At 36.9% G+C, this 576,716-nt stretch overlaps 2 protein-coding genes, 2 long non-coding RNA genes and 1 other non-coding gene across 7 annotated transcripts; 4 read left to right on the top strand and 1 right to left on the bottom strand.

The window, feature by feature from the left end:
* The first annotated feature begins 49,716 nt into the window (after window positions 1-49,716).
* On the top strand, window positions 49,717-110,993 carry CCDC39 (coiled-coil domain 39 molecular ruler complex subunit). 2 transcript variants are annotated; one of them, XM_070466347.1, is made up of 20 exons: window positions 49,744-50,175; window positions 67,272-67,391; window positions 70,761-70,907; window positions 72,216-72,374; window positions 73,171-73,263; window positions 73,363-73,491; window positions 76,065-76,256; window positions 78,643-78,746; window positions 79,063-79,195; window positions 81,602-81,796; window positions 82,634-82,798; window positions 85,411-85,548; window positions 89,853-90,061; window positions 94,128-94,251; window positions 103,914-104,073; window positions 104,520-104,626; window positions 105,949-106,089; window positions 106,230-106,409; window positions 106,551-106,636; window positions 110,520-110,993. In XM_070466347.1, exons 1-20 carry the CDS (start codon window positions 50,086-50,088, stop codon window positions 110,671-110,673), a joined length of 2,826 nt encoding a protein of 941 aa, XP_070322448.1. In that variant the 5' UTR covers window positions 49,744-50,085; the 3' UTR covers window positions 110,674-110,993. The 2 variants fall into 2 exon arrangements, with proteins under 2 accessions (XP_070322449.1, XP_070322448.1); XM_070466348.1 differs by lacking the exons at window positions 105,949-106,089; window positions 106,230-106,409; window positions 106,551-106,636 and having other exon boundaries at window positions 49,717-50,175; window positions 110,520-110,697.
* A 1,934-nt stretch (window positions 110,994-112,927) lies between these two features.
* TTC14 (tetratricopeptide repeat domain 14) lies at window positions 112,928-122,994 on the bottom strand. 2 transcript variants are annotated; one of them, XM_020911802.2, is made up of 12 exons: window positions 122,668-122,993; window positions 122,080-122,204; window positions 121,781-121,980; window positions 120,769-120,853; window positions 120,539-120,668; window positions 120,057-120,212; window positions 119,565-119,636; window positions 119,030-119,149; window positions 118,803-118,925; window positions 116,506-116,623; window positions 115,487-115,596; window positions 112,928-114,464 (listed from the first exon to the last, which is right to left on the bottom strand). In XM_020911802.2, the coding sequence occupies exons 1-12, from the start codon at window positions 122,826-122,828 to the stop codon at window positions 113,549-113,551; spliced, it is 2,316 nt and encodes a 771-aa protein (XP_020767461.1). In that variant the 5' UTR covers window positions 122,829-122,993; the 3' UTR covers window positions 112,928-113,548. The 2 variants fall into 2 exon arrangements, 1 of the variants encoding a protein (XP_020767461.1); XR_002317454.2 differs by lacking the exon at window positions 112,928-114,464 and having other exon boundaries at window positions 115,486-115,596; window positions 116,034-116,623; window positions 122,668-122,994.
* An 18,944-nt stretch (window positions 122,995-141,938) lies between these two features.
* Window positions 141,939-155,860, top strand: LOC110149395 (uncharacterized). The gene is made up of 3 exons (XR_002317452.2): window positions 141,939-142,256; window positions 143,850-143,970; window positions 154,014-155,860. It is a non-coding gene; the product is annotated as an uncharacterized lncRNA (long non-coding RNA).
* An 81,619-nt stretch (window positions 155,861-237,479) lies between these two features.
* LOC139034749 (uncharacterized) lies at window positions 237,480-479,808 on the top strand. The gene is made up of 4 exons (XR_011487284.1): window positions 237,480-237,637; window positions 279,282-279,358; window positions 397,402-397,509; window positions 476,524-479,808. It is a non-coding gene; the product is annotated as an uncharacterized lncRNA (long non-coding RNA).
* On the top strand, window positions 312,524-312,616 carry LOC139034919 (small nucleolar RNA SNORD116). Its single transcript, XR_011487491.1, has one exon. It is a non-coding gene; the product is annotated as a small nucleolar RNA SNORD116 (small nucleolar RNA).
* Window positions 479,809-576,716: the final 96,908 nt, after the last annotated feature.

Raw genomic sequence — 576,716 nt, forward strand, 5'->3', positions numbered from 1 at the left:
CCTTATTTTCATTTTTGGAAAATGTGACAGCAAAAATTAGTACTGGCACTTCTGTTTCAATAATGGTGGTGATGTTTAAATGACAACAAATACATAATTGGACTTATATGCACATTTATGGACACAAAAATGTCATTACCTATTTTGGTGGAACATTTTACACTTACTCTATAAACAACAAAAATCAGCTTAAGCTGTTTTTATCTATAAGCAATGAATCAATGTGAGAAACGCTTGTGGCATTCATACTTTGAGAAAAATATCCTTTTTTCTCCTTACCCTGATTTTGAAAGGATGAAATTGTTTGTTTTAAATAAGACCCTTGATGAATCCTCCTTAAATAAATATTAATTCATTTTCATAACATTTCTGAAGGTCCTGTGAAGATCAATAATTAGACTCCTCCTCAAATTAGAAGGTAGTTTAGAGACAAGTGTAGCAGAATAATTCTATGTTTCTCTCAGTTTGATTGAGCTGAAATTGTATATTATAAGGTATGAGATTTAGCATTTTATGGTGAGGACAGACAAAAGAGATTAGGAAATAGAATGCTGTGAGAGGAATGGGGAACTCATTGATACCACCTTGGGTACCAATCATTTTACCCATGGAAGACACAGGATAAATAATGATATAAAACAACAAAGAAAAAGAACTATTCTTCTCTCAACTACTGCATGGATATTCATATTAATATTAAAAATAAAATAAATTTATGTATTAATAAGAAATATGAGTTTGACCTCAAAGATTTGTTATGAATTCCTGGCTTACTAAATCCCAAAAGTGAGGTTTGCATATTTCCATGCCTCGTTGAAGCTTCTGAGATACATGTCACAAATATCTTTTTAAAAACCAATTTTTAATGAAAGTATAGTTTCTGTACAATATGATACCACTGTACAATATAATAATTCACAATTTTTAAGGGTTACACTCCATTTACAGTTATGATAGCAAATACTCTTATTATTACTTTTTGTTTGCCAATCTTTTGGCATTATACTGTATGATCCATTTGTTAACTTGAATTAAATTTTTCAAAAATATCTGGTGCCTTGGTAGGTGTTTTCCTAGATGTCACTAACCTTAAAAACTACACACGCATTCAACTTTGGAGTAGACATAAATATTGATAAGTTTCTCCTGGAGACCACTATTAGTTGGGACATATGAGCAAATAAGCCTTCCCAGTTGGCTCAGATGGTAATGAATCCACGTGCAACACAGATGTGGATTTGATCCATGGATCCGGAAGATTCCATGAAGGAGGAAATGGCAACCTGCTCCAGTGTTCTTGCCTGGGAAAACCCATGGACAGAGGAGCCTGGCAGGCTACAGTCCATGGGGTTGCAAAGAAGTTGTACATGACTTAGTGACTAAACAACAACAACAAATGGATAAATAAACTCTGAGAAATAAATATGCAAAACAAATAGCTATAGCTATGTTAAGATTGACTGTCCTGTCTTCAGCATTTTTATAGGATTAATGTGTGTCTTTTGCACTGGCTCAATAAAAATGTGGCTTGCTGCTGTTTGCTATTTTCATTCCCTGCTTCTTCTTTGGCTCAGGTAATTCTCCAATCCAGTCACAATTCAAGAGCCCTCAGCTGTTCTTGCATTAAATACAGCTCACGCTTCACCAACAGATGGTTCAGGACAATTTGTGTTTGTCTCAGGTCCTGTCCGTTTCCCAGATGACTCAGCAGAAAAGAATCTGCCTGCCAGTGCAGGAGACTTGGGTTCCATCTTTGGGTCAAGAAAAGTTCCTCAAGGAGGAAATGGCAACTCACTCCAGTATTCTTGCCTGGAAAATTTCATGGGCAGAGGAGACTGGCAGACTACAGTCCATGGGATTCTCAAAAAGTCTGTCACAACTGAGCGACTGGGCAGGGACGGCACACAGGCTCTGTCTCGGAATGCAAGCTGTCTCGAATGCAGCCCAGAGTAGAACCCTGGTAGCTGGTTACAACCCCTTTCCCGTCATAGCCTTTCTTGGTCACTTAGTATCCCCATGCCTTTTTCTTTCCTAACAAATTCAACCCCAACAAAGACTTAAAGACCACAATACAGTCTAGATCAATGATATTGCTTAGAGGGTTAGATCTCTCAGGCACATCCACACTTACTAGCTGACATGAGTTTTAGATAATAAAAGTATTCTCTATTGGTAGAATTTCAGACCTCTAACGACACATTCGAAAAGATTCAGGGGGTGGTTCAGATGAGTCAAAGAGTCTTGTCCAGCACCGCAGAAAACACTCCCAGTCTCTTACTTTGCTTACTTATGAGATTAGTTCTGGTGAGGCATAACGTCCCTTCTCCAAACCATCTCTCTCCCCCCATCTTTATGCTGGATATCAGGGAAACCTCCGCTAAGAAGCTTTTCTTGATTAGTCTCACCATGCTTCAGCCAGCCTGTTTAAATTCTGGCCTACTCTTCCACTGTTATCAGGCTGTTAAAGACCTCCAAGGTCCTGGGCCTCACACTTTTATAGACCTACCCCACATCATATCACATCGAAATGCACTGACATCCCACTTCAACTATATTTTTTATCTGTAAAAATAATTTAAAAGGATTATAATACCTCTATGTCCAAACTTCTTAGCCTTGTATAACTTGTTTAAGATTGACTCTAACTTTTTTGATAATCATCGTACATTCTCAGAAATTTTGGTGATGAAAAAATATATCTTGCTCTTCTTTTAATGTAATGAAATTTCATGAATATGAAATTTCACAGGAAATAAAGAAGACATTAAGGGTGACAGTTTCTGGAAATTTCAATTAAGCACTTATTAATTTACTTTTAAAGTTTCTGTATTGAAAATTTTTTACGACATGTTTTTTTACAAATGTTTTTTAAACATTTTTACAAATGCACTCATTGTTAAAAAATTATTCTATTGAAGTATATAGTTGAGTTAAAATGTGTTAATTTCTGTTATACCACAAAGTGATTCAGTTATACATGCATATATTCTTTTCCATTATGTTTTATGACACGTTATTGAATATAGTTCCCTTTGCTATATACATCAAGACCTTGTTTATCCATCCTGTATATAATAGTTTGAGTCTGCCAATCCCAAACTCCCAATCCTTTCCTCCCCCAGCCCCTCACCCTTGGCAATTGCAAGTCTGTTCTCTATGTCTGTGAGTCTGTTTCTTCAGAGATACTCCTTTTAATGATGTCTATATATCAAGCAATGTGCTGGCAGATGAAGTAGAGAGGGAGGTGGGAGGGGGGATCGGGATGGGGAATACATGTAAATCCATGGCTGATTCATGTCAATATATGACAAAACCCACTACAATATTGTAAAGTAATTAGCCTCCAACTAATAAAAATAAATGAAAAAAAATAAAAAATAAAAACAACTGGACTATAAAAAAAAAAGTTGAAAAGACTAAGTATCTGTTCTGAAAGAGTTGAAGATGTGAGCAAGGTGCTTAAGGAAATAATACTCATGCAGGGTGAACGGTGCACTAACAACAGCATTAGGGACATACAGACGGCTGTGACTAACTGGGCCCAGCCCACTTCTCAGAAGAGGTGACTTTTGAGCATAATGGTGACTGACTTCAGACATTCCTAGATTGAAGAGTCTGTGGCTTAGGATCATTTGTGAAAGATGTCTCATTGATTATTTTCACATTCTATTTTTTAACTAATACAGTCTTGAGTTCTTGTAGAAATCTGGAACATTATCCACAATTGGTCTGATACAATTTTTAACCTGTTGGGCCACCTTCTTTCCAGAGCTTCCTTTCCACCGTGTGGGCTTCCCAGGTGGCTCAGTGGTAAAGAATTTGCCTGCCAACGCCGAAGACTCTGGTTTGATCCCAGGTCAGGAAGATGCCCGGGGGAGGAAATGGCCACCCACTCCAGTATTCTTGCCTGGGAAATCCCATAGACAGAGGAGCCTGGCAGGCCACAGTCCATGGTGTCAGAAAGAGTCAGACACAATTTTGCAGCTAAATAACAGTAACAACAACATCCTTTCCACTGTAGAAATAGAATATAAACAGCAAGATGATTCAGTTGCATGTGATCCTCAGAGAGAAACTTCGAGGTCAGTCTATCATGATCCCATCAAATAGGTGAGGAAATAAAAATTCAGGAAGGGAAGTCATTTACTTAAAGTCAGACTGGTAGTAAAATGGCAGAGCTGGAAATCAGCCTACCATCTGTGTGACTCCACAACACTTAACTTCACCAGTCTATAGACTGGGACACTACATGCACATTCCCAGACTCATTTTTATGGTTGCTCTTCTCTTAACTTGGTGTCTAGTACATCTTTCTCATTAATTTCCTTCTCTGATGATGAAAGACTTTTAGAAAGAAGAGGGAAAATACCCCTCTCCATACCCAGGAAGAGGTAAAAACTTATATCAGGAAAAGATAATTCATAAAGGAAAAAATGTTGAGCATAAAATAATTCCCCCGATATTCCAAGCTTTTCCCAAAGCTTCTTTTATAAAATGACAAGCAATTCCATCTTCACCCTACATTTTTGCCTACTTTAGCAAGAAGTATTTTGCTTGATACATAATTTTTAATAAGGGAAGATGCATCCAAACAAAAATGCTATAATATGTCAAATACTTAAATGAATTTTAGGATGGAAGTTAAATAGAACAATAAGAGTATTCACATTATAATAACCATTTTTGATTATCCCATTTTAAGATCTTGTTAGAGGCTGAGAATAGAACCCACACAAACATTGAGTTAGTGAAAGATACTATTAGCAAAAATTCCTCCAAGCCATGAAGATTAGTCTTTGCTGTAAGTTAGGATAAAATTCTGTTAGAGGAGTTCTGATTTTAGTATTGTGTAAGCTGTTTTCTTAATACATATCTACCCTCTGCCTAGGTGATAGTCATGAAATAAGGCATAGATAATGCATTTAGTAACACTGAGCTGAATTGTGCAAAACATAATTTGTGTGCAATTTTGGGGAGTGTAAAATAAAAGTTGTTTTAAATGTCAGAAAAAAAATCCATAAAAATAAAGCATTCTAATCAGAGAAAAAATTCAAAAGCTTGTGTCATAAAGGAAAACAATTTACGTGTGCCAGTACCCTTAATAAGTGCCCCAAAGCGTTCCAGGGCTGTTACATTCTCTAATGATATTACAGTATGTGGCACATCTCATCTAATCTGTTAGTAAAATCCTAAAGTCACTTATGTCAGTCTCTAATGCAAGCCAAATGAGTCTTTCCAGTAATAAGAAGCTTCGCAGAATTAGTTTTCGTTTTGCAGAAAATTGCCATTGGGGCTGGCACTTTTATCTAAAAATTTCACTCGTGCATAAGCAAAAAACTCATATATTATTTGGTTACATTCCATCAGTATGAGAAATAACATTGTGAGAATTCTATGCATGCTAATGATATATAGAAATCCACCTGCTTTCAGATAAAATGAGTTTAATTTTCTGTTGCCCACTGCCTGGTTGGCCTTTCATAAATTACTTATGCACAGCTATTATTAAAATAGAGGGAAAGCAAATTAGAAAGTCCTCCTATCTCTCCACTGGATTTAGCCAAGGCAGGGCTGTGACAGCTAGAGTCAGCGTTTTTGAAAAAATTCTGCTCTCTTGAAAAATTTTGCATCTCTATACAATTCTATACCACTGTTGTAAACGTTCTGACCTGCCTTCTTACCAAATTAACCTAAATCCTTTCTATTTTTCAACATTAATGGAATCCTCTAGAGTCCTGCTGATATATATTAAAATATATTTATTGGTTAATTTGAATTCCAGCATTTTGTACCTCATTTCCAGCACTCCTGTTATATCTGAAAAGCTTTGAGCTTTAGCATTAAAAACTTACAAATTAAGATACATACAGTACATCTTACAATTATCAGATCAAAACAACTTTTATTGGAGTATAGAATGGCAAATTTAACTTTCTGATAAAATAGAAAATGAAGGTTGTCTGTGTGAAAGAGTTAATTGGATTTCAAAGAGTGCTGTCTAGCTGATGGGAGGAGGTCTTCTTTATTGGTCAATGAATACTTGACCTCTTGGTTTTAAGGATAGGTGAAAAGTTTTTATTTTCAGAGGGTTTTGAAGCCCAAAGTTCTTAATAATGTGAGTCTAATTTCTGTCAATATTACTTTGCTCAATTAAGATCACAAATTTCTTAGAATATTGGTGACCATGTCTTTGAAGCCTGAATAAGTATTGATGAAGCTCTAGCCTTGCAACACCATGGTGTTAAAAAGTTATCAAAGCACTATTTTGAAAAGCAACTTCAACTCCAGATCATATTATAAAAGATGAAATAAAGAACATTCCCAAGCTGTTTCATGAAATGTCAATATAAATGTCTGATTTTTAAAAAACAGAATTGCATTCTGTGTTGGGGAGGATGGTTACCATATTCAAATGCCATTTAATCTAATTCTGAAAAATTAAACATGCTCATTAGTTTCTGTTGTTAAGATCTTCATAGTATTTTGATACAAATTTTGCATATAACCAAATGGAGTTTTTAAAATAGTGTCTTGACAGTATAAGTTATTAATGCAAATAAAATTCAAATGAGTATTTGTGGTGTATGCCTGGGGTGAAAGTAGAACAGTCTCAGGAAAGAATGGTGGAATGGGGAAAGGAGACACACACCTCTCTTTTTCCTCATCCTTGCTCTGAATCCAAACTAGCCATTTTCTTTCTCATTGGGAGAAATACTTCACACAAAGGTAACAAACGTACTTACGCTGATATCCAAAATGGATGCTGAAAAGGACTACCAAGCAAATAAAACCTAGCAATACAACTAAAAAGAATACAAATGATTTTGGAAATCTGCTGGTAAGACACTAGAGGCAAATATCATTTTCAGGTCCGTCCACAGAGTTTTTCAAATGGGGTCATCTCTCCTGTCAAAGTCTACTGACAGAATACTTGCTCCTTGAGAAAAGTGGATGAAAAAATACTATCTGTGTATTCAACATTATTAATTCTAAAATCCAGTGTGTAGTTATATGGTATTATGTTGCCTTTGGAATACATTTATTCTTAAATTTGAGACGTGGAATTTGTCAAATGTATCAAGAAGAATACAGAGTTTGAGATCAGTGAGCTACTTGAATCATGACATGTTAATCCTCTGTTTATAAAATATTTAACTAGTTGAATTTTCTTAGATGACTTGTGTTTTACCTTGGCAGTGGTGGTTTGAGCCAAAAAATCCCCTGGAAGACAAATAATTAGTGTGTGATTACTCCCCAGGCAACTGCATAGAACCTAACACCTGCATGAAAAGAGAAGCATCTATTCTTTTAAATAGTTTAAGGTAACAGAATGGTTGGCGCTTTGTAGACACAGCTTCCTGTCAGTTGTAAGGGTTGTGGGCTGGGAAGAAACTTAAATCTAAATTGAAAATAGGAGATGAATTAATCTATTAGGATAATTCAGGCAAAAAAGCTAAAATAAACTTTTGCAAGTAAATCGATCACATGCTATTCCTTAAAAACTAAAGACTGCTTTTCCTATAAACTTTTGCTTTGAATTAATTCATCATTTAATTGTTCAGTTTTTTTCACTGTAAATGACTTGAAAGGCGGCATAACAAAGTTGTGAAAAGCTAGGAACTTTTGTATCTAACAGACTTTATTTGAAACTTGGCTGCAGCGTTATAGCTGGGTAGGTCCATAACCTCATTTAAGTGTCAGTTTCTTCTTTTGTAAAAGTGGGATAATTCAGTTCAGTTCAGTTCAGTCACTTAGTCATGTCCGACTCTTTGCAACCCTATGGACTGCAGCACGCAAGGCTTCCCTGTTCATCACCAACTCACGGAGCTTGCTCAAACTCATGTCCATTGAGTCAGTGATGCCATCCAACCATCTTATCCTCTGTCGTCCCCTTCTCCTTCTGCCTTCAATCCTTCCCAGCATCAAGGTCTTTTCCAATGAGTCAGTTCTTCACGTCAGTTGGCCAAAATATTGGAGTTTCAGCTTCAACATCAGTCCTTCCAATGAATATTCAGGACTGATTTCCTCCTTGCAGTCCAAGGGACTCTCATGAGTCTTTCCCAACACCACAGTTCAAAAGCATCAATTCTTCTTTTGTAAAAGTGGGATAATACTTTACGTTTTTAGGGAGGATTGAATAGGTCATGTATGAAAATGATTGACTAATGGGTATGTAGGTGCTCAATAAAAATTAGACTTTCTTTAGTGCATTTAATCAACTTCAGGTATGTAAGACTTTAAAATGGGCTTAAGATTTTATATATATTTTAGTAGTTAATTATAGACGTGATTTCCACACATAACTTCTCTTTAGTCAATTGTAAGTATGTGAAAATTTTTTTGCTGTTGTACTTAAATGTAATATGTATTTTTATAGTGTATTTTTATGATTTCCTTAAAATTCCTCAGTACATACATCTGAGATGGAGAAGAGTTTTTTTCTTTAGAAAGGACAAGGATTTTGAAAATACAAAGGATTTCAATACATTCTTAAATAAGAAAATACTTGAGCTCCTTGTAGAATATTTAAGAATTATACAATGATATAAATTGAAAAATGAAAATATTCTTTCTTTCCATATTCTAAAGACATTTGAAGATGTTGTCAGTTTATTTCTATGCATATCCATATTTTTTAATAAAACTGAGATCATGTTACATTTACTAAGATTTGATAAACATTTCATTTAATAACATATTAGTCCTTTCTCATGATAAATATTTTTATAAGCATAATTTTTAGTGACTGAAAAATGTGATAGTCGCTCAGACATGTCTGACTCTTGACGACCCTCTGGACTGTAGCCCACCAGCCTCCTCTGTCTATGGGATTCTCCAGGCAAGAATACTAGAGAGGGATGCTATGCCCGTCTCCAGGGGATCTTCCTGACCCAGGGATTGAACCTGGGTCTCCTGCATTGTAGGCGGATTCTTTACCATCTTAGCCACCTGGAAAGACTGCAAAATAGTCGATTGAATAATCTTATAATTAACCAAACCATTTACTATTTTTGGATGCTTAGATTGTTTCTAACTTAAGGTTATTACATAAATTTATTTAACTAACAAATTTTTATCTGCATTTTTTTTGTCTCCTTCGTTGGTAACATAGTTGTCAATTAATATAGACATTTTTGAGGTATTTGGAATATAATGCCAGACTCCACAAGAGTTATAATACCTTATATTCCCACAAGTAAAATGCAAGAAAATCCTTCTCAAATGCCCATTGCATAAATTGAGCATGTTATTTTTTGAAACTTTTGTGGATTTAATAAATGAAAAATTCTATTTCTATCAAAGGTGTATTAGTAAACCAAATCAGCACTGGACATTATCAACAGAACAAGGTCATTTTTTATCAAAGGTTTTGGTGAAATTTATTTTTTGAATGAAATGTATATTTGTTTTTACTAGAACTTTTAAAAACTGTTAGTGGGCTTGAATAATTTTTTTCTATGTTTATTGGAATTTGAATTGTCTTCTTTGGTGAATCATCTCCTGTCATCCTTTTAACTATTGGTGTGTTTATTTTTTACTTCTTGACTTATAAGAACTACTTATATAATAAAATATAAATCATTTGATATTTTGCATTGATTTTTGGCATTTTAATATTAGATGTTTTTAAATTAATATAGATTTATATTTTTATAGTTAAAAAATAGATCCTTTTCTTTATTAATAACAATGAAATTTCCATGCTTTAATAAATATTATTTCCAAAACATTACTCGGAGTAGAAAAATTATTGCTTAAAATTAATTCTCCTTTTATAGTTTTATTTTTCACACTTTATACAAACTATCTGAAATTTATTTTTGTATTTATGAAGAGGTAGGGTGTTAGATGGTTTTTTTTTTCATACAGTAGGCCACATTTTCCCTACCTCTTGTATGGGATTTCTCGTGGATTTTTGGCACTTTTTGACTTACTTCTCAGTTATCAATTAGACTACCTATTTATCTTTTGGTAGTTTTCCCCTAATATTGTGCACTTTTGTGCAATAGAAATTTTTGTCCTTTTATCACTGTTTTGGCAATAATAAAGTAATAATTACAATAAATGATAATTATGATTAGGATAAGAATGATCACCAAGTCAATGACTCATTTGTGTCCTTGGGTAAGCTACTTACCTCTTGGGGTAAGTAAAGTGGGAAGGATCTGTAAAATGAGAACAGTATGTGAATGTGATGATTGACTCTTCAGTAAGCATTTCACTCAAACTCTTTAGCAGCCAATTATGATAGCCTTTTCATGCTTAACAGTGATTAGTTTAGATAAGGTTCTGAACCAGTTGGGCCAATAAAACTTGAGAAAAGTCTTACTCAGTCTTCTGGACAAGAAGCTTCCTGTGCTTTAACAGATGGGTAGAAGTGGTTTCAGTCTGTCTGTCTGCTTGTCTGTCTGCTTGTCTGTCTGTCTCTCTGACACACACGCGTTTCCCTTTCACATGGATGAGGAATTCCATTCCCCTGTATTCTACTGGCAGTCATCTTGAGATTATGAGACAAACCAGCCTGAGGACACCATAACCTACTGAAAGAGAGGGAACAGCTAGGAAAATAACAGAAGATGGAGCCTGGAGCCCTTATCTGTCTTTGAAGCCCACACTGCTTCTGGCAGGTTACTGTTACTTGCAACTGAAACCATCCTGACTGATACATATTGTCTCTTCCCCATTCAGCATGATAAGCAAATAAAAGCATGATTCCATAGTGCTTTAGAATATCACCAGGATGTGCCAAAATGTGGTTGTCATCATTAAGATGTCATTAGATATGAAATATTGCTCTCATTATGCATGAGTTAGTTGATCACACATCTCTTTTAACAAAATGTTTTGAGAATGCAGCTTCAATATATTTACTTAGTAGATGCATTACTGTCATTATTGTAAATATCTATGTGATATATAAAAATATACATTTATAATAAATTAACATTGCATATTATATTCATTATAAAAATGCACAAAATAGGAAGGAACTAGGAAGAGATAAAGATGAAATGACTAATTTAAAAATAATTTTATTTTATTCACTTAATAATGTTACAGAAAACTCTTCCCCACTAATAGCATCATTATTAAATTTGTTTATTTATTTTATAAAATTATCTACTGGATCACACACCATTACCTAATCCTTTTGTCTCAGGAAGGGTCAATCAATCATGAACAGTTGTCTTTAAAAAAAAGTCACAACTCCAAATTCTTTTAAGTACTTCAAGTACTTTTAAGTACTTTTTGAAGAAGTTACCAACAAAATCTGTAATATACTAGGCTTCCCTCCCAATCTAAATTCAGGTATATTGTAAAGACTTCATTCTTTAAAGCAATATCTGTATGGATATTTGACCTCATGCATAAATTTCAATAGGCCATAATAAATTTGTAAATGAATTAAGGCTTTCCTGTTTATCCTTGGAATTGCTAAAACCACATACTTCCCTTAGCCAGACTGACAAACCTTTTATGATAGGGTGACCAATTTAGAGTATCAGTGTCAACTGTATATTAAACACTGTAGGGTTTCTTTTATTCCTTTTTAAAGATAAAGATAAACTCATTATTTCTCCCATATGTCAATAGATTTTCTATGTCCTCCTGGCATATCAGTTCCCTGCAAAGGAATCCACTGGTTAGATATCAATTGTGAACTGATTAAAAAATCTAACTTTTTTTTCCAGAAAGAACCATCATGAGCAAAACAATTGAAAGTCAGTCCTAGGCAATAGACTATTCTAGTTAATAAACTACTATGAATGTAGGGTCTTTTGTTTTTATTCTGGCCACAATATTATAATCACAATCAGAAGCACAAAACTAGAGTAGTTGGTGCTAATGTAGAAATTAAGAAATAGCCATGTTAAATTGATGAGATTACTTCTGCCAGATAAGGTGGGTAGAACTAGGAATTTATCATAGTGTAACAAAACCATATGAAGTATTTTCTTAAATGCTTTCCACATCAATAAAAAGCCACTAATATTTTAATATATTACTTATCATATGTATAATATATAATACTATAATAGAAAATCAAGTAATATATATTTGTAGAAAAATTCAGATGATTTTTAAAAAGTTAAATGTAGTTATATCTGTGTATTCTGAACTCTTGGAAAGTGAATTGCACTCTATAGCCAGACTGTACTCTTCTTTTTTTTTTTTTGTACTCTTCTTAATGATTTGTTCTGTTGTTCAGTTGCTCAGTCATGTCTGATTCTTTACGACCCCATGGACTGCAGCACACCAGGCTTCCTGCCCTTCACTTCTCCTGGAGTTTGCTCAAAGTCATGTCCATTGAGTTGGTGATGCTGTCTAACCATCTCATCCTCTTGAGGATTAAACCCTCAATAATCAACCTTTTTATTATATTTTACTTTTTCCAGTATGAATTTCAATCATTTATGTACCAAGGAAACACTTCCAAGAGGCTTTGGTAGACTCCTATAGACTGCTCCTGTGTTGTGTGTGAGACTGCTCCATCCGTAAAGAACTCTGTACAGTTTCCCTTTTTGAATCCTTGCTTTGCATTTTATGGTGTTTCTACCTTTTCTTTTTTTTCTTTATTGTCACGTCTTGTTAATATACTAAGCTCTGCTTGTATGAAATACCCTTCTACAGTCTTTCTCTCCCTTCCTAATTTGCTGCTTCAGATCAGTTTTTATCTAGAAACAGGTTATAAATGTTCGTAAACAATGAGATTGGTTTGGATTATTGACATGAGGTCTCTCCTCTGAGCAGTGTGTGTCAATTTTACTGCCTGTGTGTTGTAATAAATCATTTAATAACTTAATATTCCTTTTTGGCTTCAAGATAGGTGAGGAGGCCACAGACCCATGCTTCAGGATGGGTAAATGGTTACTCTGATACTTGGTGTTTTCTGCTTTTGACTTGATGGCAGTGGATTCCTTGAAACCAGTTGTGTCTCTGTGTTGATTGTTAAGCCTTCACTCACAAAGGATGATTACAATGCATTTCCTCTTATACCAACTTCTCAAATCAGCTTTTCTCTGAATATAGGCTATGACAAAACATATAAACATACTAAGAAACACCAGAAAGGAATCCTGCACTGAACACTAGTGACACCCTACTGAATTCTTAAAAATTCTTTTAATCTAAGACCAAATTACAATGTATTAATACACTTGGGATTGTTTCTTTTTGACTTCCGGAAACTCAGAGTCATTGTCTAAGTTTTTGGCTGAAATAAAGTAAGAAATAAATAAATGGAAAATTAATTTTTTTTATTATTTGTCCTATAATAACTTTTAATTTATTGGACTATTTATTGAAATTAGAGTTGACAGTGATATTTGAAGTGCCTCTTATAATAGAGATTTTTTTTTTTTTGCAATTTAAAAATTTTTTAAGGTCCATTTTCCCAAGAAGTTACAGAAATTTGTAAATCATAGAAAGAAGTCCAATGGAATTAGGGTGACGGTGGCCTCATAGAATGAGTTTGGAAGTTTACCTTCTTCTGCAATTTTCTGGAAGAGTTTGAGTAAGATAGGTGTTAGCTCTTCTCTAAATTTTTGGTAGAATTCAGCTGTGAAGCCATCTGGTCCTGGGCTTTTGTTTGTTGGAAGATTTCTGATTACAGTTTCGATTTCCTTGCTTGTGATCGTTTTGTTAAGATCTTCTATTTCTTCCTGGTTCAGTTTTGGAAAGTTATACTTCTCTAAGAACTTGTCCATTTCTTCCAAGTTGTCCATTTTATTGGCATAGAGCTGCTGGTAGTAGTCTCTTATGATCCTTTGTATTTCAGTGTTGTCTGTTGTGATCTCTCCATTTTCGTTTCTAATTTTGTTAATTTGGTTCTTCTCCCTTTGTTTCTTAATGAGTCTTGCTAATGGTTTGTCAATTTTGTTTATTTTTTCAAAAAACCAGCTTTTAGCTTTGTTAATTTTTGCTATGATCTCTTTAGTTTCTTTTGCATTTATTTCTGCCCTAATTTTTAAGATTTCTTTCCTTCTACTAACCCTGGGGTTCTTCATTTCTTCCTCCTCTAGTTGCTCTAGGTGTAGAGTTAGGTTATTTATTTGACTTTTGTCTTATTTCTTGAGGTAGGCCTGTAATGCTATGAATCTTCCCCTTAGCACTGCTTTTACAGTGTCCCATAGGTTTTGGGTTGTTGTGTTTTCATTTTCATTCATTTCTATGCATATTTTGATTTCTTTTTTGATTTCTTCTATGATTTGTTGGTTATTCAGAAGCGTGTTGTTTAGCCTCCATATGTTTGAATTTTTAATAATTTTTTTCCTGTAATTGAGATCTAATCTTACTGCACTGTGGTCAGAAAAGATGACTGGAATGATTTCAATCTTTTTGAATTTACCAAGACTAGATTTATGGCCCAGGATGTGACCTATTCTGGAGAAGGTTCCGTGAAACAGATCACCAGCCCAGGTTGGGTGCATGAGACAAGTGCTCGGGCCTGGTGCACTGGGAAGACCCAGAGGGATCGGGTGGAGAGGGAGGTGGGAGGGGGGACCGGGATGGGGAATACATGTAAATCCATGGCTAATTCATTTCAATGTATGACAAAAACTACTGTAATGATGTAAAGTAATTAGCCTCCAACTAATAAAAATAAATGGAAGAAAAAAAAAGAACTGAAAAAAAAAAAAGAAAGAAGTCCAATGGTATTAGTTTCTGTATGCTTTGTATTTTACAACTTCCAAAGCATTCTCTCCATATGTAATTTTTTAGATCTCAGAACAATGTCAAGAGGTAAACGGGGCAGGTATTATCACTATTTTACAGATGAGAAAACTGAGCCACGTTAAGACTGCATTGACATTGACAGACAGACAGACAGACAGACCAAGGAGGTCACATACCCAGCTTGTAACTGATAGAATTTAGATGTGAATGTGAGTCTAGTCAGTGCTTCTTTTCCCCTTCAGTTGCTGCCTGAGGAGTGGTTCATAGAAGTCCTGATATGAAAACGAATGCTTAATAAAAACCTGTTGATTGATTGGTATGGAAGCAAGTCATGTCTAATTGAAGTGAGAGGAGGCTGGCAAGGAGCTCAGAATAAGTCTGGAGAGAATCTGAGGTGGGCCTGTGCATTTTATACTCGGCCATTGCTATGTCCTATTTCTATGAAATGGCCCAGGAATACTTCTTCCCTGGCAGTGTCCATAGCTGCTGCATGTGGACCAGCTCTCCACAGAACTAGGATTAAGAGAGGGCCATGGCTTCCCAGGTGTGTGTGTGCTTCAGTCACTCAGTTGTGTCTGACTCTGGCTTTCCAGGTGGTTCAGTGGTAAATAATCTGCCTGCCAATGCAGGAGATGCAGGAGACGAGGGTTTGATCCCTGGATTAGAAAGATCCCACAGATAAAGAAACGGCAAACCCATTCCAGTATTATCGCCTGGAAAAATCCCACGGACAGAGGAGCCTGGTGGATTACAGCCCATGGGGTCACAAAGAGTCGGACATGACTAACTGAACATGCACACACATACATGAAGAGTGATCTCCCCATTAAATAGGTTAAAAAAATGTTTTAGAGTCAGCTGTTAGAAACAGCTGGTCTTTGGTTTCCCATGCATAGAGAAAAAGATCACTGGAATAAAGTTCCAGTACTTCAAAATTCAAAGTTCTAGGATTTCAAAGTTCTGTTTTTTTTGTTTTTTTTTTGTTTTTTTTAGTCTTAAGAGAAGACTTTAGAATGATGTACCACATATCAATACATACATTATTTTACAATAATCAGTCCTTTGTCCCCAGAAGCTCATTTCCTTTATTATTTAGCACAGGACATATCCTAGGAACTTAGTAAAGGGCATGCTACAATATTAAGAATTCTATAATTAATGTTGGCCGGGATTTGAATTTAAATCCATTACTTTTCAGGGTCTAATTAAACTGAGACATTATTGTGAGTGGAATGAGACATTTTACTGACCAACCGTATATTAATGGTTTAATGTGTAAGGATTTTATGTTGAAAGTTTAAAACATATTTGGAATAATGTGTTTTCCTTTGAAGTCAGGAAGAGTGAAAAGTTATCTAGCCTTAACATAAAAGAAAATCACCTTTGATAGAAGTGGCCTTAATAGGGCTAATATTATTTTATCTCTTTACAATTCTCAGTAGCTCTTAAACACACCACAAAATTGTAAATATAATCACAGACACTATACCAACATAACTGCTTGGTATAGTAGGTTTGAATTCTAAATTGCTTATTCATTTAGATCATGTTTTTAGCTCTGAAATTGAACTCTTTGGGGAATAGTGTTAATATTTGCAGGTAGCTTATTGCAAAATAGTTGATATAACATAATTCTGTGTTCAAAGTGCTTAATGTCAGTTTTTACTTGGCTGTAAAAGGTAGTTCAATGCATGTCCTAGAAAGTAAGCTGTAAGAAAATAATCATCTGATATTTACAATGTGCTCTAGAAAGGAAATACTATTCTTTTTTGGCAATCATTTTCCCCCAGAATTATAAATTATGTGCATTAATGGCATTACCATCTTAGATGTTCATAGCAAACTTTTCTCTAAAAATTCAGCTGTTTTTACATTTATTATTTCATTGTATATTAACATCATTATATGTGTTTTATTATATTTCAAACTCACAAATCAATGTTAATTGAAAATAGCATTATAAAATTTAAACTTAAAAGAAAAATGCATAGTCTGATATCTATAAACGCTAAAAATTATAAAAGAGGAAAAACCTCCAAAAATGCTCTGTTTAAAAAAAATCCTTCAAATTTCACAAAGATGAAAATATTAGTTGGATTATTTAAAATCCAACTAATATTGAATAAAATTATCAGGCATAAATAAAACAGCCAGAAATGCTATAAAATAAGCCTTCAGTTTTTGTGTAAAAATGAAAGTGTGTTTTCATGCTTATACAAGCTTATAATCTTCTTCTGCCCCACTTCTCTGATCTCAGGAAGAAAGGATCAAGTTCTTTTGCTTTTTTCTCTGTTTTGTCAAAATAGAAATCACAGATCTTAGGAAAAGGGGACAAGAAAGCGAAACAAAGGGCAAAGCTAAGGAAGAAGTGGACTGAAAAGAAGGCTGCATACATTTACCAGAATCTGACTGCTCTCCGGAGTTGGCTTATCAACTCTTGTGTAGTAGCAGTAATAATAGCAGAAGTGGTGTAATTGTCACTCATAGAGATACTCTTCCTGAAAACAGAGAAATAGTCTATTAATTTCAGGAAGAGTCTAACTTTCACAAAGCCCTCAGATTAAGGCTCAGGGCATTGAAAAGAATGTCTGAACAGTCAGAAATATTTAAGATTGAACTTCAGCTGTTACCTTTGACTGTCACCATCAGCAAATCCTGAAGTCATCATTAGCAAATCCTCTTGAAACTTACTATGGTTTCAGCAGTACAGGGGTTAAATTTTCTTCCAATCTGCCCTAGGTTTTCTCAGGAGCTGGGACGGCAGTTCTCCCAATTCCCAAGTAAGTTATTCAAGACAGCATAAGGCAGAGCTCAAATTCTTCTGTTGAGAACTCATCACTACTCAAACCAAAAGGAAATCTAAAGAAGGCTGCCAAAACACTTCTTTGCTGCCCTCCCCCACCAAGAGAGATATAAAAATGGATGAGTTACAAAGCAAACTACAGTGTATGGAATATATATATATATATATATATATTTTAAACCCCACCACTTTGTCTTATTTGCATGAGCACAAATCGCTTTCAACTTAATGCCAGAGAAAAAGGCAACATTTCCTGTGATGACTTGCTGAAAAGCTCACTGTATTTGTTTGATAATGGATTTTCGTTCATTGTCATGTACTTCACTCTTCATCAGCAGGAGCACTTCAGGGTAAAGAAACAGCCTTTTACCACACTGGAACAAAAGCTATATAAGAAAAAAAAAAAAATCCTGAGCAGATGGAATATTATTTGCATTTGCACAAATAGTGGTTTTTAGCACAATTCATATTACTCCATTGTGAGCTAAAGTAAGCCAGATGTGTCTACAGCATGCGGCAGACATGGAATCGGCTTTTTGTTTGTCAGACTCTGAGGTCCCAACCTTATGATATCTTTGTACTTGTATATCCATTAGTTTTATTTCAGTTACTTATCAGGAGGGAAAAGAAGAAAATGGTACTATATATTTAAGAGGACCATTGCTGAGAGGGCCAAATTAACTATTTTTTATTTTCACAAGTGAGGATCAAATAGGTTTCACTTATGTGAATGTCCATCTAGAGGTCTAGATGATGATGCAAAATTAGAAAGCAGAATATAAGTGTAGTAAAATTCAATTCTCTATGATTACATTAAATAATTTGTGACATATATTTTTTTCTTAAGTATCTCCCATGCTAAGTAGATCAACAAATTATTTGGCATGACTGAAATGGAACTTTATATCTGAAAGTGATCTTTGCTACTATCTAGACCAATTTCCTTATTTTACAAATCAGGCAACTTAGTGATTGAAGTGAGTTGGAACTGAAGTGAGTTGTAGGAACTGGTGTGGAACCGAAGCCTGGTCTCCTGACCTTGAATCCGATCATCTATCCACATTTCACCAATTTTTAAAATGTTTTAGTTGGGCTACAAACTTAGACAGGTTTGATAATTCAAGCATTAAAAAAGTGAAGCTAACAAATTTTTCTCAGCCTTTAGTATGTCATCTGTGCTGTATCTTTCTAAGAGCAGGAAATAACAAGCAGCGTTTCCCAAAGTTTCCTGGCCCAGACTCCCATTTTCCACAATACATACAAAAGGTCACTTGTGTACAATGTTCTTTTGAGAATTGCAGCAATGGAGTATTATATCTCCTTTTTTCTTTTTTAGAGTGAAAAGACATTGAGCAAATTTAAAGAAATCACAAGGGAAAAAATCATGAATGACATCAAAGTTCTGATAAAGATAAAATAAAGGTATTCAGTTTAATTAAAAACAATGAGTGATATATTTAAATATAGCTAGACATTTTTGATCATTTAACATTTATTTATTTCATTTCTTAAACAAGCCTCTGCTTTCCATATTATTCTCTATGTCTTTTTTTTTCCAGTTATTTTTTCTATGTCTTATATTAAAAAAATATCTGTCCATGCTGATAGTGGAATAGTGGTTGCTCTCCATCTATATTAATTCAGGATCTGGTGGTAGCCCAAGAGACATTTTTATCTGGCTTTGAGATGCTCTCATTCATTTGTCCATTTAATCATGGAATGATATAACTGAGCTCCTACTCCTATCAGTGCTCCTATCAGGAACTGTGCTAGGCTTTGAGACTACAGAAGTAAATAAATAGAGCACGGCTCCTCCAAATAACAAACAAACTAACATATATAATCAAGTAAACAAACATACAAAGAAAAAACAATTACAATAAAACACGTTACACTATATTCCATACCACATCTTATCGTAGCATACTTTCTGATAGTATAATACACAGAAGTGCTTATAACAGGATGACATGGATGCAAGTGGAAAGGCATATCATACAAACAAAGAAGTCAAGGAAAGCCTCCTGCAGAAAAAGCTATCTCAACAAAGACCTGGAGGATAACCAGGTACCAGCTGTTGTTAGGCACAATGAGAAGGGGAGAAAGAAGAAAATATTCAAGGCATAGAGACCAGACTGTATAAAGATCAAGAGGACATGAATAAGGACATGGCATGTTCTAAGGGTTCTGGTGCTAGCGTTTGCAAGTGCCGGGGCATAGAGTGTGACAAAGAGGCTAGAAGACGTAAGGCTGGAGAATTAAGTAGACTCCAAAAGATGAGGCTATCATGAACTGTGTTAAAGAGTTGAGACTTTGTTCCTGAACACCCGGTATGGGAAGCCTCTGAAGGATCTTATTGATACTTTGTCAGATTTGAAATTCAGGATACTCACTATGCTTACTAGCTGGGCTGAAGGGGAGGGGGCAAGGCTGAAAGTACACAGACAGTTTAAAAGGCTGTGAAAAAAGTCTAGGAAAAAGATGGTGGTGAACTGAACACAGTGGTGGTGATAGAAAGAAGTACTGTTTGAAGACTGTTAAGGGGAAAACATATACCATTCTTAAGGCTAGATGATGTGTGTAGACTGGAAAGAGAGATAACTCTAGGTGATTCACAAGTTGGGGGCATTAATAGGTTGCTTTACTTAGTTACATCTGATTTTGATTATTTTTCTAAATTTTCATTTTGTATTGAAGTATAGTTAACAATATAGTGATAGTTTCAGGTGTGTGTGCAACAACATGATTCAGTTATACATATACATGTACCTTCTTTTTCAAGTTTTTTTTCCAGTTTAGGTTATTCTAGAATATTGGACAGAGTTACCTGTGCTATACAGTAGGTTCTTGCTGGTTATCTATTTAAAATATATCAGTTTATATATGTTTTAACCACTTGGCAGCAAAGAAAAAAAAGTACCTTAACTTAAATGTGAAATGATATAGAATCACAGGGTTGCAGTGACCCCCTAAAAGCTGAGGTTAAAAGAAAAATGCTTTTAATCTCTTACTGTAACAATAGAAATGTTTGTATCTTAATAACTTTTTAACTATGAAGGAAGTATTTTAATTTAGCCAATGTGCATAATCTGCAAAAGTAGGTGAAGAAAATAATGTCATTTCCAACTCAGAGGTAGTTACTACTTTAACATACAAATATTTCTGTCTGAAAGCTTATTATCTAATTTCAGGAAATAAAATTTGATATTTGCATTTCTTTTCACTCTTTTTATGTGTACATTTCACAAAATTGGCTTCAAATGCATATTTAATTGTCTCAATTTTTTTCTTTAGCATTTTTTTGCTTACATTTATCCTGTGTCATTATATAATCTTTAAAAATGTGATTGTATGTCCTGATAGGAAGGTAATCTACTGTACTAAAATTTTTTGATCCATTTCCCTACTGAAGAACAGTAATTATTTTTTTCTCCATAATAAACACTGTGACAATGAACATTTTTAAATGTAATATTAGCCTTTGACTGTTTATTTAGGATACACTCCTTGAAGTGGAATTGCTAAATCAGAATTTACATCTTGAAGTCTCTTAATAGATAATGCCAAATTGACCTTATACTTGATAACAATGTTTTGAGTGTTCCCTGTGTTCCTAGAACATCGTGTTTGAGTGTTCCCAGAAAGCAGAAACATTTCAGGTAATGTCTTTAAATCAGGAGAACGTAACAGATACTGGAGTTGCGGAAAAATGTGTTTTGTTATTTTCTTGAAAGCGGCAGTACAGATACCTACCATAAAAAAAAAGGAGGGGGGCTTAGTGTCTCTTCATATCAACTGAATGCACTGCATTTACCATGGCCTCACAAAAGAGGGGACAATGAAAGCGATCTAGTATGAAGTGAGCTCATCATTTTGTTACATAGTCAGTGGAGAGTAAATTAGACACTGCGTGATCAAGATTTTGACTTATATACTTCCATCAAGATATGTCAGACAGAGAAAGACAAACACTGCGTGATAACACTTATATGTGGAACCTAAAAAAATAAAACAAAGTCATGAATATAACAAAAAATAAGCAGACTCACAGATATAGAGAACAAACTAATGGTTACCAGTGGGGAGAAGGGAGAAGGGAGAGTACAGTGCTGGTGGAGCTGGAGGTACCAACCACTGGGTGTAAGAGAGACTCAAAGATGTATTATACAACATGGGGAATATAACAACATTTTGTAATAACTGTAAATGGAAAGTAACCTTTAAAAATTGTACATTTTTAAATTAAAAAATTAATTAAAAATAAAATACTTCTTAAACACACAAAAAGAAGAAAAAGAAAATTCTTTGTCTTTTCCCTTCTTCCTAAAGAGGAGATGCTTCATCCAAAACCAGTCTCTAACTGAATTTGTTTTCCAGGATCTTGTGCAGTCATCTCTCTATTCTCTGTCCTTCAACAGTGCCCTTCCACTGCTGAATCATAATTTTCAGTGTTAATATATGAATTTCACCCACTCATACAAATGACTCTCATTGTATAAAACAAACATTTGGCAAAAAGTTTATTCAGGTCATTAATCAATGAAAGAATGTTACTGAAATAATTATGCCTGGTGAAGGAGAATTTGAAAAACAGAGTAGTTGGGAATGCTGAAATAAACTTACTAATAGATAGAAAACTGGTTATATCTTTTAGGATATTATCCAAATGGTGTGTTTGGGTTTATTTTCTATAGGGCAAAAATCAATTATATCTCTTTCGGACAAAATCCATTTGCAGCTATTGCCAAGAATAATTTGCAGTACTACCCAGGTTTCTTTTCTTTTTTTTTTTTTTTAACAAGTTAACTTCCACCTCCACATAGTTGTAAAACACTTGGAGGGGCCCAGTAGGACATTCAATAATTGTTGTTGCCCATTCTAAGTATCAGATATGGCATCTCTGGTGGTTCAGACAATAAAGAATCTGCCTGCAATGCGGGAGACCTGGGTTTAATCCCTGGGTTGGGAAGATTCCCTGGAGGAGGGCATGGCAACTTACTTCTGTATTTTTGCCTGGAGAATCCCATGGACAGAGGAGCCTGGCGAGCTACAGTCCATGTGGTCACAAAGAGTTAGACATGACTAAGCTATTAAGCACACACACACACACATGTATCAGATACTTTTTCTGACCCAATCATGTCCTCCCTTTTGGTTAAATACATTTAACATTTTTTCCTACTGTACAAGAATTGTCCTTGTTTCACTTTCAAACTACCTCCAGGTTTCTTTCTTTCCCTTTATTAGTCAACTTATAGCAAAGTTTATCTAGACTTTCTGCCTTCTGATCTCCTCATCCCATTTATGCCTCAGGCACTGTAATCTCCTTTGAGACTCAACATTTCACTAGAATCACTAAGTGATGGAAGTCCTGTCTGTGGAATCTCATGCATGTTTGCAGACCTTGTTCTCTCAGATCCCTCTAGAGCATTTGGTACTGTTCATCACTCCTATTTCTTGCAATGCTCTTTCTGCTTCTTTCCATGTGACTGCTCTCTCCTGATTGTCCTCTTGTTTCTCTGACTCTGCATCTACTCCTGTGTGAATTAAGCACATATTTCCTGAGTGGCCATCAGGTACCACATGCTTTGTCAGAGAACAGAGAAATAAAGATGAATAAGACATGGGAGAAATTTGAAAAGTAGAAATAGATTCATAGACAAAGCATGTCTACGCCTAGTCCTGTGTTTTCTGTGGGCTAGCTTCTGTACCAGAGTTTTACAGCTATCTCCTTTATTCTCAAAAAGAGATATTTTCATCCTCTTTTCATGTAGGAGAAAATCATGACTCAAAAAAAGATAGATAATTTGTTAAAGGCCACATAACTTGTGGATCATAGAGTGGAAGTTCAACGCAGGTTTGTCTAAATCTGATCTCTGTGCTCTTGTTCTTGATGCTATAGAATAAAAGTATTATAAGAACTGTGATAAGAATATTACTGTGCAAAGTTCCAGGGAACTAGCCCAAAGGTTGAAGCATTCAGTTCTTTTGGAGGATGAAGAATGGAAGAGGTATCATGCTTGTGCAATGTCATTACAAATGTCTATCCATACACAAGGTAGACAAGGAGAAGAGCATTTTAGCGGGGCAGGAACAAAGGCCTACTGTTTAAATGCTGATGTTTTCAAATCTAGAAGATTCATTTTCTGCCATCTTTTTTCCCTCATTTTATGGGCTGTCTATGGGGCTTCCCTGGTGGTTCAGTGGTAAATAATCCAGCTGCAATGCAAGAGACTCAGGAAACTCAAGTTCGATCCCAGGGTCAGAAAGATCCCCTGGAGGAGGGCCTGGCAATCCACTCCAGTGTTCTTGTCTGGAGAATCCCATGATACAGGAGCCTGGCGGGCTATAGTTCATAGGGTTGCAAAGAGTTGGACATGATTAAAGTGACTGAGCTCACTTGCACAGGTTGTCTGTGAACAGTCCCATCCACTCTAGAGGCAAACACTAGTATAGATATATTAGTCTCAAACCTATGGTTTTTCCTTCTATGAAACAGGGAATCATAATATTTATTTTTGAGTTATTGTAAAAACTTAATATTATAATGTACATAAAGTACCCAGTACCATGCCTAGTACCTAATAGGTGTTCAGTAAATGACAGGCACTTTTTGAGGTAGATGCAATTAAGAGACAAACGAAAGATGAATGATATTGACACAAGCAACTGGGAATTTCAAGACACTCTCACCCAGGGTTGACACAATGTCTGTAGAGCTTTTTTCCTTCTTTCACATATTTTTTTCTTTTATGTTAGATTCTATTTTACACAGACTCTGTGTAATGACAGGATGTGTATGTGTACTTAGTCACTCAGCTGTGTCAGACTCTTTGTGACCCCATGGACTATAAGCCCACCAGGCTCCTCTGTCCATGGGATGGGAGCTCTTAGCCTGTACCTTTAGACTATTATTCTGAAAGGATCTATGAGTTAACCTCAGGAAAGAACTCTGATTGGCTTTGCTTGAGTCACATGTTCATCTATGAACCATTGTGTGTTCCAGGAAATACAGCATTAAAATTGACCCAACCTTTTACTTCTGTGAGACACGATTGACAGACAGTCTCACTAAGATTGCACAGAGTGGAGAGGAAGTTCTCACTAGGAAATGAAGGCTTTCAGACAAAACAACATGCCCATCATACCTTTCTACCCAATCTTCTTATCTCTAGTATTTTTACCTAGCATATCCTCCATGATATAAGAAAAGTATTTTTCTGAAATACAGAGTGTAATATGTAACTCTCAAAACCTTAAAAACCTGTACCCTTAGGAACACCAACTTCTTTACAGGGCTTCAAGTATACACTCTATTGACCTCAACCAACCTTCCATTCTTTCCCATTAAGGTAAGGTAAGGTAAGTAAACTTACCTTCGGTCAGTTCAGTTGCTCAGTCATGTCCGACTCTTTGTGACCCCGTGGACTGCTGCACTCCAGGCCTCCCTGTCCATCACCAACTCCTGGAGTTTACTCAAACTCGTGTCCATTGAGTTGGTGATGTCATCCAAACATCTCATCCTCTGTGGTCCCCTTCTCCTCCTGCCTTCAATCTTTCCCAGCATCAGGGTCTTTTCAAATGAGTCAGTTCTTCCCATCAGGTGGCCAAAGTATTGGAGTTTCAGCTTCAGCATCAGTCCTTCCAATGAATATTCAGGACTGATTTCATTTAGGATGGACTGGTTGGATCTCCTTGCAGTCCAAGGGACTCTCAAGAGTCTTCAACACCACAGTTCAAAAGCATCAATTTTTCAGCACTCAGCTTTCTTTATAGTCCAACTCTCACAGCCATACATGACTACTGGAAAAACCATAGCCTTGACTAGACAGACCTTAGCTGGCAAAGTAGTGTGTCTGCTTTTTAATATGCTGTCTAGGTTGCTCATAACTTTCCTTCCAAGGAGTAAGAGTCTTTTAATTTCATGGCTGCAGTCACCATCTGCAGTGATTTTAGAGCCCCCCCAAACAAAGTCTGCCACTGTTTCCACTGCTTCCCCATCTACTTGCCATGAAGTGATGGGACCAGATGCCATGATCTTAGTTTCTGAATGTTGAGATTTAAGCCAACTTTTTCACTCTCCTCTTTCACTTTCATCATGAGGCTCTTTAGCCTTACCTTGCTTCAGCCTAACTTTACCTTACTACCACCAATACCATCCAGTGTTATCCATCTTCTAGCCTTTGCTCAAACTCTCTTCTCGGAATGACTCTTCTTTCCATCTTAGCATGCGAGTAGCCAGTTTGTTTTTCTGGACTGCAGTGGATTTCTTTTGGCCCACCCAGAACTCCTATTTCTGAGAAAACTTGCTTCTCTCACTTTGCAATGATGTGTTTCCGAAAGCCTTGTCTGCCAGCTGAGGCCGTATACATCATCATGCTTGTGGTCACAAGGATTGACCCAAGTGTGAGCAAGTAATCCAAACTGGGCTAGTTGGAGTCCTTCCAAGATTGCTGGTACTCAAGAGATACCTTTGCCTTCTGAATCATTACTTTGGAGTGATGTTTAGCCCAAAGCTGCTGGTGACCATGTTTCCTAAGACAAGGAGAAAGCTCACATGTAGTAGGAGGTGCTGAGGCCAACATGCAAAGAGAATCAGATAAGAGAGTTGGGGAGACTGAGAGAGTCGGGTGTTCCAGACCTTGATCTAACAGTGACAAATCATAATCTCCTTCTTCTTCTTTTCTTTTAGAATTGAGAGTCTATCACTTAAAATAAATAGTCCTCCAGGTCCATCCACATTAAGTATTTCTTCCTCTATAAAGCCTTTTTAGACTGTAACTTTATAGATCTGCTTTATTATGCAATTGCCATCTGCTTTTTCTGAAGGTATAGCTAATTATTTTCCTATTCCATTAGGTTCAATCGTTTAGTAATATTTGCCAAGTGTAACCATGTTTCCCACTGGACTAGACTGGGAGCTTGACTTATACCCCACTCAGCATAGAGCCTGGTACACAATAGAATTTTAAAAAATATTTATTACATTGAATTGCTAAGGTTGTTCAAAGAAGGGTTTTCTTCCTATTGTGCCTGATAACATGTATTTCTCTCTCTGTTCCAAGTTCTGTGCTGGTAATAGAATCACTAATGATCTACAATATTTCACTGAAAACATAATTTTTGAAAAATATGTGAACAAGTGAAGAACATAAGCTACATTTTAAGCAGAAAAAGGGTAGTTTTCAAATAATGAACTCAAGCCACTTCTGTGTCTTACCTCTAAATAGCAGGTACAAATTGGTTTATTTGCATTTTCTTGGTTAATTACACATTTTGGAATGATCTTTCCATGTGGAAGTCATTGATAACAGGATCTAATTCCAGAGACCAAAGTGCCATTAGTTTCATTGAATTGAAGCATTTTCAGAGGTTGGAGTCAAAGCCTGGGAATTAGAAATCGTGGGTCTTAATTACATCTTGGTCACAGATTGGTTGTTTTCTTGGAAGCATACAACCTCAAAAAATTCAAGTGCCTGTAAAATGAAAATGAGAATCTTTGCTTCCTTCAACATCAGACTTTTATGTGGTTTAATGAAATATTACCTATACATGCCTTTGAATTCCTACGATAGTGTGCATTACTTTCATAAGTCCTTGAATAGAGTAGCTATTTAGCATCATGGACAAATGGGTAAATTAAGGTCTTTGGTTCAGTGGAAAACAAAGTCTAGCTGTTTGTAAGGGAGGTACATAAATATAAAAGAGAAAGAACCCAACTTTCCCTTTGGAACTGGATGGTCCTATCTACCAATCGCATGTTGAGCAAAGGTATTTACTTATCTTTAATCCTTAGAAAATTGTATGACATAGAGAATACATTTTGCCCATAATGAGACCAAACTTCAGATACCTTAAATAATTTTCTTCAAGGTCACCAAACAACAATTGGATGATGGTCGTGTGCTGATCTTTGCAGAATTAATAATGCTACAAAAAGGCTATGCTTTTGGTTCTGGCATACTAAGCCATTTACTCATAACACTAAATAAAACTAGGTATGTGTTTTGGATATTTTTTCAAAAGTAGTGCTGTACGTTTTATTATTGATTATCAGCAATAAGAGGAACTTTGAGCTGCAGGGCATTTTGCTCTATCAGAATGGCTCATAAATTTTAAAAGTTAGTCCTTGAGTTTGACTCTAGTTGGGACTATAGGAATGTTGTGGGCAGTCATTCTCACTCAAAGTTCAGATTAGGCATCATTCGCTTGTGAAGCTCGAAAAAACCAACTCTGGAGCCATTAGAAGCAGATTCTGACTCTGAAGGGTGTATATATGTGTGTGTATGTTTACATGCTCTTCTCTGAGATAGGGAGACAGTGATCCCAGAGCAAAGGTTTTCCTGGGAGTAGACTAAAGCCAGTTCTGGGGAAGGGGTGAGAAGCTCTAAAAAATCTATGTTATCTCTAAGGTATCCTGGAGTCCCTAAACTCTCCCTCCAGTTGTAGACATTTCTAATTTGACTTCAGAATTGACCTGTTCTTCATAAAACCTGTGTAGTAGTGACATCAATTGGTCCTGACAGGTCATGATCTCTCATCCTGGAGCAAGTTCAAGTCCAAACAGCTCAGAGAGGGGAGGAGACAGTGCTCTGGGTGAACACGGGAAGCAGTTGAAAGGGAGAGAATCCTTTGGCAACAAGACCAAAACCTTACCAATAAGGAGGCTGTAACCCCTTTCAACTGCAAGATAAGACAGAATAATACCTTCCTGTTTCACTTGGCCAGTTTATAATGTGACACTTGAAGGGAAGCAAGTCTGTCAAGCTGGTGTGTGCTTTATCTGATTTCCCCCACACTGCCCCTGCCGTCCCCCTTTGTGTCTGGAGTGCATTACTTGTTGGAGCAGTGAGCCTCAACCAACCTGGAGAGTGGGGCTAGGAGGATTACAGGGAAGAGCAGTGAGGCTCAACTAATGTGGGGAGTGGAGAGGGGTAGGGAGACATATAACAACACAAGCTCTGCTTTGACTCACAGACCGAATCCAGTTGAAAAGACAATTCAGATTTTGGTGTAATGACTCTATTCACAAAAGACAGCAAGGATTTTCCCCAAGCTGTTTCTTCGGAATTCAGAGGAAACAGTGCTAGAAGGATGCAAATACTACTCTCTTAACTTATTTTATTAAAAGAGGTTTAGGGGTGTGTGTGTGTGTGTGTGTGTACATGTGTGCACTCATTCATTCTTCCCTGCACTGGCATAGAAACATGGAAGAAGTCTCTCTTGGACAAGGCCATAGAGTGCTACAGGATGAAGCTATTTCATTCCTATTTTCTATAATACACAGAATTTAATCTGATGCTCCTTTCCCATGGAAACTGGCAATATTCAAACAATATAGCATGGGTGTCTGATTAGGATTAGCGTGCATAAGGGTCCACAGCTTAATCTGAGACTATACACAAAAGCAAGTAGTTTGTGGCATAGCCAAAACAAGTATAAATTGACAATAGTTTCTGAAAGTGTGGAAGTGTTAGTCGCTCAGTCGTGTCCAACTCTTTGCGCCCCCATAGACTGTAGCCCGCCAGACTCCTCAGTCTAGGGGATTCTCCAGGCAAGCATACTGGAGTGGGTTGCCATTCTGTTCTCAAGCCTGACTAGTTCATACAATTATTACTAATCATTATATATGTAGTAATCAAATTCATTTTAAGAACCGATCTTAGAAAACGATAGGGATCATTTAAAATATTGAAGTTTTAACAAGTGTTTAAGTAGATCAGCTCATAAATGATGCCTTGGTTTTTCTCATCTCCTTACTAAAGAAAAATTTAAATCCTTCAGATGAATATACCTGAAGAAAGTGCATGGTAACTTTTACTAGAGAATCTCAAAAGTACTTTAAAAATGAACATTAAGCAATAATAAGCAGTTATAATAAAACAGCTATCCTATACTGAGTTACTACTCTGTACCTGACATAGTGGTATTTTACACAGATTATCTCATTTAATACTCACAAAAGCCTTAGGGTTTAATGCTCAATGTTATTGGTATCCTTATTTTATTGATAAGGGAAATGAATCCTATAGAGTTCAAGTTCACACAGCTAAAATATGTGGTGGAATTAGGAATGGAACTAGAGCCCTCCGAACTGGCTCTTAACCATCATTCTATCCCAGAACCGCAAATAACTTCAACATAACCTAGAGATGTAGCAAGAAGAGTTAAATGGTTTGTCATATTGATGGATCTAGGATGAGGTTTTCCAAATTCATAAATTAGGGTTGTTCACTAGATCACATAACTTAATTAAAGCAAATAAAATAATCCTCCTTGCTTGCAGGCTGATATTAATAAAGGATGGACTACCAAGATAGATTTCCAGTCAAAGTTTGTTCCAAGCATTGCTGTTCACATAAATTTGTGCAATATAACCATCATACACTGCCAAAAAGACTCCGGAGAAACCTTATTACAATCTCTTTAGCTTCCTTTTAAACTAAGAATTGCTATGTATATGGGCTTCCCTGATGGCTCAGAGAGTAAAGAATCTGCCTGCATTGCAGGAGATCCAGGTTCAGTCCCTGGATCTTCCCTGGGTTGGGAAGATCCCCTGGAGAAGGGAATGGCAACCCACTCCAGTATTCTTGCCTGGAGCATTTCATGGACAGAGGAGCCTGATGGGCTACAGTGCCTGGGATTGAAAAGAAACAGACATGACTGAGTGACTAACAGTTTCACTTTCATATATCTATATGAAATATAGATGCATAAAGAAGAAAAACATAGGTATATTCAAGAAAAAAATCCCCATATATAGCCTCATCACTGTTTAATTTTGTTGTTCTTGTATTCTAGTTTTTCATGTGTCCATATATGAATATAAATGTCTATTTTCTAAATAAAAATTAGATATACTACAATAGTGTTTCATTTACTGTCTTTTCTTATCAATATATGATTCAGGGGCTAGCCACAACCCAGCTTCACATCTTATAAACTGTGAAAGTTTAGAAAAATTGTTTAGTTTACAAGTGCCTCAATTTGCTTTTTTGTAAAATAGAGATATTATAAAGTGGGCATAAAGTTTATTTTTAATATGTGAAAAAGTGCTTAGGACAGTTAATGGCAGATAGTAAGTATTATATAGATTTTTGTTAAATAAAAAATAAATCCCAGAGAAAAGGATGCACATCTTTTAAAGGATTCTGATATTGCCAAGTTACCTTTCAGAAAGATCCTACCAATTAAAGCAGCATGGGAGTGGAGTACCCATTTTCCTGCTCCCATGGCAGACTAGTTAAAAGTATAGGAAGTGAAGTGAAAGTCACTTAGTTGTGTCCAACTCTTTGCGAGTCCATGCTTTATACAGTCCATGGAATTCTCCAGGCCAGAATGCTGGAGTTGGCAGCCTTTCACTTCTCCAGGGGATCTTCCCAACCCAGAGATCGAACCCAGGTCTCCTGCATTGCAGGCAGATTCTTTACCAGCTGAGCCACAATGGAAGCTCAAGAATACTGGAGTTGGTAGCCTTTTCCTTCTTCAGGGGATCTTCCTGACCCAGGAATCAAACCGGGGTCTTCTGCATTGCAGGCGGATTCTTTACCAACTGAGCTGTGAGACGTCAGGCCAAATTCTGGCTCCATTGTCCAATAGTCATGTTATTTTCGAAAAGCGACTTGACCATGCTAAGCTTCATTTAAAATAGGAATGACAATGAAGATATCTACATTTAGGATTGCTGTGAAACTGAAATGAGATGATTCACAATAGAGCCTCTCATAGAGAAAGGATCAATAAAGGCTAACTATTAGTCTGTATTTGCAGCGCCTCCATTTTAAAGATAAGAAAAATTAGGGCCAGAAAATATGTCATCTATGGCTGAAGAATTAATCCCATAAGCAAAAATAATACAGGGAATACAGTGAGGAGGATATTTATGGTTCTAGGTGATAAATTTTTGTGCGACTGAACAATGTGGGTATCTTTTAGAATATACTTATATGATGCTTTCCTGTGGCTAGTGCTCAGCATATATTAATTAGTAACCTGGACAGTGGCACAGAAAGTATGCTCATTAAGTCTGCCAGTGTGAGGGAGGGAGAGCATGAGCTACTCCTTGAAAGAAAGAAGCAAGAAAATACACTTCTACCAGGAAAAGTGATAGTAGACTATTTAAAGAAGGAAAATCAGTTGCCCAAGTACCTGGTGAGGAATGAATGATTATGATCAAACCAAGAAGCAAAAGTTCTATCAACCAGTCTGTGCAAAATGATGTATGATAAATATAATTCTACAGATTACCATAACCTAAAAGAGTTGAATAGATAAACTGAGAATTGGGTGGTGGCCTACTCTTTTGGACACCACTGATCAGGTTTTTAGATAAGTAACAAGATAGGAGTGGATTCTCTGAATAGGTATGGTCACAGAGTGTAGGATGTCATCAGAGGAGACCTATGATACAAATGGCTGAAAAGATGAAAGAACTTAGAGTTATTCACTTTCAGGAATTTGTCAGATATTTTTTTTCCCCAGTACAGGCAAGATTCTCTTAGAGAGGAAAGTGTGTACAGTTGTTTATTTCCACTGATATATTAGAATAATAGGAAGTGGCTTTCAAACTGCAGCACGGAAGATTTAAGTTAGGATGATTGAAAGAAAAACTTCTAAGTAATGTGAACTGTAAAACATTGCAAATGATTACTAATTAATACTATGCAACATTTGTAGAATTACTTAGACTCTTTTTGTGTTAGTTTCGAATTATTTTAGTAGGTCTTAACTAAAGGCAGGAGAATAGGCTGGGTACACTCTCAAGGTTCCTTTCTATGATTTGATGATAAAAAAGACTTGATCCTATAAAGATTGCTCTGGTTTCTTTTCTATTGCAGCTACCCAAGGAACAGCTGTTGCCTTGACAACAAGGGACATTCTTAGGTTCCTCATATGCTAATAGGAAAACGGCCAATTTTCTTGTTCATAAAAGAAAACTGTTGGTTAATGTGTGCATCTTTTTCCCTCTCTCCCCCACCTGTCTCTCTCCCATTCTCTCTCTCCTCCCGTCACTAGCCACACTTACATGAACCTCAGTGAGAGAGTTAAAAGAAGATGAGAAAAGAGGGTAGAATAGTTTGTATTTTCAGCATCCTCACTGAAACTTAAGAGACTCATTCACAAAAGACTTTGGAGTAAGGTAATGCTAGAGGACTTACATGAAATCATCATTCAATGTGTCGAGAAGAAAAACAATGATGGCATAAATTCCTTATAGTGTGGGTAGACACAGTGAACAGATTTCAAGAGGAAGGACTCAATATACCTTCACCGATGTCTCAACATGAGATGACAAAACTCGCACTTCCAACTATCCAGGCACATGTACACAGGCATCCACTTTTGACTAAACTGAGTAGATGGCATGTAGACCTAGCTTTCCATAAGGTTTATGTGAATAATACTACAAAACACAGTGGGAGAACAGCAATTATTTCAGACACAATTCACTAAAGTAATGGGTAACAGTTATTTCCCCTAGGGCAAACACCAAAGAACAATTTCTTCTTTCTCCTCTGCTACTTGAGCTGTAGCCAAACGCAGGCTGGAAAACAGATTGATAGCTCATAAAAAGTGCTTTGAGTAAACTTACCCATATATTATGTGGAGAGCTATAGCTCACTGAATTAAAGCAGGCCACCACTCTGTGGGATTTATTAAAGCCTCAGCTATAAAAAAGCCAAGTTTCTTAGCCTAGTCGAGTGGTGCTTTGTCCATGGAGAAGCATGGAAGCCACAGCCCTGTTCCACCAGACATGTTTTTATATTTTGTTCACATGGATGGCGTGTACGTATCATCACACACATTTCCTTGTTTATTTACCCTACCTTTTTATATACAGTAGCTATATGGTGGGTGTGCATTTTTGTTTGCAGTTTCACCACTCCCTGTTAACTCCCAAGGATTTTTTGGGGGTGATATTGTTGTTAAACATATTTTTCTTTTGGTCATAAAAATAATTCAGGCTTGTTGTACAGAATATGAAAAAGTTCACAAAAGAATGAAGAAGGATATGAAAAAATCTCTGTATTGTTTTGAAGAACAATACTGGAAGCAAATAAAGCTGATACCAATATTTTTTTTTTATTAACTGCTAGGATAGCATAAAATGCAGGACATTGTTTCCTGCTTGTTTTCTTTCTCTATTTTTCTGTGTCTATCAATCATGGACCAAGATAATAAGAACACTCTGATGATGTACACAAACATACAGGTACCAGTAGGTGATGCTATATAGATATAGATGATATATATATATATATATATATATATGTATATATGTATACACATATATGTATATATGTGTATATATATATATGTATATATGTATACACATATATGTATATATGTATATACATATATATATATCAGAATGATGATGTAGAGTGGCATTGTCAAGCAAGTGGGAGAATATAGAGAGTTTGAAAGGCTAAACAAAACCACATTTAGACTTCCATAAGATAATCTTAAGGATATTTTGAAAACACTTCTATTTGTGGCACATTATTGTTGGCAGGTTTTGGAACTAACTTTTCTTATCCCAAGCCCACTCGGCCCCAATATTTCCCACAGAATGAGAGGACCATCCTCTTGGTTGGTCCCACTTTTAAACAGTTACGAAGTCTTATCTTCTGCCTTTTTTCTCTTTCCTTATTTTGCATCCTCATTACTGATCTCTTTTCCATTCATCTACCCCATTTAAAATTACTGTGTGTCCCTATTGCCTATATGAAAATTTTTTTGTGATGTTGTACCTTTCAGTTCTCCCTGCATCATCTCATATTTGGAGAAGGAAATGGCAACCCATTCCAGTATTCTTGTCTGGAGAATTCCATGGACAGAGGAGCCTGGTGGGCTACAATCCATGGGGTCGCAAAGAGTTGGAGACCACTGAGCAACTAACTCTCTAACTCATCTAATATTACTCTCCCAGGCAAATGCTACCCTCAAAAGTCACTCCCTTCCCCATTTAGCAGTATTGAACTGCTTGTAATTTCTTACTGCTCTCTAGCTCCCAGACTCAAAATTTTCCACATTATTACATTATTATTATTCTCTCTACCTGGAATACACTTTCATCTCAGCTTTTCATGAGGAACCTTTGTATCTCCATCTTTGAGGTTTCAGATAAGAAACCTTATTCTTTTTTCATAGAGTGTGTATATTTTATTATTTTCTCATTGGCTACATTATTTATTTTAATTTTTATTTTATATTGGAGTATAGTTGATTAGTAACGATTTGTTAGTTACAGCTGTGCTGCAAAGTGATTCAGTTATACCCATACAAGTTTCTTTTCTTTTTCAAATTCTTTTCCTATTTCGGTTAATACAGAATATTGAGCCAAGTTCCCTGTACCATATAGTAGGTCCTTGTTGTGTTTCTGCTTTAAGTATGATAGTGTGTACATGCTAATTCCAAACTCCCAGACTATTCCTCCCCCCTCACTTCCCCCAGTAACCATAAATTCATGATCTAAGTCTGTGAACATTTCTGTTCGCAAATAAATTCATTTGCATCATTTTTTTTAGATTTCTCATATAAGCAAAATTATATGATATCTATCTTTCTCTGTCTGACTTAGTTCATTTAGTATGATAATCTTTAGGTCCATCCATGCTGCTGCAAATGGACTTATTTCATTCTTTTTACAGACCAAGTAATAATCCATTGTATATATGTATACCACATCGTCCTTATTCATTCATTAGGCTGCTTCCATATTTTGGCTATGAACATTGGGCTGCATCTTTTTGAACCATGGTTTTCTCTGGGTATACACCCAGGAGTGGGATTGTTGGGTCATATGGTAGCTCTAGTGTTAGTTTTTTAAGGAACCTCTGTAACATATTCCATTGTGACTGTACCAATCCACAGTCCCACCAATGGTAAAGGAGGATTCCCTTTCTTCCACACACTTTCCAGCTTTTATTGCTTTATAGACTTTTTAATGATGGTCATTCTGACTAGTGTGAAGTGATACCTCATTGTGGTTTTGATCTGCATTTCTCTAATAATTAGTGATGTTGAGCATTTTTGCATGTTTCTTTGATGCATCTCTCTGTCTTCTTTGGAGAAATGCCTATTTAGATCTTCCACACATTTTTTGATTGGGTTTTTTGTTTTTCTGATATTGAGCCACATGAGCTGTTTGTAAATTTTGGAGATTAATCCCTTGTTGCATTGTTTGCAAATATTTTCTCCCATTCTGTGGGTTGTTTTTTCATTTTGTTTATGGTTTCTTTTCTGTGCAAAAGCTTTGAATTTAATTAGGTCCCATTTATTTGTTTTTGTTTTTATTTTCATTACTCTGGGAGACAAATTGAAAAATATTTTAGTTGCAATTTATGTCAAAAAGTGTTCTGCCTATGTTTTCCTCTAAGAGTTTTATAGTATCTGCCCTTAAACTTAGAAGATAAGACCTCATTTAAAAAAATTATTTATTTTTAATTGAAGGATAATCGCTTTACAATATTACATTGGTTTCTGTCATATATCAACATGAATCATCCTACCCTCTCTTTTAAGACCTTATTTTAATAGTGTGACAGCTGTGCCCCTGACATGCCCACAGACATGCTTCCCTGATGAGTTCTGATAGTTTTGTCAAACTGTGTGTATTTGGTATGCTTTAGCTTAGATAACAAAAGTTCTGGAAGGCAGCATCCTAGTCTAGTTTTGCTCAATGATACATGTCCCTATCATTTACTACAGAGAGCATGTCACATAATAGGTGCTCGGTGACTATACAATGAATTAATGAATAAATGTCCACTTCTGGTGGTCCAGTGGTTAGGATTCCATGCTTGCACTGCACGGGCCATGGGTTCAATCTCTAGTCAGGGAAGTAAGATCACACATGCCACATGATACGGCTAAAAAATTAAAAAGAAGAAAAGCCATTTCCCTTTTGGCTCATCTGATCTTTGGATGAACGTAACTCTCTCCAAGTAATCTGGTTACACAAAGGAAATTTAGTGGGGAATAGATGGGGAAACAGTGGAAACAGTGACAGACTACATTTTTGGGCTGCAAAATCACTGCAGATGGTGACTGCAGCCATGAAATTAAAAGATGCTTACTCCTTGGAAGAAAAGTTATGAGTAACCTAGAAAGCATATTAAAAAGCAGAGACATTACTTTGCCAACAAAGGTCTGTCTAGTCAAGGCTATGGTTTTTCCAGTAGTCATGTATGGATGTGAGAGTTGGACTATAAAGAAAGCTGAGAGCTGAAAATGGATGTTTTTGAACTGTGGTGTTGAAGACTCTTGAAAGTCCCTTGGACAGCAAGGAAGGAGATCCAACCAGTCCACCCTAAAGAAAATCAGTCCTGAATATTCATTGGAAGTACTGATGTTGAAGCTGAAACTCCAATACTTTGGCCACCTGATGGGAAGAACTGACTCCTTGGAGAAGACCCTGATGCTGGGAAAGATTGAAGGCAGGAGGAGAAGGGGACAACAGAAGATGAGATGGTTGGATGGCATCACCAACTCAGTGGACATGAATTTGAGTAAACTCAGGAAACTGGTAATGGACAAGGAGGCCTGGTGTGTTGCATCCACGGGATCTCAAAGAATCAGACACGACTAAGCAACTGAACTGAACTGAACTGCACTCCCTCCAGGTAATCTAGTTACACAAAGGAGATATAGTGGCAACTCTGTCCTGATCTGGTGGCTCCTCTCATATCCCTAAGTTGATTTATCTCACCTTACCTTGCCTGTATTACAATTGACCAGTTAAATTGTATTTTTTTGCTTTTTCATCAAGATTTCATTGTTGGATTAAGATCATGGCTTTTCCATGTTGCACAACCTACCCAAGAATAATCTATGCAATTCTGCCTCTTTGTGTTTATTCAAAGACTGGTGAGTTAATGAAGATACAAATGAAGGAAAGTATAAATGATGAAATAGACATCTGAAAGGTTTCTACTGACTTCCCTGTATTTGTATTAGAATCTAGTCATTAAAGTGATATAATTTACTGAATAAAATCATTTTATTAAGCCTTTGGTCAGCAGATTATTAATACCTATATTATGTATAGAACTCATCTAAAATTAGTGATTACAGCTCTCATTTTTCTTTCAATACAATGAAAAAGTGTAAAAGAATTTTCAAAGTATGTGAAAGGACTTTGTGAAATCACATCACAGTTAACTCAATCAAAATTCTATACAATAAACCAATGCAATAATAAAACTGTTCTAATTTTTATATTAGTAGTTACATCTTCTTCTCCCTATCTTATGATACAATGACACTTTCAAATCATTATAAGTCTGTGAACTAATAACATATTTCAAATATACAAAGATAAAAAAGACAACTTGATGATTTCTGATTCAGATTATATAGTGTTTCATTATTGTGTTTCCAGTAAATGAGTAACATAAATTACCTGTTTGTAGATTGCTGGGTGACATGGATTAGTTTTGCTAACTAGAGTCCCTACTTTTCTATAGCTTTCAGCTGTAATGACTCACAAAAACATTAATTTGTATGACTCACTTAATCAGAGTTGACAAACTTTGTTTATAAAATTTCACATACCTAAATTTTTTAGTATACATTATCTACTAAGTGATTAATTTATGTGTCCATTTATCCATGATGATCTTACATTTAAACTTTCATTGTTAATTATTATCATTGTTATGGTTGCTTCACAATAATAGTAACTAACAGTGTTTAGAAGAATAAGATGGACTATGATTTTGCATCTGGATGTTTTTAAATGGAATGACACAGAGTTCTGTGTGACACCAAAGATTTTGTCATTTTAGAGTGAGAATGAGATGAGGGGAAAAATTGTTAAGAGATTGTTAGGTTGGTATTTGGGCCAAAATTATTTCTGGGGGTTTTCTCTTTAAGTACATCCTTAAAGCTGCACCCAGAGATTTGGCTCAGATGTCAGGAATAATGAGCTTCATTATAATAGTAGACCTTGATGAGAGTTCTAGCTAAAAAAGAAAGAAAAGATTGAAAAAAAGAGACATTTGTGGTACTTTACATAGACAGACATGTAGCACCATCTACTGGATTAGAATAAATGAATAACATCTATAAAACAAGTGTTTCCACTAGCAAAAGTATGAAACTATGAATATTAAAGATTCCTATAGTATTGGTTTAGCCAGTTCTTTTGATTTTGAGATTGTTTTACTGTTAGATGAGACTACTGTGCTATAAAGGGCCTTCTCTTCCCCTTTGTCCTTGCATCTAGGAAATAGTCACAAAAAAATTGGTAGATATTATTTTAGGTTACCCATCTACAGCAACGGATTTTTTATGTACACACACACGTACACAGAGGCACATCAAAAAATAAAATTGCGTAATTTTTTTTACAAAGCATTGGTTGCTATTGGCAAAATAAATTTGTAAACGTAATTTACCAGAAAAGGGTATTAGAAAGTCTATAATCAGGGAGGTCTTTCCTCTACTGTTTCTCTGCAGTAGAAAATGTTTCCTTTAAAAATAGCTATGGCTCCCTGTTATGAGGAGAAATAAATCCTTAAAAATGATCCATTTGTAGATTCAGCAAGTATTAATCAAGGGATTACTATATTCAGTAATAATAATAAAAACATTGAAAAACTGGAACAATAATTTTAGTAATATTGTATAATATTTGGCTGAGGTAAGTGTTCCTTTATGAAAACTTAGATCCATTTGTTTCATTAACTGAGCAGCCAGTCATCCAATAGAGCCTTGTAAAATGTACAAGTTTACAAAATGTTATAGATACTGGTTAAGATATTCAATACTGGAAACACATATTATATAGGGAGGGAAATTGTGGAAAAGGACAATTCAAAGACCCTTCTGATCTTCTTCCAATGAGATTGTTATCTCAATATTAAAGTCATTTTCTATTTCATAAAAAATTGCATTTCCTCAGGAGGGAGTACCTAAACAATACAGTAACAGTGTAAAAGCACTGCATATTGCTGAGGTGCATGTTGTAGCCGGAGGCAATCTTAGAATTTTCTTCTGATTCTGAGGTTATATAAATGTTCTGAATCTAGTCATGTGTAGCTGTATTAAGAACAAATTGCAAAAATGAAAATCTGAGAAAATGGAGATGTTTACCATGTTTCTGGATATGAAGACAATAAAAGTTTAATTTCTTCTTAAATTGTCATGTATGTTAAAGGAATTTCAGTGATAATCCCTGCGGTTCATCAACTTTTTTTGAACTTGATAACTTGATTGCAAGGAAGTGTTTGAAAATAAGAGTAGTTGTGATGGTGGTGATAGACGATGTGTTTGGCCCTACCATAGTAAGAAGTTATGCTACTCAAAACAGTTTGGTACTTTTGTACATATAGATAAATAAATCAACAAAATACCAGACATCCAGAAATATGTAAATTGTGTATGTGAGAATTTAGTATACAAAAAAGGACACATTTCAAACCACAGAACATAGACTATTTAACAAATGGTATTGGGAAAATTCCTATTTGTTTTGGAAAAGAACTATGAATCTATTTTGTCTCATACACAAATGTAAATTTTATGTGCATTAAAATTTTAATGTCGAATATATGATTTTAAAAGTAATTACATAATTATAGAACTACTTGGGAACTTGGGGTTAGCAGATACAAACTATTTTATATAGAATGGATAAACAACAAGGTCTTATTGTATAGCACACGGAACTATATTCAATATTATATGGTAAACCCTAATGGAAAAGAAGAATATATATATAAAAAGAATGCAAATTTACGTATAACAGAATCACTTTGCTGTACAACAGAAATTAACACAACATTGCAAATTAACTATATTTCAATTAAAAAAAATTTTTTTAGGAAGCTGAAAAAAGTACTAGAAAAATATATAAATAATTTATATATAAATACTTTAATGTATAATCAATGATACATTTTAATGGCTAAATACTAAATTTTAATATTAATGTAAATTTAATATTAAATATATTAAATTTTAATATGAGTTGTACTATAAAGAAAGCTGAGTGCCGAAGAATTGATGCTTTTGAACTGTGGTGTTGGAGAAGTCTCTTGAGAGTCCCTTGGACTGCAAGGAGATCCAACCAGTCAATCTTAAAGAAAATCAGTCCTGAGTATTCATTGGAAGGACTGATGCTGAAGCTGAAACTCCGATACTTTGGCCACCTGATGCAAAGAACTGACTCCTTGGAAAAAACCCTGATGCTGGGAAAGACTGAAGGCAGGAGGAGAAGGGGATGACAGAGGATAAGATGGTTGGATGGTATCATTGACTCAATGGACATGAGTTTGAGTAAACTCCGGGAGCTGGTGATGGACAGGCCTGGCGTGCTGCAGTCCATGGGGTCACAAAGAGTTGGACGCAAATGAGCGACTGAACTGAACTGACTGAAACATTTAATAAGTAAAATTACATATGATGTATAATATTTATATTTAAATAATATATAAGAATAGATCATCTCTATAGTCCTCTGGGAAAGGATCTCCTTAGTAAGATGCAAAATAAATGTTATCAGGCAAAGGACTGACAGATTTAACTATGTAAAAACTTAAAATTCCTCTTTTTATTCATATATTTATTCTCTCAGCATATTTTTATTGAGCACGTGCAGGTATTGTTCTAGTTTCTGAATATAGGGTTAACAAAATGCATATGGTTCCTACTGTTTTATATATTTTAGTCTAGTGGCAATAATAGAAAACAAGCTAACAAGGAAATAAAAACATAAGTACTCATTGTGGTGAATGTCAGATTGTAATTACTAAATGTGAAGATTCTACTATAAGAGAGAGTAACTGGTAGGAGCTATATTCAGTTGAATGGACAAGGAAGACTTCTCTAAGAAGGTTATATATAAAGACTGCAGAGCCCTGAAGAATACTCTAAAACTAGACATTATGGAAGGAAAATATTCCAGGTGGTAGGATCAGCATATATGAAGACTCAAAGGCTATGAGACTCCTTGGTGTTTCTGAAGCTCTGAGGAAATAACTTAAAAAAAATTCAAGGTGGCTAAAACATGGTGAATAAGGGGAAAGAGGCCAAGAGATGAAGTTGGAAAAAAAAAAAAGATCAGCTGAGATAAGATCACATAGGATTCTGTAGACCAGGTTAAGAAGTTTGGGTTTAATTGCAACTAAGCCAGAAATCCACCAAAGAATTTTAACTTGGGAGAAATCTGATTTAATTTTTTAAAATGTCTTTAAAATGGTACAACTATTTTGGAAAAGGCACGGCATGTTTTATAAAACTAAACATGCACCTATCCTAAGGTCAGCAATTGTACTCCTTGGTTTTTATACAAAGGAAATAAAAACACATGTCCTTGAAAAGGCTTGTACTAAGAGGAGTTCAAAGTGTTAGTTGCTCAGCCGTGTCTGACTTTGCAATCTCATGGACTATAGCCTGCCAGGCTCTTCTGTCCATGGAATTCTCCAGGCAAGAATACTGGAGTGGGTTGCCATTCCCTTCTCCAGGAGATCTTTCCAACCCAGGAATCAAACCTGTATCTCCTGCATTGCAGGGAGTTTCTTTACTTTCTGAGCCACCAGGGAACACATTAATAATTCTGAAAAAAATTTAAATGTACTTTGGAGTTGAACAAATAAGTAAATGTATGATACATAGTGGGAGCAAGGTTTCTCGCTATTAGAAGGGAAGTTTCAAATAAATAAGAAGGGAAGGCAAGAATGAACTTGTGGTACTGGTTTGGAGTCAGAGACATCAGTATGTATCAGTGTTTAGCTTTTACAGATACTCAGACACAAAGACAATTACAGATATGCATGAATTCCTGGGTTAGTAAACATCAATATAAAATCTAATTTGGTATGCTGAGAGGGCCCAGAAGCAATGACAACCCAGCAACAGCAAACAGGCCCAGAGCCTAGATCTCAATTTCTAAATACCATTGTCCAATAAAAAGAATCAGAGCTCCTTGGAGAAATGCTAGTTCTTGGGTTGTGGAAGGGAAAATACAAGATAAACCAAGAACATTTTGCGGGCCAGAAAGGAGATACTCAAAAAACAAAACAATGAAAGAATATCAAAGAGATAGGGGACAATGGCCCCTGGAACAAATTGAGTAACAAAATAGCGTAGTTTGAATTATAATCCAAAGTATAAAATGAGTCCATGGTAATATAAATAAATAATTGACTAAGTAAATGAAGAGATGATCTCACTTACAGAAGGATATCAAACAAAATATGTAGATGCTCTCTCTTTGGGAGACAGAGTGTAATTTCTCTTCTTGAAGGCAGACTGAGCTCAGTGAATTATTCAGAGTATGGGAGGGGAAATAGTAGCTTTAGAGTGGAGAAACCTGGAAAATGCTATTTTAACAAAAGGATGACAGTTAAAATAATCAGCAAGTCCATGATAAATAACATCATGTGCTCTCTGATATGATGTAATGAGAAGTGTATTTCATCTTTGTGGTTTTCTCCCCCAAGCTCATAACTCCAGGCTAATCAGGAGAAAGCCAAGAGATAAACCATTAGGAGATATTCTGAGACATTCTATATAATATGTGACCAGTACTTCTCAATACTGTCTAGGTTATAGAAAGCAGACAAAAACGAAAAACTTGTTGCAGACCAGGGGAAACTAAGGAGATATGACAATAAAATTCAGTGTGGCATGCTATATTGTATCCTTGAATCAGAAAAAGAACATTAATGGAAAGACTAGATAATCTGGAGTTTATTTTATAGTAATAGACTTCTCACTTCTTTTTGGCTTCTTACTTTTGTCAGACATACCATGGTAATGTGTGATGATAATGTTCGAGGAAATCGAAACTGTACGAGGGATATATGGGTATATTATCTTTGCCAAGTTTTCTGTTAATCAAAGTTACTGTGAAGTAAAAAAACATATTAAATGGAAAATCAACAAGGGCCTACTGTATAACACAGGGAACTCTGCTCAATATTATGGAAAAACCTAAATGGGAAAAGAATTTGGACTGGGATGGGGAATACATGTAAACCCATGGCTAATTCATTTCAATATATAACAAAAACTACTGTAATGATGTAAAGTAATTAGCCTCCAACTAATAAAAAAAAAAAGAATTAAAAAAAATAAAAGAAAAAAAAAAATAATAGATATATGTATATGCATAACTGTATCACTTTGTACACCTGAAACCATCACAACATTGTTAATCAACTATACTCCAATATAAAATAAAATAGTTAAAAAATTAAAAAATAAAAATAAAATAAAAATTGTATTAAAAAAGAAGAATGTTTATAATAGAGCTCTTCATAGTTTCCACAAACTGAAAATAGTCCAGGTGTTCATCATTAGAACAGATAAACAGAATGTGTTATATTTATTATAAGGGAATACTATTCAGCAATAAAAAGAAATGAACTATTGATACTGCAATATGGATGAATATAAAAAACATGAAGCTAAGTGAAAAAAAGGCTAACATCAAAAAGTACATATTTTTATCCATCTGGGTGCAATCAGGAGAGCGAAAAAATCACACAGTGATTTTATAGAGAAGGTTCAATATAAAAAATTGTTAACTGTAACAGAGGATGGAATAACAAGAGGCTGGCTGTTAAGAAGTAGGGAAAACCGTAAAGAATGTAGAAACAGCAGATATAAGAGCAGTTACTATCCTTAAACCTGAGATAGTGAGCCCCAGGAGGAACCTTCTCACCCAGCCCTCCCAGCTAAACAAATGGCGAAGTCATTGTGCTGGTTGAACTTCTTGGAAATCTGTTCTCTTTGGGGCCAGGGAAATCTATTAAAGGGGTGATGTCTCACTGGGGGCACTCTGTTGCCAGTTTCTCCAGTTGGGGAGGGGGTGGATGCTAAGGAAAGCTGCTACTGTGCACAGCAGGGGCTGGGACTTGGAGAAGCCATAAGCACTGCAGGAACCTGATGCTGGAAAAACTGCTTGAGATGCAGGAGCTGGATGCTGAAGAAACTGTGTATGCTTGCAGGAACCTGCCAGGTGAGCACACTGACGCCAGGGGGAAAGAAAAGGCTTTTCTCCTCCTGCAGTGTCTCTCCTGTGCCCTTAATTGATAAAGCTTGATGGTGTGCCAACTGTTAAAAGAGAAAAATTTAAGGGCCAACATCTGTTTTCACAGAGCAGCAAAATGGATGGATTTGAAGCTGAGAGGCAATAAACTGTCAATATAATAAATATGGCATGATATAGTCTCAATGTTCTATTTTTTGAAGTTTTAAAAGAGAGGAAACTAATTTATGACAGAGAAAATACTAGAACAGTAAGTTACCTCTGGGTGGTTAGAGGAGGGTAAGAGCAGGGACTGAGTGGAAAAGCAAGAAGACACTTTTTGGAGTAGTGGTAACCTTCCACTTCTTGAGCATAGTCTAGGTTAATCTGGTATATGCATCTGTCAAACTCAAGATTTGTGTATTTGTATGTAAGTTTACCTATAGAGGGAAGAATGTCAACAAAAGTCAACATATACATAGTGAAGTATTTAGTAGAGAAGTGTATTGATTACTGCAATTTACTTTGAAATGCACTAATAAATAACATGGATTGATAAATGGATAGATAGATATGTGATAACAAGAATAGTCATTCATGGTAGGATCCAGGAAACATCTAGATCCGGGGGATAATGGTGCTTACTGTAATATTATTTCAGATTTTCTGTATGTGGGAAGTACTTCAGAATAAGATGCTGGAAGTAAAAGATTACCTTAGCTGTTGAGGGAGAATGGATTTCAGAGGAACAAGAGTAGAAGTGGGCAGATTGTTGAGGATGCAATTACAGTGGTGCAGTAAGAGATTATGATAGTCTAAATTGGAATGGTGGCAGTGGAGATGGGGAGAAATCATAAAAGCCAAAGAAGATGTTTTAATAGGGAAGGAATAGCTGACTTGAATGCAGCCCAGAGAGCAAAAAAAAATTAATGATGAATATAGCCATTGGAATATGAAGGATATTGATGGCAACATGAGCAGTGTCTGAGGTGGGTACAGCAAAATACACTAAAAACAAATTTTTAAAAAACAAACAGAAAAGATTAGGTGAAAAAATATTCTTAGACACAGACACAAACATGCACAAAGAAACTACCTATATCATGAAAAACACTTCCATAATTCAATAAGAGAAGACAACCTAACAGGAAAAAATGGGCAAAAGATATGCTAAAGAAATTCTTTGCAGAAGAAATGTGATGTTAAGTCACACTCATAATTATTGAATTGTCAATAAACAACAAGATAATATATTTTCTCCTTACATGGTAAAATATTTGATACTTCATAACATCCAGAGTATGCAAGAATACTGGCATACTCTATGGGTATCCAAGACATTGTGAAAGAAATCTGGTGTTATCTATAAAAATAAAATTGCTTATACCTGTTTTCCATTAATTTTACTTCTAAGAAAATGTCATGCAGACACACACAAGTGTGTAAGGTTATATCTTATTCACCAAATAAAACACTAATTGAAATTGCATTCCAATTTTGGAGATACTAAAATATGAAAATAATTATACTCTATAATTGATGAGCTAGAGTATTTTAAAGACATTCATTATAGCATTGTTTATAAAGTTAAAATTGATTGATAATACTAAATTTTAAGCTGCCATTAAAAGACCAAAGATGTAATGTACTGATGTGAAAGCATAGCCACTGTTGTTAAGTGAAAAAATGAATTTGTAAAAGAGTGTTTTTTGTTTAATTTCTATAAGAAAAAATTTATATATATAGCTTCATTATATATATATATATATATATAGCTTCATTTTAAAAAATGCCAGTAGGATAAATGCCAAAATGTGGCAACCTTTTAAGAGTGAGATTGGCATACTTCATACTTATATGTATTTTTCTTTTTAAAACAAAGATCACGTTATTTTTGCAAAACCAAATACCTCTTAATATTTTAGCCTGAACAACCTAATTTGAATGAAGTTATCTACTTGGGAATGAAATAGTAAAAGGGTAACATCTACCTTAGCATTTGGGAATTAAATTGATTATTTCATGGTCAGTGATAAGGCTTGTAAAACTTTGGGTTTTGTTTCTAAATCTAGATCCAAATGAATACAGTTAGAATCTGGAAACTGTAGAATTTATAAAAGTGGGAATTGGATGATAGAAATACTGTGGTGATGAAGGGGAGAAGCAGGCATATAGTTTATAGGTGAAAAGGTAGAATTTGGAGGATGCATGGCTATTTTGTCCAAAATTCAACATGGATACAATCATCATCCTGAAATTCAGGAAATAGAAGCCTTGAGTTATGGGAAATGGGACTATTTGCAGGGATTTGGCTGCCAAAGTCCTTATGTCCTTGAGCCTAGAGGAGAACCCAGCAAAGACAGCTGCAATCATGCATTTGGCAGCTACAGCTGACACTGAGGGGGTGGATCAACAGATTGACACAGGCCAAGGCAGCTGCCTCAGTATTCACATAAAATAATTGTTAAAAAAAGACACTGCTATAACAATTTTCAAGTATAAATAACTATGCCATCTTAATATATGCTAGATACTAACATTTTCGTTAGCATGGATGATTAAGCTACTGTGAAATGAAAGATGATCTCTATAAGGTTATTTAAGCTGTAAAAGTCCATTATTTCATATAGGTCAACATTCCCTCTACAAGCTGTTTTCTTGAAACCACCTTGGAAATTTAGCATTGTAGAAATAGAGGTTAAAATACCTAACTAACTCTGGTCTTTGAAGTCACTATTTCTAAGTCTGAATGATTAAATACATGGAAAACCATGTGAGCACAAAGAGCCAAAGCTACAAAAGAGGATTTCAAAAGCAAGGTGACAAACCAAGGAAAAAAAAAACATTTTTAAGACATTTGAGGAAATATGAATATGAAAAGATATTGATCATGAAGCTATTTTGATACTGTTAATTTTGTTAGATGTGATAATGATACTGTGTTTATGTTATAAAACATTAATAAGTTAAATGTAGGTGATGTATACTTAAGCAGTTATGGATAAACTGTTAGATTTGTGTCTTACTTTAAAATGCTTCAGCAAAAGATATAGATGAAGCTAACATGGCAAAAAAAAGTGTTAAGGTGACGAGTCAGTTCAGTTCAGTTCAGTCGCTCAGTCATGTCTGACTCTTTGCGAGCCCATGAACCGCAGCACGCCAGGCCTCCCTGTCCATCACCAACTCCTGGAGTCCACCCAAACTCATGTCCATTGAGTCACTGATGCCATCCAACCATCTTATCTTCTATCATCCCCTTCTCCTCCTGCCCTCAATCTTTCCCAGCATCAGCTGGGACTTCAAATGAATCAGCTCTTCACATCAGGTGGCCAAAGTATTGGAGTTGCAGCTTCAGCATCAATCCTTCCAATGAACACCCAGGACTGATCTCCTTTAGGATGGACTGGTTGGATCTCCTTGCAGTCCAAGGGACTCTCAAGAGTCTTCAACACCACAGTTCAAAAGCATCAATTCTTCGGCACTCAGCTTTCTTTATAGTCCAACTCTCACATCCATACATGACCACTGGAAAAAATACAGCCTTGACTAGACGGACCTTTGTTGACAAAGTAATGTCTCTGCTTTTTAATATGCTATCTAGGTTGATCATAACTTTCCTTCCAAGGAGTAAGCGTCTTTTAATTAATAGCTGCAATCACCATCTGCAGTGATCTTGGAGCCCCTCAGCCACTGTTTCCCCATCTATTTGCCATGAAGTGATGGGACCAGATGGCATGATCTTAGTTTTCTGAATGTTGAGCTTTAAGCCAACTTTTTCACTCTCCTCTTTCACTTTCGTCAAAAGGCTCTTTAGTTCTTCTTCACTCTCTGCCATAAGGATGGTGTCACCTGCATATCTGAGGTTATTGATATTTCTCCCAGCAATCTTGATTCCAGCTTGTGCTTCCTCCAGCCCAGTGTTTCTCATGATGTACTCTGCATATAAGTTAAATAAGCAGGGTGACAATATACAGCCTTGACCTACTCCTTTTCCTATTTGGAACAAGTCTGTTGTTCCATATCCAGTTTTAACTGTTGCTTCTTGACCTGCATACAGGTTTCTCAAGATGCAGGTCAAGTAGTCTGGTATTCCCACCTCTTTCAGAATTTTCCACAGTTTATTGTGATCCACACAGTCAAAGGCTTTGGCATAGTCAATAAAGCAAAAATAGATGTTTTTCTGGATCTCTCTTGCTTTTTCAATGATCCAGTGGATGTTGGCCATTTGATCTCTGGTTCCTGAGTATATGAGGACATATATTTAAACTTTGATAGAAGTTTAACTACGAACAGCTAACATAAAACTCAGAAAAGGGGAAAAAAAGCAACAGATAGTGAACTATTGGATAAGCAAAATTAATTCATCCTCAGGATGCTGTTAGGAGTTTCCCTGGTGGCTCTTGGTAAAGAATCTGCCTGCAAGGCAGGAGACCTGGGTCCGATCCCTGGGTTGGGAAGGTCCAGTGGAGAAGGGACCGGCTACCTATTCCAGTATTCTGGCCTAGAGAATTCCATGGACAGAAGAGCCTAACAGGTTATAGTCCATCGGTTCCTAAAGAGTTGGACACAACTGAGCGACTTTCACTTTCACATGCAGTGGTAGAGTATTTCAGCCCAAAACACCTCTCATTGCAGAAAGCATAGTTTGAGACCTGTATCCTAGTTTAGGTTCTGTCTGGTTCTGTCCACTTTACCCCTTCACTTAAGGGAGCTTCAGTTTATTATCTAGGAACTGAAGGGATTAAATTAGTTCACTGTTTTGTCCTTTCCAGTTCTGAGAAGCTCTACAACACAGGATATAAACTCAAACACCTACCGGTGCCAAGTAGGTAATCCAAATGGGTTAATTGACGTGTCTGCCATTGTAAATCTCCTTTTTTTGAGATGAAGAAGAAATACAACTTTTTTTTGCGGAATTAAATATTTTACACATGTTAACAAATGAAAATGTAAAGAAAATAAAGGTGTAGGAAGTCTGCGCTGCAAGTCAGCCACCTCTGCTCAGTTCACGTCTGCGGTTAGCTAAGATTGTAAACTGGAAGACCAGAAGTTAAAAGAGACGAGGATCAAAACATCCAGCAACGTTTCCAGGGAGTTAACTCTGCTTCAAAAATCTCTGTCTACTTCAGTCTACCGAGATTTCGCCTACTAATGAAACTCAAACGCCACTTGAACATTCTTTTTGTTAGCTTTCATCTGCCGCCTGGCGCAGTGCGGATCCGTGCCTTGCGGCCCCCGGGAGACCGCAGGCGCCGGATTTTACACACCCCCGGGACCGCAGATGAGGTTATCCCGAGCCGCACGTTGAAGGACTGTTATGCCGGCACCTGGCAACCCCAAGGAACCTCTGGAAGAGTACACTGATTCTCTTCCCTGGGGGTTCAAGAAGAAAAAGTTGTCCTGGATTCAGGGACAGTGTCCTCGACCGGAAGTTTTGCTTCAGGACCCGAGCGCTTCCGGTTTGGTAACTAAGGGCGCGAAACGGTTGCTAGAGCTCGGGTAGCAACTACTCCGGAGCTTTGCGAGTTCCTGGGGTTGCCTCAGGTGCCGCTCACGGGTGAAATGAGAAGGTGGCTCTTTCTTCTGCACCTTTTCTGAGGTCCCCTATCTATTTGTCATCATGAGTAGTGAATTCCTGGCGGAGCTGCGTTGGGAGGATGGGTTCGCTATCCCGGTGGCGAACGAGGAGAACAAGACACTGGAAGAGCAGGTAAGGATCAGGTGAAGAAGGCGAGGTGGGGCGGGCGAGGGGAGAGGGGGCCTTTGAGGGGACGTTTTTTGGTTGGCAGAAATACCCAAACCCTTTTATTTCTCTTGTTCCTTCCCGTGTGCCATCTTTTCTCGGTTTACCTCTTCAGTACCATCTCTTTCTTTGCTCACCTGCTAGCCCTTTTCGATACTTGCTAATCGTTGATATCAATCAATCCAATTGAAACGCTAATTGGTATATAAAGTTTGAATCTTTACTCCCTCCTCTTCCAATTCTTGCATTCATCTGCAACCTCCTAAGTAGTAGAGGGAAAAAGCGCCGGCTTTTTCCTGCCTCAGAATTAAGCGCGGTTTGCAAAGTGACTTCTGAGGTTTGCGTAGCAACAGTTATTTGCGGATGTTTGTAAACAAAACACGTGTGGTTGACTTTTCTTTTTGAGTTTCTTCCTATGATATTTAAAGTGACTCGAGGAAATGTTTTCAAGGGGGATGTTCTAGTAAGTATGTACAGTGTGCAGTTTACAGCTTTTCAAAGTGAGGATTAAGTTGTCACAGAACGGTATAAAAATATTTTACGCTGCAAGGAGTATTTGGGGGATTCCCTGGTGGCTCAGCGGTAAAGAATTCGCCTCCCAGTAGAGGAGAGTCGGTTCCATCTCTGGGTCCAGAAGATCCCCTGGAGAAGCAATAGCAACCCACTCCAGTATTCTTGCCTGAGAAATCCTTCCGTGGACAAAGAAGCCTGGTGGGTGTCGTCCATTTGTCGTCCGCAAAGAGTCGGACAGGACTTAGTGACTAAACAACAAAGGAGTATTTTAACCAGCTTGCAACCAAAGCATGGTAGTTGTTAAAAATAAAAACTGTAACCAGCTCAGGAAACTTTTAAAGACATTGAGCAGTCAGTCTAAAGTTCCATCACATGGCAATGTGTTGTGTGAAAGAGTCCAAGAAGAACCTATGATGCTTACACTGCTTTAGAGAATGGAAGACAAAGTCTTCTCTCTTCTGAGAAATGAAAATGAAAATCCTTCACTCTGCTTCTTGAAAATATTTTTTAAAAATATTCTTATTTACTTATATCTAATTAGATGGTTTCAGATTTTGCTTTTTAAGTGAAGAACTACATTAGGAAATATAAGAGATCTAGCATTGAATACTAAGGAATAATAATGTTAATAAGTGTCCAGTCCTGAGTTCAGATCCTGTATATCAGCGTTGAGTCAGTTTCTTCTTCTTATGCATACTGGAGATGAGGAAAATAATTCTTTCACAAGGTTGTTATACTGCTCTAAGGACATTAATATAGGTTAAGTTCCATTAAAATGTTCATTTTGGGTATTATTGCCATAATATGTCTTATAGGATTTTATATACTTATTACCTGGATTAGCTATTTTTAAAAAAATATTAAAGAACAAAGAATAATGAGGACCATAATCATGTCACCTAATAAACTCTGATATTAAAAAAGCAACTCTTGAAAGTTTAAAATATTCAAACAGAAGAGAAGGGTATAAAATAAAAAATACAAGATATTCTTTCCCCAGAATACTCACTGTTGACCATAGATGTGACTATCATGACTTTAAACAAATATCCTAGACATCATGATCTACCGGTATATAGACAAAAAAGACAGGAGTATTATAAAAATAAGATCCTATTACATGTGCTGTTTTTAGCATAGAAATATAATTTTACTTGTGTTTAAAGGAGAAAATGAAAGAAATTGTTGACTGTCAGTGAGTGTTACTTGGTTATAAGAGATAGTGGTTGTGAAAAAATTTCTGTAACATTAAGAAAAACTAAATAAGAAAAATGAAATTGTTAAATTAAGTGTTTCTAAAAAAATTCTTTGCTTCATTTGTAGATGGTATGAGTTGACTCCCTGATCTTTCATTTCTCATCTTTGAAATGAAGAGATTAGCCCTCCTACCCTTTCTGATACCTTCTTTTCTCCATTCAAAACAGTGGTTTTTACTATTTCTGTATTATCAAGGTTTATTTTATTTGCATTCTATTCAATGCTCTTAATTTACTACAAGTATTTAGTCTTAATTTTATATTTAATAGGATTTAATGGTCCTTAATACAGCACTTTACTAAGTTTATCTTATTTTGAAGTTTTCACTTTTGATTCATCTTTTGACTGGTTGGATACTGTTCATGTGTGGTTGTTTCAAGAAGGGCCCGCAGTGCTTTTAGTTCCTCACATCTTTGGTTGCCACTTGCACTGCCTGCTTTAACTTTATATTCCTTAAATCATACTATCGGATCATCAAGATACTTTCTCTCTGCCTTACTACTTCCTCCTGGAATCCTGTGTTTCCCAAGTGGACTGTTTTTCCAAAAGCCTATTTCCCAGCTGTTAACTTGTGAATTCACTTTATTCCTTTACTTGGTTGATGGTCTATTTCCTACGTCACATATCTTCTTTTTTTCTTGAGTCATTCCCTTATTTTGATGAACTAGTTTCTTGTGTCTCCCTAAGAAGTGTCTATGTGAGGTAAACACTCTGAATCTAAAAATATTTTTATTTATCTTCACATTTGATGGTAATTTGGCTGGATAAAAAATCCTAGATTAAAAATAAAACTTTCACAGAATTTATCAAGAATTTTGCCCTGTTGTCTTTCAAACAGTGTTGATGGTGAATCAGTTCAGTTCAGTGTCTCAGTCGTGTCCGACTCTTTGTGACCCCATGAATCTCAGCACGCCAGGCCTCCCTGTCCATCACCAACTCCCTGAGTTTACTCAAATTCATGTCCATCGAGTTGGTGATGCCATCCAGCCATCTCATCCTCTGTTGTACCCTTCTCCTCCCACCCCCAATCCTTCCCAGCATCAGGGTCTTTTCCAATGAGTCAACTTTTTGCATGAGGTGGCCAGAGTATTGGAGTTTCAGCTTCAGCATCAATCCTTCCAATGAACACCCCCAGGACTGATCTCCTTTAGGATGGACTAGTTGGATCTCCTTGCAGTCCAAGGGACTCTCAAGAGTCTTCTCCAACACCACAGCTCAAAAGCATCAATTTTTCGGTGCTCAGTGCTCTTCACAGTCCAACTCTCACATCCATACATGACTACTGGAAAAACCATAGCCTTGACTAGACGGACCTTTGTTGACAAAGTAATGTCTCTGCTTTTTAATATGCTATCTATGTTAGTCATAACTTTCCTTCCAAGGAGTAAGCTTCTTTTAATTTCATGGCTGCAATCACCATCTGCAGTGATTTTGAAGCCCCCCAAAATAAAGTCTGGTACTGTTTCCACTGTATCCCCATCTATTTCCCATGAAGTGATGGGACCAGATGCCATGATCTTAGTTTTCTGATTAAAATGATTTTCAGTTCTTATTTTTTAAAATTGATTTCCATTTCTTTGTAGGTTACTTTTTCATTCTCTGGAAGCTTTTAGAGTTTTGTTTCATCTTTACACAGCAATTTTAATTTTGGCAACTATATCAATCATATGTTAAATTTTCAGGTTGTGTGCTTATTGCTTTTTTGTGTCACATGGTCTTTTAGGAGTATATTATCAATTACAATCTAAGTGTATATGTGTGTGTGTGTCTTTAGTTCTTGTCTTTTTTGTCCTGAATTCTCTTGTTTTCTTTGGGATCTTTTTATCTTGATGTCCCATACATTATGTAAGTTTTCAATAAGTAACTGGTGATCCTTGCATATCATTTTATATTTAAGAAAGAGGCAGTGAAATGTTGTTTGGGAGCTCTATGGGGAAGGAATTATCAAGTTGTGGAGAATGAATAATTATGCTTTAATTTGAAAAGCAGATTCTTTTGCTTTGGGTTTATTAGGCAATGATAAAAGTCATAATTGACAAAGAAAATAAAAGTGATAAAGTACCAAACAACACAATAGCCAAATACATAAAAGTAAAAGCTATTATAAATTCTAGTAGACCTTGACAAAAATATTCACTGAGGTACTTCAGTATCTGGAGTTCCCAGGTAGCACTGAGGTAATGAATCTGCCTGCCAATGCAGGAGACACAAGAAACCTGGATTTGATCCCTGGGTTGGGAAGATCCCCAGAGTAGAAAATGAAAACATGTTCCAGTATTCTTGCCAGAAAAATTCCGTGGACAAAGGAGCTTGGTGTGCTACAGTCCATGTTGTCACAAAGAGTGGGACATGACTGAGTGACTGAGCACACACACACACACACAAAAGACAAAAATAAGGATATACAGTATATGAATAATACAACAAAAATAAAAACAAAGAGAACATACATCCCTTAAGTATAATATGTTCACAAAACATTTACAAAGGTAGATTGTGTACCAGACCAGCATAAAACCTAAAAATGAATGATTAACCTTCAATACAGTATGCTAAGTGAAATAAGCTGAACACATAAGGATGAACACTTGATATGGTTTGGTAAGGCATGATTATCAAAGGTATGATTCCACCAATATGAGGTAACCTAGAGTAGTCAGATTTATAGACATAAAGTAGAATGGTGATTTCCAGGGGCTGGAGATAAGGAGGATGTGGGATTAGTATTTAATGGATACAGAGTTTCAGTTTGGGAGGATGAAAAACTTTTGGAAATGGATGGTAGTGATGGTTGTACAATGTGTGGATATATATAATGCCATTGTACTTAATATACACTGGCAAATGTTTAAAATGGTAAATTTTATACTATATATATTTACAACAATTAAAAATGAATGATAGAAATTTTATAGGTCACATTTTCTGATCATAAGCCAACAGAATTAATAATAAACAGTTTAAAAGATTACTCTCCATTATTATGGACTGAATGTTTGTGTTCCTCTTCCAGTAATTCATATGCTGAAGCCCTAACTCCCAGTGTGATAGTCTTTAGAGATGGGGTCTTTGGGAGGCAATTAGGTTTAGATGCGGTCTAGATGGGCTGGGGACTGGGATTAGTGTTCTTATAAGAGGAAGGTGACCTGGAAAAGGTTGATCCTTATGCTAACCACCAGAAGGGTAGTATCAAAGAATCTGCTAACCATTGGACAATTGCACTCATCTCTCATGCTAGAAAGGTCATGCATAAAATCTTACATGCTGGGCTTCAGCATTGTGCAAACTAAGAACTTCCAGATGTCCAAGTTGGGTTTAGAAAAGGAAGAGGAACTAGAAATCAAATTGCCAGCATTTGCTGGATTATAGAGAGAGCAAGGGAATTTCAGAAAAACATCCATCTCTATTTCATCTACTGTGCTAAAGCCTTGACTGTATGGATCATGACAAACTGTGGAATGCTCTTAGAGAGATGGGAATACCAGACCATCTTACCTACCTCTTGAGGAACTTGTATGTGGGTCAAGAAGCAACAGTTAAAACCCTGTATGGAACAACTGATTGGCTCAAGATTGAGAAAGGAGTACGACAGGGCTGTCTGCTGTCACCTGTTTGTTTAACCTATACGCTGAGCACATCATGAGAAAGGCTGGCCTGGGTGAGTTACAAACTGAAATCAAGATAAGCAGGACCTCAGCAACCTCAGATATGTGCTAACGGCAGAGAGCAAAGAGGAACTAAAGAGCCTCTTGGTGAGGGTGGAGGAGGAGAGTGAAGAAGCCGGCTTAAGACTAAATAGTAAAAAAAACTAAGTCATGGCATCCGGCCCCATTACTGCATGGCAAATGGAGGGGGAAAATGTGCAAGTAGTGACAGATTTCCTCTTGTTGGGCTCCAAAATCACTGCAGATGGTGACTGCAGCCATGAAATCAGAAAACGTTTGCTTCTTGGCAGGAAAGCAATGACAAACCTAGACAGTGTGTTGAAAAACAGACATTACTCTGCCGACAAAGGTCTGTATAGTCAAGGCTATGGTCTTTCCAGTGGTCACATATGGTTGTGAGAGCTGGACCATAAATAAGGCAGAATGCCAAAGAATTGATACCTTCAAACTGTGGTACTGGAGAAAACTCTTATACGTCCCTTGGACTGCAAGGAGATCAAACCAGTCAATCTTAAGAGAGATCAACCCTGAATATTCACTGGAAGGACTGATGCTGAAGCTCCAGTATTTTGGTTATCTCATGTAAATGGACAACTCATAGGAAAAGTCCCTTTGCTGGGAAAGATTGAGGGCAGAAGGAGAAGAGGGTATCAGAACATGAAATGGCAGGATGGCATCACCGATACAATGAATGTGAGCTTGGGCAAATTCTGGGAGATGGTGAGGGACAGGGAAGCGTGGCATGCTGCAGTTCATGGGGTTGCAAACAGCTGGACATGACTGAATGACTGAACAACCAGAAGAGTAAGAGAGACCGTGATCTTTAGAGGTGGGGCCTTTGAAGTTCTAGTTGTGGGGGGGCAGGGTAGCTCCAATACTTTGGTCACCTGAAGCAAAGAGCTGATTCATTGGAAAAGACCCTGATGCTGGGAAAGATTGACGGCAGGAGGAGAAGGGGATGACAGAGGATGAGATGGTTGGATGGCATCATCAACTCAGTGGACTTGAGTTTGAGCAAACTCTGGGAGACAGTGAAGGACAGGGAAGCCTGACATGCTGCAGTCCATGGGGCTGCAAAGAGTTGGACACGACTGAGCCACTGAACGACGACAAGAAGATGTGGGGGCGAGGGGGCTGCACTGGGACTAGTGGTCTTGTAAGAGAGGAAGAGAGACCAGGGCTCCTTCTGTCATGTGAGGGCACACTGAGAAGGCAGTCATTTGCAAGTCAGGAAGAGAAATTTCACTGAAACCAGATTGACTGGCACCTTGATCTTGGACCTCCTAGCTTCCATAATTGGGAGAAATAAACTTCCATTGTTTTAGCCACCCAGTCTATGATTTCTTGTTATGGCAGTCTGAGCTGACTAAAATAGACATCTTAAATGCTTAGGCAAGTTTCTCAGAAATATATTCTGAATTGTTGTTGTTCAGTCACCCAGTCATGTCCAACTCTTTGTCACCTCATGGATTGTAGCACGCCAGGCTTCCCTGCCCTTCAGCATCTGGATAACTTTATAGTAAAGAGAAGTTGAAAGGGAAAAAAAAGTCACCTTTTAGAAAACAGCAAAAGGAGACTATTTCGTACCCACATCCATGTGTTCTCATTCATGCCCAGCTCTTTGGACCTCATGGACTATAGCCCACCAGGCTTCTCTGTCCATGAAATGAAAAACAGCAAAAATCTTAGAGAAAACTTGTAGCTTAAATTCCTTTATATTTAAATCAGTGTCTTAGCTTGGGTTGCTATACTGAAATAACATAGACTCAGTAACTTAAAAAGCAGACATTTATTTCTCAAAATTTTGGAGGCTAGAAGTCAAGATCAGGGTGCCATATTGGATGAATATATTGGGTGAGAGCCCTCTTCCTGGCCTGTACATGGTTGCCTTCTGGCTCCATTTCATGCAGCTGAGAGAGAGAGAAAGCTCTGGTCTCTCTTCATCTTCTTCAGTTCAGTGCTGTTGCTCAGTCGTGTCCGACTCTTTGCAACCCCATGGACTGCAGCACACCAGGCCTCCCTTTCTATCACCAACTCCTGGAGTTTACTCAAACTCATGTCCATTGAGTCGGTGATGCCATTCAACCATCTCATCCTCTGTCGTCCCCTTCTCCCACCTTCAGTCTTTCTCAGCATCAGAATCTTTTCAAATGAGTCAGTTCATATCAGGTGGCCAAAGTATTAGAGTTTCAGCTTCAGCATCAGTCCTTCCAGTGAATATTCAGGACTGATTTCCTTTAGGATTGACTGGTTGGATCTCCTTGCTGTCCAAGGGACTCTCAAGAGTCTTCTCCAACCTTAATCCTATCATGGGGGTCCTACCCTTGTGTCCTAATTTAAACCTACTTACCTCCAACAACTCCACCTCCAGGTAACATCATATTGAGTATTAAAGTTTCAGTATATGAATTTGGGGGTGACATAAACATTTAGGTCATAAAAATCAGTAAGACAAAAAATAAAGAAACTAAGAATTCCTCTTAATAGGTTTTTAAAAAGAATAGTACAGTTAAAAAAGAGGGAATTAAAATAAAAACTGAAGTTAATGAAATAAAAAGCAAAAATATATGTTTATCATTAAAGTTGACCTTGAACAGTGTGCGGATTAGGGGTGCTACCTGCCCTGCTGACTGTGGGAAATTTGAGTACTGCTATCTCTCCCTCAAAAACAAGGAACTGATAAATGATTTACTGAACGGCGGGAAGCTGAAACAGTTTGGATAGAATCAGGACTCAAACTTTAGTTCTTTTGATTCCCCATATTTTGGTCTCTAATCAAACACAAACTTTTCCCCACACTTAAAGATCTGTAAAATGAAAATATAGTTACTTTTTTTAATTGAAAAAAAAAATCTGTGTATAAGTAAACCCACCATTCAGACCCAGATTGTTCAAGGGTCAACACTACCCTAAGTTTAATAAAATATAGGACATGAAAAATGAGTAAATTAGTATTGTCTTTCTCATTTAGTTGAAAATTTAAATATTTCTTCTATACTTCAGTGGATGGTGTTGTGTACTTCCTGGATCGTTGCCCCAACATGGGGAGCCATAGCTCAAGATACTAAGGAATATGTTAAGCTTTTGTTAAGCCTTGTTAAGCTTTTATATTGCTTTGAGGGGTGACACATTCTAGTGGTCCTGAGAAACTGCCTTGTAATTTCCTAAAGATTTGTTTGTCTGTTTGCATTTGCAATGGTTTTTTCTTTTTCTACTCAAGGTTCTCATTCAAAGCCATATAAAATTCATTAAGAAACAGATTTTAAGCCTGTGAGAGTTAATACTGTTCTGTGCTGTTGAAAAGTGAAAGTGAAAGTCACTCAGTTGTGTCAGACTCTTTGTGACCCCATGGACTATACAGTTCATGGAATTCTCCAGGCGAGAATACTGGAGTGGGCATCCTTTTCCTTCCCCAGGTGATCTTAGACTAAATTTACTGGTTTTGAATAGAAGTTCAGGGAGAAGGTATTATGCTGGGTGTTCAGCTACTTTTCAAATTTATGTTTTGTGCTGTATGTTTTTGTTACATCTTGTTGCTATGGTCTGTTTGCCTTAGCTATCTTGTAGTTTAATTATAGAATAGAATATCATTTCTCCTTTTAAATCTTGTGATATGAAAAATACATTTTGTCAGTGGACCTGCTAACACTGTAAATCTGATAATCTCTTTTAATATGGTGCTAATTTTCCCACAGTTCTCTTTAAATCACAACACTATTTTATATATTTTTTTATTAGTTGGAGGCTGATTACTTCACAACATTGCAGTGGGTTTTGTCATAGATTGACATGAATCAGCCATGGAGTTACATGTATTCCCCATCTCGATCCCCCCTCCCACTTCCCTCTCCACCCGATTCCTCTGGGTCTTCCCAGTGCACCAGGCCCGAGCACTTGTCTCATGCATCCCACCTGGGCTGGTGATCTGTTTCACTATAGATAATATACATGCTGTTCTCTTGAAACATCCCACCCTCACCTTCTCCCACAGGGTCCAAAATTCTGTTCTGTACATCTGCGTCTCTTTTTCTGTTTTGCATATAGGGTTATCATTACCATCTTTCTAAATTCCATATATATGTGTTAGTATGCTGTAATGTTCTATATCTTTCTGGCTTACTTCACTCTGTATAATGGGCTCCAGTTTCATCCATCTCATTAGGACTGATTCAAATGAATTCTTTTTAACAGCTGAGTAATATTCCATGGTGTATATGTACCACAGCTTCCTTATCCATTCGTCTGCTGATGGGCATCTAGGTTGCTTCCATGTCCTGGCTATGATAAACAGTGCTGCGATGAACACTGGGGTGCACGTGTCTCTTTCAGATCTAGTTTCTTCGGTGTGTATGCCCAGAAGTGGGATTGCTGGGTCATATGGCAGCTCTATTTCCAGTTTTTTAAGAAATCTCCACACTGTTCTCCATAGTGGCTGTACCAGTTTGCATTCCCACCAACAGTGTAAGAGGGTTCCCTTTTCTCCACACCCTCTCCAGTATTTATTGCTTGTAGACTTTTGGATAGCAGCCATCCTGACTGGCATGTTATGGTACCTCATTGTGGTTTTCATTTGCATTTCTCTGATAATGAGTGATGTTGAGCATCTTTTCATGTGTTTGTTAGCCATCTGTATGTCTTCTTTGGAGAAATGTCTGTTTAGTTCTTTGGCCCATTTTTTGATTGGGTCATTTATTTTTCTGGAGTTGAGTTGGAGAAGTTGCTTGTATATTTTTGAGATTAATCCTTTGTCTGTTGCTTCATTTGCTATTATTTTCTCCCAATCTGAGGGCTGTCTTTTCACCTTACTTATAGTTTCCTTTGTTGTGCAAAAGCTTTTAAGTTTCATTAGGTCCCATTTGTTTATTTTTGCTTTTATTTCCAATATTCTGGGATGTGGGTCATAGAGGATCCTGCTGTGATTTATGTCGGAGAGTGTTTTGCCTATGTTCTCCTCTAGGAGTTTTATAATTTCTTGTCTTACATTTAGATCTTTAATCCATTTTGAGTTTATTTTTGTGTATGGTGTTAGAAAGTGTTCTAGTTTCATTCTTTTACAAGTGGTTGGCCAGTTTTCCCAGCACCACTTGTTAAAGAGGTTGTCTTTTTTCCACTGTATATCCTTGCCTCCTTTGTCAAAGATAAGGTGTCCATAGGTTCGTGGATTTATCTCTGGGCTTTCTATTCTGTTCCATTGATATATATTTCTGTCTTTGTGCCAATACTATACTGTCTTGATGACTGTGGCTTTGTAGTAGAGTCTGAAGTCAGGCAGGTTGATTCCTCCAGTTCCATTCTTCTTTCTCAAGATTACTTTGGCTATTCAAGGTTTTTTGTATTTCCATACAAATTGTGAAATTATTTGTTCTAGTTCTGTGAAAAATACCGTTGGTAGCTTGATAGGGATTGCATTGAATCTATAGATTGCTTTGGGTAGAATAGCCATTTTGACAATATTGATTCTTCCAATCCATGAACACGGTATGTTTCTCCATCTGTTTGTGTCCTCTTTGATTTCTTTCATCAGTGTTTTATAGTTTTCTATGTATAGTTCTTTTGTTTCTTTAGGTAGATGTACTCCTAAGTATTTTATTCTTTTTGTTGCAATGGTGAATGGTATTGTTTCCTTAATTTCTCTATCTGTTTTTTCATTGTTAGTGTATAGGAATGCAAGGGATTTCTGTCTGTTAATTTTATATCCTGCAACCTTACTATATTCATTGATTAGCTCTAGTAATTTTCTGGTAGTCTTTAGGGTTTTCTATGTAGAGGATCATGTCATCTGCAAACAGCAAGAGTTTCACTTCTTCTTTTCCTATCTGGATTCCTTTTACTTCTTTTTCTGCTCTGATTGCTGTGGCCAAAACTTCCAACACTATGTTGAATAGTAGTGGTGAGAATGGGCACCCTTGTCTTGTTCCTGATTTCAGGGGAAATGCTTTCAATTTTTCACCATTGAGGGTGATGATTGCTGTGGGTTTGTCATATATAGCTTTTATTATGTTGAGGTATATTCCTTCTATTCCTGCTTTCTGGAGAGTTTTAATCATAAATGAGTGTTGAATTTTGTCAAAGGCTTTTTCTGCATCTATTGAGATAATCATATGGTTTTTATCTTTCAATTTGTTAATGTGGTGTATTACATTGATTGATTTGTGAATATTAAAGAATCCTTGCATTCCTGGGATAAAGCCCATTTGGTCATGGTGTATGATTTTTTTAATATGTTGTTGGATTCTGTTTGCTAGAATTTTTTTAAGGATTTTTGCATCTATGTTCATCAGTGATATTGGCCTGTCGTTTTCTTTTTTTGTGGCATCTTAGTCTGGTTTTGGAATTAGGGTGACGGTGGCCTCATAGAATGAGTTTGGAAGTTTACCTTTTTCTGCAATTTTCTGGAAGAGTTTGAGTAAGATAAGTGTTAGCTCTTCTCTAAATTTTTGGTAGAATTCAGCTGTGAAGCCATCTTGTCCTGGGCTTTTGTTTGTTGGAAGATTTCTGATTACAGTTTCGATTTCCTTGCTTGTGATGGCTCTGTTAAGATCTTCTATTTCTTCCTGGTTCAGTTTTGGAAAGTTATACTTTTCTAAGAATTTGTCTATTTCATCCAAGTTGTCCATTTTATTGGCATAGAGCTGCTGGTAGTAGTCTCTTATGATCCTTTGTATTTCAGTGTTGTCTGTTGTGATCTCTCCATTTTCATTTCTAATTTTGTTAATTTGGTTCTTCTCTCTTTGTTTCTTAATGAGTCTTGCTAATGGTTTGTCAATTTTGTTTATTTTTTCAAAAAACCTGCTTTAACTTTGTTGATTTTTGCTATGGTCTCTTTAGTTTCTTTTGCATTTATTTCTGCCCTAATTTTTAAGATTTCTTTCCTTCTACTAACCCTGGGGTTCTTCATTTCTTCCTTCTCTAATTGCTTTAGGTGTAGAGTTAGGTTATTTATTTGGCTTTTTTCTTGTTTCTTGAGGTAAGCCTGTAATGCTATGAACCTTACCCTTAGCACTGCTTTTACAGTGTCCCATAGGTTTTGGGTTGTTGTGTTTTCATTTTCATTCATTTCTATGCATATTTTGATTTCTTTTTTGATTTCTTCTATGATTTGTTGGTTATTCAGAAGCATGTTATTTAGCCTCCATATGTTTGAATTTTTAACAATTTTTTTCCTGTAATTGAGATCTAATCTTACTGCACTGTGGTCAGAAAAGATGACTGGAATGATTTCAATTTTTTTGAATTTTCCAAGACCAGATTTATGGCCCAGGATGTGATCTATTCTGGAGAAGGTTCCGTGTGCACTTGAGAAAAAGGTGAAGTTGATTGTTTTGGGGTGAAATATCCTACAGATGTCAATTAGGTCTAGCTGGTCCATTGTGTCATTTAAGGTTTATGTTTCCTTGTTAATTTTCTGTTTAGTTGATCTATCCATAGTTGTGAGTGGGGTATTAAAGTCTCCCACTATTATTGTGTTACTATTAATTTCCTCTTTCATACTCGTTAGCATTTGCTGTACATATTGCTGTGCTCCTATGTTGGGTGCATATATATTTATAATTGTTATATCCTCTTCTTGGATTCATCCTTTGATCATTATGTAGTGTCCATCTTTGTCTCTTTTCACAGCCTTTATTTGAAAGTCTATTTTATCTGATATGAGTATTGCGACTCCTGCTTTCTTTTGGTCTCCGTTTGCGTGAAATATTTTTTTCCAGCCCTTCACTTTTAGTATGTATGTGTTTCTTGTTTTGAGGTGGGTCTCTTGTAGACAGCATATATAGAGGTCTTGTTTTTGTATCCATTCAGCCAATCTTTGTCTTTTGGTTGGGCATTCAACCCATTTACATTTAAGGTAATTATTGATAGGTGTGGTCCCGTTGCCATTTACTTTGTTGTTTTGGGTTCACGGTTATACAACCTTTCTGCATTTCCTGTCTAGAGAAGATCCTTTAGCATTTGTTGAAGAGCTGGTTTGGTGGTGCTGAATTCTCTCAGCTTTTGCTTGTCTGTAAAGCTTTTGAATTCTCCTTCATATCTGAGTGAGATCCTTGCTGGGTACAGTAATCTAGGTTGTAGGTTATTCTCTTTCATCACCATAAGTATGTCCTGCCATTCCCTTCTGGCCTGGAGGGTTTCTATTGATAGATCAGCTGTTATCCTTATGGGAATCCCTTTGTGTGTTATTTGTTGTTTCTCCCTTGCTGCTTTTAATATTTGTTCTTTGTGTTTGATCTTTGTTAATTTGATTAATATGTGTCTTGGGGTGTTTTGCCTTGGGTTTATCCTGTTTGGGACTCTCTGGGTTTCTTGGACTTGGGTGGCTATTTCCTTCCCCATTTTAGGGAAGTTTTCAGCTATTATCTCCTCGACTATTTTCTCATGGCCTTTCTTTTTGTCTTCTTCTTCTGGGACTCCTATGATTCAAATGTTGGGGCGTTTCACATTGTCCCAGAGGTCCCTGAGGTTGTCCTCATTTCTTTTGATTCGTTTTTCTTTTTTCCTCTCTACTTCATTTATTTCCACCATTTTATCTTCTACCTCACTTATCCTATCTTCTGTCTCCGTTATTCTATTCTTGGTTCCCTCCAGAGTGTTTTTGATCTCATTTATTGCATTATTAATTTTTAATTGACTCTTTTTTATTTCTTCTAGGTCTTTATTAAACATTTCTTGCATCTTTTCAATCTTTATCTCCAGGCTATTTATTTGTAACTCCATTTTGTTTTCAAGATTTTGGATCATTTTTATTATCAGTATTCTAAATTCTTTTTCAGGTAGATTCCCTATTTCCTCCTCTTTTGTTTGACTTGGTGGGCATTTTTCATGTTCCTTTACCTGTTGGGTATTTCTCTGCCTTTTCATCTTGTTTAGATTGCTGTGTCTGGAGTGGGCTTTCTGTATTCTGGAGGTCTGTGATTCCTTTTTATTGTAGAGGTTTTACCCAGTGGGTGGGGTTGGACGATTGGCTTGTCAAGGTTTCCTGGTTAGGGAAGCTTGCGTCGGTGTTCTGGTGCATGGAACTTGATTTCTTCTCTCTGGAGTGCAATGGAGTGTCCAGTAATGAGTTTTGAGATGGGTCTATGTGTTAGATGTGACCTTGGGCAGCCTGTATGTTGATGTTCAGGACTATGTTCCTGCGTTGCTGGAGAATTTGCATGGTATGTCTTGCTCTAAAACTTATTGGCTCTTGGGTGGTGGTTGGTTTCAGCGTAGGTATGGAGGCTTTTGGACAGTCTCTTATTACTTAAAGTTTCATGTACTCAGGAGTTTTCTGGTGTTCTCAGGTTTTGGGCTTAAGTCTCCTGCCTCTAGATTTCAGTTTTATTCTTCCAGTAGTCTCAAGACTTCTACAACTATACAGCACTGATAATAAAACTTCTAGGTTAATGGTGAAAAGATTCTTCCCTGTGAGGGACACCCAGAGAGGTTCACAGAGTTACATGAAGAAGAGGAGAGGGAGGAGGGAGATAGAGATGAGTGGGAGGAGAAAAAGGGGGACTCAAGAGGAGAGAGACAGATCTACACAGTTGTCTGTTCCCAGAGTGTTCTCCGTAGCCCAGACACCCACAAAGATTCACAGAATTGGATTGGGAAGAGAAGGGGAAAGGAGGAAATAGAGTTGTTCTTAGGTAGAAAACGGAGAGTCAAGATTGGGAGAGAATAATCAACACACTCCTGAATAAAAATGGGAACTGAATCTTGGATTCTTAAATGTCCACAATTTATATCATATACTGAAAAACAAAGATTAAAAATCTAAAGTAGAGATTAGACTCTTAAAAATGCTATATTAAAAACAAAAACCAAAACACACACACACAAAATTTTAGAAATATATATGAAGTTCGGTTTAAAAATAGGGCTTCTCTTTTTTTTTTTTTTGTAAGGTTATAGTGTAATGAAAATGAAAATTAAGGAGTAGTAGAGGAGTAATAGAGGACTTTAAAAAGGAAATAAGAGAAAAAGGAAAATAGAAAATAGAAGAGAAAAAGGAAAAAAAAAAAAAACACAAGAAAAAAAATTTTTTTCCTAATTGAAAAAATCGTAAAAATCTATGAAAATGAAAATTAAGGAGTAATGGGGGAGTAATAGGGAATTTTAAAAGAAAATAAAAGAGAAAAAAGAAAAAAGAAAAAAAAGTAAAAATATATCTAGGAATTTCTCTGGAGCTGTTGCAGTCAGCGTGGGTTCTCTTCAGTTTCAGATAGCTCCTCGTTCCAGCTTACACTTCTCGATATCTACAGGCCCCTTCCGGTGTAGTCGGTGTTATCTACAGGGATTTTAATCTGTTGCACCAGTCCCTTCTGAAGCGGTTCCCTTTGTTTATTTGGCTTCTGTTTGCCGGTCTCTTCAGTGCCTAATTTCCGCCCTGACACAGGCGGACGGAGGTGGACTCTTATTCAGGTTGCTAGTTCCATCGCGCTGCGAGGAGTGGCTGGTGCTGCTTTCCCCGTCTACGCTGCTCAGGCTCCTGGCTGTTCTATATGGAGCGTGCCCGGTGCTGCGCGTGGTTCCAGCCCTCGGGTGTTTCACAAAAGTGCAGAACAAAAAGCTGCGCCTGCTTTTTGTGCCTTCCCCGTCAGAGTGGCTCAGGCAGCCAGGAGCTTGAAGGGTGCACTCTCCCCGGGTGCGGCACGCCTTCTGCCCTCCGCGTCCCCAGCCCCAGTCCCCACCCCCGCTGGTCGGGTGCCTGCGCCCTGTGTCTCTCGCGACTCTCCCGGCGGATGTTGACCATCCGGAATCGCAGGAGGTCTTTGATTAGAAACTGGAGGCCTGTTTGCAGTGTGGTAGGGGCTGCGGTCCTTGGGGCTCAGCCTGCCCCTTTTCCCTACCCCCTGCCTACAGTCTCCCGTGGGGCTGGGGTAGTCCGCAGTCTGTGAGCTCTTCTCTGGACTTGCTCGGTCCCTTTGTTCTTCGAACGGCCAGCAGTGTGTTCGGGCCAGTAAATTTTCTCTCTCTCTTTTGCTGTTCCACAGTTTAAGTTGGTAACTCACAAAAGCTCCCTCTGATTGCCCTCAGGGCACTCAGGCCCGGTCCTTACCCTAAGCAATGCCGCCTGCTCCTCTCCGTTCTGCCCCCACTTGCTGGTGGCGGATGCGAGCGTCTGGGGTACTTTTCTGCTGGGAGTTGCTTTTGGGCACGTAATCTGTGGGTTTTATTTATTGTTCCCCTCCCAGTCAGGTTGCCCTCTGAGATTCAAAAACTTCCCCCAGACCCACCAGTGCGAGGGTTTCCTGGTGTTTGGAAACTTCCTCTATTAAGACTCCCTTCCGGGGACGGATCTCCATCCTTAGCTCTTTTGTCTCTCTTTTTATCTTTTATATTTTGTCCTACCTCCTTTCGAAGACAATGGGTTGCTTTTCTGGGCGCCTGATGACCTCAGCTAGCGATCAGAAGTAGTTCTGTGAAGTTTGCTCTGCGTTCAGTTATTTTGATGAATTTGTAGGAGAGAAAGTGGTTTCCCCGTCCTATTCCTCCGCCATCTTGGCTCCTCCCCACAACACTATTTTATACCATTTAAAAGATCAGTAGATTTTAGAAATTCAAATGGATATTGAAAGAAGCAAAGTAAATGAAAATTTAATTTTCTTTTGATTTTATATTTTTTAATATGGTAAAAACTTCTGTTTACAGTTATCAAAGCTGCAAGATGAAAGGTCAAGCATGCAAGATCAGCTACGTGACTATGAAGATCGAATTAATGCTATGACTTCTCACTTCAAAAATGTTAAGCAAGAGTTCTTGTTTACCCAGGTACAATACTGTTTGAAGTTCACACTGATTGTATCATGTGTAGTCATGGAACATTTCACATTGCATTTACATCTGTGATTTGATTTTAGAGATATAATAAGAAAGTTTCATGTAACTAAATGATTATGAACATAAGCTTAAACCTGAAAGTAGGTAGAAAAAAAGATTTTTAGGAACTCTACTGTCACCAAATTCAAGGAGCAATTAATTCATCAGGAGATATCATTCAGACACTTTGATATAATATTAGGTAGCTGGTTATATGAGAAGGGTGCGGTGACTACAGTGCAGAGAAATGATGGCCTTAAGTGGAAATAGATCTAATAAAACATATAATAGAGTTTCTGTCTACTTTGAAATTTTTCAGCACAACCTCCTGGAGTGATTTTGAGAGGAGGCAAACTGTCAACACACTTCAGTAGCCCTAAGGACACCACAATATTTTAGCATAGTTTAAGGACTGAATTTTATAATAACAATCCTGAGATAATAAAAGAGTTAATTTATGTTCAGGAAGCTAAGGTGACTAGGGACAGTACAGTGCATTTTAGAAATATTAGTACAAACAATAAAAATTAAAACTTAGGGTAATTAAGTAAGCATCTGTTTTATGGACAGTCTATTCATGTGAAGAATCTCTTTCTCTGATGATGCCCAGAAAATCCAAAGGCTCTGTAAATCAGCATTGGAGAATTTACTAGCTTCTCTCTCAAACTTTTTTTTTTTGTAAAAGTACATCTACTTTTCTATGAAGAAATATGTAATTCTTAAAACTGAACAAGTCATGTTTTTAATACCAATTTATAATTAAAATAGATAAGTAACTATTTCATGGGTTTTTGCAAGTCTCATTAGAAAGCTATAAATTTAATGAACTGTTAAAAACAATCCCAAGATTTTGGAATCCTGATGTGATTTAGTACTTAATGAGCAGTTTAGGATAACATCTTTTCCTCAAGTTATTAAACCACTGAGTTGGGGATTTGAGAAGCAGAGATCTTCTTTAGGTGTATTTCATTATAGTCAAACTTCAAGTAGGCTAATAGAGATGAAAGACAATAAACTTCCTTCAACACTAACAGCCTTAATAATGTAAAAACAATACCACTGGTGATAACTTTGAAGTCCTACAAGATCAGTAGGCTACAAATATGATTTTATTAAGTAAAACTTAGCACAAAGGCATCATTGTATGTTAACATAGTCTGAGGCATATTTACAACCATCACTGTTTACATAATTATTTTAAAAATTATTTCTTAATTGGATATGTGGTCAATTCTTATAAGCATACCATTTCCTAAGTATTTTATTATTAATTTAATTTCTTATTTTTAAATAAATTAATTATGTCTTTTAAAGTCTCAGTATATCAACTTTGATTTTCAACAGTTTCTGTAGACCAAAACTGAAAACTGCTGACATTTTTTCCTAGCACATTCCATGAACTGTCTTTCTCACAACTAGTAAGCAGTACTGCCTACACTGAATCACAAAATCTAATGTGAAAGTTTCAGAGAAGTGGAATTAATAGTAGGTCATCTAAGCATTTTGTGGGAACTTTGTTATTTTCTGTCTAATTTTTTCCCCTCCTCCCATCCCCGTGTCCATAGGTCTGTTCTCTCTGTCTGTTTCTCCATTGCTGCCCTGAATATAAATTCATCAGTACCATCTTTTTAGATTCCATATATATGCATCAGTGTATGATATTTGTATTTTTCTTTCTGACCTACTTCACTCTGTTTAATAGGCTCTAGGTTCATTCACTTCATTATAACTGACTCAAATGCATTCCTTTTTATGGCTGAATAGTATTCCATTGTATATATGTACTACAGCTTCCTTATCCATTCATCTGTTGATGGACATCTAGGTTGCTTCAATGTTCTAGCTGTTGTAAATAGTGCTGAGATGAACATTAGGGTACATGTGTCTTTTTCAATTTTGGTTTCCTCAGGGTATGTGCCTAGGAGTGGGATTGCTGGGTCATATGGTGGTTTTATTCCTAGCTTTTTAAGGAATCTCCATACTGTCTTCCATAGTGGCTGTATCAGTTTACATTCCTACCAGCAATGCAAGTGGGTTTCCTTTTCTCCACACCCTCTCCAGCATTTATTGTTTGTAGACTTTTTGATGATGGCCATTCTGACTTGTGTGAGGTAGTATCTCATTATAGTTTTGATTTGCATTTCTCTAATAATGAATGATGTTGAGCATATCTTTTATTGTTTTTATTAGCCATCTGTATGTCTTCTTTAGAGAAATGTCTTTTTTATATCTTTTCCCCACTTTTCAATTGGGCTGTTTGTTTTTCTGGTGTTAAGTTGTATGAGCTGCTTGTGTATTTTGGAAATTAATTATTCATCACTTGTTTAATTTGCTATTATTTTCTCCCATTCTGAGGGTTGTCTTTTTACCTTGTTTGTAGTTTCCTTTGCTGTGCAAAAGCTTTTAAATTTAATTAGGTCCCACTTGTTTATTTTTGTTTTTATTTCATTAATCTAGGAGGTGGGTCATAGAAGATCTTGCTTTGATTTATGTCATCGAGTGTTCTACCTATGCTTTCCTCTAAGAGTTTTATAGTTTCTGATCTTACATTTAGGTCTTTAATCCATTTTGAGTTTATCTTTGTATGGCATTAGGAAGTGCTCTAATTTCATTCCTTTGCACGTAACTGTCCAATTTTCCCAGCACCACTTATTGAAAAGGCTATCTTTGCTCCATTGTATATTCTTGCCTCCTTTGTCAAAAATAAGGTACCCATAGGTACATGGATTTATCTCTGGGTTCTTTATCTTGTTTCATTGGTCTATATTTCTGTTTTTGTGCCAGTACCATACTGTCCTGATGACTGTAGCTTTGTAGTATAATCTGAAGTCAGGAAGGTTGATTCCTCCAGCTCCATTCTTCTTTCCAAGACTGCTTTGGCTGTTTGGGGTCTTTTGTGTTTCCATATGAATTGTGAAAAATGCCATTGGTAGTTTGATAGGAATTGCATTGAATCTGTAAATTGCATTTGGAAGTATCCTCATTTTCACAATATTGATTATTCCTACCCAGGGATATGGAATGTCTCTTTTAAAGTCTCAGTATATAAACTTGGTTTTCAACAGTTTACCTAGACCAAAACTGAAATCTGCTGAAAACATTTTTTTTCCTAGCACATTCAGTGAGCTGTCTTTCTTTCTCACAACTAGTAAGCAGCACTGCCTACACTGAATCACAAAATCTAATGTGCGAGTTTCAGAGAAGTGGAATTAATAATAGGTCATCTAAGCATTTTGTGGGAACTTTGTTATTTTTTGTCTAGCTTTAGTGTTATAATTTTAAAATGTAAAAAGTCTTTCTCTTTTGTATGTTTTTCTGTAGTCTCTTTGCAAAGTCAGGGATCATGAGATTGAAAGTGAAGAACATTTTAAGATGATTGCTGAAAGAGAACTGGGACGAGTGAAGGATGAAATTCAACGACTAGAAAATGAGATAACTTCAATACGGGAAAAAAAAAATGATAAGGAAGTATGTGTTGAACTGTTACCTCAAATTTTGTGCAATTGCTCCTTCTTCCTTCACCAAACGTTGTTTTTCTTTCTTTTTTTTTTTTTTCTGTATAGGAAAGACATTTAGTTTCCTGACATTTACTTATGTTGTTTTTTGGACAATGAAAGTCACATGGAGCTGTGATTTAAATCAACAATGATAGAATATTACTTTTATTTTCTCAGTGTTCACTTACCAAATAGTCATTGAGCCTTACAATATGTGAGGTACCCTGCTGTCTGCCTATTACACCATACTAGGCATAATTTATTTATAAGTGCTACATTTTTAAAATCTGCATTTAAAAAGTCACATAATTTTGAATTTCATTTTTCAGTCAAAATTTTTACCTTTCATATTATCAACCTGTGACTCTAATATTAAAGTACTATAACCTGTTTTTCTCTTTTCTTTAGCTTTTAGTTACCTGGTTGGAAGCGCTTTCCAAATTCAATTCTTCTCTTTACTTATGCATATACTTATGGAAATGTATTTGTATATATGTATTTGTGTATTTGTATATATGGAAATATATATATTCTTATACATATATAATAAATATAATATACATAAATATACACACAGTAAGTATATACACATATATAAAAATATATATGGAAATATATATATATATTGGTATATATACATCTGGGTCTCCTGCATTGCAGGCATATTCTTTACCATCTGAGCCACCAGGGAATCCTATATATACACATACATACCTATTTTATCATGTTAATTTGTTTTTGTTTGTGTATTGATCTGTTTTCTTTTATGAATCTAAATTTGTTAAATACATTGAAAAATATTTTATATCCTTAATTACTATATTTGTTTTAGTTAAATGTGCTTCCAAATTTTCTATAGAAGATAACTTTTAGGGACAGCAATTTGATTGGAAATGGGGCTGAAAAGAACTTGTCTTGGGCTTGAGTTAACATATGAGGCACATTATTTTTTATTATAATTGCATATCTGCTTCGGTAGTTTTGGTAGAGTGACTATTGAGATTGCTCTAAGGGGGATACCCTGATGTCTTTTAAGTAAACTTTGACTCAACTGTTGTTCTCAATTTGATAATCACTTCCCTCTATTTCACAACTAAAGAATTGAAATACCAGTATGATAGTTACATAATCAAATATGATATGTTGTATACATCTGGAGACTGGGGACAGAGACAAGGTTTCTTTCATCCTTTTAAATATGTAATGTTATGTTTTATTTTAGTTTATATAGTAAATAATGTTTTGTAATTTCTCCCTGTTCCCTCTCTTTGAAAATTAGAATTCCATATTTAAAATTACTCAAAAATTGGATGGTTTGAAATGTCAAATGAACTGGGACCAGCAAGCATTGGAGGCCTGGCTGGAAGAATCAGCTCATAAAGATAGTGATGCTCTCACTCTTCAGAAGTACGCTCAGCAAGATGATAATAAAATTAGGGTGAGATGTACATTGTAGTGTTAGATTTTCTCTGAATCTATAGTAAAGCAACCTGTTATTTAAATTGGACTTACAATTTTAAAGTATTGCTTAAACATTTTTGGGTCTAATAAAGCCAGTTATCCTCTCTCTAGAAAAATGAATGTACTCCAATACTCACACAATCTTGATGCAAGTTTTACAGCTCCTCTAAAGCCCTTTGACCATTTAAGGATCTTTGGACTCCAGGTTAAGAATCCTGATTGAGAAGGTTTCTCAAAAGCATTTCAGAAAATAAAGTTTTGTACTAGAACTATGTATTAGTATTTTAACTTACTTTGTGTAACAGTTTGAATGTTACAGATAATTTTTGCTGATTTGAGACTATAGCGCTATTGATTATTTAATATATCATATTAAATAATATAATTATTATTATAACCACTACTTAAAAATCTACTTGTAATTAAATCTGGTAATATGTTAGTATCATGAAACATTCTGTTTTCTAACAGGTTAATACTGCATGCATTAGTTAAAATAACCTTAAATGAAAATTTATTGTTTAATCTTTTTTTCTAACTCATTTTAAAAAGTATTAAAAGTCTTTTTAGAAACTATTGGGTTTCCATTGAAGTTAGAAGATAAAGAATATATATATATTATTTGGAGTTATTTTAGATGTCAAATGAATATATGTAATATAATATGTCTATAATATGTGTATATGTATAATATATTAATATGAGATATGCTGACAGCTTTTATGTTAGTAAAATGATAATTATGAATATTTTTGTATGTAACTACATTCTAGGCCCTGACCCTGCAATTAGAAAGATTGACTGTGGAATGTAATCAGAAAAGAAAGGTACTTGACAATGAATTTGCAGAGACTCTAAGTGTACAGGTTGGTTTAGTAAGGAATTTTTTTTTTTCTTAATTGTCAAAATGATGTTCAGAAAAGCACTTAAATTCACAGAAATATTATTTGGTCTTCATTTTACAGTTAGAATTGGATAAAGCAGCCCAAGATTTTCGACAGATTCATAATGAAAGGCAAAAACTCATTCTACAGTGGGAGAGCACAATAGAACAGATGCAGAAGAGAGATAAAGACATCGATAACTGTGCCGTGGTAAAGTGGTTGTTTGGTTCTTGCAACTTGCAGCTGTATATATCTCTTTTTGTATTTAACTCATTCATGTCAAATTAAATCACACTATTATTTGAAAGTCACTTTTGTAGCATAATCCAGTAGTTTTGGTAAATGTTTTCTAAAGCTGGTTCTATATCTATTTGGAAATGTGATTTTATAAAGTTTATTTACTTATGATATAATACCGAAGACTGGCTTCTAATATCTCTGAAATGTGAAACAAGAGAAAATCAACAGACAACTTTATTGCAGCAAAGCCAATGCCTTGACTCATATATACAGTGTTGTCCACGATGCCTTGGATTTAACATGAGTGCTGTTTCTGTGTGAATCAAAAGGTGTAGGGAAATGAGCCTCATGGGTAGCCAAGAAAGAAGGATGGAGAGTCAGGAAAGAAACCCTGACTGCAATAAATTGTCCCTTTTGAAACTGAGTTACCATCCAGAATAGGGTAAAACCTCTGAAGGGGAGGAACACCATGCTGATTAAACATGGGTCTAGTGTTATCTTTTGCTCTTTTCAGAGGTAATTTAGGAGAACTTTTTGGGGAAGTCATTAAAGAGTGAAATAGTGGTGAGTGAAAATGGGAAGATTAGGGAAGTTGGGGAGGGAGAAGAAATTGAGGAGGAAAGAAGGCATATGAGAAATGTGTGAACTTCCATTCTGAATATACTCCATGGAAAGGCAATTGGCAAGCTATTCAGGTCACTGAAAGTTTGGAATTCTGATAGCTGGATGTGGTTTACTTGTTACATGTAACTTATCTGAAAATGTTATTTCTGTATTTCTGTGAGTAATCATTTTATCAACAAAATGGCTTATTCCTCCTTAGAGGGGAGTTGGAAGAACCAATCTTAACTATGAGTTCCTCTTATTTCTTGCTACTAATGTTGGTTTCTCTTTCTTGCTTTATACTGGTTTCAAACATCAAGTCCTGACTGCTTTCTCTGTGTAGATCACATCTAAGACTAAGATCTAAGACTGCAAATCCATAATCTGAATGCTCATACAACCCTGTAGCTAAAGTTACTCAGCCTGCTGATTTGGTGGAATCCACAGCCTACAGTTCTCTGGTTACATCCTCAGTGATTCCTTATTCATTGGGTGACATCTCCTGGCTACATGTATTGAAAAAAGACTAGGGAGGACTCTTAGAAATGGTTCCATAGGTAGTGGGATGCCTCTAAGTGTTTAACAACTAGCTCTTGATTTGCGGTATTTCTGATCTGTGGCATCACCTACATGAAAACTTAACTGTGAATAGATTGCCCTGTTAATGCCTGTAATGTAGGAATTAAAGCTTCTGATTAAGTGGTAGAAAAATTAATATAAAGCAGGGAATTCTAGAATAATTATTTGACACATACAAATTTAGGAAGTTTTATCCTATCCTTTGGTTGAATGGGCACAGTAGAGCTATAGAATGTTACAAATATAGAATGTTAATTGTTATATAGATGGGAATACTAGAGTAAACAAATCTATAATGTGTTTTAAAATGCAGTGAATTTCAGATGTATATTGATTTAATATGCTAATATGTACAATATTACATGGAGCATTTCTAAAACTTATCAACTTCAGAAACATAGTCTCCCCTGACCCAGTCTCCTGAGGTTAGTTGTTTGGTGAGACTCTATTTCAGAAAACTTGAAAGAAATTTATCTTAGGGTAAATTTTCCTTCTCTCTCCAACTCATCTAACATACTGTCATCAGAATCACCTGAAAAACCACATATGATCTTTTTATTCCCCAACTCTAAGATCTTTATTCCATATTGCTTAAAAGTTTACTCTCCTTAACATGGCAATTGAATTCTTCACCATTTGGCCCTAACCTCTGCCTTCCACCCTTCATCTCTGTCGTCTGTATCCATTCTTTCTTAACATCCCCCCATTCCATCCTTGCCCTCCCACCCTACACCTTAACCATGTTAGAGTATTTATGCATCCCCACTTATCTTTTTAGGCCCGACTCAAATGAAGCCTCTTAGGTAATGCTTTTAATGATTTCTCTTGGGTAGATTTCATCATCTCTTTGCTCCCATGGTACTTTGTCCACACCACAGTTACTACTTTGCGTATTCTAGTTATTTTGTATCTCCACGACCAGCACAAAACCTGAGTGATGAAGATATTCCTATTGAAACAAATAACAAAAGTAATATTCTCAAAAAATGGAAAAAAAGCTGGTCTTGTTAAACTGGTCTTGGAAAATTTCATTGAAATGTGAAAACTATTCAGTACTGTTTTATTTTTTAGATGTCACCTTTTGTTGATAAAAGACTGACATTTTTCTTATCCCTTTAGCAAAGTACCAGATGGATGAAATAAAATATAAAGTTCTTTAAAAACATGAGCTTATAGATACTAGTGGCATACTAATATTTTATTTTATTCATTTAAAATAGTCTCTCCTAAAAAAAATAAATAAAAATAAAATAGTCTCTCCTTAAATTTTGGTAAATAAGTACTATAAAAACTGAATTCCTTTTAGTTTTAGTTTTATTTGTCATATTACACATGTATTTAACCTGTATTTCAAATTCTAGGCATTAGCAAGGATAAAGCAGGAAATAAGAGAGAAAGAAAATCTGGTTAAGGAAAAAATCAAGTTTTTGGAAAGTGAGATTGGGAATAACACAGAGTATGAAAAAAAAATTGCTGCTGCTGATCGTAAAGTTTTAAAATGTAGAATGGAATATCAACGTCATGAAGCTAGTAGAATTCAGCTGAAGGATGAGGTATGCCAACTTAAAGGACTGGTTTGTGTGTTTATAACAAATAACTATACAGATAAGCATAAAGGCTTTCCTTTGTTAAGGACCTGCCTTCTAGTTCTTTTTGTTACATCCCTTCATGTTGTGAAACTCGAACTTTTAGGGTACACGATTGAAACCTTGATTGGATAAAGGCAACAGGGGGCTGTCATTCACGTCATGGGTGGTATAAAGGGTTCCCCTGGGGTTGTGCAGTGCTCAACTTGCCTGTCACACATGGTGTTTTGTTATTAACTCAAGACAAAAGACTTCTGAAAGGTCTAGCTGGAAATCATAAGATAAAGGCAAATGGATAAATGTGAAGATGAATTATTGACATTGGTGATATTTTGAAGTGCAGAGAATAAAATCTTCTGCTTTGGTCTTTTCTTCTTTTGAGCATACATGTCAACTAGATTATTCCATGGGTAGAGTTAGCAATTCCCATAGTTAGCAATAAAGGGATCTTTATGAAATTTGTGCCTTGAGGCCATATTATCTGGAGTTACTGCTATTTGGGTGGGAAATTGGAACATTGCAGAGCATTTCATTTTATAAGTTGTTATACTTTATATTTCTGATAAAGAAGGAAAGTTTTTTCTATCTGAAGAGAATAAGTAAGATCTTGCAAAAGCAAAAAAGTGAATTTCTTACATAAATTAAATGTCACTGCTAATAGCTCATTCTCAAAAAGTTTAAAGCTTAAACCAGTTGCAGAAAAGAATGCAGGTATTCTTTCATTTATGATTTATTTATTGAAATAGAATTAAAGTGTACAATTCAATAACTTTTAGTATTTTACAGAATTGTGAAATCATTATCATTATTTAATTTTAGAGTATTTTGGTCTTTCAAAAAGAAACCTCATACCTGTTAGCAATGGCTTTCCTTCTGTCCCTCTCCTCCTCCCACCCAGGCCCTGGCAACTCCTGATCTACTTTGTCTCTGTGGATTTGCCTATTTTGGACATCATACAATATGATGCATTTTGTGTCAGGGGTTTTTTACTTACATAATGTTTTGAAGGTTCTTATAAGCTGTGACATGTAAAAGTACTTCATTTTTTCTCATCATTTTTTATTGTGGTGACATACATACACAATTTACCATCTTAACTGTCTTCAGATGTACAGTTTAGTGTTAAATACATCACTAATGTTGTACAGCCATCACTGTCAACCATCTTCATAACTCTTTCTTTGTAAAGCAGAAACTCTGTACCCATTGAACAATAATTTCCCATTTCCCTGTCCTCCCAGCCCCTGGAAACCACCATTCTACATTCTGTCTCTATAATTTTAGCTACTCTAAGTACCTCATATAAATGGAGTCATAAAGTACTTGTCTTTTTCTGGCCTGTTTCACTTATTTTTCTTAGCATAATGTCCTCAAGGGTCATCCATGTTACAGCATATGTCAAAATTTTGTTTCTTTTTAAGGCTGAATACTATTCCATTGTGTGTATATACTATATTTTGCTTTTCAGTTCCCCTGTCAATGACCTTGGATTGCATTCCCGTTTTGGCTATAATGAATAGTGCTGCTATGAGCATGGGTGTAGAATTATCTCAGAATTGCTGGATCAAACAATAACTACATTTTTAATTTTTGGAAGAATTACCATACAGGGGTAGTACTATTTGATATTTGCACTAACAGTGCACAAGGGTTCCAATTTCTCCACATCCTCATCCACACTTGTTATTCTGAGGTTTTTTGATGGTAGCTATATTAATTGTTGTGAAGTGGTATTCAATGTAGCTTTGATTTTTGTTTACCTAATGATTAATGATGTTCAGCATTTTTTCATGTGCTTATTTACCTTTTATATCTCTTCTTTGAAGAAGTATCTATTCAAGATCTTTGCCCCTTTTTGAGTCAGGCTTGTTTGTTGATGTTGAGTTTTAGAAGTTCCCTAGATGTCCTGGATGTTAGTCCCTTATCAGATATATAATTTATAGATACTTCCCCCTCATTTTTTGTGTTGCTTTTTTGCTCTGTTGGTATTACTTTTGCTGTACAAAAATTTTTAGTTTAGTGAAGTCAAACTTATCTATTTTTCTTTGATTGTCTGTGCCTTTGGTGTTATGTCCAAGAAATCAGTTCCAGATACAATGTTGTGAAGCTTTTGTTCTATGTGCTTTTAACTCATATATGTAGATCTCCGTAATTTGTCAGTATCTTACAAGTCATTTGAAATTTAATATCGGATCAAAAAGGAAAATTGTTAAATATGTTACAGAAATATAGTTATTATGTTTGTCGGTGTTATGTAGGTTAGAAATGAATGTGTTCAGAATAGAAATTCTCAGAAATGGAATTACAAGATATAGAGTAAATATATAATTTCTGTCTGTTAACGAATAAATAGCTGGATTCTTTAAAAGCCACTGTGAATAGAAGTTCCAGTGATTTAGAGGCTCTGAGGAAAAATATTTCCAAAATAAAGATGGACATTAATGAAGAAACAGCAAGGTAAGAAAAAAGATATTTAAGAATGTTTGTAGTTTTTTAATATTTCTAGAAAAATTATTGAATATTGGTTTTTTGGTTCAATAACTATAAAATGATAGCTACTAAGTTGTTAAACAATTTTTCCTGAGTTTTTCAAAACAAAGCCTTAGGAGCAATATTTTTATGACCTACTAAATATATGCCAGTATTAAAAGTTTTATGGCAAAAGAAGCTTCACGTTATATGAAGAAATCTTAGGATAAACTGTTCTTTGTTTGTTTGCATTAAATATCTTTTATAGACATGTTTTCTGCTTTTTCCTCATAATTCTCTGTAGGTTATGCAAAATTAAAAATCATAATCAGATTGTAAGAAAAAAATTAAAGCAGATAACTGACAAAACTATGTCTGTAGAGGAGAAAGCTACCAACTTGGAAGACATGCTGAGGGAGGAAGAAAGAGGTGTGAAGGTAAAGTTTAGTTTCCGTTTTTAAAAAATTACAGCAAACTTAGTGAATAAATTAGACTCTTGAGATCAGACGAGCAGGAGGTCTTTTAATGAAGCTGTGATTTCTGGGGTCATCCCCTTTGTAATTAGATTGTTGAGTTGTTGAACCTCTTTTTATTTTAAGCTCTTAATTCTCCATTTGTTTCACTGTCAGCATTTAATTTTGATGTTGTCTCTGAAAGGTGGATCCTCTGAGATTCCATGTCCTCCCAATGCCTACTGTGTCCTTGTCCCTGTTTGCTATCCATATGTATTTTCTTAAATTGCAAATGCATCTTGAAAAATGCCCTTGTTTTACCACTGATTTCTACCTGCCTATCATTTTTTGTTTGTGATCAATTTCCCTCCCAGTGGTCTGCATTCATTACATATATTTCTTCAGCATCTGCTGTGTCTTTAACCTCTTCCAGTTTGGCACCATTATTGGTAAATGGGCTTATAAATGCTAACACCTTACTTACTTCACTGGCACCCCCTTTCTACCGTAATCTGTTTGGCATTCTGGTAGCATCAAAGCCAATTTTTGAGGAATTTGAAAAGGCTAGTTTGCCATTTCCTCTTTGAAAACTCCAAATGATTTGTGTGACCTGTTACCATAGGCACTGTATAGGCACTGCTTCTTGCTTTTACTCTTTTTTGTCTGATGGGAGAAGAGGAAGGGCAGCTCAAGGTGCTTATAGAATCTCCCATTTGCAGAGGCTTGTTTCAAATATGGTTTCATTTATATTTGGATAGAATCCAGCTTCCTCAGTGTGCCATTGTATGTTTAAAATCCTGAGTAACGACATCATGCAACAGTCTTGATTTGAGTGGTATATGAGTCCAAATCATACAACATTATTTAAAAAAAATGAAATGGGACAGTTTTGGAGCTTATTAGAAATCTTAAAGACTGTGAATTTTATATGAAATAAACCTTCTGAAGAAAGAATTAAAAAGTGATATTTGAAAAGAAATTAGCTGAATTAATAAACAGTAAGGTTGGCCGCATGTGTGAGCAGGGCATGTTCATGGGCTTTTGTTTGCTTGTTTGGGAAAAATCTCAGCCCTATATATTTTGCTGACTTATTTACCACCAAGCACTGACTTTAAAATTCAGCCAGGCAGTCGTTGAGAAGGTCCTGAACCCAGTGAAAGTTTTCTATTATGTGAAAAGCAATGTATTTTATAAGCTTGTATATCAGATTAGGTTTCTTCATTTGTGAAAATTCAGATGTACCAATCACAGATTGTTTTGTTTCATATTGAGGTTCTTTGGAAGCCAAAGAGAAATATGCTTACCTGGGTATAAGAGCACAGAGGGAAATTATTTCAACATTCTAAAATGAGAGCTTTCAATAGATCTTGGCATGTGAGATCTATCTGAAGCCTAGAATACATTAATGTGACACTTTGAGGTCAAGATAGACCTGCCTTCTGAGAAAGGAGAAGTGAAAATGGGGTACTGGTTTCTGTTTCCTAGTGGGCTGCATGGGTAGGGAAGTCAGCTGCAGGTAAGATGTGAGTAAGAAATAGTGCCAGTAGTGTTGGTGCCAGTGCTTACCAGCTCACAAAAGCTGATTGTTGAATCTTCTGGAATTTTATAAGTCAGCTGCTAAATGTAGCTACTATTAAAAATCAAATTACATATACTCACAATTAAATAAATTATATTAAAAACAAAGTAAAAAACTACTCAGCGCATATCACTTCTAAATTAGTTTTCTACACTTTACTGTTGTCTGTGCTTTTAAGGTTACTTAAAATTACTAACATCTATCATATCTGTATAGTGTTGTTGTTCAATCACCAAGTTGTGTCTGACTATTATATCTGTATAGTAGATATACTGCATAATGATCTGCAACTGCATATCTCTTCCCAGCTTTGCATTTAGAGGAATCATGTGAGTAGCTTAAAGTTGGCCTTAGTGGGAATATAAATAATTATGGAAATCAGCCTCTTCCTCCTAACCTCCCATCTACTAGAAACCTGGTGGTTAAGGATTTATCTGCTCACCACTGGATAGTGCTGCAAAGAAGGTGGGAGAGTTCTTCCCTTAACATTTTCAAGACTTTAGTAAACTTTGGGAACTTATAAGCTGTGTGTCTTCAGTGTATTTTTTGTTCTAAAGATACCAGTGAAAAATGGTCAAGTTCTAAGGCTAAGGTGACATAGGGTAGATGACATATCAAGGTATATGATACAGGAATAGTGGACAAGAGTAGACTACAAGCAGCGTTGGGAATGTGTTGAAATTGTAAGAAGGGCTTTATACTCTCTAGGGCTAAAATGAGGGTTCATTGATGAGCCCCTAAATTATAATATTCATTCAGTAAAACATTTAAAGATATTATATTACATTAATCATTGTTATTCTTATTATCAGGAAGTAGAAGTTCAGTTGAACATAGTTAAAGATGTGTTATTTAAGAAAGTTCAGGAATTACAGACTGAAACAATGAAAGAAAAAGCTCTTGTATCTGAAATTGAAGGAACCCGTTCTTCTCTAAAGCATCTCAACCATCAGTTACATAAACTGGACTTTGAAACTTTGCAGCAGCAAGAAATTATGTACACTCAGGTAGACGTTACTCTTATGAATGTCTTCATATTGATTTGTCATAATTGTGATAGTCAAGATACTGCAGTGTCCTAAGAAAAAGATTTCTATGAACTCTTGAGGTTGGGGGGCGTAGACAGATGCTACAGACTGCAGGGGGTGTGGGTTTCATCTCTGGTCAAGGAACTAAGACCCCACATGCTGCACGGTGCAGCCAAAAAAACAACAACAAAAAGGACTCCTAAAACCCCCACAAAACTGTATGTTGTACATACATCAGCCTCCCCACCCCTGTCCCTGGACCAATAGGTTAAAAGTATTTTTTAAGTTTTCCTCTTTGGTTCTCTTTATGTATTCTGTCCCATGTTAATTTCTTAATGTCCTCCCTCTCTACATCTTAATTTCTGCATCTAATATATTCTTAGTTTCTCAGAATTACAGATGCTGAAGTATAATTTTCAAAATATTGTTTAAAAGTTCATCATATTTGAGCCTTTCATGGCTAACAGTCTGTGACTGTTTTTTGTACTCTGTAGAAAAATACCCTCAAAAATCCATGTCCATGTAAATCTAGTAGATTTACTGATGTTCTATCATGATAGTACAATAAATACCCACCTAACTGCTCTATTATATTTTCAGATTAGTTGTGTGTTATTATCATATACTCTGGTTGTTGAAGAATAGTTTACTGTTTTTCCCCTTGGAATAAGAAGGACTTCATCACTAAAGAATTAGAGTGACTTTAGTAAATGATGACATCAGACCAAACTCATGAAAATATTTACAGCGTGTTTGCATCTACAAAAATGGTTTTAACTGTTTCTCCCTACTAACTTTCTTTAAAACCTGTAACAGGATTTTTACATTCAACAAGTAGAACGCCGAATGTCACGCTTAAAGGGAGAAATTAATTCAGAAGAAAAACAAGCCCTTGAAGCAAAAACTGTTGAACTTCAGAAGACATTGGAAGAGAAGAAATCTGCACTTTGCCTTTTGGAAACACAGATCAAGAAGCTTCATGTAACTTAGCTAAAATACTTTTTATGCTTTAAATATCCTAGTTATTAGTCATTTTATGTCAACATGTCCCTAAGACTTGACTTTGGATAGGATGATTGCCAAGCTACCCACATATATAATAAATGTATGAACTAATGCCCATATTTCTGTGCTTACATTCTCATATGGAAATATGAAAATAACGTTACCATTGACTATGCATTTGCTGTATGCTATGTTTATGGCTTTAGTGTTTTATTTCATTTAATCCTTATAAATGTGAGGAAGATATTACCTGTTTTCCAGATTAAGTAACTTGTTCATGATTCACAGTGAGGATTTGATCCTTGGTCCATGTGACTTAAAAATAGTCTTAAATGGCTTTTTATCACTGAAGTAGCATCTAAAAGAAGCTGCTCTTTTATGGGTCTTCTTTTGTTATTCAAATATTTACTTAGTTACATATTTCATATGACTCTATATTTTGTTAATAAGGTTAAAAATGTTCTTCATCCTTAGGTACTTTAATATGTTTATGGTAATATTAAACCTGTGTTCCGGGAACCTATGTAATATAGAACCTATGCTAAAGTTTAACTGGCAAGAGTGAAGGCCTGAAAGCATGGATCTGAATTGGGGGGAGAGCTCCAATTTTAAATGTTGAGCAGCTGGAAAGGCTGGTGATGAATGTCTTCTAGTGGTTAAATGAGAAATTGCCCTCAATTCCTTAAGGGCTGCAAAGGTGAAAGGGAGCTATTACTTTTTTAAATTAGGAAAGAAAAAAAAAATTCAACATGACAAAATATTGGTTTTGAGTGGTTTATAGCCTGATTAAATTTTTAAAAGACTATTTCCTTGGTTTAGTAATAGGAGCACATGTGTTGGAATCAGAACTGGTTTTGAATGTCAAGGTTATACCTAACTACCTGGATTGGGAAGCTCCCCTGGAGGAAGGCATGGCAACCCACTCCAGTATTCTTGCCTGGAGAATCCCATGGACAGAGGAGCCTGGAAGGCTGCAGTCCTTAGGGTCACACAGAGTCGGACCCAACTGAAGTGACTTAGCACAGCACAGTACTGCTTTTTAAAGTTTTTTGAGTCTCAGTTTATTCATTTTTAAATGGAAAACAATATTTGGTATTATTTTAGGACATTTGGGAGAATTAGAAGCAATGTGTATCTTAACACAGTGCCTTTAGTAGGTTCTCAATAAATGGTATTATTTTAATTATATAGAATATGAGAATATTAGTGCTATAGAATGATAGGAGGATGACATTCATATCTGGATGTGTTTTTTGATGCTAATTCAGTTGTGTCTGTTTTGCTGTGTGAGAGTGGTTCTAGTGTTCCCCATTTTAACTACTATGGGGCTCTGTCCTTGACGCAGTAGGCTAGTACTTTATGCCTATCTCAACTCTGGTTTTGACAGAGAGGTAAATAAATTAATAGACATACAAGTGAATTTTTAAAGATATTAAAGCTGGTTAACTGTCTAATGAAGGTTTTCTCTTCTCAATAGTAGCGTTAGATTGTAAAGTCATTCTACATTCTCTTTCCCATGCCACTCCATCTCTTATTTTGAGTAACAAACAAATTTCCTCTAGTTGAAAATTACCTTAAATTAATATTTTAATTCTGAAAGTTAATTTTTTGAAGTCATATCTTTATGTGAAAAAAAGTCTTACTGTCTTGCTTCAATCTTAGGTTCTGACTGTTCAGAGAAATACAGGCAGTGAGAAAGGTAGGGGAGGGAGGAAGCAAGGGAGACAGGAAGAGAGAGGGAAAAGGGAGAGAAATCTTGGCACTAGAAACTTTTTGTTTTGGGTCCCCTAAGAGGGACTAAGGAGGACAAAGAGAGCAAACCTCATTCTAGTTCTGGGTGGGAAGGAGGATGCAAACTTGTATAAAGCTGGAAAACTGTATGAATGTATGACCCATTCATTTATTCAACAGAATTAGATTTTATCTAGCATTTTTCTCTTCAGCAATATGTGATTATATACATAATAATAATCATAACAACATTTCCCTGTGTCAAACATTGTTGCATATATTACAATAACTTTTTTAACCCTCCACAACAGCCCAGGTAGGTAGGTGTTGTTATCATCTCCATTTTAGAAATGAGGAAACTAAGGAAGGATAGGTTGCCAACTGGTATTGGATGGCTGATAAGTAATGAAGGCCGTCTAATTCCAGAGCTTGTAGTTAACCAAAACCCTATGCTTTCTCAGACTGTTAACATTTTTACCTTCTGACCTTGGGTTGAATCAAATGATGAAATCCAGAAGGTGAACCCTGTATTTAAACAAAACTCAAACTCTGCCCTCCCTTGTCTTCCCCTAAATGGCAATCACTTAATAATTCAGTTTGAACGGTAATCATACATGATATTTCCTACCTAGAATTACTGAAATCGAACTGAACCCAAACATCAACAAATAATAAAAATGAAAGTGTTTGTATGTGACTATCCATGTATATCCTATTAGAGATGTCAGAGTATGAAGGGATGAGATTTAAAAATCTGATTATTATAAATGATTTAATGGAGCATATAATTCAATGTGTCATGCATTTAATATTGTTATTTAAAACATGTATTTATGTACCTTTTTTCCTTTTTACAGAGTGATCTTTACTTTACCAAGAAGTCGAATAGTAAATACCGTGATGAAAAACAGTCCCTCATGACCAAAATAAATGAACTAGCCCTTTTCAATGACAGATCAGAGAAAGAACTTACTAAAGCCAAAGCTTTCAAACAGGTGCAATAAAGTCATGTTTATATATAATATTGAAACCCACATATTTTCATGTTAATTGTAGAAAAAATTTTAAATATACCAAATTATAAAGGAAAAAATGTCAATATAATCACTGTACAGATAATAAGCAGTGTTATAGTATATTATCATCTTTCAGTCTTTTAAAGAAAATAGATTTGTATATTGTATTCAAAAATTTAAAAAATATATGATACATGTTTTCTAAACATTAAGTATCTTTAAAGACTTCCTACACTCCATTGCATGAAGTTACTATAATTTATTTGACCATCTATTTTTGGATATGTATTTTTTCCAGTGCTTGGCTATTATAGATAGTACTCTCATATACTGTGCACATATTTCTTTGTATAGTTGTTCATATAATTCCTTAGGATAAATTTCTAGCTGTATAATTATGGTTCAAAAGAATGTATATTTCTAGTATCTTGAAACTATTTTCAAGCCATTTGCCTTCTAGAAGGTTCAATTAATACTCCCACCAGCAATGTATAAGCATTCTATTTTATTTACCACCACGAGGGCTGGATAATAATGTATAAAATTTCTGTTAGTTTGATGGGCAAACATGGTATTTCATTGTTTTTTAGTCTGCATTTTAAAGTTGTGAGTGAAGTGAAATCGCTCAGTCGTGTCCGACTCTCTGCAACCCCATGGACTGTAGTCTATCAGGCTCCTCCATGCATGAAATTTTCCAGGCAGGAGTACTGGGGTGGGTTGCCATTTCCTTCTCCAGGGGATCTTCCCAACCCAGGGATCGAACCCGGGTCTCCCACATTGCAGGCAGATGCTTTACCATCTGAGCCACCAGGGAAGCCTGCATTTTAAAGTTAGTGACATTTTAAAAACATTTTAAGCATAAGATTTAAAATATTTATGTTTCATTGAAAATGTTTAAGCATTTTTTTCTATGTTATTTTCCATAATTTTTCTTTTAGATTTCTAGTTCATTTTCTTGCATATATTTCCATTAGGTGGTTTATATTTTTAAAATACTTGGCAAAAGATCTTCATATATTAACTCATAAGTATTTTGTCTCATTGTCTTTAAACTTCTATTCAGTTTTTTTCCATAAAACTTTCTTTAAACATCATATGTTTAAGTGTTTTTCCCTGTATAATTTTTATGCTTAGAAACTTTTTAGTCACACTAAAAATATTTACTATTTCTAATGGCTGCATTTGGTTTCATCTCTTACATTAAGTTCTTTCATTCATCTGGAATTTATTTCTGGTACATGTGAGATACAGGGGTTTAATCTTTGCTCTAAATAACAAGCTTTGTCTTGAAATAGTAAAATCTTATATTCTGGAGTATTTTTTCTGGGCTTTCTCTTCTGAAAATTGATCTGCTAAGTGTGATCTTGTGTCAGTACGCTGTTGTTGTTCAGTCACTAAGCCATGTCTGACTCTTTGCAACCCCATGGACTATAGCAAGCCAGGCTTCCTGGTACATCACCAACTGCTGGAGCTCGCTCAAACTCAGGTCCATTGGTTGGTGATGCTATCTGACTGTCTCATCCTCTATGATCCTCTTCTCCTCCTGCCTTCAATCTTTCCCAGCATCAAAGTCTTTTCTAACAAGTTGGCTTTTTGCATCAGGTGGTGAAAGTATTAGAGCTTCAGCTTCAGCATGAGTCCTACCAATGAATATTCAGGGTTGATTTCCTTTAGAATTGCCTGGTTTGATCTCCTTGCAGTCCAAGGGACTCTCAAGAGTCTTCTCCAACACCACAGTTCAAAAGCATCAATTCTTCTTCGGCTCTCAACCTTCTTTAATGGTCCACTCTCATATCCATAATGACTGCTGGAAAAACCACAGCTTTAACTATACAGACCTTTGTTGGCAAAGTGGTGTTTCTGCTTTTATAACACACTGTCTAGGTTTGTCATTGTTGTTGTTTAGTTACTAAGTCATGTCCAACTCTTTGTGACTCCATGGACTATAGCCCACTAGGCTCCTCTGTCCATGGGATTTCCCAGGCATGAACTGGAGCAGGTTGCCATTTTCTTCTCCAGGGGATCTTCTCAATCCAGAGATTGAACTTACATGTCTTGTACTAGCAGGCAGATTCTTTACCACTGAGTCACCAGGTAAGGTTTGTCATAGCTTCCCTTTTAATTTCATGGCTGAAGTGACTGTCTGCAGTGATTTTGGAGTCTAAGAAAATCTGATCCGTTCCTGCTTCCATTTTTCCCACCTCTATTTGCTATTAAGTGATGGGACTGGATGCCATGATCTTACTTTTTTGAATGTTGAGTTTCAAGCCAGCTTTTTCACTCTCCTCTTTCACATCATCAAGAGGCTCTTCAGTTCCTCTTCACTTTTTGCCATTAGAGTGGTATCATCTGTATATCTCAGGTTGTCGATATTTCTCCCGCAATCTTGATTGCAGCTTGTGCTTCCTCCAGCCCAGCGTTTCACATGATGTACTCTGCATATAAGTTAAATAAGCAGGGTGACAATATACAGTCTTGTCATACTCCTTTTCCAAGTTTGAACCAGTCAGTTGTTCCATGTCTGGTTCTAATTGTTGCTTCTTGACCTGCATACCAGGTTTCTCAGAGGCAGGTAAGGTGGTCTGGTACTCCCATCTCTTTAAGAATTTTCCACAGTTTGTTTTGAACCACACAGTAAGCTTTAGTGTAGTTAAGCAGATTTTTTTTTTTTTTTTTTTTGGAACTCCTTTGCTTTCTCTATGATTCAAGACATATTGGCAATTTGATCACTGGTTCCTCTGCCTCTTTGAAACCCAGCTTGCATATCTAGACATTCTTGGTTCACATACTATTAATGCCTAGCTTGAGGGATTTTGAGCATAATTTTGATAGCATGTGAAATGAGTACAACTGCATGGTAGATTAAACGTTCTTTGGCACTGCCCTTCTTTGGGATTCGAATGAAAACTGACTTTTCCAGTCCTATGGTCACCTGTAAGTTTTCCAAATTTGCTGGCATATTGAGTGCAATACTTTAAGTCTTAATCTTTTAGGATTTGAAATAGCTCAGCTGCAATTCAGTCACCTCCACTAGCTTTGTTTGTAGTAATGCTTCCTAAGACCCACTTCACACTTCAGGATGTCCAAGTCTAGGTGAGTGACCACAACATTGTGGTTATTTGGGTCATTAAGATCTTTTTTGTACAGTTCTTTGTATTCCTGCCACCTCTTCTTAATCTCTTCTGCTTCTGTGCTCTATTCTACTCATGACTCTCCTTCAGTATTCTACTTATGATTGAACTATTTTAAAATAAAAATGTATTTACACATTATCTTTTTTTTTTTTTTCATTTTCAAGTCCACTTCTTTTTCCTTTTTTTTTTTTTTTTTGTGGTTTTTGCCATAAATTGACATGAATCAGCCATGGATTTACATGTGTTCCCCATCCTGAGCCCCCCTCCCAGCTCCCTCCCCACCCCATCCCTCTGGGTCTTCCCAGTGCACCAGCCCTGAGCAACTGTCTCATGCATCCAACCTGGGCTGGTGATCTGTTTCACCCTTGATAGTATACTTGTTTCAATGCTATTCTCTCAGAACATCCCACCCTCGCCTTCTCCCACAGAGTCCAAAAGTCTGTTCTGTACATCTGGGTCTCTTTTTTTGTTTTGCATATAGGGTTATCATTACCATCTTTTAAAATTCCATATATATGCATTAGTATGCTGTATTGGTCTTTATGGCTTACTTCACTCTGTATAATGGGTTCCAGTTTCATCCATCTCATTAGAACTGATTCAAATGAATTCTTTTTAATGGCTGAGTAATATTCCATGGTGTATATGTACCACAGCTTCCTTATCCATTCGTCTGCTGATGGGCATCTAGGTTGCTTCCATGTCCTGGCTATTACAAACAGTGCTGCGATGAACATTGGGGTGCACGTGTCTCTTTCAGATCTGGTTTCCTCGGTGTATTTACACATTATCTTGTAATAATTAGTTTAAAATATAAAAATTCTTATCCATAGGGCATCATATATTTTCTGGATATTGTAACTTTCAATTTTAGGAATAACTTCTTTTTGTTTTTTTATTAATAATAAAACTTGAATTTACAATTACATTATAATAAAAGTTGGAATAGTCATAAACCCTTCTCTTAAAAGGAAAAAGCAGAGTTATGACTCAGAGCAATCTAAACTTAACCCTAATTAATATCTTGGAAAATGGTCAAATTGGAAAAAATTCTATTTTCAAGTTTGACTTTTGTAGCAATAAAAAAGAAACATATTTTGGATTGGTTATACAAATAATTGTTTCAATATTTGATGATTTTGTTAATAGGATTTGATGATAGAAGACAATCTTTTAAAACTTGAGGTTAAACGTACTCGAGAACTGCTTCACAGTAAGGCAGAAGAAGTTCTTTCTCTAGAAAAAAGAAAACAACAATTACACACAGCTATGGAAGAACGGACCGAAGAAATTAAGGTTCACAAAACAATGCTTGCATCACAAATAAGATATGTTGATCAAGAACGGCAAAATATAAGGTAATAATTAGCATTTTAAAATATTGCTAATGAAGTTTGAAAACATTAAGTGTAATGTTAGAAGAACTGACTGCTCCCTCCACCACTTTGGATGTCCATCTTTTTCTTATTTGTTCAAAAAGGCTATTAATATAATGTGTGTGTGTGTACTCAGTCGTGTCTGACTCTTTTGCCACTCCATAGACTGTAGCCAGGCTCCTCTGTCCATGGAATTCTCCAGGCAGGAATACGGGAGTGGGTAGTCATTTCCTTCTCCAAGGGATCTTCGCAACCCAGGGATTGAACCTGGGTCTGCAGCATTGCAGGCAGAATCTTTACTGTTTGAACCACCAGGGAAGATTAATATAATACATAGACCATATTTTAGCAGCAAATCTATGCTTTTCTCTCTCTCTCTCTCCTTAGGCTAACTCCTTGTTCTGCAGATGTATCACTTTATGTTAAGATCACCAGTCCCCTTGGAATTTATTTTTGTATATAGTTTGTGGTAAGGGTTCAATAACATGCTTTCCCTTATGGGTCTGCCTGCAATGCAGGAGATGCAGGAGATGCGGGTTCAGGATCCTGCAGGGGGACCCAAGTTCCCCCCTGGGTTGAGAGGATCCCCTGGAAAAGAGCATGGCAACCCACTCCAGTATTCTTTCCAGGAAAATCCCATGGACAGAGAAGCCTATTGGTCTATGACTGTGGGGTTGCACAGAGTCGATCATGACTGAAGCAACTGAGTGTGCACGCATGCCCAAGGGTCCAATAACATACTTTCTGTTATGGATACCCAATAGCTGCATTTATTGAAGCAATTTTCCCCTAGAGATTTCACCTATCTTGTATAAGATTTATTTTTGGATACATGCTACTTTTTAAATGTTACTGTCAATGTTATCTCTTTATAAAGCATTTCATATTTGATTTGTTGCTAGTATATAGAAATGCAGTTGGTTTCTATATATTAAGTATTCAGCAACGTGCTTTAACTTTTATTAATTCTAACAGTTGATCTGTAGATTCTACCTTCCAGGTATTCAATTGACATTATTTGCAAACAACAGTTTTGTGTCTTCCTTTTCAACCTCTATAACTTTTCTTGTTCTTGCTTTCTTGTCCTTGCTATTTAACCTCTGGTTCAATGCCTAATAGTAATGGTGATTGCAGGCACCCTTGTCTTGCAGGTGCTTGATCTCAAAGGGAAAGTGTTCATTGTTTTATCATTAAGTATCAAGTTTACTATAGTGTTTTTTGAGATTCTTTTTACAATATGAAGAGAGATCCCATCTATTTTCATTCTTTGCTAAGAGGTTGTTTTAATTTGTTTAATCAGAAATGAATGTTGACTTTTATTATGTGATTTTTTTTTCAGTCGTTGATATGATACAGCTTCTTCAATCTGTTAGTATAATTGAAAACTGTATATTGATTGCTTTTTCAAAGTTAAACTAACGTACCTTCCTGTAGTAAATGTAACTGTCACATATTATATTTTGTATATATCTAGATTTTGTTTGCTAATATTTTTATATAACTTTTACATTCTATGCTTATAGTTCTTCTTTCTCTCCTGTCCTTGTCAAATTATCAGGTTATTAAGGTTACATCTACTTTTATAAAATGATTTTTGTGTTTCTTTTTTTTCTATACTCTAGGTAAGTTTGTAAAAGAGCAGAATTACATCTTTCTTGAACTTTTGAACACCTCACCGGTAAAGCCTTTGGACATCTGGAGCTTTTTGAGGAAGATTTAGTTCAGTTGAACTGTTGGTTCAGTTTATTTATTGGTTATGGGGCAGTGTGGATCTTTTATTTTTTCTTGCATCTGTTTTAGTAAATTTCTTATTTTTCTCTAGAAAAAATTTTCTACAGACTTCTTTCAAGAAAAGTGTCTCTTATTTCTGCATAATCTTCTGTATCTCCTTTTTTTCCTCCTCTTGATCATATGACATGTGTTTTCCATTTTTTCATTCATAAAGAAAATTATCTTTCTTGTTTTCAGAGCTGTGGTAAGTTTTTTTTTTTCCTTTTAATATTTTCTGTTTTAGGAAGGGGGAGACATATGTTTGTGCTTGGTTCACCATCTCAACCTGAAAGGCCAACAAGGCTTGTCTTTTGCAATCACGTAAAGGATGAGTAAATATTTTCTGATGAAACAATATTAATACTTAAAAATAAGCAAAGCTATAACTTCTGATACTATATTTTACCATCAACTTTCTTTAGGAGTAGGAACCTGGTATGTTGAAGATTTCTTTTCATTGTTGTTGGAAGGCTTATTTTCATGAAGCTGTAGCAGGCAAATGAGTCTCCATGTTGCTGTACATATATTAGCATTATTAGTATTATTACAAAATAAGTTAAAAATGATTTAAGAATATAAATTTACTGGAATAAAAGGAAGAAAGTAACCAGCAATTTTAAGGCTGAAATCTCAGGAGATAATTCTCCAAAGGTTTCTCATAATTCTACATACCTTACAAGGAGAGGAAATAGCTATCCTGTTCTCTGGACCATGTTTTTGAAAATTTTTTGGTGAAAAACACCTAAAATTTATCTTAACTATTTAAAACTGTACAGTTAGTAGTATTAGTATTTTCACATTTTTGAGCAGCAGATCTCTAGAACTTTTTCATCTTGTAAAACTGAAACTTTATACCCATTAAATATTAGCTTTGCATTTTCCCCTTCCCCTAGCCCTTGATAGCCACTATTTTTTTCTGCCTGTATGAATTTGACTACACTAGATGCCTCACATAAGTGGATCATGTAGTATTGATATTTGTTTTTTTGTGACTGGCTTATTTTATTTAGCATAATGTCCGCAAGACTCACCCATGTAGCATGTGACAGATTTTCTCTCTAAGGCTGAATAATACTTCATTGTATGTATGTATCACAGTTTCATCTGCCTATGGACATTTGGCTTGCTTCCACTTATTGGCTATTGTGAACTATTGTGAATAATATATGAACATCAATGTGCAGACATGTCTTTGAAAACTGTTTTCAGTTCTTTATGATATATACCCAAAAGTAGGATGACTGGATCATACGGCTATTTAATTTTTAATTTTTTGAGGAACTGCCATATTTTTCATAGTGGTTGTACCATTTTACTGTCCCATCAAGAGTTCTTAAAGTTTCAGTTTCTCTACACCCTCACCAACACTTTGTTATTTTTTTTGTCTTTTTGATAGTAGCCATTCTCACGGGTGTGAGGTGATATTTTATTGTGGTTTTGGTTTGCATTGGACTATCTTTTAAAGGCTATTTGGATAGTGAATAGCCTTGAGAGCTAGAGATAGTATCTCCCTCCAGAGCAAAGGTTAGGTATGTTTGCTTATTTCCCATTATGAAATATTTGGATTAGCTAAGCTTAAGTTCTTCAGTTGTGACATAAACCTACTGTATGTGCAGCATCCATTTGAGTCCCTCCTCACTTGCATGTGACTTCAGGAGCAAGGGGAACCAATGCAAATAGGCAGCTCATGCTACTTGGTATGCCAATGAGTGCTAAAGTCCTTTTTCTGTGACCCAGATATCTTGTGTTTTCTGCCAGCATCCATGAAAGTGGCAGACTAACTTGGTAGCTTTCAGCTTTCAAATAGGGTGAAATCTGAGACCTTTCACAGTTCAGTTCAGTTCAGTTGCTCAGTTGTCCGATTCTTTGTGACCCCATGAATTGCAGCACGCCAGGCTTCCCTGTCCATTACCAACTCCCAGAGCCTACTCAAATTCATATACAAGGAGTCGGTGATGCCATCCAGCCATCTCATCCTCTGTTATCCCCTTCTCCTCTCACCTTCAATCTTTTGCAGCATCAGGGTCTTCTCCAATGAATTGGTTCTTCGCATCAGGTGGCCAGAGTATTTGTAGTTTCAGCTTTAGCATCAATGCTTCCAATGAATATTCAGGACTGATTTCCTATTTTCAAACAGAAGTGTAAAACTGCAAAGTGAGAACCTATTTAAACTGTTCCAGTAGTAACACAAATACAGATGTCTTCTCTAAGAACAGTATAGTCCTTTAAAAAAGTATATTGTTTGTTTTTCAGTGTTTAATTTTTCTTTTCATGTTAGTGCTGAGTTTCATGAGCGGCTAAGTAAAATCGATAAGCTGAAGAATAGATATGAAATTCTTACTGTTGTTATGCTGCCTCCTGAAGGGGAAGAGGAGAAAACTCAGGCCTACTATGTAATAAAGGTAAGCTTAATGGATTTACGGACTTCCCTGGTGGCTCAGATGGTAAATTATCCATCTGCAATGCAGGAGACCAGGCTTCGATCCCTGGGTTGGGAAGATCCTCTGGAGAAGAGAATGGCTATCCACTCTAGTATACTTGCCTGGAGAATTCCACAGGCAGAGGAGCCTGGTGGGCTACAGTCCATGGGGTCTCAAAGAGTTGGATATGACTGAGTGACTTCCACTTCCACTTCTAATGGATTTACAGTTGTGGTAAAATGAGTATCCGTTCAGTTCAGTCACTCAGTTGTGTCGGACTCTGTGACCCCATGAACCACAGCATGCCAGGCCTTCCTGTTCATCACCAACTCCTGGAGTTCACCCAAACCCATATCCACTGACCCGGTGAGCCATCCAACCATCTCATCCTCTGTCGTCACCTTCTCCTCCTGCCCTCAATCTTTCCCAGCATCAGGGTCTTTTCAAATGAGTCAGCTCTTCGCATCAGGTGGACAAACTATTGGAGTTTCAGCTTCAACATGAGCCCTTCCAGTGAACACCCAGGACTGATCTCCTTTAGGATGGACTGGTTGGATCTCCTTGCAGTCCAAGGGACTCTCAAGAGTCTTCTCCAACACCACAGTTCAAAAGCATCAAATCTTCAGTGCTCAACTATCTTTATAGTCCAACTCTCACATCCATACATGACTACTGGAAAAACCATAGCCTTGACTAGACAGACCTTTGTTGACAAAGTAATGTCTCTGCTTTTTAATATGCTGTCTAGGTTGGTCATAACTTTCCTTCCAAGGAATAAGCATCTTAATTTCATGGCTGCAATCACTATCTGCAGTGATTTTGGAGCCCAGAAAGATAAAGTCAGCCACTGTCTCTACTGTTTACCAATTTATTTGCCATGAAGTGATGGGACCAGAGCCATGATCTTAGTTTTCTGAATGTTGAGCTTTAAGCCAACTTTTTCACTCTCTTCTTTCACTTTCATCAAGAGGCTTTTTAGTTCTTCTTCACTTTCTGCCATAAGGGTGGTGTTATCTGCATATCTGAGGTTATTGATATTTCTCCCAGCAATCTTGATTCTAGCTTGTGGTTCATCCAGCCCAGCATTTCTTATGATGTACTCTGCACATAAGTTGAATAAGCAGGGTGATAATATACAGCCCTGACATACTCCTTTTCCTATTTGAAACCAGTGTGTTGTTCCATGTCCAGTTCTAGCTGTTGCTTCCTGACCTGCATACAGGTTTCTCAAGAGCCAGGTCAGGTGGTCTGGTATTCCCAACTCTTTGAGAATTTTCCACAGTTTCTTGTGATCCACACAGTCAAAGGCTTTGGCATAGTCAATAAAGCAGAAATAGATGTTTTTCTGGAACTCTCTTGCTTTTTCGATGGTCCAGCGGATGTTGGCAATTTGATCTCTGGTTCCTCTGCCTTTTCTAAAACCATCTTGAACTTCTGGAAGTTCACAGTTCATGTATTGCTAAAGTCTGGCTTGGAGAATTTTGAGCATTACTTTACTGGCGTGTGAGATGAGTGCAATTTTGCGGTAGTTTGAGCATTCTTTGGTATTGCCTTTCTTTGGGATTGGAATGAATCCCAAACCCTTTGTTAACAACCAAAATGGCATTTTTTTTTTTGCCATGGAAAAAAAAAATTTCAAATTTCATAGCATTCCAGTAGCTATTGTACATAATTAGGGTCATAGAACTTGAGTTGCTAGATGGAGGTACTGAAGGACTATTACTTTTATACACATGAGATCAAAGAAAGGCCTAGACTATTCTGACACAGGTTTTTTTTTTTTTTTTTGGCTATCATTTTTGTTATGTTCAGTTCAGTTCACTTCAGTTCAGTCGCTCTTTGCCACCCCATGGACTGCAGCCCGCCAGGCTTCCCTGTCCATCAACTCCCGGAGTTTACTCAAACTCATGTCCATTGAGTCAGTGATCCATCCAACCGTCTCATCCTCTGTCGTCCTCTTCTCCTCCTGCCTTCAGTCTTTCCCAGCATCAGGGTCTTTTCTAGTGAGTCAGTTCTTCGCACCTGTGTCATGTTATGTTCCCTCATTTATTCAAAATTCATAAACTCTTTTACTCTAAAACCTACTATCACTCTGGGTATCACATGGTTGTGACAATCCATGCAGCACGTTAGGCTCAAAGCTTTACTTCACTGTACCCACTCATGTGACCACAGCCTGGACTTTGTCTCCTGGAGCTCCACCACCTCTGAATCTTACACTCCAGTTTACCATTGCTGTCCTGGTATGGCAGATAGCCAGAGAGGAAGGGGGCTGTTCCTTTGCCTTCATGTTAAGAGACAAACAGATCAGATGAATTTAGTCTGATTGTTTCTGAGGTTTCGAGAGTTGACTGCCATCTTGTGGTTATCTTAGGGTTATTGTGTAACCCTAAGGGAAATTTAGAAGTGATCAGGAATTAGATGCAGTTTCCTTCCTTACTGCTTCTGTGTTCATCTTTCCCTTGTAGAAAATACCCTGAACAGGTGTAATTTCCTTTGCAGAGAGGTATGAAAGTTACTCAAAAGAGTTCAAAGAAGGAATGGAAATTGTAACATTAGCACATTTTTTTCTGTATTATACATGAATAGGAGTGGGGAGGAGATCTCCAGTTCATACTTTTAGAGGATGGCCCCTGTGGATGCACCCTCTATTTGACTTCTACTTACTCTTCTAAGTTTCCTTCTGTAGCCCTTCTTTCAGGCTGCCCTGAACTTGAGAAACCTGTATGCAGGTCAGGAAGCAATGGTTAAAACTGGACATGGAAAAACAGATTGGTTCCAAATAGGAAAAGGAGTATGTCAAGGCTGTATATTGTCACCCTACTTATTTAACTTATATGCAGAGTACATCATGAGAAACTCTGGTCTGGAAGAAGCACAAGCTGGAATCAAGATTGCCGGGAGAAATATCAGTAACCTCAGATATGCAGATGACACCACCCTTACGGCAGAAAGTGAAGAGGAAGTAAAAAGCCTCTTGATGAAAGTGCAGGAGAGTGAAAAAGTTGGCTTAAAGCTCAACATTCAGAAAACTAAGATCATGGCATCTGGTCCCATCACTTCATGGGAAATAGATGGGGAAACAGCAGAAACAGTGTCAGACTTTATTTTTTTGGGCTCCAAAATCACTGCAGATGGTGATTGCAGCCATGAAATTGAAAGATGTTTGCTCCTTGGAAGGAAAGTTATGACCAACCTAGATGGTATATTTAAAAGCAGAGACATTAATTACTTTGCCAACAAAGGTCTGTCTAGTCAAGGCTATGGTTTTTCCAGTAGTCATGTATGGATGTGAGAGTTCGACTGTAAAGAAAGCTGAATGCTGAAGAATTGATGCTTTGGAACTGTGGTGTTGGAGAAGACTCTTGAGTCCCTTGGACTACAAGGAGATCCAACCAGTCCATCCTGAAGGAGATCAGTCCTGGGTGTTCATTGGAAGGACTGATGTTGAAGCTGAAACTCCAATACTTTGTCCACCTCATGTGAAGAGTTGACTCATTGGTAAAGATCCTGATGCTGGGAAGGATTGGGGGCAGGAGGAGAAGGGTACGACAGAGGATGAGATGGCCGGGTGGCATCACTGACTCCATGGACATGGGTTTGGGTAAACTCCGGGAGTTGGTGATGGACAGGGAGGCCTGGTGTGCTGTGATTCATGGAGTCGCAAAGAGTCGGACACGACTGAGACACTGAACTGAACTGAACACATACTACACTGTGTGATATGTCTGCCACTTTGCCTCAGGAAATTCCATTCAACCTATGTGAGATATGAGTCCCAGCTCTCAAATGCTTCTTATATCTCATCAGTCTTTAGTACCTCAGGCTTCTGCCCACTATTAACAGTATTTTCCTTCTCTCAGGTTTTGAAGGTTCCCAAGGGTTGAATTGGAGGCTCTATTCTGTTAGTTGTTGGGAAGTAGATAGATGCTGCAATTGCAGTGAAGTTTCTCTCCCAACAAGGGCTCTGATGAGAGCTACATAAAAAACACTGGTGTTAAGAGTGCTTTCGTCCCAGTCTTAATTCTATCACTGATTAGGTAGGTGACCTTGCATAAGTTACTTAACCACTGAGTCCTCAGTGTCCTCACTTGCAAGATTAGGATACTGTTACTTTTGTTGTAAGAAGTAAATGAGAAAATACATGTAAAGCCCTTAAAGTGCCTGGAACAAAATGACCTCTCAATGAATGTTAGCTGAAATTATTGTTTTCCTGTTATGATGATGATGTTGATGGGAAGTATCCACTTTTTAGGAAAAAACAGGCAGGTCATATGAGGAAGAGTATTCCTTTGCGCCAATAATTCTAATATGTGACATTAATCAAGGCTATCAGTTGTTCTCAATTTCCTGATGCCACATTCCACTTTCTATCTTCTCCAGGGTTCATAGCTTGTCACACAGTTATTTACATGTTTTGTTTATAGCACATTTAAATGTTTTACTCATTATACCTCATGTGTGCCAGATGTATAAAACTGAAACTTTCTTTAGTAACTAAAGTCAGTCTGGCTTATGTTGAGAAAAATCATCCATGGTCTGAAAATGGGGAAAAGCAATCAGTGGGTGTGCAATGATGCCACTGCATGGTGACAGAGGCTTGCCATTTTCTAGCAGGCGCTCCAGGGATTATCTGATTCTACAGGAATGCACATCTCTGACTGATTTTCTGTTGACTAATCTATTTTACCATTCTCTAGAGGGATAGACGTTATCTTATGGAAAAAAGATGGTAATGCATATGATTGTCATTCATAACAATGCAAATGAATTTTTCCCAGTGTAATACAACTCACTTATGCTTGTAGAAAAGACTACCCAAACATTATATTTTATTCCCTTAAAAAATATTAGCCAGTTTTATAAGAAAATTAATTTCAGCATTTCTGACTCTGTATGTATATAAAATCTGTTCTAATTCTCTTTTTGAACTTGTCTAAATGTCTCACTGGTTCCTTCACTAATGAATTGGATAAAATCTTTGACATGTTCATATAAACATTATATTTAACTTTTTGAAAATACTATTTCAGCAGTTTTACTGCTGGAAAAAACTTACAAGCTAAATATCATTTCTAGTTTTGAATGTGGTAGATTGAGGATGTAAATTCACTCCATTCAGGCTCCTTTCCCTTCCTTATATCCTTTACATTTCTCCTGAACGTGGTCTTTCCTGATAGGCACATATATGTATGTTTATAGCACTGGGGGAGAGGAGTTTGGTTACAGAGCAAACCACTCTTTTATTTTCTGCATACTTTATTTCAGGAGTAAGCAAACCATGGACTCTAGGCTACATGCTGCCCACTACCATTTTATAAATAAGCGTTGAACCACACAATACATAGACTCATTCATTTATGTATTGTCTCTGGCTGCTTTCATGCTACAATAGCAGTGGTATTAAATACTAGTGGTTTAGAGACTGACTGGCCCATAAAGCCTAAAATATTTGCTCTTTCCCATACTGTTTTCTGACCCCTTGTATTAATTTGTTAGAGCTGCTATAACAAAGTTTCATAATTAGGTAGCTTATACTATGGACATCTCACAGTTGTAGTGGCTGGAAGTCCAAGATGAAGGTGTCAGCAGGATTGGTTCTTTCTAAGGGTTGGGAGAGACAATATGTTATGTGTCTCACTCTTAGTTTTTGGTGGTTTGCTGGCATTTTTTGGAATTTCTTAGCTTATGGAAGCATCATCATTAGCTCTGCCTTCATCTTCACATGGCATCCTTCTTGTGTCTCTTCAGTCTTTCTTCTTTGTCTGTGTTTGTGTTCAAATTTCCCATTTTTGTAAGGACACTAGGGATAGTGGACTAGGGCCTACCCTATTGAGTTCATCATAACTTGACTACATCTGCGAAGACCCTATTTCCATATACGGTCTCATTCTGAAGTACTGAGGGGTTGGGACTTCTTGTATTTTTTTTAGGTTAACAGTTCAACCCACAGTCCTCATTTTTGGTTCTGCAAGTATCCTCTTGTCTATGTTACACACATCGTTGTGTTCCCTTTTACCCACCTTGTACTGTTCAGTCACTCAGTCATGTCTGACTCTTTGCGAGCCCATGGACTACAGCACACTAGACTTTCCTGGAGCTTGCTCAAACTCATGTCCATTGAGTTGGTGATGCTATCCAACCATCTTGTCCCGCCGTCCCCTTCTCCTCCTGCTTTCAATCTTTCCCACCTTAGCAGCTTCTATATCTGACTCTTAAAAGTCAGAAAAAATATAATCAGCAATCAGTGAAGGTCTGGCATCTTTCAAATCACATTTCCAAGTTCCCTTTTATCTTTATAAGGAAACAGTTCAATTCTGATCAGAATTTAATGAAACAGCCTTTTAAATTTTAAAATTTAAATTTTAAAGTAATTTAAATTACTTTAAAATGTTGACAGAAAGGTATAAACATTTCTTCCAAATAACTTCTCTTTTTATTATATAATTATATAATCATCAATAATTATATAATCATTATATAATTGATGATTTAGAGGCAAATGGGACCATAAAGGTTTAGAAGTTTAAGGTATATATAGAATTAGATCAAGAATTTGTATAAATGAACAAATCCAACACCTTTATTTGACAAACTGAACTTGGAGTAGTGAAATAAATTATTTAATGCTATTCAGCTTGCTAGTGGGAAATCTACAACTAACATCTAGCTGTTTTGACTCATTCTAGCTTTTCCCCATTACACTATATTTTAAATGAAATGTTTGCTAATTCTAGACTCAACTTGAAAGAATTAGATGTAATTTATCTCAGAATGTTTGTTTTTTTTTTTGCTAAGCTTTTTATTTGATATAAAATGTATACCTTGAGGCATAATAAAACAATAAACAGTAAAAATGTTAAGAATCCAAACGTTACCAAAACTTTCCCAGTGATCACATTCTGAGTTAAAGATAGATACTTGGGATTGAATAACTTTACCAAAGAAATTATTAGTTGATTTTGACTAAAAATAGGTTTCGCTACTTTTTTAAAAGAAACTTTATTAAAATATAGTTGATTTGTTTAGTGTTAAATTTCTGCTGTGCAGCAAGGTGATTCAGTTATACATATATTCTTGTTCCAATATTCTTCCCCATTATGGTTTATTCAATAGGATCTTGTTGTTTCTCCAGCCTGTATATATTAGTTTGCATCTGCTAATGTCAAACTCCTATCCCTTCCCCACCCCTTCTCCCTTGGTGACCACACGTCTGTTCTCTATGTCAATGTTTATTTTTAGAAATACATTTTATCACAGATTTGCTTCAGTAATTGAGCCAATTGTAATATCTTAACACTTTAGGAAAGATAACTAAAATATAATTAATTTCACAATAGTGAACCTGAGAAGGACTTTAAAAACTATAGATCTTAAGTTATGTAAAATTTGATCAGGTCTGAAGGAGGCAGTAATGTTGACTGTGAGAACTTTTTGCTTGCTTAGAATAAATGAGAACTAGAGGTTTGATTCCTGAACCCTGCTTTTACCATATTAGTCATTAAAAACCAACAGTCTTCTGGACTCCCCTGGTGGGCCAGTGGCTAAATTTGCATCTGCTAATCCCAAACTCCCACTCTTTTCCTCCTCTACCCCACCCTTTGCAACTTCAAGTCTGTTTAATATGTCTGTGGGACTGTTTGTTTCATAGATAGGCTTGTTTTAGAGTCTGCGTGTAAGTGATATCATATGATATTTGGCTGTTACTTCACTTAGTATGATAACCTCTAGGTCCACCATGTTGCTGCAAACTACATTATTTAATTCTTTTCTGCTAAGTCACTTCAGTCGTGTCTGACTCTGCGCGACCCCTTAGACAGCAGCCCACCAGGCTCTGCTGTCCCTGGGATTCTCCAGGCAAGAATGCTGGAGTGGGTTGCCATTTCCTTCTCCAATGCATGAAAGTGAAAAGTGAAAGTGAAGTCGCTCAGTCGAGTCCGACTCTTCGCGACCCCATGGACTGCAGCCCACCAGGCCCCTCTGCCCATGGGATTTTCCAGGCAAGAGTACTGGAGTGGGTTGCCATTGCCTTCTCCTCATTCTTTTCTACAGCTGAGTTAATATTCCATTGTATATATGTACCACATCTATCCATTCATCTGTCCATGGACATATAAGTTGTTTCCATGTCTTGTGACTAATGTTGTGAACAGAGGGGTCCATGTATCTTTTCTGAGTTATCATTTTATATGAGATATGCCCAGGAGTAGGATTGTTGGATCATATGGCAACTGTATTTTTAGTTTTTTCAGGAACCGTCATACAGGTCTTCCACAGTGGCAGTACCAATTTACATTCCCACCAACAGTGTAGGAAGAGTCCCTTTTCTTCACACTTCCTCTAGCATGTGTTATTTTTAGACTTTATAATGATGGCATTTCTGACTGGTTTAAGGTGGCATCTCACTGTAGTTTTGATTTGAATTTCTGTAATGATTAGTGATAAGGAGCATCTTTTCATGGGGCCATTTAAAAATATATATGCATACTGTCTCTCTCAGTCTTTAATTGGAGAAGTGCTTTGGAACTGGGTACAACTCTAGAAGGCCAAGCCCAGAAGTTCACTGACTACTCAGAGGAATTTTTGGTTTTCAGCAGTTTATAGACTTCATTGTTCCTGGCCACATTTATCATAATTATCTTTAATTAAAACTGTTTTAAAATATTATAATATATACATGAAGTGAAGTGTTAGTTGCTCACTTCTGACTCTTTGCAACCCCATGGACTGTAGCCAACCAGGCTCCTTTGTCCATGGGATTTCCCAGGCAAGGATACTGGAGTGGGTTACCATTTCCTTCTCCAGGAATATATACATGAAATTGGGCTTAAAATTTGCTGTTTTAATAGTTTTTAAGTGTACAGTTCAGTAGTATTAAGCATATTCATATTGTTGTGCAGTCAACACAACAGCCGTCTCCAGAACTTTATCTTTCAGAACTGAAACTGTACCTGTTAAACAGTAACTCCCCCTTTCTCCCTCCCTGAAATCCCTGGCAACCACCAATCTACTTTGCTTTTGTGAATCTGATTACTCTAAGTACCTCACGTAAGTAGAATCATGCAGTAGTTTTTCCCCTTAAAAATATTCAATCCCTGGGGTGGGAAGATCCCCTAGAGAGTGAATGGCAAGCCACTCCAATATTCTTCCTGGAGAATTCCATGGACAGAGGAGCCTGGTGGGTTACAGTCCATGGGGTTGCAGAGTTGGACACAACTGAGCAACTAACACTTTCACTTTCATGGGTATAGCTTGCTAACCTCTTTTACTCCTAAGATTTAAAATGACAAAAGTGTGCCAAGCCTCTTCCAGGAAAGAAACATACATTCCTTTTATTTAATATCTAGTTTGAAACCTCTTCAACTTAACCTTTTCTTTTCTTAGTAAAGTTTATACCTGCTTAATTTTTTGGTCATTTTTGTTCAAGAGTCTTCATGTAAGTTTTAGTTAACTCCCATCATGGTTTTGTATCCAGGATTTGGTAAATCAAGTACAAGAAATAAATGCTTGGTGCTGCATGTAGGTCCCAAGGCAAATTGGTATTGGTGTGACTTAAGTACTTCTTGCCCTGATCACAGACATTCTTCTGCACCCCCACCATGATAAATACTTTTAACCAATCTAGTCTATTCTGTTTTAAATAGGCTGCTCAAGAAAAAGAAGAACTCCAAAGGGAAGGTGACAGTTTGGATGCTAAGATCAACAAGGCTGAGAAAGAAATCTATGCTCTCGGAAACACCCTGCAAGTGCTCAACAGCTGCAACAACAATTACAAACAATCTTTTCAGAAAGTGACTCCATCTAGTATGTAGAAATTATTGAAACTTTTAAATGAATGTACATGCAATGAAAGCTGCATAGTTATTTTTAAAAGAGGATCACTATGCAATAAGGAAAACATATGCATCATGTTTGATTCAGCTGGAAAACCTAATCACCACAACGCCCCTTCCCTCCCCCACTTAAAATAAGTGCTAAGGTGTTAATTCCATCTGTCACTAGTTGTAGTGATGTGGCATATTACTCCTCTATGGAGTTCATTTCAAATCTGAAAAAAACAGCAGCATACTGGGTGCTCTATGTTGACAATATAAGAATAGTTATTTCACATCCTATTTTTCAAAAATTAGACATATGGAAGTTGACCTTTCATAATGAAAAATGTTAGAAGTTTAAATTATGTAATATTTTAAAGTTGCTTTCTACACAGCATGTTAAAAATTTAAAGCAAAAATTCTTTTAAATTCTAGGTGCTGAGTATGAGGTAAAAATTCAACTAGAAGAACAAAAAAGAGCTGTTGATGAAAAATACAGATACAAACAAAGACAAATCAGAGAACTACAGGAAGATATCCAGGTAAATTCTATAGGGCTTTAATAATAAGCCCTTAGTAAAAGTTAACTATCACTATTATAATTATTCTACTCTTGTTAATATATAATTTTTTAGAAAGGCATTTAGAGATATCTCACTTAAATGAGAAAAAAGTGATCAAAGTATTAACTAATTAAAATCCCAGTGCTAAGCCCTGACAATTACTTGGTAACCAGTCAATAAATTATAGCTAGCTAACTATGATCTGAGAGTTGGACTGTGAAGAAAGCTGAGTGCCAAAGAATTGATGCTTTTGAACTGTAGTATTGGAGAAGACTCTTGAGAGTCCCTTGGACTGCAAGGAGATCCAACCAGTCCAGCCTAAAGGAGATTAGTCCTGGGTGTTTATTGGAAGGACTGATGCTGAAGCTGAAACTCCAAAAATTGGCCACCTCATGCGAAGAGTTGACTCATTGGAAAAGACCCTGATGCTGGGAGAGATTGGGGGCAGGAGGAGAAGGGGACAACAGAGGATGAGATGGTTGGATGGCATCACCGACTCGATGGACAAGAGTTTGAGTAAACTCCAAGAGTTGGTGATGGACAGGGAGGCCTGGTGTGCTGCGATTCATGGGGTTGCAAAGAGTTGGACACGACTGAGCGACTGAACTGAACTGAGCTGAACTATGATCTATCCACTAATCTTTATTTCAATTAAATCCTTTAAAATCACCTTAAAAGACTGTTCCTTAAAACAAAAATTTGAAAGATGAGAAAACAATGTGCTTGGTAATAAGCAGGCGCTATATAAACATTTAAGGGCTTCCCTGATTGCTCAGTGGTAAAGAATTCACCTGCCAATGCAGCAGACACAAGACAGGGGTTCAATTCTTGGGTTGGGAAGATCCACTGGAGGAGGAAATGGCAACCCACTCCAGTATTCTTCCCTGAAAAATCCCATGAACAGAAGAGCCAGGCAGGCTATAGTTGAAAGGGTCACAGAGCTGGACATGACTGAGCTCACTTACAGAGATTTTTTTTTTTTTTTTTGATTCAAGGAATAGATATATGAGTTGGGAATCTTTGAAAATTGTGTGCTTTCAATAGTCATTGTTTGTTTTTCTCCAAGATACCATAAAATAACCTTTCAGTGGAATTATCTATAAAACTTAATCCATAAAACCATTATACTTATTATCTACTAATAGAATGTACATTATATATGCAAAGAATTGGCCACGACTGAGCAACCGAGCATATATATACAAAAACAAAGGAATCAGAACTAAATACTTGACAAGTGGCAATTATAAAAGTCATTTCTGATCCTAACCAATAAATTTGTTAATATTTATTTTCTGCAGAGCATGAAAAATACTTTAACAGTTATAGAACACTTAACAAATAATGTCAAAGAAAAAGTAACAGAGAAGCAAGCTTATGTACTTCAATTAAATAGAGAAACTGAGGAACAGAAGCCAAAATTAGAAAGAGTAACTAAACAGGTATTGGAAACTTTAAAAAACTGACCTATCATATTTATGTCTTGGAGTTCCAAATGGTAGCCTCACATCTTTCTTCATCCATTAAAAAATACTTAGTTCTAGAAAATAGGTTTAAATAACTGACTTCTGTTGACCAACAGTGTGCAAAACTCATCAAGGAAGTCCGTCTTTTGAAAGATACAAAAGATGAAACACTAGAAGAACAAGATATCAAACTTCGTGAAGTGAAACAGCTTCACAAGATCATTGATGAAATGTTAATTGATATCATACAAGAAAATGCTGAGATTGGTGTTATCCTTCAAACATACTTTCAACAGGTAATAAGAGTTATCTTCTAGTCAAATATTTCTTAAACATTTCATGAAGAAAAAATTATGGCATTCAACATAAAATGAAATCTACTGAAAAATATTCTGAAATGCAGTGGTACTAATGATTGCTCTTGAATATTTTTCCAGAGTGGTTTAGAACTACCTACAGCTAGTACTAAAGGTAGTCGTCACAGTTCTAGATCTCCTTCCCAGACTTCACTGTTATCAGTAAGGTAAGTGGAAGGAGAAAACACCATCTCCTGATTCACTCAGTTACATCTTCCATCCCAAGCAAATTCGGCCACTTCCATATGCCATAGCTGTTGGACCTGCCAGTGCACTGCTATACTCTCCTGCACTTTCCCTGCCTTCTGATGTTTGTGTCAGAGACAGAAACCAGCCACCAGCAGAAGACTCTTCCCTTCTGTCTGGTGTCACCATTTCCAGTTTGACATGTAGTGCTTTGTGACTATCAGCAATTTCAGCAGGATAAGCAGGGTGAAATTTTGGATGATACACATAGCATGGTCATCCCTGAGTGTAGGGAGAATTGATTAAACCATAAAAGGACCACTTAGTTGTACATACATATTGAGTAAGATTTATAAGATTAAAATCCACTGTAAAATCTAAAGAGTCAGAATTTTATTTATGCTGCTTTGTTTTGCTAAAAAGGAAATTATTTTTTACTTCCACAGTTTAGTTTTACCCGGAATTCTATCAGGTAGACATTTAGTCAACATTCCTGTGCCTTGCTGACAAAATAATAATTATTAATATTAAAGATGATCCTCATCTTAAAATTCCCAATCTGCCACATTCAGCACCATATTACTTTTCATTACTCCACAGCAAGATATCATGAAAGGATTTCCTAAAATATTTTTTAAGTAAAACAAAACAAAAACACTTTCTATGTAAACATGGTGACCACCCACTTAAACACCCTCAGTTCAATTCAGTTCAGTCGCTCAGTCGTGTAGGACTCTTTGCGACCCAATGAACCACAGAACGCCAGGCCTCCCTGTCCATCACCAACTCCTGGAGTCTACCCAAACTCATGTCCATTGAGTCGGTGATGCCATCCAACCATCTTATCCTCTGTCGTCCCCTTCTCCTCCTGTCCCCAATCCCTCCCAGCATCAGGGTCTTTTCAAATCAGTCAGCTCTTCGCATCAGGTGGCCAGAGTATTAAGAGTTTCAGCTTCCACATCAGTCCTTCCAATAAACACCCAGGACTGATCTCCTTTGGGATGGACTGGTTGGATCTCCTTGCAGTCCAAGAGACTCTCAAGAGTCTTCTCCAACACCACAGTTCAAAAGCATCAATTCTTCAGTGCTCAGCTCTTTATAGTCCAACTCTCACATCCATACATGACTACTGGAAAAACCATAGCCTTGATCAGATGGACCTTTGTTGGCAAAGTAATGTCTCTGCTTTTTAATATGCCATCTAGGTTAGTCATAACTTTCCTTCCAAGAAGTAAGCATCTTTTAATTTCATGGCTGCAGTCACCATCTGTAGTTATTTTGGAACCCCCCAAAATAAAGTCAGCCACTGTTTCTAGTTTCCCATCTATTTGCCATGAAGTGATGGGACCAGATGCCATGATCTTAGTTTTCTGAATGTTGAATTTTAAACCAACTTTTTCACTTTCCTCTCATTTTCATCAAAAGGCTCTTTAGTTCTTCTTCACTTTCTTCCATAAGGGTAGTGTCATCTTGGTATCTGAGGTTATTCATATTGCTCCCAGCAAACGACTCCAGCTTGTGCTCCTTCCAGCTCAGCATTTCTCATGATGTACTCTGCATATTAAGTTAAATGAGCAGGGGGACAATATACAGCCTTGCCGTACTCCCTTTTCCTATTTGGAACCAGTCTGTTGTTCTATGTCCAATTCTAATTGTTGCTTCCTAACCTGCATATAGGTTTCTCAAGAGGCAGTCAGGTAGTCTGGTATTCCAATCTCTTTTAGAAAGTTCCACAGTATTTTGTGATCCACACAGTCAAAGGTTTTGGCATAGTCAATAAAGCAGATGTTTTTCTGGAACTCTCTTGCTTTTTCAATGATCCAGCAGATGCCGGCAATTTAGTCTCTGTTTCCTCTGCCTTTTCTAAAACCATCTTGAACATCTGGAAGTTCATGGTTCACGTATTGCTGAAGCCTGGCTTGGAGAATTTTGAGCATTACTTTACTGGCGTGTGAAATAAGTGCAATTGTACGGTAGTTTGAGCATTCTTTGGCATTGCCTTTCTTAGGGATTGGAACGAACAATGACCTTTTCCAGTCTGTGGCCACTGCTGAGTTTTTCAAATTTGTTGACATATTGAGTGCAGCACTTTCACAGCATCATCTTTTAGGATTTGAAATAGCTCAACTGGAATTCCATCACCTCCACTACCTTTGTTCCTAGTGATGCTTCCTAAGGCCCACTTGACTTCACATTTCAGGATGTCTGGCTCTAGGTGATAACCATCGTGATTATCTGGGTCATAGAAGTTTTTTTTGTTCAGTTCTTGTGTATTCTTGCCACCTCTCAATATCTTCTGCTTCTGTCAGGTCCATATCATTTCTGTCCTTTATTTAACCCATCTTTGCATGAAATGTTCCCTTGGTATCTGTAAGTTTCTTGAAGAGATCTCTAGACTTTCCCATTCTATTGTTTTCCTATTTCTTTGCATTGATCACTGAGGAAGGCTTTCTTGTTTCTCCTTGCTATTCTTTGGAACTCTGCATTCAAACGGGTCTATCTTTCCTTTTTTCTTTTGCTTTTAGCTTCTTTTCACAGCTATTTGTAAGGCCTTCTCAGAGAGTCATCTTGCTTTTTTGCATTTCTTTTTCTTGGGGATGGCCTTGATCCCTGTCTCCTGTACAGTGTCATGAACCTCCATCCATAGTTCATCAGACACTCTATCAGATCTAGTCCCTTAAATATATTTCTCATTTCCACTGTAATCATATGGGATTTGATTTAGGTCATACCTGAATGGTTTAGTGATTTTCCCCACTTTCTTCAATTTCAGTCTGAATTTGGCAGGAAGTTCATGATCTGAGCTGCTCCTGGTTTTGTTTTTGCTGACTGTATAGAGCTTCTCAATTTTTGGCTGCATAGAATATAATCAGTCTGATTTTGGTGTTAAACATCTGGTGATGTCCATGTGTAGGGTCTTCTCTTGTGTTGTTGGAAGAGGGTGTTTGCTATGACCAGAGTGTTCTCTTGGCAGAACTCTATTAGCCTTTACCCTGCTTCATTCTGTACTCTAAGGCCAAATTTGCCTGTTACTCCAGGTGTTTCTTCTTCCTACTTTTTGCATTCTAGTCCCCTATAATGAAAAGGACATCTTTTTTGGCTGTTAGTTCTAAAAGGTCTTGTAGGTCTTCAGAGAACTGTTCAACTTCAGCTTCTTCAGTGTTACTGGTCAGGGCATAGATTTGGGTTACCGTGATATTGAATGGTTTGCCTTGGAAACAAACAGAGATCATTCTGTTGTTTTTGAGATTGCATCCATGCACTGCATTTCGGACTCTTGTTGACTATGATGGGTACTCCGTTTCTTCTAAGGGATTCCTGCCCACAGTAGTAGATATAATGGTCATCTGAGTTAAAAACACCCATTCCACCCTAGTACTTTCTTAAAGGCATGCTTTCAAAACTTAGCAGAATTGTATGGATAGTTATGCTTTTCAAATGACACCACCACTTTATCTTGTCAATAGTTCCCTCACTTTCTTTTTTTTGGCTCAAATTATATAACCTATCATTTTAATCACTCTTGCCAGCACTCAAGTTTTCTTGCCTCTTACCTTTTTTTGAATGATTTTGGCAAACTTTTAATACCTAATGATTCTAAATTAGGTATAGTTGAAACATGTTTTAAATAGAAATATATTTGCAGAACTATTTTTCTACTGATTTCAAACCTTATGTTTATCATCTTTTTCTTTTTAAACTAATTTCCTGATACCATTAATGGTCATCTTTTAAAACTCATTATTAGCACTCTTAACAGTATATCTTTTTTGATCTCTTTAAGTAGTTGTGGGATTATGGCAGGGGGTCTCTACTAAAATAAAAATTCTGAATTACATTACAGTAATTCTGGTTTTATTCTAGGTCATCTAAGAGTACAAGCACTTCTGCTTCTCAGACTTCGATCAAAGTATTAGAGCTGAACTTCCCAGCCTCTCCGCTAACTGGCAGCACTTCCAGACCAACTAGTGCTAGCAGTTCCTCCAGTACTGGTAAAAGCAGAAAGACCAATAAATAAACATTTTAAATCTCTCTTGAACAAGCTGTAAACACAAAACCAAAAGTCTCCTAAGTTTAAAATAGCATATCACACCCTATGCTTTTGGGTGCCTTATACTGATACAGAGGCCTACTGAGATAAGTGTTAGAAATACAAAATGACCAGAGAAAAGTTTTATCCAGTGAAAAATGTAAAAACTTCATGCTAGCCATGAAACTACTCACTTCTAGAGTAACAGAATCTTTTAGGAAGAAATCTCTAAAGATTTACTGTACTATATAGTTTATAACACTATTAAAATTCTTTTAGCCTAGATGATCCTGAAATTAGGTTTTATTTATTAAAAGAAACATATTTTTCAGACTTTGGGAGAAGAAACCTGTTAGTTACTTCTTTTAGCATTACCTCTCCCCCTCCCTCCACCAAGAAAACAGCTGACAGGAAAGAGAACCACTATATATCAACAACAGTGGAGCTTAAATTTCTAGGAAGCAGGCCACTCTGATATTGAAATAAGTCAAACATAGTGAAGATTCTGCTCTCTAGATACAACCAAGAATATGTTTTCAAGATTTCCTTGATTTAATAAACAATTTAAAGAAAGTCAGGTGTAATTAGATTTGCAATAGGAATTCTGTATATTTCCAATAAAGGCAGACTACCAGATTAAGAATTAGTTATTTCTGTCAATTCTTTATCATAATATGTGCCCAACACTTTGAACTCTGGAACAGAAGGTGAAGTATGACTATGTTATAAAACTGGTTTTCACTTTTTTTTTGAACAGTTTAACATTTTACTAAATCAATTATTTGGTTTTCAAATAAATGTATCAGAATATATATAATTAAATGAGTAATGTCTTCTTCAAATCTTGGGAAAAAGTATTTCTTACAGAAACTGTCATTGTTTAGAACTGTCACTTGCAATTCCTTCTGAAAGGCAGTAATGGTAGTAAACCTGTTTCTCTGGATCAATGGAGTATTTACTGTCATTTCTTGCAACAGGCAGCAAAAGGCACAGCCAAGTCCAATGAATAAGATGGGTAAAAAGCTGAATTTTTTTTTTTGTAAAACATTATTCCATTGAGATTTGTGAAATATAAAAACTGATTAATCTTACCATCACTTCGAATGTTCACCAAAATTCTCATTCTTCGCCCTATTTTACTTAGAAAATTACCTGGAAGTTGAAGTATTAAACACTGTATTCCAAGCAGGCAGGGAGTAGTACTGTGACCTTGGGAAAGTTACTTCTCTATGCTTTCTCATTTATAATATAGAGACAGTAAAAGTTATCTATGTTAAGTTTATTGAAATCAGGTAATTTATATAAAGGCACAGGGCCCAACACACTGGAATTGCATAGTGAAAATGAAAAGTCACTCAGTCATGTCTGACTCTTTGTGACCCCATGAACTATACAGTCCATGGAATTCTCCAGGCCAAAAATAGTGTAGTGGGTAGCTTATCCCTTCTCCAGCGATCTTTCCTACCCAGGAATTGAACTGGAGTCTCCTGCATTGCAGGCCGATTCTTTACTAACTGGGCTATCAGGGAAGCCCTGGAATTGCACAGTAGCTTTTACCTATTATTGAGCCACCAACCAAAGCCTAGCAAAGTATTTGTGGAATGGTTAAGTTATATTAAGTTTTGGTATTTTATTGCTGGCAAGAACTGAGACAGAACAAGGACTAAGTGTCTTCTTCTGCTAGCATTCTGTCACTTAGACATTTGTAGATGGGGATACTCGCTACCCTTCAACCCACCCATCCAGTGTCATCATGAATTGGAAAGATTCTAAAGCCTATGAGATTCCAAACACCTGTGACTCCTATGTATCCCTATCTCTACTCTCATCTATACTGTTTTTAATAATTTGGGAAGAATCATTATGATCCAAGTTCCTTCCTTCTTCAGCTCTAGTTGCTGAAATTAATTCTGAGTTAAGTCCAGGTTCTGTCAGCTGAATCATCTGTTCAGACTCTAGGAAGAAAAGCAGAAATGCAAGCCAGCTCTAGGCTATCAAAAACACACTCAGGGCCTTCTCAGCTGGACATCTGCAACACTAGGAGTTTCCTCACTTCCTTTCCCTTAGTGGAAGACCAGATTTATAGTGTGCTTCACTTGCCACTGCTGCTTTTGCTAAAAGGTCTCTTTCCTACTCTGATCTATTCTTGTTGGGAATGTATGGTCTTGTCAATATTTAAAGACATTCCTTAGGGCTACACTGTTAGCAAGGAAGGAAAAAAAGAGAGATGAGCAGGATGGGCCCCTATTCAACTTTCATGGCTTTATTCCTAAAGTACTTTTAAACAGCTGGTACATAAGTCATTTTAATTAAATCAGGCTTTAGAGGTCAATTAGACAAGACACGTATCTGTCTACTGTTTAAAAATGTTATGCAAGAAAATTCACCTTTAAACAATAATGATTATAAAATGGTATTTAACATTCAAATAATCTCTTTAGAAAGTCAAGAGCTTTTAACAGAATGAAATAATTTTTGATAAAAATGATCCAAGTGTTCAATGCACAAATTTAATATTTTCTCAAACAGCAAGATAAGGTGAACCCGAGGAATTCTAATATACCGTAGTACAATGAAGAAACAATACTTTGAGAGTTATCTTTAGGTGAAGAAGTTTAAACCATGAGAATAAGAAATAACTGTACATAACATACACACATTAAAAAAAAAATCAAGCTATGAAAAGGGGACCTATAACTGAAACAAATATACCTTGAGAACCGCTATGAAAAGCAATTGACTTCCATAATGTCTACAAATAAAAATCATGGGAGCAGAGATTTCTGCACTGGACTGTATTACTAAAAGATCCAAATATTTTATTAAAAGTCTTTAGTGTAATGTTGAGGATACCCTTGGCATATTAGTTTTTTGGCTTATTTCCTTTTTCTTTCTCAAATGCAGCTATCTGATTAAATATATTGAGTAAATTTTGAGGTAAATTTTTTTTAACTCCACCTTCTGAATGGTCTTTGCTATTGAGTCCCTCTCCCTGAACCTCTGTTTTAATATCCTCCACGTAATTACCCTCTCTTTCATATTCTCCTTGGTTTTTATTTAATTGATATCTTTGCTCATGTCTACTTAGATCACGTGATCCCGAGTAAGTGGATTTCTTATATTTTTCTCCTGACTTCCAAGAGTAGTCTGAGCTTGCTGGTGAGGTAGCATGTCTCGTGGAACCTGGCTCCCACTTTCTATAGTGCTCTTTTCTTCCTTCTGTATCTTTTTCAAATCTTCTATAACCATACATTTTTACCTTATCCTCTGAATTCCTATGAAAAGAATCTGAGGAATCTCTTCTACTGGAAAAATGTCTTTCTGATTTATATGGCTTTTCTGTTCTGCTACTACCTGCCTGAGTTTTATAGCTATCATAAAAATCTCTTGGATCTTCAGACCTACCTCCAAAATCATCCGGAATTTCAACAGAAGATGATGAGAAAGAACATTTATCTTTTTCTTTTACCTGTTTCTTTTGATATGGTAACCTATCCTGCTTTTCCAATAGTTTTTCCACTTCTTGTTTTTGGTTAAGAAAAGATGCTGACGTATTAGCTGGAACTGGGAAGCACTCATCTTTCTTACTCTGATCTATCTGACTTGAGGATGCCTTAGCTGAATGCCTTTTAGAACTCCGAGAAGACTCTGAGCGGTTCCTCTTGTGTTTCTTATGCCTTTTGTGACCAGAAGATGAAGAGGATGATGAAGAAGAAACTGATTCATCAGCAGAAGAGACACTCGAAGAAGAAGTTGATTTTCTTCTTTTTTTCTTTAGCCTAAAAAAATGTAGTTAACTCATCAGATATGTTGAGTATAAAAATGTTTAATTACCCATAAGATTTTAGTTCTATTTTATTCTCTTTAAAGATTTCATATAAGTTTGTGGCTTATATAAGAATTATAGTAGTAAGTTTAGTTTTTACTACAATATCCAATTTTACCATTAGTCGTGACTTTTGGAAAAATACTTGTGTAGACAATTGTCACTGAAAGCAAATCCATCATTTTTGAAATACATGGTGACATTTCTAAAATTACCTTAAAAATTTAAGACCATCTGAATACATAAATTAGAGAACCAACATTTTACATCTGGCTACTTTGGCCACCTCATGCGAAGAGTTGACTCATTGGAAGAGACCCTGATGCTGGGAGGGATTGGGGGCAGGAGGAGAAGGGAACGACAGAGGATGAGATGGCAGGATGGCATCACCAACTCGACAGATACGAGTTTGAGTAAAGCTGGAGTTGGTGATGGACAGGGAGGCCTGGTGTGCTGCAATTCATGGGGTCGCAAGAGTCGGACAGGACTGAGTGAGTGAACTGAACTGAGTTCATGGTTTTACCACCTCAGGACTATTAACATTTTTGGCCAAATAACTCTTTGCTGGGAGGGCAGGGAGTGGTGAAATTCTACATCACTGTTTAAGTTTAGCAGCATCTCTGACATCTATCCACTAGATGCCAGTAGCACCTATCAGTTAAGAAAACCAAAAATGTCCCATGGGAAACCACACCCAGTTGAGAACTACTGCTCTAATTCTGAAACATTTCTCCCTAAAATGCAGCTAATTAAAATAATATTTTAATTCTAATTTTTTTTTTTGCAGAATTCTAGCCATCCATTCTATTTTGCTTTATCTCTTTTATAGAAAAATTTATGGTACACATAATTGCTAAGAATCATTGATTATGACTTGAAACACTTTAATTTTTTACTTACTTTATCTCCCAAATGGCACTTTGGTTCAACTGAGTACTTGCTTTAAGTTTTAAAATACTGAATATTATAGTTTACCTTTTCTCCTCTTTTAAGAGCTTACGCAACTTTTCTGCACTTGTTTCTATTTTCTTTGTTTTCTGCTTTTCTTCCTTTTCAGCTTGTTTTTCTCTTAATTCCAAAGATTTCTTTTAGAACCCAGATATCGGAAAAAACCACACGTTAAAAATAGCAGAATATATAAAATCCAGTTTTCAAAAGACCAACCCACCCCCCAACCAGAAACCAAATGTGGTATACCCAAATCACCATATATCCAGCATTAAAAAAGTATTTTTAACATATAAAAATTAATCACAGGTGTTTGGCATTAATCATTGAATAGCCAGAACAGTATTGAGGACCATATTGCAGTCGGTATTCCATGAAAAAAAAGGGAAGCCATTGCGCATTGATACCCATGACCCAGAGTGCAAGAAAGAGAAAAAATAAAATCCATGAAAAAAATATATATAAAAAAAACATTAAAAATTGAAACAGGACACAAATTTTATAAATAAAATTCAAAGGAAGAATCACCCGATATGGTGAGTTGAGAAGGGAATCACCATGTTCAAATACAAACCATTTAAAAAATAGCACAGCCCAGTTGGATGCATGGTTACATAAGAAATCATTTTCCAGTTTGAGGATGGGGATGAGCAGCACCAGATGTCAGACACAGCAGCAATGGTCCAATTCAGAAGAAAATGCATGAGAAAACATCATCATCAGTATTACAGGAAAAGACAGTTTAAAATATTTTTCAGAACGGTTTTTATAATTAGTTCAATTACAGTAATAATACTGAATTTTGTAACCATCAGGAAAGTTCACTACAAGGATAATTCTACAAGGACAACTGCATACCAAGTAGGCAATGGGAATTTCTCAACAAAACTATGAAGTAATGTCAAACCCAATTAAGAAAAGCTGTATCTAAGAAACTTTTCATAATGCCATAATTAAGTGATCTAGAATAGTTTCCCTAGAAGAAAGTTAAGTTTTGGCATTAATTTTAAAAATGACTACATTTCTAAGAGGAAATAAAGAATCACCTGCATATATATATGAAGCTTCTGCAAAGCATCCTCTGCATCTTTGAAAGTTTCATCCAAAGCCAAAGCCTTCTTATAATAACTTTCAGCATTTAAAAACTTTTCTTCTTCTTCTAACCTAAATTCAAAAGAAAAATTTAGCTTTTTTGGTAAAAATTAGAAGTTCTCAAATATGCATATAGGGCAGAAGCTTATGTGAGTTCATTAGGGAAAAACTATGTTTAGCAAATAATTTTCCAAATTTAACAATACTTAAATACTGTGCTTCTGCTATTTTTTTGTTAGTGTTGTTGTAAAAGACAATATAAAACCACATAAAACAAATCAGAGAAACTGAACTCACAGAGAATAGACTCGTGGTTGCTGGAGGTGGGGTTGGAGGTTGGTAAAATGGGTGAAAATGGTTCATTTTATAAACTTCCAGGTATAAAATAAAGTCCTGAGGATGTAATATACAGCATGGTGATTATAGGTAGTACCATACTGTATATCTGAAAGTTGCAAAAAGAGTACATCTTCAAAGTTCTCATTACAAGAAAAAAAATGTAACTGTGTGATGATGAATGTTAACCAGACACAATGGTTAATCCTATGTTGAACATAACCTGAAACTAACATAAAAGTTATGCGTCAACTATATCTCAAACAAATAAAAAAACAAACAGGAATTCATTACTGATAACTAAAGCCATACTGTAGGTCAAGCAGTGGCATTTTAATATAATTTGTGAAAACACACGATCAACTGACACCCTCTAAAATTTAGTATGATCTTGAGCTTTAGCACAGAATTATGTAGGCTGGCTTCGCCTAGTAGTTTATGGAGAGTTTTCCTTTCTACAGAAAAATTTTCCCTGAAAATTCACTGCTAAAATCACAAATACCAAGGCACACATATCACAACCAGCCTGCAGAAAGAATAATCATCATCATCATTAGATGATGCTCACAAGTCTATGTTGTGAAATATCAGAATTAGAAAGTTTAGACACAGATCAGTGAAAGGATTTTGCACAATATTTTCAGTTTTTAGAAAGCAGGAAAAGGTATTCACTGTAAAACAAATGAATAAACCCAGTGGTTTCAATGCAATCACTTCTGTGTCAGATAGGATGAGGGGAAGAAGGAACAAGCCAAAGATGATCAAGATTTCTGGACTGGATGACCGAATAGACGGTGTTGCCATTCACAGAGCTAAAAATCACAAGTATGTGAATAGTAAGACAACCACATCTAAGTAGGCACTAGCTATGTACCTAGGGGCTTCCCTGGTGGCTCAGATGGTAAGGAATCTGCCAGCAGTGCGGGAGACCTGGGTCTGATCCCTGGGTTGGGAAGATCCCCTGGAGCAGGGCATGGCAACTACACCAGTATTCTTGCCTGGAGGATCCCCATGGACAGAGAAACCTGGCAGGCTACAATCCATGGGGTCGCAAAGAGTTGGACAGAAAACTGAACGACTAAGCACAGTTATGTAAGCTATGGAAGAAAAAAAAAAGCTGCTCCAATCACTTGGGTCCAAGTAGAAGTTCTTATCAGTTAAAAACAAACACTGCAAAATTTCATTTGTATGGAGTTCTGAAATGATCGTACAAACTGTAATGATCTGGCAAATTCATGAAGTAGAAAAGGGATGATTCTATTTAAGAAAAAATGATAGCAAAAAAGATGGTGGCCCTTAATTATTAAAGCAGGCTGTTACCAAATTATTTCTATTAAAAGTATTATATTTCTTCAAAATATAAATTAGACTAGTCTGTTAGTCATTATGCCAAGTACTTTGCCAGTATCTCAGCACAGTATAATACAGGTTACAGGGTTTGTTCTTAATGTTTTGCTCTTCATTTAATCTAAGTTCATGGATTTTATTAAACAAAGTAGAGCAGTAAGTTGACTACAACAGTGAAATCTTATATACAATGAACTACAGAGTTCTCAATTTATATTTCTGGCATTATAATTACTAGAATGATGAAATGAGTTAGAAATTTCTATTAAACAAAAACTTTTGGTGTGTGCCCAGGATAAGATTTACCTATTATCTTTCTATGTATTAAAATACATACTCAGAACAGTGAACTCAAGACACTAAAATATCTCCAATCATGAAGAAAGTAATAAGGAAGGATAAAAGGACCAGAAAATGTAAAAAGGACTATATTTAAAAAACATTTTCAATCAAAACAAACTAAGAGTATCTGAGCTAAGTCAAAGATGCTATTTCTTTAAGTCCAAGATTTTATAGTAGTTGGCTATTAAATATTAGATCTCTACTATTAAACAAATCTGACACTTACTGCCCTCCTCTTTCTACAAGTGTCTGGCAGAGGTATTTTCTTGCATTTCTGTGAGTTGGACAGTTTTCCAGTGCAAGTTCAAAATCTTCTATTGCTTTGTTCAGACTTCCTTTTGTTGCATATCTATAGATATGAGACAAAATTAGAGGAATTTATCTTGTGAGCTATTCATAAATCTTATACACATTTATCTTCTAAATATTCCTCAAAACCCATGATCCACTTACAATGCTCCACGAGCTACCAAAGCTTCCACATTTTGTTTGTCTATTTCCAGAGCCTTATTGTATTCATTCATAGCATCCACATGGCGTCCAACCTTAAAATAATCAACTCCAATCTTCACACTAAAAATATATTTTAAAGCATACATAACAAATATTTCACAGAATATCCAAACAAAATGTTAGCATAAATAAAATTTTAAAGCAAACCAAATTTATTAGTTATTAGTCTTCAATATTCTCAGTATTTGCATAATTTCATAACAGTCTTTGGATAATTTTGTAACAAATATTTATGAAATCCAGATATCAATATATTAATTCCTTTTTAACAAAATTAAAAAATATTGGCTAAAATGTAAATCTTTAAGGTTTACAACATAGTAGCATTTATATCTATAAAAAAGCTAATCTCAAAAAGGTATCATTTAAATTCATTAATAAACAAATTTTGTCTTAAAGATGACATAAGCATGCTTGCCTTAACTTAACCTATTAGGTTAAATAATGCAATTGTTGAATGACAAAATCTTCATACCATTTTAAAGCCCATGATGCAGACTGCTTCTTCCTTAATGCAGAAGCAAAATCATCCTCAGAGAAATTTTTGCTATTAAAGAAAATAAAAGTCAAACTGTAAATATTTTTTTGGTTAACTACATCTCACTTTACCTGACAGATAAAAACTGAATCTCAAGCAAGAAATCTGTATTCCCATTTATAATGCAAAATTTTTGAACTCTCAGGAATGATTATTTTAAAAAGTATTTTCCTTTAGCATATACATAAAATTCTTATAAATTTTCTGCATCTTATAGATTTTTTTCTGCATCTACCTGGTAACATGGCACACATCAATCACTGCTAAGACTCCACTCCAAAAGGAGAAGGAATCACTGAGTTCATTCAAACGTTGGCATACTGCTGGCCACCAAGCTTAGGATAATCAACTATGTTCTTCAGTTATGCAGCTTCTCACATCAGCACCACAGACCTCACCACTTAACAGAACAATACTGATTTACTATACCTTTGAAGGCCTCTCATTAAAGATGGTGGATTAGATTCATCTATTCCTAGTTTTCCTAAAAGGAATTCAACTACTCCTGGATTAACAAATCCCAAAGAACTCTGCATGATATTCTCATAGGATTCCAAAGAATTGCTATTTAGTTCAACGCTTTTCCTTAAAAAAAAAAAAAAAAAAAATCACAAAATATAAAGATGATTAACACAATTAAACAGTGTGTCCTATTTTCATTATGGAAATAACATTATTATATGGGATTTAAATACTCAGACCATTTTTGTACATGAAGGTGTGGCAATTATGATTTGGTTCCTTTTACCAAGTTTGAACTGATTTCTGGGTTATAAAAATAAAATTAGCATTTTTTGAAATAATAGAAATTAGAATTCTACTTTCTTGTTAGAAGTTGGGCAAAATCTGCAATTTTTTAGCCAAGAAACTGTTTTGCAATTAACTTGTTGAGATAATGTGGATAAAATTACCTGTAGTACAAAGGAAGTTCTTCAGAACTAATTACACCTAATTTAGTACCAGACAGGTGTGGTGGAAGAGATGAGCTATATAGAGACACTGCAAGCTTTTCATGGTATCTGTCAATATCCTTGATTCCAGCTTAAAAAATAAGAAAATTAAGTTGATTAGCAAAGCAATGCAAACTAACATAAACATGACCACAGTTACTTTTTTTTACTAATATGAGGAAACTGATCACCTCGAATGATGTCACCAGTTTGGTAATATGACAAGGGATCCCCATGGTTACTGATTGAAGGCATGTCTCTTAGAGGACATAGAGCCTGCAATGAGAAGCACTGTAAAACACTAGACATTCTATTCTTCAATGAGAAGTGTCTTCTTTTATTCTAGCAGTTCAGTATAAACAGCTAACACTTGACGGGAATATTAAGAAAACAACTAGCACTCTAGAGTCTAAATTTAAACTTCTGTGCCCAAACATAAACAAAAAGTTTTCTGGTTTAGGTCAAAGCTAAACTCTCATGAAACTTGCAACTAGTTTTAGAAACTGAATATAAGTATGCATGATAAAACAAAAAGATATTTTTTGCTTATTAAATATAAAACTAAAATCTGTCCAGAAAGTAGGAGACTTTCAAAGAAAATGAAATGTGACTTCTTCTAGGTTCAGATGTGTTATCAAGTTTGTGGCATTTTCTGGTTTTCTTCCCTCTCTATCTGCCTTAATAGATAATATCAAACCTTTCAAATTAAAGTGACATACTGTATTTCAAATTTAGATCTATTCACCTTGGGCAAAGTATCATGATGTACAAATCACTTAATTATTGGAAATACATATGCTTAAGACAGGAAGACAGGAATTTGTTTCTAAATTATCCACATGCAAGTATCTAATGCTGAATACTAAATAATAAAGACTTTTCAGCTAGAAGAAATAACCCTGACTACTAACTAATCTCACCAGATCCACTAATATCTGAGCATTTAAAAAAGGACCCCACTTCTGCCAGACAAAGGACTAAACCCCCCAAACTAGAAACGGTGGCAGAAACTGTAATTCTATTACTGCTAATAATTTTTTTAAAAATTAAAAAGTAATTAATTTTTCTATTAACACTTATTTAATTCTAAAAACTAGGTCTGCAGAGTACACTTAATTACAGCTGGATGAAAAGTTATAATTTTTGCACTAAGATGACATTTTTATAAAAAACAATTAAATAACTAAAAGGTGAATAACTTACTGTGATTTCTAAGTGGGATATATCTCTCATAATGCCACTGCCTAGACAAATCAACACCATGAAAAACCCAAATTCCCGAATGGAACTAATTCTTCCAATCACTATATCACCACGCTCAATATCTCGAAAAAACAGCTCTCTCCGGTCCATACTAGGTATCTCCATGAATTGCTCTAACGGTGGCATGACTGCATAATAATCTGAAAAAATAAGTAACAGAATTACTAACAACTGCTCTGTGTTCTGCTTCATCAAAGTGCTGTTAAACCAAAACGCAACAATTTTAAGACTAAACACACCATCATTGTCTTCACTAACTTCAGCAGTTGTAGGTGCATCTGATTTCCAGGAAAGTGCGAAAAGCAGATCCGCTTTTTTGGAAATGAATTTTTGTATTTCAATGTTGTCAACTCTCCTCTCTTTTCTTAAAAAGAAAACAAAATTTATGAAAATTGGTTTTTCTGCAAAAGTTTTTAGTACGTACAAGCTTCTGCTCTCTGCTTTAATCGCCCAATCGTGACCATCCTAAGCTCTTGGCCACACATCCTCCGAAAAAAAGTTTTAACCAGGGATCCCCTCATACGCCAGTCTGTAGATGGAGGGCGCGGAAACTTAAAAAAACAACCGCGCTGTTTCAGATAGACACAAGCCCGAAGGATTTTAGCTAAAGAATCCGCGCCTCTGGTGGCAGTACTAGATTTAAAAGTTCAACCCACATCCCGCATTGCCCACATCAGGGAGAAGGTATATCCGCCTCCATCCTGCCCTCGAAGCCGGCGCCGCAGTGCTCACGTGCTCACAGCCTCGGCTCAGCAGCCGGACTGCGGTAATGAAGCCCGGAGCTGCGTCCCCTCTCCCGTCTCGCAGCGGCGCCGCCGTCCCATTACCTGCCCGGTAACTGCTGCTGGCCCGGCGGGCCCCGGGCAGGGTCGGCTACCGACCCCAGGAGGCTCCGGAAGTGTGGGTTGTCCTGCTGTTCGCTCCGGAGCAGGGAGAGCAAAGACGGGCCGTGGAAATTTAGTGACTGCCGCAAGAGGTCTCGGTCCATGGCTAGAAACTGTCGTGACCAAAGGCCAGTGGGCTCCCAGCCCCCGGCTCGGTGCCCACTACTTCAGGCCGTGGTCGTGGAGGCTGAGGAAGCGGCCTGGAAGCCGCCGGAAGCACACATCGCAGACACCTCCAGAGTGGCCTCCCGGAAGTGTTCTGGAACCGCCCCCCAGCGGCGGTGCTGCGGAGCGCAGTTTTGGTATCGCGAAATTGAGCGAGATTACGGAAGCCGGGAGGATTGGGGCAAGTTTTTCCGGGGCCGGTTTCGCTCTGAGGTAGTGAAATGTGTAACAAGTTTTCGTTTTAAAATTTCTGAGGTGTTATTACACTGAAATGGCCCAAGCTCTAATCTGTGGTAAATAATAATTCATCCTTGTGTTTAGCGAGGCGCCTCTAAGTGCCAGTGTCAGGAAGAGAACCCTGAGCGGGTCACAAATTTTCTTACCTTTGAATTTCGCTGGATAAATATCTACGCCTCAGGCATAAACGCATTAAAACGACCGCTCTGGGAGACTTGCTGTTAGGCTGTAGGGCAGAAGAAAGGAAGAACATTAATATTTATTAAGCACTGGCGTTGTGTTTTCTAGCCGTACTCTGTTCACTGTTAGTGATTTTAGAGTTAAAACCAGAATGACTTTAATGCCTGGACATATGCATATTTTGTTCTTTAGTCGCTTAGTCGTGTCGGACTTTTTTTTTGCTACTGAAGGGACTGTAGCCCTCCGCGGTCCCCTGGCCATGGAATTTTCCAGGCAAGAATACCAGAGTGCGTTTCTATTTCCTTCTTCAGGGATCTTCCCCACCCAGGGATCGAACCCCCCGCTCCTGTGTTGGCAGGAGGATTTTTTACCCACTAGCTACCTGGGAAGCCCGAAATGTATATATACATTCCTTTTTATTTGTTAAGTGTTTTAGCAAAATTTAGTGCCCATAAGGTTTACTGTGTAATTCAAGTGATTTTTCGAAGATAATTATGAGAGGCTCTCACCCCCTCCCCCACACTTACTGACTTCGGATCCTAACCTCTGTACTGAGGAAAGCCCAGAGACTCTCAGTATATTGCTCAATATCACCAGCTGGCAAAAGGCTAGAGTTAGAATTTCAACCTTCCACTGAATAGATCTTCACTGACAGAGTTGCTGGAGAAAGTATTTTTTATCATATAGAAGGCCTGTCTTTAAATTGAAATAATGTGACTTTGTTGTATTAAAATATATCAACGTCTGTACTACTTAAATCGTGTAGTTTAGTATCGTCCTCTTGAACAGAAATAAATAGTAGTGGTTATTCTGCCACATCTTCAGCTTTGTATATTTGGGAATTTAGTTTGTCCTCTCACTAGCTGGATAGAAGATCCAGTCAGTGAATGCCTCCACACTATTTTGGGAAAAACCCAGGCAAATAGGTTAACAGTCTATTGAGACTCCAGAAATAAAGAATGTAAAGATAAACTAAAGATAAAAGATAATAAGTTTCAAGCCACGAGGAACACATCAGGAAGGTTTAATCAGTGGTACAGACTGACTTGTGTTAAGCTACAACTTCAGACAATGGCTATTTTTAGGAAAGAGGGTGCTGTCACTGAAAAGGATAACTGATTTCTAAAAAAGAAACTATAGACATTCTGATAAGTAAGATATGTGATTTTAGTTATAGCTGATCTGTTATCAAGGATCTAATTATCTCTGGAGGGACTGAGAAGCTAGTGGCTGAGAAGCAGATGCTGGACAGTGGCGCCTACTCTGAGAATGTCCCCTTATAAAGCCATTCTTGAGTAACATCACTATTGGATCTGGCTACTCTTCTTGGGCTTCCCTGGTGGCTCAGTGGTAAAAAATCTGCCTGCCAGTGCAGGACACGTGGGTTCGATCCCTGGTTGAGGAAGATCTCCTGGAGAAGGATGAAACAACCCATTCCAGTATTCTTGCCTGGGAAATTCCATGGACAGAGGCACCTGGGGTGTTACAGTTCTGGGGGTTGCAGAAGAGTTGGATACGACTTAGCAACTAAACAGCAACACTCCTTTTCCTAATTCCAACATCAGAGTTACTACCCCATAATTTGAACATCTAAAACTACTGTGATATGGCCATGAAAATAGGAAAATGTAGCTACTTTTAGAGGATAAGCAGTGTTGTCAAGAGTGACATTTGTCAAATGCTAATAAATTTCAAGTAGGGTTAATCAAAGCTCAGGCTGGGGTTTTCCATCTTTGGTTAGTGCCTTGAATGGAGTAGTGATGATAATAGTTAAGTGCAGAGGCAACATTGTTCTTCACTTTGCAAATAACACTCCCACGGCAGGGGTTTGAGCCTTTTATAGTTACAAGTGTGTTTCAATTCATTTTCTCCTGGGATAGATACTTTTGGCTTTGAAGGGGACCAAGTACTGGATCTTTGAAGTAAGACTGGAGGAAGTGAGAGAAAATGGGGAAACTAGTTTTGCTTCTAGGAGAAACTAGTCCTACATATGGGACGTTTCAAGTTGGGCATAGAAAGTTGACCAAAGCGATTACATGAATATATGAGAGGTAAGAGAGGGCAGAGCATTACAGACAACTAGATCTTCGGTGTCTTCATCCTGGGCATATTTTTATGTCAAATTCCATTTCTAAATAAATACATATTTACAGATTTTAATAAATGCTCTCTAGGCTCTGGATGTTTAAATATGAAAAAAACCCATCTGGCTCTTTTCTGGCATACCATTCAACAGAGGAATAAACACAAAAAGAAACAAATATGGCATAATGGTAAGTACTATTGTTGTGAACACCTGCTACACATCTGCTTAGTTTCCCCTTTTGTTTCTGGGGGATGAGGTAGTGGGAATTGATGAAGGTAAGAGAGGAGAGGAGAGGAGGAGGCAAGTATGTGTGTTTTAGGATGAGGAACAATATAATTAAAGGAGTAGAGATGTATAAAAGCAAAATGCTTTCTGGTGATTGCAAGACTGAAGTTAGGAATATTTTACTTTTATTTTAATAATGGACATTTTGGTTATTTAAGTGTCTTTTCAGGCAAGTTATAGATTGGTGGTAAGAGATCCTCTGTCTCTGTGTGAATGCATGCACACAAACTCACAGATTAAATGCTTGATTTATTTAGCAAAGAACACAAAAATTTAGCTGAAAAAAGGTAGCCACATGAGGTAGGGGAAGAAACAGCACATTACAAAGTAGCTTTTCTTAGATCCCCCAATTTTCCCAAAATAACATGTGTGGCTGCTGGTAACACTGTATGCCACAGATAAAGTCTGTCTAGACCTCAGAAAGTTGTATATTACCATTTGGAAAAAATTTACACAGATTAATCTATGACTTTATAATAAATATTTGTAGACAGGTTCTTTCTGGTTCTTGAACTGATGTAAACAATTTAAGCAAAGCCCATTCCTCATCTGTGGTCAAGGTTGAGATGTATGTATCAGAAAAGCATGAATAGAACTGAATAAGATCCTAGTGATGTGTTACTACTCCTCCCTTTAATTTTTCAGCATCTCTCTCTCTCTTTTTTTGTTTGTTAAAAAAGTTCTTTTTTATTGCCTAAGCCAGCTTGAGTAAATTTAGGGTTTGGAACCAGAAGAACTTTGACTAATATACAAAGAAGCCACCAACTACTCCCTGCTCTGGTTTCTACTCTAATTTTCTTTTCTTTCTTTCTTTCTTTTTTTTTTTTTTTTTGGTGAAGAAACAGATATGGAGAGGTTAATACTTTGTTCAAAAAATAATTTTAGTATACACATTATTTTACTGTATATCTGGTACTTTTTCTACCGTGCCATACAATTTATAGGGTTGACTGAAATTATGCTCCTTAAGGATGTAATTTATAAGTATATATGTATTGAACTTATTTTATTTAAAGCAGGTCTAGTATCTTAACATCTAAAGATAATCTTGAACATTTTTTTCCTGTAACGAGGACACTTGGTTTCGCTCAAAAGCATGTGGTACAAGAGGTTTAGATTATGACTTGTTACCATATGGGCTTCCCTGGTGGCTCAGACAGTGAAGAATCCGTCTGCAATACAGGAGACCTGGCTTCAATCCCTGGGTCAGGAAGATCCCCAGGAGAAGGAATGGCCACCCACTCCAGTATTTTTGCTTGGAAGATTTGGTGAACAGAGGAGACTGGTGGGCTACAGTCCATGAGGGTCACAAAGAGTTGGACATGACTGAGTGACTAACACTTTACCATATAGGATAGCTTTGTTCTATTCAAAGTCCTCCTAAATTGACTCAAGAAAAAGTGAAGAATATTAAATGGAAAGTATAGTTAGCCAAAATCCATCCTCATTATTAAAGAAATAATTCAAACTACAAGCTGTTTTTTTTTTTTTAAATTTATTTATTTTTAGTTGGAGGATAATTGCTTCACAATATTGTGTTGGTTTCTGCCATATGTCAACATGAATAAGCTATAGGTACACATATGTCCACTCCCTCTTGAACCTCCCTTCCACCTTCCACCCCATCTCCTCCTCTAGGTTGTCACAGAGCCTGATTTGAGTTCTCTGAATTATACAGCAAATTCCCATTGGCTATGTTTTACGTATGGTAGTGTATGTATTTCCATGCTACTCCCTTCATTTGTGCCACCCTCTCCTTCCTACCCACTCCCATGTCCATTAGTCTTTTCTCATGTCTGCATCTCTGTTGCATGCTAAGTCACTGCAGCTGTGTCTGACTGCCCTAGCAATAGGTTCATCAGTATCATCTTTCTAGATTTCATATATATATATATATATATATATGCATTAATATACAATATTTTTTTTTCTCTTTCTGACTTACTTCACTCTGTATAATAATTGGCTCTAGGATCATCCACCTCATAGAACTGACTCAAATTCATTCCTTTTTATGGCCGAGTAATATTCCATTGTATATGTGTACCATAACCATTCATCTGTCGATGGATATCTTGGTTGCTTCCATGTCTTAGCTACTGTAAATAGTGCTACAGTGAACGTTGGGGTATGTGTGTCTTTTTCAATTTTGGTTTGCTCAGGGTATATACCTAGTAGTTGGATTCCTGGGTTGTTTGGTAGTTTTATTCCTAGTTTTTAAAGGAATCTCCATACTGTCTTACATAGTGGCTGTATCAATTTAAATTCCTAATGTTAGGTAGTTAGAATAGGAAAAAGGAGTCTAGAATGGTGGTGGCTAAAAGACAAGGAAGGGAAAAGCCCATGAAAATAGAACAAAGGAAGGTCTCAGGACTGGAGTGAGGACCTCAGGTAAAACAAACAGCACTCCTGGCTGGCCCAGTTTACATAGGGCAGGTCCAGGGGGAGGAGAAAAAAACATACAAAAAGAAGAGCCAGAATTGGGCCGGGGGTGGGGTGCCTCTCTTCTCTTCACGTTTTTTGGGTTGGCATGCCCTCATGCCTTGAGGATGTATTTTCCTTTACTTTCTAAATAAAACTAAGAAGGCTGTGGTACATATACACAACGGAATGTTACTCAGCTATTAAAAAGAATGCATTTGAATCAGTTCTAATGAGGTGGATGAAACTGGAGCCTGTTATACAGAATGAAGTAAGTCAGAAGGAAAAACAGCAATACAGTATACTAACACATATATGGAATTTAGAAAGATAGTAATGATGGCCCTATATGTGAGAGAGCAAAGGAGACACAGATGTAAAGAACAGACTTTTGGACTCTGTGGGAGAAGGTGAGGGTGGGATGATTTGAGAGAATAGCATTGAAACCTGTATATTACCATATGTGAAATAGATCGCCAGTCCAGGTTCAATGCATGAGACAGGGTACTCAGGGCTGATGCACTGGGATGACCCTGAGGGATGGGATGGGGAAGGAGGTGGGAGGTGGGGTTCAGGATGGGGAACACATGTACACCTATGGCTGATTCATGTCAATGTAAGGCAAAAACCACTACAAATTGTAAAGTAATTAGCCTCCAATTAAAATAAATAAATTAATTAAAAAACAAAAACTGAGCTATAACATGGAGCTATAACACTGGTCCATTCGAAGGTTGTAACACTGGTCCATCTGAGGGCTGTAACGTTGCTTTGTCTGAGGGCTGTAATGTGGTCCATCCATTGCTTCAAATTTTTGTTGTGATGAGACAGAACCAAGGAAATTGCAAACTCCCCGACACTACCAACGGTGCAGGAGGACTCCCTTTTCTCCACACGCTCTCCAGTATTTGTTTTTTTGTGGATTTTTTGATGATGGCCATTCTAACCAGTGTGAGGTAACACCTCATCATGTTTTCATTTGCATTTCTCTAATAATGAGTGATGTTGAGCATCTTTTCATGTATTTATTAGCCATCTGTGTGTCTTCTTTGGAGAAGTGCCTATTTCAGTCTTCTGGCCACTTTTTGATTGGGTTGTTTGTTTTTCTGGTATTGAGTTGCATAAGCTGCTGAGACTACAAGCCCTTGTGATAAGGGTTCATACGTCTTCATTCATTCAGAATTCTTTGTTTCTACCACTTTCTTTTTTAATTTTTTTTTTCTGTCAAAGCTAATACATCTAAGAAAAACATTGCCACTTGAGGGTGCTATAAGATCATCATAAGTATCAAATTCTCTATCTTTACCAGAAAACCAACTGCCAATTAAATTAAAATTCAGGAATGGGAAACTGTGACCTGTTATATAAAGTCATTTTAAGATAGTTGTGTCTCTAACACCTTCTCTTTTTTTTTAATTACTGGTAAATGTTTTGAGGATATTATTTTAATGTAAATCAGTTCATATCTCATTGTCTAGGACTGATTAACTCAGTAATTTTGAATTACTTTTTCTGTCTCAATGGACATGAGTTTGAGCAAGCTCTGGGAGATGGTGAAGGACAGGGAAGCCTGGCATGCTGCTGTCCATGGGGTGGCAAAGAGTTGGACATGACTGAGTGACTGAACAGCAGTGAGAGAAAAGGTCATTGAGTTTAGTTCCACTCTGGGCTGGTTAGGCTGAACAGACACATGGGTAAATACTGTGCGACTTCAGAAGGGAAGTGGTAATGCATTAGCATCATAGTCCATGTATGATACACGTGGCACTCCCAGAGATGTATAATGCTTGACCACACACAGTGGCCACCTGCAGGGCTGTTCTCAGCTAGCCATTTATCCATGTTTGTTTACAAAAAGTACTTGGAAATAGAATGAGGGTATTTAAGAACAAATCCATTATGACTGTGAAAAAACAAACCACTTGAAAGATGTATACAATACTTACATGCAATAAACATATCAGTATGCTTAGCTCTGTGTAATTTGTCATGACTGCTTATAAAGATACCAAAAGACACACACATACATACACTTCTTGGAATCTCATTTTGTGGCAGTTTCTCAGAATACTATGCAAGAGAACATGTCAAGGTTATAACCAAGAAAAATTGGCAGTTTAATTGAAGCTAAATAAATAGTATTTCTTGTCAATACATTCTGGGTTGGTTTGATACTAATTTTTAATGCAATTTGGGCGTCCCTTTGAATAAGAAGTAATCATCTTTCTGTAAAACATTATTAATTGTATTTCATTTACAATATTGTGTTAGTTTCAGGTGTATAGCGCCATATTCGTTTCTATTACATTGAATAGATTTTTACAAAATGTTGAATATAATTCCTTGTGCTATACAGTAAATCCTTGTGATAATCATCTTTTAATTTTTATATAGTAGTTCTTTTTTATTTTATTATTGGCAACACTACAGATTAATTTCAGAGACTAGAAATGTATTATTGCTTTAGGATATCCCCTACTTAATGGAATCTGTTGAAAGAGCCAGCATATCTTTGTAAAGCTTCAACTTTGATCCTACTCACTTTAAATGTTACATATGATTATTGGTAGACATAAAGTGGTCAAATTTCTAAATACAGTTAATTGAATGAGTGAATTAATTCATCCAGCAGATATTTGTTGAGAATTAGGCAGTGTTTCAGATATTAGGGATATAATAGTGGAAAGATTGGAGAAGGCAATGGCAACCCACTCCAGTATTCTTGCCTGGAGAATCCCAGGGACCGCGGAGCCTGGTGGGCTGCCATTTAAAGGGTCACACAGAGTTGGACACGACTGAAGCGACTTAGCAGCAGCAGCAGCAGCAGCAGTGGAAAGATACACCAAGATTCCTGCTTTCATGGAGCTCATATTCTGATGAAGCAAGACAGAGCTATAAACATAATAAGTAAATAATGTAATATGGTAGAAGGTGGTAGTTCAGTTCAGTTCAGTCACTCAGTCTTGTCCAACTCTTTGCCACCCCATGAACTGCAGCACACCAGGCCTCCCTGTCCATCACCAACTCCTGGAGTTTACCCATTCATGTCCATTGAGTTGGTGATGCCATTTAACCATCTCATCCTCTGTCGTCCCCTTACCTCCTGCCTTCAATCTTTCCCAATGTCAGGGTCTTTTCAAATGAGTTAGCTCTTCGCATCAGGTGGCCAAAATATTGGAGTCTCAGCTTCAACATCTGTCCTTCCAGTGAACACCCAAGACTGATTTCCTTTAGGATGGACTGGTTGGATCTCCTTGCAGTCCAAGGGACTCTCAAAAGTCTTCTCCAACACCACAGTTCAAAAGCACAAATAGCTGTGAAAAGAAGGGAAGGGAAAAGGACAGGAGAAAAGGAAAGATATACCCATTTGAATGCAGAGTTCCAAAGAATAGCAAGAAGAGATAAAGCCTTCCTCAGTGATCAGTGCAAAGAAACAGAGGAAAACAATAGAATGGGAAAGTCTAGAGATCACTTCAAGAAAATTAGAGATACCAAGAGAACATTTCATGCAAAGATGGGCTCAATAAAGGACAGAAATGGTAGGGACCTAACAGAAGCAGAAGATACTAAGAAGAGGTGGCAAGAATACACAGAAGAACTGTACAAAAAAGATCTTCATGACCCAGATAATCATGATGGTGTGATCACTCACCTAGAGCCAGACATCCTGGAATGTGAAGTCAAGTGGGCCTTAGGAAGCATCACTGCAAACAAAGCTAGTGGAGGTGATGGAATTTCAGTTGAGTTATTTCAAATTCTGAAAGATGATGCTGTGAAAGTGCTGCACTCAATATGCCAGCAAATTTGAAAAACTCAGCAGTGGCCACAGGACTGAAAAAGGTCCGTTTTCATTCCAATCCCAAAGAAAGGCAAAGCCAAAGAATGCTCAAACTACCGCACAATTGTATTCATCTCACACACTAGTAAAGTAATGCTTAAAATTCTCCAAGCCAGACTTCAGCAATACGTGAACTGTGAACTTCCAGATGTTCAAGCTGGTTTTAGAAAAAGCAGAGGAAGCAGAGATCAAATTGCCAATATCTGCTGGATCATTGAAAAAGCAAGGGAGTTCCAGAAAAATATCTATTTCTGCTTTATTGACTATGCTAAAGCCTTTGACTGTGTGGATCACAATAAACTGTGGAAAATTCTGAAGGAGATAGGAATACGAGACCACCTGACCTGCCTCTTGAGAAACCTGTATGCAGGTCAGGAAGCAAAAGCTAGAACTGTACATGGAACAACAGACTGGTTCCAAATAGGAAAAAGAGTACGTGAAGGCTGTATATTCTCACCCTGTTTATTTAACTTATATGCAGAGTACATCATGAGAAACGCTGGGCTGGATGAAGCACAGGCTGGAATCAAGATTGCCAGGAGAAATACCAATAATCTCAGATATGCAGATGACACCACCCATATCGCAGAAAATGAAGAAGAACTAAAGAGCCTCTTGGTGAAAGTGAAAGAGGAGAGTGAAAAAGTTGGCTTAGAGCTCAATATTCAAAAAATGAAGATCATAGCATCTGGTCCCATCACTTCATGCAAATAGATTGGGAAACAGTGGAGACAGTGGCTGACTTTATTTTTCTGGGCTCCAAAATCACTGCAGATGGTGATTGCAGCCATGCAATTAAAAGACGCTTACTCCTTGGAAGGAAAGTTATGACCAATCTAGACAGCATATTGAAAAGCAGAGACATTACTTTGTCAACAAAGGTCCATCTAGTCAAGGCTGTGGTTTTTCCAGTGGTCATGTATGGATGTGAGAGTTGGACTATAAAGAGGGCTGAGTGCCAAAGAATTGATGCTTTTGAACTGTGGTGTTGGAGAAGACTCTTGAGAGTCCCTTGGACTGCAAGGAGATCCAACCAGTCCATCCTAAAGGAGATCAGTCCTGGGTGTTCATTGGAAAGACTGTTGCTGAAGCTGAACCTCTAATACTTTGGCTTACTGAAGCGAAGAGCTGACTCATTTGAAAAGACCCTGATGCTGGGAAAGATTGAGGGCAGGAGGAGAAGGTGATGACAGAGGATGAGATGGTTCAATGGCATCACTGACTCAATGGACATGGGTTTGGGTGAACTCCGGGAGTTGGTGTTGGACAGAGAGGCCTGGCGTGCTGCGATTCATGGGGTTGCTGAGTTGGACATGACTTAGTGACTGAACTGAACTGAACTGGAAAAACAATATCCTTGACTAGATGTACCTTTGTTGACAAAGTAATGTCTCTGCTTTTCAATATGCTGTCTAGTTTGGCCATAACTTTCCTTCCCAGAAGGTGGTAAGTCATATCATAAAAGGAAGTAAGTCAGGGTTAAGAGCATTGGAAATACAGAGGAGTAAGTGTAGTACTTTTAAATAGAATGATCAGGGCAGGTCTCATTGAGAAGACATTTGAACAAAGACTTGAAGGAGATGAAGGAATTAGTCTTTCAGCTTATTTGGGAGAAAAGAATTCCAGGCAGAAGGAACACCCAGTACAAATATCCTAGGACAGGTAGGTACTTGATGTATTGGAAATAGCAAAGAAGACAGTGTGGCAGGAACAGGATGAGCACAGAGGTGCAGGATTTGTAGGCTATTGGAGCAACTGACATTTACTCTTCATGGAATAGGAGTTGCTTCAGGGTTTTAAGCAGAAAGGCACATTATGACCTTCATTATGAAAGGATCACTTTGGCTGCCATATAGGCTGGAGTTAACTAAAAACCTGTTGCTCATAATGGAAAGGAAAAAGTTTTGTAGAAGACTATCTTTTGTTTCTTAGCGAATATAATTTTATTTTAAAATTTACCCATCATTGCATAGAATGAGAATATGAAGTTTTAATGGTTACAGGAAGGTTAAATATATGAGCAACTATTACCATGAGGTAGGGAGTTATAGTGGAAAACAGTTTAGCCCAGGAGCCCTGGTTGTGTTTTGGGAGCAGACCATCTAATCTCTCAAGCTTCTCGTCACCTTTAAAACTAAGAGGTTGGATACAAGAGCTTTCATAGCTAACCTTTAACATTATCTGTTCTATGATTAAAAAAAAAAAAAAACCAGTCCAAATGCTAAAACTGCATGTCTCCGTTTAACCCGTTGTGCTTCTTTTTCTGTGAAGTAGGTAGGAATTTTTTTTCTATCATATTGCATTGCTGGCAAGTGTAGGTTCCTACTGTGGATAGTCTTTTTAAATGGATTCTCTAGTTCCAATTGGTTATGGATAGAAAAGAGACCAGCCACAGAAATCACAGAGAGACCTCGACTGGTCATTCTTAGGAAGTCTGAGTGTGACAGTTCCATGAGGTAGTTGTTGCACTGTGGAATCCTGTTTTTCAGTGCAGAAATTCAGGTCAGACTTGGTAGAATGATACGCACTAACCAAACTATTTAGACATTGATTTAGAAACAACACTGAGGATGCTTAATGTTGAAATATAAATGTCATGTGCACCAGAAACTCATGGAGTATCAATATATTCTTCCATGAGAGGCCAACTCTAGTCCTAAGAGGTTTGTTTGTGAGCCTGAAATCAGAGCAAAAGCAGTCTGTTGTGTGATGTTAATGACTAATTCCATCAAACTACATAATCTTATGCATTTTCTCTATATGAATGTTTCTGCTAAGGCTATCAGATACTTTGGTCACCTAGGTACCTCCTCCGTCTCTCCCTCTTTTCTCTCTTTCTCTCCTCCACTCTCTTTCTCTCACCTCTCACTTTTTCTCTCTCCTCTCTTTCTTCTTGCCACACACACACATATATATATGTATGTATATATAGTTATAGTCTCCATATATAAAAAATATATTAGTTATAGTCTGCATACATATATTATTATATACATATATACATGTAAAATTATATAAATATATATACATATAAAATTATAGTTTATGTTTGTGAAGAAGTTTTCAAAGATTTTTTTTTTTACCTTTTTTGAAATGGAAGCCCAGCGTAGAAAGCAGATAACAACAGAACTTTGTTGGAACATTGACAGGAAGATATTGAGCAACATATTAACACCTCTGGCATCTCTCCCTGCCCTGCCATGGCTGGAGAGGCACCTTTAAGTAATATCTCAGATTTATTAATAGATTACTCCTTCAGCAGTGTTCAATATCATTGATTATGTTTCAGCTTAAGTTATAATCATATTCTAATCTTTATTCTTTGTATCTATACTGTAGTCACTCTGGGATTATATGTTTCTCAAACTCTCCAGTCACACATACACACGTCTCTTCTGCTTGTAGGCACTTCCACAGATGGTGATTCTTGTGCATTGTGCTTTAATATTTCCTGATTTCATTTTCTGAGAGAATAACCTGGTTTCCAAGTTCAGAAGGGCTCCATTCTTTGCCCTAATAAATTCACCATGAAGCTGTTTATAATTTGGTCTCTATGTATCCTATCTCATTTTCAGTCTTGTCCACTATCATCAAGATTCAGCCACATGGATTTTTGGATATTTTCCAAGTATTCTAAGTTTTTCCCAATTCAGAGCTTTTGTACTTGCTATTTTCTGAAATATTCTTCCCTTATTTTTAAAATATTATTTCTTTAAATATTCGGGTCTTAGTTTAAAGGTGACCTCTTCTGTCTCCATTTATTTCCATCTTAACAGTTATCCTAATTTATTTTCTTATTGAGTATCTCTCTTCCCCACTAAAATATAAGGTCCATGAAGACAGTTCAGTTCAGTTCAGCCGCTCAGTCATGTCTAACTCTTTGTGACCCCATAAACCACAGCACGCCAGGCCTCCCTGTCCATCACCAACTGCTGGAGTCTACCCAAACCCATGTGCATTGAGTTGGTGATGCTGTTCAACCATCTCATCCTATGTCATCACCTTCTCCTCCTGCCCTCAATCTTTCCCAGCATCAGGGTCTTTTCAAATGAGTCAGCTCTTCTCATTAGGTAGCTAAAGTATTGCTACAGCTTCAACATCAGTCCTTCCAATGAACACCCAGGACTGATCTCCTTTAGGATGGACAGGTTGGATCTCCTTGCAGTCCAAGGGACTCTCAAGAGTCTTCTCCAACACCACAGTTCAAAAGCATCAATTCTTTGGCACTCAGCCCTCTTTATAGTCCAACTCTCACATCCATGCATGACCATTAGAAAAATCATAGCCTTGACTAGATGGACCTTTGCTGACAAAGTAATGTCTCTGCTTTTTAATATGCTGTCAAGGTTGGTCGTAACTTTCCTTCCAAGGAGTAAGCGTCTTAATTGCATGGCTGCAATCACCATCTGCAGTGATTTTGGAGCCCAGAAAAATAAAGTCAGCCACTGTTTCCACTGTTTCCCCATCTATTTGCCATGAAGTGATGGGACCGGATGCCATGATCTTAGTTTTCTGAATGTTGAGCTTTAAGCCAACTTTTTCACTCTCCTCTTTCACTTTCACCAAGAGGCTCTTTAGTTCTTCTTCACTTCTGCCATAATGGTGGTGTCATCTGCATATCTGAGGTTATCGATGTTTCTCTCAGCAATCTTGATTCCAGCTTGTGCTTCCTCCAGCCCAGCGTTTCTCATTATGTACTCTGCAAATAAGTTAAATAAGCAGGGTGACAACATATAGCCTGATGTGCTCCTTTTCCTATTTGGAACCAGTCTATTGTTCCTGTGTCCAGTTCTAACTGTTGCTTCCTGACCTGCATACAGGTTTCTCAAGAGGCAGGTCAGGAGATCTGGTATGCCCATCTCTTTCAGAATTTTCCACAGTTTACTGTGATCCATGCAGTCAAAGGCTTTGGCGTAGTCAATAAAGTAGAAATAGATGTTTTTCTGGAACTCTCTTGCTTTTTTGATGATCCAGAGGATGTTGGAAATTTGATCTCTGGCTCCTCTGCCTTTTCTTAAAACCAGGTTGAACATCTGGAAGTTCACCGTTCACGTATTTCTGAAGCCTGGCTTGGAAAAGTTTGAGCATTACTTTCCTAACGTGTGATACAAGTGCAATTGTGCGAATGTTTGAACATTCTCTTGTTCAGGACTTTGTACTCAATAGCTAGCTCAGTGCCTGATACATATAAGGTACTAAAGAAATATGTTTGAGTGAATGAATAACAATGAACAACTATTTACATGTAGATATCACCCCCACTCAGAGTAAGGGATAGGACATAGCATGTCATATATGTCACATATATGGTTGAGCTAGGCTTGATTAACCATGAAGAGTACCTGGAAATAGTTTCAAATTCTGGGCTGTGATACCACCTCTTGCCTTGCAAGGTAGTCATGGCAAACAAAACATGTCATCTGAAAGTTATAGCAACAAAGAAAAGGTGGTATTTCAAAAAAGTGATTCACATTATTGATTCAATGTGGAATAAAAGTCCTTTCTGGACAGGTGAGAGGAGCATGGTAACTGGATACTCCAGAAGCAGATGGGCTGATTTATTTTAAGAAAACTTTAAAGGAGTTGTTTTTCCCCTTTAGCTCAATTATCAGTTAATGGTGTGATAACTAAAAAAGCAAATGTAATTTTATCTCTTCCTCCTGGTTTACATTTGGTTGTTGTTTAAATTGTATTAATCTTTGTTGATTTCATTTTATATGTGATTAAGGGTTGTCCTCACTGAGGTGTGACTAGGAATAATCTCTTTGCAGTATTCTGTGTGTAATCTCTCTCTCTATATATATATGTAGACATATATATATATATGTAAATTTATAAATAAATATAATTTATATATATATATATAGAGATTTTTTTTTAAGGAATTGCTTCATGTGATTATAGAGTCTGACAAGTCCAAAATCTGCAGGGTGGGCAGGCAGAAAGAGCTGATGGTATAGTTCAAGTCTGAAGGCCATCAAGTCTGAAGGCTGGAGACGGAAGTGCTGATGTTGCAGTTCAAGTATAAATGCAGAATTCTCTGCTGGCAGAATTCTCTCTTGTTTGAGGGAAGTCAGTCTATTGTGCTATTCTGCCTTTCAATTGATTGGATGAGACCTATCCACATAGTGGAGTGCATTTTGCTTTATTTAGAATCCACCAACTTAAATGTTAATTTTATCTCAAAGCATCCTCACAGAAACATCCGGACTGTTTGACTACGTATCCAGGCACCATGGCCCAGCCAAAGTGACACATAAAATTAACTATCACATTTGTGTTGTACTTCAATGCCACATTTGAAGACAATGATGCTTATTTGGAGCTGTGCAACCCCATGACGGCAAAGCAGCTAGAGACAATGCTATGTGAAGTACAACTGAAGGGACAGGGGTTGTTGAGAAAATCTGCATCGTTTGGCCTACTGGGTTCCACACTTGTTTATACCCAGTATCTTTCTGAGTTGAATCATCACATCTTATGTCAGAGTTATAGTATGAGTTGTAGACATTTCACTGTTCTTTGGCTTGAAATTGCTTTAATTTCAGTTAAGTGCCTTTATCAACAAAATTTCCATGCTTGTAGTTTTTTGTTTTGTTATTTCCAAGATCTAGAACTTAAGAAGATTTCTTATTCAGTCTTCTGATTTATGCAAAATAACTTCCATGTTGAGCCTTGAGTAAAACATATTCTGTCTCTTGCATAAAAACATTTCTGCCTTTTGATTCCCTGCCTGGGAATCATTGACTCCTGGTGATTCCCTTTGCAACTATAAAACATCTCTCCTCATTGTAACAGCCTTAACTGTTAACTGTCTCATGCTCATTTCTGTGGGCACATTTCAATCCCATCCCCAGAAATTACAAACAAAACCAAGAACCATCATGTTAGGAAAGGTCTTTGATTATGATGTTTTTTTTGTTTGTTTTTCTGTGACTCTTAGACCTTTCATTAGCTGTTGGTCCAGAATTTATTGTATTCATTTTTTGTATTGAATAAATTTATTATATTCATTATTGGCATCATGGTGAGTAGTATGGGTGTAAAAGTTGTAATTTATTCATTCCTTCACCTGGTGTTTACTGAATATCTACTTGTGCCAAGCACCTCGAGGTGCTGGGAATTCAATGATGAACAAGTCATATAAACATCATATTTGAAAAAGATAGCATGAATGGTTATTGCCAATATTTTGTTTTCATCCTGATGAATCTTTCTTAATTCCAAACCTATGGATCTGGATACAAAAGTGAATTATTTCCATAGGTTTTGTCAGTTATACAGAATAAAAGGACTAGCACTCTTGTTAAAATTGAAAGATTTACAGATGAATAAAACTCACAATAGTATAGTATCATTTCACAGTAACATGTCATTACATTGATTATCTCTGTATAATTAAAATATTTCCAAGTCTTTTGCTCTTATTAAATTAAGGATATTTCATTTCCTGAACTATATAGCAAAAGAGTATCTCTAGGATCCTTGGAATTAGTGGAATAAGAACTGAATTATTGGAATTGAAATTTTTATACTGTTTACTAGGAAATTTGTTTTATGTAATATTCTGAATTTTCATAATCCCCTTTCCCAGCATTCATGGAGAGAGAGAATGGTAAATTGTGAGCAAGTGTTCTTATGACAGATTCTATTTAAAATGATTAAACACAAATGCATTTTGTATAAGAAATACGAAGTGAATTAATAGCATATAAATGCTGAAATTTTCTGGACAATCTCATTATTTACAAGTCAACTTTTTTTTTTTCAAATGTTGATGCCTTACATTTTCTTAGAGCTCTTACGTGAGACTTTTTGGCATGCTTGTCCTATTTAATAGGTCATACACTCTCCCAGTTTTCCAAAAATGTCTTCTCTAAGGCTAGTCTGAACTTATCACATTTTCAGTTTTTGAGGGAATCATGAAAATCCTCTTAGGTATTCCTTGCTTAAGTCCCTATTTGCCCTCTTCTAATGGGTTATGTTTTATTATCCCAAGGCCATGCAGTGAACAAACACCAGTTCTCTATCCTGTCTTTTACTGCAAACTCATATTATTAAATTCTGAAACTTTTCAATTTTATTAGAAAAGAGGAGAACTTAATCCCTCCTTTGTTCTCAAGGAAATTGCTTTTCTTTTGTTCTCCAGGAAGTCATTTTTAATTCCCATATTCTTCTCTTCCAATAACTTCTCTTTTGTTCTGTTTTATGAATAAATCTACTAGCTGATCTCGCTACATGGTGTATCTGAATTATAGTTATTACAGTAGTAATAAAATTTGACTATACAATCTATTTTATATACCTATAGAAATTTAGGGTGGGTTTCGATACTATGATTTATGAATTATTAATTTATTTTTTTCCTAGCATAAATGATTAAATGGTGATCCTCTTCTCAGTTGGCACCTACATAGAAGGATATCCATTATTTTAGGGGTTGTCAATAATGTTTGTATAAATGAGATGATCAAAAGCCTTGACTCACCCTTCCACAATAAATAAATAAAAGAAAACTGGGCAATGTATATGAAACAACTGTTTTCAGAGATCGTTCAACAGGCAGTGCAAAACTATAGTGTCTGAGAGAAGGAAATCAAGCTAGATTAGTCCTACAATTCCAAGTTTTCTGGCTGGAGTCACTTCATAGACAGACAGTGGTGAAGAGAGGTGGGACCCAGATAAAACATGGCAGCCTTTCTAAACTGAGGAGACATATAAGAGTCAGAGAGGCTTAGGAAACTGTAATTTATGGGGCAGAGGGCCAAAAACAAGGGAGGGAGGTAGGGAAAGATCTCCAGAAATTTGTATGGATGTCCCTTTGAGCATTTTGATTGAATACTAAGCTGTACATATATGAGGTGAGACTCTGCAAGACAAATGACTACCAGCAAAGGAGCAACTGCAAGAAAGCTATAACTTGAAAAACCATCAGAGTTTCACAGGGTTGGTAGATGTTTGAGTTCTGACCAATTGGGTGGAAAGGCCTGTTCATGCTCAGGGAATTCAACAGAGATCCCCAAATGGATATGCCATTCATTTTACTTCTAAGAAGAAGGGCTAAAACTATCTCCAGAGTAAGATCTGTTCTAGGCTAACTTTAATAAAGTTAAAATAGAACCTTCAAAATGATCATATTATACTTCAGGTGTAGGCATACCTCAGAGATATTGTGGGTTCCATTCTAGACCCCTGCACTAAAATGAATATCACAATAAATTGAGTCACATGCATTTTGGGGTTTTCCAATGCATGTGAAAGTTATGTTTATACTATACTGAAGTCTGTTATAAAGTTTGCAGTCTAAAAAACCCTTAAAAATTACATACTTTAATTAAAAATATTCCTGAAAAAAATGTTTACCATCATCTGACAATGCAAATGGTAACAAACCACAGTATTTATGAAGCACAATAAAGTGAGATGCAGTAAAACAAGGTATACCTGTAAATTACATACCAGAATAAAACTTAATTCCCTTTAATGAAACACAAAAGTCATTCAACAATAAAATTCTTCATATTAAACATTAATTACAAAATTGCTAGACACGTGGAGAATCATGAAACTTATGACCCATAGCCAGGTGAAAAAAAAAATCCATCAATAGAAATAGACCAAGAAAGGAAGAGATGATGGAATTAATAGACAAGGACTTTTAAAGCAGTTATTATAAATATATATAAAGATTTAGAATGGTAATGGAGATAGAGAAAAGATAACTTTGTTATTTTCTATGTAAATGAAATGAATTCCTTTGGAATAAATTCTGGGGCATATCCAGGGAAAGGAGAGAATGGTTGTGAATCCTCCCCCTCTAACTCTGATGGGTTTGCTCTCTATGAACCACTCTTTCTCTCTGGGACTTTGGTAGACCTGCTGAGGTTTACCACACTATGACAACAAGAGAAAATTACGGAACAGAGCATTGTCTAGAGATGGTATGTCACAGCAAGTGCCTGCTGCAACCATGGAACCTTTGTGTTCCAAGAGATGTATGAACAAACAGTGAACATTTCTCTGTGTTCACAAGAAAGGGCCCAGAACATAAGTGAGAAAGAAAGACTCAGTAGACTTGGCAGGAGGTTCACCATTCTCTCAACCTGGGTAAGAAGAACCCTAGGGAGATGGGAGAAGAGAAGAGGATGCTGCCACATCTCAATGGATTATCAACAACACAGTGGTGAAACATAATCTCCAAGGATACCATTTTCCAAAAATGAGACCAATTAAAATGCAAAATGGATAGCCCTTGTACCCAGATATCATTGTGGCATATTTAAGTCCCCCAGCTCAACAGGGAGGAGGAAGAGGAGAAAGGTAAAGCAATCTTAAATAGGAATGAGTCTTCATTTTGATGCATCTTAGTTTGTTTATTGTTAAACAGGCTAAAAGAAAATGATTTCCTGCTCTCCAGTTGCTTTTCCAATCATCTAGCTTTAGATTTGTTACTGGATAATTTTAGAGATGTGATCTTTCTGTAGAGGAATAAACATGAAGCCAGCCTATAAACAGCAGCAGCCTATAAACCTGTGAGAAGCTATGTGCTTTGTGTAGGTAAGCAATTTCAAAACAATATGTAGGTACATTATTAAGAGGAAAGGTTAAAAAAGCACAGTATACAGCTAAAAATAGATGATTTTTTGTATCATTTTCGAGATGTGATGATTAAGTACTTGCTTTGTCTTATCAGCAAATACACAGCTGCAGTAAAAAATCTCCATTTACCCTATAAATGTGATCTGAGAGAACTAAATTCTGTGTTTACCTGGTTTTAGCTTTTCTTCATTAAACAGGTTGATTTAAGGGGAGTATACATCCAGGCTCAGCCTTAATAGTCACTTGCCACTCACATGGTTTAATTTACTGTGGACTGCAGGTTCATACAGTGTCCCTGGCTAATTCATATGGGACACAGAATTTCCTTTCTTCAAGATTTGATTTTAAAATGTTACCTAGTTTTTAGGTCACTTGAATTTGTTTGATTCTCAGTTTCTAAAATAATCCAGGCCTTTCTGGCTTTAAATTTCTGTGACAGTGTGCTTTATGTTTGAAAGTAAAGATGTTTCCTTTTCAGAGAAAAATATCCCAAAGTGTAATTTTATCATTATTAGCCCCAAGTTGACTCATTAATTCATCTTTCTATGCCAGTAGTTTGGAAAGAAGTGACACTAACTAAAAAAGAAATGGCTCCTTTTTTCCCCAAGAATTGGTGTCCTAAAGAGAATGCTTATATGTGCACACTGCTTTTAGATCTAGGAAGCTAATATAAATGTTTAATACCACAACAAATCAAATTATTGCCAAGATGAAAAGTTTTATATACAAATTTATATATAGCAATATCTACATATATGTATATATAAATATATACATATTAATAAGTGTGCCATGGCTTTATTGGCATAAATTGTAAAAATAAAAGAAAAGTGAAAGTTTTTACCATATTTTCCTATTGCTCCATGGTCAGTCTAAACTGGTGGATTCATATATTCCAGAATGTCATGATAATTAGAGCTGAGACGCTAATTAGATTACCAAAAAGGCGTCTGTGGTCATTCGTTGTCTTTCAGGTGCCTATCTTTTTATTAATTTTGGTAACACTACCCACCTTTTCCCCACCCTCTGTCCTTGGGCTTTGTGTGGCTTATGCTATTGAGTCTAAGAATAGGCATGTGATTCAGTATAGGCCATCATGTTTTGTTCCTGTTTAAATTGATTGGTTTAGGAATGGGCAGGTGACTTGATTTAGGTCACTGAGAGTTAAGCCCAGGAACTCTCTTTAAACTTGTTGAAAGGAGCTTGTGGTTTTTTTTTTAACTTTATTATTTTTATTTTATTATTCTTTTACTTTTTTTTTCTCTGAATTTCAACCTAAAACTGCTATCAAATATCTTGCCACTTTGAATAAAGTCTACACAGAAGGGATCACAGCTAAAAGATGGAAAGATACTGAATCCCATGACATCCTTTGAAATGCTGAGTGAAGATGGGCCTGAAGACAGAGCTACCTCTATAGTTTTCAGATACTTAGGTAAATATATACCCTTGTTTGCTTAGATAAGCTTGAGTTAGATTTTATGTTATCTGCAAAAGAGTACTAGAGTAGATATTTTCCATTTGCACTCCAACTTCACTCCCTCCTCTTCTCCCTTCTGTCTATGCCCCAGAGGGCTAACCTATCTGGACTGCCTCACAGAGTTCTATTACCCTCTGGCTTCTGGTTATGTTCAGCCAATGGAAATCTCTCTGGAGGCTTAAGTCAGGGCAGTTATTCCCTATTTATTCCTAGAGGTTCTCACTCAGAATAATATGTGGACTGGTCTTTCTTGCAGAGGATGTAGATCCTATCGTGTCCTTCTCTCTCCAGGTTTGAATAGCCATTTTCTCCCTTCATACCCTCAGATGTAGGGGAATAGTACCACCCTACAACTGCAAGCCCTGGATTAAAGCATTGTGCTTAATTGATTTCCTGTAACCCTTCCCATACTTTTGTAGTCTATTAAATTATCCTCAGTTATCCTATTTCAGGCTAATCTAGAGTTATCTTTTTGTGTCAGAACCTGAGTGGTTCCTACTCTGTTTATTTGGGCTTCCCAGGTGGTTCAGATGGTAAAGAATCTGCCTGCAATGAGGGAGACCTGGCTTCAATCCCTGGGTCAGGAACGTCCCCTGGAGAAGGAAATTGCAACCCACTTCATTATTCTTGCCTAGAGAATTCCATGGACAGAGGATCACAAAGAGTCAGACATGACTGAGTAACACTTTCACTTTAAACATAAAGGAAAATGTGGTAGTTTAAAGACAATTAGTCTTTCCATTTGAATAATTTATTGCTTGGTATTGAATGTTCAATTGAGTATCAAGACAAGGCTTCAGACTTTTTGCAAAGCATAGAATTTTAGGAAGTCTTTGGTGAGGGGAACTGAGGCCTGTTGGCATCTATGAGCTGGGACTTATTTAAGATTTTTTGGATTCTTTTCTAGTCTGTCACTTCTAGAAACTAACTACCTTTTATTGCAGCCATGATGGGAGCCTTCTTTGTTATCCATAGTAGCTCTAAGTAAGCATCACAATGCTCTCACAAACTTACATTTTCATTTCTTCAGGTTGTAAAAAGTAGCCTACTTGAATTTTTTTGAATAAAAATGAATAAAGAAATAATCTAGAAATGCACACCAAATTAAATGGCAGCAATCTATATGCACATAAATATTCATTTACATCTAGTGAATTTACACTCTGATAGTTTGCTTAAAATTTTCTTGTACTATCTATGTAAAAAGGGTTTCCTAAGAAAATTAACAATGTTAATAAAATTTGCATGTTTATGTTAAAAACTACTTAAGAGAGCAAACTTTCCATGGGTCTTTATATACTTCAGAAAGATACAGTCATAAATATGCTAATTTCCAATTATTCACTGAAGCAGTTTGTTAACTAGGTATCATGTATTTATTGTGTATATTTTAAGTAGTAAGTTTACTTTAATACATCTTTCAAACTTTTATCACATTAGCCTTTTCTTCAGTTAGTCTGAATGATGAGCACTGATGAGCATTTTTCCTGATATAATATTAAAAAATTAACCTTACTGAATGTATATAATGGATTAACAGCTGGTGGCTCAGTCTGCAATGTGGGAGATTTGAATTCAATCCCTTGGTTGGGAAGATCCCTTGGAAAAGGAAATAGCAACCCCCTCCAGTATTCTTGCCAAGAAAATGTCATTCAAAGAGGAGCCTTGTGGGCTATAGTCCATGGGGTTGCAAAGAGTTGGACATTACTGAGTGACTAATACTTTCACACTTCTTTCAGATATTCAGTATTAGCCTAAGGGTGTGAAGTATATATTCAGTAGTCAAGATTAAGCAAAATATTACTTTATTAAATCAATCAAGATATTTTTCCACATCATCTAGATTTTCCTGACTTCATTTACAGCACAATTTTTACACTCAACAGCAGTTCAAGCTAATAATTAATATATGGCTGCTATATTTTTTGGAACTATTTATTGTGATAATGGACCAAAATATTTGAAATTGTCCCTAGTTTAAGGAAAAAAAAAATCTAAGCCTTAAGATTGCTATGTGTACAGTGTTTTATGAATGACACTTTTCCTCTTAATCTCTTTTGTGAAAGGAAAATCAAAACAGAGTCAGTATTGCTAAAAGAGCTTTCTAAAATGGAGACCGAGAAGCCACTGAGGAAATGTGACTTATGTACCTCTCAGTCCAGATGGAATCTGACCTTTTAAACACTTATTGTCCTACTTAAGATACTTATCCATCATGTACCCTAATATAAACCTGTGACAGCCTATCTACTTACTGAATCCTTACCCTAAAACAACTTGTGATTCCTTAAGGACAAATATCCCCTGACTTGCATCAGTTCAGTTCAGTTCAGTTCAATTGCTTAGTTGTGTCCACTCTTTGTGACCCCCCTGGACTGCTGCACGCCAGGCTTCCCTGTCCATCACCATCTTCCGGAGTTTACTCAGACTCATGTGTAAGGAGTTGGTGATGCCATCCATCCATCTCATCCTCTGTTGTCCCCTTCTCCTCCCACCTTCAATCTTTCCCAGCATCAGGGTCTTTTTCAATGAGTCAGTTCTTCACATCAGGTGGCTGAAGTATTGGAGTTTCAGCTTCAGCATCAGACCTTCCAATGAATAATCAGGACTGATTTCCTTTAGGATTGACTGGTTGGATCTCCTTGCAGTTGGATCTCCTTGCAGAAGATGTCTTCTCCGACACCACAGTTCAAAAGCATCAATTCTTTGGTGCCCAGCTTTCTTTATAGTCTTACTCTCACATCCATACATGACTACTGGAAAAACGAAAGCTTTGACTAGATGGACCTTAGTTGGCAAAGTATTGTTTCTGCTTTTTAATATGCTGTCTAGTTTGGTCATAGCTTTTCTTTCAGGAGCAAGTGTCTTTTAATTTCATGGCTGCAGTCACCATCTGCAGTGATTTTGGAGCCTGAGAAAATAAAGTCTCTCACTGTTTCCATTGTTTCCCCGTTTATTTGCATCAGAGTCAATCACAATTTTCTCACAATTTAACATCCTTGTGGTTTTTGTCTTTTTAAACTCCTAACTCTTTCTCTTCTTCGGAACAGTCTTTTGGTTCGAAACAGTCTGTGTCTCCCAAATTACAATTCTTTAAAATGTTTTTTTTTTTTAATTAATTTATTTCTAGCTGTGCTGGGTCTTTGTTGCTGTTGCTTTGCATGGGCTTTCTCTACTTGTGACGAGCAGAGGCTGTTTTTCATAGTGGTGCACAGGCTTATTGTGGTGGCTTCTCATTGCAGGGCACAGGCTCTATGGTGCTTGGGCTTTAGTAGTTGTGGCACACAGGTTCAGTAGTTGCAGCTCATGGGCTCTAGAGCTCAGACTCAGTTATGGCACATGGGCTTTAGTTGCTCCATAGCATATGGAATCTTCCTGGACCAGGGATTGAGCCATGTCCTCTGCATTGGCAGGAGAATTCTTTTCCACTGCACAACAAGGAAAGTCCCCAAATTGCAATTCTTAAGACCCCCAAATAAAGCTCTTTGTTTTTTGCAGCATCAATACTGATTATTGTTTGACATTTTCAAAACTGTATTAAAAGTATGTACCAATTTTCACAGAAGTCTAATAGACTTAAGAAAATATGTTTTATAATAATAGTTAATAATACACAAGAGTTAAGCAACATGAATTAGTGCTTCACTATGCTAGGCACCCTTGTTGATTAAAGGGCACCATAAAATATGTTTCTTGCTTTTAAGCAGAATAAAATTTAAGAGAAGTGAGTTATCAAAAGTATAAAAAGTATACTTTTTATATAGGTAGTATAAAAAGTCTTGACAGTTCAAAGAATAGATATGTGGAGGACTATTAGATGAAGAAAGACAGTATTTACAGAATGCTGGCTACGGCTGTAATCTGGGCTTTAGTCCTGGCTATAGCATATGCTAGTTACGTGACCCTGACTAAGTATCCTGAGACAAGGTTCTTAAGATTGAAATGGTTACTTACCTGACTATGCCATAAAATCACATGATGTGTGAAAGATGTGTCTTTCATGACATCATGAAATCATGAAAGATGTGTCTTATGCCCTCATCTTTTCCCTACTAAATTCTCTCTTTTTTTTCCCTTTAGTTTCTTTTGATATATTATCTAGAACTCCATCTTTACCTGTGTTTTCAATTCTGTGTGTGTGCTCAGTCCCTCAGTTGTGTACGACTCTTTGCGACCTCGTGGACTGTAGCCACCAGGCTCCTCTGTCCATGGGATTCTCCAGGCAAGAATACTGGAGTGGGTTGCCTTTTTCTCCTCCAGGGGATCGTCTCAGGCCAGGGGTTGAACCCATGTTTCCTGCATCTCCTGCATTGCAGGTGGATTCTTTACTATTAATGTCTTCCAAAGAAATAGTCTGAATGTACCAAAGATACCTTAAGCCCACATACTCAGAAAGTATATTGATAATAAGATTTATTAGAGTGTATTTAAGATGATGGCAGAATTTGCCCCACTGTAATTTTCACACCTATGACTTCAATTACCAGTACATTAAAGTTGAAAAAATAAATAAAATTGTGATCATATTTTTATTTTCAAAATAGCACTCCATCGTTAGATTATAGGAAAAAAACAGAGGAAAAAGAATGGACCATCCTGGCAAAAGATTATGAAGCTCTGAGCTCAGGTAATGAATGGTATTCGGCATGGATCATAATTAAAGAGGTATTTAGGAGGAGGATAGGCAGATTTTTGGACGTTTGCTAGAATTCCCTCGTGAAACCATTTTGGCCTTGCACTTTCTGTGGGCTACTGTTGTGAAAAGTATATTTATTTCTTTTATGAAAATTATGAAAATTAGTTTGTTGGACATTTTATATACACTAGGGTTAATATTCTGAATGTATATATTTCATCTAGGTTTTACAATTTATTAGCAGAGTTGTACCATGCGGTGTCTTATGATTTTTTTTAAAAAGTTCCTGTTTAATGGTTACTTACTTATCAATTCTTATTTTCTATATTTGTGTTCCTTTTTTGCTTGTTTAATTAGCTAGCTGATTCTTATTTTGCTAATATTTCCCAAAACTGGATATGGCTTTTTAGCCAGAAGATTTGGGGATACTTGGAGGGTCTGCTAAAATGAGCCTCAGAAGGAAAATCAGTTCTCTAACCTGTGACCTTTTGACATGAATATTCCTTTTGTTTATTTTTCAAAGAAACGATTTTGAAGTTCCTAAATCTCAGTTTTGATAATTTAAGAATATTTTCTTTCTTTTGTAAATGAACATATTGCGAATGTGGTTTCTTAGAGGCCAGAAGGATAGAAGTTTACTTTTGTATTTTCCTGTAAGTAAGAGGGCTTATTTATTTTGAATAAAGAGTGATTATTTAATGTAAAAAAAAAATGAACATTTTAATTTATTAATTATTTTTATATTTATAACTCATTATTTTGCCATTGTTTTTAATATTGCCTTTTTTCATTTTCTGTTTATTTTTAATTACTCCCAAGTGAAATGTTACATACTGGTGAAGAATTGACATCTCTGTATTAAATAAGTCCTAGTTAAGAACAAGAAATGTCTGTCAGTTCAAGTGGATATTTATTTATTGCCATCCTTTCATTTTTTTCTGTATACCATTTAAGGCTATGATTTTTTTCTCTGATCTTCACTTTGATTGTATCTCATTGATACTGATAAATAATACTTCATTTCCATTATTTTTATTTATAAATAATTCTGAAATTTCAGTTCTCCTTTGCCTTGAGTTGTTTAATAGTTACTTAACTTTATATGGAAAGGTCTATTTATGTTTTAATTTTGTTATTGATTTGTGTTTTTAATATGAAAGAATTATTTTTGTATCTTTTCTACTTTGTTATGCTCATTGAGATTTTCTTTGAACCATAATATATTGACTGTCTTCATGAATGCTTATGGGATCTTGAAGATATATTTGGCATGTAAAGTTTGATGTATATTCATATAATTTACTTTATTGCTTATGTTGTTTAGGGTTTCTATATCTCTATTTTTTGTCAAGTGCTTTGGACTGAGAGTAGAATATTAAAATTGTGCATTACTGAGTGTTTCTGGCTATTTTTCCTTACATTTCTTGTGTCATTCAGTTGTGTCTGACTCTTTGCGACCCCATGGAGTGTAGCCTGCCAGGCTCCTCTGTCTGTGGACTTCTCCAGGCAAGAAAACTAGAGTGGGTAGCCATTCCCGTCTCCAGGGGATCTTCTTGACCCAGGGATTGAACCCTGGTCTCCTGCATTGCAGGCAGATTCTTTGCTGTCTGAGCCACCAGGGAAGCCCCTATATTTCTTGTAGTTTCTGCTTTATGAGGTGATAGCACATAAGTATTCAAAACTATTATATATTCATATTCTTTTGCATAATGACATGTCCTTTATTGTCATTTATTTTAATGCTTAAGGTACTGAATTCTAGTTTGTCAGGTATTAAGATTACTACTCCTTCCTTCTATTTGTTTGCTTTTATTTTGGAATACCTTTGTCCATCTCTTTATATTTAAACTTTCTGAATAATTTTGTTTTAGGGACTCTTATACATGGTATAGAGAGGGGTTGTACTCTGTAAGCCAAAATGACTTTTTCTTGTAATATATGAGTTTGAACTAGTTAATATTATTGGTAATTTTTGGTCTTTGTCATTCACATTTATTTTGTTTCCTTTGTCCTTTTTTATATTGCCTTAGAAAGGTTTATATTTTTATTCCAGTGGTTACTTTTATACTAATTCTAATAATTTTCTTTATATAATACCTTTTAGTACCACTTTTTCTTACTTAGGCCTTTGTTTAGTTTATGACTTTCAGATGACATTGTTTGATTCTCACCTATTGCCTGCGTTGGTACATAGACATTTTGTAATTTAGTCTTAATTGTTGACATACATTTTTTCTAATTTCTCCCATTGTTTGATTAACTATGACTTTGCATTTCTCTGTTCCTTGTTCACTTCTAGATTGAGTTTTAATATTTTTATATCTCTAATTTATTGTCTAATTACATTTTATTTATATGGAAACATTGTTAGTTTTCTCTGTTCAGTGGTTGCCATCTTCCTTCATTTTTTCTTTCTTTCTTCTCTTTGTATTTTTTGCAGCTGAAAACTTTTGATTTCTCTCCAATTGTGGATGAGAAAATTTGAGGTACAGAAAAGTTTAATGATGAGTTTAGGGTCACATTACTAATTGTGAAAGAATGGAGATAATGACTCACGTCTTTTGACATCTAACATGTGACATCCCTGAGCTACACTAAATTCAAAAGTACAGTTTTACAATGAATAACAGAAGCAAGGCTAGTGAGAGACAAAATATACAAATGGATAATGACTAGACCATATATATGAATAGAACTCTGGCCCACAGTTTGCAGCAACTTGCCCAGGAAACTGACTCATTGCCTATAGTAAGCAGCTGAGGAATCCAGCTTGCTATAAATCTGAATGGTAGGAAGTCAGGGGTCTACCTCTAGTAACAATAAAAAAAACCCCAACCAAATAATAACCCTGTTACAATTTTCTCCAAATGCCTAGAACTTAATTAATAATTAACAGCTTCCCTAATTTTTGTCCCTGATTCCTATTTAGAACCAACCAGAAAAAGCCAAATATGTACCTCTAGCTAATTGCATAGGATGTCCCACTTCTAGTTCGCCAGTCTGCAACTTCTCCACACTAACAGCCTCCATTCAAGGAATACCTGTAACTTTCCTTCCCTTTTTTCCACTGCAAAGCTTTCCCCACTCCTTTGCCTGCTTTGAGTTTCTGCCAAAATGCAAGTGATAGTGGCTAACTCCTCTTTTATAGCAAGTTCTGCATAAATAGCCTTTGCTTGTTTTAATTTGGTTGATCTTTATTTCCACACTATTGTTCCTCATTGGAGAAGGAAATGGCAACCCACGCCAGTATTCTTGCTTGTAGAATCCTGTGGACAGAGGAGGCTGGTTGGCTGCTGTCCATAGGGTCACATAGAGTCAGACACGACTGAAGTGACTTGGCATGCATGCATGCATTGGAGAAGGAAATGGCAGCCCACTCCAGTATTCTTGCCTGGAGAATCCCAGGGACAGAGGAACCTGCTGGGCTGCCATCTATGGGGTCGCACAGAGTCGGACACAGCTGAAGCGACTTAGCAGCAGAAGCAGCATCACTGTTCCTCATAATCAAATATTTCCTTCAACATGACTCAAATATAACTCTCCCAATAGGACTATCTTCCCCTTAACCCTCTCTCAGTGGCCTCATCCTCATTTCTCATTTTCCTCCTAGTGTATTAGACATGACAGAGGTGTGCTCCTTACTCCCCAATGTCATTTCTAGGACCTTTAACTGCCACTCTCATCCCACTTTTTATCTGAGGTTCAGATAATCCTTCAGATAAGGTTATCTTATCTCCACTTGCACTTTTGGTTACTGGCTTCCATAACCCATTCCCGTCTTCACTGTGTTGCCTGGGGCATATTTACATTCTCTGACACTGAGTTGTCCAGTATGGAAGCCTGTATTTATGTATGGCTATTAAACACTTGAAATATAGCAACCAAATTGAGATGTGTTGCAAGTGTAAAATACACAGTAAATTCAAAAGATGGCAAAAGATAAGAAGAGTGTTAAATTCTCAATAATTTTTATATCATGTATTGACATTTTCCAGTTTACTTTTGAAATTGGGCTAAGCAATATATTCTTAAAATTAATTTCATTTATTTCTTTTTACTTTTTAAAAATGTGGCTACTGGACAATTTTAAATTACATATGTGTATATTATCTTTCTATGGTCATTGGTCTTTTTCTTGTGTATCACAAAACTGAGATCCCCACTTTCTTGCTTTTCTTCTTTCCTTGACCTCTATAACTCTGAGTCACTAAAATTCTTATCCAGTTTCCTTGTTTACTATTCTTTTGTCCCTTTCACTGGCTTTTCTTCTTCATACTTTAAAGTTCCATTCATGTGCTTTGCTTGTCTTTCTTTATTTATTCCTTCTCTTGAGATGTTTCATCCATTTTAATGCCATAACCACTGCATAAATGAAAATGATAAATCACCCTCTCTGGGCCTGCCCCCTCTTTAGCTGTAATATTGTATCAGCAGTTTTCTGTTAGACATTTCTCTTTGAATATCCAGTCATCAGTTTTAAGATTCTGTCTCAAGTGAAATGCAATATTTTTCTCTCAAAACCAATTCTTATTTTTTCTATTTCTGCTGGTGGTGTCATGATTTTCTTTATCACCCAGCTTGAAACCTCTGATTCAAGTTGTACTCTTCCACCTCTCCCTAACCTCTCCTATCCATTCAGCCAGGAAGACCAGAAAACTCTTTTTCCCTCATGAATTTTCTTGTATCCATTCCTTCCATCTGGTGCTACAGATGAATGTACTCCCATACTTCTCAGGCAGCTGCTTCTTTCTGAACCCAGAGTACCTGGGAATATGGCATGGGTATGAAACACCCAGGGCTGGGGTGGGGAGTGATAATGACCATTTCCTAGATAATTGCTCCAAAGAGATTTATTCACAATACTTAAAAAAGTGCTAATAGATATCATTTTATCTCATTAATGAAACTAGAATTTTTTTTTGAAAAAGGAACTCTTCTTATTAGTTCCAGTTAGAGTCAGCGTTCTTTATTTGGATGTAAAGAGTTAAATGTAGACATACAGGCAGAAAAGACAGGATGAAAGCATAGTATAGACATTAGAGAAGTGGAAGAGGAGAGAAACAAACCTTATCACTCAAGCCACATTGACTATGAAACATATTGGAATCATAGTGTTATGAAATCCTTTTTATAGGATACATATTGGGACTGTGGAAAGACTTTGTAAATACTAAGCCTTTTGCATTACTGACAATATTTTAAACTATTTAATATTTTGTTGCTTTCAGTTTTAAGCCTTCTTTCCTCCTCTCCTTTTTATTTTTTGACAGAAGTATAGTTCCTAGGGAGACAGAAATCATTTCATGCATTCTTTTAATTCTTTTGACACTTTCTACATATATAGCATTTTTTTTGTCCATAGGAAGACACTCTACATTCTCAAAGACATAAGATGAAAATCTTCAGAGAAGAAAAGCATAAATATCTTGGGTGGCCCTGGTTAGAAGGTACATAGAAATTCAATTTAAATATAAGCACTGTATAATAACGCAAAGTTATATCTGAGTTTGGGCTGACTGATCAAAGATGGAAATGCCAAGGGACTGTGCCCAAATAGACTGCCAGATATTTTTTCAGCATGGGTTTATTTGGGATCAACAAAGAATTGTAATTTTGGATCTGCAACCAGGGGGGCCCACAGTGCAAATCCCTGCACAACAAAGAGATAACCCTCTCAAAGAGGGGATAAAGGAAGTTGTGAGGGCTGTCGTAAACAGTGAGTCCATCAGGGGAACTGAAACTTCAAAGTATAGTGGCTTTTAATTGAGCTGTGACAGTAACTCATTTGCTGACCTTTTGCCAGGCAAGATGAGAGTCATCTTTCTCTTAGCTCTATTGTCATAGCATGTGAGAGCTCCGCCTTCTGGCTTCCTGACTTTTAGTTGCGGTTTCTGTTTTATTTATTTTTACACACATGACACACTAGGCTTTTCTTTTAAGTTCTATAAAACACTTCACAAAAACAAACTGTTCCCTTTCTTGTAACTCCCTGTGAGTCTTTGCTTCTTTGTTGTTTTGTTATTCAAATCTGTGACATCATTCTAATGTTGTCTATCATAGTTGAAGAATCAGTGAGTACAGATAAAGATATTGTAATTTTGATTTCAGTATACAGAGTCTCATGTTTCTACCTCCTGGGCAGATTCATACCTGGTTGTCTAAGGAGATATACTCCTGATATTGATATTATTTACTTTTGTTTTAGTTTACTGGTTCTCAGACTTCAGTGTACATTAATTTAACTTAGAGGAGCTAATTTAAAGTGCAGGTTAGAAGTCACCAGTCTCAAAGATGCTGATTCAGTACATCTAGTTTTAATAGGTTCTCTAGTTGTAATGAAAGGAGCTGTAAGATCATACTGTCAGCAATACTGGCTTAATTAATTTAAGAAAATGTGTTTCCTTTCCTAAGTTACCTGTGCATATTAATTCCTGTTTTCTATCGTGGAATACAATTTTTATGTCCCTATACATTGAATTGTCATGGAGGTTCGTGACATTGTACAGGAGACAGGGGTCAAGATCATCCCCATGGAAAAGGAATGCAAAAAGGCAAAATGGTTGTCTGAGGAGGCCTTACAAATAGCTGTGAGAAGTGAAGTGAAAAGCAAAGGACAAAAGGAAAGATATTTCCATTTGAATGCAGAGTTCCAAAGAATAGCAAGTAGAAATAAGAAAGCCTTCCTCAGTGATCAGTGCAAAGAAATAGAGGAAAACAACAGAATGGAAAAGACTAGAGATCTCTTCAAGAAAATTAGAGATAATAAGGGAACATTTCATGCAAAGATGGACTCAATAAAAGACAGAAATGGTATAGACCTAACAGAAGCAGAAGATATTAAGAAGAGGTGGCAAGAATACACAGAAGAACTGTACAAAAAAAAATCTTCATGACCCACATAATCACAATGGTGTGATCACTCACCTAGAGCCAGACATCCTGGAATGTGAAGTCAAGTGGGCCTTAGAAAACATCACTACGAACAAAGCTAGTAGAGGTGATGGAATTTCAGTTGAGCTATTTCAAATCCTGAAAGATGATGCTGTGAAAGTGCTGCACTCAATATGCCAGCAAATTTGGAAAACTCAGCAGTGGCCACAGGACTGGAAAGGTCAGTTTTCATCCCAATCGCAAAGAAAGGCAATGCCAAAGAATGCTCAAACTACCACACAATTGCACTCATCTCACACACTAGTAAAATAATGCTCAAAATTCTCCAAGCCAGGCTTCAGCGATACATGAACCATGAACTTCCAGATGTTCAAGCTGGTTTTAGAAAAAGCAGAGGAAGCAGAGATCAAATTGCCAACATCCACTGGATCATTGAAAAAGCAAGAGTTCCAGAAAAACATCTATTTCTGCTTTATTGACTACACCAAAGCCTTTGACTGTGTGGATCACAATAAACTGTGGAAAATTCTGAAAGATATGGGAATGCCAGACCACCTAACCTGCCACCTGAGAAATCTGTATGCAGGTCAGGAAGCAACAGTTAGAACTGGACATGGAACAACAGACTGGTTCCAAATAGGAAAGGGAGTACATCACGGCTGTATATTGTCACCTTGCTTATTTAACTTATATGCAGAGTACATCATGAGAAACGCTGGGCTGGAAGAAGCACAAGCTGGAATCAAGATTGCCAGGAGAAGTCTCAATAACCTCAGATATGCAGATGACACCACCCTTATGGCAGAGAGTGAAGAGGAACTAAAGAGCCTCTTGATGAAAGTGAAAGAAGAGAGTGAAAAAGTTGGCTTAAAGTTCAACATTCAGAAAACTAAAATCGTGGCATCTGGTCCCATCACTTCATGGGAAATAGATGGGGGAACAGTGGAAACAGTGTCAGACTTTATTTTTCTGGGCTCCAAAATCACTGCAGATGGTGATTGCAGCCATGAAATTAAAAGACGCTTACTCCTTGGAAGGAAAGTTATGATCAACCTAGACAGCATATTAAAAAGCAGAGACATTACTTTGTCAACAAAGGTCCGTCTGGTCAAGGCCATGGTTTTTATGTTGGAGAAGACTCTTGAGAGTCCCTTGGACTGCAAGGAGATCCAGTCAGTCCATCCTAAAGGAGATCAGTCCTGGGTGTTCATTGGAAGGACTGATGCTGAAGCTGAAACTCCAGTACTTTGGCCAACTCATGTGAAGAGTTGATCATTGGAAAAGATCCTGATGCTGGGAGGGATTGGGGGCAGGAGGAGAAGGGGACGACAGAGAATAAGATGGATGGATGGCATCGTCGACTTGATGGACATGAGTTTGAGTGGACTCTGAGAGTTGGTGATGGACAGGGAGGCCTGGCGTGCTGCGATTCATGGGGTCGCAAGGAGTTGGACATGACTGAGCGACTGAACTGAACTGATACATTGAATTTCAGGTATGGGAAATATCTAGGGGCTTAATAAATAAAATCGACCTGGTATGTGAAGGATAAGTGATTTAAAGAAAAGTTTTTAAATGGTTTTAAAATACATATTTCCCCTAGATATCTTTTTTTTTTTTAAACACCCTAAAATAAAACAGTCAGATTAGTCTAATTTGTGTAACTAATTGATGAAATCACTAGACTGGGGTTAACCTAGTGAAGAAATGGGTAGAATCCCATTTTTAGTTTCTTTCATTGTTTTGTTACTTTCAAGGAAGAGAGAAATAATATTCCAACAGGCTTCTCTGGTGGCTCAGATGGCAAAGAATCCTCCTGCAATGGGGGAGACTTGGGCTGGGAAGATCATCTGGAGGAGGGCTGGGTAACCCACTCCAGCATTCTTGTCTGGAGAATCCCCATGGACAGAGGAGCCTGGTGGGCTACAGTCCATGGAGTCGCAAAGGGTCAGACACAACTGAGCAATTAAGCACAAGCACAAAATATACATGATATAAAATGTACCATTTTAACCATTTTTAAGTGTACAGTTCTGTGGCATTAGGTACATTCACACTGTTGTGCAGTTATCATCACCTTCCATATTGGAAACTTTTTCATGTTTCCCAACCAAAATTATGTACCCATTAATATTAATACTAACACCCCATTCGTGCTCCCCCTACCCCTTGGCAACCACCATTCTACTTTCTTTCTCTATGAATTTGACTACTCTAGGTACCTCATATAAGTGGAATCATACAATATTTGTCCTTTAGTGAATGGCTTATTTTGCTTGGTGTAATATCTTGAAGATTCATCTATATTGTAACTTGTGCCAGAATGTCTTTTCTTTTTAAGGCTGAATAATATTTCACTGGGCTTTCCTTATGGCTCAGCTGGTAAAAAATCTACCTGCAATGCAGGAGACCTGAGTTTGATTTCTGGGTTGGGAAGATACCTTGGAGAAGGGAAAGGTTACCTACTCCAGTGTCCTGGCCTGGAGAATTCCATGGACTGTATAATCCAGGGGGTTGCAAATAGTCGGAAACGACTGAATGACTTTCATTTCTTCCAATATTTCGCTATGTGTATATGCCACATTTTGTTTATCCATTCATTTGTTGATGGATATTTGGATTGCATCTTTTAAATAATGCTGCTATGAACATTTTGTATCCAAATATGTTTTTGAAGGAAAAGCCCCCTTTATAACTTAGAAAAAGAACTTCTACGTTTATTCCTATGCTTTTTAAATGCAAAAACTTTCTCTGTCCTCAGATACCTACTCATAGGGTGGATACAATACTACCACTTGCTTGCAGAACACAAAAATTCAGAGGTGAAGAATCTGCTGCAATGTTATTTATCTTCTGTTCTGACACAAATAACATACTTGCTCCACAGACAGTGAAGTCTGCAAGTGTATTACCACTCTGGAACTGGAGTACAGGTTTGCCAACCAGTGACCTGGAACCTGTCCACATGCAGTAGCACCACAGCATGCATGATACAGAGGTATAAGAGAAAAATAAAAATAAATCAGAGGACCCAATTAAACCTGAAGCAAGCTTGTTTCTAGCTCAGCCTTTTCAGCCTCTATGAAAAAGAAACGAAGAAAGACTTAAAGTTGAAGCAGAACCAAAAAGATTGAGTATAAAGGGGATGTGCTTTCTAAAAGAGAGGTAAATATAGTCAGAAGGAAGATAACACCAGAGTCTGGCTGGATCATTGGGTTAAGCAGAAGCCTAGGAATGAGGGAATATTGCATTGGGGTATCTCCTCTGGACAGTCTTTCCAAAGCCCCCAGTCTGTTAGTGCTGTCACAGCACCCTACCAGTAGCTCCTCATAACATCCTCTCCTAGTTTGAAAGGAGATGAAGCACTCTTCGAGCTCTCCTGGAGTTTATACTCTGATAATGGAGAAGAGGAACAGTTCAATAGCAGTAAAGCAACCAAGAAACAAGAAATATAATGAGCAGCAGAGACAATGATGCTTTAGTGAAAAAGGAAATCAATACAGGCTGAAGCTTTTGTAAGCTGACTCAGGCAGAATTTGGAAGGGGAAGGACTTCCGCTGCAATTGGAAGAACAGGAGGATCTGAAGAGATGGAGAGGGGGCCCTCTGAGAGATGTTAACTTGTGTAAGTTATGCTAAAGGGCAAAGCATTTTTTTTTTTTTTTTTTTGGCCAGTACCAGAGTGTTTTTTCCTCAAAAAAAAAGAAAGGAAGAATGAAAGAAAAAAAGGACAGTTTAAAACTAAGCATCTGTTCTCTCCTTTAGGAGCACTTCCACATTTATTTTAAAAAGTTTTCTTTCCTTAAGTTTTATTTTTTTCTGACATAACTAACATCACAGCTTGACAAGATTCTCTCTTTTCAAGGACTTGTTATAGTGTCAGAAACAATTTAGCCACCATTTTCAACTTTGCAAGCTGGGTCAATCTGTGTAAAACTTGCAAGTTAAGTTCCGAGTACATTTCAGAGTTTCAGGTTGGGATTGGCAGAACTGGGTCTTTAGATTCCTTGATAACTTTGTGCTGCCAAAAGAGTTAAGGACTTAAAGGATTTCAGGATCCAGTGAACTTATTGGTAGTTTTGCAGTTTTCCTCTTATCTCTGAATCAGCAGTTCTAATGAGCAGCTTGCCAGTGTGCACAATAAATACTCACTAAAGAGCAATTAGAACAAATAACCATTGAGCATTCAATGAATAGGAAATTTACACATTTCCCTAAAGTAATTAGCATTCTTTTTCCTTGCTTTGTTTAAATTTTGTTTTTACCTAAATTACCTTTAATGCTGCCCTTAGTAAAACAGTTTAAAATAAAAGAGTCATAAGAATTGGATCTTTCTTAAATAGACCAAAACTGTATCTGAAGCTATTGAATACAGATCAGTGGTCCTATTTATTTTCCAAGGAAGTCTTTCTTATATCTCACATTAGGCCTGGATTTTAAGACCTTGATGTTGGCACTATCATGGAAATCCCCGGAGTTCCATTTTTACCTGTGTATTTATAAAAACAAAGTACACAGAGGGTTAATGACTTGGAAGCATTATTGTGAGTTGGGAGAACGCCTTCCTTCTCACATCTTGTCTTGGAAACAAGCTAGTAAAAGTCGTATTACCCCAAGTGGAACTGAGGTGAGGCTTAGCAGAACTGTTCTGAAAGTCTAGCCTTGAGCTAAAGAAGAAGCAAGAATATCAAGAAATTAAATATCCCTGAACCAAAGGGTGTCAAGTAAAAGAGATATGGCCTTATTATCCACAAAGTACATTTCTTGCAAATACAAAGGTTTTCGAAACTTTTGACCCTTTTCCTTTGGTGTTAAGACTTGTAGCTTATTATAATATTGTTCTTGTTAACCTTCCCTCCTCTATCCTTCACTCTGTGCCCTCAGGAGTGAATTTCATATAACTATTTTAACAACAGAAGTGTGAATGACTCATGTTAGAGCTGTCAACTACATATTGGCACTTACCAAGACCATTGCCAAGGACTGAACAACAAAGGCATTTGCCATCTGCCTCTATGAGATTGAACCCCATGCTGCTATAGCTATTGGCCTTCAACAATCCCTGAGGGGGTTCAGGATGGAGTGAGGCACTCTGTGCTCCAGGGAATCTGGTGGGACAGGTCTTTAGATAGTCTGGATGTTTTTAGGAACAGATTTTATGATCTCAATCCTTGCATCTCCTCATATCTAAAGAAGCACTAAATCCCTTCATGGTGACATCAGATCCTCATGACTAACAAAAACCTTCTGTAAAATGAGTGCTTCATGGCATTGAACTCCCCCTTCACCAAAACCTTATATATTGACTTTCTTCCCCTGCAGATATGGAACAGTCTCTCAGAGCTATCTGAGGTGCTGTCCCCCTGGGCTGTAGTTCTTATTTTGCTGTAATCTTTGCAAAAGAGGTGGGAAAAAATTCCAGTATTGGATCAGTTTTAGTATTTTTTTTATAACTAAATATAAGTAATATTTAGTAAGCTATTTAGGTTACTAGTAAGTAGCCTCACATGTACATAACAATTAAGTCCGTGATATTTCATGTGATTTATTCAACCCATATCAGCTAAAGAAGGAACTGACAATTTTGAATCACATACCATCTGATGGAAAGTTGTAGCACCCAAAGTACCAAAGACCATTGTTTAAGAATGATCTATCTCGATGAAGTATTAGCAAAGTGTAACCTGGTTTTGTATGGCTCATGAGCTAAGGATGGATTTTACATTTTTACATGGTTGAAAAATAAAGAAAAAAGTGAAATAATCTTTTGTGATATATGAAAATTATTTAATATTTAAATTTCAGTATCTGTTAATAAAGGTTAATTAGGACTCAGCCATGCTCTTTCATTATGTATTATCTGAGTAGCTGTGTCAAAGACCTCATGATCTGCAAAGCCTAAAATATTTATGTCTGATCCTTTATGTAAGAAGTTTGGTGGCCTAGACTATGACAATTTAAATGACCCCCTATTAGCAGCATCACCAATACTCAAATTTACAGCTTTTCTTAAAAAGTCTTAGTAATCTGTAGGGGTGGCAAGCTGGAGACCCAGAAGATCTGGTGGTACAGATGAAGACTGAAGGCAGTCAGCTAGATAATTCCCCTCTCTTTTGCCTGGGGAGGCAAGTCTTTTTTTTCTATCTTGGCCTTCAACTACTTGGGTGAGACTCACCCACAGTAGGTAATCTGATTACTCAAAATTGACTGATTTAAAAATTAATCTTGGGAGTTCCCTAGTGGTTCAGTGGTTAGACTTCATTCCCACTGCAGGGGGGCTGGTTTGATCCCTAGTTATGACCGACCTAGATAGCATATTAAAAAGCAGAGACGTTACTTTGTTAACAAAGGTCCGTCTAGTCAAAACATGGTTTTTCCAGTAGTCATGTACGGATGTGAGAGTTGGACTATAAAGAAAGCTGAGTGTTGAAGAATTGAAGTTTTTTTTCTTTTTTAAAAAAGTTAATTTATTTTAATTGGAGCTTAATTACTTTACAATATTGTAGTGGGTTTTGCCATACATTGACATGAATCAGCCATGCGTGTACATGTGTTCCACATCCTGAACCCCCTCCCACCTCCCTCCCCACCCCATCCCTCAGGGTCATCCCAGTGCTCCAGTCCTGAGCATCCTGTCTCTTGCATCAAACCTGGACTGGTGGTCTGTTTCACATATGATAATATACATGTTTCAATACTATTCTCTCAAATCATCCCACCCTCGCCTTCTCCCAGAGTTCAAAAGACTGTTCTATACATCTGTGTCTCTTTTGCTGTCTCGCATATAGGGTCATTGTTACCAGGTTTCTAAATTCCATATATATGTGTTAGTATACTGTATTGGTGTTTTTCTTTCTGACTTACTTTACTCTGTATAATAGTCTCCAGTTGCATCCACCTCATTAGAACTGATTCAAATGCGTTCTTTTTAATAGCTGAGTAATATTCCATTGTGTATATGTACCACAACTTCCTTATCTATTCTTCTGCCAATGGACATCTAGGTTGCTTCCATGTCTTGGCTATTGTAAACAGTGCTGCAATGAACATTGGGGTACACGTGTCTCTGTCAATTCTGGTTTCCTCAGCAGTGGGATTGCTGGGCGTATGGCAGTTGTATTTCCAGTTTTTAAAGCAATCTCCACACTGTTCTCCATAGTGGTTGTACTAGTTTGCATTCCCACCAACAGTGTAAGAGGGTTCCCTTTTGTCCACACCCTCTCCAGCATTTATTGTTTGTAGACCTTTTGATAGCAGCCATTCTGACTGGCATGAGATGGTACCTCATTGTGGTTTTGATTTGCATTTCTCTGAAAATGAGTGATGTTGAGCATCTTTTTATGTGTTTGTTAGCCATCTGTATGTCTTTGGAGAAATGTGTTTAGTTCTTTGGCCCATTTTTTGATTGGATCATTTCATTTTTCTAGAATTGAGCTGCAGGAGCTGCTTGTGTATTTTTGAGGTTAATTCTTTGTCAGTTGCTTCATTTGCTATTATTTTCTCCCATTCTGAAGGCTGTCTTTTCACCTTGCTTATATTTTCCTTTGTTGTGCAAAAGCTTTTAAGTTTAATTAGGTCTCATTTGTTTATTTTTGCTTTTATTTCCATTACTCTAGGAGGTGGGTCCTAGAGGATCCTGCTGTGATTTATGTCAGAGTGTATTGCCTATGTTTTCCTCTAGGAGTTTTATAGTTTATGGTCTTATGTTTAGATTTTTAATCCATTTTGAGTTTATTTTTGTGTATGATGTTAGAAAATGTTCTAGTTTCATTACTTTTACAAGTGGTTAACCAGTTTTCCCAGCACCACTTGTTAAAGAGATAGTGTTTTCTCCATTGTATATTCTTGCCTCCTTTGTCAAAGATAAGGTGTCCATAGGTGTGTGGATTTATCTCTGGGGTTTCTATTTTGTTCCATTGATCCATATTTCTGTCTTTGTGCCAGTACCATACTGTCTTGATGACTGTAGCTTTGTAGTATAGTCTGAAGTCAGGCAGGTTGATTCCTCCATTTCCATTGTTCTTTCTCAAGATTGCTTTGGCTATTCAAGGTGTTTTGTATTTCCATACACATTGTGAAATTATTGTTCTAGTCCTCTGAAAAATACCATTGGTAGCTTGATAGGGATTGCATTGAATCTATAAATTGCTTTGGGTAGTACATTCATTTTCACTATGTTGATTCTTCTGATCCACTAACATGGTATATTTCTCCATCTATTTGTGTACTTTTTGATTTATTTCATCTGTGTTTTATAGTTTTCTATATATAGGTCTTTTATTTCTTTAAGTTAAGTTGCTCAATCGTGTCTGACTCTTAGCAACCCCGTGGACTGTAGCCCACCAGGCTCCTCCGTCTGTGGGGTTCTTCAGGCAAGAATACTGGAGTGGGTTGCCATTTCCTTCTCCAGGGCATCTTCCCGACCTAGGGATAGAACCCAAGTCTCCCGCATCGCAGGCAGATGCTTTAACCTCTGAGCCACCAAGGAAGCTCCATTTTTTTCTTTAGGTAGATTTATTCCTAAGTATTTTATTCTTTTCGTTGCAATGGTGAATGGAATTGTTTCCTTAGTTTTTCTTTCTATTTTCTCATTGTTAGTGTATAGGAATGCAAAGGATTTCTGTGTGTTAATTTTATATCCTGCAACTTTACTGTAGTCATTGATTAGCTCTAGTAATTTTCTGGTGGAGTCTTTAGTGTTTTCTATGTAGAGGATCATGTCATATGGAAACAGTGAGAGTTTTACTTCTTTTCCAATCTGGATTCCTTTTATTTCTTTTTCTGCTCTGATTGCTGTGGTCAAAACTTCCAAAACTATGTTGAGTCCTATTGGTGAGAGTGGGAACCCTTGCCTTGTTCCTGACTTTAGGGGAAATGCTTTCAATTTTCACCATTGAGAATAATGTTTGCTGTGGGTTTATCATATATAGCTTTTATTATGTTGAAGTATGTTCCTTCTATACCTGCTTTCTAGAGGGTTTTTTAAAATCATAAATGGATATTGAATTTTGTCAAAGGCTTTCTCTGTATCTATTGTGATAATCATATGGTTTTTATCTTTCAATTGGTTACTGTGGTGTATCACATTGATTGCTTTGGGGATATTAAAGAATCCTTGCACCCCTGGGATAAAGCCCACTTGGTCATGATGTATGATTTTTTAATATATTGTTGGATTCTGTTTGCTAGAATTTTGTTAAGGATTTTTGCATCTATGTTCAGCAGTGATGAGTTTTCAGGGTAGTTTTCTTTTCTTGTGGCATCTTTGTCTGGTTTTGGTATTAGGGTGATGGTGGCCTTATAGAATGAGTTTGGAAGTTTACCTTCCTCCGCAATATTCTGGATGAGTTTGAGTATATGTGTTAGCTCTTCTCTAAATTTTTGGTAGAATTCAGCTGTGAAGCCGTCTGGTTCTGGGCTTTTGTTTGCTGGAAGATTTCTGATTACAGTTTAGATTTTAGTTCTTCTGATGGGTCTGTTAAGATTTTTCTATTTCTTCTTGGTTCAGTTTCTTTTCTAAGAATTTGTGTTTCTTCCAAGTTGTCCATTTTATTGGCATATAGTTGCTAATAGTAATCTGTTATGATCCTTTGTATTTCTGTGTTGTCTGTTGTGATTTCTCCATTCTCGTTTCTAATTTTGTTGATTTGATTCTTCTTCCTTTGTTTCTTGATCAGTCTGGCTAACGGTTTGTCTATTTTATTTATCTTCTCAAAGAACCAGCTTTTAGCTTTGTTGATTTTTGCTATGGTCTCCTTTGTTTCTTTTTCATTTATTTCTGCCCTAATTTTTATGATATCTTTCCTTCTACTAACCCTGGGGTTCTTCATTTCTTCCTTTTCTAGTTGCTTTAGGTGTAGAGCTAGCTTGTTTATTTGATTTTTCTCTTGTTTCTTGAGGTAAGCTTGTAGTGCTATGAACCTTCCCATTAGCACTGCTTATACTGAGTCCCATAGATTTTAGGTTGTTGTGTTTTCATTTTCATTCATTTCTATGCATATTTTGATTTCTTTTTTTATTTCTCCTGTGATTTGTTGGTTATTCAGAAGTGTGTTGTTTAGCCTCCATATGTCTGTATTTTTAATAGTTTTTCCCTGTAATTGACATTTAATCTTACCAGCTTGTGATCAGAAAAGATACTTGGAATGATTTCAATTTTTTTGAATTTACTAAGGCTAGATTTATGTTCCAGGTTGTGATTTATCCTGGAGAAAGTTCCATATGCACTTGAGAAAAAGGTGAAATTCATTGTTTTGGGATGAAATATCCTATAGATATCAACTGGTCTAACTGGTCCATTGTATCATTTAAAGTTTGTGTTTCCTTGCTAATTTTCTGTTTAGTTGATCCATCCATAGGTGTGAGTGGGGTATTGAAGTCTCCCGCTATTACTGTGTTACTGTTAATTTCCCCTTTCATACTTGTTAGCATTTGCCTTACATATTGAGGTGCTTCTATGTTGGGTGCATATATATTTATAATTGTTATATCTTCTTCTTTGATTGATCCTTTGATCATTATGTAGTGTCCTTCTTTGTCTCTTTTCACAGCCTTTATTTCAAAGTCTATTTTATCTGATATGAGTATTGCTACTCCTGCTTTCTTTTGGTCTCCATTTGTGTGAATATCTTTTTCCAGCCCTTCACTTTCAGTCTGTATGTGTCCCTTGTTTTTAGGTGGGTCTCTTTTGGATAGCATATATAGGGGTCTTGTTTTTGTATCCATTCAGCTAGTCTTTGTCTTTTGGTTGGGGCATTCAACCCATTTACATTTAAGGTAGCTGTTGATAAGTATGATCCCATTGTCATGTACTTTGTTGTTTTGGGTTTGAGCTTATATACCTTTTATGTGTTTCCTGTCTAGAGAAGATCCTTTAGCATTTGTTGAAGAGCTGGTTTGGTGCTGCTGAATTCTCTCAGCTTTTGCTTGTCTGTAAAGCTTTTGATTTGTCCTTCATATTTGAATGAGATCCTTGCTGGGTACAGTAATCTGGGTTGTAGGTTTTTCTCTTTCATCACTTTAAGTATGTCCTGCCATTCCCTTCTGGCCTGAAGAGTTTCTGTTGAAAGATCAGCTGTTATCCTTATGGGAATCCCCTTGTGTGTTGTTTGTTGTTTTTCCCTTGCTGCTTTTAATATTTGTTCTTTGTGTTTGATCTTTGTTAATTTGATTGATATGTGTCTTGGGGTGTTTCACCTTGGGTTTATCCTGTTTGGGACTCTCTGGTTTCTTGGACTTGGGTGGCTATTTTCTTCTCCATTTTAGGGAAATTCTCAACTATTATCTCCTCAAGTATTTTCTCATGGCCTTTCTTTTTGTTTTCTTCTTCTGGGACTCCCATGATTCGAATGTTGGGGTATTTGACATTGTTCCAGAGGTCTCTGAGGTTGCCCTTGTTTCTTTTAATTCTTTTTTCTTTTTTTCTCTCTGCTTCATTTATTTCCACAATTCTATCTTCCACCTCACTTATCCTATCTTCTGCCTCAGTTATTCTACTGTTGGTTCCCTCCAGAGTGTTTTTGACCTCAGTTATTGCATTATTCATTATTGATTGACTCTTTTTTATTTCTTCCTGGTCCTTAGTAGACATTTCTTGAATCTTCTCAGTCCTTGTCTCCAGACTATCTGTAACTCCATTTTGTTTTCAAGATTTTGGATCATTTTTACTATCATTATTCTGAATTCTTTTCAGGTGGACTCCCTATCTCCTCTTCTTTTGTTTGGTTTGGTGGACATTTATCATGTTCCTTTACCTGCTGAATATTTCTCTGCCTTTTCATCTTGTTTAGGTTGCTGTGTTTGACCTTTCTGTATGTTGGAAGTTTGTGGTACCTCTTTATTGTGGAAGTTCCTCCCTGTGGATAGGGTTGGATGAGTGGCTTGTCAACGTTTCCTGGTTAGGGAAGCTTGTGTCTGTGTTCTGGTGGATCTCTTCTCTCTGGAGTGCAATGAAGTGTCCAGTAGTGAGTTTTGAGGTGTCGATGGGTTTGGTGTGACTTTGGGCAGCCCGTATATTAAAGCTCAGGGCTACATTCCTGCATTGCTGGAGAATTAGTGTGGTATGTCTTGCTCTGAAACTTGTTGGCTCTTGGGTGGAGCTTGGTTTCAGTGTAGGTATGGAGGCTTTTAGATGAGCTCTTGTCAATTGATGTTCCCTGGAGTCAGTAGTTTTCTGGTGTTCTCAGGTTTTGGATTTAAGCCTCCTGCCTCTGGTTTTTAGTCTGATTCTTTCAGTAGTCTCAAGACTTCTTCCATACTGCACAATGATAAAACATCTAGGTTAATGGTGAAAAGATTCTCCACAGTGAGGGACACCCAGAGAGGTTTGCAGAGTTACATGGAGAAGAGAAGAGGGAGGAGGGAGATAGAGGTGACCAGGAGGAGAATAGGGGGAATCAAAAGGAAAGAGAGAAATCTAGCCAGTAATCAAATCCCTATGTGCTCTCCAGAGCCTGGAACACCCAGAGAGGTTCACAGAGTTACATATAGAAGAGAAGAGAGAGGAAGGAGATAGAGGTGACCAGGAGGAGAAGAGGGGGAGTCAAAAGGAGAGAGACAGATCTAGCCAGTAATCAGTTCCCTAAGTGTTCTCCATAGCCTGGAATACCCAAAGAGAGTCACAAAGTTGGGTTAGAGAAGAGAAGGAGGAGGGAAGAGATAGAAGTGACCTGGGGGAGAAAAAGGAGAATAAAAAGGGGGAGAGGGCAATCAAGTCAGTAATCCACTGCTAAGTAAAAATGGGTAGTGAAGGTTGGATTCTTAAAGGTACAAAATTGATAACAAATACCAAAAAGCAAAGATTAAAAACCTAGAGTAGAGGATAGACTCTCAAAAATACAATATTAACAAAACAAAACAAAATCACAAAAATTATAAAATATATATATGAAATTAGCTTTAAAATAGGGTCTTTTTTTTTGCAAGGTAATAGTAGGTTATAAAAATGAAAATTAAAGGAATAATAAAAGACAAAGTTTTTTTAAATTAAAAAAATTTTTTAAAAGATACTAGTAAAATATATCTAGAAATTTCTCTGGAGCTGTTGTGGGCGGTGTGGGGTCAGTTCAGTTTCAGATAGTTCCTTGTTCCAGCTTATACTTCTGGAGGTCTATAGGCCCCTTCCAATGTAGTCGGTGCTAGCTACAGGGTTTTAATCTGTTGCACCTGTCACTTCCAAAGTGGTTCCCTCTGTTTATTTTGGCTTCTTCTGTTTGCAAATCTCTTCAGTGCCTAACTTCCACCCTGACACAAAGGGGTGAAGGTGGTCACTTATTTAGGCTCACTTGTTCAGTCTTTCTGTGGGGTGGGAGGGACAGTGCAAACAAATATCACTGGCGTGTGTGGGGAGTGCGTGCAGTGTCTGGGCCACACTGGGTTTGCTCCCACTCATGGCATGTGTGCTTTCCCGGTCTACACTGCGCAGGCTCCAGGTTGCTCTGCAGGGGAACTGTCTAAAGCAGGCCCTGGGTTGCGTGCACTTCCCAGGTCTAAGCTGCTCAGGTTCAGGTTCTTGGGTTCTCCACAAAGGCACGGACTTGGTTGGGCCTGTGTTTTGTCCCTTTCCCAGGTCCGAGCAGCTCAGGTGACCAGGTGCTTGGCAAGCACACTGTCCCCAGGTGTGCAGTGTGTCTTATCATCTCCCCCATCCCAGCCGCTCAGTTTTCCTGGGTGTGCAGTGGGAGCACTGTCTCGGGCGTGCCGTGTTTCTCCTCTGGGGAGCTGATCTCTGGCTGTGACCCTCCTGGTGGATGTCAACTGTCCAGGATCCCAGGAAGACTTTGGTTAGCAACTGGAAGCCTGCTCGCAGTTTGGTAGAGGATGCCGTCTCTGGGGCTGAGATCGCCCCTTTCTGGCTCTGGCTGTCACCTGCCTGCCTCTCTGCCTCTGGCAGGGGATGGGCTGGTCTGCAGCCGGCTAGCTCTCCTCTGGTATTCCCTCAGTCCTTTGTTCTATGAGCGGGTGCGGCAGTGCCTTAGGTTAGAGCTTTCATGGGAAATTTCTTTCTCTCTTTTTTCTCTCTCTCTCTGGCTATCCCACAGTTTGGGTTGTTATCTCACATTAGCTCTCTCAGATTGTCCTCAGGACATTCAGGCCTGGTCCTTACCCTAAGCAATGCAGCCCATGCCTCCCCGTTCAGCTCCCACTTGCTAGTGGCCGATGCAAGCATCTGGGCTACTTCTCTGCTGGGAGTTATGGTTAGGCAACCCACGTAATCTGTGGGTTTTTATTTATTTATTTTCCTCCCAGTTATGTTGCCCTCTGAGATTCCAAAACTCCCCACAGACCTGCCAGTGAGAGGGTTTCCTGGTCTTTGGAAACTTCTCCTCTTTCACAACTCCCTCCCCAGGATGAGTCTCCATCCCTAACTCTTTTATGTCTCTTTTTATCTTTTATATTTTGTCCTACCTCCTTTCGAAGACAATGGGCTACCATTCTGAGTGCCTAGTGTCCTCCACCAGTGTTCAGAAGTTGTTTTGTGGAATTTGCTCAGTGTTCAAATGACCTTTTGATTAATTTGTGGGGGAGAAACTGGCCTCCCCGTCCTATTCCTCTACCATCTTAGGACCGCCCTCTCCAGAATTGATGCTTTTGAACTGTGGTGTTAGAGAAGACTCTTGAGAGTCTCTTGGACTACAAGGAGATCCAACCAGTCAATCCTAAAGGAAATTAGTCCTGAATATTAACTGGAAGGACTGATGCTGAAGCTGAAACTCCAATACTTTGATCACCTGATATGAAGAACTGACTCACTGGGAAAGACCCTGGTGCTGGGAAAGACCCTGGTGCTGGGAAAGATTGAGGATGTGAGGAGAAGGGAACGGCAGATGATGAGATGGTTGGATGGCATCACTGACATGGTGGACATGAGTTTGAGGAAGATCTGGGAGTTGGTGATGGACAGGGAAGCCTGGCGTGCTGCAGTCCATGGAGTCACAAAGAGCTGGACATGACTGAGTGACTGAACTGAACTGAAAGAGGAACTATGATCCTGCATGGCACATGGCCAAAAGAAAAAGTTAATCTCACTATAAAACACCCTCCAAGTTCCTACATTAAATGGATTAAAGACCAAAATGTCTTTAAAACTATATAGACTATAAAACTCCCAGAGGAAAATAAAGGCAGACACTCTCTGACATAAATCACAGCAACATCTTTTTCAATCCATCTCCCACAATAATGGAAATAAAAAAATAAACAAATGAGACCTACTTAAACTCAAAAGCTTTTGCACAGCAAAGGAAACAGTGAACAACATAAAAAGGCAACCCACAGATTGTGAGAAAATATCTGCAAATGCTATGACAGATAAGGTATTAGTCTCCAAAATTCACGAACAACTTATGATGCTTAACAGCATCAAAACAGCCCACTCAAAAAATGGGTGGGAGACCCGAATAGATATTTCTCCAAAGAGGACATACAGATGGCCAATAGGCACATGAAAAGATGTTCAACTTGCAAATCAAAATTACAATGAGGTATCACCTCACACTGGTCAGAATGACTATCATCAAAAAATCCACAAACAACAAGTGCTTGAGAGGGTATGGAGAGAAGGAAACTTTCTTGCACTGTTGGTGGGAATGTAGATTGGTTATAGCCACTATGAAGAACAGTATGGAGGTTCCTTAAAAACCTAAAAATAGAGCTACCATATGACCCTGCAATCCCATTCCTGCACATATATCCAGAGAAAAACATGATCTAAAAGGGTTTATTTCAACACTGTTTACAATAGCCAAGACATGGGAACAACCTGAATGTCCATCGATAGAGGAATGGATTAAGAAGATATGGTACCTATATACACAATGGAATGTTACTCAGTCATTAAAAAGAACAAAATAATGCTATTTGCAGCAACATGGATGGACCTACAGAGTGTCAATAGTGAGTGAAGTAAGTCAGACAGAGAAGGAGAAATATCAAAATGACATCCCTTATATGTGGAATCTAAAAAGAACTTATTTTCAAAATAGAAAGAGACTCATAGACTTAGAAAACAAACTTATGTGGGAAGGGATAGTTAGGGAGTTTGGGAAGGTCATGTATACCTGCTGTATTCAAAATTCAAAATTAATAAGCAACAAAGACATATTGTGTAGCACATGGAACTCCACTCAATGTTATGTGCCACCCTGGATGAAGGGAGGTTTGGGAAAGAATGGATACATGTATATGTATGGATGAGTCCCTTCATTATTCACCTGAAACTGCCACAACATTGTTAATGGACTGTATCCTAATACAAAATAAAAAGTTTAAAGTTTGAAAAAAGAATTAACCTTCATACTAGATATGCCAAACTTTGATTTGATTTGGATAATTAGCTAGCATTTGTTAACTGCCTACTGTTTGTCAGACACTTTATTCCTATTTGAATCATATAGAACCAACAGATTATGAATGCTGTATTATTTTAGTGATGAAAAACCTAAGCTCTGTACAATTAAAAACAGTGTTCAAGACTGTACAGCCCAGGATTATGAGCTCAGGCTTGTTTGATTCCAAAGTCTATGTTCTTTCTATAGTGCCATAGTATCTGAGAGATCAATTTCAGCTTCTGAGTTCTTGGTTAAATGATGCCTTACAGGACCAGTAAGTATAATTTACTGATATACAAAGCCACAATCTATTCAACTTTGTCAGCTATATGTATTTTTCTGTACTTCGGGTGGAATATGGCATATTTCAGGAAGCAATAGGCATCTGCTATAGCCAGAAAATTGCACCCACATAAACATCAGTTGCCTAAATGTTTTCTTTCATATATCCTGATATTTCTCAGAAGTACACCATCTGCTCATCAACTAGATATCAGAACATGTCTGCAGCAGTTTTTCCTGTTATCGCTCTTACAGTGCATCACTTTGGTTCTTATGCATACTTAATCTAATCCAGTAGAGAACCATGCAATATTTGTTGACTCATTCACCCCAAAGGAAGGGGGTATATGTAAAAGGAATTAAACACGGGGAAACTGAATGTATGGAGATTAGAGTTCAGTCTTTGGTATTTGACAAACCTGACTTAAAACTCTGGTCTACTACTTACTAGCTCTTGATTTTTGGAATTTATTACTCTAAGCCTTTGTTCCCTCATCTACAAAATGAAGACAGTGAAAATCATGCTTATCTCATGGGGTTTTGGGAAAATTAAATAAGGACATATGTATTTGTAATATAGTGATTATCACATAGTAGGAACTCAATAAATGTTACATATTTTTATCATTACAGTAAGTCCCCTACATATGAAAGACTCCATTCCAAGAGGGCACTCATAAGTCCAATTTGTTCATAAGTCCAACAAGTTAGCCTAGGTACCCAACTAACACAATCAGGTATATAGTACTGTACTGTAACAGGTTTATAATATGAATACTTTTCACCCAGATAATACATAAAAACAAACAAAAAAATAAAAAGAAAAACATTTTTAATCTTACACTACAGTCGGTACCTTGGAAAGTACAGTAGTACCAACTATATCACTGCTGATTTTATGCTTGCTTCTAGACATCTTGGGCTTGAAATAAAGATACTGTCCAACTGTACTCTGGACAGCACTGTACTGTAAAGTATACAAAAGCATAACCACTTGCAGAAGCTGCACATGTGACAATGTATGCCAGACACATGAACTAACTTACATGATTGGTCATGAGAATGCATGTTTAAGTCTTTGAAATGTTGCAATTAAGTTTTGTATTTTTTTCTTTTTTGTATCTTTTTCTTTTTTATATCTTTTTTGTATCTTTTTTGTATCTTTTTCTTTTTTTACTTGCACAACTTTATACTTTATAGTGAGTAGACAATAATTGGCCTTGTATGGTATGTAACATTTTAAAATCAAACTAACCTCTCCATTTGTTCACTAAAAATATTTAATATGCATCAAGTATTTTTCTAATTCCTAGGAAGAAAATGGTGAGCCAAAAGGCAAGATCTGAGTCAATGTCTAGACTCCTCAGGGCTTTGGGTCTGATGTGAGAAAGATTTTGATACCTATACTGTTGTGTTGTTGTTGTTCAGTCGCTAAGTTTTGTCTGACTCTTTGTGACCCCATGGACTGCAGCACACCAGGCTTCCCTAACCTTCACCATCTCCCAGAGTTTGCTCAAACTCATGTCCTTTGAGTTGGTGATGCCATCTAATCATCTCATTCTCTGTTGCCCTCTTCTCCTCCTGCCTTCTATCTTTCCCAGCATCAGGGTTTTTTCCGATGAGTTGGCACTTCACATCAGGTGGCCAAAGTATTGGAGCTTCCACATCAGTCCTTCCAATGAATATTCAGGATTGATTTCCTTTAGGACTGACTGCTTTGATCTTGCTGTCCAAGGGACTTTCAAGAGTGTTCTCCAGCACCATAGTTCAAAAGCATCAATTCTTCAGTGCTCTGCCTTCTTTATGGTCCAACTCTCACATCTGTACATGACTACTGGAAAGACCATAGCCTTGACTAGTGACTTTGTCAGCAAAGTGATGTCTTTGCTGTTTAATATGCTATCTAGGTTTGTCATAGCTTTTCTTCCCAGAAACAATTGTCTTCTAATTTCTTGGCTGCAGTCACCATCCACAGTGATTTAGAACCCAAGAAGAGGAAAACTGTCACTGCTTCTTCCTTTTCCCCATCTATTTCCCATGAAGTGATGGGACTGAATGCCATGATCTTAGTTTTTTTAATATTGAGTTTTAAGCTGGCTTTTTCACTCTCCTCTTTCACCTTCATCAAGAGGCTCTTTAGTTCCTCTTCATTTTCTGCCATTAGAATAATATCATCTTGCATATCTGAGGCTGTTGATATTTCTCCCAGCAGTCTTTATTCCAGCTTGTAACTCATCCAGTCCAGCATTTCGCATGATGCGCTCTGCATAGAAGTTAATTAAACAAGTTGAGAATATGCAGCCTGATCACACTGTACTTCTTTCTCAGTTTTGAACAAGTCAGTTGTTCCGTATAAGGTTCTAACTCTTACTTTTTGACTGCATAAAATTTCTCAGGAGATAGGTAAGATGGTTTGGTATTCGCATCTCTTTAAGAGTTTTCCACAGTTTGTTATGATCCATACAGTCAAAGGCTTTGGCATAGTCAATGAAATAGAAGTAGATGTTTTTCTGAAATACCCTTACCTTCTCTATGATCCAGTGAATTTGTTGGCAATTTGATCTCTGGTTCTTCTGCCTTTTCTATACCCAGCTTGTACATATGGAAGTCCTTGATTCAAGTACTGCTGAAGCCTAGCTTGACGGATTTTGAGCATAACCATACTAGCATGGGAAGTGGGTGTAAATGTCTGGTAGTTTGAATATTCTTTAGCACTGCTGTTCTTGGGAACTGGGATTAAGATCGATATTTTCCAGTCCTGTAGCCACTGCTACTTTTTCCAAATTTGCTGACATATTGAGTGTAGCACTTTAATAGCATCATCTTTTAGGATTTTAAATCGCTCTGCTGCAATCGCATCACCTCCACTAGCTTTATTGGCAGAAGTGCTTCCTAAGGCCCCTTTGACTTCACACACCAGGATGTCTGGCTCTAGGTGAGTGACCACATCATTGTGGTTATACAGGTCATTAAGATCTTTCTTGTATAGTTCTTCTATGTATTCTTGCCATCTCTTCTTGATCTCTTCTGCTTCTATTAGGTCTTTACCATTTCTGTCCTTTATTATGCCCATCTTTGCATGATATGTTCCTTTGATTTCCCCAGTTTTCTTGAAAAGATTCCTAGTCTTTCCCCTTCTGTTGTTTTCCTGTATTTCTTTGGATTGTTCATTGAAGAAGCCTTTCTTGTCATTTCTATCTCAAAGTATGGACAGAAGGGTATTTATAAATGAGTAGCTTGAAACCCATCTATCTCCTGCCTCAAAATGTTCATTCTTCCCCACTTCCTTTCTTCAATTATCCAAAGCTTTTGGCAGTCTTAAGGATGATGTTCAATTGGTATGCATTATATGGCTCTTTTCTTACTGATGAGTAAAGAGTCTATAGTCAAGCTCTTGAGTGGGCCTACTCTCACCCTGCTGGCTTGGCTCTAGAGTCTTCCCCACCAGAATCCACCAGACTTCCCCCAAATCAGCAACTAAATGGTTGATGCCTGCCACAAAAAGGCCCTCAAAGACACTACTTCCTCACTCCGGCAAGCTGGGTCTATGCTACTAAGTCAGTGCTAGTACTGTATTGGTCATAAAATATTCTTAATATGCCTGGTTAACATATCAACAGTTCGGCCTCTGTTTTATCTTCTGGGAAAGATATGAAGAAGGAGTACAATGACCTAAATCAGTCTCAAGAGTTATGTTGACTCACTTTATTTCAATTCGCTTATGTTTTTTAGTTTATTATCTGCAATCTTTGAAGCTAACACTTGGGAAGCTAACTTATCCTTTGAATGAATTACTGAGTTAGTATTTCATGCTAAATCCTTGGTTCATTGTGATTATATTTTACTTTGGGGCTGCTTATTTTAATGAGAGAGTCACAGAATTGTAATCTATGCTCCAAATAGAGTTCAAAATGTGTAGATCTAATCTTAGTAAAAGGTTAGCAGAGGACACAACTTCAAATCTGTTTCTAGATAACTTAATGCACAGTCCTAGTTATCACATAAAAAAGGCTGTTTCTCTTAATACTATTTTGAAAATTGAGAGCTAACTTGTTTCAACTCCTGTGACTAAGCTGAGAAATGAGTCAGTTGAGAAGTTTTTAGTTTTATTGTTGTCTGTACATGTGAAGGTCAAATCATAGATACTGCAGTGGGATATTTAATAGAAAGAAAATGGATTATATCCATTTTATGGTCTTTTAAGTCACTAGATAGTCATGACTCCCATAGATATGTAAGGGAGAAATTAATTCTTTTAGAACATGTGAGTAGAATTGGCTGAAGCACTTCCCTAAACTATCACTAGAAACAAGGGCTTCTTTTTTAATTTTTATGGATGAGCTGTGTTTGACCTATCTGATTTCCCATGATGAGGAAATCAGGTTCTGGGAAGCAGCAGGTTTTCCTTTTCATACACTATGTGTGTTTGCCGTTGGCTTACCACAGATTTTAAAATTAAATGATATCACTAATTATTCCAAAGTTTCTGTAAAAATTGACAATCAGTCTCAGTCAGCAACTTTTCACTTGTAATGATGAATAGACAATACCTAGAGAATAAAAACCTGCTTTGCAGATATTCTTTGTCACTTGAAAGAAAAAGGAATCCTCAGGGTAGTCTAGAAAGTTTCCATAGATTGTAAAAAAGAAAGGAAGCAGGGGGGAGCTTCATTTCTGCATCTTCACATGGCATGGGATTTTAGTGTAGTTATTATGTTAGTGTTTAATGTTAATGAGTTAACTCTCTTCCAGTAAGTACATAGCAGTTATACTTTGGTTGGAAAATAGTACATAACATCACAAGAGAAGTTCAAAGACTTCAGGAAGTTTATTCAGATTGCAAAATATATTCCATCAAAAAGAAGTGGATAACAAGTCCATGAAGGCCAGATCATACAGAGTCAGACCTTAGTAAAGAGATTGTATTTTATTCTAAATACAATGGGAAGCCACAGGAGGGTTTTGAGTAGAGGAATGATGTGGTCTATGTTTTAAAAATAGCTATTCTGCATGCTATGTGGAGATTAGACTGTAGAAGCATAAGTGTAAAAGTGTAAAACCAAGCAAGTGATTTAGGAGGTAATTGCAACATTACAGATGAAGGTGAAGATGCACCAAGTTGTAGCAGTGTGGCAGTGAGAAGTGCTTGGATTCTAGATTTGTTTTGATGGCAGATCTTGGAGGACTTGCTGATGGATTTTGGAATGAGAGAAAGGCAAAAATCAAGAGTTATCAATGTTAAAATAACATTTTATCTTAAAAGACCATCCAAAATCTCGTCATCTCTATCATCATCAGCCACCCAAACCTGCAAGTTCATCCATTATCAGGGGGCAGTATAATGGTCTTTTAAATGCATGACAACTGGAACTAGATGGTTCAAACCCTGATTTTATGATCCACTGTATGTATGACACTGGCATATTACTTCTGTGCCTCAGTTTCCTCATTTGGAAAGTGGGGATAAAGATAATGGTGCTCATCTCATTGAGTTTCTGTGACAATTATTCTGTGAATTCATAGATTTCATAGCCCTTAGAAAAATGCTTGGCATATGGTTGTTATTCTCTAACTTAGCTATTGTTACCACACAGACTTTTATGTATATAAGCCATGCTTGTATCCTAGACTCTGTTTTTACCAAAATTGGAGTACATCTACACAGAGCTCTGGAGGCTTTATTTAAATCCAGGAATCTTTTAGATTATTTAGTTCCAACTCCCTCCTCTCCTGTCACTCACTTCTCTGTCTGTCTCCCCTCTTTTCCTCCTCTTCCTTCTTCTTATGAGGAATCTGGACCACAGAGGTTAAGTGAGTTTAATGAGGTTAATAATTAATTAGTGACTGTTTTTTGAGTCATATACTGTCAGAGATGTATAACCTATTGGGCATTGCATTTTGTTTTGTTTTGTTTTGTTCTTAGCAATGAAAGGCAAGATGCAGAAGTCCAACAAATAAGATAGTCACTTCAGTAAGAGAGATTTAGTAAACAAGCTATTTGGGAAATATTCTGATAACAATATTATTTCATGAGATCTTGTGCAAGATAGAACAATAAGTAAAGAAAGCTGAATGTGTTCACATTATAATAGAACCAGCACTGTTTAGGGAAAAAACAAACAAACCCTGAACTAGGCATGTTCATGACATACTAGTCTAGTCCTAATGTGACCTTTAAGTAGTTGTACGAGGTCAAGAAAGTAACTCAATTTCCCTTACAAAACTTACTGCTTTGTATATGCAGTGAAAAGAGACCAGATTGTCTTTGAATCTATGCTGATCACTAGACCACTAATGTAAGATTTAAGTGATCTTGTAACCATTTTTGAGTCTGATTATTGAGTCTTAGTCAAAGGAGTCATCCATAGAACCATTTGAAAAGTATTGGTCATAGATAGTTTAGAAGTTGAGGAAAAAAGTAAAAATAGAATCAAATAAATGGATTTTCTCTGAGCAAAAAGCAGTCATCAGTTTCACAGAATTCAAGGACTGGTATAAGAAGTGAACACAGGGTGATTTTAAGAGCTCTTCTTGGGAAATTTTGTGATTATCAAACTCAATATTAGTCCAATCTTGCTGTGTCCTGCCTTGACCTTGTGTGTCATTTGTAATTACTGACTTTAGAATCTGATTTTCTTCTCCCATACCCAGCTGACAGACTTGACTTAACTGCACACTTCATGAAGTATAATACTGTCACAGACTGCCTCTAAGCAGCTTTACCTGCTCCTATAAGGAGAGCCCAAAGTGTTTACTTCTGGAAGCTTCCGTCTAATTTACCTATCTCACTTCCCAGGATACTTGGTGCATCTTGATGATTATATTTTCTTTCTTTGCTCAGTCAGTTTTATCTCCTAGTGTAGACCTACTTTGTTGTTATTTAGTTGCTAAGTTGTGTCCAATTCTTTGCGACCGGAGGGACTGTAGCCTGCCAGGCTCCTCTGTCCATGGGATTTTTCCAGGCAAGAATACTAAAATGAGTAGCCATTTCCTTCTCCAGGGGATCTTCCCTACTGAGGGCTCAAACCCGCATTTCCTGTGTCTCCTGTGTTGCAGGTGGATTCTTTACCACTGAGCTGGCAGGGAAGCCTGTAGACACAGTAGATGGAACCAATTAGTCTATTCTTGCTGGAACTCCTGAGCCCATTCTGATGGTAGGGTCTCAGAGTTTTTCATCTTGCCCACAGTTCTGCAGGGTTTGACTACTCACATGTTCTTCCCAGAATCACCTGCAAAAGTCTGCTTGTTGATCATGAGCTCTTGGTGGAAGCCTCATTCTAAAGCAACTACTTTCAGAAATGAGCTGAAAGCCACTTGTCAGGGGGGACGTTCAGCTTTAAGGGATCCAATATGTTTTCTTTTCTTTTGTGTGCCGTTTCTCAAAGATTCTCTATTCCTTATCAGTTCCTGGAAAACAGGAACGAGCAGAGCTGCATGCAATTCTCAGGACTGAGATCATAAGAAGGGGCACCTGTTTGGATTCCTTTCAGTGACTCCCTTCAATGACCTTACTTAAATGTAATCTTTTCAGTTATGCCCCTCTTACTCAGGATATGGAATGCTTTCTGGCCCTTTGAAGATTGCTATTTGCTTGGCTTTGTTTTTGCTCAGATTTTTTTACTGCCTAAAGCTGCCTTGTATGAAGGTATATAAACATGTGTTTCTGCAAATAAAGCACCCTTGTTTCACTCGAGACTTGTGTCCCCTACGTCCCTCTTCTTGTTGACTCCAGTCCCCAGGTCCCGATCTACAAAGACTGTGACAGCCACTAGAGTTATACTAAGGAACGTCTGGTACCATCCCTTGAAATCCTAGCCATCCGTTCAGTTCCATTCACTCTCATGGAGGGAGTTAGTTGCTACGGCTTGTTTAAAAAGTCAGATGGTAGGTTCAGCATATTGTCTGGATATGAGCCTGAGCCTCTGACCCACAGGCTACTGTTATTTTTTAATGGATCCTGCTAAAGGATTTGAAAAGATACAGAGTTCATTTATTTGAATAACAAACATTATTATTTTAGCACCAGCAATGTGTAAGGAGTATATGCATGGAGTTAGGGATAAAAATGGCAGAAAAGGCACATGTCCCTCCTGATCAAGTTCTGAGGTATTTAGAGGACTAAGAAGTAGGAATAGATTCTTTTAATATGTCTTCCTTAGAGCATGTATGCAAATTGAATCATAGAAGGATCCTAAATATGCCATATTTTCTCACAATAGATACATAAACTATTATTGGCTACATTTTCTTTGAACAAGTGTCCCTTTAGCATAGATTGCATAAGTAGGTACTCAGTAAGAGATTATTATATAAATAAATAATCAAATATTTTTATGAAAGGATCATGCTCTAGTCCACTACCATGGAAGTCAAAATAGAGGGAGAACTGTAGCTGCAACTCCTGTCTATTGTTTAGCAAACATACAGGAAAGAACCCAGTCTTGGATATTCCACAGACTAGGCATTTTTCATTTGAGGGGTAGCTCCACTAACAGAAGAACCAGCAGGAAATTTTTACACTGGCTAACAGTTACCCCTGTAAAATTCACTGTGATGTTGGCTGTTGGAAAGTGCTACAGATGAGAATGGGAAATACTGCTGTCAACAGAAAAAGTGCTTTGATATTTATGCTTTGACTCCAACTGAAATCTTGAAACCCCAAATGAACTATTAATGATTCACATTTAATGGAATATTGATTTGTACATTGTTAGGTACTCTAAATATTTATATCCATTCAGTTTTTAACTGTTTTTAAGTGGTTTGTATGGTGGAGTAGAAAGAAAACAGTTATAAGTTCAAATCCCAGCATAGCCACTTATGAACTTGTTATGTAACCTCTTTAGCTTCCTATTTTTCTTCTGTAAAATTGGGATAATAATAGTACCTATTCATAATAATTTTGAAATAATGTATATAAAGTAGCTAGTATAATTCCTGGCACATAATAAATACTCATTGAATGTTGACTATTTATATTAAAACAATACCTTATGTAAAATAGATTCTTGTAAACAGTTGAGTGAATGGGCAAATGAATGACTTTGCTATCACAGAACTTCAGGAACATTTTACCATTTAATATAATTTTATTTAGCCCTTTTTTCATAGATCTGAATCACTTTTTCTGTGAGTATTTATCCTCTTTCTTAGCCTTAGTCCTTTGGTGCCATGCAGAGAAGTCATGGAATATAGTTTCTGAGGCCAGGCTTCACTGCCCACTTATCAAGAGATAATCCTTCCTTTATCTGGGAACAAAGTGGACATAAAGCTTATGCATACAAGATTTGGGATGTTTCCTAATCTAAAAGAGAATATAAAAATGTTAAACATGGGAGTAACAAGAACATGCTATGTTCCTCATATTTCTTCATATCGTGCCCTGTATCATGAAATATCTGTGTTGGAAGAAAGTGGGACACACATTTCATTGTCTCAAATGAAACCAGAGACATTTCACTTGGATATTGTCACTAATAATCATGTTTAGTACGAAATTGGGGGGTAGGTCACCTCATCTCTAAGGAAGCAATAACTATGGACAAAACTTTCTTTGCCCTCCTCTTCTACAATTAGATGGAGGTGGAGGTTCTTCATTCTTGGGGAATTTAAAACAATTAAAGGAAAAGACAAAAATGGGTTGAGAAAACAGTGTGTGTAATATTTGATTACTTCTTAGTATTGTAGTGAATAGGAAATAAAGAAGACTGTACTGAAAAGCTGTTCTGACTGGTATCTATTTCTGGGAGTTCTGGATCTTTTCTGTATTGTTTTATACAAAAACCTGATTAATTGACTTCTGTTCTATTAGAAAGCAGGTCTCTGTGATCAGTGGCCAACTGGTTCCCCAAGATAGTGTCTCACTTACAATGATTTAATTTTATATTCCTTATAACTTTCTTTCTTATATATATTCTCTTGTTATTGTTTTTATTGTTTACTTAATAAGTCATGTCTGACTCTTTGCCACCCTATGGACTATAGCCTACCAGGCTCCTCTGTCCATGGGATTTCCCAGGCATGAATACTGGAGTGGGTTGCCATTTTCTTCTCCAGGGAATCTTCCCATGGACATGGGATGCAGCCCATGTCTCCTGCATTGGCAATTGATTCTTTATGCTGAAGTCACTAGGTAAGCTCATATATATGTTCAATAGTTGCTTTTTTCAATATATTATTTCTATATTAAAAAAAAGTCTTTACATTTAATTTCTAATTAAACTGAATAGCATCAGCAAAAATCAGTATAGCATCAAAGAGAGTTAGTTGCCTGTTAAGAAATTTCTCTTATGATTCATTCATACTGGTTTAGGTTAGGCTCTCCTTGAAAGAGAAGAAACTTGATGATGTGTTAGGTTTTATGATAAGAAAATGCTTATAGATAGTTGTTTTTGACTGATAAGAATGGCATTTTCACTTAATTCAACCTAATTCATCTGAGGTAGATTTCTGCTTCAGGACAGAACCATTTCAAAAGTTTCATAGATATTGAAATAAAAGACAGCTTTCACAAGTTGTAATGGCCACCATAATTGCCATGGCACTCTCTGACTAGAGTGAGTGGTCCACACTGTAGGTGGATCTACACAAGAAGTCACATGGTAAGCCAGTCCTTATCAAACCTACACTCTATATTTACTCTATATCCAAAGAATGTATATACCTCTTTTGAAGGCAAAAATTTTTATAAGTCTATTATAATATGTACAACCATGAAACTAAGTATAAACCCTTTAGATATCCAAGACTTATGTAACAATAAAACAAAAACTGCAAATCAAATACAAAAAAAAAATGCAAAACCAATACAATTTAAATGACCATGTTGATTTCATATGACAGTTTTTTTTCTTCCATCTGAGTTACGGATGGCATTATTAATACTGATTTCAATAATGGAGAGTCTTTCAAATCTTCATGGGTATCTATCTGTAGGCATGTTATGATTCGGTTTTCTCCATAATCATCTCTACTATGAAACCTCTATTCCTACAGTGTACACTGATGCCATTTGGCCATCCCATGGCCTTGATGTGTCTTTAAAGCGTTACAACCACCTTTGCTTTTTTGGACAGAGATCAAGCATTTCACAATTAAAAATATCTTTCAGTATTAAAAAGTATTCTGGTGACAGAACTACTCCAAATACTAATAGAAATGCTCCTTTATTTCTATTCACCCTTATAGGGGCTCAAAGGATAGCTCTTTGGGGATCCAGATTTAGGTAGGGATCTTATGTTAGATTCCATACCTTGTCAAGATCCCTATACCTTATCTGCAATATTTTGCTTGTCTCAGTATCAGTTCAGTTCAGTTCAGTCGCTCAGTTGTGTCCGACTCTTTGCGACCCAATGAACCGCAGCCTGCCAGGCCTCCCTGTCCATCACCTACTCCTGGAGTCCACCCAAACCCATGTGCATTGAGTCAGTAATGCCATCCAGCCATCTCATCCTCTGTTGGCCCCTTCTCCTCCTGCCCTCAATCTTTCCCAGCATCAGGATCTTTTCAAATGAGTCAGCTCTTCGAATCAGGTGGCCAAAGTATTGGAATTTCAACTTCAACATCAGTCCTTCCAATGAACATCCAGAATTGATCTCCTTTAGGATGAACTGTTTGGATCTCCTTGCAGTCCAAGGGACTCTCAAAGGTCTTCTCCAACACCACAGTTCAAAAGCATCAATTCTTTGGCACTCAGCCCTCTTTATAGTCCAACTCTCACATCCATACATGACCACTGGAAAAACCATAGCCTTGACTAGATGGATCTTTGTTGACAAAATGATGTCTCTGCTTTTTAATATGCTGTCTAGATTGGTCATAACTTTCCTTCCAAGGAGTAAGCTTCTTTTAATTTCATGGCTACAATTACCATCTGCAGTGATTTTGGAGCCAAGAAAAATAGAGTCAGCCACTGTTTCCACTGTTTCCCAATCTATTTGCCATGAAGTGATGGGATTGGTTGCCATGATCTTAGTTTTCTGAATGTTGAGCTTTAAGCCAACTTTTTCACTCTCCTCTTTCACTTTCATCAAGAGGCTCTTTAGTTCTTCTTCACTTTCTGCCATAAGGGTGGTGTCATCTGCATATCTGAGGTTATTGATATTTATCCCAGCAATCTTGATTCCAGCTTGTGCTTCCTCCAGCCCAGTGTTTCTCATGATGTACTCTGCATATAAGTTAAATAAACAGGGTGACAATATACAGCCTTGATGTACTCCTTTTTCTATTTGTAACCAGTCTGTTGTTCCATGTCCAGTTCTAGCTGTTGTTCCTGACCAGCATACAGGTTTCTGAATAGGCAGGTCAGGTGGTCTGGTATTCCCATCTCTTTCAGAATTTTCCACAGTTTATTGTGACCCTCACAGTCAAAGGCTTTGGCATAGCCAATAAAGCAGAAATAGATGTTTTTCTGGAACTCTTGCTCTTTCGATGATCCAATGGATGTTGGCAATTTGATCTCTGGTTATTCTGCCTTTTCTAAAATCAGCTTGAACATCTGGAAGTTCACAGTTCATGTATTGTTGAAGCCTGGCTTGGAGAATCAAGCATTACTTTACTAGAGTGTGAGATGAGTGCAATTGCGCGATAGTTGGAGCATTCTTTGGGATTGTCTTTCTTTGGGATTGGGATGAAAACTGACCTTTTCCAGTCCTGTGGCCACTGCTGAGTTTTCCAAATTTGCTGGCATATTGAGTGTAGCACTTTAACACCATCATCTTTCAGGATTTGAAATAGCTCAACTGGAATTCCATCTCCTCCACTAGCTTTGTTCATAGGGCTGCATCCTAAGGCCCACTTGACTTCACATTCCAGGATATCTGGCTCTAGGTGAGTGATCACACCATCATGATTATCTGGGTCGTGATGATCTTTTTTGTATAGTTCTTCTGTGTATTCTTGCCACCTCTTCTTAATATCTTCTGTTTCTGTTAGGTCTCTACCATTTCTGTCCTTTATTGAGTTCATCTTTGCATGAAATGTTCCCTTGGTATCTCTAATTTTCTTGAAGAGATCTCTAGTCTTTACCATTCTATTGTTTTCCTCTGTTTCTTTGCATTGATTGCTGAGGAAGGCTTTCTTATCTCTCCTTGCTATTCTTTGGAACTCTGCATTCAAATAGGTATATCTTTCATTTTCTCCTTTGCTTTTCACTTCCCTTCTTTTCACAGCTATTTATAAGGCCTCCTCAGACAGCCATTTTGCTTTTTTGCATTTCTTTTTTGGGGGATGGTCTTGATTCCTGTCTCCTGTACAATGTCACAAACCTCCGTACATAGTTCATCAGGCACTCTATAAGATCTAGTCCCTTAAATCTATTTCTCACTTCCACTTTCTATTTCCACTTCCTGTATAGTCATAAGGGATTTTATTTACGTCATACCTGAGTGGTCCAGTGGTTTTCCCCACTTCAATTTCAGTCTGAATTTGGCAGTAAGGAGTTTATGATCTGAGCCACAGTCAGCTCCTGGTCTTGGTTTTGCTAACTGTATAGAGATTCTCCATCTTTGGCTGCAGGTACTATAATCAATCCGATTTCAGTGTTGACTGTCTGGTGATGTCAATGTGTAGAGTCTTCTCTTGTGTTGTTGGAAGAGGGTGTTTGCTATGACCAGTGCGTTCTCTTTGCAGAACTCTATTAGCCTTTGCCCTGCTTCATTCTGTACTCCAAGGTCAAATCTGCCTGTTACTCCAGGTGTTTCTTGACTTCCTACTTTTGCATTCCAGTCCCCTATAATGAAAAGGACATCTTTTTGAATGTTAGTTCTAGAAGGTTTGTAGGTCTTCATAGAACATTCAGCTTCAGCTTCTTCAGTGTTACTGGTCAGGGCATAGACTTGGATTACTGTGATATTGGATGGTTTGCCTTGGAAATGAACAGAGATCATTCTGTCATTTTTGAGGTTGCATCCAGTATAGAGGACAGTTTAGAGTGTCTAGTAAGTAAAATGGCTAGCAAAAGAAGTTTTTAGTTGCTTTATTTTAATAATAAATAAATATCTCTCTTAAGTTCCCATCAGTAATTTAAATCTTGCCTTAGTTGAGGATATATCCCTCTGCTTTTCCTTTGTGTAGTCATTTTTCCTGTCAAATATTAGATTAGAAAAAAAAATACTTAATTTCCATCTAATCATTCTATCTCATAATTTCTGACAAAGGATGATGAACTTCAGTATTTATGAATGTTAAAAAGGTAAATAATGACTCAGGAACTAAGCAACTGTGCAGATCTTTTAATATCAATTTAGAAATCAACATTGCCAGCCTATCACTTTATTATTTAAGAAGCACAAATAGCACCAAGCAAATCTTTTTTTAAAAAGACACCTAAATTGTATCAAAGATCCCCCTGTAAATAGGCTTTTCATTAAAGAAAAAATATCAATTAATTAATTTTTTGATCCAACATCAATTAAAGTCATTCTTTTGATTTATAGTTAGTGAATAGATAAAGGACTTTGGTCTAAATATCATCTGTTTCTTATGATATAAAGGAGAAAAAGATTAATACTTTTAAGAGGTGATGTTTGGCTCTCTGAGAAGTCTCCAGAATTAGCTTACTTTACATTAACTATTTAATAAATTACTGATTAATTACTGATGAAATTAAGGCATTCCAAGGTGATTTTAAGAAGCAGCATCCTAGGATGTAACTGATATAAAATTAGTCACTTTTGAAATTTGTATTATATTACTATGTTCTAGTAGTAGACTTTTAGTGACTGAAGTATAGGAGACAGAGAACAATAAGAGAGAATGAAGTGTGTGTGTTTTTTTAACTCATTTGTTAGTGCATTCAATAGACATTAGTTGAATTTTTAGCTCTTGAACTGTCTTCCAGGGAAGTAAACAACTCAGTGGCCTTACATACATTATTTCTTCCTCCAAGAATGTATTTCTACCAGTTCTCCATCTGGAAAATACTTATTCTTTCAGATTCAGTTCAAAAGAAATTCCCTGTACACAGATAATTAGTTGGTCATGCCTCTGTGCTTCAATTTGGTATGCAATAAATAGTTCCTTATTTTATTCCTTGAATGACTCTGTTTTTTTATTACCCACGCTCATCCTTTGGGCACTGTGTTTTCAACCCCTTGATTATTTTCTGTACTCCATTTAGAAAAAAAGAAGTTAAGAGTAAAGAAAAAAAAATTTTAAATAGCCTTTTAAAAAAGCTAAAAATGATTAAGTAGTAAAGGGCTTCCAATGTGGCTCAGTGGTAAAGAATTTGCCTGCAATGCAGGAACACAGGTTTTGATCCCAGGGCTTGAAAGGTCCCATGGAGAAGGCAAATCATTCCAGTGTTGTTGCCTGGAAAATCACATGGGAGAGGAGCCTGGCAGGCTACAGTCCATGGAGTTGCAGAGTCAGACATGACTTAGCAACTAAACAGCAACAACAATCGTTGTCAATTTTTAATTGTCGATCAGTACAGATATTAATGTAATTGCCATTGTGGTGAAAATAACTTATGTAAAAAAATATCCTTATCCTTGTCCTTCAGTTACATATCACATTATTATATGTGTCATTCTTTCCGCTAGATTTGCAGGATAGCTCAAATTGTGTCAAGAAAGTCCAAGGAATTAAACAAGTGTGATAAAAACTGTGATGGCATACCATTAGAATGGTTAAAATTAAACAAAGAACAATAACAAAAATACAAAAAAACCGACCATACCAAATATTGACAAGTTTATAAAGCAAGAAAACTAGCATGCTAATGGGAATTTGAAATGGTTGAGCTACTTTGGAAAATTGACAGAAGATTTTCAAGTTAAATATATACCTACTATATGACCCATCCATTCCATTCTTAGCTATTTACACACAAGAAATGAGGACATATGCTCACACAAAAACTTGTATATGAATGTTTATAGCAGCTTTATTTGTAATAGCCCCAGTCTATAGAAAATCTAAACATTCATCAATGAGTAAATTAAGAAATGTGTGATTTATCCACATGATTTGCCTTGGAAATGAACAGATCATTCTGTTGTTTTTGAGATTGTGCCCAAGAACTGCATTTCGGCCTCTTTTGTTGACTATGAGGGCTACTCCATTTCTTCAAAGGGATTCTTGCTCACAGTAGTAGATATGATGGTCATCTGAGTTAAATTTGCCCATTCCAGTCCACTTTAGTTCACTGATTCCTAAAATGTCGATGTTCACTCTTGCCATCTCCTGTTTGACCACTTCCAATTTACCTTGATTCATGGACCTAACATTCCAAGTTCCTATGCAATATTGTTCTTTACAGCATTGGACTTTACTTCCATCACCAGTCACATCCACAACTGGGTGTTGTTGTTGTTGCTTTGACTCTGTCTCTTCATTCTTTCTGGAGTTATTTCTTCACTCTTCTCAAGTAGCATATTGGGCACCTACCAACCTGGGTCTTCATCTTTCAGTGTCCTATCTTTTTGGCTTTTCATACTGTTCATGGGGTTCTCAAGGCAAGAATACTGAAGTGGATTGTAATTCCCTTCTCCAGTGGACCACATTTTGTCAGAACTCTCCACCATGACCCGTCCATCTTGGCTGACCCTACACAGCATGGCTCACAGTTTCATTGAGTAAGACAAGGCTGTGGTCCATGGGATCAGTTTGATTAGTTTTCTGTGATTGTGGTTTTCATTCTCTCTGCCCTCTGATGGATAAGGATAAGAGGCTTATGGAAGCTTCCTGATGGGAGAGACTGACTGTGGGGGTATGGTATAGACCTAACAAAAGCAGAAGATATTAAGAAGAGGTTGTAAGAATACACAAAAGAACTGTACAAAAACGATCTTCACTACCTGGATAAGCACAGTGGTATAGTCACTCACCCAGAGCCAGACATCCTGGAATGCAAAGTCAGGTGGGCCTTAGGAGTCATCACTATGAACAAAACTGGTGGAGGTGATGGAATTCCAGTTGAGTTTTTTCAAGTCCTAAAAGATGATGCTGTGAAAGTGCTGCACTCAATATGCCAGCAAATTTGGAAAACACAGAAGTGGCCACAGGACTGGAAAAAGTCAGTTTTCATTTCAATCCCAAAGAAAGACAATGCAAAAGAATGCTCAAACTACTGCACAGTTGCACTCATCTCACACACTAGCAAAGTAATGCTCAAAATTCTCCAAGCCAGGCTTCAACAGTACCATGAACTTCCAGATTTTCAAGCTGGATTTAGAAAAGTCAGAGGAACCAGAGATCAAGTTGCCAACATCCCTTGGATCACAGTAAAAGCAAGAGAATTCCAGGAAAACATCTACTTCTGCTTTATTGACTATGCCAAAGCCTTTGACTTTGACTGTGTGAATCACAACAAATGGTGGAAAGTTCTTAAAGAGATGGGAATGCCAGACCACCTTACCTGCATCCTGAGAAATCTACATGCAGGTCAAGAAGCAACAGTTAGAAGTAGATATGGAACAATAGACTGATTCCAAATTGGAAAAGGTGTATAGCAAGGCTCTATATTGTCACCCTTATTATTTAACTTATATGCAGAGTACATCTTGCAAAATGCCAGGCAGGATTAAGCACAAGCTGGAATCAAGATTGCCAGGAGAAATATCAATAACCTCAGATATGCAGAACACCACCCTTATGGCAGAAAGTGAAGAACTAAAGAGCCCCTTGATGAAAATGAAAAAGGAGAGTGAAAAAGTTGGCTTAAAGCTCAACATTCAGAAAACAAAGATCATGGCATCTAGTCCCATCACTTCATGGCAAATAGTTGGGGAAACAATGGAAACAGTGATAAGACTTTATTTTGGGGGGGCTCCAGAATCACTGCAGATGGTGACGGCAGTCATGAAATTAAAAGACACTTGCTCCTTGGAAGAAAAGTTATGACCAACCTAGACAGCATACTGAAAAGCAGAGATATTACTTTGCCAACAAAGGTCCGTCTAGTCAAAGCTATGGTTTTTCCAGTAGTCATGTATGAATGTGAGATTTGGACTATAAAGAAAGCTGAGCCCCAAAGATTTGATGCCTTTGAACTGTGGTGTTGGAGAAGGCTCTTGAGAGCCCCTTGGATTGCAAGGAGATCCAACTAGTCCATCCTAAAGGAAATCAGTCTTGAATATTCACTGGAAGGACTGATGTTGAAGCTGAAACTTTGGCCACCTGATGCAAAGAACTGACAGGTTGGAAAAGACCCTCATGCTGGGAGAAGATTGAACGCGGGAGGAGAAGGGGACCACAGAGGATGAGATGGTTGGATGGCATCACCGACTCGATGGACATGAGTTTGAGCAAGCTTGGGAATTGGTGATGGATAGGGAAGCCTGGTGTGCTGCAGTCCATGGGGTCACAAAGAGTCGGACATGACTGAATGATTGAACTGAACTGATTGCTATCCACATAATGCAATATGTTGTTTTTGTTGTTTAGTTGCAAAGTTGTTTCCAACTCTTTTGTGACCCCATCAATTATAGCCTCTAGGCTCCTCTGTCCATAGGATTTATGAGGAAAGAATACTGCAGTGGGCTGCTATATCCTTCTCCAGGGGATCTTCTTCACTCAGGGATGGAACTTGCATCTCCTGCTTGGCAGGTGGATTCTTTACCACTGAGCCACCAAGGAAGCCGCACAATGCAATATACTCATCAATAGAAAGGAATAAACACTGATACATAAAATAATGTGGGATAATCTTAAAATTATGCAGAGTGAGAGAATCCATGGCCAAAAGAGCACCATATACTGTGTGACTCCATTTATGCAGAATTCTAGAAGATGAAAATTAATCAATAGTGACTAAAAACAAATTGGTGCTCACATGAGCAAAAGGGTAGAGGAAGGAAAGAAATACAGAGGAAACTTCTTGTAATTATGGACAGTATCATTCTGATTGTGATGATGATTTTATGGGTATATACATATGTCAAAACTGATCACATTGTACACTTTATGGGGTTTATTGTACTTCATCTATACTTCAGTTAAGTTAAATGGAAAAAATAATTAGGAAATAGCAGTATGGTGTAATAGAATTGAATACTATAGTCTTAGCTCAGGCTCTGTTAACCTGAAAAAATATTTACCTCCTTAGGATTGGCTTTTCTCATTTATAACAAGAAAGAGTGAGGTTTATGGTGATCTACAACTGTAGTTTTAAAAGAGAAGACCAGAATTAAATGTACTGTCTTATTTTATGATGGCAAAACGACTAGTCATCCTGTTTATTGATTAGACTCAATTTTAAAAACCTAAACCTCTGGCATTTCTGGAAATATTAAATATTTAGAAATATTAAAGAAATTCATCAAACTATATCTCCTTCCCTCATTGCTCTCTTCTATGAGATCTAATATTTATGCTGACCTTCAGGACTATCTATTAGCTCAATTTAATTCAAATGGGTGCCAAATTTCATTTATGATGTCCTTTCAGTTCAGTTCAGTTCAGTCACTCAGTTGTGTCCAACTGTTTGTGACTCCATGAACCACAGCAGGCCTCCCTGTCCATCACCAACTCCCGGAGTTTACCCAAACTCATGTCCATTGAGTTGGTGATGCCATCTAACCATCTCATCCTCTGTCGCCCCCTTCTCCTCCTGCCCTCAGTCTTTCCCAGCATCAGGGTCTTTTCAAATGGGTCAGCTCTTTGCATCAGGTGGCCAAAGTACTGGAGTTTCAACTTTACCATCAGTCCTTCCAATGAACACCCAGGACCGATTTCCCTTAGGGTGGACTGATTGGATCTCTTTGCAGTCCAAGGGACTCTCAAAGGTCTTGTGCAACACCACAGTTCAAAAGCATCAATTCTTTGACGCTCAGCCCTCTTTATAGTCCAACTCTCACATCCATACATGACCACTGGAAAAACCATAGCCATGACCAGACGGACCTTTGTTGGCAAAATGATGTTTCTGCTTTTTAATATGCTGTCTAGGTTGGTCATAACTTTCCTTCCAAGGAGTAAGCATCTTTTAATTAATAGCTGCAATCACCATCTGCAGTGATTTTGGAGCCCCCCAAAATAAAGTCAGCCACTGTTTCCCCATATATTTGCCATGAAGTGATGGGACAGGATGCCATGATCTTAGTTTTCTGAATGTTGAGCTTTAAGCCAACTTTTTCACTCTCCTCTTCCACTTTCATCAAGAGGCTCTTTAGTTCTTCTTCACTTTCTGACATAAGGGTGGTGTCATCTGCATATCCGAGGTTAGAAATTCTGTATAAAATGCATTTGAGGACTTACTTCTGAATGTTTATAACTATCAAACATTTTTTTTTAGGGAGGCATGGCTAGAATCACCCAGATTTGAAAATATATACTATTGAGTACATAAGATACTAAACCATTTTTTTTTTATTAGTAGTGTGATTTATTTGGGTGTAGTGACAGGTAGTAATTTATCATAGTCTCTTCTTTTCTCCTTTTGTAGCAAAATATTCATCAGATATTATCCAGTGACCTAAATCTGCCAAATGAACATCTTGCATTTGGTTTGGGTAAAGTATCTCTGAAACTTCAAATCTTCATTTGTGAGGTTTTTTGTCATTGTTTAACATGTATAGCTGTTTGACTGAATCATAGAATCTGAGAACTGAAAGAAACCTTACAGATGATTTAACTATAAGTTTCATTTTAGGATGAGGATACTAACATTTAGGTATATATACTACTTGCATAGGAACACACATAAAGTTTGGAAGACCTGAGATTTGAACTAAGATTTCTACTCCTGGTAGGTCACCCTTTCTTGTGACCTGAAACATTTGAAACACAGTTGATGCTCAATAAATATTAATATCTGCTAACTGAATGAAGGTATCATTGTGGCAAAATGCTTTTACCCCACAGGCTATCCTTGTAAGATAATGAATGTTAGGGAAAGAGAACAAAACTAAGAATCAGGAGGTTTCAATTTGAGGTCAAACCTAATGACTTTCAATGTTATTTTACCTAAGTTCCTATTTCTAAAATGAAGTATCAATAGTTGGCCTATATAATCCAAAATTCTTTCATTTTCAAAATGTATGCTATTGAAACTTACATATCAATGTTTGGATTTTTACTTAGTGTGTTAATTGCAAATAGTTTTAATGGTCTGTGTAAACTTTGAAATCTGTTTATTTGGCTCATCTACACCGTCATATTTTTGCCCAAAACATTGAGATTTATCTCAGACTTTATGAAAAGCACTCTCAATAGTTGAGAAAATGTTTGTATTTAAGATGCTGACTAGAATCATTTTAATATAAGATTATATTTCTAGTATTTCAAAAACATGGTGCTGGGTTAGTTTTAAAATTTGGGCCTACAAAGATCAGAACTCTGAGTATGTGGAGGTATGAAATGCTTTCCTCTCAATCTTCCCCTTATTTCTAACTGCATCCTCTGATTTGCCTGAGATCCAAGGTCAGACTCTTATTGACATTTGTGACCCTTATGAAGGATGGAAAGTGGCTCCATAAGAGTTCATAAAGAAAACCGGAGTGAGGTATTTTTTTGGGCTCCAAAATCACTGCAGATGGTGATTGCAGCCATGAAATTAAAAGACGCTTACTCCTTGGAAGGAAAGTTATGACCAACCTAGACAGCATATTAAAAAGCAGAGACATTACTTTGCCAACAAAGGTCCGTCTGGTCAAGGCTATGGTTTTTCCAGTGGTCATGTATGGATGTGAGAGTTGGACTGTGAAGAAAGCTGAGTGCCGAAATATTGATGCTTTTGAACTATGGTGTTGGAGAAGACTCTTGAGAGTCCCTTGGACTGCAAGGAGATCCAATCAGTCCATCCTAAAGGAGATCAGTCCTGGGTGTTCATTGGAAGAACTGATGCTGAAGCTGAAACTCCAATACTTTGGCCACCTCATGCGAAGAGCTGGCCCATTGGAAAAGACCTTGATGCTGGGAGGGATTGGGGGCAGGAGGAGAAGGGGATGACAGAGGATGTGATGGCTGGATGGCATCACCTACTCGATGGGCATGAATTTGAGTAAACTCCGGGAGTTGGTGATGGACAGGGAGGCCTGGCGTGCTGCGATTCATGGGCTCACAAAGAGTTGGACACGACTGAGTGACTGAACTGAAAAGACAGATGTGAGAATAAAATTTATTCCTTCTCAAATTCTTGTGGGTTATTATGATATTGAAAAAGAGATGATAAACTTGAAGGCACTTTGTCACCATAAGCCCACATTTGTGGAATTTCTTCTGCCTTCATATGTGAAGAGATGAAAAGTGGAAATCACTTCTCTCCAGGTGAGGACTCTAGGTGAAGACTGGGTTAACATCAATGTACTCAGGACCAGAATAGAGTTGCAGCTGGTTTTTATCTCAGGAACTTGGAGGCAGGATGGTGTCACAGGCACCAGATGTTGAGAAAATAGACACCTCAAAGGATGTCAAAGGTCATTACCACCCATGTGCTCCTTGCCAAACAGAATTAGCTAAGAGGAATGTTAAGAGCCAGAGAATAAATCCAGGAGAGATAGGAGGCTGTGCAAATGCTATGTGAAATATTCTCCATTCACTTTAGAACATCCAAGGACACCGGAAAGGATGGAAGTCTTGTCATTTGGCAAGATGAGACTATTAATCTAGTGGCATTGGAAAAAAATCACTAAAGTGGTTATAACTAAGATCCTCAAGCAAATGGTACCTGGGGAATCATTTGAGTTACAATGTAGTTTATATATACCACTAATGCTGAAGAAACTGAAGTTGAATGGTTCTATGAAGACCTACAAGACCTTATAGAACTAACACCAGAAAAAGATGTCCTTTTCATCACAGGGGACTAGAATGCAAAAGTAGGAAGTCAAGAGATACCTGGAGTAACAGGCAAGTTTGACCTTGGAGTAGAAAATGAGGCAGGCAATGGCTAACAGATTTTTGCCAAGAGAATGTACTGGTTATAGCAAACACCCTCTTCCAACAACACAAGAGATGACTCTACACATGGACATTGTCAGATGGTCCATAAAATCAGATTGACTATATTCTTTGCAGCCAAGGATGGAGAAGCTCTATACAGTCAACAAAAAAGATCTGACTGTGTCTCCGATCATGAACTTCTTATTGCAAAATTTAGACTTAAATTGAAGAAAGTAGGGAAAACCACTAGATCATTTAAGTATGACCTAAATCAAATCACTTAAAATTAAACAGTGGATGTGGCAGATTCAAAGGATTAGATCTGATAGATAGAATGCCTGAAGAACTATGGATGGAGTTGTGTAACACTGTATAGGAGGCAGTGATCAAGACCATCCCCAAGAAGAAGAAAAGAAAAAGGCAAAATGGTTGTCTGAGGAGGCCTTACAAATAGCTGAGAAAAGCAGAGAAGTGAAAGGCAAAGGAGAAATGGAAAGATATATCCATCTGAATGCAGAGTTCCAAAGAATAGCAAGGAGAGAAAAGAAAGCATTCTTCAGCGATCATTGCAAAAGAATAGAGGAAAACAATAGAATGGGAAAGACTAGAGATCTCCTCAAGAAAATTAAAGATACCAACAGAACATTTTGTGCAACGATGGGTATAATAAAGGAAACAAAGAGTATGGATCTAACAGAAGCACAAGATATTAAGAAGAGGTGGCAACAATACACAGAAGAATTATATTAAAAGATCTTAATGACCCAGATAATCAAATTAAAGATACCAAGGGAACATTTCATGCAAAGATGGGCTCAATAAAGGACAGAAATGGTAGGGACCTAACAGAAGCAGAAGATATTAAGAAGAGGTGGTAAGAATACATAGAAGAACTGTACAAAAAAGATCATCACGACCCGAATAATCACTTACCTAGAGCCAGGCATCCGGAGTGTGAAGTCAAGTGGGCCTTAGGATGCAGCACTATGAACAAAGCTAGTGGAGGAGATGGAATTCCAGTTGAGCTATTTCAAATCCTGAAAGATGATGCTGTGAAAGTGCTGCACTCAATATGCCAGCAAATTTGGAAAACTCAGCAGTGGCTCCAGGACTGGAAAAGGTCAGTTTTCATTCCAATCCCTAAGAAAGGCAATCCCAAAGAATGCTCAAACTACTGCACAATTGCACTCATCTCACACGCTATTAAAGTAACGCTCAAAATTCTCCAAGCCAGGCTGCAGCAATACATGAACCGTGAACTTCCAGATGTTCAGGCTGGTTTTAGAAAAGGCAGAGGAACCAGAGATCAAATTGCCAACATCTGCTGGATCATCGAAAAAGCAAGAGAGCTCCAGAAAAACATCTATTTCTGCTTTATTGGCTATGCCAAAGCCTTTGACTTTGTGGATCAAAATAAACTGTGGAAAATTCTGAAAGAGATGGGAATACCAGACCACCTGACCTGCCTATTCAGAAACCTGTATGCTGGTCAGGAACAACAGTTAGAACTGGACATGGAACAACAGACTGGTTCCAAATAGGAAAAGGAGTACATCAAGGCTGTATATTGTCACCCTGTTTATTTAACTTATATGCAGAGTACATCATGAGAAATGATGGGCTGGAGGAAGCACAAGCTAGAATCAAGATTGCTGGGAGAAATATCAATAACCTCAGATATGCAGATGACACCACCCTTATGGCAGAAAGTGAAGAAGAACTAAAGAGCCTCTTGATGAAAGTGAAAGAGGAGAGTGAAAACCTGGCTTATAACTCAACATTCAAAACATGAAAATCATGGCATCCAGTCCCATCACTTCATGGCAAATAGTTGGAGAAACAATGGAAACAGTGACAGACTTTATTTTCCAGGGCTCCAGAATCACTGCTGATGGTGACTGCAGCCATGAAATTAAAAGATGTTTGCTCCTTGGAAGAAAAGCTATGACAAACCTAGACGTGTATTAAAAAGCAGAGACATTACTTTGCCAACAACAGTCCATGTAGTCAAAGCTATGGTTTTTCCAGTAGTCAAGTATGGATGTGAGAGTTGGACCATAAAGAAAGCTGAGTGCAGAATTAATATGTTGTACTGTGATATTGGAGAAGACTCTTGAGAGCCTCTTGGACTACAAGGAGATCCAACCAGTCAGTCCTAAAGGAAATAACCCTGAATATTCATTGGAGGGAATGATGCTGAAGCTGAAACTCCAATACCTTGGCCCTGCTGATGCGAAGAACTGATTCATTTTAAAAACCCTGATGCTGGGAAAGATTGAAGGCAGGAGGAGAAGGGGACCACAGAGGCTGAAGTGGTTTGATACCATCAACTTGATAGACACGAGTTTGAGCAAGATCTGTGAGTCAGTGATGGGTAGGGAAGCCTGGCGTGGTGCAGTCCATGGGTCACAAAGAGTTGGACACAACTGAGCAACTGAACTGAACTGATATTTTATGAAATAATTTTTAAATATCCTACTAATTTACTTAATATTATGGTTTATATAGAAAAGCCTATTACTAACCAAAACTGCTTGAGCAGTTTCTTTCATATTACAAGTGCAATAGAATATTTTACAGTTTGTAGTTTTGGTCCATAGTTGAAAAGCTGGGGTGCCAAGTTAATCAAAGGGTCTCATATTAGTTGCTCCTAACAGTTAGGGCTGTTGATGGCCCACATCCTGTGTTTTATACATGAAGTTCAAAGGTACCCTTTATGGTATCTTTGTTACATTTATTCCTGTTTGTTTTGATTTTCTTCATTTGGTTTAGCAAACTTCAGTTCCCTAGTTATCCTGCAACTCTCTCTCTTCAACAAATCAATGCTTTTATCCGAACATTGCATCTGTGCTATGGATGTTTGATTTGTGTTGCTCTCTTGTCATTTAACCACTTAACAGCATGGTTTCTTTGTGCTGGATTGGGACTTTGAGGGATTTCAATTTAGTTACACTCATTTGGAGGTCCTAAAAAATTAATACAGTGCTCATTCAGTGTTCTCTTTAGGGCTCTTTCCTTCATTTGTGTCAGAAGGTAGGATGAGTTTGAGGAAGAAGAAGAAAGAGTAAGGAAGCCAGTTCTCTTTTAATCTCCATTTAAGTTTTTAAGAAAAAACACCAAAGAAAACAATTCCACATCTTAATCAGAGTAAACAGTTCATGGTAAAAAGAAAAAATTGATTTGTTAAAAAATGCATTTGTGTTTTAAGAGTAAGAATTTTTTGATTCTAACTTTTTTTGGTAACTAGACTTGGCAAATATTTATTGAGAACTTACTCTGTGCCAGACTCTTCAGGTGTAAAAAGGAAATAAAATCAGGGAACATTCCTTGAGGTAATTAGTATTTAGTTTCACTTTATAGATGAAGAAACAGGTGAAATTAAATGTAGTTAATAAATAGCAGAATCAGGTTACAATTCAGGCCTACCCATTATGCTTTAATGTGCCTAGATCAGTATTTTCCAAATTGTAATCTATGCATAAATCACCTGAGGGTCTTGCTAAACTGTAGGTTCTAGTACAGCAGGTTTGTGGGTGTAGCCTGGGATTCTGCTTTTCTAAAAGCCTCCCGGGGATGCTGATGCTGCTGGTTCACAATCTATAGTTTGAGTGGCAAAGCCTCAAACCCTTCTCATTTGGGGTCCTTCTGTATTAAAGAGTGAAGATAGAACAATTAATACACTTATCAGTTTGCATATTTAGTATTTTGTTTTCTGGAAAATCTTACGTTGTTTTATTGATGATCCTAGGTAGTGGTTATGTATACACTTGTTCTTGACTGATCCAGCAAATACACAATATACTCTTGAGAATGTGATCTGAGAGAGATTTAATTTACTAGGGAGAAAATTACTCAGGGCTTTTTTAGTGACTTAATTTTTTGAAATAATAGATTGAAAACACATCCAAATTAGATAATGTAGAGTAATTATGGCAAAGGAAGTTTGGGTAAATCTTGGATAAAATCACTTCCTAAATCAGTTGTGTGGAAGGGAATTTAATTGAAGAGAGTGAACAACCCCCACCTTTCTCTCTTCTTTGTTAGGCTTTAAATAGACAATGGACAATACCAGCTGTAATCTAATTGGAGTCAGTTGTCCCCAGGTGTTCAGAGCGGCTGCTCAGTCGAAATTTTCCCAAATCAAGTTTGGCATGAATAAGCCTTTCCAAGGGCGTTAAGATTGAAGTATGTGTATATTTCTTTTCAGTACTCGTAAATGAGTAAAGTTTTGTTTTTGTGATTAAATGAACTAATAAAACTATTTTAAATTTAGTTTAGTGATAGTCAAGATAAGATTTCACTGATAGTAGAAGTTATAGGAGGCAGTCCATTTACAAGAGAGAGAATATTCTAAATTTTAGAATAAATAGTAGTGCTTAGATGGACTCTTAGAGATGAGGAAGTATTGTTTTCTAAGCTTTATTTCCCAATGTCAGGTGAAGACACTGAGTCCCAAAGAGGTTTAATGACTTGCTTAAGGTCAATCAGCTTATTGGCAGCAACACTTTTACTAAAAGTTTGGTCATTGGTTATGAAGTTAACTGCTGCAAGGCTCAGGTAGAAAGTATAATTTAGCATTGTAAATTATAAAAGGGGGTGAATAAGGAAATATGGCAAACAGCATTGGTCAAGAGTCACTGCCACAGACATCTAGCTGATTATTTTCCTATGAAAATAGGAGTTCATTATAGTCAGATTATTTTATTTTTAAATAAAAGTTGGTAGTCAAGAAATTTTACTGAAAAGACTTCAGTTTTAAAATGCTGATCTCAAAGAATAAGAAAAAACAATGTGAGTCAAACAAAACACTCTTACAGGACAGATTTGGCCTATGGAGTTGTACTTTTACAATATCTGACACAAGCCTTTGTTCTCTCAGCTTAGTGTGGCTTTATCAGTGATTTCTAGCAGCTCTCTGAAATTCTCCTAGTAGCTGCTCTAGGAATTGAGGGGAGGCCAGGTGGATAGTGTTCTGGTCCTTCCAATCCAATCCTAGATCAACAGCATCTCCACATAAGGACTATTTGGAAAGAGGTATTCAACTAACAATACTTATTTCACTATTAACTCCTTAAATGATGAATAAAAACTTAAGATCCCTCCCACTGTCTTTGTTGTTGTTCAGTTGCTAAGTTGCATCTGACTTTTTGTGACTCATTGAACTGCAGCACACCAGGCTTCCCTGTCCTTCACTATCTCCCAGAGCTTGCTCAAGCTCATGTCCATCGAGTTGGTGATGCCATTCAACCATCTCATCCTCTGTGGTCCCCTTCTCCTGCCTTCAATCTTTCCCAGCATCAGGATCTTTTCCAATGAGTCAGTTTTTTTGCATCAGGTGGCCAAAATTTTGGAGTTTCAGCTTCAACATCAGTCCTTCCAATGAATATTCAGGGCTGATTTCTTTTAAGATTGACTGGTTTGATCTTCCAGACTCCTTGAGGTCTTCTCTAGAGCCACAGTTTGAAAGTGTCAGTTCTTCAGCTTTAGCCTTCTTTATGGTCCAACTCTCACATCCATATGTGACTACTGGAAAAACCATAGCTTTGACTACATGGACCTTTGTCACAAAGTGATGTCTCTGCTTTTTAATACACTGTCTATGTTTGTCATAGTTTTTCTTCCAAGGAGCTAGCATCTTTTAATTTCGTAGTTGGAATCACCGTCTGCAGTGATTTTGGAGCCCAAGAAAATGAAATCTGACACTGTTTCCATTTTTTCCCCATCTATTTGTCATGAAGTGATGCAAAAATAGATGTGATGTCTTTGGGGCAAAAATATTATAATTTACAAGATCAATTGAAAAAAAAATGAAATCATAGAAGAATTCCTGCCTCAAGAGGGCGCTGTGCTGATGGACAGTGGTCAAGTTTTCCCAGTAATCTAGCAAATTAATCAGTTAATTTTGGCACTGCTTATTGTTGAATATTATTTGTGTAATGTGCCTACATGTGTAATGTGCCTCATACACACACATGTATGTAAGAGAGAAGGATACTCTAATTGGAGTTAGAATTACCATCTTTTTCTTATCCTCCCTCATGACATTGAAAGAGAGCTAACATCAGATATGAAGAAATGATGAGCTACTGGAATACTAGCATCATTTGAGATGGAAGTCAGGGTATGAGATGAAGGAGGTTATTGGTATTATCAACTTAAACTTTCATTGGTGATCTCAACTATTTGTGAGCCTTCTGAAAGTTCAAAGTCATGTAACATCTAGTCATTTTTTCTAAGGTACAAATTTTAATTGCACAATGGTTGTTATGGAGGAGAGGGACATTTATCTGGTGTGCAAATTTACACTACCATAAGGCATTTGTGCTGCTGCTGCTAAGTCACTTCAGTCGTGTCTGACTCTGTGTGACCCCATCCCAGGGATTCTCCAGGCAAGAACACTGGAGTGGGTTGCCATTTCCTTCTCCAATGCATAATAGTGAAAAGTGAAAGTGAAGTCGTTCAGTTGTGTCTGACTCTTCGAGACCCCATGGACTGCAGCCTACCAGGCTCCTCCGTCCATGGGATTTTCCAGGCAAGAGTACTGGAGTGGTGTGCCATTGCCTTCTCCATAGGCATTTGTAGGATTAAATAAATTAGTTCAGATAAAGTGTATCTAGTATGGAGAAGATGTTTAATCAGTCGTAGCCGGTATTATTATTTCTTTATGTTGTGGTTTTGCTGTTTAAGATACATTATCCATCATCTTTTCTTGGTGATCTGTTATGATACAGTTCAAATGCTATGGCCCCTAACTTGACTGTGAAAGATTATATAGGCACATTGTTTATGCTAGATACTCTTCTCCAAATTTCTTCTGTACCTACCCTAAAGAGGTTGGATAGTACATGATATAAAATTTGAGGATGACCTCATTATTTATTAAAATTTTTTATTAATATGCAGGGTTGGGTAGGATATATAGTAAAGAATTCCTGTTTCCCAAGTTTTACAGAATATTGATTTGAAATAATGATATGTAACTTCTAATAATCAATTTATGTAGTCATTAAGTTGTCAAACTATAGAAGAAAGGGGAAAGCAAGTGATTGACATCGGATGAAAATTTTTATAAAAGTTATGAGAAATTTAAAAATATAATCACTGTGAAAAATACTCAAGCTTGCATTCTTTTTTATTTTTTACTAATTTACTAGTAACTCTCTACTTGTGAACTTTATGAAATACTTTGGTTTTGATATCAAAGCAGTAATGTAACTCATTTTCATACATAATTTATTTTGCTTTTGAGCTGTATCTTCATAAGCACATTTTAATGCATAATTGAACTGAACTTCATTTAGTTTATTTTATTTCACTTTTGGAGATCATCTACCCTGTAGATGACTTGTATGACTTGCATTTATGAATGCTTTACTCAGTAATGCTTTAACTCAATAATAAAACATTGGAGAAATTTTCTTAAATTAAGAAAAAAGAAATCTCCCATGTTGGAGGGAGCTTCAATGTTCTTGATTTTCAGAAATCTTTGCATTTTTAGTTGAGAGGTATTTTGAGGGTTGCAGTTATGATCTCCTAGCCACTCTGCATGATTGCACATTGAGATTTTTCAGCCATCTTGATTTGCATATTGATAAACTGGCAGTCATTAGAAAAGACACTGATGCTGGGAAAGATTGAAGGCAAAAGGAGAAGAAGAGTGGCAGAGATTGAGATGATTAGGTAGCATCACTGACTCAATGGACGTGAAGTGAGCAAACTCCCGGAGATAATGGAGGACAGAGGAACCTGGTGGGCTGCAGTCCACGGGGTTGCAGAGTCGGACATGACGTAGTGACTGAACAGCAACAACAAGCTGGCAGTCAACTTCAAGAATTTCTCATAGGAATGTTTTATGGAAACCAAGCTTCAGTAATCACTGTATGATTAAGATTAAAAAGAATTAAGTCATACCCTTTCCTCTAATTTGGCAAATTAAATAGATGAAAATCTTCTCTACATCTTGTATTTTATAATTTAAAAAAGACCATAATTTGAGAAAAATGTGTTCATTTCAATTGCCTGTTTATAGACTTTAATGGACTTGAAGGTTGGACTTGTTTGCTTTAACTGGAGCCCTTTCTTAGTATTATGGGTTGGTGTTTAATTTTTTTTTTTCATTTATTTTTATTAGTTGGAGGCTAATTACTTCACAACATTGCAGTTGGTTTTGTCAAGCATTGACATGAATCAGCCATGGAGTTACATGTATTCTCCATCCCGATCCCCCCTTCCAGGTGTTTAATTTTTTGTAAGACCAGAAATAGCTCATAGTATATAGAGCTTGATGTTCATAAGCAGCTGACAGATGGGGTGTATGCCCTAGACATTATATACTGATGCATATATAGTATTAACTAGAACTCAAAGTTTCATGTTCTAGAAAATGAATCTCAAATTGGCATAAACAAAATTACAGAGTTGAATACTTCATGTAAGTGGGAAGTCTAGGAAGTATGACTGCCTTTCTAATATAGTCTGACCCAAGGGCTCAAATGATGTCACCACAACTATTGCTCTCAATTCACTGGTTCTGTCTTCCACTATTTTCTACTGTTACTAAGGGGCTGAGTTTTTAAGAACATGGAGGGTACTATGTTACATTACTGGGGTAAAAGGAGGAGCATTATCCTGCAGAGGAGGAAGGGTTTGGTCAATGTGGAGTTCTGTGCAGAAGAAGAGATGGGTATGGGACAGACTAAAAATAGATATCTACTTTAGAAGCCAGATTTTAAGCATGTGACCCAGTAAAGTATCTGTAATCAAAGGAAAGGGATTTTTAATTTGAATTTTTAATTGTATCAGATTTTAATAGCTTTATTCATGCAGTTCAGTAGTATGAATATATGTGCCAAGAAGATGAGATCTTCATCTTTACTGGGTGTTCTTCTCCTTGAGAAATGCTTAGATGGCTCCTACGTATGTTTAGCTCTATAATACTTAATTCTAAATAGATGCATTGTTTAGATTTGTTAATACACTTAATAATCTGTTTCTTTAAGATTCTGCATATTTCTGATATATTTCACTATGTGTTGTTTTTATTGTTTGATCACCAGAGGGATATTTCATTTTCAAGTTCTGGGCAGGAAGCTAACTGTTGCCCTATTTATCACCTAATCCTTTCAGAATTTTTGAGTGTTTTGTACACTTTGCTGAAGAGGTAAAAGTAATTTAGCAGAGTAATTTCTTTTACGAGTACATTCTTAAGTACTAAATGTACCCTAAAATTTTCCTTTGGTTATTAAACAATCTATTTTGTTTTGCACAAAGCATGGTTTGGCCATATATAAGGAAATATAGAGGATTAGGGAGAAATCTATGAGATTGTTTTCATCATCTGCTCTTGATGTAGAAAGATGTAATAGTAACTGCTGGAGTAGTCTTCACTTTATTTTCTCCTTTTACTTTATCCAACCTTTCTCATCTTTTACCAAGATGCGTTTATGTCTTTAACCAAGTTTTTTTTTTATGGATCCATTATGTTCATGTTTATCCAAGCCCCAAACCTGAAGTTATCATGTAAGCCTCCATCATCCTCAGCCCACATTAGTTATTCACTGAATCCTATTTATTTTACTTCCTAAAGTTTCTCTTTTTCTTTTCATTCCACTGCTGCAGGTCTTCACAATTGCTTAGCTATCTGTTGCCACTCTTCAAACTGGTCTCTGTGCTTAAGTTCCTCCCCAGCCCCACTCTACCAACTCTGCCCTCAGCCTCATCTAACCCTTGCAGTAACGGTTATTTTTTTGATATGCTTATTTGATTGTATAACTTCTTTTTGGTAAATTACCATAGCCTTCAGGATATGTACAGGTCAGATTCCATGGCTTAGCATATAAAGCCCTTTGTGTTCTGGCATCTGACCACTTATTCAGCTCACTTTTCTGTCTTGCTGGCATATACATTCTTTTCTCTAGACAAGTCAAATGCACCTGCATCTTTTTTTTTTTTTACCACACAGGTCATTTTGCATGTGACTTAGTCACCCCTCTTTCTCCTGCTTAGCTTAGCAACTGTTACTTATCCTTCAAAATTTAGTTCAGTCATTACCTTTCTTCAGTGGTTCTCAAAATCAATGGAGTTGAATTTAATGCCCTTAATCTGACTTTCTTAGCACCTTACAATAGTACTTTGCACACTGACCTATAATTGTTGATTTCCTTGTTTGTCTTTCATATGATAATGTGATGGCTTAAGGGTAAGATCTGTGTCTGGAGTAGTACTAGGACCATTAGAGTTACTCAATAAATATTTGCTGACAATGTTTGAAGATTAATTTTATGTATCAGCTCAGCTAGCCTATTGTGCCCAGTGGTTTGGTCAAACAATAGCCTAGATGTTGATGTGAAGGTATTTAGTAATGTTATTAACATTTATGATCAGTTGACTTTGAGTAAAGCAGATTACTCTATAGTGTGGGTGGACCTCTTTCAGTAAACTGAAGGTACTAAAAGCAAAATCAGAGATTTTCTGGAGAAGGAGTTTTACCTAAGGACTGTAACAGTAATCCTAGTTGAGTTTCCAACCTATTGTCCTGTTTAACAGATTTCTGACTGACTGGTCTTGATGGTCATGTGAGCCAGTTCCTTAAAATAAAAAAAAAAGAAAGAAATCTCACTTTCTTTATATGTTTGTGTGCGTATGTTTATTCTGTTTCTTTAGAGCATCCTTATTGATACAGAATTTATTAAGTGAGTTGAAGACATTCTAAACATGTATTACCCCAATTATTTGAGCAAATTGTATAAATATTATATAGTTTCTTATTTAAGGAAGTAAAAGAATGCAGTTTAGCTGCATCTAAATTGAATTAAGCTCTCATGAGAAGCTTCTTATTAAAGTTTTATTTCTTACAAAATGGATGTGCAAAATTTTTAGTGGATTAAGTTTATGACATTTAAATATTACATCCTTGTAGTGGTTCATAAAGTGAAAACAGGGTTTTCCCACTGAAGGCTTAGGAAGGCCAATTTAAAAGAGTTGGATTATAGGATTATTGTTGGCATTCTTGGTTCTGAAGTTGTTTTTGTTTTGGTCATCGGTATCTTTGGTGATAGAGTTCTGGTTAGTTTTGCAAATATAACCTGAAATTCAAAGTACGGTTTATTCCCCTATTTACATTTTTTATGAAATGCCAAAGTCTGATAAAGTGTTAGAGCCCTCTGAGCTAATTTCCATTCATTTCACAGAAACATTCTATGAGGAAATGGAGTGCAACAGTGGAATTTTACAGCTATCTAGGCATTGACTTGTCCTTTATCTAAGGCATTATTCACCTCAGTGGACAGACTAATTTTCTCTCATCAAGATATAAGAAAAAGAGATTTCCCATATAAAACCAAGCTGAGCCAAAGAAGATAAATGTGTCTGTGAACTAGCATCTCTCCAAACTAAATAATAAGTAGGATCTTGAAGTTTAAGATCCATTTTAAATGGCTGTAAGATACATAAATTTAAAAATTAAAAAATTATTGAAATATAAGAGTTATAATGGCTGCAAAGTAAGCATCTTATAAGTCTTACTTTTGGTATTGTCAGATATTTTGACTTGATCCAACTTTGTGCCATTTGAGGTAAAATTTAATATAGCATTTATTGCCCCTCTACTATGAATAAAGCCTTATATAGATGTTTTGGGTGAATCAAAGATGATATATAACTTGCAACAGATTGAGTAAGAACAATAATAGAGATACAACAATGTTTTAGAGGAAAAATAGCTTAGGAATGAGACTAATTGCAGGTAGTAAAAGTTGGGTATGGTTCATGGAATTTGAGCTAGACAGTAGGAAATGATTCAGTACTTTGAGTAATGGATATGGGAGTGGGAAAGAGGTTTCTAAGCATCAGAACAATTTGAACATCTTAAAGAAGACATAGAAGGCAGGAAATCACAAAGCCATTTGGAGCAGTGTTCCAAATCCAGATAATGATTTGGAAAGGGAAATCTTGGCACTTAGGAGACCATTTTTAAAGTTATTTCAGTGATTCAGAAGAGAGCTGATGAGAGTCTGAGCTCAGCTCAGTTCTGTCGCTCAGTTGTGTCCAACTCTTTGCGACCCCATGGGCTGCAGCAAGCCAGGCCTCCCTGTCCATTGTTGACACCTGGAGTTTACTCAGACTCATGTCCATTGAGTCAGTCATGCCATCCAACCATCTCATCCTTTGTTGTCCCCTTCTCCTCCTGCCTTCAATCTTTCCCAGCATCAGGGTCTTTTCCAAAGAGTAAGTTCTTCACATCAGATGGCCAAAGTATTGGAGTTTCAGCTTCATCATCAGTCCTTCCAATGAATATTCAGGACTGATTTCCTTAAGGATGGACTGGTTGGATCTCCTTGCAATCCAAGGGACTCTCAAGAGTCTTCTCCAACACCACAGTTCAAAAGCATCAGTTCTTCAGCTCTCAGCTTTCTTTATAGTCCAACTCTCACATCCATACATGACTACTGGAAAAACCATAGATTTGACTAGGTGGACCTTTGTTGGCAAAGTAATGTCTCTCCTTTTTAATATGCTGTCTAGGTTGGTCATAACTTTCCTTGCAAGGAGTAAAACTTTCCTTTTAATTTCATGGCTGCAGTCACCATCTGCAGTGTTTTTGGAACCCCCAAAATAAAGTCTGTCACTGTTTCCATTGTTTTCCCATCTATTTGCCATGAAGTAATGGGACCAGATGCCATGATGTTAGTTTTCTGAATGTTGAGTTTTAAGCCAACTTTTTCACTCTGCTCTTTCACTTTCATCAAGAGGCTCTTTAGTTCTTCTTCGCTTTCTGCCATAAGGGTGGTGTCATCTGCATATCTGAGGTTATTGGTATTTCTCCTGGCAATCTTGATTCCAGCTTGTGCTTCATCCACTCCAGTGTTTCTCATGATGTACTTTTCATACAAGTTAAATAAGCAGTGTGACAATATACAGCCTTGACATAATCCTTTTCCTATTTGGAACCAGTCTGTTGTTCCATGTCCAGTTCTAACTGTTGCTTCTTGACCTGCATACAGATTTTGCAGAAGGCAGGTCAGTCTGAGCTCAGATAGTGGAAATGGGAGAAGATATAAGGAAGTGCATATGAAAGATAGTATAGGAATATATTTGATATTTTAAGGCATTAGATAAAATGAATTTTAAAAAAACACTTATTTATTTATTTTTGGCTCTGCTGGGTCTTTGTTGCTGCATGGGTTTTTCTCTAGTTGTGGAGACTGGGGGCTCTTTATAGCTTGCACATTTCATAGCTTGTGACTTCTCTCTTGTTGTGGAGCATGGGCTCTAGAGTAAGTGGGCTTCAGTAGTTGTGATGCGTGGGCTCAGGAGTTGTGCTTCTTGGGCTCTGGAGCACAGGCTCCATAGCTGTGGTACATGAGTTTAGCTGCTCCACTGGCCTGTGGGATCTTCCCAGATCTGGGATTGAATCAGTGTCTCCTGCATTAGTAAGTGGATTCTTTACCACTGAGTCACCTGGGAAGCCCTAAGATGAACTTTTTAAAAATGAAATTTAATCTCTTCATGAACAGTCTTTTGCTAATAATCTAAACTTATTTTGCAAAGAAAATTCAAATCTCAACAGAAATTTAAATAATGTTGATCAAAAATACATAAATATCTTTCTATATTTTTCCAATAAAAAGGTCAGTCTTTAGAATATGTTGTGTAAATATGGAATATGTTGTGTAAATACCAGACTACTATGAAAAGATAAATGAGAATGCCAGATTGCTTTAAGTTCAATTGTTTAAAAATAAATTTTTTTGGCCCTGATACATAGTATGCAGGATCTTAGTTCCCTGACCAGGGTTCCAACCTGTGCCCCCTGAAGTGGAAGTGCAGAGTCTTAACCATTGATGGTGGTGGTGGTGGTTTAGTCACCAAATCATGTCCAATTCTTTGCAACCCCATGGACTGTAGCTGGCCAGGATCCTCTCTGTCCACGGGATTTCCCAGGCAAGAATATGCAGTGGGTTGCCATTTCCTTCTCCAGGGGATCTTCCCAACTCAGGGATTGAACCTGGGTCTCCTGCATCACAGGTGGATTCTTTACTGACTGAGCCATGAGGGCAGCCACTGGACCACCAGCAAATTCCCTGTTTAGTCTTAATTAAACTGTGTTCTAGGGTATGCAAGAACTTATGGTTGTGGCCACAGGCCAATTATTGGTGATTTTGAAGAGCCCAGTAGAATGGGGATGGATACGATACAGAGATGGATAGCAACTGTTTCATTTCATTTTGAAATATGTGTATGTTAGATGTCTGTGAAGGAATGCATCTTCTAGGAATAGACTAATGATTTTAACAACAATTGCTAGAAGAATCTGGAAGAGAATTGAATGTAGATTATTGTGTACATAGAGATAACCTGTTAAGTATTAGGAAACATCAGGTGTTCAAAGAACAAAGCAGGCTCAACTTGGTTCCTTTTAAATTATTTTTATTATATCAGTATTATATGTTCAGGAAAGAAAATTTGAATCACCCAGAAAAGTATACAAAATGAATAATCTAAACATAGACTTCATTGACATTTATTTCTTGATCTTAGTTTTGAAACTTCTATGTAATGTGTTTAGAGATCATTTTTTAGATTTTTAAAATAAAAGTATGCAAATACCATGTTTTAAAAAGATTTTATCAAATGATTCTTTAAGATTTATGATGAAAATTAGCAGTCCCTTATCCTATTATTTCCAATTCCAGAAGCAAGTGTTTTTGTTTTTTTTTTTAAATTGAAGTATAGCTGGTTTATAGCACTGTGTACAGCACTGTGATTCAGCTATATATATATATCTGGAGAAGGAAATGGCAATCCACTCCAATATTCTTGCCTGGAGAATCCCATGGATAGAGGAGCCTGGAGGGCTACAGTCCATGGGGTCACAAAGAATAGGACATGACTAAGTGACTAATATATATATATATATATACATACATATATATATATATATATACACACACACATATATATATATATATTCTTTTTCAGAAGCAACTAATTTTGACTGTTTCTTTTGGAATTTACTTTTGTATTTACAATAACAGATTTTTTTTCTGTGATGGCATGACTTTCTAAATAGATCTATTGACATTCTGTTAAGAAAGATGAGGATTTGGTCTCTCACTCCAGCATTACCCCTCACCCCACTCCCCACTTTATTTTCCTCCATGTAGTTATGTCACAGATTTTTGTTTAAATAAATATTTAGTGTCTATATTATAATGATGGTTATATAAATATTATCTATAATCCAGCTCTTCAGTATACCATTGTCATATATCCTTCCTGGTGAATTTTTTTGTTTGTTTTTAGTGGAGTTTTTTTTTTTGTTTGTTTGTTTTGCTTAGTTTTTAATGTGTTAACATTAAGTAAATTGCTTAATAATTCATTCAAACACATAAACCAGTCCCTCAGTTTCATCATTTTCTTGGTGAAATATTTGGGCGACATATCTTGGTGACTTATCTGTAGCCATCTGACCTCTGAACCTGATGCTCAGCTGGTCTTGGGATTTTCTTCCTTTCACAGTCATCCTACGGATTACTTTCACCATTTACCTGAATGGAATCCTCTTTTTTTTCCCTGGATTTCACATTTTTCTGTTTATAGGTTTATTCCCTTGTTTTGATGAAATATCATTCTGTGACTTCCTGAGAAATAATTCACGGAAGTATACTTTTTTGAGACTTTATATGTCTGAAAATGTCCTTATTTTGTCTTTGCTCTTGATTAATAGTTTCCAGACATAGACATCTAGGTATGGAATATTTTTGCTTCAGAATTTTGAAGTTATTTCTCTCCTTCTCTTTTTAGATTTATCTTTCTATTTTTAAAATTAAAAGCAAATATGTATTTGTGGACACATATATGTATAGAGTCCAACTAATCCTGTTTTTAGTCCCACCTGTACTCCTACCATTAGTACTATTAATACTTACAGTTTCTGAGTCTTTCTGGGATTATACAGTGTAAATCAGCTAGTGTTTTGACTCTTTCAGCCATATCTTTTTGCTCTATTAAATTGGTTACTATTCACGTTCAAAATTTTATTTTTATTGTTTCCTGTCTACTGTCTTCTTCTTTCTTATATTCTTTGTGCTTTTGCTATTACTTTAAAAATTACTAAGATTTACTTTAAAATTACTAAAACTACTTTAAAAATTATTAGCAGTGTAGTGTGATTTTGTGAGGGAATGGAGATAGACTCATGTGTTCAATTTGCAACAATTTGGTCTCTCTAGAATATTTCTGTCACTTAATATTCCGCTGGATCATAGAAAAGCAAGAGAGATCCATAAAAACATCTATTTTTGTTTTATTGACCATGCCAAAGCCTTTGACTGTGTGGATCACAATAAACTGCGGATCACGACTTGCATCACCGACTTGATGGACATGGGTTTGGGTAGACTCACGGAGTTGGTGATGGACAGGGAGGTCTGATGTGCTGTGATTTATGGGGTCGCAAAGAGTGAGACATGACTGAGCAACTGAACTAAACTGAACTAATATTCTACTTTATAAATAAAAGTTCTTCTATTATTACACATGCTCATGTAAACATTTAAGTAAAAATCAAGTTTGTATAATATTGCATGAAATAAATATACCATTCTCAACCTTTCTTTTACTATAAAGTATTTTAGAGTTTTTTAGGATAACTTTATTTACATATTTAGTTTTGGTTGTGCTGGGTTTTTGTTGCTGTGCACAGGCTTTCTCTAGTTGCGGTGAGCAGGGTCTATTCTTCAATGTGGTGTGTGGGTTTCTCGTTGCAGGGGCTTCTTTTGTATTGGCTCAGTAGTTGTGGCACATGGGCTTAGTTGCCCTGTGGGATCTTTCTGGACCAGAGGTTGAACCTGTGTCCCCTGCATTGGCAGGCAGATTCTTTACCACTGTACCACTAGGGAAGTCCCATTTCAGGGTTTTTCTAATCACTGTCAAAAACAGTACTATGTGAGAGTTGTGAGTTAAGTTTTAGTTGGGGCAAAACAATCTACTGATTCGGTGCAATCCCTATCAAATTACCAATGGCACTTTTCACAGAATTAGAACAAAAAAACTGATATTTTTATGGAAACACAAGAGACCATTGCTTTGAATAGCCAAAGTAATCTTGAGAAAGAAAAAGCCAGAGGAATCAAACTCCTTGACTTCAGATTATAGTACAAAGTTAAGATAATCAAAATAGTATGGTACCAGCACAAAAACAGAAATAGAGATCAATGGAGCAGGATAGAAAGTCCAGAGATAAACCCACACACCCATGATCACTTAATCTATGACAAAGGAGGCAAGAATAGACAATGAAGAAAAGGTCATCTCTTCAGTAAGAGGTGCTGGGAAAACTGGACAGGTGCATGTAAATGAATGAAATTAGAGTACTCCCTAGTGCCATATACAAAAGTAAACTCAAAATGGATTAAAGACCTAATATAGGGCCAGATATTATAAAACTCTTAGAAGAAAACAAAGGTAGAACCTTCTCTGACATAAATTCCAGAGAGATCTTTTTCACTCTTCCTCCTCCTAAAGTAATGAAAATAAGAACAAAATAAAAAAATGAGACCTAAGTAAGCTGAAAGGCTTCTGCAGAGCAAAGGAAACCATAAATAAAACAAAAAGACAACCCTCAGAATGGGAGAAAATATTTGCAAATGAAGCAACCAACAAAGGATTAATCTCCAAAATATACAAGCAGCTCATGCAACTCAGTATCAGAAAACAAACAACCCAATCAAAATAGAGGCAAACGATCTAAATAGACATTTCTCCAAAGAAGACATAGATGGTTAAAAAAAACACAGGAAAGTATGCTCAGCATCCCTAATTATTAGAGAAACGCAAATCAAAAGTAAAATGAGGTATCACCTCACAGCAGTCAGAATGGCCATCATCAAAGAATCTACAAACAATAAATGCTGGAGAGGGTGTTGAGAAAAAGGAACTCTTCTACACTGTTGTTGGGAATGTAAACTAATACAACCTTTATGGAGATCAGTATGGAGGTTTCTTAAAAAAATAAAAATAGAGCTACTATATGATCCAGAAATCCCACTCCTGGGCGTATATCCAGAGAAAAACATTATGGGAAAATATACACGTGCCTCAGTGTTCATTGATGCGCTATTTACAATAGCCAGGACATGAAAGCAACCTAAATATCCATCAACAGTGGAATGGATAAAGAAGATGTGGCATGTATATGAAATGGAATATTATATATATGTACCTGATGGACTACAGCCTGCAAGGCTCTACTGCCTGTGGAATTCTTTAGGCAGGAATACTGAGGTGGGTAGCCATCCCCTTCTCCAGGGGATCTTCCCAACCCAGGAATCAAACCTGGATCTCCTGCTTTGCAGGCAGATTCTTTATTGTCTGAGCCAACAGGGAAGCCCAGTGGAATTTACTCATCTATAAAAATGAACAAAATAATGCTACTTGCAGCAATATTGATGGACCTAGAGATTTTTACACTGAGTGAGATAAGTCAGAGAAAGAGGAGTATCGTATGATATTTCTTATATGTGTAATCTAAAAAAAGGGTACAATTGAACTTATCTACAAAATAGAAAGAGAGTTAAGTAAGATGTAGAAAGCAAACTTATGGTTATGAGGGAATAAGGGAGGAGGGATAAATTGAGAAATTGAGATTGACGTCTACACACTACTATTAATACATATAAAATAGATAACCAATAAGGACCTACTGTATAACACAGGGAACTCTATTCAACACTTTGTAATGGCCTATATGAGAAAAGAATCTGAAGAAGAGTGGATATATGTATAACTGATTCACTTTGCTGTATACCTGAAACTAACACAATGTTATAAATTAACTATATGCCAACAAAATTTTTTCAAAGTTTTATTTAGGGCAAAATGATAACTATAGCCAAGGAGACAGTGTCTCAGATAGCTCTGAGAAACTGCTCTGAAGATGTAACACAGATGGTCAGTATTATATATGATTTTAGTGAAACAGGGAGTACATTCAATCAAGCACAATTTTGGCAGAGACTTGCTGCTAGTCACAAGGAGCAGATATCACTATTAATGATTTTAGTGCTTTTCTCAATATGGGAGATGCAAGAATTTGGGCTCATAAAATCTTCTGAAAATATCTAACTATCAGAAGGCCTTTTCTGCCAGTCTCCCCCCGCCCCCAGAGGACAGTGCTTCATTCCTGATCTCTACCCTGAACTCCTTTCATGGTGTGCTGAAAGTCAGTGACTTTAGTGGCTTGTAACTTAATCCTTGTAGAGGCAGATTCCAAGTCCCAGTTTGTAGTTGGCGTCACCAGTGAACATGATTCTGTAAAAAAAATTTGGTATGTGGAAACTGATGTTAACTATGAAGAAATTTACTAACACTAGGCTCAGGATTCTATATTTGGCCCCATCCTGTTAACATTTTTTTTTTTTTAAGTGACTTTGATGAAGTAATCTCTTAAAGGCCTCTTCTGCCTGTAGGATGAAATTTAGGACAGATTCAATATATTTTTCATGATTCCATAAGGCATAATAACTTGGATAGAATTTTTAAGGGACAAATTGAGTTTGATTAAAAGAAGAGATTTTCTAATATTTAGAGTTATTCAGAAAAGAAATAGGGCTGCTTAGTATGCAAGTAGGCCCTTCTTTACTAAACAGTGAGCTCTAAGAGAGTGGGAGCCATCTGATTCACTTAAGTCCAATCAGTCCTTAGTACAGTGCTGTCACAGGGTGGGCACTGAGACCTTTATTTAATGTTGAAAGCATTTATGCTATTTTACCACCAGATAGAGTTGTAGAAACAGAGATGCCTGTTCTTTGTGAGAAGTTTTACCTCTTAAAATCCATTCTGTCTCTGAAATTTTCAGCATCCAAAAGGAGACTCTAAAAGCCAACAATTGATAACATGGGAAAAAAGTGGATTCAATATCTAAAAATCTCTTTTCTGATGTCTATATAGGATGGTTATCACTAGTGATACCAAGTTAGATAGATAACTAACTGGATATATTTATTTCAAGAGTAAGAAGATTAATGACCTAATTTGCTGTACTAGTGGGTATTTTCCATGTATCCATCATTTCTGCCTTGTAATCACAGGCCATTTTTTCTCCTTAACCTTGATTACAGAGAGTTATTTTTCCCCTGTTGATATCCTCTTAATTTAGCAGAATTTTTCATTCTAATCATTCTTCTGCCAGTATAACAAAAAAATCAAATTACCTAATCAAATATGACAATCATATATTTTTCATTTAATAACTTTTTATCATTTTCTAAGTCAGTAGCTTCCTTTCATGTATATTTGCCTTTTTTCTTAATATATGTATTTTGTCTAAAAGCTCATTATTATTTTGCCTTAGTTATATTTGTAGAGTAGCCTAGGAATTACATGTAATGTTCAAATGGTAAAATTTCAGTTCTTTTAGACCATTTGACATTACTCTGATTGTAAGCTCAAAATTATAACAATTTGTAAAGTGCTTGAAAGAGACATGTCCTTTAGTGTATATGTATGTGATCACACTGACTCATTTGAAAAGACCCTGATAATGGGGAAGATTGAGGGTGGGTGGAGAAGAGGACAACAGAGAATGAGATGGTTGGATGGCATTACCGACTCAATGGACATGAGTTTGAGTAAACTCCAGGAGTTGGTGATGGACAGGGAGGCCTGGCGTGCTGCAGTCCACGGGGCCACAAAGAGTCAGACACAACTGAGCGACTGAATTGAACTGATGTGCTCGGTGGCTCAGCTGTGTCTGACTCTTTGTGACCCTGTGGACTGAAGCCAGGCAGGATGCTGTGTCCAAGAGGTTCTCCAGGCAAGAAAACTGAAGTGGCTTGACATTTCCTCCTCCAGGGGATCTTACCTGAGACAGGGATTGAATCACATCTCCTACATCTCCTGCATTGGCAGGCAGATTCTTTACCATTGTGTCACCTGGGAAGTAGTAGTAGTTGTTGTTGTTCAGCCACTCAGTCATGTCCGACTCTTTGCAATTCCATGGACTGCAGCACACCAGGCTTTCCTGTTCATCACCAACTCCCAGAGTTTGCTCAAGCTCATATCCATTGAGTCAGTGGTGCCATCCAACCATCTCATCCTCTGTGGTCCCCTTCTCCTCCTGCCTTCAATCTTTCCCAGCGTCAGGGTCTTTTCCAATGAGTCAACTCTTCACATCAGGTGGCCAAGGTATTGGAGCTTCAGTTGCAGCATCAGTCCCTCCAATGAATATTCAGGGTTGATTTCTTTTAGGATTGACTGGTTGGATCTCCTTGCAGTCCAAGGGACAAGCGTCTTCTCCAGCACCACAGTTCGAAGGCACCAATTCTTTGGTGCTCAGCCTTTTTTATTGTCCATCTCTCACATCTGCACATGACTATTGGACAAACCATAGCTTTGGCTATACGGACCTTTGTAGGCAAAGTAATGTCTCAGCTTTTTAATATGTTGTCTAGGTTTGTCATAGCTTTTCTTCTAAGGAGCAAGCATCTTTTAATTTCATGTCTGCAGTCACCATGCCCAGTGATTTTGGAGCGCAAGAAAATAAAGTCTGTCATTGTTTCCATTGTTTCCGCACCAATTTTCTGTGAAATGATGGGACCAGATGCTATGATCGGTTTTTGAATGTTGAGTTATAAGCCAGCTTTTTCACTCTCCTCTTTCACTTTCATCAAGAGGCTCTTTTTTAAAAAAAGAGGCTCTTTAGTTCCTCTTCATTTTCTGCTATTAGGGTGATGTCATCTGCATATCTGAGGTTATTGATATTTCTCCCAGGAATCTTGATTCCAGCTTGTGCTTCCTTCTGCCCAGCATTTTGCATGACGTACCCTGCATATAAGTTAAATAAGCAGGGTGACAATATACAGGCTTGACATACTCCTTCCCTAATTTTGAACCAGTCCATTGTTTCATGTCCAGTTCTAACTATAGCTTCTTGACCTGCATACAGGTTTCTCAGGAGGCAGGTAAGCTGGTTTGGTACTCCCATCTCTTTAAGAATTTTCCAGTTTGTTGTGATCCACACAGTCAAAGGCTTCAGCGTAGTCAATGAAACAGAAATGTAGATGATTTACTGGAATTCTTTTGTTTTTTCTGTGATCCAGTGGATGTTGGCAACTTGATCTCTGGTTCCTGTGCCTTTGCTGAGTACAGCTTGCAGCTTGTACATCTGGAAGTTCTCAGTTCACAAACCATCGAAGCCTAGCTTGAAGGATTTTTGGTATTACCTTGCTAGCATGTGAAATGAGTGCAATTGTGTGATAGTTTGAAGATTCTTTGGAATTGCCTTTCTTTGGGATTAAGAATAAAAATTGACCTTTTTCAGACCTGTGGTCACTGCTGAGTTTTCAATATTTGCTGGCATATTGTGTGCAGTACCTTAACAGCATCATCTTTTATGATTTGAAATAGCTCAACTAGAATTCTGTCACGTCCACTAGGTTTGTTTGTAGTGATGCTTCCTAAGGCCCCCTTGACTTCCTACCCCAGGATATCTGGCTATAGGTACGTGATTACACCATTGTGGTTATTTGGGTCATTAAGAACTTTTTTGTATAGTTCTTCTGTGTATATTTGCCACCTCTTCTTAACTTCTGCTTCTGTTAGGTCCTTATTATTTCTGTCCTTTTTTGTGCCAGTCTTTGCATGAAATGTACCCTTGGTATCTCTAATTTTCTTGAAGAGATCTCTAGTCTTTCCCATTCTATGGTTTTCCCCTATTTCTTTGCATTGATCACTGAACAAGACTTTCTTATCTCTCCTTGCTATTCTTTGGATCTCTGCATTCAGATGAACATATCTTTCCTTTTCTCCTTTGCTTTCACTTCTCTTTTTTTCTCAGCTAATTGTAAGGCCTCCTCAGACAACCATTTTTCTTTTTGCATTTCTTTTTTTTTGCAGATTGTTTTGATCATGGCCTCCTGTACAATGTTACAAACCTCCACCCATAGTTCTTCAGGCACTCTATCAGATTTAATCCCCTGAATCTATTTGTCATTCCACTGTATAATTGTAAGGTATTTGATTTAGATCATACCTTAATGGCCTAGTGGTTTTCCCTACTTTCTTCAGTTTGAGTCTGAATTTGGCAATAAGGAGTTTATGATCTGTGCCATAGTCTATTCCTGGTCTTATTTTTGCTGACTATCTAGAGCTTCTCCATCTTCAGCTACAAAGAATATAATCAATATGATTTTGGTATTGGCCATCTGGTGATGTCCATGCATAGAGTCATCTCTATGTTGTTGAAAGAGGGTATTTGCTATGTCTGGTGCATTCTATTGGCCAAACTCTGTTAGCCTTTGCCCCACTTCATTTTATACTCCAAGGCTAAACTTACCTGTTATTCCAGATATCTCTTGACTTCCTACTTTTTTATTCCAGTCTCCTATATGAACAGGACATCCTTTTTTGGTTTTAATTGTGGAAGTTCTTGTAGTTCTTCTTGAACCATACAACTTTACCTTCTTTGGCATTAGCAGTTGGGGCGTAGACTTGGATTAATGGAATATTAAATGGTTTGCCTTGGAAATAAATTGAGATCATTCTGTCTCACCTGGTAAGTAATTTTCCTTATATTCCTAAATAGTCTGTTTGGTTTCACAGATCTACAACCAGTCAGTTCAAAATTGAATACAGAATTAGTAACTCTTGAAAACATTTCCCTGGACCTACTCAAATAGGGTTAATCTGTATCTGAATGCTCGTAGCACTTCAAATTGTTCAGTTCAGTTCAGTAGCTCAGTCATTTCTGGCTCTTTGCGACCCCATGAACTGCAGCACGCCAGGCCTCCCTGTCCATCACCAACTCCCGGAATTCACCCAAACCCATGTCTATTGAGTCGGTGATGCCATCCAACCATCTCATCCTCTGTCATCCCCTTCTCCTCCTGTCCTCAATCTTTCCCAGCATCAGGGTCTTTTCCAATGAGTCAGCTGTTCGCATCAGGTGGCCAAAATATTGGAGTTTCAGCTTCAACATCAGTCCTTCCAATGAACACTCAGGACTGATCTCCTTTAGGATGGACTGGTTGGATCTCCTTGCAGTCCAAGGGACTCTCAAGAGTCTTCTCCAACACCACAGTTCAAAAGCATCAATTCTTTGGCACTCAGCTTTCTTTATAGTCCAACTCTCACATCCATACATGACCACTGGAAAAAGCATAGCCTTGACTAGATGGACCTTTGTTGATAAAGTGTCTCTGCTTTTTTTTTCCCCATTTATTTTTATTAGTTGGAGGCTAATTACTTTACAATATTATAGTGGTTTTTGCCATACATTGACATGAATCAGCCATGGATTTACATGTATTTCCCCATCCAGATCCCCTCTCCCACCTCCCTCCCCACCCCATCCCTCTGGGTCTTCCCAGTGTACCAGCCCTGAACACTTGTCTCATGCATTCAACCTGGGCTGGTGATCTGTTTCACCCCTGATAATATACAAATTTCAATGCTGTTCTCTCAAAACATCCATCTCTGCTTTTTAATATGCTGTCTAGGTTGGTCATAACTTTCCTTCCAAGGAGTAAGCATCTTTTAATTTCATGGCTGCAATCACCATCTGCAGTGATTTTGGAGCCCCCCAAAATAAAGTCAGCCACTGTTTCCAATGTTTCCCCATCTATTTGCCATGAAGTGATGGGACCAGATGCCATGATCTTAGTTTTCTGAATGTGGAGCTTTAAGCCAACTTTTTCACTCTCCTCCTTCACTTTCATCAAGAGCCTCTTTAGTTCTTCTTCACTTTCTGCCATATAAGGGTGATGTCATCTGAATATCTGAGGTTATTGATATTTCTCCCAGCAATCTTGATTCCACTTGTGCTTCCTCCAGCCCAGTGTTTTTCATGATGTACTCTGCATATAAGTTAAATAAGAGGGGTGACAATATACAGCCTTGATGTACTCCTTTTCCTATTTGGAACCAGTCTGTTGTTCCATGTCCAGTTCTAACTGTTGCTTCCTGACCTGCATACAGGTTTCTCAAGAGGCAGGTCAGGTGGTCTGGTATTCCTATCTCTTTCAGTATTTTCCATAGCTTATTGTGACCCACACAGTCAAAGGCTTTGGCATAGCCAATAAAGCAGAAATAGACGTTTTTCTGGAACTCTCTTGCTTTTTCGATGATCCAGTGGATGTTGGCAATTTGATCTCTGGTTCCTCTGCCTTTTCTAAAACCAGCATGAACATCCGGAAGCTCCCAGTTCACGTACTGCTGAAGCCTGGCTTGGAGAATTTTAAGCATTACTTTACTAGTGTGTGAGATGAGTGCAATTGTGTGGTAGTTTGAGCATTCTTTGGCATTGCCTTTCTTTGGGATTGGAATGAAAACTGACCTTTTCCAGTCCTGTGGCCACTGTTGACTTTTCCAAATTGTTGACATATTGAGTGTAGAACTTTTACAACATCATCTTATAGGATTTTAAATAGCTCAACTGGAATTCCATCACCTCCACTAGCTTTGTTCATAGATGTCTCATATAATTCATCCCTTTTTACACAGTACTTATACTGGCTAAAAAGGGCTAAACTGACTTCCCTGAATTTCTTTAAAACTACTAACCAGAGCTCAATAAATATTTGTGAAAAACATTAGAAGGTATTTGAATCCATATTTTGTGGTGATAAAAACACATTATATAAATGTACTAGAGAAAATAATATTGTGTTAACTGATAGCTGTATTCCTCTTGTGAAGGGGATTACCTTGTATTGAAAAATACTTTCATAAACTGCTTGTCAGGTGGAAGGTGATGCCCTCAAGGATAAAGGTGTCTGTGTTGGGGTGAGGGTCTGCCAAACCACTTAACAGGAGGCTGCAGGCTCTGGGGTGGTTAATAATGCCCAAGACTACATGTGACTAACATTCCAGTCTAAAGAAATATGTAAACCCCTTAGTACACAATTCCAGGGGACATGGCTCACTGAACAGAAGAAGGTATTGAACACACCAGTGTGAGCTCACACCTTCATCCAGGCTACAACAGAAATGTATATTGGGTGAGTAGTTTGGAGTAGTAATCAAGGAAATCAGGCTGAATCCCACATTCATTTTGATGAATAGAGCAGAAAAAGAGAGAATAACTACAGGAACCAAGACAAAAATCAGAGATTTGGAACCATCAGTGAAAATTAGCAGAAGTCATTAGACTTCACACTTAGAGTAAAGGGTAGTCTTCCTGATTTTATTTAAAACTCAGAAGCATTGTGAACTCAGATACCTGGCTACATAGGCATGGCTTAGATTATCAAAAGCCTGAATCCTCTTCATTTCCCTTATAATAAGAAATCCAGTTTCTGAAAACTGGCTAGAAATTCAGTGAGGGCCAGATATTACCAAATCATATAACCTATGATATCACTTGGATATCTGAGCCACCTGGTGGCTCAGATGGTAAAGAATCAGCCTGCAAAGCAAGAGACCCAGGTTTGATCCCTGGGTCAGGAAGATTGCCTGGAGAAGGGAATGGTAACCCACTCCACTGTTCTTGCCTGGAGAATTCCATGGACATAGAGGCCTGGTGGGCTACAGTCCATGGGTTTGCAAAGAGTCAAACATGACTGAACAACTAATTTCAGTTTCACTTCATGATATCACTTATATTTAAGTCATATCAACTTACTTAAGTATCAACTTACTTAAGTGAATTGCCTCATGCAAAATTAGCTCTCTTAGAAAAAATAAGTGTACTATGTGTCAGGCACTGTTTAAAGACTTTAGATACATCTCTTACATGAATCTTATGTATGTTAACAACTCTGGGGGATGATGAAGGACAGGGAAACCTGGTGTGTTGCAGTCCATGGGGTCACAAAGAGTTGGACAAGACTGAGAGACTGAAAAACAACAACAAATATGTATTAACTCTTCATAACAAGGTTACAAGTAAATAGATTGTTATTCTAATTTGACAGAAGGGAAACCAAGGCAAAGAAACATAAGTCAGTTACCTAAGCTCCCAAGGCTGGGCTGGGATTTTACCTAGGTAGTCTAATTTCAGAGGCCATGTTCTTAACAACTGTAGATATTCTACACCGATATACTTTTTACAATAGTCAAAATATGAGTTACAAAAGAAGGTAAAACCTTCTTCAACGTTTTAAGTAAAAAGAAAGGTAGTTCAGCAAGTGAGAACAGCCCTACCTAGCTGTTTAGCACTATTGTTATTTACCTGTGTTAGGGTCTATTATGACTTACTTAATGCTTTGTTTCATCATTTCTTCAACTTTAAAGTGAGGACTATGCCTACTCTGATGCCTTTCATGGGAAAGTTTTGAGTAAAATGTATACATAGTTGAAACATTTCATCAATGTAGAGAGATGTCCCATAGAAATCACAAAGTTGTGTATGAATATGGCAGATAATTTGAACCTTCAGCTAATGTTCCAAATGGGACTGGGTAATTCCTCTACAGCTCTTTGAGTTGAAAGATGGAGACTATCAGTGATTCAAGTTTTGAAAGACATTTCCTAAACCTTAAATATGTAATCAGCTGTGAGGGAAAACAGATGCTGGATTGGGTAACCTCTCTGCCTTAGCTGAACTTAAATTTTTTTGTATTTCTAATTTTCATTTTATTGTCTTAATATCATGTCACCTGTGCACACTTAATTTTTCATGTAAAGAGGACTTGGTATGCTCCTCTGTTATTAGCCTTTAGTGTGGTCAAAGGCATGAGTGAGAGAGGAACTGGCAAACAAACTAAAGGCCTTGGATCAGAGTCCGTAGGAAACTAAATGGTGGCAGTTCATCTATCACTCACACTGTCTGGCAATTTCAGTGCAATTACACTCTAGTCACTAGGCTAGGCTTTAGACACTAACTACAAAATGTTACACAAACAGATTAAAATGAGTAAATGGAAGCCTGTAGCACTTTGCCAGGATTAATACAACAGCCACTGTGAAGAGACAGAAAGAATCCCAGCATATGTTCAATTCCTGAAAAATAGCAATTTCAGCAGAAGGTCCATAATACAATATAATAACATTATTTTTCCATTTATAGTTCAAAATATAATGCTTGCTCCCCATGAGGACAGAAACCCTTGTAAAAGGAAAAGGTTATTGTGATAAAGGCAGAGAAAGACAGGTTAAAAGAAAAACCAAGATGTAATATCTCAACTTTTTAATATGCTGTCTAGGTTGGTCATAACTTTCCTTCCAAGGAGTAAGCGTCTTTTAATTTCATGGCTGCAATTACCATCTGCAGTGATTTTGGAGCCCCCAAAATAAAGTCTGACACTGTTTCCACTGTTTCTCCATCTATTTGCCGTGAAGTGATGGGACCAGATGCCATGATCTTAGTTTTCTGAATGTTGAACTTTAAGCCAGCTTTTTCACTCTTCTCTTTCATTTTCATCAAGAGGCTCTTTAGTTCTTCACTTTCTGCCATAAGGGTGGTGTCATCTGCATATCTGAGGTTATTGATATTTGTCCTGGCAGTCTTGATTCCAGCTTGTGCTTCATCCAGCCCAGCATTTCTCATGATGTACTCTGCATATAAGTTAAATAAACAGGGTGACAATATATAGCCTTGACGTACTCCTTTTCCTATTTGAAACCAGTCTGTTGTTCCATGTCCAGTTCTAACTGTTGCTTCCTGACCTGCATACAGGTTTCTCAAGAGGCTGGTCAGGGGGTCTGGTATTCCCATCTCTTTCAGTATTTTCCACATTTTATTGTGATCCACAAAATCAAAGGCTTTGGCATAGTCAATAAAGCAGAAATAGATGTTTTTCTGGAACTCTCTTGCTTTTTCGATGATCCAGCGGATGTTGGCAATTTGATCTCTGGTTCCTCTGCCTTTTCTTTTTTTTTTTTCCTCTCCCTTTTCTAAAACCAGCTTGAACATCTGGAAATTTCTCGGTTCACGTATTGCTGAAGCCTGACTTGGAGAATTTTGAGCATTACTTTACTAGCATGTAAGATGAGTGCAATTGTGTGGTAGTTTGAGCATTCTTTGGCATTGCCTTTCTTTGGGATTGAAATGAAAACTGACTTTTCCAGTCTGTGGCCACTGCTGAGTTTTCCAAATTGCTGACATATTGAGTGTAGCACTTTCATAGCATCATCTTTTAGGATTTTAAATAGCTCAACTGGAACTCCATCACCTCCACTAGTTTTGTTCATAGTGATGCTTTCTAAGGCCCAGTTGACTTCACATTCTAGGATGTCTGGCTCTAGGTGAGTGATTCACATCATTGTGATTATCTGGGTCGTGAAGATCTTTTTTGTACAGTTCTTCTGTGTATTCTTGCCACCTCTTCTTAATATCTTCTGCTTCTGTCAGGTCCATACCACTTCTGTCCTTTATTGAGCCCATCTTTGCATGAAATGTTCCCTTGGTATCTCTAATTTTCTTGAAGAGATCTTTAGTCTTTCCCATTCTATTGTTTTCCTCTATTTCTTTTGCATTGATCACTGAGGAAGGCTTTCTTATATATCCTTAAGAGATAGATCTGGGTGATCATAATTGACACTGAGGTCCAGGTTTCATCCAAATTTCCATAACAAGGTTGATGAGTTTTAAAGAATCTTCACGTTATTTATTTTTCTTAATTTTTGAAGGAACCAACAGAGTGCTTTGTGAAGTGGAGGCTTAGATGTTTCTTTTTGAGCAATTGTTGTGTAATTTTTGTGGTAAGAACTCAGTGTTGGGTACCATGAGGCTGTGAAAATGAGACTTTGACTCTGTCTTTGGGAAACTTACAATTTGATTGGGAAGATAACCTATACTTAAATAATATTTTAAAGTTAGAAAATGGCAGACCTGAAACCATAGCTCAAACAGAGTGCCTTGGGGGCTGAGGGTTGGGAAAGATAACTTGCAATGAAGATGTGAGAAGAACTATATGGGAAATTTAGAAGGGTTTCTGAAGAATGAATAGTTGTATTTGGCTAGAGCTTAAGGTATGAAATAACATTATTTCTGGTGGTTGAAATTTAAAGTTGTAAAAGCAGTTCCTTCTCTGTGATAGACTGGAAGTTTTAGGATGGACTGACTGGAACATGATTTAGTAGCATAAGAGCCAAATTTAGTCCGTTTATTGGACTAGTCCACAGCTGACCACTCTCCACCTTTATGTGTGGTCCAGGGGAACTTGGCCTGGATCCATTCCATGGTGTTGTTTTCAGAACTCTGAAGAAAGAATTCTTTCTTCTTTCTATTATGTATCATTCCATGTGTAATTTTTATTTATGTATATGCTTTTACTTAGAGACTTCATTCTAAAAGATAGAGATTTGCTTTTTAAAAAACACTTGAGATGTATTATAAGATAGTTTATCTTTAATGTATTTTTTATTAATTCTGTTGGTTAGAAATTGATTTAGAAGAAAATTTATCAATACATAATACCACCTGCTTTCTGTGATACTGTATGCTCATATTATCACAGTGAAGAATTAAAGGACATCTTACATTACATCATATGAAATCTTTTACAGTTAATTTTGAATTCTGTTTTATGTTTCTATGTTTTAGCTTGACTTAAATAATGAATCAATGCTTAAGATACGCTATATATTTATATATGTTTATAAATTTCTTTAGAAATTTATTAAGTTAGAGGAAAGAAATTAAACAACCCTAGGGTTCCTATTTTAGTTAATGATTTTGTTAATGTCCTTGAAGCCTTTATCAAGTCTTAGTTTGCAGTTATTACAAAGGTGCAGATTGTTTCCCTTTTAATGAGGAAATTATAGTGAATACTTCCTCAGTATCTCTCCTATTGATTGCCTTCTTCCTCTAATAAGTACCAGATCTACTTCAGACCCTCATTACCTCTTCTCTGGACTATAATAAGGACCATCTAATTGGTCTTACTGCCTTCTGTTTCTCGCTCATGTAATCCAGCCCAACTCCTGAGAAATTAATCTTGCTAAAATGAAGCATGGATTACGCCATCTTCTTGCAGAAAAGCTTTCAATAATTCCCTCTTGCAACCTGTTCTATATTCAGATGCTTTGCCTTGATTTGCAAGGCCACCACAGTTCAGTTCATTCATTATATCTCTAGTCAAAGGTGATCACTTTTCTATGAACATTCCTACCTCCACAGTTAAGCCCTTGCTATCTGGAAAGCCCTCTCTATTATTTCTAGTTGCAGAAACCCTCATAAGCTTACAAAGTCTGACCTTATCAAGTTCTTTCACCCTCACTTTACCTTGCTCTAGCATTTCATAGTCCAACCAAAGATAAGTGAGTTCTCCTTCCTCTGAATTCCCAGACTCATTCTTTGAACAACCCTCATATAAGTTACCATACTTTTGACTTGCATTGTAATGATCTGTATGTTTATTTAAGTCCCTCCTATACTGTAAAATCCTTGTAGACCAAGATCACATCTCATCATCCTTCTGTCTCCCACAGTACCCATTCCAGTGGCCTGTACATTGTTGTTGCCTAATAAATTCTATTGCTTTGAGGACATAATTAATGAAATATTGACTTGTCCAAAGGTTATGATTGCCATTTATCTTATTGGGAGTATTTAATGACTTAAAATTATTTCTTAGCTGTTACTTGTCCTGAAACTTCTGACTCATTTTAGGCCATTTTTCAATGTAAAATATTTTAATTAGAGATGATAAAACTGGACACAATATCACAAAAGTGGCAGAAAGGGAAATGCTGCAGATTGGACTTGTGAATTTGTTGAACTCAGGATAAGGAAACAGCATCTGTTCCAGAAATATCTACTAGTTAAGACCCAAGAAGTCAAACATACCTAACCATCCTGCATATTACATTATTTCAGCAGGAGGTGCCAAGAAGAAAAGGAGCAATCTACCATCTGCTAAGCCATCTGTTTCATAAGACCTATTCCTTATTTAGTGCCATTAGGGTTTTAATTTCTTTTAAAAAATGATTAGCATAATCAAAGACCACAAATAAGAGCATATGACAACATTATTTAATAGCCATTGGAGTTAGAATCAGCTTCTATTTTTCTTGTAATTGTTTCCCTATTTAGCATGGAAAGAGCATAATCCATGAATCAGAAGCCCTGAGTCTGAATTCTAACTCTGCTTCCTACCAACTTATCTAGGGCAATTGTCTGTATCTGACTGTATATGGCATCCTATGTAAAATGTAAATAATATTTATCTCACAAGATGTAAGCTAAAATGTAAGTCCTATAAAGGACTGTTCTGGTCCAGACAAGAACATCTGGTCTGTTCATTGATGCATACCAGGCTCTCAGAACATTGGAATATAGAAGATGCTCATTAAAAACTTGTTGAATGTGGTAGTATTGAAATAAAATTTATATTATAAATGCTTTGAAAGCTATATCCAAATAATAAATTTTAGGATGGATCACCTAATTTAGTCTTCTTGAATTAGTAGATAGGTAAGCTTATACTAAATATTATTACTATTAATAAATAGCATTAATACTTATACTAAATATCAGCAAATGGCTGTCTGAGGAGGCCTTACAAATAGCTGTGAAAAGAAGGGAAGTGAAAAGCAAAGGAGAAAAGGAAAGATATACCCATTTGAATGCAGAGTTCCAAAGAATAGCAAGGAGAGATAAGAAAGACTTCCTCAGCGATCAATGCAAAGAAATAGAGGAAAACAACAGAATGGGAAAGACTAGAGATCTCTTCAAGAAAATTAGAGATACCAAAGGAACCAAAGATGGGCTCAATAAAGGACAGAAATGGTAGGGACCTAACAGAAGCAGAAGATATTAAGAAGAGGTGGCAAGAATACACAGAAAAACTGTACAAAAAAGATCTTCAGACCCAGATAATCACGATGGTGTGATCACTCACCTAGAGCCAGACATCCTGCAATGTGAAGTCAAATGGGCCTTAGGAAGCATCACAACAAACAAAGCTAGTGGAGGTGATGGAATTCCAGTTGAGCTATTTAAAATCCTAAAAGATGATGCTGTGAAAGTGATGCACTCAATATGCCCCAACCAATAACGCAGAAGAAGCTGAAGTTGAACGGTTCTTTGAAGACCTACAAGACCTTCTAGAATTAACACCCCCCAAAAATGTCCTTTTAATCATAGGGGACTGGAATGCAAAAGTAGGAAGTCAAGAAACACCTGGAGTAACAGGAAAATTTGGCCTTGGAGTACTGAATGAAGCAGGGCAAAGGCTACTAGAGTTTTGCCAAGAGAATGCACTAGTCGTAGTAAATACCCTCTTCCAACAGCACAAGAGAAGACTCTACACATGGACATCACCAGATGGTCAATACTGAATTCAGTATTGATTGATTGTATTTTTTTCAGTCAAAGATGGAGAAACTCTATACAGTCAGAAAAACAAGAATGGGAGCTGACTGTGGCTCAGATCATGAACTCCTTATTGTAAAATTCAGACTGAAATTGAAGAAAGTAGGGAAAACCACTTGACCATTCAGGTATGACCTAAATCAAAGCCCTTACTGTATTACAGTGGAAGTGAGAAATAGATTCAATGGATTAGATCTGATAGACAGATCTAATGAAGGTTCATGACATTGTACTGGAGGTAGTGATCAAGACCATCCCCAATGAAAGAAATGCAAAAAAGCAAAATGTCAGTCAGAGGATGCCTTAGAAATAGCTAAGAAAAGAAGGGAAGTGAAAAGTAAAGGAGAAAATGAAAGATATACCCATCTGAATGCAGAGTTCCAAAGAATAGCAAGGAGAGACAAGAAAGCCTTCCTCGGTGATCAGTGCAAAAATAGAGGAAAACATAGAATGGGAAAGACTAGCGATCTCTTCAAGAAACTTAGAGATACCAAGGGAACATTTTATGCAAAGATGAGCATCCTAAAGGAAAGAAATGCTATGGACCTAACAGAAGCAGAAGATATTAAGAAGAAGTGGCAACAATACACAGAAGAACTATACTAAAAATATCTTCACAACCCAGATAATCATGATGATATAATTACTCACCTAGAGCCAGACATCCTGGAATGTGAAGTCAAGTGGGCCTTAGGAAGCATCACTATGAGCAAAACTAGTGGAGGTGATGGAGTTCCAGTTGAGCTATTTAAAATCCTAAAAGATGATGCTGTTGAAGACCTGCACACAATATGCTATCAAATTTGGAAAACTCAGCAGTGGCCAAAGACTGGAAAAGGTCAGTTTTCATTCCAATCCCAAAGAAAGGCAATGCCAAAGAATGCTCAAACTACCACACAATTGCACTCATCTCACACACTAGTACAGTAATGCTCAAAATTCTCCAAGCCAGGCTTCAGCAGTACGTGAACTGGGAGCTTCCAGATGTTCTTGCTGGTTTTAGAAAAGGCAGAGGAACCAGAGATCAAATTGCCAACATCCACTGGATCATTGAAAAAGCAAGAGAGTTCCAGAAAAACATCTATTTCTGCTTTATTGACTATGCCAAAGCCTTTGACTGTGTGGATCACAATAAATTATGGAAAATTCTGAAAGAGATGGGAATACCAGACCCCCTGACCAGCCTCTTGAGAAACCTGTATACAGGTCAGGAAGCAACAGTTAGAACTGGACATCGAACAACAGACTTTTTCCAAATAGGACAAGGAGTACATCAAGACTGTATATTGTCACCCTGTTTGTTTAACTTATATGCAGAGTACATCATGAGAAATGGGGGGCTGGAAGAAGCACAAGCTGGAACCAAGATTGCCAGGAGAAATATCAAAACCTCAGATATGCAGATGACACCACCCTTATGGCAGAAAGAAAAGAAGAACTAAAGAGCCTCTTGATGAAAAAGAAAGAGGAGAGTGGAAAAGCTGGCTTAAAGTTCAACAGTCAGAAAACTAAGATCATGGCATCTGGTCCCATCATTTCTTGGCAAATAGATGGGGAAACAGTGGAAACAGTGAGGGACTTTATTTTTTTGGCCTCCAGAATCACTGCAGATGTTGACTGCAGCCATGAAATTAAAAGATGCTTACTCCTTGGGAGAAAAGTTATGACCAACCTAGACAGCATATTTAAAAGCAGAGACATTACTTTACCAACAAAGCTCTGGGAATTGGTGATGGACAGGGAGGCCTGGTGTGCTCTGGTCCAGGTGTTGCAGAGTCCGACATGACTGAGTGACTGAACTGAACTGAACTAAATGGATTAAATGCTCCAACCAAAAGACACAGACTGGCTGAATGGATAAAAAAACAATACCCATGTACATGCTGTCTATAAGAAACTCACCTCAGACATAAAGACATGTATAGACTGAAAGGGAGAGAGTGGAAAAATATATTCCATTAAATGGGAAGGAAAAGAAAGCTGGAGTAGCAATCCTCATATCAGACAAAATAGACCTTAAAGAAGATTATAGGAGATAAGGAAGGAAACTACATAATGATCAAGGAATCAATTCAGAGGAAGACATAACAATTGTAAATATCTATGCACCCAACATAGGAGTACCTCAATACATAAGATAAACACTAACAGACATAAAGGAGAAATTTACAGTAACACAATAATAGTAGGAGACTTTCGCTCCCCACTCACACCAATGGTCAGATCATCAAAACATAAAATTAATAACAAAACATGAGCCTTAAATGATACATCAGATAAGATGGATCTCACTGATATCTTCAGGACATTCCATCCAAATGCAGAAGAATACACTTTCTTCTCAAGTGCACATGGAACGTTCTCCAGGATAGACCACATCTTGGGTCACAAATAAAACCTCAGTAAACTTAAGAAAATTGAAACCATATCAAGCATCTTTTCCAACCACAGCACTATGAGACTAGATATCAATTACAGGGAAAAAAACTGTAAAAATCACAAACACATTGAGATTAAACAATACGTTTCTAAATAACCAACAGGTTACTGAAGAAATCAAAAGGGAAATCAAAAAAATTTCTAGAAACAAATGACAAAACACAACAACTCAAAACCTATGGGATGCAGCAAAAGCAGTTCCAAGAGGGAAGTTTATAGCAATACAGTGTTACATCAAGAGACAAGGAAAACATCGAATAGAAAACCTAACCTTATACCCAAAAGAACTGGAAAAGGAAGAACAAAAAACCCCAAAGTTAATTGAAGGAAAGAAGTCATAAATATCTGAGCAGAAATAAATGAAAAAGAAATGAAAGAAACAACGGTAAAGATTAATAAAACTAAAAGCTGGTTCTTGAGAACAAAATTGACAAAACTTTAGCCAGGCTTATCAAGAAAAAAAGAAAGAATCAAAGCAAACAAAATTAGAAATTAAAAAGGAGAGGTTACAACAGACAATGCAAAAATACAAAGGATTATAAGACATTATTATGAACAATTATATGGCAATAAAATGGATAACCTGAAAGAAATGGATAGATTCTTAGAAAAGTTCAATCTTCCAAGACTGAACCAGGAAGAAGGAAAAATTATGAACAACCCAATTACAAGCACTGAAATTGAAGCTGTGATCAAAAATCTGCCAAAATACAAAAGCTCAAGACCAGATGGCTTCACAGGAGAATTCTATCAAACTTTTACAGAAGAGCTAATGCCTATCTTTCTAAAACTCTTTCAAAAAATTCCAGAGGAAGGAACACTTCCAAACTCATTCTATGAGGCCACCATTACCCAAAACCAAAGACAACCCAAAAAAGTAAACTACAGGCCCATATCATTGATGAACATAGATGCAAAAACCCGCAACAAAATTTTAGGAAACAGAATTCAGCAACACATCAAAAAGCTCATATACCATGACCAAGTGGGCTTTATCCCAGGGATGCAAGGATTCTTCAATATATGCAAATCAATCAATGTGATACACCATATTAACAAATCAAAAGATAAAAACCATATGATAATCTCAATAGATACAGAAAAAGCCTTTGACAAAATTCAGCACACATTTATGATTAAAACTCTTTAAAAAATGGGCATACAAGGAACCTACCTCAACATAGTAAAGGCCATATATGATAAGCCTACAATTATTGTCAATGGTGAAAAACTGAAAGCATTCCCCCTAAGATAAGGAACAAGACAGGGGTGTCCCTTTTCACCCTATTAACCAACATAGTTCTGGAAGTCCTAGCTACAGCAATCAGAAAAGAAAAAGAAATAAAAGGAATCCAAGTCAGAAAAGAAGTAAAGCTCTCACTGTCTGCAGATGACATGATACTGAACACAGAAAACCCTAAAGATAATATCAGAAAATTACTAGTGCTAATCAATGAATTTAACAAAGTTGAAGGATACAAAATCAATACACAGAAGTCACTTGTATTTCTATATAATAACAATGAAAAATCAGAAAGAGAAATTAAGGAATCAATCCCATTCACCATTGCAGCAAAAAGAATAAAACATCTAGGAATAAACTTACCTAAGGAGACAAAAGAACTGTACACAGAAAATTATAAGATGCCGATGAAAGAAATAAAAAAGGACATAAACAGATGGAGAGATATTCCATGTTCCTAGGTAGGAAGAATCAAAATTGTGAAAATAACTATACTACCAAACACAATCTACAGATTCAATACAATCCCTAACAAATTACCAATGGCATTTTTCACTGAACTAGAACAAAAAATTCCACAATTCATATGGAAACACAAAAGACCCTGAATAGCCAAAGCAGTCTTGAGAAAGAAGAATGGAGCTAAAGGAATCAACCTTCGTATCTTCAGTTTATACTACAAAGCTACAGTCATCAAGGCAGTATGGTACTGGCACAGAAACAGAAATATAGACCAATGGAACAAGATTACTGCCAACGGTGGCTGCAGCCATGAAATTAAAAGATGCCTGCTCATTGGGAGAAAAGCGATGACCAACCTAGACAGCATATTAAAAAGCAGAGACATTACTTTGCCAACAAAGGTCCATCTAGTCAAGGCTATGGTTTTTCCAGTAGTCATGTATGGATGTGAGAGTTGGAGTATAAAGAGAGCTGAGCACCGAAGAATTGATGCTTTTCAACTGTGGTGTTGGAGAAGACTCTTGAGAGTCCCTTGGACTGCAAGGAGATCCAACCAGTCCATCCTAAAGGAAATCAGCCCTGAATATTCATTGGAAGGACTGATGCTGAAGCTGAAGCTCCAATACTTTGACCACCTAATGCAAAGAGCTGACTCATTTGAAAAGACCCTGATCCTGGGAAAGATTGAAGGTGGGAGGAGAAGGGGATGACAGAGGATGAGATGGTTGGATGGCATCACTGACTCAATGGACATGAGTTTGAGTAAACTCTGGGATTTGGTGATGGACAGGGGAGCCTGGCATGAAGCCCCTGGTGTCACAGAGTTGGACATGACCGAGCGACTGAACTGAACTGAAACAAGATAGAGAGCCCAGAAATAAACCCATGCACCTGTGGATACCTTATTTTTGACAAAAGAGGCAAGAATATACAATGGGGCAGAGACAGCCTCTTCAATAAATGGTGCTGGGAAAACTGGACAGCTACGTGTAGAAGAATGAAATTAGACACTTCTTAACATCATATGCAAGGATAAACTTAAAATGGATTAAAAAACAAAATATAAGACCAGAACCTATAAAACTCTTAGAGGAAAATATAGGCAGAACACTTGATGACATAAATCAAAGCAAGATTCTCTATGACCCACCTCCCAGAGTAACAGAAATAAAAACAAAAGTAAACAAGTGGGACCTGATTAAACTTAAAAACTTTTGCACAGCAAAGGAAACTATAAGCAAGGTGAAAAGACACCGCTCAGAATGGGAGAAAATAATAGCAAATGAACCAACTGGTAAAGATTTAATTTCCAAAATATACAAGCAGCTCATACAACTCAATGCCAGAAAACAAACAACCCAATCAAAAAGTGGCAAAAAGACCTAAGCAGACATTTCTCCAAAGAAGATATACAGATGGCTAACAAACAATGAAAAGATGCTCAACATGGCTCATTATTAGAGAAATGCAAATCAAAACTACAATGAGATATCACCTCACACTGATCAGAATGGCCATCATCAAAAAGTCTACAAACAATGAATGCTGGAGAGGGTGTGGAGAAAAGGGAATGCTCTTGCACTGTTGGTGGGAATGTAAATTGATATAGCCACTATGGAAGATGGTATGAAGATTCTTTAAAAAGAAGGAATAAAACCACCATGTGACCTAGCAATCTCACTCCTAGACATATACTCTGAGGAAATCAAAGTTGAAGAAGACACATGTATCCCATTGTTCATTGCAGGACTATTTACAATAGCTAGAACATGGAAGCAACCTAGATGTCTGCAAAAGATGAATGGACAGAGAAGCTTTGGTACATATACAGAATGGATAATATTACTCAGCCATAAACAGGAATGCATTTGAGTCGGTTTTGATGAGGTGGCTGAACCTAGAGCCTATTACAGAGTGAAGTAAGTCAGAAAGAGAAAGATAAATATCATATTCTAATGCATATATATGGAATCTAGAAAAACGGTTCTGAAGAATTTATTTACAGGCTAGCAGTGGAGAAACAGGCATAGAGAATAGACTTATGGACATGGGGAGTGGGGAGGAGAGGGTGAGATGTATGGAAAGAGTAACATGGAAACTTATATTACCATATGTAAAATAGATAGTCAACGGGAATTTGCTGTATGTCTCAGGAAATTCAAACAGGGGCTCTGTATCAACCTGGAGCTGTAGGATGGAGAGGAAGATGGGAGGTTCAAAAGGGAGGGGATATGTATATACCTGTGGCTGATTCTTGTTGAGGTTTGACAGAAAACAAAATTCTGTAAAGCAATTATCCTTCAATTAAAAAATAAATACATTTTAAAAATCCTAAAAAAAGATTTGTGTCCTTTTGTTTAAAAGTTTGCCAGATTTTAATTGCTGAAACAATTGTTTTTGTTGCTCTTAACAAGAAATTCTGAATCCTTTTGTTTAAAAAATAGCCATGAGTTTTCATGGAGGTTTAAATATACCTGTCATACTGGCAAATCTCCCTTTGCAGCTTAAAATAACCAAGACATGCTGAACTCATTTCTGATGATGTCAATAATACATTCAGAGAATAAACAAGCATACTGATTACTATAATATTAGTTTTTGGTCAATTTACAGTATAACTTGGGCATGCCTATCATTTAGAGTCTAGAATATAGCATAACTAATTGAATAATTTGCATAGGTGATAGAACAGAGATCACTTAACATATGTGACATTTCTCCTACTGTACTTTTGTTAATACTAGATATTAAAGTATTTATAAAACAAATCATATATTCTCATAGGTTGTAATAGCCAGAAAAAAAGGTAATAAGTTAAATGTTCATTAATAAGATTATTGGTAAAGAAAATTCTAAAGGGCTCACTTAGAAAAAAAAAACTCTCAAAAAGTATTGAGAGATGACAAAGAACAAGTTGCAGAATTCATATTTATTGAATTCAATTTAAGTGAACTTGTTTAAACTATATTATACACATATATAAACTTGTAAATCCATAGGAAATTCTAGAAAGATGTAGAGTGAAGGAGAAGTTAGAGGAAGAAGAAGAGGCTTTAAAAAATGTTTTATCTTTCTGTATAGCTTGCTTTTTAAAAAGGAAGTCATGAGCAGCACTATAATTAATTGTTCTTAAACTAATTGATTTAAAACAAGATTTTTACAAAGATATGAATAGACATTTTACAAAATAAGTACAAATTACCAATAAACTTAGTGAAAAACATATGCCAGTATCTTATGCCTGGAGCCAGATTTTTTAAAAGTCTTGCCAAAATGAATTTTGTTTCAAAAACAATTTTGTTTTATTAATAATGATGTCATACTGATTTCAAATTATCACCTAGTCATAGTCACAGTCAAAATCAAAATTATTAAAGCCTTTGACTCTTATGAGCCCAATACAAATCACATTGGGTAAGTCATCTAGATTTCATTGCTAATTCTGGGGCTAAAAAATCATACAGTGGATATGATAGAGTTAAAAAAATCAAGAGGAATCACATTGTTTTCTGTGAAACAGCTTACTACCTCTACACTGTTCACTAAAATCTGCAATACTGAAGAACCTCCTACCAAAATTTCCTTAGTCTGAGCTAAAAAATAAAAGTTCTTTACAACTGGACCAAAACATGAAGCAATTATGTGTAGCTTCCTCTGAGTACCGCATGTGATATTCTCGTCTTATTGGCTTTTCTTGGCTTCTCAGCAATTTTTATCAGATCTGGTTACATGATGGAAGATCTGTGGTTTCACAGGGCAGGCAAGCACATTTCAGTCCCTCAATGTACAGGTAACACTCCCAAAAGGCAATGAAAAAAAGAAATTTTATACTCCCTTTTAGCATCTTTAATATTTGATCCAGCTTTCTGAACACTTAAACTTGAGATAATAACACATGGACACCATAACTTTCAACTGAGAGGTATCTAAAGATATTGATAATGAAAAAAGTTCTAATTATTAAATGATCAAGAATACTGGATTCTTGATTAGAATTATGACTAGTCATTACAAACCATTGTTTCTGCTTGTCAGATTCAGCCTGCAGATGTATGCATTTTGCTGAATAGTGTTTTTAAAAGCTTGAACATTTCTTGTTGATTATATACATGTTGATGTGTAATATGTTGATTATATACACTGTAGCTCACCATGGGCAGCACTACTTTTTAAGTTTTTATAGCTACCCCTTGGCATTTACTTCTATATGCCTGTCTTTTGAAGGGATTTGCACATTTTATGTGCTTTAAACCTTTTAAATTTCTTGTCACTTAATATTATTAAATTACAATTAAAAAGTAAGGAGGAGAGGTGTAGAGACCATAGGGAAGTAATATTCCTAAATTTGATCTGGTATGAATGGAAATTTGCAGACTCTCTCCAGATCTGGCCTTTGCTCATTGAGATTTCTGAGCTTAAAAGGGTTCATTAACCATGTAAATATCAAGTGACTACAGAATTAAGACCTTGAAAGAGACAATACATATGTTAAGAAATGCTGGGTGTGTCCAATCACACAGCTGCCTTAAAATCTGAAATAATTAATTCTTGAAATTCCAATACTTTGGCCACCTGATTGCGAAGAGCTGACTCATTTGAAAAGACCCTGATGCTGGGAAAGATTGAGGGCAGGAGGAGAAGGGGACGACAGAGGATGAGATGGTTGGATGGCATCACCGACACAATGGACATGGGTTTGGGTAAACTCCGGGAGTTGGTGATGGACAGGGAGGCCTGGCGTGCTGTGGTTCATGGGGTCGCAAGGACTCGGACACAACTGAGTGATGAACTGAACTGAAGGTTATAAGATGTTCAGAAATAATTCGGGCATTAACTAAAATGCCTTTGGTCTACCCACCCTTACTTCTACCAAAGTTACAATTTTAAGCTTTTTGATAAAAGAGGTTTTTAAACTTTGAAGATAAGAGCAATTGTTATCCAAAATTCAATTTGTTATAAGTAACTACAGTAAATATGGGAGGAAGTTTAGCAAATCAGGAGTTCTGCATTTAGTTTTCCCACTTGGCACATTTCAATTGAGATTTTTTACTAATTTATATTGTTTTGAGAGGTAAATAAAAAAACATTCATCTTCTAAAATTAGTATTCTACATCTATTGGTTTGCTAAAGTTGACAGATACTGACTGATCTAATACTTTCAGGATAAGGTACAGCAAGGTTGACCCAGTGTTTGGGATGGAAGGATTAATAAACTTCTGAAATCAAAACTTCTGAGGAAAAGAAAGACTTTGGAGGAATCAGTAAGTATCCAAGTGATACATTTGCAATTAATGACTGATTCTTTGTTTATGGTTTTGTTAACAAAATGAAACAGAGAAATGTACAGATTATTCTTTAGATTGCTTAAATGTTCACTTATCTGGAGACACAATGCAGGAAGCTGGGATAGGTAGTGGCTCAGTTGCTAGCCATTATAGTTAGAAGATCGGGGATTGAAGCCTGACTTCTTCACATAAAAACTGACTTGGGCTTGACTTGCCTCATTTTTGCAAACATCATCATTTGATTCTAGGGAGGTAGTAAGAGGAGGGACTAAGCATGTGGGATCTGACTTTAGATTGTTTGAATTCTCCCCCTGTACTTCCAACCTGTGTAGTCTCAGGCAAGGCACCTAACTTCTTGAAGCTTTAGTTTTGTCATCTATGAAAAGTGAAAGTGAAAGTGTTAGTCGCTCAGTTGTGTCCGACTCTTCATGACCCCACGGTCTGTTCAGAATTCTCTAGGCAAGAATACTGGAGTAGGTTGCCATGCCCTTCTCCAGGGGATCCTCCCAACCCAGGGATTTTCATCTGTCAGTTCAGTTCAGTCGCTTAGTTGTGTCTGACTCTTTGTGACCCCATGGACTGCAGCACGGCAGGCCTCCCTGTCTATCACCAACTGCTGGAGTCTACTCAAACTCATGCCTATTGAATTGCCATCCAATGATCTCATCCTCTGTCCTTCCCTTCTCCTCCTGCCTTCAATCTTTCTCAGCATCAGGGTCTTTTCAAATGAGTCAGCCCTTAGCATCAGGTGGCCAAAGTATTGGAGTTTCAGCTTCAACATCAGTCCTTCCAATGGCTATTCAGGACTGATTTCCTTTAGGATGGACTGGTTGTATCTCCTTGCAGTCCAAGGGACTCTCAAGAGTCTTTTCCAACATCACAGTTCAAAAGCATAAATTTTTCAGCGCTCAGCTTTCTTTATAGTCCAACTCTCACATCCATACAACTACTGGAAAAACCATATCCTTGACTAGACAGACCTTTGTTGGCAAAGTAATTTACCACTGTTTCCACTGTTTCTCCATCTATTTGCTGTGAAGTGATTTGACCGGATGTCATGATCTTTGTTTTCTGAATGTTGAGTTTTAAGCTAACTTTTCCACTCTCCTCTTTCACTTTCATCAAGAGGTTCTTTAGTTCTTCTTCACTTTCTGCCATAAGGGTGGTGTCATCTGCATATCTGAGATTGTTGATATCTCTCCCAGCAATCTTGGTTCCAGCTTGTGCTTCATCCAGCCCCCCGTTTCTCATGATGTACTCTGCATATAAGTTAAATAAGCAAGGTGACGATATACAGCCTTGATGTACTCCTTTTCCTATTTGAAACCAGTGAGTTGTTCCATGTCCAGTTCTAACTGTTGCTTCCTGACCTACATACAGGTTTCTCAAGAGGCAGGTCAGGAGGTCTGGTATGCCCATCTCTTTCAAAATTTTCCACAGTTTATTGTGATCCACACAGTCAAAGGCTTTGGCATAGCCAATAAAGTCGAAATAGATGTTTTTCTGGAAATTTCTTGCTTTTTTGATGATCCAGTGGATGTTGGCAATTTGATCTCTGGTTCCTCTGCCTTTTCTGAAACCAGCTTGAACATCTGGAAGTTCACGGTTGATGTATTGCTGATGACTGGCTTGGAGATTTTTGAGCATTACTTTACTAGCGTGTGAGATGAGTGCAATTGTGTGGTAGTTTGTGTGCCAATTGTGTGCCAATTCTTTGGCATTGCCTTTCTTTGGGATTGGAATGAAAACTGACCTTTTCCAGTCCTGTGGCCATTGCTGAGTTTTCCAAATTTGCTGGCATATTGAGTGTAGCACTTTCATAGCATCATCTTTCAGGATTTTAAATAGCTCAACTGGAATTCCATCACCCCCACTAGCTTTGTTTATTGTGATGCTTCCTAAGGCCCACTTGACTTTGCATTCCATGACGTCTGGCTCTAGGTGAGTGATCACACCATCGTGATTATCTGCATCGTGAAGATCTTTTTTGTATAGTTTGTCTATGTATTCTTGCCACCTCTTAATATCTTCTGCTTCTGTTAGGTCCATACCATTTCTGTCCTTTACAGAGCCCATCTTTGCATGAAGTGTTCCCATGGTATCACTAATTTTCTTGAAGGGATCTCTAGTCTTTCCCATTCTATTGTTTTCCTCTGTTTCTTTGTCCTGATCCTGAGGAAGGCTTTCTTATCTCTCCTTGCTATTCTTTGGAACTCTGCATTCAAATGAGTATATCTTTCCTTTTCTCCTTTGCTTTTTGCTTCTCTTCTTTTCACAGCTATTTGTTAGGCCTCCTCAGACAGACACTTTGCTTTTTTGCATTTCTTTTTCTTTAGGATGGTCTTGCTCCCTGTCTCCTGTACAATGTCATGAACCTCCATCCATAGTTCATTAGGCACTCTGATAAACTATAAATAGAGATAATTATAACCATAAATAGAGTTAATTATCATCTATAAATGGAGTTATAGAGCATTTTGATGTGCTTTAGTGACCAGTGTAAAGAAATAGAGGGAAACAACAGAGTGGGACAGACTAGAGATCTCTTCAAGAAAATTAGAGATTCCAAGGGATATTTCATGCAAAGTTGGGCACAATAAAGGACAAAAATGGTACAGACCTAGCAGAAGCAGAGATATTAGCAACAGGTGGCAAGCATATACAGAAGAACTATACAAAAAAGATCTTAATGCCCCCATATAACCATGAAGGTGTGATCACTCACTTGGAGCCAGGCATCCTGGAGTATGAAATCAAGTGGGCCTTAGGAAGCATCATGATAAACAAAGCTAGTGGAGGTGATGGAATTCCAGTTGAGCTATTTCAAATCCTAAAAGATGATGCTGTGAAAGTGCTACACTCAATATGCCAGCAAGTTTGGAAAACTCAGCAGTGGCCACAGGACTGAAAAAGGTCAGTTTTCATTCTAATCTCAAAGGAAGGCAATGCCAACGAATGTTCAAACTACCACACAATTGCACTCATCTCACACACTAGCAAAGTAATGCTCAAAATTCTCCAAGCTTGACTTCAATAGTACATGAACCGTGAACTTCCAGATGTTCAAACTGGATTTAGAAAAGACAGGGGAACAAGATATCAAATTGACAACATCTCTTGGATCATCAAAAAAACAAGAGAGTTCCAGAAAAATATCTACATCTGCTTTATTAACTACGCCAAAGCCTTTGACTGTATAGATCACAACAAATTGTGCAAATCTCTTCAAGATATGAGAATACCAGACCATCTTATGTGCCTCCTGAGAAACCTTTATGTAGGTCAAGAAGCAACAATTAAAACCAGACATGGAACAACAGACTGGCTTCAAATTGGAAAAGGAGTACATCCAGGCTATATTTTTTCACCCTGCTTATTTGACTTCTCTGAAGTGTATATCATGCTAAATGCCGGGCTGATTGATCCATAAGCTGGAATCAAGATTGCTGGGAGAAATACCAATAACTTCAGATATGCAGGTGACACCACCATTATGGCAGAAAGTGAAGATGAATTAAAGAGCCTCTTGATGAAAGTGTAACAGGAGAGTGAAAACAACTGGCTTAAAACTCAACATTCAAAAAACTAAGATCATGGCATCTGTTCTATCAGTTCATGGCAAATAGATGGGGAAACAATGGAAACAGTGAGAGACTTTATTTTTTTGGGGTTTCAAAATCACTGAAGATGGTGACTGCAGCCATGAAATTAAAAGATGCTTGCTCCTTGGAAGAAAAGCTATGACCAACCTGGACAGCGTATTAAAAACCAGAGACATTACTTTGCCAACAAAGGTCCGTATAGCCAAAGCTATGGTTTTTCTAGCAGTTGTGAATGGATGTGAGAGTTGGAGTATAAAGAAAGCTGAGTGCCGAAGAATTGGTGCTTTTGAACTGTGGTGTTGGAGAAGACTCTTAAGAGTCCCTTGGACTGCAGGGAGATCAATCCAGTCCATCCTAAAGGAAATTAGTCCTGAATGTTCATTGGAAGAACTCTGAAGCTGAAACTCCAATACTTTGGCCACCTGGTGCAAAGAACTGACTCATTGGAAAAGACCCTGATGCTGGGAAAGATTGAAGGCAGGAAGAGAAAGGGATGAGAAAGGATGAGATGGTTGGATGTTATCATTGACTGGATGGACATGATTTTGAGCAAGCTCTGTGGTTTGGTGATGGACAGGGAAGCCTGGTGTGCTGCAGTCCATGGAGTCACAAAGAGTTGGACATGACTTATTGACTGAACTGAACTGAAATTGATGTGCTTTAGTGAAAATTAAATGACAGGGGATTCCCTGGTTGTTCAGTGGTTAGGAATCTGTGCGTTCATTGCCGAGGATGTGGGTTCAATCTCTGGTCAGGGAACTAAGATTCCAGAAATCATTTGGCATGGACAATAATAATTTGCATTGTAAATTCTTAATCTTTTCAATATTTTATAGTGTTTCAGTATACACTTTTTGTTTTTCATTAAAGGTTTTAACCGTTTAAAAACATCTAACCATGTACCTGGGCTTCCCTGGTGGCTCAGACAGTAAATAATCCGCCTGCAATGCGGGAGACTTGGGTTCGATCCTGGGTGGGGAAGATGCCCTGGAGGAGGAAATGGCAACCCACTCCAGTATTCTTGCCTGGAGAATCCCATGGACAGATGAGTCTGGCAGGCTAAAGTCCATAAGGTCGCAAAGAGTCCATTGGGTTGCAGTGTTGGACATGACTGAAGTGATTGAACATGCAACCATGTATCTGCCCCTTGCTTTTCCCTTTCTACTATTTGTCTGTTCCTGGGGGCAATGTGGAAGTAGGAGCACATAGAAGACTGTTTAGAAAAGTCAGTGATTAATGTACAGCATGGTAATTATAGTTAATAATACTGTATTGTATATTTGAAAGTTGCTAGAGAGTAGATCTTAAAAGTTCTTATCACAAGAAACAATTTGTAACTATGTGTGGTTATGTATGTTAACTAAATTTATTATTGGTAATCGTTTTGTAGTCCGTAAATATATCAGATAATTATGTTGTATTCCTAAAACTAAACCAATGTTATTTGTGATACTGCAATTAAAAATTAAAAAAGCTCCAAGAAAGCTTTGAGTTTAGCTCTAATTTAATGCCAATAGTGTGAAAATATAGTAAACATCTTAGGAAGGCTTTCTTTTTTTTTTTTCTTTTTTATTAGTTGGAGGCTAATTACTTTACATCATTACAGTAGTTTTTGTCATACATTGAAATGAATTAGCCATGGATTTACATGTATTCCCCATCCCGGTCCCCCCTCCCACCTACCTCTCCACCCGATCCCTCTGGGTCTTCCCAGTGCACCAGGCCCGAGCACTTGTCTCATGCGCCCAACCTGGGCTGGTGATCTGTTTCACCCTAGATAATATACATGTTTCAATGCTGTTCTCTTGAAACATCCCACCCTCGCCTTCTCCCATATATATGGAATTTAGAAAGATGGTAACGATAACCCTATATGCAAAACAGAAAAAGAGACTCAGATGTATAGAACAGACTTAGGAAGGCTTTCTTATCTCTCCTTGTTATTCTTTGGAACTCTCTTGAGAGTCTCTGGGACAGCAAGGCACTCAAACCAGTCAATCCTAAAGGAAATCAGCCCTGAATATTCTTTGGAAGAACTGATGCTGAAGCTGAAACTCCAATACTTTGGCCACCTGATGCTAAGAGCTGACTCATTGGAAAAGACCCTGATGCTGGGAAATATTGAAGGCAGGAGAAGGGTATGTCAGAGGATGAGATGGTTGGATGGCATCACTGACTCAATGGACATGAGTCTGAGCAAGCTCCAGGTGATGATGAAGGACAGGGATGCCTGGCTTGTTGCAGTCCATGAAATCACAAAGAGTTGGACATGACTGAGTGACTGAACAAGAGCAAAATAGTAAACATAATAGCTTTTGTTTTTAAATGGTTCTTTTGGGAGTTACACAGTATGAAGGAAAGACTCAGCACAAAAAATAATGAAAAAAGGAAAAGAAGAAAAAATTAGCAATTTTCTGCTTAAGGAGAGCAACAAAGGAAAGGAGCCCCCTCATGTTAAAGACTCCAGGAAGTAATGTTACAACAAATCGAGTATTTACTTTTTGCTGTGTACTATCCCAAGTTATTTACAATGATTATCTCATGTAATACTAACAATACTCTGGGTTAATAATTATTTTCTCACTTTATAAGTGAGGAAACTAAAGCTCCAAAGATAAATTGCCAAATATTACACAGCTAATATGTGAACGAAGTGTAATTTAACTCCTAGTCTGTCTGATTATAAAGATTGTTTTTCAGTGGCTACATTTCATTGCCTTTCTCCAAGGACACTAAATCACCATGAATTCCACCCTTAAATCCTTTATTACCTTGCAGATCAAAGATTGTTCACACCAGCATTACTGCCATGGTCTGGCAGCTTGTTAGAAGTGCAGACTCTCAGATCCTATCCTTCACTTACTGAGTCAGAATCTTCTGCTTAAGATTTGCAGATCTTCAGGAGCTTTGCACTTTGAAGCTTGAGTATCTAAGGCCATCCACACCTTATTTTAATCTTTCAGTTCAGTTCAGTCAGTCAGTCGTGTCCGACTCTTTGCAACCCCATGAACCGCAGCACGCCAGGCCTCCCTGTCCATCACCAGCTCTCGGAGTCCACCCAAACCCATGACCATTGTGTTGGTGATGCCATCCTTAATCTTACCATTATAGATTCAGCTTCTAACGGGTTAGTTGTACTTCTATGTTTCACCCATTCCACGTTTATGCCTCTGTGTCTTTGTACCTTCTTGCAGCATGGAATGTCTGCCTCCCTTCACTTTTGCTATCTAATGAAGACCAGCACATTTCCCAAGAACTGATTTATTCAAATGCAGCTTTTTTTCCTTCTGTATTATGACTGATTGGAATTAATGTGGATTCCCATCATCCTCAGCATATATTTTCACTACAGTCTGTGATGGTCTTGGAGGACTCAATTTTTTTTTTTTAATACATTTATTTGTTTGGCTGTGCCACGGTCTTAGTTGCAGCACGTGGGATCTTTGATACTTGTTGCAGCACAGAGGGTCTTTTAGTTGTGGTATGTGGAATCTAGTTTCTCCTGACCAGGAATTGAACCCAGGCTCCCTGGGAGTTTGGAGTCTTAGCCACTGGACCACCAGGAAAGTGAAAGTGTTAGTCACTCAGTCAAGAATACTAGAGTGGGTTCCATGTCCTTCTCCAGGGGATCTTCCTGACTGGGGTATTAAACCCAGGTCTCTTGCACTACAGGCAGATTCTTTACTCTCTGACTCACCAGGGAAGCTGAAATGGCTCAGTTGGAGAGGATAGACCAGAGAAGTCCCTCACATTTGCCTTCACATCCTTACTTGCTTGGCAAAGTGCTTTTTTGCCATTGCAGGTGCTCAATAAATGTTCTTTGGCTAATTAAATATTGTCAAGGGTTCATCTTTTCATGCTTTCAAGAAATGTTCAGTTTTAATTTCTTCTTTGATCATAAGGTTATTTAGAAGCATGAATGTTAATTTCCAAGTGGTTAACTTTTTTTCTGGTCACTTTTTAATCATTTTCATTTTTATTGCATGATAAATATAGATTCTACTCTTAGGAACTTATACATGATAGATTTTTATGAATGGACATAAGTAAAAAAGGAACAAGAATTTGAGAGGTGAAACATTTTATATACATTTATTAAATTTAGTTTATTTTTACATTCAGTTCTTCTATGTCATTATATTTATTGCAAAATCTTTCCAATTCTGAAAGAGGCATGTTAATATTGCTGTATACACATTATTATTATATGTGAATTATTCAGCAAATATTATATAGATTTCCAAATCTTCAGATGTACCCCCTTGAATGTACTATGAGCTATATTTTTAAAAACATAAAAAGTTTTTCCACTATACTTTTAGACTGACAAGCATTATGATATCTGTGTTTGAGTTGTTCTGTAGTTTTACCAGACATTTCCTTTAGTGGTATTTACATAATAATTATACTATATTTCATTTGCTGTATCTAATCTCCTTTACCCCCCCACTTCCAAACCCCCAACTCTTCTTAGAATTGATATGACATTATTGGCAGGGACCAATCATTTTGTTATGAAAATAGTAGCAATTCTCCATTTTCAGATATAGAGTAGTCTCAGCAGTCATATCGTAAGTTTATGAACTGCCAAGAAGCATCAGTTCTGGCCACAAAATTAGCATTAAAAATGCACGACTCTCTCCTCGTGTGTGTGTGTTTCCAGCTGCCACCTTGCTTCTCTCAGTTCCATGTTGTGAGTTGACCATTTGGTATGATAGCATCTGTTTGTGCACAGGGCAAGAGAAATGGTCTAGGCAGGTTTAGGCTGGCACAGACCATGGATGGTCTGGGATCTCTTTGTTCTTGAGTACTCTGACAAGGGAAGTGGATGGGAAGATAAAGTGAATAAAGAGGAAGGTGTTCAGCACATAACTGTGAGATATGACCTCATATAATAATTGAAGAGAATGTTAGCTCCTGCTGCCTAATTGGTTTTGGTTCATTTTAAAATTCTGTTTACTTTAATTAGGTTCACTGCAGAATGGGAGGCTTGCTGAGCTTGAAAATCTCCTGTCTCTCAAAATAGTAAAAGAAGGTTGGCTCCCTTGTGATTCTTTGCCACTCTTCCACTCCACTCCTCATTCTTCAATTATTTTAGACATTAGTGGAACTCTTTCCTGAGATAATGTAGTTAGGTCCTTGCTTGTATCCTTGAAGTCAGCTGAAATACTTGCAAACACTAGTTAATCAGCCCCTGAAAAGAAACCAGGATGGGGATAAGGATGTCCACTGGAGACAGCTTCTTGTCACATTCAACAAAACAAACAACTGGGTTTTTAAGCATGTAATCCAAAATTTTTCCTTTATTTTTTTCATAGTTACACTCATATAATAAAGCAGCAGTTTATAAAGTGTAGGGGCAGGAGGTAGGAAGGATAGTACAAAAATCTGGGTGTAATAATAATGGCCTATTGCTGGAAGGAGCTGTGGCCTTTAGTCAAGGGTGACAGTCCAGTCCATGGAAACCTTTCAGAGGGATAAAAACTCCAACATCTCTTTCTTCTCTTTTATTTTTGCTGTATCAATCTGAAACCAGGAGGAAAAGAGAGTTCATAGATATTATCTCTACAGGCTCATACATAAACCTCTTCCCCACACAGAACAAGTGGAGAATGGATCTGGAAGAGGCAAAGGGAAGATCATTACCATTCTATCTGACTTTTGCTCTTCTGAATCCTTCAAGGGTTCTAGTTCTTCCTCATTTCTGCTATATGCAGGTACTGTCTTTAATCACTGGCTTGTCTCACTTAAAGTCCTCTTGCTTGGTGACCTCACCTATTCTCACTTTCTTATAACTACCAAGACTATGTCAGTCCTTTCTGAACCTTCAGTTCTAACTTTAGTTGGGTTGGGTTTTAGATTTTCTTGAAAAATCTAATCCAAAAAAATAGGTCATCTTCCTTCAGGGCCACCATAGTTCACTATTTATGACTGTTTTGCAATGTAAGAAGGACTGTGGTAATCTGCATACTATTCATTGAGAAAACTGTAGTCAATTTAGGAAAACAGTTTTCCTCCACTCACAACCAAGGAAGATCAGATATCCATTCTCTGACTCAGTGTTGCTATGTTTATTTGATATGGACAGACTGTCCCATGATCAGCTAGGATTCCTACATTTTCCAGGGCATACAGGAGTCTAAAGCATAGCGATGACACCTATATATCATATAAATGGCTTGTAACATTGTTCCAATCACTGGGCTCAGTATTATGACTCCAGAGCATGTACTCCTTAATGCTTCTCTCTCCTAGGCTTGGGAGATGGAGAGAAAGGGAAACATCAAAGGTGATGCCAAAGTCTGGATTCCAAGTAATGGGGAGAATGATGAGAAGTCATAAGTGCAGCAGGTTTGGAGAGGAAGATGGTGAATTCCCTTGGAATTTGTGCTGTCTGAAAGGAAATGCACATTAAGCAATTGGATATGGAGAGGTGCTGTGAGTGTTGGGAATTTAGGAAAGAAATTGCACCCAGGGAGAGAAATTTGGGAGTCATCAGCATAGAAGTGGTAGTAGAAGCTGTCACAAGCTTGTCGCTCACAAGCATGTAGAATCAGGAGGAAATGGGCCTTTGTTTTCTACACTTTCACTGCTTTCATCTAATTCAAGACATAAGTATTTCTTGCAGTAATGTTCTTACATTTCTCCATTTTGTCTCTTAATCAGTCAGTTCTCCCACACAACCCTCAGCCCAGCTGATCTTTTTAAGTATGGGTCTTCAAAGTTTAAACCCATCAAAGTTTTCTCATTATACTTGGGATAAAATTAGAACAAGGGCTTTGGAAAGTCTAACAAATCTCTGGATGTTCATAAGGCACATGTTTGACCTTTCATCTAACTTTATCTTATGCTGTTGTTCACTATTCTAAGTTCCTGTCATATTAGCTCTCTAAATTTTTGGCAACTCTAAACTTTTCTACATCAGGGACTTTTTTCTGACTCTTAATCTGCTAGTTCCTTTTTTCCCTTTCAGTTATCAACTTAAATGTCACTTGCTCAGAGACGTTTTCCCTATGCCCCAAATGTAAATGATTCTTTGTCATACTGTGTCTTGTTCTTTTGTTTTATAGCCAGGTATCTGAATTCACAATTGTATAATAATTTGTGTTTACTTTTAAAATATCTCTCTCTTTGGATTGTAAGGAATCCACTGAATATTCAGTGCCTACCACAGAGTAAATACTCAGTTAAGTACTTGTTGTATGAATGAATCTATATCCATTCAAGTCATCTATATAATCAAGACACTAATCATCAATATCCTCTATCATTTATGTATTCTCTGTGTATCATTTATCCATCTATCATTCATTTATATGGCTATCTGTGCATGGATATTGAGCAACTGAAACTTTTAAGCCTCATTTAAAAAAATCTCTCCACAGGTATACAGAAATCATTGTTATACTTTGTGTAATCAGCTGCAGATGAATTCTGTCAAAATCAAATAAAGACAACAACATTTAGTTGGAAGACAAGAATGACCTTTTCTCTATGTTCTGTTTAGAAAAAAAACTTTGTTTCCCTAATTGGCTATCATGTTGTCTGTAAATATTATTGCAAACTACCTTGAGTCCTTATAATGCAAGATAAGTTGTAATGAGAAATGTCTAGTAATGGCCTTGAAGACAAGCGAGTCTCTGGGTATGATTTTTTTCCAAGGTACTTATGGCACAGAATAGTAGAAGTTAGAGTTCATGAAATAAAAGGGGGGCAGAACTTGTTCTTTAACTAGATGTTCTTATTTTTTACTTCTTTCCTACCTTTTCTGTACTTCCTGCATAGCTGGTGAGATAAGGGAGTATGGGAAAAAGTGAAAACTTTTATGCGTAACCTGGTTGTTGTGGTTGTTGTTTAGTTGCTAAGTCATGTCTGACTCTTTGTGACCCCATTGACTGTATCTCGCCAGCCTCCTCTCTCCATGGAATTTCCCAGGCAAGGATACTGGAGTGAGTTGCCATTTCCGTCTCCAGGGGGTCTAAGTGTCCCCTAAAGAGAAACTACTGTGCAACCAGTGTATTCAAGCTAAGCTGTTATGATCTAACCTCAGCCCCTGTCCCTAGGGCTAAATCTTCTCCTTCTTCTTCCTAAGTTTCTCTATTCCTGATGGGAAATTAGTCTATGTGGGGTAGCTTAAGCCTGATTATCTTCTATGGTCTTCTGTTGGCTCACAGGAACTCACATTCTTGCCTCAACAGGGATAAGTAGGCTGTTTCCCCTTTGCCTCCTTCTCTCTTTGCTGCCATCGTGTGTAACTCCAGACACTTTATAATCTTCATGTGGGAGGTAAGCATACATCTTCCTATTCTCAGATACTCCCAAGTGCCAGGGGTCTCATATCAGTTTCATTGTCTCAGAGTTGCAGTTTTGGTGGTAAAATCAAGATGGGCCTCTGGATTTTGTGGTTCAGCAAAACCCCACCCCTGGGTGTGAGGTGTTTGTCTCTCCTATTCTAAGGTTCTCTCAGTCCTTAAGAGTGGTTTTCTGGGGGTTCTTTCACTGGGAAAAGAGAAGAAAACTTGTATTATGCTCTCTACCTACTGAATTGCTTTACCAAATGTTCTCCCCACCTCTATCCTTTCCCTCTGCAGTTCCTTCTCAAAACAGCAGCCAGGGTAATCATTGAAAACCTCATGTTAGATTAGGTTATTCCTTTACTAAGAATTCTCCAATGGTTTCTCATCTCATTTAGAACTAAATGAGGTGTTCCTATCATGGTGTGTTTGTTCCCCTTGATCTGTACCTCACTATTTCTTTGATCTCATTTTCTGCTGTTCCTTTTCTTTAGTTCGTTCTGTTTCTTCCTTTTCCTTGAACACACCCAAGTTGTTTCTTTGCATAAGTCTGGAATGTTTTTCCTCTAAACATCCATTTGGTTAGCTTCTTCATCTACTTCTGTGTGAATGTTACCTTCTGAGAGAGACTTCTGCTGACCACCTTATCTGAAATATAATCCTGCTATTCCTCTGTCACTTTTGGCATCTAAGCAGTGTTGAAAATACACACCCTGAGTTTTTAAAGTCCATATCTATTTGTTTTTACTTGAATCTAAAATGAGCATGTAATTTTTTCTATTTTATTAATTTGTTTAATGTGTCTATTCATTTAGCTCATATGTTCCCGGGAAAGCAGAATCATGGCCCATTTTGTTAGTTCTGTAGCAGTTCAAAAGGTACTTAATACATACTTTTTGAAGCTTGGAGGAAAATTCAGATAGACTGAATAGTTTTTGAAGCTCTCTAAAATATCACTGCAGGATATGTAATTTATTGATTTATACAGTTTGGTTATTGAAAGTTATGGTGAATTTTAGTAGACTTCCTAAACTCTGGTGTCAGCTCTAACCCTTCCTAAATAATACTGTCAACTCATGGTTTTTAAAAACCTATTTCTATTATCTTCCTCCTTTACTCAAAACCTTCAAAATCATGTGTACAATGATTGTGTGTGAGTACACATGTATGTATCATGTTAAGCCAAAGCTTCTTGGCTTCCCTCTCCCTCCTTTCCTCCCATCCTTCTTTTATTTTATGACTATTGTTTAGTGATTGCCACTATATATTAGATTTTTTTTTTCTTGTATTTACCTGCAAAATTTCCCTGCAACCTTCACAACATCTTACAAGGATCTGTTATTATCCTCATTTTTTTTATATAGAGAAAATATATATTGTGTTGGTTAAGAAGCCTATCTCAGGTTCAGTTCAGTTCAGTTCAGTCGCTTAGTCATGTCTGACTCTTTGTGACCCCAAGAATCAGCACGCCAGCCCTCCCTGTCCATAAGCAACTTCCGGAGTCTACTCAAACCCATGTCTATCAAGTTGGTGATGCCATCCAACCATCTCATCCTCTGTCATCCCCTTCTCCTCCTGCCCCCAATCCCTCCCAGCATCAGGGTCTTTTCCAATGAGTCAACTCTTCACATGAGGTGGCCAAAGTACTGGAGTTTCAGCTTCAGCATCAGTCCTTCCAATGAACACTCAGGACTGATCTCCTTTAGGATGGTTGGTTGGATCTCCTCACAGTCCAAGGGACTCTCAAGAGTCTTCTCCAACACCACAGTTAAAAAGCATCAATTTTTCAGTCCTCAGCTTTCTTCACAGTCCAACACTCACATCCATACATGACCACTGGTAAAACCATAGCCTTGACCAGATGGACGTTTGTTGACAAAGTAATGTCTCTGCTTTTTAATATGCTATCTAGGTTAGTCATAACTTTCCTTCCAAGGAGTAAGCATCTTTTAATTTCATGGCTGCAGTTACCATCTGCAGTGATTTTGGAGCTAAAAAAAAATAAAGTCTGACACTGTTCCACTATCTCCCCATCTATTTCCCATGAAGTGATGGGACCAGATTCCATGATCTTAGTTTTCTGAATGTTGAGCTTTAAGCCAACTTTTTCACTCTCTTCTTTCACTTTCATCAAGAGGCTCTTAAGTTCCTCTTCACTCTCTGCCATAAGGGTGGTATCATCTGCATATCTGAGGTTATTGATATTTTTCCCTGCAATCTTGATTCCAGCTTGTGCTTCTTCCAGCCCAGCGTTTCTCATGATGTACTCTGCATATAAGTTAAATAAGCAGGGTGACAATATACAGCCTTGATGTACTTCTTTTCCTATTTGGAACCAGTCTGTTGTTTCATGTCCAGTTCTAACTGTTGCTTCCTGACCTGCATACAGGTTTCTCAAGAGGCAGGTCAGGTAGTCTGGTATTCCCATCTCTTGAAGAATTTTCCACAGTTTGTTGTGATCCACACAGTCAAAGGCTTTGGTATAGTCAATAAAGCAGAAATAGATGTTTTTCTGGAACTCTCTTGATGATCCAGCAGATGTTGGCAATTTGATCTCTGGTTCCTCTGTCTTTTCTAAAACCACCTTGAACATCTGAAAGTTCACGGTTCACGTATTGCTGAAGCCTGGCTTGGAGAATTTTAAGCATTACTTTACTAGTGTGTGAGATGAGTGCAATCATGCGGTAGTTTGAGCATTCTTTGGGATTACCTTTCTTTGGGATTGCCGTTCTTAGGGATTGGAATGAAAACTGACCTTTTCCAGTCCTGTGGCCACTGCTGAGTTTTCCAAAATTGTGACATATTCAGTGTAGCACTTTCACAGCATCATCTTCAGAATTTGAAATAGCTCAACTGAAATTCCATCACCTCCACTAGCTTTGTTTGTAGTGATGCTTTCCAAGGCCCATTTGACCCACATTCCAGGATGTCTGGCTCTAGGTGAGTGGTCACACCATTGTGATTATCTGGGTCATGAAGATCTTTTTTGTACAGTTCTTCTGTATATTCTTGCCACCTCTTCTTAATATCTTCTGCTTCTGTTAGATCCATACCATTTCTGTCCTTTATCAAGCCCATCTTTGCATGAAATGTTCCCTTGGTATCTCTTATTTTCTTGAAGAGATCTCTAGTCTTTCCCATTCTGTTGTTTTCCTCTATTTCTTTCCATTGATCGCTGAGGAAGGCTTTCTTATCTCTCCTGACTATTCTTTGGAACTCTGCATTCAAATGGGAATATCTTTCCTTTTCTCCTTTGCTTTTCACTTCTCTTCTTTTTACAGCTATTTGTAAGGCCTCCTCAGACAACCATTTTGCCTTTTTGCATTTCTTTTCTATGGGGATGGTTTTGATCCCTGTCTCCTGTACAATGTCATGAACCTCCATCCATAGTTCATCAGGCTCTCTGTCTATCAGATCTAGTCCCTTAAATCTATTTCTCACTCCCACTGTATAGTCATAAGGGATTTGATTTAGGTCATACCTGAATGGTCTAGTGGTTTTCCCTACTTTCTTCAATTTAAGTCTGCATTTGACAATAAGGAGCTCATGATCTGAGTCACAGTCAGCTCCTGGTCTTGTTTTTGCTGAATATATAGAGCTTCTCCATCTTTGGCTGCAAAGAATATAATCAATTTGATTTTGGCGTTGACCATCTGGGGATGTCCATGTGTAGAGTCTTCTCTTGTGTTGTTGGAAGAGGCTGTTTGCCATGACCAGTGCGTTCTCTTGGCAAAACTCTATTAGCCTTTGCCCTGCTACATTCTGTACTCCAAGGCCAAATTTGCCTGTTACTCCAGGTGTTTCTTGACTTCCTACTGTTGCATTCCAGTCCCCTATAATGAAAAGGACATCTTTTTTTGGTGTTAGTTCTAAAAGGTCTTGTAGGTCTTCATAGAACCATTCAACTTCAGCTTCTTCAGCATTACTGGTTGGGGCATAGACTTGGATGACCGTGATATTGAATGGTTTGCCTTGGAAATGAACAGAGATCATTCTGTCATTTTTGAGATTGTATTCAAGTACTGAATTTCGGACTCTCTTGACTGTGATGGCAAGAGACTGTGATGACTCCATTTCTTCTAAGGGATTCCTGCCCACAGTAGTAGATATAATGGTCATCTGAGTTAAATTCACCCATTCCAGTCCATTTTAGTTCCTTGATTTCTAGAATGTCGACATTCACTCTTGCCATCTCCTGTTTGACCACTTCCAATTTGCTTTGATTCATGGACCTAACATTCCAGGTTCCTATGCAATATTGCTCTTTACAGCATCAGACTTTGCTTCTATCACCAGTCACATCCACAACTGGGTATTGTTTTTGCTTTGGCTCCATCCCTTCATTCTTTCTGGAGTTATTTCTCCACTGATCTCTAGTAGCATATTGGGCACCTACCGATCTGGGGAGTTCCTCTTTCGGAATCCTTTTATTTTGCCTTCTCATACTGTTTATGGGGTTCTCAAGGCAAGAATACTGAAATGGTCTGCCATTCCCTTCTCCAGTGGACCACATTCTGTCAGACCTCTCCACCATGACCCAACCTATCTTAGGTGGCCCCACACGGCATGGCTTAGTTTCATTGAGTTAGACAAGACTGTGGTCCATGTGGTCAGATTGGCTAGTTTCCTGCGATTATGGTTTTAGTGTGTCCACCCTCTGATGCCCTCTAGTAACACCTACTGTCCCACTTGGGTTTCTCTTACCTTGGATGTGGGGTGTCTCTTCACAGCTGCTTCAGCAAAGGGCAGCCACTGCTCCTTACCTTGGAGGTATCTTCTTCAAGGTATCTTGAGAGGTATCTTGAGGTACCTCTCAAGAAGAGGGGTATCTTCTCACAGCCGCCCCTTGAACGTGGAATAGCTCTTCTCTGCCCTCCTCCACCTGCAGGTTACTCAGCTATTAAGTGGCAGAATTCCATGCAATAGGAGTTAAATCTGCCTGTTCTAAAGCTGGAGAAGCTCTATACATTCAGCAACCCACTCCAGTATTCTTGCCTAGAGAACCCTGTGGACAGAGGAGCCTGGTGGGCTGCCGTCTATGGGGTCGCACAGAGTCAGACACGACTGAAGCGACTTAGCATGCATGCATGCATTGGAGAAGAAAATGGCAACCCATTCTAGTGTTCTTGTCTGGAGAATCTCAGGGATGGAGGAGCCTGGTGGGCTGCTGTCTATGGGGTCGCACAGAGTTGGACATGACTGAGGTGACTTAGCAGCTGTAGCAGCAGCATTCTAAAGTTTTGTACCAATGTTTCCTCATACACAGGAAATATACAGACTACTTTATTTATTTGTTTGAGTTTTATTTTTTCACTTTTTCATTGAGATATAATATAGTTAGAGTGAAGTCCGTAAATTTTGTGTCCAGTTCAATGGATTTCTAAATATCTGCTCATTCAGGTAGCTACCATTCAGATCAAGATATACATTTCCAGTCCTTTAGATAGACCACTTTTTTTTTCCATTTATTTTTATTAGTTGGAGGCTAATTACTTTACATCATTGCAGTGGTTTTTGTCATACATTGAAATGAATTAGCCATGAATTTACATGTATTCCCCATCCCGATCCCCCCTCCCACCTCCCTCTCCACCCGATCCCTCTGGGTCTTCCCAGTGCACCAGGCCCAAGCACTTGTCTCATGCACCCAACCTGGGCTGGTGATCTGTTTCACCCTAGATAATATACATGTTTCGATGCTGTTCTCTTGAAACATCCCACCCTCGCCTTCTCCCAGAGTCCACAAGTCTGTTCTATACATCTGAGTCTCTTTTTCTGTTTTGCATATAGGGTTATCGTTACCATCTTTCTAAACTCCATATATATGTGTTAGTATACTGTAATGGTCTTTATCTTTCTGGCTTACTTCGCTCTGTATAATGGGCTCCAGTTTCATCCATCTCATTAGAACAGATTCAAATGAATTCTTTTTAATGGCTGAGTAATATTCCATGGTGTATATGTACCACAGCTTCCTCATCCATTTGTCTGCTGATGGGCATCTAGGTTGCTTCCATGTCCTGGCTATTATAAACAGTGCTGCGATGAACATTGGGGTGCACGTGTATAGACCACTTTTTAAAGACAAGAAATTTTTTCATAAATGTCCAATGCTGACAAATTATTTTTATTAAATTAAAATAAATAGAAAATGATAAATAACCCCCTTATGTTTGTAGTTCTTATACAAGTGTAAAAGCAAATTAGTATATTTAATATAAGCAAAGGTGAAAATTTAGTAAAATTTCCATTAGCAAAATTTAATAAGATGTATAATATTTTACTAAAACCAAACTCTGTCACCATGTGAATACATTATTGATTTTATAACTTGGCTTTTTGCATTTATTATGCCTATGTCACTTTATGATATAGTTGTTTTTCTATTTGAGTAGTCTCAGAACCTTTATTCATACACTACTCTATGATGCAATTTAGACCTTCTTTCATGTGAATATAAAGTTTTTGAATCAGCTTCTATTTTGTTCTCAGGAATCTTCAATAATTAAAGTAATTAGCACCAATGTAATCACATACATACAAGATGTGGGTGCTGAACTCTTTTGTCAGTACTTGATATTGAGGTGGTCATAAGGATAAATCTATCAATTATAAATATGTGTTTAGACAATCAAATAAATGAAAATATAAAATTTAAAAATTCTTGTGGAAAATGTTGTGGACTATTGGGGCTATGCCTGCAGAGTTTCAGTTAGGGAAACACTGGTGTGTCCTGCTCACTCAGTGTCTGACCCTCAAGGTCCACCATGCTTGAGTCATTTTTACTTAGAAAGCAATATTGATGATGAAACAGGACTCTTTCTCTGTTAGTCTGGTGTCCTCACTCTCTGAGGAGTGTGTCACGGGAATGCCTAGTAGAAGGCTTAATGTTAATGGTAAACCTTCCTCTAACCTATTGCCTATTGAATGGTTACCATTCTTAAATTCAGGCTTCTCCTGTGGCTCAGATGGTAAAGAATCTGCCTGCAATGCAGGAATCCTGGGTTCAATCCCTGCATCAGGAAGATCCCCAGGAGAAGGGAATGGCTACCCAACTCCAATATTCTTGTTGGGAGAATACCAGGACAGAGGAGCTTGGCGGGCTGCACTCCAAGGGGTCACAAAGAGTTGTGCATGACTGAGCACACAGCACACATTATTAAATTCACAGTTAAAATTTCACCTTCTTCATGAAATCATTACTAATCTTTTTGAGCTGTACAGCCTCTTTTTCTTACAGTATTGTGTCCATATTTTAGTATTGACATTATATTTAGTCCGTAATGATTTTTACAACTTAGCATAATATTATTTATAGTCTTAAAGTTTATTATATTATTATATGTATTCATTTTAGTCTATGACTAGATTTTTCAGAGCTTGGGGCTGGGAGTTGTTTAAATTCTGTGATAGTATAGTGTAGAAGAAAGAACATTGTTTTTTAATTATGGTTAAGTTACTTATTAGCTCTGTGATTGGAAGCCTCATTGAAATTGTTTTCATTTTTTTTAAATTAGCATTAAAAATTCAGAGGAGTTTATTTATTTAAGAAAGCCTATAATAATCATCTGGTAAGCAGTCTTAATGATGAATGTTTATTTACTCTTTACTGAAGATGGGTTTGGCTCTAGCCACATGAAAACTTACTAGGAAGATAGAAAACCTGAAAGACATTGAAACTGCTGACCATTACTCACTTCTGGTGATAAACAAAACCATCAAAGAAGTATAGAATACTTGATAAGTGACTTTGGAATCCTGGAGAACTCACATGGTGGGGGAAAAAAAGTTATTAGAAGTGAATAGCTAACTGAATATATAGTGTCACGGGATAGAAATCGCTTTTCCAGACCAATTGAGAACCTGGGAAAGTTGGAATATATCTTACAAAATCTGGAAGAAAACGTGCAAAGTTTTCAAAGAGTTTTCAATTCAGATTTAAAAGGAATTTAGAGATAGATATATAATGTTTATTCAAAAACTTAAAAGCCAAATAATATACAGGACAGTGGGTCTAACACTGATAGATCCATAGTGGAAGAGATGTATTTTCACTGGAGAACATAAAGAAGAGGGTCATTAATAACACCTTTGGTCTTAAATGTCTCCATATCAATGCAGAACATAAGTAATGAAGAAAGTGACCTTAAAATATTAAGACAAGGATGTAGTTATTATGATTAGAGTGGGATGGGGTTTAGAATTAGAATTGAGTAATGAAATGGCATGAAGAGGCACCTTGTTCAAAGAAGCCAAAAGAGTGGTAGTGTGCTTTGAATTTTTTTGCCCCCAAAGTTGAGGAAACAGTGAATAAGCCTCTAGTCTGAGCTTAATCTGATCAATGAGAGAAAATTGCTTGAAGGTGTAAAAGTGTGAATGACCATGAATAATAGGGACCGTGTTGTTTTGAAGTCTGTAAAACCAAAGGAAGAAAATGATAGAATGTCTGAACCACCAAGTCATGCTATGCAGTGATAGTTGTTATTTACTGAACAGTTACTAGTACACAAGATACTGTAACAAGTGTTTTATATTGAATATCTCATGTAATTCTCACAATTCATCCCAGTTTTATAGATAAAGAAACTGAGGCTTAGAAAAGAAGTAATTTTCCAAATGCCACACAGACATTTTAGTAATATAGCCAGATTTGAATCCATGCAGTCTGAATTTAGAAATATCTTTCTAAGAATGTCTATTTCTTAGAGATTTTTGAAAAGATAAATGGATTTCCTTGACCAATAAATTTAAAAGGAAGAATGGCAATCCAAAAGAACCAGAATAACCAAAACAATCTTGAGAAAGAAAGTGAAAGCTAGAGGTATCATGCTCCCTGATTACAAATTATACTACAAGGTTGTGATAATCAAGACAATATGTTCCTGGCGCAAATAAGACATATATCAATGGAATAGAATAGAGAATCCAGAAATAAACCCACATACTTATGGTCAATTAACATGACGAAGGGAGCAAGAATATACAGTGGGGAAAAGACAGCCTTCTCATAAATGATGTTGGGAAAACTAGACAGCTACATGCAAAAGAATCAAGTTAGACTGTCCTCTCACAAAGCAGAACAAACACTTACATGTAATACCTGAATTCATAAAACTTCTAGAAAAAAAACAGGCAGTATGCTCTTTGACATTGTTCATAACAATATTTTTTTAGATATGTTTCCTTAGGCAATGGAAAGAAAAGTAAAAATAAACAAATGGGACTGCATCAAGCTGAAAAGTTTTTGAACAACTAAGAAATTCTCAACAAAAGGAAAAGACTTCTTACTTAGGAGCAGATATTTACAAATGATATATTTCACAAAGGATTAATATACAATATATACAAAGAACTCATATAATCCCATATCAAAAAACCCACCCAAAACCAAACAACTTGAATGAAAAATTAGTAGTTGATCTGAATAGACATTTTTCCAAAGAAGGCATACCAATATCCAACAAGCATATGAAAAGATACCCAACATTACTGATCATCAGGGAAATACAAATCCTCAATACCTCAATGAGATGTCACTCATACCTGTCAGAATGGCTGTTATAAAAAACAAAACAGATAACAAGTATTGGTAAGGATGTGGAGAAAAGGGAACCTTCATACGAATGTTAGTGGAAATGTAAACTGGTGTAGCCACTATGAAAAGCAGTATGGAGATTCCTCAAAAGATTAAAATAGATCTACCATATTGTCTAGCAATTCCATTTATGGGTATTTATCTGAAGAAAAAAACACTAATTAAAAAAGATAGATATACTCCTATGTTCATTGCAGTATTTATTTGCAATAGCCAAGATAGGGAAGCCTGGCATGCTGTAGTCCATGGGGTTGCAAAGAGTTGGACATGACTTAGCAACTGAACAACAACAAAAGATATAAAAGCACATAAGTGCCTCTCTCTCTCTCTCTCTATATATATATATATATATATATATATATATATATACTGTATATATATATAATGGAATATTACTCAATCATAAAAAAGAATGAAATCTTACTGTTTGAAACAACAGGAATGGATCTAGAGGGTATTATGCTAACTGAAATGAGTCAGAAAGAAAAAGACAAGTACTATATTATTTCACTTTTATGTGGCATCTAAAGAGCAAAACAAATGAATAAATATAACAAAGCAGGAACAGAGTTATAAACACAGAGAATAATCAGGTGGTTGCCAGAGAAAAGAGGAGCAGGAGGAGGAAAGAGGTACAAATCTTCAGTTGCAAAATAAATGACTCATGGGTATGAAATGAAAGGTGAGGGAATATATTGTAGTAAATAATTACATGGGCTTCCCTGGTGTCTCAGATGGTAAGGAATCTGCCTGTAGTGCAGGAGACCTGGGTTTGATCCCTGGGTCAGGAAGATCCCCTGCAGAAGGGAATAGAACCCACTCTAGTATTCTTACCTGGAGAATTCCATGGACAGAGGAGCCTGGCAGACTGCAGTCCAGGGGGTCTCAAAGAGTCAGACATGACTGAGTGACTACATCTTCACTTTCAAATAATTTTGTAATATACTCATATGGTGACAGACTGTAACTACACTTACCTAGTGCCAGTGATGTTTTTGCCTTATCTTCTACTTTCACTTTATGATCATTAAAAGAAGACGGAAGAGATTAAAATTTAAGAGAGATACCTATCACTTAGGGATTAGACTTGGCTGTGACGGCCTTTAAGTTGTAGTAGCTTAAATAGGATAGAAATTCATTTTTCTGCTGAAGTATGTAGGTGGGTAGTCCATGACTGGTACAGTGTCTATGCTCTATAAGGTTCTCATGGACTTAGCCTATTTTGTGGTTCTGTTGCATGTAGACATTATTTTCAAGGTCACCTCATGGTATAATATAGCTGCTCCAGCTCCAATCATTACTTCTATACTTCAACCATCAAGAAAGAAAGGAAGAACATCATGTCTGCACACTGTAAGGATACTTTTAAATTGCACAAACTAGTTCCTTTTACTTCTGTTGGCCAAAACTAGTCAGATGGTTACACATAGTGATAATTAAAATGGGGAAATGCAAATTTTAGTCTAGATATCTGCATTTCTGCCTAGAATCTGTGAGTGCTATTAGTAAATTATGGGCTTCCTAGGTGGCGCAATGATAAAAAAAGAAAATCCAACTGCCAGTGCAGAAAATGTGGGTTCAATTCCTGGGTTGGGAAGATCCTCTGGAGCAGGAAATGGCAACCCACTCCAGTACTGTTGCCTGGAAAATTCCATGGAAAGAGGAGCCTGACCAGCTATAGTCCATGGGGTTGCAAAGAGTCAGACATGACTGAGCCCTTATGCATGCTATTAGTAAATTATAAGGAGGTAGACACAGAAGGTGATGGGTGTGGGTCTAGCAAATTTTTATCACATATATGTAATCAAATTCAAAGAGAAAGATAACAGAAACCTATAATAATAGTGTCAGGAAAGATAAAAGCCTAATATAGTTTGAAGTTTATAGAAAATTCTGACAAAATTTTGGCTTTTGATTGTCCAAAAGTTTTTACATAATTTTGGAATAAATGTAAATATTTGTAATTACATTTAGAATAAATGTAATAAAGGAAAGTGATAGCTAATTCTCACTAGGGGAAAATTCTAATGTTAATAGGTGATGGAGAAAAAGTAGAATTGGTCCCCTATATTGTTTTCACCTCTTGTATTTGTTGTTGTTCAGTTGCCAAGTCTTGCCTGACTTTCTGTGACCTCATGGACTGCAGCACGCCAAGCTTCTCAGTCCCACCTCTTCTATTAGGTTGGTGCAGAAGTAATCACAGTTTGTGTGTTGACATTTGCCATTTGATATTGGAACACATTCTAAATAAATGTGGTTATGTTATACATCATTTTAATGTGCATTTCTCACTTTATGTTTTTTGCTAATGACATTACTTACTGTTTATTTCATATTTATTTTAGACTATGGAAATGATGTTAGACAAAGAGCAAATTTGAGCAATTTCCTTATTTGAGTTCAAAATGGGTTGTAAAGCAGTGTATAGCACTTGCAACATCAGCAATGCTATTGGCCCAGGAACTGCTAACAAACATACAGTGCAATGGTGGTTCAAGAAGTTTTGCAAAGGAAACAAGAGCCTTGAAGATGAAGAATATAGTCGCCAGCCATTGAAAGTTGATAAGAACAAGTTGAGAGCCATCATCAAAGCTGATCCTCTTACAACTACATGAGAAGTTGCTGAATAACTCAACATCGACTGTTGTATGGTCATTCAGCATTTGAAGCAAATTGGAAAGGTGAAAAAGCTTGATAAATGGGTGCTTCATGAGCTAATAGCAAATTTTAAAAAATTGTTTTGAAGTATCATTCTATGCAACATCAATAAGCCATTTCTTGATTGGATTGTGACATGCAATGAAAACTGGATTGTACACGACAACTGGTGATGACCAGCTCAGTGATTGGACTGAGAAGAGGCTTCAGTGCACTTCCCAAAGCCAAACTTGCACCAAGAAAGGGTCATGGTCACTGTTTGGTGGTCTGTTGCCCATCTGATCCACTACAGCTTTCTGAATCCTGGCGAAACCATTACATCTGAGAATTATGCTCAGCAAATAGATGAGATGCACCTAAAACTGCAACGCCTGCAACTGGCATTGGTCAACAGAAAAGGCCCAATACTTCTTGACAGTGCCCAACTGTACCTCACACAGCCAACACTTCAAAAGTTGAGCAAATTGGGAGACAAAGTTTTGCCTCATCCATCATATTCATCTGACCTCTCGCTAACAGACTCCCAGATCTTCAAGCATCTCAACAACTTTTTGCAGAGAAATGCTTCCACAACCAGCAGGATGCAGAAAATGCTTTCCAAGAATTCACAGAATCCTGAAACATGGATCTTTATGCTGCAGGAATAAACAAACAATTTTTCTTTGGCAAAAATGTGTTGATTGAAATGGTTCCTATTCTGATGAATAAAGATATGTTTGAGTCTTGATTCATAGTTCAAAACTGTAATTACATTTGCACCAACCTAATATCAAAATTAATTATTAAATTAGAAGAACATGCTGATGAGAAATTGAAGTCCCAAATAGGATAGGATAGCACCTTGATTCTGGTTCTCATTGCTTGCCTGCATTATGTCAGCAGCCTCCTTAAAATTCTTGCTACTGCTTGGCACACATTTTCCCTTCTCACTCTCCAATCAAGTAAAGAAGACAACTTCTATATGCCTGCCAGTTATTTTCTTTTTAAATAAATCATGTCTTTCCACACTTAAAAATTTTTTGGGTTCTCTATAATTTATAGAATTAAGTTCAGACTTCTTACCATGACATATAAAGCCCTTCATGGTATGTTTTGAACTTTTCTTTCATCTCATCTGTCTATTCCATTCATGTGTTTTGAGCTTCACCTTTGTCAAACCTCTTAGTATTTCCTGAATATTAAACTTACTAATCCTTTTGTTTGAATGCCCCTTTTTGCCTGGGAAATTTACGGACAGTCTTTAAGACTAAACTCATGTATTTCTACCTTTTAAAGGCCACACACAGATTGCTAGTTTTTTCTCTGTATCTACATAGCATTCTGTAAATATTTCTGTTGTAGCACTTGTTATATTGAAATAAATCCATATTTATTTACATGTCTTTCTTCCCTGCTGCACTCTGAGTTCCCTGGGGGAAACAAGTATTGCTCAGAACTTAGTGACTATTCAGAATGTTAATTGACTAATTGATGAGAGCATGCAGATGGTATAAATTAATTCAAGTCCTTAGGGTCAGATGAAATACATGCATCTTAGAGTAATAAAAAAAATTCATTTGTGATTTAGGAGCTATTGCCAAGTATCTCAGAGGAATTTTGGGTAATAGAAGTGTCAAAAGACTGGAGATAGGCAATGTTCTAATTTTCACAGTGGGTGTAAAAGTATATCTAGAAATTGTAGGTTCACAAGCATTAGGCCAAATTGTAGAGCAGATTATTAGACAGATGGCTTGTGAGCACTTCAGGAAAAATACTGAAAAGTACTTTTATTTAAAAGTTTTTCTATTGTTATATTTTAACTCTGCCTAATTTCATAAAGAATTAGAGGCAAATATTGATTCCTAGGTTTGCTTAGGACAAGTTGAAATTGTATGTCACTCTTTTCCTGTGTTTCTTGAAACTTACTGACTGAGAATAATGGTAATGGACTTCCCTGGTGGCTCAGATGTTAAAGCGTCTGCCTACAATGTGGGAGACCTGGGTTCAATCCCTGGGTTGGGAAGATCTCTTGGAGAAGGCAATGGCAACCCACTCCAGTATTCTTGCCTGGAAAATCCCATGGACAGAGGAGCGTGTAGGCTAGTCCATGGGGTTGCAGAGTCAGACACGACTGACTTCACTTCACTTCAATGGCTGTATATTCTGTAAGGCATTTGATGATGTCTCTTATGTACTCTCTGTTGTGGTTTTGTGTGGATCAGATGATAATTTTGTGTATTAAAAACTATAAAACTCTATGCCAGACTTTATTTTTAGTCATTTGCTTATTAGTACCTTTATTTTTTGTCATATTTACATGCCATGTTTGCTTTTATATATGTAACATTTTTCTTTGTCACTGGATCTTTTTTATTTAAACATAACCTCATCCAAAGTGAAAATGTCTTTAAGGCCACAGATTTGTAATAATATTTTTTCTAATATACCCTGTAATAAATACATAACTAGGAACAAAAAAATTGATAATCCAGGTGTCATCTCTGATATAGTCACTATATAATTTTATAATATTTTATGCTATAATCATTGTATAAAGTATGGGGAATTTAAGCTAATTCAAAAGACCAATGCCATGAGTGATTTTTGTCTATCACAACATTGCATGACACATAAAGGCAGCTGATAATGGATATCAAGTTTGAAGGATGTTTTGAGTGACAAATTTCAGGGCTGTGAATTTTGTCCTGATCTGCTTGACATTTTTATTAGTGACCTAAAGACATAGGAGGTGAATGGGTTCAATTGGAAATGATATAAGTTGGAAGGGACAACCAATAATATACTAGATCATAGAACTGATTCACTTAAAAAAGAGGATACCTAATTAGATTAAAACAGAAAGTTTTTAAATATAGAAAGGGGAGCTGGCAAAATTGCTTAGAGGTTTCAACTGGCTATAAATCTTTAAAAATGAAAATTTTGATATAAATGCCCAGAAGGTAAATGCACTCTTAAATTTTAAAGTCATATGCTCAATAAAGTGCTTTAAAATAGAATGTCCAAGTTAAGAGAGTTAACCATTCTGCAGCTAATCATTCTATGTCTGGAATATTATGTTCAATTTTAAGTTGTAATCCAGGAAAAACATAGATCTGGAAATCCTTTCATTTGCGCATGTGTGTGTGAGAGAAAGTGTGTTGAAGGGACTGGGTATGAAAAAAAGAATTCTAAGTGGGGGCATGAGAATCATTTTCATATACATTATTAGAAAAGCTTTCAACATAGAGGGAGCATTTTATTTATTCTGCATAGTCTTGAGCATATTTGACTACAGCTCAGTAAAAATTTAAAGAATTTAACAGTTAGAGATGCTTCTTCAGAGGGAAGAAGTAAGCTACCAGGATTGCTATGTGGTCATTTTAGGGGTGTGAGTGTATGTTTATACATATGTGTGCATATGTAAACTGACAGAGAGATGATCCTTTAATTTTATGTACTTTAAATTTTTATACTGATCGTGCCATAAGAAAAAAAGATATTTCTATTTTTAAATATAAAATTTAAGTCTATTGGAGAAGAGGAGTGGTTGGAGGAGACTCTTACTTCTGTCAGTTAATACCCCTGCATGTTTGACTGATTCCTTGACTTCTCCAAGCCTGAAGTTCCTCTTCTAGACCAAGGGGATAATAATAATTTTCATGCTGGGATACTGTGAAGATTAAATTAATAGTGTAAATGAAAATTCCTGACACAGTTCAACTTAAGTATATGTTTAGAGTTTTTTTTTTTTTCTTGTATTTGATCTTGAGTTTACTATTGAAGGGACAACCAAAAATTAATAGACAGCCAAAATTTCAGCACTAATTTTGAACCTTAGAAAGTTCAGTCCTAATTTGTAATTTGAAAGTTATGTGTTATTGGAAAAGTAGTATAGAAGAAAGAGAAAATCCTGACCTATATGTATGCTTTTGGTCACTAATCAAAGCCCTCAAAATGTCATATTAGAGTCTTCACAGATAAGTTCTATACTCATTATTTTTGCTTGCTTTTCTTTTTTAAAAATGATTCAATGTTTTTAATAGATTATAATCCATATAAAATTATTATCAAGTGTGGCTGTATCTCCCTATGCTATACAATATATTCTTGTTGCTCATTTATATTTAAATATGTATATGTGTGTGTGCATGCCAAGTCGCTTCAGTCGTGTCCAACTCTGTGTACCCCATGGACTGTGGCCCACCAGACTCCTCTCTCCATGGGATAATCCAGGCAAGAATACTGGACTAGATTGCCATGCCCTCCTCTAGGGGCTTCTTCCCAACCCAGGGATTGAACCCACGTCTCTTAATATTTCCTGCATTGACAGGCAGGTTCTTTACCACTAGCACCACCTGGGAAGCCTTTATGTATTTACTTATGGCTGCTTTGGGTCTTCCTTGCTGTGTACAGGCTTTTTCTAGTTGCAGTGGCTTGTCTTGCTGCAGAGCACGAATTCTAAAGTGAGCCTGCTTCAGTGGTTGTGACTTGCATGCTCCAGAGTGCAGGCTCAATAGTTGTGGCATTCAGGTGTAGTTGCCCAGCAGCATATGGAATCTTCCCAGATCAGGTCTTGAACTGGTATCCCCTGCATAGGCAAGTGGATCTTAACCACTGGACTACCAAGGAAGCCCCTTACTTGTTATATAGAGAATAATTTGTGTCTCTTAATCCCATATCCCTAACTCTCCTGTACCCTCTTCTCTTTTCTCACTGGTTCTCTATATGTGTGTCTGTTTCTGTTTTCTTATATATGTTTGTTTTATCTTTTAGATTCCACATATAAATTATAATACAGAGTATTTGTCTTTCTCTGTCTGACATATTTCACTGAAGCATAATACTCTCTGTCCATCCATGTTGTTCCAAGTGGCAGAATTTCATTCTTTTTTATGACCAAGTGATATTCCATTGTATATATATGACACATGTTTATCTATTCATCTGTTGAGGGGCTTTTATACTGCTTTCACATCTTGGCTATTGTAAATAATGCTGTTATGAGCATCGGGTTGCCTGTATCTTTCCAAATTAGTGCTTTTGGTTTCTTCAGATATATATTAACAATGGAATTGCAGGGTAATATGGTAGTTCTACCTTTATTTTTTCTGAGGAATTCCATATTGTTTTCCATAGTGGCTGTACCAGATTACAATTCTCCCAGCAGTGTACTCAGGTTCCCTTTTGTTGACATCCTTGCCAAGACTTGTTATTTGTAGAATTTTTGATGATAGTCATTTGATGATACCTCCTTGTGGTTTTGATTTACATTTCTCTGATGATTAGCAATGTTGAGCATTTTTTCATGTGCCTGTTAGTCTGTTGGAAAAATGTCTATTCAGGTGCTTGGCCCTTTTCTTAAGTGGATTGTTTGTTTGTTTGTTTGTTTTTGATGTTGAGTTGAATGAACTGTTTATATATTTTAGTATTAGCCCCTTATCAGTCATATCAGTTGCAAATATTTTTTCCTATTCAAGAGGTATCTTTTCACTTTGCCAGTGGTTTTCTCTGCTGTGCAAAAGTTTTCAAGTTTAACTAAGTCCCACTTGTTTACTTTTGCTTTTGTTTCCTTTGCCTTAGGAGATAGCTCAAAAAAAAGTTATTAAAATTTATGTCAAAGAATATTCTGCCTGTGTTTTCTCCTGGCAGTCTTATGATTTCCAGTTGTACTGTTAGATCTTCAATCCATTTTTAGCTTACTTTTGTACATGTACATGGTGTAAGAAAATTTTTTCATTACATTTTATGTGTAACATAAAATTTCATTATTTTATGTGTAACACTACTTACTGAAGAGACTGTCTTTTCCTCGTTGTATGTTCTTGCCTACTTTGTCATAGATTAATTGAACATAGGTGCATGAGTTTATATCTGGGTTCTCTGTTCTGTTTCATTGATCAATATGTCTGTTTTTGTGCCATTACTACATTGTTGATTACTACAGTTTTATAGTATAGTCTGAAATCAGGAAGCATAATGCTCATTTTAATTAACCTTCTGTGTCTCTAGGAAACAAGGTAAAACAGTTGCCTGTTGCAGTCTTGACGGTATAGCCTTATGTGGAGTAGCTATATACAGTCTGTATGTACCCAGAGGTTTTGGTAGGAGAACTGAGGGTTCTTAGTTCCTTAGTGTTTGCTAGTGGGTATCACTTTGGTAGGATGTGGAACTTGAGATAGAGTAGCTAGAACCAGAGCCTGGTGTGGTCTGGGGCTCCCCCTCTGGTCAATGGCCATCACAACCCTATCAGGGGTGGATTCAGGTCACAAGTTGCTGGAGCAGAAGCCCTGAGGATTGTATCTGAGATGGTTCAGTACTCTTGAAGTGTGAGCTCTCTCCACTCCCAGAAGCACTGGAGCAAGAGGGGATGGCTTGGGCAGTTGGTGAGGTCAGGGGCACTGGGCAGCTAAAGTCCTTTGGTCCTTAGGTAACTCAGTTGATATATGGCTAGTGTAAATGCCAGCAGTGACTGCCTCCTCTCTGCTCAGACACCACTTTGAGTTTGAGTCACCTCAGAATCTCATGGCTAAGGTCTTTCCCCAGTCATGGCAGCTTTTGCTTCAGTGTGGAGCTGCCACATGAGGCAAGAGGTGCTGGGCATTCACTCAGCTCAGGCCAGGGCATGTACTGGACCAGTAGCAAGAAACCTAGTTAGCCACCCCTGCATTCTTAAGACATGCTCTTCGCCTTGCAGTGTAGCAAGGAAGTGCAGGTACACTCTTCCTGAGTAGGGTCCCTCTTCCTACAGCTCTACTGTTAGTCCCACCGACCCTCCAAAAAGCCAAGGGGTTTTGTCTTCCTTTTGTTGGACCTTTTTGGCTGGGGTGCCCAATATGTGGCTCCAACTGCTTATTCCACGGGGATCTCCACCCATGTAATCTCCCTTTTCATTTGAGTCCCCTTTCAGGGGCACAGGTCCTGCCCCAAATATTCTTCTCTTTCTCCCCAATTCCATGTGGATTTTTCTTACAGCCATGGTTGTATAGGAGCCTTTAAGCCAATCTCCAGCTAGTTTTCAGTAAAAACTGTTCCATGTGTTGATGTATTTTTTATGTGCTTGTGGGGGGAGATGAGTTGTGCATCCTCCTCCTACACTATATTGATCTAACTCCCTTCTTGTCTTAATGGCCAATTACTGAGCAATAAATACATGGGCCACATAGCCTATTCAATCTAGTTGCAATATGGATGAAATAATTGTTGTTGTTGTTGTTTGGTTGTTCAGTAGTCTCTGATTGTGACTGAAGACTGTAGTATTCCAGGCTTCCCTGTCCTTCATTATCTCCTGCAGTTTGCTCAAACTCATATACATTGAGTTGTTGATGCCATCCAACCATCTCATCCTCTGTCACCCCTTTCTCCTTTTGCCTTCAATCTTTCCCAGTATCAGGGTCTTTTCCAATGAGTCAGCTCTTCACATCAGGTGGCCAAAGTATTGGAGCTTCAGCTGCATCATCAGTCCTTTCAATGAATATTCAGTGTTGGTTTCCCTTAGGATTGACTGATTTGATCTCCTTGCTGTCAAAGGGACTCTTGAGAGCCATCTCCAACACCATAGATCAAAAGCATCAATTATTCAGCATTCAGCTTTCACTGTGGTCCTACTCTCACATCCATATGTGACTACTGGAGAAACCGTAGGTTTGGCCATACAGACCTTTGTTGGCAAGTGATGGCTCTGCTTTTTAATGCGCAGTCAAGGTTTACAAAGCTTTTCTTCCAAGCAGCAAGTGTTTTTTAATTTCATGGCTGTAGTCACCAACTGCAGTGATTTTGGAGCCCAAGAAAATAAAGTCTGTGACTGTTTCCATTGTTTCCCCATCTATTTGCCATGAAGTGATAGGACTGGATGCCATGATCTTTGTTTTTTGAATGCTGAGTTTTAAGCCAGCTTTTTCACTGTCCTCTTTCATCTTCATCAAGAGGCTCTTTAGTTCCTCTTTATTTTCTGCCATAAGGGTGGTGTCATCTGCAGAAATCTGAGGTTTTTAATATTCCTCCTGGTAATCTTGATTTCAGCTTGTGCTTCATCCAGCTGGGCATTTTGCATGATGTACCCTGAATATAACTTAAATAAGCAGTGTGACAATATACAGCCTTGATATACTCGTTTCCCAATTTTGAACCAGTCCATTGTTCCATGTCTGGTTCTAACTGTTGCTTTTTGACCTGCATACAGGTTTCTCAGGAGGCAGGTCAGGTGGTCTGTTATTTCCATCTCTTTAAGAATTTTTCATAGTTTGTTGTGACCCATGCAGTCGAAGGCTTTGGTGTAGTCAATACAGAAGTAGATTTTCGATTATCCAGCGGAAGTTGGCAATTTGATCTCTGGTTCCTCTGCTCTTTCTAAATCCAGGTTCTATAGCTGGAGGTTCTCAGTTCATGTACTGTTGAAGCCTAGTTTGAAGGATTTTGAGCATTACCTTACTAACATGTGAAATGAGTGCAATTGTGTGGTAGTTTGAACTTTCTTTGGCATTGCTCTTCTTTGGGACTGAAGTGAAAACTGACCTTTTCCAGTCCTGTGGCCACTGCTGAGTGTTTCAAACTTGCTGGCATATTGAGTGCAACACTTTAACAGCATCATCTTATAGGATTTGAAATAGCTCAGCTGGAATTCAATCACCTCCACTAGTTTTGTTCATAGTAATGCTTCCTACGGGACACTTGACTTCATACTCCAGGATGTCTGACCCTAGGTGAGTGATCACACCATCATGGTTATCTGGGTCATTAAGGACTTTTTTGTACAGTTCTGTGTATTCTTGCCACCTCTTAATCTATTGTGCAGGTGTTAGGTCCTTACCACTTCTGTCCTTTATTGTGCCTACCTTTGCATGAAATGTTCCCTTGGTATCTGTATTTTTTTTAAAGAGATCTCTCATTTTCCCCATTCTATTGTTTTCCTCTATTTCTTTGCATTGTTCACTTAAGAAAACTTTCTTATCTCTCTTTGCTATTCTTTGGAACTCTGCATTTAGGTTGGTATATCTTTTCCTTGTCTTTTTCTCAGCTATTTGTAGCCCTCTTCAGACAACTATTTTACCTTTTTGCATTTCTTTTTCTTGGGGATGGTTTTGGTCACCACCTTCTGTACAATGTGATGAAGCTCCATTCATAGTTCTTCAGGCACTCTATCAGATCTAATCGAATGTATTTGTCACTTCCATCTATAATCATAAGAGATTTGATTTAGGTCATACCAGAATGGCCTAGTGTTTCCCCCTACTTTCTTCAACTCAAATCTGATTTTTGCAATAAGGAGCTTATGATCTGAGCCACAGTGAGCTCTAGGCCTTATCTTTGCTGACTGTATAGAGCTTCTCCATCTTTGGTTGTAAAGACTATAATCAATTTGATTTCAGTGTTGACCATCTGGTGATGTCCATGTGTAGCGTTGTCTCTTGTGTTGTTGGAACAGGGTGTTTGCTATGACCAATATGTTCTCTTGGCAAACCTTTGTAAGCCTCTGTTCTGCTTCATTTTGTACTCCAAGGCCAAACTTGCCTGTTACTCCTAGGATTTCTTGACTTTCTATTTTTGCATTCCAGTCCCCTATGATGAAAAGGACATGTGTGTGTGTGTGTGTTTTAGAAGATCTTGTCGGTCTTCATAGACCCATTCAATTTAAGCTTCTTTAGTGTTAATGGTTGGGGGATAAACTTGGATTACTGTGATGGTGAATGGTTTGCCTTGATAACTAACTGAGATCATTCTGTCATTTTTGAAATTGCACCCAAGTACTGCATTTCAGACTCTTTTGTTGACTATGAAGGCTACTCCATTTCTTCTAAGTGATTCTTACCCACAATAGTAGATATAATGGTCATCTGAATTAAATTCGCCCATTCCAGTCCATTTTAGTTCACAGATTCTGAAAATATTGGTGTTCACCCTTGCCATCTCCTATTTGACCACATCCAATTTACCTTGATTCATGGACCTAGCATTCCAGGTTCCTATGCAATTGTCCTTTACAGCATCATACTTTAATTTTACCACAAGACTCATCCACAACTGGGTTTCATTTTCACTTTTATCAATTTACATCCCTATTAACTGAGTCTTATATAATTAAATTAAGTAGCTTTTTAATGAGCCAATTAACTTCTCATCCAACTACTTTGTAGAGTTCTCACCTGAGTCAAGCAAACATATTTGAAATTTTAGGCTAGGTCATTACAATAATACTTTCAGATTTAACTAATTTGGGTGGAGGCGGGGGGGAGGAAATGAAGGGAGACCTCAGATAAACATATCATCATTGAACCTAGGCCAAAAAAAAAAAAAAAAGATACGTCTTGTCAATCCATGAGACATTACTTCATGTCTTTACTTTTAGATTCCATATTCAAGAAGTTATATTATTTTTTCAGAGAGATTAGTTTGCTACCTGGAAATGCTGCCACCAGGTAACAAGAGGTCCTACTGATGTTAGTTCCAAAGGGAAAGGCTTAAGTTCTAGAATCATTCCCTAGGATTTCTAAGTTATAATGTTCTTGTGCTTCCATGATATAGTTATTATTTTTCTATGTATTTATATTTTATATAAAAAATCAGCTTCGCTTTTGAGTAGTTGAACTCAACTACCACTTTTTTAAAGATGACAATTTAGCAAAAAGAATTGTAGAGATAAATGTTTAAGGTGCAATCCATTACCTCCTCACTAATCCTTTAGCTCCTAAGTAGCCCTTTACCTTTCTTCTATTAATCAACAAAAATTTTAGCTTGAAATCAAAGCACTTCCTGGCAGCCATGTTCCCTCTTTGGAATGTTTTGGCTTGAGTGCCTGGCTTGTTTCCCTCAGTGCTGCCTGCCTACCTCAGGAACAGGCAGCTCACTGGTCTTTTCTTTTCTCCTTTCTCCAAGCTATTCACATTAAAAACAGAAAAGGTTTAGCTTGCCTTTATAGTTTTGCTACTTTGGAATCCTTATCTTATTTTTCTTTGATTCATGCTAATATAAAATGTAAACCATATTCCTTTCTTAAGAAATAAGCAATTGAGTGAAACAGTAGCCCAAGAGGTTATACTTGACTTCCCCTATAGATTCTTCTTTTAAATCTTAATCTGCAATTTCTTTGCAATTTCCAGAAAATGTATTTGCATTACCAAAAATGGATTATAGTAATTACCACTAATTTCAGTAATGAAATTGGATATAATTTTCCTGGAAATGTTGACTTTGATTCTTTTTATTCACTTGCCAGCATCAATAATCTTCACACTGATGAAACTAGAGGTAAAGAGAAAGAGGATGAAGCAATGGAGGTTGTGGTTGTCCCAGCTTGTATTTCCTTCTGCAGTTACTAAGACTTATCATTTGACACACACAGAAGCCTTAAGAATAAGAGCTATGCAAATTAAAACCAGTAGGCAAGTTTCTTGGTGCTTGCTCTGTTGCTTGGGCACTTAAATGACCTCATTTCACTCAGGGCTCTCCACTGTGTCATGCTATTTTTGAGCAAGGAGAAATTGCTTGAAGGCTTGACTTTACAAAAATGGAGAAGAGATTTTATGTAGAGGGGAAAGTCCCTATATGTTTAACTGACCACTTCACCAGTTACAAGAAAGATTTCTTTACAGTAAGTATCTTTGGCTATCAAGGAGGAATAAGAAGTGCAGAATAAGCCTTAAACTGTTAAAGGTAAGAAAACTGCATCTTATACATAAAATACATTTTTGTATAAAGTGGATAGGTTTGCACAGTTTGTACATAATTTTAAGAGATCTTTAGAAGAGACAAAATATCAGATTAGCAAATCATTCTTCCAGATGTCAACAGGAGAAACTTAAATAACACTTGCATGTAGCTTTTATCTTCTGAAAATAAACTCCCTTCCAATGGCCAGTGGGAATAAACTGATTACCAAGTAATTTCTCTGGTGCATAGTGAAAATATATTTTGATTCCATATTAAAGAATTCCTAGATTTCTTAATCAAAATTTTTTTGTAATAAAAAAATAAACTGGCAAAAGAAACATGGAATTAGAGTTATATTGTGAAATAACAATGAACAAGGAATAGAACATACTTGTGGACTCTGTGGGAGAAGGCGAGGGTGGGATGTTTCAAGAGAACAGCATCTTTCTGGCTTACTTCGCTCTGTATAATGGGCTCCAGTTTCATCCATCTCATTAGAACTGATTCAAATGAATTCTTTTTAATGGCTGAGTAATATTCCATGGTGTATATGTACCACAGCTTCCTCATCCATTCGTCTGCTGATGGGCATCTGGGTTGCTTCCATGTCCTGGCTATAAAGACCATTACAGTATACTAACACATATATATGGACTTTAGAAAGATGGTAACGAGAACCCTATATGCAAAACAGAAAAAGAGACTCAGATGTATAGAACAGACTTGTGGACTCTGGGAGAAGGCAAGGGTGGGATGTTTCAAGAGAACAGCATTGAAACATGTATATTATCTAGGGTGAAACAGATCACCAGCCCAGGTTGGGTGCATGAGACAAGTGCTCAGGCCTGGTGGACTGGGAAGACCCAGAGGGATCGGGTGGAGAGGGAGGTGGGAGGGGGGACTGGGATGGGGAATACATGTAAATCCATGGCTAATTCATTTCAATGTATGACAAAAACTACTGTAACGATGTAAAGTAATTAGCCTCCAACTAATAAAAATAAATGGAAAAACAAAAACAAAAACAAACAAACAAACAAAAAAAGAATTTTTCTTATATCGGTAGTCCAATCAAAATAAAACTTTGTTAAATGCCAAAAAAAAAAAAATTAAAAAAAAAAAAAAGAACAGCATCGAAACATGTATATTATCTAGGGTGAAACAGATCACCAGCCCAGGTTGGATGCATGAGACAAGTGCTCGGGCCTGGTGCACTGGGAAGACCCAGAGGGATAGGGCGGAGAGGGAGGTGGGAGGGGGGACCGGGATGGGGAATACATGTAAATCCATGGCTAATTCATTTCAATGTATGACAAAAACCACTGCAATGTTGTAAAGTAATTAGCCTCCAACTAATAAAAATAAATGGAAAAAAAAAAAAAACAATGAACAAGGAATGAGAAAACCTAGATTTTAATCCAAGTTATTTATCACTTTAATAGTTGTGTGGCCTTAGAACTTTAATTCATCAGCCGTTATTTCTTCAGTGGCAATAGAGGGAGTAATAATCACAACCCTATCTTCCTCACAGGGTTCTGATGAAGATAAATTGGAAATAGTGAGAAATGACTTGCCGTAACAGTCACTATTAACTCCACTTATTCCAGGAAATGCTAGGCCACTGATGATCCTCTACCTAGAACACTAACACTCTTTCCTCCTTTTGAAACTTCCCTAAAATTCTTCTTGCCTTTTTATAGTCACCCAAGGACTATCAGTTTATCTGAAGACCAATTATAAAGCTTACCTAACTTCCCAAAACACTGACACTTGCTAGTCAGAGATTGTTTTAAACACTGTTTTCTTTCCAAAATTTTTGAACCTCTGCTGAAACAAAAGGTGAGTTTCTTTTTGTCCACTTTTTGATTGGGTTGTGTTTGTTTAATGTTAAGTTGTATAAGCTGTTTGTATATTTTGGATATTAACCCCTTGTTAGTTGTATTATTTGCAAATATTTTCTTCCATTCGATAGTCTGTCTTTTTGTTTGTTGATGGTTTCCTTTATTGTATAAAAATTTTTACATTTGATTAGGCCCAATTTGTTTCTTTTTTCTTTTATTTCCTTTGCTTGGGAGACTGGATCTAAGATAATATTTCTATAATTTATGTCTGAGAATATTTTGCCTATGTTTTCTTCTATGAGTTACTATGATGTTATGTCTTATAATTGGGTATTTAAGCCATTTTGAGTTTATTTTTGTGTATAGTGTGAGGGAGTATTCTAATTTCATTGATTTACATGTAGCTCTCCAACTTTCTCAGCACCACTCGCTGAAGAGACTGTCTTTTCTCTGTTGTGTATTTTTAACTACTTTGTTACAATTAATTGACTATAGGTGTGTAGGTTTATTTCTGGGCCTCTATTCTGTTTTCCTGATTTATATATCTGTTTCTTTGCCAATACCACACTGCTTTGATTACTGTAGCTTTGTAATATTGTCTGAAATCTAGAAGTGTAATGACACCAGTTTTGTTCTTTTTCCTGAGGATTTCATTTGGCAGTTCGTGGTCTTTCAAAGCTCCATATAAATTTTAGTATAATTTGTTCCTTTTCTGTGAAAATTGTTAGGGCAGAAGACCTAAATAGACATTTCTCCAAAGAAGATATAGCCAGATGGCTGACAGGCACATGAAAAGATGCTCAACATCACTTATTACTAGAGAAATGCAAATCAAAACCATAGTGAGGTACCACCTCACACAGGTCAGAACGGCTATCATCAGAAAGTCTACAGATAATAAATGCTGGAGAGCATTTGGAGAAAAGGCAACCCTTTTGCACTGTAGATGGAAATGTAAATTGTTGCAGTCACAATGGAAAACAGTAAGGAGATGCCTTAAAAAATTAAATGCAGAGCTACGATATGATCTAGTAGTCTCGCTACTGAACATACAATTGAAAAAGATGAAAACTCTAATTCCAAAAGATAATGCACCCCAATGTTTATAGCAGCAGTATTTACAATAGTAAGACATGGGCACAACCCAAGTGCCCATCAACGGACAACTGGTTTCAGAAGATATGATATATATATATGTATAAAGGGATTCCCTGGTGGCCCAGACAGTAAAGTGTCTGTCGGCAATGTGGGAGACCTGGGTTCGATCCCTGGGTCGGGAAGATTCCCCTGGAGAAGGAAATGGCAACCCACTCCAGTATTCTTGCCTGGAGAATCCCAAGGACGGGGGAGCCTGGTGGGCTGCCGTCTATGGGGTCGCACAGAGTCGGACACGACTGAAGTGACTTAGCAGCAGCAGCAGCATGATGGAAAATAGTCTGAAAAATATATATAACTGAATTACTTTGCTGTATACCTGAAACTAACACAATATTGTAAATCAAATATACTTCAATGAAAAAAAGAAAGATCAATTTCCTTGGTACAAGTGTATGCTTTTGTTAATTTTGTCATGAACTTAAGTTTTTATTTGTCAGCATCTATGTGTAAGCATTTATAATGTATTTAAATAACTGTAAGACTAGTACTGCAGTCTTTTAAATTGTTAAAGGATATAGCAAAACTAAAAATAAAATTTTAAGGAATTAAATGATTAAATTAAAGTTCTTCTGGGAAAAGCAAATTGTCAGAGATAGCTGTTTTTGTTTGAGAATCTAGGCATGTTTGATAATAACTACCTTCATAAATACTTTGTACTTACCATTTTGGAAACAGTAAAGTGTATCTCTGGAGGCTGACTGCCCTGCTTTGATCCTTGGCTCTACTACTTTCTAGCTGTATGACCTAGGACAATTTCCTCAATAAAGGCTATCATTTTTGAAACACATACTATAAGCCAAGCACCATGATAAACATCATATGTGGATATTACATCGAATCTTCAATGAAATTATTATTACCCATTTTAGGGAAACCCAAAAAAGCTAAGTAATTTTTCCCAAGATCACACACCCAGTAGTTTCCACATCAACGAAATACAAGATATTAATAGCATATAGATCAAAGTGTTGTTGAAATGATTACATGAGACAAAGCATATAAAGAATTTTTAGCAAACCGACACATATGAAATATTCAGTAAATATTTTGTCATTATAATTATTGTTTTCACTGTTGCTGGGTAAGCATAATTGTCTATATTATTAAGATCAAGAAACTTCAACTGGCCTTAAAAAATCAGACCCAGTAAAACATAGATCAAAAAGAATGAATAACATATAGTGGCTCAGATGCTGAAGAGCCTGCCTGCAGTGCAGAAGACCTTGGTTGGATCCTTGGGTTGGGAAGATCCTCTGGAGAAGGGAATGGCAAGCCGTTCTAGTATCCTTGCCTCGAGAATTCCGTGGACAAAGGAGCCTGAAGGGTTACAGTCCATGGGGTCACATAGAGTCAGACATAACTGAGCAGCTACCACATACACACACACAACACTCTAGAGACCAATTAGATTACCCAGAGAAAAAGTTCAGAAGCTTTTTTTTTTTTTGCTTGAAGAACTAAAATGCTCCACACTTGAGTCCTTGCAGCTGACACAGGAGAATGTCATAGAGAAAAAGTTACTGTTAGGTTCTGATGAAAGACAGCTATGGGCAGTTGATGTATACTGTTGAAGGGCTGTGTTTGGGAAAGGGATATCCCTATCTATGAGTCATTGCTGTTCCAGAATTATTCCATTTAAAGGATCAATATTTAAAGCCATGAGATATAGGAAGTCTTTATATGTGTGTGTGTGTGTGTGTGTGTGTGTGTGTCTTAGTCACTCAGTCATGCCTGACTCTCTGTGACTCCTAGGACTGTAGCCTGCCAAGCTGCTCTGGCCATGGAATTCTCCAGGCAAGAATACTGGGATGGGTTGCCATTCTCTTCTCCAGGGCATCTTCCTGACCCAGGGATGGAAGCTGGGTCTTCCACATTGTAGGCGGATTCTTTACTGTCTGAGTCACAAGGGAAGCCCCAGGAAGTCTTTATAGTATGTCTTTATAGTCTTTATAGTATTTATAAATTTATAAAGTCTTTATAGTATGCCTCAATATTTGATGTGCTAGCAAGTTAGAGATTAGTGAGTTATTTGAAAGATAGAGGAAAATAGTAGTGGCCTCTAGATTGTAGTTTACCATAGCAGATCCTGGTTACATAGATTAATAGAACATAAGTCAAATAAGTTTGGCTAGTCAGTGAGGTAATGTAGAAATATGAGAGTCACTGCTGGGAATTAAAAATCCCATTAGGCGTGGTAATAGGAGCTGGCTTCAGAAGCTAAAGGGTCCTCTGAGGCTGTAAAAGAGAAATGCAAGAGAGTAAGAAAGAGATGGAAAGGGCTATCAAAGACAAATTGTGCTTAGTTCACTCCAGCCCCAATGTTAACAATATCCATAAAAGAACAATGATTCCATTTACCCAGTCCCTATTGATTAATTGATATAAGTACTTTAAGTGTCAGGCATTGTGAAACTGATGGGAAATTTGGATCAGGTGGGAGAGGACTAGAATCATTGCAGGCCAATGAACTGAGCTGCTTTGAAGCTTGCAGTGCCATTTAAATTGCATTCTGTAATAGTTGCCTAGTCATTTAACCTCTGGGTCTCAGTTACTTCATCTGTAAAATTAAGATCTTGAACTATATGACCTCTGGGGAACTTTGCAACATTAAAATGTTATGATTCTCTTTGGGTTATTTTGAAGGAAAATGTATGATCCTCTTTGGTAATAAAGAATTAAAAAAGGAAGCTCACATCTCACAAGGGTGCATGCAAATGGATAAATGCAAACCCCAAGTCATGCATGAATATATATATTATTATGAGGATTATCATGAAAAAATACTAATAAAACTGGAGTGACATAAACTTGAAGAGATATCTAACTTATAAAATATTTCTGTCTTTGCAGCATGAAATAGCATAATAACATAGATACTTTTATGAGAAGAATCTTCTGGCCAAAGGTGAAGTGATATAGCAATTCATGTAAGTGAAGTTCAAACTTTATCTACTCAAAAGTAATAACATCCTTTGCTCTGTATCTTAAGGCTGTAACGAATTATTCCCTAGTTTCTTTCCCATAGTTTGAAATTGCCCTTATCCCAAGGATTTTTCATTTTGATGAAAAGTTATCTCAGAAAAATTAAAGCCAAGATTCCCTAAACTGACCCTTAGCAAGTACTTTAATTTTTCAAATTATTTAGCCACTGCCAATAATAATTTTGATAACTTGTTTTTCAAGAAGCTTTATAAATTTAAAGCTTTATGTATAGCTTGCATACCTGTTCCTCTTGAGGTATGGGATCTAAAGCAGTGTGACTCCATTCTTTCTTATTAGTAGAAGTGACAAGACTTACTGGAAACTGAAACAATGGGGTCAAGTGGTTAATAAAGAAAAAGGAAAAAAGCAAGGCTTGGAAATTCTCAACTCAAACTAACTAAAACATTCATGATGTTCTATAAAGAGATGGCTGCAGTTGAGGTATCTAAGTAACAGAATGCTGTTTAAGAGAAACTGCTAGTGATCATAAAAAGTTACTAACAAAGACAGGAAAGTTGAGGAAGAGAAAAGGAGATTAAGAAATGAGGTCTTCCTCTTGTGCAAATGGAAAGTCTTAGTGCCTTTCTATATGATTTGTGTAAGCTGATTATTGGTTATTAGTGAAATATATAAGAAGTAAGTAGATCAGTTTCCAAGGAACAATTTGAAATTTTTGGTTGTTTCTGCAGACCCAATAATAAAGACACTGAAGACTAATGAAAAGTTTGTCATTTCTTATGCTTTAAAATAAATTTTCATTTATTCATAATTATTTTTATGTTAATAAGCACATAATTTGAGTATCCTTTATATTACAATCATTGGATTTAATACAAGAAAGGAAAAACATGGTTCTTACCCTTAAGGAGTTTGAAATCTATTTGGAAATAATGTATGATTTTTTTTGATTAATTCTCCATAATTGCTCTAATAAACTAACTTGTAAGAGACCTTGGAAAATCAAGTAAAAAAGTTTCCTCTAAAATTCTTAAGGGGGGAGGTTAATATATAATAGTATTTCATTTATGTAAAAACTGACTAAAAGATAATGCAGTCTGTTTTACTAGGCTATTAGAGCCATATTTATTCATATTCAATATGTTGTAATTTTATTCAGTACCTATTTTTATTCTGCTAGATATTTTGATCCTAAAATTCACATGACCCAAGGGAAAACATCCTGTAATGTATCATCTGTTCCACTCAGTAGTTAGACTGCCTAACTTCCAACAGTTGGAATTTATGCCTCTTTGCATGATCTCCTTTTATCTCCATGGAGCTCTTAAGACTTGTTCTTACTCCTCATTGTTGTTAGGGGAAAACTCCTAGCATCTGGTAGCTGGGACTCTACATAAGTTAGATATGGATGCCTTTTATCTATTTGTTGTTTAAGGTAGATATTCCAGTTTTTTAGTTCAGTCTGAGTATGTAAAACATGATGGTGGAGAGCATATATTTTTTAGGCAAATGAGAGTGCTGGTAAAAAGGAATAAAGTGGTATTAAATTAGGAACTAAATCCTTTGATAAACATCCTAAATTTGTTTCTTGGCTTCTCTGGTGGTTCAGATGGTAAAGAATCCACCGGCATTGCAGGAAACCTGGGTTTGATCTCTGGGTTGGGAAGATTCCCTGAAGGAGGGCATGACAACCCACTCCAGTATTCTTGCATGGAGAAAGCCCCATGGACAGAGGAGCCTGGTGGACTGCAGTCCATGGAGTCACAAAGAGTTGGACGTGACTGAGTGACTAAGCACAAACAGCACAAATTTGTTTCTACTGGAGAGGAGAAAATTCTAGAGAAAAATAAATAGCTGTCTTTAAATACATAAAAGTTTGACATGTGAGGACAAAAAATTACAGTGGCTCATGTAATTGCAGTAACTTCTAGGGAGTGGAAAGTAGTGGGAGCAGCTTTTGACTCAATCTCAAAAGAAGATAGATGTTCCCTACCTCCACTGAAGCAGAAGCTAAATGATTCTCTGTGGTTTTGTAGAGGTGAAGTAAAAAGGATTAGAGGAGGTGGGACTTGTTTGGGACTTGAGATAGGGATAGTGAATGGGTTTAATTCCCATGCCAACTGTGATCAACTGGTAAGGGCTGGCTGGAGCACTATGGCCCTCTGACACTGTTGCAGCTCATGAGGAAGAAATGCTATGATTGATTAGAATAGATATGCATGTCTTGCATTTTCTTTCTCTGGGATGATCCTTCATTATTCTCTCCACTCCTTAGATTCTATGATGCTAGGTCATCCCAGTTGGTCTACTACCAGCCCAGCATATCTACTCAGCTCTTCAGATTCTATAGGCAACTTTGGATCCACATTACTTTCTATTCTCTATGACTTATATTTTGTTACCCTTGAGTGGGTAAGTGTGTAATTGGATTGATCTGATTTGACTGAAGATTATAGGACTTTCGCTTCCTGTTGTGATAAAAACAAAGAGGCATAGTGACATACTAGAAATATAATTTGGCTTCCACTCTTACTGTTCCACTGAGATTGCATCTACCAGTGATACCATGAATGGTGCTTTTGTTACAAAAGCCAATGGACATTCCCCAGCTTCATGGAACATTTTTGTCTCTTGGCTCTTGCCATGCAATTTCATCTTGTTTTTCTCCTTCCTCACTGAGTGCTTCTTCTCAATAGCTTTACCTTGATTAAAGGACCAGTGTAGTGCTTCCCTGGTGCCTCAATGGTAAAGAATCCTGCCAATGCAGACGATGAAGGTTCTATTGCTGGGTGGGAAGATGCCCTGAAGGAAATACCAATCTACTCCAGTATTTTTGCCTGGAAATTTCACAGACCAAGGAGCCTGATGGGCTACAGTCCTTGGGGTACAAAGAGTCGGATACAACTTAGGGACTGAACAACAACAAAGGACCAAAGTAAAAGCCTCTTGAGGAGAGGATTAGAATATATCTATTCTTCTCACCTTCCTGTTCCTATAGTTTTAAATTCTTTTGTTATATCAATATTTCCAAACTCTATAAACATAGCCAAGAGTTTTAATTTTAACTCTCTGTAAAACTACTTTCTTGTAATTACCTTTTGGATGGCTCACAGGCATCTCAAACTTACCATTCAATACAGACTCTTGATCCACTTCCCTAACCTGTTTTTCTCACCTCTTTGCCATTTTATAACATATCATGCTGCATGTATGCTCAATCGTGTCTGACTCTTCAAAATTCTGTGGACTGTAGCCCTCCAGACTCCTCTGTCCAGGCAAGAATACTGGAGTGGGTTGCCATTTCCTCCCCTAGGGCATGTTCCCAACTCAGGGATTGAACCTGCCACCCCTTCATTGCAGGTGGGTTCTTTACCACTGTGCCACCTTATAATTAGCCAATCCAAGAAATCTAAGGATTATTCTTGATTCTTCCCCTTTAACCAAATCATATCCCTTCATCCAATCATTGTAAATATTTCCAAACAATGTTTTAAGTATGTCACTTCTTTCCATCACCACTGCTACCACCCTATACCAGTATTTCCCACTTGGTCCATTGCAGCAAGCTCCCACATACTTGTCCTGCCGAAATTAAGTGTTCACCTAGTAATAACAATAACAGTAGTCATTCACTCATTCAACATTAATTCAGCATTTGACTCACTACATGGAGAGCTTTTCATAGGTTAAACTGTGAAAGTCTGAAGGATCATCAGGGAACAAAAAAAAAGTTTCTGCCTGTAAGAATCTTATATTCTAGTGGAAGAAGATACACAGTAAATAATAAACATAAAAATAAGTAAATTCTACATTAACTAGATGATGTAAATAATGTAAAAAGTGGAAATTGAGAAAAGTAAGGGGACAGGGGGTTCTGGGAAAATTATGGTCCAGATTATAGTATATAGAAAAGAAAGAAAGTTTAGTTGCTCAGTCATGTCCGACTCTTGCGACCCCATGGACTGTAGCCTAACAGTCTCCTCTGTCCATGGGATTTTCCAGGCACGAGTACTGGAGTGGGTTGCCATTTCCTTCTCCAGAGGCTCTTCCTGACCCAGGGATCGAACCCAGGTCTCCACAATGCAGGCACATGCTTTACCATCTGAGCCACTAGGGAAGTATATAAAAGGAGGTCAAAGTAGGTCTCATTGAGAAGTTGATTTTTTCAGGATAGACTTAGCCAAAGGAATATTAGGGAGAAGAATGTTTCAGAAAAAAGGAGCATCTAGAGTAAGTGTTCTTCAAATGAGAATGTATCTGATTGTGTTTTTGAGGCAGCAAGAAAACCTGTGTGACTGTAACAGGGTGAGTGAGTGAGTGAGGAGGAATATGGAGGGAGAGGAAGTCAGTGTAAACATGTGAGAAAATGTAGAGCCTTGTGGGACATTATAAGAACTTTGGCTTTTACTCTAACTGAAAAGAGGAACCACTGGACAGTTTTGAGCAAAGTGGTGACACAATCCATTTTAAAAGGATCATTTGACTACTATTTAATAAATACTGGAGGTAAGAGTACAATGGAGAGATCGGTTAGGAGGCTATTGCAGTAATCTAGATGAGAGATGATGGCAATTTAAACTAATGTGGTAATTGAAGAGGTAGTGCAAAATGGTTAGATTTTGAGTATATTTTGAAGGTAGATCCAACAAAGGCTCCTGATGAATTTGATGTAGGATACAGGAGAGAGGTGTTAAGGATTACTACAGGATTTTATGACTGAGAAACTGATAAAAATGGAGTTGTATCATCAAATGAGACATCACAGTGGAGATGTTACATAAGCAACTTCAAGCCTGAAGTTCTGGAATAGCACTGAGCTGGAAGCTATCAACATATATGCTGGTGCTGCTGTTTAGTCATTAAGTCTTGTCCAGCTCTTTTTGTGACCCCATGGACTGTTGCCCACCAGGCCCCTCTGTCCATGGGATTTCCCAGGCAAGCATACTGGTGTGGGTTGCCATTTCCTTCTCCAGAAGGTCTTCACAACCCAGGTATCGAACCTGTGTCTCCTGCCTTAGCATGTGGATTCTTTACCATCTGAGCCGCCTAGGAAGCCTGTCAGAATATATAGATGGCATTTAAAGCCAGGAGTCTGGATGATCTCCTCAAGGGTGTGAATGTAAAACAAGGGAAGGATCAATAATTGAACCCTAGGGGTATTCCAACGTTAAGAGGCCAGAGAAAAGAGGGAACTCTGAAAAAGAGACTAAGAAGCAAAGATCAGTGAAGGTGGAGGACAAGCAAACCGTGGTTGAATTTTATTTTATTTTTTTTTCCATTTATTTTTATTAGTTGGAGGCTAATTACTTTACAACATTGCAGTGGTTTTTGTCATACATTGAAATGAATTAGCCATGGATTTACATGTATTCCCCATCCCGGTCCCCCCTCCCACCTCCCTCTCCACGCCATCCCTCTGGGTCTTCCCAGTGCACCAGGCCCGAGCACTTGTCTCATGTATCCAACCTGGGCTGGTGATCTGTTTCACCCTAGATATACATGTTTCGATGCTGTTCTCTTGAAACATCCCACCCTCGCCTTCTCCAACAGAGTCCACAAGTCTGTTCTATACATCTGAGTCTCTTTTTCTTTTTTTTGCATATAGGGTTATCATTACCATCTTTCTAAATTCCATATATATGTGTTAGTATACTGTAATGGTCTTTATCTTTCTGGCTTACTTCACTCTGTATAATGGGCTCCAGTTTCACCCATCTCATTAGAATTGATTCAAATGAATTCTTTTTAATGGCTGAGTAATATTCCATGGTGTATATGTACCACAGCTTCCTCATCCATTCGTCTGCTGATGGGCATCTAGGTTGCTTCCATGTCCTGGCTATTATAAACAGTGCTGTGATGAACATTGGGATGCACCCGTCTCTTTCGGATATGGTTCCCTCAGTGTGTATGCCTAGAAGTGGTATTGCTGGGTCATATGGCAGATCTATTTCCAGCTTTTTAAGGAATCTCCACACTGTTTTCCATAGTGGCTGTACTAATTTGCATTCCCACCAACAGTGTAAGAGGGTTCCCTTTTCTCCACACCCTCTCCAGCATTTATTGCTTGTAGACTTTTGGATAGCAGTCATCCTGACTGGCGTGTAATGGTACCTCATTGTGAAAACCAAGTGAAGAAAGGGCGTCAGCCAGGAGTAAGATATCAGCTGATAGGCTGAGTAAGATGAGAACGGCTGCTGCTGCTGCTGCTAAGTCGCTTCAGTCGTGTCCGACTCTATGTGACCCCATAGACGGCAGTCCACCAGGCTCCGCTGTCCCTGGGATTCTCCAAGCAAGAACACTGGAGCGGGTTGCCATTTCCTTCTCCAATGCATGAAAGTGAAAAGTGAAAGTGAAGTTGCTCAGTCGTGTCCAACTCTTCACTACCCCATGGACTGCAGTCTACCAGGCTCCTCCTTCCATGGGATTTTCCAGGCAAGAGTACTGGAGTGGGTTGCCATTGCCTTCTCCGTTAGCAGTAGAGTTAAGGAATTAAAGGAACCTTGACAGAGCAGTTTTGTTTGAGGGCTCAGAGAAAAGACTGGTGTAGGACTGAGAGAGAAGAGAACATCTCCTAAGAGTTATTCTTGTCAAAATTAATCAGAATCAGATCTGGCTTCTGGACCTACTATATTTTAGGAAATGCATGTAAGAGAGGAATAATATGGGCAAAATTCAGACTCTGGGAAATTATACAGAATAAAGGGACTAGTTTCTTCAATAAATACATTGCCATTGGATGGAAGGGAACAAGGAAGGGGGAACAGAAATTGTAATCATATAGATTAAAACAGATTTAAGAACATGGTGACCACACATTTCAGTTTGCCTGTGATCATCCTAATTTATGCTTATTTTCGGGCATAATTATTATTAGTGGTCCTTTTCACTCACAAATATGTTGCATTTTGGACAACTAAATATAAAGTGATCCTATTTAGGATACATAATAAGCAAGTGAAAACATATACTTCATTTTAATCAAGAAACACTGTAAAAGAAATATTTTTGAGATAATTTGGAAAATTGGAACACTGATGATCTATTTGATCATATTAGGGTACTGCAGTTAATGTTTTGAGGTGAAATTATGTTGTGATTATGGTGGCTCAGTGGTAAACAATCCTTCTGCCGATGCAGGAGATTAAGGCTCTATCCCTGAGTTGAGAAGATCCCTTGGAGTAGGAAATGGCAACCCACTCCAGTACTCTTGCCTGGAAAATTCCATGGATGGAGAAGGCTGGTAGGCTACAGTCCATGGGGTCCCAAAGAGTTGGACATGACTGAGCAACTTCACTTCACTTTCACCTGAAGTAGGAAATGGCAACCCACTCCAGTGTTCTTGCCTGGGAAGTCCCATGGATAGAGGAGCCTTGTGGGCTACAGTCCACATGCTTGCAAAAGAATCAGACACAACTTAGTGACTAAATAACAACAAATGTTTTTTAAAAGAGGCCTTATTTTTAGATATTTACAGATGAAATCTATGACACAGAAGATTAGGGTTAGGGTTAGGGTTGTATGGTTGGGAAGTGGTTAGCAGCATAGATGAAACTAGAATTATAATGAAGTTTATAATTGTTGAAATTGAGTAATGAATCTATGGGGATTCATTATGCTATTCTGTGATTTTGTTTGACATCTTTTGTAATGAGATTTCTTTCTTTAAAAAATAAATATATAAGGAGAATGGGAAGATGGAATTAAAAATGATGACTGGACACTTTTGATGGAGTCTTTTTCTAAATCATAAACACAGTATCTCTTTCCTTTTATTTAGCTCTTCTTTAATTTCTCTCAGCAATGTTTGTGATTTCAATCTAAACATCTTGCATATATTCTGCAAGTATAATCCTTAAGTATATTTTATACTGTTGTAAATGGTGTTGAAGCAGTTTTAGGATTCACCTAATTGGTTTTCCATTTCTCAGAGATCACTCTCTCTTATTATCTGATGACTACTGTTTTGAAAACTATGGTTTCATATATTTTCTCCTGTTTTGTTTCTGATAGGGAACCAAATGTGATTTCTTTTACTTGTTGACTGAAAGTTGGAGTACTTGTCTAACATTAGATCAGAATTTTTTCTTGTTTGGTTGCTGCTGCTGAAAACAGATTTGTTCCATCCATTTTTCTTTTGTTTAGTTTTGTTGATTGCATTATTTTGGGGGAGGGATATTTTGTGATTCACGTAGCCATCTTCATGTGTTTATTAAACATTTTGCATTTTATTTTCTATGATTCATGATTATTATTCTTTTTCCTACTTTTCAATTGACATCTAAAACAATTCCTTATAAGTTTCTCTGAGGTATTAAGTATCTACTCTACTGTACATAGGGACTTCCCTGGTGACTCAGCTGGTAAAGAATCTGCTTGCAGTGCAGGAGATGCAGGTCTGATCCCTGGGTTGGGAAGATCCCCTGCAGAAGGAAATGATGACCCACTCCAGTATTCTTGCCTGGGAAATCCTATGGACAGAGAAGCCCAGTGGGCTATAGTCCATGGGGTCACAAAGAATCAGACACAACTTAGTGACTAAACCACCACCACCACTACTATACATGTTCTTTATATGCCATATTTATATTTAACATGGTTCCCAGTTTATTGTTTGTGTTTAATTTTGGTGATGTTATCTTTTGAAGTATAACAAACAGCCTTTTATTTACTGTAGCCAAATCTATATAGTCTTTTTTACAGTAGTCTCCTTCATAATCAGAGAATGATATTTACCAGTATTGTTCTATGTTTTTGTTGCTTGGCTGTTTTTAACACTTCTAGATTTTTAAGGGATGTATTTCTTTACATGGAGTATGTAGAAATTAATTTTTTTTCCAAAGTGCTCTCTTGGTGCTATTTATAATGTATCCCTCCTTTTATGCATGTTTATAGCACTACTTTTACCACAGTAAGAATTCTGTTATGGAGAATTCTGTCTATTCTTTTCCATTTATATATCCACTCCTATGCTATTTAATTATTATATCATATTTTACATTTTGTGGTATAAGAACCCCTTTTTAACTTTTAATATGAATTAAAATTTTTATTATGTAAAATTAATATGTGCTCATCACATAAGAATTAAATAATGAGTGCTAGTGCTAGTGTAAAGAACACAAAGCATCCATGACCCAATCTAAATAAGCAACTGAGTTTATAGTCTTCCAGATCTTTTGTTATTTGTATACTTTTAAACTTTTTATAAAATAAGGTCATACACTATTTCATAATTTACTTATATTTTCATATCATTAACATACTGTATTATTTTTAATTGTTGAAGAATATTTCATTGCATGGATAAATGATGATTTAAGCAACCTCCTGTCCCCTCTTGGTAAATAATTTGTTGAAGAAGGACATACATATAAAAAAATTTATAAATAATATATGTATAGCTTATGGTTTCACAAAATTATTATACTCATGTAACTAGTCCCCAGATCTAGAAGCAAAACATTATCAACATCCCAAAAGTCTTCTTATAAATCCACCCTGTGTGCAAATAACTACCTTACTCTCCAGGGCAGTAACTGTTCTGACATCATAGATTAGTTTTGCCTATTTTAGAAATTTATTTAAATGAAATCATACAATATGTACTTATTTGTATTTGGCTTCTTCCTTAACATTGTGAGATTTATTCAGTTTGTTGTGTGTAGTTCTGTAATAGTCCTTTCATTCTCAGTGCACTCTAGATTTTATTGTCATTGTAGTTTATGTTTGTCTGTGTAAGAAACTATTTTCCAAAATGACATTATATCAGTATTTTGTATTGTATAGTATCTTGCATTCCTGCTTTCAATGAATGAGAGATTCCTATTGATCAGCATCCTCGTCAGCAGTTGTTATTTTTTGGTCTCTTTGGTTTTGTTTTGAAATTGAACCAATACTTACAAGTGCATGTTGGTATTTCATCGTTATTTTAATTTGTATTTCCCTAACTAATAAAGTTGGAGCATCTTTTCATATATTCATTTACCACCCATATTTCTTCTCTGATAAAGTGACTGTACAGTTCTTTTACCAATTATTTTTTCTCATGTTGTTTTCTTATTATTTAGTTGAGTTCATCTGACCTGGAGATATCTTGATCAGATATGTGATCTGTAAATATTTCCTTCTGGCCTGTGGCTTGGCTTTTCATTCTCTTCATGATGTCTTTCACAGAGAAAAAGTCTTTAATTTGGATAGAGTACAGCTTATTAATTTTTTTCTTTGCAGAGTGTGCTTTTAGTGTTGTGTCCAAAATCTCATCATGTAACCTAGGGTCACAGAGATTTTCTCTTGTGTTTTCTTTTAGAACTTTTATAGCTTTATTCTTACATTTGGAACTATGAATCAAAGAACATGCACATTTTAATGTGTAGTGAGATGCACTGAAAAAATGATTTATGAATGATTTTACTAACGTATACTCCCACTAGCCATGTATGACAGTTTCCACATCTACCACCACACTGAGTGTTATCCTTTGTCTTTAAATTTTTATATCTTCATCTTTAAATACTGGCAGTATTAAAAAATTTATTATTATTATTATTAGTGATTTTCAATACTTTTTCTTTTTGACTTTTATAGTTTTAAAACTATATTTTGTGTGTTCGGTTCATTTTTCCCCAGTAGAGCATTTATCTTATCAGTTTAAGTACACGTAACAGAAACCAACTATGTACCTTAATCAAATGAGAGTATTTTTCCTCACATGGCAAGTTCAGCAATGGTATTTCAGGATTGGTGCAGGTACTCAAGGAATTAGACTTCACTCTTGCTACTTCACTCACCCTGGCATGTGACTTTTATTTTCTCATGGTCACAAAATAGTTTTTTTTACTTCTAGGCATCAGATTCATATTTCAGGAGGGAGGATGGGAAGAATGGATAGCAAAATTATCCATTCTGAGACTCTTCTTTTTGATAAGGAAAGCATAATTTTCCTAGGAGCCCCATCCAGGAAATTTTGCTTAAATTTCATTGGCCAGACTTGGTTAATGGCTACCTGTAACTGTCAGAGTAAAGAAAATAGTTGGACACATTGTTGCCCTAAACACAACATGGGTTCTTGAAGCAAAGAAGCATAAAATAGATATAGACTAGGTATTACCAAAGTCTTCCACAGAGATATGTTGCTCTTAGTCATAAGTGTTGACAATCATTTTTTGCCATTTACTTTTTGCCATTATATGTGTATGTAATTTTTATATAGAAATTTTACATTTTTATCTTTTGTAGCTTTTGTTTTTCATGATTGTGTTCAGAGGGTCTTTTATAAACCAAAATTTGCCCAATTTTAATTTTATATTCCTATTGACTTATTTGAGTTATAGCTTCAATATGAGCTTAACAGAATTATATTAAAGCAACTTATATTCAACTATACTAAACCTGAAGAATTGATATCTCCATATAATATCTATAATAGACAATAATATATAAATTTATAACATAGAAACAAGATATATTTAGCCCTCTTGTCCAAGTATGTTTTGCCATTTTCATCATATAGAGCATATATATCATATGAAGGTTGCTCCTAGATTTTGTACATTATATGGTTTTGTTTTTGCTTTACTATTATGTGAAGAAGATTGTTTTTATTATATTTTCTAACTGAATATTGCTGATTTGTTTTAAACCTACATATATTATATAGTTGGACAAGGAAATGGCAACCCACTCCAGTACTCTTGCCTGGAGAATCCCATGAACAGAGGAGCCTGGTAGGCTATTGTCAATGGGGTAGCAAAGTTTTGGACATGACTTAGTAACTAAACCAACCATATTATATAGTATGTGTATATAGGTATGGATATACATGCAAATATATATGTCTATATAGAGATATTCACAGCTACGTTTCAAAACTCTCTGATTATAAATTTTTTGATGATTTCCTGTAATTTCTGAATGTATAATTGTATTTTATTCCATGAATTAAACTTTTAGTATTTTATTTCAATTTAAGAAAAAATTAATGTATTTATTTTAATTCAAAGCTAATTACTTTACAATATTGTGGTGGTTTTTCCCATACATTGACGTGAATCAGCCACAGGTGTACATGTGTCCCCCGATCCTGAAACCACCTCTCTCCCCATCCCTCCCCTCTGGGTTGTTCCAGAACACCAGTTTTGAGTACCCTGCTTCATTCATCGAACTTGCACTGGTCATCTATTTTACATATGGTAATATGCATGTTTCAATGCTATTCTCTCAAGTCATCCCTCCCTCACCTTCTCCCTCAACTACCTCAACTCTCTCAAACTACCACACAATTGCATTCATCTCACATGCTAGTAAGGTGATGCTTAAAATTCTCCAAGCCAGGCTTCAGCAATACTGAACCGTGAACTTCCAGATGTTCAAGTTGGTTTCAGTAAAGGCAGAGGAACCAGAGATCAAATTGCCAACATCCATTGGATCATCGAAAGAGCAAGAGTTCCAGAAAAACATCTATTTCTGCTTTATTGACTATGCCAAGGCCTTTGACTGTGTGGATCACAATAAACTGTGGGAAATACTGAAAGAGATGGGAATACCAGACCACCTGACCTGCCTCTTGGGAAATCTGTATGCAGGTCAGGAAGCAACATTTAGAACTGGACATGGAACAACAGACTGGTTCCAAATAGGAAAAGGAGTACGTCAAGGCTGTATATTGTCACTCTGCTTATTTAACTTATATGCAGAGTACATCATGAGAAAGGCTGGGCTGGAGGAACCACAAGCTATAATCAAGATTGCTGGGAGAAATATCAATAACCTCAGATATGCAGATGACACCACCCTTATATGGCAGAAAGTGAAGAAGAACTAAAGAGCCTCTTGATGAAAGTGAAAGAGGAGTGTGAAAAAGTTGACTGAAGAACTGAAGAGCGGCTTGATGAAAGTGAAAGAGGAGAGTGAAAAAGTTGACTTAAAGCTCAACATTCAGAAAATGAAGATCATGGCATCTGCTCCCATCACTTCATGGCAAATAGATAGGGAAACAGTGGAAACAGTGGCTGACTTTATTTTTTTGGGCTCCGAAATCACTGCAGATGGTAATTGCAGACATGAAATTAAAAGACGCTTACTGCTTGGAAGGAAAGTTATGACCAACCTAGACAGCATATTAAAAAGCAGAGACATTACTTTGTCAACAAAGGTCCATCTAGTCAAGGCTATGGTTTTTCCAGTGGTCATGTATGGATGTGAGAGTTGGACTGTGAAGAAAGTTGAGTGCTGAAGAATTGATGCTTTTGAACTGTGTGTTGGAGAAGACTCTTGAGAGTCCCTTGGACTGCAAGGAGATCCAACCAGTCCATCCTAAAGGAGATCAGTCTGGTTCTTTGGAAGGACTGATGTTGAAGCTGAAACTCCCAATACTTTGGCCACCTGATGCAAAGAACTGACTCATTTGAAAAGACCCTGATGCTGGGAAAGATTGAGGGCAGGAGGAGAAGGGGACGACAGAGGATGAGATGGTTAGATGGCATCACTGACTCAATGGACATGGGTTTGGGTGGACTTTGGCAGTTGGTGATGGACAGGGAGGCCTTGCGTTCTGCAGTTCATCGGGTTGCAAAGAGTCGGACACAACTGAGTCACTGAACTGAACTGAACACCTTCTCCAGATGAACACCTGGTCCAGATGTCTTTCCTTTACATCTGTGTCTCTTTTGTGTCTTGCATATAGGGTCTTGTTACCATCTTTCTAAATTCTATATATATACATTATAAACTTATTGAAATTTCTCTTTCTGACTTACTTCCCTCTGTATAATAGGCTCCAGTTCCATCCACCTCATTAGAACTGACTCAAATGCATTCTTTTTTATAGCTAAGTAATATTCCATTGTGTATATGTACCACAACTTCCTTATCCATTCATCTGCTGATGGACATCTAGGTTGCTTCCCTGTCCTAGCTATTGGAAACAGTGCTGCAATGAACATTGGGGTACATGTATCTCTTTAAATTCTGGTTTCCTCAGTGTGTATGCCCACCAGTGAGATTGCTAGCCATATGGCAGTTCTATTTCCAGTTTTTTAAGGAATCTCCACACTGTTCTCCATAGTGGCTGTACTAGCTTGCATTCCCACCAACAGTGTAAGAGGGTTCCCTTTTCTCCACACCCTCTCCAGCATTTAATATTTGTAGACTTTTTGATGGCTGCCATTCTGACTGGCGTGAGATGGTAGCTTATTGTGGTTTTCATTTGCATTTCTCTGACAATTAGTGATGTTGAGCATCTTTTCATGTGTTTGTTAGCCATCTGTATGTCTTTGGAGAAATGTCTGTTTAGTTCTTTGGTCCACTTTTTGATTGGATCGTTTATTTTTCTGATATTGAGATACATGAACTGATTGTATATACTGAAGATTAATTCTTTGTCAGTTGCTTCATTTGCTATTATTTTCTCCCATTCTGAAGGCTGTGTTTTCAACTTGCTTACAGTTTCATCTGCTGTTCAAAAGCTAAGTTTAATTAGGTCCCATTTGCTTATTTCTGTTTTTATTTCCATTACTCTGGGAAGTGGATCATAGAGGATCTTGCTGTGATTTATGTCAGAGTGTTCTGCCAATGTTTTCCTCCAAGAGTTTTATAGTTTCTGGTCTTACACTTACATCTTTAATCCATTTTGAGTTTATTTTTGTGTATTATGTTAGAAAGTGTTCTAGCTTCATTCTTTTACAGGTGGTTAACCAGTTTTCCCAGCACCACTTGTTAAAGAGATAGTCTTTTCTCCATTGTATATTCTTGCCTCCTTTGTCAAAGATAAAGTGTACATAGATTCGTGGATTTATCTCTGGGCTATTTTATTCCATAAATCTATGTTTCTGTCTTTATGCCAGTACCATACTGTCTTGATGACTGTGGCTTTGTAGTGTAGTCTGAAGTCAGGAAGGTTGATTCCTCCAGTTCCATTCTTCTTTCTCAAGATTGCTTTGGCTATTCAAGGTTTTTTATGTTTCCATACAAATTATGAAATTATTTTTTCTAGTTCTCTAAAAAATACCTTTGGTAGATTGATAGGGAGTGCATTGACTCTGTAGATTGCTTTGTGTCATATACTCATTTTCAATATATTAATTCTTCCAATCCACGAACATGGTATATTTCTCCATCTATTTGTGTCATCTTTGATTTCTTTCATCATTGTTTTATAGTTTTCTATATATAGGTCTTTTGTTTCTTTAGGTAAATTTATTCTTAAGTATTTTATTCTGTGCATTGCAATGGTGAATGGGGTTGTTTCCTTAATTTCTCTTTCTGTTTTTTCATTGTTAGTGTATAGGAATGCAAGGGATTTCTGTGTATTAATTTTATATCCTGCAACTTTACCATATTCATTGATTAGCTCTAGTAATTTTCTGGTGATATCTTTAGGGTTTTCTATCTAGAGGATCATGTCATTTACAGTGAGAGTTTTACTTCTTTTCCAATCTGGATTCCTTTTATTCCTTTTTCTGCTCTGATTGCTGTGGCCAAAACTTCCAAAACTATGTTGAATCCTACTGGTGAGAGTGGGAACCCTTTTCTTGTTCCTGATTTTAGAGAAAATGCTTTCAATTTTTTCACCATTGAGGATAATGTTTCCTGTTGGTTTGTTGTATATGGCTTTTATTATGTTGAGGTATGTTTCTTCTATGCCTGCTTTCTGGAGAGGTTTTTTTTTTTTTTTATCACAAATGGGTATTGAATTTTGTCAAAGGCTTTCTCTGCATCTATTGAGATAATCATATGATTTTAATCTTTAAATTTGTTAACATAGTGTATCACATTGATTGATTTGCAAATATTGAAGAATCCTTACATCCCTGGGATAAAGCCCACTTGGTCATCATGTATGATCTTTTAAATATGTTATTGTATCTGTTTGCTAGAATTTTGTTAGAGGATTTTTGCACCTATGTTCATCAGTGATTATGGCCTATAGTTTTCTTTTTTTGTGTGTGTGTGTGGCATCTTTTTCTGATTTTGGTATTAGGATGATGGTGACCTCATAGAATGAATTTGGGAGTTTACCTTCCTCTGCAATTTTCTGTAAGAGTTTGAGTAGGATACGTGTTAGCTCTTCTCTACATTTTTGGTAGAATTCACCTGTGAAACCATCTGGTCCTGAGTTTTTGTTTGTTGGAAGATTTTTGATTACAGATTTCCATGCTTGTGATGGGTCTGTTAAAATTTTCTAGTACTCCCTGGTTCAGGTTTAGAATGTTATACTTTTTGGAGAATTTGTCCATTTCTTCCAAGTTGTCCATTTTATTGGTGTATAATTGCTCATAGTAGTCTTTTATGATCTTTTGTTTTTCTGTGTTGTCTGTTGTGATTTAAACAGTATCATTTAAAGCTTGTGTTTCCGTGCTAATTTTCTGTTTGGTTGATCTATCCATAGGTGTGAGTGGGGTATTAAAGTCCCCCACTCTTATTATGTTACTGTTAATTTCCCCTTTCATACTTGATAGCATTTGCCTTACATATTGAGGTGCTCCTATGTTGGGTGCATGTATATTTAAAATTGTTATTTCTTCTTCTTGGATTGATCCTCTGATCATTATGTAGCAGCCTTCTTTGTCTCTTATCATGGTCTTTATTTCAAAATCTATTTTGCCTGATATGAGTATTGCTATTCCTGCTTTCTTTTGATCTCCATTTGCATGAAATATCTTTTTCCAGCCCCTCACTTCCAGTCCGTATGTATCTCTAGGTTTGAGGTGGGGCTCTTGTAGACAGCATATATAGGGGTCTAATTTTTGTATCCATTTGACCAGTCCTTGTCTTTTGGTTGGATCATTTAACCCATTTACATTTAAGGGTAATTATTGATAAGTAATATCCGCTGGATCATCAAAAAAGCAAGAGAGTTCCAGAAAAACATCTATTTCTTCTTTATTGACTATGCCAAAGCCTTCGACTGTGTGGATCACAATAAACTGTGGAAAATTCTGAAAGAGATGGGAATACAAGACCACCTGACCTGCCTATTCAGAAACCTGTATGCAGGTCAGGAAGCAACAGTTAGAACTGGACATGGAACAACAGACTGGTTCCAAATAGGAAAAGGAGTACATCAAGGCTGTATATTGTCACCCTGCTTATTTAACTTATATGCAGAGTACATCATGAGAAATTCTGGGCTGGAAGAAGCACAATCTGGAATCAAGATTGCCGGGAGAAATATCAATAACCTCAGATATGCAGATGACACCACCCTTATGGCTGAGAGTGAAGAGGAACTAAAGAGCCTCTTGATGAAAGTGAAAGAGGAGAGTGAAAAAGTTGGCTTAAAGCTTAACATTCAGAAAACTAAGATCATGAATCTGGTCCCATCACTTCATGGGAAATAAATGGGGAGAGAGTAGAAACAGTGTCAGACTTAATTTTTGGGGGCTCCATAATCACTGCAGATGGTGAATGCAGCCATGAAAGTAAAAGATGCTTACTCCTTGGAAGGAAAGTTATGACCAACCTAGATAGCATATTAAAAAGCAGAGACATTACTTTGCCAACAAAGGTCCATCTGGTCAAGGCTATGGTTTTACCAGTGGTCATGTATGGATGTGAGAGTTGGACTATAAAGAAAGCTGAGCACCGAAGAATTGATGCTTTTCAACTGTGGTGTTGGAGAAGACTCTTGAGAGCCCCTTGCGCTGCAAGGAGATCCAACCAGTCCATCCTAAAGGAAATCAGTCCTGGGTGTTCATTGGAAGGACTGATGCTGAAGCTGAAACTCCAGTACTTTGGCCACCTCATGCAAAGAGTTGACTCATTGGAAAAGACCCTGATGCTGGGAGGGATTGGGGGCAGGAGGAGAAGGGGACGACAGAGGATGAGATGGCTGGATGGCATCACCAACTCGATGGGCATGAGATTGAGTAAACTCTGGGAGTTGGTGATGGACAAGGAGGCCTGGCATGCTGCGATTCATGGGGTCGCAAAGAGTCAGATACGACTGAGCGACTGAACTGAACTGAACTGAGGATTCCATTACCATTTATTTTTTTATTTTGCGTTCATTTTTATAAACCTTTTCTCCATTTCCTGTCTAGAGAAGATCCTTTAGCATTTGTTGAAGAGCTGGTTTGTTGGTGCTGAATTCTCTCAGGTTTTGCTTGTCTGTAATGTTTTTGATTTCTCCTTCATATCTGAATTAGATCCTTCTTGGTAGAGTAATCTTGGTTGTAGATTTTTCTCTTTCATCATTCTAAGTATGTCCTGCCATTCCCTTGTGGCTTGAAAAGTTTCTATTGAAAGATCAGCTGTTATCCTTATGGGGATCCCATTTTGTGTTATTGTTTCTTTTACCTTGCTGCTTTTAATATGCTCTTTGTGTTTGATCTTTGTTAGTTTGATTAATATGTGTCATGGGGTGTTTCTCCTTGGGTTTATCCTTTTTGAGACTATCTGGGTTTCTTGGGTTGCTGTCTCCTTCCCCATTTTAGGGAAGTTTTTTGACTATTATCTCCTCAAGTATTTTCTCATGCCCTTTCTTTTGGTCTTCTTATTCTGGGACACCTGTGAGTTGAATGTTGGGGCATTTAACATTGTCTCAGATGTCTCTGAGGTTGTCCTCATTTCTTTTAATTCTTTTTTCTTTTTTCCTCTCTGCTTCATTTATTTCCACCGTTCTATCTTCCACTGCACTTATCCCATCTTCTGCCTGTTATTCTACTGTTGGTTTCCTCCAGAGTGCTTTTAATCTCAGTTATTGCATCATTCATTAATGATTGACTCTTCTTTATTTTTTTTATAGGTCCTTGTTAAACAGTCTTGCATCTTCTCAATCCTTGTCTCTAGTCTATTTATCTGTAACTCCATTTTGTTTTCAAGATTTTGGATCATCTTTACTATCATTATTCTGATTCTTTTCCAGGTAGACTCCCTATCTCTTCCTCTTTTGCTTGGTTTGGTGGGCTTTTGTCATGTTCTTTCACCTGCTGAAGGAATATGACAAAATATCTCTGCCTTTTCACTTTGCTGTCTTTGGCTTTCTGCAAGCTGAAAGTTTGTGGTTTCTCTTAATTGTAGAGTCTGCTCCCTAGGGTGGGGAGTTGGACCAGTGGCTTGTCAAGGTTTCCTGGTCGAGGGAGCTTGTGTCTGTGTTCTGGTGGGTAAAGCTGGATCTCTGCTCTCTGGAGTGCAATGAAGTGTCCAGTAGTGAGTATTCAGCTATCTGTGGGTTTGGCATGGCTTTGGGCAGCCTGTCTTTTAATATTCAGGGTTGTGTTCCTGTTTTGCTGAAGAATTAGCATGGTATGACTTGCACTGGAACTTGTTGGCTCTTGGGTGTAGCTTGGTTTCAGTGTAGGTATGTAGACTTTTGGGTGAGATTTTGCCTATTAATGTTCCCTGGAGTCAGGAGTTCTCTGATGTTCTAAAGTTCTGAAGTTAAGCCTCCTGCTTCTGGCTTTTGGTCCCTCTCTTACAGTAGCCTCAAGACTTCTCCACAGAACAGAAGATAAAACCCCTAGGTTAATGGTGAAACAATTCTCCACAGCCAGGAACACCCAGAGAGATACACTGAGTTATGTGGAAAAGGAAATATGGAGGAGGGAGATAGAGGTGGCCAGAGGGAGAAATGGGGCAGTCAACAGGGGAGAGAGTAGTCTCAGTTCATTTCAGCTCAGTCGCTCAGTCGTGTCCAACTCTTTGTGATCCCATGAATTGCAGCACGCCTAGCCAGTAATCAAATCCCTAAGAGCTCCACAGCCTGGAACACCCAGAGAAATTCACAGGGTTATGCAGAGAAGAGATGAGGGATGCAGGAGATAGAGGTGACCTGGAGGAGAAAAGGGAGCGTCAAAGGGGAGAGAGCAATCAAGCCAGTAATCAAATCCCTCCTTTTGAAGAGATTGGGCTGCCTTTCTGGGTGCCTGGTGTCCTCTGCCAGTGTTCAGAAGTGGTTTTGTGGAATCTGTTCAACATTCAAATGATCTTTTGATGAATTTGTGGGGGAGAAAGTGGACTCCTTATCCTAGTGCTCTGCCATCTTGAGACTGCCCCCTCAATTTCTTTTTTTATTGAAATACAGTTTACTTAAATATGTTGCATTAGTTTCAGCTGTACAGCAAAAAGATTCAGTTTTATATATATATATATATATATATGTATATATATATATATATATATATAAGATTTCTTTTTCCATTATAGTTTATTACTAAGGTATTGAATATAGTTCCCTGTGTTATATAGTAGGACCTTGTTGTTTATCTATTTTATATATAGTTGAGTGTATATGCTAATCCCAAACCCCTAATTTATTTGTCCTTCCTTCCCCTTTTGTAATCATAAATTCATTTTCTATGTCTGTGAGTCTTCTTGTTTTGTAAATAACTTCATTTGTATCACTTTGTGATATCATATGATATCTTTATTTTTCTGACTTGCTTCACTTATAATAATTTCTAAGTACATCTATGTTGCTACACGTGACACTGCTTCATTCCTTTTATGGCTGGGTAATATCCCACCAGTGCTTCCCTGATAGCTCAGTTGGTAAAGAATCCACCTGCAATGCAGGAGACCCTGGTTTGATTCCTGGGTCATAAAGATCCACTGGAGAAGGGATAGGCTACCCACTCCACTATTCTTGGGCTTCCCTTGTGGCTCAGTTGGTAAAAAATCCACTTGCAATGTGGGAGAGCCCAGTTCAATCCCTGGATTGGGAAGATCCCTGGAGAAGGGAAAGGCTACCCACTCCAGTATTCTGGCCTGGAGAATCCCATGGACTGTATAGTCCATAGGGTTGCAAAGAGTTGGACATGACTGAACAACTTTCACAATATTCCACCATATATTTACTATATAACACATCTTCTTTTTTTGAATTAGAAATAACTCTTAAATTTATTTCTCTAATTTTTATTGGAGTATGGTTTATTTAAAGTGTTGTGTTAGTTTCAGGTGTACCATGAAGTGAATCAGTTCTACGTATGCATATAGCCACCTTTTTAGATTCTTTTCCCAAATGGTCATTATAGAGTGTTGAGGACAGTTCTCTGTGCTATACAGTAGGTGTATATCTATTACTATATATATATATATATAACTATATATATCTGTATATCTATTACTTATCTATTTTATATATAGTACTGTGTATATGTCAATCTGAATCTCCTAATTTATCCCTCTCCCCTACCCCTGGTAACTATAAGTTTTTCCACATTTGTAACTCTATTTCTGTTTTGTAAATAAGTTAATTTTCTAGATTACACATATAAGCAGTATTATGTGGCATTTGTCTTTCTCTGTCTGACTTACTTCCTTCAATATGACAATCTCTGAGTCTATCCTTGTTGTTGCAAATGACATTATTTCATTATTTTTTGTGGCCAAGTAATATTCCATTTTATATATGTACTACATCTTCTTTATCCATTCATCTTTTGATGGACATTTAGGTTGCTTCCATGTCTTAGGCTATAAGATACTGCTACTATGAAAACTGGGATGCATGTATCTTTTAGAATTAGAGTTTTCTCCAATTATATGCCCATGTGTGGGATTGCTGGATCATATGTTAATGCTATTTTTAGTTTTTTAAGGAGCCTTCATACTGTTTTTCATAATGGCTGTACCAAATTACATTCCCACCAATGGTGTGGGAGAATTCCCTTTTTACCCTCTCCAGCACTTAGTATTTGTAGACTTTGAAGATGGTCATTCTGACCTCTGTGACATGCTTCCTCATTGGCTTTGATTTGCATTTCTCTAGTAATTAACGATGTTGAGCATCCTTTCATGTGCCTATTGTCCATCTGGATGTCTTCTTCAGAGAAATGTCTATTTGAATCTTCTGCCCATTTTTTTATTTTTAATTTTTTAGTTGTATGAGCTGTTTGTATATTTTTGTTCCAACTTCTTGACATGCTTCTCAAAATTTCCAGAACCTGTTTATTCTGAACTTTAATGAGACTGACTTTAATATTTCAACATTGTAATTTTGGCTGCTGAGAAGAGATATCTTTAAAATATTAGGAAGGATACTTCTAGTGTTAGTTTTTGCATATGGATTTTGTTTTTATTCATTGTACGAATACTATCAACAAGCTGCAGAATAATTTTTTTTTTTCTTCAAATAGGTCTCAGGCTTTAACCTAGTTTTGCCCCTGAGTCTTTCCTGGGTCTTCAAGTTGGCTTTAAAGTTTTTGAGCTCAGGATATTTCCAAATGGGCAAAGAAATAATTGAAAGCCAAGTGTTGGCTCTGCTAGCTGTTCACCTAGAAGAATCTCCTGATTTCAAGGCAACTTAGGATTGTAGGTGAAAGTTGTTTTCACCACAAACTGAGGTCCTTCCAGTTGAAATCTATGTGTCAATCTAGTCATACATTTTATGGTGTTTCATTCACCTAAAAAATGTTATTTAGTGACAGATTCTAAATACTATTACATCTGAATAAATACACTTATACTATGTTTTACTCATGAAAAAGTTCAGGATTGCTTATATCAGATATAAGCATGGATAGGGCAGCTTTTAGTAAAGGATAAATAAAACTGCAAGTCACAGACACAGATTTTTACTGTGTGTATCCACATAATGGATATTGAACAACCTGTACTTTCCTTACTTATTGTTTTAATCAATTCATTTATATGTTTTCTCCTCTGAAAGTTTTTCTTCCTTGTCTAAGTCACAGAGCTTATTATGTTAATTATTTCAAGGGAGTTTCAAACCAAAAGCTTTTGATGGTATCCTAAAAAATACCAGAACATTTGTACATTCACTAGAGGAAATATTTTTTCATTCTTTGTCTTAAATTATAAAAGTTGTACCAATTACAGCAACTACCTTTAATGTTGTCTGTTTCATCCATTCATCAAATATTATTGATTTATTTAGTATGTATTATTACCAGGTACTATCTTTGAGAGAAAGAATATAAAGATTAATATGTCAAATTCCATGCCCTTCAGATACTGATTGTCTGAAAAGAAAAATATCTAAACAAAATAATTCAGATCAATGTAGTAAATACTAGGACCATTTACTTTCAGAATATGGAGAATGGTCATCTAAATCAGAGTGAAGTTCATGGAAATTCACTGACAGTAACAGTGAATATTTGTCCTCCTCTTCTTCAATTATGATGGAATTTTTAGTTATATACATAAATATTCAGCTATAGCCTACATTTCATCTAACTGTAGCCATGTCAATAAGTTCTAGTCAAAAGAATGTGAAGGGAAGTGATGTGTGTCCCTTTGAGGTCACACCTCATTCCTTCTCTTTCTCCATATGGTTTCCTAGGATGTGAATACTGTGAAAAGCCATCAGAATCCATATGAAGAGAGCAATATCCTAGGAGCAATAAAGAGATTGGGTTCCTATGATCCTGTAAAGCAGGATCATTGTCCTCTAGATTACTAATATAAGAGGGGAAAAAAATGCCTTTGTATAAACTATTTAGCTGCATCTAGATCCAAGTTAATATAGTGATCTTTCCTCAGTCTTCACCCGTTTCAGTTTATTTTGACTGTATTCACCACTTCTCATATTTACAAGCTTCTTTATTGATGTCTTTGTTGTGGTTCTCTTAATGCCTCTCAAATGTTTCATCAGTCTCTTTTAATACTCTTTTTCCTGTTTCTGCTGCTAATGTGGAACTTCCTTAAGGCTTTTTCCTTGACCGTCTTCATCTTTCCTCTTTTTTTAACTTTAGAATTTCATGACTTTAATAGCCCTACTTTGAAACTGATTTCCAAAGCTCTGTTGCTCTCCTAAAGTCCTAAAGTCCTGTGGGTTTCAGGTCTAAGTGTTCAACTGACTTCAATAAATTTTCACTTGAGTGTCCTGCTGCCATTTCATATTCAGTTGGTTTAAATTTAAGCTCATGTTCCTCTCCAAACCAAACTTCCTTCTGGAGTTTACTATTTATGCTAATAACATCATTATTTTTCCAGTCATTTTTTGCTATTTATGCTAATAAGATCATTATTCTCCCAGTCATTTATGTTTAAACTTTGGCATTGTCTTAAGTTTCTCCTCTCTTACCTGTCAACTTAAGTTTAAAATGGTAGACTGCCTGAATCCCTTCCTTTTATTGTCCTGGCCTCCAATAATCTTCTTCATAGAGATGGAGATGATAATTTCAGTATCCAGTACACTTTAATTCCAACTTGCCAAAACCTCATCAAAGTAGCTGGTTTTAGGTCACCTTTGTGGGAAATCCTAATCTAGGTAACTCAGAAAGAATTTTGATGGCAACTCAATTAGATTCCTTTGTATAAATTATGAACCCATATCTCTGATTCTTCTTTTCCCTTACTACTAATTCCTTGTTCTTTCATCTTCTTCACATAATTCCTGGCTATAAAGCTCATCTGCACATACTCTCTTAAATATTTGCCCATTTTTCATTTAGTGATTATTATTTACCCCTTTTTGTTTGTCTATAAACATACCATCACTTTTCCTCCGAGTTAATGCCTTCAAATATAATTATAACAAAATGATTGGATATTACTACTGTGAATAATTCAAGGGCTTGCTATTGGGTAATTTGTTGTTAGTTCACTGAACTTGGAGTTTTGGGGACATATTTCAAGCGCATAAATTTGAGTTCAACTTTTGAGTCAGGGCTTGTAGCTAACCACATACTAGCTTTCCTACCCTCTCCTTGTATTCCCAACACTGATGTCTTCTCTCTACTGCCATATTTTATTATATAACACTAAGCTCCAGTAAATCTTATGTTAAAATGATCTCTACCTATAGCTCTTTCTAGTTAGCCCAATTGTTATCATTTTGGTTTTGGCTCTCATTAACTCATGCTTTAACACTTTGCCTTGTCCTTTGGACTTCGTGCTTCACCTTACACCTGTCCATCCTCTGTCCAGCACTCCTGCAAGGAAGGAGGTGACTGGTGGGTGAGCAAGTGAAGCTTCATCTGTATTTATAGCTGCTCCCCAGTGTGCTTCAATTATCCTGAAATTATCCCTGCTCCAAGTCTGTGGAAAAATTGTCTTCCATGAAACTGGTCTCTGGTGCCAAAAGGGTTGGGGCTGCTTGTCTAAATATTTGAAGCCTTATTTAGTTCACAAGGCAGAATTTTGGCTCTTGAAGCAGTAATAACGGAATTTAGCCACATATTCCCAAAACTAATTTATGAATCTTATATTTGAAAAGCTATTTAGTTAACAAGTTAACTATCTCTGTCTGGTTTGTCTACCTTTTCTATCATACAAAAGTCAAACCATCAGAAAATAGTATATTAACAGCTGAATGGTATTATCTCAACACTCTGGAGAAATAATTTCATGTAATAAAGATTCAGTATCATGTATACTGTCCATTTTATAGATGGCTACTTGACTGACCAACATGTATACATTGATTTACCCAGTGTTTCTCACTTATATGCCACAAATTCTCCCTTAACATTAGTGCCAAGTGAAATTTTATCTCAGAAAAAATGACTGGTATGATTTCTTCTATCAAACAATAAGAAAATTGGAAAGAAATGAACATTTCTAATAGAGCCATTTCAGAGCTTTTCTTTTTTTGTTTTAGTTGCCAGGAAATCCAGAGTAAATATAGTGCTCCCAATTTCGCTAACTCCTCTCAAGTTGGTATAGTAACATCTATCACTTTTCTTTTAGCAACTTGTTTGGCTCCTAATTGCATATTTATAACTTTTCTCAAGTACTTGTTTTAGAAAAAGGAGAATATAAATCTTGCATACGTGTATAAATGACAAAAATTATTGCTTTTTCAGTCGAAGTTGTTTATTTCTTCAAACTGCTTGAAGAGTTTACTGATGGATTCTGAAGTTCTCAGTAGGTCTTCCTTCCATGCTGTTCTTTTGAACTCTGTAGTCAGCAAAGCCTGGATTTGGTAATTGTAATTATCAAATGAATTAGGTTGCAGCCTCACAAAGCACAGCAGCTGCTCAAGTTATAGCTTCAGAGTGGGGATAGATTGTGCTGATGCTAAAAACCAGCACCACTTGTTCACTAAAGCTTTTGGATCTGGATTTTTCTCTGTCCCTTGCTTAACATCCAAGTGTTGAGAAAAGGTGAATGAGCCAAAATGTTTCCATGTTCTTAAATTGCATGTGGTCTTTAAACTGTTTTTTCTTCATAGTTTGTGTTTTCCTGGCAAAGAAATCAACAGACACACTAGGTAATATTTCACATAATTTATCTATTTATAATAGATTTTGAGGCGTAAAGTTGAAAAACTGAACTGTAGTATCTTGAGACCAGCTATAGAATGCACAGGTCTTCAGAATGAACCTCAAAACTCCTTTACTGCTTAGGTTGACATTCCTCTTTTATGATAATCAGTGCCAATTTGTGTCATATTGCATTAACATTAAATGAACAAATAACACAAATAAGCACAAAATAATCATAACAATATCTGCATACTGAGTACCAACCAATGACTTCTAGCTACTACCTTTTCCTTTATCTAGAAAAAGAAATTACAGATGAATAAGTTTATACATAATTTGAAATTACACATTAATTAGTTTTCTACATTTAAAAGCTGACATACTACAGGCAAGGCAAACTTTTTCTGTTTATTTTACCACTTGTATTTGTTTTCTTTCTGTCATAACAAATTACCACAAATTTAGTGGCTTAAACATTACAAATGCATCTTGTAATTCTGGAAGTCAGAAGCCTGAAATGGGTCTCATTAGAGTAAAACCAAGGCATTGGCAGGATTGTGTTCCTTTCGGAGGCCTTAAGGGAGAATTCATTTCCTTGCCTTTTCCGTTTCTTGACCTGTAGCCCCTTCCTCCATCTTCCAAGCCAGCAACCTCAAGCCAAATCCTTCTCATGTTGCTATCTCTCTGGTTCTCTCTCTTCTATCTCCCTCTTCCACCTTTGTAATTACATTTGGTTCACTGGGTAATCCAGAATAATATCCATATTTTAAGATCATTGATTAGTAACCTTAATTCAAAATGTAATCTTAAACTCTCTAGCTATGTAATCTAACATATTCACAGGTTCCAGGAATTAGGACATGGATATTTTGGGGGCCTGTTATTTTGCCTACCTCACTGCTACCCATAAATCATTATTCAGTACCCTCTCCCCAGGAAATAAACTCTGTTATCCCGTTGGTGTATTCCTTCCAGATTTTTTCTTTGCATTTACCAAAACATACATGCATGCATAAAGACATGTAGTTTTGTTTTTGGTGTTTATCTACAACTTGCTTTGACTTCACATGTCTTAGAAAAGATATATTTGAATTCATACTACTAATATATTTTATTCTAACTGCTACATATTAGGTTATTATATATATTGTAAATATTTACTCCTCTTTTTTATTTTAAGCTATCCTTAAAAATATAGATTTTTTTAACCTTAGGACTTACTTTCTTGTGTTATGCTGAAGAAAATCACCCCTTACCTCAAAGTGATAATCATATTTACTTGCATTTTTCTGGTCATATTTTTATACATAGAGTAATATTCTGAAGTTTGAAATGAACATGATTGAAGTTACCACATTTATCATATTTTATGTTCCCTTATTTACATAGATGATTCGGTTTAAGGATGCTCTGTTATGTTTCACTGATCTCTTTGTTCCTGCACCTAGACCATATTATTTTAATTACTTTGATTTTAGAACTTGTCTTGATTTCTAGCTGGTGTAGACAGATATCTCTTTTATTTGCATTAAAAATAATTATAGCTTTTTCTGTTCACTGTCTTAGGAAAAGTCTGTCAAAAACTTGATGAAAGCTCTTATGGTATTTTGATTACACTGCATTGAATTAATAAGCTAATCCTGGGAGTATTGATATCTTTTCAATAAGCAACCTTCCTGCCTAAAAATATGTTATATTTCCACCTAGCAAACTCTTATATTTTTCAGTAGAGTTTTAAATTTTTTTCCATAAATATCTTGCATTTCCTGTTAGATCGCTTCCTACGTATTTTGTGGTTTCTGTTGCTATCGTGAGTAAGCTTGTCCTTCAATTCTCTTGTATTTCCTAGATTGACTGTTATATTGTCCTCACAAATGGACAGCTTTATCTTTACTTTCCAACCTTTCCTTATACCTCTTCATTTATTATTCATCATTCCTGCTCCAGATATTATTGTATCAGCTGGAGCTTACATTACAGTGTTGCACAGGCTGTGTCATCCTGATCTTATTTCCAGCTTTAATGGGATACCTTCAAAATTTCACTATTACTTCTTCTGCTCAATTCTACTTTGTCTCTCAGTTCACATTTGGGCTTTCCAGGTGGGGCTAGTGGTAAAGAATCCACCTGCCAATGCAGGAGACATGGGTTCGATCCCTGGGTTGGGAAGATCCTCTGGAGTAGGAACTGGCACCCCACTCCAGTACTCTTGGCTGAAAAATTCCATAGGATAAGCACAGGAGCCTTGCATGCTACAGTCCATGAGGCCGTGAACAGTTTGACATGACTGAATGACTGAGCATACACGCAGTTCACAATTGACACAAATAATGGAATGAAAAATTGAGTCTTTACAAAATTAAAATGAAAAATAAAATAGATAAAGTTTAGGTAAACCTGATCACAAAATTTATAAAGGTCGTAAGTAAACAACATTAAGAATTAAAAAGGGGCAAAACTACAGAGACAGATATAATCAACTTTATGCTAATACATTCTACACACTAGATGAAATGCAGTGTTTTCTCTACCTGCTCCCCTCCCTTGTAAAACAAACAGGCAAAAAAATGAAAAGACTAAAACTGACAGAACAAGAAAGAGCCAGTTTAGGATGATAAAAATGGAGTTATAAACATAAAAGTAGCTGATCTTCTCCCAAAACAAAGTATCAGGCCTAGATGGGGTGAGTTCTAACTAACCTTAAAAAAAGACAAGCTGTTTTGAAGCATAGAAAAAGATGATATGGTCCCCAGTTCATTTCTGAGGCAAGCATAATTCTACTAACAAAACGTTGGCCAACTGGCCAACCTGTCCAGAGCTCTGATATGGGAATTTCCTGTCAGAGTTGGTCTTCACTGGGTCAAATGGGTCTTTATACCCCACATTCCTCAGTCACCAGGTGTAGGCTACTCTGGGAAAATGTGGCCTCAGACAAGGGGACTCTTCATACCTGAGGAGGACATTGAAGAATCTGGCAGGCTGCCTTCTGACCATACTTCCTTTCTGTCCCTGAACAGATATTCTTTCCTTGAAGGGGGATCTAGTCGAGTATCTCTATGTCTAACACTTTATTTATTTTGTTCATTTTTTCATGTTTATTAAATCTAAAGCTTATGTCATTTACTTTCAGTTCTTCTTGATTAATAATAAGTGTATTTGTCTTATAAATGTCCCTCTGAATGTTACTTTGTCTACATTCCACACATTTCAATATGTAATGATATAATTGCTCATTCTATGCAGTTCATAATTTTCATTTATATTTGCTCTTGAATTAAAAAATTATTATTATGTTATAAATTTCTAAAGTATAGCTATAAGAATTCCTGATTGTAGAAATTTTCAGATTTTGGTCTGTTAATGCCATATAAGTTTATAGTGTACTAATGGATGCATATTGCTTCTGGGTTTACCATTGTTAATAGGGCTTTTTTGTAGAGATAGTGTATATGTGTGTGCTTATACATATATATATATACACACACACACACACACACACACACATATCCATACATACTTACATTTACTAACATTATATATAAATATGTGTGTGTATACATATACATATATATACAATTTTCTCTTTCTCCTATTCATACTCCTTCTCCTTTGCCTAGTCTTCAACCTCCTCTTCCTCCTCCTGAAAATAAAATAAATATGCCATGTGTATATAACACAATGAAATATTACTCAGTCATAAACATGAAATAATGCCATTTGCAGCAACATGGATGGACCTATAGATTATCGTACTAATGAAGTAGGTCAGATAGAGAAAGACAATATCATATGATGTAATGTATATGTGGACTGTAAAAAAATGAGACAAATGAACTTATTTACAAAACAGAAATAGACCCACAGACATAGAAAACAAGCTTATGGCTACCAAAGGGAAAATCACTGATCTGGCATGCCTGGTGTCCTTCAGATAAATTAGAAGTTTGGGATTACCAGCTTCTCTAGAAGCTGATAATAGAAGCTGTCTCTAGAATAGACACACTCTACTATGTATAAAATAGATAAACAACAAGGACCTATTATATAGCACTGGGGCCTATATTCAAATCTTGTAATAAACTATAATAGAAGAGAATCTGATAAAGAACACATACACACACACACACATACACACATATATATCAGTTCAGTCACTCAGTTGTGTCCACCTCTTTGTGACCCCATGGACTGCAGGCTTCCCTGTCCATCACCAACTCCCAAAGCTTTCTCAACTCACGTCCATCGAGTTCGTGATGCCATCCAACTGTCTCATCCTCTGTTGTCCCCTTCTCCTCCCACCTTCAATCTTTCCCAGCATCAGGGTCTTTTCCAAGGAGTCAGTTCTTCGCATCAGGTGGCCAAACTGTTGGAGTTTCAGCTTCAGCATCAGTCCTTCCAATGAACACCCGGGACTTATTTCCTTTAGGATGGACTGGTTGGTTCTCCTTGCAGTCCAAGGGCCTCTCAAGAGTCTTCTCCAACACCACAGTTCAAAAGCATCAATTCTTTGGCACTCAACTTTCTTTATAGTCCAGCTCTCACTTCCATACATGATTACTGGAAAAGCCATAGCTTTGACTAGATGGACTTTGTTGGCAAAGTAGTGCCTCTGCTTTTTAATATGCTATCTAGGTTGGTCATAGCTTTTCTTCCAAGGAGCAAGCATCTTTTAATTTCATGGTCACCATCTGCAGTGATTTTGGAGCGCCCCCTCCCCCCCCAAAAAAAACAAAGTCTGTCACTGTTTCCATTGTTTCCCCATCTATTTGACGTCAAGTGATGGGACCAGATGCCATGATCTTCATTTTTTGAATGTTGAGTTTTAAGCCAGTTTTTTCACTCTCCTCTTTCATCAAGAGGCTCCTCAGTTCCTCTTCACTTTCTGTCATAAGGGTGGTGTCATCTGCATATCTGAGGTTATTAATATTTCTCCCAGCAATCTTGATTCCAGCCTGTGCTTCATCTAGCCCGGCATTTTGCATGATACACTCTGAATAGAAGTTAAATAAGCAGGGTGACAATATACCACCTTGATGTATTCCTTCCCCTATTTGAAACCAGTCTGTTGTTCCATGTCCTGTTCTAACTGTTGCTTCTTGACCTGCATATAGATTTCTCTGGAGGCAGGTAAGGTGGTCTGGTATTCCCATCTCTTTAAGAATTTACCACAGTTTGTTGTGATCCACACAGTGAAAGGCTTTGGTCAATAAAGCAGAAATAGATGTTTTTCTGGAACTCTTTGCTTTTTCGATGATCCAGTGGATGTTGGCAATTTGATCTCTGGTTCCTCTGGCTTTTCTAAATCCAGTTTGAACATCTGGAAGTTCACAGTTCATGTACTGTTGAAGTCTGTCTTAGAAAACTTTGAGCATTACTTTGCTAGCATATGAGATGAGTGCATCTGTGCAGTAGTTTGAACATTTTTTGGCATTGGAATGAATACTGACCTTTTCCAGTCCTGTGGCCACTGCTGAGTTTTCCAAATTTGCTGGCATTTTGAGTGCAGAACTGTCACAGCATCATCTTTTAGGATTTGAAATAGCTTAACTGGAATTTCATCACCTCCACTAACTTTGTTCATGTAATGCCTCCTAAGGGCCACTTGACTTCACAAATCAAGGTGTTTGGCTCTAGATGAATGACCTCACCATCATGGTTATCCAGGTCATTAAGATCTTTTTTGTATAGTTCTGTGTATTCTTGTCACCTCCTCTTAATATTTTTTGCTTCTGTTAGGTCCTTATTATTTCTCTCCTTTATATTGCCCATTCTTGCATGGAATTCTTGATTTCTCCAATTTTCTTGAAGAGATTTCTAGTCTCTCCCATTATACTGTTTACCTCTATTTCTTTGCACTGTTCATTTAAGAAGTCCTTCTTATCTCTCCTTGCTATTCTCTGGAATTCTGCTTTCAGTTGGGTATATCTTTCCCTTTTTCCCTTGCCTTTTGCTTTTCTTCTTTCCTCAGCTATTTGTAAGGCCTCCTCAGACAACCATTTTGCCTTCTTGTATTTCTTTTTCTTTGGGATGGTTTTTGGTCACTGACTCCTTTACAGTGTTACAAACCTCCATCCATAGTTCCTCAGGCATTCAATCTACTAGATCTAGTCACTTGAATCTCTTCATCACCTCCACTGTCTAATCAGTAGGGGTTTGATTTAGGTCATTCCTAAATGGCCTAAATTTCTCTTTCTTCATTTTAATTGAAAAAAGAATTTTTTTTTTGCAATAAGGAACTGTATTTTGTAATAAGGAACTCATGATCTGAGCCACAATCAGCTCCAGGTCTTGTTTTTGCTGACTGTATAGAGCGTCTCCATCTTTGGTTGAAAAGAACATAATCAATCTGATTTTGGTATTGACCATCTGGTGATGTCCATGTGTAGAGTCATCTCTTGGATTGTTGGAAAAGGATATTTTGCTATGACTGATGTGTTCTCTTTTACATTTTTTAATTTTTATTTTAATTTTTTTCATTGTATAACTTCCTTTAAAGTTAAATTTATACAAATCAATCTATTCCTCTTCCTTCAAAAAAGATATTATCTATTCAGTTGGAAAATTAGCTAAAGAAATCTTCCAATTAAAATTATCTAATTTATATTTTATTATAATAATAGATATTTCTACCATTTTCACATTCTTAAGCTTTAAATTAACTTGAAATTTTGATTTTTTAATAGTTTAAATTTCCCAAGTAAAAGGTCTTTACAATTTGTAGTTGTAAATCTCTTAAACATCATACTTTATTACAGATGGTGGGAAGACTGGCCAGGACTCCTTTTATTTAGAAGCCATAGATTCCATAGCTCAAACATAGACTGCAAAACCATCTTCAAAGAATTTTCTCCCAGAATTTCAACCTTGAAGAATAATTCTTGGATAACCATTATTAAACATATAATGCCATTGCATTTCTGTGTCACAGGAAGATTTTCTACCTTTACCTATTTTTGTGCTGCTATTTAATGAGTCACATTTCTAAAAGCCAACTTAAGCCAAGCACACAAAAAATAGTAATTTAAAAACATGAGTCGATCGATGACGACACCCTCTCATGCATTCCGTGGAAAATCTGAACAAAATGAGTGAGAACTCACTACCGTCTCCTCATCGAAACTGAGGTCCAGCATGTTAAAAAATAAATAAATAAATAAATAAAAACATGAGTCAATTAATAACAAGAGATCAGTAGATCATTATACAGAGCGAAGTAAGCCAGAAAGATAAAGACCATTACAGTATACTAACACATATATATGGAATTTAGAAAGATGGTAGCGATAACCCTATATGCAAAACAGGAAAAGAGACTCAGATGTATAGAACAGACTTGTGGACTCTGGGATCAGTTGTTTCAAGATCACTTCAGTTTTTGTTTTTTTTTTTTTCTGTTACTAATGACAGTTTACTGTGTGTGGCCTTAAGAAGCAGATGAAACTGTTGGTTAATCACTGCCAAAATAATAGTGAAATATATTAATCATGTTCAAAGCAAAGATTACTGATTTCATCATTCCTTGTTCAAATGTGTCATTGTAGACAGGGCTGGTATTCAACCAGAGGGTGATAGAATAGGCCATGTTGGTTGACAAAGATCCGTCCAGAAAATTTAAAAAAAAAAAAATACATAGCTTTAAAAATTCTTATAAACATATCCAAATTCTAATCTTTCTACCTGGTTTGTTTAATAAAGAAGTTTCAGAAATACTTCACTATATTTTTACTAAAGGAAAAGTTTCAAAGCAATGAAACTCGGAAGATTAATTGAACCCAGTTGGCTCTCTTTAGTACATTTACACAGTCTCAAGTGCTAGTTTGTTATCTTCAGGGAGAGAGATTTAAGCCACACAAATTAAAAAAAAAATTTCTTAGAGCATAAGATTTTGTCTTTTTTATGAAAATTTATTTTTCATATTATCCACCAATTTCCTTTTAATTGATGGATAATATGGGATTCCCTGGTAGCTCAGCTGGTAAAGAATCCACCTGTATTGCAGGAGACCCCAGTTTGCATTCCTGGGTTGGGAGGTATTGCTGGAGAAGGGACAGGCTGCCCACTCTAGTATTTTTGGGCTTCCCTGGTGGCTCAGCCAGTAAAGAATCAACCTACAATGCGGGAGACCTGGGTTCAATCCCTGGGTTGGGAAGATCCCTTGGAGAAGGGAATGGCTACCCACTCCAGTATTCTGGCCTGGAGAATTCTGTGATTATATAGTCCATAGGGTCACAAAGTCAGACAGACTGAATGACTTTCACTTCACTTACTTTACGGTATTGTGCTGGTTTGTGCCATATGTCAACATGCTAGCATTGCACTTCAAGTTTCAAAACTTTTACTTTAAAACACTTTACTGAGACCAATTTTTTTTTTTTTTAGGTTGGTCCTTCTTAGAGGATCAATAAAAGCCCAGCATTTCCCCACTCTCACCTCTTAAAACATTTGGCATTCATCCACTTTCCCTTGTCTTTTTAGCCTTTTATTGCTACAGTTCTCAGATTCCTTCTGTATGCTTGTATATAGACAGGTCAACTGTCAAAGATGTAGGCTATCTTACACAGTGTCTTATCTTCTTTAGCCACTCTCTTATCTTTGATGTCCTTGATTAGGACAGTCCAGTGATTCAGATGCTAGTCCTCAATCAGCTGCTAGAGATTCTGATCATCATCTTTGATTCATCATCCTGGGATCAATCGTGGGAACAATACCCAGGGAGACAGCCTTGACAGAGAGACAGAGGTAGATATCTTCCAGTGGCCATAGTTTGCATACTATGGTTTGCAACCACTTTCTTTTTTGGGTACCAGGAAGAAAGGGGCAAAGCCTTCCCCTGTTTTGTCCTTGAAGTTCTCTCCTCGTGATGTGGCATGACTACTACTTCCCCTGGGTTAGCTACAACTTTGCACTTCCAGTACTCAAATGGCCTGGGCAGAGTTTGCTGTACTGATCTGCTAGAGTTTGCAAGCTTTCTTCTCTTCCTGGTCCTTTTTGATTCACTCATCACCTTCTGGCTGTAGCCCTTGGGCAGCTTTCCCCTTTCCTCCACTTCCAGAGATGACTTCAGTTCCATTTATTTATGCATCTCTCCCCAGATTCTTTCAGAGCCATGAAAGTTTCTGAACCATTTCTGAACCTGTTACTGTAGTAAGTCAAATATTTACTAGCATAAATAAATGTTGCATTTCTTTTTGACACCCCATTGTGGAGATTGGATTAGTCTGTTTCTTCATTTTTCTTGCCAAACACTATTCTAGTCTCCCTGTAATTCTCTCAGTGCAGGTCAAGTTGTATTACCAGTGTCTCTGCAGAGACCAGAAAAACCCTGCCCAATGTAGCAAAGATTCCTTAAGAAATCTTTGTGAACTGACATAACCTTTCCAATCCCTAACCTAAGTCACTGGGAAACGGACTTCTGCAATTTTCCAGTTGAAGTAAAGAAAGAAATTCTGTGTGTAAAATGCTAAAGTCAAAATCTAGCTTGAAGTTTTTCTCCAGGCAATAAGGCTAATGAGTAGAATAGATAGACATCATGGATTGAAAGAAATACTTGACATTATCCACATCAACAAAGCACCCGGAAGAGTGATAGAATGCACTGTTTCCAGAAAATATCTTGGGCTTGCAGACTGAAATGAGTTATATCATAATAGTTGTTGTTCAGTTACTAAGTCACATCTGACTCTTTGTGACCCCATGTGAGCCCAGCACACCAGGCTTCCCTGTCCTTTACCACCTTTCAGAGTTTGTTCAAACTCATGTCCTTTGAGTTGGTGATGCCATCAAACCATCTCATCCTCCTTCACCCACTTCTCCTCCTGCCCTCAATCTTTCCCAGCATCAGGGTCTTTCCAATGAGTGAGCACTTTGCCACGTAGCCAAAGTATTGTAGCTTCAGCTTCAGCATCAGTCCTTCCAGTGAATATTCAGGGTTGATTTCCTCTAGGATTGACAGGTTTGATCTCCTTGCTTCCCAAGTGACTCTCAAGAGTCTCCTCCAGCACCACAGTTCAAAAGCATCAATTCTTTGCTCAGCCTTCTTTATGTTCTAACTTTCATATCTGTACATGACTCATGATTCATATCATAATATATGATCCAAAATTCATCCTTCAGGATCTAATTGTGCTTTTTGGGGAGAGGGGGACACAAATCCCTCCAAACCTCTCTCCAGACCTTTGCAAAAAGATGAGATTAACTAGACTATGTATAGCTCTACCTTTCATTATGAATTTGTTTCTGTGTGGTTTCCTCCCATCCTAATGTCTGTGGCATGGCACAGATGTCTGTTAACAAGAAAACTGACTGTGAACCTTGAGAATTTCACCCCCAGGTGCTCCATGGAGTATAACAGTGTTCTTAGGACACCTTAATTTTCTGATCATATATTTGTAAATATTATTCAGCTTCTCCCTCTTTTTTTTAGTTTTTATTTTTAAAATATTCTTCTGCAAGTTCTTTCTGACCTATACAGTTCAGTTCAGTTGCTCAGTTGTGTCTGACTCTTTGCGACCCCATGAACCACAGCACGCCAGGCCTCCCTGTCCATCACCAACTTCCAGAGTCCACCCAAACCCATGTCCATTGAGTAGGTTATGCCATCCAACCATCTCATCTCTGTTGTCCCCTTCTCCTCCTGCCCTCAATCTTTCCCAGCATCAGGGTCTTTTCAAATGAGTCAACTCTTCGCATGAAGTGGCCAAAGTATTGGAGTTTCAGCTTCAACATCAGTCCTTTCAATGAACACCCAGGATTGATCTCGTTAGAATGGACTGGTTGGATCTCTGTGCAGTCCAAGGGACTCTCAAGAGTCTTCTCCAACCCCACAGTTCAAAAGCATCAATTCTTTGGCACTCAGCTTTCTTTATAGTCCAACTCTCACATCCATACATGACCACTGGAAAAACCATAGCCTTGACTAGACAGACCTTTGTTGACAAACTAATGTCTTTGCTTTTTAATATGTTGTCTAGGTTGGTCATAACTTTCCTTCCAAGGAGTAAGTATCTTTTAATTTCATGTCTGCAATCACCATCTGCAGTGATTTTGGAGCTCAGAAAAATAAAGTCTAACACTGTTTCCACTGTTTCCCCATCTGTTCGCCATGAAGTAATGGGACCAGATGCCATGATCTTAGTTTTCTGAATGTTGAGCTTTAAGCCAACTTTTTCACTCTCCTCTTTCACTTTCATCAAGAGGCTCTTTAGTTCCTCTTCACTCTCTGCCGTAACAGTGGTGTCATCTGCATATCTGAGGTTATTGATATTTCTCCCAGCAATCTTGATTCCAGCTTGTGCTTCCTCCAGCCCAGAATTTCTCATGATGTACTCTGCATATAAGTTAAATAAGCAGTGTGACAATATACAGCCTTGATGTACTCCTTTTCCTATTTGGAACCAGTCTGTTGGTCCATGTCCAGTTCTAACTGTTTCTTCCTGACCTGCATACAGGTTTCTCAGGAGGCAGGTCAGGAGGTCTGGTGTTCCCATCTCCTTCAGAATTTTCCACAGTTTATTGTGATCCACACAGTCAAAGGCTTTGGCATAGTCAATAAAGCAGAAATAGATGTTTTTCTGGAACTCTTGCTTTTTTGTTGATCCAGCAGATGTTGGCAATTTGATCTCTGGTTCCTCTGCCTTTTCTAAAAGCAGCTTGAACATCTGGAAGTTCTCGGTTCACATATTGCTGAAGCCTTGCTTGGAGAATTTTAAGCATTAATTTACTAGTGTGTGAGATGAGTGCAATTGTGTGGTAGTTTGAACATTCTTTGGCATTGCCTTTCTTTGGGATTGGAGTGAAAACTGATCTTTTTGAGTCCTGTGGCCACTGCTGAGTTTTCCAAATTTGCTGGCATATTGAGTGCAGCACTTTCACAGCATCATCTTTCAGGATTTGAAATAGCTCAACTGGAATTACACCACCTCCAGTAGCTTTGTTTGTAGTGATGCTTCCTAAGGCCCACTTGACTTCATATTCCAAGATGTCTGGCTCTAGGTGAGTAATTATATCATCATGATTATCTGGGTTGTGAAGATCTTTTTTGTATAGTTCATCTGTGTATTCTTGCCACCTCTTCTTAATATCTTCTGCTTCTGTTAGGTCTCTACTGTTTCTGTCCTTTTTTGAGCCCATCTTTCTATTAAATGTTCCCTTGGTATCTCTAATTTTCTTGAAGAGATCTCTAGTCTTTTTCATTCTGTTGTTTTCCTCTATTTCTTTGCATTGATCACTGAGGAAGGCTTTCTTCTCCTTGCTATTCTTTGCAACTATGCATTCAAATGGGAATATCTTCCCTTTTCTCCTTTGCTTTTTGCTTCCTTCTTTTCACTGCTATACATGTTCCTCTAAATTCACTGACTTCATACATTCCATTTCTTTTAACTCTGATACTTTCACCTCCTCCAATCTAACAGACTTTTTCCCCCCTCAGTCTTTTGATCAGTGTTGCCCATTTGACATAATTGATGAGAATAAGTTATGTCTACATTTTGTAGAAATGTAAGAAAATTTCTATCTGGTATCAGAAGGAGGAATTATTGATTTCACGAGCAGAGAGTACTCCTGAAAAATTTCCTAGAGAAGTTAGAATCTGGGGACATTTGAAAAATGCCCAAAATAGAAAGTTTGGAAGGGTGTTTAGACAGTGGGATACAGGTTGCACAAAGAGAATAATGTAGTGTAGTTGAAAAACAGGACAAATTGGAGGATGGAGGCCTGGAAAGACAGTGAAAGGTCTTGAATTCATGCTAAAGACAATGAAGTTCACTGTATGGGGTCAGGCAAGCAAGTAGAATATTTAAATGGTATAGTTTAACTGGTAAAATATATGTATTAGAAACAGTATTTCCTGGCAGAGATATGGAAGAATGGGTAGGAAAAAGAGGAGAAACTGGAGGTAGGGAGACAACTCAGGAGACAAGTCATCAGTTCTCCTTCTTCCTCAGGCAATGAGTGTGCTTTCTGTGCCCCTTGACTGCTCACTTCAGGTATTCTGAAGCAGTTCTGATTTCCAGAGCAGAGTAGTGAGAGCACGGATGGGCATGGTTCTCAGTATGTACCCGGAGTTAGGGTCTGGTACTAGAGTGCCTTCCATAGTGGGCACCTACAGTTATAACCCTGTTTGGAGTACAGTATTTTATATATCATAGGTGCTCAACAGTATTTGTTGACTGAATGAGTAAATGAAAAAAAACCCGTTTGTTGGCATCATCCTACCCACGAAGTCAGAAGTCCCCTTTAACACACTCCTTGGAAAATTCTGATTCTTCTCAAATCTAGTTCTAGTATTATTCCCCACCCCGCCTCCCATCAGTTACATTTCCCTGAAAATTCAATCTGCACTATGTTGTTAGAGGCAACACATGGGTGTTAGAAATAGCATGGTCCTCAGAGCCAGGGAAACTGGTTTAAATCTTCACTTTTAATTGTGTGAACTTGAATGACTGTAACTTTGTAAACTTCCATTTCCTCATCTCTACCCTATTAATGAGATAAAGGTTGCAGTGAGGAAAGAGATATTTTCTGTAAAACTCCTAACCCAAAATTTGATGGCAGCTCCATAAGAGGCACACAGAAGTACTGCGGTTGAGGCGGACCTACAGCGAGGCTGCCGTTGCTTGTTTCCTCCCCCTCACTGCTCCAACCTTGTACCACCCCACTCGGGCCCTTGTCTGAGGCAATGCATGACCTAAGTGAGAATGAGGCAGAGTCCATTCCACTCAGCAGGTTCAGCCCTCAGCCCCCAAGTACAGACCTGTACAAAGTATTAGCTTTATTTTTCTCTGAGGTTTAAGATTTCTAACTTGAGACTCGATTTAATGGAAAGATAAAACCATACTTTTAGTCACTGTGGCATTCCTTCTCAGTAACTGCCTTTATCTGGGACTGAAGATAAGTTCTAATGGATTATCATAAGACAAATCACTGGGAGACCACATCTGGCCCTTTAAAATATGGGGCCCCATATCAGCATTTGATGGAATGACCTCATTACTCTTTGGTTGTACTGGTTATTTGTGGGTCCTTCCTTATGCTGGTGGGCTGCTGTCTATGGGGTCACACAGAGTCGGACACAACTGACGCGACTTAGCAGCAGCAGCAGCAGCAGCCTCATGCTTTACCAGCAGCTGGTTCTCTGAGCCATTTCTCCATTGTTCTTGGGAACACAGGAAGCATTCTGTACTCCTGAGCTTCTTAGTGTCACAGGTGTCTAAGACACCATCTGATGAAGACTGTCTACCTGATACAGTCATCTCACATGCACCACAGGAATGTAGTAAACTCTGGAATTTTGCTGCTTTCTCAGGCCTTGCCTAGAAATTGGAGCACAGACTTACCCAAACACACCTGGACCTAGGTGTTTAGGCAGGCCCTCTCACCTCTGATCTCGCCCGTCCTAGGAACTCTTATTTTTAAATTTCTTATCTTTACTAGGATTCTTATGAATTGTTTCATCATAATAATCCTTTCCTTTTGTCCTCTGATTCCAAGTTTTTTAAATTCAAAAGCCAGGAATAAATTTTATTTTTCTTTCTATTGAGGCAATGGGTGCTGTTGCTGCTGAATTTGGGGTGAGGATGTGGAGTCAAGGGATATGAATAACACAGGGGTAAATGTTAGTTAATTTAGACTTAGCTACTTCAGTTTTTACATTTCCATTGGTTAAAAATCTCACTTTGTATTTTCATATTTCACATTCTTTTGCCTTTGATATTATACATTGTCTAGAGAAATTTTTTCTTCATTGCCAATGGCATCTTTCTGAAGTTGTGCATGTTAAAGTAAGAGATAGGAATCTCATCTACCAGACTACTTAGAATATTATAAAAATAGTTTGAGATTAAATCAATCAGTCATTTAAAACTAATGTGTATATATACATATGTCTATGGGTAGTATTTTGAAAGACTGTTAAAAGGCATGCTGAAACTCATTCTATAATCCTTAGATTTGAGGCATTATTAGGACAAGAACTTTGGTGTCTTGTTTTAGGCCAGTTGCTAAATTATAATATCGTATTTCTTTATTTAAAATGTAAGCCAGATTTGAAAAGCTAGATAAATTCAGTACTCTTCTTCCTTTTCCTAAAAGTTTCACATTTTTGTGTCTCATCATCAAATATAGAATTTATTAGCAACTTGATTTTTCTGGTTCATTAGTTTTGCTTATAAATATTTATATAAATATATCTCACAGAAATATTTGACAACTTAATTTGTTGGGAAAAAGTCAGAGGGTGATAATGTATTTTAAAATCTGGCTTTCCCAAGGAATAATTTAAGTAAAACAGGAAACAAAAGAGCTTGGGAAAGGAACTAAATCAGGCTTTTAGTCTTTTTATTAGACCATCATGATCAGACGGTTCCTTTACCAGAGTAGAATGCCTATGTTTGAAATATATCTGAGTCTCCATCAGAATAGAAATGAAATATATAATCTCTTGGGATGTAAATATTAAACACTTATTTGTGGAGGTAGTCAAAATTCTTAATATTGTGTTCAAATTGATTCATAAAATTACCAATGATTTGTAATCAGTTATGCCAGAAAGCAAAAGTGTTGTTGAACTTGAATTGATATTTTGGCCTGTGACTATAGAGTGAATTAAAATTTTTTCTAATATATAATTTGTATTAAAGACTTATTCCAACAGGGCTTCCTACAATACCCAGAAGCTCTAGCTCTTCCAAAAGAACCTTAGCAAGACAGATTATAGAGCTCTTTTACTAGGAATAAGCTTATAAACTAGGTCATTTGTTCATAGAGATGTAAATAAGTATGTGTTAGTTACTCAGTTGTGTCCCACTCTTTCTGATCCCATGGACTGTAGCCTACCAGGCTCCTCTGTCCCTGGAATTCTCCAGCCAAGAACACTGGAATGGTTAGCCATTCCCTTCTCCAGGGGATCTTCCTGACCTAGTGATCAAACCCAGGTTTCCTGCATTGTAGGTGGATTCTTTACTATCTGAGCCACCAGGAAATGCACAACTTAAAAATCACTATGTTGACATAATATACAGCCTTCTTGTAGCTAACCTTCAGCACTAAAATAATCTATTAGGAGCTGAGAGAAAGTATTGGAAATGGAAAACACTTTAGACATCATTTCACCTAATTCCCTTGTTTTATCAGCACAGAAATTAAGATTTTAAACAGCTTTGCCCCAGGACACACAGTGATTAGACCTGGCCAAGTGAGCTTGAGGTCCCAGGCTTCTTGACTTTTATTGTCCAACCATTGCAGAATTCTCACTTCCTGTTTGTTGAGAGATTGAGACAGATCTATAATTTAACCATGAAAAATATAGAATGAAGGACTGTGAAATAGTTTCACCTTTTAATTTTGTTAAGGTTTTATTTATGGTTAGAATTACAAAAAAAAATATTCATTTAACATTCCAAAGACTTCTAAATTATAGAGCAAAAGTTCAGCTCATCATGCATTACCCACTTTCTCAATATTTCATTTTTATAGTCTTTCTTTATTAATAAAATTGTATTCTAATCTAATCACTTAAATATTTATACCATTAGCAGTGAAGTATTTAAGATTAACTACCATGTTGTATTCAGCTATTTTATTTCTAAATCACTAGCACAGTTTATGGCACAATATATTTTTATTGAACAAATGCTAGAATATTGATTTCTTGGAAGTAGTAGCCTTGTTCAATATTGTATCTTTTGTATACATTAGGCTCTCAGCATATGTTTTTAATACATAATGGAATGAATGAATGAACAAATGTTCATAGAGGCTCATTTTGTAGGTTTTCTTAAGTAGAAACAGTATGATTTTTTAAAGTAGTAAGCTGTGCAGTTCTTAGTGCTCATGGTATACCTTATGAATATATAAAAAATTTGTGTCCCTGGAAATGATATAATCAGGATTTGATTGAAGTGTTATCTAGTATTTGAAATCAGGCCTGAATATCTCAGAGAAAAATATAACAAATTAATTTCACTACAGAGGTCACTGGCCCAAGTGTTTATTTCATTTGCTCAATAGTATATTTGCTTAAAGGCTTCCCAGGTGGGGCTAACAGTTAAAGAACTTGCCTGCCAATACAGGAGACATAAGAGATGTGGGTTTGATCCCTAGGTTGGGATGATCCTGGAGAAGGAAATGGTAGCCCACTCCAGTATTCTTGCCTGGAGAATCCCATGACTGAGGAGCCATGGTCCATAGGGTTGCAAAGAATCAGACATGACTGAAGCAACTTAGCACGCATAGTTACTTAGAATGTTTGGTTTTAACAGGAAAACTTTTTTTTTCTGGTGAATTAAAATCAACAACTAAGAGAGAAGACTAAATTGAGATACAACAATGAAGTTGTAAGAGATAGGAATACAATTTTATACAAAAATAGGAGAGCCTTTTCAAGATTTACTAATCTCCATTCCTCACACATTTTCTTGTTCTTCTCTTGTCAAGTTTACATATATAGAGAGAAAAGAAAAAAAAGTGAATGCTTCATCTTTGAAAAAAAATTGAGCTTTTTCTAGTGTGGCACTTAGAGAGCCTTCCTTTGAGAATTTATTGTGAGAGAAAGGCTCCAAAGATTGTAAGCATAGCTTTTGTTAGTTAATAGGAAACAACATGCTTGAATAGATGAGGACTTATGTTAAAAGCTTAAATTTGAAGCCTAAAATTATATTAGAGTATTCAAAATATATTATTGTCACTACTCTGCTAGAGGTAGTGTAAGAGGATCAAAAGATTGCTGGGTTGGTCCTCATTTTCTGGGAGTGAGGAATGGAAAGGGGAGATGTTTGTACCATGTCTGCTCTTCTATTCCTTAACTATGTTATTTACTCTTCACACCTTCCTGTCAAGTAGGTGTTATTGTCTTTATTTCACAGTTCAAAAAACTGAGGCTCAGAGAAGTAAAATTGTTGAAGGTCACCAGTCACTTTACTTCTCCAGCCACCCCTTCTTCCATTGTCTGCCTCCCCTACTCCACTCAGTCACAGTGGTGTCTCTCTGTTCATCCTCAAACATCTGTGCTATTTCCTCTGTTCCGAGATCTCTGTTCCGGATTCTCTGTTCTGAGATGTGATATGGTTACATATTACATTCAGATCTCTGGTGACATGTCAATGCTGAAAGGTCTTCCCTGATGACTCTATATTTAAAAAAATCTTATTTCATATGCCATTTTTAGTAAGATGCATCATTATTTCAGGTATCATCCAGAAAGAAAAACATTGCCAATCAACCAATGATATGACAGTTTTGTAAGATGCATCCTGACTTCAGAGATGTTAAACATAAAGAAAACCATGTTCTTAGGATTAATGAAACACATTAGTATTTTGGGACTTTCTCCAGTGTTCCTTATTCTGAATTGTTTCTCTTTGTAGCACTCATCACTATCTGACATGATGTATGTTTTCTTTGTTATCTTATCCCTCCACAGTAGTATTTGAGCTAATTATCAGAGTTTGGATTTGTTCATTACTGGTTGCAGAGCCTTGCTAGATGTGCACCACACATATTTCTTCTTCTTGAGCATTCTGGACTATCTTTTCTAGACTCCTGCAATTAGATGAACCTTGTGAAAGACTTCTGGACAATGAGAAATAGGTAGAAGAGAGGCATTCCATTCCCGGACCTCTCCTATAAAACCATCCTTATAATTCTAGTGATCAGAGTCACTAGAGGGAAGAAGGCCAGGTCTCTGAATGATGGTGTAGAGTAAATCCTGCCCACATACACCACGTTGACCTTCACTGGATTGTGCTGTGAATGAGAAGTAAATATTCACTGACTGAAGCTGCAGAAATTTGGTCTTTCTTATTGTATCAAATAGCTCACTCTGACTAATACATTGTTCTACCCACAGTGCCTGACACATAGCAAGCTTCTATAATTTATAAGGATAGGGGAAATTGAAAGATTAGTAGGTTTGTGTTGAAAGATGATTCATTTTGGTTTGTACGTAAAGCATCTGCATGGTAGGGTGGTGGCCACCTCTTATACCTCCTCTTCACTTAAGGTGGAAGAATTTGGAGGAACTAAGGATATAAATGTTACAGTGTTCAATGTATAAAGAGTGGGTTCAGTAGAATGAGTCAGTGAACATTTGTGGAAGGAAAGGTGGTCAGAGAGAAATTTTGATGTGAGGAGTATTAATTTGCAAAAACTCTGGCTGATAATGGATTTAGTAAGTAGGGCAGTTGCAATTGAGAAGGCTGAGGTGTTTAAAGGACCTTTGAGTTTTAAAGTCAGCAAACTAAATTTATTATGGAACAAGCAGTAAGATGATGTACTATTTGTTGAAATAATAACAGATATTTAGTTAAAAGAATGGTTCAGTTCAGTTCAGTCGCTCAGTCATGTCCAAATCTTCAACCTCATGAATCGCAGCATGCCAGGCCTCCCTGTTCATCACCAACTCCTGGAGTTTACTCAAACTCATGTCCATCGAGTTGGTGATGCCATCCAGACATCTCATCCTCTGTCATCCCTTTCTCCTCCTGCCCCCAATCCCTCCTAGCATAAGGGTCTTTTCCAATGAGTCAACTCTTCGCATGAGGTGGCCAAAGTATTGGAGTTTCAGCTTCAGCATCAGTCCTTCCAGTGAACACCCAGGACTGATCTCCTTTAGGATGGACTGGTTGGATCTCCTTGCAGCCCAAGGGGCTCTCAAGAGTCTTCTCCAACACCACAGTTGAAAATCATCAATTCTTCGGTGCTTAGCTTTCTTCACAGTCCAACTCTCACATCCATACATGATCACCGCCTAGCCTTGACTAGGCGGACCTTTGTTGGTAAAGTAATGTCTCTGCTTTTTAATATGCTATCTAGGTTGGTCATAACTTTCTTTCCAAGGAGTAAGTGTCTTTTAATTTCATGGCTGCAATCACCATCTGCAGTGATTTTGGAGCCCCAAAAAATAAAGTCAGCCACTGTTTCTACTGTTTCCCCATCTGTTTGCCATGAAGTGATGGGACCGGATGCCATGATCTTCGTTTTCTGAATGTTAAGCTTTAAGCCAACTTTTTCACTCTCCTCTTTCACTTTCATCAAGAATCTCTTTAGTTCCTCTTCACTTTCAGCCATAAGGGTGGTGTCATCTGCATATCTGAGGTTATTGATATTTCTCCTGGCAATCTTGATTCCAGCTTGTGCTTCTTCCAGCCCAGCATTTCTCATGATGTACTCTGCATATAAGTTAAATAAGCAGGATGACAATATACAGCCTTGATGTACTCCTTTTCCTATTTGGAACCAGTCTGTTGGTCCATGTCTAGTTCTAACTGTTGCTTACTGACCTACATATAGGTTTCTCAAGAGGTGGGTCAGGTGGTCTGGTATTCCCATCTCTTTCAGAATTTTCCACAGTTTATTGTGATCCACACAGTCAAAGGCTTTGGCATAGTCAATAAAGCAGAAATAGATGTTTTTCTGTAACTCTCTTGCTTTTTCGATGATCCAGTGGATGTTGGAATCCTTTGCCTTTTCTAAAAGCAGCTTGAACATCTGGAAGTTAGTGGTTCACGTATTGCTGAAGCCTTGCTTGGAGAATTTTGAGCATGACTTTACTATCATGTGAGATGAGTGCAATTGTGCGGTAGTTTGAGCATTCTTTGGGATTGCCTTTCTTTGGGATTGGAATGAAAACTGACCTTTTTCCAGTTCTGTGGCCACTGCTGAGTTTTCCAAATTTGAGCGCAGCACTTTCACAGCATCATCTTTCAGGATTTGAAATAGCTCAACTGGAATTCCATCACATCCATTAGCTTTGTTCATACTGATGCTTTCTAAGGCCCACCTGACTTCACATTCCAGGATGTCTGGCTCTAGGTGAGTGATCACACCATCGTGATTATCTGGGTTGTGAAGATCTTTTTTGTATAGTCCTTCTGTGTGTTCTTGCCACCTCTTCTTAATATCTTCTGCTTCTGTTAGGTCCCTACCATTTCTGTCCTTTATTGAACCCATTGTTGCATGAAATGTTCCCTTGGTATCTCTAATTTTCTTGACGAGATCTCTAGTCTTTCCCATTCTGTTGTTTTCCTCTATTTCTTTGCATTGATCACTGAGGACGGCTTTCTTATCTCTCGTTGCTATTCTTTGGAACTCTGCGTTCAAATGGGAATATCTTCCCTTTTCTCCTTTGCTTTTCACTTTTCTTTTCACAGTTATTTGTAAGGAAGGCCTCCTCAGACAACCATTTTGCCTTTTTGCATTTCTTTTCCATGGGGATGATCTTGATCCCTGACTCCTGTACAGTGTCACAAATCTCTGTGCATAATTCATCAAGCACTCTGTCTATCAGATCTAGTCCCTTAAATCTATTTCTCACTTCCACTGTATAGTCATAAGGGATTTGATTTAGGTCATACCTGAATGGTCTAGTGGTTTTCCCTACTTTCTTCAATTTAATTCTGAATTTTGCAATAAGGAGTTCATGATCTGAGCCACAGTCAGTTCCTGGTCTTGTTTTTGCTGACTGTATAGAGCTTCTCCATCTTTGGTTGCAAGAATGGTACATTTCCCTAAACATCGTCTTCTTCAGGTGCCACCTTTTATTTGTACTTTAACCTTGTTAGTGATCAATCAGTAGAGCTTCTTTATATAAGTTCAGAGAGATCTTTCATGGGGCTATTGGCAGAAGTGGTATCTGCAAAAATTTTGCCTGCATTTAAGAGCTTTCCCCTAAAGCATTCATATTACTAATGGTCATATGGCTAGCTACAATTGTAAGTATACTTGGCTATGGTTTTCCTGAATATGAGTTTAAGTAATTGGGGAATTACAGTGAAGCAGAAGGAATGCATCAAAATTTTAGGAATTTTAGTGAAAGAGACTCATACTAATTCTGAAAAACAAAACCTTTTCTTTCTGTAAGGTCTATAGTAGTGAAATCAACCTTCATTCACATAATTCTCTACAGAGCCCAGTATTCAATTTGAATTTTCAATTCTTCCTCTTTAGATTGAAAGTTTCTGGGTATTTACTGTAAATAAAATGTGTGTGTGTGTGTGTGTGTGTGTGTGTGTGTGTGTGTGTGTGTGTATTGTTCTCAGAATACAAAACTCTCTATAACTAGGTACGATCTGTTCCGGAAACTTTCACCTTTCTTCCTCAATTTGCCATTGCTTCTCTCTTATTACCATTTTTGGAAGAAGAAGAAGAAAGTGTTAATGCTGATCAGGGTGATGATGTTGGACAGAGAAAAACAATTTTATTTGTCTCTCTCATCTCCATATTAAAATGTTTGGGAAATAATGTCAAGGTTCGAGAATCTCAAGGATCTAAAAATAGAAATAATTTATTTCCTTCTCATCTTTCTGATTTTAGCATAGATGTTATCTCCTCTGGAAAACAGTGGGCAATTGTTTCCCACTGTTGGGAATGAATGGAGTGCCATCTCTGGGGATGCCTCCAGCATTCTGTGATTCCTTCTTGACGTACTATCCCAAAGGGTGAGTGAATTCCAGAGGCAGAGCCTGTGTCTGCCTCATCATTGGATCTCTATGGCACAACAGAGGAATTGATAAAATATTCAATACATATCTCTTAATAAGGGCTGGATGAAGCACAAGCTGAAACCAAGGTCGCCAGGAAAAACACCAATAACCTCAGATATGCAGATGACACCACCCTTATGGCAGAAAGTGAAGAGGAACTGAAGAACCTCCTGATGTAGGTGAAAGAGGAGAGTGAAAAAACTGGCTTAAAACTCAACATTCAAAAAGCTAAGATCATGGCATCTGGTCCCACCTCTTCGTGGCAAATAGATGGGGAAACAATGGAAACAGTGACAGACTTTATTTTCTTGGGCTCCAAATTCACTGTGGACAGTGACTGCGGCCATGAAATTAAGACACAAGGAACTATTTCTTGCTCCTTGACAGAAAAGCTATGACAAACCTAGACAGCTTATTAAAAGGCAGAGACATTACTTTACTGACAAAGGTACATATAATCAAGGCTATGGTTTTTCCAGTAGTCATGTGTGGATATGAAAGTTGGACCATAAAAAAGGCTAAGTGCCCAAGAATTGATGTTTTCAACTGTGGTGCTGGCAAAGACTCTTGAGAGTCCCTTGGACTGCAAGGAGATCAACCCAGTCAATCATAAAGGAAATCAACCCTGAATATTCACTGGCAGGATTGATGCTGAAGTTGAAGCACCAATACTTTGGCCACCTGATGCGAAGAACCGACTCTTTGGAAAAGACCTGACTCATTGGAAAAGACCCTGATGCTGGGAAAGATAGAAGGCTGGAGAAGTGGACAACAGAGAATGAGATAATTGGATGGCTTCACTGACTCAATGGACATGTGTTTGAGCAAACTCCAGGAGATAGTGAAGGACAGGGAAGCCTGGCATGTTGCAGTCCATGGGGTCGCAAAGAGTCAGACATGACTGAGCGACTGAACAACAACAAGAGTAAATGAGGTTCACATTTTGCACAACAGAATCATTCAAGGCAGTGATCAATTTCATGTCCCCAAGGTTATTTAAAGGTCTGCTGATCTAGGTTTAAACACATTTTAAAAAGGAAAAGAAGGGGGAAAAGAACAGATTCCTCTGTTGAACTCTAGTTTCAAGTCATTTTTTTTTCTTATTTTTCTTCATTTTTCTCAGACTACTCAGTATGAGTTTATTGGAATAAGTTCCCTTCTAATTTGTAACACACATTGAATAGACATTTGGCACAGCTTTGTAGTAATACATCTTATCTTCTAAATTTGCAGATTTTATCTTTCTTGGCTCTTAGATTTCAATTTAGTGCCATGGGCTTTAGGCCATTATGAAAGTTTCAGTTTTAAGGTAGAAGTTTGAGTTTGCCATCCTAAGATAAAGCTGAATTGATTTGGCATTTTAAAGCTGTTAACTCATATATAGTAGTCTTGAGAGAGTCACACTCATCCTTAAATAAGAGCTTAGTTAAACTGTAGACCTTAGGCTCTTTGATTTTCTCTGTTAGAATATTGTGAGAGGCAGGGTGGCAGGGTTCTGCTTAGAACAGTTGGACCCATCTGGCAGAATCTGTCTGTGGCAGTGGATTTGGAGCAATGAACTGAAGGGTAAAGGGGAAAGGAGAAAAGAGGTGAGACTAAAATAAAGGGTACTAAGACCAGGTAGAGTAAAGAAAAGGAAATAGTAATAATAGGAATAGCAAAAAAGTAACCACTGGTACTGTGTTCTTAAAGATAAGACAGACATACAATCAAATGAACAAAAACCCCCACATTTATATCTATCACTTAAACCTAGAGTATTTTCAGAGAGAGAAACTATAACTATTATTTCAATAATGACCCAGAAAGAATTAGTGAATCTGGCATGAACAATATGATAGATCAAAAAACTCAGGAAATCACAACATAATTAGATTTTGTGGGGTACAGCACAATGCCTGACATGTGTCAGCTGTTCAGAAAGTTTGGTTGATTGTTCTTGAATTTTCAATAAGACTCAAAGTTAAGAACAAGAGGAGAACTAGGATCAGGACCAGAACCTGAAAAAAAGAAATGATTATATTTGTCTGTTATTTAAGGCTGTATCTATACCCTAGAAATGAATATAGAGAATAAATGAGTTAAGAATAAAATTTATATTTAAATAATTATTAACATATTTTTTATTTAATTTATAATTATGTTTGGACTTTTATTTTTCCTCAATTCCTTTTGGCATCCTTAAAAGTCCTTAAAAAATGTCTTCAGGTATTGTTAAGAAAGAGATGATATTCACTGGCATAAACACACAGTATTAATGATGTCTTGGTGCCTCCCTAGGGAATGGCCCTGTCTAGTAAACAGATCTGAAACTCTGTTTTCTAACAGTGCTTGTTTTATTTGGAGCACTCAGTTTAGTGCTGAGTGTTATATTTAGTGACTGAACTGTTTGGTAGTTAGGTAAGTAAGCTCTCACATGTGCATCATGTATCCTCATATCCCCACTGATGATGGAATTGTGTGTGCTTCCTTAATGGCTCCATATTGAACTTTCCTGCTGCAGAGAAAATATCTTTTTCTTCAAAATGCAATGTTGTAAGCTACACCTTAGTTATTGACTTTGTTTTTATAGCTAAAAGAGCTGTAGTTCTTTTATAGCTATAGCTATAGAGGAACAAGTAAGTCAATTATTTCCTCTGTCATAAGGATTTAATCTTTTTAACACTTGTCCAGCTGTCATGCAGTATTTTAAACTAAAAGTTATCAGATAAACACAAATACCGCCAATTCAGTAGCATCACACCAAATATTCTTTCTCTCTGATATTTCTAAATCAGTGGTTTTGTTTTTTTTTCTAGTATGTAACTTCTTAGGATTTGTCTCTCAACATTACTTAAGTGTCTATTAAAAATGACATTCAAAATGTTATAAAACCAAGACAAATCACAGAACAAGTGACCACAGTCACAACTTTAGTAAACTATACATAAATCAAATGACTTCTTCACCTGCTCTCCTCTGATGGTTCCACTTCTAACTTTGTCTAGCTCTTCTGTTAAACTGAATTCCATAAAGAATTCTAACTTAAGTGGAGTTCTTTGCACTCACTGACAGTTTGTGGGCTATTCAGGAGATCTAATTAGTTTTAAATCAGTTTATCTACACATTACTTTTCCATTTCTGGTTCCTTCTAACAATAAATGGATTACTACTTATTAATAGCCCTAGGCCATTTATAGAAAATTTCGCTTTTGTCTAAAAACTTGAAATGATGAATCTTTAATAGTGAACCTCTTTTGTCAGCGCACCTTTTTTTTCTAATGAACCGTGATGAAATTGGAAAAAGTAAATTGCAAGCAAATTTTAACATACTCTTTTCATTGGAAAGCATAGAAACAACTGAATAAAAGCACCTGAAATGAAATGGAGAAGTGAGTAAGAACAAATGGATTTAGTGGAAACAGTATATATTTTTAAAACCATTAATATATTCAGATAAAGAGTGTTTCTCTGTAAATTTCTACCTCCTTGCTCCTTTCAGACTCACTGTATGCATCCACAGACTCTGAACAATTAATTTTTGTGCCTTACTCTTGACGGATAGGCAAATATTAGTATTCTACCAGAATGCTAATTGTAGTATTAGTACAATACTTACTGTACAATGTACTGTACAATGTCGAGCTGTACAATACTTGACACGCCCCATAGTTACATAGTTGTGAAAGCTAATAATTAGGCTGTAAACTCTCAAGGATAGAGAAATTAAAGAATTGGTCCAAAATCATAATGAATGTCAGAGTAATTGTTATCTTTGTATTCACAAGTTTTTGACTTCCATACATAAAGTTTATCTCCCCATTTTTCCCTTGGAATTGAATGCCCCTTCCCCTAATCCTTTCCCTACCATTTCCATGCTATCTAATTTTCCTCAATTTCCCACCTTTATTTGTCGACACAAATACATCTAATTTTGAAATTTAATATATATCCCCTTAAGATAAACTGTTCTGATTAAATAAAATTAAAGAAACTTGAGACATAGATTTTCTTTATTAGTAGGAAGATGATCCCTTAATTTCTTCCCCTTCACTGGCATACCTATCCATTACTTCAACCATCTTTCCATTTTTCCTTCATGAGAGCAGTTCACACACAAAGGCTCAAGCACTCCACCTCTGCTCCTATCTAATTCTAAAGCATCTTCACTGGTTTCCTCACTCTTGATTACAAATATGGTCCAATTTTTACCATTCTGAAAACAGCAACTAAATTCTCCCTGCATAGTATTTTCCCCTTCAGCCACTTTCTGTCTCTCCTTTCCTATCATTTTGCTCTTTAACTCATAGAAATCGGGTCTATGTTCCTGTCATTTGATTGAAATTACTCATAGAAATCAAGAAAGATGTAGTAGTTGTTTAGTCCAATAGCATCATTAAATTTCTCATCCTCTTTTACTTTTTTGCAACATATATCAAGGTGGTCAAAAAGTTCTTTTGGGTTTTTCCATAAGATAATACAGAAAAACCTGAATGAAATTTTTGGCCAACCCAATAACATTGTCGATCACATCCTTCTTTATTACAGCTTTCCTCTTCTAACTTCATATGTGACTGTATTTTCTCTGATTCTCTCCTTAAAGAATGAATTTCTATCCACTTTCTTTTGTTGTTTATTTCTCCTCTGTCACTTTGACTAGCATTTAACATTGCATCAGTGTAAAAGTTTCTCTCAAGTATATTATTCTTGACCCAACTTCTCTCCTGAATTTCATCTTTATTTCCAACTGTTTAAACTGTTTATTATCATTTCCTCTCAGTGTCCTTTAGCAATCTCCATCTTTAACATATATAAGACAAGTTGATTATCTGTTTCCTGAAGTCTTTTTCCTCATAGATTACTATCTCAGCTTGTTTTTATCAAGCTCAAATCCAGGAGAATCACTAGACTTAGAATTATAAGTCCTAGGGTCAAAACCTGGATCAGGATCCAGATTAGTGTTGGTCACTCAGTCATGTCTGACTGTTTGTGACCCCATGGACTGTACCTCTCCAGGCTCCTCTGTCCATGGGATTCTCCAGGCAAGAATACTGGAGTGGTTAGCCATTGCCTTCCCCAGAGAATCTTCCCAAACCAGGCGATGAACCTGGGTCTCTTGCATCTGCAGTCTCTTCCAAGCCACTGTACTGCAGGTGGATTCTTTACTTTCTGAGCCACCAGGAAAGCCACCAAGGATCTAGATTAGTTTTATGATTTTGTGTTCATTTCCTCACATACAAAATAATAATGAAAGTACTTCACCAAGTTCAAAAACAAATAATTGAAGATTAAAGTGAAAGTATCATGCAAAATGCTTAGCATATAGCTGTCACTCGATAAATGTCAGTTTCCTTTTCTTTGTACATTGCCTTCTTCCTGTAAAGGGAAGAAACTAACTCATAATAATTAAAAGAAGCAGATAAATTTATTGGCTAGAGATTTATTAGACAGAGATTTAACTTGTTCTTTTTAAGAACTAGGTAAAATGTCATAGTTTGGATTATACTACCACCTACCATTGATTCAACCATTCCTCTGTTAGACAGTCATGTTGTCTCTGAGTAAAAAAGAATGATGCTAGCAAGACAATATCCTTAACAATGCAGACATTTACAAGGTATGGGGATAAATTAACAGACTTTGGGGAGGCATGAATTTTAGAGTTTGGAAGACTTTCAGGAGTAGAAGTGGGTTGAAGGCAGCTGTTCTTGGGTTAAACTAATTGCTTAACTCAGAAATTTATTCACAGAAGCAAGTTGTTATATTAACATTTTGATTAATGGTTTTAACTCCTGTTTGAGTAGTTACTAACAGGGCCTCAAAACACCATCTTGTCTTTTGAAAATGGGATCTTCGTTTTTGTTTTTCTAATTTTTTTTCTTTCCTTCCTGCCTTTTACCAACTTTTAATTAGTCAACAGTCTTTTTCATTCAACTTCTGGTATCTTTAAAATTGCTTCCAGTATCTGTCTCTGCTGCTGGTTCCCTAACTCAGGCTTTCATTATCTTTCAACTACACTTTGCTAATGGCCTCTGAATATCCTAGCCCAGTCTCCCGGTTCCCAGTCTATAATTCTAACCCAATCCAGTGATGCCAGAGTTAGTCATCTAAAACCAACTGATAATGTCTCATAATGTCATCATACTAATTACACGTCTTTGATGATTTCACCATTTGCCACGTTGTTTCTAAGTATCAGCATCACTTGAGTATTATAATGCAGATTCCTGGTTCACATGGGACTGGATTTCAAGCACTCCTAGGATGTTTTTATATGTACTGAAGCTTGAGAACTACTTGCCTGTACGCTACAGTTCATATTCCTTATCACAAGAAACCCTAATGAACTGGCTTGGCAACTTCATATTTTGTCATTCTCCATGTCCCCTGTGTTATAGTCACACTGGGCTGCTCACCACTCCTCAAACAGAAAATTTTCCTGTTTTATCTGTACATTCTAGTTTTTCGGTTTGAAATATTGCTGTTGTTTGGTAGCCAAGTCATGTCCAACTCTTTGTGACCCCATGAACTGTGGCATGCCAGGCTTCCTTGTCCTTCACTCTCTCCCTGAATTTGCTCAGATTCATGTCCATCGAGTCAGTGATGCCATCCAACCATCTCATCCTCTGTCGTCCCCTTTTCCTCTCACCCTCAATCTTTCCCAGCATCAGGGTCTTTTCCAATTAGTAGGCTCTTTGACTCAGGTGGCCAAAGTATTGGAGATTCAGCTTCAGCACCAGTCCTCCAATGAATATTCACAGTTGGTTTCCTTTAGGATTGACTGGGTTGATCTTGCTGTCCAGGAAACTCTCAAGAGTCTTCACCAGCACCACAGCTTGAAAGCATCAATTTTCTTTAGCAGTCAGTCTTCTTTATGGTCCAACTCTCACAGCCTTATTTAACTACTGGAAAAGCCACTGCTTTGACTAGATGGACCTGTGTTGGCAAAGTGATGTCTCTGCTTTTAATGCACTGTCTAGGCTTGTCATAGCTTTTCATCCAAGGAGCAAGCATTTTTTAATTTCATGGCTGCAGTCACCGTGATTTTGGAGGCCCCTAAAATAACACCTTTCACTCTTCCTACTTTTCCCCCATCTATTTGCCATGAAGTGATGGGACCAGATGCTGTGATCATTTTTTTTTTTTAAATATTGGTTTACCTTAAAAACGTCTGTTAATACTTAAAGGCCAGCTTTTCCCAAGATAATTAATTTTAAACTCATAGGTGTTCCTATGCCTTTCTGTATACTTTCTAATTAAAATGAGTAGAATTAACTGCTCCCTTTTCCTGTGGTAAAACTCTGATTTTTCACAGTCTTAAGTCTCCAAGATCTGCTCTCCAAGTCTTTTACTTTTCCTTCATGGTTTTCATCACTTCATATTTTTCTTTGTTTGTGAGACATGTATTCTACTTAACTTTGTCTTTTAAAAAACTTTCTAATGACATTTTAAATTAAAAATTCATTTTAATGGGGTACAGCAATTAATAAATTATAGGATTATAATTAGAATTAGATATGATAATATATAAAAATAATTTAGCATATAGTATCTATTGATAATATGTGGTAGTTTTAGTATTAAGGTTTACATAGAGCAACTCCTCTTTGTATTGTAAAAACACGTTCTTTATCATTTCCTTTCCCCTACAAACACAGGAGTATGTTCATTTCATGGCTATGCTAAATGAATATTACCTAAATTAATGGATGAAGAAAAAAAATAATGTTTCTGACTGAGATTGCTTCTACCATTAGACAAAGATACATGTAAACTTGGAAAAATTTTAAATAGAAATAAACTTTCTTCTTATTTTATTTTCTCTTTCTCTCAAATTGTTTCTTTTTTAATCCCAGTTAGCTCAACAACATGAATGACTAAGTACAAAAAGGCTGAATTCCAGAGACATGACATGGCCAGCTAGATATAAGTTACAAGTGCCATAGGTGATCCTAATAATCAGAAAGCTATAGCATTGGGTGATGGTAACCCCACTCCTTTATTTCATCATATGCTAATCAACCACAGGCTATTGGCATAGTTTACTATGGTTGTCAAGCAGTGTAAACACTGCTTTAACTCTAAGAAATGTGTTTATTAAATATATGGGGAAACCTATCTTAAAATAACAGAATGGTCCATTCTTCCTAGTTGTAAGCATTTACTCAATGACAAGGGCAACATAAATGTTTCTAAATCATACAGAACCAGAGAGAAAACATGGTAAATCTTACCATGGTAACATGGTAAATGCTTAAATTCTTTCCATGGAATAATAAGCTAGAAACATTGCTTCTACATTGCTATGGGTGTTGCTTTATAGACTATGGATTATGGATAGGTCAGAACATTTGAGCTTATGGGATTTAATGCTATTCAATAAGTTTCATAAATTATGACAAAACCATATCATTGTTAGCTATTACTCTTCAGACTGTAGTTGTAGAATCATACATAGTTAAACAAAAAGGAAAGTTCATTGGCTTCCATTACTGAAAAGTCATGAATGATTATACTCAAGGGTTCAAGCAATGTCATTACTACTCTCTATCTTGCTCACTGTTGGCTCCATTTTAAGGCAAGTTTCTCCTTTTAGTAGTGGCCAACATTTTTATATGCATATGCCATCCTCTTAGCAACCTCTACAAGAAGATAACTTTTCTTTCACAGCTGTTCTAACACACTTCTTATAACTGTTTGCATTATCAGATTCCAAGCTCCTTACTGGACTAATCACTATGGCTATTGCTTGATTCCTAGGCTTGGTTCATATAGTTCCATAAAGTCCCTTTAATTGCAGTAGTAGGGCCAAGCTGAGAAAATTGCATAATATCTGAGTTGGGAAGCAGTTCTCCAAAGGGAAATCAAGTAGTTCCTGGACTGGTGAATATAATAGTTATCTATTATCATCATGTTATATTTTAATTTCTTTTTTAGGAACAATTATATTGGTAGAGTTTTGTTTTGTTTTTTTAAGATTATTTTTAAAGTCTTCATTGAACTTGTTACAGTATTGCTTCTGTTTTATATTTTGGTGTGGGTTTTTTTTTTTTTTTTTTTTTTTTTTACCACTTAACTCCTTGGTCATGGATCGAACCCCCACTCCCTAACTGAAAGGTGAAATCTTGACCACTGGACTGCCAGGGAATTCCCCACAGTTTAGTTTCTTAATTTTGACCTTATTATAAATAAAGCTATTGTGAATTTTTTTCCTTTATCAAAGTTAACTAGAATAGGAACACTAGGATATGTTCTTACTTGACCAAACCTTACATACTAGGTGTTGTGTGTTTCAAAGTAGACCTAAATGATTGAAATCATCTGACTCTAATACAAGTTATTGCCAACTCACTCTTGAACTGATGCCTCTAATGCATTCATAGTTTGTAATGTAAGAGAGGTACAGTCCAGGAGGAAAATAGGGTCAGGGAGAAGACATGGTACAATGAGCATACACTTTTATCACAAAATTTATATACAACCCTCATTGATTCAAGCAAATAGCTTATAGTGCCTAAATGTCACTATTCTCAAGATATCCACTGGATTCAAGAACCAGTGGAAAATAATCTATGGGTTAAAATATGAGTTTAGGTAGCTCAGTAGTAAAGAATCCACCTGCCAATACAGGGGATGCGGGTTTGATCCCTGGACCAGGAAGATTCCCTGGAGGAGGAAATGACAACCCACCCAGTATTCTTGCCTGGAAAATCCCACGGACAGAGGAGCCTAGAGGGCTACTGTCCATGGGGTCAGAGAGAGTCTCACATGACTGAGCCTGGATGCACACACAATGTAGTAAATGTATTTGTTGGAGGACGCTATGGGAATCCAGAGAAGGGACATTTTCCTAGAGTGTAAAATGAGATGTGTATGTTGTAGGCAGATATGCTAGGAAGCAAATTAGTCTCTAAGTATTGCTGAAACACAATTTCAATGTTCTTCAATAATTTAAGAATGAAATTTCTTAACTCTTAAAAAAGAGTAATAGCCAAAGAAAGAAGGTAACCTGCGTTTCATTTCCTATAAATTGCTTTAGTGGAAATAATGTTCCACTGACCTCTTATGATTTTCAGCTTATTAATTTTATAGCTTTCCTACATTACCAGTCAAGGATGGAATTTTGGAATGGAAAAAGAACAACAAAACCTGTAACTAATTTTTAAAGAAATACTATGAATAAGGCATTTCTTTTGAAGTCCTCTGAGTATACTCAGCGGAACTCTGGTGTTATTCATGAGTAATTAGAAAAAAATTGCTGCACGCAACTGTCTTTATCAAATGACAGAAATCTCAATGGAAAAGGGAAAGGAAATACCAACTTGTGGGTGCCTGTTCCTTTTCAGATGCCAGGCTACGTGCTTCCTGGACTCTGACATGGGATAACGGAGTTCTTGTCTCAGCCTGACCAGTGCATCAGTTCATGGGTAGTCTTGGACACTTCTTTTTTCTTTTGCTTCCTTATCTGAAAAATGAAATAATGTTTACATTTCTTACTTTAACAAACAGAAATGACTGCTTTCTCTTCCCTTTCCCTTTTTTCTCTCTCCTTCCACTTCCTTCTGCTACTTCTTTTTCTTTCTCAAAACATTTCATTAAAGCCCACTGAATACGGCACTGTGATTAGTGCTGGGGATGCAAAGATGAGCACAGTTCTTTTCCTCAGGAGATCACAGGCAGTAGGGGAAACAGGAAAGTGAAGAAGAAATGTCAGTGTAGTGTGATCTATGTTCTGGGAAGAAGAGAGAACCTTACCTCAGGCTGTTGGGAGTCTCTTAACAGTTGGGAAAAGAAAAATATCTTTCTGCAGGATAAGCACAGACTTATAATAATCAAACTTAAAGGGGAATAAACATCAAGTACTTTAACATATTGAATCACTCAGTGAGTAATGTCAGCCATGATCATAGTACCCATCCACTGGACCTTTAGACCTGGAACAAAAGGACTTTTTTTTTTTACATTGGTTTGTTAGTACCACTGCTCTTTCTAACTGTTCCACAACAGTGACCATGTGGTACTGACATTCCAGGGTTCTGGTGAGGATTAAAATATATATGAAAGTGCTATTCTTATGTAAGTGGTATTTTAAAATTTTCATTTACTATGTATTCAACAGATACTGTGAACTTAATCTATGCAATGAATTGGCTAAGCACTGAGAAATCAATGCAAATAATATACATTTCTAGTCATAAGGAGTTTCACGTCTAGAATAAGGAAACAGTGATGTGAAAAGATATTATGATACAATCTGTTGAGAGCAATAATAGAAGGATATTCTATCCATGGTATCAAGGTAGCTTAGAGGAGGAAATTTTCTTTTCTGGCACATCAGGGAAAGATTCATAATGGATAAAAGTTTGGGTAGGGCTTGGAGGATGAGTAAAAGTTTAGTAAGATGATGTTGTAGTGGGTGGGTATGGGAAATGGAAAAGGCATTCTGGGCAGTGGGAAAACTATGTGCAAAAACAGGAGAGCTTGAAACAGTACAAACAGTTAAAGTGTTTGAGGAACTTTAACAGTTTACTCTGGCTGAAACGCAAAGTATGTGCAGGATGTTGAAGCTAGGAAAGTTAAGAGGAAGAAGAGCAGGCATTGGGTTTCACATATAAGGAGATCTCTAAGGAGATCAGATTTCTTGTTACAGGCATTGTGGAATCACAGAAAAGTTCAAAATAGTGCAGTTATATATAATCGGATTAGTGTTTTAGAAAAATCAGCCTTGGATAATGTATTATCAGTATGGATAATGTATTAGGATGAGGAAAAAGAAAAGCCCATTAAGAGGTGATTGCATTATTCACAATAGCTAAGGTAAGGAAACAATTTAAATGTTTGTTGACAGATGAATGAATAAAGAAATACACACACACACACACACACACACACACAATAGAATATTATTCAGCCTTAAAAAAGAAGGAAATCTGCCATTTGCAATGACATGAGTGAACTTGGAGGAACTTGTGCTAAGTGAAATAAACTAGACACAGAAGGACAAGTACTGCATGTTTTCACTTATATGTGGGCTCTAAAATAGTCAGATTCATAGAAGAGGAAAGTAGAATGGTAGTTGCCAGTGGTACAGTCAAAGGGAAAAATAGGGAGGCATTGGTCAAAGGGTACCTATCCATTCATCCATCATGTGCTCATTTGTGTCCAACTCTTTGTGACTCCATGGACTATAGCCCACCAGGCTTCTCCATCCATGGGATTTCCCAGGCAAGAATACTGGAGTGGGTTGCCATTTCCTCCTCCAGGGGATCGTTCTGACCCAGGAATCAAACCCATGTCTCCTGTGTCTCCTACATTGCAGGCAGATTCTTTACTGCTTGAGCCATCAGGGAAGCCATTGGTCAAAGGATACCTAGTTTCAGTTATTCAAGAAAAGAACGAATTTTGGAGATATAATATGTGGAAAGGTGACTATAGTTAATAATTCTGTGTTGTATGTTGAAAATTTGCTGCATCTGAATTTTTTTCATTATAGACACACACAGAAGGAAAAAGAAAAAGGAAGAATGGTATGAAGGAAGGGAGGAAATGATAACTACAAGTGGTGATGTGTATGTTACTTAGCTTTGTTGTGGTGATCATTTCATAATGCATACATATATCAAAACATTAAAATGTATACTTGTTTACTTTAAATATATATAATTCTTATTTATTAATTATACTTCAATAAAGTGGATGAAAGATAACCGTTACATCAAGAGATCAATAGAATAATAACAGTTTTATCGTTAAGTAAAGAGAAGAAACATAGAGAAGAGAACAGGCTTGGATGGGAGGAAGAGATGATGAATTTAATATTGTGTATTTTGAATTTGAAGCAGCATCAGGTGTCTGGCAGTCAGAAGTGTGATCCAGTTTAGAATCACCAATTTTGGAATCCATTGGCACATAGGTAGAAGCTCTCAGCATAATTTCTTGTTGTTGTTTTTTTTAATGTCTTTTGTTCTGAAGTGATATGAATTATAAAGGACATCTCTAAAATATAATAAATAACTTATGGCAACTGATACTTAGTAAAGATGGTTTATGTTTGTGTTGATAAACACTTGCCCAGAAAATGTTTATGTCTGAGAGTAAGCTAATCCATCTCTTCTCTTCTAATATCACACAGTGTTGTTCATTGTGGGTAGAAGAGGCTATTGGAGTGGTAGAAATAAATAAAAAGTATGGACCAAGAAGTAATCCATTAATGTGTGGAAAGAGAATTAAAAGCTCTATCACAATGGAATCATTGTTTTCTGCTTGGTTTCTTTTCATAACAGAGCTATTATCATTTACTAGTTTCTCTGGGCACCAGAAAACTTATCCCCATTCTACTAAAAGGTCAAATGTTGTTTCTATCATATGCACTTTTCCTCACACCCAGGCTTTAAATAGTAGTTGCTTCAAATTCATATTATATTTTTAAAAAGCACAGGTAAGGAATCTCCACACTGTTATCCATAGTGGCTGTACTAGCTTGCATTCCCACCAACAGTGTAATGTTGTCCCTCCACACCCTCTCCAGCATTTATTGCTTGTAGACTTTTGGATAGCAGCCATTCTGACTGGCGTGAAATGGTACCTCATTGTGGTTTTGATTTGCATTTCTCTGATAATGCGTGAGGTTGAGCATCTTTTCATGTGTTTGTTAGCCATCTGTATGTCTTCTTTGGAGAAATGTCTGTTTAGTTCTTTGGCCCACTCTTTGATTGGGTCGTTTATTTTTCTGGAATTGAGCTGCAGGAGTTGCTTGTATATTTTTGAGATTAATTCTTTGTCCATTGCTTTATTTGCTATTATTTTCTCCCATTCTGAAGGCTGTCTTTTCACCTTGCTTATAGTTTCCTTTGTTGTGCAGAAGCTTTTAATTTTAATTAGGTCCCATTTGTTTATTTTTGCTTTTATTTCCAATATTCTGGGAGGTGGGTCATAGAGCATCCTGCTGTGGTTTATGTTGGAGAGTGTTTTGCCTATATTTTCCTCTAGGAGTTTTATTGTTTCTGGTCTTACATTTAGATCTTTAATCCATTTTGAGTTTATTTTTGTGTATGGTGTTAGAAAGTGTTCTAGTTTCATTCATTTACAAGTGGTTGACCAGTTTTCCAGCACCACTTGTTAAAGAGATTGTCTTTTCTCCATTGTATGTTCTTGCCTCCTTTGTCAAAGATAAGGTGTTCATAGGTGCGTGGATTTATCTCTGGGCTCTCTATTTTGTTCCATTATCTATATTTCTGTCTTTGTGCCAGTACCATACTGTCTTGATGACTGTGGCTTTGTAGTAGAACCTGAAGTCAGGCAGGTTGATTCCTCCAGTTCCATTCTTCTTTCTCAAGATTACTTTGGCTATTCGAGGTTTTTTGTATTTCCATACAAATTGTGAAATTATTTGTTCTAGTTCTGTGAAAAAATACCATTGGTAGCTTGATAGGGATTGCATTGAATCTATAGATAGCTTTGGGTAGAACACTCATTTGGTTCAGGATGGGGAACACACATACACCCATGGTGGATTCATGTCAATGTATGGCAAAACCAATACAATATTGTAAAGTAAAATAAATAAATAAATAAAACTGAAAAAAATAAAAATAAAAAACAAAAACTCATAAAAAATAAAAAGCACAGGTTAAAGATATTCCATGATATTCTTTTTTCCCAGCTTTTTCTTCCTTTAAAAACAAAACCAAGTAAATAGTTTATATTTTGTATAATATAAATTCTCTTACTGTCTAAGAAGATGGATACTAGAATTTTGTTTGATGAAAAGAAATGCTACAGAGAAAAATAATGAGAGTAATAGTTTCCCATTAACGTGTATATTTTTCCTAAAATATTTCTCATTAATTCTCATAACTTGTGAGGTAGGCAGGGAAGATTCTATTATTCCTATTCCACAAATACTTTTTCCAGATTTAGTGATTTTTCAAAACCTGTAAGTTGGAAACTGGGAACTAAGGGTCTTACAGGAAGTACTATAGTACTCTAGGAAATAAAAAAATTATGAAGTGTAAAGATCCAGTTCATTTAAAAAGACACCAAATTATACATTTCCTTAATGAAAAAATGAAGGGTTTAACCAAAGATGTCTGAAGCCTGTGAATGTTAACGTCTATCAGTTGTTCCATGAACAAATGCAGTGTTCACTGTATGCACGGTTCCTATTATCCAGAAATTTAGTGGATTATTTCAGATCATCATGTATGTTGGGCCAGTATTTATTCCAGAGACAGAGACTGAGAATCTCTCATTAATTTCACAATTCCTCATATTACTATAAAAGCTTACTTTGCACTAGAGTGTACATTATTGTTATTAATTTACATTTTTTGTAACAACTACTCCCCAAGCATTATTTGAAATGATTAAATAACCATAGCCAGCGTTAAATAAGATCACACTCTATACCAGGATGTGTGGGCTCTACATTCATTTTATAATTTAATGCTCCAACAATGGTGTAAGGGAGGTAAGAGAAGTATTCTTACTATCTTTCTTTTACAGATTAGCAAATTTAAGTACAGTGGAATCAAGTCACAGTGAAGAAGGTTTAGGGTACATTCCTATCCAGGTTTGTGCTGTGTCGCTCAGTCATGTCTGACTCTTTGCTCTAGCCAGGTCTAGTGAACTTCCAAATCTACCTACTATGGAGTCTCTCTGACATAAAACACCCATGAATTATTGGGTGATTTTTGTGCTTAGTCATGTCTGACTCTTTGCAGCCCCATGGACTGTAGCTTGCCAGGCTCTTCTGCCCATGGGATTTTCCAGCCAAGAACACAGGAGTGGATTGCCATTTCCTTTTTCAGGATATTTTCCTGACCCAAGGATCAAACCTGTGTCTCTTGTGTTGCTTGCATTGGCAGGCAGATTCTTTACAACTAGCACCACCTAGGAAACTCTGAATTATTGGGGGAGGCACTAGGAACAGTAAAAGAGATTTTAGAAGGAGGATATATAATAATATGATAATAATTTAGTTGCTACAATTTCCACTATATCCACCTCCATTTCCTGACAAAGCAAAAAACATGAAAGAGTTTGGGTTGGAAGTAATCAGTCTGACAATAGCACTATATATTCATTTTTTTCTTGACAGTAACTTTTAGAACTATTTTTATCATACCTCTGTATGATAAGGATATTGAATAAGAAAATGGCTTACATCTTTTAGAAAAAATTTTGCAAAAGGCATCAGTCAGTCAGTCAGTTCAGTCACTCAGTCATGTCTGACTCCTTGAGACCCCATGGACTGCAACACACTAGGCCTCCCTGTCCATCACCAACTCCTGGAGTTTACTCAAGCTCGTGTCCATTGAGTCATTGAATGAGTCATTCAGTGAGTCCATTGGATGGTGATGCCATACAACCATCTTATCTTCTGTCATCCCCTTCTCCTCCTGCCCTCAATCTTTCCCAGCATCAGGGTCTTTCCCAATGAGTCAGCTCTTCGCATCAGGTGGTCAAAGTATTGGAGTTTCAGCTTCAACATTAGTCCTTCAAATGAATATTCAAGACTGATTTCCTTTAGGATTGACTGGTTGGGTCTCCTTGCAGTCCAAAGGACTCTCAGGAATCTTCTCCAACACTGCAGTTTCAGGTGGAGAGGGAGGTGGGAGGGGGGATGGGGAAGGGGAATACATGTAACTCCATGGCTGATTCATGTCAATGTATGACAAAACCCACTACAATATTGTAAAGTAATTAGCCTCCAACTAATAAAAATAAATGAAAAAACAAAAAAAAACAAAAAAAAACCCCATCAATTCTTTTGTGCTCAGCTTTCTTCTCTCACTTCCATACATGACTACTGGAAAAACCATAGCCTTGACTAGACAGACCTTTATTGGCAAAGTAATGTCTCTGCTTTTTTATGCTGTCTAGGTTGGTCATAACTTTCCTTCCAAGGAGTAAGCGTCTTTTAATTTTATGGCTGCAGTCACCATCTGCAGTGATTTTGGAACCCAGAAAAATTAAGTCAGCCACTGTTTCCCCATCTATTTGCCATGAAGTGATGGGACCAGATGTCATGATCTTAGTTTTCTGAATGTTGAGCTTTAAGCCAACTTTTTCACTCTCCTCTTTCACTTTCATCAAGAATCTCTTTAATTCTTCTTCACTTTCTGCCATAAGGGTGGTGTCATCTGCAAATACCTTGCAAAGGCATAAACATCTTCAAATGGATGAGGTCTCTTGCTTGAAATTTGCCAGACTTGTTGGGTTCGTGGTTGACTGTCTTTGATAAAATATTTAATTGTTTTTAGTCAATATTTCTTCAAGTATTTTTCTGCCTTCTTTTTACTCTCCTTGCTTTCTGAGACTCTAGTTAAATATATATCAGATGGCTTGATATGCCTCATGTGTCACTGAGACTTGTTGTTTTTCCTTCTCTTTGTGCTTCTGTTTGGATGACTTCTAATGACTCAGGCTCAAGTTCACTGATCTTTTCTTCTGTTGTGTCCAATCTACCATTAATCTTTTCAAACATTCTTTTTATATATTGTATTTTTCACTTCTAGCATTTTTCCCCAATCTCTCCTGAAATTTTCTAGTTCTTTTCCCACTATAGTAACTTTTTTCATTTATGTTGTAACATAATAATCAGTTATCTTAAAGCCCTTATCTTTTAATTATAATTTCTGGGTTTTCTGTGGGTCTCTTTTTATTGAGTGATTTTTCTGGCCTATGTGTCATATTTTTCTGTTTATTCACATGTCTGGATATGTTTTATTGTGTACTGTATTTTATAGCTGATATGTTATAAGAGACACTGAATTTTGATCTCTTCCTCTGAAGATTGTTGGGTTTGTTCAAGAGCTAACTTGAATGCATAGAGATCCAGCTTTATGCTTTCTTCATAAAAGTGTATTTAGATATTGCCCTTAATTTTAGGAAAAACATTTTAATTCTTGAGCTAATTTATATTCATAAGACATGGATTCTGGGATATTAGTGGAAAACCCAAGGGGCTTACATGCCTTTATAACTTGGCAGGACTCAAATTCCAGTCTTTATCTCACCTGTGGTGGGCAGAAACTGATATTTCTGCTCTACTACCCCTATTCCTTCTTTTAAACCTAGGACAGAATGTCCAAGTGAGAATTCTGTGCTATCTCGTCCAGACCATGTACTGGTGAAATTTCTACTTTCCCTTCCAAACTGCTGTCTGGGTCAGATATGGTCATCAGAGTTGCTCCACAGAAATGTTTTTCTTAGATATGTTCCTGAGAACTGAAGGTAGACAATGGTGATCTTGAAGTAGAAAACAGAGAGCTAACTTTTCTCATTTGTTCTGTCCCAGCATATACTTCAAGTCTGCCATCTACCCAACTGGGATAAACTGTATATTTTCCACATTCAACTATCACCTTGTTTACTGAGTTCCCTAGTGGTCTCTGTTAACATATGCGGAGGCTGAATTCATATTATGCCCTAGAAACTGTTTGTTTATCTTCTCTCGGGAACTTTGTTCTAATTGTGGCATTATTGACTTTTCCTATGAACTGGACTTATTCTTGGGACTAATTTTTTTCAAAGTATAATAAAATATGTTTAGGAATACATGAAAGTGAAAGTGAAGTAGCTCAGTTGTTTCCGACTCTTTGTGACCCCATGGACTGTAGCCTACCAGGCTCCTTCCTCCATGAGGTTCTCCAGGCAAAAATACTGGAGTGGATTGCCATTTCCTTCTCCAGGGGATCTTCCCGAACCAGGGTCTCCTGCATTGCAGGTAGACGTTTTAACCTCTGAGCCACCAGGGAAGCCCTTAGGAATACATATACAGGTGCAAAAATGATAAACACAAAGGAATGAATAACACAGAAGAGAAATAACATTTGTAGGGGAAAGAGAATATTATGATTAAGAAGGAGCTCACAAAGGACTCCTGATATGCTGGTAAATTCTTTTTCCCAATCTGGATATGTGATTGTTCATTGTGTTACGATCCTTTAAGCTATACATATTCATTTTAACACACACTTCTGTATGAATTTTTAAAAGAAAATGCAACTTAGTACAATGGAAAAAAGAACAAAAGAAGAGAGAGAATGAAATAATACTAGAAAATGACTTCTAGTTATATTTTCTGTTGTACATAGGGAGACCAGTGTGCTATTTTCAGAAGATACTTTGCTTAATATATAATTATTGATGATGACATTCAAAGATGCAATTAATTAAAATAATAAAAAGTAAAAGTTAGAACCTGGTTCACCAAGGTTCACATCTTAGCTCTAACAAATTCTAGTTGTGCAATTTGAGGCAGATTATTTAGCCTCTCCAAGGCTTAGTTTTGTCAAGTATAAAATGAGGATAAAAGTAAATACTTTACAGAACGATTGAATGATGAGTTAGCATGCATAACGTACTTCCTAGCACAGAATCTGGTACATAGTATGTCCTCAATAAATATGTACACCAACCATCACCCTCAAATTTACTTTCTTGAGTATTGGACAACTAGAGAGAGTCAAATCCAGAGCCAAATTAAATTCTTTGTATTAATTATGAGGCTTTTTCAGCTCAGCTTTCTTGGAACTTCATTTTTATTCCAAAGCCAACAATTATTCATGGTACTCCATCATTTTACATATCAAATTGCTTTATTTTTCAGTATCCTTAAAATTCAGTGCCCCAAATACTTTCTCTGTTATTAAAATATGTGAAAATAGAGGATAAGGGAAAAAAAGAAAGAAAAAAAAAAGATAGGGCATAGGAGCCATGCATAGGGAAGAAACAAATTGGGTGAAAATAAATGAACTGTGAAAAGAGAACCCACAGGAAGTTTATACAAACTCCTCCATATTTTAATGATTCACATGGTAGAATCTTCTGTATTAATCAGCAGCATTCCAAGAATATAGCCATATGAAGAAGCACTTAGCTCCAAGGCATACTGCTCTGCCTAGAATGAATCTTTGATAAACACAGAATATTTTCCACAGGCTAGCAAAGGCATTTAAAGATACATGGGGAAAATGTCTCTGTTTTTTTTCCCCTCCCAAGGCTAAATTTATGTGAAAAAATTTTAGAAACCACATAAGAAAGGAACAATTATGATGAAGTTATCACTCCTAATTAAATTTGACATTGAAAACAACCTCTTCATTTCTGTGGACAATTTTTGGTTTTATTTTCTAATTTTTTATCACAAGTGAAAAGCAAGGGAGAAAGGGAAAGTTATATTCAGCTAAACACAGATTTCCAAAGAATAGCATGGAGAGACAAGAAAGTCTTCTTCAGTGAACAGCCTATAAAACTAGAAGAAAACAACCGAAAGGGAAAGACTAGAGATCTCTTCAGGAAAATTGGAGATATCAAGGGAACATTTTGCCCAAAGATGGGCAGAAATGATAGCGACCTAGTAGATGCTGAATGGGTCAAGAAGAGATGGAAAGAATATATGGAAGAACTGTATCAAAAAAGAACTAAATGAACCAGATTACTATGATCTTGTGGTCAGCCATCCAGAGTCAGACTTTCTGGAGAGTGAAGTCAAGTGGGCCTTAGGAAGCACTGCTGTTAATAAAGCTAGTAGATGCAACGGAATTCCAGTAGAACTATTCAAAACCCTAAAGGATGATACCATCAAGGTGTTGTCAGCAAATCTGGAAGACCCAGCAGTGGTCACAGGACTGGAAAATGTCAATTGTCACCCCAATTCCCAAGAAGGGTATTACTAATAAATGTGCTAACCATCCGACAGCTGCACTCATTTCCCATGATAAGAAGGTCATGCTTAAAATCTTGCATGCTAGGCTTCAGTGTTATGCAAACCAGGAATTTCCAGATGTCCAAGCTGGATTTAGAAAACAAAGAGGAACTATAGATCAAATTGCCAACATTCGCTGGATCATAGAGAAAGCTAGGGAATTCCAGAAAAATATCTATCTCTGTTTCTTCAACTACGCCAAAGCCTTTGACTGTGTGGATGATAATAAATTGTGGAAATCTCCTAAAGAGATGGAAATACCAGGCCATCTTACCTGTCTCCTGAGAAACCTGTATATTGGTCAAGAAGTAACAGTTAGAACCCTGTATGGAACAACTGATTGGTTCAAGATTGAGAAAGGATTATGACAGAGTTGTCTGCTGTCACCCTGTTTGTTTAATCTACATGCTGAGCAGATCATAAGAAATGCCAGGCTGGATGATTTACAAGCTGGAATCAAGATAGGTGGGAGAAACATTAACAACCTCAGATATGCAGATGATACCACTCTAATGGCAGAAAGTGAAGAGGAACTAAAGAGCCTGTTGATGAAGGTGAAGGAGGAGAGTGAAAGAGCCAGCTTAAGACTAAATATTAAACAAACCCAAAAATTAAGATCATGGCATTCGGCCCCATTGCTGCTGCTGCTGCTGCTGCTGCTGCTAAGTCGCTTCAGTTGTGCCCGGCCCCACTACTTCATGGCAAATAGAGGAGGAAAGGTGAAAGTAGTGATAGATTTCCTCTTGGGCTCTAAAATCACTGCAGATGGTGACTGCAGCCATGAAATCAGAAGACATTTGCTTCATGGCAGGAAAGCAATGACAAACCTAGACAGTGTGTTGAAAAGCAGAGACATAACTCTGCTAACAAAGGTCTGTATAGTCAAGGGTATGGTCTTCCCAGTGGTCATGTATGGTTGTGAGAGCTGGACTTCAAAGAAGGCAAAGTGCAGAAGAATTACACCTTTGAACTGTGGTGCTGGAGAAGACTCCTGAAAGTCCCTTGGACAGCAAGGAGATCAAACCAGTCAATCTTAAGGGAAATCAACCCTGAATATTCTTTGGAAGGACTGATGCTGAAGGTGAAACTCCAGTATTTTGGTGATCTGATGGGAACAGCTGACTCACTGGAAAAGTCCCTGATACTGGGAAAGATTGAGGGCAGAAGGAGAAGAGGGTGTCAGAGGATGAGATGGCTGGGTGGCATCACCGATGCAATGGACATGAACTTGGGCAGATTTGGGGAGATGGTGAGGGACAGAGAGGCCTGGTGTGCTGCAGTCCATGGGGTCGCAAAGAGTTGGACATGAGTGGGTGACTGAACAAATTTTCCTTGGTGCAGAGATTCATATTCATATCCTTTACGCAAGCAAAAAATAATAATTTAGAGATAGCACATTCCTTTGTTGAGGAAATTATTTTACTCTTATATCAGTGCAGTAAAAGGTGAAAATGATCAGAGTGTAAGATTTGGGAGTTAGCTAGACTGAAGATATGAAGATATTGAATCCTGGAGTAACAAAAGTGGACCCTGGAATTGAACAGATCCCGTTTCGAATCCAGGCACAATCATTCTCTAGCTTTACCATCTAAAGAAAGTAATCTTTGCCAGTATCAGTGTTCCTTTTAGCAAAGTGCCATGTCATTTATCTTTAAAGAGTTACTGTGGGATTAAATGAGAAGGCATGCATGAAGAGCCTAACATCATGCCTCTTTACTTCCCACTAGAAGCTAGATTAGGACTGGAAACAGATCTAAGACCTCCTGAGTCCCACATAGACTATAGTTAAACTGTTTCCTTGCGCTCCTCCTTACTTTTTGTCTGACCTGTACTATTGATTACAGTTGTGCAACGCAGCTCTGTGGGCTCACTCATTGCTGCTCTCACCCTGCCTCCAAACACAAAGCTGTCTTAAATCAAAACAACTTCTTCTAGGCTGGTAATTAAAGAATAAGCCCCACAGAAGGAAGGATGGTGTTCTTTTAGAGCCATGATTCCTTCCCCCTAGGTTGAATTTCTCCTTAGTTTTCTCACCAGTAATGCTGCCCCACTCTCTGGCTTTAAGAATGCTCTTTCCATAAAATATGGATCAAAATATGACTATAGAAACAGTCCCTAATTTCCCCATAACACGATGAACACAGTTATTATTCATTAAATATTTGTTAATTGCCTAATGTACTCCTGGTACTGTTCTAAGCAAACACCCATCCCTCCATGGAACTTGAATTTTTACATACACCAGAAAATAATATTTGAAAATAGGTTTACCAAATACACGAGAAAACACAAAGGAAAGAGGTAAAGTTGGTAATGGGTGATGAAATAACCTGGCTCATAAATAAATAAATAAATAAATAAACCTGGCTTCTTATGTCTCTTCAGCCTGTGACCTACCTCAGAATGTTTTTGACTAGTCTGTGTCTCGAAGTGTCATTAGAAATTCCTTCTCCAACATCTAGGACTGTTCTTAATCTTGAATTGACTCCTTCAAGTTGAAATGAGAAGTGTGGGACCTAGAGAGATTGTATTCCAAGAATCAGCTTGTCTCAGAACTAATTTTACTGCTTTTCAGGGGCAAGAGAGACCCCCCAGTTGTTTATAGGGATGTGATCTTTCCCCATCATCTCTAAGCAGCAACATTAAGTAAGCAACAATATCCAGTAAACATAAGATATGCCCTCGGGCTATATACATACTGCAGTGTTGGAGTGGTGGAGAGAACAGCCATATTTAATCACATAAACATGTGCACGTGGATACACACTCAGGCATAGAATTTTAATTGAGTTACGGGTTTATCATATATTTTATTGGTGACTGCACATTTGTGTGAAGAGGCTTTTCTTCCTCACATAGAACAAGATGAAAATTCATGTATTCAGGGATATTTTGGGGATTTGTTATTTAAGATGACATGCATACTTGCCACATACAACTCATTCTGAACAGCAACAAGGATGGACCTAGAGCTTATCATACTGAGTGAAGTAAGCCAGACAGAAAAAGACAGTATCATAAGATATTGCTGATACATGGGATCTAAAATAAAATGATGCAAATGAATGTATGTACAAGACAAAAATAAACTCATTAGCATAGAAAACAAATTTATAGTTACCAAAGGGGAAATGGAGAAGGATAAATTAGGAGTTTTGAATTAACATATACACACTATTATATATGAAATATTAGATTGGTACAAATGAAATTGTGGATTTGGACAGTGAATTTTAAATCATTATAACTAGGCTCAGACATCTTTATTAATCAAAATAGAAGCCATTATAATCAATACATTTTGTCAATGAGAAATAAATTGGTTTATTCCTGTATCATAAAAATCCATGTTTTAGGATTCAGCAAATTCTTGGAAAGCATTTTCTGCATCTTGCTTGTTGTTGAAGTACTTTCCCTGCAAAAGGTTGTTGAGATGCTTGAAGAATGGTAGTCTGTTGGTGAGAGATCAGGTGAATGTGGTGGATGAGGCAAAACTTTGTAGCCCAATTCGTTCAACTTTTGAAGCAATAGTTGTGTGATGTGAGGTCAGGTATTGTCGTGAAGAAGAATTGGGCCCTTTCTGTTGACCAATGCTGGCTGCAGGCTTTGCAGTTTTCAGTGCATCTCATCGATTTGTTGAGCATACTTCTCAGATATAATGGTTTCACCAGGATTCAGAAAGCTGTAGTGGATCAGACTGGCAGCAGACCATCAAATAGTGACCATGACCTTTTTTTTTGTTCAAGTGTGATGCTGGGAAAGATTGAGGGTGGGAGGTGAAGGGGACGACAGAGGATGAGATGGTTGGATGGTGTCACCAACTTAATGGACATGAGTTTGAGTACACTCCAGGAGTTGGTGATGGACAGGGAGGCCTGGCATGCTGCAGTCTTTGGGGTCACAAAGAGTCAGACATGGCTGAGTGACTGAACTAAACCTGGAGTGTCTTCTTGGTCCAGCCATTGAGCTGGTCTTCACTGGTTGTTGTACAAAATCCACTTTTCGTCACATGTCACAATCCAGTTGAGAAATGGTTCCTTGTTGTTGCATACAATAAGAAAAGATAACACTTCAAAAACATTTTTTTTTTAATTTGTGGTAAGACACCCACTTATCAAGCTTTTTCACCTTTCCAATTTGCTTCAAAATGCCACACGATCGTAGAATGGTTGATGCTGAGTTCTTTCACAACTTCTAATGTAGTTATAAGAGGATCAGCTTCAGTGATTGCTTTCCATTGGTTGTTCTCAACCTATGATGCCTGGCCACTATACTCCTTATCTTCAAGGCTCTTGTCTTTTTTGCAAAACTTGAACCACAACTGCACGGTAGGTTTGTTAGCAGTTCCTGGGCCAAAGGTGTTGTTGATATTGCGAGTTGTCTCTGCTGCTTTACAACCCATTTTAAACTCAAATAAGAAAATCTCTAGAATTTGCTTTTTGTCTAATATCATTTCCATAGTCTAAAATAAATAAAATAAGTACCAAGTAATAAGTCATTGGCAAAAAACATAAAGCAAGAAGTGTGCATTAAAATGATGTATAACAAAATCACATTTATTTAAGAATATATTCCATTATCAAATGGCAAATTTCAAGAATGCAGAAAAAGGAATTACCTTTGCACCAACCTAACAGATAACTAACAAAGACTTACTGTGTTATATTGTTATATAGTATGTATATATTATATATATAAAACTGAATCACTTTGCTGTATACCTGAAGCTAACACGACATTGTAAATCAACTATATTTCAATTAAAAAAAAAGAATATCTGTGTATTCTGGGATATATTGGGATTTGTTATTTAAAATGACATACATTCTTATTACATACACTCATATTTGTAACAAAACATTTTGACTGGGTTAGCTGTGTTCAGACCCTGCTAGTATCAATAACATCTCCTTCCACTTTCTTTGAGTTAGTTGCATTTTTTAACCATGCAGAGTTTTTATTGTGAGTATATTTTCCATGTATGTGCATGCTCTTTTGCCCTCAGAACCCCCAAAGAATAAAATATTGGATATTTATGAGTTGTTATATTACCTTTAGCTGGAGCATGATTTGACATATGCCTTATATCTACTTTAGAGAATTATTTTAGGGACTATTCCTTTATTAGATATAGAAAAGGATATTTTAAAGGTACATTCCCTAGAAAACACTTTTCCAGTTTTAAATACTGTGACAAATTGTCAGATTCTGCTACATTAATTTTTCAAGTGACAATGCTATTAGGATACTATCACTCTGTGCACTTTTAGGGGGATATATTGCATTGGGGGATGCTTGAAAGCTGAGTATCAGTGATTCTGTCAAGCCTGGTTGCCTTTCTACCTTCTCAACATTTACCAAGAGATCTCAATTCTGAAGTAATATGAAGACTATCATAACTTTTCATCAGCTCTCTGTTTTATAGGCTTGTTTTCCTAATGTAATTTATAATAATTCATGGTTAATTCTTTTCTCCATGCTTGCAAAAACTTTTGTTAAAGGTTTTCTAACAAATGTGAAGGTCTTTAGCACACAGGCTCTTTATAATCCTTTTTATCTACAATCAAGAGCCTCTTCTTTGGTTCTATCCTTTGTCTCTCTTTGAACATTTTCCCTTGATTACTACAAATTTCAACAGCCTATAGCTTTTCTCATTTATAATATTTATAATATGAGGAGGAACTGTCATGGGAAAAAACTAAGAGTAGAGCTTGCACGTTTTGGTGTTATAAGCTCTGTGCATTTGGGTAAATTCCAACTGTGTTCTTAACTCATTTAACTTTTGTGGTCCCAAGAAGGAGAATTATATTCAATTTCTTTATATTTTCTCTTTTTCCACAGTAAATTACATGCCTATGCATATTCTCTTGATTTGCTAATTTAATATATTCTCTTCCTGCTAATCTTATACAATTCCCTCGTCTGATATAATAGATCTTCTTGTAATCAATACTAACTCCAATAAAGTAAATGAATCATTAGGCATAGGTGAAAACAGTTCTATAAATGAAACAAAGCTTTAGTTTTGCCTCTGATGTCATTTTTTTCTTTTTTACTCTGAAAACCTCTTTATTGTAAAAATAGCTCTAGTTACAACCAGTTTTCATTTATACATATATATATATATTCATATATATATATATATTCATATATATTCATATATATATATATATAAGAAACAAGGTTGATTAATGTCTTCCACATTAAGAATAATGAGTCAGTTGAGAAGAAAATTCATTTTCTTTATAGCACTTTCAATAACTGCTGTAAATAATATATTAAATATTTTCATATTCTCTTTTATATCAAAGAGAAAAATGTAAATCATATTTTTAAAAAAGCAAAGCTACATTACATGAAAGTTAAAAGACAACCAACAGGATGTGGGAAAATACTCACAACTCACATATATGGTAAGGGTTATATTTCCCTAAATATATAAAGATCCATAACTCAGTAAGAAAAAGAGAACTCTATTTAAAAAATGGATAAAAGACTTAACAAAATAGACAAAAGATGTTCAACATCATCTTAAACATTAGGGAAATTCAAATCAAAACCACAACGAGATACCACTTAATATCTACTAGAATGACTATTATAATAATTTTGAAAATGCAGAAAATAACAAGTGTTGGCAAGGATGTGAAAAAGCTTGTACAATGCTGATGGAAATATAAAATGTTGCAATTACTGTGGAAAATGGTTTGGTGTTTTTTCAAAAAGTTGAACATAGAATTACCATATGATCCAGCAATTCCACTTTGAGGTATATACTCCAAAAAATTGATAGAAGGAACTCAAATAGATACTTGTATGCCAGTATTCATTGCAGCCTATTAGCAATAGCCAAAGGTATAAACACCCCAGATGTCCATCAACCAATGAATGGATAACCAAAATGTGGTGTATTTATATTGTATGATTATAATTATATGAAGTTGTCTAGAATAGGCAAAGTCGTAGAGAGAGAAAATAGATGAGAAGGTAACAGGGGATTGAGCAAGAGAGGAGAAAAGAATTATTACTTAATGGTTATAGACATTGTATTTTGGTCCTTGAAAATGTTTTGGAAATAGTGGTGAAGAGTTTTTAACATGGTGACTGTAATTAATAACATTGAATTGCACACTTAAAATTATTTAAATGGCTAATTTTATGCTATATATATTTTATCACAAGTTAAAATTCAAAACAATTTCCCTGAAAGGCAAATTTAATTTAAGGAGATGTTTCATTTCTGGTGTGCTGGTAAAAATCAGTGGTTATAGTTGCTAATAATTCCAAAGAAACCTCCCAAAGTTTTATTTCCATAACCAACTTTTCCTTGGTTTGGGGATATGAAAAATACTTCTGAGAATTTTTTAAAAGTTGTTTTCTTATTATGCTCAGGAATACAACAAAAAAAATCCAGAATTGGCACTCTGATTTCCATTTTCAGTTCAGTTCAGTCGTTCTGTCATGCCTGACTCTTTGCGACCCTATGGACTGCAGCACGCCAGGCCTCCCTGTCCATCACCAACTCCTGGAGTTTACCTAAACTCATGTCCATTGAGTCGGTGATGTCATCCAACCATCTCATCCTCTGTCATCCCCTTCTCCTCCTGCCCTCAATCTTTCCCAGCATCAGGGTCTTTCCCAATGAGTCAGCTCTTCACATCAGGTGGCCAAAGTATTGGTGTTTCAGCTTCAACATCAGTCCTTCCAATAAACACCCAGGACTGATCTCCATGATGGACCGGTTGGATCTCTTTCAGTCCAAGGGACTCTCAAGAGCCTTCTCCAACACCACAGATCAAAAACATCAATTGTTTGGCACTCAGCTTTCTTTATAGTCCAACTCTCACATCCATACATGACTACTGGAAAAACCATAGCCTTGACTAGATGGACCTTTGTTGGCAAAGTAATGTCTCTGCTTTAAATATACTGTCTAGGTAGGTCTAACTTTTCTTTCAAGGAGGAAGCGTCTTTTAATTTTATGGCTGCATTCATCATCTGCAGTGATTTTGGAGCCCCCCAAAATAAAGTCTGCCAGTGTCTCCACTGTTTCCCCATCTGTTTGCCATGAAGTGATAGGACTGGATGCCATGATCTTAGTTTTCTGAATGTTGAGCCATTTTCTGAAGTTAAGCCAACTTTTTCACTCTCCTCTTTCTGTTTCATCAAGAGGCTGTTTACTTCTTCACTTTCTACCATAAGTGTAGTTTCATCTGCATATCTGAGGTTATTGATATTTCTCCCAGCAATCTTGATTCCATTTTCAATTCAGTTCAGTTCAGTCGCTCAGTAGTGTCTGACTCTTCGCGAACCCATGAATCGCAGCACGCCAGGCCTCCCTGTCCATCGCCAACTCCCGGAGTTTACCTAAACCCTAAACCCATGTCCATCGAGTCAGTGATGCCATCCAGCCATCTCATCCTCTGTCATCCCCTTCTCCTTCTGCCCCCAATCCTTCCCAGCATCAGGGTCTTTTCCAATGAGTCAACTCTTCGCATGAGGTGGCCAAAGAATTGGAGTTTCAGCTTCAGCATCAGTCCTTCCAATGAACACCCAGGACTGATCTCCTTTAGGATGGACTGGTTGGATCTTGCAGTCTAAGGGACTTTCAAGAGTCTTCTTCAACACCACAGTTCAAAAGCATGAATTCTTCGGCACTCAGCTTTCTTCACAGTCCAACTCTCACATCCATACATGACCACTGGAAAAATCATAGCCTTGACTAGAGGGACCTTTGTTGGCATTTTAGGCATATTTAAAACCATACATGGTGAAATTATTTTAACTGATTCTAAGTTCTATAAGAATGGCTTATATTCTTTCTGCAGCTAAACAGTACTTAGCAAACCTATATGTTCCAGAGAGTATCCTCATTTACATTAACAGGCTTAACTGAAGTAGTAATTCAAGTAGAAGTTAGTTGTTCTTTTTAAGCTATAATAGAAAACATCAAGTTTGAAGTAGTACTTGGGGATTTTTATCTTAGAGGGAGCACAAATATTTGGAGGCTTTTTTTTTTTTAAGAGAATTTGAAACAGCAGTAACAATAAAAAGACAACTTAGGAATTGCCTCAATTTTTTTTTTTTTTTTTTAGATCAGAGAACTATAATTCTGGAAAGCAAATAATTTACAGTTTCTGAAGATTCTTTGGGTTAGCACAATGAAAATCTGCAGGGTTTTATGAAATTTTAAAACTCTTTATCCTAACTAGTCTGTCATACACAATAACTTTAAAATTTCTCATCTTTATTTTGCAAAGGAAAATGTTGAGAAATGTTAGGTTTGGATGCTCATTTTCTGCATTTCTTCTGGTCCCATGACCTTTTATACACACCATCCTACCAGATCACAAGAAGCCCGAAAAATGAGATATTCCTTTCATTCCAATCCAGCCTGCCCAATCATTGTTAGCATCTGCTTGATAAATTTTAGCCAATCACTGAGCAGCAGAGTTCCTTTAGGAACATTTGACTAATTAAAATGCCTCTCCCATAATGTGTAATCTGAAGAAGATAAGAAAGATGGAGAAATGTTTAAGTACTAATAATTTTTGCCAGCATCTTTTGCCAAATAACAGGACAGATTGTAGAAATTTGGCTGCTGCCGTATCTCAAAGGTGTTCTTAAGCAGAGTGGGCTACTTTACAGGATTCATAGAGCCAAATTTGGCTCCCTGCTTCCATCAACTGTAAGGAACTTTTTTTCATATGACATTTTTCATTTCACGTACTGATTTCATCCCTGACGTTTATTATTTTATCTTTAGTTTACATATCATTTTGATTACCCCAGGTATTAATTGTATTTTAGTCTTTTGAAGTGTTCTGTTTATGCTACCTTAAAACATTTTCAAAAACAGAAAAGGAAGGTCTTTGTTTCTAAAAGAAAAATAGAGACACTTGGCAAGTGCTTACTGTGTATTAAAACTCATTAAGCATTTTACATGCATCAATAAATTGAATCCTTACAACCCTACATGGCAGGTTACTGGTATTATCTGCATTTTTAGAAGAGGAAACTGAGGCACATAAAGGGTTGAGATACACAGCCTTTATATAATGGAGCTAGGAATCCTGGCCCCAGATCTCATAGTCTACCATTACATCATATTGCTTTGTCTAGTATATTGAAAATCTCTTCCTATATTTTTTTACCAAATTGGTTAATTGAATTCTCATTAATTGTGTTAATCATAGTGCAACCTCTTTTATCTGTTCACCAAATATTTATCCTATTTGTATTTGTTGTATCAGTTGTATCAGAGCCTATTGTATCAGTTGCTCTTAAAGTTGTTAGAAGTAGCGGGGTCTGAGTTTTTTTTTTTTTTCAGTGGGTAAATGGGTTAAATCTTCAGAGAAAGATTTACTATGAAGTCAATGAAACTTAAGCTTCATCTGCACAGGAGCTTTCCAAAACCCTGGAAGTGGGCCCAAGCCAATGTTCACATTGTCAAATGTTTTTGTAAATTTTTTAAAAATTAGATATCGTTAACAGCAATAGGTCAAGATTGCTATCTCTTACCATACCACATCCACTCACTTTCTGTCACACTTTCAGTATTAGGCAGCATTGGAGTGGCCAGAGTTATTTTGGGGATCCAGTTAAAGGGAAGTTGAGTCAAGAACACATTCAGTTTGAGTTTTGTGTAATATATATATATAAAGTTTGCAGTCACTTTCTTACCTGATTAAGTTATTATCCCACTGTAGGAATAATTTCCAGGATAAATTTTGAATAGAAGCAGTGAATTAGGCTTTTGAATAATTTAATAATGCAATTAATAAAGAGGAATGCATCATATGAAAATATTGGGAAATATTTTAATTTGATATGAGTACTGAAACTGATGTTAACATAACTCTAGGATAAATTGATTAATGGATATCACTGAGTCAGTGAATATGTTAGGTCAGACTCTAGACAGTAAAACAAGAAATACGCTGAGATCATAGAGCACATACAGGAAAGACACTGGTAGAGGGTTTCCCACAGATGACAATAACTTTAAAAATATAGATGACACTGCCAAAAACAAATTGTGAAGCTAAAAAAAAAAAACCTATTTTAAGTTACAAAAACTATCCTATTTGATCTTGTTAGAGGAAAGTCTGAATTTTTTTTTACTTATCATAGAAAGTTTATAAAACCATTATCATCTCAAGAGGTTTTGAAAGAATATGCAGTCAAAACTATAGGAAACACCTATTTTAACAGCACGTCAGGCAGTTACTTCTATATTTAATTTTGTATTCATAACACTGTATTTTTTTCTTACAAAGAGCCTATTTTTCTGGATGTGGAAAAGAAGCTTCAAAGGCTTCATTGACTTGCTCATATTCACCAAGGTCTAAAGTTCAATATCCACAATTCAGGTTTAGTTTGATCGATTTTACTCTTTTCTCCCCTACACTTCATTGCATTCCACACCTAAAATCTGTTATTAAAGCAAAATCTGGAAATGTATAACTAAATGAAAACAACACTAGATTTTAATGGACTGGCATAATCTTGTAAGGATATCTTGTTTGAACTCCCGTAAAGCTATAAACATCATCTCAATAAGCACTTAATAATGATCTAAACTTAGATTTCACAAGTTTGGTATTTGTAAACATTCAGGGATGTGACAAAGGGGGTTGCTTATTAAGCAAATAAGACACGTCCACAAAGGTAAAAGAGAATATGTAAGGAATAGAACATGCTATTTTCAAGCCCTTTGTTTTATTTTTATATGACAGTTTCCTTTGACCCTTTATTTTTAGTAGGCTTAACTGAGTGCATTAGGTTTTAGAGACACATCACTGAATGATGTGTCTAGTCTTCAAGCTATAAAAGTTTTTGCATATACATTGTGCTTCTCATTGGTTGTTGTGTGTCTTCAAATCCATCAGGTCATCACATTAACCTGGGAGGTCTTATTATGTATATATTCCTTATTATATTCTAGGCACTAAGACATTTTATTCAATATCAGGCACTAAGTTTCTTACATATGTTTATTCATGTTATAGTCATATTAACCTTTTGAGATTGGCATTATTATGATCATTCCCAGATGGAAATTGAGGCATAGAAAAGTTAAGTAACTTGTTCAAAGCCATGCAGCTGATTCAATGGGACTCAAACTCAGACTTTGGTGCCTGGGCCATTAACTAGGCACTATATTACTCCCTTTATCATATCTGTGAGAGGCATAATGCTGTTTGCAAGATTTTACTTGGATATATTTATTCAGTATGAAGGCTGTAGCCATAGGTCATGTTCTATAAGCAGTTGGTTCCTTTTCTTTGTCTTTATTTCTGCTAAATTAAAATTTCTTTCATCATAATTATAGGTTCTTGGAAATGGCAGCAACTGTTTGTTGGCACTGTCATATAGTTCCAGATTTTCAAACTGCATAGTCGATCCAGAAATATGAAGAAATTTTCTACTGAAACTTATTTTGAGCTTTCTGAAAGATGCTACATAGGCAAAGTTACACACAAAACCTGAAACTTCAATTTGGTAGATATAGCCAGTAGTTTTCCAATTTACTTTTTAGGTGGTATCCAGCTTTGGAAGTACAACCCATTTTCTATTGCAAGGTTTGGATTTGGTTTTTAAGAAGTCAGATTTCTTTCCCTGGCAAGCACTGAACTCTTCATGGTCAAGTTGAATGTCCCACCTCTTGGTCTTCTAAAGAAATCCTGATAGCCCCAGTCTCAATATCAAAATTGTGCCATTTTACCCCGGGGTGATAAATTCAGACTATTCAAGATACTGGATATATTTTAGACAGATATCTTGAGCATGCCACTTTGAATAAGATAAGTCATTTCTGGTATTATTAATTTAAGAAGATAAATTACTTTTATCTTGTCGACCTTCTCAAAACCTTGTGTGAACACCTGTTCTTTCAATAGCTGGCATTCTTTTTTTCATTTCATTTTATATTTAGTAAATATGTATTTCATATTACTTATAAAAGTAACCACCCTTATGGATCACACACAAATGGGCAGGTCATAGGGAAGAGTCCTGCCAAAATGTGGTTCACATTTGGAGGAAATTGCAACCCACTCCACTATTCTTGCCTGGAGAACCCCATGGATGGTATGAAAAGGCAAAAAGATATGACACTGGATGATGAGCCCCTCAGGTCAGAAGGTGTCCAATATGCTACTGGGGAAAAGTGGAGGACAATTACTAATAGCTCCAGAAAAAATGAAGCAGTTGGGCCAAAGCAGAAATTATGTTCAGATATGGATGTGTCTGGTGGTGAAAGTCAAGTCTGATGTGGTAAAGAACAATATTTTCATAAGAACCTGGAATATTAAGTACATGAATCAAGGTACAATGGAAATGGTCAAGGAGGAGGAGACGGCAAGACTGAACATGGACATCTTAGGAATCAGTGAACTAAAATGGACAGGAATGGGTGAATTTAATTCATATGACCATTATATCTACTACTGTGGGCAAGAATCCCTTATAGCTGAAGCAACTGAGTACACACGCACACAATGTTCATATATGATGATAGTCTGAACTGAAATCTTTCTGTTACCCTTCGTCATTACTTTTATGCTTTTCTGAATTGCTCTAAGTCACTGATCTATTTTTTTAGATACAATACAACACTATGACAACAATTTAAAATGCCAACTTTATGCAAAAGATGTGAAAATTCCTTAGCTGAGACTAATTCAACTTGTTAACTTTGACGGTAGCTATTCTTGCTTCTCTTGAACATCACTTAAGGAAATAGTGATGATTAAGAAGAACAATATTTGGGGGTGGTGGTAATAATTAATCTTGCATTTGTCATTTATGAAGTGTAGGTGAACAAAGTTAAACAATTACTTTTTCTTTTGAAATCGCCAGACCACCATGGACCACTTGATAATATGCAGGCATTAGTGTTCTGGTAATTGTTTAACAACAGGCTCCCTGGGGAGGAGGGTCCCTGATTTGTAGCATTTGCCAGATTTTGTGGAGTAAATACTTCCAACTATGACCAATTTCAAGCTACTACCAGCTTGTATTTTATTTATTTATTTATTTATTTTATCTCTACGTTAAGGAGAGAAAATTAATTATTTTATTTTTTTTCCACTTATTTTTATTAGTTGGAGGCTAATTACTTTACAATATTGTAGTGGTTTTTGCCATACATTGACATGAATCAGCCATGGATTTACATCATCCATACTACCAGCTTTTAAAATTCCTGAATACTTAACAGTTGGTTCTCACAAAGTCAGAGTTGCATTAGCTTATTCCAGCATCCATTGCAGGGACCATGCACCCATCTTGAAAAACCCAGATCAATGAGAGAAAAGTGATAACTATTCTGAATTAAGACCCAGAGGGATCGGGTAGAGAGGGAGGTGGGAGGGTGGATCAGGATGGGGAATACATGTAAATCCATGGCTGATTTATGTCAATGTATGACAAAAGCCACTACAATATTGTAAAGTAATTAGCCTCCAGCTAATAAAAATAAATGAAAACAAACAAACAAAAAACTAAGGTTTAAACGGTTAGACTTCCTTTACTTCAATTTGTGTGTGTGTGTGTGTCTGTCTTAGAACTGGCTTATTAGGTGCAACTAATTATAATTATAATTCAGCAGAGATCCTAGTTTTGAAACCAAAGTAAAATTTTATATTTATAGCTTGATTTTATTAAATGTGAATTTAAACTGGAAAGTGACTAGAGCTTAAATACTTAAACCAAAATAAGACAAAATTTATTTAAATCTGTGAAAAGTCAGTATATAGTGAGTTGAACTGTACTTCTCAAAAAAGAAATGTTCAACTACTAACCCCTCCCTCCCTTCTCATACCTATAAATGTGACTGTATTTAGAAATAGGGTTTTGCAGATGTAATCAATCTCAAGATACAGATATTGATTTACAATAGGTCCTAAATCCAATGAGTGGTGTCCTTATAAGAGAAAGGACACAGAAGCACAGACATTGTGAGGAGCAGGGCATGTGAAGACTGCATGTGGTCCTGCTGCCACAAACCAAGGAACACCAGGAACCACCAGAAGCTGGAAGTGATAAGGAAGGACTCTTCAGGGAACATGACGATGCCAGCTGCTTGATTTCAGACTTATAGTCTCCAGAACTGTGAGAAAATAAATTTTTGTTCTTTTAAGAGACCAAGTAATTTGTTACAGCAGCCCTGGAGACTCATACACAGTATATCAAATTAGTAGTAAAACAAGAAAAAGTACTATTTGGCTAGTTTGCTTTCAACTGAGTTACACAACCCTTCAATTTATTTATTTATTTTTACTCTGCATAAGAGTTTTATTTCTACCACTATTAATTTAAATGTAACATTACTATTTGTTGGTTAAAAGTAATTAACCAATAAATAGAATAATAGTAACTGTTAAGACTCACTGTTACTATTAAGATAATCGCTCTAAGTACCATAACTAACTCAAATGAGTATCATAACTAGTCTATTTAGGAAGCTGACACTCATAATATCAAGTAAATGCCTAAGACATTAAGCACGTCCTTTACACGAATGAATTTGGCTGGGTCTGGTGTGCAATAGTGTGTGAAGAGGTCTCTGGGAACTGGAGTGCTCACACTGCACATGAAAGAGGACTTAGCTGTTTAATTCTACCTTCTTGTTGCTAGTGGAAATGTGAGTTGCCAGACCCCAGATTTTTCTGAGGAGAAGCTAGGAATCCAGATTTTTATGTGATATTCCTGAAATTTTAAATTTTGTCTCAAAAAAAGTGTTCAAAAAAGGAAAGGGAAAAAGAAGAGAAAAAGACTAGAGACTAGCTATCTGCTTTTGGACAAATCTGTGACCTCTTCTTTATAAAATAATTTGTGTGTTTAAAAATTTGAGTCAATTTAATTTTGGAAACTGGAATTTTTTTGAATGTCATCAATTCGCAATGCCTCACAGTAGAGTAGATTTAAAATTCTCTCTCTTTTTAAAAATTGAAATATAACTGATTTACAATGTTGTGTTAGTTTCAGGTATACAGCAAAGTGATTCAGCTAAATATAGATACATTTTTTGTTGTTGTTTCAGATTGTTTTCCCTTACAGCTTATTACAGAATATTGAATATAGTTCCCTGTGCTAGGCAATATGTCCTTGTTGATTATCTATTTTACATATAGTAGTGTGTATATATTAATCCCCAATTCCAAATTTATCCCTCCTCCACCTTTCCCCTTTAGTAATCATTAGTTTATTTTCTATGTCTGTGGGTCCATTTCTGTTTTGAATATCATTTGTATAATTTTTTTAACATTCTGCATATCAGTGATACCATATGATATTTGTCTATCTGGCAACTTCACCTAGTATGATAATCTCTAAGTCCATCCATGTTGCTGCAAATGGCATTATTTCATTTTTAATGGCTGAGTAATATCTCACTGTTTTAGAATATTACATACCTTAGCTACTAGAGCTCAAAAATGAATTTGGTAAAGTTGCAGAATACAAAATTAATACAGAGAAGTCTCTTATATTCCTGTACACTAACAATGAAAGATCAGAAAGAGAAATTAAGCAAACAATTCCATTTACCATTGTGTCAAATTCCTAGGAATAAATAAGAATAAACTTACCTGAGGAGGCAAAAGACTTATACTCCAAAAACTTTAAGACACTGAAGAAAAATGGATGATGACACAAACATGGAAGATAGTACCATGGTCTTGGATTGGAACAATCAATATTGTCAAAATGACTATACTATTCAAGGCAATCTACAAAGTCAGTGCAATCCCTATCAAATTACCAATGGCATTTTTCACCTAACTAGAGCAAAGTCTCTGTCCTTTACCATCTTATTAAAGTAGCTAGAGTGGTCAATGATCTATGAAGAGAAGAAAATCTTAAATGTCTGGGGAACTCATTTTCTAAAACAATTTTGAAATGAAGGCTTTCAAATAATGAAAATCTTTTGTTCTGCAAAACAATGTCTATTTATTCTAAAATTTGGTTTTCGTATATAATGTTTTAAGAGACCAGACTGTGTCAGTAACAAAAATTGTTATTTTGTGAATAATTGTGGCCTCTCATCTCCTGTTTGAAGCCTATAAATTTTAGGACTAGTTTTTGTGTCTTAAAAACATTAACCCTCTCAGTTGAAAGAAGGTTCATTTTCTCAATTTTAAACTTACTTGGGACAGGTATTTTTAGCTGTGAGGATAAAGGTGAATGGTTTGCTTTGCCGGTGTCACGCTGTCTTTAAATTTCATGAAAAGAAGGAATTAGGAACAACTTCTGGACAATGTACTGCAGCACATAGTAACTGAGGTTAATTTATTTTGATTCTTTATTGCTACCTACTGTGAGGTTACAATGGATGGATGACAGTTTACATTATCCAGAGGCACAGCCCTCATCAGAGAGCTGAAGACACTGTCAAAGGAGCTATAAGTCAGTGCTCTGGGTGCAGAGGTTTTGAGACAATGCATAGAAGTGGGCCAGACAAGGTCTGCCTTCAAAGGGAGCAAACCAATGAGTTATTACATCATAAAGGTAAATGAGAGAGTTTGGCCATTTCTACAAAGTACCCTTACTGATCAAAAATTCTAAAGGAAAGACAATTGTGCTTCATGGAGCAAAAGAATAGGGTTTACAGGGAGGTTTAATTTAAAATCATTTAAATAAATATAGCCAGTTGGGAGAAATATTGAAATATATTTAACAAATTTAAATATAACTATAAAGAGAAAATATGCCTAATTATTTGGAGTTCTCTGAGAAAGCAAATGAATTTATGAAAAATGAACTATAGGATTGGGAGGTGAGTGACAAACATTTGCTATAGAAAAACAGATGGCTTGGGACAAAAATCCAAAGGAAGAATGAGTGAATATTTTTCTGCATAGAAAAAGACAAATATTTCTTCTTAAGAGAACATATTATTCAATATGCTCAAATTAAGAGATAAAAAGTAACCTAAAGGAGGTGGACAATGTAAATATCCATTTTTCATTTGATTAGGTATTATTTATGACTTGAATAACCTGGTCAATTGATACATATCCTAACATATCTGTGTGGGCAAAACAAAAGCAGATGAAGTTCCTCTCCTAATTTTACTATGCTAGTTTATTTTTTTAATTGTTAGCAAAATATATATATGCATAGTCTAAAAATTACAAATAAGACTAAAACTTATAGCAATAGCAGTTCTTTGACGCAACCTTTCCTTTCTTTCTGATCCTGCTTAAGAGGCAACCATCTTCTATTCATTTATCCATGATCCTCTAGCTTTACTTGAATACATTTAAATAATGTAATTACTCTGGGATTCTTGATTGATCAGTTTTAGACATTATCAGTTTTAGACATTTAGACATTAGATCATTTAGACATTTAGAAGCGTGTAGATGCACGCTTCTGAGTCACTTACCACACAACACTTTTCTTTTGTTTTTCTAATAGAAGTTGTCCTGACTCTTGAATAAAGCAATTATCCGTTTGCTTCTGAGATATTATATGCAAGTCTAGTAAATGGGCCTCAAGAAAAGAACTAAAATGGCTAGAAGGTTACAAGTATGCTGCTTGTAGGCTGACTGAAAAGGGAAGACAGACCACAGCTAATACAGGGCATGAATAATGTCTAAAATATATATAAGAGGAATCCCACCTGATCTGGGCACCTGAACCAAGCAATTATAGCAAGATTGTGGGATACAAGGTTAATACACAAAAGTTAGTTGCTTTTGCATACACCAGAAATTAAACAGTAGAATTTGATATTAGTAACAGAATATCATTTACATTAGCACCCTCAAAAATGAAACACTTAGGTGTAAGTCTAGCAAAATATGTGCAAGATCTAGAAAATGAGGAAAGCTACAAACTGATGAAAGAACTAAATAAATGGAAATATTACATGTTCATGAACAGGAAGAATCAATATTGTCCAGTTGTTAGTTCTTCCCAAGTTGATCCATAGACTTAACACAGTCCTGGTCAAAATCCCAGCAAGTTATTTTCTGGATATCCACAATATGACTTTATATTGAGAGTTTATATGAGTTTATATGGAGAGGCAAAAGACCCAGTGTAGCTGATGTAGTATTCAAAGAGAAGAACAAAATTAAAGAACTGTCACTACTTGACTTCAAGCTTACTATAAGGTTGCATAATTAAGACAGCATGATATTCATGAAAAAACAGACAAATAGATCATTTGAACAGACTAAAGAGTTTACAAATATACCACATAAATGTGGTTAACTGATCTTAGACAAAGGAAAAAAGCAATAAAATGGAGCAGAGGTAGTCTTCTGAACAAATGGTATGGGGACAACTGTACATTCACATGCAAAAAAAAAATGAATTAGGCACTAACTTATACTCTTCACAAAGTTAATTAAAAAATGATCAAAGCCCTAACTGTAAAACACAAAACTATACAACTTGTAGAAGATGACATAAGACAGAATTTAGGTGACCTTGGATTTGATGTTAGCTACAATACTAAAGACATAATTTATAAAAGAAATGATTGATAAACTGTTTTTCATTAAATTAAAAAATTTCTGCTCTGCAAGAGACACTGTCAAGAGAATGAGAAGACAAGCCACAGACTGGGAGAAAATATTTGGAAAATAGTCTTGATAAAGGACTATTTTACAAAATATACAGAGAACACTTAAAATTTAACAAATAGGAAAACAGAAAACCTGATAAAAAAACTGGTGGACAACTTTAGCAGACACCTAACCAAAGAATTTATACAGGTGGCAAATAAGAATATGAAAATATGCTCCATATTGTATGTAATCAGGGGATTGCAAATTAAAGCAACAATGAGGTACCACTACATACCTATTAGAATATGGCCAAAATCAGAAACGCTGATGACACCAAATGCTGGCAGGCTGTGGAGCGACAAGAACTCTCATTCACTGCTGATGGTGCAAGTCACTTTGAGAGATAGTTTGGCAGTTTGTTATAAAACTAACATGCTCTTCTCATATGATTTAGCAGTTATACTCCTTGATTTTTACTCAAAGGAGTTGAAAATTAACCTGCACATAAATAGCTATACTTAGATGTTTATGGCAGCTTTCTTCATCCTTGCCAAAACTTGGAATCAACCAAGAGGTCCTTCAGTAGGTAGATGGATAAACTGTGGAATGGAATGGAATATTATTCACCACTACAAAGAAATGAATCATTAAGCAATAAAAAAGACATGGAGAAACTTCAAATGCATATTGCTATATGAAAGAAGCCAGTCTGGAAAAGCTGCATACTATATGATTCCAACTATACATGTTCTGGAGGCATTATAAATCTGTCCAAACTGATAGAATGTATAACACCAAGAGTGAACCATAATGTAAGCTATGGACTTTGATTATGATATGTCAGTGTAGGTTCATCAGTTGACGAACTGTAAAAAAATGTGTCATGCTGGTGGAATACGTTGATAGTGAGGGAAGCTATGCACATGTAGGCTCGGGAGTATATGGGAAATGTCTGTACCTTTCACTCAGTTTTTCTGTGAACCTAAAACTGTTCTAAAAATTAAATTCTATTTAATAAAAAATTAAATAATGCCAGGAGAAAATCAGTCAATATAAAAAATGAAGCACGGATTCATATCTTGATAAGTAGTATAATGCCTCTCCTGCTGCTGCTGCTAAGTCACTTCAGTAGTGTCCGACTCTGTGCGACCCCATAGACGGCAGCCCACCAGGCTCCCCCATCCCTGGGATTCTCCAGGCAAGAGTGGGTTGCCATTTCTTCCTCCAATGCATGACAGTGAAAAGTGAAAGTGAAGTCGCTCAGTCGTGTCCGACTCGTAGCGACCCCATGGACTGCAGCCCACCAGGCTCCTCCGTCCATGAGATTTTCCAGGCAAGAGTACTGGAGTGGGGTGCCATTGCCTTCTCCGAATGTCTCTCCCACTCCTCTCTATTTCTAAATTTCTGTATTGAATGCATAAAATCAAACTTAAGTGTATTTACTAGGACACTAGGGATAGGCCCATGAATGTCAGTTTAAAAAATGAGAACAAGAGAAAACAAGATCTTAACACCTTTTAATGCTGACTAGCAGCATGAAAATACAAGCATACACTGTATTTTCTGATAGGATCAGTCCATTCATTGGCATATGAATTTGCTGCCACTGCCAAATGTATCAGTCAAATGTTAATTTATTTAAACTGATATATTTAAGCATAATTTTGGGAAAAGGGATTAAAGATGTTACTACATCATAGGTGGCACACATTATTTCTCAAAGTAGCGAAATGATAAAGGGAATCAAATAAGAGGAATATGTCAGGAACAAAAAAAAGATAGGAATCAAAATTTTTCAGTGATTTTTGCACATCACATAAGTGATGTTTCTCTGGAAAATAAATACCATAGAAGATTCCAATAATTAGAATAAGTAATTGTAAATTTGAAAATAAATTTAAGGTAAGAATTGGTAAACCAAGGCCTTTTCCTATATAGACATTCATTCTGAATATGTTTCCTAGGGAATTATGTATATATTTCTATATTAATAATATTTATATTATATTATATTAAATATATTTCTATATTGACTGGAAGTAAATAGAAGAAATGTATGCTTTCCTCCTTGTAATTATCAATACAAATATATATTTTAAATATCCTAGTGTTGGATTTGCATTTGCCCTGCATATTCTGCAGTTCAGTCTAGTTTACATACACATAAAACTTGCTTCTCAGAAGTCTTTAAAATATACAACTGTCAAGTAAAGAAGGAACTTTTAATAGGATTTAGTTTTTTTGAAATGCTAATGGGAATTTTGTATTGCTGTTGATTATGAATTCAGTTTAGCATCTTGTGTAAAAAATTTTTTTTCTAAGATTAATAAGGATTTTTAAAAGATTTGAGAATAAGAAAGTTCCTTAACAGAAGTGTCCATAAGTATGGAATAAAATAGCACCGTTGTCTTTCTCCCAAATTGTCTTTCCTATTTTTTTTTTCCTTGTGTGAAAATGTGACCTTTATAGGATTATAAATGTCGAAACATGGCCTTTTTATTTCTCCAACTTTCTGACAGGCAAACATCTAATTTATTTACTAATGTCAGCTTTTTCACTTTTGTATTCCTAGCTCTTAGCCCAGTACTTGACACATTAAGACCCTCATAAATGTTGATTGAATTTCAAATGAATTTTTTGAAAAAATTTAACTATTCAAATCATAGATATTATCCCTATCATTATCATATTGCCATGATCAGACATTTACTAAGAACCCTTTTTTGAAGTAGAAGAAAGTTTAATCTGTCCATGAAAGCACATACTGTGAGAAAGGTAGAGTCTTGCAGCATAAACATTTAAACTGGAAAATAAAATTAAGGTTAATTAGTGGAAAAAGTGTTGTCACTCAGCTGTGTCCAACTCTGAAACTCCATGGACTGTAGCCCATCAGACTCTGTCCTTGGAATTCTCCAGGCAAGAATACTGGAGTGGGTTGCCATTTCCTTCTCCAGAGGATTTTCCTGACCCAGGGTCTCTTGCATTGCAGGCATATTTTTTACCATCTGAGCAACCAGGGAAAGGACATATATTTTCCAGCTGTGTCAGTACAGTCACATTATAAATAATATAATGATATTATACATTACATTAGTACTGAGTGATCTAGGTTGTTCTAGAGGCAGACACTGGAGCAAAGATTCCAGTGCAAAGAAAAGAATCACAAAATGAGATAGGGATGGAAGGAAGCTGATAGAGGATAAATATCTTGCAAGTTATTACTGCTTGGGACTCTGAGACTCAATGTGAAATTTAAGTCACTGAATTATTGTACCTGTGGATGCAGGAGTTGGAGTAATTTTTTTAGTCCTTCTGAGTCACTGGTTGACCATTGCTCCCAGCTGGTGTTAATTCCCTGGCATGCACAGCCTACCAATCAAGAAGTAGAATCCGGCCACCAGAAAAAGCCCTCAGGAACAGGGAAACAGAATGCTTGCATTTTGGAAAGGTGCCAGTGATAATTGAAATGGTAAAGCAAATAGGAAAGAGTTGGGCAGAGATTGTATCTGATACAAATATTATTCTACTCTGAAAGAAATCAAGACACTATGGGATAGCCTATTCCAGGTCTTAGGGCAAGAACAATTTAGATAGTTTTGGAAAAAGTTTTGTGCGAAAACAAAGACATTTTAAAGGTTACTGTGGCAGTGCTAAAATTGTAATAATATAAGCATCAAAATAATAATGATGATTATTGTGGCCAACTGGAATGAGTTGAGTCTGTATAAGCCACAATAATCATTTTTTGTTGCTTATATCAAATATGAGTTCATAATAATACAAAGTATACAAAAGAGTTGTTACAACTTGATAGTTGTAACAAAAGAGTGAATAGAATAGGGAATGTCTAATTTTTTAATTAAAAAAAAAAACAGGGGAATGCTAACATAGTTGAGTGTGCCTCTGATTATGAAGCATAGATAGGTACTCCTTTCCAGCCAAACACAGGGAATCAGGAGTACAATCCTGGTAAAAGTAGCAGTCACACCAAAGACTAGTTGGTACTGGTGGTTACACATTATAACTAGTCCGGAAGAAAATTGAGCTGGGAATCTGCATCAATGATCACACAAAATAGCCAAGGAGGACCAGGGCTTGACTGTGCTCAAGACAATAAATTAGCTCCATGAAATAAAGAAAAGAACGTATTGCAAATTCAAACTTAAATCGAAGTAGGAAAAGCCACTAGACCATTCAGGTATGACCTAAATCAAATCCCTTATGATTACAGTGGAAGTGACAAATATATTCAAGGGATTAGATCTGATAGAGTGCCTGAAGAGCTATGGGCAGAGGTTCATAACATTGTACAGGAGGTGATGATCAAAACCATCCCCAAGAAAAAGAAATGCAAAAAATGCAAAATGGTTGTCTGAGGAGGCCTTATAAATAACTGAGAAAAGAAGAGAATCAAAAGGCAAAGGAGAAAAGGAAAGCTATAGCCATCTGAATGCAGAGTTTCAAAGAATAACAAGGAGAGATAAGAAAGCCTTCCTCAGTGATCAATGCAAAGAAATAGAGGAATACATTAGAATGGGAAAGACTAGAGATCTTGTCAAGAAAATTAGAGATACAAGGGAACATTTCATGCAAAAATGGGCACAATGAAGGATAGAAACAGTATGGACCTAACAGAAGCAGAAGATATTAAGAAGAGGTGGTAAGAATACATAGAACTATACAAAAAAGATCTTCATGACCCAGATAACCACGATGGTGTGATCACTCACCTAGAGCCAGACATCCTGGAATGTGAACTGAAGTGGGCCTTAGGAAGCATCACTACGAACAAAGCTGGTGGAGGTGATGGAATTCCAGTTGAGTTATTTCAAATCCTAAAAGATGATGCTGTGAAAGTGCTGCACTCAATATGCCAGCCAATTTGGAAAACTCAGCAGTGGCCACAGGGCTGGAAAAGGTCAGTTTTCATCCCAGTCCCAAAGAAAGGCAATGCCAGAGAATGTTCAAACTACTGCACAATTGCACTCATCTCACATGTTGGCAAAGTAATGCTCAAAATTCTTCAAGTGAGGCTTCAACAGTACATGAACCAAGAACTTAAGTGTTCAAGCTGGATTTTGAAAAGGCAGAGGAACTGGAGAACAAATTGCCAACATCTATTGGATCATAGAATAAACAGGGGAATTCCAGAAAAACATCTACTTCTTCTTCATTGACTATGCTAAAGACTTTGACTGTGTAGCTTTCAACAAACTATGGAAAATTCTGAAAGAGATGGGAATACCAGACCACCTCACCTGCTTTCTAATAAACCTATACACAGGTCAAGACGCAACAGTTAGAACCAGACATGGAACAATGAACTGGTTCCAAATTGGGAAAGGAATAAGTCAAGGCTGTATGTTGCCACTGTGTATATTTAACTTATATGCAGGGTACATCATGCAAAATGCCAGGCTAGATGAAGCACAAGCTGGAATTAAGATTGCCAGGAGAAATATCAATAACCTCAGATATGCAGATGACACCACCCTTATGACAGAAAGCAAGGAAGAACTAAAGAGCCTCTTAATGAAAGTGAAAGAGGTGAGTGAAAAAGCTGGCTTAAAACTCAACATTCAAAAAACTAAGATTATGGCATCTGGTCCCAGCACTTCATGGCAAATAAATGGGGAAACAATGGAAACAGTGATAGACTTTATTTTCTTGGGTTCCAAAATCACTGCAGATTGTGACTGCAGTCATGAAATTAAAAGACACGTGCCCCTTGAAAGAAAAGCTATGACAAACCTAAACAGTGTATTAAAAGCAGAGACATTACTTTGCCATGAAAGGTCTGTCTAGTCAAAGCTATGGTTTCTCCAGTAGTCATGTGTGGATGTGAGAGTTAGACCAAAGAGAAAGCTGAGCGCCCAAGAATTGATTATTTTTAACTGTGGCATTGGAGAAGACTCTTGAGAGACTCTTCTGCAAGGAGATCCAACCAGTCCATCCTAAAGGAGATCAGTCCTGGGTGTTCATTGGAAGGACTGATGTTGAAGCTGAAACTCCAATACTTTGGCCACCTGATGCAAACAACTGACTCACTGGAAAAGACCCTAATCCTGGGAAATAAGAAGGGGATGACAGAGGGCAAGATGGTTAGATGGCATTACTGACTCGATGGACATGAGTTTGAGCAAGCTCCAGGAGTTGGTGATGGACAGGGAAGCCTCACGTTCTATAGTCCATGGAGTCACAAAGAGTCAGACAGGACTGAGCAACTGAACTGAACTGAATGGCTAAGGCTGACACAATCTCTGTCTGTGTCTCTTTTTGGAGACACCACCTCTAACTGACCCTACCAATAGAAATAATAACAATAAGTGCATAGAAATTTAATAATATTGACAAGTCGATATCTTATGACACAGTAATGTGTGTTTGTGTGCTTTGTTGCTCAGTTGTGCCTGACTCTTTGCAAACACATGGACTGGAGCCCACCAGGCGCCTCTGTCCATGGGGATTCTCCAGGCAAGTATACTGGAGTGGGTTGCCATGCCCTCCTCCAAGGGATCTTCCCAACACAGAGATTGAACCCAGCTCTCCCGCATTGCAGGTGGATTCTTTACCAACTGAGCCACCAGGCCAGCCCAGGACTCAATAATGGATTATAGTAAATCTTGCCAAGTGAGAATTTAAAAGTTCATCTTGTAACACAGGCATCTAGGGAAAATAATTACTGCACTGTCCTTAAAGCAGTGTTTTGACTATAGATCCTGAAATGCAGAAAGGTCAGCTTCCCTCATAGCTCAGTTGGTAAAAATCCACCCTCAATTCAGGAGACCCCGGTTTGATTCCTGTGTTGGGAAGATCACGACTGAGTGACTGAACTGACTGACTGACTGACCCACTCCAGTATTCTTGGGCTTTCCTTGTGATTCAGCTGGTAAAGAATCACCTGCAATGTGGGAGACCTGGGTTTGATCCCAGGGCTGGGAAGATCCCCTGGAGAAGGGAAAGGCTACCCACTCCAGTATTCTGGCTTGGAGAATTCCATGGATTGTATAGTCCAGGGGATCACAAAGAGTAGGACAGGACTGAGCAACTTTCACTTTCTGAAATGCAAAGAAATCTTAACCTACTGTCAACTTTTTGTTAGTGATAATATATCAGTGATGTTATTTTGAATGTTATGTATTTACAAATAATGCTTATAATAGGAAAAAGAGAATAATTATTAATGTTGTTAGAAATCAAAGTATTCAGAAAGAGAGACTGAGAGAGAATCAATGATGTTAAATAAAAATCCTGTGACTAAATTTCAATTGGAATATTAGACAGAACTAACAACATTTTTTCTTCTCTTAAAAAGTAAGTATTCCCCAGCTGTGTTCATTGAAAAGGCATGGAAGTAGGACAACCCAGGAGCAATGAGCATATGGAATGCCCAAATTGTAGTATTGAGATTCCTCTACTGAGAGGAATCAGAGTTCCTTGGAGTAAATGGCTGATTCCATATAAGGGGCAGGAAATGCTGAAGATGAACCTGTGATATCTCATTGTGCCAGGAACCAAAGAAGCTATCAAAGATTAATGGGGTTATGACAAAAGAAAACAGGAACCAACATGAAGAGACTCCTTTTGTTCAATGTTAAGATTACAATGTTGATTGTATCATACTGAATGTAAAAAAGCTGTTTCTAACAATATTAATCCTTCCAATCCAAGGACATAGTATACCTTTCCATCTGTTTCTGTCATTTTCAGTCTCTTTCATCAGTGTCTTAAAGTTTTCTGAGTACAGGACTCAGACTCAAAGAAGTTCTGAGTACAGGACTCCTTTGTTGTTGTTGTTCATTCACTAAGTCATGTCCAACTTTTTGTGACCCCATGAGCTGCAACATGCCAGGCATCCCTGTCCATCACTATCTCCCTGAGTTTGCTCAGACTCATTCATTGAGTCAGCAATGCCATTCAACCATCTCGTCCTCTGTTGTCCCCTTCTCCTCCTGCCTTCAGTTTTTCCCGATATCAGAGTGTTTTCCAATGAGTCAGCTGTTCGCATCAGGTGGCCAAAATATTGGAGCTTCAGCTTCAGCATCAGTCCTTCCAATGAATATTCAGTGCTTATTCCCTTTAGGATTGAATGGTTTGATTGCCTTGCTGCCCAAGGGACTCTCAAGAGTCTTCAGCACCACAGTAGGTTTATTCCTAGATATTTTATTCTTTTTGTTGCAGTAATAAATGGGATTTTTTTCTTTAATTTCTCTTTCTGACAGTTTTTTGTTAGTATATAGAAATGCAACATGTTTCTGTATATTAGTTTTGTATCCTGCAAATTTACAAAATTTATTGATGAGCTTTATTAGTTTTCTGGTGGCATCTTTGGATTTTCTGTATATAGAATTATGTAATCTGCAGACAGTGACAGTTTTACTTCCTTTTCAATTTGGATTCCTTTTACTTCTTTTTCTTTGCTGTGACTAATACTTCCAAAACTATCTTGGATAAAAGTGGTGAGAGTAGACAAGGCAATGTACAAATTCAATGCAGTCCCTGTCAAAATACCAATGACATTTTTCACAGATTTAGAGCAAATAATTTTATAATTTGTATGGGAACACAGAAGGTCCTGAATAGCCAAAACAATCTTGAGAAAGAAGAACAGAACTGGAGGAGTCACTCTCTCTGACTTCAGACTATACTACAAAGCTACAGTAATCAAAACAGTGTGGTACTAGCACAAAAAAAGCAGACACATAGATCAGTGGAATAGGATAGAGATTCAAGAAATATAATCACACACTTACAGTAAATTAATACATGACAGAGGAAGAAAGAATATAGAATGGAGAAAAGACAATCTTTTCAGTGAGTTGTGCTGGGAAAACTGGACAGCTGCATGCAAATGAATGAAATTAGAATATTCTCTAACACCACATACAAAAATAAACTTAAAATGAATTAAAGACCTAAATGTAAGACTGGAAACAATAAAACTCCTGGAAGAAACATAGGCTGAACATGCTGACATAAATTACAGCATAGTTTTTGCCTAAAGCAAAGGAAATAAATGCAAAAATAAACAAATGGGATCTAGTTAAACTTAAAAAGTTTTGTGCATCACAGGAAACCACTGAAAGAATGAAAAGACAACCTACTGAATGGGGAAAACTACTTGCAAATGATATGACTTGATAAGGTATTAATATCCAACACATATAAACAGCTCATATAACTTAACATCCAAAAACCAAACAATCCAATTAAAAAATTGGCAGAAGACTTAAAAAAAAATTGGCCATGCAGATGGCCAATAGGCACATGCAAAGATGCTCAACATAGCTAATCATCAGGGAAACACAAATAAAAACCACAATGTGATATTATCTCACACTTGTCAGAGTCACTATCATCAAAAAGAATACAAATAACAAAGCTGGTGAGGATGTGGAGAAAAGGGAAACTTTCTGCACTAAGAATGTAAATTGGTGCAACCACTGAGGAAGATAGTATACAGGTTCCTCAAAAAACTAAAAATAGAACTACCATATGACTCAACAATTCCACTCCTGGGTGTATACCTGAAAAACAAAAACATTTATTTGAAAAGATACATTCACCTCAGTGTTCATAGCAGCAGTATTTACAATAGCCAAGATATGGAAGCAACCTAAGTATAAGTGTCCATAAACAAAAGAATGTGTATATATATACACATAAATACATACATAATGGAATACTATACTACTCAACCATAAAAAAGAATGAAATTTTGCCATTTGTAGCAATATGGATGGACTTGGAAGGCATTATGTTAAGTGAAATGTCAGACAGAGAAAGATGAATACTATATGCTTTCACTTGTATGTGGAATCTAATACAACAAACTAGTGAATATAGCAAAAAGGAAGCAGACTCACAGATATAGAGAACAAACTAGTGGTTACCAGTGGGGAGAGGGAAGATGGGAGAGGCAATATAGGAGTAGAGAATTATTAGGTACAAAATAAGTTATAAGGATATACTGTATAACAGGGGGAATATACTCACTGTTTTACAATAACTATAAATGGAGTATAATCTTTAAAAACTGTGAATCACTGTGTTGTAAACCTGCAACTTATATAATATTGTATAGCAACTATACTTGAAGTTTAAACCTGTGTTTCTAATGGTAGGACAAGGAGAAGAAAGGTATGAAAAAGAGAAAGATACCAAATTCATTGGAAACTATCGGATATTGCTTGGACATCAACTCATCCCTTTAAATATTGCCAATTAAAAAAAGGAATTAAGCATTTCTTCTGCCCTTTAGAAATTTTATTTTGGTTTAACTGCATAAGCCTGTGAATACAGGATTGAAGAAGATTCTACCTAATTAACAGGGAAGAGTAATATTATTGCAGAATCATGATGTTGTAAATACTGATGAAGTAAATTACAGTTGGCCTTCCATTTCTGCAGGTTCTGCATCCTTGGATACTGAGCGCCAACTGTACTTTGCCACTTGATATTCAGGATATGAGCATCTGAGGATGTTGATATCTGTTAGTCATCCTGAGGGATGCCAGTATTTAGATAATGCTCATTAATGGATACTAAAACTATTAGGTGTAATGTTTATGGAGAACTTTACAATGAAGGGAATCAAGCTGACCAATCCCATAACACATAGATTAATCTTGGCACCTTTAAAAGTGAGGTAACCAACTGTACTTTCTTGATGTAACACAGTATTAAGGAGACAGTATCTCCTTTGTAGTATTCTTCAATATCCTCCCCCAAATATTGAACCTGAATCAAATCATGCCTTTAACACCAAGTTCTAATGCATAGGAAATACCTGAAGTGAAGGAATCAGTTTTATGATACCATGAGGAAGCAATTAATCATATACTTGCAGATATTCCACAGGACTGCTCACTGGTTTCTTCAACAAGTCAGAGGAATGAAAAATAAAAAGATACTTTTATAGATTCAAAGACTTAAAAATAACTTAAAAGACCTAACAAATACAGTTGAGTGGATTTGTTCTGATACTTATCTGAACCAACTAAATTAAATAAGGGCTTCCCGGGTGGTGCTAGTGGTAAAGAACCTGCCTGCCAATGCAGGAGGTGAAATAAAGGATAATTTGAATGTGGATTGAGAATTGATCATAGCAAAGAATTGTTAATTTTTTGCTTCGATAATAGCATTGAGGTTAAATACCGTTACCTTTGTAGATGCACACTGAAGTAGTTAAGGGTGAAATTACATGACATCTTGAATTTGCTTTAAAATATTCAAGAAATAGGGGAGGGAGGAAACTGATGAAATAAATATGACAAAATATTGACAGGTGTTAAATGTAGGGGTTGTGTATATGAGAGTTTCCTATACTTGCTGAACTTTTGTTATTTGAAATTTTCACAATAAAATATATTTTAAAGTGTCTTTTAGTTAAGGTGCACAAAAGTGGTACCTGTGTAAAAGGTATGGATTGTAAAAGTTTAGAGTTGAAGCACTTTGAGAGAAGAAATCAAGTTCCTTAACTTAATAGAAATTCCATCAAAACATGTGCACTTGACTGTTCTGGTGAACATCACAAACCTGGGAAGATCTCAAATTTAGGCCAAAACTCTGTGAAGTTATTATAGTAAGTAGAATAGGAAGGTATAAGAACACAGACAGTGGAGAAATGAATTAATCTTGTGGTGTTGATATTTTAAGGTAACTGAAATTGTGTACTTGGCAACACATTTTGTACTTACTGCATCTGTGTGCATTTTGTCTAGTGTACAGGAATTTGAGGTACTCAGAAGAATCAGTTGTGCTAAACTGTAACTGAAATTTTGTAAGGAAACAATCAGATTACAATCAGTGTTTAAATGCTCAAGAAAAATAGGTTTCCAAAATTTTTTTTTTAAATCAGATACATGATTTAATAAACTGAACAGTAACTAAAGTAAAAATAGTTATGTTTTTCACTAGATGCACAAAGGTCCTTGGAGACTTATGAATTAATCTATATGTGGTGTTGCAAATATGGGCTTCCTTGGTGACTCAGTGGTAAAGAACCCACCTGCCAAGCAGGAGAAGCATGTTTGATCTCTGGGTTGGAAAGATACTCTGGAGTAGAAAATGGTAGCCCACTCCAGTATTCTTGCCTGAGAAAATCCCATGGACAGAGGAGATTGGCTGACTATAGTCCATGCGGTCACAAAAGAGTCACACACGACTGAGCAACTAAGCAAAAACTGCAAATACACTGAGATAATTAGTATTTTAAAGAGTTTTAGTTTTTTACTAAAAGAGAAATATTCTCTACCCTGAAAATTGAACTGCTGAATTTCATTTTACTGATGAGTTCTTTTTCACAGATTTACATTCATTTGTTAGAAATTTAGTATCTTACCTCCAAGATTGAGAAGGCCCAGAATCATGACATTATATTTTTGCAACTTGACATAAATTGATTTGGTTGTTCAGTGTTTGTTTAAAATACATCACATTGTGTGTCTATATCTTGTTCATAGACTAGCATCTTCTTTAGGAAAAGGCTGTCTTTGCAGTATGTATCACTAGACTGATAAGTATGATGACAGTGATGAAGAAAGGTGTCACTAAGTTATGTTGATGGGCAGTGTATCTCATGGGATAATATAAGCGATGTTTCTTAACTACAGGATTTAATGGATATATTTTTATTATATTAAGATGAAAAATACAAATATTACTTGTCCAGTCACATGTCATTTCTGAAAGAGCAGTGTTTCATAATTAAGAGTCTTAATTTTGAGCATTACTTTACTAGCGTGTGAGATGAGTGCAATTGTGCAGTAGTTTGAGCAATCTTTGGCATTGCCTTTCTTTGGGATTGGAACGAAAACTGACCTTTTCCAGTCCTGTGGCCACTGCTGATTTTCCAAATTTGCTGGCATATTGAATGCAGCACTTTCACAGCATCATCTTTCAGGATTTCAAATCTCTCAATTGGAATTCCATCACCTCCACTAGCTTTGTTCATAGTGATGCTTTCTAAGGCCCACTTGACTTCACATTCCAGGATGTCTGGCTCTAGGTGAGTGATCACACCATCGTGATTATCTGGGTCATGAAGATCATTTTGTTCAGTTCTGTGTATTCTTGCCACCTCTTATTATCTTCTGCTTCTGTTAGGTCCCTACCATTTCTGTCCTTCATTGAGCCCATCTTTGCATGAAATATTCCTTTGGTATCTCTAATTTTCTTGAAGAGATATCTAGTATTTTCCATTCTGTTGTTTTCCTCTATTTTTTGCATTGATCACTGAGGAAGGCTTTCTTATCTCTCCTTGCTATTCTTTGGAACTCTGCATTCAAATGGGAATATCTTTCCTTTTCTCCTTAGCTTTTCTCATCTCTTGTTTTCACAGCTATTTGTAAGGCCTCCTCAGACAGCCATTTTGCTTTTTTGCATTTCTTTTCCTTGGGAATGGTCTTGATCCCTGTCTCCTGTACAATGTCACGAACCTCCATCCATAGTTCATCAGGCACTCTATCACGTTTAGTCCCTTAAATCTATTTCTCACTTTCACTGTATCATCATAAGGGATTTGATTTAGGTCATACTTGAATGGTCTAGTGGTTTTCCCTACTTTCTTCAATTTAAGTCTGAATTTTGCAATAAGGAGTTCATGATCTGAAGCCACAGTCAGCTCCCAGTCTTGTTTTTGCTGACTGTATAGAGCTTCTTCATCTTTGGCTGCAAAGAATATAATAGTAAGTGGTAGGGCAAAGATTTAAACTCAAATATGACCTAGAAGCTCATGTCTTTAACCATTAAACTAATTCCTACATTCTGTCTCTCTTAGGTTGGTACATGATAGAGAGTTAAATGTCTATCTTTTAAATACATAAAAGAATTCAAGCAATACATATGAACAAAGTTTTGTATGCCCCAGAGGACTTACTTCAATGATTGAAAATAAATGGAAATGGAAATGATATATAATTAACATCATATATATGCTTAAAAAGATGATTGTAAATTTAAAAATCTAAACCTAAATGGTAAATTAAATGTGTTGTTAAAGGGGCTGATTTTCATACACTTGAAAAACTAAGGCTAAGAAGAAAGAAAAAAGAAACGTGAAGGCATACTTTCATGTAAATAAGAGAGAAGTAAAAAGATTTGTATGTGGTGGGGACTGTGGCAATTCATCATCAACTGTCTCAGGTACTATCAATTATGCCTAATTTGACCCCTCCAAAAAGGTTATTTCTAGCACTTTGAACTTTCATATGTTTTAAGCAGCAACTTTTAAAAACTGAGGTTATGTGAGATTATGTTTAATCTCCCTATATTTTTCAAGATATGCTAACTGCTGTAATAAGACGCCTCTAATCTCAGTGGTATAAAAAACAGAAGTTAATTCTTGCTCATCTTAAAATATATAGGCATGGGGGAGAAGGACTCTGATACATGCACTCATTCAGGGATGTAGGCTTATTCCATTTAGTGTAATTACTATCCCCAGGGCTTCAGCAACCTCCACTGGATCCTCCACATTGCAGTCAACAGTTTAAGAAAAAGAGTGAAGATATTTACTTGAGGTTTTAGTGGCCATATATGGAAGTGCATCACTTCTTTCTTCTCATATTCCATCAGACAAACTCAGTCCCATGATCCGTCCAACTATAGGAGAGCTCTGATAGTAGTTTAATAATGTGCTAAAGAGTGAGAACAAATATCAGGGCCCAATTACTCTGTTAGTTGCATACTCCCTAACTATATTGCTAGCTCCTAAGAGACACGAATATCATTTTTTAAATTATTTGTATTCTCTATAATCCCTAAGAGTTTCTGGAATATAGTAGACTCTCAACTAATTGTTGAAAAACTACCTGAACTCTCTAGCTCATTTCTTAGCTTTAGGGCCATTTAAAGATCCTCAAAGGCCATAAGCCCACTTATTTTAGAATCCCAAATCTATATGGTATCAAACTATCAGCATATATCACATACCATATTAATATACTTTTTACTAGTAAGATTTGGAGAAAGAAATGGCAACCCATTACAGTACTCTTGCCTGGAAGATCCAATGGATGGAAGAGCCTGGTAGTCTGCAGTCCATGGGGTTGCAAAGAGTTAGACACAACTGAGCAGCTAAACTTTCAAAACTTTTAAAAACACTATAAATTCTTGATTTTGGAATTATTTGACTACTTTCAAATGGCAAAATTGATCAAAAAGAGAACTGGTTACATTGAAGAAGAAAAGGGAATAAAGGCTTGATAGATAAAGTAAAATGCATTGTTAATAAATTCAAGAAAAACGGTATAGGATGAAAACATCTCTTAACAACATATGAAATAAGGAGAAGGAAACTAAAAATTGTAGCATTCTTGCCATCACAAGAAGATTAAATTGAGAATACTGTTGAATCTTCATTGAGTGGAGGAGAAAGTATTATAACTAAGAGTAAGTTACAAAGGTCCATCTAGTCAAAGCTATGGTTTTTCAGTAGTCATGTATGGATGTGAAAGTTGGACTATGAAGAAAGCTGAGCACCCAAGAATTGGTGCTTTGAAACTGTGGTGTTGGAGAAGACTCTTGAGAGTCCCTTGGACTGCAAGAAGATTAAACCAGTCAATCCTCAAGGAAATCAGTCCTGAATATTCATTGGAAGGACTGATGCTGAAGCTGAAACTCCAGTACTTTGGCCACCCAATGCAAAGAACTGACTCATTGAAAAGACCTTGATGCTGGGAAAGATTGAAGGCAGGAGGAGAAGGGGACAACAGAGGATGAGATGGTTGGATGGCATCACTGATGCGATGGACATGAGTTTGAGCAAGCTCCAAGCATTGGTGATGGACACGGTAGCCTGGCATGCTGCAGTCCATGGGGTTGCAAAATGTCAGACATGACTGAGCAACTGAACTGAACTGAAGTGAACTGAACACAGTCACCCCTTCTGGCCACCTTGGTAACTAAAACCTATATTATGATAATGTTTCTATAGTGAAAAATGCCTCCAGTAAAATAATAAAACTAATAATTAGAAGTGGAACCACATGTGACCCCTCCCCCCAATCTGGAGGGAAGATCTTTGACTTTTGGAAGGAGTTAAGAATAATTTGGGATATTGGGTTAAACTGGGGCCTGCTTGCTTGGAAACTTCTTGGCTACAAGGACATTGTATTCTCTACTGATTTAGCTGTGCATAAATGAAATGTTCATCTTCCATGTTACCTCATCTGTCTTAACTGATACAATCAGAAACCCTATACAGGTGTTTCATGGACAGAAGCCTTATACATGGTGGTAGAAGACAGAATTTTAAGTAATTCATTTAAGTGAAATCAGTTTTGATTTCTTCATGATAATTATATATACTAGGGAATTCTTAATGAAGTGAAAAAGTTTAAGAATTACTTTCAAATATAAAGGCAATATTTTTGAATTCTAAGAATGAAGTCGATATGCTATAATTTATTTAAATATTTAATTAATTATTTAGATTTTGTTCCTTTTTATATTTTGAGGCCAATGCATACCTATATATTTCATGTCTGCAGTGTCTGTGTAAGCCCTTGAAAAGCTCAGAGGTCCTGGGCTCTGTGCCCACATTGTGTAACAGAACAAATGGTCATGTTTGGTACTTGCCAGTTGGGTTTGCACTGAAGCGTGGTATGTGGAGAGAGGCACATGCTTTCTCCTGTGTCAATTCACAGATAGAAACCAAGGACATTTATTCAGAGGGTTTTCTTTTGACAGATAAGTTTAAATTTTATAACTGATAACTATAAATACACATATGTATAAATAATGGGCTTCCCTGATAGCTCAGTCAGTAAAAAAATCTGCCTGCAAAGTAGGAAACCCTGGTTTGATTCATGATTCAGGAAGATCTACTGGAGAAGGGACAGGCTACTCACTCCAGTATTCTTGGGCTTCCCTGTGGCTTAGCTGGCAAAGAACCCACGTGGGAGACCTGGGTTCGATCCCTGAGTTGGGAAGATCCCCTGAAGAAGGGAAAGGCTACCCGCTCCAGTGTACTGGCCTGGAGAATTCCATAGACTGTATAGTCCACGGGGTCACAAGGTCTGACACGACTGAGCTACTTTCACTTCACTTTATATATAAATAAAAATAAAAGTAAAAAGATAGATAGATAAAGTTCTACTGGGTGCCAGACCCTGTGCTGGTTCTTACTCTTTTTAGTAGACCTTACCTTTGAAGGCTTTATATTTAGTAGCCAGTTACTAATTTGGCCTGAAATCAAGTTTTTATATATATTATAAAAGTAAAAATTATAATTTTCTAAGTCCGTTGTTCCCTTTGGTAGTCTATATAAGGCACCACTTTTTCTTCCCTTCTATCTACCTATCTACCATCTATCTATCATCAATATAGAATCATGCATTCTTATTTTATTCAATGGATTATTATGTTCAGCTGCCAGTGGACCTCCTTTACAGTGGTTCCTGGTCCCTTTATCATGTCTCCATATTTTCTAGAACTTCCTTATTTTCCAAGAGCTCTAGATCCTTTTATTGTGGAAAGCTATTTAGAAATGGAGATTTGTATGCTAGTTGTACTCCCTGCTAATAGATTTTATTATTTCCTTGGAGCAAAAAAAAAAAAAAAAAAGCTAGAAAATACACTCTCCACAACACATACACACACACACACAAACACACATTTATTCTAAGATTTCCTGTTCCAGTCCAAATTCTGAATTATTATTTTTTTTACTGTCCTTATTCCATTTGCATCTCCCCTCTGCAGTGAGAACCCTGGTTCCTAATGTCAACATGTTCGCTTACTTTCTCTGTTCTACAGTACATACACACAAAGTTTCAGAATTGCTATACTGTTATAAAAAACAAATCTACTAAAAAAGAGTTCAATATTTGTTTCAATTTTTATTTTCTTTTGACTACAGATATATAGTTAAGCAGTTTACAGAGGTTCAAATTTTACTTAGTATTTTTAAAAATTTTCCTTCAGGCTCCTTACCAAATTTTAAGACCTGGCTGATTTCAGTCTTTTTTAAAGCTTAAGTGTCACTTTCTAATGGATGCCTTCCCAAGGTCTGTATTAGATTAGGTCTGTTTGTCAGATGTTCTCATAGCATCCTATGCTTTTCTTCTACAGAACTTTTCCTTTTTTGGTCTTTATGGTTGTTTACGGACTCTCTCAATATGCTGTAAGTTTCGAAAGGACAGAGATAATGTCTCCCTTATCACCCCTCTTCCCATATGAACACATAGTAGGTATTAAAATAAAAGTTCATTGGGTAAATGAACGATATCTAATAATTACTACAGGAGCAGAAAAAAAGAAGAAATTATAAAAGGTTGCTTGTTATATTCCTTCTTTCTCTTATTATTCCACCCTTTTCTTTCCTTCTCCAGAGGCAGAGATTTATCAGTTTAGTTGACCAACATTTGTTAAGCAACATTATTGAGCCCCTAATGCATAGTTCCTGAGAACTGAAATACATATATATATTTATATATAGTTTAGGAGACTAAGATCTAGTGCCAACAAAAATGAATTCAAAATGGCTTAAAGACATAACTATAAGACACAGCACCATAAAATTCCTAGAAGAGTATAGGCAAAGCATCCTCTGATGTAAATTGTACCAGTGTTTTCTTAGGTCAGTTTCCCCAGGCAATAGAAATGAAAACAAAAATTAAAAAATGAGACCTAATCAAAGTCACATGCATTTGCATAGCAAAGGAAACCATTAAAAAAATGGAAAGGCAACCTACAGAATGGGAGAAAATATTTGCAAAAAAATGATGTAACAGACAAAGGCTTAATCTCCAGCATATGCAAACAGCTTATAAAACTCAACAACAAAAAAACAGCCCAATCAAAAAATGGGCAAAATATTTTAATAGACATTTCTCCAAAAAAGACAATCAGATGGCCAGTAGACACATGAAAAGATGCTCAACATCACTAATTATTAGGGAAATGCAAATCAAAGCTACAATGAAGTAACACCTCATACTGATCAGAATGGCCATCATTAAAAAGTGTGCTGGGAAGGGTGTGGAAAAAGGGAAACCTCCTACATTGTTGATGGGAATGTAAGTTGGTACAGCCATTATGGAAAACAGTATGAAGTTTCCTCAGGAAACTAAAAAAAGAGTTACCATATGGTCCAGCAATCTCATGTCTGGGAATATACCCATAAAAACTATAATTCAAAAAGACACATGCAACCCCTATGTTCATAGCAGCACCATTCATGATAGCTGAGACATGGAAACAACCTAAATGTCCATCAACAGATGAGTGGATAAAGAAGGTGTGGTACATATATATGATGTGACATATATCATATAGATGATAAATACTACTCAGCCATAAAGAACCATAACAATGCCATTTGCAGCACCAGGGATGCAACTAAAGATTATCATATTAAGTGAAGTAGTTAGGAAAAGAAAGACAAACACCATATGATACCACTTATATGTGGAATCTAAAATATGGCGCAAATAAAAAAAATTAAATATGGCACAAATGAACCTATATTCAAAACAGAAACAGGCTCATAGACATAAAGAACAGACTTGTGGTTGCCAAGCGGTAGGGGAGAGAGAGGGAGGGGCTGGGAGTTTGGAGCTGGTAGAGGCAAACTATTACATTTAGAATGGATAAACAGCAAGGTCCTAAGGTATATAGCAAACTATATTCAATATCCTGTGATAAACCATAATGGAAAAGAATAAAAAAAGAATGTACATATGTGTGTAAATGAGTCACTTTGCTATACAGGGGAGATTGGCACAACATTGTAAATCAGCAATGCTTCAATTAAAAACAAAAGAAAAAGATCTAGTGCCAAAATGTATTGTCTAATATCTAAAGGAATCAACAGGGCTTTCTCGAAGACCCCAGAAAGATCAGGCAGATGGGTTACTACATTTATCTGCCTTAAAATGTAGATGTTCTTTTGACTCAAAGTCAGTACATTTCATGTTCATTTTTGAAGATATTTCTGCCAAGTATGCTTTCTCTTCAGTGGTTAAATGTAAAAATAGAACTTCTCACTTGAGAAGACTCTGAATTAAGTTCCACATATGAGTGTGAAAATCTATTACTGACAGGATTGCAGTGTAAATAGTTGTAAATAAAATTTTAAGGTGGGTCAAAAGCCGTGTGATTTCTCATTTGGACCCTTCAAATGGAAACCATGTGGCCCATGATTAAATTGAATTTCTCTTTATATGTTAGAAAACAATAAATAAGAAACAAAGCAATTTAAATAATGGCAAGAACCTGTTCACAAGGAATTTAAATGTAATAGGAAGAAAATTACTATGAAGTGATTTCTGTCACATGCTTTATCTTCATCTATTACTCTTAGATCCCAAGAATCCTGTGTCATCTTTCTTTATACCCTAAATCAGATAGTTACTTTTTTCTGTTGAATTCTTTTACTTAGTAAAGGAAAAGGAAAAGTTCCTTTCCTTTACTTTTTCTTCTGAATAAAGTTGGAGGATAATCAAATAAAGAATGTAAAAGGAGAAACTATGGTGTGATGGGCAAGTATAGGCTTGAATCCAGAAAAGCCCGCCTCTCAGTTCAGTTCAGTTCAGTCACTCAGTCTTGTCCAGCTCTGTGACGCATGGACTGCAGCATGCCAAGCTTCCCTGTCCATTACCAACTCCCAGAGCTTGCTCAAACTGATGTCCATTGAGTCAGTGATGCCATCCAACCATCTCATCCTCTGTCGCCCCTTTCTTAACCTGCCTTCAGTCTTTCCCAGCATCAGAGTCTTTGCCAATGAGTCAGTTCTTCACATCAGGTGGCCAAAGTATTGGAGTTTCACCTTCAGCATCAGTCCTTGCAATGAATATTCAGAACCGATCTCCTTTAGGATGGACCGGTTGGATCTCCTTGCAGTCCAAGGGACTCTCAAGAGTTGTCTCCAACACCATAGTTCAAAAGCGTCAATTCTCCAGTACTCAGCTTTCTTTATAGTCCAACTCTCACATCCATACATGACTACTGGAAAAACCATAGCTTTGACTAGACAGATATTTGCTGGCAAATAATGTCTCTGCTTCTTAATATGCTGTCTAGGTTGGTCATAACTTTTCTTCCAAGGAGTAAGCGTCTTTTAATTTCATGGCTGCAGTCACCATCTGCAGTGATTTTGGAGCCCAAAAAAATAAAGTCTGACATTGTTTCCATTGTTTCCCCAACTATTTGCCATGAAGTGATGGGACCAGATGCCATGATCATTTTTTGAGTGTTGAGTTTTAAGCCAACTTTTTCACTCTCCTCTTTCACTTTCATCAAGGGGTTCCTCAGTTCCTCTTCACTTTCTGCCATATGGGTGGTGTCACCTGTGTATCTGAGGTTATTGATATTTCTACCGGCAATCTTGATTCCAGCTTGTGCTTCATCCAGCCCGGCATTTTGCCTGATGTACTCTGCATCTAAGCAGGGTCACAATATACAGCCTTGACTTACTCCTTTCCCAGTTTGGAACCAGTCCAATGTCCATGTCTGATTTTGACTATTGCTTCTTGACCTGCATCAGATTTCTTAGGAGGCAGGTAAAGTGATCTGTTATTCCCATTTCTTTAAGAATTTTTCATAGTTTGTTGTGACCCATGCAGTCAAAGGCTTTGGTGTAGTCAATACAGAAGTAGATGTTTTTTTGGAACTCTCTTGCTTTTTCGATGATCCAGCAGATGTTGGCAATTTGATTTCTGGTTCCTTTGCCTTCTCTAAATCCAGCTTGAACATCCCAAAGTTCTCGGTTCACATACTGTTGAAGCCTCGCTTGGAGAATTTTGAGCATTACTTTGCTAGTGTGAGATGAATGCAATTGTGCAGTAGTTTGAACATTGTTTGGTATTGCCTTTCTTTGGGATTGGAATGAAAACTGACCTTTTCCAGTCTTGTGGCCACTGCTGAGTTTCAAGGCAAGTATAGGCCTTGAATCCAGAGAAGCCTGTCTGTACATCTTAGCTATACCAGCTGGAAAGCCTTGGAGAAAGCAGATGTTTCTAAGTCCCTTTTTCTTCATCACTAAAATGCTGGTTCAGTTGCAGGCTTAAAGTTACACACAGCACTGTTACTCACATTTTGCCTGGTATGTAGAAAGTATAAATAATTTGTAGTCAGTATGTGGATTCTTTATTTTATCTCTATCCATAGGCAATTATTATGTATCTGCTATGTGTTCTGTGCACTACATGAAATGTAAGTTAATTGTAAGATACAGTCCATCACATAGAGGGCTTGGCCAGGTTAGATTAAGGAGGACTGAATCTGGAGCTACTCTTACCATATAGGTGGGAAGAAGGCCAGCCATGGCTGTTGAAAAGACAGCAGAACACAAAACGACTGAAGTTTGGCTGAGTTCTCTGGAAGACTCCACATATAAAGGATCCAGTGTGGGTTCAAAATGGGACACTAAGTCCAAAAATGCATGCTATTCTCACAACCAGGCATGTAATTCAAACCAGTCATATCTTTCTACAAGTACTAAATTGATAGTCATTGTGCTAGCTGTTAAAAAAAAATTTTTAACTCTCTGGTAAAGACTGGCATGAAAAATGTAGGACCTTGGTCCTGCAAAGTCCGAGATCGTCAACAGGTTTATCAAGAGAGTTTCAGGAGACAGAAGCCAAGGAAAAGCTAGTTAGCAGAGCTGGAATATAAAGAAGGGACTGGATCCCAAGAATGAAATAGAGTACTTTTTTCAAGGCTAGATTTAAGACTAGAGTCAGAGACACATTAAATGAGTGAATAGTGAGATAGTAAAAATAATTGGATTATCAAATCAGATACATGAATCAGATTTTGGCCAGGAACAAATTTTACTAATGATTTTAGCCACGCAATAATCATGAGACACACGTGAAGCACAGAGACATCTGAAACGGTCAGTGTAGCTTACCGGGTGTTTTGTTGTGTTTTGTTTTTTGCTGCATCAGGTTGTTTTTTGGTCCCAGATTAATATATGAGGTCTCCAACGAGCTGTGCAATTAAGTCACTTATTGAGAAAAACTATTTGGACCACAAAACATCTCCATTTTATGCTCAGATGGTTATATAGTTTATATGTCTATCAATCTATCGATTCCGGGTATGTTATCATAAACAATCTTATAACAGGTATGTCCTTCTACAGATGAGGACTATCTTGTTAGAAAATACCATAACTTTGTTTGATAGAGGTCATTCATTTTAGCATGTTTACAGGGATATTTGACCAGGTCATCTTTTTTTTTCTCCTCCTGGAGATGTCCCTTGCTAATGGATGAGGAATGGGAGAGGGGAACTGCAAATCTGTATAACTATTTACTTCCCTATAAGAGCCAGAAAATTGAAATCAAGCCAAATTCTGTCTTTCCTGAAATCGAGATTACTTTTGGAGTTCGACTTAAGGATGGAACTAGCTGATGGGAAGAATACAAAACTAGGGGAAAAAAGGAACTTTTGAGCTCATCTCCCTACTCAGTGGATGGATATACTCTGTATCATTAAGGATTTAAAAGGATAAGTGAACATATAATAGATAAAAAGGGCCTTGAGTGTATGGATAAAGGGAGAGTAGGTGAGTTAGAATAATCAGGGCAGCTTTTGTGACCTTCTTTGTTTTCCGTCTCTTTTAATTTAACCCTTTCTCTCAGCCTTTGAGATAGTTAAGGGGGATTTCTGCACTCCACTAATGAGTGAAGTTCTGTCCATATAGTCAAGGCTCGCTCAGGGCAAAGTTTAAAATAGAAATATTAAAGGTAAAAGAGAAATTAACTTTGAGAGGGGATATTGATAGGTAGAGGTTTCTGCTCCTTGAACTGACTTAATTTATCACTGAGGTGTGGTCTTCTTCCCCTGTAGTTCAACTGGTAAAGAATCTGCCTGCAATGCAGTATACCCTGGTTCAATTCCTGGGTCAGGAAAATCCCCTGGAGAAGGGATAGGCTACCCACTCCAGTATTCTTAGGCTTCCCTGGTAGTTCGGATGGTAAAGAATCTGCCTACAATGTGGGAGACCTGGGTTCGATCCCTGGATTGGGAAGATCCCTTGGAGAAGGGAGCAGCTACCCACTCCATTATTCTGTCCTGGAGAATTCCATGGAAAAGGAAATGTTAATTTATCATTGATATATGGTCCATTGTCAAGCCTGAAGTCCTCTCCTAACAACATCTCACACCAGTTGGAAATATTTTGTAGAGAGATCATGATTCCTTAATCATGGTTTCTTGTGCAATATTTACATCCAAACTAATGTGGACAAATTAATTTCCTTATATCAAGGCAGAAGAAGTGTGCATGGAAGGACCCTGTAGCTTCTTTGAGTCTTCTGGTTAATAATGTGAGCAATGAATCATCCATTACCTTGAAACATTTCATCTATTGTTGTCTTGAAATATCATTTAAATGTTTTATTGTTTTCTAGATTTCCATGCTTGTATTTTTCTTACCAACTGAATTTAAGTTTCTAGAGCACAACCAGTATAGGTGCTTCAATATATGTTTCTTGACTTAATTTGCAGATCTATGGGACCTTGGGAAAATATTTTAGAAATGAGTTTCTTTGGTATCCTATCTCTGCTAAGACACCTTTAAGAATCTGTAATGACAGGCCAAATACAATTTATAATGGGTAATTGAAATTTTCTATAGGTGGGTATTCATGATTTCTAGCTTCATTTTTAAGAGCCTATACAATAGTCCAAAAATAACACAAGGCTTAAAGAGAAAAAGAAAGAACATTAAATACCATCAAAAGGGAATTAAGCTGCAATCAAATGAAAATATCCTGAGTACAGTTTGAAATGGATTTTAAGTGGAAGGGTTGAAAAATTGCTAATTTTTTAATAGGCTTTAATTTTTTATCCTTAATCTATTGTTGTAAAAAGTGCCAAGAAAATCTTAGTTTCTTGTACTATCTATACTGGTCAGATTTCAATCAGGAAAACAGATGTTACTCCAAGTATTCCAACAGGGTCTCCAAGTAGATGATTCTCTGGAGTTTGTCCAGATAGCCCTTGCATCTGCTCATACTGCCAGCAGTGACTACTGACTTCTCTTCCATCTACCAAATTCTAAAAGTCTAATTGCTTCTCACTGATGTTAGACTGTTAGGGATTCTGGGAAATGTATTAATAGTTTTGAGTCTTACCTGAGATGGTGAGGAGATGTAGAAATAGATAGGCAGTGATACCCAGGACCGTAGATCATCTTGCACACTATTCAGCATTTAAAAAATTTTTTAAAAAGCAGTTGTAAACACAATTAGTATATTAATATTTACATAATTGCTTCAAAGATACAATGAACTTCCTCTTCTTATAGAAACCAGGTATTTTTAGATATAGTTAAGGAAATTCAAAATGACTCCAAGTGTCATAGTAGGGAGTAGTACTCTGGGGAAAAATTTTGTTACTTCTATTTATCATCAAGGTCACACCAAAGTGTGCTGACACTTTGGAACAACTCAGTATAATATTCTTTGCTATTGTTTCATGCTGAAAGAGTTCCATGAACTATGGGTAAACTAAGTTTTCTCATTTTTTGACATCACAAGCATGAATATAGGGCAGTAATGAAGATGATAATTTTGTTATCGTGATGATAGATACAAAAAGAATAATGGATATAAAAGGCATTTAATGTAATTAACTGCCTTACTGCCTCCTGAGAAATCTGTATGCAGGTCAAGAAGCAACAGTTAGAACAGACATGGAACAACAGACTGGTTCCACATTGGAAAAGGAGTATGTCAAGGCTTCATATTATCACCCTGCTTATTTGACTTCTATGCAGAGTATATCATGAGAAATGCTGTGCTGGATGAAGCACAAGCTGGAATCAAGTTTGCCAGGAGAAATATCAATAGCCTCAGATATGCAGATGGTACCACGCTTATGGCAGAAAGTGAAGAGGAACTAAAGAGTCTCTTGATGAAAGTGAAAGAGGAGAGTGAAAAAGCTGGTTTAAAAATCAACATTCAAAAAATGAAGGTCATGGCATCCGGTCCATTACTTCATGGCAAATAGATGGGGAAACATGGAAACTGTGACAGACTTTATTTTCTTGGGCTCCAAAATCACTGCAGATGGTGACTGCAGCCATGAAATTAAAAGACTCTTGCTGCTTGGAAGAAAGTTGTGACCAACCTATACAGCATATTAAGCATAGACATTAATTTGCGGACAAAAGTCCATCTAGTCAAAGCTATGGTTCCTCCAGTAGTCATGTGTGGATGTGAGAGTTGGACCATAAAGAAAGCTGAGCATCAAAGAACTGATTATTTTGAACCGTGGTGTTGGAGAAGACTCTTGAGAGTCCCTTGGACTTCAAGGAGGTCAAATCAGTCAATCCTAAAGTAAATCAGTCCTGAATATTCATTGGAAGGATTGATGTTGAAGCTGAAACTCCAATACTTTGGCCACTTGATGTGAAGAACTGACTCATTGGCAAAGTTCCTGATGTTGGGAAAGATTGAAGGCAGGAGGAGAAAGGGATGAAGGAAGATGAGATAGTTAGATGGTATCACTGACTCAATAGACATGAGTTTGAGTAAGCTCCAGGAGTTGGTGATGAACAGGGAAGGCTGGCATGCTGTAGTGCATGGGGTCGCAAAGAGCTGGACATGACTGAGTGACTGAACTGAATTGAATACAGTTGACAATGTCATTATTGTGTGTGCTCAGTCACTCAGTCATTTCCAACTCTTTTTGACCCCATGGACTGCAACCTGCCAGGCTCTGCAACTGCAACCCTCTGTCCATGGAATATCCAGGCAAGAATACTAGAATGCATTGCCATTTCCTCCTCCAAGGGATCTTTCCAACCAAGGGATTGAACCCACACTTCCTCATTCTCCTGCATCAACAGGTGGATTGCTTACCACTGAGCCACCTGGGATGCTTCATTGTTGAGTCAAGGATCTTTAGAAAACAAAATTTGTTGTTGATTTGAAAACTTCTTTTAGTAATGTACTTATTATTGTTATTTATATAATTATTAATTTTTACTTTTAGAGGTCTATGCAATTTGAAAAAAAAATGATCTGCAACAAGCATTAATGTCCTCATTTATGGATAAGGACAACAGGGATTCACATCACAGACAGTAAGTGACACAACCAGGAATTGAGCCTACAGAACTCTTGCTCTTAACCAATTGCATGAGCCTTTATAGTAAGAAGAAACTTTAGAAAAACCTTGTCTAAACCATGCATTTTATATTTCAGTGAACTAAAAGCTGGAGAGCTAAAGCTTATTGCCTTTGGTTACACTGCTAATTGCAAAGTTGTTACTATGACCTGGTTACAATGGCCAGGCCAGACTAAGTTTGGCTGCCTGAAGTTACAATGGCTTTAGTAAAACAAATATTTGTTTCTTCTTTTATGAAGTCTAGTAGAAGTCAAGAAGTCAAGCAGTCCCACCCTATGGTGCATGTAACCTCCACTGGTTTTGAACAGCCTGGGATTGAAAGTGACATGATAGATAGAATAAATCAAATGACTTCAACTTAAATATCCTGTTAGGAAATATGGTCTTCCTACCAGAGTGGTAAGCACACAATAGTGTCCCTGTCATAACAAGGGTCCTGGTACCCAGCCACATACTCCTATCATGACATTAGTTTGCTTCTCATCCCAAATGCTTTCCAGGTTTGAAGCCAGTGGATATTCTTCAGTAATAGTATTTGTAGTTAAAGCATATTTGTTCCCATAAAGCTGGTAATTCTGGTCTTTTCCTCTCACTTTAAAATATTAACTGTGGCTGCTTATAATGGATTGATTTTTGTAAATCAATTCCCACTCAATATAAATTTCAAAGTATATATGAATCTTCAACATAAGCCCCTTATTATAAGTATATAGGGGACTCATCAGACCTCATAGAAACAGATCAAGTTTCAAATTTATTCTTCTAGATTTACAATGCAAATGGGCACTGTACACATTTCATATCCATTGTACACATTCATTTTCCATCCATTGAAAAATGTTGCTTTGGAGTTATAGCTGCATGATTTTTTAGATGAAATATCTATAGAAATATATAATCGTGAGAAAGAGGAGAATCAACATTATTCATGTTACTCTGCAGAGAAAAGGTATAACAAATGCTAAGCAATGTCTTTGGTATGTGAAGTACAATGAATTGAAGATTCATTCGTTCATCATGCAAAAAATGCAAATATTTATTGAGTAATAACTAAATACAAAGAAGACCATATGGATCCGTGTTCTACGCTGACACCCAAGAATCATAAAATATGGTTGGAAAGCTGAATATTGCCAAACAAGGTATATAGCCAGTGGACTTGGCATGCTCAAATCCCACACATTCCAGAGAAAGGACTGGTCCTTGACTAGCTCATGGGAGACAGTCTCTGAGCCCTTAGAATATTTTGCCTGAAAAGAGTATCTTTGTATACCTGAGACCTTGTGCTATACAAAACAGTTTATGCTAACAGTGAAATTTATAGCAAGTACTTGTTTTGGGCCACCTGATGTGAAGAGTTGACTCATTGGAAAAGACCCTGATGCTGGGAAAGACTGAAGGTAACAAGAGAAGGGGACGACAGAGGATGAAATGGTTAGATAGCATCACTAACTCAATGGACATGAGTTTGAGCAAATTCCAGGAGATAGCAGACGACAAAAAAGACTGGAATATTGCAGTCCATGGGGTCGCAAAGAGTCTTAGTGACTGAACGACTGAACAACTTAGTGACTGAGCAACAATAGCTTGCTTTTGTTCTCCTGCAATGCTGGGGCTATGCTGTTTTAGTTTGACCTCTGAGGGGCAGGTGAAGTGGTTGGAGACTGAATAGTTAGTTCATTCATGTAAGCATGATGTGCTTATGTACTGACCTCCAATAAAAACCTAGGACACCAAGGTTCAAGTGAGCTCCATTCATTAACAATACATCCTGCACATTGTTCTGGGGAGAATTAAGTGCTGTCTGTACAATTTTAATGGGAGAGAATAACTTGTACCTCGTTTCTCCTGGACTCTGTCCTATGCATCTTTTGCTGACTTTAATCCGCATCCTTTCACTGTAATAAACTGCATCCATGAATACATAGCTTTACTGACATCTGAGTTCTTTTCATAAATCTTTAAACCTCAGCATAGCCTTGGGCTCTCCTGAAACACAGCTGAATAAAAGCTCATAAACAGAAAAAAGAATCCCAGTTGAATTGTGAGACACTAAGTGTCATACAAATATATTAAACATTTTTAGAATGTGTTACTGTTTACAAAAATGTCCTATAATTTTTGTTATAGGAATTCAGAAGTTCAAACTATAGAGATTGAGCATGGTTTTATGGAGGAAGAATCAGGATGTTGAGCAGGATCTCAAAGAGCTCAGGCGAGGAGAGAAGACAGAACAAGGTAAGGAGATGCAATCCAGGGTCAAGGGCAGTAAGCAGAACTCTTATGCTCAAGTATGAATTTGAAGAAGGTAAGTAAAGAGTTAAGACTGGAGATGTAAGCTGGGGCCAGATTACAGGGTTTTAATGCTGGTATTGTTTACCATAAAACTAAAAGTTTAACTTTTATAAATTAAACTAATTAAATTCCAGAAAGTTTCTGTGTGTGGAAAGGGTTATCTATAGGGGGTCTCCATATGCTACAAAATTCTGATGATAAAGTAACTCTTAGTGCCAGAAAAAAGTCACTGTAATAATAACCTAGTGGGGTTCCAAAAGTATCCTCTTACAGTGATGTTCACATCAAATTTGCACAATTTGTAACTGCAAAATTGAATTGTCTTCAGCCAGAAATTGTAAGCTCCACCTGTCATCTGAAAATCCAGCTGTGTTCTTTTTGGATTGTTATAACATTGCATTAATAAGGATTCTGCAATCAGAATTTAGCTCACACTTCTGGCTAATGATTCATGATCCACAACTGTCTCCAGCTCAGCTTCCCTGTGGCTCCACTGGCCCTAAAGCCCCCAAAACTGTTGTCAGGAAGACACACTGGTATTACTCTTGTTGTTATTCACTGAGTGCCTTAAATACATACAATTTTCTTTGAAAGTAAGTTGTGGGGGGTGGGATTTGAATGGGTAGGATTTGTAAGAAAAAGATGTCAAGTTTAAGGAAGGGTTTGGATTACAGAAAAATATTAAACCCAATGTAGGTCTTAAAAGTTGTGATGGTTGGCAGACCACCCCACATCTTTATTTCTATAGCAAAATATCATGCCAACCAGCCCATTTCCTTTTTTCCCAGCTATATAATGATCATAGTGGTATGTATTTTTGTTTCAAGTGTATTTGTTCCATCAGGGTAGAAGAAAACAGAGGCACTCTATATTTGATGGCTTAGTTTGGTTCAGTGGAAAGTTCTGGTCCTCCAGTCTTACTATTGTGCAGACATACTCTTTCATATTTTTAAAAATTATCGTCTGTAGTTAAATTACATGAACATTTTCTCCAGTTTCTTATTGTATTAATATCTATTAGGCATGAGCTTTCAATATGACTAAAATTGAATCATTTATTCTTCTTTCTTCAAATTGTATGCTTTCCATGTATTCTCTATCTCAACATCACTATATCCACCCAGACTCCAAAGTTGAACCTAAAATCATTCTGACTTTTCCCACTCCAGTCTTTACTTCCAATCAGTTATCAACTTCTGGCTAACTTATTGTCTGAAAACCACCAGCCTGTCCAATTCTTTTCCTTCATATCACTATTCCTCAGTCTATGTCACCATTACTTCTCACATAAATTGTGGAAATAACTTCTTGACTGGTTCCTCTGTTTCTCATCTTCATTCCCTAAGTCATTTTCTTTTTCAAAATATATTATGAAATATTGTGCTGAATTTTCAGCATACAGAGCAAGAGATACATGATGGTCAGGGGAGGTCTTTCCTGCCACTTTTCCTCTCCTCCCTCCCTTGTTCAGTTCTCAAGTAGAGCTGGGCAGTGGGGAGGAGGTAGAGTGAGGAAAGAAAATAAGCCAACTATACCTCTCCTCTCTCAAAGAGGCCTACACTAAGGTGAGATGAAAACTTTAATTGGAATATTTTGGGATACAAAAAAGAACTCTGATACAGACATGTAAATTTTGAGATATCAATTAGGCATTTGGGTGGAGACATTGAAGGTAGTTAGATTTATGAATCTATTGATAAAATTTAAGGCTGAAGGGTGCCCGCTCTCACCACTTCTATTCAACAGAGTGCTGGCAGTGCTAGTCTAGTATTTAGGCAAGAAAAATAAATAAAAGGCATCCAAATTGGAACAAAGAGGTTAAATTGTCTCTGCAGATAACATGATCTTATATATATAAAACCCTAAAGACTACACTGAAAATTGCTAAAACTGATAAACAGATTAAATAAAGCTACAGGATATAAAATCAACTTGCAAAAATCAGTTGTGTTTCTATATATTAACAAACTATCTGAAAAAGAAGTTTTTAAAAATTCCATTTACAATAGCATCAAAAACAATAAAATATTTAGGAATAAATTTAATCAAAGGTGTTAAAGATCTCTACATTGAAAACTGTAAGACATTGATGAAAGAAATGGAAGAAGAAATAAAAATGGAAAGATATCCCATGTTCATAGATCAGAAGAATTAATATTATTAAAATATCCATACTGCAGTCCATGGAGTTGCAAAAAGTTGGACGTGACTGAGCAACTGAACAAAAGTGCCTAAGCCACCTACAGATTCAATGCAATGGCTAATAAAAATCCCAATAGAATTTTTCACAGAAATAGAAAAAAAAAACCCTAAATTTGCATGAAACCAAAAAAGATCCCAAATAACCAAATCAATCTTGAGAAAGGAAAACAGAGCTTGGTGGTTTTATACTTCCTAATTTCAAACTATTACAAAGTCACAGAACAGAAAGTCTCTGACTTATGGTGCTTTGACTTAGGATTTTTTTAATTTATGATGATATGAAAATAATATGCATTCAGTAGAAATTGTACTTTGAATTTTGATCTTTTCCTAGGCTAGCAATATGCAGTAGGATACTCTCTTGTGATGCTGGGCAGCTCCCAGTCAGTCACTTCATCAGCAGGGTACTTAAACAATTCTCTACCTCTAAACCATTCTGTTTTTCACTTTCACTATGATATTCACTGAATTGAATGAGATTTTGAATATTTTATTATAAAATAGGATTTATGTTAGATGATTTTGCCCAAGTAGGCTAATGTTAAATGTTCTGAGCATCTTTAAGTTAGGTTAGGTTAAGTTATGATGTTTGGTAGGTTAGTTGTGTTAAGTCATTTCCAATTTACAATATTTTCACTTTACAATGAAAATATGATCAGGAAAACTTTTTCAGGAGGTAACCCCTTTGTAAGTCAAGAAAAGTCTGTGTCAAAGCAATATGGTATTAGCCTAAAAACACAAACATAAATCAATGAAATCAAATAAAGATCTCAGAAATAAATCTATGGATGTACAGTCAGCATCCTTGACAAGGGTGTTAGGAACATACAATGGGGAAAGGAGAGTATCTTCAGTAAGTGGTATTGGGAAAACTGAATGTCCATATGCAAAAGAATGAAGTTGAACTGTTACCTTACACTATGCACATAAATTAACTCAAAATGCATTAAGGACTTAAACATAAAACCTGAAACTATAAAACTGTAGAAAATATATGAAAAAATTTACTTGACATTAGTCTTGACAATGATTTTTTAGGTATTACACCAAAAGCAAATGCAACAATAGCAAAAATAAATGGGGGGGGGAGGTTCCATCAAACTGAAAACCCATAAAAAAGTAGATAATCCTGCTACTTGCAATAATATAGATGAAAATTGAAGGGATTATGCTAAGTGAAATAAGCCAGAGAAGGACCAATTCTATATGATCTCACTTATATGTGGAATCTAAAAAAATCAAATGTATAGAAACAGAATAAAATGGTTGTGGACAGAGTCTGGGGGTTTACAGAAATAAGATGTTGGTTAAAGGGTATAAACTTTCAGTTATAAGATGAATAAGTTCTGGGGATCTAATGTATAGCATGGGGATATAGTTAATAATACACATATTGTGTACTTGAAATCTAATAAGAGAGTAAATATTAACGGATCTCACCACACACACACACAAAAAGGTAGCTGTGTAGATTGGTGGATGTGTTAGCTAATTTTATTGTGGTGGTCATTTCACTAAATACATGTTTCAAAACATGTTATACAGCTTAAATTTATGAAAGTTATTTTGTCAATTATATTTCAATAAATCTGGGGGAAAATGTTAAATCAAAATGGGGAAAATTTACTTCCTCCACAATAAATAAAATAAAATGTAAGGCTGGAGATATAAATTTGGGAGTCTTCAGGACATTCGTGGTATCAAAAGCCAGGAAACTAAATGAGATCATAAGGGAGTGAATATAAATAGAAAAAAAGGGAGGTTTGAAGACTAAGATATACAGCTTTCCAATGTTTAGATGATGGGTTGGTGGGGAGAAAATATAAAGGAGACTGAGAAGGCACTTTCAGAGATGAGTAAGGAAAATGAGTAGTGTCCTGGAAGCCAAGTGAAGAATGTGTTGCAATGAGGTGGACTGATGGCCTTTGTGAAATGGTGGTGAAGAGGAAGGAAATTGAGGATGGAGGAATAACCACTGTATTTAGCAATATGGAGGCTGTTGGTGACCTTTCAAAAATTCAGTGAAGGGGCTGTGGGGAAAGCCTAATCTGAATAGTCTCTAAAGAGAACAGGAAGAGAGTCATTGAGTCTAGAAAGTATAGACAAGGAGAGGAAGAATTTTGCTCTAAAAGAAAATGAGGTGCTTGCTGGAGGCAGAGGTGGACTAAGGATTTTTAAGATGACAGATATTTACACACCACTGAGCAAGAGAAAATTGATGATGCAGGAAAGAGAGAGGACAGCGACTGAAGCAATGATCATTGTCAGCAAGAGGGGTTTGGATTTGGTGCACAAGTGGTGGACTTCAGTTTATCTGAGTGTTGATAGTTCATCTTTCCTTCTTTCTTCCTTTCCTCCTCCCCCTCATCCATTCCTTTCTTCTTCTATTTTATGTTAGAGTTTTAAAACAGAATATTGTTCACACAATTGATGAAAGGGCTGAGAAGCTGATGGGAAAGGGAGGAAGGGCAGGCAGTTCAGAGATTAGCAAGAACAGGAAGCAACAAACCCTAGGGCTAAAGCAGAAGGGTTATTCAGTCCTTGAGTCATGTCTGATCTTTGTGACCCCATGGACTGCGGCACACCAGGCTTCCCTGTCCATCACCAACTCCCAGAGCTTACTCAGACTCATGTCCATCGAGTTGGTGATGTCATCCAACCATCTCATCCTCTGTCATCCCCTTCTCCTCCCAGCTTCAATCTTTCCCAGCATCAGGGTCTTTCTAATGAGTCAGCTCTTCCCATCAGGTGGCCAAAATATGGGAGTTTCAGCTTCAGTATCAGTCCTTCCAGGGAATATTCAGGACCCATTTCCTTTGGGATTGACTGGTTGGATCGCCTTGCAAACCAAGGGACTCTCAAGAGTCTTCTCCAACACTACAGTTCAAAAGCATCAATTCTTGGACCCCCAGCCTTCTTTATAGTCCAACCCTCACATCCATACATGACTATTGGAAAAACCATAATTTAACTAGATGGACTTTTGTTGGTAAAGTAATGTCTCTACTTTTTAATATGCTGTCTAAGTTGGTCATAGCTCTTCTTCCAAGGAGCAAGCATCTCAATTTCATGGTTGCAGTCACCATCTGCAGTGATTTTGGAGCCCAAAAATATAAAGTCTCTCACTGTTTCCATTGTTTCCCCATCTATTTGCCATGAAGTAATGGGACCAGATGCCATGATCTTAGTTTTCTGAATGTTGAGTTTTTTTTGTTTTTTTTTTTTAATATAAATTTCTTTATTTTAATTGGAGGCTAATTACTTTACAATTTGTAGCAGTTTTGCCATACATTGACATGAATCTGCCATGGGTGTACATATGTTCCTCATCGTGAACCCCCCTCCCACCTCCCTCCCCATCCCATCCCTCTGGGTCATCCCAGTACACCAGCCCCGAGCACCCTGTCTCATGTATCGACTGGGGAACCTGGGCTGGGGATCCGTTTCACATATGATAATATATATGTTTCAATGCCATTCTCCCAAATCATCCCACCCTCGCCCTCTCCCACAGAGTCCAAAAGACTGTTCTATACATTTGTGTCTTTTGCTGACTTGCATATAGGGTCATTGTTACCATCTTTCTAAATTCCACATATATGTGTTAGTATACTGTATTGGTGTTTTTCTTTCTGGCTTACTTCACTCTGTATAATAGGCTCATTTCAGCCACTCATTAGAACTGATTCAAATATATTCTTTTTAATGGCTGAGTAATATTCCTATGTGCATATGTACCACAGTTTTCTTATCCATTCGCCTGCTGATGGACATCTAGGTTGCTTCCATGTCCTGGCTATTATAAATAGTGCTGTGATGAACATTGTGGTACATGTGTCTTTTTCAATTCTGGATTCCTCAGTGTGTATGCCAGCAGTGGGGTTGCTGGGTCATATGGCAGTTCTATTTCCAGTTTTTTAAGGAATCTCCACATTGTTCTCCATAGTGGCTGTACTAGTTTGCATTCCCACCGACAGTGTAAGAGGGTTCCCTTTTCTCCACACCCTCTCCAGCATTTATTGCTTGTAGATTTTTGGATAGCAGGCATTCTGACTGGCGTGAAATGGTACCTCATTGTGGTTTTGATTTGCATTTCTCTGATAATGAGTGATGTTGAGCATCTTTTCATGTGTTTGTTAGCCATCTGTATGTCTTCTTTGGAAAAATGTCTGTTTAGTTCTTTGGCCCACTCTTTGATTGGGTCATTTATTTTTCTGGAATTGAGCTGCAGGAGCTGCTTGTATATTTTTGAGATTAACTCTTTGTCAGTTGCTTCATTTGCTATTATTTTCTCCCATTCTGAAGGCTGTCTTTTCACCTTGCTTATAGTTTCCTTTGTTGTGCAAAAGCTTTTAATTTTAATTAGGTCCCATTTGTTTATTTTTGCTTTTATTTCCAATATTCTGGGAGGTGGGTCATAGAGGATCCTGCTGTGGTTTATGTTGGAGAGTGTTTTGCCTATGTTCTCCTCTAGGAGTTTTATAATTTCTGGTCTTACATTTAGATCTTTAATCCATTTTGAGTTTATTTTTGTGTATGGTGTTAGAAAGTGTTCTACTTTCATTCTTTTACAAGTGGTTGACCAGTTTTCCCAGCATCACTTGTTAAAGAGATTGTCTTTTCTCCATTGTATAATCTTGCCTCCTTTGTCAAAGATAAGGTGTCCATAGGTGCGTGGATTTATCTCTGGGCTTTCTATTCTGTTCCATTGACCTATATTTCTGTCTTTGTGCCAGTACCATACTGTCTTGATGACTGTGGCTTTGTAGTAGAGGCTGAGGTCAGGCAGGTTGATTCCTCCAGTTTCATTCTTCTTTCTCAAGATTGCTTTGGCTATTCGAGGTTTTTTGTATTTCCATACAAATTGTGAAATTATTTGTTCTAGTTCTGTGAAAAATACTGTTGGTAGCTTGATAGGGATTGCATTGAATCTATAGATTGCTTTGGATAGTATACTCATTTTCATTATATTGATTCTTCCAACCTATGAACACGGTACATTGCTCCATCTATTTGTGTGCTCTTTGATTTATATCAGTGTTTTATAGTTTTCTATATATAGGTCTTTTGTTTCTTTAGGTAGATATATCCCTAAGTATATTATTCTTTTCATTGCGATGGTGAATGGGATTGTTTCCTTAATTTCTCTTTCTGTTTTCTCATTGTTAGCGTATAGGAATGCAAGGGATTTCTGTGTGTTAATTTTATATCCTGCATCTTTACTATAGTCATTGATTAGCTCTAGTAATTTTCTGGTGAAGTCTTTAGGGTTTTGTATGTAGAGGATGATGTCATATGGAAACAGTGAGAGTTTTACTTCTTCTTTTCCTATCTGGATTCCTTTTATTTCTTTTTCTGCTCTGATTGCTGTGGATAAAGCTTCCAAAACTATGTTAAATAGTAGTGGTGAGAGTGGGCACCCTTGTCTTGTTCCTGACTTTAGGGGAAATGCTTTCAATTTTCCACCATTGAGGATAATGTTTGCTGTGGGTGTGACATATATGGCTTTTTTTATGTGGAGGTATGTTCCTTCTGTTCCTGCTTTCTGGAAGGTTTTTATCATAAATGGATGTTGAATTTTGTCAAAGGCTTTCTCTACATCTATTGCGATAATCATATGGTTTTTGTCTTTCAATTTGTTAATGTGGTGTATTATGTTGATTGATTTGTGGATATTGAAGAATCCGTGCATCCCTGGGATAAAGCCCACTTGGTCATGATGTATGATCTTTTTAATAGGTTGTTGGATTCTGTTTGCTAGAGTTTTGTTAAGGATTTTTGCAACTGTGTTCATCAGTGATATTGGCCTGTAGTTTTCTTTTTTTGTGGCATCTTTGTCTTGTTTTGGTATTAGGGTGATGGTGGCCTCATAGAATGAGTTTGGAAGTTTACCTTTTTCTGTGATTTTCTGGAAGAGTCTGAGTAGGATAGATATTAGCTCTTCTCTAAATTTTTGGTAGAATTCAGCTGTGAAGCCATCTGGTCCTGAGCTTTTGTTTGCTGGAAGATTTCTGATTACAGTTTCAATTTCAGTGCTTGTGATGGGTCTGTTAAGATTTTCTATTTCTTCCTGGTTCAGTTTTGGAAAGTTGTACTTTTCTAAGAATTTATCCATTTCTTCCAAGTTGTCCATTTTATTGGCATATAGTTGCTAATAGTAATCTGTTATGATCCTTTGTATTTCTGTGTTGTCTGTTGTGATTTCTCCATTTTCATTTCTAATTTTGTTGATTTGATTCTTCTCCCTTTGTTTCTTGATCAGTCTGGTTAATGGTTTGTCAATTTTATTTATCTTCTCAAAGAACCAGCTTTTAGCTTTGTTGATTTTTGCTATGATCTCTTTTGTTTCTTTTGCATTTATTTCTGCCCTAATTTTTAAGATTTCTTTCCTTCTACTAACCCTGGGGTTCATTTCTTCCTTTTCAAGTTGCTTTAGGTGTAGAGTTAGGTTATTTATTTGACCTTTTTCTTGTTTCTTGAGGTAAGCCTGTATTGCTATGAACCTTCCCCTTAGCACTGCTTTTACAGTGTCGCATAGGTTTTGGGTTGTTGTGTTTTCATTTTCATTCATTTCTATGCATATTTTGATTTCTTTTTTTATTTCTTCTGTGATTTGTTGGTTATTCAGCAGCATGTTGTTCAGCCTTCATATGTTGGGATTTTTAATAGTTTTTCTCCTGTAATTGACATCTAATCTTACTGCATTGTGGTTAGAAAAGATGACTGGAATGATTTCAATTTTTTTGAATTTTCCAAAACTAGATTTATGGCCCAGGATGTGATCTATCCTGGAGAAGGTTCCATGTGCACTTGAGAAAAAGGTGAAATTCATTGTTTTGGGGTGAAATGTCCTATATATATCAATTAGGTCTAACTGGCCTATTGTATCATTTAAAGTTTGTGTTTCCTTGTTAATTTTCTGTTTAGTTGATCTATCCATAGGTGTGAGTGGGGTAAAAGTCTCCCACTATTTTTGTATTATTGTTAATTTCCCCTTTCATACTTGTTAGCATTTGCCTTACATATTGCGGTGCTTCTATGTTGGGTGCATGTATATTTATAATTGTTATATCTTCTTCTTGGATTGATCCTTTGATCATTATGTAGTGTCCTTCTTTGTCTCTTTTCACAGCCTTTATTTTAAAGTCTATTTTATCTGATATGAGTATTGCTACTCCTCTTTCTTTTGGTTTCCATTTGCTGAATGTTGAGTTTAAGCCAATTATTTCACTCTCCTCTTTCACTTCTAAAAGTGTCTCTTTAGTTCCTCTTTGCTTTCTTCCATAAGGGTGGTGTCATCTGCCTATCTGAAGTTATTGATATTTCTCTGGGCAATCTTGATCCCAGCCTGGGCTTCATCCAGCTCAGCATTTTGAATAATGTACTCTACATATAAGTTAAATAAGCAGGGTGGCAATATGAAGCCTTGATGTACTCCTTTCCTAATTTTGAACCAGTGTGTTGTTCATCTCTGGTTCCAACTGTTGCTTCTTGATCTGCATACAGGTTTTTCAGGAGGCAGGTAAGGTGGGCTGGTATTCCTGTATTTTGAAGAATTGTCCACAGTTTGTTGTGATCCACACAGTCAAAGGCTTTAGCATAGTCATAAAAGCAGAAGTAGTTGTTTTTCTGGAATTCCGTTGTTTTTTCTATGATACTAATGGATGTTGGCAATTTGATCTCTGGTTCCTATGCCTTTTCTAAAACCAGCTTGAACATCTGGAGGTTCTCAGTTCATGAAGCTTAGCTTGGAGGATTTTGAGCATTATCTTGCTAGCACATGAAATGAATCCAATTGTGTGGTAGTTTGAACATTCTTTGACATTTCCCTTCTTTGAGATTGGAATGAAAACTGACCATCTCCAGTCCTGTGGCCACTGCTGAGTTTTCCAAATTGGCTGACATATTGAGTGCAGCACTTTAACAGCATCATCTTTTAGGATTTGAAATAGCTCAACTGTAATTCTGTCACCTCCACTAGGTTTGTTTGTAGTGATGCTTCCTAAGGATCACTTGACTTCATATTCCAGGATGTCTGGCTCTAAGTGAGTGATCACACCAACATTGTTATCCATAATTAATTTCAGTAGTCTTTATCAAAAGCAGCACAGACCCAAAGCTGACACAAAGGGGGGAGTTCTCAGAGCTCACATTTTTTAAGGATTGTTTCTCTGAAACCTCAGTCACTTTGGGGGTCCCCTGGCAATATAGTGTTTGTAGTGATGACTACAAAAATCAATAAACAGGAGTTTCCAGAAGAGCCTAAAGTCAATGGCCCTTATTCCTTGCTCCTAAAATAGGATGTTATAATTTTTCATAGATCTTGAAATATGCACTGATACGTTAAGGGAGACTTATCTCTTGACAGTAATACCTGATGTCAAGGTTAAGAATCATGCTCACAAAAGTGTGCATGATTCCAAATAAACTTAATTTATATGATATGACCTAATTTGAAATTTGGGATAACTTTGTCTTGGAAAGACATAAGTTCCTGAGCTAAGGATAACAAACTCCAATGCTTGTATTGATCGATGGTCCCTGCTTTCAACGTGTTCATTGTCTAGTAGGGTTTTCCCTTAATGAAAAGGTCTGCATAAATTATGATTCAGGAAGAAAATAATCTATTTAATTAAAAGCTTTAAGTAAACAAATTGTATGACTCACTATAACTAATTTTATCTCTTCATTAAAATAGAATATGAATTCTTATTTTGCTTAGAGTGTAATTAAATTGCAATGGAATGAACAAAACTATTTTAGCAGGTCATCCTGGAATCAGAATCTGAATTTGTCGCATATAATACCAGAGTGATTTTGGGCAAGCCATCGACTTGTGAATAATGATATCTGTTCTGTAGTATTCCGTGGCAGATAACTAAGGAAATACTTAAGAGTTTTTCCCACTACCTGGTTCCACATCCAGAAATATTTGATAATTCACATTCGTCCCTTCTATGGGAAATACTTCACCTCTTAGCAATCAATTCTAGTTATCTGGTCTTTGGACAGTAATAAAAAATGATTTAAAATATTTTCTGTGTTTCAGAATTTTTAATAATGTTATCCCCTATCTAAATTAGTCAAATAAAAAAGGTTTTATTTTGTGTTTTTAACTTATATATATAATTTATAACATATATATGTAAGTTACATATATAATTTTTAACATATATATAATTCAGGGGAATTATTTTTTCTCCTGATAACCAAATTTGTCCAGAAATTTCAAAACCAGAGGAAAGCTTATGGAAGCAAAAACATTTTTCTTTATTTCTTCATTCCTTAGCGGCACCACTACTATCTTTTTGATGTACTTTTCCTTTAATCTTTTAATAAAAACTTTTCTTTATATAATTTAAAATGATAGCTTATAGACATATGCAGTTTGGTATCTCATTTTGGGGGATAACTTTACGTTATGTGTATTTTCCATGTCATTAAACACATAGTAAAGTGCCATGCTCCATTGCAGTGTTAAAAAACAAAAACCAACAGAGTAAATTTGAAGATCTAATTGACATTACTGAATGAATCAAGCAGCGTCCTTTCTAGCTGCTTGTAGGAGATCTGAAAAATTGGAAGATTTTTATGGGCACAAAGAGGGTGGACCAATGAAGTCATAAACAAAAGAAAGGATTATTTCAGCAAGGTGACCTTCCTTTAGAGGCAGGGCAGGGGTTTCTCCTTCAGATTACCTCAGTAGTGATGATTAGATAATTCCAGATTGCCCGGTTAATGATCACATTTCTGGGAGTGGCTGAAACTTCGTTCAGTCTTGGTTTGTTGTCATAAATCAAGAAGTAACAGAACTGGACATGGAGCAACAGACTGGTTCCAAATCAGGAAAGGAGTATATCAAGGCTGTATATTGCCATCCAGCTTATTTAACTTAGATGCATCGTTTGAAATGCTAGGCTGGATGAAGCACAAGCTGGAATCAAGGTTGCTGGGAGAAATATCAATAACCTCAGATATGCAGGTGACACCACTCTTATGGCAGAAAATGAAGAACTAAAGAGCCTCTTGATGAAAAGGAAAGAGGAGAGTGAAAAAGTTGGCTTAAAACTCAACATTCAGAAAACTAAGATCATGGCATCCAGTCTCATCACTTCATGACAAATAGGTGGGGAAACAATGGAAACAGTGAGAGACTTTATTTTTCTGGGCCCCAAAAATCACTGCCGATGATGACTGCAGTCATGAAATTAAAAGACACTTGCTCCTTGGAAGAAAACCTATGACCAACCTAGACAGCATATGAAAACACATTACTTTCCAACAAAGGTCCATCTAGTCAAAACTATGGTTTTTCCAGTAGTCATGTATGGATGTGAGAGTTGGACTATAAAGGAAGCTGAGTGCTGAAGAATTGATGCTTTTGAACTGTGGTGTTGGATAAGACTCTTGAGAGTCCCTTGGACTGCAAGGAGATCCAACCAGTCAATCCTAAAGTAAATCAATCCTGAATATTCATTGGAAGGACTGATGCTGAAGCTGAAACTCCAATACTTTGGCCACTTGATGGGAGAACTGACTCATTGGAGAAGACCTTGATGCTGGGAAAGATTGAAGGCAGGAGGAGAAGGAAATGACAGAGAATAAGATGGTTGGATGGCATCACCGACTTGATGGATATGAGTTTGAGTAAGCTTCTGGAGTTTGTGATGGCCAGGGAAGCCTGGCTGCTGCAGTCCATGGGGTTACAAAGAGTCAGACGCGACTGAGTGACTGTACTGAACTGGAGTTGTTGTCATAGGATTGACTGGTTGGATCTCCTTGCAGTCCAAGGACTCTCTGGAGTCTTGTCAAGAATTGTTGTCATAGAGCTCAGCACAAGTGATTCCATTTTGAGCCTGTTTCTTTTTTAATAGTAGAGATATATCATAATTATTTAAGAGGATTAAATTATTCCCTTAAATTTGGGCTCTTTGCTTTTGTTCCATTTTCTTTATTATAATTAACAGTGTAAATATGTTAGTGATTCTAAATATGTTAGTGTTGGATTGCTTTGTGAGAATGGACATCCTGTAATATATTTACAGGTCGAAGTTTATAAACTTTTTAAAAGCACTTGATAAGAAGTGGCAAAATGATTGCATCAGCAATAACCCAGGTATTATAATATTTTTAAGTATTTAAGGAAGAAAATAATATATATTATTATTTCAAGTCTCAGTTGTTTAAATAATAATGATATTGGAGGTGTTCTAATATGCTTACTGGACACTTGAGTTTCTTTTTTAGCAAATTTCTTGTGAAAAAACAAATTATTTTTAATTCTGTTTGGTAAATATTCCTTTAGCATTTTCTATGTACCAGATGTTGGAACAACAGGAGTTGGTGTATAGAGATTCATAAGATGTAATCCCTATCTTCAAGGAATTCTAAATATCAAAGGAAAGAAGGAAAAAAAGTATAATAATATCAATCATGGAAACAGAAATGGTTTTAGTTAGAACAGAGCAAGGGGTACTTAATCTTTAAGACTGAGGAAATTTTTAAAGGATGAATACACATTTTCCAGGCAGATAATTAAGGGAAGGGCTTTTCAGTACGGAGTTAAGAGCACACAAAAAGACTGGAAGTTTGGAAGAGCAAATATTCAGTAACTAGTAGCAACTAATGGAGTATGCAGTGGGTCGAGAGGGGATGGAGTGGGCAGAGATTAAGATGGGAAGATGGAGAGGTTTACAAGAAGCAAATCGTGATAGACCTCAGTGTGATATTCCATGCTGAGCAATATGAGTTGACCCTGAAGGTGATATGTAGCTTCTGAATTCAACCTTTTTACTAATGATTTGTGATTTCATAACTAAATAAGTAGATGGCAATTTAAGCTTTATAAATTTCTCATCTGTAAACTAGAACGATCTGTTTATGTTTTTGCTATTCTCAACACACTATGAAAAACCCAACACTGATTATGTGATGTTACCTTGGAGACATGGGAATTATTTTAGGAAGCATACTAATTGCCTTATCCATAGATCAATCCCACCAGGGCCCAATTATTTCCCTGGTATCATACATGTCCTTTATCTACTTAGCTCTGGAAAACTGTGACACTTTCCTCAACAGAATTATATGCATTTTAACACTGTCAAGCAGTTTTCATTTTACACAGGTTCAACATCCATGTCTTTACTAAGACATCACATCACATGACATTTTATTTAGGGATATAATTAAATCATATTTCCCTTTATATATGTTAAAGTTTAAAAATATAGATGTTAATTTGACAGCTGACTATCACCTCCCCCCCAAAGGTCAAGGAGTCCCAACCAGCCGCAGGTCAAACTAAGTAGGGATCCTCTCTTGTGCTCTAGTTCTCTCAGCACTGCAGACACAACCATATTTGGCAACTGAGCATTGAATGGCAGAATTCCAAAGAATTATTTAAATAACAACTGAAGGTCAAGCTACTTCCATGCACTTCTTAAAAATATTTTTTTTAACTAAAGTACTATATATACAGAAAAAATATATAAATACGTATATAGCTAGGTGAGCTATCAAACATAAACACCACATGCAACTACTGCTGCTGCTGCTAAGTCGCTTCAGTCGTGTCCGGCTCTGTGCAACACCATAGACGGCCGCCTACCAGATTCCCCCGTCCCTGGGATTTTCCAGGCAAGAACACTGGAGTGGGTTGCCATTTCCTTCTCCAAGACATAAAAGTGAAAAGTGAAAGTGAAGTCATTCAGTCGGGTCTGACTCAGCAACCTCATGGACTGCAGTTTACCAGGCTCCTCCTTCCATGGAATTTTCCAGGCGAGAGTACTGGAATGGGGTGCCATTGCCTTACCAACATGTAACCACTACCAAGACACAAAATAAAATATTACCAGCATCCCAGAAGCCTAACTCATATCCTGTCATATATACTCATAACATAGCAATCATTATACTAATTTCTAATACTATTGATAACTTTTCCCTCTTATCATTTATTATTGTTTTGTACCTGGCTTTTATTCCTCCCTCAACATAATATTTGTCCAATTAACTATGTTTTAAATATACCATGGTTTCTAAGTTTACATTTTTTAAAATAAACTATGAGGATGTTCCCCATTATTAGTATTACAAATAATGCTGCTACAAGCATACTTCCCAGATGGCTCAGTGTAAGCCTCCCACCTGCCAGTTGAGGAGATACAGAAGATGCAGGTTCAATCCCTGCATCAGGAAGATGCCCTGGAGGAGGAAATGGCAACACACTCCAGTGTTTTTGCCTGAAAAATCCCATTAACAGAGGAGCCTGATAGGCTACAGTTCATGGAGTCACAGAGTCAGACATGACCAAATGGCTGAGCACAGCACAGCACAGCACTGCAAACATACTTGCATGTGACTTTTGGTGTGCATATATGTGCACACCAAATGTTGGATGTATGCCTAGGAGTGGAATTGTTAGATCATAGTGTGCCTATATTCATAATATGCTAATAATATAATACACCAAGTAGCATTCTAAAGTGGTTGTATAATTTTTGTCCTTATCAACAGTGTATGTATCTGTATTTCATCCTCACCAATACATGTTATTATTAGTCCTTTTAATTTGAGCCCTTCTGGAAGGTGTTTGATGGTGTCTCATTTAGTTTTAGTTATATTTCTCTGATGACTAATTAAGTAGAACATTTTTCAATACATTTATTTGTTCTTTGTATACCCTTTTTTGGCTTTCTGGGTGACTCAGTGGTAAAGAATCTGCCTGCCAATGCAGGAGACTTACGTTCAATCCCTGGGCTGGAAAGATCCCTTGGAGAAGGAAATAGCAACCCACTCCAGTATTCTTGCCTAGGAAATCCCATGGACAGATGAGCCTGGTGGCCTACAGTGCATGGAGTGACAGAGTCAGACACAACTTAGCAAGTAAACAACAAAAATATCCTTTTTAATGAAATGTTTGTTTAAGTGTCTTGCTCATCTTTAATTTCATCATTTACCCTTTGACTTATTGAATTGTGAGGGTATTTTATACATTCAAAACATCACATGCAAGTATGTCTGTGGTAATGTGCTCAGTCGTTTAGTCGTGTCTGACTGTTTGTGGGCTTCCCTGGTGGCTCAGATGGTAAAGCATCTGCCTGCAATGTGGGAAACCTGGGTTCAATCGCTGGGTTGAGAAGATCCCCTGGAGAAGGAAATGGCAACCCATTCCAGTACTCTTGCCTGGAAAATCCCATGGATGGAGGAGCCTGGTGGGCTACAGTCCATGGGGTCGTCTAAGCGACTTCACTTTATACATTCCAGATACTAGCTCTTTGCCAATTACAGTTGTATCTTCTCCCAGTGTGTAATGTGTCTTTTTCTCTCTCTTTATGGTACCATCTGATGAACAGAAATTCTTCATTTTAATGTAGCTCAATTCATCAGTTTCTTCCTTTTATGGTTAGTTTATTTTGTACTGTGCAAAAACTATTTTCATACCCTTCTTGTGTACTTGAAAGAGAGTACAGAATGCTCCCCTTCCCACCACCCACCACTCAAAGAAAAGTTTACTCGTTTTCTTTGCTGTTTGTAACCAATGGGAATTAACATGGGAAATGCACTTTTGAGGGTATAGGAGCATTTGAGTTTGCATAAACTCACATCAGTTTGTTTCTTTAAATAACTTCTTGTTTGAGCTCAATTTTTTTTTCTGAGAACCAGCGACTCTCTTTAGTCATTTGGTCTGTTCATACCACCGAGTACTGAAATCGTATCCAAGAAAGAACATCATGGATATCAATCCAGGGGACCATATCCATTTGTCTTTTCAGAGAAAGATGGGCTTGGGTTGAGTACCAGTTCATCAGTAACCTTGCTAAAGAACTAGAAGGTGGTTTGGGCCAATCTAAGAGGGAGTGGCTGTAATTTCCCATGACCAGCTTAAATATGTTTCTGGAACAAGCCACGTGAGTAGAACAATGGCATGGAACATACATAGAAGTGCTCATTTTCAGACATATTTCCCACATATTTTCTTTCTTTATGTGTTAGGCTATTCCTATATCAATAAAATCCTCTTAGAATTTAATCTACTAATTGTAAATGTAACCATAATCTTAACAATCTCATAAACAAGAAAGTACTTTTTTATTTCTGAGAGTTCTGTTTATATTAAGAGGGCATTAACATTGTGTTTCCCTAAGTACAGCAGAGAAATGTGTGATTCTGTCTTTTTTTTCCTTCTTCATTAAAAGTTTTTTTATAGCTTTCCAAGGGTACTAGCACAATTTCTTATTGAAGAGAAGAAGGCTAAGGGGCCTAAGATATAGCTATGCCTTTCCCTGCCCTCAGCCTCCTTTAGAACATTGTTCATCTTTGGGACAGCGAAGTCCTGTAATCCTTCCTGGTTGTAGTTGGCAGCCATTCTCCACACTGGTATCACAGTATGTGTATCTTCTGTGTGTTTTATTAGGTGAAAGGTCTTTTAGAGTCTATGGGACTTCAAAGGAAAGAGAGATCAAGGAACAAATTTGGTACTCTTGATTAGAATACTCCATCAGATGCTCCATTTACATTTTTATTATTCCTGCAACTTTCTTCCCCCAGTTTTTATTCATACCCTCTCCACAGTTACAGCTTTGGACACCTCCTGTCATCAGCTAGTGTCCTCTTGTCACAGACTTTGGCTGCTCTTAGAACCTTGCCTCTTGGATTGCACGTTGTGCTGCCTCCTGTTTGTTTAGGTGGTGGAATCTCTCTACTTTTAGGCAAGTGAGATTCAAAAATGCTGTATACTAGAACTGGTATGATGGGACCAAATTCTTTCCTATCAATTCCTACTTGTCTCCTTACCCCATTCCACCTCAAATTACACTGAACTATTTCTAGGTTTCTAAATATCTCCCCCACCCCCACCCCTTCCTCCATCTGCCTCTCCTTTTGGTGATGTGGATCTAGTACACCCTGACTATTCTGCTTGGAACCCTTTCTGCCCACTTGTCATACACTGCTCATATTTACCCTTCATAACTCACTTCAGACATCAAACTTCTCAGGAATATTTTGTAATTGTTTTTCCAACCCAATCCTGATCACTTATGTTGTCTTAGGAGCCTCTTCTGTGGTTCCTCCTAGCTTAGTATATGTGTCTCCAGCCTCTCTTTAGTCAGGTGAATACTCATCTGTCTCCAAGACTATATGTTTCTTAATGTTAGGGAATCCCATATTTTTCCTCGTTGGTTTATCAATTTTTATGCCAATGCCTGACACACAACTAGCAAAATATATGGCTCTACTAATGCTTCTCTGTATACCTCCTAACAGAGGAAGAAATTGGCTTATTTTTTAGCCTTATTAATAGAGAAAAACACATTAATTGGCTTTCCACTAATTTCAAGTTTATGAAAATATAAACAAGTACTGAGCTCAAGCTTAACAAATGTGTTAAAGATGGTACAATTTAATCTTGTAGGTGAGAATGTTTAAATTATTCAAGGAAACAAATACTTAACTATTAATTTAGAGAAAGGAAATTAATATGGTGACTATCAGTCATTATTATATTTATTAAATTTATAAATTATATATATATATAAAATAAATTTTATAGTTTTATAGTATAAAGAGGGAGACCAAAGACTTACACTAGGTAACATTTTTTAAAACTATTAGCTGATATCCTTGAAAACAAGAGAACAATTTCAGGATGTTTGAGAACATCTAGAATAACATGAACAGATTTCAACCAGTTCATGATTATGAATCTTATTGTAAAGAGTAGGCCTTTAAAGCCATAAGATCTCTGCAACTAGCTACCTGCATGATTTTAAACAGCTTATTCAACCTCTATAAGCCTCAACTTTTCTCATTTGAAAAATGTAATTGCCCTAGGGATAACAGAAAAAAAGTATGACTCATACAATGCTTGGCCCAGCATGACATTTAGTGCTAGTAGAAACTATTATTATACTAAACTGGTCTAAGTTAATGAGAGTTTTTTATGTCTTCAAAGTTTTCCTAGTAATTCCTGATAATAATTGTATTTATATTTTCTTCAAGGTAAGCAAAAAGTAAACAATATTTTTTTATTTTTAAGCATTTGTTGTTGTTCAGTCAGTCAGTCATGTCTGACTCTTTGCGACCCCATGGCACGCCAGGCCTCCCTGTGCATAACCAACTCCTGGAGCTTACTCAAACTCATGTCCATTGAGTCGGTGATGCCATCCAACCATCTCATTCTCTGTCATCCCCTTCTCCTCCTGCCTTCAATTTTTCCCAGCATCAGGGTCTTTTCCAATGAGTCAGTTCTTTGCAACAGGTGGCCAAAGTACTGGAGTTTCAGCTTCAGCATCAGTCCTTCTAATGAATATTCAGGACTGATTTCCTTTAGGATGGACTGGTTGAATCTCCTTGCTGTCCACAGGACTCTCAAGAGTCTTTTCCAACACTAGAGTTCAAAAGCATCAATTCTTCAGTGCTCAGTTTTCTTTATAGTGCAACTCTGTCCTCCACCATCTCCCGGAGTGTGCTCAAACTCATGTCCATCAAGTTGGTGATACCATTCAACCATCTTGTCCTCTGTCATCCCCTTCTCCTCCTGCCTTCAATCTTTCCCAGCATCAGTGTCTTTTCTAATGAGCCAGCTCTTCTCATTAGGTGGCCAAAGTATTGGAGCTTCAGCTTCAGCATCAGTCCTTTCAATGAATATTCAGGATTGATTTCCTTTAGGATTTACTGGTTTGATATCCGTGTAGTCCAAGGGACTCTCATTTTAAGCATTAGATTCCATGAAATACTTATTTTCCCTGTGAACAATCATCAGGTGCTATTATTGTTTTGCTTTGTTTTAATCTAACTATATCTCTAACCTTAAACCTAACCTTTCTTTTGAGAAACTCCTGCCTTTTATATGGATTGGGTAGATTGAACCTAACCCCCTCAGCTTTGGGAAACTCATCCTTTTTTTTTTTTTTACAGCTTAGTTAGATTGAATGCAGCCACTTCCTCATACCCAGAGTTCTGAGCTCAATGTCCAGATTTGCTCAATATGAATAGTATATCTCTCTCCTTCTGTGCTGGATTCATAATCCAAATAGGGCCAATCAGAGCCTTTCCTGTTATATGAGGACACGGGGAGAAAGTAGGACTTTCTTCCTCTCAGAATAAGAGCTATGAGAAAACCATAAACTAGAGTTGCTTTCTCCCATCTTCATTAGCTACTTGGAAGAGGCCATCTGAAGAAGAAAATGAAATCAATACATGATACAAAACAGAGATGAATAGAGATAAACCCTGGATCAAGCAATGAACCTTTCATTTATGTGAAGCAATACGTTATTTTTTTTCTTTGAACTTGATCTATAAATAGTACTAATATAATTTGCAATTTATGGGGTCCCTGCTAAGAGTTGCCTCCTTAGCACAATAGGCAGCATGTCAGTCTCATAATCTGAAGGTCCTAAGTTTGAAACTTAAAGAGGGCAATGCAAAGCTTTGGGCTTCCCTGGTGGCTCCGATGGTAAAGAATTTGCCTGCAATGCAGGATACTTGGGTTTGATCCCTGGGTCAGGAAGATTCCCTAGCAAAAGGAATGGCCACCCACTCAAGTATTCTTGCCTGGAAAATTCCGTGGACAAAGAAGCCTGGTGGGCTACAGTACATGGGGTCACAAAGATTTGGAAACGACTGAGAGACAAATGCTTTCACTTTTTCACTGTTAATATACCTCAAAGCAACAGGAAACTGAGACAGTAGGAAGTAAAAGTAAAAAGAAAATCTTGCTGGTCAGTACAATGATTTATGATCAAGACATTCATATGACAGACAAACTTTCAGTTTTACTAACATACTTCCTCAAATAACAATGAAAGAATGTACCTATCCTAGAAAATAAAGAAACTCAAAATGTCCATTCATTTTTTACTAATTGCAAGCTATGAAAAATGTATTTATAGATAGTGACTCTGATATTAGGAGAAAAAAAAAACTGGACTGATTCTTTTAATTTGGTGTTTCCTATCACAAATTTACAAATGAAATGAATGGATCTTTCCTCTTCCTATAGATCCCCAAATAGCTCAAACCCTCAAAACAAGTGAATATTCTACTGAATATCCTAAAATTATCAGTAGTCTTTAGATCCAAAGTTCAAACCAAAGTGAAACAAAATTCTCGGGAGGGACAGTGGTGTTGTAGAAAGGAGTAAATATGATTATTATCCCTGCCACAGATAAAATTAAAGCCTCTTCTTTTAAAGTCGTGTAAAATGGTTTTTGTTTGTATCTTCTCTACTACAGCCTGGGTTTAATATGTGATCCAGTACTGGTAAGAACTATTCAGGAGTCATGCCCAACCTATATTATAGGATCACTCATGGTCTAAAAGTCTTTCATCTAGTCCGTGTTTTTTCCCTAGGATACTTCCATTGGATATCTTATATGTGTGCTCAGAGATAGGTCTTGAGCTTTGAGATGATAGCCATTGTTTATTTCCCTTTTCACTTCCCACTTACTTCTCATTTCATGACACCCAGCAGTGGCAAACACTTTTAATTACTTACTCTAAGTTTTACTTTCTCCCTTGCTAAAAGAATCCTGACTTTGTGCAGGATGGCAATGTACTCAGTAAGACGGATGAATAGCTGACATTGTTGTTGTTCAGGCACTAAGTCGTGTCCAACTCTTTGCGACCCTGTCGACTGCAGCACACCAGGCTTCCCTTCACCATCTCCTGGAGTTTATTCAAACTCATATCCGTTGCATCAATTTTTCAGTGTTCCACCTTCTTTATAGTCCAACTCTCACATCATACATGGCTCCTGGAAAAACCATAACTTTGACTACATGGACCTTAGTCAGCAGAGTGATGTCTCTGCTTTTAAATATGCTATCTAGTTTTGTCATAGGTTTACTTCCAAGGAGTAAGCATCTTTTAATTTCATGGCTGCAAGTCACCATACTCAGTGATTATGGAGCCCAAGGAAAAAACATCTGTCACTGCTTTCACTTTTTCTCCTTTTATTTGCCATGAAGTGATGGGACCAGATGCCATGATCTTAGGTTTTTGAATGTAGAGTTTTAAGCCAGATTTTTCACTCTCCTTTTTCACCCTCATCAAGAGATTCTTTAGTTCCTCTTCATTTTCTACCATTAGAGTGGTATCATCTACATATCTGAGGGTGTTGATATTTCTCCCAGCAATCTTGATTCCAGCTTGTGATTCATTCAGCTGGTCATTTCACATGATGTACTCCGCATATAAGTTAACAATCAGGGTCACAATATACAGCCTTGTCATACTCCTTTCCCAATTTTGAACAAGTCCATTGTTCCATGTAAGATTCTAACTGTTGCTTCTGGACCTGCATACAGGTTTCTCAGAAGGCAGCTGAGGTCGTCTGATATTCCCATCTCTTTAAGAATTTTCCACAGTTTGTTATGAACCACACAAAAGCTTTAGTGTATGATAAAGTATCTGCCTGCAATGTTGGAGACCCAGGTTCAAGCCCTGGATCAGGAAGATCCCCTGGAGAAGGAAATGACAACCCACTCCAGCACTCTTGTCTGGAAAATTCCATGGATGGAGGAGCCTAGTAGACTACAGTCCATGGGGTTGCAAAGAGTTGAACACAACTGAGTGACTTCACTTTATGAAGCAGAAGTAGGTGTTTTTTCTGGAATAGTTGATTAGTCTAAGCTAATTATGGCTGGCCTAGTCCTGGCTTTGCCAGTGGTGGTCTTGTCACATTGCCATGGTCAATAAGACCCAAAACCAAATTTGTTCTGGGGTGGTTCTAAGAGAGCTTTCTCTTTCTCAACTAAAAGTAGCACACTCTGTCATGATTTCTTTCACTTTTTCATTCTTACTGGCTTGTAAGTGAATTTATTATCTAAACAGCAGCAGCTGTATTGAAGTCATGAGCTATGGACAGAAGGATGAAAGCTGAATTGCTAAGACTGGCAGAACACAGAGTCGGAAAAGCCTGGGTCCTTGAAGTCATTGTTGAGTGGCCAAAACAATGCAGCAGCTAGCTTTCATGCCATAATTCTTGGCATGTAAGAAACACACTATTATTTGTTGAAACTACTGTTAGTCAAGTTTTTTTCTGATTTGCAACCAAATCCAATAATAATTTCCACATATCATGTTTTGGTCTCCTTTGCTTGGAAAACTGAGGAAAGATGTCTCTTCACTTCCTGCTGGATATCAGAATCTCTGCAGGTTGCTTATACTGAGTGGACATGTCTTGTCCTCTTTGTCTATTGGGCATCATTGTCTCCTTAGAGTCAACCTGTTACCCCAACTGGGCATCATTTCTTTAGTGTAATGGTCCCGCTGACGTTCCTGTTGCTCATGTTATTCAAACAGAGGGCACATACAGTAGTATAGACAAAGCACCAAAGTGCATATTCTCAAGTGTCAGGATGAATATAGTTTGAAATTAGAGAACAAAATTAATCAGGTCTATACAACATTGACCTTAAAAAAATGGAGAGCCATTTGCCAGTAATACTTCAAGACTGGACTGAGATATACTAATATGCTGTTTCTCTCAAACTGACAAGATTTAACTGTTTATTTAATATTTTTTTAGTGGAAATGAGGAGAAATTGGTTTTCTATTAATACACATCAAAAAAGGTAGCAAACTAAACTCACTTCTACTGACCGAAGCAGATTCAGTCTTCTATAGAAACTAGACGAGTTTCTTCTTCTCTGTCATCCTGGTCCTCTCTTCAGTTTTCTTTGTCAGTTTTCTTAACCAAAAAACTTTGTGTGAAATATATTAAAGAATTTAACATTTGGACAATGAAATAGGTTATGTGTTCACTTTAAATAGCCTTGTGCCATTCCTTTATTTCAGAAATTTCAGCCATGATTGCTGATTTCAGGTTCCTCAGAATACTCAAGAATAGATAGGCACATCAAGCAGGACTGTTTGAATATCTGCTTGGCAGAAGTAATACCAGTTTGCATTTTGCTAGTCAGCTGTGGGTGGAAACTAGAGTTAACTGGCACCTATTTATCCTGTTGATGTCTTAGTAATCCTTAAAAACTGAGATCCTAGGCAGTTGCCTGGTTGGCCTGCCCCTATCAGTTCAGTTCAGTTGCTCAGTCGTGTCCAACTCTTTGCGACCGCATGGACCACAGCATGCCAGGCTTCCCTGTCCATCACCAACTCCCGGAGTTTACTCAAACTCATGTCCATTGAGTTGATGATACCATCTCATCCTCTCTCATCCCCTTCTCCTGCCTTAAATCTTTCCCAGAATCAGGGTCTTTTCCAATGAGTCAGTTCTTTGCATCAGGTGGACAAAGTATTGGAGTTTCACCTTCAGTATCAGTCCTTCCAATGAATATTCAGGACTGATTTCCTTTAGGATGGACTGGTTGGATCTCCTTACAGCCCAAGAGACTCTCAAGAGTCTTCTCCAACACCACAGTTCAAAAGCATCAATTCTTCGGCACTCAGTTTTCTTTATAGTCCGACTGTCACATCCATTAGATGCCCCTAACTATAGTTTTAAATGATTCGAAGTCATTGGAGAAATGCAGAGGGAGGAGAAAGAAGGACATCTCCAGTGTCCAGGGGGAAATCCTCTGGACTGCTGGGTGCAGAGCTCTCTTGGTGTGGGCATTTCTGCCTTAGACCTGAAAGGAAAGAGCACAGTTCCCACAGGATAAATCCTGATTTGAGCTTGTTAAAAAAATTTAGAATCTTCAACTAAATCAACTAGCACAAAATAGTTTAACTGTCTAATTTAAAAAATTCAGAAAGCTAAGCATTTATTGGAAACCTTTTATATATTAAGCACTATGCTAAAAAGTGTAGGTGGTATTAAAAAAGTATCAACAAAAGAATTACTGAACAAATCACAATGGGATTGAAATTAGAAGTGAAATGTGCCAATAACTGGATAGGCAAAATAAAAATGAAAAGCATTAATACATGTTAGTATGTGCATTATTTGTTGTCTTCAACAACATTGATTTCACACTATGTGCTGACTCTGTTATTTTAAACTTTGTAATATAACCCAGTATCAGCATCCAGTAAAATACTCTTTAGGCCCACTCAGTATCCTAGAAGAAGTGAACAATAATGTATAATATTTTTTAAAGTGAATTACTAGCAACTTTCTACAACTCAGCTTATATTCAGCACACTAGTCCATGTTTATTTGCCCTCAGGAAATTATTGTAACTGGAGGAAAAGAAAAATCAAAGATACACATTTTTAAACTTGAGCAAAAATCTGAGAAGTGTCCATTTTTTTACTAAGATTTGAAGCCATAATTTTTAAAATGCACTTTCACCAAATTAGTTCTGACTGTATTGGGTCACTGAGAGAAATGATGGTTCTATCATAAGTAAAGCTGTTGGGAAGAAGAATTTCTTCTGTCCTGTGGAAATGAGTAGGCCTTTGAATTGCATCATGGAAGACCTTTTGTCATATATCACAACTTCACAAGAGAGGCCTCAAGCTTTTCTAGCAAGAAAAAATTAATTGCAATAATAGTCTTTGAAAGGAAACTTAGAAATGAATTTCTTCAGAACATTCAAGATACAGAAATAAGTAATATAGCTATTTAAATACTTTAAGCCATATGTGCCAATTCAGTGAATATTTAGTATTAATCTTCAGTTTATATAATAGATGAGTTTAAATAAAGTCAGATTTAAAATTTGTACAGAGAATCTTACTTTGCTTTTTCTTAAAAATTAGAATGTATTCCCTTTTGGAGGAAAAAAGTATCACTATAGACTTAAATTAAACATCTTCGATAAAAAATAAAACCTAGTGGTCAAGTTCATGCTACACTCACCATCATGTTTTACAAACAGAAAAGATGTGTAGAAAGACAAAGTTTTTACTTAGCAATTCACTAATAATTTTGAGTCAAATTCTCTTTCTCCTGTTATTTCACAACTTTTAGAGATTCCATTAAGTACCTTCTATTCCTGTTCTCCTGGCCTGTTTATATATTCTTCCTGCTATATCAGGGATTCCCTTAGCATGACATTCAAGGGTACCTGAAATTTTTGCATGGCTAATTTTAAAAATTTTGTTTACATTGCTTCTAAATGTATATATAACTAGGTAACTCTAGCTCTTCAACCAAAAAAATACCAAAATATCAACAACTCAGTACATTATAAGGTTATTCTATGCTCATCAAATAGTGTAATGTATATGTTCCTGGTTGGAAGGCAGTCTTCTTCTACAAGACTTACTCTTAGGAAATGGGAAGAGTGTTTTGGGAAGAGGGGTTTTTTTTCTTCAATATTTATTCCTATAATCTTCTGAAAGAGAAATATTTGCCTCTCATTGGCTCCAAACTTCAATTTCTGTACATAAACTTCTCTCAGATTTGTGCACAAGTTCCAAAGCAAATCTGTGAATCTTCTACAAATTTGAAAATGGTGTACCTTGTTCTGTGTGCCAGATCCTTTAGTATTATTTGATAATGCTACTTTTAATGTCACAGGTGTCCTGACTGAGACAAAATTAAGAATTAGATTGGTTAGTGGGTTGCACTCTCTCATTTGTTTATTTCCATCAGCTAATGACTGATATAGGAAAATAAAGCATTTAAACAGTGTTTCCCAGAAGACATGACCAGATGGAATTCAAATTGCCAGGAAGGGGTGAACTCCCCATCAGAAGGACAGATTTGGGTGTGATTTGCTCGTCATTATTGAGACATCAGACTTGATATCTCAATAATAGAGGTATAATTAGAGCCTCTTGGTGAAAGTGAAAGAGTGAAAAACCTGGCTTAAAACTCAACACTCAAAAAACTAAGATCATGGCATCCAGTCCCATCACTTCATAGAAAATAGATGGGGAAACAATGGAAATAATTAGAGACTTTATTTTCTTGGGCTTCAAAATTACTGCAGATGGTGACTGTAGCCATGAAATTAAAAGATGCTTACTCCTTGGAAGCAAAGCTATGACCAACCTAGACAGTATAATAAAAAGCAGATACATTACTTTGGACAAAGGTCTGTATAGTCAAAGTTATGACTTTTCAAGTAGTCATGTATGGATGTGAGAGTTGGGCCATAAAGAAAGCTGAACATCCAAGGATTGATGCTTTTGAACTGTAGTGTTGGAGAAGACTCTTGGAGTCTTGCAGTCCCTTGAACTGCAAGGAGATCAAACCAGTCAATCTTAAAGGAATGCACTCCTGAATATTCATTGGAAGGACTGATGCTGAAGTTGCAGCTCCAATACTTTGGCCACCTGATGCAAAGAACTGCCTCATTGGAAAAGACCCTGATGCTGGGAAATATTGAAGGCAGGAGAAGGGTATGTCAGAGGATGAGATGGTTGGATGGCATCATCGACTCTATGGACATGAGTTTGAGCAAGCTCTGAGAGTTAGTGGTGGACAGGGAAGCCTGGCATGCTGCAGTCCATGGGGTTGCAATGAATCAGACATGACTGAGCGACTGAACTGGACTGAACTGATACCTCAGTAAATAAGTGAATGAAGAAAGCCAGGAAGGGAGGGAGGAATAAAAGAAGGAAGGACCTAGCAGCCAGAGTGGACTAGTGGTTCTGAGTTAGGTATGATGACATGACATTACTCACATTCCTGGGCAGCATGTGAACCCTGGGGAGAAGATGGCCTCTGCATGGACCATCTCACTAAATATGGTAACATTCTGCCCTGCTGTGGGACTCTTATAAATCAGCCTCCCTCACCTGGCCCCAAGTTCTGCTACTCTCCTCCCACTCTTCTCTGCTGATGGATAGATCCTCTGCCTTACCCAGGTGAAGATCTGTGCCAAATACCAGGGCTGCCTGCATAATGTGCAGTATACAAGCCAGCAGTCACTAGCAATGTAATAAAATGTTTCCTTTTCTTGTACAATGTTCAGTTGTCAGAGAACTGTAACCTATTTACCAATCTCCTGTTATTCCTCAAGACTGGCACAAATATTGTTTTTGGGATACAATGTCAGCCATACTACATAAGGACTCAGACCAAGGTTCAAATCTCCTTTCCACCACTTGCTCTGTATGTGATCTTTATCTTTCTGAGCCTCAGTTTTCTAATCTTTAAATATGCAAAACAGCAATACCTGCCCTATTTCCATTGTTGTTGTTCGGTCGCTAATTCATGTCTGACTTTTTGCGACCTCATGAATTGCAGCATGCCAGGCTTCCTTGTCCTTCACTATTTCCTGCAGCTGGCTCAAATTCATGTCCATCTAGTCAGTGATAATATCTAACCATCTCATCCTCTGCCGCCCTCTCCTCCTATTGCCTTCATTCTTTCCCAGCATCAGGGTCTTTTTCCAGTGAATCAACTCTTCACATCAGGTAGTCAAAGTATTGGAGCTTCAGCTTCACCATCAGTCCTTCCAATGAATTTTCAGGACTGAGTCCCTTTAGCATGGACTGCTTTGATCTCCCTGCAGTCCAGGGAACTCTCAAGAGTCTTCTCCAGTACCACAATTCAAAAGTATCAATTTTTTTGGCACTCGGCCTTCTTTATGGTTCAACTCTCATGTCTGTACGTGACTACTGTAAAAACCATAGCTTTGACTATACATTATTGACTATACAGTTGGTAAAGTGATGTCTCTACTTTTTAATATGCCATCTGGGTTTGTCATAACTTCTATTACAGTTTCTTTAAAAAATCAAGTGAGATAATGTTTGTAAAATTATACTGTGAAGCACAAAGTATTATATAAATTTGAATAATTTTTTAAACTATTATCATCAATTTTAAAAGAAAATAGGAAAAATATTAATGAGAAAGAAAAGTTTATTCTGAAATCATCATTCTCCAAAGTATTAGTCAAAGGTATATTCCAGATGGCAAAGTCACTTTCTTTTCACTAAAAACTTAGATTTCTGATACTTCTGGTGAGGAACAGAGAATGTAGAATTAAAAGCATTAATGAAAAATAAAGCACAGAGAAGTTTCTTGTATGGGCATTTCTAGGTGAACAATATTTTAGAGATGGTCCAACTAATGTGAACTTTGTAGAAAATGTTAGATGATCCTTGAACTGACAGATGATACATTTTGATACAGTGTGGTAGGAAATAGCCACTTTTTAAATGTGATGAACCCATAATTCATAGGGTCTCATCATAAATTATTAGAGCTTAGAATCTTATTTGCAGCTAATATAGGAAATTAGAGACATTTTTCATGAACACTTCATATTAAGATGTAACTTTTTTTCTGAATGATAGAAAATGAATAGCTGTATTACTGGCATGAACTTTCATGTCACTTTTGAATTTATAGATAATTTTAAGAAAGATTATACATTTTGAAAAGTCTAATATTGAACTTAAAGACAAACTCTTAAAATAACTTTTTTAATTGCAGCATTAATAGGGTAAATGTCATCCTGATGACTCAAAGTTATTAACATAGATCACATTTTTGTGATTCTTGAGCCTGAACTCAGTCCAGTTCAGCCCTTGGTTCTTGTTGATATGAAGATATTGCCAAAAAAGATTAAAGTGAAGGTTTTGATCCTAATGCAGTTCCATTCTAATCAAGCAGCCAGTTCAGAGAATAAGAATGGGTGAACACTAACCAACACCAAAGCTAGAAAAAGTTCAAAATAAATTTCCTACTGTTGGTGATCATCAATACCACCTTGCCACGCACAGATTCATTCTTAAGTGAGATTCTCTTTTTCTCTGCATTTATTTTACTTTTTAAATTTCCCAGTGAGCAAATCCATTTTTGACAGTTTTTTCCATAGTGTCATTTACATGATACCGCGCAAGGTTTAAAGTGATTTAAACACATACACACGCACAAGAGATAAATAATTTACAAAGAGCAACCAATTCTTCTTGAAAGTTACTAAACTTTTCTAGTAACCTAAAGATAATTTAGGAATGGGTGAATTTAACTCAGATGACCATTATATCTATTATTGTGGGCAAGATTCCCTTAGAAGAAATTCATTATGCAGTATATCAGTAGTATCATTCAATATCACAGTAATCCAAGTCTGCTCTGACCAGTAATGAAAAGAAGCTGAAGTTGAATGTTTCTATGAAGACCTCCAAGACATTCTAGAACTAACACCCAAAGAAGATGTCCTTTTCATTATAGGGGACTGGAATGCAAAAGTAGGAAGTCAAAAGATACCTGGAGTAACAGGTACATTTTGCCTTGGAATACAAAATTAAGCAGGGCAAAAGCTAACAGAGTCTTTCCAAGAGAATACATTGGTCATAGAAAACACCCTCTTCCAACAACACAAAAGAAGACTCTACACATGGACATCTCCAGATGGTCAACACTGAAATCAGATTGATTATATTCTTTGCAGCCAAAGATGGAGAAGCTCTATACAGTCACAAAAACAAGACCAGGAACTGACTGTGGCTCAGATCATGAACTCCTCATTGCCAAATTCAGACTTAAATTGAAGAAAGTAGGGGAAACCATTAGACCATTCAGGAATGACCTATATCAAATCCCTTATGATTATACAGTGGAAGTGACAAATAGATTCAAGGGATTAGATCTGATAGACAGAGTGCCTGAAGAACCATGGACAGAGGTTCATGACATTGAACAGGAGGCAATGATTAAGACCATCCCCAAGAAAAATAAATGCAAAAAGGCAAAGTGGTTGCCTGAGGAGGCCTTTCAAATAGCTGTGAAAAGAAGAGAAGCTAAAGGCAAAGGGGAAAAGGAAAGATATACCCATTTGAATGTAGATTTCCAAAGAATAGCAAGGAGATATAAGAAAGACTTTCTCAATGATCAATGCAAAGAAATAGAAGAAAACAACAGAATGGGAGAGACTAGAGATCTCTTCAAGAAAATTAGAGATACCAAGGGAACATTTCATGCAAAGATGGGCACAATAAAGTACAGAATGGTATGGGCCTAACAGAAGCAGAAGATATTAAGAAGAGGTGGTAAGAATACACAGAGGAACTATACAAAAAAGATCTTCAAGACCCAGATAACCATGATGGTGTGATCACTCACCTAGAGCCAGACATCCTGGAATGCGAAGTCAAGTGGGCCTTAGGAAGCATCACTACAAACAAAGCTAATAGAGGTGATGGAATTCCAGTTGAGCTATTTCAAATCATGAAAGATGATGCTGTGAAAGTGTTGCACTCAATATGCCAGCAAATTTGGAAAACTCAGCAGGGGCCTCAAGACTAGAAAATGTCAGTTTTCATTCCAATCCCTAAGAAAGGCAATGCCAAACAATATTCCAACCACCACACAGTTGCACTTGTCTCACACAAAAACAAAGTAATGCTCAAAATTCCCCAGGACAGGTTTCAACAATATGTGAAAAGTGAACTTCTAGATGTTCAAGATAGATTTAGAAAAGGCAGAGGAACCAGAGATCAAATTGCCAACATCTGCTGGACCATCGAAAAAGCAAGAGAGTTCCAGAAAAACCTGCTTTATTGACTACGCCCAAGCCTTTGACTGTGTGGATCACAACAAATTGTGGAAAATTCTTCAAGAGATGGGAATAACAAACCACCCAACCTGCCTCCTGAGAAATTTTATGCAGGTCAAGAAGAAACAGTTAGAACTGGACATGGAACAACAGACTGGTTCGAAATTGGGAAAGGAGTACATCAAGGCTGTATGTTTTCACCTTGCTTATTTAACTTATATGCAGAGTACATCATGCGAAATGCCAGACTGGATGAAGCACAAGCTGGAATCAAGATTGCCAGGAGAAATATCAGTAACTTCAGATATGCATATGACACCACCCTTATGGAAGAAAACGAAGAAGAACTAAAGAGCCTCTTAATGAAAGTGACAGAGGAGAGTGAAAAAATTGACTTAAAGTTCAACATTCAGAAAACTAAGATCATGGCATCTGGTCCCATCACTTTATGGCAAATAGATGGGGAAACAATGGAAACAGAGACAGACTTTATTTTCTTGGGCTCTAAAATCACAGATGGTGACTGTAGCTATGAAGTTAAAAGATGCTTGCTCCTTGAAAGGAAACCCAAGACCAACCTAGACAACTTATTAAAAAGCAGAGGCATTACTTTGCCAACAAAGTTCCATTTAGTCAAAGCTATGGTTTTTCCAGTAGTCATGTATGAATGTGAGAGTTGGACTATAAATGAAGCTGAGTGCCAAAGAATTGAGACTTTTGAACTGTTGTGTTGGAGAACTCTTGAGAGTCCTTTGAATTGCAAGGAGATCCAACCAGTCAATCCTGAAGGAAAGCAGTCCTGAATATTCATTGCAAGGACTGATGTTGAAGCTGAAACTCCAATTCTTTGGCCACCTGATACAAAGAACTGATTCATTGGAAAGGTCCTGATGCTGGGAAAGATGGAAGGCAGGAGGAGAAGGGGATGGCAGAGAATGAGATGGTTGGATGGCATCACAAATGTGGTGGACATGAGTTTGAGTAAGCTCCAGGAGTTGGTGATGGATAGGGAAGCCTGGCATGCTGCAGACCCTGGGGTTGCAAAGAGTCAGACACGACTGAGTAACTTAACTGAACTGACTGAACTCAAAGATAATTTAAAACATAGTGTGCTAAACAGGAATGGAGGGAGAAAGGGAGAAAGATGGAGAGTAATTTCAAATACAACTCTTTTCTCCACACACATTACCAGTTTATCCTAAGAATTAGGAATTTACTAGAGTATATTAAAACAAACAAGAAAATCTCATATCTTATTAAACTGAAAAATAACTTTAATATCATTTTTGCAGTTGGCTCAAATTTTTCCCGTAATTTCTATTACCCCTCACCTACTTCAATCCCTCATTATATACACAATGTTAATATAACCTTCTAGAGAGCCTTACCTCTCTTTGCCCTCTGATCATCCTTCTACAGTTACCATCTGATCATGTTCCCACTTGAAATCCACACTTGAGATGGCTTCTGCTGCTTGTAGGTTGAAATCTCAAATACTCACCTGGGTGTTCAAGGTCCTCAATAGCAAGACATCTCCCAACTTTTCTAATCATGTGTTCTGCCTGGATTCTAACATCAATAATGTAGATTACACTTAATAGAAATTATGACTTAATCAGATTTGTATAAATTAGATATGATTAAAAAGAATATCTATAAAGCAGTTTTCATGATTCCTGGAAAATAATAAGCATTAATAAATTATAACTGCTATTGTTTTTGCTGTTAGTGTTATTATTGTCATTTACTATCTCTGTCTGGAATGCCTGCTTAAATCTCATCTTTTAAAATTTCCCAATTCCTAGGATCCTCTCTTCCTCATTGTCCCACAGCACAATATTGAAACCTTGTTTATAAATTCTATTTATCATGATATTGATTTTTTTATTTCATTGTCTATGTCTCATCATGATAATGAACATTTGGGCAAGAGGAACCATATTTACACTTAGCATTACAACTTCTAAACTAATATTTTATGTGTAGTAAACATTCAATAAATTTTTTTATTGAATATATGACATAGGAAAATCAATATGTTATACAGTATGTTCAAATAAATTGCAAATTCATTTACAAAGTATGCCTATGTTGACCAAATAACATATTGTTACAAAGAGGGACACTTTGAGAGTAAGAAAGGATATTCTTGATCATTATGTGGAGACAGTAGGCATACACTAGAATGTAAGGTCATCACAAGTAGGGGAAAACACCATGAAAACACAGCTGAATGCTGCAAAGATTATCCCATTTATATTACCCCTTCCCTCTTGATCATCATGAAACCAACTCTGTTACAGAGAGAAGGTTGGGTATGATTGAGTTCTTAGAAGATGAAGGAGCACTAACAGAAGCCACAGGAGTATGTACCACAATTTGAGCATCTTTGGAATCAGACCGAGTTGACAAGACTACAAAGGATTTAAAACAAGCCCCTTCTCTCATCGCACACCTGGAATGAAGAGTATGAGCAAAACATCTCGAATTTGTCTGGCATGTTGAACAGGTGTGTGACGCGGGAGTGTCCCTGGGCAGAGAAGTGTGCTGTCTCCTAAGTGTAGGACCTTTCCCTGAGCAGTTTCTGTTCTCATTCCAGAACTGCTCGGGCTATAGCCACAGAAGCTGTAGCCTTCACATCTCTGTGCATCTTTCCATTTCTACACTCCTCTCACTTTATCTGTTAATGCTGCGTGACTGTTTTTAAAAAGGTTTTATTCTACCCTCTAACTGTCCTTAGTGAGCATGTTCTTAGGCCATCAGTGGTGCTGCTCACAGAGTGTTGTTAAAAAACAAACTTCAGCAGACTAAATTGGAAGATTTAATTGACTTTAGTGATTCATGAATTGGGCAGCATCCCATCTAGCAGCAAGGGTGCTCCAAGAAGTTATATAACATGGGAGTTTTTATAGAAAGGAGGGTAGGGCGAGGAAGTCATTAGCCAAAGGTAAGAAACAATTCTTTGGGGACAGGACATTATCTTTTGGGAGGTCTAAAGGGACTGATCTTCGTGACCCAGATAATCGCAATGGTGTGATCACTTGCCTAGAGCCAGACATCCTGGAATGTGAAGTCAAGTGGGCCTTAGAAAGCATCACTATGAACAAAGCTAGTGGATGTGATGGAATTCCAGTTGAGCTATTTCAAATCCTGAAAGGTGATGCTGTGAAAGTGCTGCACTCAATATGCCAGCAAATTTGGAAAACTCAGCAGTGGCCACAGGACTGGAAAAGGTCCGTTTTCATTCCAATCCCTAAGAAAGGCAACGTCAAAGAATGCTCAAACTACCACACAATTGCACTCATCTCACACACTAGTAAAGTAATGCTCAAAATTCTCCAAGCCAGGCTTCAGCAATACATGAACCGAGAACTTCCAGATGTTCAAGCTGGTTTTAGAAAAGGCAGAGGAACCAGAGATCAAATTGCCAATATCCACTGGATCATCAAAAAAGCAAGAGAGTTCCAGAAAAACATCTATTTCTGCTTTATTGACTATGTCAAAGCCTTTGACTGTGTGGATCACAATAAACTGTGAAAAATTCTGAAAGAGATGGGAATACCAGACCACCTGACCTGCCTCTTGAGAAACCTGTATACAGGTCAGGAAGCAACAGTTAGAACTGGACATGGAACAACAGACTGGTTCCCAATAGGAAAAGGAGTACATCAAGGCTGTTTGTCACCCTGCTTATTTAACTTATATGTAGAGTACATCATGAGAAATGCTGGGCTGGAAGAAGCACAAGCTGGAATTAAGATTGCTGGGAGAAATATCAATAACCTCAGATATGCAGATGACACCACCTTTATGGCAGAAAATGAAGAGGAACTAAAAAGCCTCTTGATGAAAGTGAAAGAGGAGAGTAAAAAAGTTGGCTTAAAGCTCAACATTCAGAAAACTAAGATCATGGCATCTGGTCCCATCACCTCATGGGAAATAGATGGGAAGACAGTGGAAACAGTGTCAGACTTTATTTTGGGGGGCTCCAAAATCACTGCAGGTGGTGATTGCAGCCATGAAATTAAAAGACGCTTACTCTTTGGAAGGAAAGTTATGACCAACCTAGATAGCATATTAAAAAGCAGAGACATTACTTTGCCAACAAAGGTCCATCTGGTCAAAGCTATGGTTTTCCCAGTGGTCATGTATGGATGTGAGAGTTGGACTGTAAAGAAAGCTGAGCACAGAAAAATTGATGCTTTTGAACTGTGGTGTTGGAGAAGACTCTTGAGAGTCCCTTGGACTGCAAGGAGATCCAACCAGTTCATCCTGAAGGAGATCAGTCCTGGGTGTTCATTGGAAGGACTGATGCTGAAGCTGAAACTCCAATACTTTGGCCACCTCATGCGAAGAATTGACTCATTTGAAAAAACCCTGATGCTGGCAGGGATTGGGGGCAGGAGGAGAAGGGGACGACAGAGGATGAGATGGCTGGATGGCATCACCGACTCGATGGGCATGAGTTTGAGTAAACTCCGGGAGTTTGTGATGGACAGGGAGGCCTGGCGTGCTGCGATTCATGGGGTCGCAAAGAGTCGGACACGACTGAGCGACTGAACTGAACTGAACTGAACTGAACTGAAAGGGACTGTACAGGTTTTATCAGGCAGATTGCTTCTTCTTCCCCTGGTGGGTCAGAGGTGAGATAGAGAGGGCCCATGTGACAGATTATCTCACTGATGCTGACCAGAGTGATTAAGATTACATTTCTGGTGAAAGTTGAAACTACGATTATAGTATATTTTTAATAGGTGTTAAATCTAGGTTTGGTATCATGGACTTTATTTAGCATGAGTGACATCATTTTGGACCTGTTATTGTTGGGGTTTTTTTTCTTAACAATATGAAAAAAGGGCATTTTCCAAAGAGGGATGTGGTCCTCCCTCATGGAGGTGGCCCTGCAGTGATCAGAAAGTTGACAGGGTCTACACAGGAGTTAGGAGGAATCTGATGAAGTAGGGAGTAATGCTCTCTGTCCCAGTTCTCACAGAGAATAAACTTTAATCAAGGAACTTAGCAGTGCCTTTTATACTCAGTGAGTGAACATCTGATCACTTGGCCAATATCCAGAACACAGAATGACCATAACATCACACTTAGTTCAATGAAGGGCTGTTACTGTAGTGTTGGAGAACTGAGAGCCGGGAGACCTGGAGCCGAAGTTCTAATCTAGGCAGGGTCACCAACCAGCTGTGTCACTTTGAACACGTCACATAACAACCTTGTGTCTTAAGTTATAAAAAGATAGTAACATCATTGAATAATTTATAATAGTGCAAGTAGCTGTGAGATCACTTGTAACTTTGTAAATCACTTGGAACATCTTATCTTTTATTGAGGTAGGCCACTTTATTCCCTATACATTACACTCCAAAGTCTTTGAGATAGAATTGTTTCTTTTAAGTACTGTTCTGAGTGCAGTTAAGCTGTTTCTTTTCATGATTACAATTTTTGGGTCACATTAGTGCAAGACAAGTTTTATTACTTAATGAAAAACAAGTAAGTAGATTTTCCTTTCAAATTAAGAAAATTAGCTTGAGATGATATGGCTTTTGACAGCAATAATGCTTATTGTGAGCCAAGTGTCTAATTGGAAATGCAGATACACTCAACTATGTAGGATTTAATTAATTCTGAAAAAAACACTATATTGTTTGGAAGCACTATGGTATCTTAATCTATCTAATTTCATTAATAGTTTGAGGGGAAAATACCAGACTTTTGATCCAGTTCCACTCTGCCAGTCAGTTGCTCTGTGACATCTGGTGAGTCACTTAACATCTCTGGATCTTAATTTTATTTGCAAATCACTTGGAGTAGCTAATATCTAAAGTCCTTTCTAGTTCTAAAACACAGACTATTTCACAATTTTATTTTTATTTATTTATTTTTAAAATTTATTTGGCAGCACTGGGTCTTAGTTGTGGCGCGTGGGATGTAGTACTCTGACTCGAGATCAAACCTGGGCCCTCTGCATTGGTTGAGTAGTCTTAGCCTGTGGGCCACGATAGAAATCCCACAACCATTACAATCTTAAAAACAATTTTAAATTTAACCTTTTTTCTTTTTTTATTAAAACTAATACATGCTTGGTTGGGATTAATTTACTCAGCACCAAGCAAATGACAGCCCAGTGATGGTATTTACAAAATGAAATTGTCAAAATGAAAGAGTGACTTTTCAAAAAAGAGTATTAAAGTGCAATTGACTTTGAAATAACCTGCCTAGGCATGGCTCACAAATTCTTCCCAAAGCAACATTCTTGAGACTGTTTGCTTAGTATGCAAATTAAAATCATTATTAAAAGATCAGTAGCCATGTGGTGGCTCTGTGATTAATGATCTCTACAGCCATAGGGAGAGATTTGAGTTAATTAGCCTGCCTGATCTCCTGCCCCCTTTGGCTCCTGGGACAGAGCTGAGTACAGAGGTCTTCCTCAGGAGAGAAGGAGGGCCTCTCAGTCATGGACAGTGGGCTCTAAACTGACCACGGCAATCTCATCCACTGCATAACTCCATCCTTTTAGCTGAAGGGAAGTCATTCCTTGAAAGACAAAGTGATAATGGTCCCTGTGAGAGAACCAGGGTTATTAGATTACTTATTTGGTCTCTGATGGAAATCAAATTAATAAATTGTAGGAATAAAAATACTTGGCAAAAATTAAGAAAAGTATAATGCAAATTCCAAATTTTTTAAAATGGACAAAACCCAACCACTTTGCTTTTTTCCTGTTCCCCTCTCTGCTCTTGCCTGTTTTTTTCCTACCTTTACGTAAGATGTCTCAGTATAGTAAATAGAAAAAGCTGCCTTGTGCCTTCCCCACTAACTTGTATTATAATCTTGGCAAGTGAGTACTTCTCTGGGACTGTTTCTAGCTTTAACAACTCAGTGACTTCATAACTACTTTAATTTTACTTAAAAAAAAAATGACAACAATATTCATGAAGTCTGAAGGTCAGGGAAATTGTAGGTCAGAAATTGGTGAGGCAAAAAGGACTTAAGGAAACCAAGTAGAGACGGTTGGGGTTTTGAAGTCTCAGTAAAGTGGTCTGTGCCCAGGTCAGCAAGAACTAGAGTTGCTGGAAGTACCTAGGCTGTTGCACTTTCACTTGAACACTTTTGTTCCTACTCTGGACACTTGGATTACTCAAAGATGTCAGTTCTAGGAAGTTTTAACCCATTTTTGTGTTATTCTTGTCATCATTTTCTCCATTTCTGCTCTCTGAGTGCTGAGCTCTGATGGCAAAAATCATGCAAGCACTTAGACTGATATCACCAAAAGTCTGTGGTCTTCAACCCCTCATCAACCACTGAAAACCCCACCTCACCTTTTCTCTGTCACCACTCTCTCTGAGCAGAGAACTTCTCAACCTCACAGAAAATAACAGAATTTTCCCCAGGACCTCTTCAATGTTCCTTTACTACTAACTCTTTCCTCCTAGCACATAAAATTAGCTCTTTCCCTTTCTTAAAAGCTATTCCTACACTGTCTTGTGGTAACCCGTACTGATTTCCCTGCTTTCATAGCCAAGCTCCTAAGAAAGATATTGTGCCATTTTTTCTTCAGCTTCTATTTACCTTCAGGCAGTTTCTGTCTGGGTTTGAATTCCCTCAGAAGCAGACTCTGGGTTGAGGGTTCAATTGTAAGTAGATTATTTGGAAGGTGATCCCAGGAATCACATTAGAGTGAAGGAAAGCCAGGCAGGAAAGGAGGAAACCACTAACTGGATATGGAATCAAACAATCATTTTTATGCTGCCAGTTCTCAAATCTGTTTATCCAAGTCACTTTCCAAGTTCTAGATCCATGTTTATAAATGAACAACATGCCCGTAATTGGATATCTATGGCAATTTAAATCCAACATCTACAAATACTGGTGTCATGGATCCAAGACCTGGCTCCCCTACTGACTACATATGCAGCACTGAGCAAGTTATTTAATCTCCGTAATTCCCAGAAAAATCCTCTGAAAAAAAGGGAGGGGGGACAATAATTGTGTATCAATAATGCTTTGACAATTAAATGAGGTCATTTGTGTTAGGTATTAAGCACAGTGCTGGATACAGAAGAAGTGATTGGTAATTATTAAGTTTCATTATTAATGTAATAAGGACTTTACCCACAAACATTTCTTAACATGTATTCCCTCTATGTTAATGGCATTGCCATCTACCCACTTAAATCAGAAATTTTCAAATCATCCTAGAATCTTTTCTCACTCTTAACATCAGGCACCATATTCTGCCAATTCCACCTCCCACATATGTCTTAAATTTGTCATTTCCTCTTCATCCTTCTTCCTCTGCCTTAATGCCAGCCCTCAGCACTCTTGCTTAGATTAGAATTCCTTAGGGAATTCTTCCTGTTCACAATGCTTAACACAGAGTCTGACACAAAGTAATCATTTAATAAATGTTTGAATAAATATAATCAAATTATCTTTATCATGATAAATGATACCACAGTCCTAAGAGTTTTCCTTGATTCCACTTAATTCCTTGTAGCACACATTTAATTCATGGTAACCCTATTGCTTCTACTTCCAAAATATACCCAGAGTCCAAGCATTTCTCAATATCTCCCCCAGTATAGTACTAGTTTAAAACCAGACTCATCTGCCAACCCAGACTCCTCCTTTCTATATATCTGCCACATGGAAACTGGAGTCATCAAAACATAAATTAGATCTTACCATGCCTCAGTTTAACAACTTCCTAAGGCTTCTTGATAAAAATTTTAATATCTACAGGGACTCCGAAGTTCCCTATTGACTTCTCCACCTTACCTCTTTCCCTTTCTCTCTTCGCTCACTATATTTTGGCCACAGTGGCCTTTGTGCTGTACCTGGAACATACCGCACCTTTTTTAGCTGTTGTTTTCTGCTTGGACTAACCACTCATCCCTGGGTCTTCACACAGCCGCCTCTTTCTCACCATTCAAATCTCAGCTCCCCATAGTTATCCCATTATCTAACTTGTGTCTTTATGTAAATCTTATTGTCTATCTCCCCATCCTCACTCCTAGAACATAAGGTACTTGAGGCAGAATTTTTCTCATTTCTCACTGTCTCCCAGGACCCAGAACAGTATCTAGTACATAGTTGGAGATGAATAAATATTTGTCAACAAATGTTTATTAGTACATACTACATTCAAAATCAGGCTCTGTAGGAGACTAAAGGAAGTAAAAAGTTTAAAAGATATTAACAAGGACATTATTAACAGCAATAACAAGACCCTAAATACACATAAGTAAGGATGAGAAATAAATTAGAAAAGTTGGAAACAGCTAATTTGTTAGGATGATAAGATTGCCTGTCTTTCCTTTTGAAAGCTTCATTAATTATCATTAATGTAGAGCAACAAATGAAAATTACTAGTTGAGTGCTATGACAAAAGGTCCTATAGCACTTCTAGGAAGTATTTTGTGGTCAGGATGGTCTAAGGACTAACTTCTATTACTCAGGTTACTTAGAAAATAAAGAACTGTTTGACATAGTATATAATGGACACTTTTCTTCTCTATTTCTCAATAATAGTCTATGTAATCTTAAACCGCAATGTTAACATCATAAGGAAATGGAATATTCTAAAGTTATGATTCTTTGCTTGGCTGAGTTGGAATAAGATTTGTGTGTATTTGTGGAGGGGCAATTAGTGAATGCATAGAGAAGGTGTTTTCAGTTTGGGGGCCTCCAGCTGTTCATCAGATTGCAGGTGGCACAGCCTCTTGTCACGGATTCCCTGTTCCACTTAACCTGGAAATTCTGAACAAGTATCTGAGGTTCTCTTGATTTCCCTTGAGAGTTTCTGTACCAAAAACAGCTTCTTAACGGTTAACTTGAGCTGAGAAACAAATTGGTCTGAGAACATTCCCATGATTCCCGTTACCAGAGAATGCTGTTTCTTTTAATTATAGCACAGATTTCCAGAGTTTTATTGAGAAGCAGAAAAGAAGAAAAAAGCTATCAGGGTATTTTTTTAAAAAGGAAAGGGGAGGAGAATGAGCTTATCAAGTCTGGTATCATCATGATTGAGGATAGGGTTTCAGTGATCCACACAAGAAGATAATTTGGTATCATAAATCACTTCTTTGGTTCTACTTAGGTCAGTAATGATAAAGTGGGATACATGAAAGTCACTTTACAAATCAAAATCTCCTGATTATATGGCTTACTACTATCACTGCTGTGAATGCATTCAGTTGTGTCCAACTCTTTGCAGTCCCATGGCCTCTAGCTCGTAGGCCCTTCTGTCCATAGGATTTCCCGGGCAAGAATACTGGAGTGGGTTGCCATGTCCTTCTATATGGCTTAGCCAAATAAAAATAAATAAATGAATAAATATGGATAATTATGTCAATACCAGTATGAAATCAGAGTAACAGTCATTCTCACTCCCTAAAGCCAATGAGAAATCAGAGCGCTTGGAGAAAAGAGTGCTGGTGGTTTTGTATTACCCAAAATATTGGTAAACATAAATTTTGTGCTCATATTCTAAGACTGACATTAAAAAGAATAAAGCATTTAGCTCTTATGGTAGGAATTGCTAGCTGCTGTAGCTAAATCTTTCTTCTTGCTGGACACTCAGGTAGACTATATTTTTTAGACTCATTTTTAGTTAGATGTGGCCATGTGAGTGAATTTTGGCCAATAAGGTACAATCAAAGATGAAACAACTGGTCCATAAAGTCTCTCATGCATAATTTTTATCCCCTTCTGGCTCGATGCAATGTACAGAACAGAGTGACCTTGAAAGCCCCAGTTGAAGCTATAGAGCCACAAGATAGAAAAATCTGGGTCCTTGGACCATTTGGTACAAAGCTACTTGTCAATAAGGATTTTGCCTAGGATATTCTAAGTGAGAAATAAACTTCTCTCATGCTAAGCCTCTGAGATATGGGGATTTATCTTCTATAGTAGCTACTGTTACCTTTACAACTGGTTAGGCTTGTTGCTTATAAGTCAAAGGTCCTATCAGTTCTATCACAAGCTTTTCACAAAAAGCACTAGACATTTTAAATAGCATCTTAAATCTCACAGTCATATTTTTTCATTTATATGTAATTTTCCAATAATAACTCTGATTGGGAAAATTCTGTCCACTGGCACTATATATTATATAACAGTCCAGAAAGCTAAGAGCTTCCCAAGTGAACTAATTCATAAATTTATGCATTGGTGACTTTTTAGGCCAATTATAATAGTTAACAATGAAAGTCAAATAGTTACATAGTTCAGAACTGGGGTATATATTATAAAAGAAATAAAGATTAAGTCAAATTTTTATGTTAAGTGATTCTGAAGCTTACAATAATTATCCCAAAATGATATGCCAAAATAAGTACCTCTCAAAGAAATGTTTCTGAGATCAGGTCACGGATCATCATTTTCAAGCAGTTGGTAAAAAGATACATTTTTTTAAAAAGGGACATATGACCATTTATCTAAATGGTGAAAATAAACATTTGGTGTCCTTTCAAGACCACATGAATTGATGTCTTCAGATACTAACTAAAGGTAGATAATCTATCAAAAAGAAGTTCTATCCAGAGATACAATTATAGGTTATGGTATAATTCTTAATGCAAGAAACTTTCATTCTTCAATCTTATGCTTTTCTTTTTTAAACTGGAAACACTTTTGTTACTGGTTGCAAACCAAAAAAAGGATTTAATCAATCATACTTTTAATACCTTACTGAGCGGATGAGAAAACAAACTGTTCTTTGGCTTAAAAATGGAAGATTATGGAAATAGATTCCAAGGTGTTGACTCATGCATGCAGTTACATGACTCTATCAGTACTCTGTTTGTATATGTGAATATTTATGACGTTCCTGGAGCTTTAAAAGTTGCATGAATGAGAATTCTTGGTAAGGAAAGGCAGAAAAGATCTTATTAATGAAATTTTGAAGAAGGACCAAACTCTTAAACTTGATAAATAATTTCTTAGAAGCAGATATTATCAGTTCAAAATATTTTTATAACCACCATCCTAGTTTAGGCATTGACTGACTCACTGTTACCTGTATTTTCTCTCTGGTTTAATCCAGTCACTCATATGCCAACAGAATGTTTTGTTTTGTTTTACTTTTCTGTTGATTTACAGTATTGTGCTAGTTTTAGTTGTACAGCAAAATGATTCAGTTATATATAAATATATACATTTTTTCAGATTATTTTCCATTACAAGTTATTATAAGACAATGAATATAATTTCTTATGCTATACAGGGAAATAAATCCTAGTTTATTATCTATTTTATGTAGAGTAGTTTTTATCTATTAATTTCATTCTCTTAATTTCTCTCTCCTTCCCTTCCCTCTTTGGTAACTATAAGTTTGTATTCTATGTCTGTGAGTCTGTCTCTGTTTTGTATTAATATATAGATTCACTTGCATTATTTTTTAGGGTTGCTAGCCTTCATTAAATGAAGCTGGACTCAAATAAATTACTAATAGGCAGTGAGTTCCCAGCTGCCTGTCATGGCAAATCCATTTTTACTTTAAAGCTCTTTACCAATTCTAATCCAAATAGTGCTTTTCTTCCTTTGTCCTACTTCCTTCCTTCTCTCCTACCTGCTTCCACCCTAAATTATCTTGATTTTGAATTTGTTTAAATCTGTGAAATGAACATAAATAAGTCCATGTCAAAAGACTGGCTACAGAAATAATGTTTGCAAAAGCACCTAGTGGAATTCCTGGCACATACTGAGTTTCTTCATGCTTGGTCCTGTCTGACTCACTCATGTAACGTAGCCTACCAGGCTCCTCTGTCCATGGAATTTTCCAGGCAAAGATGTTGAAGTGGGTTGCCATTTCTTACTCCAGGGGATCTTCCTGACCCAGGGTTCTAACCTGCATCTCCTGCATCTCTTGCATTGGCAAGTGGGTTCTTTACCACTGATGCTTTAGTTTTTGCATCATATAAATCAACTCAACTTAATACATTAAAACAATAATGGTGATTTATTTTTTCTCCTGGCTTATGTGGATCAAGAAGTTAAGAAGGGCTTAGCGGGCCATTCTTTAATTTAGAGTCTCTCATGCATTTGCAGTCATCTGTCAAATTGGCTGCAGGTATCTGAAGGAAGTAGAAGATGTGATGAAACTCACTTGCATAGCTAGCAGCTTAGTCCTAGTAGTTGGCTGGGGCCTTTGGTTTCTCTCTGTGAAGACTTTCCCACATGATATGGTGTCTAGGTTTCCTCCACTCCCCTGGAGTGATTCCTTCATTCCTAAGAAACCAAAGGCGAAAGTTGCAGCATCATTTATGAGCTTGTCTGGGAACTCACATACCACCATTTCCACTATGTTCTACTGGTCACTAGAGACAGCCCTGATTTCAAGTGAAAATAGTTTATACAAGAGGGTGGTGGTGGTGGTGGTTTAGTCGTTCGCTAAGTTGTATCCGACTCTTTGTGACCGCATGGACTGTAGCCTGCCAGGCTCCTCTGTCCATGAGATTCTCCAGGTAAGAATACTGGAGTGGGTTTCCATTTCCTTCTCCAGTACAACAGAGTAAATACCAGAAAATGTGGATGATTGGAGGCTTTCTTGGAGGCTGCCTACCAGAGTTGGATATTAACTCCCATAGAGAAAAGGCTGACCCTTTGGATTACTGCCAGACTAACCAGAGTGCTTTTCAGTTTCACTTTAAAGTATTCCTTTTTAGGCTAGCTAAGACCAAATTTCTGCCTCTTATTGGTACTCTCTCTTTCTCTCTTGCACACACACACACAAACTAGCATCCACATATAAATTCTGTATACACGATTTTTCAAATTGGAATTATCAAATTTTTAGAAAAATAAAATTTTAGAGTAGTTACAGATGAACAGAAAAGTTGTTAAGATAGTACAGAGAATCCCCATGTTTTCCCTAATTAGTCTCCCCTATTATTTTAGGCAGAACTTTGAAAGAAAGAAAGGGGTTTTGAGAGGTCAAGATGGAACAGTGCAAGTAAAAGCCCTGAGGCCAAGAACCATCCCCTTCAGCATTTTGGAGGTGCCAGAATCCAGCGCTGGTAAAAGATGCAGAGTGATATAAACTGAAGGAGAACTAAATGAACCAGATGAAGTTATCACTATTATTATGGCTTTAAAAAGCCATAATTTTAAAATTATTATTTTAAAATCATTTTAAAAAGTGGAGTAATAAAACTGGACATGGACAGGTAACCAACTTGGAAGGGCCAAAATTGAGTAACTTGTTTCCTAAAACCCATGTTAAAAAAAAATAATGTTTCAGTGGAGTTGAATTATGTGATTTTTATGGTCTTTTTGACTTCTACCACAAGATTAAATAGGAAAGTAGAGATTGCAACTTATAGGTAAAGAAACAGTTTGAGTAATGATTTAGCTTTTTGAATACTTCATCTCAAAGAAATAATTTTTAAATGAAAGGAGACTGCCTTGTTTGGAGTGAAAAAGCATTTGTTCCTATGGGGAGAGCAGGATAGTTATTACTGCCTATTTATAGATGAGCCAACTGAGGCTCAGGGGAACATGCTCCAAACCAAGCCAAAGCTACAGACTAGGTCAGTGTTGGAAATCAAGTGAACTAGACTGAAGATTCCCGTTCCACAAGAATAGTCAAGGATAGAAGCCTGAGAGGAAAATGAGTAGTGTTACTTGGAATGTCTGTACCCTACTGTGGACCCCAAGTGGGTACATCTTCAGTGTCCAGAGCAAATCTGAGGGCATTACCCTTGAGTGGCGCTGACTGAGAAGGGGAGGCTGCTATTTTAAGGTATCTTTCTCTCTCTCCTTCCTTTAACTACTTCGTTTCTCTCGTTTTTTGTCTCTCTCACACATAATCTTTGAATTTACTCACATTCAGTAATTTTTTTGCGCTTTGTTGAAGACCAATGAATGGGAAAAAAAAATCGTACAACACATCCCAAATGTCTACTACAAGGTCCTTCTGCCTTCACACTCACTTTCCTCTAACTGATCATTCTTAGTGACTTCATCTTAGCCACCGCACTAAAAAACCCCACACACATCGGAACAATTCAATTCCATTCCTACTTGTCCCCAAAATGCTGGTGTAAACATGTCATCTGATGGCTTCCTTTAGGACAAAGTTAACCTCAGCTTGACATACATATCTTTTAAATAACAGGTCCTGACGTTCCATTGTAACCCCGTTTATCACAACTTTTCACCATGAACACTGTACTCTAGGCACACTAAAGTATATCGTGAAGTAATAGAGGCTGGTGTTCAGAGTACACATAAAATTTTCACATGAACAGTTTCACTTACCCATAATAATCATACCAGATGACAGATGACAACAACTACTGCTCTATTTACTGAGTGTCTACTGATGACAAGCATTGTAGTGGATAGTTTACATATTATATTCAGTTAGACTTTGCTTAGAAAAGCTTTCTTCAGAGTAATTATGTCTTATTTCAGTGGTGAAAACAAACTTATAAGTTAATTTTCACTCAATGACCCACAGCTAATATGAAGGAGGATCCAAGCTCAGATCCTTTTGCTTGGAAAGCCTGTTTTCTTCCTACTGTGTGGTATAGTCTTGTGAAGAACTGTGACTGTTGAACCATATGGTGAAAAAGAAAGTGAAAGTGAAGTCGCTCAGTCATGTCCGACTCTTAGCGACTCCATGGACTGTAGCCTACCAGGCTTCTCCATCCATGGGATTTTCCAGGCAAGAGTACTGGAGTGGGTTGCCATTTCCTTCTCCAGGGCATCTTCCAAACCCAGGGATCGAACATGGGTCTCCCGCATTGCAGGCAGACACGTTACCATAGAGTCACCAGAACCATATGGTACTTCATTTATATCTTAGCCCTACCATTCACAGGCAGACTAGCCTTATGTAAACTGATTAATCTAAGTCCCAGTTTCTTCAATTGTAAGAAATAGGATATTAGTAAGCACCTAACCCGTAAAACTTTTCTAAGAATCAAAGGAGAAAACAGATGTACAGTGTATAGCTGCCAGTATTATTGAATCTTATCACTTCCAATTGGCAAGTTCTTATTTATTTTTTTAAGTCCCTGGTTCAGATATCACCTCAAATTGATATCTAACTCTGCCAGACAGAATTTTCTCCTTGTTCTCATATGACTTTGGTCTGGTAATGATCTGTTTCCCACTAAGCAAGTGTTATAAGTTACTCTATCTTGGTCTGGGTTTCTCTCAAAGCAGACTAACAGAGATGGGATTTGAGTCAAGCAGTCTTTGGAGAGGTGCAAAGAACATGTATAGATAAGAAAGGAAGAAATCAAGGAAGGGAAGGCAGCCCTTAAGAGATATGTTATTAAGTCAACTCTTGTCATGGGTGACTGGTAATTACTATCCCACAGGGAAACTGGAAAAGCATTCAAAACTTAGTACTCAGAATTATCACAGACAAGAAAGTGGGATCTGAGATGAGTATTTTTATTTCTACACTAACTAGTCATTGGTTACAATTACTCTTGTACCTGTACAGGCACCTCTGGCTTGGATTCACATAAGCATAGTGTGTTCTGGAAGCCTGAGGGCAGCCCACCAACAAAGATACCAGTGTTGCAAAGATGCCAGTGTTGTTTGAAAGTCTACTTGATGTGTGGTATGGGGAGCTAAAGGAAGAGGATGGAGTGCTAAGCGTGTATGCTATTTATGTCTTATTTGTGCTGTGTGCTAAGTTGCTTCAGTTGTGTCCAACTCTTTGTGACCCCACGAACTGTAGCTCTTTAGGCTTCTCTGTCCATGGGATTCTCCAAGCAAGAATACTGGAGTGAATTGCCATGCCCTCCTCCAGGGGATCTTGGACTGGGGTTCAGACCTGCATCTCTTCCATCTTCTGTGTTGGCAGGCAGGTTTTTTACCACTAGCACCACCTGGGAAGACCTCATATCTTGTACTTCAGTATAATCATTTATGCATTCATTCACCTGACTTTTCACCTCGAATTTCCCCATACAATGACTAGCATGCAGTGAGGAACTAATAAATGATTAAAGAAGAAAGGGGAGGGAAGAGAAGAAGAAGGATGGAAAAGAGGGAAAGGAATAGAAAGGAAAGAACAAGAAATGCATAGAAGAAAAAGGAAGGGAAGGGAGAGGAGTGGAAGGGAAAGATGTATCCTATGTCATGATTTGGAATGGAGAAGTCACCCTTGTTTTTACCTGTTTTGGCAGCAAAATACAGATAAAATGTATACAGATGCTAAGGAAATAAAGAATTCCCAGGATGGCATACATAATGCTATCTAAAACATCAATTCAGGTTTTTACTAACAGAATTTATTATAGAATCAGAGTTATATTCTTTTAAATTTTCCTTGTCCTATCAAAAGCCAAAAAGTTGCCCTGACCTCAAACAGCATATGGTGTTTGAGAAAGGATTCTAAGAAAGGTAAGTGAGGATTTTTTTTCTTGCCTTACTAGATAATGAGTTTTATAATGGAAACACAATTGCAAGTTACATAATGAAGTAGGTCAGAGCTATTGATTTGCCCAGTGACAAGACTTCCTGACTGAATTGCATTATTCCAAAAGGATGGTAGAAAGCTAATAATGGCAAAACGTGTTACCTGAGTTTTGTATTTCTGTTTGGATTAAGCTCATTGCTTCTGCACATCAAAAATGTTAGCCTAAAGCTGCTTTGTGAAGCAACATTGCAGGTGGCCACTGCACATGGAATCAGTGCGACAGATTCTGACTAGCTTTTGTGACTTTGGAGGTGCCATGAAAACTTCTCAGGGCCCAGTTTCATCATTTGTAATATTAGGACGTTGGACTAAGCTGTTAGTTGGAAATTCAGATGCCAGTGCCTCCTGAGTGAATGAGAATGATGATGCCAAACTGAAGAGCACATACCCCGTCTAAAGCGGTGGCCATTAGTCAGATCCAACCAAGGATTGCCATGCTGAAATTTCAAGCTCCTGCTATCAAATCTTCCTGAGAACCAAAACATGATATTTAAGTTACCTTTAGATTTTAATGTGTTGGTACAATTTTTATGAAAAATACAGTATGATCCAAGGAAGGCTTATCAACAATGAGCAGAATAGAGTCCAAGGCTATTACTCACCTCTGGACTAGATGAATCTCAAATGTGCTTCTAGTTACAACTTTTTGAACATGATATATGGAACCATAAATGTGTTCTAAGATGGAGACACCTGTGCATGGTGCTACTTCTGTTCCTACGCCTGCTTTCTTCCCCAAAGGGGTTTGTATACCTTGGCTAAGGTTCAAGAAGATTGCCAGTAATCTTTCTCAGCTAGGAATTTCTGCAGCAGCTTTGGCACCTTTTTTCCTGATGACCCAGATCTATGTCCTGAAACTTAAAAATTGGTGGAGATAATCATCCCAACTTTTGATGAATTTCTATTACTTGCCATTCTTACCTTAAAGATTGTGTCAGTCCTTGTATTCCTCTGTACTCTGGAACCTTGTTGAAATCTCCCCTAACAACTTTTGTATCCTCCTTGATATTTAATTAGGATTTGGAAATACTGACACCCTTAAGGTCCAAGAGGCACCTTCAATCCTAGCAGATGCCACTGAAAGTTGGTTAGTTATTTTAAGTGAGTGATCGAAAGCACATTTTAGACATAAAGGGATAGGAGAAGGAACAATAGAAAACAGAGAGAAGGAACAATAGGACATAATAAAAATAGATGGTGCAAAGTATTAGAAAGAGTGAGATAACATTAGAAGGATTGGGGGCCATCTTTGCAGGGCTGCCTTGAAAAAGAATTTCTTACTCTGAGATGGAGATCAAATAAGAGCTTGTAAAAGCAAACTGTTGGCAAGGAGAGAGATCATATAACTTGGGGTCCTCAATCTTTCCTGTAAAGTAGGTGATAAGGTTTTGTTCAGGAAGTGAATAGCAATAAATTATATTTAATGATGGAAAAAACAATTGAGAAAAGATTCTCTCGAAAATGTCATATGTAGACAAATGTGAATGATTTTTTAAAATACCAAGTAGATTTAAGAGTTAATAGATTTGAGTCAGCAAGACCCAGTGTGGAACAAAATGAACCAGTTTATTGCCTATTGCCCTTTTCTAAGAAGGTAAATCATAGCTTTAGGATAAATGAAGAATCAAAAAGAGCATAGAAGTAGAAGGGAAATTTTAGTTTCATACATCTTGAATATAGAGCTATTTTGTGGGAAGCTAAGATGCAGGATGTGGTCATGTCTGTGAGTGGTTTAAATTGGAGATGAAGCCATGTGTATTGAAAAGGTCAAGGAACTGTGACGCCACAGTATCTTTGGGGGAAGATACCAAAGTTACCAAGGGACGTAGCTGTAGAGGACACCGTGAGATGAGGTGGGAGGTTGTCGTACAGGTTAGTTATATCTGGGGATGGTAAGAAGGAATAACCAGCTTATCCTGGGTTTGAGAATTTTGATAAATAGCATAATGGGTTGCCTCAAGGGAATAGACTTGTCAGGGAAATGGAATTGTTAGTAAGAAAGCACCATCTCACTTTGGGGGAGAAAGTAAAAAGAGTGACCCAATATTTTTTTCTGGCAATGGGGTAGGGTTTCAGTGGAAGGAAAAAGCAGAGGATCATGGAAGAGATGTTCAGGGAGGAACAGAATTAAGCTATAAAAGAATGAGAAGAAAAAAAAAAAAAACTACAGCAAGTAGTAGTTTTGAAATCAGACAGACTTGGGTTAGAATCTGACTCTGCCACTTACTAGCTGCAGGGTTGATCCAGTTTTAGAATCCCACTTTAAGAAGAATAATATAAAGAGTGACATGAGCAAGATAGCAAACTCATAGGTCTCATGCCTTCACAAAAACAATAATTTAACAACTACCTATAGATGAAGACAGCTCTGGAGAGCTATGGACTACAGTTAAGAAACTGTAGTAGAATAGTTGAGCACTAAAGTTGAGGATGGCTGCGTTGGAAAGCATTTTACCTGCACCCCGCATCCTCCATCCTGGCACAGCTTGTGGCCAAAAGGGATCCCCTGGACTGAAAACTCTCTCGTGGGAGTAAAGGAAACCAGAGGGACCCCAGCAACCTTCACCACCAAGAACGCTGATCCCAGCTGACAGAGCTTCTTAGAGTCATGCTAAGCAAGAGCTGTGTGTGACTGTACGCCTGCTAAGCAAGAGCTGTCACTGCATCCCTCTAGGGCCAGAGCTGCCACACCCTACTCTCCCTCACTGCAGTCTACGCAGTCCTGGTGCCACAGCATGGACACCCATGTCCCAGACGCTAGCATTGCTACCACTGTGCATATACCTTCGTCCCTGACCTTGACACCAAGAAAGAGCCCCTTGGCAGTAACTTACTCCCCGCAGCATTCACACTGTGAACATCTGCAGTGCAATTGAACTTAAGTTGTTATCAACTTAAAGTAGGAAGTTATAACGACAGGATATTTTATGCAAGCCTGGAGCTATTTACAAAGGAAAAAAACCTGTAATAGGTACACAAACGATACAAAGAAAAGAATCAAAGCATATCACCACTAAAAAAAAATCATCAAATAACAAAGGAAGACAGCAAGATAGGAAGAGAAGAATTAAACAGCTGCAAAACCAAAAACAATTAACATGACAGAAATAGTAAGTCCTCACTTATCAATAATTATATTGAATAGATTAAATTCTTTAATCAAAAGGCATAAAGCAGTCAAATAGATTTTTTAAAAAAGAGCCAGAGTCTACAAAAGACTCACTTTAGATTTGAAGACTCAAATCTCAGACTCAGGTTGAAAGTGAAAGGATTGAAAAAGATATTCCATACAAATGATAATCAAAAAGATGGGAAGAGAGGCTATGCTTATATCAGACAAAATAGATATTAAGTTAAAAACTGCCTCTAGAGACAAAGAAAGTAATTATGTAATGATTAAGAGGTCAGTTCAACAGGCAGATATGACAATTATACAGCAATGCAAATACAGTTAACAATACTTTACTGTATACTTGAAATTTGCTAATAGCCTAAATCTAAGTGTTCTCACAACACATGCACAGAGAAAATGGTAGCTGTGTCAGGTAGGTTGGTTGTAGCAGTGATTTCACAAGGTATACGTATATAAAACATCAAATTGTATAGTTTTTACTTGTCATTTATGCATTAAAAAATGGGAAAAAAGAAAAATAATACAAAATATGAAACTAAAATTAGAACAAATGTGAATTTTTATTTTGAACAAAATCATAATACATTTTGAAAAATTTAAAGCTAACAAATGCCAAAAAAGTTACAATTTTCAGAAAGATAACTATATATATATATTATTTTTTACTATCTAACAACTATATATACTATGTGATTTCCATAATGCTTTCTTTCCTACATTTCTGTAGGAAATCAAACTCTAACCATTTCTTCTTATACAGTAGTTTAGCAATATCATTTTCTATTATAAGAATAGAAATGCAATTCAATCCTTCGTATAGCATGGTTGCTATGAACTTTTTAAATAATTGCTCAGAAAAATGACTTTTGCCTTCATAAGTCATTATTGATATTGTCATATAGATTTGTAGAGTTTTTGCCAAATTTGGGAAAACCTGTATTCATCCTCCTATATGTGAATTTAAGATTTGGAAGCATTTCCCATAAACTAGCTTTTGTGTCTATAGACCTTAAACCTTACCTCTCCTCTGTTCCTTTGTTGTTGTTTAGTTGCTAAGTTGTGTCCAACTCTTTGCAATCTCATGGATTGTGTAGCCCACCAGGCTCCTCTCTGTCCATGGAATTCTCAGGCAAGAATACTGGAGTAGGTTTCCATTTCCTTCTCCAGGGGATCTTCCTTACCCAGGGATCAAACCTGAGTCTCCTGCATTGGCAGGCGGGTTCTTTACCACTGAGCTACCAGGGAAGTCCCAAATTAAGTACAGCTCTCAACTTGCCTGTATCCATCTCCCCAAAAAGTTTATGGCCATTCCAATCCCATGAGAGAGAGTATGTGATAGTGAGGAAGTTGTAGTGGAAAGAGAAAATAGTCTTAACTGATTTCTATTAAAATTCCTTACTTTTGATGATTTAGTGAAAACATGACCATATGAATGCATGCTACGACTTCTCACAGAGTCTTTGAAGTAAAGGAGCTAAAGCCGAACCTGCATCAACTTCATAGAAAATCACCTGCAGGGTAGTTCAGGACCTCATGGCAGATACACAACTTCTCTAGAATCTATCCTGCATGTTATATGACAGATGAATTGAAAGAATGTATATAAAGTGCCAGTGCCCAGCATATAGTAAATTATCAATAAATGGCAAATAAAAAGTAATTAGTAGATTTGGCAAACCAGTGAGCCTTTTGTGTTTTTTATTATAGTAGGTGGCATCCAAATACTCAAAAGCTATGAACATTTTTTGTTTTCATGGTTTGTTTTCATTTAAAGCCAGAGTAGGCTATTTGAGTGCTTTTTACACATCCCCTTAGAACTAGGGCATCTTGGAGTTATTATAATGGAGAACTTGGGATCACCAGGGATTGGGCTGGGAGGACAGTTTAGAGCAGAGCAGTAGAGGCAAAACAGCTTAAATCCATAAGGAAATCCTGTCTCCTAAACGATTTCTTCTCCTTTTACTCTGCCGGCTGCATAGGTACACGGACTCAGACATGAGTATTTATGATATCTTCAGATTCCTGATGGAAGGTCAGGAATAAATGAACACATGTCTGAACAAACACCCACTTTTTGAGCAGCTTTCCTGTGTCAGTCATTGTTTTGGACCTTCTCCTATTTGCCGTCTCAGTGAAACTTCACAGGAAGCCTGTGCCTGTGAAGGTCCTCAATGTACAGGTGAAGAAACAAACAAGCGGAGGTGATTAGCCTCCTCAGCCCTCATTTGGAGTGTTTTTTGTAGAAGTGGAAAAGCCCAGGGGGAGAGAAGCTGTTCTCCATCTGTGTGGTTCTCAGCCACACCACAGAAAGGCAAGAACCAGCTGGCCTGGTCCTCCTCCTCCTTGTCCAGGTCCTGAGGCAAAGCCAGCACTTAAGTCACTTTCCAGAATTCTGTGTGTCAGGCCAAGGGGGCAGGGCTAACTCCCATTAAACAAAGAGTAAATGCCATAAACAGAATGGGCGTGGGGATAGGTTAAATGGTTGGGAAAGAGAAAGGAATGCTATCTTAAATGTACAGAGACTGTTGAATGGAAGTCCAAATATTCTTTTATTAATAAAAACACATTTCTGGATAACACTAAGAGCAGTTTTCTTACCTCCCCCAGCCCAAGTCTTTAAGCAGTCAAAATACCTGCTTTATTTTAGTGTTCTTAAATATAATTTATATAATTCTAACATATGAAAATCTGTGTGTTTTAAAAATAGATTTAAATGCCTTTATTTTGTTGACAAGGAGTTATTATGAAATATCTTTAACTAATCAAAATGCAAAAGTAAGAAGTCAAGATATATCTGGAGTAACAAGCAAGTTTGACCTTGGAGAACAAAATGAAGCAGGTCAAGGTTAATTGAATTCTGCCAAGAGAATGCACTAGTCATAGAAAATACTCTTTTTCAAAAACCCAAAAGACAGCTTTACACATGGACATCCCCAAATGGTCAATACCGAAATAAAATTGATTACATTCTTTGTAGCCAAAGATGGAGAAGCTATATACAGTGAGAACAAACAAGACTTGGAGCTGACAGTGGCTCAGATAATCAGCTTCTCATAGCAAAATTCAGGCTTCAGTTCAGTTCAGTAACTCAGTCATATCCAACTCTTTGTGACCCCATGGGCTGCAGCATGCCAGGCCTCCCTGTCCATCATCAGCTCCCGGAGTTTACTCAAACTCATGTCCATTGAGTTGGTGATGCCATCCAACCATCTCATCCTCTGTCATCCCCTTCTCCTCCTGCCCTCAATCTTTCCCAGCATCAGGGTCTTTTCAAATGAGTCAGTTCTTTGCATCAGGTGGCCAAAGTATTGGAGTTGCAGCTTCAACATCAGTCCTTCCAGTGAACAGCCAGGACCTTTAGGATGGACTGGTTGGATCTCCTTGCAGTCCAAGGGACTCTCAAGTCTTCTCCAACACCACAGTTCAAAAGCATCAATTCTTCTGCACTCAGCTTTCTTTATAGTTCAACTGTTACATCCAGACATAACTCCTGGCAAAACCATAGCCTTAACTAGACAGACCTTTGTTGGCAAAGTAATGTCTCTGCTTTTTAATATGCTGTCTAGGTTGGTCATAACTTTTCTCCAAGGAGTAAGCGTCTTTTAATTTCATGGTTGCAGTCACCATCTGCAGTGATTATGGAGCCCCCAAAAATAAAGTCTGCCACTTTTTCCACTGTTTCTCCATCTATTTGCCATGAAGTGATGGGACTGGATGCCATGATCTCTGTTTTCTGAATGTTGAGCTTTAAGCTAACTTTTTCACTCTCTTTCACTTTCATCAAGAGGCTCTTTAATTCTTCATTTTCTGCCATAAGGGTGGTGTTAATTCAGGTTTAAACTATAGAAAACCAGGAAAAGTAATAGGCCAATCAAGTATGACTTAAATCTAATCCCATATGAATTCACAGTAGAGGTAATGAATAGATTCAAGGGACTAGATCTAGTTAAAAGTATGCCTGAAGAACTATGAACAGGGCTCTGTAATATAGTACAGGAGGTGGCAAACAAAACCATCCCAAAGAAAAAGAAAAGCAAGAAGGCAAAGTGATTATCTGAGGAGCCTTTACAAACAGCAGAAGAATGAAGAGGAGTGAAAAGCAAGGGAGAGAGGGAAAGGTACATCTAATTAAATGCAGAGTTCCAAAAAATAGCTAAAAGAGACAAGAAGGGCTTCTTCAATGAACAATGCTTAATAACAGAAGAAACAACAAAAGGGAATAGACTAGTGATCTCTTCAGGAAAATTTGAAACATCAAGGGAGCATTCTGCCCAAAGATGGGCACAATAAAGAATAAAAATGGTAGAGACCTAGTAGACGCTGAAGAGATCAAGAGGTAATGGAGAGAATACACAGAAGAACTGTATGAAAAGGATCTTAATGAACCAGATTACTATGATGGTGTGGTTAGTTACCTAGAGTCAGAAATTCTGGTGAGCAAAGTCAAATGGGCTTTAGGAAGCACTGCTGTTAATAAAACTAGTGGATGTGATGAAATTCCAGCAGAACTATTCAAATCCCTAAAGAATAATGCCAACAAGGTTTTGCATTCATTATATTAGCAAATCTGGAAGACCCAGCAGTGGCCACAGGATTGGAAAAGGTCAATCCTCATCCCAACTCCCAAGAAGGGTAATACCAAAGACTATGCTAGCCACTGGACAATTGCACTTATTTCCCATGCTAGTAAGGTCATGCTTAAAATCTTGCATGGTAGGCTTCAGCATTATGTGAAACAAGAACTTCCAGATGTCCAAGCTGGGTTTAGAAAATGAAGAGGAACTAGAGAACAAATTGCTGACATTCGCTGGATTATAGAGAAAGCAAGGGAATTTCAGAAAAACATCTATCTCTGTTTCATCAACTATGCTAAAGTCTTTGACTGTGTGGATCATGCAAACTGTGGAAAGCTCTTAGAGAGATGGGAATACCAGACCATCTTACCTGTCTCCTGAGAAACCTGTACGTGGGTAAAGAAGCAATGGTTAGAACCCTGTATGGAACAACCGATTGGTTCAAGATTGAGAAAGGAATATGACAGGGCTGTCTGCTGTCACCCTGTTTGTTTAACCTATATACTGAGGACATCATGAGAAATGCCAAGCTGGATATGAGCTAGAATCAAGACAGGCAGAAGAAACCTCAACAACCTCAGATATGCAGATGATACCACTCTAATGGCAGAAAGTGAAGAGGAACTAAAGAGTCTCTTGATGAGGGTGAAGGAGGAAGTGAAAGAGCCAGCTTAAGACTAAATATTAAAAAACTAAGATCATGGCATCTGGCCCCATTACTTCATGACAAATAGAAGGGGAAAAGGTGGAAGTAATGTCAGATTTCCTCTTCTTGAGCTCCAAAATCACTGTGGATGGGGACTGCCATTAAATCTGAAGACAGGCAGATTTTCTTGGCAGGAAAGCTAAGACAAACCTAGACAATGTGTTGAAGATCAGAGACAGTACTCTGATGACAAAGGACCGTATAGTCAAGGCTATGGTCTTTCCAGTGGTCACATATGGTTGTGAGAGCTCGACAGTAAAGAAGGCAGAATGACAAAGAATTGATGCCTTAGAACTGTGGTGGTGGAGAAGACTCCTGAAAGTACCTTGGACAGCAAAGAGATCAAACCAGTCAATATTAAGGGAGATAAACTCTGAATATTCACTGGAACGACTGATGCTGAAGCCATAGCTCCAGTATTTTGGTCATCTGATGTGAACAGATGACTCATTGGAAAAGTCCCTGATACTGAGAAAGACCAAGGGCAGAAACAGAAGAGGGCTTCAGAGGAGGAGATGGCTGGACGGCATCACCAATGCAATGAACATGAACTTGGGAAAACTCCAGGAGATAGTGAGGGACAGGAAGGCCTGGCGTGTTGTAGTCCATGGAGTCACAAAGAGTCAGACATGACTAGGCAAGTAAACAACAACAAAAGATCAGTTTTCTTACCTTCCTCAGTCCAAACCTTGAGGTAGCATCAGTCAGAATAGCTGTTTTATTTTAGTTTTTTTTTTTTAAATATAATTTATATAATTCTAACATATGGAAATCTGTGTTTTTGAAATAGGCTAAAATACCTTTATTTTGTTGACTAAAGGAGTTATTATAAAATGCCTTTAACTAATCAGTACCCTCAGAACATTTCATTTCTTGAAGATTTGTCTATTACCATAAGCAGCAAGGTATACTGTACATAAAACTGACTGTACATCGAGCTGTGGGTGTCTCTCATGCCATTAATGATGGGACCTGTATCTTAGGGCTGAGAAGAAAAGTGAAAAAGCACTAGAATAATTTTATTCCTGCCCTTTCCCACTACCTCAGACTCTGACCATCAGGTCTCTGTGCCGCTGGCCACCACTTCCATTTCTTGTCTTACTAACATAAGAGGTGAGGAGGTCAAAGTAAGAGGCCCTGTTACATGTAAGTGGGAAAAAAGGTGAATGCCACTGGTTGTGTTCCCAAGAAGCAGGTCCTTAGATATCACAATGTCTATGAAAGAAATGGAAGGGGGAGAAAGCAAGATTGGGCAAGGGGAGATTTCAGATCATGATACAGATATGGTGTGATCTCTGCCAACTTTGTGGAGCTCCAGAGCAAATATTGACCATTAGAGGAATTCTGAATTATGCAGAAATATTCTCCCAACTTGCTCAGTCATTGGCTTCCAGTTTTTCCAGGAAGAGTGAGGCCCTGGCTGTTTGCAGTTGAGGCAAACTCTGAAGAAGCCAGTGATTTGAGGCTTTCTACTCTTGATTGCTTCCTACAGCAAGGCATTCTTCCTACAGCAAGAAATTCATCCCTGGAAGAAGGATATGGGCAGCTCATTTCTGTGTTTATCATAGTCCCTCCTAGATCTCCTTCTCCACTTGTTTTGGCAGCAGATTCTCAGGGATTTTGATGGACCTCTTTCCTGAGAGAAACTTAGAAAAGAGACATTAGTAGTACGAACTGTAGCTGCCATAGCTAAAGTAGGTGCCAACAACTGGTACCCACAGTCTCCATCCTCCACTCTAGTTTCCAGGATCTCCTCACTTTAAGTACTACATCTACTCTTCTCTACAGCATAACTGGTAGCATTACCCAAACCCTTATTCCTGAGGGATCTAAGCCCATCTGAATGTCCCACCTTGGGCCAAGATGATTGCCCACTTACGCCCTGCCTTGTGGAGTCATTGGATGGAGACAGCCCTGAGGAGAGCAGCACCCTGGGTTCTCTGCTGCCAACACAGATGGATAGAGGCTCCCTGCTGATCACATTCCCTGCATGTGACAGCAAGTCCTTCCTTGAAAGCAGAGCTGAGCAGTGCATTTCCACGTCAGTGATTGGGGGATGCTATGTTAAGCATCTCTCACAAAATAATAAGAAAAATATGATTTATGCTAAAATAATTCATCTATTATTCAATATTTGTATATTTTTCTTTTTAAGTTAAAAATAGTGATGTTCTTGATTAAAAGTTTAGGTTTATCTTTAAGTTCACATATTTCCAGGTTACTCGGTGGAACAGAACAGGAGGAAATAACCATCTGGCTCTTTAATAAGTGTGAGTTTTTTATTTAGTAGGTGGTGGTTGTGTTAAAGAACACAGGACCTTTGGGGTGTCTGTCTACATTTCTTAAAAAAGGAGACACAAATTCCAAAATAGTCTTGTTTGGCTGTTTAAGAGTCAGTTATTTTTCTGCTAACTAATGCTTCAGAGTGAAACATAAAGTCCTGGTAAAACTGAGTGAGTGAATGGTAGGGATATGTGGTCAAACCAGAAGAACAAGAAGATGAATTTCCAGAGATGACTGTTAAAAACAAAAAAAAGTCTCAAGCAATGGGGACCATCCTCAAGAGAGCAGAAAATAAAAAATGAATTCGTTCTTTAATAAACAGGCATCAGTGTCAGAAATGAACAGACTCTTAACTGGGGCTCATGCAAAACCTAACTCTCTGGGAAGAGGCTCTGCCTGTGGCAAGCCATCAGTGAGCTCACCTCAATGTGAACACAACGACGCTTGCAGTTGTTTGCACAAGCAGTAGTTATCACACAAGTGTGGAGCCTAAGAGAGGCTAGAGTACTATGAAGCACTTGGTGGGACTGAGCTGGAAATAGCATGTTTATCACTATCAGTATAGTTAGCCAACTTCAGTAGCTTGGAAAAACAGGGGTATGTATAACATGTATATACATACTTGGTACAGGCATGTATACAAACTGCAAATAAATTCCAATATTTGTTTCATAAGAGAACACAGATACAAATACATTTATACAGAAATCTACATCTTGGCAAATTAACCAGTCTTGCTCTGTTGACTAAAGGAGTCCTATCTAAGTCTTGAAAACAAACTAACCTTTAAAAACTATAGTGTCAAAATAAAATTAAATTAAATTAAATTAAATTAAAACTATAGTGTCAAACTTTCAGTAGAATTCTTTAAGGACAAGGACTTTGTTGAAATTCCTAGGGTGGTGCTTGGCATGTCATAGTAATTCAATAAATGTTCACTGTATGAAGGATACATGGATGAGGAATGAATGATATTTGATTAAGTACATGCAGAATAGGGAAGTGACTCAATTTTTAGGAGCTTATGATGTACTTCATTTAGTTCAAATCATTACCAATGGTTACAGTGATAGGGATTGTAAGAACTGGAATGGACTTTAGCCATCATATACAACCCAGGAAAAGAAAATGGCGTCCCACTCCAGTATGCTTGCCTGGAAAGTTCCATGGACAGAGGAGCCTCACAGGCTACAGTCCATGGGATTGCAAAGAGTCAAATGTGAAAAAGTGATGAGCACACCCACAATTTGGAATTGTCTAGTTAAATTCTCTTATTTTACTCATGAGACAAGTGAAGCTTACGGGAGTGAAATGACTCACATAGGATCAATCTGTGATCTAACTTGTTCTAGACTCCAGGTATTCTGACTTTGATTCACAGTCCTGCCAGATGGTTATTAATACATCTTATATTGGTTCCACATAGATATGTTCATCTTGTATAAAACCATGTTAGAGAGAGAGAGAGAATTTATGCACTATTTCTTCTGTTTTTATAATTGACATAGCATCTTATGAATTTCACATGCATACCATAAAGGTTTGACTTTACATATGTTGTGAAATGATTGCCACAATAAGTATAGTTAATGTCCATTATCTCATACAGATACAATAAAAGGAAGAAAGAAAGAAAGAGTCTGATTCCATTCAGATTTCTTCTTGTTTCCCCCTACAACATTATGTGCATAAGGGTGGTCAACTGACTATGCATATGCATAGGAACCCCTGTCTTCTTCTCCTTTTACCATTTCTTTCTGGCCTGGAGTATTCTTTTTGTGGATATTTTAGAGTTAACTTCATTTTGGATTCTAGTAAACCTGATCATTGAAAACAGGTGGGGCCTTGTCTCAGGTGCCTGTTCTGTTTACAGTTTCCACACAACAAACATTTCAGTCTTTTGCAGGTGCAGTTGTTAGATTTAAGCTATACTGTGTCATGCACTTTGCTGTTCACTTTCCATCTCAAATGCCCTCTGCAGCTAACCTTTTAACAGAGTGCCTTCTGTCATCATTAAAGGATCCACAGAGCTCTGTTACAGAATAATAACCTTGGCATCCCAGTGCCAGGTGCCAAACCTCTCGCCGCAGCCCATTATAGAATTTGGTTCTCTCTGGCACTTAGTCACTTGGAAGCGGAAGCTGGCCTTCAGTGACCTTTCTATTTTTAATTGCAGTCTTATTTTCCTTCTCCCATTATTTCTATTCCCCTTAGCTCTGTGATGCCTTGGTTCAGGTCAGGAGCTCAACTCTCACTTTCTTCACTTAACCTCTCAATTCTCCTGACAGGTCATTCTTTTCCTTTGTCAAAGCTGTACTTTGCAGAATGTTCTCAGTCTATAATTGGGGTTTTGGCTCATGATTAGTCAAAGGTATGTATTTTATTTCTGATTATAAAGTACTGCTTTATAACTTGAAAGAAAATTATGGAGCAGGAACTGCTGTAAACTTGGTGATGAAGCACTTAACAACATCGCCCCTATCCTCAGTGCAGCTGACATCTTAAGGGGAAGGCAGATTATAAATGTACACATATACATTCAGTGTTGAGTTTTAAACCAACTTTTTCACTCTCCTCTTTCACTTTCATCAAGAGGCTGTTTAGTTCCTCTTCACTTTCTGCCATAAGGGCAGTGTCATCTGCATATCTGGGGTTACTGATATTTCTCCTGGCAATCTGGATTCCAGCTTGTGCGTCATCCAGCCTAGTATTTCTCAGGATGTACTCTGCATATAAGTTAAATAAGGAGGGTGACAATATACAGCCTTGTCGTACTCCTTTCCCAATTTGAAACCAGTCTGTTGTTCCAAGTCCAGTTCTAACCGTTGTTTCTTGACCTGCATACAGATTTATCAGAAGGCAGGTCAGGTGGTCTGTTATTCCCATCTCTTTAAGAATTTTCCACAGTTTGTTGTGATCCACACAGTCAAAGGCTTTGGCGTAGTCAAGAAAGCTAAAGTAGATATTTTTCTTGAACTCTTTTGCTTTTTTGATGATCCAATGGATGTTGGCAATTTGATCTCTGGTTCCTCTGCCATTTCTAAATCCAGTTTGAACATCTGGAAATTTACAGTTCACATACTGTTGAAGCCTGGCTTGGAGAATTTAAAACTCAACATTCAGAAAACTAAGATTATGGCATCTGGTCCCATCACTTCATGGCAAATAGATGGGAAAACAATGGAAACCGTGAGAGACTATATTTTTTGGGCTCCAAAATCATTACAGATGGTGACTGCAGCCATGAAATTAAAAGACGCTTACTCCTTGGAAGAAAAGTTATGACCAACCTAGACAGCGTATTAAGAAGCAGAGACATTATTTGCCAGCAAATATCTGTCTAGTCAAAGCTATGGTTTTTCCAGTAGTCATATTATGGATGTGAGAGCTGGACTATAAAGAAAGCTGAGCACTGAAGGATTGATGATTTTGTACTGTGGTGTTAGAGAAGACTCTTGAGAATCCCTTGGACTTCAAGGAGATTCAACCAGTCCATCATAAAGGAAATAAGTCCTGAATAATCATTGGAAGGACTGATGCTGAAGCTGAAACTCCAATACTTTGGCCACCTGATGGAAAGAGCTGACTCATTGGCAAAGACCCTGATGCTGGGAAAGATTGGGAAGGTGGAGGAGAAGGGGATGACAGAGGATGAGATGGTTAGATGGCATCACCGACTCAATGGACATGAGTTTGAGTAGGCTCTGGGAGTTGGTGATGGACAGACAGGGAGGCCTGGCGAGCTGCAGTCCATGGGGTTGCAAAGAGTCAGACACAACTGAGTGACTGAACTGAACTGAACTGATATACATTTCATGTATATACATTCAGTAGAAGTGAGGTAGTGATAGGAAAATAAAGCAGGAGGAGAAAACAGATAAGAACAGAGAGTTGAAGGAGTAATACTCTAGGTAGAATCAGAAGAATCTCTCTAAGAATTTGACTTTGTGTAGGGACAGGGATGAATTGAGAAACTAGATCTGAAGGGACCTGGACAAGTGTGTGCCAGGAAGAGGACTAACAAATGCAAAGGTGGGAACAATCATGATCACTTCAAAGATGAACAAGTGTAAGACGTGGATGGTCAAAAGCTGGAGAGGTAGGGAAGAACCAGATCTCACACAGCCTAGGGAAAGGTGTGAGGAAGCCACTGGAGAACAATGCAGAACAACATGGTCTGAATTGTGTGCTAATAAAGCTATTCTAGCTGTGGTGTGAAGAATTGATCTAAGGGAGTCAGGTGGGGAGAAGGACTGGGCAGGAATGGAAACTGAGAAGCTAATCTGTGGCTATTGAAGTAAATCTAGATAAGATTTTGGAAGATGGCAATAGAGCTTATCAGAAGTGGTCAAATTCAGGATGTATTTTGCTCTAAAGAAAAGAGGTAAGGATGACTCCTAGGTTTTGGGCCTGAGCAAAAGGAGAATGGAGAGATCATTAATAATTAGTGAAAGCTGAGCCGAGGGCATCTATCTGGTTTGTGTGGTGGGAAGGGAAGAAATTCAAGAGTTCTAATTAGATGTAAATTTGAGATGCTGGACTTAGATTTTCAAGGGAATAAGTAAAAATGTTAAAAAAACATCTTAGAGTGCTCTAATTCAAAGGAAAATACCTATTAACATTGTAGTTTTTCTTTATAAATGTATTTACTTCATATTTTTATTTAGCTTTAAGCCCACCTTATTTCAAAAGAATTTTGTTCTTTGAATTCATATACAAAACTATGTTGTATTAGATGATGTTTTGATGTGTAAAGGGAATTTTCTGAAAAGTTCCTCTGTGCAAACTAAAAGTATCTATGCAAGTTTTAAATATGTAAGAGAGTTTGACAAGACTCCAAGAAATCCCAGGCCTTAATGTTTTGAAAAGGGGTCTGATAGTCACCCAATGAAAGTACAGTGTGGGAACACTGGTAGTAAAGAATGGATATGCAAACCCCTCCATTGCTTCAGCTGTTGATGTTTAATATTAATAAGGGATAGAACAGGATGAGGTCAGGTTCATAAGGAGCTATGTGGGGATCTGAGGAGAAGCTGGTATTGATTTTTAGAAGCTTGGAAGCTATAATGGTTGCATTAGAAACACCCTGAACTGAGAGTGAGGAGATCTGCCCACCTGGTCATACAGTACTGTGAAATCATTTTACTACTGTGTGACCTTCTATCCCATGATCTCCCTGAAGTTCAGTTTCCATACATTTGAAGCAGTGTCAAAACTGAAACTTGTAGGACTATTTAAAGGATTCAATAAGATAATGAATAGGAAATACTTCAAGGGTAATGAAGTAATATAAACTATATTTTATATATAATAAAAACCATATACATATATATACAAAATGTATATCATACAAAGGTAGATATATAAATAACCTGTGAGTTATACAGGAATCATATTCCTTATTATGCCATACCATATAGATATGTTAATGGTATGATTACATACACAGAAGTTCATCAATCTTTTTACACCAAGAACTGCAAAATTACACATTGCCTGGAATTAAGGTTATAATTTTCTCATATATTAATCTCAGAATGCACACAATTATAAATAAATGATATGTCACAATATGCATTATGTTCCACTGACATAAGTAAATAGACATGGTAACCATTGATGAGTCTCTATTATGAGAACTAGTGGGTTAGAAAAGGTATCAGTGGGTGATTTAATCTGAGCATTCACTACTAACCAAAAATTTTTCTGGGTACCTCTGATACCTAGATAATTTTTGGTAATTTTCCAGTGAGATGCCTGCATAAATATTGGGTTGGCAAAGAAGTTCATTCAGGCTTTTCTATAACATTTTAGAGACAAACCCAAACAAACTTTTTGGCCAACCCATACAAATTATGTAATTCCTATTTAGTTAAGTTGAGACCATCTTTGAAGATATGTATGTGTATATATGTGTGTATGTCTGATATGTCTCTTTCTTTCACATAACATTATATAAATTCTACTTTGATTATAAATCTCTATTAAAAACTATGGAAAGAGATATGCCTTAATTAGACTGAATGGAGATTCAAGGGTAGTGCTGATTTATAAGCTAAAAAACTTTCTAAGTCTTAAAATTATTAATTTTATTTCATAACCTCACAGCGGGTAATATGGGGCCTTTCTACAGTGAACAATGAATAAACATGAAAATAGACTCGTTACTCAATAAAATGGAACAAGTTTTTTAAAAATTATATATACCTATACCAGAGGGTACATTGAATAAAGCGTACAAAAATTGTTTCACTTGTTTGTCTTTATAATGCCTTATTCCAAAAAATACTTGAAATTATTTATGAAACAATGTCAGTAAAAGTGATATGATTAAGGAAATGAATTTAAAGGAAAAGTGAAGGTGGGCAGAGATCTCAAAACTGAGACGCAATGATATTACCAAAAAAAAAAAAAAGCTGCTGAAAGATCTTGCTAGAGATGTGTTTGTTAATGACTTGCTTCTGAGTTTCCTATAAGGCCCAACACAAAAGGAAATGATTCCTGAGTCAGTGACAATTTTATAAGAGCAGATAATATAGGCATTTATTTGGTTGTGTTTTGTTTCCCCCTAAGAAACACATTTGTTGTAAGTAAATATAACTTGAATGGTGTAGGCCTTTTCCTTTTCCCACTTAAAATGTTGTGGTTATCAGTTTGGTAATAAGTCTTTAAATTAAGAATTAACCTTTATAATCTATTGCTGCCACAAAGATCCCCTGTGACTTAATAGACACTTTCAAAAAGCAGAGACAGTATGACTTGACTTGGTGGGTGATGACCTAGAAGTTTATGATGAACAAACACAGGTAAGTAGGAAACACTTGCAGCAGAGAGGGTATCAAGCTAAAATTTGAAAATATCTGACACCATTGTTTATTACTAGTTTTATAATCACCCCAAAAGGGAGAAACTTTCTTAGTCTGTCCTTTTTCATCTGAAAAATTCTGATTTTGAAGTAGATGACATTTAATCTACCTTGCTAGCTTTGAGAATCTGAGTTTTCACTTATACTCTGGACTCAGATAAACAAAATGGGTTGCCCTGAAAAAGGAAAACAGTATTCAGTATAATTGTGAGTTCCAGAGTGCCAGAAAGATAACAATGGCCAATTAAATGCCTTACTGTATTAATTCTATAATATTTTTAAATGCTTAATTTTTGTATAAAGAATTTAGACATAGTTTTTCCTATATAGCAACTCTTCATTTCTGACTTCTTGTTCTGCGTATCATCAATTGGGAAACTGTACTGGTACATGCAGCTGAAAAATCAAAATTTTCAAATCCTTCATCCGTTACAAGGCCCACCCACACACTGTCAGGTTTTTCACCTTACCATAAAAATTTAGAAAACTGGAAAAAATAAGAACATAAAAAGGAAAGTGTTATTTTATAAAAAAATTTTTCAAGCTGTCAAATAAGTAAAAGATCTACTTACTGGGAGATAAAGACAACTGTTATGCTTTCATATATCCATTTTTTTATAATGACAGGTTTATGGAATTATTTTGCCTACCAGAAAGCTAGTAGAGCTCATCTATGAATTCAGTAAAGTTTCTGGATACAAAATTAATATACAGAAATCTATTGCATTTCTATATATTTACAATGAAATATCAGAAAGAGAAATTAAGGAAACAATCCCATTTACCATCATATCAAAATGAGTAAAATACCTGGGGAAAAAAATCTACCTAAGGAGGCAAAGGACCTGTATTCTGAAAACTATAAGACATGAATGAAAGAAATTGAAAACAGCACAAACAGATGGAAAGATATACCATGTTCATGTTCTTGGACTGGAAAAATTAATATTGTTAAAATGACCATACTACCCAAGGCAGTCTATAGATTCAGTGCAATTCCTAGTAAATTGCCAATGATATTTTTCATAGAACTAGAACAAAAAAATTTTTTTTAATTTGTATGGAAACACAAAAGTCCCTGAATAGCCTAAACAATCTGGAGAAAGAAGAACAGACCTGGAGGAATCAGGCTCCCTGACTTCAGGCCGTACTACAATGCTACAGTAATCAAAACACTATGGTATTGGCACAATCAGACACATAGATCAATGGAACAGGATGGATAGCCCATACATAAACTTGCACACTTAATCTATGACAAAGCAGTGAAGAATACACAGTGGAGAAATAAAAAGAAAACAGTCTCTTTAACAAGTAGTGCTGAGAAAACTGGACAGCTCCAGATAAAACAATAGAGATGATTTGAATGAGTAGCAATGAAATGTGTATATTACCATATGTGAAATAGATCACCAGTCCAAGTTCAATGCATGAAACAGGGCACTCAAAGCCGATGCACTGGGACAACCCTGAGGGAGGGGATGGTAAGGGAGGTGGGAGGGGGGTTTCAGGATGGGGACACATGTACACCCATGGCTGGTTCATGTCAATGTATGGCAAAAAACACTACAATATTGTAAAGTAATTAGCCTCCAATTAAAATAAATAAATTAATTTTTTTAAAAGAATAAAATTAGAACATTCTCTAACACTATATCCAAAAAAAAAAAAAACTCTCAAAATGGATCAAAGACTTAAATGTAAGACCAGATACTATAAAACTCCTAGAGGAAAACATAAACAGAACACACTGACATAAACTGCAACAATATTTTTTGGTTCCCTATCTTAGAGTAATGGAAATGTAAACAAAAATAAACAAATAGGGCCTAGGCAAACATAAGCTTTTGTATAGCAAAGAAGACCATAATCAAAACAAAAGGACAACCTACAGAATGGGAGAAAATATTAATATATGCAAATAATGCTACCGACAAAGGATTGATTACCAACATATGCAAGCAGCTCTTATACCTTAATATCAATAAAACAAACAACCCAATCAAAAAATGGTCCAAATACCTGAATAAACATCTCTCCAAAGGGGACATATAGATGGCCAACTCAAGCTTAAAGAATTACTAATTACTTAGGAACTGCAAATCAAAACTACAATGAGGTATCACTTCACACCAATCTGAATGACCATCATAAAAAAACTCTACAAATAACAAATACTGGAGAGGATGCACAGAAAAAGGAGCTCTCTTACACTATTAGCAGAAATGTAAAATTGTGCAACCACTATAGAGAACAGTATGGGGGTTCCTTAAAAAACTAAAATTAGAGTTACCATGATTCTGTAATCCCTCTCCTGCACATATATCCTGAGAAAATTCTAATTCATGAAGATACATGCACCCCAATATTCAAAGCAGCACTATTTACAATAGCCAAGACATGGAAGCTACCTAAGTGTCCATTGACAGATGAATGGATAAAGAAAATATGGTATACAAGGAAATGCTACTCATAAAAATGAGTGAAGTATTGCCATTTTGCAGCAACATGGATAGACCTAGAGAATATCACACTAAGTGAAGTCAAACAGAGAAAGACAAATATCTTATGATATGACTTATATGTAGAATCTAAAAAAAGATACAAATGAACTTATTTACAAAACAGTAATAGACTCACAGATATAGAAAAAGAATTTATGGTTACCAAAGGGGAAAGAGAAGGGATAGAGGGATAAATTGAGAGTATGAGATTAACAAATACAAATTGCTATACATAAAACAGATAAGTAACAAGGATTTACTATATAGTGCAGGGTATTATATTTAATATCTTATAATAACCTATAATGGAAAAGAATCTGAAAAAGAATAATATATGTATAACTAAATCACTTTGCTGTATACCTAAAACTAACACAACATTGTAAATTAATTATACTCCAACTTTTAAAAACTTTTTTAAAAAGAAATACAAGTTCATTATGAAAATAAATGGTTTCTCTAATGTCTCAAGCAGTAAACCATCTGCCCACAATATGAGTAGACCTGGGTTTGACCCCTGGGTTGGGAAGAAAATAAATAGCAAAGAAATGTAGATAAGTAAATAATAATTACCCATAACTACATCTTCTAGAAAAAACTCACAATTACTATTTTGGTGAATTTCTAAATAGCAGTTTTTTTATGTATTTAAATATAATAATAACATAAAACATTTATTGAATTTACTGTCACAAGCTATGCTAAATACTTTACATGCAGTTTTCATATAACTCAACAACCTCCTGAATGAGTGTACATATATTAATTAGTATTTAGTATACATATGTTCATACACACATACTAAACTTAGTAACATTCATATGTATGTCCATTTTAAATCCTTCTCTCATCTCCTAAGATTATATTATGAGCAGTACTTCATGTGCACTAGAATTACTTATCGCTCCATGGCACCCCACCCCATAGCCTGCAAGGAACAACGTTAAGACCTCATGATACCACCTCCTGACTAACTGAACAAGAATGGACTCTTTGCTAAGTAAGGCCAATCCACCAACCTTGCCCAAGAAAATGAAATTGAGGAACAGAAAACGAATCAGGCATTCAGGGGTCTATACTGGAGCTTGAGGCCAGTTTCAGCAGATGGCCCATTAAGCAAAGAAAGCTTGTCTGAAGGGAAAAACAAGGGAATGGAAGAGGTACCCAGAAAGGAGCAGAAGTGAGAAACTGAACAATTTTGTGTCCAGGAAGAAAGGGGAGACAGGAAGAAGAGCTGCCAGAGGCATTTCCAGTTGCAGGGAGATCTTTCTATCTTTCCTCCAGTGGATTCCAAAACACTTCTTTGTATCTTCTCTCTAAACATATTTTAAAATTAATTTAAATATGTTTCTGTTCTTAAGATACCATGTAAATATGTACTAATAATGACTAACTTGCTTTCACCTTGCTAGGTGAAAGACATTGTTCCAAACATTTTATGTTCATTTATCTCATTTAATGTATTTTAATCTTTATATCAACTCTAAGAGATAAGTATTATTATCTTAATTTTGCATATGAGGAAACTCAAGCTTAAAGCTCTTGAACAGAAGGTACTATTTAGGAATGGAAGGTTTACTGCTCTCACTAACACCGCCCTTCCCCAACTACACATTTTTTGCCTTTGTCAACTCCTCAAACCTTACTGAAATGACTGAAAGGAGGGTTTTTGAAAAGGCTTATCCACCCTGAAACTAAGAGTACAAGAGCAGTAAAAAGCAAATAGACAAATGTAATTGACGGAATAAATCCAAGAAAGCTGAGTTCTAAACTGACAGTGAGAAAATTTGAAAAGCAACTCATTTTTCCATTTGTTACTGACCTCAGAACTCAACAGAGCACCGAAAAGTGCCGGAGAAGATGGGGCTGAAAACTGGAGAAATCATTGATAATTTTGAAGCCCCATATCTGGAATTCTGCACCACTCATGGAAATATCTTCTCCTCCTCTTCCTATCCTTCCCCAGAAGGATATTAGAGGTTTAATCCAGGGAAAGAGTAAAATGGAGGGTCCCTCACATAGAAGATACCAGTGTATCCAGAGGTATTGGTGCTATGTCAAAAGCAGGGGCATTAGATATACATGTGTACACTGAAGCTCTTTTCTAAATGCTGGCAGCCAGATTCTTCCCATTCAGGGAGGAGACTGGAACACTTCTCTCTTAGGAATCAGACTAACCTGAGCTGAAAGACCCTGACATCAAAAATTCCCTAATGAAACAGGCCAGGCATTTCACTACCCAGTCAACAAGCTCCAGTCACGTGTACAAAGCTTCCAGTCAAATCTCTAATACAAATATCCTATGGCCACCAGATAATACACAGACAAAATACAAGTGAATATAAAAATGGCAACTTGGATAAAATTTTTTTTAAAGACTCAAAATATTCTGACTGATGTGAATATGAATATGTGAGAGAGTCATGAGATGATAAACCTATGGGAAAAAAGAACCCAGAATGTTTTAAAGAAATGCATTTAATGGTCACAAAGAAGAGCTCTTGGATGTTAAAATATAATAGCAGAAATTAAAAATTCAATAGAAATTTTTGATGATAAATTTGAGGAAAGCTTATCAAAAGTGAAGCAAAAAGGTAAAGCTATGGAAGATAAGATAGGCACAGAATAGGTAAATTAGTAGGACCAGTCCATGAAATCTAGAAGCAGAGAAGAAAGAAGAGGTAGGGAGGAAACCAACACAGAAATAATTCAAGAACCTTTACAAGAACTGAAGCACATCATATTCAGGCTAAAATGGCTCACTGTGTCTTCACGATTAGGAATGAGAAAAGTACACCATAAGATCCAGCATTGTGAAATTTCAGAATACTAAATCCAGAATTGTAAAAAATAATAAGAGAAGTACTTAGATTGAAAGTTCACAATTCATTAAGAAGATTACTAATGAATTTGTCAGTATGGCATAGAAGCTAAGAGCATGAGCTTGCCATCCAACTCAGCTGAATTCAAGTCCCAGACACTGGCCCTCTAACTCTGGGAAAGTCATTGCAACCCTGTGGCTCAGTTTCCCGTAAAAAAGGACATTAAAGTAATACCTAACTTATAGGTTTGTTGTGAGAATTACATGAGATAATAAACATAAATACATATGGATGTGTGACTGGCACATATTTAGTGCTGAGAGAATGTTAGCCTTTGTTACTGAGCCTCTTATTAGCAGTTCTAGAAGCTAGAAGGCAATAGATCAAAGCCATCATAATTCTGAGGGTGCGTGTTTTCTAGTCTAGAAGTCTATTCCCAGCCAGTTAAGTATGAGAGTAAAATTTTTAAATTTTCAGTGTGCACTGTCTCAAAATTTTTTCCTTTTACGTGCAGCTCCTCAGGAATCTATGTTCTACCAAAACAAATAAAACTAAGAGAGGAAGGCATAGAACCCAGGGAAAAAAGAAATTTTATGCAAAAGATAGAAAGAAAATCCCTGGAGACTCCCAACAAGAGCTAAGCTTCAACCATGCAGATATGGAAAGTCAAAGGCTCATGACTTTTGTTTTTAGGAGGATGATATTGATGCTTAATGTCTGTGTATATAGTGAAAGGAGATTTGCACAACTGGGAAAGTGAACTATAGCTATATAGAAAGTTAAGAATAGACAACAGAAAAAAAAAATAGACAACAGTAGCATCACCTAAAAATTAAAAAAAAAAAAAGACAAGGAAAATCGAAATTTGTTCAGAAAGGGAAAAGTAATAACGGTACCCAATATGACTCAGCAAGTTCTCATGTTTATAAGGTCATAATACTATACACACTGTAATGGTAAACCAAAATTATGTTGAGGAAGGGAAAGAGTAAGTGTGTATGTGTAAGCTGGGGATGGGGATAGAAGCAGTGAAAGAAACCTAAATTTGTAATTTTCCACAGTAGGAAATTAATATGTAATGCCTAAAACTGAAAAATTAAGCTGTTTCTTTATTTTAGATTGATGGAAGTATGGAGGAAAATATGGTAAGAGTCAGTTAAAAGAAATGAAAGTGGCTACCTCTAGGGAACAGAAATGAAAACAGGTAGTGAGAGTTCTGCTTTTTTCTGTAATAAGTCTTGTACAGCAATTTGACTCTCTAAATTATGATCATGTGTAACTGTGATAAAAAATTATCACTGAATTAAAAAATAAACATTGCCCCCATTGTTAGAGCACAGTTAAATAAGACACTTGCTCATGATCAGTATTATTATGTAACAAACATCCTTATACTTTCAAACATTAATCTCTGACAAAATCTCTGAAGATTTATTTTACATAAACATAAGAGGGAGAATTCCTTTGTTTAAAAATGTCTATGAACTCTTTAAAGGATTTTTGTATATATTCACAGATTATTTTGCAGAAAAATTGTATCAAAATGCTCTCACAGCAGCAGTAGAGAAGAGTAAATCTCTCAACATATTCTCATCAGCTTTATTATTCTTCAACCAATTTTGTTTAGTATAAAGAAAATAGAATTTAATTGACTAATCAAAAGAAAAATTAGATTCTGTTCATATGAATTGTTGCCTAATAGTTAACAATTTTAGTGACTTCCTGAAGGTATTTCATAAAAGTCAATTATTAATACCCATGTTTAGGGTTTTTGTCTTTGATCAGGATATTTGGAAGAAAATGTGCCATTACACAAGTTATGTAATACAGGTTTTATTATGTTTGCTGTCTTAAAAATAAGCTTTATTCTGAGTTGAAGGAAATTAATGATCTTAGACTTTAAACATGACCTTTCATTTTAGAAGTAGTTGTGTACTGTGTATCTTAAATTTACACAGTGCTTCTTTCTTGAAAACACTATTCAATTCATTTAACAAACACTTACTAAGTATATACAGTGTTCTAGAATGTACTATGTGCTGGAACACAATGGTAACAAAACAGTTTTTGTCCTAAAAGCTCATTGTGTAGGATTTACATAACAGCCTCAGAAAGTCCAGATAATTTCAGCAATTGAAGGAGAAAATTATTTCTGAAAATGTAAATGTCTCTATAGTATGAGAAATAGAGGTGAATGACTTAACTTCCTGATTGCCAACCAAGAGCTTAGTCAACTTAGAAATTGCTGCACCTGAGAATTTTTAAACTAATCATGTTCAGGAGCAGTATTCGATTAGAGTTAAATATATGATATGCATATGTGACTCAGGCATCCAGTGGTCTCTATTCTGTTTATAAAAATGGATAGAGAATTCCATCTTCATGTTAAATATAGAGAATGTCTACAAACTCTGTTTTATCTTTGTACATTCTGTGTAACTGAATTTTTTTGTCAGAAGAGAGATGTGATCCTAGTTCAGAAAACACAAAATACTGTTACATGGTCATTTCTGTCTTTGAATTGCATTGTCAATGACACTTTAAAAGAAAACTAGATATGGGACCTGACACATACTTTAAAATGTCAACATTAAATTATATCACCATGGTAAGAAGGAAAAACCTCAAACAATTTTCACCGACTAGACATAGACCATCCTGTTGCTCTGCTTCTCAGCCTTAGTGACAGTTTCCCACTTGTACAAAAGCTATTTCTGTGACAGAAACATGCCTTATCTTTATTAGTCAGATCTGGAGTTATAACTCTCTCTCTCTTAAAAAAAAAAAAAAAGAAAGGAAAACACTACACTGCTTAGGAGCCATAAGAAGGGCAAATAAAATCATCTTCATTCTGTACCTTCCACTCACAGCACTCAGAGAATTTGGTTTCAATTTTGAAAAATGGCTTAGTGATTAGAATGGAGTCAGGGCACATTTGCAGAAAGGTTAATAATTAGGTCTTATTAAGACAACAGTTGGATAGTGTTATATAGTGTTATAAACTTCAAAGAGCATAACTCTCCTGTCCCAATGCTAGTGAGTAGCAAATTAAGGAATTCTTATCTGTGTGTCTCTATTATGGACTATAGCTGCCAGGCTTCTCGGTCCATGGGATTTTTCTAGGCAGGAATACTGGAGCGGGTTGCTGTTTCCTCCTGATGTGATCTTCCTGACCCAGGGACTGAACCCTCATCTCTGTGTCTCCTGCATTGGCAGGTGGATTCTTGCCCACTGAGCCACCTGGGAACACCTTGCCTCTCAACATGCTTCGTTAAAACAAACGCATAGAAATATTTTTATATTTTTCTAACCATTTCCCTATTTTTGTGCTAATTTATGTGTAGAATTGTAAAAAGAATAGTTTTATAAGTCAGACAGATGTGAGTTTCAATCTTGATGCCACTTAGTTAAATTAACTATGTTAACTTGGGCATAAACGCTCCAAACCTGTTTTCTCACCTGTAAAAAGAGTGTGTGTGTGCTCGGTTGTGTCCAACTCTGTGACCCCATGGACCAGGAGGCCACCAGGCTCCTTTGTCTATGAAATTTTCCAGGCAACATACTGGAATGGGTTGCTACTTCCTACTCCAGGAGATCTTCCTGACCCAGGGATCAACCCATGTCTCATGCCTCCTGCATTGGCTGGCGGATTCTTTACCACTACACCACCTGGGAAGCCCAGGTGAATGCCTAAGTAAAAAGTCCAAATAAAAAGAGTGAAATGCCCTCAAAACATTACGAAAGTCTCTACTTCTTCAGTGTGGTCTGTGCATAATGACTTCCTTTTAAAGAGTACAGTACAGAAAAGCAGAAAAACAAGCTACTTTACAATGGAGAAATCTGACAAGCCCTTCCCAAGGTTGACTTTAATAGTTATGAGTCATGCCGATAGTACCTACCCTGGATATCCTGTGCTGAGAATGACACTTCTGTTCTGTGGTCTTCCTCCCCTAAACCCCAGTCTAATTATGAGGGAAAACATCAGAAAAACGTAAACTGAAGGACAGTCTACAAAATGCCCTGACCAGTACTCCCAAGAAGGAAGAAATGGCATCTTTCTTTGTGAATATTTTTAGTTATTACAAATTATTTGATGATTCTGTATTTTCAAAATACACATTTCTACCCTACTGATGTCAGGCTTGGCCATTTGACTTTCTTTGACAAATGAAATGTGAGTAGAGATGAAGTGTGTCCTTATGAGCTTCTGTCTTGTGCTTTTGTCGTGCTGTTTTCCCTCTGAAACCTCCATTAAGGCTTCTTGGTTTATCAGCCAAAACCCTAAGTGAAGACAATGAGCTGCCCAGCAGAAGCATTACTATGGCAGGAGAAGGAAATGTCAAGTCCTGGGACTTGGAGAAGTCCTTAGGGCAGATCATCAAGTGAGGATCCTTGGCTTCCTGCAGGAAGGAATTCAAGATGGAGCCAAAGAAAAGGAAAAGCAAGTTTATTTAGAGAGATATGTACCATAGGCAGAATGCTGACTGTCTCAGAAAGTCAGGGTGGCCCCAGGGCAGGGGAGTTGGTTTTTATGGTCTGAGTAACATCACATGCTAACAAGTGGGAGCAATATCCTTGCTAATTTGGGGAAAGGTGGGGATTTCCCAGGAATTGGACCACCACCCACTTTTTAGCCTTTTATAGTTTGTCTCAGAACTGTCATGGCTTCCCAGGTGGCTCAGTGGTAAAGAATTCTTCTGCCAGTGTAGGAGATGCAGGTTCGATCCCTGGGTCTGGAAGATCCCCTGGAAAAGGGAATAACAACTCACTCCAGTATTCTTGCTTGGAAAATTCCATGGACAGAGGAGCCTGGCAAGCTATAGTCTGCTGCTGCCGCTAAGTCACTTCAGTCATGTCCGACTCTGTGCGACCCCATAGACAGCAGCCCACCAGGCTCCCCCGTCCCTGGGATTCTCCAGGCAAGAACACTGGAGTGGGTTGCCATTTCCTTCTCCGATGCATGAAAGTGAAAAGTGTAAGTGAAGTCACTCAGTCATGTCAGACTCTTCACAGCTCCATGGACTGCAGCCTACCAGGCTCCTTCGTCCATGGGATTTTCCAGGCAAGAATACTGGAGTGGGATGCCATTGCCTTCTATAGTCTAGGGTGTCACAAAGAATCGGACACAACTGAGCGCATATTCACGATCAGAACTGTCAGTGGGCTAAGGGGGAGTGATTTTTTGTATTACAATTGAGGTATGGATGAGCTAAAGGTCAGTCATCTGACTATTCTGGAAGCCATCTTGGCTTCGTGTGGTTCCAGCTGGTTTTTATTGCATCCTAACAGTTGTGCCCCTTCTTCATTTATCTGGTAATTGGGTTCTGCCCCTTCTTTTTCTGCCTCATTACCAAGCAAAGGGCTTGTTGCCTGATGCACATAGAAGCCAATATTTTGGTGCTGGCTTTTAAGAAAAGAAACATTATTGTGAGGGTCAATCAGCAGTGAGACAGGAGGTATGGCTCAATTTTGCCAAACTGGAACTCAGTCAAGGACTTACCTGGTGGCTCACATGGTAAAGCCTCTGCCTACAATGTGGGAGACCAGGGTTCAATCGCCGGGTCAGGAAGATCTCCTGGAGAAGGAAATGGCAACCCACTCCAGTATTCTTGCCTGGAAAATCCCATGGATGGAGGAACCTGGGAGGCTATAGTCCATGGGGTCACAAAGAGTCAGACATGACTGTGTGACTTCACTTTACTTTTTAGGGGCTCAGTCAAACTATTTTAAGTTAGAGGAGAGGGTTGGGATTCAGAGGTGCAAGTGAGACTTTGGAACTTGGTCATTGTGGTACAGTAAGAGGACTTCAGTCTGGGCCCTCTGCTTCTGACAGTGTTCCTGCTTTCAGGTTCCAGTCCACATCTGGGTCTTTGTCGGGGAGAAACTTTAGCTCTGGGTGTTGTTTCAGGTCAAGATCTCCTCTGGATATGCTTCAGGTTTTGGTCTTTCGTCTCTGAAAAGTAACTCAGTATCTTTTTTAAAATACTGTTTATTTTATATTGGAATATAGCCAGTTAATAATGCCATGAGAGTTTCAGGTGAACAGCAAAGAACTCAGCCATACATATCTTGTTATAAAACAAGAAAGGGCCATTTTGGGGCTGGCTTTGTGGTTGCAACAATTGACCTATGAGAGACATGCAGTATGAGAGAAAAAGAAATGTTATTGTTATAAGTTACTGAGATGTTGGGGTAATTTTTTGACAGCAAAACTGAACTTAAGCTGAGGACCTAGCTTTAATCAAGCAATGAAGTTCATACCTTTTTCCCTTCTCTTCTTCAATGTTCCCTCCCATCTCCTCCCCCTCTTCTTCTACCAGCTTCTCACCATTATGCATTAATCACATATTAATTTCTGAGTTTATCCTTCCTCTAGTAACTACCTTTAGACTTGAGCATTCCAGCTGCTCTTCTTAAATTTGCTTTTAGCTATTTCCATCATTTTCATTTTTCTGATGTTTTTAGCCAGAGGCACTGGTGACTGATTGAGGCTCAGATAAAAATCCCTCAGCTCCTCACATGCCTTGCCCCTTATTCTCACCACATTGGTGTCCTAATGAAATCATTTAAAATTAACATCCAGAAACTATTTGGATGGAAAAAGAAACCACCACAAGGGAAATTAGGATTGTTTTAAAAGAGGTTAGGAGCTGCTTATAAGCATGTAAGTCTTGTCCTCTCTCTCTCTTTTTTTTTTTTTTCCTTTTTGTATCAACTACCTCTTGAATCATTGCCCAGTTGCCAGCTGCAAGTCCTAGCTCCCAAGAATGTCTGGCCAAGCCTAAAATTCTAGTTGACTCATCCAACCTTCATGTTCACCCAGAACTTACTTAAGCATCCAAAATAACTTAAAAATTAGATTGCATTTTCCTAAGATATCTGCACCTGGTAAATGATGCAAAGGGTAAATGGGCAGAAAAGACTCCTCTTAATCATGTCTCATTTCAACTCACATGCATGCAACTTACATGGGGGGAAATGTCATTAGATTCACCCAACCTTCACAGAGTCAAACTATCCAATCAACTATCTTTGCAGGAAGCAGATGTCCACAGCACAAAGCCAGAGACTCTGTAAAGGGGTGATGCTGTCAGATCATAGGAGGAGCTGCCATTCTGAAGTCAGGTGAAGTTCACGTCAGCTTCAGGATTAATTTCACTGGCACAGGAAGCAAGCTCACTGGCATCAGGCAAGCACACACACAACTTTTTCTAGACCTGTTTGGAAAAAAAAGTAAGGGGTTTGATTTTCCTTCTCAACTTCTATCTTAGATTCATATTGCTCTCTATGGAGTTTGTTTATCTCTCTCATCTGAAGATACAGGATATGTTTGCTCAGGTGGGTGCTATGGCATCAGGAGCCAAATTTGAGAAGAAAGTCAGTCTGCAAAATAGTTGGTTGTTGAGGAGTAGTGGCCTGTGTGCTTCTCTCCATGAAAAATCCTGTTAGCACCCCCATGCTGGGGATTTAGGGGGCTGGGGTATCAGGATACATTTTCCTGGTGCAGAAACTTAATAAATGTGTAGTTCAGAAAGACAGAAAATTGTCTGGTTTATTTTGCCACATACCAATGGTATCTGGGCAAAATTTGGATCAATCAGATTCCAAATCCTATGAGGCTATGATGGTAATTTAGATTCTATAGCTTTTCAAAGCTGAAAATTAGGCAATTTTCACAATGTATAAAAAATCTCTGCAGAATTTCCACTACTATTCCTCTCCATACTAAGATGGAGGAGAGAGGAGAGTGAGTTGGGGCAATCCACCTGTGAAACACTTAATTACCTTACAGGTTTTATTTTGTTTGGCAAACTGAACCTTGATATTTTTCTGAGCTCACTGTGAAAATCTTTCAGTTCAGATCAGTCGCTGAGTTGTGCCCAACTCTTTGTGACCCCATGGACTATAGCACACCAGGCTTCCCTGTCCATCACCAACTCCCAGAGCCTACTCAAATTCATGCCCATCGCATCAGTGATGCCATCCAAACATCTCATCCTCTGTCTTCCCCTTCTGCCTTCAACCTTTCCCAACATCAGGGTCTTTTCAAATGAGTCAGTTCTTCACATCAGGTGACAAAAGTATTGGAGTTTCAGCTTCAGCCTCAGTCTTTCCAATGAATATTCAGGACTGCTTTCCTTTAGGATGGACTGGTTGGATCCCCTTGCAGTCCGAGGGACTCTCAAGAGTCTTCTCTAACACCACAGTTCAAAAGCGTCCATTCTTTGGCTGAAAATCTTTGCTGGCCATCTATTTTTTCCTATTCTTAGTTCAGTTGTTTTTGTTTGTGTGTGTTTTTAAAGATTGTTTTATTATATACTTTAAATCTTATTTTTAAAGTTTTATGGGAACAAGAGCCAATTTCTTAGATCCTTTATACCTTTTTCATGTACAAAGTTCATAACATGGTCTTATAAGGACTTTTTAAAATATATTTTTGAGCATAGCTTATACAGTCTTATTGAAGGCAAATAGGAAAGTTGCATATTAAATATTTTGATCACCACATACAATTGCTAAGAAGAATAAGTCTTAGAAACAAAAATATGCAAACATAGTAAAAAAAAAACAAAAAACAAAGATTACCAAACAGATGGTTATCATCTTGACAACTTGAGACAGAGGTTAAACTCAGAAAGTACAACTTTTGAACTCCTGAAAGAAAGGAATGCACCCTTAAAAAATCAAAAGGTAGAACCCAATACTTTTCAGAATATATTGTTTTGTGGCTTGTTAGAACTTGACATGAGGCACTGATGAGATCTAAATTAAACATAATGAATTGCTAATATGGTGTGTACTTGTGATTCAAAGGTGATTCAAAGAAAACTATTATTTGGAAAACAATGTTCAAACATTAGCGTACTACATTAAAATATGGGACATGGACAGAGACTAGTGACCTAGGTGAGGTGCTAAAGATAAAATTCCCTGGAGAAGTTCTAACTTCTTTAAGTAGTTCTCAGTCTGTGGTTAGTTAAGATCTTTGGAGGAGAATGTAAAAATAGCCTGAGATTTGGGGGACATTTTTTTCCTTGGAATGCACACTAGACTGCTCAAGTAAGTTATTTACTTCCTTACATATAAAGTTTAGATATTGCAGATGTTTGGGGTTCCTTGATAAGTAACATAACATACATATAATAAAGAAATAATAAATTCTAATATAAGTACATAGAAAAAAGTGTTCCGGACATTTGTACTAGACAATGGTATTAGTCACATAATAAGACTAACCTGTAAATTTAAGTTAAATGCATATGTTTTTTGTTAATAACTAGCTTCAGTGTTAAATACTTTTCCTCAAACCCCTCTAACCCCTCTCAAAAAAAAAGAAAAAAAATTCACGCCTTTTTATTCACTCCACATGTACTCCAAAGAAATATCGATACTTATTTTAATTTAAATTAATCATCTGTCACTCATTTCATTGGAGTAGTGACCTCTCAGCTTTTTATTCCAGGAGCTACATTTTACACATTCATAGTGATCTTAGAGTCTTTCTGATGGAATAAGAAGTAATTGGCACATTTGTGCCTTGTCTGTTGTGCTTCCTGCAGTTGGAGTGCCATGGCTCTAAATCTAGTAGATGTTATTCATCCTTTAAAGTCTAAGTCAGTAGTGTCTCCTTCTTAAAGATTTTGCTGTACGAAGTAGGACTAATAATCTGTTTATTTACATTTATTAAAATCTTATGCTCAAATATGTAACTATTCCAAACTTTTTTTCTCTTTCACAAAATTTATTTCACATTCTAGCTGGTGGCATTGGATTTAAAATTAGCAGTGAATTTCAAGTATTTGAATTAAAACTTCATACTTCCTCCACTAGTTACTGGTTAAAAAAAAAAATTCTAGGCTTTTATATTCCAGTGCTGATTATTTTTTGTTTTTGCTTTTTTTCTACAGCAGTGCCTCTGGTTTCTTTCTTTTTCTTTCTATTTGTGTGGCAAAGTTGGTTTATCTTCATGTGTACCTTATATTATTATAATTGCTATTTTCTAATTATTCATAACCATCATAAATTAATTAATTGATATATTATGGCCATATCTGAGGGCATGTCATATCCAGAACTGTTCTCATATTCCTTAATTATGATCATCTTTTTCAACAATGGAAGTAAACATTTTTACTAAGGAATCTTTGACTTTTGAGGATTCTTTTGTTTTACATTTAAGACAATAAAATTTTTGATTGAAGAGTAATTGATTTACAATATTGTGTCAGTTCCAGGTGTACAGCAAAGTGATTCAGTTTTTTTTTTTCTTTTTCCACTGGTGGGGGAGAGTGAGGATGATGTTACTATCAATGAACTTTTTTTTTCCCCATTTATTTTTATTAGTTGGAAGATAATTACTTTTCAATATTATAGTGGTTTTTGTCATACATTGACATGAATCAGCCATGGATTTACATGTATTCCCCATCCGGATCCCCCCTCCCACCTCCCTCTCCACCCGATCCCTCTGGGTCTTCCCAGTGCACCAGGCCCGAGCACTTGTCTCATGCATCCAACCTGGGCTGGTGATCTGTTTCACCCTAGATAATATACATGTTTCGATGCTGTTCTCTTGAAACATCCCACCCTCGCCTTCTCCCACAGAGTCCAAAAGTCTGTTCTGTACATCTGGGTCTCTTTTTCTGTTTTGCATATAGGGTTATTGTTACCATCTTTATAAATTCCATATATATGCGTTAGTATACTGTATTGGTCTTTATCTTTCTGGCTTACTTCACTCTGTATAATGGGCTCCAGTTTCATCCATCTCATTAGAACTGATTCAAATGAATTCTTTTTAATGGCTGAGTAATATCCCATGGTGTATATGTACCACAGCTTCCTTATCCATTCGTCTGCTGATGGGTATCTAGGTTGCTTCCATGTCCTGGCTATTGTAAACAGTGCTGTGATGAACATTGGGGTGCACGTGTCTCTTTCAGATCTGGTTTCCTTGGTGTGTATGCCCAGAAGTGGGATTGCTGGGTCACATGGCAGTTCTGTTTCCAGTTTTTTAAGAAATCTCCACACTGTTCTCCATAGCGGCTGTACTAGTTTGCATTCCCACCAACAGTGATTCAGTTTTATATATATATATATATATATATATATATATATTCCCAGATTATTTTCCATTGTAAGATATCACAAGATATTGAATATGGTTCCCTGTGCTATATAGTAAATTCTTGTTGCTTTTCTATTTTATATATAGTACTTTATATTTGTTAGTCTCATACACCAAATTTTTCCCTCCCCCTCTTCTCTTTCCCCTTTGGTAACCATAAGTTTATTTTTCGTGTTTGTGAGTCTATTTCTGCCTTGTATATAGATTCATTTGTATTTTTTAGATTCCACATATAGGATACCATATAATATATGTCTTTCTCTGTCTTTTCACTTAGTGTGATATTCTCTAAGTCTATCCATGTTGCTGCAAATAGCAATATTTCATTCTTTTTATGGCTGAATAGTATTCTCAGGTGGCACTAGTGGTAAAGAACTTGCCTGGCAATGCAGGAGATGTAAGAAACACAGGTTCAATCCCTGGGTTGGGAAGATCCCCTGGAGAGGGTCATGGCAACCAATTCCAGTATTCTTTCCTGGAGAATCCCATGGACAGAGGGGCCTGGCGGGCTACAGGCCATGGGCTCCCAAAGAGTCAGATATGACTGAAATGACAGCATGCACAGCATTTCATTGTTTATATTTACCACATCTTTTTAAACCAATCACCTGTTGATGAGCATTTGGGTTGTTTCTATGTCTTGGCTCTGCTATGAGCACTGGGGTGCATGTATAATATCTTTTTGAATTTGTTTTCTCTGAATATATGCCCAAAATGGGGTTGCTGGATCATGTTTTTAGTTTTTAAGGAACTTCCATACTACTTTCCATAGTGACTGTACCAATTTTAATTCCCACCAGCAGTGTAGAAGGGTTCCCTTTCTCCCACCCACTTTAGCATTTTTATTTGTATACTTTTGATTTTGGCTTTTGAGCCATTCTGACAGATGTGAGGTGATACCTTATTGTGGTTTTGATTTGCATTTTTCTAACAATTAGTGATGTTGAGCATCTTTTCATATGTCTGTTGGCCATCTGTATGTCTTCTTTGGAGAGGTGTCTATTTAGGTCTACTGACCATTTTTTGATTGGGCTATTTGCTTTTTGATATTGAGTTGTATGAACTATTTGTATATTTTGGATATTAACCCCTTGTCAGTCACGTGATTTTCAGATGTTTTTCTCCCATTCTGAAGGTTGTTCTTTCATTTTGATTTCTTTTGCTGTGCAAAAGTTTAAAGTTTGATTAGGTCCCGTTCATTTATTTTTGCTTTTATTTCTCTTGCCTTGGGAGACTGACCTAAGAAAATATTACTACAATTTATGTCCTAGAATGTTTTGCCTGTATTCACTTCTAGAAGTTTTATGATGTCATGTTTTATATTTAGATTGTTAAACCATTTTGAGTTTATTTTTATATATGGTGATATATGGTGTAAGGGAGTGTTATAGTTTCATTGATTTACATGTAGCTGTAAGACAAACTCTTTGGATGTTTTTCTTACCATTTTGATTACTACTGTTACTTATTACACAATTTTATTTTTATAAGTAAGTTTCCTGAGATGGTGACTGTGGCTCCCTGAGATCCATTTGTATGCTTATTTTCTGGTTTGTATTAAGGTTAACAGACAAGTAACTGCAAATTAGCAAGGTATTGGTATATTAAATATGAGATGAAGTTTTTAAAAGTGTATGTCAGTGAATGGCCTCTGAATTTCTCTTAGGGAGACAAGTGTTTTTGAAAAGGAGACTACCTGTTTAGTGTAGAATGAAGAATTATAGTTTGGAAGGAAATGTATGGAAGTATTAGCTAAACTGTTCATCATGGAAAGTTATCACAAATTTGGGTATTTCAGTGAGGAAGAGAAAAATGATAGAGGTAAGAGTCAGATCGTGCCCAGAGAGTAAATTGGTGAATATCTGCTAACAGGGGTACTGGTAGAGTTTTAAGAAAAGAATTATCTAATGCTCTGTTTTAAAATGTTTTCTATGTAATTTTGTGCTGTCACTGCACTCTTCCATTGCCTTAAAGTTTCAGAGGAGTCATCTATACAAATGGACACTATTTTGGAATCAAGAAAAAGTCTTTGTGCCTTCCAATTTTGTGTAAGACAGAGCAAAAAGTATTGGAGTTTCAGCTTCAACATCAGTCCTTCCAGCGAACACACAGGATTGATCTCCTTTATGATGGACTGGTTGGATCTCCTTGCAGTCCAAGGGACTCTCAAGAGTCTTCTCCAACACCACAGTTCAAAAGCATCAATTCTTCAGCACTCAGCTTTCTTCACAGTCCAACTCTCACATCCATACAAGACCACTGGAAAAACCATAACCTTGACTAGATGGACCTTTGTTGGCAAAGTAATATCTCTGCTTTTTAATATGCTATCTAGGTTGGTCATAACTTTTCTTCCAAGGAGTAAGCGTCTTTTAATTTCATGGCTGCAATCACCATCTGCAGTGATTTTGGAGCCCCAAAAAATAAAGTCAGCCACTGTTTTCACTGTTTCCCCATCTATTTCCCATGAAGTGATGGGACCAGATGCCATGATCTAGACAGATGTAAATGTGTACATTTGGGTTTTCTAATTTGGGGCTATTAAAAATAAAGTGACAATGAGTATAGTGTAAAAGTCTTTGAGTCAACATCTGCTTTTGTTTTTCTCAGGTAAATACCTTGGAGTGAATTAAACATTGGAGTAATATGGTAGGTATGTGTTTAAATATACTGTCAAAATACCTTCCAAAGTAGTTAAATCACTTTACATTTCCATCCACTGTGTGTGAAAGTCCCAGTTGCTCAGTGTATTTGTCAACATTTTGTATAAACAGTCTTTATTTTAGCTGTTCAAGTGGATGTGTAGGGGTAATATCATTGCAGTTTTTATTTGCATTTCACCAATGACTCAAGATATTGAGCATATTTTTGTGTGCTTGTTTGACATCTATATATCTTCTTTGACATGTCTATTAAAATCTTTTTGCCCATTTTTAGATTAGGTTATCTTCTTTCTATTTGGAGTGTAAGAATTCTTTATATATTCTGGCCATTTCCAGAAACATTCAATCGTTTATTGCTTTATCATACTGGTGAGAATACCCAGTACATTATTAAATAGAAATGGTGGTATTAGATATCCTTACCTTGTTCCTGACTTTAGGAGTAAGTCTTTCACCACTAAAATGCCTTTTATCATGCCAAGAAAGTTCCCTTACATTTATTGAATAAGACTTCTTTTTAATAGAACAGAATTCCCTTGGTGTTGCAGGAGAGAGTTCGGCTGTGAAATTTAGTTATAGTTCCCCATGGGTACAAAAGCCATGTATACAAAAGTCAGAGGCTTGTTTTGGAATCAAACTGTACTGGCCACACAGGAAGCAAATTTTTGCTTCTAAAAGGAATGAAAAATAATAATATATGTGCCTATGTTTTTTCTATGCTTTATGTTATAAATTAATAGTTGATCACAGCATTCTTTACTGGAAAACCCAAATGCAGACACTGAAACCAGGTCATCATGGGGTCTGGGCAGCCACTAGACTTGGCATGTGTGATGAGTATTTTCATCCATGTCCTGTAATACTTATACATGTCTACTGGTTGGTCAGTCATGTCCAACTCTTTGCAACCCCCATGGACTGTAGTGCACCAGGCGCCTCTGTCCATGGAATATTGGAGTGGGTTGTCATTTCCTTATCCAGGGAATCTTCCCAACTCAGCGATCAAACCCAGGTCTCCCACATTGCAGACAGATTCTTTACCATCTGAGTCACCAGGGAAGCAAAGAATAAAATATTCAGTTAAGGAACACTGTGGATGTGAATATAGTCTCACTTGGTATCTGAATATTGTTAATAAACAAGTTTAGAGACTTATCTTACAGCTTTGGGAGCCTTTTCATAACTATTCCTCCATAAAACCTTGTGGAGAGGGCTGTGATTTGGAGACTGGATCATTTTATAATACTGTAGAACCATAGGATGTTCCAAAAGTAAAGTTCCTGTGAGATTGTTTAACTCAGAAGTTTTCACACTTTTCTATTTTTGGCCTTAAAACATTTTCTTTTAAAGAACCCTACAGAAAAATCTAACACGTAAGCCAACTGGAAGTAGAATTGTTGTAGTCTCCCCATACCCCATCACTTTGGAGCCCCTGAGATATCTCAATGAAAGACGCTGAGGCTCCACTGAGTGAAGTTTCAAAACCACTAATCTCATCCAACTTTCACTTTATGGATGTTGAAGTATAAGGAGTGATGTAAAGTACCTAATAGAGTAACAAAATTGAGGCTTATAGACAAATCACTCACTCCTGGTCTGATATTTTCCTCTGAACCAGGTACCAGCCTGGTAGGCTGCTGTCTGTAGGGTCTCACAGAGTCGGACATGACTGACGTGACTTAGCAGCAGCAGCACTAATGATAATAATAAACTGCGTGTGTGTGTGTTACTCACTCAGTCGTGTCTAATTCTTTGCAACCCCATGGACTATAGCCTGCCAGGTTCCTCTGCCCATGGGTATACTCCAGGCAAGAATACTGGAGTGAGTTGCCATTTCCTTCTGCAGCCATATAATAATCTACAAACATCTCATTTACCTCTCATTTGCCTCCCATAGCATCTTCATTTGCAAATTAGGAAACTGAGGCTCAAAGAGAAGTCATTTGCCCAAGAGAGCTGCCATGTTGTTAGGTTGAGACTCAAACACAACTTTACCTATACTTAGGCTAACATACCGTGTGCTCAGTACCCACAAAAATTGAGGGCTCATAGCCTTCTGCAAAGCTCCAGGCTCATGTATCCCACCACTCATGGGTTATTTGCATCTCCATCTTCAGTGCCTCATAGATATCCTCAACTAGTCACCGTCAAAGGTGAGCTACCATCTCTGCTACCCCCTCAAATGCATGTAGGTGAGTTTTAGGTATTTTACTTAAAAAAGTCTCCCCAAGCAGTAATAATGTGCAGCTGGGATGATAAACCACTGGCCTAGAGAATAGAACTAAGCACAGTACACAAATCCTTTATAATAATTCAGTGTGAGAAATCCAGTCTAATTCTCTGCCACTCTGTGCCTGATACTTTGTGCTCTAGGGTCATAAGTGTTGTTGTTCACTCCCTCATATCCAACTCTTTGCAACCCCATGGACTGCAGCACGCCTGGCTTCCCTGTCCTTCACCATCTCCTGGAGCTTGCTAAAATTCATGCCCATCAAGTTGGTGATGCCATCCAACTGTCTCATCCTCTATCGTCCCCTTCTCCTCCTTCCTTCAATATTTCCCAGCATCCGGGTCTTTTCCAATGAGTCAGTTCTTCACATCAGGTGGCCAAAGTATTGTAGCTTCAGCTTCAGCATAAGTCCTTCAAGTTAATATTCAGGATTGATTTCCTTTAGGATTGACTGGTTTGATCTCCTTGCAGTCCAAGGGACTTTCAGAGTCTTTTCCAATGCCACAGTTCAAAAGCATCAATTCTTCAGTGCTCAGCTTTCTTTATAGTTCAACTCTCGTATCCATACATGACTACTGGAAAAACCATAGCTTTGACTATTTGGACCTTTGTCAGCAAAGTGATTTCTTTGCTTTTTAATACACTGTCTAGGTTTGTCATAACTTTTCTTCCAAGGACCAAGCATCTTTTGATTTCATGGCTGCAGTCACCATCAGAAGTGATTGTAGAGTCCAAGAAAATAAAGTGTGTAACTGTTTACACTGTTTCCCCATCTATTTGCCATGAAGTGATGGGACCGGCTGCCATGATCTTAGTTTTTTGAATGTTGTTTTAAACCAACTTTCTCACTCTCCTCTCTCACTTTCATCAAGTGGCTCTTTAGTTCCTCTTCACTTTCTGCCATAAGGGTGGTGTCATCTGCATATCTGAAGTTACTGATATTTCTCCTGGCAATCTTGATTCCAGCTTGTGCTTCATCCAGCTTGGCATTTCTCATGATGTGCTCTGTATATAAGTTAAATAAGCAGAATGATAATATATAGCCTTGATGTACTCCTTTGCCAGTTTGGAACCAGTCCATTGTTCCATGTCCGATTCTAACTGTTGCTTCTTGACCTGCATACAGGTTTCTCAGGAGACAGGTCAGGTGGTCTGATATTCCCTTCTCTTTAAGAATTTTCCACAATTTGCTGTGATCCACACAGTTAAAAGTCTTTAGCATAGTCCATGAAGCAGAAGTAGATATTTTTCTGGATTCTGCTTTTTCTATGATCCAACGGATGTTGGCAATTTGATTTCTGGTTCCTCTGCCTTTTCTAAATCCAGCTTGAACATCTGGGAGTTCTCTGTTCACATACCACTGAAGCCTAGTTTGGAGAATTTTGAGCATTACTTTGCTAGCATATGATCATAACATCTGCCATTTATTGAACTTGATACATTCTTTTTTTTATTTTATTTTATTTTATTTTCCATTTATTTTTATTAGTTGGAGGCTAATTACTTTACATCATTACAGTAGTTTTTGTCATACATTGAAATGAATTAGCCATGGATTTACATGTATTCCCCATCCCAGTCCCCCCTCCCACCTCCCTCTCCACCCAATCCCTCTGGGTCTTCCCAGTGCACCAGGCCTGAGCACTTGTCTCATGCACCCAACCTGGGCTGGTGATCTGTTTCACCCTAGAAAATATACATGTTTCAATGCTGTTCTCTTGAAACATCCCACCCTCGCCTTCTCCCAGAGTCCACAAGTCTGTTCTATACATCTGAGTCTCTTTTTCTGTTTCGCATATAGGGTTATCGTTACCATCTTTCTAAATTCCATATATATGTGTTAGTATACTGTAATGGTCTTTATCTTTCTGGCTTGCTTCGCTCTGTATAATGGGCTCCAGTTTCATCCATCTCATTAGAACTGATTCAAATGAATTCTTTTTAATGGCTGAGTAATATTCCATGGTGTATATGTACCACAGCTTCCTCATCCATTCGTCTGCTGATGGGCATCTGGGTTGCTTCCATGTCCTGGCTATTATAAACAGTGCTGCGATGAACACTGGGGTGCATGTGTCTCTTTCAGATCTGGTTTCCTTGGTGTGTATGCCCAGAAGTGGGATTGCTGGGTCATATGGCAGTTCTATTTCCAGCTTTTTAAGAAATCTCCACACTGTTTTCCATAGTGGCTGTACTAATTTGCATTCCCACCAACAGTGTAAGAGGGTTCCCTTTTCTCCACACCCTCTCCAGCATTTATTGCTTGTAGACTTTTGGATAGCAGCCATCCTGACTGGTGTATAATGGTACCTCATTGTGGGTTTGATTTGCATTTCTCTGATAATTAGTGATGTTGAGCATCTTTTCATGTGTTTGTTAGCCATGTGTATGTCTTCCTTGGAGAAATGTCTGTTGAGTTCTTTGGCCCATTTTTTGATTGGGTCATTTATTTTTCTGGAGTTGAGCTGGAGGAGTTGCTTGTATATTTTTGAGATTAATCCTTTGTCTGTTGCTTCGTTTGCTATTATTTTCTCCCAATCTGAGGGCTGTCTTTTCACCTTGCTTATAGTTTCCTTTGTTGTGCAAAAGCTTTTAAGTTTCATTAGGTCCCATTTGTTTATTTTTGCTTTTATTTCTGAAATTCTGGGATGTGGGTCATAGAGGATCCTGCTGTGATTTATGTCGGAGAGTGTTTTGCCTATGTTCTCCTCTAGGAGTTTGATAGTTTCTGGTCTTACAGTTAGATCTTTAATCCATTTTGAGTTTATTTTTGTGTATGGTGTTAGAAAGTGTTCTAGTTTCATTCTTTTACAGGTGGTTGACCAGTTTTCCCAGCACCACTTGTTAAAGAGGTTATCTTTTTTCCATTGTATATCCTTGCCTCCTTTGTCGAAGATAAGGTGACCATAGGTTCGTGGATTTATCTCTGGGCTTTCTATTCTGTTCCATTGATCTATATTTCTGTCTTTGTGCCAGTACCATACTGTCTTGATGACTGTGGCTTTGTAGTAGAGTCTGAAGTCAGGCAGATTGATTCCTCCAGTTCCATTCTTCTTTCTCAGGATTACTTTGGCTATTTGAGGTTTTTTGTATTTCCATACAAATTGTGAAATTATTTGTTCTAGTTCTGTGAAAAATACCGTTGGTAGTTTGATAGGGATTGCATTAAATCTATAGATTGCTTTGGGTAGTATAGCCATTTTGACAATATTGATTCTTCCAATCCATGAACACGGTATATTTCTCCATCTGTTTGTGTCCTCTTTGATTTCTTTCATCAGTGTTTTATAGTTTTCTATGTATAGGTCTTTTGTTTCTTTAGGTAGATATACTCCTAAATATTTTATTCTTTTTGTTGCAATGGTGAATGGTATTGTTTCCTTAATTTCTCTTTCTGTTTTCTCATTGTTAGTGTATAGGAATGCAAGAGATTTCTGTGTGTTAATTTTATATCCTGCAACTTTACTGTATTCATTGATTAGCTCTAGTAATTTTCTGGTAGAGTCTTTAGGGTTTTCTATGTAGAGGATCATGTCATCTGCAAACAGAGAGAGTTTCACTTCTTCTTTTCCTATCTGGATTCCTTTTACTTTTTTTTCTGCCCTGATTGCTGTGGCCAACACTTCCAAAACTATGTTGAATAGTAGTGGTGAGAGTGGGCACCCTTGTCTTGTTCCTGATTTCAGGGGAAATGCTTTCAATTTTTCACCATTGAGGGTGATGCTTGCTGTGGGTTTGTCATATATAGCTTTTATTATGTTGAGGTATGTTCCTTCTATTCCTGCTTTCTGGAGAGTTTTAATCATAAATGGATGTTGAATTTTGTCAAAGGCTTTTTCTGCATCTATTGAGATAATCATATGGTTTTTATATTTCAATTTGTTAATGTGGTGTATTACATTGATTGATTTGCGGATATTAAAGAATCCTTGCATTCCTGGGATAAAGCCCACTTGGTCATGATGTATTCTTTCACCCTTTTGTATTAATACAATGTTCCTTCCTTTCTTCCCATATACCTAAGAAACTTTTATTTGTCCTTTAAGACCCTGCTCAAGCAGTGTCTACTGGGTAAAGATTTCCCTGACCTCTCCAGGCAAAGTCATTCTTTTGGTGCTGTTTTTACCATGCATATTATTCTATTATTGCATTTGTTATAGTGACTTATTTAAACAATTATCTCCCTTATTGCACTGTTGTTGGAACCATGTCTTGCTCATATTTTTTTGCATAATGGGGATAATTTACACAGTTTCTTATTCCTTCCCCTCGACTCAGTGCAAATATTCCTGATTTTGTAGAACCATTCTTTTTCCTAACTATGAAGGTATCCTGAATACAGCTCACAAATATCTCCTACATGTCATCTGTAACAGAATTGCAGGGATTGGCAGCAAAAGCAAATAAAGTCAGCAGTCTAGGAATCAGTGTTGTTGTTGTTTAGTCACAGAGTAGCATCCAACTCTTTTGCAACCCCATGGACTATAATTTTCCAGGTCTTCTGTCCATGGGATTTCCCAGGCAAGAATACTGGAGTGGGTTGCCTGTCCTGTTGGTTGATCAGTTAAACAACACACAGTTGTTGTGCGTCTGTTGTATGCTCGACACTATGCTAGGCATCCCATCATTACAACAGCAGGTAATCTGGGCCTAAAATTGCTAACTCTCTATTTTGTCACCTTGTAAATGAAGTGTGAAGGACTTGATGTATATAAAGCATATTTGCAGTTTAAAATGAGTAAACAGAGCAGGTAACATTTACTCCCAAAACCTTAAAATAAGAAGAATAAGCAATCTATTGTATGATTTGTTTATAGGGGTCTTCTCCAATCTTCTGTTAGATACAATTCCTCCATTAGAGCCTCATCTTGTTAATATAAGAGTTTAGTCCTTGTTAAAATGCAAATAACTTCAGGGAGGAAATCATTGTTTTTAATTAATTGTGCCTCCCTGTTAATAAATTACTTAGTAGTAGGTTTTTAGTGAGATAGAGGATGAGAGGAAGAGGGAGTATAGGAAAGAGGTGTTGGCAAGTGGGTAAAAAGTTGAGGAACCGAATGCTGAGACAATGTACAAATTCACAAGGCTGAGTCAAATATGTTATGAATTATTGGATGAGCAAAATTAAGGTAGATTGTTATAAAATAATACAAGAATACTAACATTTGGCTATTTCTAATAATTTGCAGAAATTTACTAGTATAAAAAGTAAATATATACTAGAGTGAACAAATCAAAAGATTATTGACAATAAAGCCACAATGTCAGAGACAAGCACAATATCCAGTGATGTGGATAGTTCAATAAATTATGTATTTACATTACAAATGATGTTCTAAAATGTTTATCATTTCTTAAGAGATTATAGGATAGGAAAGATAGGATAAATGGTGAGAAAAAATCCACATTGTAAAATATCATATGTGATCCTAAATTTGTAAAAAATGTGTATATGTTGAGAAAAGGACCTCACCCTGATGTTCACAGTGCCTATCTTTGCAGGGCAGGGAAGAGACTATGAATATTCCTTTTAAGGAAATAAACATTGCTTATCTATGTTCTTTAATTTTGTTTTGAACTGCAATTTTAAAACTATAATAAACTTTTTAAAGGAAATCCACTAGAAGTTATACAATTTGAGTGCATTCTGTCAGATCACACTGGATTATTAATTAAAAGGGAATATGGGGGTGAACATATGCAGATGAGCACACGATTGAGAGCCCCTGTGAGGATTTTATAAAACAGAGAAGTGCCAAAGTTGTCCAGAGGTTGCTATATGCACAACCCTGCTTATATGACAGAAACAAACCCAGAACATCTGCGTAATTTAAAAATATTCAAAGTCAAATAAGATTTACAAGATGAAGAAGTTCATTCATGAAAATATACCTATCTTAATTCCATATATATGTGTTAGTATACTGTAATGGTCTTTTATCTTTCTGGCTTACTTCGCTCTGTATAATGGGCTCCAGTTTCATCCATCTCATTAGAACTGATTCAAATGAATTCTTTTTAATGGCTGAGTAATATTCCATGGTGAGACAAGTGCTCGGGCCTGGTGCACTGGGAAGACCCAGAGGGATCAGGTGGAGAGGGAGGTGGGAGGGGGGACTGGGATGGGGAATACATGTAAATCCATGGCTAATTCATTTCAATATATGACAAAAACCACTGCAATGATGTAAAGTAATTAGCCTCCAACTAATAAAAATAAATGGAAAAAAAATAAATAAAATAAATTTAAAAAAAAGAAAATATACACCTATACACCTATCTTAATAGCAATGAAGATTCAAGAATGCTTGACTGTTAAAAATACTATTAAGAAATAGTGCCAAGAGCCAAAATTAATCACTTACAAAGTTCAGGAAAATTCCTCATGTAAAGGGAAACTTAACATCCTAATCGCACACTAATAGAAACCATAATAGTAAAATTTTAAAAAAGATTACATGGGGACATGTATTCAGTATGACATTTAATTCACTTGTAATGCAGTTCAATATGTTCATCTGCACTTGTTTTATTTCTTCCCCTTCCTTGAACTCAGAGGTTCAGATTTTGGGAGCCTGTTCTAGTTTCTCCAGTAATTAATTCAAGGAAACAGTAGATGAAAGATTAAAATCTCCTCACATAGTTCTTGGGTTCTCATTTCTTTATTAAGCTTACTGAATGTCAGTGGTATTATAAAACACAAAAGTCTAACTTTTCCAGTAACTTTTAAGATGCCTGCTGCAAGCAGAATCAAAATTAACAAAAGAAACAACTCAGAAACAATACAAAAATCTTGGTAGTGCATTAACACTGGGAAGAATTTAAATGCCACATGCAAATATCAAATGACATTTACAAAGCACATACCCTGTCTAATTCTTCTGTGAGCTAATGCGGTAATTACAGACTTTATACTTTCCAACAAAATCACCACTGAGAGTACACCAGCCAGGAAAATTCAATCACAGTATAAAAGCCACAAAGAATTGCTGAAACTGTCACCCACTCAGATTTAAAGTTCAGAGGGTTAATTGTGTTAATTACTGATTGACTGATTCTTTTCTTCCTTAAGAATGAATGTCAGGAGTTAGTACCTGTATAGAATAAATGTTCATATCTAGTTCTAATCTATAGCCGCATATGCATCTTTATATTTGTATATCTATCTCATCTGGGCTTCAGTGATGGACAGCAGAGCCTGATGGGCTACAGTCCATGGGATCACAAAGTCAGGCACAAATGAGCACACAAACACAACACAGACATATTCAGTAATTTGCTGCTATGAAAAATTAGGAGTACTAACTTGGGAATATTCAGTTTATAACCAAAGACAGTATCTTTAAAAGACAAAAGCCATACTCTAAAATTTTTGTTTAACAGAACATTCTGAAATGATGGAATTTTTCTATACCTGCCCTATCTAACACACTAGCCACTAGAGCATTTGAAATGTGGTTCAATTCAGTCAGTTCAGTCGCTCTGTTGTCCAACTCTTTCCGACCTCATGGACTGCAGCACACCAAGCTTCCATGCCCATCACCAACTCTGGAGCTTGCTCAAACTCATGTTCATCAAGTCAGTAATGCCATCCAACCATCTTATCCTCTGTCACCCCTTCTCCTCTTGTCTTCAATTTTCTCAGCACCAGGGTCTTTTCCAGAGAGTCAGTTCTTTGCATCAGGTGGGCAAAGAATTGGCATTTCAGCTTCAGTGTCAGTCCTTTCAATGAATATTCAGGATTGATTTTCTTTAGGATTAACAGGTTTGATCTCCTTACTGTCCAAGGGATTCTCAAGAGTTTTCTATAACACTACAGTTCAAAAGCATCTATTCTTTGGTGCTAAGCTTTCTTTATAGTCCAATTCTCACATACATACATGACTACTGGAAAAACCATAGCTTTGACTAGATAGACCCTTGCTGGCAAAGTAATATTTCTGCTTTTTAATATGCTGTCTAGGTTGGTCTTAGCTTTTCTTCCAAGGAGCAAGAATCTTTTAGTTTCATGGCTGCAGTCACCATCTGCAATGATTTTGGAGCCCAAGAAAATAAAGTCTGTCACTATGTCCATTGTTTCCCCATCTATTTGCCATGAAGTGATGGAACTGGATGCCATGATCTTAGTTTTCTGAATGTTGAGCTTTAAGCCAACTTTTTCACTCTCCTCTTTCACTTTCGTCAAGAGGCTTATTAGTTCTTCTTCGCTTTCTGCCATAAGGGTGTTGTCACCTGCATCTCTGAGGTTATTGATATTTCTCCCAGCAATCTTGATTCCAGTTTGTGCTTCATCCATTCCAGTATTTCGCATGATGTACTCTGCATATAAGTTAAATAAGCAGGGTGACAATATACAGCCTTGACATACTCCTTTCCCGACTTGGAACCAAACTGTTGTTCCATGTCCAGTTCAAACTGTTGCTTCTTGACCTACATACAGGTTTCTCAGGAGGCAGGTAAGGTGGTCTGGTATTCCCATCTCTTTAAGAATTTTCCAGTTTGTTGTGATCTACACAGTCAAAGGCTTTGGCATAATCAGTAAAGCAGAAGTAGATGTTTTTCTGGTATTATCTTGCTTTTTTGATGATCCAACCAATGTTGGCAGTTTGATCTCTTGTTCCTTTGCCTTTCTAAATCCAGCTTGAACATCTGGAAGTTCATGATTCAGGTACTGTTGAAGCCTGGCTTGGAGAATTTTGAGCATTACCTTTGCTACCATGTGAGATGAGTAAAATTCTGCAATAGTTTTACTTATATGCAGAGTATATCATGAGAAACACTGGGCTGGATGAAGCACAAGCTAGAATCAAGATTGCTGGGAGAAATATCAATAATCTCAGATATGCAGATGACACCACTCTTATGGCAGAAAGTGAAGAAGAACTGGAGCCTCGATGAAAATGAAAGAGGAGAGTGAAAAAGTTGGCTTAAAGCTCAATATTCAGAAAACAAATATCATGGCATCTGGTCCCATCACTTCATGGCAAATAGATGGAGAAACAGTGGAAACAGTGGCAGACTTTATTTTTTTGGGCTCCACAATCACTTCTGATGGTGACTGCAGCCATAAAATTAGAAGATGCTTACTCCTTGGGAGAAAAGTTATGACCAACCTAGACAGCATATTAAAAAGCAGAGACATTACTTTGCCAACAAAGGTCTGTCTAGTCACAGCTATGGTTTTTCCAGTAGTTATGTATGGATGTGAGAGTTGGGGAATAAAGAAAGCTGAGTGCCAAAGAAATGATGCTTTTGAACTGTGGTATTGGTGAAGACTCTTGAGAGTCCCTTGGACTGCAAGGAGATACAACCAGTCCATCCTAAAGAAAATTGGTCCTGAATATTCATTGGCAGGACTGATGTTGAAACTGAAACTCCAATACTTTGGCCACCTGATGCGAAGAGCTGACTCATTAAAAAGACCCTGATATTGGGAATGATTGAAGATGGGACGAGAAGGGGATGACAGAGGATGAGATGGTTGGATGGCATCACTGACTCAATGAACATGAATTTGAGTAAACTCCGGGAGTTGGTGATGGACAGGGAGGACTGATGTGCTGCAGTCCATGGGGTTGCAAAGAGTTGGACACAACTGAGCGACTGAACTGAACTGGACTGAACCTGAACATTCTTTGGCATTGCCTTTCTTTGGGATTAGATTGAAAACTGACCTCTTCCAGTCCTGTGGTCACTGCTGAGCTTTCCAAATTTTCTGGCATATTGAGTGCAGCACTTTCACAGTATCATCTTTTAGGATTTGAAATAGCTCAACTGGAATTCCATCACCTCCACTAGCTTTGTTTGTAGTGATGCTTCCTAAGGCCCACTTGACTTTGCATTCCAAATGTCTGGTTCTAGGTGAGTGATCACACCGTCATGGTTATCTGCGTCATGAAGATATTTTTTGTACAGTTCTTCTGTGTATTCTTGCCACCTCTTCTTAAAACCTTCTGTTTCCTTTAGGTCCATACCATCTGTCCATATTGTGCCCATATTTTCATGAAATATTCCCTTGGCATCTCTAATTTTCTTGAAGAGCTCTCTAGTCTTTCCCATTCTATTGTTTTCCTCTTTCTTTGCACTGATCGTTGAGGAAGTGTTTCTTATCTCTCCTTGCTATTCATTGGAACCCTGCATTCAGGTGGGCCTATCTTTCCTTTTCTCTTTTCCCTTCAGCTTCTCTTCTTCTTTCGGCTGTTTGTAAGCCCTCCTCAGACAACCAGTTTGCCTTTTTGCATTTCTTTTTCTGGGGGTGGTCTTGATCACTGCCTCCTGTACAGTGTCATGAACCTCCATCCATTGTTCTTTAGGCACTCTGTCTATCAGATCTAATCCCTTTAATCTATTTGTCACTTCTACTGTATAATCATAAGAGATTTTATTTAGGTCATGCTTGAATAGTCTAGTGGTTTTCCCTACTTTTTTCAATTTAAGCCTGAATTTGGCAATAAGGAGTTTATGATCTGAGCCACAGTCATCTCCCAGTCTTATTTGTTCTAACTGTATAGAGCTTCTCTATCTTTGGCTGCACAATATATCCTCAATCTGATTTTGGTATTGACCATCTAGTGATGTCCATGTGTAGAGTCTTCTCTTATGTTGTTAGAAGAGGGTGTTTGCTATGACCAGTGTGTGTTTTCTTGGAAAAACTCTGTTAGCCTTTGCCCTGCTTCATTCTGTACTCCAAAGTAAAATGTGCCTGTTAATTCAGGTATTTCTTGACTACCTACTTTGCCTTCCAGTCCCCTATGATGAAAAGGACACCTTTTTTTGGTGTTAGTTCTAGAAGGTCTTGTAGGTCTTCATAGAACCATTCAACTTCAGCTTCTTTAGCATTACTGGTTGAGGCATAGACTTGGATTACTCTGATATTGAATGACTTGCCTTGGAAACGAACAGAGATCATTCTGTCATTTTTGAGATTGCACCGAAGTACTCTATTTTGGACTCTCTTGTTGACTATGAGGGATAATCCATTTCTTCTATAGGATTCTTGCTCACAGTAGTAGATATAAAGGTCATCTGAATTAAATTCTCCCATTCCAGTCCATTCTAGTTCACTGATTCCTAAAATGTCAATATTTATTCTTGCCATCTCCTGTTTGACCACTTTCAATTTGCCTTTATTCTTGGACCTACATTCCAGGTTCCTATGCAATATTGCTCTTTACAGCATTAGACTTTACTTCCATCACCAGTCATATCCACAACTGGGTGTTGTTTTTGCTTTGGTTCCGTCTCTTCATTCTTTCTGGAGTTATTTCTCCACTCTTCTCCAATAGCATATTGGGCACCAACCGACCTGGGGAGTTCCTCTTTCAGTATCCTGTCTTTTTGCCTTTTCATACTGTTCATACCCAGTTTGATAGATGCCCGGTATGCTACTGGAGAAGAGTGGAGAAATAACTCCAGAACAGCATGAAATGTGGTTAGTTTGACTGAATGACTGATTTATTTTCTTTTATTTTAATTAACTTAAATAGCCAGATTTGTCCATTCACTACTGTACTGGGCAGCTCTTAAGAAGTTAATGAAATGACAGTGATGAAATGCTATCCAAGTAAAATAGCCTCCATTTACTTACCAGCTGTTTGCATGTGAACAAGCTAGGTTTCCCTTCTACAGAATTAAGCCATCCTCAAGGATTGATGACAGGGAAAATGGGTAGAAGACGCAACAGTTGTTTGGGATATTTAGGATGTTTCATTAAGGTAAAGACAGCATTATTCTCTACGTATATGCAGTAAATAGCACAGTGCATAGAACAAAGTAGGTGGTCAGTGTTTGTTTTTCAATATGTTTGCTAAGGTGTGTCTACTGGGTTGGCCAAAATGTTTGTAGGGTTTTTCTCTATGATTTATGGCAAAGAGACAGTACCCAGGAACTTCGCAAAGGCAATGCCCAGGACTGCTGCAGCCACCACCAAGTCTTCTCTACACAGCCCTCAGAGTGGATCTCCTTCACCTTGAAATTGATTCCACCGCCCTGAGTGACGTTGACACAGCAGGAGTCAGGGACTTGCTTGGTCATGATGAGATCATCTCCTAGTCTGTGTAGTTAGCCACTCCAAAGTACCTAAATCACCTGGGAAGTTTATTAAATGCAAAATTCAGATTCATTGTGTCTGGTATGCTTAAGACTCTGCATTTCTAACAAGCTCCTTGCTGATATCCATGTTTTGGTCTGGGCCACACTTTGAATAGCGATGGTCTCTACATCACACTGTTTTTCTTGGAATAGTGCTACGGGGCCACCATAACTATTCAATACATGGTAATGGATGAACAAAAGCAAATCAAAATATATGTGCACAGAGATTATTTTCAAAATTTTCAAAATGTTTCTTTCTTGAGAAAAACAGTACCTACATCTTAAAAATAACCATTAAGATTAATATGAAATCAAGTCATATGTTGTATTATTTCAGCTCCATTTCTGTGACAAAGTGTATTGGTTTTAACCCTCATTGGGATAATATTCTAATTTAAATAAAATAGCAACAGCAAATGAACAAGTAATAAGTTTAATTTTGAGGTCTGAAATAAACACTTCAGATTCTTTTCTTCTTTCTCCCTTTATTCCCAGTAGCTCTCTGGGGAGTGTGTCAACCTAGGAAGACACTTCCTTCCTACAGTATTGCTCAAAGCCTGCCCTGTCATTTCTAAATTCAAGCTTCTCACCCTGGGCCTAAATGCTCAAGGAGGTAATGGATCCCAGTCATTGATTGGTAGCAGCTTCCATCCAGCTAGTTCTAGAGAGCCATTGGGTGGAGGCATTAAACACATTGCACACGTCGGCTGTGGTTACAAGGGTTAGAAGGCAGCCAGAGGACATGTCAATCACCTTGCGGCTGCTGCAGTGCCAGGCAGAGGGAGGCTGGCTGGAGACAGGAATGCTGCATCAGGGGCTGCCTCGGGTCATTCATGCCCAGGCTCTGGGGGCCCCACAGTTACTGCAGAATGTAGGAGAGGAGGGGCAAGTGTGCTGTTGCAGCATCAGGTAGTCTCTCACAAAGGACTTTCTTATTTGGCTCTTTTATTTATTTTTAAATTTTCTTGGTACTTTATTTTATAAGAAAACAATGGATTGTCTTTAAATGACTTTTATTTTTGAGCAATAAAGGAATTCATTTCAATGAACCAAAATGAAATATTTGTGAATAATCCTATTTAGTAGCCAGAGGTAATTTAACAATCTAGAAATGGCTGGTTTAATGAACAACAATGAAAATAATTTTTAATAATTTTTAAAGATCTTGTTACTCCAAAAGTCCAGCTGACACATATTTTCTACAGATTACATGGAGAAATTAAAAATATGAAAATCTCTTTGGGATTGATAAATTCACAACAGAGGGAAATAAATATTGTCAGCAAGTTTTAAGTTCTCCTTCCCTTCCCTTTGTTGTAAATTGCTGTGTTGTCTTTTTAGTCACAGACTATGTAGGAATTTGGCTAGTAAACATTTTCAACAACTTTGAAAGCATTTGTAGATCTTTCTTCCTTGCCAACTCTTGGTTCATATCTTTATGTTCTTAACTTGTACTTATAGTAATATCTGATCTACTGCATTTATATCTATTTTATAAGATGGCTTTATATTTTATTCTGATTTTGACTTACCATATAAGTATACTTTCTTCCAACTGACAGCTTTATCATAGCTTCATTATTCCAAATTTTTGGCAATTAATTGTGAACTCTTTTACATAATATTTATTAAGTCATGTTCAAGAAACTATCTTCTAGGTTCTGAGAATACATAGGTGAATTGACATCCCCCCCTCAAGAACCTGTGACTCAAGGCCAAGTTTTCAAATATTTTTATGCAAGAATGTCTTTCTCTTAACATGGCTCTTTTGTTCATATACTGCTTTGTCTGTTTTATCAATTATTCCATTCTGTTAATCTGTTAGTTGATGGAAACTGTAAGAATATGCACAGACGCATTTTTATAGTGTACTTCTTAGAACAACTCACCAACTCCATATCATGAAAGAAACTGTAGCCCTGAGTCCATATATTGAATCTGTCCTCTTGAGTTAATAATGACTTTGTTTTAGGCCAGGGTCTTAGAGCATACCTCTAATGAAATTGAGGCTCTGAGCTCAATCTGCCTGTGGGCCAGTTACCTTCACGTGACTTGTGAAGAGCTCACACCCTAATCTTTTGTGAGTGATGTTTGTGAATGTCTCCCACTGGTTGCACAGGAAGCAAGTGAGAGAGTTGAGTATTAGTCCAAATGCACCTTCACTGGTGGGAAAAGAAACCAAAGATCAGGTCTCATAGAGCAATTATTATTTAACCATGAGGCCCTTTGTAAAGCTTTCATACCATAGAATCAATGTTTATGGATGAATAAGTGAGCTTGTGCATGGTAGAGCCTAAGGAGCATGGGGTGGTGTCTGACTCTTGCGACCCCCATGGACTGTAGCCCGCCAGGTTCCTCTGGCCATGGGATCTTCCAGGCAAGAATACTGGAGTGGGTTGCCATTTCCTTCTCCGTGGAATCTTCCAGACCCAGGAATTGAAGCCGGGTCTCCTGCATTGCAGGCAGATTCTTTACTGCCTGAGCTATGAGGGAAGCCTAAGGAGCATGGGAGGCCTATTCGTATTAGCAGGAGAGAGGCCACCAGGGGTAGAAATCACACACGTGATTGCTTCCAGTGTGGGGCTTAGGAAGCAAAGTGTGCTGTTAGCATGAGGGAACATGAACATGCCGTATCCACTCCCACCCTCATGACATAGCACAGAAACTTATAATGACAGCCCTGCAAGGCCTTTTCAAGGTCAGTCTTTGGGATGTGTGGTCACTTTCTCCTGCATCCAAAGCCTAAAACAGGACTGTCTGGGTGGCAAAACTAGAACTCTAGAGGGCCAGGGTGAGCTACAGATGAGCTCTAGTCTCTGCTTCTCTCTTTCTTAACACATATTCTTCTGTACTGTTATGGTTAGTTTGTCTGTCTATTTTCCTTCACAATTCTGAGTTCCTTGAGGACAGCAAATCAGTAACTCCAGTGTTTGACCTGGTAATTAGTAGGCCAGTAGGTACTTTAGTTAATATTTGTGGACCACTTGGATGCTGAACTTGGAGTCTGGGAAATAAGTATTAGCTGGCTAAAGACAGACAAAGCTGGAAGGTCTCCATAGAGATGGTGATGGCAGCTGACAGGGTACTCAAAAAAGCCCTAGAAAAAACATGAAATTTGTAGTGAGGTGCATGCTGGGGGCTAGGAGAGAACCAATAGCAGCAGCAAAGCAGAGAACTCTGGCCAAAGTGCAGGAAAGTTCAAGCCTCCTGTGGTGTCTTCTGAAGTTGAAGTCAGCACTGAGTGGACTGAAGACCTTAGGTAGCCAGAGTAGTGACAGCCTAGGTTGCAGCAGCCAGAGCAACAGTGCAAGTCAGGGGTAGAGCCAAGACAGGAATGGACGGAATTCACATTCCCCAAATACTGAGAGGATTAATGTGCTAGGTACTTGCAGAAACAAACTCAATCAACCCTTTAATCAACACAATGTGGCAGTATTTTTATAACCATTATGCAAATGAAGGAACTGCAGATCAGCACACAACCAGGGAGCTTCAGGACTGGGCTGTAAGCCCAGACCACATGATTTCCTGTTCAGTGCTACAACACACATTCCTGGGCCAACCCACCTGAGCCTAATCAGAGCAGGTAGAAGTCTCTGCCTCTAGGAACCCGGCTTTGCATCTCAGCTCTGAAGAATCTAAAGTGATTATTTTCTTGATGATAAAGGCCATGTACTCCCAGTAACCCAGTGAGTGACTCAGGGCTCCACATGGAGGCTAATATTTCAAAGAACACATGTTCATTTTTATCCACTGGCCAGTGTGGTTTAAGAGAAGTTACGTTTGTGCACAGAAGTCAGTAATTTTATTGTGTTTAGTGTATTGTGAAATTTCTATCAGTTTCTATGGCATTACTTCTGTTAGCTGAAGTTTTTCATTTAGTTGATATTCTTTCCTTCTGAATGTTATCAATTCAGGCTTAAACTACTCAGTCCTCTGTATATCATCAGCTATAGACCTTATCACTCATGTTATATCTGCCCCTTTAGTATAGAGCAAAAAAAAAAGAAGCAGCAGCAAGAAGAAAAAAAATACTATTGCTTAAAAATTGCAATAAATAGTCCTCATTTTCATTTCAAAATGTCCAGAGCAGCCACTACTATATAAATGTTGGTTGCTTAGAGATAATAAGACAATATTCTCTATCTTCAAAGAACTTATATAAACAGCTAAGTCAGAATTAAATACTTGCCAAGTAGAACTACAAATAATATGGCTATGGCAGCTCAGGGAAACAATTAATCCCAACAGCACCCTGAGAGTGAAGGTATAATAATGACTCTCATTTTAGTGGAAACTTGAGCCCTGAAGAGAGACAAAGACTTCAGGGGTTAGAGAGATAAGAAAAAATAACCATACCGTTGCCTTGCTGTTAAGATGTTTTGTTATTTTTAAGGCTGCATCTTCATAGTTAAAGCGTCAGATTTGAGCCAGACTACCTTCAGAAACCATCTCCATCCTGGCTTATATCACTTACATTGAACAAGTACTGATCTCTCTGTACTTCAGTTTTCTAATCTGCAAAAAGGGCATAATAATGGTTCCTGCCTTTTTAAAGTTGTAGTGTTGTTTAGTTGGTACATCATGTCTGACTCTTTGCGACCCCATGGACTGCAGTATGCCAGGTTTCCCTGCCTTTCACTATCTCCCGGAATTTGCTCAAATTCATGTCCATTGAATTGGCGATGCTATCCAACCATCTCATCCTCTGCTGACCCCCTTCTCCTCCTACCTTCACTCTTTCCCAGCATCATGGTCTTTTCCAAAGAACCGGCTCTTCATAGCAGGTGGCCAAAATATTGGAGTTTCAGCTTCAGCATCAGTCCTCCTAATGAATATTCAGGACTGATTTCCTTTAGGAATGACTGGTTTGAACTCCTTGCTGTCCAAGGGACTCTCAAGAGTCTTCTCCAATACCACAGTTCAAAAGCATCAGTTCTTTGGTGCTCAGCCTTCTCTATGGTCCAACTCTCATGTCCATACATGACTACTAGAAAAACCATAAAAAAAAAAAAAAGAAAAACCATAGCTTTGAATAGATAGACCTTTGTCAGCAAAGTGATTTCTTTGTTTTTTAATATACTGTCTGTCATAGTTTTTCTTCCAAAAAGCAAGTGTCTTTTAAATTTCATGGCTGCAGTCACCATCTTCAGTGACTTGGGAGCCCAAGTCAAGAATATCTGTCACTGCTTTCACATTTTACTCTTCTATTTGCCATGAAGTGATGGAACCAGATGTCATGATCTTCATTTTTCGCATGTTGGGTTTTAAGCCAGCTTTTTAACTCTCCTCTTTCACCCTCATCAAGAGGCTCTTTAGTTCCTCTTTGCTTTCTGCCATTAGAGTGGTATTATTTGCATATCTGAGGTTATTCATATTTATCTCAGCAGTCTTGATTGCAGCTTATGATTCATGTAAGCCCAGCTTTAGGGCTTCCCTGGTAGCTCATGTGGTAAATTGTCTGCCTGCAATGCAGGAGACCTGTGTTCGATCCCTGGGTTGGGAAGATCCCCTGGAGAAGGAAATGGCAACCCACTCCAGTACTCTTCCCTGGAAAATCCCTTGGAGGGAGGAGTCTGGTAGGCTACAGTCCATCTGACTGAGTGACTTCACTTTCACTTTCAGCCCAGCTTTTCACATGATGTACTCTGCATATAAGTTAAATAAGCAGGGTAACAATATACGGCCTTGACATATTCCTTTCCCAATTTTAAACCAGTCTGTTGTTCCATGTCTGATTCTAACTGTTGCTTCTTGACCTGCATGCAGGTTTCTCAGGAGACTGGTAAAGTAGTTTGGTATTCCCATGTCTTTAAGAATTTTCCACAGTATGTGATCCACATAGCCAAAGGTTTTAGCACAGTCAATGAAGCAAAAGTAGATGCTTTTCTGGAAATCCCTTGCTTTTCCTATTATCCAGCAGATATTGGCAATTTGATCTTTCGCTCCACTGCCTCTTCAAAATCCAACTTGTGCATCTGGAATTTCTCAGTACACGTACTGCTGAAGCCTAGCTTGAAGGATTTTGAGCATTACCTTGCTAGCATGTGAAATAAGTGCAATTGTGTGGTAGTTTGAACATTCTTTGGCATTGCCCTTCTTTGGAATTGGAATGAATACTGACCTTTTCCATAAAGTTGTCATGAAGAACTATTAATCAATCCATATATGCAAAAATATTTGAAATATTGCCTGATACATAGTGTCATATAAACCTTAGCTACTGTTATTCTCAGTGCCTCTTAGTTTCCTTATATCTCAAAGAGATGACAATACTGACCTTACCAATTTGTTGTTGTTTATTAAATCATTAAGTTTTGACCAACTCTTTGCAACACCCCAGGTTTTCCTATCCCTCACCATCTCCCAAAGTTTGCTCAAACTCATGTCCATTGACTCAGTGATGTTATCCAATCATCTCATCCTCTGTCGTCCCCTTCTCGTGCCCTCAGTCTTTCCCAGCATTGGAGTCTTTTTCAATGAGTCAACTCTTCACATCAGGTAGCCAAAGTATTGGAGCTTCAGCATCGGTTCTTCCAATGAATATTCAGGGTTGATTTCCTTTAGGACTGACAATCAATTTGTTGTCCAGATAAAATGAGATAGCTTAAGTATTTGGCACACAGTTAATATTAAACATCAACCTTTCCTACTTTATTAAGAGAAAATGTATTTCCTCAGTTCAAATCAGACAATTATATGCACACAAAAAATGTTAGCTTAAAGTTTGCCTTTTTGGAAATTGCCACTGTGACACTTTAGAAATTTGTGAACATGCCAATAAAAGTATTGTCTCAAGTTTTTCTGGGAAATACATTATTTATGCCCAAGTTCCAAAGCTTATCAAGTTCCCAAAATTTACATGGCAATTTCTATGATAGACTCAGTGAAGCCTTTAAAGAGGCTTATTTATGTCATCATTTCAGAATAAAGCAATCCTATCAAATATCTATAAAGCTTTGTAACACTCATTTCTTCCACCCACTCCAAAAGCTTTAAAGTCTGTAAGCTTGTCAAGAGACTGTTGTTTTTCATTTCACTTTGGAACTCTCTAAGCTAATGAATGAGAAGGCCTGCATTAAAGGACATTTATAATAACAGTAATAAAACACTCATACATTTGGAGATAAACCAACTTTAAAAATGAATTTTGGCTCTAAGTTTATTCTTCCATATTAGCATATCTTTTGAACAGGTGCCCCCACAAAGGCATGCAAATGTTTGAATGTGGACAGTAGTATTTTTTAATTACTTTCTTAATGGACTTTATTTTTTGAAATGTTTCAATTTCACAGCAAAATTAAGCAGAAGATACAGAGATGTCCCACACATGTGTAGCCTCACTATTATTAACATATCCCCCCAGAGTGGCATGTTTATTACAACTAATGAACCTACATGACACATTATGCTCACCAAAGTCTAATTTACACAGGGTTCACCTTGGTGTTGTATATTCCTTGGAATGGGACAAGTTTATAATGGCATTATCTACCATTATAGTACCAGACAGAGTATTTCACTGCTTTGAAACGTGTTCTGTGCTCTGCCTATTCATCCCTTCTCCTGTCCCAACCTCTGGCAACCACTGATCTTTCTACTGTCCCCATCCTTTTGCCTTGTCTAGAATGTCATATTGAAATCATATGATATGCAGCTGTTTTAGACTGGCTTCTTTCACTTAAAATATGCATTTAAGGTTCATCCATGTTTTCATAGCACTTTTAGCACCAGATTATATTCCATTTTATTATATACCTCAGTTTAACCCTTTCACCACCTGAAGGACTTCTTGGGTGCCTCCAAGTTTTAGCAATCATGAAGAAAGATGCTGTAAATATCTATGTATAGGTTTTTGTGTAGACATGTTTTCACTTCTTTTGGGTGAATACCAAAGAACATAATTGCTGAATCATGTGGTAAGAGTATGTTAGTTTTGTAGAAAGCTGCCAAACAGTCTTCCCAAGTGATTGTGACATTTTGCATTCTCACCAGCAATGAATGAGAGTTCCTGTTGCTTCATATCCTTGTCAGCATTTGATATTTGTCTATTTTTCCAAACTTGGTCACATGATAGATATGTAGTGGTATCTCATATTGTTATTTTAATTTGCATTTCCCTGATGACATATTATATGGAGCATCTTTTCATATTCTTATTTGCCTTCTGTATATTTTCTTGGTAAGATGTCTGTTAGGGCTTCTCTAGTGGTTCAGCTGTAAAGAATCTATCTGCAGTGCAGGAGACTTGGGTTCAATCCCTGGGTCAGGAAGCTTCTCTGGAGAAGGAAATGGCAAACCACTCCAGTATTCTTGCCTGGGAAATCCTATGGTCAGAGGAGCCTGGTGGGCTATAGTCTATGGGGTTGCAAAAGAGTCAGACATGACTTGGTGACTAAACAACAGCAACAAAGGTATCTGTTAAAGTCTTTGGCTCATTTTTAAAATCAGATTGTTGTTTCCTAGTTGTTTATCAAGTCTTAAGAATTCTTTATATATTTTAGATAATAGTCCTTTATCAAATATGTCTTTTGCAAATATTTTCTCCCAGTCTGTAGCTTGTCTTTTTATCCTCATGAAAACGTCTTTTGCAGAGCAGAACTTTTTTTTTCAGTTTTAATGAATTCCAGCTTTTCAATTCTTTCTTTCATGAATTATGCCTTTGGTATTTTACCTAAAAAAACCATCACCAAACCCCAGATCATCTTGATTTTCTCATATGTTACCTTTTAGGAGTTTTATAGTTTAGAGTTTTAAGTTTACTTCTATGATCCATTTTGTGTTAATTTCGAGGGGCATAAGGTTTGTGTCTAGGTTTAATTTTTTGCATATGGATGGCCAGTGTATATAGCACCATTTGTTGAAAAGACTATATTCCATAATATTGCCTTTGCTCCTTTGTCAGAGATCAGTTGACTCTATCTATGTGGTCTATTTCTAAGTTCACCAGTCTATTCCATTGATATGTTTGTCCATTAGTTCACCAATATCACACTCTCTTAGTTGCTATAGCTTAATATATAGTAAGTCTTAAAGTCGGGTTGTTTCAGTACTCTAGTACTTTGTTATTCTCTTTCAGTTTTGTGTTAACTATTCTGGGTCTTTTACTTTTCTATATAAACTGTAGAATCAGTTTGTTGATATCCATAAAATAACTTGCTGAAAGTTTGACTGGGATTGTATTGAATCTATACACCAAAGTGGGAAGAACTGATATGCTGACAATATTGAGTCTTCCTGTACATAAAATGTCTCTCAGTTTATTTAGTTCTTTGATTTCTTTCATTAGGGTTTTGTCATTTTTTTCATATAGACTATGTATCTATATCTCTCTGTCTATCTATGTGGGCTTCCCAGGTGACGCAGTGGTAGAGAATCTGCCTGTCCTTGCAGGAGATGCCAGACTTGGGTTTGGTCCCTGGGTCAGGAAAAGCCCCTAGAGTAGGAAATGGAAACCCACTCCAGTATTCTTGCCTGAAAAATTCCATGGACAGAGGAGTCTGGTGGGCTACAAGATATGGGGTTGCAAAGAGGTGGATACCACTGAGCACACACAGACACAGAGAGAGAGAGGGAGGGAGGGAGGGAGGGAAAGAGAGATTTATACCCGAGTATTTATTTGGGGGATTGCTAATATAAATGATCAGTTCAGTTCAGTCACTCAGGTGTGTCCGACTCTGCGACCCCATGGACTGAAGCACACCAGGCTTACCTGTCCATCATCAACTCCCGGAGTTTACTCAAACTCATGTCCTTTGAGTCAGTGATGCCACCCAACCATCTCATCCTCTGTTGTCCCCTTCTCCTTCCACCTTCAATCTTTCCCAGCATCAGGGTCTTTTCCAAGGAGTCAGTTCTTCACATCACGTGGCCAAAGTATTGGAGTTTCAGCTTCAGCATCAGCCCTTCCAGTGAATATTAAGGACTGATTTCCTTTAGGATAGACTGGTTGGATATATAAATGATATTTGTTTTTAATTTAAAATTCCACTTATTTATTGTATGCATATGGGAAAGTGATTGACTTTTGTATATTAATCACATGTCTTGCAACCTTACTATAAGCACTTATTAATTCCAGTTTGTTTGTTTTTTGGCCAATTCTTTCAGATTTTGTGTATAGACAATCATGTCACTTGTGAACAAAGACAGTTTTATTTCTTCCTTCCTTATCTGGATACCTTTTATTTTCTTTTATTGTCTTATTACATTAACTAGGACATCCAGTACAATGTTGAAAAGAAGTGGTGAGAAAGAACATCATTGCTCAGTTCCTGATCCTAGTGGTGGTGGATTAGTCACTAAATTGTGTCTGACTCTTGTGGCCCCATGGATTGTAGCCTGCCAGGCTCTTCTGCCCATGGGATTCTCCAGGCAAAAATACCGGAGTGGATTGCTATTTCCTTCTCCAGGGGATCTTCCCAACCAAGGAATTGAACACAGGTCTCTTGCATTGCAGACAGATTCTTGCCTTATTACATTAGCTAGGACATGCAGTACAATGTTGAAATGAAGTGGTGAGACAGAACATCATTGCTTAGTTCCTGATCCTAGTAGAAAGCTTCAGCTTTCTTACCACTGGATCTGATGTTAGCTGTCGGGGTTTTGTAAATATTCTTTATCAAGTTGAAGTTATCCTCTATTACAGGTTTACTGAGAGCATTTATTATGAATGACTGGTGGATTCTGTCAGATGTTTTTCCTGCATCTATTGATACCATGTGATTTTTATTTTTAGGCTCTTGATGTGATATGTTACACAAATAGATTTTAGAATTTGAACCAGCCTTACACAGCTCAAGTAAATTCCACTTGGTTGTGGTATAAATTCTTTTTATACATTAATTCAATTTGCTAATATTTTGTTGAGAATTTTTTGTCTATATTCATGAGAGACATTGGTTTGTAGTTTTCTTCCAATTCTTTGATTATTCTTTACTTTGAATTCTTTTATTTTATTTTCTAATTATTTGATTATTCTTAGAGTCCATAGGATCTCTAGTGATGTTCTCATTTTCATTTTTTATATTAGTAATTTTTCATTTCTTCTAGTCAACCTGACTAAAGGCTTATCAGTTTTATTGAACTTTTCAAAGAACCAACTTTTGGCTTCACTGATTTTCTCTATGAACTATTTTCAATTTCACTGATTTCTGTTCTATATTTTACTATATTTTTCTTCTGATCATTTGAATGTAGTTTGCTCTTCTTTTTCTAGTTTAATTTGTTCTTTTTCTATTTTTCTAGTTTCCTGTTAATTTTAGATCTTTCCTCTTTTCTAGTATATGCATTTAATATTATTTTCCTCTAAGGGCTGCTTTCACTACATCCTACAAATTTTTATAGTCATATTTTATTTTCTTTTAGTTCAAAATATTTAAAAATCCCTCTTGAAATTTCTTCTTTGCACTTGTTTAATTTAGATGTATCTTGTCTAGCCTCTAGTTATATTTTGGGTTTTCCAGCTATCTTTCTGATATCAAATTTTAGTATAATTCTATCAAGATCTGATAACAGGTATTAAATTATTCCCAGTCTTTTAAATTTGTTGCGGTGTGTTTTATGGCCCAGAATGTGATCTATCTTGGTGAATGTTCCCTGTGAGTTTGAGAAGAATGTGTATTCTGCCCTTATTGAATAAAATAATCCAAAATGTCAATGATATCTAGGCCAATGACAATGGTGTTGAGTTAAACTATGCACTTACTAATTTTCTGACTGCCAGATCTGTCCATTTCAGATAGAGGGGTGTTAGAGTCTCTGCGTGTAAAGGTTTCATCTATTTATTTTTGCAGTTTTGTCAGTTTTTGCCTCACATATTTTGATGCTCCTTTGTTAGGCATATGCCCTTTAGGATTCTTATGTCTTCTTGAAGAATTGACCCTTTTATCATTATGTAATGCCTCTGCTTATTACTGATGATCCTTCTTCGTCTGAAGTCTGCTTTGTCTGAAATTAATGTAACTATTTTTGCTTTCTTCTGATTAGTGTTAGCATGATATGTCTTTCTCCATTCATTTGCTTTTATTTGTGTCTTTATATTTAAAGCAAGTTTCTTGTAAACAATATATATTTGAGTATTGCATCAACTCCGGCAATCTCTGCCTTTTACTTAGAGTATTTAGACCATTGATATTCAGAGTCATTATTGATATAGATTGATAATCTACTATGTTTGTTATAATTTTGTCTCTTGCACTTACTCTATATTCTTATTTTTATCTTCCTCTTTTTTTCTGCCATTGTGGTTTTGAGAATTTTATTGTTTCATCTTCTCTGCTTTCTTAATATATCAGTTATACTTCTTTTTTTTTCTTTTAGTAGTTGCCTTGGAGTTTACAATATACAACTAATCCAAGTTGACTTTCAAATAACACTATAACATTTCACTACCTTGTAGTAACAGTATAATCCTAATTCATCCTTCCTGTCCCTTGTCATTGTAGTCATTCATTTCACTTATGCATAATCATATATACTATATACTTATCAGTTTGCAACCCCATGGACTGCAGCAATCCAGACTTCCCTGTCCATCACCAACTCCCAGAGCTTACTCAAACTCATGTCCATCATGTCAGTGATGCCATTCAACCATCTCATCCTCTGTCGTCCCCTTCTCCTCCCATCTTCAATCTTTCCCAGCATCAGGGTCTTTTCCAATGAGTCAGTTCTTTGTATCAGGTAGCCAAACTATTTGAGTTTTAATTTCAGCATCAGTCCTTCCAATGAATATTCAGGACTTATTTCCTTTAGGATGGACTGGTTTGATCTCCTTACTGTTCAAGGGACTCTCAAGAGTCTTCTCCAACACCACAGTTCAAAAGCATCAATTCTTTGGCTCTCAGCTTTCTTTATAGTCCAACTCTCACATCCATACATGACTACTGGAAAAACAATAGCTTTGACTAAAAGGAACTTTGTTGGCAAAGTAATGTCTCTGCTTTTTAGTATGCTGTCTAGGTTGGTCATAGCTTTTCTTCCAAGGAGCAAGCATCTTTTAATTTCATGGCTGCAGTCACTGCAGTGATTTTGGAGCCCCCAAAAATAAAGTCTCTCACTGTTTCCATTGTTTCTCCACCTATTTGCCATGAAGTGATTGGACCAGATGCCGTGATCTTAGTTTTCTGAATGTTAAGTTTTAAGCCAGCCTTTTCACTCTCCTTTCTTTTTATTTACCTATATAAACTTACATAATCAACCAAACACCATCTCCCTGCCTTTTCACTTGCTTCTCATCTTCCCTATCAAAACCCTTTTTAGGAAAGGCTCTATTTTCAGTGGTTGAGAATCACAGAAGAACCAGAAATCATCAGAACTAGAATGACCTTAAAGATAACTTAGTTTAATTCACTTGACATGCCTCAAGCTCTTCTACAATATCCCTGTTATCGCCATTGGTGCATACTATTGATGCTGAGCTCACCAACACCTATAGCCTGTATACTGAATAAGGACAGCTCATGGCAGGAAATCAAAATACAAATTTTTACTATCCATTGTCATTTTAATAGATAGTTGTGGGAGAAGTTTATTCTAGCCTCTAAATAGAAATGGGTAGAACTAGTGGTTGCTGGTCACTCATGGCTAATGTAGAGTGCTACAGTCCTTTTAAGTCACAAAAGCCCATTTTCTTTTTTTTTTTTTTTCCATTTATTTTTATTAGTTGGAGGCTAATTACTTTACATCATTACAGTGGTTTTTCTTATACATTGAAATGAATTAGCCATGGATTTACATGTATTCCCCATCCCAGTCCCCCCTCCCACCTCCCTCTCCACCCAATCCCTCTGGGTCTTCCCAGTGCACCAGGCCCTAGCACTTGTCTCATGTACCCAACCTGGGCTGGTTATCTGTTTCACCCTAGATAATAAACATGTTTCAATGCTGTTCTCTTGAAACATCCCACCCTCGCCTTCTCCCAGAGTCCACAAGTCTGTTCTATACATTTGTGTCTCTTTTTCTGTTTTGCATATAGGGTTATCGTTACCATATTTCTAAAGTCCATATATATGTGTTAGTATACTGTAATGGTCTTTATCTTTCTGGCTTACTTCACTCTGTATAATGGGCTCCAGTTTCATCCATCTCATTAGAACTGATTCAAATAAATTCTTTTTAATGGCTGAGTAATATTCCATGGTGTATATGTACCACAGCTTCCTCATCCATTCGTCTGCTGATGGGCATCTGGGTTGCTTCCATGTCCTGGCTATTATAAACAGTGCTGCAATGAACATTGGGGTGCACGTGTCTCTTTCAGATCTGGTTTCCTTGGTGTGTATGCCCAGAAGTGGGATTGCTGGGTCATATGGCAGTTCTATTTCCAGCTTTTTAAGAAATCTCCACACTGTTTTCCATAGTGGCTGTACTAATTTGCATTCCCACCAACAGTGTAAGAGGGTTCCCTTTTCTCCACACCCTCTCCAGCATTTATTGCTTGTAGACTTTTGGATAGCAGCCGTCCTGACTGGCGTATAATGGTACCTCGTTGTGGTTTTGATTTGCATTTCTCTGATAATGAGTGATGTTGAGCATCTTTTCATGTGTTTGTTAGCCATCTGTATGTCTTCCTTGGAGAAATGTCTGTTGAGTTCTTTGGCCCATTTTTTGATTGGGTCATTTATTTTTCTGGAATTGAGCTTCAGGAGTTGCTTGTATATTTTTGAGATTAATCCTTTGTCTGTTGCTTCGTTTGCTATTATTTTCTCCCAATCTGAGGGCTGTCTTTTCACCTTGCTTATAATTTCCTTTGTTGTGCAAAAGCTTTTAAGTTTCATTAGGTCCCATTTGTTTATTTTTGCTTTTATTTCTGAAATTCTGGGATGTGGGTCATAGAGGATCCTGCTGTGATTTATGTCGGAGAGTGTTTTGCCTATGTTCTCCTCTAGGAGTTTGATAGTTTCTGGTCTTACAGTTAGATCTTTAATCCATTTTGAGTTTATTTTTGTGTATGGTGTTAGAAAGTGTTCTAGTTTCATTCTTTTACAGGTGGTTGACCAGTTTTCCCAGCACCACTTGTTAAAGAGGTTATCTTTTTTCCATTGTATATCCTTGCCTCCTTTGTCGAAGATAAGGTGACCATAGGTTCGTGGATTTATCTCTGGGCTTTCTATTCTGTTCCATTGATCTATATTTCTGTCTTTGTGCCAGTACCATACTGTCTTGATGACTGTGGCTTTGTAGTAGAGTCTGAAGTCAGGCAGATTGATTCCTCCAGTTCCATTCTTCTTTCTCAGGGTTACTTTGGCTATTCGAGGTTTTTTGTATTTCCATACAAATTGTGAAATTATTTGTTCTAGTTCTGTGAAAAATACCGTTGGTAGTTTGATAGGGATTGCATTGAATCTATAGATTGCTTTGGGCAGTATAGCCATTTTGACAATATTGATTCTTCCAATCCATGAACACGGTATATTTCTCCATCTGTTTGTGTCCTCTTTGATTTCTTTCATCAGTGTTTTATAGTTTTCTATGTATAGGTCTTTTGTTTCTTTAGGTAGATGTACTCCTAAGTATTTTATTCTTTTTGTTGCGATGGTGAATGGTATTGTTTCCTTAATTTCTCTTTCTGTTTTCTCATTGTTAGTGTATAGGAATGCAAGAGATTTCTGTGTGTTAATTTTATATCCTGCAACTTTACTGTATTCGTTGATTAGCTCTAGTAATTTTCTGGTAGAGTCTTTAGGGTTTTCTATGTAGAGGATCATGTCATCTGCAAACAGAGAGAGTTTCACTTCTTCTTTTCCTATCTGGATTCCTTTTACTTCTTTTTCTGCCCTGATTGCTGTGGCCAAAACTTCCAAAACTATGTTGAATAGTAGTGGTGAGAGTGGGCACCCTTGTCTTGTTCCTGATTTCAGGGGAAATGCTTTCAATTTTTCACCATTGAGGGTGATGCTTGCTGTGGGTTTGTCATATATAGCTTTTATTATGTTGAGGTATGTTCCTTCTATTCCTGCTTTCTGGAGAGTTTTAATCATAAATGGATGTTGAATTTTGTCAAAGGCTTTTTCTGCATCTATTGAGATAATCATATGGTTTTTATATTTCAATTTGTTAATGTGGTGTATTACATTGATTGACTTGTGGATATTAAAGAATCCTTGCATTCCTGGGATAAAGCCCACTTGGTCATGATGAATGATTTTTTTAATATGTTGTTGGATTCTGTTTGTTAGAATTTTGTTAAGGATTTTTGCATCTATGTTCATCAGTGATATTGGCCTGTAGTTTTCTTTTTTTGTGGCATCTTTGTCTGGTTTTGGAATTAGAGTGATGGTGGCCTCATAGAATGAGTTTGGAAGTTTACTTTCTTCTGCAATTTTCTGGAAGAGTTTGAGTAAGATAGGTGTTAGCTCTTCTCTAAATTTTTGGTAGAATTCAGCTGTGAAGCCATCTGGTCCTGGGCTTTTGTTTGCTGGAAGATTTCTGATTACAGTTTCGATTTCCTTGCTTGTGATGGGTCTGTTAAGATCTTCTATTTCTTCCTGGTTCAGTTTTGGAAATTTATACTTCTCTAAGAACTTGTCCATTTCTTCCAAGTTGTCCATTTTATTGGCATAGAGCTGCTGGTAGTAGTCTCTTATGATCCTTTGTATTTCAGTGTTGTCTGTTGTGATCTCTCCATTTTCATTTCTAATTTTGTTAATTTGGTTCTTCTCCCTTTGTTTCTTAATGAGTCTTGCTAATGGTTTGTCAATTTTGTTTATTTTTTCAAAAAACCAGCTACAAAAGCCCATTTTCAATTTTGTATTTAATTAATACTCAATTCAATGTGTCTTTCAACATTTCAGTATTCATACAGAGACACAAATCTCTTTCAGCTCTTTAGTGGGTGATCTGCCCCTTTCTTTTTGGCTTGCCTAGTTAACCTTGTTCTCAGACTCCTGGAATTGGAGTATAGAGAGAGAGAAGGGGGATAGGCAGCAGAAAATTCTTTCTTCATGAACTTAACCATAGAACTTCTGAAATCAAGCTTCAGAGCTCTTCATTTGCGAAGAACTCTTCCATGCCTTTTAGCTAATTTTGTGTTTGTGATGCTTTGTTCTTTTTCTCAAAAAGAGCCTCTCAATATCTATTAATTTAAGACCTCATGAAAGTTGTAATCACAAGTGCTGCCTTAAGTTGGCTCCACTGCCCATGTTTCTGGCTGATGATTAAAACTGATAGTTTCTGGGTACATGGAGCTGGCAGATTCTTCAGAGGCTCTCCTGCTGGGCCCTTCTGAGGTGACTCCCAGGATATAAGAAGTCCCACCCTTTGGCTTATTGCTCTGCCTCCTTTCTCAGCTTCTGATTTTCCTGTGATCCTCCCCATCCAGACCCTCCACTGGACTCCTTTCACATTTCAGTAAATATCCTCTCAAACAGGACTTTACTAAAGTTTCTTAAATATGTTCTCTGGGTCTCATGCATCTTTGATTCACTCTAAGAGAAAGAGCAATTTCTTCTAATACAGAGAATATGTTTCTTTTTGCTCTACCCATTGAGACTGATAGCCAAAGCCTCTTGTTGGTTACACCCCAATCCAACACTCCTCTCTTTTAGAAAGGTCTCTCTGAAGCCCATTCTCTCTAGGCTAGGCATAAGGGAGAGAGTACCCTTGCCTCATTCCCTGTTAGGAAAATAGAAGAGATAATATCCCTGTAAAGAAATCTTTTTTTAAAATCCTTTGCCATCTCCAATCTCTTGACCTCCTGATAGTAGCCTCATGATGTCATTGTCTTTGAAAATCTGTGTATTTGTCTAGCACTTCTCTTTGGAATGTCATAAGTATTATATTGTGGTGCCATAGTTGTAATCCCAGTGTAACATCTTTTCATACACCCAATGGAAAGTGCTAATCCAAAATACTACTTTTCAAATTTTAAAAATGTATCTTGCCATGGCTGATTATATTCAGGGTCGCACAAAACAAAATTAATTCCTCTTCTACTTGATAACCACTTGTGGTAGACTGACTAATGTCCCCTACCCTCTGCCAGAAGTTATCCATATCCTAATCCTCAGAAGTTGTGAATGTTACCTTATACGGCAAAAGCAAATTTGCAGATCTAATTAAGAATCTTGAGATAGGTAGACTATCCTGGGTCCTTTAAGTGGACCTACATATAATCACAATATTCTTAAAAGGCAGAGAGAGAGGGGGATATTTGCCTATTGAGGAGAGGGCAAACTGATGATGAACACAGAGACTGGAGTGATGTGCTTTGAAGACGAGGGAAGGAACCACCATCCAAATGATGAAGTGAAAGTCACTCAGTTGTGCCTGCCTCTTTGTAACCCCATGGACTATTCTCCATGGAATTCTCCAGGCCAGAATACTGGAGTGGGTAACCTTTCTATTTTCCAGGGGATATTCCCAACCCAGGGATTGAACCCAGGTCTCCCACATTGCAGGCAGATTCTTTACCCACTGAAGCACAAGGGAAACCCCCAAGGGATGAAAGTGGCTTCTAGAAGCTGGAAAAGGCAAATTAATGGATTCTCTCTCCAGAGCTTCTTAAAAGACCCTGCTCTGCCTACATTTTGACTTTAGCCAAGTGAATCAGATCTCAGACTTATGAAATTCAGAATTCTAATAGTAAAAATTTGTGCTGTTTTAAAGGCTTAAGGTTTTAAAGGTTTGATTCCACTAAGGTCTTAGTAATCTTCTACAGCAGTGTTAGGAAACAAAAAGATCCTTCAAATAGTTGAAGAGCATTATAGCTTCTCAAGCCTCTCAATGAAGAATCATGTAGCCCAGAAGGATTGAGACTCTTGTTTAAAAATATTTAAGCAAAAAGCAGTGGCACTTTCTGGTGCCCAGCATCATCCAACTTATATAAATTTCACTGTTCTAAAATGGTTCCCTATGTTTTGCTTAAATTTGTTTTTGAGGTGGGTTTTCCCAACTAAAGCCTATCAACTCATTTTTATGATGTCAAATTTCTACCCTGTCTGGTCTTGGGAACTTTCTCCAACTCTGAGGAAAACAGAAATACTGATGGTACCAGCATACATGGCTCTGCTGCTGTAGACTATTTCAAAGTTCTCTTTAACTGAAACTTAGCTCTTTTGTTCTAAGAAGTTCAGCAGGCTACATAACTGCCTTCTGCTAAAGAGCTTTAAATAATCCCTACCCCACACTATTTTTGGTATCCAGGACAATAGATTATTATAGGCAAAAGGAAAAATTCAGGGCAGTACTCCAAAAATAGGCCATCTCATTTTAAAATGAATTATCTGTTACTTGGTCCCAGGGTATCTTGCAGGGACGAAAAAAAATTCCCCAGGGGAGCAAAGCAAGGACCTTGATGGCATTTTGGGCAGCAAGTTTGGTTTTCTTCAATTTTGTTCATTCTTTAAGTTTGATCAATTTCCTGTGTTCATTTACATAACTTTACAGCTTACCATGTTCCTCCAATAACTGGATAGTCTGGCAATTTCAACTTAGCACTCTTAATATAGCTCTTGTATTTTTTTTTTTTTTAGCAAAGTCCAAAATGGTAAGAAAATTCCAAACCTCAGCATCTATGTTCTCTACTTTGTTGTATTATTTGTGTTTTAATAGATGTATGAATATATATATATATTTATTTATTATTATTATTATATCATTTGCAAACAAAGATACAACAGCAGCATCACAATTCCACAGTTGCCAGTTTTATGCTAAACACTTTTGTTGGTGTCTCTAATTATTCTATATCTAGGCAAGTTATATTTCTTTCACCATTTACATTCTCTCAGAAGAAAAAATTCAATTGAATTTACATCAGCCTGCATTTGTGGAGCAAATACAATGTATTAATACTACCAGACAACATGCCAGACACTGGTTATAAAAGTGGCATGCACAAGTTCCCCTTATTAAAGAGCTCAAAGGTAAGAAAGTGATACAAACATGCAAAAGAAACCTGTTCCAAAATGTGAGAATAATGTAACTACAGATGCAAAAAGGACAAATGAGGAGGTAATCTTTTCTCTTTGGAAAGGGGAAGGGGAAGCTAGAGCAAAGACGTGATCTTTGGTTTGGGCTCAGGGCTTTTGTTTTGTAGGATATTTTGTTTTGAGGGGGCTAGGTTTCTGTTTTGTTTACAGGGTCAAGAATGCAATAGGGAAGTATATTTCAGAAGAGGCTAACAAACAGATTGAAGACAATACAAATGGCTGGTATATTTGGGGGGAAAGCATCCACATTAATAGGAATACAGATATCACCTACATTTTAAACCCTTCAGAAAAAATGTCAAAAGTAAGCTAAGTAAAGAGTTCAAGAGGTGTTTTAGACTATATTTATCCACTTCTTTTTTTCAAATGTATAGATACACATGAGCACACAGGCGGAAACATTAGACTCTTCATCTTCCAACACCTTCATCTTCAGGCTAGTTCCTTGCTTCCATGTGCAGGAGTGAAGAAAGGAGACAGAACAATGGAAAAAAGAAAGTTGGGCTGGAAATCAAAAGCTTAAATTCAAACCTAAGTCACTACCTACTAGTGACTGTATTTTCCATTTTGATCTTCCCAGAGCTTTGGTTGCTATTAAAGAATGGAAATAGAAATGAAGATAACTGCCCTGCGCACTTTGTCAGGTGATTGTACATGTCAATCATAAAAATGTGCTGTCAGTTCTGAAATCTCGTTAAGTATTAGTTTCTTCATGTGTATTACCTCTAATTCATATAACAGTTGGTGAAGTGAGATGTATTAATCTCATTTTTCAAATGATTAAAGAGAAATAAATGAGATTTTTTTCTATCTGTACTGAGATGTAATTGACATAAAATATTGTGAAAGTTTAAGAAATACAGTGTGTTGATTAGAGACACTTATATACTGCAGAATGATTACCATCATAGTGTTCATTAACACCTCCATCACATCACATAATTGCCTTTTTTGTATGTGTTTTGAGAACATTTAAGATCTACCCTCTTAGCAACTTGTAAGAATAATATGATACTGTTAACTATAATGACCATGTTGTATATTAGATTTCCAGAACTTATTCATCTTGTCACTGAAAAGTTTATATTCTTTCACCAGTATGTCCCCATTTCTCCCACCCCAATAACCATCATTTTATTTTCTGTTTCTATGAATTGCACATATGTGTGATATGTGCAATATTTGTTCTTCTCTGTCTGACTTACTTCACTTATCCTAATATCCTTAAAGTTCATTCATGTTGTTGTGAAAGATGAAATTTCCTTCTTTCTCATGATTGAAAACATTCCATTCTATATGTATGTGTGTGTGCATGTGTGCGCACACATGCACACACATGTATGTATGTATGTGTGAAATTACAAAAAAACCTGACTAGCCAAGGTAATCCTGAGAAAGAAAAAAAAAATGCTGGAGGCATCACACTTCCTGATTTCAGGTTGTATTACAAAGCAATAGTAATCAAAACAGTGTGGTATTAGCATAAAAACAGGTACATAGACCACTGGAACAAAACAGAAAGCCCAGATATAAATCCATGTGTATGCCAAACTAATTTTTGACAAGGGTGCAAAAAAAGGTATGATGGGGAAAGGACTGTCTCTTCAATGAATAGTGTTGGGAAAACTGGATATCCAAATGAAAAAGAAAGAAACTGGACCCCTATTTTACACATTTGAACAATTAACTCAAAATGAGTCAAAGACTTGGATATAAAACCAGAAACTGAAATTTCTAAAAAATATATAGAAAAAGCTCTGACATTGGTCTAGGTAATTAATTTTCTAGAAGCACAGACAACGAAAGCAAAAATAAACAAGTGGGACTACATATAACTAAAGAGCTTCCGTACGGCAAAGGAAATGATAAATAATTTGAAAAGGCAACCAATGGAATGGGAAAAGATATTTGCAGGCCATATGTCTGATAAGGGGTTAATATCCAAAATGCATAAAAAACTCATATACCTCAATAGCAAAAATAAATAGTCCAATTTTAAAAAGAGCAAAGGACCTGAATAGACATTTTTCAAAAAAAAAAAAAAAAAAGATATACAGGCCAATGCATATATATATGAAAATGTGCTCAGTATCACTATCAGGGAATGCAAATCAAAACCACAGTGTGATACCTCAAATCTCTTGGGTGACTATTATCAAAAGAAAAGAATAACAAATGTTAGTAAGGATGTAGAGTAAAGACAACTGTAGGTGGGAATGTAAATTGGTACAGTCATTGTGAAAAACAGTATGTCCATCAGCAGATGAATGGATAAGAAAGCTGTGGTACATATACACAGTGGAATATTACTCAGCCATTAAAAAGAAAACATTTGAATCAGCTCTAATGAGGTGGATGAAACTGAAGCCTATTATACACAGTGAAGTAAGCCAGAAAGAAAAACACCAATATAATATACTAATGCCTATACATTTAATTTAGAAAGATGATAACGATAACCCTGTATACGAGACAGCAAAAGAGACACAGATGTATTGAACAGTCTTTTGGACTCTGTGGGAGAGAGCGAGGGTGGGATAACATGGGAGAATGGCATTGAAACATGTAAATTATCATATGTGAAATGAATTGCCAGTCCAGGTTCGATACATGAGACAGGGTGCTCAGGGCTGGTGCACTGGGATGACCCAGAGAGATGGGATGGGGGATGGTGATGGGAGGAAGTTTCAGGATGGGGAACACATGTACACCTTTGGAGGATTCAAGTCAATGTATGGCAAAACCAATACAATATTGTAAAGTAAAATAAATAAATTAATTAATTTTTTAAAATGCATAGAAAAAAAGAAAAGAAAAACAGTATGGAGATTTCTCAAAAAATTAAAAATTTAAACTTACATATTATTCAGGTTTTTTCTTTCTCAAGATTACTTTGGCTATTTGGGGTCTTTTGCAGTCCCATACAAAATTTAGGATTTTTTTTTCTATTTCTGTGGGAAAAAAAGCTATTTGAATTTTGATGGGGATTACATGGACTCTGCCAGTTGTTTTAAATACTGTAGACATTTTAACAATATTAATTCTTCTAATCCATGAAAATAGAATCTTTCCAATTATTTGTGTCTTCTTTAATTTCTTTCATCAATGTCTGGAGGGATAACCATTTAGAAAATGCTTCTTTGTTTGCTACAGTCATGTGGAACTCCTAATTGAAAGCCACATTGGCTATCACAACAGACTATCTAGGGGCCTGTCCTTTGAATGGCAGCCATAAAACCTGGGGTACAGATGTGTTAAAGGTCCTTCCAGAGAGATACTAGTGGCTCAAAGTGGCCCATTTTGATGCAGATTTTCTTGTTTAACCAATGTGTAGGAGTCACTCAGTTTCTGGATTTCTTTCAGAGGGAATCGCTTCACAATTAGTGTATCTTTGGGAGAAGTTTGGGAGCTTCCTATATGGCTATCTTTAAAGAAAATCTTCAAAAATAAATGAGGTTAAATATTTGTTTTCAAAGCTTTAGACTTAGATAGTGATGATTTTGGACCTGAACTTACTCAGATTGGTTCAAAAGTTGATACTGATTTCTTCTTACCCACAGATGATCAAATGAGATGAAGTATTTTGTTGTTTTGTGTGAGGTGAAGCAGGCTTTAAAAGTAGGTACTGTAAATGTTGCTTGACTGATTACTGAGATTGTTCAGAGATTTTGCACTTTGAGAGTTTAAAATTGTCAGATGAAATCATCAATTGAATATAAAACTACAATGTAACCAGAAGTATTTTGTCATACTATACCCTGGGTTATAGACTTTGGTACAGACTTTCACTCCTGATTTGTCTGCCACATTTTAAATATGATTGAATGTTTAAATTCAATCTATATAGATCTAGATTACCTAGTAAGGGTTCATACCATTGCTGAGAGTCTGATAGTCTAGGGGCATGGTAACCACTAACAATGAGTCACCAAGTGAGTAAGTCATTTTCTTTTCAATTTTCTTTCAATATATTTGGATTACATGAAAGAAGGAATCTTATTTTTGTGCTATTTTTATTTAACATATCCTTCATACTTGATAGTATCTCTTTTTTTCAAAGAAAGCTAAAATTCAGGCTCAAATCTTTCAGTGGAAAAGTTTATCTCCTTAATGCTTTTTTATAAGATAGAACCTGGTTTTACTTTCTTAGTTTTTAAATATCTTCTATGAATGGCAGCTGAATCTGATTTTCTAGGTAATGATATGTCATTTACTTTTCTAATAAATTTATTTTAGTGAAATAAAGATCAGTTAATTCAAATAAATACTAAGTAAATAATAGCTCACATGGTACTAAGTTATGGCAAAAATCATCAAGACGGTTCACAAATGATGAAGTACATGAAATTATAGTTTATTACAACCCCCTCAAATTATAAATACAAGTCTTAAGTGAAGGTTAGTTTAGGGCAAAACATAGAACTACTTCTGCTACCCTCTGTCTTTGTTGTCTCTATTAACCAACCTACCTCCCCACGTTCTGAAGATTTTCTCTTCCTTTTCCATTCTTTTTTTCTCTAACACTTAATTTTATACTGGTAAGCTATTTCTTTTACTGGAATTTTGGTGGTATTTGTATTTATTGTATCTGATTCACAGTGTTGGTATGTACATGTTAACTTGATTGTCAAGAAGCTGTCCCATCATTTAAACCATATAAAGGTTTACATTCAATTGAAATCCACATGTTCTTAACTGAAGATATTTTTATTTTATTAATAAATAATAGTAAAGCTTAGAATATTATTTTTATGTTGACAAGTTAAAAACAGTACTTATGCTTGATTTTAAGAAACTCAACTAAACTGAAACATCCTTTTTTAACATCAAGAGTGATAGTAGCCTAAGATAAATGCTGTGAACATAAATACAGTTTAATTCAATTAATGTTTATTAAATGCCAACTATTTGCCAGTCACCATGCTCAGCATTGAAGATACAAGAGAAATTTAATATCGAAATAGCTATAATTTATTATAGCATGTTTAATTTATTATGCCATTTGCCTTCTAAGATAGAATACTGTTATCCCTATTTTATAGGTGAAGGAACTTGGGTTCACAGGGTTTAGATAGCTCATTGAATGGCACACAGCCAGCAAGTGCCAAGATCAGAGTTTTACTCTGTTTGAGGCTAATCCTCATGTTCTTTACATTCACTATTTTACCTGTGAGAGTCCCAAACTTGAGTAGCTTATAATTTAACAAGATTCATATGTGGTTTCTGCCTTCAAAAAAGTAACTGACTGTTTGGGAAGGGAAAAACTTGAAATGTCAAAAAGGAGGAATAATAATTTATAACGTTCCAAGTGAATATAATATCCATATACATGGCCAGTGTTCAAAACTGCATTGAAGTTGAACACATTGGAAGACTTCTGCCTCAACTGGCCAGGAAATCTAGGGTTCAAATAAGCAAATATTAGTTGAAAAGATGTTTAGTGCAGATCAATGGAAATGTGCAAATGAATAGAAGATTAGAAGAGAGAAGCCAGGGGATGTTAAATAGTCCATTACAGTTAGAGCAGAGAGTATACATTAATTAGCAGAGGGACAGGAATAGAAAGGTTGACTGGGGCAGGTCATGAAGCGCTTGAATGCCAGGCTTTCAAGAGGCTTTATAGAGGCAAGGTATCTATGGAAGTTTTTTGAGCAGAGGAAAAGTGTGAAGATAGTGCTTTAAGAAGATCCATCTTGCACATGCATGCAGGTTAAGTCAGGATGGGAAAGGAATGAGGAGACCAGAAGCATGGAATTGTAGTAGCTTGATGAGAAAAGTTTGGAATGAGAGGTAGCCAAGGAACGGAAAATATCGGACACATCTATTTATTCAGTAATCACTCGTAGATTATACATCCAAGGCTCCCTCCGGGCTCTGGATCTCTAGGTCTCCTCTTTAGAAGAAGGCCACAATAAGGAGATTGGGGAAGAGGTGAGTGAAATTCCCACCAAGACAGGATTACAACAGGAAAGAAAATAAAATATCTTAAGATGGTGCGATTCAGGGATAAGTAAAATACCAAAGCAGGTAACACTAAAGGCGCTACTTTAGAGAACTAGCAGGAGGGGATGGAAAATCCTTGCAGTCAGATAAACCCATATAAGCACAGACTACACAAAGAGAAATGAGTGTGCATGTGTGTGTGCGCACATGTGTGTATGGCAAACAATGTTTGTTCTGTAGCTTTCTGAAAGTTTTGCTGAAACCAGGACTGAGGAAAAATAGCATTTCAGATCTTTGGAATTCTGCATCAATAAGGTATTATCTGAAGTATTTTTGCTGCATATTGTCAGAAAAGTATTATGTGGTTTGAAATGGAAGCCTGTTCTGACATGTAACTGCTGTGTAGTAATTTGTAGTAATTTTCAGTTATGTATATTTTGTATTTGCCTTATTATATGACTGGTCATTTATGAAGCATAATTAGGACCTAGTAAGCTATAAATGAGGTAGAGTTTACTTTTTGGCAAATTCTTTAGTGATTACCCCTGGCACAATAGCTACACTTGCATGAGCTTCTTAAATAAAAACTACATGATGATCTTTCCATCTGTCAAAGTCACATAATTAAAAGCATCAGCAGTGCATAGAATTAGCACTTCAGGTTTTGTTCACAGGTTTGGACAGCATCCATCTTCAGTTTGACAGATGGAATTGTTTTTTCTTTATCTCTCCATTTTTCTCTTGTTTCTGTGGCTGTGTAAGTCCCTACTGAAGGCCCCTGGGAAGACTAAGAAACAGGGACCTGAGATAATTGACTACAGGCAGGATCCGTTAGCTTGCTTCATTATTTATCACCAGACGTAAGCTGACACTGTGTGCCATTAGAGAGGGTATCAATCTGCCCTGTTATTCCTTTGGCATGGGAGAAAGCTATTATAAGGGCATACAAGGACACTTGGCATTCTCTAAGATGGAAAGGTGAATTATTTGCTTCTTGGTGGCACTTTGTGAGCATCTGCTATATACTTGACTGTTAGAGCTACTAACTACAGAGTCATCACTTTCACCTACATATTCTAGCTCTAGTTGTTGCATTAAATAATAGTAATAATAGCCAGCATTGGGCTTCCCTGGTAGCTCAGATGGTCAAGAGTCTGCCTGCAATGCGGGAGACTCAGGTTTGATCCCTGGGTCAGGAAGATCCCCTGGAGAAGAAAATGGCAACCCACTCCAGTGTTCTTGCCTGGAAAATCCCATGGATGGAGGAGCCTGACAGGCTACTGTCCATGGGGTCACAAAGAGTCGGACATGACTGAGAGGCTTCACTTTCACTTTTCAGTCAGTATCATGAATGCTGTGTCATGGGCACAATCCTCATGCATTTTTGCATTTTGTAGATGAAGAAAATACAGAGAGCTAAAATCTTGCCTAAAGTTTATACTTAGTAAAAGAACCAAAATTTGACTCTCTACTCAAAATAGTCTACATAAGTAGAAAAGTAGTTAGTAGAGAGCCTTTTTTCTTTCCCATACATGGAAGAACATATAAGGAAAAGAGAATAGAAAATTAATAAATAATTATTTGACTCAAAGTGTAAATACAACCAATATTCAAATAAGTAGAGGATTGTGTTCTAAAATGTATTTGTAAATTAGCTGTTTGGCATTTATTCATAAAATGATATGGTGTCTGGGATTTCTTTCAAAATAGTGGGAGAGAGTGAAGATGAAGTAAGATTGGTGATGAGTTAGTAATTGTTGAAGCTAGGTGATAGTTACATAAAGATTTATAATACTATTCTCTCTATATTTGTATATGTTTAAATTTTTTCATAATAAAATTTCTTTGAAAAAACTGATGAAAACCTAGCAGTTTCTCTTTGGAGACATGTATGGCTACATATGCATAAATGCATGTATGAACCATTACACACAAAATTCTCAAGAACCTTTGTAGCATATAGTAATAAGATAGATAAAATAGATGGATGGATAAATAGATAGTGATTTTTGGTAAGGAATTGGCTGGGAACCAAGTGGAGACAAAGGTATAAGTTGTATCCCATGTCTAAGTCTGAAGGCAGTAGAAGTCTTAATGTCCCAACTCTGTCAGAAAGCAAATATTCTCACTTTACCTTTTGTTCTCTGTTCAGGCCCTCAGTGGTTTGGATGGTGCCAACCCACATTGGGGAAGGCAGTCTGCTTTACTCTGCCAATTCAAATGTCAATTTCATTCCACAGACACATCTAGTATAACCAAGTATTTGGACACCCAATGGCTCAGTCAAGTTGACACATAAAGTTAACTCATCACAGTCTTAATAAATCATAATACATCCAGAAGCAAAAACAAAAAGAAGAACCAGGCAAACAGTTACCTAATGAAACTCCAGATCCCTCAATTAATCCATGATCACAAGGAACTTGATAGATATGCTGGTACTTATGTCCATAGACACCAAGTTTAAAATCCCTGAATGGAAAGCTGTAAACTTACCTTATGTTAGCTGGATCTGAGACATAAGTAATTGGTTTTCCTTACAGTCCCAACTACTACTTCTTCCTCCCTTCCTCTCTCTCCTTCCCAGCCTCCCTTTATTCTTTCCTTCCTTCCAGAAAAATTTGTTGATCAAATGCTAGTAGGCATAGTGCTAGGTACTAGGAATACAAGGTACTAGGAATCAGAAACATTGTCCTAGTGAGAATCAGTTTTATCATTTCTATGCAAAAGAGGCTTAGAAGTAAAAACTGGTTGAAAGAAGGGCAGGACATTTGTCTTGAATCTTTTTTTGTGTAACACTTGACATGCCACTGATAAAATGCCAATTGTGCATATCAAGAAATGCAGGGAGATGTTAAATGGTACATAACCACCTTTGCATCTTTGATACTGTCATGGCCCTGCTCTTCACCCCAAAATCTAGTGAGGAAGGTAGACAGTAAATAAATAAATCACTGCTAATTGTGGTAAATACTGTGGAGAAAATACCTGTATTGAAATATAAAAATGAAGCTTAATTTATATTGGGAGGTCTTTAAGGCTCTATCTCCAAATATAGCCATGTTCTAAGTAGTAGAGGTTAGGACTTCAATTACATGAGTTGTAGGAGGGCACAAATCAGCCTGTAAGAGGGGTCATCCAGAAAAAATGTGGGTGGAAGTGAATATGAAATTACATTGTAATTTTGGTGACAAAGTACAAGGAAACTTCTGATAACTTCTATTTCCTCTAACGTGTCTTATGCAATGTCATTAGCAAAGAAATGGCGATGATGGGAGGAGCAGATGGGAGTCAGAAGAGAATAGAGAAGGTATGAACTGGAAGTTACTATGGATGGAAGATCAAGCTTATTGGAAGAGATTTCTGGGCAGTGTCAAGGACTGAGGTTAGGCAAATGAACAATACAAGCCTATCTGGCAGTGTAGTTTTTCTCTGCCATGTACTTAGCTGCTCTGGTGAAGGCTCAACAAATATGAGTGATGGGTTCATTCAGAATGGGATTTTGTCAGGAAGATGTGTTACAGAGGAGAGGGGTCAGGGATTCATTGTGATACTGGGCTGTGGAATCCAGGTTAGATAACCATGGAGATGAAGGAAGGCAGAGAATAATGGCTATTAAGAAGTAGAGAAATCAGTTCATTAGAAATAGGAAATGTATTTAGTGATATTGTATTCTCTAGGCTGTTGGACACCCAGAAACACCTACCTTATCCACAGACCGAAAGTTCTAAAATAGGACCTGCTGCCATCTTACCTCTGGAGAAGGAAATGGCTACCCACTCCAGTATTCTTGCCTGGAAAATCCCATGGACGGAGGAGCCTGGTGGGCTACAAGTCCAAGGGGTCGCAAAGAGTCGGACACGACTGAGCGACTTCATTTTTGTATCTGCCCAGAAAGGTGATTTCACTTCAAACCCCTTAATCCAGAGGCTAAAAAATTCCCGTTGGCTCCCCAAATAGTATCAGTATAGGAAACTTCAAATCACTTTGCTGTATTGCTGAGCATATTGAAGACTCCTAGACCTAACTTCTTACCTTCACCCTGTTCTTCATGCCTCATTACTTACCGGTTAAAATGGTGTCCAAAATCACTCTGAAGTACTTACTACCTTTGGTTATCAGAGATTTGGGAAAGTGGAGGTTGGTGCTGAGAAACCTTGTTTGTGCTAACTAGGACTAAAGATCTAACTGTCAAATGCTAATTGAAATTCACCAAAGGATCTGCTTTAAAAATGGTGAAATTCATTATTTTCAGAATTTTAATTGGTTGTTGTTTAAACTTTCTGGCTTCTCTTGCATCAAAAACACATGCAAGATTTATTTTGCACAAGTATGTCAAGTAATGCTTTTTGACCAAACCAAACAGACTTAACTTAATGACTATAGTGATGGGCCTAGTCCCAATTGCATTAATTGGTAAAATATTTATGACCCACAGTATCATAATGTATGTGCAAATACAAGTGGGATGTTGAGTGACTCAGATAACACTGAGAGTGCCTTTTCTAGGATTGGATTAATTCTACTAGACATTGTTCTTTGATACTCCTTGGGCCTAAGGACAACTGAACAGAAGCTCCAAAGGGACAAGAAAGAAAAAGCTGGGAAAACCCCCTCAATAATGTATGCCTAAAATCTGCACTTAGCAGCTCAACTTCACACAGAAATGAGAAAAGGATATCAATCTATGGCTTGCCTACTCTGTGTCAGGTCCTTTTACATCCATCATTCTGTTATATTATGACAATAATGTTGCAAGGTAGATGTTTACTGATTAGAAACCTAAACTTAGCAAGGATAAAGGACTTACCCAAAGTCATATGCTTAGGAAGTGGCAAGCCATGATTCCAACTTAAGTTTGTCTGGTTCTTGAAACTCTGTCCCCACCCTGTACTTCTTCAAGAACAGCCCCCTTCCCACTATCATACCTGTTATTCTGTCTGCCTCTTGAGAATTTGTATCTCCTTCAAGGTTGTTTGTCATATTCCTTGATTGCATTTTCACTTAGATGAAAATGTTGGAGGGGCAATACACAGTAAATGTTCAAAATTGTCCACATAATTCCCATTGTGTCTCTTGAGAAAATGGCCTATTGGAATAGAACATATTCAATTCATTTATTAATTATGGCCTTACCATTTCCACTAAGGATATGAGGAACTGACAGATTAGCCAATAATCCTGATTATTAATTTATTTGAATTTCATTTATTTTATTATAACAATAAATTCAAAATATTTGACTTGTGATTGTCACTTAAAAATATTTAAGAATGAATAAGATAATATACACTAAAAACTGTGGCATGTTTATAAGAAAAGTAGTAAGCAAAACCCAATAATAGCTTTATTAACAATATCAAACTTCTGCTATATTGTACAAGGCCTTCCTACTGAAAATATGGGAGCCTTGGCAACCCCTGGGAAGTAGTGAGAAATACAGAAGGTCAGGCCTCCCTGAGTCAGAATACGCAGTTTAACAACATCACTAATCTATGTGTAGGAACATTAACATTTAAGAAGCATTGTTCTAATATATTTACTTTCAATAACCAACATGTAAGTGTACATGGGATCACTCTTGCTGGAAGAGTTTTTGAAATAGAAGAAAGAATAAGAATTTAGGTGTCAGACTGGTGTCAACACTTCCTAGTTTTGTGACTTTGGGCAAGTTTTTTTTTTTTTTTTTTTCATGGAAAGAAATTTGCTTTACAATGTTGTGTTGGCTTCTGCTGTACAACAATGCAGATCAGCCATAATTATACAAATATCCCTTCCCTCTTGAGCTTCCCTCCCCTCCTCACACCCCCAGTTCTTGGTCATCACAGAACACCAGGCTAGGCTCCCTGTGTTATAAAGCAACTTCTCACCAGCTATCTATTTTACACGTGATAGTGTATATATATTGATTCTACTTTCTCCATTCTTCCCACTGTCTCCTTACTCTACTATGTTCACCATTCATTCTCTATATCTGCATCTCCATTTCTTCCCTGCAAATAGGTTCATCAGTACCATTTTTCTAGATACCATATATATGTGTTAACATGTGGTGTTTGTTTTTCTTTTTCTGACTTACTGCGCTCTGTGCAACTGGCTCTAGGTTCATCCACATCACTAAAACTGACTCTAATTCATTCTTTTTTATGACTGAGTAATAGTCCATTGTATATGTACCACATCTTCTTTATCCATTTATCTCCAGATGGACATCTAGATTTCTTCCATGTCCTAGCTATTGTAAATAGTGCTACAGTGAACGTTGGGGTACATGTGTCTTTTTCAATTTTGGTTTGCTCAGGGTATATGCCTTGTAGTTGGATTCCTGGGTCATATGGTAGTTTTATTCCTACTTTTTAAAGGAATCTCCATACTATTCTCCATAATGGTTGTATCAGTTTACATTCCCACCATCAGTGTACAAGAGTTCCTTTTTTCTCCACATCATCTCCAGCATATATTGTTTATAGAATTTTTGATGATGGCCATTCTGACTAGTGTGAGGTAATACTTCATTGTAGTTTTGATTTGCATTTCTCTAATAATTAGTGAAGTTGAACGTCTTTTCATGTGTTTATTGGCCATCTGTATGTCTTCTTTGGATAAAAGTCTGTTTTTTAATTTTTGACCCATTTTTTGATTGGGCTGTTTATTTTTCTGATATTGAGCTATATGAGCTGCTTATGTATTTTGGAGATTAATCCTTTGTCAATTGTTTCCTTAGCAATTATTTTCTCCCATTCTGAATGCTGTTTTTTAAAATCTTGTTTATTGCTTCCTTTACTGTGCAAAAGCTTTTAAGTTTAATTAGGTCCCATTTGTTTATTTTTGTTTTTATTTCCATTACTCTAGGAGGTGGGTCAAAGAGCATCTTGTGATTTATGTCAAAGAGTTTACTGCATATGTTTTCCTCTAAGAGCTCTATAGTTTCTAGCCTTACATGTAAGTCTTTAATCCATTTTGTTTATTTTTGCATGTGGTGTTAGGAGGTGTTCTAACTTCATTCTTTTACATGTAGCTAGCTGTCCAGTTTCCCCAGCACCACTTTTTGAAGAGACTGTCTTATCTCCATTGTATATTCTTGCCTCCTTTGTCAAAGATAAGGTACCCATAGGTGTATGGGTTTATCTCTGGACTTTCTATCTTGTTCTGTTGGTCTGTAATTCTGTTTTTGTGCCAGTCCCATACTCTCTTAATGACTGTAACTTTGTAGTATTGTCTAAAGTCAGGAAGGTTGATTCCTCCAGCTCCATTCTTCTTTCTTAAGATTTCTTTGGCTATTCAAGTCTTTTGTGTTTCCATACAAGTCATTAAATTTTTTGTTCTAGGTCTGTGAAAAATACCATTGGTAGTTTGATAGGGTTTGCAGTTGAATCTTTAGATTGATTTGGGTAGTAGAATCATTTTCACAATATTGATTCTTCCAATCCAAGGACATGGTGTATCTCTCCATATGTTTGTGTCATCTTTGATTTCTTTTATCAGTGTCCTATAGTGTTTTGCATACATGTCTTTTGTCTCTTTAGGTAGGTTTATTCCTAGGTATTTTATTCTTTTTGTTACTATTTCTTTTTACTCTTTTTGTTATTTTATTCTTTTGTGGTGAATGGGATTGTTTCCTTATTTCTCTTCCTGATTTTTCATTGATACTGTATAGTAATGCAAGAGATTTCTGTGTATTAATTTTATATCCTGAAACTTTACTAAACTCCCAAACTCATTCTGCAAGGCCACCATCACCCTGATACCAAAACCAGATGAAGATATTAAAAAAAAAAATTATAGGATGATATCACTGATGAACAGAGATGAAAAAATCCTCAATAAAATTCTAGCAAACAGAATCAACAACACATTAAAAGGCTCATACATCATGATCAAGTGGGCTATATCCTAGGGATTCAAGGTTGATCAGTGTGGTATACCATATTAACAAACTGAAAGATAAAAACCATACGATCATCTTAATAGACACAGAGAAAGCCTTCAACAAAATTCAACACCCAGTTATGATAAAAACTCTGCAGAATGTAGACAAAGAAGAAACATACCTCATCATAATAAAAGCCATATATGACAAACCAACAGCAATCATTATTCTCAATGGTGAAAAACAAGACAAGCATGCTCACTCTCACCACTGTTATTCAGCATGGTTTTGGAAGTCTTGGTCATGGCAATCAGAGAGAAAAATAAATTAAGAATCCAGATTGGAAAAGAAGGAAAATTCTCACTGTTTGCAGATGACATGATACTATACATAGAAAACCCTAAAGATGCCACCAGAAAATTTCTTGGGCAGGTAATTTAAACCTCTTTAAATCTGGGAGTCTTTACCTATAAAGATGAGAAAAATTAAAATGGGGCAGAGTGGAAGCCAAGAGTAACACAGGCCAAAAGACAACAGGAAAAATGGATTTTGACATAGGGTCTACTTAAATGGGGAGGTGGAGAGCAGATTTTGAAGAATACTCTTGCACTTCATACTTTATTAGAAATATATACCTGTATAATTTGGCTGACATTTAAGAACTAGAAGAGATTAATATTGGCTAAGGTTTTACTATGCCTTTTTGCCTATAAGCAGCTTAAATTTTGGATAAATGGTCATATACTTTAGAACACCAAGAGAAATGGTGAAATAGAGGTGACTTAAGGATATACAATCAATTTAATGGAAAAGTTCATATAAGCAAACCAAAAAAAAAGTCTTATAAAAATACATCTGCATAATATATCTCTCACAATTACTCTTGTGATCTAATGAATTGAGGTTTTTTTTTTTCTATACCAAAGCCTACAGGTTTTAAAAATCCAGTTTGCTAAATTTAATAAATAAAATTTACCAGAGATACTTTCTTTTTCAGGAAGAATAATGGTTTAATCAAAACATCTCTAATTTTTTGATCTATTAATGTGATTCCAAAAATGAGAAAATTAAGCAGAACTTCATCTATTTCAGCATTGATTAAACAAAACAAAAAGTTTGAAATTATAATATCAGATATACTGTTCAAACAGTTTTCCAGACATGATTTTTCCATATTCTCCTGCCAAAATATGGATGATGCAAGTGTTTCTTTGAATGATAGCATTATAGCAAATGTTTTTAAGATGGTGTTTTTTAAGTGAGAAACTAATAATCATACTAATAATAAATTGTAAAACACTCTTCCCACTCTCATGCGAAGAGTTGACTCACTGGCAAAGACCCTAATGCTGGGAAGGATTGGGGGCAGGAGGAGAAAGGGACAACAGAGGATAAGATGGCTGGATGGCATCACTGACTCGATGGACATGGGTTTGGGTAGACTCCAGGAGTTGGTGATGAACAGGGAGGCCTGGCGTGCTGTGATTCATGAGGTCACAAAGAGTCGGACACAACTGAGAGACTAAACTGAACTAAACTTCCCACTCTATGTGACATTATCCTTGTCCCCCTTTTTAAATTGGAATATCTTGTACAAATGCATTTGCCTAGAGTTCCAGGTACAGGTAAATGGATGTCTCCAAAATAACATGAAAAAGAAAAAGAAAGCTTACCATTGTTTGACATTGGCTGTTGGGACAAAAATACAATAATGTGCTATATTTTTAATGGAGTTTACTTGGGTCAACTTGGATATTGGCATGGAGACTGTTGTTTTTCTGACTAAAGGAGTCCAAGGAAATGAAAACTAATATATTTGAGCAAACCCTAGACGATCCTGTGCACAGAAATTTAAAAATAAAATGCCATTACACAATACTGGCACGTATGAACATAAAGAAAAACAACAAAAACAACTTTGTGCAACTTATGGTGTTTTGAGGTTTTTAAAAAGCTTCATTCTAATTTTAACAAATCATCATACTGTGTTTCCTCCTTGGAAAAAAAGCTAGAACAGAAAAATGATTCAAATAAATATGTTATATCAGAAACTAGAGGAATCAGAGTGGGATTTATAGCACGTATTTCAAAGAAAGTAAGGATATTATAAAAATCTAAAACAATGCATAATTCATGACAAATCCTGGCATATTTGAAATGTCCTTGAATATTAATTGCATGCCCAGATAGAAGAAGTTTCTATACTTTCTGTCCTATGATGAACTTAAGGAAAACTTTTCATATTTGTATAATAATTTAGAAGTGTCTTGCAAAGAAAAAAAAAGAAAGAAAGAAATATCCACTAGGGATTTTCCAATGTAAAGTATGTGACCCTATGAAAAGACTAAACTGAAAAGTTGGAGTACCTCATAAGAATGATTTCTGAATCACAAGTATATTTTATAGATTTTGGGAAAGTGGGAAGGGTTGTATCCTAATGATGATTAAAAACTGTTGATATGGGGCTTAAAATTGTCAACAACAAATATATCATTTATCATTTAATGACGTCCACAACATAGATGCACCAGTTCCATTGTTCTGCAAAATCTGTGGACAAAAGTAATCTCTCTTAGAAGTCTATTCGAGGTTTCACATTTCTGTGTGCTCACTAAATATTTGAGATAGAGTTTCCCCATAGCCCACAAGCACACTGAATTTAAACTCTATAGGCAAGCTGTAGTTGACTATGCCAGTTATGCAAATAATAGACTATAGCAAGAAAATTGTATATGGCAAAGAGAATATTTCTTTCTGAAAATATCACTTATACAATGATAAACCATCTATCTTTTGGGTATCAAAGAACTATTAATATCTAAGTATTGATAGTGTTTGTTGAAAAATAATTTAGATAGAAGTAATTCTTTAGTAGAAAACAGGAGATTTAGACAGTTGGGTGGGTTTAAAATTACCCCAAACAGAATGATTACTAATAATACTTGATATATATTGTTGTTTTCCCTTACAATAATAGAGAAACCTCTGCTGTGAGAGTTAATTGTTCCAGGTATTCATATAAATCAAGATAAATCAAATTCTTTTCAAATAAACTTTCTAAATATGAAGACTGAAATCAAGCAGTGATCGCTTTCATCATCACAAACATGTGCCACATTGTTCAGGATCCTGACTGTATCTGTTTCCTATGGCTGCCATAACAAAGCCAAACTAAGTGATTTAAAACAGCATAAGTGCATTCTCTCACAGGCTAGGAGTCTGAAATTAAGGTGTTGGCAGGGCCATGATCTTTCTGAAGGCTCTAGGGGAGGATCCTTATTTGACTCTTCTAGTTTCTGGTGGTTGCTGGCATTCACTGCCTTGTTAATGCCCCACTCCAATCTCTCCATCTGTCTTCACATGGTCTTCTCTGTTTCTGAATCCAGATTTCTCTCTTCTTATAAGGACATCAGTCATTAGATTAGGGCCCAACTTAAACTGATATAACCTTATTTCCAAATAAGGTCATATTTTGAGGTCCCAGTGTTATCTTTTTGAGCAAAATATAATTCAATCTATGACACTGGCCTAGTGTTAAGTAGTCTGGAGGTAGTCATTCACTATTCATTTACAATTATTTATTTGTATCTACTGTCTATTATGCCAGGCACTTTTACAAATAAAATAGACTATATCCTTACTCTTAAAGAGTGTATGGTCTGCATTCAAACCAAATCCTATAGCTGTATATACTTTATATTTTAAAATTATATGTAGCTTATAATTTAGCAAAATCTTTTAATCTACATTTCTGTGATCAGTGTTCAAAATATCCTGCCATATATACTAAGTTAGTAGCTACATTATTTTGGGAAAGGGGAGACCGGGACTTAGAGAGGTTAATATTTATTCAAGGCTTCCCATCAGGTAAAAGCTACCAAAGTTGGAACCAGAGCTGAGGTAAAACTGTAACAGAGTATTAAATGTTGTATTGTGTCCACTTGCCATTCCTAATTAATAACAAGGAGCATTCCTACATATTAGGGTGTTTATAGTTCATCATATAGAAATATGATTAAAAACTAAAGAATGCTAGCTCATAGAGCAAAGTTTGTTTATTTATTTTGACAAATTTATTTTATTTCTAATTATTCATGATACTACAGCAAACATTATGTGATTTATTTTCTGAAAAACAGTGTAACACCTTAGGAGTGGCAAGAGGCTATCTCAGTTTTCACTGAGGAATAAAGAAAAGCTAGATATTGATGTGAATTCATAAAATCATAGTTCCATTGGAATTTCAGTATTAAATATGTTGAAAGGAATCTTAAAGCTCATGTCATTCAATCCCACATCCCCTTCACAACAGGTATCTAGACAGAAAATCAAGACAATGAAGAATATACAAATGTGAGCATGGTGCATTTATTCCCCTATAATTAATCTACATAATGGATGATGCTTTATATATTCTAGACTTCAATGAATAACAAAACTATGGCAACTCTTAATGAACCAGCATCATATCTGAAGTCATAGTGATGGCAGGGATGGGGGAATGGTGAGGCAGTGGGTGAGCCCAGATTCTATCCCACAATTGTATGTGTATGTGTTTTCAGTCTTTCAGACTTCTTTCTGGCATGCTCACTTATGAGAAACGCTTTAGCAGACACACAGTTCTTAGCCCCCTTCAGCAAAGCTGCTGCCAGTGCTGAAACCAACGTTAAGAAACAGAGAAAAAAGCACTCAGAATTGAAACCAAGGTGATAGAGACATAGGCTCAAAATCAGCCAAAAAAGGCAGATGCCAAATGGAAGCATATACTACTCACTTTACAAGACTCTGCAGTAATAGCAAAAACAATGTCATTTTAGTTAATCAATAAGAGGGGTGAGGGAGGAGAATGAATAAGCAGGAGAAGGAGCTAGAAAGAAAGCTCTGAAAAGATAAACTGCTGCTCATGGGCAAACAGAGCACACTCAGATTAATTTAAAGAAAAAGAGTTACATGCTTCAGTGACAGTGAATCTTTGGGTCATCTGCATGCACAAATGGGGGCATTTCTTATTCTCCCTATACTGAAGGATCACCTTATAAGCATATTACCTGCTTTGGGACTATGCATTCATATCTTGCAATATGATTTTTTACTCTCCTGAAAACAACTAGAGTGATATTTTCTTATGAATAACTCATCTACTGTGGTCTCCTAAGTCATTTTTGTCATGCATGCAGGGAACCCCTCATTCCCCATATTGTAGTTGTGTGTCATTAGCTGGACGTTCTCATTTCTCACTCATGCTAAGGGCTTTATAGAAGATTTCATACCTCTATTCCTCAAATCCAAAAATCCCTTAACATGACTTTTCTGTTGTGTTTTTCTGCCCATAATCCATTTGCCCTTCTGAAAACTTCCTTAAGTACATCCCTTAAACTTTTTGCTCATGTCTTATCTTCAGGGGAAGACATTCTTGAAGTGGGAAAATGAGGCAAATGCACCAAATGCAGCCCTCAGATCCCTGTGGACCAGCAAGTCTTCACAGGGGCATGGCTGAAGTCAGACTAAAGAGAGCTGGCTCTGAGATTTCTGTTAGACTCTGAGGAAGTATAAAGATTTCTTTCTATTCAGGTAATATCCAATAGGATATTAGCCTGGGCTTCCAGTACCATTTTCATGCCTGAAAATAAGTCCAGCTATAGAAAAGTAGAGGCAAGAAATGAAGAAATAAATATTGGATTGGCCAAAACTTTGTTTGGGATTTTCCATAAGGTCTTTTTCCAAGTGGCCAAAAAGGCCACATTTTGGCCAAGCCATTATTTCTGAATTTAGTGCTTAAGCACCTGGATTCAGCTATGCCTGAAAAAAGACGTCTCCTCTGGACCCTTCAGTTACTTTGGATAATTATTCCCCTTTGTGCTTAAGCCAGATTAAGTCCAGTTTTCTATTGCTTTCTGTTAAAAGATTTCTGCATACTCAAGCCCTTAGGACCTAACACATTAGCCTCAAGTTCTGTAATTCTTTGCTTCAAAACTATATACTGTCTTCCATTTCCTTTCCTCTACCCCAAGTCCATCCATGCTTTACCTGTCAGAATCACATTGATCTAGAAAAGGGGAAGTATTTTTTATTAAAGATAATTTATTATAAAGATATTTCATGCTTATCCTAAAAATGTCAATCAGAATAATACTATATGAACCAAAAAGTTTAAGACATCTGTTCATTTCACTCCTCACTTCACCCCACTTCAAAAGCAAATATGTGTGTGTGTGTGTGGTGTTGGGCAAGGAATATAAATTTAAAAGTGCAAAAACAGCTATTAAAAGAGGTGGTACATCCACATTTCCTAGTGTCCTCAAAATATAAAATTTTAAAAATACACACAATTTTCACATATGTAGTGTAATCCTGCTTTAACTAAGAATCTCTACAAAGCAGCCTGCCTCACCCCTCAGAATTTGAGCCATTCTTTTCTCTTATCCTGCAGTTATTTTCTTGTTTATTTATTTAACTCTGCTTTATATTATATTATATTATTTAACTCTGCTTTATAGCTGCCAATACATATTTGGCTCCTCTCCAGGTGATAAGAACCCTAATGGCAAGGAATGAGTTTGATTCATCTTTGTGTTCCCAGGATTTAGTCCAGTGGTTAATTTATGTGTTTAAATGAATTAATGAGTGTGTGAATGATAAGTAAGTGATAAAAGATCTCACTGATCAGCACTCTCCAAAGTTGAATTAAAAATTGTGTATGTAGACATTCTCCTGTATTTTAATTTAAGCTCTTTCTCTTAGAGTTTCATGTGTATTATCAGAGACCAGGCAATTGATGAGCAAGCCTTTAGCACCAATTCTTTGGGGAGAGCAAACACTCATCTAAGTTCATCCTACCCTTAATCACTATAGAATGATGCCAGGGAGGGAAAAAATAACCATCTAAGATGCCATTATGATATCTCCTGGAATTTTCAATACAGACTGCAGTTGGTTAACTAAATCTTATAGCTTGGACCCTGTAGCTTTCTAACCTTGATCCTGTGACTTAGCTAATAAAGAATTCTTGACTTGTTCTGTGGCTGAATTTCTATGTAGTAATTTATACCTCATCTTTTCCCCTTCATTGTTCCTTAAGCCCTCTCTAAAGACTGGAACTGGAATCAAAGTTTCAGAATGATGGATTGGGATGTCTTATTTATTTATTTATTTATTTTTTTCCATTTATTTTTATTAGTTGGAGGCTAATTACAATATTGTAGTGGTTTTTGCCATACATTGACATGAATCAGCCATGGATTTACATGTGTTCCCCATCCAGATCCCCCCTCCTGCCTCCCTCTCCATCCCATCCCTCTGGATCTTCCCAGTGCACCAGCCCTGAGCACTTGTCTCATGCATCCAGCCTGGGCTGGTGATCTGTTTCACCCTTGATAGTATAGTTGTTTCAATGCTGTTCTCTAAGAACATCCCACCCTCGCCTTCTCCCACAGAGTCCAAAAGTCTGTTCTGTACATGTGTGTCTCTTTTTCTCTTTAGCATATAGGGTTATTGTTACCATCTTTCTAAATTCCATATATATGCATTAGTATACTGTATTGGTCTTTATCTTTCTGGCTTACTTCACTCTGTATAGTGGGCTCCAGTTTCATCCATCTCATTAGAACTGATTCAAATGAATTCTTTTTAATGGCTGAATAATATTCCATGGTGTATATGTACCACAGCTTCCTTATCCATTCATCTGCTGATGGGCATCTAGGTTGCTTCCATGTCCTGGCTATTATAAACAGTGCTGCGATGAACATTGAGGTGCGCGTGTCTCTTTCAGATCTGGTTTCCTCAGTGTGTATGCCCAGGAGTGGAGATTCCTTAAAAAAAACTGGATTGGGATGTCTTAAGGGCCACAAATTATTGCCTGCTTGCTCAGATTTCCAAATATTGCTCATTCCTGGATTTTCATCACCCTAGATCCATCAATTTTTGTTTATAATCTTCTCAATACTTACTGCCCTATTGAACTACCAACTATTCTTGTTTGTCTCCCACCTTGTAAGGTGGGAGGCAATATAGCCTAATGGGAAAGTAGTCAATCTTAGAATTAAGCCTACATCCAAATCCCAGTTCTGACACATAACAGCTGTGTGATTCTGGGCAAGTTACTTAACTTCTCTGCACTTGTATTTCTTATAAATAGGATTTGCAATTAATGTGCCTTCCATGTATTTATAGATAATATAGGGAGTATTTTTAGTGCCCCCTTCCATCTACATTTACTTGTTCTTGATTCAGTTATTTGTCTTTTAGTTCTCAATTCTGTCTCTTCCTTTTTGTCTTCCTCCAAATATCATAGTTAGCAAGAAATATACAAACTTTCTGTACTCTGGCCAATCTTCTTTCGGTTACCTTGTGCAAAAGGAGGCTCTGCTGGCTTTGCAAAGGGCTGGGAAGTTGGGCAGAAGAGAGAAGCTATTGTTTTTCTGCTTCTAGTAGTGCATTCAGCTGCAGCAGCTGTCAGCTCTGGGATACAGAAGAATCTGTGGTAGTTTCAGTAATATTTGGCAGGACTGCAGCTGTTGCTTGGTCCCAACAACAGCAGCAATGGCCATGTCTCTAGAATATTTGTTTTCATTTACCAAAAGTTAAAAATATGACTCTAATGTAAATAAAGACTTCATATAATCAAATATTTTAATCAGTTTGATAAGTAATAAGCAAATCAGCAAGATTGTAAGGCTGGTGCAAAGAGTTAAAAATAGAGAGTTACACAGTCAGTAACACAAAAGAATGATTAAAATGAATTCGCTAATAGATACAAAATGGCTACAAGGCAATGAACTATAACTCCTAGTGTTATCTTTGCAAATGAGCAGAAATTATTTGCATTTCTACCAAACATCTATAAATTAACATGTAACATGTATCTTCACTAAGTCTGGACAAAATATATTCTCCCAAATATCTTAGGATGCATCTGTTAAACAGTGCTCTCGTAAGATAGTGGAAAAACAACATGCTGCCCAATTTTTTACCTCATTTCCCGTTTTTAGATAAAACTTTTGCAAAAGGACATATTCCACCCTCACCCCCAATCCCCTAGAACCAGCTTGCTAAACCCAGAAAATTCTTCAGATAAGTAGTCTGGTGCCATTACTGTTTAAATGAGATGTGGAGTATTAATGCAAATTTAGTATGTGGTCAATAATAGGTGAGAGCAATAATAGTTACCACTATTTTTTAAAACTATGCTTGAATACTCAGTTCAGTTCAATTCAGTCTCTCAGTCGTATCTGACTCTTTGCGACCCCATGAATCGCAGCATGCCCAGCCTCCCTGGCCATCAACAATTCCTGGAGTTTACTCAAACTCATGTCCATGGAGTCGGTGATGCTATCCAGCCATCTCATCCTCTATCATCCCCTTCTCCTGCTGCCCCAAATCCCTCCCAGCATCAGGGTCTTTTCCAATGAGTCAACTCTTCACAGGAGGTGGCCAAAGTATTGGAGTTTCAGCTTCAGCATCAGTCCTTCCCATGAACACCCAGGACTGATCTCTTTTAGGATGGACTGGTTGGATCTCTTGCAGTCCAGGGGACACTCAGGAGTCTTCTCCAACACCACAGTTCAAATAATCAGTTACATAGATGTAATTTAGAGCTATTTTTTTCCTCTGCCCCAATTTTAGAACCTGGTCCTTCTTACATTGTCCAGTTCATTCTAATTGGTCATGCCATGTCCAGGAACATCACTTGGATGAGTGTAGAAGTAACTGGTGACTTTCCATAAAGTAATTAGATAACAAGGAAAGAATCACTGTCTCATTCATCATTTTGCTGAATGTTTAGGAAATGCAAGTGTAAGATCAGTACCAGATGGTAGAGCTATGGCTAAGACTGTAATGTGCATATGCCCAGAGACAATTGCCTTCTCAATTGGCCAGCAAGGTGCTGCCATGCTGTGCCATCTTCTCACCACATTTGTGTGACACTGAATCTAGTTCCATAATTCCTAGCAAAGTGTGGGTACAGACAGGATAGCATCTGGACAGATTCTTGTTTGCCTAATAAGGAAGGATGATTAATTCTGGATTGGAAAAAAAAATTTTTTAATCTTTTGAAAATCTTTGACCTATGGTTCTATTTTCATTTATTTTTTGCATCAATTTTTATTGGCATATAGTTGCTTTACAATGTTGTGTTAATTTCTTGCTGTACAGCATAGTGAATCAGTCATATGTATACATATATCCCCTCATTTTTAGATTTCCTTCCCATTTAATCACCCAGAGCATTGAGTAAAGTTTCCTGTGCTATACGGTAAGTTCTCATTAGTTATCTATTTTATGCATGATTGTGTATATATGTCAGTCCCAGTCTCCCAACTCATCCCACCTCCTTTTCCCCCCTTGGTAGCCATAAGGATCTAGAGATTGTCATACAGAATGAAGTAAGTCAGAAAGAGGAAAACAATTATTGTATAATATCATTTATATGTGGAATCTAGAAAAATTGTAGAGATGAACTTATTTGCAAAGCAAAAATAGACTTACAGATATAGAGACCCATAGTTCTATATTTAATTCAGGAGGACTGACTCAATGTGGATATGAAGAAATGTATTAAGTGATAAGAAGTCACTCAACCCTCTGAATTGAGTCAGAGAACGTTGGTCTTTCTTCTCTAACAATTTATTTCAAGGCATTGAGAGTCTTCAGCACTTTCTTTTAGCCTAATTCTAATAGTTTTTTAGACCCTTTGTCTCTTACCAATCCAACCCCCATAGCTAAGTAAACTTAATCACCATGTAGAGCTCAATGTGTTTGTGTATGTAACCTCCTATCCTGAATTTGACCAGCCCCATTCCCTATTCAGGCATATAATTCAGCAAACCCAAGATTTCCAGTTGGAAAACTCAGTACTACATTTTCCTTGATAAGGTTTCACACTGATGCATAACAAGGTTTCTAGCACACAAAGAGGTACCAGCAACTGAACCTCAACTTTGGTCGCCTGCTCTTCCCTTATAGCTCAGTTGGTAAAGAATCTGCCTACAATGCAGGAGACCTGGGTTCAATTACTAGGTTGGGAAGATCCCCTGGAGAAGGAAGTGGCAACCCACTCCAGTATTCTTGCCTGGAGAATCCCATGGACAGAGGAGCCTGGCAAACTACAGTCCATGGGGTCGCAAGAGTCGGACATGACTTAGCAACTTAACTACTACTACTACCACATGATAAGAGAATCCTGCCTTGTTTCTCAGAATTAGAGATTTCTCCCTGCACCTAGTCCTGGTGTTAATTCCCTTTCTGTACAGACTCCCTAGAGTTCAACTATTTTCCTGGATTTGGAATAATATCTGTTGCTAGACAACTGTGAGGGTTCATCATAACTCTTCCTCTGTGCTTATATTGACCAACCCTGAAACATCTCTGTGGTGAGTCTCTCTTTCTAACACCTCTTTTGTTATCTTGCATGAGCTCCATTTAGACACTGATGATTTCCATTTCCATAGGGAAAGGAAGAGTAAAGTAATACTGATTACTGTACATGGTTTATAGCATGTAGAATCCTTAAACATGGGTTACCTAGGTAACATAAATACTAGAAGAAGAATTGAAGACCAAAATACTGTGCAGCTCTAGGTACCATCATCAACTTAGAATCCATACAGATGACGTCTCCTTTATTCATGAAGAGTGGTGGTCCTAATGGCGCTATATGCCACACAGAATTATTACCAATTCTTTTTTCTTTTTCTTTTTTAAAGAAACTCAGAAATTTCTCTTTTTTTAAGCTGCACTTTTAAAAAATTTATTTATTTTTAATTGAAGGATAATTGCTTTACACTATTGTGTTGGTTTCTATCAAAAATCAACATGAATCAGCCATAGGTTGACCCATGGCATCACCACTTGAACACCCCTCCCATCTCCCCACCCATCCCACCCCTCTAGGTTGTCGCCAAGCCCCAGCTTGAGTTCTTGAGTCATACAGCAAATTCCCATTGGCTATCTATTTTGTATTTATATTGGCTGTCTATTCTGCTTTCTTCATAAATCCCACCTCCTCCTTCCTCCCCACCAGCCATGTGTATAAGTCTGTTCTCAGCATCTGTGTTTCCATTGTGGCTCTGTAGACAGTTTCATCAGTACCATCTTTCTAGATTCCATATATGTGTGTTAGTATACAATATTTGTTTTCCACTTTCTGACTCACTTTACTCTGTATAATAGGTTCTATGTTCATCCATCTCATTAGGATTAACTCAATGCATTCCTTTTGTGTACTGTATATATGTACAGCTTCCTTTATCCATTCATCTGTCGATGGACATCTAGATTGCTTCCATGCCCTATCTATTGTAAATAAAACTGCAAAGAACATTGCGATACTTGTGTCTTTTTCAATTTTGGTTTCCTCAGGGTGTATGCCTAGTAATGGGATTAGTGGGTCATATAGTGGTTTTATTCCTAGCATTTTAAGGAATTGCCATATTGTTCTCCACAGTGGCTGTATCAATTTACATTTCCATCAGCAGTGCAAGGGGGTTCCCTTTTCTCCACACCCTCTCCAGAATTTATTGTTTGTAGATTTTTGATGATGGCCATTCTGACCAGTGTGAGGTAATATCTCATTGTAGTTTATATTTGCATTTCTCTAATAATAAGCAGTGTTGAGCATTTTTTCATGTGTTTGTTAGGCATCCATATGTCTTCTTTGGAGAAATTTTTACCAATTCTTTTTTTTTTTTTTTTTTTAAGAAACTCAGGTATTTATCTCTTTTTAAGTTGCACATTTTTTTTTTTTAATGTTGGTAATTTATTGAAAATGTTTACAATACTGTGGTAGCTAAAGTAAATATGTCACTCAGAGGATTTGGCCAATAATCCACCAGTGTGGATCAAACTGAATGGTCTCTAGAGCTGAAGTTTGGGGGAGGGGAGGCCAGTTGTACTGCCCCCTTTGTCATGTTGCAAAATTAGAAACATACTCTAATATTCACTATACTCTCACCTAAGACTTTTCTATCTTATTTTATTCTCATAGCCATCAACATTTTTGTTCAGAGTAAAATCTTCTTAGTTTTTAATTATCCAATATTTTAACCTTCAAAATTGCTCTATTAGCAGTTTATGCAGTATCTTATGCAGTATAATATCAACTATCACTATAGTTTAGTTTGACAGAAACTCTTCATATATGAATGTATTGTAATAGAGCTGTTACTGAATTCTGACTGGTTGCATTTGTTTCTGCTTGGCTCCTTTGTAAAGTCTGATAGTCTTGTACATTTATAACAGTTCAGGTTACACTAACCACTCTTACAGAGAAGTAATAGTGTATATTTTATTAATTCATATTATATAACATGGGAATTCAAAACTTTGGACCTAAAAGTGTTTCTTAAGGTCTAATAGAAGACCTGTGGTCTAACAGTGTGTATACTCTTGGAGCCCTAGGAGTGTTCTCAACTTTACCTTCAAAGTACCCCTAAATGCCATGAATCTGGGAGCTCAACCCATAACTACTCACCTTAAACTTAAAATACTGTTGTCATTTCATGTTTTATCTATAAATAATAAGAGCAGTTTTGCTTTAAAATCCATAAGACATCTATGTATAATCGGCTAACCATGGATAAAATAAATTAACTCAGAATTTAGAAATAACAGAGCTTAGGTGTGGACTTTTTCTTCTGGGGAAAAGAAAAAGCTGTGTTCTCACTATCTGTTGTACTGAAAAGGTAAGAGTATGAAGTAAGGAGCTAGATATTAAATAAAGTGAAACTTTGTTCCCTTTCTGAGGCAGGAATCAGCTGCACTCAGAACTTAAAGCTATCCTTAGATATCCTTAGATTGGGAGATTGGGAGATTGGGACACCTCATGTGACTTAGCACATTTCTCCTGAGTCAGAGGTTACATATGCTTAATAAAGTTTTCTTGTCATCATAATATCCTTTAATATGCAAAACTTCTTGAGCGGAGCCAAACTGAATAAATTTAAAGATTTCCTGAAAAACTAATGAGCCCTTTCTGATTTTGATGTTCAAAATTATTTTTAAAATTTGTTGGGTTAAGATAGCCCCAACAAAGCCCTGTTGTTGTGCAGTTGCTAAGTGGTGTCCAACTCTTTGCAACCCTGCGAAAGTGAAAGTATTAGTTGCTCAGTCATGTCCAGCTTTTTGCAATCCCATGGACTGTAGCCCACCAGGCTCCTCTGTCCATAGAATTCTCCAGGTAAGAATTTTGGAATGGGTTGCCATTTCCATCTGCAAGGGATCTTCCCAGCCCAGGGATCAAACCCAGGTCTCCTGCCTTTCAGGTGTATTCTTTACCATCTGAGCCACCAGGGAAACCCATGGACTGTAGCATTCCAGGTTTCTCTGTCTTCCACTCTCTCTCAGAGTCTGCTCAGAGTATGTCCATTGAGTCGGTGATGCTCTCTAACCATCTTATCCTCTGCCACCCCCTTCTTTTGTTTTCAATCTTTCCCAGCATCAGCTGCTTGGGAAACCTACCAGTTGCCCAAAAGTAATTTACCATAAGGATAAAAGGAAGGTGAATTGGGCCCAAATATTTTTGTAACTTGAAAGCTAGTCCAAATTCATCTACCAGGCATGCAGTCATATTTAGGGGAGAAGTGGCTGATTTTAGAAGCCCAAACTAAGAGAGCAATCACTTCGGGAGCCACGCACAGGACACCATTGCACACTATACCAGCAAGCGTATCACTGTGCCTGCACAAGCACCTGGGAGATTAGAATCCCACAGCAACACTGGTTGAAGATTGGCAGTTCAACCAATGGTGCTGATAAGTTAATTGGGTTTTTATATTTATTTTCTTGGCATTTGAAGATGGGACTAATGCCTATGGGCAGAGTAGGCCCTATAATTGTTGGAAGAATTAGAGGAAGGTTGCAGAACTTGATCAATTGATTTAAAAAATAAAAAGTGGTATGACAAGACCCACTGCGGTATTGTAAAGTGATTAGCCTCCAACTAATAAAAAATAAATGAAAAAATAAATAAATAAATAAAAATAAAATAAGAGAACGTGAAGAGAAAAAATAAATAAATAAATAAAAAACAAAAAGTGCACCTGTTTGTAAAGTGTATCTGTATTTGTACTGTAAGTTGGTTAAGGAGATCATGCTAGTTATTTGAAGAGAACTTGAATAAACTCTATTCATGGGACAGAAGCTGCCCATGGCCAGATGCCTGTCTGTAAGTGATATGGCACATGCCTGGAGAGGGATCAAAAGTTCCTTTTACACGAAGCGAAAGACCTTAGACCCTGAGAAGAACATGGAGATGCTTGGATGAATCAGTGTAGAAGAGAGTAGCACCCCTCTCCTGAATAGGAAATCTATAGAGTGCTGGGCTGCAGAATAATTTGGCTCAGACCGACAGAAAGCAGCTGAACTAGGCATCCATGCTAAGACTGAGTAGCAGCAGTCACCCAGTCTAACCAGGTTCTTACATATTCAGCTTCCAGGGCCATGTTTGCATTGACCTCCATCCTCAAAAGAGAACATCTGATGGCTAACAAACACATGAAAAGATGCTCAACATCACTCATTATCAGAGAAATGCAAATCAAAACCACAATGAGGTACCATCACACGCCAGTCAGAATGGCTGCTATCCAAAAGTCTACAAGCAATAAATGCTGGAGAGGGTGTGGAGAAAAGGGAACCCTCTTACACTGTTGGTGGGAACGCAAACTAATACAGCCACTATGGAAAACAGTGTGGAGGTTCCTTAAAAAACTGGAAATAGAACTGCCATATGACCCAGCAATCCCACTGTTGGGCATACACACCGAGGAAACCAGAACTGAAAGAGACACATGCACCCCAATGTTCATCACAGCACTGTTTATAATAGCCAGGACATGGAAGCAACCTAGATGCCCATCAGCAGAAGAATGGATAAGAAAGCTATGGTACATATACACAATGGAATATTACTCAGTCATTAAAATGAATATATTTGAATCAGTGCTAATGAGATGGATGAAACTGGAACCCATTATACAGAGTGAAGTAAGCCAGAAAGATAAAGACCAATACAGTATACTAACACAGATATATGGAATTTAGAAAGATGGTAATGATAACCCTATATGCAAGACAGAAAAAGAGATACAGATGTATAGAACAGACTTTTGGACTCTATGGGAGAAGGCTAAGGTGGGATGATCTGAAAGAATAGCATCGAAACATGTATATTATCAAGTGTGAAACAGATCGCCAGTCCAGGTTGGATGCATGAGACAAGTGTGCAGGGCTGGTGCACTGGGATGACCCAGAGGGATGGCATGGGGAGGGAGGTGGTAGGGGGTTCAGGATGGGGAAGACATGTAAATCCATGGCTGATTCATGTCAATGTATGGCAAAAACCACTAAAAAGAGAGAACATCTGAGATTCGCACTGGCTAGTGAAAGATTAGAGTAGATAGGACACTCCCTCTGCAGTCAAGGGACCCCTTTGAGACCCTCAAACCTATCAAGAGCCACTAGAAAAGCCTGGACATCCTGATAGAGTTGGCAGATGGTGATCCCAGAGTTATCATAATCTGGGGTTCTGATATAGGATGACATAGTTTCTACTCCATGGTGATGAATCTAGACATTTCCACATAAAAGCTTATTGAGTATAAAATGTCTTCATCTAAAGAGTATAGTAAAATTGACATTTCAGGAAGATACTTCAATGAACCACTGTCACTTTACTTTTCTCTTAATCCCCTACCCCATCTTGCAGCTCCTTGTTCCCTTTCCCAACTGATAACCACTAGTTTGCTCTCTATATCTGTAAGTCTTTTACATTTTCTCATATTGACTAGTTTGTTGTATTTTTTAGATTCCATATATAAGTAAAATCATACAGTATTTGTCTTTCTCTATCTGACTTAATTCACTTAGAATAATACCTTCCAGGTCCATCCATGATTTTACAAATGGCAAAATTTCATTCCTTCTTATGGTACAGTAGTATTCTGTTGTGTTTGTGTGTTTATATATACATTATGATATATATGATATGTGTGTGATGTGTGTATATCATATATACATATATATATATAATTTTTTATCCATTTATCTGTTGATGGCCTCTTAGGTTGCTTCCATATCTTGGCTATGTAAATAATGCCTCAGTGAATATTGGTGTATCTTTTTGAATTAGTGTTTTTGTCCTCTTCAGATATGTACCCAGGCATAGATTGCTGGATCATATGGTAGTTCTTTTTTTGTTGTTTGAAAGACTTATGTACTGTTTTCCATGGTGGTTCCACTGACTTATATTCCCACCAACAATGTACAAGTGTTCCCTTTTCTCTATGTTCTAGCCCACATTTTGATGATATTCATTCTGACAGGTGTAAGATAATATCTCATTGTGGTTATGAACTGAATTTCTCTGATGATTAGTGATGTAGAGAATCTTTTCCTATGCCTATTGACTATCTGTATATCTTCTTTGAAAAAGTGTTTATTTAGGTCTTCTGCTCATTTTTTAATTGGCATTTTTTTATGTTGAGTTGTATGAACTGTTTGTATATTTCAGTTATTAACTCCTTATTAGTCATCCACATCAGAAATTTAATCATTTGGAGACACCTTGTATAAGCAAGAGATTATTTGCAGACAACTTTTCTGCAAAAGTAATTTGTGCGAAAAAATAAATAAATAAAAAATACAACCTCTTTCTGAAATAGTTTGTGTTAGGAACAGTTTGTAAAAATCATCGCATGTGTTAGTTGCTCAGTCATGTCAAACTCTTTGCGACCCTATGGTCTGTAGCCATCAGGTTCCTCTGTCCATTGAATTCTCTGGGCAAAAATACTGGGGTGAGTTGCCATTTCCTTCTCCAGGGAATCTGCCCAACCCAGAGATCGAACCCAGACTCCCATGTGGCAGGCAGATTCTTTACTGAGTGAGCCAACAAATCATTGGTTACTACGGATGTCATTTATGTAAATGCATTTTAAGTAAAGTGAAGAAAAGGAACAGAGAGAGGTCTTTCCAAAAAAAAAAAAAAAGTAAAAATCAAATAGGAAGCAGAAGTATTAAGAGTTATAGTATTATAAACTAGATGCACTAAACTTGCTTTGACTGCAAGTCCAATTCTTTGAGCTACAGAATTTATGAAGAATTATATAGTGAGAATCCTAGTCTGCTGTTCCATCTCTTTCAAGCCAAAACATTTTCAACCCCCTTCACTCCACTTATCCCTTTGAGCTGTTAGTAAGATGTTTTATTCTTCAAAATGCCTCTCAGATCATCTCTTGTCAGTACTTTCCAGCCTGGCTCCCTGTCCTTCCCTCCTAAGACCCCTAGGGGTCCACTTTACCCTTACTCTAAGGTCTGAACCCAGTCCTGCCATTAGACTAGAGGAATTTAAACAGACATAAGCCAAATAGTTTAATGTTTCATCTTAAACATCTGTGAACCTGTACAGATTCTGAATTATTGAGTAACTATCAGGAATCGAGGAGCAAGCAAGGAACAAAGGTAAAAATAATCTAAGACAATAGTTCCCTCAAGCCCTCCAGGGCATGGATTCCAAACTTCAACACAAGTCTCCAAGATTGGATCCCTACCGTGATTCTGGCTTTACTAAACTTAAAAAAATAAAATAAAGAAGGTCAATGTTGCACCACTATTTATTGAGCAGCATCTTTATACTACATGCTGTTTAAAGCACTCTACATACCTTTATCTCATTTGATTCTCATAACTCTCATGGGCTGATTATATTCTTGTCTCTATTTTAGGTTGGAAAAAAGTGCTAATACTAAAATAGCTATTACTTGCTTAAATTCTCATAACTAGAAAGAGACCAAGTCCGGATTTGAACCCAAGCTTATTCAACTGTAAAACCCAACTTCTGGTGTTGGATCTTCCTCACTTAAATCCACTTTGAGTTTGTTGCCACCTCATGTTCAGATCACTGCAAAGAGCCTGGTAACCAGGGTCCTTACTTCAGTCCTCTCCCCAACTCCAAGCTTTGTCATCTGTCCCCAGAAATGTTTGTAGCTTCCTCCTGGCCTCTTGCTTGAACAAAGATCAATATGGAAAGAATTAAAATCAATATGGGGACTGGAGGTTAGCATGTACTTCATCCCATTACATTCTTCAATATCAGACTTTGTTAAGGATCACCAAACAGAGTTGCTATAGTTCTCAAATGTGTTTTATCTAGAATAGACAAGGGACAAATGACAATTTTATGAAATAATAAATAATTTCTCACTGTAAAGTATGTTCTTCAGGAGAAGGTCATTCATCGTTATCACTGATTCTTTCAGCCATTTCTTGTAAGATTAATTTATGTAATTTTATCAATTAAAAGCATGATGATGCCAAATTTCCAGTGCAGATGACACAATAGAATCTGGGATCCACTATAGCAGAAGGTTGAGAACCAACAACCAGTATTGCTTTTTAAGCTTCTTAAAAGCATGAAACCTCAAACAGTGAACAAACTGCTCTAGGTTTTTTTTCCATGGCCAATTAGGGCATAGGCTTATTTTTAGTAAACAGTCCACAGAGATTTCTGAAGGAATAAGCACAGAGTACTTATGACTTTTCCTTTCAATAAAAAAATAAACAACACAACAAAAACCACTTTTATTGTAACTACATAAACATTTTTTAAATTATAAGAGAGAAAAAATTACCTACAGTTCTACTCTCTAATACAATTATGATGGATATCTTTATATATTTCTTTTCATCATTTCATTTTTTTTCCTCATTGAAATAAAATTCATAAAGGATGCAAACAGGCAATTCATATAAGAAATATAAATGGGCAATAAGCATGCTTTGCTGGTAATCAGGAAAATTGAAATTAAAACAATGAGGCATCATTTATTGGCAAAAATTCAAAAGATTGAAAATATTCACTTTTGAATACAGGCACAGCTATATTCCACTTATTGGAGTACATAATGGAAGAAGGTTATGGGGCAATTTGCTATATCTCAAAATTATATCTTAAGGTATCATCCTTCAGAAATATTCAGACGGGTACAAAAAATATGTATGCAACAATGCTCATTGAATCATTTTTTGTAGAATTAAAAAAAACAAATATCATCTGAATTTATATCAGTGAAAATGGTTAAATGCATTACAACATGCTCATCCTGGGGAATAAACATCAGAAGATGTTTAAAAATGTGATGCAAGAATAGTAATAGCAATGTCAGTTATGGAAAAGGTTTCCAATAAATATCATTAAGTAATAAAAATATGTTATAAAACAATAGATTTAATATAATCTCATTACTTAAAAAATGAAACATGAAAATGTATAGATAGTGAGAATGGAAATGCATCATGTTGTTAACAATGATTACATCTAGAAATGAATAAAATTAGAGTTGTAAAGAGGTATTATTACTTCTTAGAGTTTTTTTTATTTTAATGAGATTATATGAATGTATTTGAATTTTATTATGTCATTATTGTATTTGCTGTGGAATTTTTTCAAAATTGGAACAAAGAATTATAATATTCATATAATTTTAGATATCCTTAAATTCATTTAGCATTATTCCCAAGCATATTGCCTGCTTTTTGTAACAAATATTTTAATAACATATAATATTCCATCCAGTAAATAGACCATTTTCTATAGTAATTACTCGCCTTCTGGATTTTTACATTGTTATCAACTATATATAATGTTGCAATATATATCTCTTTTAGAAACAGGATTATTTTTACTTTCTTTATTTTGAAATTAATTTCTAACAATGAGAACCCCAGGGCAGAATTAACTTGGTGAAATGTTAAGAATCCTACTGAGTTGAACAATCCTATTGAAGCCAAGAGCAAGACCTTATTGCTTTATCCCTGCTGCCAAGGAGTCTTCTCTACAAATAGCAAAGGCTCTATTTTATTTGGTCAGTTTTTTCCATTGTACCATTAAGTGACTTTGATCTTAATTAAGTAAGCAGTTAATATTTCTGCCATCTCATATTTTGTGACCAGACCCAATTTTAAAAAGGTGAAGCAAGGAGGCAGGAAGATGGCTTGTTTTTATCATAATGTTCCAGTACGAAGACTCAGACATCAGTTACTACTTGCTATTCCGGGGAGCATTCTCTGGTTGGCGAAGACTATGCTACAGAGCATCTTTTCCCAGAAGGCAATGAAGTTGCTCAGCAAGAGCAGGCTTCTGTGGAAGAAAAACCTGATAAAGATCAAGTAGCCCCAGGAAAGCTGTGCTTAGATTTTGGGACAAGGTGTGCCTTCAAATAGATGAGCTCAATCTTGAAAAACAACTGCATTCATGCAACCCAAGACAAACATTTTCACTTTTGTAGTTGTTGCTAATTTCTCCTGAATACCCAATTCTTAAAATAATACAGGAATTCTTAAAACCTTTCCATTATGCTGCAGTTGAGGAATACTTGAGGTTAGTTACCACATTGGAAGCCTTAGAAAGTAGAGCTTTCATTATAATATAAATATATATTATAAATAATAATATATTGATGCTTACAAATGGTGGTGTTGGAGAAGACTTTTGAGAGTCCCTTGGCCAACAGGAGGATCAAACCAGTCAATCCTAAAGGAAATAAACTCTGAATATTCATTGGAAGGACTGATACTAAAGCTCCAATACTTGATGTGAAGGGCCAACTCATTGGAAAAACTCTGATGCTGGGAAAGATTGAAGGCAGGAGGAGAAGGGGGCAACAGAGAATGAGTGGGTTAGATGCATCACCCAATCAGTGGACATGAGTTTGAGCAAGTTCTGAGAGTTGGTGATGACAGGGAAACCTAAAGTGTTGGACCATAGCCCACCAGGCTCCTCTGTCCATGGCATTCTCCAGGCAAGAATACTGGAGTGGGTGGTCACTCCCTCCTCCAGGGGATCTTCCCGACCCAGGACTAGAACCCGCATCTCATGTCTCCTGCATTGGCTAGCACCACCTAGGAAGCCCTAGAAAGTGTTCAGTTCAGTTCAGTCTCTCAGTCATGTCTGACTCTTTGCAACCCCATGGACTGCAGCACTCCAGGTCTCGCTGTCCATCACCAACTCTCGGAGTTTACTCAAACTCATGTTCATTGAGTTGGTGATGCCATCCAACCATCTCATCCTCTGTCGTCTGCTTCTTCTCCCACCTTCAATCTTTCCTAGCATCAGGGTCTTTTCTAGTGAGTCAGTTCTTTGCATCAGATGGCCAAAGTATTGGAATTTCAGCTTCAGCATCAGTCCTTCCAATGAATATTCAGGACTGATTTCCTTTAGGAGGGACTGATTGGTTCTCCTTGCTGTCCAAGGGACTTTCAAGAGTTTTCTCCAATATGACCACCAATAAATAATATCAACAATTACATGTAAATCAGAGACCCTCATGAAAAGGTAGAATTTATTTTTCCTCCACTTGAAATTGAGAATGGGCTTTAATGCTGCTCAGTTGAACAGATGCAATAGACGTAAAGCTGTGTAACATCCAGTGCTATGTCATAAAAAGTAATATGACTTTCCCAGCCCCACCTTGATACTTGCCCTTGGAACTCAGCTACCACATACTGAGAAAGCACATTACTTTGAAGAGATCATGTGTAGGTGTTCCAGCCTACATATTAGTCTCCCCTAAAATCTCAGTCAATGGCCATGGTCAACTACCATATATGTGGAAGCCAGTACATTGGTTCTCACATGAAAAATCTTGCCTCCCTACTCCCTTAGAAGGGAACACTTGACAATTTGGGGAAATATGTTTGATTGTTACAACTTGAAAGGGAATGCTGCTAACAGCTAGTAAGTAGTGGACCAGAATATTGCTAGCTATTCTACAACTCACAGTCCCCTGCAACAAAGAATGTTCAACCCAAATGACAACAGTACTGAGATAGAGAAACCCTGCTTCAGATGACTCCAGCCTGCAGTCTTTCAGCCAGGCCAGTGGATTCTAAGTGGAGCAGAGACAAACTGTCCCTGCCAAACCCTAAGTTGCACTTTCATGAGATGGTTTGTTTTTCAGCAATAAATAATTGGAACACCTTCAAATAAGTGGAAGAATTAAATAACATCCTCAGGCTTTTGTAAATCTGAAGCTCATGCATCTTCCCATGCTGCCTTGAAGAAAGAATAACAGAGTAACAAAGCAGCTTTAGCCGAAGTGTAATGAGATCTGGGCACAGGTGAATAAAGGAAAGATGACTATTACAGGAAGAGAGCAATACAGTATTTTTTGCTGGGTAATTGTCTCTGTTCATTTCCAAAGCAAACCATTCAATATCATGGTAATCCAAGTCTATGCCCTGACTAGTAATGCTGAAGAAGCTGAAGTCGAATGGTTCTATGAAGACCTACAAGACCTTTTAGAACTAACACCAAAAAAAGATGTCCTTTTCATTATGTGGGACTGGAATGCAAAGGTGGGTAGTCAAGAAACACCTGGAGTAACAGGCAAATTTGGCCTTGGAATACAGAATGAAGCAGGGCAAAGGCTAATAGAGTTTTGCCAAGAGAACCTACTGGTCATAGCAAACACCCTCTTCCAACAACACAAGAGAAGACTACACATGGACATCATCAGATGGCCAACACTGAAATCAGATTGATTATATTCTTTGCAACCAAAGGTGGGAAAGCTCTATACAGTCAGCAAAAGCAAGACCAGGAGCTGATTGTGGCTCAGATCATGAACTCCTTATTGCCAAATTCAGACTTAAATTGAAGAAAGTAGGGAAAACCACTAGATCATTCAGGTATGACCTAAATCAAATCCCTTATGACTATACAGTGGAAGTGAGAAATAGATTTAAGGGACTAGATCTGATAGACAGAGTGCCTGATGAACTATGGATGGAGGTTCATGACACTGTACAGGAGACAGGGAGCAAGACCATCCCCAAGAAAAAAAATTACAAAAAAAGCAAAATGGCTGTGTGAGGAGGCCTTACAAATAGCTGTGAAAAGAAGAAAAGTGAAAAGCAAGGGAGAAAAGGAAAGATATACCCATTTGAATGCAGAGTTCCAAAGAATAGCAAGAAGAGATAAGAAAGTCTTCCTCAGTGATCAATGCAAAGAAGTAGAGGGAAACAACAGAACGGGAAAGACTAGAGATCTCTTCAAAAAAGTAGAGATACCAAGGGAATATTTCATGCAAAGATGGGCTCAATAAAGGACAGAAATGGTATGGACCTAACAGAAGCAGAAGATATTAAGAAGAACTATACAAAAAAGATCTTCATGACCCAGATAATCATGACTGTGTGATCACTTACCTAGAGCCAGACATCCTGAAATGTGAAGCCAAGTGGGCCTTAGGAGGCATCACTATGAACAAAGCTAGTGGAGGTGATGGAATTCCAGTTGAGCTATTTCAAATCCTGAAAGATGATACTGTGGAAGGGCTGCACTCAATATGCCAGCAAATTTGGAAAACTCAGCAGTGGCCACAGGACTGGAAAAGGTCCGTTTTCATTCCAATCCCAAAGAAAGGCATACCAAAGAATGCTCAAACTACCACACAATGCACTCATCTCACATGCTAGCAAAGTAATGCTCAAAATTCTCAAAGCCAGGCTTCAACAATACGTGAACCGTGAACTACCAGATGTTCAAGCTGGAGTTATAAAAGGCAGAGGAACCAGAGATCAAATTGCCAACATCCACTGGATCATCAAAAAAGCAAAAGAGTTCCAGAAAAACATCTATTTCTGCTTTATTGACTATGCCAAAGCCTTTGACTGTGTGGATCACAATAAACTGTGGAAAATTCTGAAAGAGATGGGAATACCAGACCACCTGACTTGCCTCTTGAGAAACTTGTATACAGGTCAGGAAGCAACAGTTAGAACTGGACATGGAACTACAGACTGGTTCCAAATAGGAAAAGGAGTACGTCAAGACTGTATATTGTCACCCTGCTTATTTAACTTATATGCAGAGTACATCATGAGAAATGCTGGGCTGGATGAAGCACAAGCTGGAATCAAGATTGCTGGGGGAAATATCAATAACCTTAGATATGCAGATGACACCACCCTTATGGCAGAAAGTAAAGAAGAACTAAAGAGCCTCTTGATGAAAGTGAAAGATTAGAGTGCAAAAGTTGGCTTAAAGCTCAACATTCAGAAAACTAAGATCATGACATCCGGTCCCATCACTTCATGGAAAATAGATGGGGAAACAGTGGCTGACTCTATTTTTGGGGGTTCCAAAATCACCGCAGATGGTGATTGCAGCCAGCTTACTCCTTGGAAGGAAAGTTTTGACCAACCTAGACAGCATATTAAAAAGCAGAGACATTACTTTGCCAACACAGGTCCGTCTAGTCAAGGCTATGGTTTTTCCAGTAGTCATGTATAGATGTGAGAGTTGGATTATAAAGAAAGCTGAGCGCCGAAGAATTGATGCTTTTGAACTGTGATGTTGGAGAAGACTCTTGAGAGTTCCTTGGACCGCAAGGAGATCCAACCAGTCCATCCTAAAGGAGATCAGTCCTGGGTGTTCATTGGAAGGACTGATGTTGAAGCTGAAACTCCAATACTTTAGCCACCTGATGTGAAGAGCTGACTCATTTGAAAAGACCCTGATGCTGGGAAAGATTGAGGGCAGGAGGAGAAAGGGATGACAGAGGATGAGATGGTTGGATGGCATCACTGACTCAATGGACATGAGTTTGGGTAAACTCTGGGAGTTGGTGATGGACAGGGAGGCCTGGCATGCTGAGATTCATGGGGTTGCAAAGAGTTGGACACGACTGAGTGACTGAACTAAACTGAATTGTCCTCACTGTTCTTAACTTCAAATTCAACCCCACTCCTCTCTTCTCTGGAAAAGCTGAGGAGAGAACCCTTGGTTTCTTCTTCACAGGTTTCTTGTGAATATGCTTTTGAGGCCTATCTGATGACCCCAAATACTCCTCCAATAACTTTTAACATTTGAGAGGCCAAAAGAGGCCCAACCTTCTCCTAGTAAGCTGTGAAAATATCATTTTCACAAGTCCATTATCCCTAGAAAGAGTTGATCAGTCAGGATCATTTCTTGACCATATCACATCCCCATTTAGTTCATAAAATATTTAAATATTCAGCTGATTTTCTAAGTACCTCATCACTTCAAAGTAATTGCATTTCTGGTATCTGTCCTAAGAACATAAACTGAAATGTAAGCAATGATTTGTGGGCAACATTGCTTACTGCAGGATTGTTTGTAAGAGTTTTAAAACTAGAGAAACCTTAAGGTCTGACAAGAGAAATGTAATTTAGCAACATAAATTTATAGTATTAATCTACAGTAGACTATCATGCAACCATAAATGAACTGCTCTATTCTGTGCCCTACTCCTCATCTTATTTGGCAGATCACCTTACGCAATGGACCTACTTCTATGCCTGTGATGATCACACCTGTTTCTCAAGACTAGATCTTTGGTACACCCTATCTCTGGTTTTTTTGTGAGTTCTAACTTTTTTTAAAACATTTCCTTAACTTTATTTTCAAACCTTTCATTGATTTTCTGTTGTTCTTGTTGTTCTTGTTCTATTTTTTTTTTAATTTTTAAAAGTTATTTCCTTCTATATATTATCCTGTTACTATTTCATGGATGCAATATCTTTTCTTATATTCCTGAGCATACAAATTACAGGGTTGTTTTTGTTTTTGTCATCTTCCCTCCGAAGGTTTTAATTTGTTTGTTCTCTGTCAGAGCTTTTGCTTAATTTTCTAATATACCATGCACATTTAAGAGAAAGGCTCTAAAAATATGGTTGGAGTTTTCTAGTGGAAAGGGTAGAAAAGATGAACTTTTAAATTAGTAGGCTTTATTTTAGAGCAATCAAGTAGGAAGATAACTTTTTAGATATGGAGCCTAAATAACTGACATTGGAGCCCCTTCTCAATTTCCCAAGAAAGTAATCCTCTTTTATTCAGCCTGAGGTATATAAGTGACTGGCTGTTATGGGAAAGATGTTGGAGGAGACCCATGATTCAGGAAATAGATATCCCCCAGTCCTTCTGTTTTCAACTTTACCACCATCCACTGTGTCTAGACCACACTTCAGTGTCACTCTCTGCAGGCATATAGGTTTTATAGCTTCCTTCCCTTGCTGAATTAGTCACTATTCCTCCATTTGAGTTTTGTTTTCCCAAACTCGTATCATTTCTCATCTCCTTTTGCTTTCTCTCTGATCCATTTGTACTTGCAGTTCTATGCTTTTTAAAAACTGTTTTACTGGTATTTTAGAAGTTTCCATACGGAGAAGAGATAAATGTATCTATTCAATCACATTCCCATCTTTTTCTCTCTAGTTTAAATGCTGCTTTCACCATACACTAAAATTGGCATATAATTGGCAATATTTTGAGGCATTCTAATCTATCCTACTGTGCTATCTAATTATGTAACAGTACCAGACTTCTAATTATGACTTTAAAATATATTTTCATATCTGGCAGTGTAATTCCTAATCAAAATTCTTTTTTAAAATTTCAAAACTTTTCCTGGCTGTTCTCACACTTTCTAGATTAACTCTAAAATCAAGTTATATAAACTTTATAAATCAATTTAAGAAACTTGACTTTTTCTGTTTGTGTTTCCATATTCAAGAACTTCATATGAGTCCCTGTTTATTCAGTAAAATTTTTTATTTTCTTTCATATCAATACTGGTTAATTCTTAAACCTATTTTTAGATATTTCACGTTTTAATTTTATTTTGAAAAAGAAGTTGTTTATTTTATTTTCTAATGTGTTTTTGATGATACAGTGGGAAACGGATTTTTTTAATTCAATTAAAAATTTAAAATTGTACAGGTTGCTAATTCTTGAGTCACTTAGATTTTCTTTATATGTGGACATATTATCTGCATATAATGATAATATTTGTTTGGCTTCCAGGAGTTATTTTTATTCATTTTCCTACTTTATTACACTATCATTTGAAATAGAGAATTAAATAATTATAGTAATAACAGGCAGGCATTGTTCTCTTGTTACAGATTTTCATAAGCATGTCTCTGGTGTTTTATTGTTAAGAATAAGTTTGTCAGGTTCAAATGCATAGCATTTATGACTTTTAGAAAGTGATGACACAGTTAATGAGAACTTTCATCAAATTTCTGGCACTGCCACCCTAGCTTCTCTTGACCTTTCCCTCTACCTTCCCCTCTCCATAATCAGTCATCACTAAGACTTCACAATTCTACCTCCTCAATATCTCTTAAATCTTCTCTGGATTTCCTCTTCTACTGCCTTAGTTAATACTGTTATACTTTTTCTTCTATTATCATGTAAACTTTTAACTATCTGCTGATGCAGAACCTCTCCAATTCATTTCCATACTTCTGCTCAAATGAATTTTTGAAATGCAAAACTCATTATGTCAGCTCCTAGTTAAGCTTCTATTGCTTAGAATAAAATTTGAACTCTTTAATATGGCTTGTAAGGAACTCAGTCATCTGGTCCAACTTAGCTTTCCAGGCTTTATCTCTCACCACCAGCCATTTACCTCTACATTCTAGCAGTGTTCTATTTTCTCTCAATCTGCAGTCTTTGTCCAAATTATTTCTTCTGCCCAAAGCACTTTTTTTCCTTCTTTGCTGCCTAGCTCCTATTCTTTGGTCAGTAAGCCTTCCAAGAGACATACTTTTGATATGTAGCCCCCCGTTATCTCCTAACCGGGGAGATTTTGCTAACAAAGCCATTTGAACTCTATAATACAATTACTTGATTACCACTCTGTCTTTCCCACTATAATGTAAACTGTATAAAACCAGAGATAGTTCCTATTTTTTTCACTATTTTATACCTATTGCCTGGTGGAGCACCTGGAATTAGTATTCAATAAATATTTGTTAAATAAGCTTCTGTTAAGTGAAGAAAGAGATATTGGATAGATCGTGTATATTTTCTTTGAACTACCATTGATGCTACTAGTGACTTATTATTTTAATGGTGCATCGTCTTTGTATGTCTGAAATAGAAACTAATTGGCTTTGGTATAATTGTTTCCTGATATACTGCTAATTCAGTTACTTAATATTTAATAGATTTCTTTGCGTCTATTTTGCATCTACCTATCCTTCAGATTATTCTGTTTTTTGTTATTGTTTGTTTGTTGCTATCTTTGTCTGATTTTGATATTATAATCATATATAATAGCTTGATTTTATTATTATTTTTCTGGATTATATTTTCTCCATGAAAACTCTCATTCAGTACTGGAGCCCTGGAATCTAGTAGAGTAGGTACCCAGAAAATACTTGTTAAATGAATACATAAATTGAATTAGAAAACTTTTCTTATTTCTTCTGTAAAAACTGAATAAATAACTTAAGACTTAGTTGTTCTTTTGAAAGTTAAAATGACCAATATCCAATGCATACTAAGCAAAGTTTTTTGTGGAGCAGTAAGGAATGAGAGAGGGAATTTGTTGAGTTCTTCTGCTTTTCTCTGCTTTTGGTCTATTTATACTTTCTCATTCCTCTTATTCAATTTGTATATGCTTACTATCCAGAAAAATCATACATTAAGTCCAAGTTTGTAGGTTGAATTCCTCTATCATAAATTCTATTTTCTTTGAAAAATACCAAAAACACAACAAACTGAAAATCACCGAGAATCCATATATAGATGTAGATTTATAACCTACATCCAATCCCAGCCCCTAAATAATCACATTTGTTGCTAATTTATTTTTATATACATTTTCTTATCTATTCATTCAAACATTGTTAACAATCTCTCATTTTGTGGCTTGCTTAGAAAAGTCTCCCTATATTAAACTACAAAAATATTATATTCATATTTTGTTCTAATACCCTGTTTGTTTGTTTCTTAATATTTAGGGATTTAATTCCTCTGGAATTTATTTTTATATAAGGTAGGGCTCTAACCTGACTGCCTTTGTCAGTGGTCCAGCGTCATTTATTGACTAAATCTCTCCTTTACTTGGCTGAAATTAAATGTCACTCTTATCACTTTGGTAACTATATAACCTGTTTCATTGCATTAATTAATAGTGGTAATTATGGTATAGTGGTTTATAGTAGTATTGGCAATCTAACAATGGCAGAATATCTGTCTCTTAAAAATAATAGTAATGAAAATATCCTTAGAATGCCATCAACGTTAGTTTCTACTTTAATCCTCAGGACCAGGTTGCTTGAATTTGAATCAGTGGTGTGCTGGAGCCTGCTCGAACAAGCTTATAAAAGCTAATTGCATGTTTCTCCTTCCAACTCTACTCAATGTCTGTTCTTCAGTAACTTAAAATTGATCATGGTGGAAGTTCTTGCAAACACTACAAACAAGGCTTTTTGGCAGGGATGGGAATTGTGAGAGGAAAGCGATTTGTCAGTCATTGTGAAGGATTTACTAGAACGCTACTAGGTTGAATTCTTCCTCTGTTGTTTACTAGATAATTCTGGGCAAGTTATCTATCTGTGCCTCAATGTACTCATCTGAAAATGAGCATAATAGTAGTGATTCCCTTGTAGTATTTTTTATGAAGATTAAAGAAGTTAAAACAAATAAGACATTTAAATAATGTCTGCTTAAAAAAATGCAGTGTTGAGTTGAAAGTTAAGTTTTATTTTGAGCAAGGTGAGGCCTGCAGCCTGAGAGACAGCACCTCAGATAACTCTGAGAAACTGCTTCATAACATATACAATACCATGTGTAAAATTAGATAGCCAGTGGAAAATTGCCATATGATCCAGAGAGCTCACAGCCAGTGCTCTGTAACAACCTAGAGGGGTGGAATGGGGTAGGAGGTGGGAAGGAGGTTCAAAAGGGAGGGGACATACATATATCTGTGGCTGACTCGTGTTGATATATGGTAAAAACCAACACAACATTGTAAAGCAATTATCCTCCAATTAAAAATAAGTAATTAAAAAAAAAGGTGCAGGTGGGAAAGTTAGTATATATGTGATTTTGGTGAAGGAGAGTACATTCAATCAAGTACTTATTTTTTTCATAAGGTTTCTGTTAGTCACAAGGAGTAGTTGTCACCAAGAAGAATTGTAGTGCTTTTCTCAATATGAGGAGATACAAGAATTGGGCTCATTTAATCAGATCCTGAAAGTATCTGTCTAAAGACCTGTTCTGCCAGTTTTCTCCTGAGCACGAATGCCTCATTTCTAATCTCCACTCTGAACTCCTTTCAGGGTGTGTTAAAAATCAGCATTGGCAGAAGCGCATGATTTAATCCTTGTAGACACAAGTGCCAATGGCAAGTGCCAATTCGTGATTGACAATAGTGTCAAATACATTATGTCCACTTATAATTTTATTTTTTTCTAATTTGTAATTCTTTGTTGTATCATTATTGCCCCCTTCTTTCTGGTTTCCTTAGTCATGTTTTTCTAACTTACGTTGAATTAATTTTCATTTATTTTAATTCTTTCTTATTTAATATAGTCTTTAAGACTATTGCTTTCACTCTGAATTTATTTTTTATCACATTCTATATATTCCTTATATAGTTTTCTCATTGTCTCTTTGTTTTACATAGTCTTTGAGCTGAAGATTTTTTTCAGAGTAAATATATGCACAAGGTTAAATATTAGAATTCCAAAGAACAACAAAGAATATTAACCAATTTATCCCCTATCACCTGCCACTGAAGTGTATCTAACAGGTGATAGTCATTCAAACCAATTTTATCTTAAAATCTCTGGTGATAGTCTATCTCTCAACAAGATCACTGAACTTCTATTTCACGATTCACATAATTTAGATATCTATAGACTTCTTATTTTGATAGATAAAGATTTAACATGACTTTATCATGTTTTATTTTTCCTCCTTTTTTCACCTGAATTATATACCACTATTTTTTTGGTTCCATTTACAGCAACATTCTTAAACCATCATCTATTTTCCCCAACAACAGTATACACAGCTTAACACTCTCTTTGCATAAGAACATTATTGTTATCCAACTTCATTCAAATCCCAACTGGAGCGGGCTTTATTTTAGCTTTTTCATTGTTATTTTATTTCTTCTATTATCTTAATTTCTCCACAGTTCTCTCATAAACTGTAAATGCTGAAAGTTGAAAATCAATAAAGAGTGATTACACCCTAATGACTAGGTAAAATTTTCAGCTGTTGTTGTCATCGTTTTTAAAACAGTTTTAATGGCCACCTGTGCCATCGAAGGAGAATATTCTTGGTCTAAGATTAAATTTATTCCTCTTGTTTACACTGAACCACCCAAGATATGCCACGTATTTGATGGCTGCCTCTTTGGATAACGACTTTCTCATAAAATTTCCTTTTATTTTGCTTTCATGGAATCTCTGACTACATTTCTCAGTGTGCTTTTATCATATAAAGTATTCCCAAGCTTTCCATCACTGCATGTGTTCCATCACACTTTAAGTTGTTATGTTTTTCCCCCAAAACCCTTTGTCCTCCCACTTCTGTGATATGGACTGTTCTCTGAGCCACAGGTAGAATTTCACTTTTCCCTCATTGTTCCTTGACTTCCCATTTTAATTCATGCTATTATTTCAACAGAGTAAATCCTAAAGCAATATCTTACTCCTTTCATATTTTAAAATATTTTAATCTTGTCCTCACACTTGTTAATAATATGACAAAAGAAGTTTACTTTGTAAATTATTCTTCCTCAGGTGTTTAAGGGCATTGTCTCATAGCATCCAGAATTTCTGAGAAATATGATTTCAGTTCAATTCTTATTTTTTGGTAGATTATCTTTTATTCTATTTGGAAATTTTAAGAACTTATCTTTATGCTTATTTTCTAGTACCTCATGTGGATATGCTAAATTTAAATCTGTTCATCTATTTTGTGCAAAACTTGAACATTTTTCTTTCAGTTCTAGAAAACTAATTTTGTAACTATAGTTTATTTATAATTTAATAACATTCTTTCCAGGTCTTCTCTGGCCTCTCTTTTTTGGATGGCCACTTAATTGGATATGGGTTCTTAGAAGTGATCCTGTATGTATCTTATCAATCATTTTCCACAAAATTTTATGGCTGTCCTTTTATCCTACATTCTGTGTAAGTTTTTCTTTTTCCAAATCTTAAATTATTTTTTTATGTAGCAATCACATATTTAATTTTCAAGAGTTTTTCTTGTTTGAACTTGCCTTTCCCATAGTAGACATTACTAGTAATAGGCATGCAATATGGTCTTGAATTTCCCTTAAGTTAACATTCAATAATTAGAGTTTTCTTTTGGAAGTTCCCTTCTTTTCCCTAATTTATTTCTAGGTTGTCTCTAGAGACAGTTTTTCCGTTTTAGTCTCTTGGTTTTTCTGTCATGCTGTAGGCTTTCATCAAATGTCTGGTAATTCTTATTTTTTCATTTACATTTCAGTTCAGTTCAGTCCCTCAGTTGTGTTCGACTCTTTGAAACCCCATGAACCGCAGCATACCAGGCTTCCCTGTCCATTACCAATTCCCAGAGCTTACTCAAACTCATGTCCATCCAATTGGTGATGCCATCCAACCATCTCATCCTCTGTCATCCCCTTCTTCTTCTGCCTTCAATTGTACACAACATCAGGGTCTTTTTCCATGAGTCAGTTCTTTGAATCAGGTGGCTGATGTATTGGCGTTTCAGCTTCAGCATCAGTCCTTCCAATGAACACCCAGGACTGATTTCCTTTAGGATTGAATGGTTTGATCTCATTTCAGTCCAAGGGACTCTCAAGAGTCTTCTCCAATACCACAGGAGGAGAAGGGGACAACAGAGGATGAGATGGTTGGATGGCATCACCGATTCGATGGACATGGCTTTGGGTGGACTCCGGGAGTTGGTGATGGACAGGGAGGCCTGGTGTGCTGCGGTTCATGGGGTCGCAAAGAGTCAGACGTGACTGAGTGACTGAACTGAACTGAATTTAAATAAAATAAAGATATATATATAAAGTTGAATTCCATTTGATCCTTAACCAAGCCCATTCTCCTTTCTCTCTTTCAAAGATAACAAGCATGAATTTGTTGTATAACACTTCAGTTCATGCATCTATTAATTTACTACATAGAGTATGCAAATATACACAGATAAGCTATACGAAGATTTAATGGCAAATTGTTTGTTCTACAATTTTTTTAATTCAGCACATTTTAGGCTTAGTTCTTTCATACATTTTTACTGTTTTCAATGATATTTTTTTCTAGAATTGTCTTGCTAGTTCTTGGGCCTCTCCACTTCTAGGTAAATTTATAAATCAAATTTTTATTATTGGGATTTTGTGAAATTTATAGATAAATATGAAGAAAAGGAAAATGCTTGCAGGATTTAAAAATCCCACTTAGAACATGATATATTTTATTATTGATTTAGGTTATTCTAATTTGTGTGCCACATTAAATACCTAGATTTTGTTTTTCTCAAGTTTGAATCTGTCTTTTGATTGATGAGTTTGCTCTGCATGCATTTATTTCAACTACACATACATTTGTGCTTGTTTCTACCACATTATTTAGTTTTTAACTTATCATATTCTTTCCTGTATTTACTGTAAGTTTTATTATTCCTTTTTTCTCCAATTAGCTGACTGCCTTAAAATTATATCTGCAAACAATTTCTTCAGTAAAAGTTTATTTTACTGAGCAGCCAACTTTCTTTTTTGAAAACCATCCATCTTTCTTCACTCTTTATTTGACAGATATTTCCTAAACTTTGAAAATGTTATATCTTTGTCTAGAGATCTACTGTTTCTCCCAAGAAGTTGGCTCTTGGTCTACTCATTGCTTTGTGGAAAAGAATTTGTCTTTTTTCTGGTTGCTTTTGAGATTTTCTCTATATCTTTGATATTCTTCAATTTTACTATGATGAGCCAGGTAAAGATTTGGAGTTTTTAGTTTTGTCTCATTTTCTGTTTTTCTTTTTTAATGATTGTTTTAAACTAAAGTATAATTGGCATATAACATTGTATTAGTTTTGGTGTATAGCCTAATGATGTAATATATATATATATATATATATATATATACAACAAAGTGATCATCACAATAAATTTAATTAACATCCATCATAACACATACCATTTGTTCTTTTTAATAATGAGAACATTTAAAATCTACTCTCAGTGTTATCCATGTAAACATTGCAGATTTCTAACTATTGTCCCTGTAATGTAAATTATAGCCCCAGGATTTTTTTACATATTACTTATAGTTTGTACCTTGACCACTTTCACTCATGTTTTTCTTATTCTTGCCCAGTATTGACTGTGTCTCTTCAGTATTAGGACTGAAGAGATATTAGGACATATCTATCTTTGCCATTATGTCTATAAATATTACCTCTCCCCTATTTTTTTCTTCTGCAAATTGTTATGTATAAGACCATCTGGGGCTTCCCAAGTGCACTAGTGGTGAAGAACCCGCCTGCCAATGCGGGAGATGTAAGAGACGCAGTTTCGATTCCTGGATCAGGAAGATCCTGTGGAGCAGGGCACAGCAACCCGCTGTTTTTGCTTAGAGAATCCCACGGACTGAGGACCCTGGCGGGCTACAGTCTATAGGGTTACAAAAAGTCAGACATGACTGAAGTAACTTAAGTATGCACACACACTTAAGACCGTTTACTCTTATCCACTATGACTTAAATGTATTATAGTATTAGCTGTTTCTTATTCTCTGGTCTCAATAAGTCACCAGTATCTAATTTTGTGCATGGTATCCACAGACAGAAATCCTTAATTTTGGTATAACCAATTAATCACTTTTAACTAATGGCTTAAAAACACCTGATTTGTTCTTTTGAATTTTATTTAAGAACTAGATCTCTGCTCCTGTATTGAGATACTTTTCTTGCCTATTAGTGTTACAGCTTTCTAAGAATTTGTCCATTTCTTCTAGGTTGTCCTTTTCATTGGCATATAGTTGCTTGGAGTTGTCTCTTATGGTCCTTTGTATTTCTGTGGTCTCAGTTGTAAATTCTTTTTCATTTCTAATTATATTGACATGGGCCGTCTCTCTTTTCTTGAAGAGTCTGGCTAAAGTTTTATAAATTTTATCTTTTAAAAAAAAATACAGCTATCAGTTTCATTGATCTTTTGTATTGTATTTGGGGATCTCATTTAGATTTGAGAGATAAAAGCTTTACAGAGAAACAAAAGCTAAGAGAATTCACCATCAACAAACTGGCTTTATAACAAATGCTAACGGAACTTCTCTAGGCAAGAAACACAGAGGAGAAAAAGATCTACAGAAATAAACCCAAATCAATTAAGAAAATGGTAATAGGAACATACATACCAATAGTTACTTTAAATGTAAATGGATTAAATGCTGCAACCAAAAGACACAGACTGGCTAAATGGACACAAAAACAAGACCCATATATATGCTATCTACAAGAGACTCACTTCAGACTTAGGGATACATAAGACTGAAAATGAGGGGATGGATAAAGATATTCCATGCAAATGGAAATCAAAAGAAAACTGGCGTAGCAACACTCATATCAGAAAAATAGGCTTTAAAATAAAGAGTATTACAAGAGACAAGGAAGGACACTACATAATGATCAAGGTATCAATCTAAGACAAAGATACAGCTGTAAATATTTCTGTACCCAACATAGGAGTACTTCAGTACATAAGACAAATGCTAACAGCCATAAAAGGGGAAATCAACCATAAGACCATAATAGTAGGGGGACATTAATTTGCCACTTGTTCCAATGGACAAATCATCCAGACAGGAAATTAATAAGGAAACACAAGCCTTCAATGACACATTAGACTAGATAGACTTAATATGTGCAGGACATTCCATCCAAAAACAGGATACACTTCTCAGGTGCACATGGAACATCCTCCAGGATCTATCACAGCTTGGGTCACAGTCAAGTCTTGGTAAATTTAAGAAAATTGAAATCACATCAAGCATCTTTTCCAACACAATGCTATGAGTTAGATGTCAAACAAGAAAATAACTGTAAAAAACCCAAACACATGATGGCTAAACAATATGCTTCTAAATAACCAAAAGATTCCTGAAGAAATCAAAGTCAAAAAATACCTAGAAATAAATGGCAATGAAAACACCATGACCCCAAACCTTTGGGATGCAGTAAAAGCAGTTCTATGAGGGAAGTCTATAGCAATAAAATCCTGCCTTAAGAAATTAGAAAAATCTCAAATACAACCTTACACCTAAAGCAAATAGAAAAAGAAGAACAAAACAACCCCAGAGTTAGTAGAAAGAAGAAAGAAAGAAAAATCAGAGCAGAAATAAATGAATAAGAAATGAAAACAGTAGCAAAGATCAATAAAACTAAAAGCTGGTTCTTTGAGAAGATAAAATTGATAAACTATTAGCCAGACTTATCAAAAATAAAAGGGAGAGGAATCAAATCAATAGAATTAGAAATGAAATTACAACTGACACCACAGAAATACAAAGGATCGCAAGAGATTACTACAAGCAACTATATGCCAAGAAAGTGGACAACATGGAAGAAATGGACAAATTCTTAGAAAAGTAAAACTTTCCAAGACTAAACCAGGAAGAAATAGAAAATATAAGCAGACCAATCACAAGCACCAAAATTGTAACTGTGATTAAGAATTTCCAACAAAAGCCCAGGGCCAGATGGCTTCACAGATAAATTCTATTAAACATTTAGAAAAGAGCTAACATCTGTTTTCCTCAAACTCTTCCCAAAAATTTCAGGAGGAGGAACACTCCCAAACTCATTCTATGAGGCCACCAGCATCCTGATACCAAAACCAGACAAAGATGTCACAGAAAAAGAAAACTAAAGGCCAACATCACTAATGAACATAGATGCAAAAATCCTTGACAAAATACTAGCAGACAGAACCCAACAACACATTAAGAGAAGGTGGATGTTTAAATTCACTATTAGAAGCTAGAGCGCTCTGGTTTTGGAATGAACACTTATAGATCTTTAGGTTATAATGGGCTCTTTTGGAAAGGGGATGTTGAGAAAATAAAAAACTGACTTCAATATTTATATGCATCCTAATGTAAAAGATTGTGGATTAGATTCAGAGTGACTGCTGTGTGGGGGTGGTTAGGATATATAGTATTCATTTTTTCTTCTTTTTTTGATGCCGATCTGGAGGCCTAGATTTAAAACAGTAAGGACAGTGGTAATCATTTCATAATTTATACATATATCAACTTATGTTATACACTTTAGAGATATACAACTTTATTTTTCAGTTGCACCTAGTAAAGCTGGAGAAAAATGCAAGTAAAATAAAGTTGTAGTGACATATTTAAGAGTATTTCAACCCTAGGGTGGTAAGCTACTGACCCATGCTATATGGGAAGCTGAGGAAAGATCTACAAAGTAAAGAGTAATTACAACTACTATTTATTGTTTTTTAAAATGTGCTGAATGATATTCTGTTATCTCCTGAATACTAATTTAACCAGTGAATTATATCAGTGGTCAAATTTAACAATTTTGAGTTTACCATTATCACACTTTTTTTTTGTTTTACTTATTTGACAAACATTCATATAGCTCTTACTAAATGCTGTAACCACTTTATAAACAATTTATGCAGTCTTCATGATGACATTACTATTTTTCTCACTTCAAAGCTGAGAGAACATGCAAAGCAAGATTAAGTAACTTGCCCAAGGTTACAAACTGGTAAATGGTGGAGACAAAATTCTAACCCAGGCAATGTGCCTACAGAGATCACACTTTCAATCACCACACTATGCTACATATTGATTTTTTAAACAGTGACCCTTTTGTTAAATACTGGAGACAGATTATTTCTGCTTTGAGGATTTAAAAAAATGGCACATGTACAACCTTGAGAAAAATATCGAGAAAGCTGCTAACATGGACAAAGCAGGAGAGATATCTAAAACAAGATGATAAGAGAAATGGATGAGGAAGTCCAAAGTAGTGATCTGTGGTAGCACGAAGTGGTCAGTGATAATTTGTATCAGGCTGTGAAAAATTCAAATTCTCATAAATACTAAAAGAAGATAATACAATGAGAATTCAGGCTTCCTAGAGTTACTGTTCCTAGATGGACTTTGAATGGTTTAGCTAAGAATTAAAGAACTAGGGAACATCTTTGTTACATTTAGCCTCTTCTCAAAATATTTTTAAAGAAAAATGAATATTTTTAAAGACCATTGGAGGGTAAATGGTGTGAATTTATTTATTTATTAAATGAATTTATTTATTACTTTATTAAGCTTTCACTGACAAGTGAAGGTAAGTGGAGGACAATCTGAAATACTCAGGAACTCATAAAACTTGTCTGAAAAATCTACTTGAAGATACACTTCAGCCATCTTAAAGATGAATCAACAAATTAACTCAAAACGTAAAGACACGATAAGAAAAGAAAATTGTCAAGGAGTTCAGAATCCACTAAAAAACAGCAGTAACTGTGTCTACAAAGCAAAGTAACCATAATTCTTGAAATTAAATTTCATAATGTAAAAATAATAATGTTTTTGATATCACAGTATAGAATTAAATATCCATAGAATGAAAAAAATTCAAAAAGACATCAATAAAAATGGGGAGGACTTGAAAAGGGAAAAGAGTGAAAGAGAGAAGTAATATAGAAGTGAGAATTTCTTTGACAGGGAGTCAAAACAAAAGATAAAATTTCACTTCTGAAGTTAATACATTGAAACCATGTTTTAATCACATTCATGAAAGATACAAAAAACCATTTTAAATGGAGGTTTAGAAACATAAATTATATTTTCATTAAAGCAAATGTGTACCAAGTTTTTTTTTAATAATTGAACATTGAGAAATTAACTCCAGAAGTCTCTTTTTAAAATGTATTCATTTAATGCCATTTAAATTTTTAGAAGGGTACATAAAGAACTCAGGAGATAAGCTTTTTAAAGTGGAAAAAGTGATTTTGTGGATTTCTTATTACTTTTCAACTTTTTTTTTGCATTATAAATTGTTTCAACAATAAAAGTTTGTAAGATCATTCTTGGGATTTGTATGAGGAGTGGCTTGAAGGGTTAGGAGGTAAAATTAGTAGCTAGAGTTGGACATCGGGTTGAGCTAGTAATCCTTTGGGTTAGATGTATTTTGATATATCTGAATAAAAGATATATTTTGATACCTATATATTTCTTTACTACTACTTAAAAATATACTGGATATAAGAATTCTGGGTCAGCATCTTTTATTCTTTTAGCACTTTAAAGATGTCATCACATTGCATCTACCTTGCAGAGTGTCTAATAAGAAATCAACCATAATTCTTGTCTTTGCTCTGTAACGTGTGTTCCTTCCCCCTAGCACCCCCCCCCCCACTTTGGCTATCTTCAAGATTTTCCTTTATCTTTGGTTTTAGCAGTTTGAATATTATATGTGTAGATACATGTAGGTTGTGTGGATTTTGTTTCCCTTGTATTAATCTTGTTTGGATTTCTCTGAATTATTGAATCTGTGGATCTTTCATTATTTGGAGGGAAATTCTTGACTTTTATCTTTCTAAATATTTTTTATTCTATATTATGTTCTCTCTTCTCCCTCTGAAATTAAAATTATATATATATTAGAGCTTTTGATGGTGCCCCACAGCTTCTGATGCTGTGTTATTTTAGGAATTTTTACTGTATAATTTTCTTTATCCTATCTTCTGGTGGACTGATTCTTTTTCTTTTTCTTTTCTTTTTTTTTTTTTTTTTGGCTTAGTTGAGTCTGCCTGTCAAAAGAATAAGGAATTTCTCATCTCTGTGATTAAATTTTATTTCTAGAATGTCCATTTGACTCATAGTTTCTATTTCTCTTCTGAAATGCCCCATCTGTTCATGAATATTGTCTACTTTTTCTACTAGATTCTTTAGCATATTAACATACTATATAATATCTATCTAGTAATTTTAATAACTGGGTCATATCTGAGTCTGGTTTGGTTGATTGTTTTGAATCTTGACACTAGTTTTTTGTTTTTTTCTTCTTCTTCTTGCTTTTTTGTGTGACATAGTTTTTTGTTTGAGAGTAGAAGCTAAGGTAACTAATGTTTATGCTTACAAAGGCATATACTTTGTATGCCTGTTTTGCTTCTAAATGATTACTATGAGCGATTGAGTAAATCTAGTTAAGAGTTGGTCTGAGTTTGGGCTTTGTTGTTGCTACTGTTAACTTCCATGCCTCATCAACTAAAATTTCTGCTAGCCTTACCTAGTGCTTAGACTGGGGGCTAGCATGCTTATTGATTTTCTCTTAATAATTCTTCTGTCTCATATTTTGACCTTTGCTCTGTTACCTGTGCCTTAGAAAGGATCCTTCTGCATGCTCTTGCCCTATCCCCCATGGTAAACAACTGTTTCTTAGTACTTAGTTCTTGTCTACTTGGCGGTTACTGAAAAAAATATTATCTTTATCTTGGCCTGTCCTGTCTTAAGAAAGTCTGGGATTCCTGGGTTTGTTAGATGGAAATTCTCCAGTGGGCCCATTTCTCCTCCCCAATGACAGCCAAGTTCTACCTTTTATCTTCAGGAGGTCTTGTGTAGGAGTGAGATTCCTGCTCCTTCCCCAACACTAGGTAACTCTAATGGTTGAGCCCAGGATAGTTGTCTACCAACATGACCCAAGAGAGAAGGCTTACCTTTTTCAGCCTTTCCCCTTTCCCCAGCTGCAATAAATCTTCACCTGTGTCCTAGAGACAACAAGGTTTACTTCCCTTCCATGAAAGGCTTAAGCCTTGTCTTCTCTAGGTATGTAGGACTCACAGTTTGTGCTTTTCCCACAGCAGAGGACACTCCCTGTCTCCAGGTCTGCATAACCAACAGAGGTTTTCTTTGAACTCCCTTTCAACATTCTCCTAAGTACCCCCACAGAAACATGTGAGAAGATCTCGTGAGTTGGTGTAAAATCTACCAGTATCTGTGGTCTCTAGGGATTTTATAGTCTCACATAAGCCCACATCTGGCCTTTAGCAATATGTTAAACATTTTAGCTGAATTCTTCCTGTCCATTTGAGCGGTACCTGACATCTCTTACTCCTGTGTTCTGCCAAGGAGAACCAGTGTTCAACCTCTTTTCCTTAAAGGATCTTAAGGATCCTTTCATTAGATTTTAGGCCTTAAATGTCAATTTTCTGAAAAGCACAAAGAAAGATGATTTTATGGTTTGTTTGGCTTTTTTGTTACTGTTGTTAGAATGGGAACAACACTCTATAGATTCCTACATTCCAGGCAGAAGCAGAGCAACATTTTCTTACTATTCTTTATGGTTCTCTTGTTTTAATATTTTCTTGCCCTTTCCTCTTATCATATCTGCCTTGACATTTATGTTGTTTCCTTTCCCTTTTTGGTTTATGCTCTGATAGACATATGTCCTTTTTTATTGTTTTGCTGCATTGGTTCTCACTAGAGGTGTACCACCTTTAGGAAAGGCATTTTGAAAGTTTGTTGGGACAATTTGTTTGTCTCAAGTGATTCAAAAGGACTATTGTTCATTAGTGGGTAGATAATAAATAGTAGGTGCTAGACATATTGTCTCATGTTCACATAGTTTTAAATATCCCACCAGTCATGTAAGTAAAAACTATGGCATAGTTTTATAACATATATTTATTTCATATAGAAACACAATTTTAAAAATAAGTTTGGTAAATAATAAATTTTATAGAATACAACTTTCTTTTGTTCTGAATTTGACAAAATTCTGGTCACTATTTGGAAATAACTTTTCTTTGGCAATGTTGATTATAAAGTTTGAGCCACAAATGCAACATCCTCTATCAGCCTATAGTTTTAACTTTGGAACTTAGTCATTCTACTGAGTTATTGACATCAGCCTACTTCATTTATGTCTTCTAATATTGTCACACATAAGCATTTACATGTTGAAATAATTTTTTTTTTGGTAAGCCACTGAGATTCTGGGACTATTTGTCACAAAACATAACCTAGTAGAACTTCTTTGATAGTCCATTGGTTAAGATTCTGCACTTCCAATACAGGAAGCGTGTTCAATCCCTGGTTGGGGAGCTAAGACCTCAGAGGCTGCATGGCATGGCCATAAATAAATAAATAAAAACATAACCTACCAAAGCTAACACACACAGTTTAATTCTCTGGAACAATTCATATTTCTTGGAGAAAAGTTATGAGTCAACCCTCTGTCTCTAATCAAACCTGCATCACCTTCTATTTATTGAACATTGCTGATGCTTCTAGAATGTGAATGACACCATTCCTTATTTCCAAAACTGCTATAGTTGTGTTTCTGATCTTTATAATTGACTGGAAATTTACATAGGAATCTTTAGCAGGGGGATGCTTATGCTATCTTCTCCAACTTTGGTGGGGGGATGTCTTCATAACTTACATGGGAATCTTTGGTTGGGGGGATGTCTTATGCGATCTTCCCCAACTTAACATGGAGGGCCTTCATATTCACTGATACTAGTTACCTTGATTGACCATGATTCAATCCCAGACTCCTCTGGAAAAAAACCTCAAAACAAAGAGAAGGCAAGTAATAGAGACCTAAAATAATTTCCATTTCCTATGGACACAGGAAGGATAAAGAGATGGAAATAAGAGATAAAGAAAGCCTCCCCTGAAAAGACAAAATTGGTGCTTTACAAGGCCTCATTGGTTTATTCATCATAAACCCATTTTTTTTCAAATGTGGCATGTTTCTGAAAATAAAGCTCCATTCAGAGAGGGTGAAAAAAAAATTCACACACTCTAGGGAGCCAGATGGTCTTTTATTCATAAAATTCTATAACTTCAGGATATTATAAAACTTTTAAACAAATAGATGCTATAAAGTATACTGATTTCAGCCTGAAAGTAGGTATTTTTAAAATGTCAATACATAAACTATCATGCATAATAGTCAATGAATATGGATAAGTCATTTTGAATTTAAACTGCTATAAAGAGGATATTGGTTGCTTTAACAGTTTAGAGTATTTCTTTTTCCCTTTACTGGCAAAGCAAAGAACAGATGACTGAAATGGGTTGACTACAATTAAGAAATAAAAGAAACGTGACAGATATATTTATTAACTTCAGAAAGTTAACATTTTCTAAACATTTGTCTATGACATTTGACATGGTAATACTCACAAGTTCTCAGAGCTAGATGGGAGACATTTGGGGGGATTTTTTAGGAGGGAGGATTTTTTTTTCTTTTTTTTTTTGCTGTGGAAGAATTATTTGTCTCGAAAGTAGAGTGAAAACTATGCTAAGAAAGTAGAGAATGAAGAGAGGGAGAATAGAGGAAAGAGGGGGAGAGAGAGGCAAGGTGGAAGTAAGGAAAGTGAGAAAAGTAGGAGAGGAACAGACAACCACATAAGGAAGCAGGACAAAGATTTTTCAGACAAACTTATCCAAAGTCTTATGACAACTGTATTTTCCCATTACAAATAAGTTACTCCAAAAGTAAACATCTGCAAAATGTTATTTTATTAAGTGTTGCTGTTGCTTTTATAAATAGAGCTGGTGTACAGTAGAGGTCTGAATTCCTGTGTAGTGATTGAAATGGCTTAAATGGAGCAGCATAAGTTGAAATGTGCAATAGTATGCCTGACAGTCATAACTTGCAATCTTCATGTGATGAAAATCTTGGTTCCAGTGCCTCGAATTTTAAATTTTCATGTAGAAAATTATGGTAATACAAAAATTTTTCTAATTTGATCTTTGGTGAATTATGTCTTCTGTGGTTTCTGTGGAAAGACTCAATTCCTGTCTCAATGAATGTTGGAGTATTTTTTATTAGGTCCAAAATATAAAAGCAGGATATGGGGATCTCTAGGTAAAGATTCTTTAGAAGTGACAAAGGAGAGGGGCGGATAAGTTCCTTCTCAAGCTCTTTGCTCTGCTTAACTTCTACATGCCATCAGTTTCTCCTTGCTTTCTAGAGTTTCCACATCTTGGATGTCCAGTACTGGTCAATGAAATATGGGGGACAGATAACTTGTCTCTTTAGCTCATAGCTTTTCAGCTTTAGAGGAATTGTATACAGGGAATTGAAATTAAAGAACCACCTTAAAAACCTTATCTCCACCTGGATCCAATATAGATTTTGAGATCCTTAACATTGAGTCTGAGCCTAAAGTCATAATGGATATGTTGGGAGGTAAGTGCATTTTTGCATGTGGAAGAAATAGAAATACTTTATAACAAGAATGTAGACTAATAAAGATGAATGAGTCAATATATATACAAAACACCCACTCTGGAACCCAACACCAAGAGAAGGGACAACAACTGCTGACTCTACTCAGCCAGTCAGTTCAGTCTCTCAGCCATGTTAACTCTTTGTGACCCCATGAACTGCAGCGTGCCAGATTTCCCTGTCGTTCACCAATTCTCAGAACTTGCTCAAACTCATGTCCATTGAGTCAGTGATGCCATCCAACCATCTCATCCTCTGTTGTCCCCTTCTCCTCCCACCTTCAATCTTTCCCAGCATCAGGGTCTTTTCCAGTGAGTCAGTTCTTTGCATCAGGTGGCC

Source organism: Odocoileus virginianus, chromosome 4 (genome assembly GCF_023699985.2).
Source record: "Odocoileus virginianus isolate 20LAN1187 ecotype Illinois chromosome 4, Ovbor_1.2, whole genome shotgun sequence".
NCBI lineage: Eukaryota > Metazoa > Chordata > Mammalia > Artiodactyla > Cervidae > Odocoileus > Odocoileus virginianus.

Bases quoted from the DNA above. Each gene is read 5' to 3' on its own strand.
- CCDC39 (XM_070466347.1), top strand. From the start codon at position 50,086: ATGAGTAGTGAATTCCTGGCGGAGCTGCGTTGGGAGGATGGGTTCGCT. The intron at 79,196-81,601 runs GTAAAGTTTAGT...TCTTATTATCAG, and splicing joins AGGAAGAAAGAGGTGTGAAG to GAAGTAGAAGTTCAGTTGAA. The intron at 106,090-106,229 runs GTATTGGAAACT...GTTGACCAACAG, and splicing joins TAGAAAGAGTAACTAAACAG to TGTGCAAAACTCATCAAGGA.
- TTC14 (XM_020911802.2), bottom strand. From the start codon at position 122,828: ATGGACCGAGACCTCTTGCGGCAGTCACTAAATTTCCACGGCCCGTCT. The intron at 122,205-122,667 runs GTAATGGGACGG...TTTCTTTTTAAG, and splicing joins CAGCAGCAGTTACCGGGCAG to AAAAGAGAGGAGAGTTGACA. The intron at 114,465-115,486 runs GTAAACTATAAT...ACATTTTTTTAG, and splicing joins CTCTTAAAAGAGGAGAAAAG to GCTAAAGAAAAAAAGAAGAA.